The 498,776-nt window shown below is 34.2% G+C and overlaps 12 protein-coding genes and 1 long non-coding RNA gene across 17 annotated transcripts; 8 read left to right on the top strand and 5 right to left on the bottom strand.

Annotated features, from left to right (window-relative positions):
- The first annotated feature begins 2,373 nt into the window (after nt 1-2,373).
- Nucleotides 2,374-7,079, top strand: cin (Molybdenum cofactor synthesis protein cinnamon). Of its 2 annotated transcripts, XM_072522122.1 has the most exons (3): nt 2,374-2,757; nt 3,203-3,304; nt 5,149-7,079. In XM_072522122.1, the coding sequence occupies exon 3, from the start codon at nt 5,154-5,156 to the stop codon at nt 6,987-6,989; it is 1,836 nt and encodes a 611-aa protein (XP_072378223.1). In that variant the 5' UTR covers nt 2,374-2,757; nt 3,203-3,304; nt 5,149-5,153; the 3' UTR covers nt 6,990-7,079. The 2 variants fall into 2 exon arrangements, with proteins under 2 accessions (XP_072378223.1, XP_072378222.1); XM_072522121.1 differs by lacking the exon at nt 3,203-3,304 and having other exon boundaries at nt 2,375-2,757.
- A 4,730-nt stretch (nt 7,080-11,809) lies between these two features.
- scaf6 (SR-related CTD associated factor 6) lies at nt 11,810-35,175 on the bottom strand. Of its 2 annotated transcripts, XM_072522119.1 has the most exons (11): nt 35,018-35,175; nt 34,782-34,952; nt 34,310-34,715; nt 32,424-32,495; nt 31,962-32,353; nt 31,268-31,704; nt 29,508-29,641; nt 20,076-20,579; nt 16,698-16,972; nt 15,530-15,624; nt 11,810-11,993 (listed from the first exon to the last, which is right to left on the bottom strand). In XM_072522119.1, the coding sequence occupies exons 1-10, from the start codon at nt 35,040-35,042 to the stop codon at nt 15,572-15,574; spliced, it is 2,469 nt and encodes an 822-aa protein (XP_072378220.1). In that variant the 5' UTR covers nt 35,043-35,175; the 3' UTR covers nt 11,810-11,993; nt 15,530-15,571. The 2 variants fall into 2 exon arrangements, with proteins under 2 accessions (XP_072378220.1, XP_072378221.1); XM_072522120.1 differs by lacking the exon at nt 11,810-11,993 and having other exon boundaries at nt 15,529-15,624.
- Nucleotides 35,176-37,358: 2,183 nt separating this feature from the next.
- On the top strand, nt 37,359-39,925 carry LOC140434091 (uncharacterized). Its single transcript, XM_072522118.1, has 3 exons — nt 37,359-38,059; nt 38,768-38,829; nt 39,000-39,925. Exons 1-3 carry the CDS (start codon nt 37,543-37,545, stop codon nt 39,861-39,863), a joined length of 1,443 nt encoding a protein of 480 aa, XP_072378219.1. The 5' UTR covers nt 37,359-37,542; the 3' UTR covers nt 39,864-39,925.
- Nucleotides 39,926-42,230: 2,305 nt separating this feature from the next.
- On the top strand, nt 42,231-349,935 carry Lk6 (MAPK interacting serine/threonine Lk6 kinase). Of its 3 annotated transcripts, none has more exons than XM_072522116.1 (6): nt 42,231-42,297; nt 210,009-210,048; nt 343,157-343,360; nt 344,564-344,805; nt 345,433-345,702; nt 345,827-349,935. In XM_072522116.1, exons 1-6 carry the CDS (start codon nt 42,268-42,270, stop codon nt 346,496-346,498), a joined length of 1,458 nt encoding a protein of 485 aa, XP_072378217.1. In that variant the 5' UTR covers nt 42,231-42,267; the 3' UTR covers nt 346,499-349,935. The 3 variants fall into 3 exon arrangements, with proteins under 3 accessions (XP_072378217.1, XP_072378216.1, XP_072378218.1); XM_072522115.1 differs by lacking the exon at nt 42,231-42,297 and adding an exon at nt 201,547-201,594; XM_072522117.1 differs by lacking the exons at nt 42,231-42,297; nt 210,009-210,048 and adding an exon at nt 310,567-310,825.
- LOC140433050 (uncharacterized) lies at nt 55,331-69,166 on the bottom strand. Its single transcript, XM_072521116.1, has 4 exons — nt 69,019-69,166; nt 56,473-56,549; nt 56,004-56,117; nt 55,331-55,945 (listed from the first exon to the last, which is right to left on the bottom strand). The coding sequence occupies exons 1-4, from the start codon at nt 69,164-69,166 to the stop codon at nt 55,475-55,477; spliced, it is 810 nt and encodes a 269-aa protein (XP_072377217.1). The 3' UTR covers nt 55,331-55,474.
- Nucleotides 349,936-355,250: 5,315 nt separating the features above from the next.
- Nucleotides 355,251-361,176, top strand: LOC140434089 (uncharacterized). The gene is made up of 2 exons (XR_011950022.1): nt 355,251-360,607; nt 360,713-361,176. It is a non-coding gene; the product is annotated as an uncharacterized lncRNA (long non-coding RNA).
- A 1,657-nt stretch (nt 361,177-362,833) lies between these two features.
- Nucleotides 362,834-377,685, bottom strand: Skp2 (S-phase kinase-associated protein 2). Its single transcript, XM_072522113.1, has 8 exons — nt 377,488-377,685; nt 377,200-377,428; nt 376,557-376,668; nt 373,298-373,521; nt 372,793-373,076; nt 366,358-366,485; nt 365,809-365,968; nt 362,834-364,324 (listed from the first exon to the last, which is right to left on the bottom strand). The coding sequence occupies exons 1-8, from the start codon at nt 377,538-377,540 to the stop codon at nt 364,132-364,134; spliced, it is 1,383 nt and encodes a 460-aa protein (XP_072378214.1). The 5' UTR covers nt 377,541-377,685; the 3' UTR covers nt 362,834-364,131.
- A 170-nt stretch (nt 377,686-377,855) lies between these two features.
- Nucleotides 377,856-379,404, top strand: Scox (Synthesis of cytochrome c oxidase). Its single transcript, XM_072522114.1, has 5 exons — nt 377,856-378,055; nt 378,111-378,294; nt 378,353-378,550; nt 378,606-378,814; nt 379,202-379,404. The coding sequence occupies exons 1-5, from the start codon at nt 377,978-377,980 to the stop codon at nt 379,343-379,345; spliced, it is 813 nt and encodes a 270-aa protein (XP_072378215.1). The 5' UTR covers nt 377,856-377,977; the 3' UTR covers nt 379,346-379,404.
- A 9,240-nt stretch (nt 379,405-388,644) lies between these two features.
- On the top strand, nt 388,645-399,284 carry LOC140433141 (general odorant-binding protein 72-like). The gene is made up of 6 exons (XM_072521190.1): nt 388,645-388,739; nt 395,035-395,110; nt 398,082-398,125; nt 398,183-398,218; nt 398,866-399,051; nt 399,148-399,284. The coding sequence occupies exons 1-6, from the start codon at nt 388,680-388,682 to the stop codon at nt 399,163-399,165; spliced, it is 420 nt and encodes a 139-aa protein (XP_072377291.1). The 5' UTR covers nt 388,645-388,679; the 3' UTR covers nt 399,166-399,284.
- A 22,691-nt stretch (nt 399,285-421,975) lies between these two features.
- Nucleotides 421,976-484,341, top strand: RhoBTB (Rho-related BTB domain containing). Its single transcript, XM_072522112.1, has 9 exons — nt 421,976-422,082; nt 452,864-453,202; nt 453,828-453,955; nt 456,301-456,568; nt 463,800-463,981; nt 465,844-466,153; nt 466,845-467,120; nt 469,662-469,895; nt 470,062-484,341. The coding sequence occupies exons 2-9, from the start codon at nt 452,882-452,884 to the stop codon at nt 470,353-470,355; spliced, it is 2,013 nt and encodes a 670-aa protein (XP_072378213.1). The 5' UTR covers nt 421,976-422,082; nt 452,864-452,881; the 3' UTR covers nt 470,356-484,341.
- Nucleotides 484,342-487,400: 3,059 nt separating this feature from the next.
- On the bottom strand, nt 487,401-488,195 carry NHP2 (NHP2 ribonucleoprotein). The gene is made up of 2 exons (XM_072522111.1): nt 487,950-488,195; nt 487,401-487,829 (listed from the first exon to the last, which is right to left on the bottom strand). The coding sequence occupies exons 1-2, from the start codon at nt 488,101-488,103 to the stop codon at nt 487,525-487,527; spliced, it is 459 nt and encodes a 152-aa protein (XP_072378212.1). The 5' UTR covers nt 488,104-488,195; the 3' UTR covers nt 487,401-487,524.
- A 1,111-nt stretch (nt 488,196-489,306) lies between these two features.
- Nucleotides 489,307-493,040, top strand: Ns1 (Nucleostemin 1). The gene is made up of 7 exons (XM_072522109.1): nt 489,307-489,460; nt 489,514-489,981; nt 490,035-490,443; nt 490,576-490,792; nt 490,954-491,054; nt 492,461-492,698; nt 492,756-493,040. The coding sequence occupies exons 1-7, from the start codon at nt 489,442-489,444 to the stop codon at nt 493,023-493,025; spliced, it is 1,722 nt and encodes a 573-aa protein (XP_072378210.1). The 5' UTR covers nt 489,307-489,441; the 3' UTR covers nt 493,026-493,040.
- Nucleotides 493,041-493,175: 135 nt separating this feature from the next.
- On the bottom strand, nt 493,176-498,481 carry LOC140434084 (uncharacterized). The gene is made up of 4 exons (XM_072522110.1): nt 498,360-498,481; nt 497,029-498,277; nt 493,611-493,765; nt 493,176-493,440 (listed from the first exon to the last, which is right to left on the bottom strand). Exons 1-4 carry the CDS (start codon nt 498,386-498,388, stop codon nt 493,296-493,298), a joined length of 1,578 nt encoding a protein of 525 aa, XP_072378211.1. The 5' UTR covers nt 498,389-498,481; the 3' UTR covers nt 493,176-493,295.
- Nucleotides 498,482-498,776: the final 295 nt, after the last annotated feature.

Raw genomic sequence — 498,776 nt, 5'->3', positions numbered from 1 at the left:
ATTTTTTTTCTTATACTGTGACAGAAAAAAACACCGTACAAATAGAATAGTTATGACAAAAAAAGAAAAAATTCATATTACAATGACAAAAAAAAATAAACACGACGAAGGAGACGAAAAAAATAAATACTGAAAAGATAACTTATTTTTTTGTTATTTTTATTACTTTAAAACCATTCAGTAGCTACATTTCTGCACACCGTACCTCAAAAAAACTACCCCTTTGTTAACTATCTATTCATTTAACATATACATGAATTATGCATAAAATTAATGAACATATTGTTATGATAGTTGAGTTTACATTGCACAAAAACGCATGTGAATGCGCTCTACCGTGACAGCAAACGTGCAGTTATTTAGTGAGCTTAAAATAGAAAATAGTAAACACGTGTTTGAATAGATAAAAAGTGATCATCGTTGGATGGAAAACGTTTTCGATGCATACAGCCTCGCGTTACTTACTAGGTCATGCGAATTATATTAAGAGTAATACTTTTGTAGCGGTATATAAATACAGGAGATTTATTTTTTGCCGGATAATTGATGAAAATCAGACGTGGAATAAACAAATACAAATGAGTCTGTTTGACCTGGAAACGACTTTAATAGATTTCCTATAACTTCAGTTACTGTACTTTAATAATGTATATGAATAGGGAATACTAAGTGACATGTTAAATTTGCAATAAAATAATTTAAGAATTAGGTTATCTTCATCTACATTAGTGTGTAATACATACGTAAAAATATTTTACTTCATATATCTATTTTCTTATATTTTATATATAAATAAAAATTATACGTATATTATTATTATACTATAAATTAATATTGTGATATTTTTTGTTTAGATATTAATATTTTGAATGGCGGCGCCATCTAGTCAATAGCACTATAATTAATCTAATGTGACCTATGATGCCACCTACGTCATTTTTGATAAGGCGTGTCTAATACCCCGAAAATGCGGTTAGATACTGTTCAGTTCTTATCTCCAAACTGTAAAATTCGACTTTTTAGCTATGTAGATTACATAAATTGTAATAATATATTAAATATAGAGTCTACCGAAAGTACAAGCTGAATATAGCCGCAAATGTCAAAAATATTTCGGTTTGGCAGTGTTGGCATGTTTTTATAATGCATATGTTGTATGCTTCAAATATACAGAGATAAAGCTTTTAAAAAGTACATTTTGATTATACTATTATATGAATTCTGCAATTTTTAATTTATATGAAGCAATAACGAGTAAATATTTGTCTCTTTCGAGATTAATTGTAAACATCTGTTGTAATCTGGCAACTGCTTATTTGACGATTGCCAAATCTATCCCTTAATCTATCAAAGGGTAATTGCTAAAAAAATTTCCAATAATTAACTGCAATTAATCTACAAAGAAACAAATATTTACTCATTGTTGTTTTATATAAATCAAAAATTGCAGAATTCATAACATAATATAAACAAAATGTACTTTTCTAAAGCTTTATCTTTTTATATTTGAAGCATACAGCATCTACATTATAAAAACATGCCAACACTGCTATACCGAAATTTTTTGTTCCATGTTTGACATTTGCGGCTATAATCAGCTTGTACTTTCGGTAAACTCAACCTAAATATAATTAGAATCAAAATGTTTTCAAAAATGTCTGTATTTTTTCTGAATATTTTTGACGTCTGAATTTATTATTTTATATCCTTTTTCTTTGCGCGTTTCTATTATTATGCATGTTTTCTCTAATTTGATCGTATTAATTTCCACTTGTGGTTTGCATTCATTGTATATTCTTTAGGTTTATCTGTACTTACAACTATCTCATGGGCGCCTTTACATTGATTTTTTGTTGTTTTTACTGATTATTTTATTTACACATATATTTGTTTTATACCCTACTCTTTTGCAGTCATCATATGCTTGGTGTATTCCTAATTATTTAAATCTTAAATATTCTTCTCGTTTTTCTTTGCATTTTCGATTCATTTCCTGTCTGAATCAAGGCTCTTTTTGTTGGATTTAGTTTGTCTTTTTCTGATAGTTTTCCTAGTGCTTTCTTATCTCCAATATTAACAGCATGTAACGAATTTTGGCCGTATTTATCTTTAGTGGCTCTATAATAATGATGTTGTCGAAAATTGTTGTTGATTTTTCTTCTTGTTCTTATTTCTTGTTATCATGTTGAGATATCTCTTAAGTCGAAAGAGTATCAGTTGGTTTGGTTGTTCATGGTTGGTTTATCACGCCTATATAGTCTGAAAACAACCAACACAATTTTAAAAGTTGGAGTTTCTAATTAATTTTACGCCCCTGCGACTTACTATACACTACTCCATACATAAATTCAGGTTGTTGATTACAGTTATTTAGTTATTTGAGTTGAATATATTTAATTAAGATACTTGCTGTTGTATAAAACGTATTTTTTGCAAGAGATAAGATTGTTACTTTATGTAACCAATATATTACATTGTATGTACTGAGATAACATTGTATAACTGTGCATCCAAAGCAAGTGTGCTGACGAAGCAATTACAGGTATCTACATCTATTGTGATTGGATTCGGATTAGCGTCAAGAAGAGTTTCCGTTATAATCATTGAAGAAGTCATTACAATCGAACTGGTTTTCAAAAAATCGTCACTAGGAGATATAAAAACAAAACAATTTTGACGTTTTGGTAAAAGTCGAACAAGATCAAGATTTTCTTAATTTTTTGTCGTGATAATCAAGAAACTATAACAGTATAATAGGTAAGAGATTCGAAATATTTTTACATCATATATAAATACCTAAATTATTTATACATATAAACTACATGGAGTTTTTATGTCTGGTGGTCTTTCTATTATTTTTCTTTACAATTTCCTATATAAATATATCTTACCTGTTATTTTTTATAATTCTAGTTACTTTTTAAGTTTTTAATCGATTGATTAGATAAATTAAAATTTACAGAATGTTTAGCTTGTGTAGAAACGAGGGTTTGTGTTTTAATGTATTTAAATTTGCCTATATCAGATCATGACGTTTATTAGTAGCACCGAGGACCTTATCTATTACATTTCTTATACGAATAATCATTTTAGTCTCTATTTTTGTTGCGCGAACAATAATTGATACATCAAAAATGTTGTTTATTAAAATAACTGTACCAATATAACAGTTTTTTAAAGGAGTTTAATTTTTTGATTTCAGACTGTTTTATTGTCCACGCTTCCATGCCGTATAGTAAAGTAGAAAAAACGTAACAACGTAGCATTCTTGTGCGGATCTCTAGATTAAGGTTACGGTTGCAAAGTAAGTTCTTAATTTTATGAACGTGTTTCTTGCCATTTCTATTCTAGATCTGATTTCTTTTGTTGAATCTCCATCTTCAGTTAGCCACGTTCCTAAATATTTATATGTTGTTACTCTTTCGATCGTTATATTATTGATGATCAGGTTTTTTTGAGAATATCATTGATTTCGTTTTCTTGAGATTCATTTGCAGTCCGTACCTTTCACATGCATTGTATACATGTTGTATTATGTACTGTAGATGTAATTCATTGCAAATGTACAAACTGAAAACAAATGTGTATCATTAACTTCCCGACTCCTTTCATTCCCTTTCTCATTTTAATGTCTGTTTATACATCGTACCTTCCATTTATCCGTTTCTTTTACGATGTCTTTCCCTCTGCAATTTTATCGATTAATTTGTTTGTTTTTTGAGATGTAGCAATTTTTTTGGCTATCTCTCTGGCTAAGTATAGTTGTTGTTAGAAAATTATTTATTTCGACTGTTTTCTCTGGTCCGGTCGCCTGGGAAGGAAAAATTACTTTGTTGTTAGAAAATTTAATTTACTTTTCGAGATTTTTTTTAGCGGATAATGAAAGACATTTATAGTCGGAAAGAGCTAGATCTGGTGTCAATCTGATGAATTGTTTGCATGCGATTTCTGTGCAGAGGCATTGTTCTGCAAAAACAAAATACCTTTGGACGCTTATCTGCGTCTTTTTTCCATAATTTTTCTCGAAAAGTATTAACGAATTAATATCTACCATTATCCAAAAAAATTATCATGACTACTTTTTCTTCTAAGGGTGTCGTATTTTCTTGTGATGTGGGTGACCACATTTAACCATCTCAATCTATTCACAACAGCTCGAAATATATCAGTTGGCATTAGACCAGTCTATTTCCTAAGATTGGCCAGCTAGGATACACGTCTGCCTGTCTTGTCCTCAATATTGCCCTGTAGAAGTCGGTATTTACTATTACGCATAATGTGGCCGAATTAAGCCAATTTTCTGTTCTTTACACGACAAGACACAAAAACATAAGAAGAACATGCAATATAGAGGACATAAATGGATGGGTAACAAAACGGAAACAGGAGTGGAACGAACACATTAGTAGAATAGCAGAAGATAGGATAGTACGAATAGCACGAGATAAGCCACCAAATAGACGAAGAAGTATTGGCAGACCAAGAAAAAGATGGTGCGATAATTTAAACAATTTAGGAGGCTAATATTGAAAAAGAAACAGACTTTAAAGCCTACATACAAGAAGGAAGAAGAGAAGAAGACTATTATTTGTGGAATAAGACAGTAGTCAGTCTTGACGTGAACTACATGATGGACACGTTCATGTGGAATATTTAGAGACTGGTCTTTCCGATAGGTCGTCACTTCAATGTAAAATTTACCTTTTTTGGAGTTTACAAGTTATTTTTTTAAGGTCATATGTGAAGGTCATTGATGGACAAGAGGATACAGCTAATCTTCGTAAATATGCCTACCTCTTACCCCTTCAAATATAAGTAGGTCCTTTATGCTTATGGCTCGATACTCCAACTCTTCAATTTTCGCAATTTAAGTCGACATCCTTTTTATATTTTATTGCGCAACTATGGTTTGACTTTTTGACGTGAAATTTGACACTTCTTCCTTGCTATGGCAACGAAATAGTTTCGTTCTATCATTAAGTTCTTCTTCTTCCTATGCCGTCCCCATTAACGGAGGTTGGCGACCACATTTTTAAAGGCTTCTCTATCTTTTGCAACGTGGAATAATTCGTCTACAGTCATGTTTGTCCAGTCTCGATTAAGTTAAATCAATAAATTCTCGGAAACTAACTGATATATTTTTTACAGAAATAATGGCAGCTCTAACATTTGGCATACTGACTGTCAGCGACACTTGTCACAGAGATTCCAAAAAAGACACATCTGGCCCAAGCTTAAAAGAAGAAGTTCTAAAATCTTACTCATCAGTTCGAGTCATTCAACAGATCGTTCCAGACGAAATAGAAGACATCAAATCGGTTTTATTAAGCTGGAGCGACGAGAAAAAATGTAACGTTATTTTGACAACTGGAGGCACTGGGTTCTCCAATAGAGACGTTACTCCAGAGGCAACACGAGAAGTTATAGAAAAAGATGCACCTGGTCTTAGCTATGCTATGATTTCGAATAGTTTAGCTATCACGAAGATGGCTATGCTTTCTAGGGCGGTTTGTGGCATTAGAGGCAAAACTGTGATTATAAATTTACCAGGAAGCAAAAAAGGGGCAACTGAGTGCTTCGGTTTTATCAAAAACTGTATACCACATGCTGTAGCCCTATTAACCGATCAAAAAGATCTTGTAGTTTTGCTGCATCAAACTATACAAACCAAAGGAGGGGGCGACGGCTTAGAAATTAGCCCTAGCAAGGTAAAGATCGATAATGTTGCATCAAGAAGTCGCAAATCTCCTTATCCCCTCAAAGAAGTATCAGAAGCAACTCAAATAGTACTAACTCAGTGTACTCCTACCGGCGAAACCGAAGTTGTTGCTTTCGATCGATCAGTTGATAGAATTCTGGCAGAAGATGTATATGCTTTAGCACCTGTTCCACCATTTAGGGCTTCCATAAAAGACGGTTATGCTGTAATAGCAGCGGACGGAGCAGGATCGAGAGCTATCAAAGAAGTAGTAGCGGCAGGTGACGCACCCATCGGAGATGTGCTTAAGTCAGGGGAAGCGATACGAATCTCCACCGGCGCTCCTTTGCCGTCTGGAGCCGACGCTGTAGTTCAAGTGGAAGACACTTCGATAGTTAAAGCTTCTCCAGACGGCAGCTTGGAGCTTATTATCAAAATTGAGATTGCACCTAAACTAGGACAAGATATTAGGGAGATAGGCAGCGATGTCGCGGTTAATTCTTTGGTCTTGAACAAATATGAGCAGATAAAGGCTGCACATGTGGGAGTCTTGGCCATGTTGGGTAAAACAGAAGTGAAGGTATTCAAGCGTCCATCGGTGGGGGTCATATCTACAGGAAATGAAATAGGTGATCCAAAAGAAGAACTAGCTCCTGGTAAAATTAGAGATGCGAATAAATTCACTTTAATTAATTTACTGAAAAAGTACAGCTACGACTCGATGGATTGTGGTATCGCCAGAGATAGCCCGGACTCGGTTAAAGCTACCTTAGAAAGAGCCTTTGTATACAACGATGTGATTATAACAAGTGGTGGTATTTCTATGGGCGAATTCGATATACTTAAACAGGTCCTCGTAGAAGATTTTGGAGCAGAAATCCACTTCGCTAGAGTTAATATGAAACCAGGAAAACCCACAACCTTCGCTACATTAACTTACCACGGGAAAGAAAAGATGTTCTTTGGATTGCCAGGTAATCCCGTATCGTGCGGGGTAACTTGTCTGCTGTACATCATCCCTGCTTTACGCTATATGGAACAATGTGCAAATTACAAGTTTCCCACGATTCAAGTTAAGAATTCACCGTTAGTTAATAATGATTCACGACCAGAGTACCACCGAGTACAAATAAGCTTCGATCCAACAATTGGCGAGTTTAAGGCTACGTCAACCGGAAATCAGATAAGCAGCAGACTAAACAGTTTAGTTGGAGCCAACGGTTTGGCTATCGTTAAAAAAGGTGACCCGTCCACTACTCTAAACGTACTACTCTTCGATGATCTGGTGTAGTTTATTTTCTAATTAAAAAAATTGTTCTATCGGGTCTCGAATTTTGTGATTGTTTACATGCAGTTCCTTAATAAATTTGTTATATTTGTTGTTTCTTGTTTTTTTTTCTTCGTATAAACTAAGTTATAATGATGTAGACTAATACATGCTCTCATCTAAGGCCAAAACAAGAGGTAAAACACGGTTTCAATGAAATATATCGTAAATTAAAGCGATGTAACATTTTAGGTTATTTGTTATTATACAATTATAAAAATACAGAGCAATTAACAGAAAATTCACCAAATAATTCAGCGGCGATATAAAAACAACTTAAAAATACGAGATTTCAGTAGCTTAGTCACCAATAATGTTTGCTGAATGATATGGCATTTGTTTATTAACTAAACAATCTTATTTAAAACAGTAAAAAAGCAACAATGATAGAACATTACTTCCATACCGAAATAAAATTTGATACAAAGACTCACATGTGCAGTTTTTCGAAGATACTGACAGATAAATTTTGGAAAGTAATAGCACTGTTCAAAGTATATAAACAACAAAAATTTTAATATAATCGGCAATTACAAATTGCTAAAAAGTTAGCTTACTGTAATTTTATTACTAATTCCAATAATAAACCTAGAGACTGCTGGAAAATAGTAAGTTTCGAAAGAAACAACACAGGATCCAGTTCGGTACAACCTGATCTACCTCCAGACGAAATAAATCAATTTTTTACTACAATTGCAGAGAATATAATTACATCTCTTCCCACTATTAATGTCAATGTTCCCTTCAATTATAGAAATAATCCTCCCAGCAAGTCCTTTTTTTTCGTCCCGTTGTGGAAGAAGTCTCTCAAATAATAAAGTCTCTTAGTAATACGAATTGTAGGGACGTTCACGAAATGAATGGCAAAATTTTAAAAGAAACTTACCAAATCGTTTAACAACTTTCACTCATCTTATTAATTTAATTCTATCAACTGGAGTATTTCTGGAAGTACTAAAATACTCAAAAGTACTACCTATCTACAAAAAAGGTGATTCATCAAAAACTGACAATAACATACCCATAAGCATTGTTTCTACATTGAGAAAGTGATTGAAAAGGTTATCAAACAACAATTTTATTCCTATTTTGAGTCAAATAATTACTTTAGCAACTCACAATATGGATTAAGAAGTGCTCGTTCTACTACGAACGCGGTATTTAATGTTGTGAGCGAGGTGATTGAGGGCTTGAACGCGGCAATCGCATAGTAATTTCTCTTTGCAACTTGTCGAAGGCTTTTGACTGCGTTTCACACGACATTTTGCCCCACAAATTAAGTTACTATAGAATCAGAGGTATCCCTCTTTCGCTTACAACTTCTTATCTATGTGGCAGACATCAGGTTATATCTGCAAGTAATTAACATAATGATCCAGATAACAAAGAGACTGTTGTCATTTTTAAAACATTAAAAATGACATATTTTTCTTTATTCTACTCTCACCTAAACTATCGATTAATCATATGGGGCGCCTGAGAATGCTTCGATGTTACGTGTTCTCTACTCTTCTTTATGGCTTGGAAGCGTGGACACTAAAACAAGTCCATCTGAATAAGTTGGCCCCGCCTTTGAATTTTGGTGTTACAGAAGAATTCTACGAATATCATGGTTTCAAAGAATGTCAAACGTGGAAGTAACTAGACGAATAGGAAATGAGGCGGAAATAATATTAACTATCAAAAGACGAAAACTTAAGTACTTAGGACATGTGATAAGAGGGCAAAAATACGCATTATTACAAACAACTCATTATACAAGGCAAAATCCGAGGAAAGCGAAATGTGGGAAGACGAAGAATATCCTATTCCTGTGTCAGTAAGCGCAATGCAAAATCGGATCATCGTTTTTATTTTGGCCACCACAGCCGTCACTGTAGAGATGAAGTTCTTGTACTGTGGTAGGTTTGTTTTGCTCCAAATAGTTGAAAATAAAAGAACAAGTTTCATTTGGACCTTTTTTAGCCACGCCTTCACGGTAAAGAAAAAACTGGGCACTGCTGTCTTTTAAGTTATGAATACTGATAGCTGACGTAAATAAAAAATATCTTGAACTGGAATCGACGGTAATGAAATGTTATGCATATAATCGAAGCAAAGTCCAATAACGCTGTCATTTTCTTTCCACATTTTGAACCACAAGAACTTGTGCATTTAATATTAAGTTCTTCAGATTGGCAGAATGAGTCTACTTGCGGTCGCCCAACTTATAGTCAAAATGCTCTTTAAAAATAGTAACTGTATGTTGAATATTTAACATTATCTTCAGCATGTTTCTCTTTAAATAAGAAATTAAGCTTTGCCTCTAGGTATTGATATTCTTTGGATGAATAATGACTGTGTTTGACAGGAAATGAAGAAATGTGCATATTACCAGGAACAGTTTTTCTATTATTCTGTAAACCCTTTAAATCTTTAGATTTTTCGAGATGCAAAAGAGCTTGTAAGCGTTGTGCTGACTTAGAACTTATCGTGTAAACTGAAGAATGTATGTTTACAAACTTTGTGCCGCTCTGTGTTAACTAACACAAAATAGTCAAAGAACGGAGTTCTTTGTGATGCTTTGTTATATAAATATAATTTTTTCATTATCTCAATTTTGTCTGCTGCGCTTATCTTCTCAAAACAATTTGACTTGCACCTTCAATAAAATAGAATTGTTCAATAACTACAAAAATAATAAAAACCGATGAAACTTACGTGCAAGGTTTTCCAGTGGCCTTTCCTGGAACCATGTGTCCTTGGTAATTTGTATATGGTTGTCCCAACAGCTGATTTCTCTTAATTTTAAAAGTTTTATACTCATCTAGGTTTTTAACTCCTTTCTTTTTTCTAATCTCAATATCACTCATATTAAATCAAATATGTAGTATTTTATACAACAATCGCCGAAATATCAAAGTATTTGTCTATAAAAAACAACAAAACAACCTGCTTGTAATTTATCACCAAGCAAAATCCACCATTAACTATTTTCTTTTCTTCGGGTATTTTACTTACATTTGGTTTTGAATCATAAGAAGTTAAATCTAAGTCATAATTAAGTAGAAATGAGGGACCTTGAAACCAAAATTTTGAGTTTAGAAGTTCAGGAGCAGACATGCCTCTTGACGCAATATCTGCGAGGTTTTGTTTTGACTTTATATATCGCCACTTAAATTGTGGGTTTCCTTGAATTTCAGAAACTTCATTTGTAACAAACTGTGACCATCTCGAGCTATGTGAGCCTAACCAAGCAAGTACGATTTCTGAGTCCGTCCAGCAGTTTATTGAGTCTATTTGAGTTAATTTATTATTTAGAATTTCAACTATTCTTTTAGTGAGTTTGCTGCATAAAACAGCACCCATAAGTTCTAACTTAGGTAAAGTTAATGTTTTTATTGGAGCTACCCTACTTTTAGAGGTGATGAGTGTGGAAGAGACATTTCTTGAGCTATAAGTCACTCTAATATATATGCAGCTGGCGTATGCCTTTTCACTAGCGTCGGAAAATGCGTGTATTTGTATACTACATATATAATTTTCAATAAAAAAAGGTCTGTGAATTTTTAAATGTTTTAGAGCTGGAATATGTTTGAGAAAATTTAACCATTCATTTAAGAGTGTAGAGTCTAAACTTTCATTCCACTGAATTTTTGAAAGCCAAATTTTTTGCATTATTATTTTTGCAGTTACTATTACTGGATTAATTAATCCCTTGGGGTCGAAAAAACTTGCGATTATCGAGAGCACTTGTCTCTTAGTGTAGGAATCTTTTATTTCGATTTCTGGTACTGAAATAGAGAAACTATCTAATTTAGAGTCCCAACAAAGACCTAATATTTTATTGGAATGATTTTCTGGAGATATGACATACGTAGAGTCAGTTGAAAATTGTGAAATATTTTCTAAAAATTGTGGTGAATTTGAACACCATTTGTGAAGAGATATGCCTGCCTTTTGTAGCAATGCAGTGATTTGCTCATGCGCAAGTGTGAGTGTTTCAATACTATTTGTACCATATAATATGTCATTAATATAGCCAAAATTAATGAGCATATCATGAGCGAGAGGATATTCTTCGTTATGCATGCTTGCGAGTTCAATTAAACATCGTGTGCTAAGGAAGGTAGCTGGTTTCGTTCCATAGGTAACCGTTTCCAATTGTATACATTTTAACGGCTCCGAGGGAGAGTTGCGCCACAAAATATTTAATAAGAAAGTTTGGTTGGGGTTAATTCTGATTTGTCTAAACATCTTTTTTATATCAGATGTGAACACATACTTAAAGAGTCTAAAATTGACTAAAGTGTCAAATAGTTCTGGTTGTGTGGTATAACCCTTTAACATAATATCATTAAGGCTAAAACCAGAAGTGGTTTTCATGGATGCGTCAAAAACTACGCGCAAACGAGTTGTGAGAGAAGTGTCTTTTTCTACACTGTGGTGAGGCAAGAAATATTTGTTTTCTGAGTGTACATTCTGCATTTTTTAATTCTGAAACAGAGAAGGGTCCAACATATTTTTCATTTGGAAACTTGAAATTGTGAATATACCTGAGAATAAGTGTGATACTGCGTTGTAGTTTTGAGAAGTTTGAAAATTTGAGAGATAAATTTTCAATGAAACTTATTGAGCTTTCTTGTGCTAGATGAACTATATTTTTATTTTATATTTTAAAATGATATGTTCATTTCTGGAACAGATATCATAAGTTATTAACATCTATGAATACTAAAAACAGTATTTTTTGTAATTCCAACCACGTATAAAGTCGAAGTAAAAAAAAACTACTACAGTAACTTTTCTACAATATTTATTTTATCGAACTTTTTACAGTCAGTATTTACAAATCAAACGAACTTACACATGATACAAAAAATAATAAAACAGTAATGAAAACATGGGATTTTTAAGTGAGACAAAAGTGTTTTAAACACTTTCACACTTAATTGAATAAAAAGAAGCCAGGTAAATCAATATCTTTTCCTAAAACCAAAAACAAAAATATTGATTAATGTATACGGAATGTAAGAATTGGTATGAGTATTAATTAAGTCTATAACAGTTTAAATAAATCCTCTGGGCATCTTATAGGAACTAATTTGTACACTTATTGGTCAAAAAAATGGCATGATATTGGAACAACGATATGAATCGAATTATTATTATTACAGCAACTTGTTCATTGGTTCACTTCGAGTATTTTTTGAGAAATAGAAAATTATATCAGTTTAACAGCAAGCAACATTATTGTAGTGTCTCCCGATCACTTTTTAAACAATATTTGAAAATATCTTGTTGTCTACTATCGCAGAAGAGCGTTATTATGTGCCCAGTAAAATCACCTGCATCATACGACGACAAGTTCCCCATTGTACTTTTATTTGCCTACACACTCGGACATTAGCATCACTTTACGTTAAATATGGACGGATTGCTGCTTTTGACATTTTCAGAACGTACTATACAGCGGATATTCCCCAATTTACGAGTTCCATTCATACATAAGCCAACCAGCTGGAGTAGAAGCATGTAGAATAGACAATATTCTCAGAAAAAAATAATGAATTATTCACATTCACTAGTTGTTGGTGAGTTTAAAAGAAACTTTCAATAGTGTAGAACAAGACGCCCTCTACGCAGTAATGCAACATTTTGGATATACGATTGGTAAATATGATGGCTATATAGGGTTAAGAATGATTCAGCCGACTAGGGGCGATAAGGTTTCTTTTCTTTCAATAAATCTAAGGCGCCAAGCAGTAAATAGATGATGTTACATCCATTAGTTGGATGGAAGCCTATAGAATTGATGGGAATGATGCTAGATGTAAAGAAGAACGTTCCTCACCAGTTGTTTGGGGGTTTTAAAGTTTAAATCGTCTATAGAGTTTGGTGTTCTTTGAAATATTATAAGATTGACTAAAATGGTGCTACGTGGACTAGGAGTGACAGATGTGTTTCCAATCCTTCTTTAAGGCTGCCAGAGCTGGATCCTCAATACTCCGTTAGAGAAACAGAAACATTCTTAACAGAATGCAGAAAAACAGGAAGCTGATGGCAACGATCAAAGAGCGTAAGCTAATGAACATCGTACGCCTAATGGGAGGGGATATATATGCAATACTTCGGTTAATCATCAAGGCAAAATTCAAGGCAAGAGGGTATCTACGTCGATGACTTGGTAAAACATCATCCGAAATCTTCAGAGCAGCCATTTCGTTTTTAACTATCGCCTATTGGATCCCCAATGTTAGAAAGGGCACGGCGCAATAAGGAGTGGGAAGATTAAGGAATGCCGCTTAGGATCAAAATGCTAATGGAGATCATGGCTCCTCAAGAGATATAAGCGCCAAGGAGAAAGGAACATTTGAGATAAAAGGCACCGTACCACAAATGCGAGTTGTGAAGAAATCCTCGTGTCTTCACTTAATCAATGCTCAGCTGCCTTGGATCAAAGGAGATGCGAGAAAACTGACATTCAAAATATGGCGAACATTACTGAGGATCGATCTGATTTAAGGCAGATAGTTGGCCGGACTCAAGGTCATCATCAGCTGTAGCGACATGAAGTAACTAATCTATCTAGCAAGTAGTCTAGATTGTTCTATATAATGTGTGCTATATAGAGCCACTCCTCAAAATATTAACTTTATTCAAGTATATGCTCCCAAAGGAGAAAAACCAGAAAGAGAAATACGAGAATTCTACCAAGAGATCAAACAGCTAATGAAAATCGAAAAGAAAAATGCTGTAAACAATGCTCCCAAACAATGGGAGATTTTAATGACAAAGTAGGTGAAGGGCGGACCGAAGACGTAGTCGGAAACAAAGAAGTGATAGAGGAGAAATACTGGTCCAATTTTGCCAAGAAGAAAATCTAATGATCTCAAACACCTGGTTTATACTACCAAAAAGAAGATTATATACATAGAAAGCACCTGGAGATAATCAAAACCACACAATAAGAAACCAGAAGTTGCTGCTAAACTTGAATATTTTGGCCATGTTATGCGCCACCCAGAGAGATATAATATACTCCATTTAATAATACAAGGCAAGGTAAACGGAAGAAGAGGGCCAGTTCGAAGAAGAACGTCATGGCTTAGAAACCTGAGAGATTGGTTTAACAGATCCTCTGCATCTCTTTTCCGAGCTGCCGTCAACAAAATTACTATAGCCAATTTGATAGCCAAAGCTCGATAATCGAGCTCGGCACATGAAGAAGATTCATTTATTCCATATTGCTATGCGGAGTGGAAACATGGACTCTCGGAATCACAAGTATGAGACGTGTAGAAGAAGCCTTTGAGATGTGGTATTTTCGAAGGATGCTGAAGATCTCTTGGACAGCGCACGTGATCAACAACGAGGTGCTGATTTGCTCTATTTACAGAGGAGAAAAATACAACTTCCTACGACTGATAATAGAAGGGAAAGTGGAACGAAGAAGAGGTTCAGGAAGATAAAAATGCTCCTGGCTGAAAAATGTAACAGACTGGACAGGCATAGACACACATTCGATACTAAGAACAGCTCAAGATAGAGGTCAATTTGCTGTAGTTATAGCCAATCTTCAGTAATGGGAGGCTAAGAGAGGGAGAGGCTTCTTAAGAAGAAGAATGTGTGCTATAGTCAAACTGTAACAAGATTAGTGCACAACGGCGACCTGTTTATCTTCAACTTGTAAATGCTATCGTAAACTTGGTATTTTTCAAAATTTCTGTTAAAAATTTTATCAGACGAGGATAGGGTGAAAAGTTTTACGTTTAGATCATAGATGGCACTGTTACTAATGAAATTACTGCCTTTTATGGTGACATACTGTTGCAGCTTACTTGAATGAACATCAATATACTTCTAAACTGTTTATTAATACAAACAAACTTATAGAGACAAACAGTTATAGTACAAAATAAATGCATTTAGCAGTAGAAATACTCCGCTAACGCAAACGGATTATCAATGCTAATAACAGGTTAAATCTGATTCGTTGAATGTTATTATTGAAATAAAGTGGTATTTTATAATAAACAACCCATCTTTTTAATTATTTGGCCCAATTAACTTTTTACATTACCCTCGTAAATTGTTGAAAATACATTTTACATCACCCTCGTATAGTCTTGGACGTTATTATAGACTATCTCACTTTTTTATTTACTCGATGTATAAAATCCTTTTCCTTTGTACTAAAATATCGACTATTTTTGGAAATTCATTGGCGTACAATCCTTTTTTTGTTACATACTTACGATTTTCTTGTTCCAAAGACAGGAAACTAGTTTATGTTCGAAATACTATAAAATTGAACAATATATTGATGTTCTTTACGACGCTATTTTATCAGAAACACCAACTAAAATTTTTACACACTGAAGCCTAAAAAATAAAACGAAAAAGATATTTTTGGGGGAATCGTTTCAAATATATTTGTATCCAATTAATTGCAAAAACCTAATTGTTGTAATCGATCTTCATATGGGACTTAATTTTAGTAGCAAGAGAAACTAAAATAGTACCTTAATATTCTTGAACCTGGCTTGGGAATTGAAGGTTCGACATCAGTCCTCGTTTTCGGAGTATTTTTGAGACCCCTTGGGTCCTCCGTGTGTCTCTGTAAATTATACTAACATTTAATTATATTATATATTGGGTATTTCCTTATAAAATTATTACACGTCACCCAATTTAACGGTTGACATTTCAATCACGCTCTTTTTCAGATAGAGTGATAGGAAGACTATTGAGCACAGTATATTATTTGCAAACTTTTTCATAGAGAAATTCGAGTAGGAAGCCCTACAATTAGTGCATAAAAAGCCATTGTGTTGGATTAATAAAATGGATGTCTGGAGATGACCAAACGTCTAGAAAAAATTACAGACCAAGGACTATAAAAACCGAAAACGATCACTCACTATTCAGTCACTTTTTTACAAGTTTTGTTAACAACCAAAATTGACATAAAAAAACTATAATAATAGAAGAGGCAGGAAAGTATAGACTCACGATACCGTAAAAAGCAAACTATATAAAAATACGCAATAAGAAGATGAATCAGAGTAGATATACAGCACCGGTTCTGGACCAGGAAGTGGTCAAACTTAAGTCTGTCTGGTCAAGAAACGACATGTCGACTCTAGACCAAAGTGGATGGCGTCAAAACCTGATATTTTTGACGAGAAAACGTGACGTTATGACGTGAAAACGTCAAGTGTCACATCAAAACGTGTTTTCAAGTCGAAACGTCACGTTTTAACATCACCCACTTTGGTCTTCGGAATGCCGTTTCTTAACCAGACAGACTTAACCTTGACCACTGTCTGGTCCAGAACCGGTGCTGTATATCTACTAAGCAAATTTAAAGGGGTGAATAAAACAAACTTAAGAGTACAAGAGTATACATTTCAAATGGTATAATCAATTATATACTTTTGTGTAAAAACCAACAAAAAATGGTAAAGATGATGAAAAAGTCATTGTCAACGATCATAGGAAATATGGTATGATGAGAAGATGAAAGAAATAAAAGAATATTTCGAGAAAAGCCAAAGAAATAATTTACAGGGCCAGCATCAGACCAACAGTAACATGTGAAAATGGAAAAAATAAAGTACACGAACTAGAAACTTAAAGAAAAATAGTAAAGCAAACAATAAAAATACTAGGAATATAATTTCAACTCACTTTCCGCAGCTCTCTCCTCTGCCCTGGCTTTCATCCTCGTGATGAAGGCGGCCCCCTTGTTCTTCCTAAAGTTCTCGTAGGGATCGTTCAAGTTACACCCCACCCCCTTAAACTGATCTTGTCTATCGCGAACGTCACCGCCCGAAATCGGAGTGTCAATACCTTGTTCGTTAGCACCTAAACCACTACCGCCCCACCCCATCTTCTTCAGCATCTGGTGGCCCTTGTTGGACGGATCCAGTTCTTGTACAGCGTTATGCATTAAATTAAGGTTACTAGAACGTAAAAATGCTGATGAAAATTGAGAAAAACATTGGTATTTTATGGTTTTTGGAACTTAATATCTAAGGTTTACTTTCTAAAGTTTCTGCGACTTTGTTTTGAAACGTGTAACTGTTTGTAACAATAAAACACTGAAAACAAAGTTTTCAGTGTTTTATTGTTACATAAAATGAATTTCCATCAAGTAACGGTCGAATCCATCAATTGTTTAACTGTTTTTTGACAGATAAACTAAACTTGTATAAAAAATGTCGGTTTCCTATATTCTGGGTATTCAAAATTTTCTTTTTAGCCCGAAATGTTCATAAACGTTTCTACCAAATATCATTAGTCTTTTTCATACATTGTGTTTGAACTTTGTATAGAAACTCAGTTCTTTTGCCAAGGTGCCTTTATCATATGATGGTATCTTCTCTGGTCTGAACTTGGTCTGTATTCGTAAAGTCTGACGGAGATTCATCGATTAGTTTATCCCCTATATTCCTGTTTACAAGTTCTGTAATATATACTATAAATTTGGATTTTCCAAAGAATAGATCTCATTTGCATTTTTTGCTCCTTGACGTAAAAACTTAAGATTGTACGCAAAGATTACATAAAAATTATAACTAGGCTAATATTCTATCTAACGATAATATTCTATTTTCTACTAAAAGAAAAACCACTGATGAATAGATGAGGACCCAGAAATATAAGAAATATGAGATATGCCTATGCCTCCTGCAACAAATGTCAATACATGATCGACATTTCCTATATATACCCTGTAAACTCTGTAAATATTGGTGAATAATATTGAACCTAATGTTGTAGTAACAAGTGAAAACGTAGTTGACACTGTGACTTTTCAATTTCTTTAATTTTAAAACTTTTGACGAAACTGTATTTTCACATTAACCCCATATCTAGAACTAATTTTTTATCGCTTCAAATATGTAAAGTGTGTGTACTTAAAAGTTCCCTTTCTCTTAATAAATTAGTTCTGATGTGAGAAATCTCAGGAATTAAGAAATATGTTGAAAAATGAGTTGGAAAGCTGAATGACAAGGAACTTGCAGATAGGCTTTGAGATTGCGAAGATGGGTTTGATGATGATATTGTCGATCCAGATTTCTTACCTGGCGAACAAGTTGGTACATGTGATGAGTCTGATAATGAGGATTCTGAACCAGTGAACGAAATGGATGAGAATGCTGTAGACACTAATATAGTTAATAGCACTGCAGAGGAGGAGCCTCCAGAAACTCTGGTTTACTCCAAGGGTAAAGGTATACTTATTTTACAATCAATTTGTGATCAAAAATACTAGATGTTATTTTTGATCACAAAAATTTGATCTTATCCGAACTGCAACTATAATTTAGAGGAAATCAGAGTCTTCCATATCATATCCTACAATTAGAAAGTCCCTATGAATATTTTAGTTTATTCTTTACAGATAGCCTTTTAGACAAAATTGTGGAGAAGTCAAATTTATATGCCATACAGCAGAATCCTAACAAACCACTGAATATTACACGAAGTGACATAAAGCAGTTTATTGGAATTACAATATATATGTCCCTTGTTCATTTGCCCAATATAAGGGCATATTGGTCAGAAAAAATGGGCTTTGAGAAAATAAAAAGTGCTATGTCAGTCAACAGGTACGAAAAAATCAGACAATTTTTACATTTTAATAATAACGAGAATGCCTTATCCCGTGACATTCCAAACTACGATAGAGTTTATAAAATTAGACCAATAATTGACCAGCCCAATGAAGCATTTTCAAACGGAATTCCGTTGGAAAAATATCTGTCCGTAAATGAGCAAATCTGTTCTACCAAAGCTAGGCACTACATGAAGCAGTACCTAGCAAACAAGCCATATAAATGGGGTTTTAAATTTTTTGTCTTATGCAGTAGCTCTTAATATGCTCTATGGTATAGAATTATATACAGGACAAGAGAATGATCAAAAAACGAGACCTGCTTTTGAACCTGGCCTCGCAGCAACTGCAAATGTGGTGAGATTGGCTAGAATTATTCCTAGAAATATGAGTCGCAGGCTTTATTTTAACAATTATTACTCTTCTATACGTCTCCTTGTATATCTTTCCCAACAAGGTATTCACAGTTTAGGAACAGTACAGGAACAGTGGAAATAAGTAGTTTAGTGTGGAAAGATAACAAATTAGTCACGTTTCTATCGACTTTCGCTGGCGACGTTCCTAAAGAGATATGACAAGAAAGAAAAGAGAAGAAAAAAAGTAAGTTGTCCATATCTTGTACAAGAATTCAACCGTCATAAGATTGTTGATTGTTGGACAGCAATATGGAATGGAATAAAATTATTCTAAGGAGTAAAAAATGGTTTTTTAGGATATTTTACCATCTACTAGATCTAACCGTTGCTAACAGTTGGGATTCTTTATAAGAATTCAGCTGAACCTAGAACTGGCGCAAAGCCTAAAGTCACACACGCTTAGTTTAGAACACAACTGGCAGAAGCATTATGCAGCGCAGGAGAGCGATTCACCATTGAATTGCAAAAAGGGAAAGACCTTCAGCAAGTGAAATTGAGGAGGCGCTACAAATAGAGAAGAGAAAAGGCCCAACACGGTTTATGCCAGTAAAGGATATTCGAATAAATGGAATTCACCATTCGCCTGTATGGTCCGAAACACAAATAAGATGCAAATTTCCACAGTGCAAGGGCTATACACATGTGCTGTGTGAAAAATGCTTCACTAAAACGAAGAACTTTCATTTTTCCTAAATATTGTTTTAAGTATATCCTTATTTGCATAATGTTCATAAACAACACTTATATTTTTCCAAAATAAAAAAAATAGCTGTTCAGCATTTTTTTTATTATTTTTCCCCTAAAAATAACGAAAATCCAGTCTGAAAACTTTTTTGTAACGAAAAATAAAAAATCATACAGTGAAGGGTTAAGGGAGTCTCAATCAGCTAAAAACAATTGATCATATCAACGCATTTTTTAAAAACATTGTTGCCTACAATGCTTTCAAAAATTACACTGAGAAGCAAATAAAAACCAAAAAACTCGCGTACTGAATACGAAATTATATCTAAAAAAATTAATACTCACACAAAACTGTTAGCAGGCGGCGAGATGGACCTTCGGTTAAGCGGCGACCTGGATCTGGACTTCGACTTGGTTCTACTTCTCCGTCTTCGATCTCTCCTCGAGTCCCTATCTCGATCCCTCTCTCTATCCCTATCGGTTCGGGATTCCCTATCGTTCCTGGAATCTCTATCGTTTCTGGAATCCCTATCGTTTCTAGAGTCTCTATCCCCTCTCGAATCTCTATCTCTGTACCTCCTCCTCGGACTTCTCGACCGACTTCTCGATCTAGACCTCGACTTACTTCTCGATTTCTTGGTGGAGCGGACAGGCGTGGGCGGCGGAGTTCGGGATTTGCTGCGGTACTTTCGTTTCGGAGGAGGAGGTTCTTTCTCGTCCGGCAGTATCACCGGACTAGGGGTTCTCGATTTTTGTCTAAGCCCCGCTGCTATAAGATCGTCTTTGTCTTTTTTGGCAATGTTTTTTGCCTTGTAGAACTCATACAAACCTAGTTTTTCCCAACCTTCGCTGTTTACACATACGATACAAGTTCATAAGATACAAAATGTCAAACAACAAAAATATACATGATCTAAAAAGACAGAGCTCTCATTGCGCGAAGATTTCTAAATATTATCTAATAATGGAAAAATTTGCAGTATGAAATAAGCAATTAGTTGTTGAGTATTGCGAGTTTTGCTGTTTTACTACCACTACAACACTGATATTTTACGATACAAAAGAATAAAAGGTGACAAATACGGACTGCGTTATTCTAAATACATTTTTTCGTATATATCATAAGAGAGAAAATTTTGCCGGCAATATTTGCGACTGGTATGAAAGTTTGTTGCCTGGCAATTTTCGCGAATTAAATTTTTATAAACGAAAATTGTCAAAGGCAACAAACTTGAATAAAACCAGAAGAAAATTTTGCCGGTAAATAATTTTCTCTCGAATGATATTCGACAAGACTATTTCACGAGACATTTATTTATCGTATGGCAATTACAACACATTTAGAACAAATACACAAACACTAGTAATATAGGTATTTGACAAACTTTAAATAGTAACAAACAAACATGAAGTGTATTTATATAATCAATTGACTCTGAAGTTGCAAACAGGAAGTCTTCAGGGCTACCATTGTAGGATTCTGAGGGACACTCTTGAATAATGTGGTCGATGGTTTGGTTCTCCCCACAGTCACATTGAGGAGACGGATTCTTTCCTCATTTATGTAGCATGTATGCACATCTGCCATGTCTGGTTCGGATCCTATTTAGAATGGACCATGTTTTGCGTGGAAGATCAAAACCTGGTGGCTTGTGGGTAATGCAGGGCATGTTATTTTGCCATTCGTTCCATTCTTGGGACCATGCATTCGTGATGTTGAACTCCTCATGTATCATTCTTGCCGTTTTCATTGGTGGTTTTCTAGAACGGAGACGGGTATTTCGTGCATCCTCGGTATCTTGGTGGATCGGCAGGTTTATATTGTTCATGATCTTTTTGTATTCACGTGTAAGTTTTTGTTTTGTATTTACGACTCGTCGTAAATGTGGAGGTGGGATGTGACTTAATACTGGAAGCCATTGGGTGGGAGTTGATTTAATTGTACCAGCTATCATCCTCATAGTGCTGTGCAGCTGATTGTCGACCTTTTTTACGTGTGGACTGTGTAGCCAGACTGGAGCACAATATTCAGCGGTCGAGAAAACAAGGGCTAAGGCAGTAGAGCGGAGAGTGGAAATCGATGCTCCCCAGGTGGTATCGCAGAGCTTCTGTATAATGTTATTTCTTGTACTCAACTTTTGGGCAGTTTTTGTAAAATGCTCTTTAAATGATAGCGTTCTGTCAAGTGTTACGCCCAGGTACTTCGGTGTTTTGTTGTGGGTAAGTGTGTTATTTTCAAACCGTATGTTGAGTTCCTTTCCAGCAAGTTTATTGTTCAGGTGAAAGCAACTAACTTCTGTTTTGGATGCATTTGGTTGAAGTCGCCACTTGCGAAAATATTTGCCCAATGTATATAAGTCTGCCGTCAGAACTTCTTCAGACGTTTCTAGTATTCTGCATCGTGTAGCGAGGGCCCAGTCATCGGCGTATCCGAACTTTCTTGACTGTGTTTCCAGCATATCTGCTAGGTATAAGCTAAATAGTAGTGGAGAGAGCACTGACCCCTGTGGTAGGCCATTCTTAAGTTTCTTTGGTAGGCTGATATCTGTGCCCATCACTACTTGAAACATTCGGTCGTTGAGCATGCTATCTATTAGGCGTGCTATTGGTTTACAGGGGATTGCACGGAGAATTTTGTATATAAGGCCCTCTCTCCATACTGTATCGTAAGCTGCCGAGAGATCAATAAATGCCGCTGAAGTTTTAAGTCTTCTTTGGAAACTCGCTTCGATGTAGGTGGTGAGTGACATTACTTGGTCTGCACAGCTTCGTTCTGGTCGAAAACCCGCTTGTTCGACTGGGATCGCCTGGAACAGTTCTGTACTGATTCTATTATATATAAGCCTCTCTAATAGTTTGTAGATGGCAGAGAGAAGCGCAATTGGTCTGTAGTTTTTTAGGTTGTCGGCGGGTTTGCCTGGCTTTAGTATGGCTATTATCTTAGAGCGCTTTAGTTCTTGTGGAATATTTCCAGTTACCATGATGTCTGTGAAAAATCGAGCCAGCCAAACTTTTGTATACTTGCCACAATTTATTAGGAATTCAGGGTGAATATTATCAAATCCTGGTCCCCTTGCTGGCTTAACGTCTTTAAGAGCCTTTGATATGTCTTCGCTGGTGAAGGGGAGGGAATGCTCCGTTTCTGTGGCTACGTGTTTTAAAGTTTTAAGTTCTCTCTTTACGAAAATGGTGTGTGCTTTATCCTTTGGTGCCCTGGATGTTTTTACTATATGTGATGCAACGGCATCTGGATATTCACGAGACAATTAATGCATTATATCAACGAAACATAATCTTTATTTATTTGTTAACAATATTAAATGTAGAATTATTATAATCTATAGTAGTTTGCCCATTATTTTCTACCAAAGCATGATTTTGTGTATTATTGGTCTGTAGCATTTGTGAACTCGAAGGTCCAGCTTCATTTATTGTTCTGAGATTTTCGATCAACTTCTGGTGGTGACTGGGATTCAGCTGCAGATATAGTTTTAGAGAGCTTGCATTTAAGTCACCCGTTAATTTAATTAACTCCTGTTCAGAAACACGTTGCTTGAACAAGGCTAACACAGCCGAAAATCGATGAGAATGGTTTGTTATTTTTTTGTGTCTATTCTATTTTTTTTTAGCTGACATTTTTGTCCACTTAGATACGGTGTTGATTCCAAGTGGACAGTTTTTGAACAAAAATCCATCCTTCCAGTTGGGGTGAGCAGTAAGAAAGAGTCTGTCTGATAAAATCTTTGGTCCCCTTTTTTTCCATTAATTTCAAAAATAAACTGGGCATCAATTTTCGTTTCATGAATTTCTTACCAGCCATTTGCTGCTTGCTAAACTTTTCGAACCGCCTTGATTTGTTTTGGAAAAAATGCTGCTGTATTCAATTTGGCCATAAATTCTCCCATTACATCAAATTTCTTTTGAAAACAGTGAATCTTGGAGTTTACGGCTGTTCAATTTTTTTATATGCGAAAAATCATGTCATTTTTTCGCTGAATTACTAACTACCATTCTACCACAATTTTCCAATTATTTCCCATTCTTCAACCCCCTCTACTCACATTTTAACCCCACTCCTTTAGAAATACAGACGGTTTTGAAATAGCAAACAAGAAGACGCTCTCTTGCCTGTTGTCTAGCGCTGAGTCAGACACTCCTCTTCCCTGTTGACTGTCGTTGGTGACAGGGTGTTTTCTATACTCTAATTCTCCCTCTCCCACTTATAGTTAGCGAAAAATACCGCAGATTCTGTTTTAAATCGTGTACAGACGCAAATGTGCAATATCTCGTGATCTCAGTGTTAGTACCATAGTACCATAGTTTTTTGTGCTCCATCGGGGGTTTCCCCGTCGTAACTTTGGATGATATTTAATAGTTCTTAGGTGGATAATGCTTTTGAACTGAGTTTTCTTTTTTCTTGAACACTTTGAAGCTGACTCTGCTTGGTGTCTCTGGCCAATCTTTCATATTTGAAAGATATATCTGTGGAAGGGTCGATTTTTATGCCGAACTCCGTAAAATATTTTTCTTGTACGATTTTTGCTGTAGTACTTCACATTGACTTTACAGACGACTCTTTATAGTCTTCGGCAATGTCTTTTTTCATGTTAAAGGCATACTCCTCGAGAATTTTTGATAGTTCCGTTATGGTAGTACATCTTTCAAGCGTAAAATTTCTCACCCGTAGGAACTCAGAAAATTGGGTCCAAATAGAGCTTCTGGAGCTCTGAGTGTTCAATGGAACATTTTCCGAAACCAATTTTTTCATTTCTTCACCTGAATGGCGTCCAAATCTTGATTTTTCGTCTGGATTCATTATATCTGTCCAAAATTGATTACGCCTCAATGGCGTTTGTCAAACTGACAACAAAAGAATTACCAGACACCTTCGTGATGGATCTGTCATAATTTTGTCGTTGAGAAATCACAGGCAGGAAGGAGTTTTGTCAGTAGGAAACGTGGCATTATGACGTTTTATCAGTTAAAAATAGTCTAGTGAAATAGTCCCTATTATCACGTGGAATTAAAGTTTTTTGTGCATTTTTAGAAAAGTTGTTAATAATTTTTAAAAAATCTACTTGTGCAGCTCTTTTTGCAATAATTCAGTAATAAATTTACAACAATAACTTTACAAACTCTCATTTTAAAAGATTTTTTATGGTTTTTGAGTAAAATTGTGTCCATATAATTTATAGTTCTTTACTTCAAACTTCTGCATATTTTTTTTATTACATCACCAAAAGCAGTTTTTAGATACCTGTATCGAAAAGTGTCACAAAAAAGGCTCTTTATTTGGTAACATCTCTGGATTATTACGAGACGAAAACAAAAAACGGTCCATTCACCAGAAATGCCAACCTAACATGATTTGTATAATGAAATTTAAAAAAATTGAACTTGTTTATACTCCAACAATTAATAGAAAAAAAAAATAGCGGTTGGTACCGAAGGACCAAGACTTAAATGATGTATGAAGTATGATACAGTTCCAAGACTTAAATTGTGGCAAGCTTTACAACAACTCGGCATTAGTCCATACCTTTTAGGAATAATCACAGAAGTATACAGGGATAACACTACTTACCTAAAAATCGGAAATAGACTATCAGAGCCAATAAAAGTAACTAAAGGACTACGACAAGGATGCAGTATGTCACCCTTATTGTTTAATTTATATAGTAAGGCAGTCCTCCAAAATTGAAAAATCCATTGCCAGGGAATGGGAATCCCCATAGGAAATAACGTACTGTTCTCTCTGAACTGTGCGGATGACCAAGTCGTCCTAGCTCAAGATTCTTATGATCTAGAATTTATGATAAAGCGTCTATACAGAGAATATGTAAAATGTGGGTTACAAGTCAGCATGAAGAAAACAGAATATTTAGTTATCAATTCAGATGCAAGGTTTGAAGTGTTGATAGACGAGGACGTGGAAATCAAACAAGTGGAACAATTTAAATATTTAGGTGCACTCATTGATAAGAACGGCTTGGGAGAAACTGAAATTAAACACCGAATTAATCAGGGACGTAAAATTGTAGGATGTCTGAACTCCTTATGGTGGGATCGCAACATTTCCAAAAAAAACAAAAAAAGAATAGGGCAAACCATGATTGAATCAGTTCTTTGTGATGGCTCTGAAGTATGGACAATTAATGCAGGCCTGGAGAGAAGATTGTTGGCAGTTGAAATGGATTATTTGAGAAGAAGTGCTCGAACATCACGGCAGGAAAGGAAGACCAACGAATCTATAAGAAATAACATGAATGCTACAGAAACGGTCATTGACAGAATAGAAAGAAGAGGTTTTAAATGGTTTGGACACCTATTGAGAATGCCTGACGAACGTTGGCCCCAAAAACTTCACAGAGGGAAGCCCCCTGGAAGAAGAAAAAGAGGTAAACCTCGACGCTCATGGAATGAGGGAATTAGATGAGCGATGAAATCGAGAGGTTTGGAGGAGGAGCATCAGTATTTTTAGAGTCAGCACACATATATGAATTATTCAGAAAGTTTTTGTCAAATTGAAGCATGACATCAAAAAATCGCGAAGCAAAATTGTGTATTTGATCATGGAAATCAAACACCAGAATAAACACAAAGATTTCCTGCGACAAAAGGAAGAAAAGGAGAAAAACAAAAATATCTACAATACATAAAGTACTACATTACGAAAGTTTTTTATATTTTTGTCCTGTATTGGTTTAAACAAAAGTCTTATATCATTTTTAATTTGTTCTAATGATTCTGAAGATGCTGTAACTATAGTGATTACTATTTACAAACAAAATTTTGTAAAATCAAGGAAAATTTTTCACAGTCGACATTTTGTAAAGCTACATGGTTTTCCGAGTTTATAGGCGATATAGCAATGGTCGTAACCATCTTCCAGTTTCACTCACTTCAAGTTCTTGCCTTGATAATATATTTACTAATATTAATGAACTCAAATTAAATACAGGTGTCTACGATCCTGCAATATCTGATCATTTAGGTATATTTGCTATTATAAGTTTAAAAGTAAGTACATATAAGTAAAAAATGTATCTATAATTATAGAAAAGACTAAAAAAGATTAATTAATGAAAAAAATTTTGAAAACTTTGTGGAAAAAATTAAATCCAAAGATTGGACTGTCTTTGAAGATATCTACCGTAATTCAACAAACATGACAGAGTTGTTTATGAGATATATGTGTGAAGAATGCAGCATTTGTTTTGATTTAAAGAACGCGAATAACAGAAAATGTGCTATTCATGGGTTCGCAAACTTCGAAATTTAAGAAAACAAGTTTACGATTGTAAAGCAACTTATAGAAAAACACATACTACTGACAATTGGATTAAATATTGTCAAATGCGAAAGAAATACAAGCAAGCAATAAAAGCTGAAAAACGTACTGCTTATGCTAACATAATAAGCAAATCCACTAACAAAAGTAAGACAATATGGAGTATTGGTAAAAAAGAAACCTATAAGGATATTACTACGTCCAATCTGAACTTAACACCAAAAGGGCTTAGCAAATCTTTACGAATATAGCAGATATTATATCTAAATCAATAGGAAACTCTGAGCATGACATAAACTACTATCTTAGCAGGCTACCTAGAAGGTCGAGTTCGTTCTTTATGGCCCCAATAGTAGTATCAGATGTGAAAGAATGCATACACAAATTAAAAAATTCCTCATGTGTTGACTACTATGGTTTTAACAGTAAAATTATTAAGGCATCTCTAGCTATAATTATTGGACCACTCACAATAATAATTAACAAATTAACGAGGGTTACTGGCCTGATGTATTAAAAATATCAAAAGTAATTCCACTTCATAAAAAAATAAATAAAAATGCTCCAGACAATTACAAACCTACTACCATAGTACCAACAATAAGTAAAAGATTTGAAATCTTAATTAAACATCATATAACAAATTATTGGGATGACAAATCAATTATACCTAGCTCTCAATTTGGTTTTAGAAAAAATACTCAACAACTAAAGCTTTATTAGAAGTAATAGAACATATTGTTCACGGTCTTGATATGTATGACCTTACAAACGCTTTTGATTGCGTTGATATTCAAACACTATTGATAAAATTGGAGTAGTATGGAGTAAGGGGTACCATGCACGACCTTTTAAAATCATATCTTACAGGAAGAACACAAATTGTTGCATTTAACAATCAAGAATCTAATCCTCTATCAGTTTCAACCGGGGTACCACAAGGATCAGTTTTGGGACCTCTGCTATTCTTGATATATATATATATATATATATATATATATATATATATATATATATATATATATATATATATATATAAATGATTTACCAAGTGCACTAGAAAACATCAACTGTGTTTCGACACACAAGATGACACAACCTTCGTCAGTTATGTAGAGATAAAACTGATTACAGTCAGGAAATATTAGAAAAATCTAAATCCTGGTTTACCTGTAACAAACTTAAGTTAAACGAGCAGAAATCCCAGCCAATAGTATTTAGTTCCGATAGATGGATTAAACCATCTGAACCAGTAAAGTAACTTAAAGGATTGTGTACGAAGCTCGCCTCACAGATTTTTGTCATGCGCAGATTCGCTCCTTCTATGAGTCGAGAAATTCTTAGGTCAGTTTATTTTGGAATGGTTCATAGTATCCTGACATATGGCATAATTCTTTGGGGAAACTCGTCCCATGCATATAAAATTTTCACTTTTCAAAAAATAGCAATCCGCATTATTGACTCAACAGAATATCGCGCCAGCTGCAAACCCTTGTTTAAAAAGTATGACATTATTTCTTTACAACTTAATACAATAGATTATAATCTGTATAATTCTATAGTATACAGGAATTTGTTTGTTTGAGCTCCTAGTGTGGTCGTTTTTATGAAAACAATTTTACACCTAACTGCATTCTTTTTATTATACTTTTATATTTCTATTTTTCACTGTATATGTTATATTATGTGTTCTTGTATTATTTCTTAGTAATTTCCTATCTATACGTAAGTGACTTATTTATATTGTGACATGACATGTAGTGTTTACTATGTAAAAATTGTCAATAAATGTATATATCTATCTATTGCATAGAGAGATTATTTATACAACCGTACTTGCCCAAACAATGACTCTAGAGGTATTTATCAGATCGCAATCGATTCTTTGAGGCTTCAATTTTAAGATATATTAAAAAAATTCAACATGGGATACTGAGGGAGATAAGGTTCTTAGTAGATTTCACCTTATGTCTCAGACCTTGACAATCTTGGAGGTCACCAGGTGGAATTTCCGATTGCTGCAAATCTTTTTTAACCTGGCTTGCCAATTTTGAATGAGATGATGATCTTGAAAATGTCTTCCAAGTGTTCATTCCAAGAGAATTCTCCATTGCTGAACATAAGCGATAACATAAGCATCTCAGTGGCTTTAGTAGTTGTAGCTTCGACAAAAGCAGATCTGGCATATTTAAAAGTCTTGCAAATGCTTTTTAGTAGTCGACAAAGCAGACAAATTACAGACAATATACAGACAAAGTTTACAAATAACGACATTAAATGTAGACAAAACATAAAGACTTATCTTTGCAGTTACAGACGAAACGCCAGGAAAAATCGCCTACACCATGGCCCATAAACCCGGAAAACAACGCATCATTACAAACTTTGGATATCAAATAAAATATTCTTTCAAATTTATATAAATAACGTAAAACAGCCAAAAACTCACAACATAATATTGAGAGCTCTGAAAAACCTTTCTTTACCTGTCTCTAGGCCTATCATGGTTTGGTAATGAGAAGAATGCTTCGACTGCAGCTAGAAGTCGTTCGCTAGGTGGCGCTGGCGGTGGCAACCTAATATCTTTAGGATCTAACGGTTTATATGTCGTTTCTTCCAACTAGAATAAGTGTGTCAAAATACCATTACGCAATTCAGAACACAGAACAAGAGATGTTAGTGCATTCATAGTCGAAAAGAATATTTAACGGGTCTTTTTAAAAATATTATATTATCTCATACTACACATTTCAACTGTCAAACCGTCTATTCAGTTGAGTCGAGTAAAAAACTAACTTAATTGGCCTATAAATCAATTTACGATACTAAACAATGGCTATAATCTATTCTCACTCCCAATCAAAACAGTTATGTAGATCTCAGTTAATAATGTGGCAGGGAAGGACCTGTAACAGCTTCGGAGAACTCAGGACTTATAGGTCTAGATGATTTGGCTTTTTACCAGGCACTCGAAATTTTATTAAGTATACTTCACAAAAGTGAAAAAAACATCATACAAAAAGTAAGAGGAAGTAAGGTATGACCAGTTTAGAGTCAGATGGGGAAACAGGCGAGGGAGACTTTGTTTTTTCTCCAAAAACTATTGTAGAGGTGTCACGATTTTCCGATGGAAAGGTTATTTGCCTTTGCTTCGTCGATTTCGAAAAGCGTATCATCCTAAAATGTTAGATTATGTACGGAATATTAATTTAGATCATAAAGATCTCAGAATAATACTAAATTTCAATATTCACGTTCATATATAGTACGATCAGAATATTTTTACGTATGATAAGTGGAAAAGTCGAGTAAAATTTTGAGAGACAAAACTTTTTTGTCCGTCAATGTCAATTTAAAGACATTGCAAAGACAATTGTCAAGCAAAACAACCTAATATTTCTCAGCGAAATAATATTTTTTGTCTCCCATTTTTTTGGCCTCCTTTTATGTCAAAAAAAGGTGAAAATTAAGATGCTGTTCATCATTAAATGTGATGTATATTTACAAATTTGCAGTTTCAGAGTGAAAAAACGTCCCCCTCAAGTATACTATCACATTTTAATGTTTTTTAACATCTCTGCTTTATTTATCAAAAAATTCATGACTTTCATTTATTTGTCATGAATAATTTTTGTCTGTCAAAATTTTCCTTTAATTTTCCGCGTTTTGTCGTTCAACTAAACGAAAAAGGACTGTTCATTTTGTACGAACATTGTAATTGACGACTTTCACAGAATCTCAAACGAAAACGTCCTAGTTTGGATTTTCCGACTATAAAAATTTGTTTTCTATAACTGTCTAACTGATACACGCTGCACTTTGCTGTTCTTCCTTCTATTCTTTAGGTTGATGGTCTATAGAGAATTAATATATAATAAAAGAGTAAGATAGGGTTGTATATTGTCAGATATACTGACATGTTGTCTTAGACCTAAGTAATGAATGCTTGTCGAGAATGCTGAATGAAGATTAACTAGAAAAAAAAATCAAGATAATCCAAAAGAAGAAAACATCCCGATACCTAGAACGATATCATATTTTTTCAACAGCTTTTAATACAATCACTGATGGGTACCCGCTTCAAATATTCTTTTCGACAAAGTCAAATGTGTAAAAGTAATGTAAAAACACGAAATTTCGTAGTCTCTTTTTTAATAAAAAGTATGACATATATCAACCAAACTGCTCGTCACTGTTTCTTATCATCAGTCTCACTAAAACTTCAAAGCCAACTAAAAAAACGTACCTTGACGAGAGGAACTGTAAGTCCAACCGGTAACTCGTAGTAGGGCGCTGAGGGCATTAAGTCATCCACGTACGGTTCTGGAGGCGACACAAACCCTGGAGGGGGCTTCGAAAAATCCGGAAAAATCCCCGGCGTCGGAAAATAACCTGGAGGTGGTTGCGAAAACGACATACTGTCTACGCCGTTTTGGTTCAAGTCAGGCGTGGCAGGGAAGACGGGAATGGAAGTGTTATTGGAAGAGTAGCTTTGATTCATTCCGTGTTGGTTCATCTGGGCAGGGGGTGGGATCGAAATGTTCATGTCTATGTAGTTGTCGTTCTGGTGGGAATTTATCGTCGGAATGGGGAATGCTTGCTGTGGTGTACTGTGACTTAGGCTCTGTATAGTTTGCTGAAGGCTCTGCTGGATTGTTTCCAAAGGAAGCGTGCTAGAAGAAGCTGAAAAAAAAAACTCCCTATTATCGAAAATAAACTCTACATTGACGTTTCTGCTTCCAAATCGGACAAGAGTTTATTTTTTCACTGATAAACGTAACTATGATATAATAAAATAAAAATTAAATTTATTAGATCATTAATTGTATTCTATTGACGAAAATCACTGATTTTATAGAAATATAAAGGCAAACAAAACAAAGATGTTATGTTTTATAATATATAAACTACAAAAAGAAACTTAAAAATTTAAAGTTTACCTTGTGGTGGTGTAGGTTGAGTTATTGCTTGTTGCTCTAATGTTTGCTTCTGTTGTTGCAGATCCATAATCTGCTGCATGGCATGGCAGACAAAAGCCTGGTGCTGGGCCTGGTACCCATCGTATGTGACTTTTGTCTGTTGTGTCAAGATAGAAACTTCCAAGTGATATTTGGCTACTTGATCGGCTTGATACTGAGTATAACTCTGTACCGGATTTCTCATTCTTTCTAACGTATCAACTTTCAAGTAGTTCGTCTTCGATTCCCACAGTTTTAACAGTTTATCTAGTTTTTGTTTTTGTTCTGCCGTAGCTGTTACGCTGGCATTGCAAAACATAGGAACGACTACTCTTTCTAAGGCTTCTTTAAGATCACTGGCATTTTTTCTTGCACTACAATCATCAAAATGAATCACTGTTTGAAATAAAACTGCACGAAAAGCATACAATTATAGAAACTTACCTATGATGAAGTAAATCGTTTACTAAATATATCACATGTAATTTTTGACTGAAGACTGTCGTTCGTAAAACCCTGAAACAAGTGAAAAAATTTAGATTTATAAATTTCCAATAGGCTTTAACAAATTAATTTCATTTTAAAATTTATTTATATGTGTGATGGCGAATTTGCAAAAACTTATATACTTCAAATATGAAAGTATGTATTTTGAATGATTTATTGATTTTGAGACAGTAAGTTTGTGTGTCAAGTAAAAAAGAGAAGAGATAAAGAATGGTTTGATGCTGATTGCAAGAAAAACCTTAACCAACAAAACGGGGCAACACTAAAATATATGGACGAACCAAGTGACAAAAATAGAAATGAATATGAAGCAGAGAGAACACACGCGAAAAAAGTGTGTAGGAGGAAGAAAAGGGAGCATATAGATAAATAGTTCCAAGATAAAAATGTGACAAACTTTTACCAGGAGGTGAAAAGGAGCAGTGACCAAGGCACAAGAAAACAGAATTACTACAAGAGTAAAGAAGGGCATCTAATAGGAGATAAGCAGAGGAAGCTAGATATATGGCAAGAGTATTTCAGAGAGCTGCTTAATGAAGAACCAGATGGAAATGATGGAGACTCCCACCATAGAAGAAATAAGAAAAATCATATATAGGATGAAAAAAAAAAAAATAAATCTGACTTTTGTGTCAGATGAGAATTTGAATTAATATGTCATCCTCAAGCAAGTATTAGAGCAAATGTTAGAATCACATTTTATCTTATGCAGGTATATAGATTTAGTGTCTATATCCTATCTTTTATTGCAGAACCGTTGTTGAATTCCATGTCTCGCTAGGCATATAGTGGAGTTAGCAGATGCCTATCTGGTGCGAGTAGAGCCTCTTGATTTTTTTTGTACGGTGTTTGGTTTAGGAATGGCTATGCCTGTTCTGACTAATCACTTGTCTTACTGTTGTGAATGTCAGCAAGGTTCGCTGCAGGGCATAAGGTTGACTTCCCCTAAGGCATAGAAACTAATGTCACCTACACTTCAATTAGAGCCAAAAAATTTCAGTTGACTCGACTTTAAAGAGTCTGTTAATTGATGGCACGCTAGCACAATCCCTTCTAACTAATGTTTTTTTTTAATCCCAAACTAGCCATCATCTAAAATATATTATTAAGAAGTTTCGACTCATTCAAGAGATCGTTCGTTGATTTCTTGTTTTCTTTATCAGAAACCGAATAAAATTATTTGAGTTTTCTCTTTTAAGAAGGCGCAATTGTAGCATATATTTTTTCCTTTAAATATCGAGTATTATATATATAAAAATTTATTTGATACGTCCCTGACTGATGCATGACAACGACCTGAAACTGTTTATTTCTCAATATTTTTGCTGAATCATCTGAAAACAAATATTAACGGCGTAGTTGTCGAATTTGATCTGGCCTAATTGCGTTTTAATTTAAATAAATTCCCACAAAAAATTGAATACCCAGGGCTTTAAGTTTCAATTTCATATAACAAGGCATCGCAGAAAAGGGATTCGATTGGCCACAATTTGAGATCATACAACAATGTATGATTATGACACAACGAAGAGGAGAGAACTGGCGGTCAAGGAAAAGCAGGGAGGAGAGCAATTTAGAGTCTCAGCGAAGGTTTGTTTTCGTGTAAGTACCTAAAAAAGAACCAAAGGTACCTACATTCATATATTTTTACTATTAAACAAGAGTATACCTTTAAACTGAAGATCTTTAGAGACTCTTAGACTGCTGAATATATGGTACAATTGATTTACACTATGTGCAAAACCACTAACTACGGGCTATTACCTCTAAATATATTAAATATTTCAGTCTACTGTGTAATAAACCTTAAATTTGCTACTTACTTATATAACAAACACTCCACAATACAGTCTGCCTTTTCCTTGGTAGTGGCATGTTGCAAAAACCAAGATTTCCCATTACTGATACTATCTTTTGTACAACTATCTATTATAGGTTGCAGAATGCCATAAATGTCATTCAAAACCACTTCACATTTGATGGCCTCCCTTTGTAAATCAGCAATTTCACATCTTTTAACTGTTTGTTCTATTTGTGTTTGTTGTTGCTGAAGCAACACTGTATGTTGAGCCGTCAAATTATGTTCACTTTGTTTGATTTGTTCCCTTAAAGTGTCTTGCTGTTTATTAATCTGTTCAATTTCGGCAGAGTGCTGCATTTGGTTAGGGGGGTTCCAACTGTTTTCCTGATCAGGCAAAACAGTTCCCTGTTGTTGCTGCTGTTTAAATACTAAAAAACACAATATATTTACACTACTTGCTGATAATAGCGATTAAAAATTTGGAGAAAACTTACATTCTTGTTCGGCTGAAACCTTATACTGATAGTAGTTGAAATATTCACCACCATATAAAAACTGGAACTTGGGATTTCCTTTCTGTTTATTTTTGGTCATTAACTCAAACTCGAGGCCATTTCGAGCTACAAATTGGGCTAATTTATCTATAATATTCCGAAGTTCCGTATCTGAAAAATATAACCTTAAAATTGTTTGTACTGTTCGATTTAGCGGAAATAATACTCATACGGACCTTGCGGTGCCTGCGGTACGTCCATTTTTATAAAACATTGATAATTCAATTTGTATACACGGGCTGCATATTTATGTTAAGTAAATACATTTATTTTTAAATTAATTTATGTTGTGGAAACTAGAAAACGAGCATCATCTAACGAAACTGACATGTCAATTGTCATTGTCATTGGTCACTCACCGGTCAGATATAGACGCGGCATCGATGTTGCTATTTCCTAGAGATGTTGACAATGAACATCATCAAGACATCAACAATATTATTTTTAAACGTAACATAACATAAATAATTTTCTGCCCCCGTTAACTTAGGTCATGGCAATGTTCATGATTATTATTATTTGTTTTGTCATTATTATAAAATTTATATTTCATTTAAAAGTAGGCAATACGAAGATGAAGCTAACATATTTTATATATTCATAGTAGTGTTAAATAACAGTAAAATTATAAAGCGGGACTTGGAGTTTATTACAGGAAATAGAAAAAATAGAAAAATGCCATTACATTAAAATATAGAGAGGAGACAAACACTTATATCTTAGTATCCAATCCATACTATTACTTATAGGATATTTTAGGAGATATCTTATCTTATAAAGTAATACCTACAGAGCAATGGAGAAATAAAAAAATGTAGTTATATGCAATTGAGTAAGAATAAGGTCAATCAATTGAAAGAGAGCGTGGTGTTTTATTTACAAAATAATTCAAAGTAAAATTTCATCAAACCGACGTTACCGAGACTCAATGCTATATAGCTCAACATAAATTAAAATTTAACATATTAACAAAGAGTATAGAGGCACATGCCTCTATTATTAGATATTTAACGCTTTAGGGACAATTTTAAATCAAAATTTATACAATACACATTTATTAATGCTAATTCCATCGGTAAAATTAACAATTTAAGTTAATCCGACATGCAATGTCCTATGTAATGTAAACATAGCAAGGGAATAAAGAAGGAAAAAATAAGGGGTAGTTAGCCTAGAAAAGAGTAATAATTATTTAAGTAATTATTATATATTCCAAATTAATAAAGAATAAATTCGACACAGTTTAACGTATACATTTCAAATTAAAAACAAAACAATTGACCTGGTTAACACAAGCCTGAATGTTTAAAAAATTACGACACTTTAGACCTTGTTGGAAAATAGTACAAGGTACGAATTGTTAAACAAGTGATAAGAATTGAGCTGACTAAGAAGTTTTACATGGCGTGATCCAGTTTAACACATGGAATAGATGGCATAATCAGCGAAAACGTAGAAACAAATCTCCACTTCGGACGTGATAAAAGAATCTAAGGTACGAGTTGGCAATAGATAAAAACAAACAGAAGTTGGTCAAACGAGTAGTAGCGTTCTGGCAACCGGAGCCAGAGGGTATCCGGGCGCATCCGGTGCCAGTGGTACTTCGGCAGTCAGCGCGGCAAGCGTTAGCTCAACTATCGAGATATTCGTGTCGACGGAAGGTAGAGATTCGAAAATACGAATTTTTCGTCTCGCTCAGTACCGTCATAACGTACAGTGAATTCCAGCGTTCATCCAGACTATTCCAGAGTTCCAGTTTGGACTACAAGGCGTATTCATTAGCTAGGGCCTAAGTACGCTAAGGTAACTAACAATGTTTACTAACCATTTTGGGAACAATTAATAGTAGGTTGTCCGCCTTTTAAATTCCCTTAGTAAAATGTCTTCTCGTCTCCCTTCGCAAACAATAATAGCCACTAATAGCTCATTGTACGTTGGTGTAGTAGTTGTAAAATTACGATTTTTTAATTATACAGTAAGTTGAAAGAGGCTTGTTTTATTTTACCGTTAGATAGAGACAAGAAGGGAACACATTTTCGCTTATGCAGTGCTCCGACTTCTAACGCAAGCCCATAGCCTCTGACTCTTCACAGGGCCTGCATCGGAGTACCCTTCAGCTCCTATCCTGTTTTTCTTCCTACCCTCTTGTAAATCCGCGAGGGCGAAATCACGACCAGACTAGTGGACCAGTATGCCTCAAATTCGCTCGGACAGCTAAATCTCCTTTAAACACAGGGGATATTTCAGTGGTGACAGTGCTAAGCATCCCTTAGCTTCAATCCTATAGTGGTGACAGTGGCATCCCTTAGCTCTCAATCAAACATATTTTACATATTCTCAATCTTAGATTCATTACAGATTCCAATCCTATTTGATTACACCTACCTCTAGTTAAAAACAAAGGTCAACGTTGCTAGATCATACATAATAGCAGAACCTGCAAGGATGTCCAGCCAGTTATGTAATTAAAGTAGACTAAAAAGAAGAAGATACATGTCACATGCGCTCGCTCATGCGCATTCAGCTTCCTGCGTTGCGTCTTTCGTTTAATAAAAAAAGGTTATATTCTTATATTTGTGTTTCTTGGAATTGTAAAAAAATGTAAACACATGTATTGTAAGATGTATTTAGTTATAAACATAAATTCAACCAATGTAATGACTGATTTTTGAACTTAATAGCGTAATAGAATAAACCGATCATGGCCAAACGCAAGGCTGCAAGTGATAGCGAAGATGAACAGAAGCCAACGAAAAAATCCAAAAGTTCCATAAGGGAAGACCTAAATCTAAACATGGCAATTAAACCACCTGCAATAAAAAAAGAAATCCAGTTAGAAGATGAGACCACAATTCAACCTGAAGTTACACCAAAAGCGAAAAAGAACAGAAAAAATCAGGGAGAAGAGAAACAATCCATGATTGATTCATTACTGAATGAAACAAAACGCTTGGTATTATCTACTAAGAAACCAAAAAAATCTAAAAAGTCTCAAAAACAAGATGATACTCAGGAATTAAATGAGTCACTTACAATCGAAAATATTAAAACAGAAGCCTTAGATTCATTTGAAAATTCAAATGTGTATAATGTTCAAGATGAAGAGGAATTTGGTGGTCACCCCACCTATGAAGAACCTTTAAATAATGTGACAAATGGTGAAAAGGTGCCAAATTCTCCTAGAATTAACACAAGTTACCAAAATGAGGATGATAGTTGTAAGTATCTACAATTAATGTTTAATAATTTTATTTTTCGTCTAAAAGTAAAAGTACCCCAAAATGGAGTAAAGTGTACAGTATTGATTATTTTTAACATGATTTTGGTCTTTAAAATATCTCTTAAATGAAGAAACAGTCTATTAATGCTTATGAAACGCTTATTAAATACTTGCTCATGATTTTGTGTTGTCTCTGTTTTGAAGTTTGAAGATCACATAGTCATTTAAACATTATAAGTAGACTTTGTTTCACTTTTTACTATTTCTTATAAGAATATCACAAATAATGTCTTAAAAATAGAGGAAAATAATCAAGAAAATGGTGAAAACATTATAAATCTGAAATGTAAACTTGTGAAAACAACTGATTCCTAAAATGTTTATCATCTAGAAGAAAAAACATCTGCATAGAAATTGAAAATATTACATTTTTTCCACATTGATGAGCAATAATAATGCATTTGTAATGGTAAAAGGTTCCAATTATGTCACCAGATGTCTCAGTGCAAGCCCCAAATGCTGTTTCAATTATATTGAGTATCAAAATCATTCAATATCTGATACAACATTCAAAATGTTAAATGTACTAATCTCTCTTTCAAATCTAATTTTTTGGTTATCAGTACATTCATAATAGTTTATATAATATGTTGATTATATTTAAACTGTACAAAATTGCTTTATTTATATTACATTTTCATTTTAGTGATTGAAAATATTGAGAAGAAAGTGCAAATTCTTCAAAATATTCAAATATCTCCATCAAAAGTAAGTATTTGTTTAAATTGGCTGAAGATCCTAGTTCCAAAGCACATTTTAGAATAAAGGATTTGTTTTAGAATCTTTATATTACACTTGTATTAATACCATTTACTACAAAATAGTTATTTCGTCGTGAATATGCTAACATAATACATTTGTTTTATTTTTTTTTTCAGGCAAAATCACCACAAGAACTCCTAAAGGACTTATATCCAAATATAAAATTGAGTCCTATCCAAACAAAACTTAAGTTAAAGAGTACTAGTGATGTGTACATGTTAAGAATCCCTAAAAGTGTAAATGCTGAGGATCTTTTGAATATCAACATTAACTTTGAAGGAAAAAGCAAAGTAACAATAGGGGGTGACAAGTTTGTTATACGAACCATGTCAAAAACACCGGATCCCACATTTGCCTTAAGTACAAAATCCCATATGATCCAGTTTAAAGCAAATTTAGTGATGGAAAAGTACATAAAAGCTAACAAAGGTCCAACTGTACCAACTATAGAAAAAACTTCAGTACAACTACCAAATACATTGAAAAATCGCCATCCCTTATTTGGTTCCAACTTTGAAGAGAAGATACAGCTTGATGAAGCTGTGGAAAAGAAGCTAACTGAGGCTATTAATAAACTTTTAAAGTCCAAGAAGAATAAAAAAGCAAAAGAGGACAGGAAATCACTTATCAATAGTACCATGCTACCAAATGTCACATCCACTCAATTTTGTCCAAATGTTAGTTCAATTTCCCCACAGAAAAAAATAAAAAAAGAGAAACAGCAACCCGAAACAAACAACAGTGACATATTCAACAACATATCAATAGCTGACGTTAATCCCGATGACTTTATACCTCCAGTAAGGAAAACAAAAATCAAAAAAGAAAAACCAGATCCTGTTCTCGATATTTCTAATGACCTAGAAGAAAATGTTGAGAGTCCTAAAAAGGCGAAAAAAAGGAAAATTAAAGAGGAACCTGTAGATTTTAGTCCGCCGAAGAAAAAGAAGAAACAAAAGGTAAAAGAGGAATATGAATAATGTTTATTTGTATATTAAAAATTTTTTTATACAAGAACTGCATAAATTTTAATCAAAAGTTTTATTTTTTTGTTTTATTTACATCTTCTCATGGCGCCGTCTCCTTTCGAAGGTTGGCGATCCAAATGGCAATTGTAGTTTTGGAAACTGCTGCGCGGAAGATATCTGTGGATGAGAGGTCGAACCATCTCTTCAGGTCTTTCAGCCATGAGTTCTGGCGTCTTCCTACTGATCTTTTGCCCTGTACTTTTCCTTCCAGTATAACTTGAAGTAATTTGTATCTTTTGCCTCTCAACACATGACCCAAGTATTGCATTTTCCTCTCTTTGATTATTCTTAGTAATTCTTTTTGTTTACACATGCGAGGAAGTACCTCAACATTAGTAAATCTTTGTACCCATACATAAGCAAAAATATCTTAAAATGTAGCTGGATATGTAAAGCACTACTGGTACTTGTGGTAAAGCCAATGTGGGTAAGGCGGTAGAAAGTAAATTACTAAACTAGTTAAAGTATGTATATAGATAATATATTGTCAACATTAATTGAAAAATGTTATAAATAGCACAATAATCAGTGATAGTGAAAACAAATAAATTTAAATGTGAAATACCAATAAAATATAAATGAGAATAAAGTTTATAAAACCTTTAAAATATAGTCAGTTCTCTTGGCTTCTTTCTTTCTTGTGTGGTACACTATGGCGCCTTCTTAAACAATTCATTCACACAAAATTATATGTTGGCGATCTTTTGTCAGTGAAATTACACAATTTGGAGATTAGAGAAATGAGGAGCTAACTCATGGTCGCAATATATACACTGTTCAACTTCTATTGCTTTGTAAAAATGAATTCTTGTTCTCTTTTTTTATCTGTGAAGTTGTTTCCCCTATTTCTAAATCTGTATGTAAAACTGCACTCTTTGTTGTGGATTTAATGTCTGCATCACCAAATTACTATCCAAACACTTGGCTTACCCAAGATCAATCATTTTCAAAATCATTAATGAATATTTGAATATATAGTTACTAAAAATATCTGGAGAAAAAGATCAAGGAAGACAGCTACTCAGGACATGATCAGAATATTATTATTACACAACAATCAACCATCTGAAAGGAACAGAAAATTCGAAAAATTCACCACAGGAAATAATATATTGTTTGATATTCCCGATTATCAGTTTGAATAACACGCTCAAAACAAAACGGTAATATAAATTACCTTCTTTTGAATATCTTGTTCCATTTTTAATTATTTATAAACTATTATAAGATGTTGAAATGAGATAGAATAGCAAGAGACCACTAAAATAACTGAAAGTTAACAATCAACACCACAGCTATGAAATGAATAGAAGCTCAAAATCAGTGAAGAAGAGGCCTAATATAAGAAGTAGAAAAAACAGTTACAAGATGTTTTTTTACACACTCACTATATTGATTATTAATCATCGAGTTAGATTCTAACTCGATGTTATTAATACAAAAAAAGAGGATGCATACATAATAAAACTATCTACGAAGTTAAAAAATAGTTACAAAATCAGATAATACACATTGTTTTATTGGTTGCCTACTCTTAAGTTAACAAAGTTCATTTAATCACACAGAGCTCTATTAAATAATAATTATTGTAGTATAATTATAATAAACTTACTATTACTACATCTATGTTTAATCCAATTAGTTTACAGTTGATACAACTGCTGGAGTTCAGAGTAAGTAAATTTTTAAACAAGTGATGTAATATATTTCTGTCAAATAAAACAATTTTTTATTATGCTTCTTTCGTAGTAGCATTACAATATATGCATATGCACCATAATAGAACACTTATTAACTTTTTTCTAAGTTTAAGTTTTTCTCAGGTGTTATCTCATCGGATGGATTCTTGTTAAATACGTTTGATTTCTCTTTAATTGGAATATTCTTCAAAATAAGTGTATCAACTTTATAGTATTGTCCCAATTTTTCTTTTTTTTTTTTGCTCAAGTTCTTTTCAAAAATTTGTTGCTTGTAGTTCTTTGGGTAAGAGTTCGTGTGTTATTCCAAGCTCCTTGTTGGATGTTATCGGTAATTTTTTTCTACAACAGTATCCGATTTTTCAGGGTTTGTATTTGTTAGTCATGGTGAACTAAAAGTTTAAAAACAATCTTTCGCTAAGGTAGAATTTTTACACTATTTTGATTTACTGGTTGCCTATTGTATAGCGTCATAGTTAATTTTTAAATCCAATTTAATTGGGAGTAGGATGATTATACGTCGGAATTAATAAGATCTTAATCTTTTTCGTCAGGTATTATATACATGTAATAACAAATAAAGAGTAAATAGTTAATAAATCATAATATAAACAATATAAATAAACCAATCGCGAGTGTGCGCAGTAAGTAGTGGCAAGATGGCTGGGGTGATAATGTTGTCTGAGTCGGTGAGTTTTAAATGTTTATTTAAATTAATTGCTAATCTGTATAACGTCAATTAACTGTTCATAGATAAGATAAATATATGTTTTATGTATATAATTAATTTCGTTATCAGTCGTTTGGTACTTTATTGTTGCGACGATATTCAACTTCAAATTTCTGGTTGCCCACATAACATTGAAAGTAAAAGTGAAAATCATATGATAGATCAACGACTCTATATTTATGTGCTGTTTTATTCGATAGACTTGTTTACGTCGAAATTGCGTTTCATACAAAAATAACCCTTTTAATTCTTTGTCGCAGTAGGTGTGACCTTGAACGGGAATAATATTTTGACTGTCTACCGAATTAAAACAAAAAACGTGTTATACAGTTAATGCCAAAATGTACTTATTTGCAAATTTTTATCAGGGCTATCGAGATATATCGAGAAGGTTCTCGTAATGCTCAGCGAGTATTTTTATGCCTGTTAAGGTTACTTTATTTATAAATTGGTTATGTAAATATTATTTAATAGTAAACGAAGATATGCCGGTAGTGAAAACAACACAGGGCCGGGTTGATTCGTTTTCTCATTCTATGTGAGTCTTTATTTTTTAATTTATGTAGGTATAGTGGTACCGTCTTTCCAAGAGACTCATTAATATTCAGCTTAGCGGGATGCTATTGTTCCGAGGTGAAAAATTCCATAAACAAGATCGGTTTTATGCAATTATCACTTGTTTATAAAATTTCACACCTGGGACAAAAGCACCCAGCTGAGCTGAATATGAATGAGTCTCTTAGAAAGATGGTAGTACTATACATGTATGTATGCACTGCATATAAAGTTATTTTTATCAACATAAAAACAAGAAAAGTAATAAAAACTGTCTGAAGTTTTACGATTTCACATCTTGGTTTCTTCACATCACTCGTATATCGTTTTGGTCTTGTTCATGTGTTCCGAAGAGTTTATGAAATTTGTCCGTTGTTTTGTCTTTGAATTTGCTGATTAGTTTTTCAGTGGCATTATAAACGTTCCAACCTTGAACTGGTGACGATATGATGACAATATATAAATTTAGCCTGTTGGAAAACTGTGCACTATTATGATTCTGAGTAAATTGTTCATTTTCAACAATATTCGGGGCTTGAAACAAACATTTACATATAAAACTTAAGATCTAAACTATTTCTATTAACGTACTAACCACATGGAATTAATCTACCATACAAAAAGCTTGGTAACTATTTTTCTTAGAAAAGAATTTCGCTCTAGCGTTTTATTGGATTTTTTTCAAAACCTGACATCTGGTCATGTTAATGCAGGACGGTTGCCAGGACTTAATTATTCGGGAAAACCCTGTGCAGTGTAATCACTAAATATATAGTTTGTTTTTGGCACGGCTTTTGTCATAGGATATTGAAATGTGGTGAAATGGTATGATGAAATGGTGTATAAGAATTTTCTAGATCAGACGATTTGATTGATTTATCAATATTTTAAAACGTATTCATCATTTTCTACTATATTGAACGGGAAATCTTTTCCGAAATGAAAATCGAAACATGAAAATCAAATATTGTTCTGAATGGGCTCTACTCTTAGTTTATCTCTATTATTAGTCGATATATTTATGGAATATTTTGAAACAAATATTTCTAAACAAAATTTAAAACCCACAGTATGGTGGAGATATGTAAAAGATGTATTGAATACATTGTATTCTCAATATGGCCTCGTGGATCAGAGTTGTTGGACACATTTCTAAATGATAATAACTATAAAGAAAAGACAATAACATTTACCATGAAAAGGAATATGAGACTCAGGTGTATACAAAATCAACACACACCAACAGATATTCACATTACAAATCAAATCACAATATTAATATTAAGCCAAAATTACTTGTTCTAACGAAAATTCGTTCTTAGAGGAAACACATTTGTTAACATCTGTTTTATTAAAAAATGATTATCCTTTATCGTTTATAAATAAGGAATTTTCAACAATAGATCGAATAGAACAAAACAACTTAGAACGAGATCCTACAACATATACAAGGGATAATACGAGGAAAATAACAATCTTCTTCTTCTTCTCGTGGCACTACAACTCGGGGTGGGTTTTGGCTGACTGCACAACTTGCTTCCATCTTGAACGGTCATGCATAATAGTTGGGTCAGTGGGTAGCCCCATTGTTCTTAGATCTGACCATATATTGTCTCTCCATCGCATTCGTGGACGTCCTAAGGGCCTTTTTCCTGTGGGGGCTTCCTCCCATATTAGCTTGGCAAGGTGGTTATTAGGGAGTCTATGGACATGGTCATCTTAGACGTTGGGATTTAATCTCTTGGACTATATCGCTATCGCTCTATACATCTGCTTGACCTCAGCATTTGTTCTCATTCTAAACATCTAAAGTTTCTTTCAGTTTCTTTGGTCAGGGTCCACGTCTCACACCCATACATGAGCACCGGTCTAATCACCGTTTTATATATTCTGATTTTTGATGTTCGTGTTAGGCTTTTAGATTTAATAGTATTGTGAAGCCTGTACATGTGTTTGCTGTTGAATTCTTCCTTTAATCTCTTTCGCGATGTCGTTATCTGCAGTGATTGTTGCTCCGAGATATTTAAAACTCTCCACTCTTTCAAAGTTATATAGGTCTATTGTAACATTTTGCCCTATTCTATCTCGTCCCTTTTGTCTGTTGATGCACATGTATTTGGTTTTCTCTTCGTTTACCCTTAGACCAGTTTTCTTTACCTCTACCTTCAATTTATTAAAAGTCTTCTTCACATTGTGTTTCCTACAATATCAATGTCATCTACGTATGCTAGTAGTAATTTTGGCCCACTTACTGTCAGTAATTCTGTTTTAAGTTGTGCTGCTCTTACTACTTTCTCCAGGATGATATTAAAGAGGAGAGGTGACAGCGCATCTCCTTGTTTCAGGCCACTGCTTATTTTGAAATGTTCTGAGAGTTTGTTACCTATCCGTATTCTGGATCTACAGCTATTCACACATAACTTAACAAGCTGGATAAGTTTTTTTGGAACTGAAAGATCTGCCATTGCATTCCATATCTGATCCCTTTTAATGCTGTTGTATGCTTGACGGAAATCTATGAAGAGATTATGGATAGTTCTATTGAATTCCCATCCTTTTTCAAGCAGCTGTCTTAGAGTAAAGATTTGATCTATGGTCAATATATGTTTTCTGAAGCCGGCTTGGTATTCCCCCATGAAATTTTCTACAAACGGTGTCATTATACTTAATAGGATGTTCGATAAGATTTTATATGCCGTATTAAGTAGGGAGATTCCTCTATAATTAGAGCACTTGGTTTTGTCTTCCTTTTTATGGATGGGGATTATTACACTTTCGTGCCATTTTGTTGGTATTTTTTCTTCTTTCCGTATAAGTGTTATTACTTTGTGTATTTGTCTATGAAGAGTTTCTCCTCCGTACTTAAGGAATTCAGCCAGTATATTGTCAGAGCCTGGATGCTTTTCCGTTCTTCAATTTGTTAATTGCTTGCAATGTTTCATCTATTTTGGGGTCCTCTACCGGTAGGTCCACCCCAAAATACATATTTCTGTTGTTCGTACTTCCTTTTTTTCTCTCTAATTAATTTTCTTGTTTCTCGGCGTGAAGTTGCATAGTTTTCTTTACTTTCTGCTGTTTCTTGTTGAAGCATAATGTTTCTCTTTATCTGTCTGTCGTGTACTTTTCATGACATTCTCTATCAAACCATTTTCTTGTTCTCTTCCTGCTTTTTCCTATTATTAGTTCTGCTGACTCCATAATTGATTTTTCCATTTGTTGCCACAGCCTGTCGACATTATTGCTCTGGTCTACTGTATTTAGATGCTGTTTAATTTCTTGTTTGTAATTTTCTCGGATGTAAGACCAAATACTTACCATGTCGGGTATTATGAGGTTTTTTTCCTCATGATTTACTATGGAATCACTAACAGGAGAATTTTACTGTCATCATGGCATGTAGTTGTCTTTTTAAAGACGAATCACATGCTATGGTTTTTTCTGACAAATATTCTTGGAGCATGGATTACAGAAGATACTGATCAGACAAAAGAGATAAGATGCCGCATTGAAATTGCACGGTAAACTTTTAATAGAATGAGAAAACTTTCCTGTATGATGTTATATTTTCTCCACCCTTTTGTATGGGGTTTAGGCCTAGAGGTAGATAGGTAGCCACTTCAGCACACTTTGACCTTTGACCTCTTTGACGTCACGTCGTTCCTGTGCAGCTCCGTTCCTTATATGATCATGCCGCCTCGCCATTTTTCTAGTTCTGGGATTAACCACTAGTCTTCACCGTCAGTAATTAGCCATTTAATCCGAATTAATTTACAAATTAATTTTGTAGTTCAACTATTATCCACTAGTCGTCAGTATCTATGATTAGCCATTTTTAGTCCAAATTATTTTTCAAATTAATTTACAAATTAATAACAAATATTAAATAAAAAAGTCTAGTTTAGTAAATATTAGTTATTTGTTCATCAGTTTATACTCACCTATGTCGTTCATCCTTAGTTTACTCCCTATGCGAGGAACAGCAAAAACGGTGTTTTTTCGATGTAAAAATTCTTCTTCTTCCTCTATAAGCAATTCCGCTTGTTAATTGGCGGATTAATACCTATATGGAAGGTTGTCACTCCATTTTTTGCGCGGCCGTCCGATAATTCTTCCTTCTGTTGATTGGTGACTTATCTCTTGCTGTTTTGACGACGGATCTCCTCCATTCTGCTTATGTGATTATTCCATTATTTTTTTCTATTTTGTGTCCGTTCATTTATACAATGTACATTACATTTTCTTCTAATATCTTCACTTCTCTTTCGATGTCTCCTTTATTACTCCTGATATTACCTGTAATTCTTCTCAGTACTCTCATCTCTGCCTTTTCCGGTAGCCTTTGCTTTGTGACTGTGTCGGTCTTATTTCTGAGGCATATGTCATTATTGGTCTTATACTGGCTTTATAAATTCTTGACTTCATCTCAGTGTTAATGTGTCTGTTTCGCCATATAGTGTTATTAAGGCATACTGCCAGTCTATTTGCTTGATCTTTCTTCTTCTTACTTGATCTCTCACTTCTTTGTCCAGGTCTCCATAGCTAGACAGTGTAATTCCCAGATATTTTATTTCCATTACTTGTTTATTACTGACGCCATCAATTTCTATTTTACATCTGGTTGGTTCTTTGGTGACTACTATTGTTTTAGTTTTCTGAGATGAGATTGTCATATTAAATTTTTTTGCTTTTATATTAAATCTGTGGACCAGTCTATGCAGACTATCTTAAGCTTGGGTTATCAATATTGCGTCGTCTGCGTAACAGAGTATTTTTATTTCTTTGTCTTCCATTCTGTATCTTCTTCCTTTGTTAACGCTTTTGATGATTTCATCCATGGTCAAATTGAAGAGCATAGGGCTCAATGAATCCCCTTGTCTTATTCCGCTGCCTATTTCTATAGGTTCTGTAAGTTGACACAGAAATGCTGGTCTATTATACTCTTGTGATTTCTCAGTAATTTGCTTTATAACGAATATTGCATCTGTACACGATCTTTCACTATTAAACCCTGTTGTTCATCAAACTTAACCTCTGTCTGTAAAAATGTCTTGACAAACATTTTCTAAGGCTGTAAGTTAGGATTGCTTTAGTAGTAGCTAAGATATGATTTTTTAAAATTACCAACTTTTGGCTTGAACCAAATTGCACTTAATATTATTCCACATTCATCCTATTCTTCAGATCTGCGTAGAATTCAAAAGAATACTCCAGGAAAAAAGATTCGATTCAAATCGGATTATTATGTAAATTGAGATGTAATTGAAGTCAAAGACAAATCGTTTTATAAAAAAGACGTGTCAGAGAAACTTCGATCAATATTTTGTCCTAGAACAGGACTACTTTTCTGAATAGGTCCGAGACTTACTGTAAAGTGCTATACTATTTTTTAATAAACATATAAAATTGGAGTTTTCGATGATAAACAAACTGTTTACTTAAAAATGCTTTGTCCCAACGTAAAAACTAGTACGAATCAAGCAGCTACGTGACTATAGACAGCTTCTAAAATATTGGAATAAACAGAATCATTAAAATGTAACCCTGACCGAAATTAGGCGGTTTGTTTGCCTCTAATATGTGGAAGAAACAATTAGTTTAAGTGTATATGTAGGTACGTATTTTGTAATGCAACTCAAAATACGTGTCAAACAGAAATCGATCGAGAAGCATGTATGAAGAAAATCCAGACGTTGCAACGGATGAGGGCTTTAGGCCAGGAGCGACTGCACGGTGTTGTTGTCATTGTATTCTAGTCACATTGTGGAGAGAAAAGCTGATAATTAAAAGTTTTACAGGACTTCTATCCTTAATAATCTTTTATTAAAAGAAAAAAAATTGCACCTGAGTCTACAATTAATCAATATTTTCGATATTTTCCTGGAGTTTGGTTATTTTATTACAACATATCCTAACGGTCTGATGCAATACTGCATCTCGTAATACCGCCGTCTTCGTACGGCTTCAACACTTTTATATTATTAGATTATATTATAAAATCAGCATTATATTTAGCTCTTAACTCCAAATACAATCGCAATGAATCCTTTTACTCACTTCTAATGTTTCTACAAAACGAAATTTCACTCAGCGACTTCGGCGAATCGTTGGAGCTTAAGTTGATTTTTGTGCCAATTTGCGATCGCTAACGAAATTACCTATGAACTACTTTTTAAATATAATCTCGTTTATCTAGAAAAAAGTACGGTGAGGTTACCGAAAGTAATGGAATTTTACTGTAACTTTGCCAAGAATATTTATCGATATTAATGGATGTGTGTCTAGTGCATTCACCTTTTGTGCGAATTCAGTTCATTTCAGTCTTTTTGCGGTTTCGGAATGTGATTATATATATATATATATATATATATATATATATATATATATATATATATATATATCATCATCATCATTGGTGCTACAGCCCTATAAAAGAGCCTCGACCTTCCCAAGTCTATTACGCCAGTCAGTTCTATCCATTGCCAACTGTTGCCAGTTTGCTGCGCCTATTTGTCTACCATCCTCATCTACACCATCCCTCCATCTGAGTTTTGGTCTACCCCTTTTTCTACTTCCCACAGGTTGTGACATAAGGATTCTTCTAGGAGGGTTGTTCTGCTGTGATCTTGCCAGATGTCCTGCCCATCTTAGTCTTCCTATTTTTATAAAGGATACTACGTCTTTACCACCAAATATATGTTTATATCTGTGATATATCTCGTAGTTGTACCTCCTTCTCCAAACACCATTTTCACAGATGCCACCAAATATTCTTCTCAGGATCCTTCGTTCAAATATAAGCAGGAGATTTTCATCTGCCTTGGAAATGGTCCATGCCTCAGACCCATATGTCAACACTGGCTGTATAAGGGTTTTGTATATGGTTATTTTTGTTTTTTGGCTTAAGTTTCTGCTTCTCATATGTCTACTCAGTCCAAAATAGCATTTGTTTGCTAGGATTATTCTTCGCTTGATTTCTTCAGTCATGACGTTCTCCTTGGTGATCAGGGAGCCCAAGTATGTGAATTTGTCCACCACTTCAAAGGTAGAATTATCAACCGTGAGTTGGTGGCCGATGTTTCTGGCTCTATTGTTGGGTGTTGATGCCATTATCTTAGTTTTATTTTCATTTACTTGCAGGCCCATATTTTTTGAGGCGTGTGACAAGGTGGCATACACCTCTTCCAGCCTGCGTGTTGTGCGGGCAACCAGATCAACATCATCTGCATATGCCAAAATTTGGGATGATTTACCAAAAATGTTTCCTCTGCTGTCTATTTGGGCATCCCTGACCGCCTTTTCCAAAGCTATGTTGAAAAGGAGACACGCCAGCGCATCTCCCTGTCGCAACCCAACATGCGTTTCAAATGCCTGTGATTGTTCGCCCTGTATTTGGACTCTGCAAACAACTTTACGCATTGTAGCCTCAACCAATCTTATCAGTTTATCGGGGATGTGGAATTCATCCATGGCTTCATACAATTTATTTCTTAGGACACTATCATAGGCCGATTTAAAATCTACGAAAAGATGGTATGTGTCGATATTAAATTCACTGGTTTTTTCCAGTATTTGCCTTAGCACAAAGATCTGGTCTGTTGTTGATCGACCAGGCCTAAAACCACTTTGATATTCGCCAAGAAGCTCCTCTGAATATTCACTCAGGCGACCATATAAAATACTCGAAAATATTTTGCATGCTGTATTAAGGAGGGTTATTCCCCTATAGTTTCTACATTCTAATTCATCGCCCTTTTTGTGTAGCGGGCAAACGATCCCAATACACCACTCTTCTGGGATTTGTTCTTCATTCCAGGCTCTCAGTATGATTTTATATATATGATTAGTCAGAGTAGCACCTCCACATTTAATAAGTTCCGCGGGTATACCATCACTTCCTGGAGATTTATTATTTTTTAGGTGTTTTATTGCATCCCGTACTTCCTGAATTGATGGAGGCTCCAATGGTGTATTGTTGTTTGCTCCTGGGGGTGGTTGATTTGGATCTTCTACTTCGATAGTAAGCAGTTCTTTATAGTGTTCCACCCACCTTTTCAATACTTCTTCTTTTGTATTGAGTATATGCCCCTCCTTATCCTTACATAGTCCGATCCTTGGTTTAAATTCTTTTCTTGCTTTATTTAGATTTTTATAGAATTTTCTTGTTTGATTTTCCTTTTTTAATGCCTCAAGTTCTTCCAATATTCTATTTTCATAAGTTCGCTTTTTTCTCCGATGGATGTACTTCTCTTCTCTTCTGAGATCTTTATATTTTTGTTCTTTTTCTCGGGTTCTTCTTTGCTGCATCAGTTTATATGCATTGTTCTTTCTTCTTGTAATGTCCTCGCACTCAGCATCGAACCACTCATTGCGTGGTGGTGGTCTTTGCGGCCCTAGAATGTTATTTGCTGCGTCTTTAATGTAATTTTTACACATTTCCCATTGTTCACTAATTGTTAGATTATCTTTAGTTATGTATTTAGTTTCGATATAGTTTTGAAACCTTTCTACCGTTTGCGGGTTTTTGAGGAGTTCAATATTAAGGCGCCTTGTTTTGGTACTTCTCTCCTTCTTCGCATTTGAGATTCTAGCCCGAATTCTTGTGCCAACTAGAAAATGATCTGAATCAATATTGGCGCCTCGATAGGTGCGGACATCCATAAGGTTGGAGAAGTGTCTAGCATCTATGATCACATGATCAATTTGGTTGTTCGTTAATCCATCAGGCGAGGTCCAAGTCCCCATATGTATTTTTTTGTGTAGAAAACATGTGCTTCCTACGATCATGTTCTTTGAGGCTGCGAAGGTGACTGCTCGGTGTCCATTCGAATTAGTATTATTATGGAGACTATATTTACCAATGTGCGGTAGATATATTTCTTCCCTTCCGATTTTTGCGTTCAGATCACCGATTATTATTTTAATGTCATTTCTGGGACAATTGTCATATGTTCTTTCTAATTCATCATAGAAATTGTCTTTTTCTTCGTCTTGCTTGTCCTCTGTTGGGGCATGTACATTAATAAGGCTAATATTAAAAAACTTGCCCCTGATCCTTAAGCAGCTCATTCGCGGATTTATCGGCTTAAAATCTATAACCAAGTGCTTGACTTTATTATTGACTATAAAGGCTGTCCCAAATTCATGTCTGGTTCTATGGCAACTATAGTATATATTGTAGTTTGCTTTTTGGATTATGCCATGACCTGTCCATCGTACTTCTTGTATTGCAGTAATATCAGCATTATATTGTGCTAATATGTCACACAGTTTGCGGATGTTTCCAGGTTCGTTAAGTGTGCGAACGTTCCAGGTAAATACTTTAAGATCATTATTTCCATTATTCAGGTCCTTATTTCGTTGCATAGGTCGTCGTCGAGATTTCCGTCCGGCATTTTTGACTTTCGATTTCGTAACTATTAGGTTTTACCGGGTTGGGTAGTTAACCCAACGCCAAACCCCCTTTTCGGAGGGCCATTTCACCCACTCTCGTCAGTTCCCGACCCAACTTTCCACCCGGGTTGGATACCAGATCTCCAGCTGGGTTGCTCGGTTAACAGGGGACACCAGCGTGAAGGTGAGAGTCGGATTTGAGTAGAAGAGGCTAGTTGGAGTAAACTGGAATCAACTCCATGTATTCGCATTCTACCCCTTTATCCCCCATATATATATATATATATATATATATATATATATATATATATATATATATATATATATATATATATATATATATTGTAACGTTATAAACGTCACATCTTAATTAATTTATATTTAAATAATTATTTTATTTTAATTTCTTTATTAATTTATTAATTCCTTAACCTTTAGAGTCTTTTTTACTATTTTTTCTTCAAAAAATAGTTGGCGCCCTCTCTCTTTCTGTCCGGTAGACTAAATATTCTGTTCTATGTTGACAGAAGAGCTAATTCCATCATAGACATATATCGCACCCTTAGTATTAAAAGGGCACATCTCGAAAATCGTTACTTTTGGGAAAACGAGATTAAAGATTAAGCAACTTCATCGTTTTCATTTACTCACCTATAACATTTTTATTTGAAAAGATAGATAAATAAAAATTTAGCTATACAATTTACAGTATTTGTACTCTATAATGGATAATCGAAATATTACAAAAAAAATAATTTAATTAAAAAAAAAAACGTTTCAAAAAATCTCTCCCAAGATAGGTCCCTCTCCCACTAAATTTCTTTAAATTTTGAAGGCATCTTACGAATTAAGCCTTTTAATGATTAAATATACACTATGTTTTTAAGTTACAAATCTAAATATGGCTGTGTAATAATAATGTTTAACTACTTTCAATGATAAAAGTGCCTCTTGTAAAGGAATTAATAAAACATTAAATCGTAAAAGATTAACAAAAAATAACTTTATTCTCAAAAACCTTAAAAAGTAATAGGCATGTAGCATACAAATCCAATAACAAAAACTATAACACTCTTTTTAGGGCAGTCATATAAAAAAAAACCAGAATTGTCTTTACGTTTATAATGTAACACAAAACTAAAACTTCTCACAAAAAATTACTGAATTTACTAGACAAAAAAATTAACAAATTTTCTCAACATAAAATCATTCTTCTTTTGTGCGAGCGCTTAAGATCTATCATATTCATTTTTAACAATCAGTCGTGTTTGAATAGAATAGAATAGCTAACGACTAGAATAGTAGCTAAAGAACTATGAAATATAAAATAGCCAGCAGGCTTAAGTTTTAAGTAATAGTCATAAAACATTTCAAAAATAAAACAAAGTATTAAAAATTACAATTAGAAAACAGTTACATTAACATATTATTATAGTAACAGGCATGATAAGAGTCAATAAGTCTCTTAGAAATTAATTCTTTGAGATCCTGTTTCTTATTTAAACTTAACTCAAATGGCGCACTATAAACTGTTTTGATGGATATTTCTTCATTATCCAACATTTTCTTTCTTTTGTTTCTAACATTTATTTGTTTAAACGCGTCTTTGTATGATGTCTTATATTGAAAAGAGAATGGGTTCCCTTTCGTAAATTTCATAACTTTGATGTGATTCCATACGATGGTATTCTTCTCTTCGTCAACGTTGAAATTATATCCCCACTTGACTTGTAAATCTTTCAAGTCGTAAAAGAAATCATGATTCAAAGTATGAACGATAAAAGGTTTCCCCGTTTTCCTAGCTCTCTGAATTGCGATGGTGTATTGAAGTGGTGCAAAGATTGGATCAGCTTTTAAATCTCTTGATATTTGTTTCTGTATCAGCATGTGTACATTGTCGGCTTCATTTTGCCTCTGACCTTTTATAAGGAATTTGTGAGTTATGCCCTTTAAGTTTTTTATAGTAGTGACTGCAAACATGTATAAAGAAGCTATGTATTTATTTTTGTTTTGGCCACAACAATTATCTGTTACAAATGTTACGTTAACTTCATGTTCACCTGCATCCTCACAAACCTTCTTTAAAAAGTCTAAAACGCAACTTCCAATCTCCACTGCACCTCTTTTTCCTTGGGTCTCATCCCAGAAATAGCAATGCACATCACCATAGCTTTTAAAATCGTCTTCATTCTCTGGTAATTTATTTAACACAGTCAAAGTAAAGTTGTAGCTATTCAATTTGGATTTATAATAAAACGATGATGTTTCTCCATTGGGACTTTGCATTATCGCTTGAACATCGTAGCAAACGCATAAATTATATTTGTCAAGAGTCATTCAATCATTCTTTTTTTCTGCTCGGCTTAATTCCTTTTCTTCTAGGTGAGTATCATATTTGACTTTGAGAGCAAGCCTCTGATCAGCAGAAGAGTTTTTATACTGTAAACAAAGATCGCATTGATCTTTCTTGGGTTGAAAAAACCCAAATTAAAATGGGTAGTAAAAATCTCATAAAACAAATGAAACTTTCCAGGATCTCGGGAATTATTCTTCTGTTTTTCTTGAAAGTCTCTAAACAAGTCAGTAATACTTTTCGATCCACTTATGAACTCTCTTGAGGTCGACGCTCTTAAATAATGCGATTCAATTCGTGGTATTAGATTGATAAATCTAATGATATCTTCTTTCAGATTGTCATCCACGCGTCTATGACTATTATGTTTGCCTCTTCTATCTTCTTCAACAGAATTGCAATTGTTAGTCTTATATCTTACTGTGCCAATCATTTTACTTGTTATTCCCAACGTATTGATAAAAAAATGTTTTGCAGACTCTGATTTTGGCGTTATCATGGTACAAGTAGAAAGCAGCATTTGGTGCTCTGGGATGTTGAGCGTTTCAATACTTATATTTAGGTTCAACTATAGCCATTCTTGCTTTTATAAACATAAGCTATAACTGCAAATCTCCTAGTGCCCAAAAACATTTAAAATGTTGAAGTCTTTTAGCCTCATCAAAATTTTCGCTGCATTTCTGATTGCATGGACTCTTTATTTGACGCGCAGGAACAACGTTTTTAGTCTTAGTAGAAATGTATTGTTCTCCTGCATTTCGTTTTATCTTTTGGTCATTTTGCTTCCATTTAGTAGGATCAGCTTTACGTTTCTTCGATCTCCTGGGCGATGTTGCAACTACTTCAGAAGTACCATCATCAGAGGAACTTGAAGATGAGCTTGGCGAACGTTTTCTACCTTGATGTTCATTATAAGTGGGATCATTGTCACTAATATCAGCATCACTCTCTTCTGAATTCTAGATTCTAGTATTGAAGGTGAAGTAGTTCTAGATGATAAAGACTGAGGCTGGGCTTCAATTTCTTTACCTTTTAGGATATGGGAAACAAATCGTCCTTGTTCCAGTGAACAACATCGAGAGGAATAGCTGCTGCTAGAAGATGACGAACTGCTACTGTTGACGCTAGAAGACGAACTGGAACTACTAGATGACGATCTCGACGAACGTTTTGATGTTGTTGCAGTAACAGTGTTAGTCTCAACCAAAGAACTATTTTGTAATGGCAGAGTATTTTCGGCTATTTCTTGTTGCTTTAAAAAGTTTTCTGATGAACTTAAAGGGATGTTCTCTTTTTCTTCATTGCTGACCTAAAAATGCAAAATAATATGTAAGTAGTTTATATATGTTAGTAAATTATAAACTTACGTTTGGGTCCTTATCGCAACTGTTTTCCCATTCATCAGGTAGATGTGAAACATTAAGAAGGTTTATAATTCTTTGCGATCGTGGACATATTTCTTCAATTTTTTTGCAATGTATCTGTAAGAGGTTAAGATATAGTTACCCTCTTATTTAATACTTGTTAGTACATAAAATAATAACAATAATTAAGGCCTTAGTACCGAAAAACTTTGTAGTTTATGGACACAACTAAGAAACTCGTTGAAATATTTTAGTATTACAAGGATTTAACTTTCAATGATATTGTAAATCAAACAGATATTTTTGTAATAACAAGAATCCTTTAGATATAGTTCCAAAAATCATACAATAATTTTAGTAATATAAAGAACTTTTTTTAAATAAACCCATAAATTTGAAGGAAGTTTTAGTAATATACAGCATTTAATCTTAATGTGCCTTTATAAAACAAAAAATATAAAACAACACTTACCTCAAGTTTTGTAATAGAAGGGCTCAACTTGTAATGAGAGCGCTCACTAACACACCTGCTTCGACAGACATCGGCACCTTACTGAATGGGTCTATCTCGCGGGAAGATGTGTTGGCGGAGAGGGGAGTACGAAAGGGTGACATTATATCGGGACTTGCTGTATATTCTCCGTTTTCAATTTCTGTCGAGGCCAAGTTGTAGTACTAGTAGTTTTATGCCCATTTATGCCAAAAACTCAGAAACCCTAATTCTCGAGATGTGCCCTTTTAATACTAAGGGTGCGATATGTTCTATGGCATCTGTGCTATACTTCATTGTAGTCACTCTCCACTGTTTCAGTCAATCAGCTTTTCTAACGTGGTGGGATATTTTTTTGTGTGTAGTTGAAATGTATAAAAGAAGGAAATATGAAATAAAATTCATTTTATGGCCTGCAGAAATCTCTTGGGTTTATGGAATAATTTATTAGTAAGACAGCAGAATTTCCTATACAGAAATAAGCAACCCATCAATGCCATAATTATCATTTCATTTTATTGTAAAGCTATAGGCAGAGTTTGCTTGTGCAAACTAAGTATCATTATTTTGTTTTATGCTGAATAAATATGATTAGTTATTTCATTGTTTTATTTGTTACCAACGACATAGACGATAAGCTCCCATAATTGATTGAAGTATTATTTTATAATAGTATTTCAATTCTCATTGATAGTCTTATCGTTACACATTGGCGCCTACCTAACTTGTCTTATTCGAAGATTTGAGCTCTGAATTTTTAGATATTAGATTAGATATTTCGGTCAATTTATCTTTCGATGTTGATTACCAGCAAACCTAATCTTCCTATTCTGATCTGTTAGGTCTTATACGAGGCGTGTTTTTTAAGTAAGTACCGTTTTGGAATTAAAAAAAGACGTGCAAAGATATGGCAATAATTTTATTTTTACATGAAAGCCTGTACCTTAATCTACTTTTCTACATCATTTCCGTGAATATTGAGGCACTTGTCATAACGTGGCACCAGTTTTTGAATACCCTCCTGATAAAATTCTGCCGCCTGACTTGTTAACCACTGCATCACAAATGTTTTGACTTTGGTATCGTCTTGAAGACGCTGACCGCCCAGGTGTTTCTTCAAGTGCTGGAACAAATGGTAGTCGCTGGGCGCCAGATCAGGGCTGTATGGAGGATGATCTAGAGTTTCCAATTTAAATGATTTGATGAGATCTTTGGTCTGATTAGCCACATGTGGACGGGCATTGTCATGCAGCAAAACAATACCCTTACTCAACTTGCCACGTCTTTTGTTCTGGATTGCACGACGCAGATTTTTCAATGTCTCACAATAAGACGCTGCATTGATTGTCTCATTACGAGGCAGAAACTCCACTAGCAATACTCCTTTTCTGTCCCAAAAACCTGTGCACATGATTTTCCGGGCAGAAATTGTTTGCTTAAACTTCACTCTTTTGGGTGATGATGAATGTCGCCATTCCATGGATAGTTGTTTCGATTCTGGTGTGACGTAGGCCACCCGCGTTTCGTCACCAGTAACAATTTGGTCTAAAAAATCTTCACCTTCACTGTGGTACAGCTCAAGAAAAGTCAATGCATTGCCTAAACATTGGGTTTTGTGCAAATCCGTCAACATTTTTGGAACCCAACGTGAACACAATTTCCGGTAATTCAAGTTCTCGGTAACAATGCGATACAAAATACTACGAGAATACTGAGGAAAGCAGTCGGACAATGATGAAATTGTAAAGCGTCTGTTTTCTCTCACCTTTTCGTCCACTTTCTGCACTAAATTTTCATTAACGACCGAAGGACGCCCACTCCGTTCTTCATCATGCACATTTGTGCGGCCATCTTTAAATGCTCTCACCCATTTCCTTACCATTCCATCACTCATAATGTTTTGTCAGTAAACTTCAACGATCTCACGATGAATATCGATCGGTTTTACGCCTTTAGCACTAAGAAATCGTATCACAGCCCGTACTTCACAATCAGCGTGACTCACGATTGTTGGAGGCATCTTAAACACTGGAGTAAACAAGTATACAATGAAGAATCAGACTGTAATGGCGTCAGTGCGTAGACAAGAGATGTAGGTAACCAGCGCTCATGCGCGGAACGCCGACCGTAGTGCTGCGGCGGCGGAATCGCAAAACAGTACTTACTTAAAAAACATGCCTCGTATCTGATTATTCAGGTACAAAATCTTATGTATGTATACACTGTATAATGTACACTTATGTATGCACTTATGTGTATATGCATACACTTTTTTTTTCTTTAGTATCTATTATATCAGAATATTGATATTAGTAATTTTTCTTTTATTATATCTCAATATGTAATTGGCTAAATAGCTAAGTGCTAAAGCCACAAAAAAAAAGGTACAAAATCAAAGGTAACAGATTCAAAGCTTTTAGTTCTCGTTTAACTCATTTGTCTGGTAGAATCTCCCGTCTACAGCCAACTTCTGTAGATGAAGAAAAATTGAAAAAAGCTATCCGCTTGATTTGTTAAAAATAGAAGCTACTTTGTCCTTTGTCTGATATTGTAGACCAACCTGATATTGTAGATCTCAATTAAACCTTAATTATTCTCAATCTTCAACATGACCCGTTAAGTATGTTCCTGTTTATAAATAAGGTCTTAAACAATTTTCTGGTAAAGAACTTCTAATTCCATTTCTGGAACAAATTTTAAAGTTTTCTAAGAACTGCACCAATGAAGATTTATTGATCTCTGCAGGAGATTTATTTGAAGGTGCTGCTTTTACTATTAATAATTTCACAAAAAAATCTTTCAATTCATGGTCTGAATTAGTTGCTTCCTTAAAGGAAACTTATTTACCATATAACTATGAAAGAAATTTGTGGAAACAAATACGTTCCACAAAACAGTCTTTTAGACAACCGGTCTCTGCATATATTTCTCATATGAAGTCTTTGATCAGACCTTACAAAGCATTGTAAGAGATTTGAATCTGCTCTTACTATTTCGTCTCGCAGCAAATTTTCTGTTGAGTCTCTTTCTTCGTCTGCTACATGTTGGAACTGCAACATGAAAGACCATACTTTTCAAGTGTGCAATAAACCCAAGAGAAAGTTTTATCATGGTTGTGGATTTAAGAATATCACCACATATGAATGTAGGAGATGTTCAAAAAACGGTTTGCTAGGTCAAGCTTCGGCAGACTGCATGCCTCAAAGCAGCCAAACATCTGTCCTAGAAACATCAAGCAAAGGCAAAAACATCCAAAGAAAAACTTTTCGAAAACGTTCAAACAACCAAAGTCAGTGAGTGTTTATAAGCAACTTATACCTAAAACTGCTTCTCCTTTTATATCTAATGATAATTTATGCACTTTTTCTTCACTACAATCCGAAAATTTATCTTCTTCTAGTACTTATGTTTCTTCTAGTGGTCCTATAAATTCTAAGGTACATTTCAATTCTGGTCCATTACTAGATGTTCATACTAATGATAATAGACCATGTATTTCTATTTCTGTAGGTAATGAGACAATCTCTGCACTTCTGGATAGTGGCAGTAATGTTAGTATCATTGGTTCTCCTTTATTTTTACTTATTATATATATACACCGGTATTTAGGAGCCATGCCCTTCCGGTAGGGATCTATGGAGGAGTATCACCGAGCCGCAAGCCCTTATCTCTTGCCGTACTGCTCCACCATAGCAATTCAGAGTACTTTAGGATATGTTTGGCTACCTGTTACTTTATTGAGTAAAACTGCGTCACTTAAAGCGTTAATAGTTCCTTCTATTTCACATAAAATGATATTAGGTATGGATTTTATTCATTTGTTTCAACTTTCTTTGGATTTCTTAAATTTTTCATTAAAAGCTACAGATTTATCTACTTGTATAGTAAATACCATTATCAGTTCTGAAAATATTTCTGACATTCAGCAATTACATCTCAACTCTGTTATTAAGTTGTTTAAAGAAATAGGTCCTACAGATTCCATTGGTAGAATTCATCTATATACACATCATATAGATAGTGTAATAAGTTTATTTGTAACTTGGGGAAAGTTAAGTTATTAAAGAATAATAGCATATCGACGTAGTCAATGAGACCCATGTGTTGTAGTTTGAAGAGCTGTATTATTAACAGTCTTATTATTGAAATTTGATTTCAAATCTTCTGTCAGTAGAGTGAATGTATCTCTAAACTGAGAATTTTTTTACTTTTTATGATTGTCTATAAAAATAAAGCAAAATCAGCTATATGTCTTCAAGGATTTGTCATCAACTATCCCTCATATACTTATAAAACCTTCAAAAACCTGTATAAGATTTTTTCAGCTTTTCTTTACTGGCCTATAAATCCAAGCCAGCCGTAACAGCCTCCTCCCATATCTTTTCTCCTTCGTAAGGATGTAGTGGCGTCATGTAATTTGTTTGACTATTTCTGTCCAATTATCTCTCTCCTCAATGTATTGACGAGAAGAAAATTCTATATATGAAAAGTGTGAGCACCCAATCCCCAGAAGACACACAGAAGTACAAAGAGAAAAACAGAGAAGTAAAACGAAGAAGGGCAAAAGAAAAGAATGAAGAATGGGAAGAAACATGTGCACAAATTGAGCAATACATAGGAGGAACAAGGAATTCGAAATCCTGGAAAATACTGAAATCTTTAAGGAAGAATAACAACGAAAAAGGTCCAAATACAATACATATGAGAAAAAGAGTGGGGAGACTACTATAAAGAACTACTCACAGAAAACCGCCCAGATTTCATAGAGACAGACACAGAACAGGAACAACAACAAAATCAGAATGAAGAACAGATTGAGATTAATCGAAGTAAAGAATGCCATAAAGACTTTAAAGAACAAAAAATCAGGGGGGCTAGGAGGAATCGTTAATGAACTAATTAAGTACGGAACGGACAAACTACACAGAATTATACACGAAATGTTCAGTAACGCTATAAACCTGAACCAAATACCAGAAGCATGGTCCAAAGTACATAATATAACCTCGATACATAAAAAGGGAGATAAGAAGAAATGCGGGAACTACAGAGGCATCAGTGTGATAGCATGTATGGGCAGGTTATATGGAAAAATACTGAAAGAAAAACTGGAAAAATCTATCTCAAATAAAATCGGAGATGATCAGGCGGGGTTCACGGCAGGAAGATCTTGCATAGACCACATTTATACACTCCAACAATTAATTGAAAAAAAATGGCAAAAAATAGACCAGTACACATGGCATTCATAGATTTAAAAAAGGCATATGAGACTGTCTCCAGAAAACAATTATGGAACACGATGAAGGAAATCTGAATAAGTCAGAGGTTAATAGAAGCCGTAAAAAACCTTTACAACAACAACAAGGTAAGAGTTAAAACCGGCAATACATACTCCAACGAATTTAAGACCACAAAAGGCTTATTGCAGGGATGCTCTACATCTCCGACACTGTTCAAGATATTCCTCGATCAAATATTAAAACCATGGAAAAGGAAATGTGAAGGGATAGGAATACTAATCCGGGACAACTTCTTGTACACATTAAGCTTTGCAGATGACCAAGTGGTAACGGCTCAAGATGAAGATCTGTGCTATATGCTCCGAAAATTAGAAAAGGAATACACAAAAAATGGACTGGAAATAAATCTAGAAAAGACCGAATATTTAACAACAGAGCAAGAACCAGCGAGAAACTTGGAAATGGACAATAATAGGGAAATTAACGGCACTGACAAATTCAAATATTTAGGATTCATACACTCAAAAAATGGAACCACCGAGCAAGAGATAACCAGCAGATTAGCACAGACAAGAACATGTATTAAACAAATGAACGGGGTACTGTGGGATAGACAGATTACCAGAAATAGAAAGAAGAGAATTTATAACACCTTGGTACGCAGTATAATGAGTTATGGAGCAGAGAATTGGGTAATAAATAAACGAAACAGGTCCAAAATCACAGCAACTGAAATGGAGTTCATGAGAAGAAGCTGCAGAGTGACAAAAATGGATCGTATCAGAAATGAGGAGATAAAACGAAGAATGGCAGTAGAACAAGACATACTCAGCTATATCGTAGAAAAACGTTTAATTTGGTATGGACATGTGAGAAGAACAGATCATACAAGGTGGATAGCAAAGATTTCGGATTGGAGCCCAATAGGAAGGAGGAAAAGAGGTAGACCCCGAAGATCATGGAGGGATGAAGTGGACGAGGCCATGGAAAGACGAGACCTTAGAGATGGAGAATGGCAGAATAGAAAGGACTGGAGACGTTGGCTGAAAGAAGGAAGGCGGCGACAGCTGTGTTGTTTTGCTTCGGAGAATATGTAACCAGTCATCTCCTTTATTTGGTCCGACCATCGTACTGGAGATCTTCCTCTGGATCTTTTACCCGCTACGTTACCTTCCACTATCAATCGCTCCATGGCTTCTCTTCTTCTAGTTATATGTATAAATATATAGTCCACAAAGCATAAATATGTTTCTATGTCAAAGTCTCGAGATTTATCGATAATTGGACGAATATTAAGAATATGTTCTCTTGTTCCTTTACCTGCGACGAATCCGCATTGTTCTTGGGGAATTTGTGGTAAGAGAATTGATTTTAGTTTTTCATTGATGATGGTTAGAAGTACTTTGCTCGCGTGTGATATCAATGCTACTGTACGGTAATTACTGTAATCTGTCGGTGAGCCTTTTTTTATATATGGGAATAAACGTGAGTTTACCTCAGTCATTTGGCCACTTTCCGGTATTCCAGATCTCATTGCAAATTCTAAGCATTACTTCCGTCCCTAATTCTCCCATTTCTTTGAGTGTTTCAGCTGTTATTCCATTTTCTCCTTCTGCTTTTCTGAATTTTAGCTTTTTAATTGCCGCCGTAACAACCATATGATACAAATCATATTTAAATAGAATTGGCAAAATACTATCTTACGGATAAAGTCACGTTTTTGTCAATTTAAAAAGTTATCTTTGTTTTATTAAATTTTAAAACTCTATACTTAAAAAAAATCAACCTATATTACTTTTATTGCAAACACCTAACGATGTTGTACAAGAGACTCATTTTATATTTTTAACGTTTACGGAAAATCCGTTTACCTCTAGTATAATTTTAGAAATTAGCCGTTTGAACCATTGCCAGTTGAATTTCGAGTACTTTGTTGCGTTCTATATTTTTAGAAATACCCCCATCATTTCCGTAATTACTAGTTCTTTATCTGTAGGACTCTGTCACCGGGCTGCGCGCAACACACCACTTCGAATTTATTAAGATTCGTGGTATCTCCCGCAAAATCTAAATTAAGATTAAGGCCCATTTGCACCGAGCGTTATGAGCCTCGCTTGCTGAAAGGGGGAACCTGAGAGGCTTAATCACCGAGAAGGAATTACTTCTCTGAGAGATACAAGTCTTACGAAACGAGAAACTAGGAGAAGGTAATCTACGAGACGTTTTAAAGCCGAAATAAGTAAATTAGCTAAGTTTTGGTTGAATCACAAAGTTTTCAGTGAAAAATCATAAATTTCTCGAGTTATATCTAACAAAAACATAGTTTTCTAAAAAGTATTGTTACAATTAGACAAAAACTCTCGATACTTTCCTATTTTTAGAGTTACACTGATAGTAATAATATTTCATTGTGTTCAATACATTTATTTAAACATACTTTTTAACAAATGTCTGCAACAATCAACAATATCAAAATTACCATGTTCTAACAATGATGGCAAGTAGTGACAACTGACAATGAGTCCCCATCCATTGTGCCTAGAGCCCCGTGACCGTAATCATAACCTACTGTTATGACATCTTTCCTTTTTTTACATTTGATAGTCATTAAAACGCACTGGAGCCCTTTTGAATCTAGCGCTAGTTCTATTTCCAGCATTCATCTGGGAGGTTGAAGGTTCCTCTACTCCAGGACTCTGATTCCCAAATGATCTATCATTATGTGCAAAATCAGTATTCTTCTTAATTTCCCCTTTAAGAAGGAAGGCCTCAAGTGATAACTGTTTCGCCTGACCACTTCCCCATTTTCTTTCTGCATTAAATAAGATTTGGGTGCCTCATCTACTCTTTCCAGAATTTTACCTGGTCTCCATTCTCTACCCTCTCTGACACCTACATTCTCTCCTGTTTCCCTTCTTACATTGGTGTTTCTATCATAATAACTTGTATATTCGTTTCTTTATGCCTCTAGTTTCTCCCACTCTTCCTTTAGATTTATATCTTTGTGCTTTTTAGTTGATGGTAGCTTCGATCTAAGAACCCTGTTAGTCACTAATTGGGCCGGTGTTTTATCTGTTCCATTTATTGGAGTATTGCGATACTCCAGGAGCGACATATCTAAGTCGTCACACTTTCTAAATATGATGGCTCTGACAAGTAGTGACAACTGACAACAAGTCAACAATCCATTGTGCCTAGAGCCCCTTGACCGTAATCATAACCTACTGATATGACACTGATAATACTGTGTTGATATTTATATGTGATATAATTATTTTCAATAACATCAACCAAAGCAAAATGGCAGTTACAAAATTCAAAGAAAATATGCGCATGTAACTTTTTCAAATGCATGTACCCCTTCCTGTACAAGTTCAAACCAAACATGAACTTACTCATTATGCTTTGAACAAAAGAGGCAGATGCACGATTTGTTAAAAAAAAACTCTGAACTACATGTTCGAATTTATGCTGTAAAAAATACAAAACGAGTAACATGTGTATGCAGCGGATGTAAAGACAACCCTTTTATGTGTTTAGAATGTTTCTTTGCCAACCATGTTTTCACAAAAAATAATTAAAACATGTACAATAAAATTTACTCACCTAATTTTCTAGTTAAAAAATACTACGTCCTATGTTACTTTTTATATATGCTGTACTGTTATAAAAATAAAGAAAAGTTATTGTATAGTTAATTTTCATTTTATTATCCCTTATACCTATAAAAGTTAAAAAATCCCAGAATATTTTTTAATATTATAATTCTACGCCATACTCAATGATATTCCTATTTAAGTAGACGGTAAATGTATACCAACCACGAAGGCATGGCCGAAACAGTTAAAGCCAAAAATTCGAGTTTTTGAAAATGATTCATAACTTTTCTAAAAATGCACAAAAAACATTAATTTCGCGGGAGAATATAGACAATATCACAAATATTCAACAATAAAATTTCAAGTAATTTCACTTAATAGTTATTGCAAAATTGACATTGTTTATCCCAGAAAGCTTTTATCTACAACGATGTTATGCTTAAATCATTGACTCTGCATGAATTCAGAAGGACCAAATTGAAGAAATGCCAAGTGAGACAGATGAATCAGATTCGACTTGGTATTCCGACGAAGATTCTGATCATGAATTGAGTAGATCCATCAGCTTCTAGTCCAACTTTCAGGGATGACAACAACGTACATTAACAGCTTTAAACGAAAGAGAGTTAGTTGAAAATCATCTAAATGTAGTCTGGGAGATGTATCAAGAAGATAATCCAAATCAGGTCAATTTATTTTACAAAGAGATTAGAATTATCACAATACAAAAGTGGTCTGAAAGAAATATACAAAGCAATGTTTGCAAATGCCGAATCATTGGAATATTTCGAACTATTCTTAACTGACGACATAATTAGTGTAATAGTTGATGAAACAAATCTTTACGCCACTCTGGTTCAATACCAATACTTACGACTGGTCAAGATATCTCTCAGCAATCTAGACTTCATCAATGGTGACCAGTTGATAAGGCGGAAATATATCGATTCCTTGCCCCTGTTGGATGGATGGGATTGGTGAAAGTACCAGTTCTTCGCAATTATTGGCGAACAGATAATTTATATAATTTCCAACTTATAGCCAGGTCTGTTATGTCCAGAAACAGATTCGAAATCATTTTAAAAATGCTTCATTTATCGGACACGAAAGCCCCAGAAAATGACCGCTTATATAAAATACGAAACGTTGACAATATGTTTATCAGCAATTTCCAAAAAATTTGTATCGATAAAAGTCTGATTCCATGGAAAGGACGATTGCTCTTCCGACAGTATATACCCAATAAACACCACAAATATGGCATACAAATTTTTAAGTTGTGTTGTGACAAAGGATAAACCTGGAATATGTCGATATACTGTGGAAGATCAAAAAATGGAGAGGGCGTTGCTGAGAGTATACCCACTTATGTGGTACATTCAGGCTCGATCGGAAATATTTGCCACATGTTGTTAATGCCAAACTAAAAAAAGGGAGAATTTGCTGCCAGCACGAGTAAAGATGGTACATATTAGTATTTTGAAAAAGAGCGGTAAGAGAGTTGTTTTTGTCCTTACTGAAAAAGATTCTGCATTACAGACTATAAAAAAGAGCACACGTTAAGGAAGTAATATCACCAAACCATAGTGAACAGTTGACTATAACACAGGAAAGTCTTCCATCGATTTGAGCGACCAAATGGCGTCATATAGTACAGCATTGAGACGTTGTACCAAGCGGTACAGAAAATTATTATTTGAAATTATATGAGGGACTAGCATCGTTGATAAATCATTCTCTATACAACAATAATGATTTGAGAATGTAGAAGTCCCTTAAAATTACTGAATTTAGGGAACAGGTAATCCGTTCTATGTTGAAAAAATACACAACTGATATACTACCACCGCCAAATCCGCGTAAGCCTGGACACAAATTAATTCGAAAAATGATTGGAGATCCAGCACGAAAAACTAAAGGAAGGTGTTCGGAATGCTATAAAAGGTATGGCAAAAAAGGAACTGTGGTTGACGGAAAAATCAAATTTGCAACTCAAGTACGAACATGTGCACCGGATGCAATAAAATGTTTTGTTTAACGTCCTTTAATAAATATCATTAGTTATTTTTTGAAAATAATATTTTTTTCATTTAATATTTTATTTTTTTATTATTTACTAAAAAACCCATAGTATCTACAACCCATTCACGTGAGATATCCGTTGGGGTCACTACTACACGTCTCCAATGTAAAATGCATTAAACTGTGTATTTTATAGGAAACACCAATATATGGTCGACTGGTGTGTCCTATAAGAAACACTGGGCTCTTTCAGAAGTCTAGCGTGTGTCCTATAGGAAACACTGGCAGTCAATCTGTTAAGTGAAACTTCCTGAAATTTTTATTGCTGAATTTTTGTAATATTGTCTCAATTCCCACGCGAAATTAAAGTTTTTTGTGCAATTTTTAGAAAATTTATTAATAATTTTCAAAAAATCGACTTTTTAAGCTGTTTTTGCAATAATTCCGAAACAAATTAACAAAAATAACTTGACAAATTCTCATTTTAAAGGATTTTCTATTCTTTTCAGTAAAATTGTGTCACTTTTCCATATAATTTACCAGTCTTCTTTGATCTTACATTGGTGAACTTCCTGTATATTTTATCTGCGTTTTTCTTCATAGTCTTTATTATTACCTTAAGGATTTCGTTTATTTGACACATATTGCTATGAAATAAATTTCGGAAGCAGTCCGACCGAATTTTTTCTTACATAAATCTCAATGATAATCGCAGCGTCTCAGTCATTCGATTTTCTAGTCGGAATTTTATGGTTTCACATCGCAATATAAACAATTTTTGGCTGTTGGACTAGGAAGCCGAGGTGTCGACTGAAAGAATGTTTTTCGCAAGGATAAATGTTTCCTTGAAAATTTAGAACGGTCCACATTAAAAGTATTTTCAAACGTGACGTCGAAGTGCATATTATTTTTATAGCGTGTCTACGAGGGTCGTAGTAAATTTACTGTCTTATATAACGGTTTTGCTAGTACAATTGACGGTAAATGAGTTTAAGGCATGATGCTACTCGAAAACAACGCCAAAAACATAGACTTAAAAAACCATACAAGGTTAGGAGGTACTCTAACAAATTTAAATATTGAATACAAATAATTGAACAAAAAGTAGAAATTTGAAGATTTCTAGGTGTTCGAACCAAAGTTCAGATTTTTATTTAAAGCTGTGCTTTCTACAATTTTCAAAGCAATCAGACGATGAATGGACAGACATGAGGAATCTAAAGTTGCAATCCACAACATATCGATCATCTAATACTCAAAATACGAGTATTATACTCAAAATACGAGTAAGTAAATATAAAGAAAAGATACTTCTGGGTTTCTATCCAGTCGATCTGATGAGTTCAGCTGTATTAGTACCTTTTCTGTAGAATGAACCGTTGTCTCGGAAACAACGCTTGAAGCAAGGCGATTTTGAATGTCAGTTATGTGCGCGAAATCATTTTTTTAAATAAAATTTATATCAACTCAAAAATCAAATTGCATTTTAAAAGTGAATACTGCAACTTTCGTAATCAATTTTTGCTGTTAATTATAATGTAATACTTTCTTCTTTCCCTGAATATATCCAAGTTTATACAGATGCATTTTGCAAACTTGTGGTTAATGTGTCCTCGGCAGTCATATGTTTTTGACTTGGTCTTAATCATCCGCTGGAAATTTACTTTGGTCCACTGGCAAAGAACCTGTACCAACAAATCCCGGAACGATGATATCCGGAGTTAGATATTTTATCCATAAGTCTTTGATGGCAATAGAAAAATCTTTTTTCGACATTTTGTTCTTATTGATAACACCCAAACATTCTCTCATTTCTATGAGTAATATCCTATTCCATTCTGTTTTTAGAGGACTAAAAACAGAAAAATCTAGAGGCTGTAGTCTGTGCGTTAGATGGCTAGGAAGTCGAAATAAAATTATTTGGTGTTCTAGGATAGCTTGTACAAGTCTTGCACTTATATGGCTTTTGTGTCCATCAAACATTAAGAGTGCTTTTTGAGTAGGCTCCAAATTTGGCAGTGATCTTTTAACTTTTTTTCACATGGGGTATAAACTGACCAACAAACCAATTAAAGAAGACTGGCTCTTCCATATATCGTTTAGGAGTTGCCGCATATGTGGTCCCTGGAAAATCTAAACCACTTCCAGTCCATCTTGGTAAGACTGCTCTTCCTTGAAAAATTATGTGAGGTGGTAAATAAGAACCATCAGCACTAATGCAACAGTTGATTTAGTGAGTGTACCAGTGAAAATATTGTGAAATTTTTAAGAGACTGTAACATATTGAACCACATATAAGTATGTTATTTATTTGTTATTTGTTATCATTATTGTTTACATTAAATCCATCCGCTAATAACCAATATGATTGATGCGGCTGCCTTTAAATAAAAAAAAAATTGATGGTAAATAAATGTTGAGCGATTATTGTAATTTTTTTTGTAATTTTTTAAGATTTACTATGAGATCAATCAAATTTATTGACGTTTCAATTTCCACTTCGGAAAGAGTGATTTCCGAAGTGGAAATTGAAACGTCAATAAACTAATTTTAAACTTCAATTGTGGCTTATTCCCATTAAAACAGTAATTACTATGAGATGCCACAAGAAAATAGCTTCAGAACAGTATTAAGAAACCGTTATGGGCCCAGCGTTTTTCAAAATTTTCGGAGATTGGAAATTCTTTACGAAAAAGTGGCACATTGTCAAATTTCAATCAAATTTTTACGAATATGTAGACAATACCAGAGGTAGAACTTAATACCAAAGGGCTTGAAGTTGCGTCCAACATATTCAAGCAGAGGGTTGGAAAAAATTCGACACAAATCCAGTTTGTCCATGATCCGGGAAAGGTTGCAATTTCATAGATCCAATTTTTTTATTGTTGAACAAGATATTGTAAGTATTGAAGATTTGCTTTTCAATGTGATCAAATTCATATTTTAATGGAATTACTTTTAAGTTTACATATACAGTATATGAAAATTCATATGAGAAACAAAAAAATATACATTTCAATAAAATTTACTTATCACTCCCATTGGCTGGTGCCTGTAGTATGATCAACTGTCTTCTATTAAAAGTCCGGTTGAGGCTGATGATATATTACCATTTAATTGTATTACTGCTAATTTTTCGTCAAATTTCAAATGCATTCTTTTTTTTATTTTCACTAAATTTGTTGATAGTTTCTTCTTCTTCAAGTGCCCTGTAACTTTGCGAACGTTGGCTATTAACATGGCAATTCTGATCTTGTTTGCGGCGCTTCTGAATAGTTCGACCGATGTGAGCCCGAACCACTCAGATTTTGGAGTTTAAGAGTCTAAAATAGTTGATAGTTTAAGAGTCTGAAATGTTATTATCGTGTGTGGATTATTTGATGAGTGTGGATATGTCTAATGATGCATTTGTAGTTGATTGAAATCCATATTCATCTTCAGGGATGATAATATGTGTGTGTCGAGCCAGGCCATCGAGTATTTCCCTGTGCTCTCTATGATACAGGGCAGCATGGCCCCTCAATATGACTTCTCATCCTCCTTCTTGGCTCAATTTCCTAACCGAGATGAATAGATGGAACGACAACCTACACTGCTTAAGTCTGTAAGTATTTCCTTAAGAATACAAATAATATTCCCGGTCTTGATAAGAGAGACATTTTGGAAGCCTTATCGTATTAGCTATGTTCCAGAAATTAGGAAAATTGCTTCAAAGCTCTCCATAGTGGTTGTGTTTACAGGGTTTGCGGAATTTCTTAGATAACGTATTCATTTATCAAGATTGTATTTGGGGTGGGTTTGAGTTTTGGTGAGAATGTGTTGAAACTGGATATTTAATAAACTTTTATCTACCTTCTATCCACAATTCCGAAATTGTAGGTGTTGACTGTGATGTTTTACTGAAGTTTGTCCCGTCGGTCTGTTCTGTTTATGTACATGTGTTTGGTTTTCTCTTTATTGACTTCAAATTGAACTTTTTTTGTTGATCCCTCGATATCTTCTGGTTATAGGCTTATAGAAAAGCAATTTTGTATAAAGAAAAGCCTGCAGCCTTGGTTCAGGAATGGCATATATCCTGCACTATACTATGTCCTTGGTGGATGTCTGAGATTGAAACCCTTTTTCACAAAATTATGATTAGTGCTATATTAGAACACGGATTCTTCTTCCGTAGGAACTCATATTAGTTTATACACAGACAACACTAAGTTATAAAAATAAAAAAAAGTTAAACAAAGGATGATTTCACTTTTATATTGCCTATACCAAAATGAGCCATCTTTTTGCAAAATTTTCGCATAATTCTTTTTGGAATTTCCCTGTATATAGATACAATTCTAATGAACAAAAATATTCAGGCTTAATTAATATTGATGTGGTGTTCGCATTTTTGTGAAAATTTACACACAAAGCACTTGTTTTATTCCTCGTAATGTTTGCATTCGGTATATTATTGCACATATTTATAATGCTTGATTAATTAATACCTTTATTACAGTCGATTTATGGTTGTTTTTAATTTACTTTACAAAAGAATTCACCGTGTTTGCTGTTGCTGATATCATAGTTTGTTTAACACTTTGTTGCCATTGAACAGGTCGCTAAAAAGTTACGAGAGATGTGAATTTTTTAATTGAAAACAATTTTTTCGAACCTGTGGATCCTTCTTTATCATTTTGGCTTCTCCTTTTAGTGTGTTCTCAATTTTATTAATGTTTTGTAGCAATTTTTTTATCTGTCAGTGACCTAAAAGTGTCATTTCAAATTTATGCCATTTTTTATATACTGTACATTTTTTTACGTAAAAACACCTTGTCGTAATTTTTAACTACTGCAATCTGGTCTACTGCAGTCTATATTGCAAGGTAAAGTCAAAGGTAAGCGGGGACCCGGTAGAAGGAGAATATCATGGCTGCGGAATTTAAGAACATGGTTTAAGAAAACCTCAACGGAGCTGTTCCCAGCCGCAGCGAGCAAGGTCATGATTGCCAATATGATTTCCAACATCTGAAACGGATAGGAACCAGAAGAGGAAGAAGCAATCTGGTCATCTGAGCAATAATCAAACCATTTCAAACCTAATTTACCGACGGTTCTCTTAATCTAAGAGTCCGTCCTAGGTTCTAATAAAAGGTATCTAATAAACTGGAAGAACTTTGTCTTTTTGAGACTCGCTTTAATTCCAGTGGTGTTCTTCTTCTCAGAGTTAGATTACCTCAGCATTTCCATCACTTTGCTCGTGATTTACTGCTGTCCCCCTGATTATTTTATCCACAGTCTTTATGAGCAGGTGCCCTAGCTGCTTAGATCATTTTTACATCGCTCCAGAATTGGCTAGTGATAGTATATTGCATATATCGGCACTGGTCTTATTTGTTATGGATTATAGTCCAAGCTGTAGAGAAAAAAACGTGCAATAATTAGTGAATTTTTGAAAACAGCACAACACGCGTTATGAAGGGTAATGCTTGAAGTAACCTCCAAACTGTTGGTGTAACTCCAAACTGTTGGATATAATTTTTTTATGGCACTTTTAAGGTGCAAAAACGGTGATTATTTTTATTTTTATTGTATAAAATCAACATTTTATTGGTACTTACTTTATTTTATCGTGTCCGGACATGTCATTCAAAAAATTTCGGCCCAGTATCGGGCTACATCGGTTCCATCTTTGTTGGCGAGCCACAAATCTTGGAGGGTACATCGATCAGGACAGTTTCTGCATGTAAGAAGATGTTCCATATTCTGTGTTTTTCCACAGTCACAGTTCACATCATCTTGGTCTATTTTTCCCCATGTTCCTTATCCTATTCATAGTTTTCCACGTTTTAAAGTCTAGGGACTGGCCGGTCCATTGAACCTGAGGAAGAGGAAAATACTCAGGTGGTTCCAAGCAAGCTTTTCCTGGATTTTGATTGTTCGAACTTTTTATAGGGCATGCCGCTCGTCCGCGGTGTGTTTAATTTTCTCTATGTGCTCTGCATCGCCTCTGCGTGTTGAGGATTCTGCAAAACCCGCTGCGTTATATAGATTTGAGAGTGGCGTTGGTTTCATGCACCCCGTTACTATCCTGCATGTCTCATTTAGCGCAGTATCAACTTGTTTGGTGTGGGCGGATCTGTCCCAAACGGGGCACGCACATTCAGCAGTTGTGAAACACAGTGCCTGTGCCGTTGTTCTTAAGACGCCAGGACGTGCACCCCATTTACTTCCCGTTAGCTTTCTGAGTGTTCTGTTCCTAGTTGTTAGTTTCCCTCTCGTTTTTATGCATTGTTATCTGTAGGTGAGGGACCGGTCCAGAGTTACTCCAAGATATATAGGTTGGTTTGTGTGTTCTAATGTATTACTATTCCACGTAATTTGGAGTTTTCGCTGGGCTTCCTTGGCGCGAATGTGGAAAGCGCAGACTTGGGTTTTAGAGGGATTGGGTGTCAGTTTAAAAGGATTAAGGCAGTTTTGAGTTTCACCTCCACTTCTTCAAAACTATTTCCTTCAGCGCATATTGCAAGATCGTCAGGATAGAGGAAGTGCTTGGTTTCGGTCGGCGCAGGTTGGTCGTTTGTGTATATATTGAAGAGCATTGGTGCTAAAACACTTCCCTGTGGGAGGCCGTTTTTTTGAACTCTCCACCTACTTACTTTACCCTCCAGCATAACGAGAAAACGTCTTTTTTGCAGTAAGGAATATACGACCTTGCCCAGATGGTGGTCATTGAGAGTGTAGTATAATTTGCAGAGCAATGTTTTGTGCCTTACTGTGTCATAGCCTGCTGTCAAATCTACGAAAGCAGCACCTGGTATGTTTCTCTTCAAAGCCCTCTTCAATGTGTTCTGTTAGTGCGAGGACTTGACCGGTGCAAGATTTGCTGGGTCTGAATCCTCCTTGTTGTGGGATGAGGTGCTTGTTGACATTTTTTTCTCAATCCAATTTTCTTGTCTGGCTTGACTTAGCTGTTGGAGTAGTACTGTTCCGCAGTCAACCGTTTCTTCTTCTGGGGATAGCTTTTCTAGACACATTTTTGAGTACCTCTATATATCAAAACTTTTTTTATAAAAAAGATCGTGATCTAATTCTAATCTAATGCTAATTAATGCTCAGAATCATTCATTTTTATCTCTACATCTTGGACTACTAGAAATTTATTGTGACTAAACAACTTAAATCATCCAATAATTTTTATTTTACCATAGTGCAAGAGAACTTTTTAACGCGGCTTTCCTTGGTAGGTGTTTTAATAGGTACTTCTTTTATTGTGAAATCATATCTATCTATATTCTGTTTCTTTTTAAGTGTAAACACTTTTCCGGCAGGGATCTATGAAGTGATTAACACCAAGTGAGTGACTAACCAACGAAGTGAGTAAGCTCCGATATCTTGCCGTACATCCATAGGTCGATCAGATACACCAGTGTCTAAGTAGCAGATTCGTTTAGAATTTTAAACTAGTACGTCAGCCTTTTTTATAGGTGTTATATTACTCCATGACTGTTATAAATACGTTTGGCGACCAAGGAGCTCCTTCCCGTACCCTTCTGCCAGTTTTTATCTTCTCAGTCATGCAATGAAGGTTTACAGTTGTTGCTTTTTCGTATATATTTCGAATAATATTAACATACCTGTGATCTATTCTGCATTCTGATAGTGCTTTTAAGGTAGCAACTTCCATTGTGTCAACTGCTTTGTAGAATTCAACAAAAATAAGAACCAAGAGTCTATTATATTCGATAGACTTTTCGACTAGAGTGTTAAGGCAAAAAAAGTTGCCTTAAAAATAAACTTAAATGCTTCTTAATAATAATATTTTATAGTTGAACTGATTAGGTACATCCAGATTATTCGTTTATTATATTAAGTTAAGAATTATCAGCTTTGTTATAATAACTGTTCTATCAAAAATTTTGAAAAGAAGTATAATAAAGACTGAATCAATCTGATTTTGTTAAGAATCCTAATAATACACCTGTTTTTAAAACATTAAAACAATAGTCGTACCAAAGTGACCTTCGATACTTAAGAAAATATTATAGGATCGTATTTGTTTTCGTTCTTACATGACTGCAATAAAAAATTGGCAACTTCGATCATAACATCGCTACAACACTTATTTTTACTGCATCAACTTTTTGGTTCAACGATAACTAGAGTGCGTAGTTGGCAAAAAACCATGTAAGAAACAATTTACTAAGATCATAATATTTAACATTTGTCCAATACCACTTGTGAAGTAACAAGTTAACAGTTTGTGCTTACCGTAAACTTTTCTACTTGTGCCGTTATGGAAATATAATTGTAACATTTCCCATATATATTTTGTTCATTACAGGCTTAGATTGGCATAATAATTTATACTTAGAGACCTAACAAATGTAGCCTTATTTCTCTTTTTTAGTTATTAAGTAACCTTTTATCGGAACCTGAAGATGGACTGAAATTGTAAAGCTCGAAACCGGTCGTCCAGATTATAAGTTACTTCTTTTTCTTCTTGCAGTGCCTATACGTTTCGGATATTGGCGAATATCATGGCAATCTGTATTTTGCAAACTGCGGCTCTGTATTTTGAAAACTGTAGATTTTTCAGCCAGGAAATTCGTCGCCTTCCTGGTCGTCATTTTCTTTCTACTTTTCCTTGAAGAATTAATTGCAGCAACCCATATATTTCGCTGTTCCTCATGATGTGACCGAAGTATTCATTTTTGGCTGTTTGTGTTGTGTTAACAACTCTTTTACTTTTTGCATTATTAATAAAACGTCCTGATTAGTAACATGGTCGGTATAGGATATCTTCAGGATTCTACGATAAAGCCACATTTCGGAAGCCTCAATTTTCTTACAGGTAGCTTCTGTGAGAGTCCACGACTCAACCCCGTACAACAGTATAGGAAAGATGTAACATCGTAGTAACCTGATTTTTATGGGTACTGATAAATTTTTAAATTTGAATTTGCATTTGAATAGTTTAGCCATTTTTTGAAATGCAGATCTTGCTGTCTCTATTCTAGATTTTATTTCTAGGGAATGGTCCCGGTTTTCATTGACGTTCTTACCAAAGTAGGTGTATGTTTTTACTTTTTCTATTAGTTGACCATTCACACTGATTCTTTCAATTTGCTGTTCCTTCATACATTTTGTTTTCTTAATGTTCAGTGAAAGTCCATATCTCTGACTCACTTCTGTGATTCTATTCATTAACTCCTGGAGGGCTTCATAACTGTCAGCGAATACCACCGTGTCATCCCCGTATCTGATGCTACTGATATATTCTCCGTTAATTCGAATTCCGCTTCAACATCTACTGCTTCATGAAAGATTTCCTCATAGTATATGTTGAACAGCAAGGGTGATAGTATACATCCCTGTCGGATCCCACGTTTGATTTTGATATTATCGGATTCTCCTGCCTCTGTACGGATAGACGATGTTTGCCAGTAAAGATTACCAATAATTCTTAGATCACAGGTGCTTATTCCAATATTTGTTAATATCTCCATCAGCTTGTCTTGTTTTACTGTATTAAATGCTTTATGGGTATTGAACAACATAAGAATACATATTTGGAGAAATACAGCGACGACTTAAAAGAGATGATTAAAAGAAAAAAAAGTGCATTTCATAAATGGCTAAACGACAGAACCCCAGGAACACGGGGAGAATATGTTACCCTCAGACAACAAGTTAAACAAAGAATAAAGCTCGAGAAAAACGAATACTGGGAGAGAATGTGCAGAGACATAGACAACACGATAGGGTATAACAGATCAACGGAAGCATGGAAAAAAATAAAAAAACATCAGAAGTAATAAACGAAGTAAAAATACTATACAGATAATTCCATCAAAAGAGTGGACAAAGCATTACACAAAATTATTGCAGGAGAATAGGCCGGAGTATATCTCATACGACCCTGTAACAATAATAACTGAGGAAGCAGAAATCACAGAGGAAAATATAAATAAAGCACCAGGACCAGGGAACATAAAAATGGAACTGCTGAAATATGGAGGCGCAAGGATAGTATCCTTTATACGAATGTTGTTCAATAAAATCGAAGTAGGAGAGAAGATTCCCAATGAGTGGAATTTATCATACATGTCCTCCATCTTCAAAAAAGGTGACAAAAGGTCACCAAATAACTACAGATGGATCAGTGTAATGCCTTCAATAGCAAGAATCTTTTCATCAGTTATAAAAGAAAAACTAGAACAACACATGGACCATTATAGCGAAGAACAAGCCGGATTCCGAAAAGCCAGATCATGTTTAGATAATATATTCATTATGAGACAGGTGATTGAAAAGAACAAAGAAAAAAACATTGAAACACATATGACCTTTATCGACTTAGAGAAAGCATACGATACCGTGCCCAGGAAACAACTATGGGAAGCAATGAGAAGAATGCGAGTTAGAGAGAAATGGGTGAATATAAGAAAAAAAAGACTGTACCTATAAAGAAACACAAGTGCAAATAAAGTTAGGTAATGAAATAGCAAAAACAATCACCGCAACAAAAGACCTCAAACAGGGATGTGGTCTCTCACCTACACTTTTTAACATATATATAGATCAGGCTTTGAAAAGATGGTATAGAAAATGCGGAACAATGGGCATACCAGTACAAGAGAATATATTACATTCACTACTTTTCGCAGATGATCAAGTCATTTTTGCACAAGACAGGGAGGATATGGAATATATAATAAGGAAATTAAAGGAAGAATATGAACTTTGGGGACTCAAGATAAATATGTGCAAGACCGAATACTTATGTATTGGACCCGAGGTTACAAATTTTAACTTAAGTTTAGAAGAAGAGACTATTAAGAGTTGTAAGGCTTTTAAGTATTTAGGGTCAATGATTAGCCGAGATGGTACTTGTATGAAAGATATAGAAATGAAAATAGCACGGGGAAAACAAGCCACAAGAGCACTTCATGGAGTGATATGGAACAACACTCTAACCAAAGAAAACAAAAAGAGGATCTTTCAAAGCATAGTGATGAATATTACCCTATATGGAGCGGAAGTATGGCCAATGACAACAACAATACGAAATAAAATAAGAACAGTTGAACTGGACTTTATGAGTAGATGTCTACAAATCACAAGAGCGGATAGAATAAGAACGGAGGAAATATGGAACAGAATGGAAGTAAAATGCTCAATTACAAAAAAGTTGGAAAACAGAGCCCTACAGTGGTACGGGCATGTACAAAGAATGCCAGAGCATAGGTGGCCGAAAAGAATATTAAACTGGGACCCGCCGGGAAGAAGACGGAGATGAAGACCTGCTACAAGATGGAAAACATACGTCGGAAATGCTATGATAGATAGAGACCTCAGAGAAGGTGACTGGGAGAATAGAGTGCTGTGGAGGACGAAAACGGCGAACTCATAATGGGAAAAGTCGAAGAAGAAGAATGCTTTATGGTAATTAATGAAGCATGCATAAATATCGCAATTCACATCTCTACATCGCTGAAATAGCACTTGTAAGGTAAAGAGAGCCTATCTCGTTCCCTCTGCATTCCGGAAACCAAACTGTGTACGGCTCACAGTACGTGTTTTCTTCGTCTGTATATTCTTTGATGTATGATTTTTAAAAATAACTTTAAAATGTGCTTTAACATTAAGCTGATGATCCAGAAATCATTGCAGGATACGGATTTTATTTTCTTTGGCAGAGCAGTAAACAATGACTTCAGCCATGATCTTGGTATTACTTCGTTTAAATACATGTCATTGAATATTTTTGTTAGCGTTGAGTACCGTCGGTGTTAAATAGCTTTATGAGTTCAGCATCTGCATTGCCAGGTCCAGGAGCTTTGCCATCTTTTAGTTGTGATATTGCTTTTTGCACTTCATCTGATGTGATCGGTAAATGTTCATTGATCTTGAAGTTTGCTAACTGTGTTGGATTTTTGAAGACCAGCTATTTGTTTTACCGTTTTATGCATATTAAATGTATCGTGTTTTTGTTGCAACAACTCTATCTCTTCACATTGTGTTTTTAACTATTTTTTTTTGTCTTTCGTATTTCGGTTCTTATTTGTCCCTGAATATTTTTGAACATTCTTTTGTTGTTCTGTGATTTTCTTCTTTCTTCCATGATTTGCAGTATATTGTCATTCATCGAACTTTTCCTCTTCTTTTTCTTTTCTACTAGATGTTCTTCTCTAATCTTGTTAAAAGTTTCACATAATATTCTGGAGCGATTCTTCTGGATTATATGTTTGCTCCATGTTACTTAGCTTTTCTGAAAGAATCCGTATTATAAGTTACAATAAAGCCAAGTGTAAGTTTTGTCTTCTTCTTTTAAGTATTGTAAAATGAAAAATTTGGTACCTTGTTATAAATTAATCAAAATTTAAAAGTCTTAAAAATAAATATGGATAAGTTACTTAAAAATATGGAAAAAATTAAAACTTTAAAAAAAAAGTAAAATTATTTTGCCGTCAGTGGCGTAATATTTAAAATGAAAAAAGGGACTGCTTATTCATATTGTACGCCACTTGTAAAGTAAAATTAAATGGGAGAAAAGGTCTATTTTATGGCAGCAAAATTCAGCGTGTTCGTCTAATTTTTAGACATAAAAGAGACTGCTGATTATGATATAATAATAAAATACGTACTATTTTGAAGCATAGCATCTTTAGTAATTCTATCTCTCATTCTTAATGGGACACCATGTATTATAATTCGACCACTTTTTGATTAAACAGTATTTAAGTATGGCATTATCAAAAATTTGTAAAATCGTCTGCATGTAATTTAAATACATTAAAAAATAAATTCCTTGACATTCTTGTCTATATATACACCAGGTGAAATACGCAAAAAATCTACGAAACTGTCATTTACATTGATGTTTCGAGTTCGGTGTAATTTTTGAGAATAAATTTTTTCAGCGGCTTCATTTTTTATATAATTCTATTTGCGATATATAAAATTGGGTTACTTTTGATATAGATCCACGTGGAGAAGATTTCATACATCAATTGGAGTGTTTTATCGTTCAGAACGTAATAAAAGATTGGTGAAGGCTATCTATAACAGAATTTTAATAGATATTTGTATCTACAAACTACCGCGAATATGTTTAAAAAACCGATAGCTTGAGTGATTTACTTTCGCATACGAGGGGAGTTAGTATTCAGTAATCTGAGTTGAAATTTGGAATCTTTCATATTTTGCAAAAATTGCTGAAAAATAATCACTACAGAGCACAATATGTGCAACAAAACATTACTAAAATATGCGCATGTATTTATATGCATTACTTTTACTAAAATGGTGCAGCTATTTTTTCTAAATTTACCTATATATGCAAATATATATTAAAAATACTTAAAAATAAATCAAAATAATAAATATAAACATTTATGTTTAATATGTATTGTTGAAATATCAACATACTTTGTTCCTAATTTAATTTTCGCTCGTAATTAGTTAAAATTTCGCTGACAAATGCGTTCCGCTATAGAACGAAATATAGACTAGGCGGGATCTGTAGAAATTCAGACCATAATGGACATTTTCCATAGGAAGCTATTTTTTTGCTGGAGTCCCTTCAGGATGTGCCCAATATCGATAATCACGATGTGCGCCAGTCGCAAACCCTGTGCTAAATTTTTTATTTAACAAAATCTGAAAACAATTGAAAATTTCTCATATTTTCGTTTATAATTCTGAAAATATTGATCGTGGAGAAAAAATTATAAGAAGTTAAAAGTTTCGTTATTCAATTTTACACAATATTTCGTTAGCTAGAAATTGAAAATTTAATGTTTATTGTTGAAAAATAGCAATAATTGGAAAAAAAAAGTACAAAAAAATGAAGTTATTCCTTTAAATGTTTTCGACTTTCTAAACTTGACTTACAAGCTCCATATTCCGCCAAGAAAAACTTTTTAATATATTTAAAACGTGTGCTAAATTTTGTTAAGATCGGTCGGATAGGTTTTGCATAATAATTTTGCAATCCAGCCTACTGGAAAAAAATCGCAAATTTTCAAATTTATAGTAGGCCCTAAATAAGGCTCTCAGATAGTTGCAAATTTTTTTACGTATAAAGGAAGGCTCAAACTTTTAAACGCTTTTTGTAAAATTCAAATCGGTTCACTAGGAGAGCCTAGAAAATTTTTAAAAGTTTTAAACTTTTTTTGGGCTGATAAACAAGTTGAATAACTTTACGAGCTTTAAACATCTCAATTTCAAAATGTATACACTTAAAGAACATTAAAAGACGCTTCTTTAAAAAAAAGATACATTTGGCTTACTGGTTGCCGAGATATTGAAGGTCAAAGTTGGCATACATTTGCCAACCATAAGTGATAGAGGGCTCGTTTTTAAACAAATACCCTCGTCTTGTCAGGTACTTTTTATATGAAAAATTTTACGTAATGCGTTTCATAGCAACATCCATAAAAAAGAAAAATAAAAAACCGTTTTCGCGTAAAATGTCGCTCGGAATGCATGAGAGGTGGTGGTGGGGGACATTCACTCGAAATGTGAATCGGCGAGTATCAAGTAGGGGACCATCAGTTTAATTTCGGCTGTTGAAATAAAAACATATAGTATAGTGAAGTGCTCCACTACTTCAATGTATAAATTGCAAGCTCAAAAAAAATGCAATTACTTGTTTAACATACAATTGTTTATTGCAAATTTCCAAATTTGCATTAAAAAATGGTATTTGAAAATATGATATTTCAAATCCTTGTCGTCCGAGACATCGATTAAAAAAAAAGAGCAAAATTGGTTAACAAGAAGCCGAGATAATGCAATTTTTAGCGCGCGCTATGATTTTGAACTCGCCGATTCACATTTTGAGTGAATGTCCCCCACCACCACCTCTCATGCATTCCGAGCGACATTTTACGCGAAAACGGTTTTTTATTTGTCTTTTTTATGAATGTATGCCAACTTTGACCTTCAATATCTCGGCAACCAGTAAGCCGAATGTATCTTTTTTTTTAAGAAGCGTCTTTTAATGTTCTTTAAGTGTATAAATTTTGAAATTGATATGTTTAAAGCTCGTAAAGTTATTCAATTTGTTTATAAGCCTAAAAAATGTTTAAAACTTTAAAAAAATTTCTAGGCTCTCCTAGTGAACCGATTTCAATTTTACAAAAAGCGTTTAAAAGTTTGAGCCCTCGTTTATACGTAAAAAAATTTTCAAGTATCTGAGAGCCTTATTTAGGGCCTACTATAAATTTGAAAATTTGCGATTTTTTTCCAGTAGGCTGGATTGCAAAATTATTATGCAAAACCTATCCGACCGATCTTAACAAAATTTAGCACACGTTTTAATTATATTAAAAAGTTTTTCTAGGCGGAATATGGAGCTTGTAAGTCAAGTTTAGAAAGTCGAAAACATTTAAAGGAATAACTTCATTTTTTTGTACTTTTTTATCAATTATTGCTATTTTTTCAACAATAAACATTAAATTTTCAATTTTTAGCTAACGAAATATTGTGTAAAATTGAATAACGAAACTTTTAACTTCTTATAATCTTTTCTTTAGGATCAATATTTTCCGAATTATAAACGAAAATAGGAGCAAAAAAATGAGAAATTTTCAATTGTTTTCAGATTTTGTTAAATAAAAAATTTAGCACAGGGTTTGCGACTGGCGCATATCGTGATTATCGATATTGGGCACATTCTGGAGGGATTCCAGCGAAAAAATAGCTTCCTATGGAAAATGTCCAATCCAAAACAGATCCCGCCTAGACTAATAGACTTGTTTCAACAATGAACAATTCACAATAAACGCCGTTATGCTAAAAGCGCATAATAAGCGGTTGTGATATCTAGACGTCGCGATAATTACAATCAAAAGACACAATCTTTGTAAAAGGTTACCTATTAATTAGAAATACATATATATATACATTGATAATTCATTCACTCACAGACAGTCGTTCAGAATACACACAAAATCACTTTTAAAATTACTCTCTTTTTTTTATATCTATTTTTCCTGCGTCCACAGGCTATGATTTTTCTGAAGGATTTTCTCAAGTTAAAGTTGATTTCATGTAATCGAACGAACTATGGTACGAACGGTACTTCATTCTGTATAAATTATTTGCATGTAAACAATTAAAAATTATTATAGTTTTTAAAAAACATGAAAATTTGAGACCTTATAAGAGAATCACACCACAAAAACATTCTAACTATTGACAAAGCACCTGTACAGCCATTTGAAAATGACTTTTGTTCTCTCAAATGGGATAAACAAATATAATTGTTAAAAAACTACTTGACCGATTGTGCCCATTATTCGCAAATGTAGTACCTACATAAAAACTCACATGATGAAATATGCTTTAAATGTTTTTATTGTTTATTTTAATAATTATAAACAGTTGAAAAACATACTTACTTTCGGGTTTAATTTGCAATAACTTTTTTGTTTATAAACATTTTTTAATTTAGAAAATATCATTTTAAACAGAAAGTATTTTCAAGAAAGTCGTCAAAGTTTTTATCTAGAATGCGTAGTTTTTTCACAATATCGAAATGAATGAAAACAGTCACTCGACACTGAGGAATAGGCAGATTGAGACCTCAAAGCCGTTTGACGGTTCTTGTATTTCTACAGAACAAGATACTGATACGTCACGAGTGAGGTTAGTAGGTAGATTGAGACCCCGAACTTAAAGGGAACCATATCCGTCTTGATAATGGCTCCAAAATGGGTGCCGAAACGTCGAGCTTTAAATTCTCAACGCATTTCTTCCTGACAACTTTTTATATATTTTCGTATCTTCATATATTTTTATATATTTATTTATATATATATATATATATATATATATATATATATATATATATATATATATATATATATATTCAAAATAATTTTTGTGACGTATATTGATATTAGTGGGTCGTAAAGATGACCAAAATATAATATACGCTTTGGGCTTTGGGAGACAAGCCCAGGGGTGCGTTTTAATCTTGATATTGCAGGCCACTGTCGGCGCGCCTAATTAGTTAGTTTCTCATTAGTGGGGTAGCTAAATTCTATCAAAATAGGAGGAGTGTGAGGACTGAACTATATCACGAGTTAATATAAGGGTAAAACTGGACGAATCCCAAAAAAGTGAATTGTAAGGCGTGCCGGTAGATTGCTTAATATAAGGATAGTGTTCGATATGAGAAAGTGGAGAATTAACTTAAGGTGTTACACACTATTTATTAGATAACTGTTCTATTTACGTATAATAATGATACAGGATGAGAAAGAATATCGAATTCGATTAGCATGCTGGAATATTAAATTTTAAATAAAAAGAGATCAACCGATACTGAGAAAAATGACCACATACATGATCAAGATATCCGTAATCTCGGAAACAAGGAAGAAAGGAAAAAGAACTTCTAATTTACAGCGGAAAGAGTACCGCTAACGTGAGCCATATTTTTAACCATGAGCGTGAGTCGTTATGTTTACAAAATTTTCCTATTTTTCTATTTTTTCTCCGCAAACTTTAACTATGAAAGTGAGTATTCAATGGTTTTTTCTACTCTGAATTAGGTGAAGTACTTTTTTTCTGTTTTTATGAGGGGGTGTAAAAATTTTCGAAACATACCTCGGTCCTAAAAGGTGGAGAGAACTGCCTTTCAGCCCTGGTTATGAAGAATTCTTTCTACGTGACCACAATAATATATAAGATCGCAGGGATTGCTTGGATATCATCGTCCAGCTACTGAAAAAACATCGTCCTTAACCATGAATTATCGGCCAGACCGCTCTGGTTGGGGAATAACGTCGGCATTGCATTTTTTTATATGCAATGCAATACGTTTCTTGTAGCGTTTTAAATTTTATAATACGTCCCTGTTCGTTTATCTCGTCAGTACGCATAAAGATTTCCATAAAATCTATGTTTGTCTTTTACGAAAATCCTTAATGCGTAAATAACGCTGGATATATTTTTTGTCTGCGTACTTTCAAATCATATAACCTTTTGTTACAAAGTCAGGTAGAACTCCGGTTTAAAAACTACGTGCTATTTTGTTAATTTGTATTATGTTATATCTATTTCGACAAGTTTTTGTCGCCTAGAGGATTATATTTCATGATGCCCCCCTAATATAAAAAAGAGTTTTTATTTGTCTTTCGTCGTTAAAACGCAATAAACTGGAATATTTAAAAAGTTGTTTTTGTCCCTTAGAACGAGGGTCCGAGGTATATTTGTTTGTTTAGATTTTGTAAACACAAGGGGGAGAGTTATTTTATGGTGTGGAATTTGTAAAATTTAACGCAAATAGGAGTCGACATTTAAGTTCCAAGCAGGGCAGACGTGCTACAATGTGAGTCGAGCTAAGGAAGTCTAACAAAAAATTTGAAATGTAAAATCTGGGGCAATTTTTGAATCGAACAAGCGATTCAACTTTTTTGTAATGTTCTCATACCAGTGGACATGATGATACTCTTTGCATAGGCAGTTCTGTCAGAGTGGTCACTGGAAGATTTGAACAGATAATGGAAATTTTTGAAAAGTATTATATAGAATGTCCCCGTCGACAGCTTGATTCCTCCACCAAGTTCCTGTTTCAATCGTTCCTGCCTGAGTACGGAAATGGTTTCCTGTTTTCCATTTTGAAAATCTGTCCAAGTAGCTTCCCAGAGATGTAGCAAGTTTTTCCTTTACAAAGTTAAGTGATTAACAATTTAATATATTAATTCTCCCAAGTTATAAAGACATTTTTAATAATTTGCTTTCATTAAAATAAAAGAATTTGTAATAATTAAAGTTTTATATTATTTTTGTCGTAGCTAAAAAATGTCATATTTTATTCTGTCTTAAGTTGTTATGTTGACATATGACATTTCACTTTAATCCATTGTTGTTATAAGACAATTTTAATTTGATTATTTTATATAAAAGTTATTTCATATGTAAGATTAAATTCAATAATATTTTTCATAAAAAGGATATCCATAAAATTTTGATAATCTAAATTGGCCATATTATAACCTAGAAACCATTTAAAATTTTTGTAGCAATCTCTTATGTAAACGAAGAACATGTAAGTTTTTATTCATTTGGATTATGTTGTATAATATGTTCTTGTAAAATCTGTATTTTTGATAACTGTTGGAGACAAAAATAAACGTTTAATTTGTTTCTCTGATCTATTTTGAGTTTTATTTGAAAAAGATATTTTTTTCTATATTTTGATGTTCCATAATTATTTCCTTAGTTACAACTAGTGGTTGTAATAGGTATAATTAGGCACCTCAAGTGGCGCCCTATATTAAATTTCTTGAGGTGTTTCCGGTTTATTTTCATTCTGTTTGCCCCAAGAGATTTGTATAAGTACCCCTTTATCTCTTTTTTTTTGTAGTTGCCCCAATCCAACCCCCATATCTTCAACTTATCCACGACCCAGCTCTCCAACAACCAACTGAGTGTCGTACGCACTAGTTCCGATTATTTTGTTTGCCCAATCTTGTCCCCCATATTCTTACCCTGTGGTAAGCAAAATAGTCGTTACATTCTCCGTCTTTACCTCAATATCCATGTCCAATCTCGCCATCTCTCACATTATTATCTTACTGCTTGCTTCTGTATACCATATCTCCGGTCAAGTCGTCTTTAGCGACGTTAGCATCTCCTCCACCAGTTCCGTGACTAATTGCATCCTACCTCTCTCAAGCAAACTCCCCTCGACTATCCATTTTTCACATACCAACAGACAGTGTGTGAGGCAGTGTCTGGCATTTCGTAGTATAATTATTTGTAATTTTCTGTCTCTCAGAACCTGTAAGGACATGCCTTGAAACAACTTTGTCCTGCGAGCATCTGCTACAGGAAGTAATCCAAACGCCGGTGTCCACAGTTCGTTCATCTTCTTTGACTTTATCCACTGCACCGCCCTCCCCATCTCTTCCAATTCCTCTTGCCACATTATGATGGACATTCCCCTCTCTCTTTTCTAATCATTTCATTGCTATGTCTTAATTTCTGTTCTCGTATACTCTTCCTCTTTCCTTTACTAGCACGTGCATCGGAATACACTCTGTAATACTCACAGCTTTTTGACAGACACTGGTCTGTAAGCACATGCTATCTTCAACAGATTCTTCCTATCTGCCTGGGTTAGGTCCCTTCTGTGCGATTTTGTTGAAAATGCCATATCGCAAACAGATATATTGATGAAGGGCCCTCCTTCTCTAGGTTTTGGGCCATCTGATGTTAGGCATGATCTCCGAGCGAGTTGCCTTTACGTGGTCTACCGATATTTGGATTTGACTCAGAGCTACATCTAAATATCTGACGCGTTTTTCTGGAACCACTCTCTGTTCTGCATATTCGAATAGTATCCTAGTAGTAAGCTACAGTCCATAATTGAAGATAAGGTTCTGTCCTGCGCCAGCACCAATATGGTGAGGTCATAAACCCGACATTGTCGGATTACATAGCGTAGGTGTCCTAGGACCAACCCCAGCCGTCAAATTAACAACCACTCCTTTTTGACCACAATTTTCTTCTCGGACAGATAGTCCGAGACCACATTCATTAAGTAACCCTAACAAATTATCTCTCGTAAAGCCTTCATTACCTCTTTCCATTTTAAGGTATTGAAAGCATTCTTGAGGTCAAAAATAAGTAGAATCGGCCATTTCTGATCATCCACCACCCTGTGTAACTTCCGGACGACTTCCATCACTGCAGGTTTACGAGAATATATAAGAAATAAAATTTTTTTTAGAGTTTTGATAAAGTGAAGTTAGATCAGCGAAAAAATGATCAATTTGTGCAACACTTTGGAAGAAACAATATCAAAAGGGTCTAATATAGTGGTTTGTGATAGCTGCCACATATCTATGTACCTCACTGAAGTATGCATAGGTTTGCATGCCTCGTCATTGAAAAACGACCATGGTATTTTTCTGTAGGCCATACAGAGAAGCATTAAAAGCGCCTCAGGCCTTTTAAGATAAATTGGAGAGCTGAAATTAGAAATTGAGGTCATAAATCCATAGTAAGAACGCAATGTACAATGAGATGTAGGAGAGAAGTAGGTCTCGTAATCTGAAAATTTATGGTTCAAATGAGTTAAATCGAACAGATTTGGCTGATGGGATTGATACAGAGAGGGGATGCCTTTGAGCTGATAATTGTGGAGTAAGAAGGATTAGGTAAAGTTGAAAAAGCCATTAGGATTGGTGCAAAAAAGACAGGTTCCTGCAGACTATTAAAGATTGTCTGTACTGATCAAGCTTTCGTTAAGAATGAAGGAATGTATTAAAAGTAAACAAAAATTGACTGAGTCAAGTGTGAGTATAAGAGCAGTTTAAGAAAATAACTGAACTTTAAGCACAGTATGTGGAAGAAGATACATTATGTGGAATGTGGAAGGAGCTATATCATTCATACATTACTGGTTGTTCTAAAGTAGTAAAAAAGGACAGACAAACAAGTAACATCTCTTGCAACACCAGAGAAACTAGCTAGACACCATTATAAATGTATTATTAGAATGTGGGGCCTTCGCAACAAGATTGCGGAGTATTTAATGCTAAATTGTAAGTTATGATATTATTGTTATTAGAAAAAGCTGGTTGAACAAAGACATAATTTAGCTTTAATAACTGAAATATATTTTGTGCGAAATGTGCAAATTACAACAAAAAACAGAGCAGGTGGTGTGCTGATATTGGTAAGAAGTCACGTACAAGCTTCGATCATCAAGAAGACCAAAGTTTACTTTGAACAACTGTTTTTGTTATAGGGTAAAGAGATTTTTTTAATATTGTTCTGAAGCTATTTTCTTGTGGCATGTTAAAGTAATTACTATTTAAATGGGAATAAGCCACGGTTAAAGGTTAAAGTACGTTTATTGACGTTTCAATTTGCACTTCGGAAATCGTTCTCAAAATACAAACATTAGTAAATTTACTAATAATTTTTTACAATAAAGTTGAGGAGATACTGAACTAACTGGAAAATTCATTGTTTCTGTTTCTGATGGGATGTGTGTCAAAAATGCATATTCTGGGATTATTAATAGATTAAACGGATAAATTCCCGTGGATTTAAATGCAGCAGCTGCATTTTGGACAGTTGCTGAGTTTTCCCATGCTCGACGTAAGAGTTTACCAAACTGAAGGCGTTTTAGAACCCTGTTTGTGTTATTATGTACCATAAAACGGCATTCAGCATAAAAGTTGATTTTAAGTGACTTAAAAAAGCCCAATCCGGAGGCTGTAGGTAATGTGTTGTATGGGATGGCAAATGGTATGTGTAGCCATCTAATATTAATAAGGTTTTACCTGGAGGCTTTCTCGGCAAAAAGTGTATTTGTAACCATTCTAAGAAAATGTCACTGTTAACGTATGCTGATTTTTCCGACATCCTAATCTTGGAACCCATACCATAATGCCACTCATCTTTTTTATTTTTCCCTTTAAAAATGCAATATGGGGGCAAGAAAATCCCTTCTGCACTACAGCAAGCTATTACACTGATCGTTTCACCTTTTTCCCCAGGGCTTACGCTAGGAACACATTTTGAACCTTTTTCTGCTAGAACTTAACTGACTCTAGTATTCAGTTGTAATCCTGTTTCGTCAGTATTAAATATGTGTCCGGGTTTATCATGAAAATTATATTCGGTCATAATTCTCTCGAGATCAGAAAAGTAGTTATTGAGGTGTTCACAGCTTTTCTAATGAAATTTCAGGGCTTCGTTTCAAAAAGTAACTCTTGTGTCAGATTTATGAATTTAAAAAATTTACCTTCTTCTACATTAAATTTATTTGGGATTCCTAATCGCTGAGCTAAATTAAAGGCCATGATTCTTACTTCAGTTCTGGTTGGTGCAAAGCCTGCTTTTTCTAGTTTTCTTTATATGGCTAACGATTTTAGCTTCAACATCAGTTCCTAAAGAACAATCTGGACCCAATCGGTTCACCTTATCCATATTTTTTATTCGATGTTTAAAAGTCGTTTTGAGTATTCCAATTTTGTAATAGGGGTTTCCAGTTTCATTTTCGGCTTCATTAATACCCATATCATCATTCTTTACAGCATTTACGGCTTCACTTAGCTCTCTAGAGGTCCAGTTGCCTCTCTTAGGTGTATTTTGTTTGTGAATATATTTATGGGGCATAATCCTAAAGCAAAACATACTGGTTGAACTCTCCTCCTCGTAAGTGGTCCATTTATCCTCAAATAGGACAGATGGACCAGCCCGTATTGTTTAAAATAAGCAGACTACAGCAGTAGTTCTTACTCTATAGTACACATATTAAATATAGTTCAATAGTAAACTATAAATAATCGGTCAAACTACAACTACAAGTACAAAAAATGAAATTTAAAAAACTCAAATAAAATTATCACACGTGGCAGTTTCAATTATCGTAAATAAAACTCCTACAAGTACGCACCGATGCGTTACAACTGGCGTCTCTTAAGCAACTAAAGTTAAACGATACAACAGAAACAGAGTAGGATAGACTTGCCCTGTTGCCAAGCTTGGTCAAGTATACCTAGCGGACCGACTATCCTCCTGGTCCAACTCTCCTCCCTTTACCCTATAAATGTTCAGGATCAAATTTGGTGATGGGAGCTGTATCCTCCAGGGGATACCACCAGGAGCTTCTGATGATCTCTACAGTGATCACTGCCTGACAGTGAAAGAAATTTGTATTTTATATCTCAGCTCTAAGGTGACTGAAATCTACCTGGGGTGCTGTGGTAAAATACTAATAATGATGTCCAGGTAGCTTGTTCAACAAATTCACTTGGTATTAAGTAAATTATTAGTTGCCTTGTATTATTTAAGTAATGACGTAACCTAGCTATATTCATAATGTACATTTTTGTAATGAGGGTTTCCAGTTTAAATAAATAAAAAAAAAATACTTGAGCATCTTAATCATAGTCTGGAGATCAATAATTGTAGGGAAAACCAGACAGAATGCCAAATAACCAAATAAGAGATCTCCTTAAAATACGAAATATTGTAGGATATAAGATCTAATATAACAATAAGATTAAGACGAATGATACAGTCTGTATAACTTGTGTAAATATTATATTTTTACACATTTTTGTCCATTGTAGTGGATGTTTTTCGTCAAATTTTAACTGATATTTCCACATTTTCAAACTCGGTGGAACAATTAGATATTTTCACAAGGATTCCGTGGTAATTCCCTATTTTCAGAATAATATCCTGCGAACAGCCTTGTGCTGGTTAGCAAAAAATACCAGCAGGAGCTTTGGGGCTGTACGCGATCGGTGTTTTTTGTTCGACGGCATGAAAATAGAATCGAAAATATTAGTCGAGGTAAAAACAACTATTATTTTCAGCTTATACGCCGCTCGCTTTTATTTGGTTTATAGAATTTCACTACGCAGTAAGGCTTAGGATGTTTTGCGTATCTGCTGTAGATTCGCATACTAGATATCAGTGGCGTATACGACAGGGGGATTTTCTTCTTTAGACTGTTCTAACCGTACTTACTGTTGTTTTGAACAGTTCGTTTATGGTGCAGTAAACCTGTTTCTTAAGTTTTTTATACAGGAATCCCTTCCTATCCAGAAATCGTTTTCAAAAAATTATGAATGATCTTAACATATCTCTACTGTCTTCCCTCATTATGGAGTATTGCGTTTCTTAGCCAAAACTGAAAGATGGCTGATTGACTATCTCAGAGAGTCCATTTTCTTCTTTTTTATTCCTTCGAAATTTCCTCTACAAATATTTTCCATTTCTCTCCATTTATCGTTATCTGTTTGACTTCTAACGATGAGTTCGAATTAAATGAATCTGTGCAATTTATTGTGTCAATATTACAAAATCTCAAAGCTGAAAAAGATCGATATATTGAAAATTTTTTTTCTACTTCTTCCTCTATTTATATCGATATGACTGTCTGTTTTTCAATGTCCTTCCAGTAAGTTGTCGTTCCATCGTTTTCGTGGTCTTCCTACTGATCGTCTTCCTATTTGGGAACCGTCTCTTGTCTTTACTACTCTATTTGTTGTCATTCAACTTATAATATGATCTTTTCATTCTACCCTTCTATTTCTTACAAAGTTCTTCATGTTCTACACCTTGCATCTACGTCGTATATCTGTACTTCTAGCTCTGTCCTATATTATCATCAATTTTTCTAAGTGTTTTCCTCTCTGCTACTTCTAACATCCTTTTTGTCCTTTTTGTGTCAGGTCGTGTTCCTGCCGCGTATGTCATTATTGGTCTGATGACTGTTTTGTAAATTTTGCCTTTCATTTCTTTCCCGATATTTTTATTTCTCCATATTGTTCTCCTGATCTGCCAGCTCCAATCTACATCTTACTAAATTTGCTTTTAGAACTATGCATTTTGTCTTTTTTGGGGAAATTAACACTTTTTATTATTTCATCCATGATCAGTTTGAACAATAGAGGACTCAGCGAATCTCCAGGATCTTCGGGGTCGTCCTCTTTTCCTCCTTCCTATGGGGCTCCATTCGGTTATTCTCTTTATCCATCTGCTGTCGCTAGTTCTTCTTACATGTCCATACCACTTTAGTCTTTTTTGTTCTATATATGTTAGTATGTTTGTTTCTATTAATGTTCTTTGCTTTATTTCGTCATTATGTCTCCTATCCACTCTTGTTACTCTGCAGTATCTTCGCAGTTATTCCATCTCTGTTGCTACTATCTTACTGCTGTTTTTCTTGTTTATAATCCAATTTTCAGCCCCATATGTCATAATACTTCGCACTAATGTTTTATAAATCTGTGTTTTTATCTTCATATTTAAGTGTCTATCCCACCATACTGAGTTAAGTTGTCGGATTGCTGTTCTTGTTTGTCCTAATCTTTGCTTAATTTCTTTCTCTGTTGTTGCCTTTTTCGTAATTATACACTCCAAGTATTTGAATTTTTCCTTTCCTTTGATTGTTACGTTGCCGTCAATCTGTAGATCTTCTATGCCTTCTTCACTTGTAAATAGGACTCTGTTTTCGCCAGGTTAATATCTAGTCTAGCCTTGGTATATTCTTCTTGTAGTTTCTTCATCATGTAACTCAGGTCTTCTTGGTCTTGTTCAATCACTACTTGATCGTCTGCAAACTTAACGTATATAGTTATTCGTTTCGTACCGGTACTCCCATGCCTTCACATTTTCTTTTCCATGTAGTCAAGGCTTTCTCTAAGTATATTTTGAATAGGGTTGGAGGTGTGGAACAACCCTGCAGAAGCCCTTTTGTTGTGGTGAGGTCTTCTATGATTTTTGTTCCCATTTTAATGGACACTTTCTCATACGGCTTTCTCAGGTCCACAAATGCCAAGTGTATATCTTTCTTTTTTCTTTTGCAACAGTTGTTACAGTGTATATATGTGGTCTATGCATGATCTTCCTGCCCTGAAGCCTGCCTGATCCTCCCCGATTTTGACTTTTATCGCTTGCTCTATCTTTTCTCGCAGTATCTTCCCATATAATCTTCCTATTGATGACATTACGCTTATTCCTCTGTAGTTTTCGCATCGTTTTCTATCTCCTTTCTTAAATATAGATCTCATATATGCCTCCGTACATTCCTTTGGGAGCTGTTCTCCATTTATGGCTTTCTGAAATATCCATTTTATCATCCGGTGTAATTTTTTTGAGCCACACTTTATAAGCTCAGGTAAGATGCCTCTAGGTCCCGATGCTTTCTTATTTTTAATTGCTTTTATGGCCGTTCCCAATTCTGTGTTATTTCTATATCTTATTGTGGGGATCTCCTTCGTCTTCGTCTGTTTTCTTTTCCAATGAATTGTGGTCTTTGTTCTGTTAACAGTTCCTTGTAATAGTCCTTTCATTCTTTGTCCTGTATATTTCCCAATTTAATTTTTTCTTTTGAGTTTTGTTTCAATCCTTTCAGTACTTTCCATGACTTTGAAGTACTTGTACCTCCTATGTATGTTTTAATATTTAAGCAGGTTCTTTCCCATGCTTCATTATTTTGTTGTGTTATTTGTTTTTTCACTTCTCTATCTTTTTCTCTATATTCTTTATAAACTTCATCGTTGTTTATAGTCAGACATTTTCTGTATAGTTGCTTTTTTTCTTCAATTATTCTTTTTGTTGGTTCATTTATTTCTTAATAGTGCTGTGTATTTGTTATATGTTCTTTCTCTCCAAGAGCTTCGAATGCTGTTTGTTTTATACTCTCCTTTATATGCTCGTATATTTCTTTGATGTTGCCGTGTCTGAATTCTATAAATTTTTGGTCTAGACGTTGTTTGTATAGTTCTCTTATTGATTGTTCTTGGAGTAGTTCTATATTGTATTATTTTTCTCTTATGGTGTTCAACGGTTCTTCCGTAGAGGGGGTCTTGTTATGTTTCCAATTAATGCCCATTTTTGCTGTCAGTAGTTTATGGTCCGTTCCACATTCTGCTCCTCTTTTGACTCGCACATCTTTGATCTTTATTGTGGTATCTTGTTTGATTATTATGTAGTCTATTATCGATTTTAGCTTTCGTGTTTCTTGCGTCCATGTATATTTATGAATATTTTTATGTCTGAAGAATCGATTGGTGATTTTTAGGTTGTTTAGTTCGCATAATTCAATCAGACGTTCTCCTTTAAAGTTTTGTTCATCCTCTCCAAATCTCCCCACTACTTTATCGTTTTCCTTCCTTCCGGTTCTGCCGTTAAGGTCTCCTGTTATAATTATCTCCACGTTCTTCTTGATTAGCTCTATTTAGTGTTGAAGTTGTTCCGTGAAATTTTCTTTTTCTACTCTCGGGGAATCGCTGTTGGTGCATATACTCCGAGTATCACTGTCTCTTTACCATATATGTCTATATGCATTTTAATTATCCTCTCGTCGATTGGCTCCCATATTCTAACCCTGTTCTTCCACTTATTCTTCTTCTACTTTTACTTTTATTGTGTTTTTTGATAAATATTTTTGATCTTTTTGATTATTTCTAAAGGTACTTTTCGTGCGTAGAATAAGTGGATAACATCTTTTAATTTGATCCTATCAAATGCCTTTAAGTCCACGAAACATAGATATGCCAGTTTGTTGTATTCTAAAAATATTGAAAATGTTTAAAAAAATAAATACGATTCGCAAGACATAATATGATCTGAAATAGAACCAGTTCAAGAGGCACCAAAGTTGGATTGCTTATGTAGGTTCCATATTCCCTGAATATGAACCAACTATAAGAAAGAATCGATCAACGAATTACCAAGAAAAACCGGAGACGGTGATGGCGTATAATAACAAATGAAAAATTATGAATTGATTTGTCGAACCCAGTGTTCACATTTTCTTCCACATTACGCAAAGTTATTAACTGGTATACTACACATACACCAAGTCTGAGCCTACAGTTTCTACAAGGGAAATAAATTAACAGAAAGTAACAAATAACAAGTTTTCTTCTTCCTGAAATGAATTTTCATTAGAGCAGGTGTTTTGTCTTCTATCATAATATTGTTTTGATAATTTCCTTTTTTATGTTTTGGTTTGGGTAATAATTTAATATATGTTGATGGAAGTTGGTTTTCCGTAAACCTTGGTTGCATATCTTCTATCCTGTTGTGTGATTAACGCATCCAGTAAAGGAAGTCAATTGTTGTTTTAATTTTTCATGGTGAATTTGATTGATTATTCTTTACAGTTAATGTCCATCAACAATTTGTTAGTGCCTCTGGTCCCTGAGGCTAAATGAAGAAACATATATATTTTAGGTCATATTTGCATACAATATTTTTTTCCATTAACTTCTAATTTCAGATTAATTTTATACAAATTTCATAATTTTTTTCTTGTACAAAATTGGGAAAAGCATCTATCGATATTTATAATTTTTCGTCTTTTTTAACAGCCCTGCGCTACTCATTTTTAGGATTCTTTATTTTTGAACAATATTACCAATAAAACACATATATTTACACATACATAAGTTATAAAGATATTTTTGACCTAAAAGTCAACAAATACGTACCCACATCTAACATGTAGACATAAACTTATAATTTACGGTTTTTTTATGAAAGAAAAACATTGCAGTTGAAAAAATAAACGCCATGAATGTGCACAGTCAAATGCAGTTTGTTATTTCAGATCAATGGTTTCCAAACTTTTTAAATTTTTGGCTACCAATCCAACATTTTATGTCGTAACTTATAACCGGCGATGAAATATTGAACGATTTTAGTGGAATTTTGAAAAAGAATAAGTTTTTCTGTAATTAACATGCATAAAAAGAAACTGAAAGATGCAAAAATGCTTGGATTGATTATCGCCGAAGAAGGAAAACTGCTACTTTAAAAACGTGACTTTCAACTTAAATAAAAAACTTGAAGAAATAACAAAATCTTTCAGAAAAACAAACTTTTCAAAAATAATATAAAGTAATAGAATTGAAGGAACCATAAAGAACTATGCAAAATCTGGCAAATGTATGTATGTATTAGATCTTTTCTTTGACGATCGTAACGTAAATGCTTGACAGAAACATAGACTTGTTCGGACAACACTATTAGAGTCAGAAGTAGGTGTAGGTTATACCAGATGGTATAAACGCGGAAATCATTAAGCTGTTTAACACTAAACTCTTATACAAACTGTTTAAAAACATATACAACACGCGGAAAATTCCAACAGATTGGCTGAAATCAACTTCCTTGCAATAGCAAATAAATACAATGTTAGTTGCTGCGAAAACACTGCCTAAGCAGTTTAATGAGCCATTCAATATAGTTGTTCATGAAGGTAATACATAATCGAATCTATAAGTATATTAAAAAAGAATGTGATATACACCATTTGGTTTCAAAAACTGCTTAAGAACACGAGAAACATTTTTGCATGTAGCTCTGATTAAAAAATGTTATGATCAAAGGAAATATGTCCTCATTTGCTTCATTGATTACCAAAGGCATTAGAAAATGTGAAATTGATACAGACTTAAAAAAAATTGGGCTCGATGATTAGTAAATACTTAAGAATGGTACAAAAACTGTGATGGTAAGTAAATACTTAAGAATGATACAAAAACTCGACTGGAACCGAAAAGCAGAACTAAAGATCACCAATCGCCTGTGGGACTGAGTTGTATTCTTTCCCCACTCTCGTTCAACATTTATGTAGAAAAGATTCTTCAACTTGTACTGTAACGTTTTTTTAATCCAAAAAGTTTTCCATGTTAAACTGGGAACTGAGCAGGACACATTCAATCGTTGGACGAAGCAAATTGTTGAATGGCGACCAAGAAAAATAAGAGAAGTAGAGGCAGGCCTCAAACCAGATGGACTGATGACGAATGGATCGAAAAAACAACGAACATAAATGAATGGACGCACCTAAGGGAGGCTTACATTCGACGATGGATGGAATAGCTGTTGATGATGATGACTGTGACGTTATATCGTTTCATTTAATTATTTTCTATTTCAACAACAATTTTCGGAACAATTTTTTTTAATAAATTTTCCTCTCTGGATGGTGTTTTTATTAAAAAAAAAATGGTGTTGGTGGATGGTGTTTTAGTAACTTGAGATATGCTGATGACACTTTAATAATCGCGGCAAATCAAGAAGAAATGGAAGACATAGTGAGATGTTTGGAGGAGAAAAGCAAAACATATGGATTAAAGCTAAATAGGAGTAAGACAAAGATCATGAGCTCGGAATAATCTTCAACACATTAGAGAAATTGGGGGCTTTGAAGTAGTAAATAGTAAATAATATACCTTGGGGTCCCTAATAACAAATGAAGGAGGGCGTGACAGAGACACGTAGAAGATTGACTATTGCTAGAACAGCTATGATGAACCTGGTAACAATTTGGAAAAATTCTAGCATAACAATGCACACAAAACTAAGGCTGGTAAGGGCACTCATTTTTCCCATTGCCACATATGCATCCGAAACGTGGACTTTAAGAAAGCGGATAAAAATAAACTAGGCGCTTTTGAAATGTGGGTTTATTAAAGCAACTTATAGTAAAGGATAGATTGCTTAAACAAATACAACAGAGATATTTGCAGTATTTTGGACACATTGCTAGAAGAACAGGTACGATGGAAAAACTGATAGTCGAGGGTAGAGTTGAAGGAAAGAGACCTAGGGAAAGATCTCCAAGTCGTTGGGTAGATCAAACAAAAATATTGATTAACCAAGGGTTACATGAAGCCGAACAACTGGCCCAGGACAGGGAAGGATGGAAGGAAATCGTGAAAAAACTGTAAAGACCTGATGGTGTCACCACATCCCAAAAGGGATTAGGGACGAGGAGGAGGAGGATTGGTGTTTTAAACGTTGAATTCCATATTTACTATTCTCATGTTTGTTCAAGTACTTGTTTTCCATTTATTTTAGCGAATACCTCTACTATAAAATATGCTTTCACTAGTCTTTTTCAAGAGAGTGTGCTAATATTTAAACCGACGAATGAAGATAAGATCAATAGCTTTTTGTGTGCCTACATAAATAAACAAATATGCGCATTAAACTTTTGCCCCACGTTGGACGCCAATTATGTCTGAACCACACTGTATTCCCGCTAACTTAACTACCTAATACAGAATAGAATAGAAATATGCTTTATTGTCATGTATTGAAAATTGTAGCTTACAAAAAGTAAAAAAAAATGACAATACCAATTAAAATTTACTACATTTACATAAATCCTCAATATCACAGAATCACAAAATAAAAGAAAATAAAATATACAATCCATTGCAAAATTTAACTAAATTGTAAATTGCATAATAAAACCTTACGAACTTCTTTATGTGCCGTCTTCTACCAAAGGTTGGCGACCATCAAACGATAGGTTTCTCTGTTTTATGCCGCATGTATTATGTTCGCAACTTCTGGTATTTGAAACCATTCTCTCAAGTTTCTCAGCCAGGATTTCTTCTTTCCGTACTTATCATTACGGAACACATGGCCCAGGTATGACGCTTTCCTCACGAACTAGTTTACGAATAAGTTGAAGTTGCTGCATGTGATACCCACATATACATATATATATATATATATATATATATATATATATATATATATATATATATATATATATATATACATATATAAAAATACTTTAGTTGCTTGTACCTAAACGTACTGCAATTTCTTAGTTATTCCTTAAGAAACCTTTTCCACCGAATAATATGGTCTTTCAGATAGATAGGCTTTTGTCAATTTGCGGAACTTAAGGAAATAAGTTGTAGATTTAAGTTGTAAATGGAGATGGTTGTATATTGTTTTTGACGAATATAATATAGATTTCTTTACCAACTCAGTGGATGGGATCGGTAAATACACATCAAAGCCTCAATTTCTGGTGGAGTAGTCATGATTAGGTCATGCTGGAAAAACATGTAAGTGTTTACGAATTAAGCAAACAGTTTCTAGAATATATAAAGAGGGAAGAGTTAAAATCCCGTGATTTTTGAAGTAGCTTCTGCAATATGTTATTCTACTGAGGCCAAAAAGAAACCGTATTGCTCTTTTTTGTAATTTAAAAATAACATCAAATTTAGCAGCTGTACTGAACGCCAAAAAGGAAGGCGATATCGAAGATGAGACTTGAACAGAGAAAAATATGTTATTTTGGAAGATGCTAAATTGATTTCCTTCAAAACAGATCTTATTGCATAGCAGGCTGAGGCTAGTTTCTTACTTAACAAATCGATATGAAGGGACCATTTATTTTAAGGTTGCTGTCTATAAAAATACCAAGAAATTTTATAAAATCAACCATACTGATCTGGCTCTTATTAAGAATCAAGGTTTGAAGAGCTCCTTTATAGGATAATGCTACTGCCTTATCCAAGTTAAAAGAAAGTAAATTAGAGTCGGACCAGGTTTTTAATTTAAGTAGATCAGAAGTTATAATTGCATGAAGAGTTGCAATATTAGAGTTCCTCCAGGTAATGCTGGTATCATCAGCAAAAAGAGACAACATTAAATCTGGTTTGTCAGTAGAAAAAGGATAAAATTCTACATTCTTATTTATTTAAGCAATTAGATGACAGATAAAAAGTCAATAAAAATCTGCTATTCACTGGAGCTCCCGCGAAGTATAGTGAATATACAGAAATAGAAACATCTGTTCTTTTTAGATGTCCTTATCTATTCTTTATAGTTTATTGAAAGGTCCTGAGCTTGTTACGGCTGATCTGAAAATCGATTTATGGTCGGTCTTCCGTGAATAGAACTTTTTGGTTTTGTATTTTAGTTGAGTGTCACGTTAATTTTGGATTTTGGTGATTCACATTATTTATCGACTTTTATCGACAATTACTTGATGGAAATTGATGTTCATTCATTAAACATAAAGCACTCCCTGTAACTTCCTCAGAATATAATCAATTTTTCATGTTTTTCAAAAACATCTGCTTCCTCAGAAGAACCGCTAACATATTATGCAGTCAATTTGTATCAGTAGGTATAAAAATTATTTGTACACAAAAAGAATGTCTTCTCAAAAATTGTCAATTTCTGTGACACGAACACGAATCGGTTTATGAACTATTCTGTGAACATTTTTGGGATACGCCAATGAGACCGTCCGTTCGTAATAACACGTGTATGATTTTTTTAACTAAACTGATAGTTTAACATCAAGTTTGTTGTTTACAAGTTTTATAACCGGGCAGATAACGATATGGAATATATAATTGTTTCAGCGATCGTAAACATACTAAATTTGGCAAATGGTGACTCACCGGCTCCTCGGTTTCTCCATGTCCAACCTCCAAAAAGAACTAAGAACTGTTTACGAAAAACACCAAACATGTTTATATGTATCAAAAATTTCGACTTTTCGACTTTGTTCTGCCGGGGTCTTCATCTCTTCCTATCTTTTGCCATCTTCTTCCTGATATCTGTCCTGTATAATAGTGCAAAAAAACTGATTTTTTGCAAATATCCCCGTAAATTATTTATCAATTTTAATTGAAAAAACGGGAAAATAAAGATATTCTTGATATAAAAAAAATGATATAAATATTGTTTATGTAAAATATAAGGGAAAAAACTTATAGACAAATTATAATCAAATTGGGGCCATAAATTATTGTTTAAAAAAACTCGTGGTAAAAATACGAGTACTTTTTCATCTAGTCGTCATCTAGTAAACCCCCACCTATGTCTTAAAAGCTTCAGATACCTGCGAAAAATTTTGCCGTGAGATCGATGATTTTTGCATAACTGGGCTATTTGTACAATAATACTTTCAGAGCAAAAATACGAAAATTTAAGGTACATCCCGCAATTTAAACTCAATTTTCAATCATTCGAGATTTATAGCCCATCAAAATAGCAATTATCACTTTATTACATTTTTTTTACCTATTTTCTTTTTACTACCTAAACAAAGAGCGTCGTGTAAACATTTTTCGAAATAAATTTTGGCAGATTCTACCTTGGGCCGAGTTTTGTTTTGATAAAAAGTCGAAAATTTAGGTCGGTTATGTTTATACGAGTCTATTCGCACGGGATCTTTGTTAGCTCTGTTTTGATAATTTGGGATTTCAAAAACACAACGATAAGATTTCGAGTTTTAATAAATGTATCTTAAAATTCCGCGTTTTTTTTTTTTTGGCAGCACGCCTGATTTTTACAACTTTCACTTTTTAGCGCTATTTATATAACTAAGGAGAAGATCCTCAAGCCACATCATTCCATAAGTCCCGGGTCGCTTATTTATTACTACTGTGTCTTGTACTTAGCAACAAAGAGCTCTAGCTCCCTTAGGAAGCATTTTCGGAATATGTGAATTGGGTTAAATCGTCTTAAAATTATCCCTGAGAAATCTCCGGTCTTCTTTTATCAGGAGAGTTTCTGGACACCCTGTATATTGTGATGAAAACCAAATTTACTCATTTTTTAAGCCCTTCTCTCTATTCGGATTGCCGAATATAGCCCTCTTCTAATTCTCACCATTCATCTCTGTTGTTTGTAAGATGTTTCCACATTGGTCCTGCAGTTCATTTAATATCGTCGCTCCAGCGCATTTTCGGCCTTCCTCGTGGTCTTTTGGCTTCATATGGCCGCCAATTCCCGATTTCTTTATTCCATCGGCCATCCTTAAGACGTTCGTTATGTCCAGCCCATTTCCATTTCAGTTTAGCTGCCTCTTCGACAGCATCTTTTACTTTTGTTCTATTATGAATGTCTTCATTGGTTTTATGGTATTTGAGTGAGATACCCAGTATCTGTCGTTCCATAGCTCTCTGAGTTTTTCTGATCTTTTCCATGTTTATTTTAGTGAATGTCCAGATTTGAGCTCCATATGTAAGTACAGGTAGGATACAGGAATTAGACACTTTGGTTCGCAGTCTTTGAGGTATATTTTTATTTTTAAGTACGTATAAGAGTCTTCCAAATGCTGTCCATTCCATTTTTACACGTCTGCTTATTTCGGTAGTCTGATTTTCTTTGCTTACCTTGACATTTTGACCCAGATATGTATATTCATCTACGTGTTCTATCTCTGCCCCTTCGATGTTTATCATAGGTTTGTCATCTTTGTTTGACATTAGTTTAGTTTTGCTGAAATTCATTTTCAGTCCTTTTTTTAGGGATTTTGTGTGTAGCTCCTGCTAATCATCGTATTCAGTGCATTCCACGTGTCGGCTATTAGTACTACATCATCTGCGTATCTAAGATGGTTCAAGTATCTTCAGTTAATAGGGACTCCCTTATTTTCCCAGTCTATTGACGTAAAGATATCTTCTAGGGCAGCTGTATATAATTTTGGAGATATTGTGTCTCCTTGTCTTACTCCTCGGTTGATTTTTACTGGTCTTGTTTCGATTCCATTACCCAACATCACTATCATTTCAGCTTGTTGACTCGGTTGTTGACTAATGCTTCTCCTATTGCCCACAGTTCTACTTTTCATAATCTATAAAAGCCAGACATAATGGGAGATTGTAATCGTTAGTGTTTTCTATTAGGATTTTCAAAGTATATCACAGGTGCTGTACCCTTTTCTAAATCCGGCTTGTTCTACTGGTTGATATCCGTCAACTTTAATTGTTAATCTATTTGTAATAATCTTTGTAAAGGTTTTGTAAAGTTGTGAAAGAAGTGAAATTGGTCGATAATTTTCCAGGTATGTGGTGTCTCCCTTTTTGTGTATTAGTACTGTTTTAGCAGTATTCTATTGTTCTAGTATGTTGCCTTGGAATAGACAGTTATTAAATAGTATTTTTAGATATGTGATGGCTTCTTCTCCGCCTTTCTTCAGCATTTCTTCTAGGATTCCATCGCTTCCAGGAGCTTGATTTCTTTTACTGCTCTTTCTATTTCTTATCTTATAGAATGTGTTCATTGCATAGTATTTGTGGGCTTGTAGGAAGTTAACCAAGGTTTCTCCTCTCTCATTTTCAACTCCAGAGCCGAATTGTCCTATATAGGTTTCGGTTTTTTCAAGCCGTTGTCCGATCTTAGCGTTGAAGTCTCCTTTACTCATATATATATATATATATATATATATATATATATATATATATATATATATATATATATATATATATATATAGATAGATAGATAAGGAAAAAATCATTCGCAAAACTCGCTACGACTATTTGGTTGTCATCAGTACGGTACAGTCGAGTCAGAACAGGAGTAAATTAACTTGGCGAAGGATCTACAGGAGCCATGCGACCAATTGTGGTAGTACTGTCAGAGCTCCCTGCATTCCAGCCTGGTGACTATGCAACACAGCCACGGAGGAGCTACAGCTACCTGAGGAAAGGATCACTCAGGAGCAGTGTTGCCAATGATTTTTCCCTTGTCTATATTATACTATTCTCACATTAATTAACATCCTTTTTTGTTTTTTAAAACGTTTTCGCTTTCCTTTCCTCAGGTAGCGCAATCGTCCGTGGCTGTGTTAGTTGTAGCTGTAGAGCTGTAAGATTTTCTGAAATTATTGCCACAATTGGTAACGGCTTGTGATGCATCCGATATTATGGTGCTATTGATAATAATTACATTGTTGTCAGATCTTTCGTTTATCTGGAAATTTAATGAACTTTCTTATTTTAAATGGAACACCCTGTATATTTTTTGCCTTTTGAAGTCATTGATTATCTTTAATGCAATTTCCCTACACCTACAACAGCTGAAATCAAATTCATGTAAGAGAATGAGAATCGCCATGCGATTTTTAAAACTTTGCAATACATTTTGCAACATCCCTGAATGTTCAATTCCTCTTATCTCTGTGATAATCTAAGCTTTTAATTCCTGAATACTGACAGGCTTCGTTTTATAAACGATGTTTTTTAAGTGACCCCACAGAAAATAGTCTAAAGGATTCATGTCGGTTGATCGCAGAAATAGAAATTTTAAATACCATTAAAACAAGAAAATTTGAATATCTCGGACGTATTACACGTGGAGAGAAATACATCTTGCTCCAACTGATTATGTAGGGAAAGATCCAAGGAGAGAGAAGCATAGGGAGGCGTAGAATGTCATGGCTGCGCAACCTGAGAGAGTGGTACGGATGTACATCAAATGAACTTTTCAGAGCAGCCGTCTCAAAAGTTCGAATAGCTATGATGATTTTTGACCTCCGCCGCGGAGATGGCACTTGAAGAAGAAGACGCAGGGGCCATTCGATAAAATCTCCCCTTCCAATCCACCTTCTAGGAGACACATTATTTAAGTATTGTAAAGTAAATTTACAAATATTGTCGTTTGGGATAATGCTTTTTTCTAGTCACCTTTTTCCAGTGTTTGACAAACATAATATGATCATTTTTGATCATTTAACCTAAAACCTGCTTTAGTGAACCTCTTTGGAATCTCTGTCAAATTTTTTAATTGATTCATATTGATTCTCTACAATATACTGAAAAATGCTACGAGCTTCTTAGGGGCTTTCACAGCTGCTCTCTATAATACACGGTTTTTTGCCTAGCAGTGTATTAAATACGATATTTCTATAATATCTAATATTAAAATTACATTATCCATTCCCATCAATGCCTGACCTTTTCCGTTCACCTAGATTAGTTCCAGACAAATGGTTTTTTTCACAGCCGGCACTCATTAACGTATTAAACCGAGAGCGATTTCCACTCGAAGCTCTCAATTTTCATTGCCAACTTCTCTCTCTGCTGCATCCTAGAAAATAAAACAGGAAACGGAACGAACGGACTAAAATCCTGTGACGGTCGTAAGGACAAACCTCGACACTGCATCCATATTAGTTTTTGTCTGATTGTAATTTCATGGCTTGTAAATTTAATTGTCAGATGGCCATTATTATCACTTTGGGTGATAATTGGATGGAACTAACAATTCTAAGATTAATAAAAAGAGTATTAGTTTGAAAAATAAGTAGGAAATGTGCTTCGTCAAGAATTAGCCAACAAATTGAAATTTTTTCAAACCGACCATCTACTTTATTATCAATCCTGGCAGTATGGTTGATAATGGCAACTACAAACTATACTGTGAGCATACTGTGCTTACATAGATCAGGCGAATCCGTTTTGGGTTGGGTAAATCGTATACAATCCTTTTTTGCTTTAATCACTTTGAAATATTATAAGGAATGATAATTTAACTATGCGTACACTTCATAAGGTGGCTAAATTTTTTATTAAACAATTTGTAAAAAAAATGAAAAAATTCAATGTTTCTTCTCCTTTTCATTGCTATATCTATCATTGCTATGTAACAACAAAACAGATGTAAAATTAAATTTCCTGTAAGACAAAATTTATTGCAAATTCAAAAAATAATGATTATTAAAATAGTACAAAATTAGCAAAAACAATTTTAAAAGGGTCAAAAATCAATATTTTCTGAATAATTTTTTTCACTATACAAAATAATCTGCGCGTTAAATACAACGAAGGGATCGATAAGTTCAGGGATCATAAGATAAAAAGAGAATGAAAAGTACCCATTATTTTCGCTGCTACTTAAATCTTCTTCTTCTTCTTTACATTTTTCCTTTACTTCTGTACAAAACCGTGGAGTTCTTCGCGTTGGGAACGATTTATTTTTATTTATATTTCTTTCACCAAGAACTTCTTTGGCCGAGGCTAAGATATTAGACTTAATTTTTGACCAGCTTTCTTCGACTCCATTACTTTCTGTGATATATGTATTTCTGCTTTTTTCGGTTATTCTTTTTTGGAATAGGTGTCTTGTGGAGTCATCCTGTAAGCTTATTTATGGGAGTTACTCCGGAGTACCAGGTAACCTGGGCTCGATAACCTGCCTTTCTCAAGTGATCTATTTTTGGTATGTGTTTACACTTTATAGTTTTTAACGGAATAGGTTGAGGAGAGAAGAAGTGTTTGTCTCAAGTTGATCATTCAGAATTATGTCTGTGTTTTTTAATTTGTTAATTTCCATAGATTTTAATAAAAATAGCTTAAGGCCTTTATTTTGGATGTGAAGAATTTGAAATTCGTCGTTAAAAGAATGATTATGATCTAGAAGGTGAAGTGCGTATGTAGAATATGTTTTTCTATTATTAAAAGCCCTTTTATGTTCTGCTATTGTTTGTTGAAAGTTCTACCAGTTTGACCGATGTAAGTTTTTGGGCAGTCGCCACATTTAAGTTTTTATACACCACTGTGTAAGTGTTTTTATTTTGGCTCTTGTTGTTTTTAATATATTTGCAAATAATAAATAATTTCTTTTGCAAAAATGCTTTTTCTTTCAAGTTTTGACCACTTTTTCTATACTTACTAATTTCACCCGGACTAAACTTCAAGAACCGTCAAATTTTAGCGAGGTTTGTAGGAAACCAAGGTGACCGTAATCAGTCACAGAAGAATGCACCGGCTTTTTTCGGGCAAGTTCAAGGCTTCCTTGTTTATACGAAATTATAATGAAGCTGGTATTACGCGTTACAAAAACAATATTTTATTTGTTGTACCATTATTCAACAACAGGTTTGGTAATTTATATAATTTGTGAAGTTGGGTATTATTCATGATGTGGATTACTTTACAATGCAGTTTTTTATATTTGTAATTACTATTTTTAGAAGAAATTAATGGCAGTTTTGAGAGTAATAGTATGTAATTATGGGATAATATATAGGATGTGAGGGCAAACTTAAGAAAAGCGATAAAACGAACTGGAAACGGAAAAACCCGATTGAAAGCAAATAGGTATATAAGAACTACTTGACATTTTTTTTATTATACCAACAATCTGAGGGTAATTGGTACTACAATCAGCTCAAGAAGGTCAATGAGCAGTTCTATTCTAACCCAAATTTTTACAGTTGTCATTCTAAGAACTGTAGTTTCATTCAGTAATGTTTCAATAGGTACCACCTATTGTCACTAACTCGAAGGGTTTTGTCATCTTGAGCCTCCTTTCTATATCTGTTGTCAAAGAGGTGGATGGTCCCGATATTCACATGTTAAAGTGGACATTAGTCATGTCTGCTGTCACATTTAACAATTATTTCTTCTACTGTCTCCATCTTCAGATCTCGGTGGATGCAGCTGTTTTTTACGTACCATGGAGCATGAACGTTGCTCCTTAGTACCCTATTCTAAAACCTGCTGTGCGCCATATGTCCATACTGGTCTAAATAGTTTACAAGTTTTTCCACGCATTGAAGTTCATTTTTCTAAATTTTATATTGAGTTCTTCTCTCTTCTTTTTAATGTCAACTTTCCAACGCAGTCTCTTATCTAAATGAACCCCAAGGTATTTTGCATAATCTGCAACAGAGAGCTAAGTGTAGTCTATCCTAATAGGTTAGTATCGTCTGTTTTATAGGCGAAATTAATATGCACTGATTTTGTACAATAAATTTTAATTCTCCGTTTTTTGTACAATGATAGATTTTATTCATTGAGATCTGCAGTTCTTTGCAGCTTCTTCATGTTCTAGTATAGCTTGATCGTCAGCAAACGTGCCTATAATATCTTCTTTAAGTTCTGGAATATCATTATTGTATAATAGGTAAAGCAGCGTTCCCAGTACACTACCTTGTGGTACCCCCGCTTTGATTTCTTGCAACCCAGAATAGGCCTCCTTCAGGTTGACTTAAAAGAATCTGTTTAAAATGTAATATTCTGATAATTGAGAGTATTGTTTTGATAGTACTCTTTTTAGTTTCTGAATGATGCCATACTCTATCGAAAGCTTTAGCAGCATCCAGAAAGGTGTCCGAACATACATTATTTCCTTCCAGTGCTTTTTCTATTGGATTAGTTATTTCTATGTAACTATTTGATCCAGGGTAGATGTCTTTCCCTGAAATCAAACTGATGAGGTTGTAAGAGGTTCCTTTCGTCTATTGTTGATTTTAATGCGTTAAGTAATAGTTGTTTAAATAGTTTCGATAGTATAGGCAACAGAGGTATAGGTCTATATGATAAAACTTCATTTTGCAATTTACCTATCTATGGCTTTGGCTATGGCAGAGGTTATAATGACGGCTTTGCTATCTGTAAAGCAGCAATTAGACCTATATTAACATAGATGGCGGAGACAAGACCTGGCACATCTAAAACGAGACGAATAGAACAACAGAGATGAAAATATTTCGACGAATATCAGGGAAAAGTCCGTTGGATAGGGAGAGAAGCGAAACCATAAGAATAGCATGCAATATAGAAGACATAAATGGATGGGTGACAAAACGGAAACAGGAGTGGAACGAACACATTAGTAGAATGGCAGAGGATAGGATAATACGAATAGCACGATATAATAATAAAGTTTTACATTAATTACTTTAGCAAAAACATATCGTATTGTCCTCGTATTAATTAAATTTGGCCTATTTTGGATAAACTGACCTAGAAAAGTAAAACCAAAATAAAAACTAATCAAAAAAGTTATTTAAACGTGATTAAATCGCTTTATTATTAGAGGTGCTGTACGAATAAAAGAAGTGATTCATGTTTGTTTATACAATATTTTAATAATAATATAAGCTTTTTAGTAAGCACTTTTGTTATCACTTCGATAAACCAAAAACAAAAACCACAGGTGCTTATGATACATGGCTAAACAAATACGTACAATAATAAGTTTTTTTAGGTTAGTTACAGAGTAAAATTCACGATTTTGCAAAAAAAGTTTAAATAAATAATATCAAATGCTTGTTTCTAAATTGGCACTCGGTTATTCACTAGAATTTTCTTTCACATCACTCGCTTGGTGTTTTATATCTACTACACGAATCATTTATAACATCTAAGATTCTTCTTTCCAAGAAATTGTCTTGTTCTATAGTTTATTTTTATGAACGAGAGAGTAATTAGCATAATTTTAACTGGTAGCTCCGACCACTCCATGGGCGTGCTCAAGATTAATTGAAAAATTACTTTGAATAATTGTAAAAAATAAATGAATTATTTCAGTGTTATAAAGTGTTATGTGTATGTAAACAAAAGTGACCTCTTTTATCACACACTATATTAGAACTGACTGGCCTACATTAAAAAGGGTTTTAAAAAATTCACATTTTTTTTTAATTTTTAAAAATTACAAAAGAGAAAAAGAGTTTTTAAAACCGTCTAAGGTATGTTAAAGAGATGAATAAAAATATTAATATAAAACTTACAGCTACTTGTTACAAATCCAAATCAGATTCAGAAGATGAACTTTCAGAACCAAGATTTATAATAACTGGCTCGATCATTTTATCAGTAATATTGTCCAGCTTCCACATTTTTTCCTCTTCTTTAATAGTGTGATTTACTGCCTTTTCCCAGTTTTCAGGTTTTACATTATTTACGGCCTCCAAAAACAACTGTTTAACATCATGAATTTTAAAAGTGGTATTTTTTCTTGAAACTTCACTCTTTATCTGTGCCCATATCAGTTTAATCGGGTTTAATTCACAATGATATGGTGGGGATCTAAGTACTGTCATTCCACGATTTTTGGCAATTTCATCAATTTCGTATTTTTTAAATTTTTCTTTATGAAGGGCACACAACGAATAAAGTTCCTTTCTTATAGATCCGGGATGGTACGTAATATTTTTTGAACTCAGCCAATTCTGCAAGTCTTTTTTTAACCACTTGGTTGTGGGCAGTCCTTCTATAAGTCTGGAGTGATAACTTGCATTATCCATTACTATTACACAGTTCTTAGGAAGAAGATCTATCATTTGTTCGAACCAGTCTTGAAAGACATCAGCGTTCATGTCTTCATGGTAGTCACCGGTACGAGTTGATTCAAAAGTTAATAAACCACCTTCAACAAAACCGTCTGAACTGCCAATGTGTACTATTATCAGCCTGCGTCTCTTTCCTGATGGTGGGTTTAAACCAGTAGATAAGTTATTTACAAAAGCGTGCCTTTGACTTGTAACAGTTTCATCCTGCCAAAATTTATTTGGTGTATGACCCTCGTTGATCCATGTTTCATCAAGATAAAATATTTTTCTTTTTTGGTTTCTCATTTCCTTTATGGTTCTTAGAAAATGTCTTCTCCATATGACAATATCGCTTCTTTCTAATAAAATAGACTTTCTGGGATTCTTTTTCCAGCGGAAGCCTATTTCTTTTAAAAGTTTCCATAACGTACTTCGACTCATTTCTGGGTAATCCTTATCATCTCGAACTGAGACAAGAACTTTATCCAATGTTGGAAATTCTTGTCTAAAGAAGAATTCATGCACTTTCCGTCGAAGTCCTTCTTTAAAATGATATTCTATTTGAAATTTTGGTTTCCCTGGAGCATTACGTGGCATTTGAAAACTACCACATTTCTCTTCTTTAATAACTCTGTAAATCGTAGATTTCCCAACACCAAGTGTACTGCTAACTAACTCAACGGTCTCCTCAACACTTTCACATAAACGTTTGTCTGTAAATGATTTAAAACAATTAAATATTAATGTTTTTTCATTAACTGTTAAAGGACCAATTTTTCGGCGTTTACACGGCACTTCCAAATTTTCCATAACACTAGTATACACAATAAACTGCACCTTGCAACTGAAGTACCTACTTTTAGTGAACTGTTAAGAATTTTGAATACGCCACTTGGACCTTCCTACAAAATGGAAAAACCCACATTTTCTGTGGAATAAGTTTAGAAGGTAATTATCTAGTCAATTACTGTCGTAGATTCCTGGAATTAAAGAATTAAATGTTTGATTGTTGAAACCCTTACTTCGTGGAATGCACTCATTTCAGATAAAATAAAACGTTTTATTTTATCTAAAGAATTAAACTTTATTTTGCAAATAGGTAGGTACTTATTAAACTTTTATTGGTTATATATAACCAATAAAATAAACATCTTACATGTCTTGCAAATTCATTAGTACCTGTTAACCTCCATCACTCCGACACTGGCAACCTTACTTAGGGATTAGTAACCCTCACAACTATTGTATTCTATTCTGCTCCAACCTTTATACCTGGTGGTCATAGTCAATTTAAAATTGTTTTCCTATATACTTCTGTAAACTTGTTGACAAATATCTGTTTTTCATTGAGTCACCCGTATCAACAGTTTAGGGATTTGCATACATAATTTATTGTTTTATTACTCTCTCATACATAAAAATACACTATAACGCTTCGTTTTCCTATAGTCTTTTTTTGAATGACAACTTGCAGAAACTGGTAATTTATCTTTCTCATCACATGGCCTAGATATTGTAATTTTCTTATCGTTATTTCGTTGTTCAATTCTGCTTCTTTCGAGAGTCTGCACTGGTAACTCGGTCTAAGTAAGACATTAAGAGCTGTGGGACTAGACACCTCAAATTATTTTGGTGATGACAACTTGAGCATGGTTCTGATTAATATCAGATCTATAAGATATAAAACAAATGAATTATTGTTGTTTCTAGAGAAATTAGGATTTCCCCCGATAGTTGCGGTTACTGAGCACTGGCTTGAAGTCAACGAGCCTTTTTTTGTAGAAAAATATACCACAATTGCTAGGTATGATCGTCCAAGTTCAGCTCATGGTGGCACCCTAATTCTTTTTTGAGTTTTCATTGGTTTATAACAAGAATCTTAATCTGTACATTCTTTGCATTTATAGATCACCTGATCTATATCACCTAGTAAAACAACATCTACCATAATTGATTATATTGTCTCAGATTTCTCACCGCTTGATGTACGCTCTACAATTATTAATGCGGGACTATCTGATCATGAAGCAGTGTATACCAAGTTTCTTGAACCCCCAACGTTTAGGTAAGATTTTTTTCGCTCAGAACTTTCGTAAATTCCAAAATTTGTGCTTGACTTCTGGGTGGCACTTTCGCTCTGTGGACATGGACTATAATTTCAGTGATTTTTTAGATAGGCTTGTCTGTATTTTCAATAAGACATTTCCTTTAATTGCAATTAAGTCAAAACATGACAAACCCTGGATTACCAAAAGTATACGCATATCACCCAAGAATATGCGTTCACTACTATACATCAAGAAATTTACTACCAACGTCTTTGTCACTGAATATAACTCCAAGCTTGATGTACGCTCTACAATTATTAATGCGGGACTATCTGATCATGAAGCAGTGTATACCAAGTTTCTTGAACCCCCAACGTTTAGGTAAGATTTTTTTCGCTCAGAACTTTCGTAAATTCCAAAATTTGTGCTTGACTTCTGGGTGGCACTTTCGCTCTGTGGACATGGACTATAATTTCAGTGATTTTTTAGATAGGCTTGTCTGTATTTTCAATAAGACATTTCCTTTAATTGCAATTAAGTCAAAACATGACAAACCCTGGATTACCAAAAGTATACGCATATCACCCAAGAATATGCGTTCACTACTATACATCAAGAAATTTACTACCAACGTCTTTGTCACTGAATATATCTCCAAGTACAGAGAAACTTATCTAAAACTTATCAAAACAGCTAACAAAATGTACTATCAGAATCGTCTGGGAAGCTCTAAAAATGTTGCAAGAGAAACTTGGTCCATAATAAACGATCTTCGAAATAAAACCAACACAGCTCAAACATTTTCTCTTCCAAACCCTGAAAATATATATAACATCAACTATTTTGCCGCAACAAGATCCTATTTCCTATCTCCCCAATTTAAAAAAGGTCTCGAATTCATTCTTTATAAGACCAGTTGATAAATCTGAACTGATCCAAACATTCAGTAGTATCAAGAGCAAATCTTCTTGTAGTACTGAGGGACTATCCATAAAAAAATTTTTAAATCTCCAAAAAATGTGTTTGAAGTCCTAGTCTCACTAATTAACGATTCCTTTGAAAAAGGTATATTTCCAGAGTGCCTAATGACAGCCATTATTATTCCTCTTCATAAGGGTGGTGAAAAATCGAATGTCTGCAACTATAGACCTATTGCCTTACTACGTACGGTCCTATCCAAAATTATAGAGAGACTTATAAAGGCCCGACTTATGTCCTTTGTCGTTGAAAACAACATTTAATCACAAAGTCAGTTCGGCTTTTTATCTAATAAATGTACCAGCGATGCTATATTTTCTGTACTACATGAGGTCTATCAAGCAATAAACAATAATCTTTATTCTGTCACTGTTTTTTGTGACTATGCCAAAGCTTTTGATTGTGTAAATCACGACATTTTGATAAAAAAAAATCAAGATTTTTACAGAATTCCAGGTATTTCTTTGAATTGGTTTCAATCTTACTTGAGGAATAGGAAACAACTAGTTACAGCAAATGATACTGACTCTAGTCACAAAAGCATTGTATGTGGAGTACCACAAGGTTCAGTATTGGGTCCTCTATTTTTCCTTATCTTTATAAATGACTTTATTTTTACATTAACTTAAAAATCGATGGAAAAATTATTCTTTTTGTCGATGATACCAATATTACCTGGAGGAACTCTAATATTGCAACTCTTCATGCAATTGTAACCTGGTCCGACTCTAATTTACTTCATCTTCGATATGGCCTTCCTTTTTGGGGTTATAGTACAGCTGCATAATCTGATGTTATGTTTAAATTACAAGAAAGAGCAATACGGTATCAATACGAAGCTACTTAAAAAAATCAGGGGATTTTAACTCTTCCCTCTTTATATATTCTAGAAGCTGTTTGCTTAATTCGTAAACACCTACATGTTGAAAACTTTAAAAATAATAAGAGGCAAATTAGAAAAGGATGATAAATTGACAATGATTTCTATAAGCAAAATTTCAGATTATGGGCTCATCCTTATCTCCATTATCAGCAGATATAGTCATGGAGGATTATACTATCCTTATAGAGGATTTCATATATAATATTGTACACAAACAAAACAAACAACCCACAGTATAGTGGATATATTTGTTGTGTTATCCATTTAGCCTCACGAAACAGAAGCACTGACTAAATTTCAGATGAACATCAACAATAAAGAAAAATCGATCAAATTGACCATGGATAAAGAAAACAACAATTCACTCCCTTTTGTGGATGTGCTTATCACAAAAAAAACACAGGATATGCAACCACAGTTTACAGAAAACCAACCCAAACCAACAGATATTTAACCCTTTCGTCTTATCTTTTTAATTTCCTTGAACTTTATACGATTTGCACCATTTTTCAAATTTATTGACCTATATTTTGATTAATATCACCATGGGACATATATGTCCCTCCAGGTTATAAGAGTGTCACAGTAGTTGCAAAACTCAATGAAAGGAGGCAACACAAAATCATTTTTATTGTAGAAAATCATATAAAATAACAGTATTTATCATTGTATGAAATACCTTAAAATAATCCATACATAATGCACTGACAGCAAAAAACTTTCATTTTGTGACATCGGTAGCAACTTCGTCGAGTTGTCCCTTCAATGGGCAAATACTCTTCAACATTTTTTAGAGACATTGTTCTAAAGCTATTTTCTCGTGGCATTATAAATTAGATACAGATAAAGCCACAATTGAAGGTTAAAATAAGTTTATTGACGTTTCAATTTTCACTTCGGAAATCGTTCTCAAAATACAAACATTAATGTTTGTACTTTGAGAGGACTCCTCTCCTCAATTTGTCGAAAATATTACTGAACTGTAATAGCTATTTTCTACACGGTTCTAGTTGTACCTGTTTGAAAAATAAATTGCCGATTAAGTTTTAGCAGTTCCCCTGTAACGTATCTGGATATTTCTTTAAGTAATCTCAAAGGTATTGACCAAGCGAAACTAATTCATTCGACTTCCTTTATTGTCTTAGTCCATGGACAAAATATATTACAACCCAAAAGATCATTTATTGGAAAAATACTGAATAACCTTCAATAATTATTTTTTAAAGATACGAATGCCCCTTCCCAATATGGGTAATATCCAAATTAAACAAAACTTAACTTTCCACCAGTAAACAAAAGTATCTCAAAAGAAAATTTTTATTTATAGAAACTTTCCGTCGAAGATGGGATTCGCTACGATAAAAAAAATTGAAGTACACACCAGACACCGGATTGCGTTCATCATTAAAATATCTTGATGTTTACCAGAGATTCTTACGTATTTTTATAAACTTGATAAAAAATACTGCGCAAAAAAAAATTTACAAACTTAAAACTGAGTATACAAACAAAGAGTACATGATGGTTTAGGCTAGTTGTTGAGGTACAGCTGGGTCTATAAAATTTGGAAGGTTTCTATGAAGGAAATAGTGATATTTTTTATAAAAAGAACGGAGTTTCTCCTGTTGTTTTTTTTTTAATTTTATTAACGCATCAACCACGCAGGGTCATTAGCGTATTTAGATTAATACAATATAGATACAATAAGTAAAATATACATTAGTTTACAATAATAATAATAATAATAATATCTTTGTGTGTTACAATGTTCATTTTAGATCTTTTGAAGAAGTTGGCAGTCTTTAAGATAGGAAAATATTTTTCGGGTGTCTGTATTTTCTTCTAGGGCATCTCTTAGGGAGTTGGGTATGTTATATTTGAGTCGTTCACTATTATATTTGGGACACTGTATTAAAAAATGTTTTACCGTTAGAACACTGTTGCACACTTCACACACTGGTTTATTTTTGCGCTGTACTAAATAGTCATGAGTAAGTCGTGTATGGCCGATACGGAGACGGGTAAGTATCACTTGCTCTCTCCTGTCTTTTATTTTTGGTTTCCAAAGATGTGAATGTTTGTTGACTTCGTATAGCCTTGATGGAGTGTTGTTCCAAGTTTGTTGCCATTTTTGAATTATTTTTTGTTTTAAGTATGGTTTTAAATCGTTTTGTACCAATATATTACTTTCTTCGGACATCGGGTTAGTTGGTGCGTTCTTAGCCAGTTTATCTACAACTTCGTTACCTTCAATTCCTATATGAGAAGGCACCCATAAAAAGTGAACTTGGATGTTCTTATTTGCAATGTTTTTAAGTTCTTTTTTAATAAGAAGTAGAAGGGGGTTGTCACAGTATAATTGAGTCAGTGAGGATAATGAACTTAAAGAATCTGTGATTATTATACATCTTTCTTTGTTTTTGTTTGGTATTAACAATAGTGCTTTTAGAATTGCAAATAATTCAGCCGAAAAGATGGTTGTAATTGATGGTAATTTGAAACTAACTGAGGAGTCTTCCGAATAAATTGCTGCTCCAACTCTGTCTTCATTTTTTGACGCATCGGTGTATACGTTGTAGGTATTGCCATATCTGTTTAATAGTGTATAAAACTTTTGTTTAATGACGGTTGATGATATCTCTGATTTTCTTAGGTTTGTTAGACTGATGTCGATATCAGGAATAGATATTGTCCATGGTGTTGGGTTGTAGATTGAAGAGGTATCATAGGTTTTTGGAAATTGAAAATTTAATTTGGATAAGTATGATTTTATACGAAAGTAAAAAGGATGATCAATTTGATGTGTTTGTTGAAATTTATTTGTAAATCGATCAGCAAAAACGTTATGCAGTACTGGATTATTTCGGTTTGATGACACTGCCGCTGCATATGTTAGGCTTAGATATTGTCTTCTGAAAGAAAGAGGAAGTTCTCCACTTTCCCAATAGAGACTTTGAATGGGATTTGTGTAGTGAGCACCTAAAGAAATACGTAGACATCTATTTTGGATAATATCCAGTGACTTGAAATGTGTTTTTTTGGAGGAGTTGTAGACGATGGCTCCGTAGTCAAGTTTTGATCGAATTATGGATTTGTAAATAAGTATTAAACTTGAATAATCGGCACCCCAGTTTTTAAAGGCAAGTGATCGAAGTCCACTTGTAGCTGACCATTTCTCAATGTGTGTTAACGCTTTTTGAATGTGATTGTGAATCGTTGCTATGTTTTTTCCTCTACAGAAAATAACTAGGTCGTCAGCGTATAATCTAGCTTTGACGGGGTTTTCAATTTGTGTTAATATCGAATTTATTGCTACTAAGAATAAAGTTGTGCTTAAATTTGATCCTTGTGGTATACCATTTTGTTGAATTTTTGTTTGAGAATATGTTCCGTCAACTCGAACTTGAAATTGTCTGTTTTCAAGAAAATTTGAAATGTATTTTAATATGTTACCCCTTATTAACCAGTTGCTGAGTGTTTTAATGATTGAATATTTCCAAACTGTATCATATGCTTTGCTTATATCAAAAAATATTCCAACACAATGCTGTTTTATTGTAAATGCTTCGTGGATTTCTGATTCTAAGTCAACGAGATTGTCTAAAGTTGAGCGATGTTTTCGGAAACCACATTGTTCTGGAATAATTAATTTGTTTGCTTCTAAATACCACATAAGCCTATTGTTTATTATCTTTTCTAATATTTTACCTATGCTACATGCGAGTGATATCGGTCGATATGTTTGTGGATCTGATTTTGGTTTAGTTGGTTTTTGAATAGGTATTACGATTGAATTTTTCCATGATTTAGGAAATACGTTTCTGGATAAGATTATATTGTAGATTTTGAGTAGGTGTTCTTTAGATTGAGGACCTAAATTTTTAAGAAATATAAACGGTATATTTCTCCTGTTGTTTGTTTTTATGAATTTATTGTTTATTTTACCATTTTAGTTTGCTACATGCTCAAATGCTCTTATATGTTTTTCTTCGCTTCTTGAGTTCGGTGTTTTGTTTTTCAGAGTATTATTTGAAGTGTCTTTTGTGCTTTTTTATTTTTCTGTATCACGATTTAAGTCAGTCTTATAAAAGCCGCAGTTTAGATTCAAGTGTCCTTAAAGCTTGATTTCTGAAGATATTTACCGTTAAAAAGAGCTGAAGATATTAAAAATACTGTTTTTGGTTTGGAATATGACCATAACTGTTTATTTAATAATATCTCACTTTAAAAACATTGAATTATTAGTAAAAAAAAAGGTCATCTAACATTACGACCGAGATTAGAAATTTGCTATCGTCTTTTATCAAATCTAAAATTAGAGTTCTTGGTATTACGTAAATAAAAGTGTGATAGTAGCCAAAATATACATATATACATTTATTTATTTGTATTTATAAATTATTTCAAGTAGGACATAAAACTATTTGTTTTATATCATAATATTTCGTCACGATTTTGTGACTTCTTCAGGAGAAAAGTTCGATTGTTCGAACGCTAATCAAAACTTGATTGTAATCAAATATTTAATTAAAATCAAATACGTCACATTTTGGGGTTATGTTGACTGATTTATTTTATTCAATTTTATTATTTTGCGTTTTAAATTAAAATAAACCATAGTTAAACTCTTTCTGATGTTAATTTCACGTTTTTATTTACAAATCAATAATAATAATGAACAATTTTTAATAATATTGACAGCTGCTGTGACGTATTTGATTGTAATTAAATATTTGATTACAATCAAGTTTTGATTAGCGTTCGAACAATCGGCCCTAAAATTTATTAGAATAATTATTGGATGTAAATAAAGTGAATATTTCAATACTTACAACTAAAAGAGTAAACATTTAAATTTTGCGAACATATCCAAATGACAATTGTTTGATTTTAATTTATTTAGGAGTTATGGTAACCGCAATACATTAGTATTACGGTTACCAAAAATTAGGCTCCTTAAATGTTACGTGTACTCAATGCTTCTGTACGGAGTAGAAACGTGGACATTAAAGGTGAAAACTGTATCAAAACTTCAGGATTTTGAGCTATGGTTATACAGAAGAATCCTGAAGAAACCATGGACAGACAGTCACCAATGAAGAAGTACTATCATCTCCAATGTATTTTGCAAGGTAAAATTGAAGGAAAATGCGCTCCAGGACGAAGAAGAATATCCTGGCTTGCTAACCTGAGAGCATGGTATAGAAAGACCTCAACACAGCTATTCCGCATAGCAACCAACAAAGTCATCATAGCCAGAATGATCGCCAATGTTCGGAACGGAAGGCACCCTAAGAAGAAGAAGAAGTAATTTGTGTCTCTGTTGGCGTAAGGTTTTCCACATAGTTTTGGAAGCTCTCGTTTTTAATGCTTGATAGGTACCTAGTCTTTTAAGCACTTGGCTGTCCTGTTATAGTTTGTTTTATCTGTAGAGTCAGATTTGCCAGATATTTCTTAGGTGGCGTTTTACTTTAATCTTCTCTTTTATACTAGGAGAGCAGTGACTTCTGTTTTGCGTTCTGACCAATGATAGAGATAATTCCCACAAGGCATACTGTATTAATTCTGCAAGTTTTTGTACTTGCTTTTCCAATTATTGGAGTGAATAAACACAAATGAGATCAGTCGCTAATTACATTTTATATTTTAGAAAAAATTAAAACTAAAAGTTACAAGTAATAATAGAATTAAAAATTGAAGCCTGACTTTTTCCAGTTTATCACTTACTGTAATTAAACTGTTACAAAAACTAGAAACATACAGGCCAAACCTACCAAAACTCTTATACCCAATAAATTCTTGGTGAATCATGAAGCTGGGCATTTCGTATACTTTGTGACGAATCGTAAAATAAAAAGGAGGTTCTTAAAAGTCAATTAGTAAGTAAAAAGCTCCATCTTTTTTACACTAACGAATTAAAATATAACCGCTAGAATAACACTGTCAATTGGTACCGCCCCCAACATCGATGTATTTTATTCTTTCCAATTATCACAATGTAGAACCAAAATTATTTTAAAAACAATAATTATTATAATATAGTTTTTAAAATGCTGTGGCCGTATAGGAATGTTTTTTTATCTCATCAATTTTGGAAAATAAGTTTTTTATATAGCTGCTCCGCATTATGTAGCGGCACTACCAGATTGATTTTCTCTTCAAGGCAAAACTTGAAACTTTCATAATTCGTTAATTTGTTTGTAATATTATTATGAAGCATTAGAAAAAAAGGGCAGAGAAGCTAAAGAAAACTAGATACCAACGAAATGCCAAAAAATTGAACAACTTCGAGAACGATAAGACACTTTGAATGATATAAGAAAGTGAAAGAAATAACAGATAAACACAGAAAGTGACAAGAAATATTACTAAGAATCTTACATGACCTAAAACAGATCATTTGTTTTTGTCTTTACCACTTCCAAATGTTTAAAATGTTTGTCAGTTTTTGAAGTTCTATCTCGATTACGTCTTTATAAAAGATAATCGATCTTGTGATGGGGATATTACTGTTTTCAAAGCTAAATTATATGCTTTCATTGATTTCGCCTTCAAAAACTATGAAAATACAATGATAGTTGGGTTCATTAACATAAATATGGAAGTAAACACAGGGCATGTTTGTGAAATACGAAATTTCTTAACCATGTACGGCTTAAAACATTTCATAAAAGCGCCGACAAGAGTTTCACTTACTTCAAACTCTTGCCTTGATAATATATTTACTAATATTAATGAACTCAACTTAAATCCAGGTGTATACGATCCTGTAATATCTGATCATTTAGGTCTATCTAATTAGCCTTCTTCGGTCCATCTTTGGACATAGGCCTCCCCAATCCTTTTCCATTCTTCTCTGTCTATCGCTACAGTCATCCACCTAGAGCCCGCGTGCTTCTTGATATCATCTGCCCATCTCATTTGGGGCCTTCCTCTGCATCGTTTATATTCCCACGGTCTCCAACTTATAAGAATTTTGTTCCATCGGTCTTCTTTTTGTCTTATATTGTGTCTGGCAAATCTCCATTTCAATTTTGCAACTTCTTGTCTAACATCCCTCACTTTTGGTTTATCTCTTATCCACTAGTTTCTCTTTTTATCCATTAGTCTTACGTGCAACATTTGTCTTTCCATTGCTCTTTGGGTTTTTATGATTTTGTCCATGTTTGCTTTTGTAAATGTCCACGTTTGGGAACCATAAGTGAGAACAGGGAGTACGCATTGATTGTATACTTTGGTCTTAAGATGTGGATATCTTTTGTTTTTAAGAATGTAGCATAGTTTGCCAAAAGCCGCCCATGCCAGTCTAACTCGTCTTTTTATCTCTGCTGTTTGGTTTTCTTTGTTAAGTTTTATAGTTTGACCCAGATATATATAATCCTGAACTTGTTCTATTTCATCTTGTCCGATCCTGATTGTGATATCTTCATCTGTATTTGTTATGATTTTGGTCTTGCTGTAATTCATATTAAGAATCCAGGTCTGTAAGTAATAGAACATATTGTTCACGGTCTTGATGCAGGTGAACCTACTAATGAATTAATGTGTGACCTTACAAAAGCTTTTGATTGTGTGGATATTCAAACACTCTTGATAAAATAGGAGTACTATGGAATAAGGGGTACCATACACGACCTTTTAAAATCATATCTTAGAGGAAGAACACAGATTGTTGCATTTAATAATCAAGAATCTAATCCTCTACCAGTTTCAACCGGAGTACCACAAGGATCAGTTGTGGGACCTCTGCTATTCTTGATATATATATATATATATATATATATATATATATATATATATATATATATATATATATATATATATGATTTACCAAGTGCATTGGAACACCAACTGTGTTCTTTTCGCAGATGACACAACCTTATTATGTAGAGGTAAAACTGATTACAGTCAGGGAATATTAGAAAAATTAAATCCTGGTTTAACTATATCAAACAAGCAGAAAACCCAGACAATAGTATTTAGTTCCGATAGATGGGTTAAACCATCTGAACCAGTAAAGTTATTAGGTGTTACTATGGATACAAGGTTGAACTGGTCGAACCACATTGAAGGATTGTGTAAGAAGCTACCCTCACAGATTTTTGCCATGCGTAGATTGGCTACTTCTGTGAGTCGAGATATTCTTAGGTCAGTTTATTTTGGAATGGTTCATAGTATCCTGACATATTGCATAACTCTTTGGAGAAACTCGTCCTATGCATATAAAATTTTCACTTTTCAAAAAACAGCAATCCGAATTATTGATTCAGCAGAATATCGTGCCAGCTGCAAATCCTTGTTTAAAAAGTATGGCATTCTTCCTTTACCTTCAATATATATATTTGAAAGTTTGTTAACTGTTCATAATAATATACAAGATGTAAAAACATATGCTGATCAGCATCAGTACAATACAAGAAACAAAAGTCATATCATTATACCATATTTCAGATTGTGTGTTACACAACTTATACAATAGATTATAATCTGTATTATTGTTTTTAAATCTGAACGGCAATGAATTCTAAACAATTTTATATTTTAGCAAAACACTTCTTGCTGAAACACTGTTTCTATATTATACAGGAATTTGTTTGTTTGAGCTCCTAGTGTGATCGTTTTTATGAAAACTATTTTACACCTAACTGAATTGTTTGTTTTTTATTTTTGTATTTCTATTTTTCACTGTATATGTTTTATTATGTGTTTTTGTATTATTTCTTAGTTATTTCCTATCTATACATAAGTGACTTATATTGTGACATGACATGTAGTGTTTACTGTGTAAAAATTGTCAATAAACGTATCTATATATCTATCTATCTAAAGAATGCCTTTTATAAATAAAAATAAACTTTTTAATTCTGTTACACACGAATTATAACTAGTTATTTGAAAAAGGGTTTTTTAAAGTGACTACACGGCGCTCTAATCGACAGAATAAATTCCCCTACAGAATCCTATGAGGGGCCTACTTTTTATTATCGCAGTAGACCGACTAAATTTCGGAGACATGGCCCGGTGAAGCGCGCCACTATTCTTCTGGTCCATTCGGCATTTCGCGGCGCGTTCAAGGTCAACGAAGGATCCTCTACTGCGTAACACAAAATGTTAGAGGCCAAGGTCAATCAAGGGGGTGACTAAACTGGGAGCACTTCGTGTGACTTACATTATTCGAGCTCTCGATCAATTATACAATGCTTTCGATTTCGTATGTACTTAATGGGAGTCCACACAAAAAGTTTCGTAAAGAATTAAAATTAAAAAAAAGAAAGCTATCAAAATTAATTTAATTCTGATAAATTGTGAACTGTGTGAACACCACGACTACATATTTACAGTCAAACAAAAAAACCAAAAAGGAAATCATGTTCACTGTGTTGATTTCACGGATGGACGAATTGTTTTCATATCGTTCTAGTTGTTGAACCCTGCAAAATTTGTATTTTTATGGTGTATAATTTTTGCAGATGTCTACGAAAAATATTAGTAGTCCTTGTCGATGGGTTGAGGTTTTCTGGATTCTGGGAAACTGATCGACAGTGGTAAATTTACCACAATTTTGTTTCCTAAACCTACCTATCTTATTTTATTAACTCATCATCATCATCCAGCCTCAAGAGTCCACTGCTGAACATAGGCCTCTTCCTCATGTTTCCAACCCCTTCTATCTTGCGCCGCTCTCATCCAGTTTTTATTGAGTCTTCTTAAATCGTCAGGCTCTCTTGTAGGTGGTTGACCGACGCTTCTCTTGTCTTCCCTTGGTCTCCGTTCCAATAACCTCTTTGTCCATCGCCCATCTGTCATTTTGGCTATGTGTCCTGCCCATCTCCATTTTAGTCTGGCTATCTTCTCGATGATGTCAGTCACTCCTGTTCTTCTCTTGATGTCTTCGTTGGTTATTCTGTCTCGCAGGATTATTCCTAACATGGACCGCTCCATTCTTCTCTGCGTGACTCTCAGTTTCTCTTTAGGCATGTGGGCAGCTCACTTTTAAAAGTTTCTCTCAGTTTTCCAAATGCTGCCCACCCAAGGCCGATTCTTCTCTTCAGTTCATGAGTCTGGTTATCCCTGCCAATAATAATTTCATGTCCCAGGTATTTATATCAATCTACGAGTTCTATTTCTTTCCCACCAATACTGATGTTCTGGTTGGGTACCAAATTGGTCATGATTTTTGTATTCGAGATATTTATATTTAAACCTACACTTTCTGTAGCCACAACGAGTTCCTGTACCATCTCTCTTGCCATACCTAGATCTTCAGCTATTATAAGTATATCATCGGCGAAACGTAAGTTGTTTAGATATTCTCCATCTATTTTTATTCCCTTTGTCATCCAATCCAAATTCTTAAAAGCATGTTCTAGCACCGTATTAAAAAGTTTAGGTGACATTGGGTCTCCTTGTCTAACCCCCCGTTCTATTTTTATGCGATTACTGTTAATATGTAATCTGACAGTGGTTGTTGCCTGCAGGTATATTTTGTATAATAATTTAGTATATCTATAATCTAGCCTGCATTCTTTAAGCGCCTATAATATTTTGCTTAGCTCAACTGTGTCAAAGGCTTTGTGAAAATCGATAAATATTAGAACTAAAGGTTTATTGTATTCCACTGCTTTCTCTATTAGGGTTTTTATACTTTGTAAATGGTCATTTGTTCCGTAACTTTTTCGGAATCCTGCCTGTTCCCTTGGTTGATAAGTCTCTAATTTTCTTTCCATTCTCTTAACTAGTATTCGCGTAAACAACTTATATATATGGCTGAGGAGGCTAATCGGTCTGTAATTCTCTAAATTTGCTTTGTCTCCTGCTTTGTGTAATATAATCATAGTAGCGTTGTTCCAGTCTGTTGGAATATTGGCTCTGTGAAGGCAGATATTGAAAAGTTGTTTAATTTTATCAAGTAATACTTCCCCTCCAATTTTTAGTGCTTCTGATACTATTCCGTCTTCACCCGGGGTTCGATTATTTTTCATTTTCTTCAGGGCTTCTTTGATTTCTGATTTTGTTATATCGGGCATTAAATCTGATCCTTGGTTTAATACTTCAGTTTTTAGTGTAATTGGAGGTTCCGTATTGTTCTTTTTTTCTTGATCTATATAACTCTGTGTAGAACTCTTCGACTATTCTTAATATTTCATCTCTGTTCGTTGTTTCTTCTCCAGTTCTGTTTCGCAGTTTGTTAATTTCTATTTTCCCCTTTTGTACGCTCCTCTTCAAAACTTTCATGTTCTTATTTTGCTCTATTGCCTGTTTTGTTTTTTCTACATTGTAGTTTCTTATGTCTTTTCTTATTGCCTTTGTGATCGTCTTATTTATTTGATTTATCGCTTCTTTGCTTGTAGTGTTATCTCCTTTCAGTTGTCGCCTTAGTTCTATAAGTGTTTTCGTGGGTTGACTAATTTTATTGACTAACCTATTCTAATTACTTCACTTGTTAGGACAAATGCGATGCCAACGCGTCGAGTCCCGTTTTCTACTATGTGGCTACTGTTTGATATTTCTCTCTTCACTCTTAGAATAGAATAGAATATAAATATGCTTTATTGTCACTGAAAATTGTACAATTTTATAGACAAAGCTTGCAAAAAGTCAAAAAAATAGATAGAGTCGAAAAACCTTCGCTCCTCCTCCAGGGCGACGGTCGGAAGTCATCAAGAATCTCCGAATACTTCGGAGGATGGTCCGACCGTACAACAGTATGATAATGCTGTTTGCCATTCTCAACTTAGTTTTCAAGTCTAACTTGCTATTTCTTACAATAAGAGTTCTTAGTGTGTCCCCCAATATACTTCTTTTTCAATTTCCAACAATGATTTCATAAATGAAAAACAGTTACCAATTTTTTGAAATAACTTTTTAAATCCAAAATATATTTGTTAGAACAGTAAATTTTTGAAACGAGTTACAGAAACAGAAATCTCTGGGTAATGGAATGAATCAGGTCGAATTGTCAATAGCGACTTAACTATTTTAGCTATTTTCTAACATTGATAACTATTTGCAGAATTAGATGCATTATTTCCAAACACACAATAATCAAAGGATTTTATTTGATGTAATATCCCTTTACCTTTAGCTTTAGCTTGTGCATCAGTTGCATTATCAACTGTCTCTTCAATGACTTATATAATTACTTCAAGCTGATCTTTGACTACTGCAACTCCCTTAGCACGAAAAGCCCAACGTGTTTCAGATAGATATTTCAAAGTTTTTAACTTATTATTTTTGACATTTACAATCTCTTCAAAAACAGCGTGAATTTGGAGACTGCCTTCAATATAAGAATAAACCAATTGTGTACACCAAAAAATTCTAAAATATTTTTCTCTTTACATCTTTTCTATACATCAGTAAAGTTTCCTGACATCGCTGAAGGTCCGTCAAAGCATGCAGCTTATACATCTTCCCACGAAACTTTCATATCATGCAAAGTAGAGTTTATGGTTTCTGCATCAGTTAAATTTAAACGTTTCAATGCTACTAGCCTTTCAACTGGTTAAGTACTACCTTTAGCAATATATATAAAAACAATAGCAATCTGCTCGTGGCGAGTGACTTCAGAAGTCTCGTCTGCAATCACAGAAAGAGGTATCTCTTTCACTTCTTTCTGGATATCCCTTCGAATTACATTTTTAAATGTTAAGTATTATTTTGAATGTAGTTACTAAGAAGATAATTGTAGTTTTTTGGGGCCGATTCCAAATGAAAGGTCATACTTGTTAAGAAGTTGTACAATTTCGAGAATGCTTTTTGATTGCTTTCTTCCGTTTCATCATGACCACGAAGAATTTTTCCACCTTTTACTAGAACTATAATTATGTCAATTAGTTTCTTCATATAATCCAATTTTTTTTTTGTCGCTGCTTCTTTCTGACTTTCAATTTGGCCTTAATATGACTCAATCCCAAATTTTGCGCCCCTCGATTTCTTGGTGTGGGTTCCCTGGCACCCGCTGTGGGTACGCCTATGCTGCTTTTAACATTTTGATCTTAATATCGCTGTTGACATGTAGTGTAAATGTCATTCTCCTGTCCATTGACACTCCAGTAGCGGATACACGGGAAAAAAGGGAAATCCCGTCCCTCAGAAGGTCCAAAATTAAAGAAAACCTATTATTTGTCTTTTGTGTAGTTTGAGTTTTTCTTTATTAGGTCTTTTGGTTGGTGTTTCATTGGAATTTATATATATACAAGGATTTCCACAGTTTTTACTATATTCCTTCACTCAACCGTTTTCTCCAATTTTTCCTGTTTAGCCAGTCCCTTTCCTGTAGGTTTCTTCTACTCATTGCTTCGTCCACTTCATCTCTGAAAGATCTTCGGGGTCTGCCTCTCTTTCTTCTTCCTATCGGGCTCCACTCTGTTATTCTATTTATCCACCGATTTTGGTCTGCTCTTCTGACATGTCCGTACCAGGTTAACCTCTTCTGTTCGATGTAGTCTATTATGTCGGAGTTCATTCCCATTCTCCTCTTAATCTCCATGTTATTTATTCTATCTCTTCTTGTTACTCTGCAGCTTCTCCTTAGGAATTCCATCTCTGTTGCTCCTATTTTGTTTTTGGTTTTCTTATTTATTGTCCAATTTTCACACCCATAAGTGAGGATACTTCTTGTCATGGTATTATATATTTTTTTCTTTGTTTTCATGCTGTTGTTCTTATCCCATAGTACCGGGTTCAATTTTCGTATGCAGTCTCTTGTTTGTCCTAGTCTATTTTTTATATCTTCCTCCGTTGTTCCTTTGTTTGATATTATGAAACCTAAATACTTATACTTGTCTGTTCCTTTGATTTGTTTACCTTCGTCTATTTCCAGCTGTTTTATTTCTGTATTCTCCGTTGTTAGGTATTCAGTTTTCTTTAGGTTTATTTCCATCCCATTCCTTGTATATTCCTGCTCCAGTTTTCTCATCATAAAACTGAGGTCATCCTCGTCTTGTGCGATCACTATTTGGTCGTCGGCAAAACTTAGCGTATATAGATATTCGTTCCTTACTGGTATACCCATTCCTTCGCACTTTCTTTTCCATGGTTTCAGAGTTTTTTCCAGGAATATTTTGAACAGGGTGGGGGATGTGGAGCAACCCTGTAGTAGTCCCTTTGTCGTCTTAAATGGACTGCATATTCTATTGCCCGTTTTGATAGCTACTTCGTTATTCTTGTAGAGTGCTTTTACCGCGTTTATTAATCTTCGTGGAACTTCGATGTCTTCCATTGCTTCCCATAGCTTGGTTCTAGGTATTGAGTCATACGCCTTCTTAAGATCAACAAAAACCAGATGGACGGATCTATTTTTGGCCATTCTTTTTATTATTAGTTGTTCGATCGTGTAAATGTGATCTAAGCATGCTTTCCCCGCTGTGAAACCTGCCTGGTCTTCATTGGAATTTCCCTTCCGTAAATTTCTTGATCCGCCACTGTAACACTTCAAGTGTTTTTGCTTGGTTGCACCATTTTATCCGTGTGTTTAATTCTCGACCACACTTATTTACTTATGTGCTTGTTTGTTATAAAACTTATTTAGCGATCCTCGTATACATGTAGGTAGAAAGAAATAGTATTGACCTTTACATGAACGGCATAATTTTAATGATTAACTTGTTGATGTTGACGTACAGCGTTGTTCCGGATTTTTTAAACTTTCTTGGAAAGAACGTTTCATTTGTTGTTGTTGCTCACTAACCTTTTAATACTGAAACGTAGCAGGTACCTATGTGTTACACAATCATGTTCATTCCACTTCCGTAATTAAAGTTGTTGTTTAACGATAGGTATGATCTTGACAATTATCATAAATTAAAATAAGTGGGGCGGTTTTTCTGTGCTTTTCTGTCTGTGTATTTGCAATAGATTTATTTCACATTAATAAAGTTTATATACTTAAATAAATGTGGGTTAACACCATATGTGCCGAAATTTGTTTTTATTAATTAAAACTTTCAATAACTTTTCATATTTAATTACTTGGCATAAATTGGATATAATGGTTTTTATATAACTTCAGACTACAGACCAATTCCTAATAATCCAACAACCTATCTCGAGAATACAACAAAAGCCATCATCAATAAAAATTCTTTTCCTGTTGACATAAAACAATCTCTAATTCCTCGTGAAAAGTTTTCCAGAACACCTCTACTATAAGGCCTCTGCCTCTAAGCACCTCTACGTCCCATTGTCAGTGCATACAACTGCCCTACACAACCATTGGACAAGTTCTTGACCAAAACTCTACAACCTCTCCCAGAAAATGCTTCATCCTTCGTCAAAAATTCTTTCCATTTTATCGAATTTCTTAAACAATACCCTATTTCACCGTCAGACATTCTAGTAAGTTTTGACATCGTTATGTTAAGACCACTTATCTCTCATTAAACATTTTATGTCCACTACTTGTTTCATCTTCCAAAATCAATTCTACAGTCAAATAAATGGTGCCCCAATGGGCTCCCGACTATCTCCAGTAATTGGCAATATCTTTATGAAAGACTTCAAGATCCGAGCACTATCCACATCAATGCTCAAACCCACATGTTGGCTACGATATGTTGATAATAAATTCGTCATTTGGCCCCACGGCAGGTGGTGCTTGGCCCCCATGCTTTGGTGTCTTTTCAAACCAATCTGAATGGTATACATCCTAGTATCCAGTTCACGATGGAGGTGGAAACTGATTAACTGATTCATCCCTACCGCTTCTTGAGGTTATCATAAAGAAAAACCAATCCCAAGGTTTTCATCACTCTGTTTATCGAAAACCCACTTATACCAATCGTTACTTACATGCCAACTTTCATCATCCACCTTCACAAATTAATTCAGTTAATACGATGATGCAAGTAGAAACGCTGAGTTCTTTGCTTTAAAACAAGCCCTCATCCTAAACGGTTACCGTGAAAATTACATTAATATGAGCATCCACAGACATCAATATCACACTTAATCTCAACCCAAATACTCAAACCCTCATCATACGAAAACTTTTCTTCCTTACATCAAAGGTGTCACTGACAAACTAGACAACATTCCTAAATCAAGAGGAATAGGCAGTATTTACCCCCCATAAAAACTTTCATCTCCTGTCCGATCAATCAAAGACAACATTCCAAATGAACAACATGGAGTTTGTGACAAGGACATGAAACTCCTTGTGGCAGACTGTCCCGGATTTTATATAGGCCAAACAAATTGTAGAATCCAAAATAGGAATTATGAACATTCTATTTCTGTTCGCATTTCAGCTCTAGATCAACACCATCTTCATACAGGTCACAAAATTGATTTTGAAAATTCCAGGAAGAAAACACAGAGCCAGAGCAAATAAGTAGAGAAGAAGTAATAGAAGGATTATCAAATATAAAAATAGGCAAGGCAGGTGGAGATGATGAAATTGAACCGGAAATGGTAAAATACATGGGAGAAGAAGGAATAAACTGGCTATGAAAAATATATAAAGAGGCGTGAGAAAAACAAACAATCCCTAAAGACTGGCAGAACAATATCATCGTGCCAATATACAAAAAAGGAGAACATGTAAACTGCGACAACTATAGGGCAATATGTCTGTCATCGGTGTGCTTTAAAATATATACGAAAATAATAGAGAAGAGACTGAGACAAGAAGTAGAAATGGTATTGGGAGAAGAACAAATGGCATTTAGACCGGGAAGACAGACAAATGACAACATATATATCATTAGAAACCTAATAGAAAGAAGCATAGATACGGGGAAAAAACTAGTATTAGCATTCATAGACCTAAGAGCAGCATTTGACACGATAGAAAGACATATTATAGGGAAATGCTCGAGGAAAATAAACGTACCTAATGCATTGATAAAAATTATAGAAAGTACTTACAAAGAGGTAAAAGGAAGGGTACAAATAACAGGGGAAAGATCGGAAGCATTTAATTGGAAGAGAGGTATTAAACAAGGAGATAGTCTCAGCCCTTTGCTATTCATAATAGTAATGAACGAATTGATAAGAAACACTAGAGTCAGAACTACAGACAATAATAGGTTACCGCAGATTACAACCGGTAACAATAGAGTCCTTAATGTATGCAGACGACATAGTACTAATAGCAGATTCCGAGAATAAAATGCAGAAACTAATGGATATATGGGTAGAATAAATAGAAGAACTTAAAATGACGATAAACGAGGAAAAAAGTAAGATAATGATAATCAGCGGCAAAGGAGATAAGGAAGATAATCAAATAAAGATAAAATGTAAAAACTCAGAATTGGAAATAGTAATAACTTACGAGTACCTGGGAAGTATAATAACTAATGATGGAAAAATAGACTGGGAAATAACAAATAGAGCAAAGAAATCAAACAAGTTATATTATGCGTTAGCCTCAATAATGGGAAAAAGAAAACTTGCACGAGAAACAAGAATAAAAATATATAACACAATAGTGATACCGACTGTGCTCTATGCAAGTGAAAACTGGACAATTCTGGAAAAACATAAGAGCAGGATAAACGCAATGGAGATGAGACATCTAAGAAGGATAGTTGGAATGACAAAATGGGATAGATTAAGCAACGAGACTATTAGGAGAATGGCCAACCAGGAACCGATAATGAACAAAATAGCAAAGAGACAAATGAACTGGTATGGGCATCTGATGAGGATGCAATCCAATAGAATAACAAGAAAAATTTATGAAGCAAAAAACATCGGAAAAAGAAAAAGAGGCAGACCAAGAAAAAAATTGATACAGCAAGTAGTAGAGACGGGAAAACTTAAACAAAAATCACTCGAGGAATTGAAAATAATGGCAGGAAACAGAAAAGAATGGAAGAGGTGGGTAAATGGAAATTAAAATAGCTAGCCCAAATCCGACACCCTATTAGGGTAAAAGGAAGGGGAGAAAGAAAGAGAAAGAAAATTCCAGAGCCATAGCCCCCTATTACCTTCCACATGACTACCTATAATAAAGAAAATTTTGTCGGCTCCACCCTGCAATCTGCTCCACCTCTGACATAGCAGTGTCTGGGGGCTCGGGAGACTGAGACCTCGGAAGCCCCAAAGAAGACATCAGAGAGGATGTCGAAAGCTTTGGATGCGGTCGATGTCTAGAATGATGAACAAAGGCGTTGTGGACGTCCACCGGAAAGTAAAGATATTCTCGACACATTTGACGGTGGGTCGTTTAACGGTACGGCTTTTGGCTTATTGGGATGTGTTCGTGTGACGACGGTTGTTTCAGAATGCCACTTCCTAGAAATACATATTTACGTAGCGAAAATCAACTAGGGTGGTTCCTTGTGTTTTTAGGACCTCCGCACACAATAATAAATTAGGCTGCATTTACTTTAAAGTGTCATCTTAAAATTTCTGCACAAAAGGAGTACATTTCCTCACGGAATCTGATATTTTAAAAGCTCTATCTGAAGTGTTCTGAGGTAAGATACCAAGTTTTCGAAAATATATGGTGTTAAGACAAGTGAATTCTCAGAACTTGACAAATAGTAAATCGGCTAATTTGAGTGCGGAAATTTAAAAGATAATGAAAACATACATTGAGAATAAATAATTAAAATATATAACTTAAGTCATATTTTTAAAGAAATAATAAAAATAAGATATTTAAGTAAGTCCCGAATAATTTTCCAAACAATGCTATATATAAAAGACCTATGATATAGTGACCAATAACAAAATTTGCTGAGTATTATATCCTTCCTTCTTGTCTTGATGCTTTGGAAAACTCTTTTCTGTCATTAAATACTAATACAATGAATCACACTTTAATCTAACAAGTCTTTATCACAACCAACCAGCTGTTTCTAACACTCCGCCCTGGAAATCCTTCAGCTTTGTTTACGAAAAGTGTTGAGCCTGTCTAGACGTCGATATTTTCCCTCATGAAGCCATAGCAAACAAGGACGGCAGTTTCTAACGAGGATAAACAAAAGTTTTTCTCGTTCTTGGGCTATTTGCATTCGTTATCCGGTTGACAACAGTAATGAGGATTTCTTTACTTTTAAGTTTTGATTAAAAATGATATTTATTGTTGAGAAAACCAATTTATACTGAATATATTGTAAAAACGCTTCAGAATGAACGGATCAACACAAAATAGTGTTTACTTTGAAGATGGAATTCATCTTCATTTATCATGTACCAGGTCCTCAGTAAACCAAAGGTTACCTTAAAATGTTGTAATTTACAAAAGGTATGAGTGGTGGCTTCCCATATCAGTTGGCCCAAAGTTAGATTGATAAGAAAATTAAATTTTAGAGAACAAAAATAAAAGAACATCGAACAAAATTTATAAGTTTCCTAATTATAGAAAATATTTTATAACGTAATGAAAACTATTGATTAAACAGAATAATAATAAACTTTAAAAAACGTATAGAATATGTAATATTAACAAAAAAAATGTGAAAGTTTACCACTGAGTTACATCCCCTTTATTTTTAATGACATCCATAATTCTTCGAGGTATAGTTTTTACCAAGTTCTGACAAAATTCTAATGTAAAAAAATTCCATATTTCTTGCAATTTTTCCTTCAATTCGTTGACGGACCTGGCAGGATGTTTTCTCAAAGCTTTTTTCATTTCGCACCACAAAGTCTCTATCGGGGACAAGTCGGGACTGTTAGAAACCCATTCCAGAAGTGGTATGCTATGGTCTGCAATCCATTTTAAACTCTTTTTTGAGGTATGACAACCTGCGCCGTCCTGTTGGAAGACAAAATCTTCCGCTGATGTTAAGAGGTGTCCCATAATCGGTAAAAGAGATTCTTCTAAAATATTCAAATATTTGCCCATGTTTACAATCCCATCAATAAAAGTAACTTTACCACACCTTTAGACGACATGCTGTCCCATATCATGACATATGCAGGAAATTTGACTTTTCTCTTCAGATTGTCGGGATGGAAAGCTTCATTTTTCCTGCGAATGACACGACTCCTGCTGTCTCCAACACACACTTCAAATCAGGACTCATCACTCCATTGTATTGAATCCCATTGTGACTGAGTCCAATCTTTATGCTCTTATGACCATCTTAGTCCATTTTTCTTTTGTTGTAACGTTAAAAGTGGCTTTTCCTTAGCCTAAAATAAAATGAAATTTATTAAAAACAATCCTTACTAATTTTTTCAACTATAAAACTTACTTTGTAAGTACCAAATCCTAATTTGTGGGCCTAAAATGAAAGAATGCGAATAATAGAACAAAATGATGATATCGAAGAGATGGTCAATGATATTAAAGGAACGATTCTGGCAGTAAACTGGGAAGTTAAAACACAGATCAGAAAGAGAAAGCATAACGAATGGATGACGGACGAAATTATGGATCTAATGGAAAAGCGAAGGCAACATAAACAACAACGTAATCAAGACAAATACAAACAGATACACAAAGAAATTCGCCAGAAAATTAAGAAAGCAAAAGAACGTTGGATGGTGGAAAGGTGCAACGAAATAGAACAATTGCAGGAAAAAGGAGATAGTTTTGGACTACATAAGAAGATCAAAGAAATATCGAATATACACAAAAGCCACCACAGAACAAGAATACGCAACGACAGAAACGAATACATAGAGTCAGAAGAGGAGATAGCAATGGCGTGGAAAGAATACGCAGAAAGACTTTTTAATGAGGAAAGACCAACACAACCAACGCGCAAACTTCCTTCCGAAAACTTATCAGGGCCATCAATAATGCGAAGTGAAATAGAATATGCAGTTAGAACCACAAAGATGCATAAAGCAACAGGTCCAGATGAAATTAATATAGAAGCAATAAAACTACTAGACGAGGAGAATATCGAAATCTTGGTAAAACTGTTCAATAGAATTTATGATACTGGTTACATTCCGCGAGAATGGCTGCAGTCATCCTTTGTGATGATCCCAAAAACAGCTAATGCCACAAAATGCAATGAACACCGCTTAATCAGTTTAATGAGTCACTTGCTGAAACTCTTCCTTAGGATATTACACTCAAGAATGTACAAGATACTAGAAGAACTTAGCGGGTCAACACAATTCGGTTTTAAGGGAGGACTAGGAACAAGAGAGGCAATTTTATGTTTGAACACCTTAATACAAAACTGTTTAGATCAACGAAAAGATGTCTACCTCACCTTCATCGACTACGAGAAGGCATTTGACAATGTTAAACATGATATCATGAGGGAACTACTACATAGGGCCAACATGGACCAGAAGGAGATCAGAATTATTCAGAATCTATACTGGAACCAAATGGCAAAGGTGAGGATTGATCAAGACCAATATACGGATGAATTTGAAATCCGGAAAGGTGTCCGCCAAGGCTGCATACTCTCTCCGATGCTTTTTAATCTATATGTTGAAAATATATTTGCGGAAGCATTAGAAGACACGGAATTAGGAATTAAGTTGAACGGCATACCAATTAGCAACCTACGCTATGCGGACGACACAGTGATTATAACTGATAATTTGGAAGATCAGCAGTTATTACTTGATAGGGTGAATAGCATAGGTAAAAAATATGGCCTCAAAATCAACATTTTGAAAACGAAATATATGGTCATTAGCAGAAACCCTCCAGAAAACCCGATAATATGCATAGGTGACGATCGCATAAAACGCGTGAAAACTTTTAAATACCTTGGCACCACAATCAATGACCAATCGGATCCACAACAAGAGATAAAAACCCGAATACAAATAACAAGACAAGCTTTTGTGAAATTCAGACCGCTCCTATGTAATCAAAACCTAAATTTCGAAATACGCTACAGAATGGTCAAGTGCTACATATGGTCCATCTTGCTTTATGGCATGGAAACGTGGACTTTGAAAAAAACATCTATCAACAAACTTGAAGCATTTGAAATGTGGTCATTGAGAAGAATGATGCGCATACCTTGGGTGGATAGAGTTCGAAACGATGACGTCCTTAAGAGAGCCGGCGTGGAAAGCGAACTCTTTGAATTAATTAAAAAACGCAAGATTGGTTACCTTGGGCACATATTGAGAGGAGCAAAATATGAAATACCACAGTTAATCCTACAAGGGAAGATCGAAGGTAGGAGAGGAGCCGGCCGCAAACAATTATCCTGGTTAAGGAATATTAAAGAATGGACAGGAATACACAATACAGGCGAGCTGTGTCACGCCGCCAAGAACAGAATTCTAGTAATGAGATAGTCGCCTACGCACTTTGGTGTATGGCATGTTAAGAAGAAGAAGAAGGGCTTTTCGGTGACATGTTGATCTAGAAACGTGTCTTCCAATAACGTCACTCCATAAAACCCTTAACTCCATATAATTTGCTCGTCGATTTTTCACTATAATGCGTCTTAATGCCCTTCGGTCTGCTTCGGTTATTTTACTTTTTCGCACATTTCTAGGTTTTGTGACGACCGAACATGTAGTTTTGTATCTTCTGACTATATTTCTTTCACTATAGCGTGAAAATTGCAACATATTCGCGATTTCCGAATTAGATTTTCCAGAATTAAAAAATCTAATAGTTATTTAACAAATTTTCTCATCGATAACTTTACCTCGATCCATTGTACAATCTACAAACGACAAAAAGCTTTACAATACTACATTTATTTACACTACATTAGTTATTTACTACAATAAAATACATTTGGCATTAACCGACAATATTATTGTTTTGATGTCATTTTTCCATAACTACCTCTGGATTTAACGTAATTATGAAAAAATCAACGTATGTTGACATAAAGTGAATGCATAGCCAGGGTTTAGTGAAATTTTCTTTGATTGTTGAAAATACATAAAAAAACAATATTCTAATGTTTGTAATAAATGTTAATAAAAATGCCATATTAATTAATATGGCAACTTATAAAATCATGCAGAGTATAATTTGTTTATGGTAATCGACTTAAACTGCAAATTCCATAGGTGGACCAACTGATATGGGAAGGGACTCGTATATCCATTCTTTTCTCTGATTTGACATCCTTTTTGCTTCATTTCATTTCATTATTTACCACTAGTTTGCTTTCTATTATTCTTTTTTCTTCTTCTTCATGGAGCTGAGTAATGCAGAAGCTGTTTATTAATTTTATGTACAAAATGTCAAAACAAGAAAATATGTAACTGTAATTAAAATCATCGTGGTTTATTCCCAAAATATAAAGCCGTGAGTGTAAAACATGCCATAAGAAAAAAGTTTCAGAACCATAAGAGCTTAGACAAGCTTTGAAAACTGTAAAACCAATGAAAACAAATTATAACAACTGTTTTGTGGCATTTTATCTACTATTCCTTATTTACAAACATTTGTTACGTCTCGGATTACGCAAAATATTAAATGTTTTATTAAAAAACTGCATTATATAGTAAAGGTCAAACAATCTGCGTATTAAAATGTTTTGAATGAATAAATTTATGCTAAACTCCGCAGTTTGTTGATTAAAAAACCGCAACTAAACATGATCCAAGGACTACGACACGCGAACCCGCCTCACAGACTTTATTTACCACAAAACAAGCGATATTGTGAAAGAACAATACGGTCATGAATGTCTGTCAGCGATGGAATGTTTGTGGTTCAACAGTCTTGAATTTTTTAATAATAATATCACTTGAAAAATTGCGAAAATAAAAAATTTGGAAAAAAATGATTGCTTTCATTTTACTTATAGACCACACTAAAGAACTGCACGTTGTATCATCTCTTCACATCCGGACTCTGTCATAGTTATAGCCCAACCAGTCTCAGACGATTAAAACACGAAGTTGTAGATGTTTTAGTAAAAAGTTTCTCTTAAAATGCAAATTAACTATATGTACAAAAATCAAATCACTTTTTTCTAAGATCATTAAATTAAACGTCTCAGATCAAGCTAAAGCGGCCACTATACTACTCGCGAAGTTGATCGAAGGTTAGCGAGTGTAGACAGGTACTTCATGCGACTTCGCTTCGCTTCGTTCTACTTTCGTTCTGTGTCGGCTTTTCGCGTCCGAGTCAATGGGCCCGAAGTTCGAATAGGAAGTGTCACAACTGTCACACTACATTACTCGACTTCACGAATATGTAGAGAGTCACCTCGCCTCGATTATTCACTTCGACTCTTCGTCCGAAGAACTCATGATCGAGAGTGTAGACGGCGTTTAACAAATATGGGAAATCAGAAAATTCCCCGTTTCTTTGTCCAGCCACTGTGACGGTCTGTTATCATTTCAATTCTGACCCTGCTCGAGATCTTGCTGCTGCTCGGAACAGTTGAATAGAATTGCAAGCGAAACATTCTCAGGTTTATCAACCAATACGTTCTTCTCATTCCTATGCTGCGCATACCTCCAATCTTTCCCTGCATAATCACTTGTAACAGTTGATATTTATGTCCTCGTGTAACATGTCCCAGGTATTGTAATTTTTCAATTTAATAGTCACTACGACCTCTTTTTGTTTGTTTATTCTGGAAATAACGTTCTCTACTAAGGTATGCATTTTCATTAGACCAAAAATGAGAATTATGTCGATTAAATAATCGAGCTTCATCAGACCATATAACTCTTTTATGAAGTTTTCATCCTCTTGGGTCTTCATTAAAAATCATTCACAGAATTGTACCTGTGCGGAAACCGTGATCTAATCGCACACATACATAGAATAGAATAGAAATATGATTTATTGTCATTGAAAATTGTACAATTTTATGCTCAAAGCTTACAAAAAGTCAAAAAAATAACAATAACAATTTAAAATTTACCAAAATTACATAAATCGTCAATATCACAAAATAAAAGATAATAAAATATACAATCCATTGTAAAATTTAACTAAATTGAAAATTGCGTAATAAAAACGAACTAATTAATAAATTTAAAGTTGTTGCATGTGATATCCAAATATATATATACAAATACTTTAGTTGCTTGTAAGTAAACATATTGTAATTTCTTAGGTATTCGTTGAGAAACTCTTCCACTGAATAATATGGTCTTTCAGATAGATAGGCTTTTGTCAATTTACAGAACTTAAGGAAAGAAGTTGTAGATTTAAGTTGCAAAGGGAGATGGTTGTATAATGTGTTTGCCGAATATAATATAGATTTCTTTACTAACTCAGTGGACTGGATCGGTAAATACACATCAAAGGTTGAATTTCTGGTGGAGTAGTCATGATTAGGTCTTGCTGGAAAAACATGCAGGTGTTTACGAATTAAGCAAACAGATTCTAAAATAAATAAAGAGGGAAGAGTTAAAATTGCGATTTGTTATTCTACTGAGGCCAAAAAGATACCCTATTGCTCTTTTTTGTAATTTAAAATAAACATCAGATTGGACAGCTGTACTAGAACCCCAAAAAGGAAGACCATATCGAAGATGAGTCCCGAACAAAGAAAAATATGATATTTTGGAAGATGCTAAATTTATTTCCTTCTAAACAGATCTTATTGCATAGCAGGCTGAGGCTAGTTTCTTACTTAACAAATCGATATGAAGGGACCAAGGTTGCTCTCTATAAAAATATCAAGAACTTTTACAGAATCAACGATACTGATCTGGCTGTTATTAAGAAGCAAGGGTTGAAGAAATCCTTTATAGGATAATGCTAATGTCTTATCCACGTTAAAAGAGAGTAAATTAGAGTCAGACCAGGTTTTTAGTTTAAGTAGATCAGAAGTTATAATTGCATGAAGAGTTGCAATATTAGAGTTCCTTCAGGTAATACTGTTATCATCAGCAAAGAGGAGAATTTCTCCATCGATTTTTAAGCTAATGATGTCATTTATAAAGATAAGAAAAAGTCAGGATCCAGTACTGAACCTTGTGGTACTCCACGTACAATGCTTTTATGACTAGAGTCAGTATCATTTGCTCTAACTAGTTGTTTCCTATTCCTCAAGTAAGATTGGAACCAATTTAAAGAAATACCTCGAATTCCGTAGAAATTTAGTTTTCCAAGAATTAGAAAGAATTAATTTCGTTTACGCCATTGACCACTGGTGGTTTATTTTTATTAATTGTTTTAAATTGATCAAAGTTTTTAAGCAATCTTCTTACAATATCACCAGCAGTGGCGGCTCGTCAGAGGAGGCAATGGAGGCTTAGCCTCCTCATATATTTACAAGTGCAATAATGAGTAAAGACAAATTACAAGTGCAATAATGAAGAGACTCTCGTTTTAAAAAAGTTGTTATATTTGTAGATTTTGTATTTTTGAAATGAATAAAAAAAGACCGGGGACAGGCTTTCATTTTTTGCTGAATTTTAAAAATTTTGTACTGTACATTTACGTTAATTTTAGATTTAACTCTGTTTTTATAAAGTTCTTTTAATCAATAATTTTAATAATAACAAAAGTAATTACAAAAGCTATTCTACATCAGTTATCAATGCAAGCCGCAAGATAGAGGGTCCCTGTAAGGTGAAATTTAAATAAAAAATGGGCAAACACGAATGGAGCCTAAAGGCCCGTTTTCACACTACGTCTTATTGTACGTTTTGTGTGTCATATAAAACGTACGACAAAATGTACGTTTTGTCCAGTGTATACACACTACGTTTTTCCTTCCGTTTTCTACCTCATTTCTAATTCAGAGTCTTGAGTTGTGTGAAGTTTGTTTAGTGTTTTTTTTTTATTATGGAGGAAACACGGCTGCTTTCTTTTATTTTTTCAACTATAAAGATACTACGACTGAGGAAAAAGGGGATGAAGAGGGAAAAGACAAGATGGTCAAGAGAGTGGGCTTCTAAAAAGAAGCCAGTATTCCCACGTCTCGTTACTAAAAGAGGCGAACCAGATGACTGGCGCAATTATTTGCGAATGGACACCTCAGCCTATTGTCAATTGCTAGAGTTGGTAAAACCATACATATTGAAATAAGACACCTCATGAGAAAAGCCATTACACCCCATGAAAGACTCACAGCAACTCTCAGATATCTTACAACAGGACGCAGCGTCAAGGACTTGATGTTCACAATCATAATATCCAAACCAGCGTTAAGCCAAATAATTCCTGAAACCTGTAATAAAATCTACTTGGTTTTAAAACATAACTACTTAAAATCTTTTATACAATTCAATAAATTTCCCGAGAAAATCGTGGGTGCATTGCCGCAAATCTGACATTATTAGGCTTTTTTTGGGAAAAATGAAACGAACTGCAGTGGAACTAGTCGTCAAATAAGTCAAGATCGGACGACTTGTCTGAACATGTATTTTCACGTAACGTTTTATCCTATCAGTTCTCGCAAAACTATGCTTCTCCCATCATTTCTACGATCTGACCTTGGATTTCATTTCGATTCGACAAGACGTACGTTTTGCTGTTTACATGCCACGTTTTATTGTATAGGATTTGTCCTATCCAACAAAACGTACAATAAGACGTAGCGTGAAAACCGGCCTTAATTACACTTTTGGCGCATTTGTTTGCTAGCGCAAATTTGTCTAGATTTTTTATAGTTCTAGCCTCCCCTATTGTAATACTCACGGCCGCCACTGATCACTAGTTACATTTGGTCAATTTGGATATCTTTCTGCAAAAACACGGCAAGTCCGTTAAACAATAATTCTATTACACTCGCCGTAGAATTCCTTAGCCTTTTTTCATAACCATTAATTAAAATATTTATCGATCCATGTACATATCCATCAATTAAAAGCCAATAATGATAAAAAATGCTCTTACGCCTAGAAAGAGTTAGATTTTAATAACCCTATTCGATATACACTGCCTATTTTTTATTAATAATTTAAATAGGTATACACATCCATTGTTTCGTTTGTTTTATTGTAAACACTAAGATTGGCAGATAAGTTAATGAGCAAGTACATTCACCAAGTATTTTGAAGTATGACAAGGTTATCGATACAATTAGTAGTGATGAATCATCGAAGAAGTGTAAACAATTATCAGATTTATTTTATTCTACGGTTTGTCCTTCTTTTAACATAATCCACTATAGACAAGGCAAAGAGCTCGGGTTCGTTCGGAAAAATATTCCCATGAGATTTTTTTGCATAATCACTTTCATGAGATAACCTAAAATAAGGTTCAAGAGGTCGTCCAGGCGAAAAGATGTTCAAATTTTTTTAAACAGATTGTAATGTTCTCAATGTATCATTCTGAACAAAATAAGTTTCTTGTAGTTTTTTTGTAGACCTAATCGTTTTCGAGTTATAAATAATTTAAAATTGAGAAAAACGCAAAGTGACGATTTTCAAGGCTCAAAAACACAAGTAACAAACATTATTTTTGAATTCACCAAGAATCTAAATTCAAGTTCAAACCTTGTTCTATCATCTCCCGATAAATATATTTGCTTTTAAAATATTGTTTTTTAGTCGTTAATGAAGCACTTATGACAGGACGGGCGCTCGGGCTGTGGCGTGTATAAGAGAGAGAAACAAGATCTAGGCGCAAATGTTTGCTGGTTTATTAGTTTAGTAATTAAGCTGGTTTAGTAATTAGGAAGTAGGAAGGAAGTAGAGATAAAAAGAGGCGTAAGGCAAGGTTGCATACTCTCCCCCTTATTGTTCAATCTATATTCGGAAGAAATAATTAAAAAATCACTGGAAAATGTAACAATTGGAATAAAAGTCAACGGCAGACCCATCAACAATATCAGATATGCCGATGATACTATGCTAATTGTAGAAAATATACAAGATCCACAGACACTTTTAGATAATGTAGTTAATGCTAGTGAGGAAAGCGGACTAACGCTTAATGCTAATAAAACAAAATTTATGACAATTTCCAAAACACAACAACAAGACATTTTAAACATAATAGAAAAAGTAAAAAAATACAGATATCTTGGTACATTTATTAATGAAAATAACGAGTATACAGAAGAAATAAAAATGAAAATTGGACAAGCTAGAGCAACATTTAATGAGATGAGAAAAGTATTATGCAGTAGAGACCTTAGTTTGCAACTCACAATAAGAATATTACGTTCATATGTATTTTCGGTACTGCTGTATGGGATGGAGGCCTGGACCTTAAAGAAAGAGGTGAGCGATCGACTTGAAGCATTCGAGATGTGGACCTACCGAAGAATATTAAAAATAAGTTGGGTAGACCGAATAACAAATGTTGAGGTCCTCAGAAAGATGAAAAAGGAAATGGAAATCATGAATATGATTAAGATTAGAAAGTTACAGTATCTCGACCACGTTATGAGAGGGGATAAATATGTGTTGCTACAAACCATAATGCAGGGAAAACGAAGTATTGGAAGAAGACGCATCTCCAGGCTCAACAATCTGAGAAAGTGGTATAATTGCAGTTCCGTCGACTTGTTCAGAGCTGCAATTTCAAAAGTGAAAATAGCTGTGATGATTACCAACCTCCTTAGAGGAGACGGTACCTAAAGAAGAAGAAGAAGTAATTAAAAAACATTGGGTTAATAGTTATTTATGCACCAAGGGTGTTAATTAAGATGATTACGTCCGGAGAGCAACATAATTCAGCCAGATCTCGCTTTAGTCAGTGTGGCTGCCTCTATACCGTTAGGGCTCTTGTTAACGAACGTTTTTTTTCAACGGGTAAGATACCAATGCTAAACGGGTACCCGTGTCGACGGTTCATAAATTTCAAGGGATATGGGTCCGTTGACAGTATGGAATCTCCGAAATATCGTCAGTTTTAAAGTAACAAATGCCCGCAATACATGTTATATCATGTAGTCAAAGCAAAAAATTATACTAGCGTATTATTTGTATAAAAAAATGAATCCTATTTTGTTAGAAAGAGAAAAATATGGTTCTTTCCATACAGTTTACGAAGAATTGAAAAAAGACGAAACAAAATTATTAAAATCTCCATATCAAAATCCATATTTTAGCGACAACAAAGAAAGAAATTTATTGAAACAACGGATGCTCGGCCAACGCCGTCAACACACTTGCATAAACTAAAATGGTTCACTGTTGGTTCACTGTACCGGTTCGACGAACGTCTTGCCTAGGCGGACTGGATACGTAGACGGTGAAAAGATAACCAACGGATTGGTTGCCGTTGCGTGAACAAACATTCATACGAACCTGAAAGACACTGAGCAACGGCCAACGGAACGGTTTCAAAATCGACCCGTTCACCGTTGTCGTTAACAAGAGCTCTTAGGATGTTCATCAACAACCTTTAATAACGCTTAATAATGTAGTGAATTTGTGTTTCGGTATGACAGGTGTTAGTGAAAGAACCATTTACAGATGTTTAAGTGAAAAAAAAAAAACGAGGGAACATTACTGAACCAAAAAGACATGAGGAAAATAACCAATGGAAATTGATGACTTCCAGAAGACGTTCTTCGGAGAAGAATTCATTCGTTCTATTTAAACAAGGAGATTCTTACATTGGATACAATATTATAGGCAATAAGAGATAAGTTATGGAAATTACTTTAAAAAATTGGTCGCTAGCTGGTAAAAACGCGATACCCCGCGTTTTTAACAGCTGGCAACCCTAATTGTCGACCATTTTGTTTTTAGACTACTTATATCATCATGTTAAAAAAGTATAGCTTTAATTTGATATAAAAAACGTGCATATGTGTCATGAGCAGCGTATTTTATTTAAAAATTAATGAACTGAATAAAATTATTGCCATTAATAGAAATTAAAAATATTTGCGGAGATTTTTTAACTAGCAACCTATTATTAAAGTCTATCTATCTATATAAGGATTTTTACAGCTGTCGCCGCCTTCCTTCTTTCAGCCAACGTCTCCAGTTCTTTCTGTTCTGCCATTCTCCATCTCCAAGGTCTCATCTTTCCATGGCCTCGTCCACTTCATCCCTCCATGATCTTCGGGGTCTACCTCTTTTCCTCCTTCCTATTGGGCTCCAATCCGAAATCTTTGCTATCCACCTTGTATGGTCTGTTCTTCTCACATGTCCATACCAAATTAAACGTTTTTCTTCGATGTAGCTGAGTATGTCTTGTTCTACTGTCATTCTTCGTTTTATCTCCTCATTTCGGATGCCATCCATTTTTGTCACTCTGCTGCTTCTTCTCATGAACTCCATTTCAGTTGCTGTGATTTTGGACCTGTTTCGTTTATTTATTACCCAATTCTCTGCTCCATAGGTCATTATACTGCGTACCAAGGTGTTATAAATTCTCTTCTTTGTATTTCTGGTAATCTGTCTATTCCACAGTACCCCGTGTCAATTTCCAAGTTTCTCACTGGTTCTTGCTCTGTTGTTAAATATTCGGTCTTTTCTAGATTTATTTCGAGTCCATTTTTTGTGTATTCCTTTTCTAATTTTCGGAGCATATAGCACAGATCTTCTTCATCTTGAGCCCTTACCACTTGGTCATCTGCAAAGCTTAATGTGTACAAGAAGTTGTTCCGGATTGGTATTCCCATCCCTTCACATTTTCTTTTCCATGGTTTTAATATTTGTTCGAGGAATATCTTGAACAGTGTCGGAGATGTAGAGAATCCTTGCAATAAGCCTTTTGTGGTCTTAAATTCGTTGGAGTATTTATTGCCGGTTTTAACTCTTACCTTGTTGTTGTTGTAAAGGTTTTTTACGGCTTCTATTAACCTCTGAGTTATTTCGATTTCCTTCATCGTGTTCCATAGTTGTTTTCTGGGGACCGTGTCATATGCCTTTTTTAAATCTATGAATGCCATGTGTACTGGTCTATGTTTTGCCATTTTTTTGCCATACATTATCAATGTATTCTCCTAATTTTAAATGTATGTAAAAATATGAGTTTGATTAACTACATTATGAACGTAGTGATCCTGCAGTGGGATTTTAGGCTATAAGTACACTTTTTAATCTCAATTGCTGAATAGTGAAGAAGTTCGATGCTTTACTTCAGGTCTATAGCACCCATGATTATGATGACATACTAGCTATGTCAGAATAGTTAGTAGTCTAAGAAATCAATGCATTGTAGACAAAGAAAGTGCATCTGTAGATATAATTAATATACTATCCTAGTCTATGTAGTTAATATAAATCTATACTTTTTCCTCTAATATCGCTCTCTAGATGAACGACAAAGCTAAACCCCTGTAAAAGCACTACCGTATTGTAATTTGAGTGAATAAAAATAAAGTTAATTGGTGCAAAATCAGGCCGGAAAGAAGAATTTTTATGCTAATAGTCCTCTCAACGACTTCTGATATAAAAAAAACTAAATGACAAATAAAGGGTGTTTTTTAGAGCGTTTTTTTATAGCGGTCACCATTGACTGTAACGTTCTGGTCAGCATCGTATTTGAAGAAGTACTTTCTAATAATTCCACCAAACCATAAAGTACACCAAACAGTCAGTTTTTCTGGATGTAATGGTTACTCAACACACATTTGAGTATTATCTTAACTCCAAATAGGGCAGTTGTGTTTGTTGACGTTGCCATTGAACCAAAAGTAAGCTTCATCGCTAAACAAAGTACGAAATTTTGTAAGCACGCAAAGCAAGATATTTCCGAACATCTTCCATAAAGTGGATGGACATGTGGCGCACCCAGAATTTGTCTTAGGGGAGGGGGTTTGAAATTTTTTTATGCTACCTTCATTTTAAGTCCCTAAATTTTGGGTTTTAGTTTAATTTAAAGTAATAAAGATAGCAGTGCCAAAGATTCAGGTATCTATTATCCTGCCTATCAACTAAAACCACTCTCTCTTACTTGTGGGCCGTTGACTGTCGCACGTACCATACCCCGAAAGTGGGGTGGCCACTGTAAGGCTGACGACATTTTTGGAACACTCTCTTCTCTTATCTAGATCTTATCTATTGTTCTGAAGCTATTTTCTTCTCCTCCTCCAAACCTCTCGATTCCATCGCTCTTCTAACCCCTTCATTCCATGAGCGTCGAGGTCTACCTCTTTTTTTTCTTCCAGGGGGCTTCCGTTTGTGAGGTTTTTGGGGCCAACGTTCGTCAGGCATTCTCAATAGATGTCCAAACCATTTTGAACCTCTTCTTTCTGTCAATGACAGTTTCTGTAGCATTCATGTTATTTCTTATAGAATCGTTGGTCTTCCTTTCCTGCCTTGATGTTCTAGCACTTCTCAAATAATCCATTTCAACTGCCAACAATCTTCTCTTCAGGTCTGCATTAATTGTCCATACTTCAGAGCCATAACAAAGAACTGATTCAACCATGGTTTGCCCTATTCTTTTTTTGTTCCTTTTGGAAATGTTGTGATCCCACCATAAGGAGTTCAGTAAGGAGCTAAGTAAATATTATGTTTTCTTCATGCTGACTTGTAACCCCCATTTTAAATATTCTCTCTATAGACGCTTTATCATAAATTCTAGATCATAAGAAATTTGAGCTAGGATGACTTTGTCATCCGCAAAGTTCAGGGAGAACAGTACGTCATTCCCTATGGGGATTCCCATTCCCTGGCAGTGGTTTTTCAAATTTTGGAGGGCTGCCCTAATATATAAATTAAACAGTAAGGGTGGCATCCTTATTTTAGTCCTTTAGTTACTTTTCTAGGCTCTGATAGTCTATATCCGATTTTTAGGTAAGTAGTGTTATCCCTGTATACTTCTGTGATTTTTCCTAAAAGGTATGGACTAATGTCGAGTTGTTGTTAAGCTTGCCACAATTTAAGTCTTGGAACTGTATTATACGCCTTTTCTAGGTCGATAAAGGCTAGATGTACTTCGGTACCAACCGCCATTCTTTTTTCTATTAATTGTTGGAGTATAAACAAGTTATCAGTGCAAGATCAAAGATCAAAAATTCAAACGTCATTAAACTTATTTTAACTTTCAATTGCGACTTATTCCCATTAAAATAGTAATAAGATCTTGTCTCTGTCGTTAGCCCGGTTGGTGTTTCTCTTCTTCTTCTTTCTTTTTAATGACTGCTCGGATTTAGTTGTACATCTATTACACTCCAGCATTGTGTGAGTAACAATGTCGGAATATTCGCCGTATAGGCATTTATCTGTATCTGTCTTTCTGAACCTATGAAGATACGCCCTAAAACAGACAATCTAGCCAATCCCTTAGGCTCTGGATCAGCATATTTGTCCACTGAGTAACATATTCCTTGTTGTTCCACTCTTCTTGCCATCTTTCCATTGATCTTTCGCTTTCTTCTTTTTTTTTATAGCTGTTATCAAATGCTTTCTTCTACCATAGAAATGTCTCTTTTCTACTGCTAACACATGCAGAGCAACACAACCAGTGATAGTCCACAAGGCCGCCACAGATACAGTCCTGTAGGTGCATGCTACTCGCAACAGACTCGTTCTGTCTACTTTTTCATAAGCCTAATATTAGGTATCTATATCTAAATATAATGAAAAATATTATTAATTACTGTTTATTTATACAATAATTATTGTGTTCTACATATTTAAAGTGGTAATTTAATTATTCATTCAGCGTATTGGATTTTTTGTATTGTGTGTGAAAGACATGTTACATTTTCCTACTATTCTTTATATATTGTTTACTTTATGTGCCCTAGGGGGGTTTTAACCCCCAAAACCCCCCCTGGGTGTGCCACAGTGACATGTATCCAACTGCTATGCACGATGGAAGATAGACTGAATCGGGTCTTCCTGTAAGCTACGCTCTACAGCAGCAACAACTTCTTCTTCTCGCACTGTGCGGCATGTCCGCGGATCATATTATCATTTAGAGTAAACGTGGTGCACAAACGTTCCAAAGTTAATAGAATTACTCTGATGGACTATTATGTTGACCATAAAATGGACGTAGTGCGCGATGCGGAGGTATTTCGAACAAAATCACAATTTTCAAAATCAATTTGTACAATTTGGAAGCGTTGCTCAGGCGTCAAGTCTATTTATGCTGAAACCAATTCAAACTTAACATAAATCATCCAACAGCTGTCAAAATGGCTGACAGTTAAAAAAGTGTTACCAACTTCCATTTCTATGCGTCTAAAAAAACACCCTTTACTGTTTTTTTACAATTTGTAGTGGGGAACCCACTGGAGATTCAATAATATTAAAATTTTAGGGTATTACGTTTTTGCAATATCATATCAAATTTAATTTATATAACAGAACTCGTACGAAAATTTGTTTATTCGTCTGCTTGTTGGCGACTGCCTCTATTTCCGGATTATCTGTTTACTATTATATTCTGTCTGAAATTTTATAAATAGTTTCAAATACACGTCCACAATCGTTTGTTTACTACTGAATAGTACAGCAATATAATCCTAGCACATTTATTGAGCTTCCAACAAAAATTTGGGTATATTATCTTGAATATTAAAAATTAAGATTTGTATGTAGGAAAACCCTCTAAAGTATTATAACTTGTAAGATTCAATTTGCACACCAAAACAATTTCAGATAAAGTTAGCATTGAAGAATAATATATTGAAAAATATTACAGAGATGATTATACAATAAGATCAGCATGGTTTTCGAAAAGAAAAACGTCCAAATTAAACTTTTTGACGAATTAGAAGTAGATCTTTAAGATATTTTGAATAAAACCCTTTAGCACAACTTCCGTTATTTGCCGGAAACAAATTAGTATCCCACCCTCAATTTTCCTTTAACAAAATTCAACAATGAAACAAATAACAACTTTATTTAATTTGTTTTAACCCAGTTTCCTAAAACTCGGTGCTCCTTTCTCCGACGACTCAAAAACTTTCGTCAAACTGAAAACCGTTGCGTAATAATTTTTGATTTTCTCTCTTTGGGTTTTTATTTAACATTGCAAAACTTCGTGAATACGCAATGTAGGTATTCTCTCTTGAGGTTTGTAAAGTTCACTGCGGAAATTAATGTTGTTTCTGAAACTTTTCCAGGAATTTTCCTTATTAGCTCTATACGAGGGCTGTTTCGGAAATTTTTATTAGAGGGTCATGAATTTGCATCGTTAAAAATGTGTTAATTGTTACAAAATGTTACTAAACATTGTTACAAGATATTGCAACCAAACGCTCTACGTTGAGTGCCAATTGAGTTAAGTGCATTAATCCCAAAAGCAAGACAATATCGCAGAAGTCCAGTAAAGCAAGGAAACCATCACTTAATTAACACATATAATCCCAGAAGCAAGGAAAACAAAAAATTGACAGATGTAAACTACATTACACATTATTACAATATCAAAGTATGGAAAAATCAATACAAGGAAAGAGACAAATAAAGAGAAAAACATATACGTGGAAATATAACAAAGACTATGACAGAAACCTTGGTGCAAAGAATTGACATTAATATAAGAACTTTCTAGAGAATGAGAAAGTTGGCACTTTATGACACTTGACGCTAAATGAAGGGTACAGGAAAAAACCAAATATGTCATTTCTTTTCACAAGTGAGTAAATTGAATTTTAATGTTTAAAACCAATTATTTTTATTTCAAAAAGGGATTGTAAACAGTAGATTACATAAAACAGAAATTAACATTATTATAAAGTATTATAACTAAAGTCGACTACATCTAACGGTTCGTGAGAAAAATTTCCACTTGGATGTATGAATTCGCTGAAGTTTTCGAGAAATTTAAAAGTGTATATTTTGTTTGAAATTTGAATTATTTTTATTAAGAGTGACTTGCTGTTAAAAAAAAAAAATAAACGTGTGGCTAGAAATTATGCACCGTTTTGCCGGAAAATCGAAAAAACTGTAGACCATTGGATTTTTATCAAATTTCGTTAATCGGCTATGTTGGCGTCAATTTTGGTCCGAGAGTCAAGCGAATGGACATTTCCCACATAAAATTGGCCGCTCTTTCCTTTGCCATTCTCAGAATTTTCCTAGACCTAACGGTTCGTGAGAAAAATTTCCACTTGGATGTATGTATTCGCTGAAAATTTCGAGAAAATTAAAAGTGTATATTTTATTTGAAATTTGAATTATTTCGATTAAGGGTGACTTGCTGATTAAAAAAATACAAACATGTGCCCATAAAATATGCACCGTTTTGCCGGAAAATCGAAAAAACTGTAGATTTTTTAATTCGATTTTTCCTCTTTTCCTGCAAACTGGGGTTAGGGGATAAGAAAAAAACACAAGCTTGGAATAAGCTGGGCAAAGTGCATGTACCAAAACATTAAACAAAAATTTTTTTTTTGTAAAATTTGGAATTGGATTGGATTTTTATCAAATTTGGTTTATCGGCTATATTTTCGTTAATTTTTGTCCGAAAGTCAAGCGAATGGAAATTTCCTACATAAAATTGGCCACTCGTTCTTCTGCCATACTCAGAATTTTCCTAGACCTAGCGGTTCGTGAGAAAAATTTCCACTTGGATGTATGTACTCGCTGAAAATTTCGAGAAAATTAAAAGTGTATATTTTGTTTGAAATTTGAATTATTTCGTTTAAGGGTGACTTGCTGATTAAAAAAATCTAAACATGTGGCTAAAAATTATGCACCGTTTTGCCGGAAAATCGAAAAAACTGTAGACCATTGGATTTTTATCAAATTTCGTTAATCGGCTATATTGGCGTTAATTTTGGTCCGAGAGTCAAGCGAATGGACATTTCCTACATAAAATTGGCCACTCGTTCTTCTGCCATCCTCAGAATTTTCCTAGATCTAACGGTTCGTGAGAAAAATTTCCACTTGGATGTATGTACTCGCTGAAAATTTCGAGAAAATTAAAAGTGTATATTACGTTTGAAACTAGACTTATTTCGATTAAGGGTGACTTGCTGATTAAAAAAATCCAAACATGTGCCTATAAATTATGCACCGTTTTGCCGGAAAATCGAAAAAACTGTAGATTTTTTAATTCGATTTTTCCTCTTTTCCGGCAAACTGGGGTTAGGAGATAAGAAAAAAACACATACTTGGAATAAGCTGGACAAAGTGCATGTACCAAAACATTAAACAAAATTATTTTTTTTTTGTAAAATTTGGAAAATTTTTTCCAAGGGGGTACCCTTGGATTTTTATCAAATTTGGTTTATCGGCTATATTTTCGTTAATTTTTGTCCGAGAGTTAAGCGAATGGAAATTTCCTACATAAAATTGGCCACTCGTTCTTCTGCCATACTCAGAATTTTCCTAGACCTAGCGGTTCGTGAGAAAAATTTCCACTTGGATGTATGTACTCGCTGAAAATTTCGAGAAAATTAAAAGTGTATATTTTGTTTAAAATTTGAATTATTTCGTTTAAGGGTGACTTGCTGATTAAAAAAATCTAAACATGTGGCTAAAAATTATGCACCGTTTTGCCGGAAAATCGAAAAAACTGTAGACCATTGGATTTTTATCAAATTTCGTTAATCGGCTATATTGGCGTTAATTTTGGTCCGAGAGTCAAGCGAATGGACATTTCCTACATAAAATTGGCCACTCGTTCTTCTGCCGTCCTCAGAATTTTCCTAGATCTAACGGTTCGTGAGAAAAATTTCCACTTGGATGTATGTACTCGCTGAAAATTTCGAGAAAATTAAAAGTGTATATTTTGTTTGAAATTTGAATTATTTCGATTAAGGGTGACTTGCTGATTAAAAAAATCTAAACATGTGGCTAAAAATTATGCACCGTTTTGCCGGAAAATCGAAAAAACTGTAGACCATTGGATTTTTATCAAATTTGGTTTATCGGCTATATTTTCGTTAATTTTTGTCCGAGAGTCAAGCGAATGGAAATTTCCTACATAAAATTGGCCACTCGTTCTTCTGCCATACTCAGAATTTTCCTAGACCTAGCGGTTCGTGAGAAAAATTTCCACTTGGATGTATGTACTCGCTGAAAATTTCGAGAAAATTAAAAGTGTATATTTTGTTTGAAATTTGAATTATTTCGATTAAGGGTGACTTGCTGGTTAAAAAAATCTAAACATGTGGCTAAAAATTATACACCGTTTTGCCGGAAAATCGAAAAAACTGTAGACCATTGGATTTTTATCAAATTTCGTTAATCGGCTATATTGGCGTTAATTTTGGTCCGAGAGTCAAGCGAATGGACATTTCCTACATAAAATTGGCCACTCGTTCTTCTGCCATCCTCAGAATTTTCCTAGATCTAACGGTTCGTGAGAAAAATTTCCACTTGGATGTATGTATTCGCTGAAAATTTCGAAAAAATTAAAAGTGTATATTTTGTTTGAAATTTGACGTATTTCGATTATGGGTGACTTGCTGATTAAAACAATCTCAACATGTGGCTAAAAATTATGCACCGTTTTGCCGGAAAATCGAAAAAACTGTAGACCATTGGATTTTTATCAAATTTCGTTAATCGGCTATATTGGCGTTAATTTTGGTCCGAGAGTCAAGCGAATGGACATTTCCTACATAAAATTGGCCACTCGTTCTTCTGCCGTCCTCAGAATTTTCCTAGATCTAACGGTTCGTGAGAAAAATTTCCACTTGGATGTATGTACTCGCTGAAAATTTCGAGAAAATTAAAAGTGTATATTTTGTTTGAAACTTGACTTATTTCGATTAAGGGTGACTTGCTGATTAAAAAAATCCAAACATGTGCCTATAAATTATGCACCGTTTTGCCGGAAAATCGAAAAAACTGTAGATTTTTTAATTCAATTTTTCCTCTTTTCCGGCAAACTGGGGTTAGGGGATAAGAAAAAAACACATGCTTGGAATAAGCTGGGCAAAGTGCATGTACCAAAACATTAAACAAAAATTTTTTTTTTGTAAAATTTGGAAAAATTTTTCCAAGGGGGTACCCTTGGATTTTTATCAAATTTGGTTTATCGGCTATATTTTCGTTAATTTTTTTCCGAGAGTCAAGCGAATGGAAATTTCCTACATAAAATTGGCCTCTCGTTCTTCTGCCATACTCAGAATTTTCCTAGACCTAGCGGTTCGTGAGAAAAATTTCCACTTGGATGTATGTACTCGCTGAAAATTTCGAGAAAATTAAAAGTGTATATTTTGTTTGAAATTTGAAATATTTCGATTAAGGGTGACTTGCTGATTAAAAAAATCTAAACATGTGGCTAAAAATTATACACCGTTTTGCCGGAAAATCGAAAAAACTGTAGACCATTGGATTTTTATCAAATTTCGTTAATCGGCTATATTGGCGTTAATTTTGGTCCGAGAGTCAAGCGAATGGACATTTCCTACATAAAATTGGCCACTCGTTCTTCTGCCATCCTCAGAATTTTCCTAGATCTAACGGTTCGTGAGAAAAATTTCCACTTGGATGTATGTACTCGCTGAAAATTTCGAGAAAATTAAAAGTGTATATTTTGTTTGAAACTTGACTTATTTCGATTAAGGGTGACTTGCTAATTAAAAAAATCCAAACATCTGCCTATAAATTATGCACCGTTTTGCCGGAAAATCGAAAAAACTGTAGATTTTTTAATTCAATTTTTCCTCTTTTCCGGCAAACTGGGGTTAGGGGATAAGAAAAAAACACATGCTTGGAATAAGCTGGGCAAAGTGCATGTACCAAAACATTAAACAAAAATTTTTTTTTTGTAAAATTTGGAAAAATTTTTCCAAGGGGGTACCCTTGGATTTTTATCAAATTTGGTTTATCGGCTATATTTTCGTTAATTTTTGTCCGAGAGTCAAGCGAATGGAAATTTCCTACATAAAATTGGCCACTCGTTCTTCTGCCATCCTCAGAATTTTCCTAGATCTAACGGTTCGTGAGAAAAATTTCCACTTGGATGTATGTACTCGCTGAAAATTTCGAGAAAATTAAAAGTGTATATTACGTTTGAAACTAGACTTATTTCGATTAAGGGTGACTTGCTGATTAAAAAAATCCAAACATGTGCCTATAAATTATGCACCGTTTTGCCGGAAAATCGAAAAAACTGTAGATTTTTTAATTCGATTTTTCCTCTTTTCCGGCAAACTGGGGTTAGGAGATAAGAAAAAAACACATACTTGGAATAAGCTGGACAAAGTGCATGTACCAAAACATTAAACAAATTTTTTTTTTTTTGTAAAATTTGGAAAAATTTTTCCAAGGGGGTTTCCTTGGATTTTTATCAAATTTTGTATATCGGCTATATTGGCGTTAATTTTTGTCCGAGAGTCAAGCGAATGGACATTTCCTACATAAAATTGACCGCTCTTTCCTTTGCCATTCTCAGAATTTTCCTACATCTAACTGTTCGTGAGAAAAATTTCCACTTGGATGTATGTATTCGCTGAAAATTTCGTAAAAATTAAAAGTGTATATTTTGTTTGAAATTTGACGTATTTCGATTATGGGTGACTTGCTGATTAAAACAATCTCAACATGTGGCTAAAAATTATGCACCGTTTTGCCGGAAAATCGAAAAAACTGTAGACCATTGGATTTTTATCAAATTTCGTTAATCGGCTATATTGGCGTTAATTTTGGTCCTAGAGTCAAGCGAATGGACATTTCCTACATAAAATTGGCCAGTCGTTCTTCTGCCATCCTCAGAATTTTCCTAGATCTAACGGTTCGTGAGAAAAATTTCCACTTGGATGTATGTATTCGCTGAAAATTTCGAGAAAATTAAAAGTGTATATTTTGTTTGAAATTTGAATTATTTCGATTAAGGGTGACTTGCTGATTAAAAAAATCTAAACATGTGGCTAAAAATTATACACCGTTTTGCCGGAAAATCGAAAAAACTGTAGACCATTGGATTTTTATCAAATTTCGTTAATCGGCTATATTGGCGTTAATTTTGGTCCGAGAGTCAAGCGAATGGACATTTCCTACATAAAATTGGCCACTCGTTCTTCTGCCATCCTTAGAATTTTCCTAGATCTAACGGTTCGTGAGAAAAATTTCCACTTGGATGTATGTACTCGCTGAAAATTTCGAGAAAATTAAAAGTGTATATTTTGTTTGAAACTTGACTTATTTCGATTAAGGGTGACTTGCTGATTAAAAAAATCCAAACATGTGCCTATAAATTATGCACCGTTTTGCCGGAAAATCGAAAAAACTGTAGATTTTTTAATTCAATTTTCCTCTTTTCCGGCAAACTGGGGTTAGGGGATAAGAAAAAAACACATGCTTGGAATAAGCTGGGCAAAGTGCATGTACCAAAACATTAAACAAAAATTTTTTTTTTGTAAAATTTGGAAAAATTTTTCCAAGGGGGTACCCTTGGATTTTTATCAAATTTGGTTTATCGGCTATATTTTCGTTAATTTTTGTCCGAGGGTCAAGCGAATGGAAATTTCCTACATAAAATTGGCCACTCATTCTTCTGCCATACTCAGAATTTTCCTAGACCTAGCGGTTCGTGAGAAAAATTTCCACTTGGATGTATGTACTCGCTGAAAATTTCGAGAAAATTAAAAGTGTATATTTTGTTTGAAATTTGAATTATTTCGTTTAAGGGTGACTTGCTGATTAAAAAAATCTAAACATGTGGCCAAAAATTATGCACCGTTTTGCCGGAAAATCGAGAAAACTGTAGACCATTGGATTTTTATCAAATTTGGTTTATCGGCTATATTTTCGTTAATTTTTGTCCGAGAGTCAAGCGAATGGAAATTTCCTACATAAAATTGGCCACTCGTTCTTCTGCCATCCTCAGAATTTTCCTAGATCTAACGGTTCGTGAGAAAAATTTCCACTTGGATGTATGTACTCGCTGAAAATTTCGAGAAAATTAAAAGTGTATATTACGTTTGAAACTAGACTTATTTCGATTAAGGGTGACTTGCTGATTAAAAAAATCCAAACATGTGCCTATAAATTATGCACCGTTTTGCCGGAAAATCGAAAAAACTGTAGACCATTGGATTTTTATCAAATTTCGTTAATCGGCTATATTGGCGTTAATTTTTGTCCGAGAGTCAAGCGAATGGACATTTCCTACATAAAATTGACCGCTCTTTCCTTTGCCATTCTCAGAATTTTCCTACATCTAACTGTTCGTGAGAAAAATTTCCACTTGGATGTATGTATTCGCTGAAAATTTCGAAAAAATTAAAAGTGTATATTTTGTTTGAAATTTGACGTATTTCGATTATGGGTGACTTGCTGATTAAAACAATCTCAACATGTGGCTAAAAATTATGCACCGTTTTGCCGGAAAATCGAAAAAACTGTAGACCATTGGATTTTTATCAAATTTCGTTAATCGGCTATATTGGCGTTAATTTTGGTCCGAGAGTCAAGCGAATGGACATTTCCTACATAAAATTGGCCACTCGTTCTTCTGCCATCCTCAGAATTTTCCTAGATCTAACGGTTCGTGAGAAAAATTTCCACTTGGATGTATGTATTCGCTGAAAATTTCGAGAAAATTAAAAGTGTATATTTTGTTTGAAATTTGACTTATTTCGATTAAGGGTGACTTGCTGATTAAAAAAATACAAACATGTGCCCATAAAATATGCACCGTTTTGCCGGAAAATCGAAAAAACTGTAGATTTTTTAATTCGATTTTTCCTCTTTTCCGGCAAACTGGGGTTAGGGGATAAGAAAAAAACACATGCTTGGAATAAGCTGGGCAAAGTGCATGTACCAAAACATTAAACAAAAATTTTTTTTTTGTAAAATTTGGAAAAATTTTTCCAAGGGGGTACCCTTGGATTTTTATCAAATTTGGTTTATCGGCTATGTTTTCGTTAATTTTTGTCCGAGAGTCAAGCGAATGGAAATTTCCTACATAAAATTGGCCACTCGTTCTTCTGCCATACTCAGAATTTTCCTAGACCTAGCGGTTCGTGAGAAAAATTTCCACTTGGATGTATGTACTCGCTGAAAATTTCGAGAAAATTAAAAGTGTATATTTTGTTTGAAATTTGAATTATTTCGATTAAGGGTGACTTGCTGATTAAAAAAATCTAAACATGTGGCTAAAAATTATACACCGTTTTGCCGGAAAATCGAAAAAACTGTAGACCATTGGATTTTTATCAAATTTCGTTAATCGGCTATATTGGCGTTAATTTTGGTCCGAGAGTCAAGCGAATGGACATTTCCTACATAAAATTGGCCACTCGTTCTTCTGCCATCCTTAGAATTTTCCTAGATCTAACGGTTCGTGAGAAAAATTTCCACTTGGATGTATGTATTCGCTGAAAATTTCGAAAAAATTAAAAGTGTATATTTTGTTTGAAATTTGACGTATTTCGATTATGGGTGACTTGCTGATTAAAACAATCTCAACATGTGGCTAAAAATTATGCACCGTTTTGCCGGAAAATCGAGAAAACTGTAGACCATTGGATTTTTATCAAATTTGGTTTATCGGCTATATTTTCGTTAATTTTTGTCCGAGAGTCAAGCGAATGGAAATTTCCTACATAAAATTGGCCACTCGTTCTTCTGCCATCCTCAGAATTTTCCTAGATCTAACGGTTCGTGAGAAAAATTTCCACTTGGATGTATGTACTCGCTGAAAATTTCGAGAAAATTAAAAGTGTATATTACGTTTGAAAATAGACTTATTTCGATTAAGGGTGACTTGCTGATTAAAAAAATCCAAACATGTGCCTATAAATTATGCACCGTTTTGCCGGAAAATCGAAAAAACTGTAGATTTTTTAATTCGATTTTTCCTCTTTTCCGGCAAACTGGGGTTAGGGGATAAGAAAAAAACACATACTTGGAATAAGCTGGACAAAGTGCATGTACCAAAACATTAAACAAAATTTTTTTTTTTGTAAAATTTTGAAAAATTTTTCCAAGGGGGTACCCTTGGATTTTTATCAAATTTCGTTAATCGGCTATATTGGCGTTAATTTTGGTCCGAGAGTCAAGCGAATGGACATTTCCTACATAAAATTGGCCACTCGTTCTTCTGCCATCCTCAGAATTTTCCTAGATCTAACGGTTCGTGAGAAAAATTTCCACTTGGATGTATGTATTCGCTGAAAATTTCGAAAAAATTAAAAGTGTATATTTTGTTTGAAATTTGACGTATTTCGATTATGGGTGACTTGCTGATTAAAACAATCTCAACATGTGGCTAAAAATTATGCACCGTTTTGCCGGAAAATCGAAAAAACTGTAGACCATTGGATTTTTATCAAATTTCGTTAATCGGCTATATTGGCGTTAATTTTGGTCCGAGAGTCAAGCGAATGGACATTTCCTACATAAAATTGGCCACTCGTTCTTCTGCCATCCTCAGAATTTTCCTAGATCTAACGGTTCGTGAGAAAAATTTCCACTTGGATGTATGTATTCGCTGAAAATTTCGAGAAAATTAAAAGTGTATATTTTGTTTGAAATTTGACTTATTTCGATTAAGGGTGACTTGCTGATTAAAAAAATACAAACATGTGCCCATAAAATATGCACCGTTTTGCCGGAAAATCGAAAAAACTGTAGATTTTTTAATTCGATTTTTCCTCTTTTCCGGCAAACTGGGGTTAGGGGATAAGAAAAAAACACCTGCTTGGAATAAGCTGGGCAAAGTGCATGTACCAAAACATTAAACAAAAATTTTTTTTTTGTAAAATTTGGAAAAATTTTTCCAAGGGGGTACCCTTGGATTTTTATCAAATTTGGTTTATCGGCTATATTTTCGTTAATTTTTGTCCGAGAGTCAAGCGAATGGAAATTTCCTACATAAAATTGGCCACTCGTTCTTCTGCAATACTCAGAATTTTCCTAGACCTAGCGGTTCGTGAGAAAAATTTCCACTTGGATGTATGTACTCGCTGAAAATTTCGAGAAAATTAAAAGTGTATATTTTGTTTGAAATTTGAATTATTTCGATTAAGGGTGACTTGCTGATTAAAAAAATCTAAACATGTGGCTAAAAATTATACACCGTTTTGCCGGAAAATCGAAAAAACTGTAGACCATTGGATTTTTATCAAATTTCGTTAATCGGCTATATTGGCGTTAATTTTGGTCCGAGAGTCAAGCGAATGGACATTTCCTACATAAAATTGGCCACTCGTTCTTCTGCCATCCTCAGAATTTTCCTAGATCTAACGGTTCGTGAGAAAAATTTCCACTTGGATGTATGTACTCGCTGAAAATTTCGAGAAAATTAAAAGTGTATATTTTGTTTGAAACTTGACTTATTTCGATTAAGGGTGACTTGCTGATTAAAAAAATCCAAACATGTGCCTATAAATTATGCACCGTTTTGCCGGAAAATCGAAAAAACTGTAGATTTTTTAATTCAATTTTTCCTCTTTTCCGGCAAACTGGGGTTAGGGGATAAGAAAAAAACACATGCTTGGAATAAGCTGGGCAAAGTGCATGTACCAAAACATTAAACAAAAATTTTTTTTTTGTAAAATTTGGAAAAATTTTTCCAAGGGGGTACCCTTGGATTTTTATCAAATTTGGTTTATCGGCTATATTTTCGTTAATTTTTGTCCGAGAGTCAAGCGAATGGAAATTTCCTACATAACATTGGCCACTCATTCTTCTGCCATACTCAGAATTTTCCTAGACCTAGCGGTTCGTGAGAAAAATTTCCACTTGGATGTATGTACTCGCTGAAAATTTCGAGAAAATTAAAAGTGTATATTTTGTTTAAAATTTGAATTATTTCGTTTAAGGGTGACTTGCTGATTAAAAAAATCTAAACATGTGGCTAAAAATTATGCACTGTTTTGCCGGAAAATCGAAAAAACTGTAGATTTTTTAATTCGATTTTTCCTCTTTTCCGGCAAACTGGGGTTAGGAGATAAGAAAAAAACACATACTTGGAATCAGCTGGACAAAGTGCATGTACCAAAACATTAAACAAAATTTTTTTTTTTTGTAAAATTTGGAAAAATTTTTCCAAGGGGGTACCCTTGGATTTTTATCAAATTTTGTTTATCGGCTATATTGGCGTTAATTTTTGTCCGAGAGTCAAGCGAATGGACATTTCCTACATAAAATTGACCGCTCTTTCCTTTGCCATTCTCAGAATTTTCCTACATCTAACTGTTCGTGAGAAAAATTTCCACTTGGATGTATGTATTCGCTGAAAATTTCGAAAAAATTAAAAGTGTATATTTTGTTTGAAATTTGACGTATTTCGATTATGGGTGACTTGCTGATTAAAACAATCTCAACATGTGGCTAAAAATTATGCACCGTTTTGCCGGAAAATCGAAAAAACTGTAGACCATTGGATTTTTATCAAATTTCGTTAATCGGCTATATTGGCGTTAATTTTGGTCCGAGAGTCAAGCGAATGGACATTTCCTACATAAAATTGGCCACTCGTTCTTCTGCCATCCTCAGAATTTTCCTAGATCTAACGGTTCGTGAGAAAAATTTCCACTTGGATGTATGTATTCGCTGAAAATTTCGAGAAAATTAAAAGTGTATATTTTGTTTGAAACTTGACTTATTTAGATTAAGGGTGACTTGCTGATTAAAAAAATCCAAACATGTGCCTATAAATTATGCACCGTTTTGCCGGAAAATCGAAAAAACTGTAGATTTTTTAATTCGATTTTTCCTCTTTTCCGGCAAACTGGGGTTAGGGGATAAGAAAAAAACACATGCTTGGAATAAGCTAGGCAAAGTGCATGTACCAAAACATTAAACAAAAATTTTTTTTTTGTAAAATTTGGAAAAAATTTTCCAAGGGGGTACCCTTGGATTTTTATCAAATTTGGTTTATCGGCTATATTTTCGTTAATTTTTGTCCGAGGGTCAAGCGAATGGAAATTTCCTACATAAAATTGGCCACTCGTTCTTCTGCCATCCTCAGAATTTTCCTAGATCTAACGGTTCGTGAGAAAAATTTCCACTTGGATGTATGTACTCGCTGAAAATTTCGAGAAAATTAAAAGTGTATATTACGTTTGAAACTAGACTTATTTCGATTAAGGGTGACTTGCTGATTAAAAAAATCCAAACATGTGCCTATAAATTATGCACCGTTTTGCCGGAAAATCGAAAAAACTGTAGATTTTTTAATTCGATTTTTCCTCTTTTCCGGCAAACTGGGGTTAGGAGATAAGAAAAAAACACATACTTGGAATCAGCTGGACAAAGTGCATGTACCAAAACATTAAACAAAATTTTTTTTTTTTGTAAAATTTGGAAAAATTTTTCCAAGGGGGTACCCTTGGATTTTTATCAAATTTTGTTTATCGGCTATATTGGCGTTAATTTTTGTCCGAGAGTCAAGCGAATGGACATTTCCTACATAAAATTGACCGCTCTTTCCTTTGCCATTCTCAGAATTTTCCTACATCTAACTGTTCGTGAGAAAAATTTCCACTTGGATGTATGTATTCGCTGAAAATTTCGAAAAAATTAAAAGTGTATATTTTGTTTGAAATTTGACGTATTTCGATTATGGGTGACTTGCTGATTAAAACAATCTCAACATGTGGCTAAAAATTATGCACCGTTTTGCCGGAAAATCGAAAAAACTGTAGACCATTGGATTTTTATCAAATTTCGTTAATCGGCTATATTGGCGTTAATTTTGGTCCGAGAGTCAAGCGAATGGACATTTCCTACATAAAATTGGCCACTCGTTCTTCTGCCATCCTCAGAATTTTCCTAGATCTAACGGTTCGTGAGAAAAATTTCCACTTGGATGTATGTATTCGCTGAAAATTTCGAGAAAATTAAAAGTGTATATTTTGTTTGAAACTTGACTTATTTAGATTAAGGGTGACTTGCTGATTAAAAAAATCCAAACATGTGCCTATAAATTATGCACCGTTTTGCCGGAAAATCGAAAAAACTGTAGATTTTTTAATTCGATTTTTCCTCTTTTCCGGCAAACTGGGGTTAGGGGATAAGAAAAAAACACATGCTTGGAATAAGCTAGGCAAAGTGCATGTACCAAAACATTAAACAAAAATTTTTTTTTTGTAAAATTTGGAAAAAATTTTCCAAGGGGGTACCCTTGGATTTTTATCAAATTTGGTTTATCGGCTATATTTTCGTTAATTTTTGTCCGAGGGTCAAGCGAATGGAAATTTCCTACATAAAATTGGCCACTCGTTCTTCTGCCATACTCAGAATTTTCCTAGACCTAGCGGTTCGTGAGAAAAATTTCCACTTGGATGTATGTACTCGCTGAAAATTTCGAGAAAATTAAAAGTGTATATTTTGTTTAAAATTTGAATTATTTCGTTTAAGGGTGACTTGCTGATTAAAAAAATCTAAACATGTGGCTAAAAATTATGCACTGTTTTGCCGGAAAATCGAGAAAACTGTAGACCATTGGATTTTTATCAAATTTGGTTTATCGGCTATATTTTCGTTAATTTTTGTCCGAGAGTCAAGCGAATGGAAATTTCCTACATAAAATTGGCCACTCGTTCTTCTGCCATCCTCAGAATTTTCCTAGATCTAACGGTTCGTGAGAAAAATTTCCACTTGGATGTATGTACTCGCTGAAAATTTCGAGAAAATTAAAAGTGTATATTACGTTTGAAACTAGACTTATTTCGATTAAGGGTGACTTGCTGATTAAAAAAATCCAAACATGTGCCTATAAATTATGCACCGTTTTGCCGGAAAATCGAAAAAACTGTAGATTTTTTAATTCGATTTTTCCTCTTTTCCGGCAAACTGGGGTTAGGAGATAAGAAAAAAACACATACTTGGAATCAGCTGGACAAAGTGCATGTACCAAAACATTAAACAAAATTTTTTTTTTTTGTAAAATTTGGAAAAATTTTTCCAAGGGGGTACCCTTGGATTTTTATCAAATTTTGTTTATCGGCTATATTGGCGTTAATTTTTGTCCGAGAGTCAAGCGAATGGACATTTCCTACATAAAATTGACCGCTCTTTCCTTTGCCATTCTCAGAATTTTCCTACATCTAACTGTTCGTGAGAAAAATTTCCACTTGGATGTATGTATTCGCTGAAAATTTCGAAAAAATTAAAAGTGTATATTTTGTTTGAAATTTGACGTATTTCGATTATGGGTGACTTGCTGATTAAAACAATCTCAACATGTGGCTAAAAATTATGCACCGTTTTGCCGGAAAATCGAAAAAACTGTAGACCATTGGATTTTTATCAAATTTCGTTAATCGGCTATATTGGCGTTAATTTTGGTCCGAGAGTCAAGCGAATGGACATTTCCTACATAAAATTGGCCACTCGTTCTTCTGCCATCCTCAGAATTTTCCTAGATCTAACGGTTCGTGAGAAAAATTTCCACTTGGATGTATGTATTCGCTGAAAATTTCGAGAAAATTAAAAGTGTATATTTTGTTTGAAACTTGACTTATTTAGATTAAGGGTGACTTGCTGATTAAAAAAATCCAAACATGTGCCTATAAATTATGCACCGTTTTGCCGGAAAATCGAAAAAACTGTAGATTTTTTAATTCGATTTTTCCTCTTTTCCGGCAAACTGGGGTTAGGGGATAAGAAAAAAACACATGCTTGGAATAAGCTAGGCAAAGTGCATGTACCAAAACATTAAACAAAAATTTTTTTTTTGTAAAATTTGGAAAAAATTTTCCAAGGGGGTACCCTTGGATTTTTATCAAATTTGGTTTATCGGCTATATTTTCGTTAATTTTTGTCCGAGGGTCAAGCGAATGGAAATTTCCTACATAAAATTGGCCACTCGTTCTTCTGCCATACTCAGAATTTTCCTAGACCTAGCGGTTCGTGAGAAAAATTTCCACTTGGATGTATGTACTCGCTGAAAATTTCGAGAAAATTAAAAGTGTATATTTTGTTTAAAATTTGAATTATTTCGTTTAAGGGTGACTTGCTGATTAAAAAAATCTAAACATGTGGCTAAAAATTATGCACTGTTTTGCCGGAAAATCGAGAAAACTGTAGACCATTGGATTTTTATCAAATTTGGTTTATCGGCTATATTTTCGTTAATTTTTGTCCGAGAGTCAAGCGAATGGAAATTTCCTACATAAAATTGGCCACTCGTTCTTCTGCCATCCTCAGAATTTTCCTAGATCTAACGGTTCGTGAGAAAAATTTCCACTTGGATGTATGTACTCGCTGAAAATTTCGAGAAAATTAAAAGTGTATATTACGTTTGAAACTAGACTTATTTCGATTAAGGGTGACTTGCTGATTAAAAAAATCCAAACATGTGCCTATAAATTATGCACCGTTTTGCCGGAAAATCGAAAAAACTGTAGATTTTTTAATTCGATTTTTCCTCTTTTCCGGCAAACTGGGGTTAGGAGATAAGAAAAAAACACATACTTGGAATCAGCTGGACAAAGTGCATGTACCAAAACATTAAACAAAATTTTTTTTTTTTGTAAAATTTGGAAAAATTTTTCCAAGGGGGTACCCTTGGATTTTTATCAAATTTTGTTTATCGGCTATATTGGCGTTAATTTTTGTCCGAGAGTCAAGCGAATGGACATTTCCTACATAAAATTGACCGCTCTTTCCTTTGCCATTCTCAGAATTTTCCTACATCTAACTGTTCGTGAGAAAAATTTCCACTTGGATGTATGTATTCGCTGAAAATTTCGAAAAAATTAAAAGTGTATATTTTGTTTGAAATTTGACGTATTTCGATTATGGGTGACTTGCTGATTAAAACAATCTCAACATGTGGCTAAAAATTATGCACCGTTTTGCCGGAAAATCGAAAAAACTGTAGACCATTGGATTTTTATCAAATTTCGTTAATCGGCTATATTGGCGTTAATTTTGGTCCGAGAGTCAAGCGAATGGACATTTCCTACATAAAATTGGCCACTCGTTCTTCTGCCATCCTCAGAATTTTCCTAGATCTAACGGTTCGTGAGAAAAATTTCCACTTGGATGTATGTATTCGCTGAAAATTTCGAGAAAATTAAAAGTGTATATTTTGTTTGAAACTTGACTTATTTCGATTAACGGTGACTTGCTGATTAAAAAAATCCAAACATGTGCCTATAAATTATGCACCGTTTTGCCGGAAAATCGAAAAAACTGTAGATTTTTTAATTCGATTTTTCCTCTTTTCCGGCAAACTGGGGTTAGGGGATAAGAAAAAAACACATGCTTGGAATAAGCTAGGCAAAGTGCATGTACCAAAACATTAAACAAAAATTTTTTTTTTGTAAAATTTGGAAAAATTTTTCCAAGGGGGTACCCTTGGATTTTTATCAAATTTGGTTTATCGGCTATATTTTCGTTAATTTTTGTCCGAGAGTCAAGCGAATGGAAATTTCCTACATAAAATTGGCCACTCGTTCTTCTGCCATACTCAGAATTTTCCTAGACCTAGCGGTTCGTGAGAAAAATTTCCACTTGGATGTATGTACTCGCTGAAAATTTCGAGAAAATTAAAAGTGTAAATTTTTTGTTTGAAATTTGAATTATTTCGTTTAAGGGTGACTTGCTGTTTAAAAAAATCTAAACATGTGGCTAAAAATTATGCACCGTTTTGCCGGAAAATCGAAAAAACTGTAGACCATTGGATTTTTATCAAATTTGGTTTATCGGCTATATTTTCGTTAATTTTTGTCCGAGAGTCAAGCGAATGGAAATTTCCTACATAAAATTGGCCACTCGTTCTTCTGCCATCCTCAGAATTTTCCTAGATCTAACGGTTCGTGAGAAAAATTTCCACTTGGATGTATGTACTCGCTGAAAATTTCGAGAAAATTAAAAGTGTATATTACGTTTGAAACTAGACTTATTTCGATTAAGGGTGACTTGCTGATTAAAAAAATCCAAACATGTGCCTATAAATTATGCACCGTTTTGCCGGAAAATCGAAAAAACTGTAGATTTTTTAATTCGATTTTTGCTCTTTTCCGGCAAACTGGGGTTAGGAGATAAGAAAAAAACACATACTTGGAATCAGCTGGACAAAGTGCATGTACCAAAACATTAAACAAAATTTTTTTTTTTGTAAAATTTGGAAAAAATTTTCCAAGGGGGTACCCTTGGATTTTTATCAAATTTTGTTTATCGGCTATATTGGCGTTAATTTTTGTCCGAGAGTCAAGCGAATGGACATTTCCTACATAAAATTGACCGCTCTTTCCTTTGCCATTCTCAGAATTTTCCTACATCTAACTGTTCGTGAGAAAAATTTCCACTTGGATGTATGTATTCGCTGAAAATTTCGAGAAAATTAAAAGTGTATATTTTGTTTGAAATTTGAATTATTTCGATTAAGGGTGACTTGCTGATTAAAAAAATCTAAACATGTGGCTAAAAATTATACACCGTTTTGCCGGAAAATCGAAAAAACTGTAGACCATTGGATTTTTATCAAATTTCGTTAATCGGCTATATTGGCGTTAATTTTGGTCCGAGAGTCAAGCGAATGGACATTTCCTACATAAAATTGGCCACTCGTTCTTCTGCCATCCTCAGAATTTTCCTAGATCTAACGGTTCGTGAGAAAAATTTCCACTTGGATGTATGTACTCGCTGAAAATTTCGAGAAAATTAAAAGTGTATATTACGTTTGAAACTAGACTTATTTCGATTAAGGGTGACTTGCTGATTAAAAAAATCCAAACATGTGCCTATAAATTATGCACCGTTTTGCCGGAAAATCGAAAAAACTGTAGATTTTTTAATTCGATTTTTCCTCTTTTCCGGCAAACTGGGGTTAGGGGATAAGAAAAAAACACATGCTTGGAATAAGCTAGGCAAAGTGCATGTACCAAAACGTTAAACAAAAATTTTTTTTTTGTAAAATTTGGAAAAATTTTTCCAAGGGGGTACCCTTGGATTTTTATCAAATTTGGTTTATCGGCTATATTTTCGTTAATTTTTGTCCGAGAGTCAAGCGAATGGAAATTTCCTACATAAAATTGGCCACTCGTTCTTCTGCCATACTCAGAATTTTCCTAGACCTAGCGGTTCGTGAGAAAAATTTCCACTTGGATGTATGTACTCGCTGAAAATTTCGAGAAAATTAAAAGTGTATATTTTGTTTGAAATTTGAATTATTTCGTTTACGGGTGACTTGCTGATGAAAAAAATCTAAACATGTGGCTAAAAATTATACACCGTTTTGCCGGAAAATCGAAAAAACTGTAGACCATTGGATTTTTATCAAATTTCGTTAATCGGCTATATTGGCGTTAATTTTGGTCCGAGAGTCAAGCGAATGGACATTTCCTACATAAAATTGGCCACTCGTTCTTCTGCCATCCTCAGAATTTTCCTAGATCTAACGGTTCGTGAGAAAAATTTCCACTTGGATGTATGTACTCGCTGAAAATTTCGAGAAAATTAAAAGTGTATATTACGTTTGAAACTAGACTTATTTCGATTAAGGGTGACTTGCTGCTTAAAAAAATCCAAACATGTGCCTATAAATTATGCACCGTTTTGCCGGAAAATCGAAAAAACTGTAGATTTTTTAATTCGATTTTTGCTCTTTTCCGGCAAACTGGGGTTAGGAGATAAGAAAAAAACACATACTTGGAATCAGCTGGACAAAGTGCATGTACCAAAACATTAAACAAAATTTTTTTTTTTGTAAAATTTGGAAAAAATTTTCCAAGGGGGTACCCTTGGATTTTTATCAAATTTTGTTTATCGGCTATATTGGCGTTAATTTTTGTCCGAGAGTCAAGCGAATGGACATTTCCTACATAAAATTGACCGCTCTTTCCTTTGCCATTCTCAGAATTTTCCTACATCTAACTGTTCGTGAGAAAAATTTCCACTTGGATGTATGTATTCGCTGAAAATTTCGAGAAAATTAAAAGTGTATATTTTGTTTGAAATTTGAATTATTTCGATTAAGGGTGACTTGCTGATTAAAAAAATCTAAACATGTGGCTAAAAATTATACACCGTTTTGCCGGAAAATCGAAAAAACTGTAGACCATTGGATTTTTATCAAATTTCGTTAATCGGCTATATTGGCGTTAATTTTGGTCCGAGAGTCAAGCGAATGGACATTTCCTACATAAAATTGGCCACTCGTTCTTCTGCCATCCTCAGAATTTTCCTAGATCTAACGGTTCGTGAGAAAAATTTCCACTTGGATGTATGTACTCGCTGAAAATTTCGAGAAAATTAAAAGTGTATATTACGTTTGAAACTAGACTTATTTCGATTAAGGGTGACTTGCTGATTAAAAAAATCCAAACATGTGCCTATAAATTATGCACCGTTTTGCCGGAAAATCGAAAAAACTGTAGATTTTTTAATTCGATTTTTCCTCTTTTCCGGCAAACTGGGGTTAGGGGATAAGAAAAAAACACATGCTTGGAATAAGCTAGGCAAAGTGCATGTACCAAAACGTTAAACAAAAATTTTTTTTTTGTAAAATTTGGAAAAATTTTTCCAAGGGGGTACCCTTGGATTTTTATCAAATTTGGTTTATCGGCTATATTTTCGTTAATTTTTGTCCGAGAGTCAAGCGAATGGAAATTTCCTACATAAAATTGGCCACTCGTTCTTCTGCCATACTCAGAATTTTCCTAGACCTAGCGGTTCGTGAGAAAAATTTCCACTTGGATGTATGTACTCGCTGAAAATTTCGAGAAAATTAAAAGTGTATATTTTGTTTGAAACTTGACTTATTTCGATTAAGGGTGACTTGCTGATTAAAAAAATCTAAACATGTGGCTAAAAATTATACACCGTTTTGCCGGAAAATCGAAAAAACTGTAGACCATTGGATTTTTATCAAATTTCGTTAATCGGCTATATTGGCGTTAATTTTGGTCCGAGAGTCAAGCGAATGGACATTTCCTACATAAAATTGGCCACTCGTTCTTCTGCCATCCTTAGAATTTTCCTAGATCTAACGGTTCGTGAGAAAAATTTCCACTTGGATGTATGTACTCGCTGAAAATTTCGAGAAAATTAAAAGTGTATATTTTGTTTGAAACTTGACTTATTTCGATTAAGGGTGACTTGCTGATTAAAAAATCCAAACATGTGCCTATAAATTATGCACCGTTTTGCCGGAAAATCGAAAAAACTGTAGATTTTTTAATTCAATTTTTCCTCTTTTCCGGCAAACTGGGGTTAGGGGATAAGAAAAAAACACATGCTTGGAATAAGCTGGGCAAAGTGCATGTACCAAAACATTAAACAAAAATTTTTTTTTTGTAAAATTTGGAAAAATTTTTCCAAGGGGGTACCCTTGGATTTTTATCAAATTTGGTTTATCGGCTATATTTTCGTTAATTTTTGTCCGAGAGTCAAGCGAATGGAAATTTCCTACATAAAATTGGCCACTCGTTCTTCTGCCATACTCAGAATTTTCCTAGCCCTAGCGGTTCGTGAGAAAAATTTCCACTTGGATGTATGTACTCGCTGAAAATTTCGAGAAAATTAAAAGTGTATATTTTGTTTGAAACTTGACTTATTTCGATTAAGGGTGACTTGCTGATTAAAAAAATCTAAACATGTGGCTAAAAATTATGCACCGTTCTGCCGGAAAATCGAAAAAACTGTAGACCATTGGATTTTTATCAAATTTGGTTTATCGGCTATATTTTCGTTAATTTTTGTCCGAGAGTCAAGCGAATGGAAATTTCCTACATAAAATTGGCCACTCGTTCTTCTGCCATCCTCAGAATTTTCCTAGATCTAACGGTTCGTGAGAAAAATTTCCACTTGGATGTATGTACTCGCTGAAAATTTCGAGAAAATTAAAAGTGTATATTACGTTTGAAACTAGACTTATTTCGATTAAGGGTGACTTGCTGATTAAAAAAATCCAAACATGTGCCTATAAATTATGCACCGTTTTGCCGGAAAATCGAAAAAACTGTAGATTTTTTAATTCGATTTTTCCTCTTTTCCGGCAAACTGGGGTTAGGAGATAAGAAAAAAACACATACTTGGAATCAGCTGGACAAAGTGCATGTACCAAAACATTAAACAAAATTTTTTTTTTTGTAAAATTTGGAAAAAATTTTCCAAGGGGGTACCCTTGGATTTTTATCAAATTTTGTTTATCGGCTATATTGGCGTTAATTTTTGTCCGAGAGTCAAGCGAATTGACATTTCCTACATAAAATTGACCGCTCTTTCCTTTGCCATTCTCAGAATTTTCCTACATCTAACTGTTCGTGAGAAAAATTTCCACTTGGATGTATGTATTCGCTGAAAATTTCGAGAAAATTAAAAGTGTATATTTTGTTTGAAATTTGAATTATTTCGATTAAGGGTGACTTGCTGATTAAAAAAATCTAAACATGTGGCTAAAAATTATACACCGTTTTGCCGGAAAATCGAAAAAACTGTAGACCATTGGATTTTTATCAAATTTCGTTAATCGGCTATATTGGCGTTAATTTTGGTCCGAGAGTCAAGCGAATGGACATTTCCTACATAAAATTGGCCACTCGTTCTTCTGCCATCCTCAGAATTTTCCTAGATCTAACGGTTCGTGAGAAAAATTTCCACTTGGATGTATGTACTCGCTGAAAATTTCGAGAAAATTAAAAGTGTATATTACGTTTGAAACTAGACTTATTTCGATTAAGGGTGACTTGCTGATTAAAAAAATCCAAACATGTGCCTATAAATTATGCACCGTTTTGCCGGAAAATCGAAAAAACTGTAGATTTTTTAATTCGATTTTTCCTCTTTTCCGGCAAACTGGGGTTAGGGGATAAGAAAAAAACACATGCTTGGAATAAGCTAGGCAAAGTGCATGTACCAAAACATTAAACAAAAATTTTTTTTTTGTAAAATTTGGAAAAATTTTTCCAAGGGGGTACCCTTGGATTTTTATCAAATTTGGTTTATCGGCTATATTTTCGTTAATTTTTGTCCGAGAGTCAAGCGAATGGAAATTTCCTACATAAAATTGGCCACTCGTTCTTCTGCCATACTCAGAATTTTCCTAGACCTAGCGGTTCGTGAGAAAAATTTCCACTTGGATGTATGTACTCGCTGAAAATTTCGAGAAAATTAAAAGTGTATATTTTGTTTGAAACTTGACTTATTTCGATTAAGGGTGACTTGCTGATTAAAAAAATCTAAACATGTGGCTAAAAATTATACACCGTTTTGCCGGAAAATCGAAAAAACTGTAGACCATTGGATTTTTATCAAATTTCGTTAATCGGCTATATTGGCGTTAATTTTGGTCCGAGAGTCAAGCGAATGGACATTTCCTACATAAAATTGGCCACTCGTTCTTCTGCCATCCTTAGAATTTTCCTAGATCTAACGGTTCGTGAGAAAAATTTCCACTTGGATGTATGTACTCGCTGAAAATTTCGAGAAAATTAAAAGTGTATATTTTGTTTGAAACTTGACTTATTTCGATTAAGGGTGACTTGCTGATTAAAAAATCCAAACATGTGCCTATAAATTATGCACCGTTTTGCCGGAAAATCGAAAAAACTGTAGATTTTTTAATTCAATTTTTCCTCTTTTCCGGCAAACTGGGGTTAGGGGATAAGAAAAAAACACATGATTGGAATAAGCTGGGCAAAGTGCATGTACCAAAACATTAAACAAAAATTTTTTTTTTGTAAAATTTGGAAAAATTTTTCCAAGGGGGTACCCTTGGATTTTTATCAAATTTGGTTTATCGGCTATATTTTCGTTAATTTTTGTCCGAGAGTCAAGCGAATGGAAATTTCCTACATAAAATTGGCCACTCGTTCTTCTGCCATACTCAGAATTTTCCTAGACCTAGCGGTTCGTGAGAAAAATTTCCACTTGGATGTATGTACTCGCTGAAAATTTCGAGAAAATTAAAAGTGTATATTTTGTTTGAAACTTGACTTATTTCGATTAAGGGTGACTTGCTGATTAAAAAAATCTAAACATGTGGCTAAAAATTATACACCGTTTTGCCGGAAAATCGAAAAAACTGTAGACCATTGGATTTTTATCAAATTTCGTTAATCGGCTATATTGGCGTTAATTTTGGTCCGAGAGTCAAGCGAATGGACATTTCCTACATAAAATTGGCCACTCGTTCTTCTGCCATCCTTAGAATTTTCCTAGATCTAACGGTTCGTGAGAAAAATTTCCACTTGGATGTATGTACTCGCTGAAAATTTCGAGAAAATTAAAAGTGTATATTTTGTTTGAAACTTGACTTATTTCGATTAAGGGTGACTTGCTGATTAAAAAATCCAAACATGTGCCTATAAATTATGCACCGTTTTGCCGGAAAATCGAAAAAACTGTAGATTTTTTAATTCAATTTTTCCCCTTTTCCGGCAAACTGGGGTTAGGGGATAAGAAAAAAACACATGCTTGGAATAAGCTGGGCAAAGTGCATGTACCAAAACATTAAACAAAAATTTTTTTTTTGTAAAATTTGGAAAAATTTTTCCAAGGGGGTACCCTTGGATTTTTATCAAATTTGGTTTATCGGCTATATTTTCGTTAATTTTTGTCCGAGAGTCAAGCGAATGGAAATTTCCTACATAAAATTGGCCACTCGTTCTTCTGCCATACTCAGAATTTTCCTAGCCCTAGCTGTTCGTGAGAAAAATTTCCACTTGGATGTATGTACTCGCTGAAAATTTCGAGAAAATTAAAAGTGTATATTTTGTTTGAAACTTGACTTATTTCGATTAAGGGTGACTTGCTGATTAAAAAAATCTAAACATGTGGCTAAAAATTATGCACCGTTCTGCCGGAAAATCGAAAAAACTGTAGACCATTGGATTTTTATCAAATTTGGTTTATCGGCTATATTTTCGTTAATTTTTGTCCGAGAGTCAAGCGAATGGAAATTTCCTACATAAAATTGGCCACTCGTTCTTCTGCCATCCTCAGAATTTTCCTAGATCTAACGGTTCGTGAGAAAAATTTCCACTTGGATGTATGTACTCGCTGAAAATTTCGAGAAAATTAAAAGTGTATATTACGTTTGAAACTAGACTTATTTCGATTAAGGGTGACTTGCTGATTAAAAAAATCCAAACATGTGCCTATAAATTATGCACCGTTTTGCCGGAAAATCGAAAAAACTGTAGATTTTTTAATTCGATTTTTCCTCTTTTCCGGCAAACTGGGGTTAGGAGATAAGAAAAAAACACATACTTGGAATCAGCTGGACAAAGTGCATGTACCAAAACATTAAACAAAATTTTTTTTTTTGTAAAATTTGGAAAAAATTTTCCAAGGGGGTACCCTTGGATTTTTATCAAATTTTGTTTATCGGCTATATTGGCGTTAATTTTTGTCCGAGAGTCAAGCGAATGAACATTTCCTACATAAAATTGACCGCTCTTTCCTTTGCCATTCTCAGAATTTTCCTACATCTAACTGTTCGTGAGAAAAATTTCCACTTGGATGTATGTATTCGCTGAAAATTTCGAGAAAATTAAAAGTGTATATTTTGTTTGAAATTTGAATTATTTCGATTAAGGGTGACTTGCTGATTAAAAAAATCTAAACATGTGGCTAAAAATTATACACCGTTTTGCCGGAAAATCGAAAAAACTGTAGACCATTGGATTTTTATCAAATTTCGTTAATCGGCTATATTGGCGTTAATTTTGGTCCGAGAGTCAAGCGAATGGACATTTCCTACATAAAATTGGCCACTCGTTCTTCTGCCATCCTCAGAATTTTCCTAGATCTAACGGTTCGTGAGAAAAATTTCCACTTGGATGTATGTACTCGCTGAAAATTTCGAGAAAATTAAAAGTGTATATTACGTTTGAAACTAGACTTATTTCGATTAAGGGTGACTTGCTGATTAAAAAAATCCAAACATGTGCCTATAAATTATGCACCGTTTTGCCGGAAAATCGAAAAAACTGTAGATTTTTTAATTCGATTTTTCCTCTTTTCCGGCAAACTGGGGTTAGGGGATAAGAAAAAAACACATGCTTGGAATAAGCTAGGCAAAGTGCATGTACCAAAACATTAAACAAAAATTTTTTTTTTGTAAAATTTGGAAAAATTTTTCCAAGGGGGTACCCTTGGATTTTTATCAAATTTGGTTTATCGGCTATATTTTCGTTAATTTTTGTCCGAGAGTCAAGCGAATGGAAATTTCCTACATAAAATTGGCCACTCGTTCTTCTGCCATACTCAGAATTTTCCTAGACCTAGCGGTTCGTGAGAAAAATTTCCACTTGGATGTATGTACTCGCTGAAAATTTCGAGAAAATTAAAAGTGTATATTTTGTTTGAAACTTGACTTATTTCGATTAAGGGTGACTTGCTGATTAAAAAAATCTAAACATGTGGCTAAAAATTATACACCGTTTTGCCGGAAAATCGAAAAAACTGTAGACCATTGGATTTTTATCAAATTTCGTTAATCGGCTATATTGGCGTTAATTTTGGTCCGAGAGTCAAGCGAATGGACATTTCCTACATAAAATTGGCCACTCGTTCTTCTGCCATCCTTAGAATTTTCCTAGATCTAACGGTTCGTGAGAAAAATTTCCACTTGGATGTATGTACTCGCTGAAAATTTCGAGAAAATTAAAAGTGTATATTTTGTTTGAAACTTGACTTATTTCGATTAAGGGTGACTTGCTGATTAAAAAATCCAAACATGTGCCTATAAATTATGCACCGTTTTGCCGGAAAATCGAAAAAACTGTAGATTTTTTAATTCAATTTTTCCTCTTTTCCGGCAAACTGGGGTTAGGGGATAAGAAAAAAACACATGCTTGGAATAAGCTGGGCAAAGTGCATGTACCAAAACATTAAACAAAAATTTTTTTTTTGTAAAATTTGGAAAAATTTTTCCAAGGGGGTACCCTTGGATTTTTATCAAATTTGGTTTATCGGCTATATTTTCGTTAATTTTTGTCCGAGAGTCAAGCGAATGGAAATTTCCTTCATAAAATTGGCCACTCGTTCTTCTGCCATACTCAGAATTTTCCTAGACCTAGCGGTTCGTGAGAAAAATTTCCACTTGGATGTATGTACTCGCTGAAAATTTCGAGAAAATTAAAAGTGTATATTTTGTTTGAAACTTGACTTATTTCGATTAAGGGTGACTTGCTGATTAAAAAAATCTAAACATGTGGCTAAAAATTATACACCGTTTTGCCGGAAAATCGAAAAAACTGTAGATTTTTTAATTCGATTTTTCCTCTTTTCCGGCAAACTGGGGTTAGGGGATAAGAAAAAAACACATGCTTGGAATAAGCTAGGCAAAGTGCATGTACCAAAACATTAAACAAAAATTTTTTTTTTGTAAAATTTGGAAAAATTTTTCCAAGGGGGTACCCTTGGATTTTTATCAAATTTGGTTTATCGGCTATATTTTCGTTAATTTTTGTCCGAGAGTCAAGCGAATGGAAATTTCCTACATAAAATTGGCCACTCGTTCTTCTGCCATACTCAGAATTTTCCTAGACCTAGCGGTTCGTGAGAAAAATTTCCACTTGGATGTATGTACTCGCTGAAAATTTCGAGAAAATTAAAAGTGTATATTTTGTTTGAAACTTGACTTATTTCGATTAAGGGTGACTTGCTGATTAAAAAAATCTAAACATGTGGCTAAAAATTATACACCGTTTTGCCGGAAAATCGAAAAAACTGTAGACCATTGGATTTTTATCAAATTTCGTTAATCGGCTATATTGGCGTTAATTTTGGTCCGAGAGTCAAGCGAATGGACATTTCCTACATAAAATTGGCCACTCGTTCTTCTGCCATCCTTAGAATTTTCCTAGATCTAACGGTTCGTGAGAAAAATTTCCACTTGGATGTATGTACTCGCTGAAAATTTCGAGAAAATTAAAAGTGTATATTTTGTTTGAAACTTGACTTATTTCGATTAAGGGTGACTTGCTGATTAAAAAATCCAAACATGTGCCTATAAATTATGCACCGTTTTGCCGGAAAATCGAAAAAACTGTAGATTTTTTAATTCAATTTTTCCTCTTTTCCGGCAAACTGGGGTTAGGGGATAAGAAAAAAACACATGCTTGGAATAAGCTGGGCAAAGTGCATGTACCAAAACATTAAACAAAAATTTTTTTTTTGTAAAATTTGGAAAAATTTTTCCAAGGGGGTACCCTTGGATTTTTATCAAATTTGGTTTATCGGCTATATTTTCGTTAATTTTTGTCCGAGAGTCAAGCGAATGGAAATTTCCTTCATAAAATTGGCCACTCGTTCTTCTGCCATACTCAGAATTTTCCTAGACCTAGCGGTTCGTGAGAAAAATTTCCACTTGGATGTATGTACTCGCTGAAAATTTCGAGAAAATTAAAAGTGTATATTTTGTTTGAAACTTGACTTATTTCGATTAAGGGTGACTTGCTGATTAAAAAAATCTAAACATGTGGCTAAAAATTATACACCGTTTTGCCGGAAAATCGAAAAAACTGTAGACCATTGGATTTTTATCAAATTTCGTTAATCGGCTATATTGGCGTTAATTTTGGTCCGAGAGTCAAGCGAATGGACATTTCCTACATAAAATTGGCCACTAGTTCTTCTGCCATCCTCATGGCAGCCGGAAAAATAGATCGACTGTACAAAGGGTTTCGACACCACAAAAAGTGCACTGGTTCCCTATTGGCTTTTAGCGCACCCGCCGTAATCAAGAGTCCCAAGATTGCATAAATTTCCACTGAATCAGTGGGCAACCAGGTTCTTGTTTTATTAGGATTTTTCCCATTCCAATCCTGAAAGTATTTCTCCGCTTTCTGGTTTGTACATTTGACGATGATCTCTACAATTTTCTCATCTACAAATAATTTGAAGCAATCACTAATTTTAGCGACATTTTTAGATTTTTCTCTAAGCCCTGGTTTTTCGAGCAAGTTTTTTGTACGACATTTAGTTTGTCGTAAAGGACGATTTTTCCAAACTGTACCATTCTTGGAAATAAATGTGGAATCTACCGCCCCCAAAACTGGTTTTTCAGTATCATTACTGTCGCTCTCAGATGGCTAAAATATAATAAACTCAAGATGGAAATATCGTACATAAAACAAAAATAAAAATTAGCTGCAGAATTTCAGGCTCATATTCCGCTACTTCTAAATTATCATCTAATTCTGAATCATCCGATAAACTATCTCTTTCAGAAAGGTAATCATCATCACTTTCCTCTAACCACTGCACTGCATTTTCACGATCCTGTTCTTTCCGAAGGTCTAACTTTATTTTTTTCGACATATCGGTAAATCGTGTAATCACAAATGGATAAACTAAAACGGTATGTTAGCACTAAGTCATCCACAGAACTGATTGCAAACAACAGGTTTGGTGCCGTGCGCAAAACGTCTGGTTTAGTCAGTGGCGTCGACCGCAATGAACTGTACCGCGGTTGACGGAGGGGGTACAACTTGTACCCCAAGCACAGTGCTGCACTTTTCATATGTAAAAATATGTCAAATTGAAAACAAATGGTTGGATATGCTTTTACACATCCCAATGAAGAAGTAACTAGAACAGTTAAACAAAATTCCAACATTTTTAAAAATTATTCATGAAAAATCGAATTTGGGGTACAATCTGTACCCCCCTCCGGTAGCGGAAGGTTAAAAATGAAAATTCATCAGCCGGTTTGTTTACATGACATCGCTGGTTTTTTCCCTGGACGTTTGGACTAAGCTGGTTTTTATTCGGTACGCTATATTTTAGACATTTTTTGTCATACTACCGTAGTTTTTTCCAGTTTTAGTACTCTAAAATATAAGAAGAAGAATTTAATGGCGCGAAGTGGCCTATCTAATATCTGGTTTTTTCCCTGTACCCTTCAAATAGAGTTGACAAAACAGAAATGCTAAGGTGTGATTATAATACCAAATGGTAATATGTGATGATATAATAATATAGAGATTACATTTAAAATAATAAATGGATGACTTCAGGAAAGAATATAAAAATAATCTAGTGGTGATTAAACAAAAGTTCAAGAAACTATAAAGGAAAGGAAATACGCGTAAAGAGTGTCAAGGAAATAAAAGTTGTGTATTGAGATAATCTATAAAATGCGTGAATCATTAATTATAGAAATTTTTGGGGAGTGCACTGCAGCCGGCGATTGTACATTATATCGACGCGAGTAGGTGAATTTTATAAGGTTACATGTTCATTCACCTCAAGATTACCCAATGCAAACCAGCTTCATATTAACTCTGTTGCGTAATACGGCGTTTTGTAACAACGAGCGATTTTTGCCGGTGTTGTTTGTTGTAAAAATCGTACGAAAAGGTAATAAAGGACGATATGGAATTTGTTATAGTCTAATTACTATTTAAATGGAAATAAGTCACAATTAAAGGTTAAAGTAAATTTATTGACGAACGATTTCCGAATCAATAAACTTACTTTAACCTTTAATTGTGGCTTATTTCCATTTAAATAGTAATTACTTTAAAATGCCACAAGAAAATAGCTTCAGAACAAAATTGTCTTTTACAATTTATTATTGCGAGGATCATTTCAGATTGAATATTGAATACCCGGCCAAGTCTTTTGAGTTTTATGGATCTCAATAATAACTATAGCGTTTTCGCAATCGTCATGGATTAATAAAATTGTAGAAGTAGGCATTTTCGGGTGTGGATGCCTATATTATTATTTACAGGGTACATAAAATGGGTATATCGTTGGCTTACTGCCAAAACAAGCTAACTCCACTTTTTGTCAATTCTGAGTTAAGTATTCCTTTGTAATTGAAAATTCTCAAAGAATGTAGTGACAAAACCTGAGAAGTCCAACAGATTTTAAATGTGGGAAACAGAAGGGGATCAAAAAAACTAACTCCAATGATAACACTTTTATTCAGCCAAAAAAGATATACTAAGTTTGTTAAAATCAATTAGTATTTTATCATTTACAATACTTAAGATCTGCCAAAACAAGACAAGTGCCAGTTAGGTTATTTTCGTTGAACTATTTCAGTATAAATACACACATTTCATGTGATGACTGTACTTAACTCTCAGCGTAGTACTATATTGTGCATAGATAATAATTTGTAGAGATGTACATTATCCTTCAGTAGTATGTAGACTTTTCGGCGTTTTCAAGATTTTATGTACAAACAAAACTTAACTTATTTGTATCAGAACAGAAATTTCTCTAAAGTGGATATAGCTACATGGAGGTAGCATGCATAGTGCTATAGAAAAGGTGCAAAAGTATGTTCCAGTTTACATCATGCATGACTGCCTTAATATTTTCCGTACCTATGGTAAGAACGTGTAGATCTGGTAAGAAACCTTATATTGTAGAACTGAAGTATAAGGACTTTTTTGTCGTAGAGTCGCTATCAAAAGTAATAATTAGGAAGAAAACAAAAATAATGGAGAAAAAGTTGACTGGCTACAAATAAAAGGCTTGAAATATTTAGAATTCAAACCAGACACTGTGTTTTACAGGTATGATCACAAATCTGACTATAATGCCGAGTTGTTGTAAGGCTTGCCACAATTTAAGTCTTGAAACTGTATCATAACGCCTTTTCTAGGTCGATGAAGACTAGATGTACTTCGGTACCAACCGCTATTTTTTTTTCTATTAATTATTGGAGTAAAAACAAGTTATCAGTGCAAGATCTACCAGGCGTAAATCCACTTTGGTCTTCGCTAATTAGATGTTCTACATCATCTTGTATTTTTCCATTTATTATCTTTCCAAACAATCTCCCGAAAGAAGGTAGGACACTTAATCCTCTGTAGCAGTTCGGATCTTTTCGATTATCCTTTTTAAAGATGGACACTTGGTGAGCGGTTTTCCATTCAGATAATACTTTAATTTGTTGGCAGCATTGATTCATTAGAAAAGTTATTCGTTCTATTAGGAGTGGACCTCCTGCTTTAAGTAACTCTATTGCTATATTGCCAGGTCCTGGAGATCACCGTTAAGATCTATTTTTTAACTGGTAGTACGTACAGATTAAAAACAGACCAAAATCCATCTACAATATTCAGAGATATAAAAATTTTTAGTAGTTTAAACCTCACGCAAATTCACCTCACCTTTTCTTTTTTACACGCAAATTCATAGAGTTCATACTAGCACACTGAAAAACATAAAAAATTGGTAAAATCCTTAACTGTAGCTCATATTTTTTTATAAACTTGGTTTTCTTTCTGAGTATCCTGAATATCAGCGTGAAAATGATATTTTTTTCATCTTCTTGTGAAAAATACATGAATAATTAAGAAAAATCATAATTCGGGCCGAAAGCCAAGTAAATTCCTACCTCAAATTTTACGCTGAAACTTTTTGATCGCGGAGAAATGCCATATGCCGGCACCTGACTTTCATCTGGCGATTCTGACGATAAATATAAACGTATACAACTTACAACCATTATTCTTTCGTGTTGTTTGACCGGCTTTTTTTGTTTGTTTGGTGTATCTATTTTTATCCTATGTAAAGGAAATAATCGAAAGATATAATCTTAACCAGTGCACAACAAGTAACAAATTTTACAGCATGCTTGTACTGTAGAAAACTTAAGACAGAAACAACTAAAATTATAAATAAATAAATAGTCAAAATAAAAAAAATGTATTTTATGTATTTCCAAATCAATGTTTAACCCTTAACTGCCATGGCCAAAAATAGTAACATTTGTACCATGGCAGGGTCAAATTTGACCCCCCATTGTTTTTTGTATCAAAAAATATTCTTTTTTTAACTTGTTTTATTTTAAATTATTTTGTTTACAGCTACTTTTACATTTATATAAAAATAAACGAATTTGGTTAATTAGATATAACTTTATTTAAAAAAAAACTTTTGTATTCAGTCAAATTAACATAGCTATGCACTTTCTGGAATTATAAAAAAAATAATAACAATGTGCAGTTTTTTTATATCCAATGGTGAAATCTGGGTATCATAGCTCTTACCTAAAATTAAAAAAAATCGATTTAGATTTCGTATCTCAAAAATGACAAGCATGATTTTACCTTAATTTTCAACACAGCTTATGCATAACGTCTGTATGCGGGAATGATTTTTGCAAATAAAATCTCGACATTTATCGCACGATGAGCGTTCTTTCTTTTGGTTTTTGGAATATGGACGTATTTTACACCTTCCCCTCTTTTTTCGTCGTTGTGGCTCTGGATTTGCGGCAGGCATTGGTTCCTGAAGTCCGGAAACTTTAAAAATGGCACTACGAATTTCTCTCGGTGAACAAGTTTGCTGAGCTCTACGAGTTAAATGGGCCTTAATAAGTTCTTGACCTAAAGTGGTTAGAAACAATCTTCTTTCCATTATTTGATTTTGCTGAACTTCATTAAAAATTACGTTAGCATTTAATCCTGCAATGTCCAAAATGCGAAACCATATTACTTGAGGCCATCTACGAGTTCTTCTGCCAGTTTTATAGCATGCACATTTCTTATCCAATGAATCCACCCCACCTTTTTTCTCGTTGTAAAAATTTATAATCTCTGGCTTTCCATTAACCATTCTATTGGAATGATGCATAGTTGACACTAACAACACTGCACGATTTTTCTTAGGAACAAACGATACAAGGCTCTCGCTTCCTGTAAAACCAAATAAGGCAGAATTAGGTGGCCTGTTTTTTTGGGGTTGAAATTCAGCAGGAACCTCTCTTTTATTTCTTTTTAGAGTTCCAACATATGAAATTTTATGGCTTCTCAGTTCTTTTATGAGCTCAATGGACGAAAACCAATTATCTGCTGTTATGTTTCTATTTGTACCAGAAATTGGTGGAATAAATGTCAAAACATCTAGAGTGGGGATGGATAACTTTTTTGGATTTGCTCTGTGTGTATCTTTTCCACTATATATAAAACCATTTAGCAAATAATGTGTCTTAGAGTCTACTAAACACTGCATTTTCAGACCGTATTTGTCTGGCTTATTTTTGAGATACATCCTGAATTGGCACCTTCCTCTAAATGCAATAAGCATTTCATCTATTGTGAGATATCTACCACGGCTATAAGTGGACTGGCAATTAATTATAAACATATTAAAAATATTGGATATAGCTGCCAGTTTATCTCCGTGCGCAATACGTTCTTGTCTCGTAGCTGGGTCGTCAAAACAAAGGCTTCCAAGCAAAAAATAAAATCGGTTTAGTGACATGGTTGCTCGAAATATATCACGGCCAGTACCATTCGTAGCAAATAAAGACCTTAAATCTTCATTATTGGATTTAAATACCCCAGCTATATATAATAAGCCTTAGAAGGCCTTTATTTCAATTATGTCAAGATGATTGGTATATTGACACGATAAATTATGTAAATTATATTTAGAAGCCATATTAGTTATTCGTTCATTGGTTTTCTCAAGAATTTCTTGCAATATATCGTGGCTAATAATACATTCCCAAGCATCAACTGGTTTCTCTGGCATACTAGCTCGAGCTTTTCCAATAACACCAGGTAAATGACTAATTAAATTTTGCTTACGTGTACGAGAAAAGGTGGGAGAAGTTTTAGACCACTTGTACCTATTTTTGCCATAAAACACATCCCTTGAGTCAGCTATATCACTTTCTTCACCCGAATATTCACTACCAGTTTCGGAATTATTAATTTGCCAATTTTTTTCGTCATCATCGTCCCATTCCTCTTCACTGTCTGTTTCGTGATCACTGTGTTCACTAGCCTGGTCTAAAAACTCACTGTCACTATCTAGTCCATTGTCCATAATTTTTTGTCCCTCCTCTTCAAGTTCTTTCTGTGTCAGAGGACGTTTATTGCGACTACACCGCTCCATTTCAAATTACTCGTTAATTGCACTAGAAACACTTATACCATAAGCGGGTCAAAATTGACCCTATGCGTGCCTAACTCTGCAGTAGTAACAGATAAACTAACGGAATTTTCGTAGATCGATAAATCACCTACCGGTCGAAGATTAGCAGAAAGCGCGCAATGCTCAATCTATGTTTCGGTAGCGAAACTTGGCATTAAAAACGCGTGGGGTCAATTTTGACACCGCCATGGTACTTAAGGGTTAAGTAAAAAGAAATGATTTTTTCATGAACGTATCAGTTTTATTTTACAATATCATTGTTTAAACATTCAAAAGCGTCCCCATAGAAATTTTTACTTTTTTTTCATCGTCGCATGCTAAAAAATTTTATCTGTGGTTCTTCTATATTTTCTGAAATTACTTTGCTATTCACCAATGTTTTCTTCGGCGTATGGTATTAATATTGTAAGCAAGATATATGAAAGTATCTTTAGCTCGTGCACAAAAGAAATATTCCGCACTATTTGCAGCAGTTAATTGCACAGTGTTACTGTGTTCTTCTCGAGGTTCTCTATATGGAATACCCCTCGTATCTCCATCGCTTTTTTATTATTAAATATTGTTGAAACGTGGCATCAATGTATTTTAAACCACGCGGAAGACATTTGAAACCAATTTAATGCAGAAATTCAGGTTCATTGTTTTTCGAAAAACTACGAAGTCCACGGTCTTTGACTTCACACGCCGAGATGAGTAAATTTTCAATGTCACTCGTAATTATGTGCATAACTTTTTGCCTGTTCACACGTACAAACATCTAGTTAATGCTAATTTATGTATTAAACAAATGGCACCATCTTCTAAAAGAATCATACAAATTAAATCCGGATTATAAAAAACTTGTATCAGATTATTTTTTCAGAGAAGCCAGTGTACTATGCGACAGAAAAACACAAAGGTCAAATGTAACGTGAATGTATAATATACGATATCGCATTTAATTAGCTGGTACTAGTTGTATCGAGTATTTCGGCTATGACAACTGTAGAATACTTCACTGTCAAATTGATGTTTTGGTCTTAAAGATCGTGCATATATATATATATATATATATATATATATATATATATATATATATATATATATATATATACGAAGTAACAAGAAGTCCAGAGACCTCTCTGATAGTAAATTAGGTGAACCGCAAATTCAAAGCCTCTTACTAGAGACTTTTAACGACGCTAGAAGTATCTTTTTACTTCAACATGCATCTACGATTCACCTTTGAAAATTACTATCTTTTTCGCTCTTTACATAGAGAAACTTTCTTTTACTTTCATATATATATATATATATATATATATATATATATATATATATATATATATATATATATTATATATATATATATTTAAACTTAGAGCTAAGATTAATATTATTATAAAAATTAATATTAAACTCACCAGTCTTCCGGGTTGAACCGCGTCGATATCCATTTTGCCGAGCTTTCGACATCCTCTCTGATGTCTTCTTCAGGGCTTCCGAGGTCTCAGTCTCCCGAGCCCCCAGACACTACTACACTCACTAGTCACTTCTAGTTCACTCACTAGTTCACTACTGGTTCACTCACTAGTTCACAGTAGTGAACTAGTGAGTGAACTAGAAGTGACTAGTGAGTGTAGTAGTGTCTGGGGGCTCGGGAGACTGAGACCTCGGAAGCCCTGAAGAAGACATCAGAGAGGATGTCGAAAGCTCGGCAAAATGGATATCGACGCGGTTCAACCCGGAAGACTGGTGAGTTTAATATTAATTTTTATAATAATATTAATCTTAGCTCTAAGTTTAATTGTACTAACCTCGGAAATCTTTCCGAACATATATATATATATATATATATACATATCTATATATTTATAGTAAACTCTTAAATATTGGGGAAATCTGCAAGAAATACTCTAATGTGTATCAATTGTTTCGCCGAACGTTTTCGCCAAAGAGAATTAATTTGGCTTCTTCAGGGCTGAAAGAGAATAAATTATAATTAGCTACCATATATTATCTATTAAAACATTATTGATCTTACCGTAACTTAGAATTGTAGAGTTAGAATATTAAAAAACTTTGCTAGTAACATAGTGGTGTTTTTTGTTACTATGTGCAAAAAAAGTTTTTTATAAGAATTGAAATGTATGGTAGCTTCGAACTTGACACGTAAAGGCTTACCCAAGGTTAATCGAAAAACCCAATGCAACTACATTTAAAAGGAGGTAATTCTTTGAAATGTCGGCAATAACTAAATTTTTAATTTTTAGATAGTTAAAAGTGAGGTTCTGTTTAAGCCAGAACGCAAGCGCTGACAACTTCATTATAGTTGGTATGAATCTTTATATATATATATATATATATATATATATATATATATATATATATATATATATATATAAATTAAACGCATTTGATTCAACGCATTCATTTGGTTCAAGTCCTTTTTGGCCATACTGGTTTCTTCCTTCCAACGGGAGCCCACAGCCTCGCTCTTCTAGTTTTTGCTTGTAGCCACTCTCTATGTACTCAGTGCGTGCAAGTGCTTGTGCAGTACATGATTTTTCGGGCATGAATTTGGCTTACCTGGCATTATCACTTTTTCCAGCAGCTTAAACAAGTGGCAAAGTAGCGAGATCGGTCTAACTGCTCGGTTCTGCTAGATTTTTATTCAGGTTTTAGCAAGGCGATCACTTGGGGTTTCCGCCAGCGCTTTGGTATCTTCTTGGTTCTCACACAGGTGTAGAATAGCCACAATATCCATAATTTATAGTCCGTCTAGAAAGTATCCGGAATTTTATATTTTTCCTAATTTTAATAGATTTCCTTTTTGTAACATTTTAAGACAAAAGTAATGCATTAAGTAGGTTGTGTCGATAGTAGGTTATGTACAAAATCGCATGACAACACCATCTGCTAAATATTGTTGTTAGTAAACAGACTTAAGATTTGTGAAATAATGTCGCAAGTAAAAAAAAGAAAAGTGGTGGAATGTTTGTATAGAAAGGGTGTCCGAAACGTTAAAAAATTAGTCCAATTGACTGAAATTGGCAAAAGTGCAGTGTATGAGACAATAAAGAGGATAAAAAATGGCATAGATATGAGACATAGACCAGTTTCTGGTAGACCGCGTAAGATTCGCGGAAACAATTTAAATGCTTTAGTGGCTTTAGGACTACAAAATCTGCGCCTAGGGTTTCGAAAATTAGCGAACAGATTTGGAAATTAACGAAGAATAAAAGTGTGCGCAGAAAATGTCCGCATGTCACTGAAAAGGCAACTAGGAATCCAAAAAAAAATCCCTACAATGACACCTCTGCAAAGGCAACGAAGTATAGATTTTTGTCAACGTTTTCGAGAAGATAATTTTAATAATGTCTTCATATCTTGATGAAAGTTATTTCCAGCTTGGTGCAAGTCCTATCAAGAAAAAATGTTACCGTTTAAATTTCCAAATTTCCCACTAAAATATTGGTTTGGGAAGCAATATCTTAGCGTGGTGCTACACCTCTCTGTATAGTTAATGGTACTGTTGATAGTGCGAAATATTGTGACATCCTAAATGGTTTTCTTCTTGAAACGGCTCATGTTTTATATCCAGAGGGGTGGCATTTTCAGCAAGATGGTGCAAGATGCCATACTTCTGCTTATACTTAAGCTTGCATGCAAGAACACGAATTGGCAACAATTCCGTGGCCAGCAGCATCTCCAGATCTTAGCCCCATTGAAAACATATGGGGACTGATGAAGATTGAAGCGGGACGAGCAGCGCCACGAGATAAAGAAGGTTTGATTCGGTCAGTTTTACAGGCCTGGAACACCATTTCCGAAAATTATGGCCTTGACCTAGTTTCGGGTGTACCTGGACGTTTAGTTAAGTGTTTAGATTTAAATGGAGGTTGTATAAGTAAATGAAATGAAATATTTGTTGAAATTTTATATTTTAAGTGATAGAAATAAATACCGTAAAATTGTAATTCTGTCTTCTTTTTTCCGGATACTTTCTAGACGGACTATAGTACGGCGACCTAAATGCTTAAAGATACATAGGTCGTCCACCTTCGGTAATGGTTGGACTTCTGGCTTCTTTTCGGTTTTTAAGTTTCTCAATAATTGGCTAAATATTATAAAACTTAACAAAACCTATTGAAATAGCCAGTGGAATAAGACAAGGGGACTCATTGAGCCCCATGCTCTACAATTTAATCATGGATGAAATCATCAAAAGCGTTACCAAAGGAAGAAGATACAGAATGGGAAACTAAGAAATAAAAATACTCTGTTACGCAGACGACGCAATATTGATAGCTCAAGATGAAGATAGTCAGCAAAAACTAGTCCGCAGATTTAACGTAAGAGCAAAAGAATTTAATATGACAATCTCATCTCAGAAAACTAAAACAATAGTAGTCAGCAAAGAACCAACCAGATGTAAAATAGAAATTGGCATCAGTATTGAATAACTGTCCCAGGTACCAAATACCGGGGACATGAAATTATGATTGGCAGGGATAAACAGACTCATGAACTGAAGAGAAGAATCGGCCTTGGGTGGGCAGCATTTGGAAAACTGAGAGAAACTTTTAAAAGTGAGCTGCCCACATGCCTAAAGAGAAAGGTATTTGATCAGTGCGTCCTCCCAGTCTTGACGTACGGAGCAGAAACACTTACCTTAACAAAAGCAGCAGCTACCAAACTGAGAGTCACGCAGAGAAGAATGGAGCGGTCCATGTTAGGAATAACTCTGCGAGACAGAATAACCAACGAAGACATCAGGAGAAGAACCGGAGTGACTGACATCATCGAGAAGATAGCCAGACTAAAATGGAGATGGGCAGGACACATAGCCAGAATGACAGATGGGCGATGGACAAAGAGGTTATTGGAATGGAGGCCAAGGGAAGACAAGAGAAGCGTCGGTCGACCACCTACAAGATGGACTGACGATTTAAGAAGACTCAATAAAAACTGGATGAGAGCAGCGCAAGATAGACGGGGTTGGAAACATGAGGAAGAGGATGTTCAGCAGTGGACTCTTGAGGCTGGATGATGATGATGATTGAATAACTACTGGAAATAAAATACCTGGGAATTACACTGTCCAGCTATGGGGACTTGGACAAAGAAGTGAGAGATCACAAAAAGCAGATAAACTGGCAGGATGTCTTAATACACTATATGGCGAAACAGACACATTAACACTGAGATGAAGTCAAGAATTTATAAAGCCAGTGTAAGACCAATAATAAAATATGCCTCAGAAATAAGACCCGACACAGCCACAACGCAAAGGCTACTGGAAACGGCAGAGATGAGAGTACTGAAAATAATTACAGGAAAGACGCTGAGAGATCGAAAGAGAAGTGAAGACATTAGAAGGAAAGTCACCAATTGGCAGAAGATGCATAGGACGACCGCGCAAAAGATTGAGTAGCAACCTTCCATAGAGGTATTAATCCGCCAATGAACAAGCAGAATAGCTTATAAAGAGGAAGAAGAAGCGGAAGAATAATTGGCGTTTACGTTTGAGATGCATTTTTTACCTAAAGAGTCGCCTTTGTGTTTCACAAATGATCACTTAGCTTGTATGGTTTCATACCATCATTACTTAGGACTTTTTTGCATAAAAGATACTTGGAAGGTATTGGTTTCCAAACTTGAAGAGTTTGTTAAGTACCACAAACCTCAGTATCAAGGGTGTATATTGATTTTTTGTAACACATAAATAATTATTCTATTTGCAATTTTCGGTGCATCAACTTCACAACTTATAAAATTAGGCCATTTTTAAATTTTTGTTAATGTGTTCTGAATTTTATTTCAAATACTCAGTTTAACTTGATACTAGATACATCTAAATTTGATAGAATAAGTTCATTATCTCATTCATATTCTCATTATTGCATACATAAAATGAATGATCTGAATGATGTAATTCAAAAATAGTAATATCTTCAACAAAACATTCGTTATCTCACTTTCTATTTACATCTTTTACAAAGTTCTCCAGGATACCAATAATAAACGCACTAGATATTTTCCGTAAATAAAAATAAATGCCACATTGTCTACAAACACAACCCCACCTTTCATCTATATTTATTTTCCGATATCTTAAGTATATTTGTCAGCTAGATAAAGGCTTTTTATATCCAAATCACAACATATTTTTCATCTCACAAGGTTCCATTCTGTTGTTATGCCTAAAAACTGCGTCTTATATAAATACATCTGCTAAATGCGGTTTCGTCGATAACATATGACATAAAAAGTTATCTCGAAATAATTATTTTAGAACCATTGTTTAAATAATACGTTATTTTCGATTTACAAAATATTTGGTACAGAAAAGAGATGAGTGCTTTAATTTACATGTTATATAATAAAAATAGATGTTCGGTCGATTATTTGTTGATGCCGGTTTAGATAACTGAGTTAAATTCACATAATTTCATTAAACTTTCGTAGACTGTGTGTAGGTGATCACTATTATAAATTATGATATTTATTATATACATTAATATTATTGAGTATAAGTGGAGATTCTCTGGATGTACTACCAGACAACAAGACGAAATACAGGGTGGGTCATGAGGAACTTTACATACTTCTACCATATGTAGAGTCCCTCAGGGAGCATATCATGTGGCCACTAAAAAATGTCAACTCCTCTTCTTTATTAATTAACAGGGTGATTTGTGTAATTGACCATTTATTTCATTTAACTGTAGTGTTTATACGGCTCATTTGATTTTTTTATTTTTTGCATGATACAGTACACTACTATCAAGCATTCGACTGGTATTAGCTAAACTAAAAAATTCCAGGACTGGCTTTGGAAAAATTAATTTAGGGATTCGTATTAAATATTACACCCTGTATAAATTTTTTTTTAAATGCAATAAGTGATTTTCAAACTACATAAATAGCCAATGAAAACGACATATGCCACAATGTTGTCGCACTTTTATTAAATTTTTAGTGAACGATCAAATCTTACCAAAAATAGAACAACCATAATGAAGTATCAAATTATAAGGTAATTAATTTAAACAAATGTTATAAATTTCAAACATTTTAATTGAAATGATAAACTGAGTCACTGCACAACAAAAAACAGTAACTACTAACAATAACGAAGAACAATTTAAAAAAAAAACTAAAAATATGTACATAGTTATGATAAACCCATAAATTAGAACTGGAAAAGATACAATAATGGTAACAAAATAAAAATAATTTAAAATAGATTTTCGAAATGGAACCCTGCAGCCTGTACACATTTCTGTTGCCGAATTGTTAATTGACGTATTGAATTACGGATACTCTGGGGATCGTTTCTAATAGTATTACAACAATGTATAATTCTATCAATTAATTGTTGTCGGTTATTAATATTCACTGCTTAAACTAGTTGCTTCAATCGTCCCCAAATATGGTAATCAACGGGATTGAAATCAGGGGATCTTGAAGGCCACGAAATAGGACCTGCACGTCCTATCCACCTGTTGCCATAAACATTATTGAGATGTTGTCTCACTGCCAGTAAAAAGTGTGGGGGTGCCCCATCATGCTGAAAATACATCCCTCGGATAGCAACGTTCGCGTTGGCAAGCAAATTCGGCAAAATATTTTGTAGAAAGTTCAAATAGACCTGCCCTGTTAAAGGACCATCAAAAAAGTGAGGATCTACTAATTGGTTATTTATGACACGAATCCACACGTTAACCGAAAACCGTAACTGAGAACGACGTTCTCGAATAGCATGGGGATTTTCTTCTGCCCACACATGTGAATTTCGTGAATTATTTATCCCGTCTCTGGTAAATTGGGCTTCATCTGTAAATAGTGTCCTGTATAGCGTTGGTCGATTATTGTTAATCCATCTACAAAATTCCAACCTATCGATCTCATCTCCAGCATGTAGTCGCTGAACCATTTGAATGTGATATGGGCATAGATTATTTTTTTGTAAGACTCTACTTACTTTTGATTGAGTAACATTGAGTTCTCGACTTACTTGTCTAGTGCTTATTGTAGGGTTCATAGTAACGGCGTTCCATAATGTCATCTTCCTGCGCTTCATCTACATGTCGCTCTGTTGTTCCACTAGGAAAAGTGCCATTTTCTCGCAAATAATTAAAAACTGACCCAAATGTTGGATGACTGGGAGTTCGACGATTAGGAAATCTCCTGCGATATTCTCTACTAGCAGCCCTACCATTCCCATTACAGAATCCATAAACAAATATTATGTCTGCATATTCTGTGGTCGAAAACTGATGTGGCATTTTGAACGAAAGTAACAAAAGCTCTACCAAAACTAACACAATGTACTTAACGTAGATATGACAGAAGAAATATGTATTCTTGTACACATAAATAACAATTGATAATGACAATAATGACAATGGGTATAAAATATCAAGAAACGTCAAACGGTCAACGCCAACCTTCATTTTAAACTTTTTTAGATTTATTTTTATTTAGTACAGTTGATGCAATGTAATGCCCCGTATTTCAATGTAATTGAAAATAATGCCCCAATACGATCTATGAGTAAAAATTTAAAATTGAAAAACAATTGATTCTATCGTAGAGATAATACAAAGTGACAGTAAAGATGTTAATTTTCTACGTATTAGATTATGTTGTAGGAACTCATTTTAATTAAAATGTTTGAAATTTATAACATTTGTTTAAATTAATACCTTATAATTTGATACTTCATTATGGTTGTTATATTTTTGGTAAGATTTGATCGTTCACTAAAAATTTAATAAAAGTGCGACAACATTGTCGCATATGTCGTTTTCATTGGCTATTTATGTAGTTTGAAAATCACTTATTGCATTTTAAAAAAAATTTATACAGGGTGTAATATTTAATACGAATCCCTAAATTAATTTTTCCAAAGTCAGTCCTGGAATTTTTTAGTTTAGCTAATACCAGTCGAATGCTTGATAGTAGTGTACTGTATCATGCAAAAATTAAAAAAAATCAAATGAGCCGTATAAACACTACAGTAAAATGAAATAAATGGTCAATTACACAAATCACCCTGTTAATTAATAAAGAAGAGGAGTTGACATTTTTTAGTGGCCACATGATATGCTCCCTGAGGGACTCTACATATGGTAGAAGTATGTAAAGTTCCTCATAACTCACCCTGTATATTAAGTTTTTTAATAATAATAAATGACAAATGTCTTTCTTTTCTTTGAATACATACAGGAAATAAATTTGATGGTAGATCAGATGGTACTGACTTACAGAAGTAAGCTTCTATTTTTGATCTTAGTTCTTCAAGTTCTGAGTCAATATTTTTTTTATTTAAATTAAAGTGTCTCGACAACTATTGACCATTAACACTAGTACGAAGTTTATTACAATATGTTTAGATATATCTTAATATAATTGCTCTAAGTAGTAAAGGTGACAGTCTTTTAGGAAACGAATGATGGTGTTATGTATCTTTGTAGAACCGAGTAGGTTACTTAAATTATTTTGCTCTCTGAGGTCTGTAGTCGACATTTTCTAGTAATCTGTGCTGGACTGTTAAGTCGCCATTGTTCGCGTGGTGAGCGCAGCGCTCAGTTGGAATTATTTTTAAGGCTACAAAAGTATTCAGAAAACAACCGGCATTCAGACTCAGTGTAATCTCTAAAGATAGTATGTAGGAGGCACTTACGTGTAAAAACATTGCCGGCAAGCATAAATACCCCTCTTGTTCTTCTTCATGTTCCGCTCCTATCGGAGATTGGAAATCATTCTGGCAATTATAATTTTGTTGGTTACGCGCCTGAATAGTTCAATTGAACTGCATCCAAACCATTCACGGAGATTGCGTAGCCACGAGATTTTACGTCTACCTACGCTTCTTCTGCGTTTGATTTTACCCTGCATTATATTCCTTAGTAGTTCGTATTTTTCACCTCTCATGATAGATACCCCACCACTACTAAATATTTCTTGTCCGGTTATCATACGCTCAATATGCGAACAACCGTGGAAAGAATTTGTTGTATTCTAGTCGTGTTGTTTTAACGGTACTGCGGAGATGTAATAATTGTACTATCTGCGATTTTTATTATAGATCCAGCCCAAGAGAGACAACTTTTGGCGTGGGTAGATGAAATTGAAGCAGAGGAGAATGAAATTAAACCTGGTTTACAAGATGATGAAGACATTGATATAGACCAGTGTGAAAATTTAGGCCATAATACAGTCTCCGAATTGTCAGCAGATTCTGATGACAATGATGATATAACATGATTATGATATATGATGATGATATTGAAAAAGATGATATAACAAAATGGGCTGTTCATTCACTACAAAAATCCAGTCCCACACGTAGGAGCAACATACAAATAGCGAAAAATATGTTAACACCAATTGATTGCTGGAAATTGTTTTTGTCTGACGAAATGATAAACGAAAAAGAAACGAAAGCTTCTCATGTAAATATGGACGATTTTTGGGCTACAAATGGAACAGCTCCTGAATTTTATCGTAAAGTTTTGTCAAAAAAGCGATTCTATATCCTCCTTTGTGCACTACGCTTTAACGATATCCGGTCCAGAGCAGAACGACTAAAGCATGACAAACTTGCACCCATTAGAAAAGTTTTCGGCGAGTTTTTGGAAAAGTGCATGGCTTGCTATACAGTTGGAATGTATTGCTGCATTGACGAGACGCTTGAAGGTTTTAGGGGAAAATGTAGCTTTCGTCGATATATACCCAGTAAGCCGGAAAAATATGGGATAAAAATGTTCGCACTTATTGATTCGCGAACTTTTTATACAGCAAAGTTGGAAATATATGCTGGAAAGCAGCCAGAAGCTTCCTTTGAGATAGATAATAGTCCTAGCAATGTGGTTAAACGTATGATAGAACCAGTTGCCCATACTGGACGCAAAATTACTTGCGACAACTGGTTTACGTCCATTCCACTGGCTACTGACTTGCTACATAATTATAGGATAACTCTAGTAGGAACCCTGAGAAAGACCACAGAGATACCACAAGATAAACCACAAATTCCTTTTCTTTTTGTAGCTACAAAAGGAATACCACTAAACAGCAGCATTTTTGGTTATGGTAAAGACTGTCTTTTACTATCATCATTGTCTTTTTTGCTCACTTTGTATTTTGCACAGTCCAGTGTGTCTGCCAAGTGACTAATGCGTTGTTCTTGATACTAGCGGTGGTAATCTTGGTGAAGTTTTATGTTTTCCAAATTTTCTAGGGAGCTGAGAGTTTTGCTGGAATGGAATGGTACCTATCCAGATGATGCTAATGATTTCTTATGAAGCATGTTCAGTCAGCCCGCAATTTCTTCCAATTTTTTTTCTTTTAGCTTCGCGCATGGCTAACAAATCCTTAGAAAGGTGATATTACGCTTTGTAATTGGCATATCGAGAGCAAGTCATGGTTCTTATACGGTTATAAGAATAGATATAATTTTCTCGCTTTCTAAAACCTTCTCCGAATGTCGAGTTTAACAAAACACGACGAAAAAGTCCCTTTTGCCCGAATCGGTCCCCTCTCCTAAAGAATAATTAGGGCTAATCTCGCATGAGCCAAAAAATCCCCTCTTTAGAGTAAAGTCGAGTTAAGTCAACTTGGCGTTAAGTCGTTTATTCAGATCATTTCTTGTAACTGTCCCGCTAATTTCGACAGCGGGACACATTAACGTTAACATGAAAATTTGAGATCTTATAAAGAAAATCAGACCAAAAAAAAAACTTTCTAAGTATTGACAAAGCACCTGTACAGCTTTTTGAAAATGACCTTTTTTCTCTCAAATGGGATAAACATATCCAGTTTAAAAATACCGCCCAGTAATTTTTCTAATTTTTCGATTTTTCATGTGATTTTTCGGCTTCGTTTCATGGATTAATAAACTATAAGCAACTTATAAATTTAATTTAATTTACTTTCTTTGAATAAAAAAATCCAAAAAATAGTGTTAATTGCTGATGTAGATAAAGTAACTTGTGAAGTTGATTTATACAGTTGTATTATTGTTTAATATTTAGCTATATCCATAACTTATGCCTCACAGTTTAATTATCATTACAATAATTGTAATAATCCCATATAAACACAATATTTACTTGATGTGACATCCCCGCTTCATTTTTACTGCGTAAAAACAAAATTTGTTGAACATTACATAACTTGTTTTTTTAAATAACTGATAAATGGATTTTTTTCTGTTATAAATTAAGAAAACAAACAAATTTTATTTGTTTACTTAATAATATGATATTTGCAACATAGTAATATACAAATGATTGTAACAATTTTTTAGTTGCTGGTAAATATCTTGTACAGATCTTTAATCGCAGGAAAATTTGTTGAACAAAAAAACAGTCTTTAGCCACGTACTCCCATCTTGTCAAACTGGGGCACGGATCCAACGGTGTACTAGGCCATTTTTTATGCTTAAATTCGAGCAGGACACTTTAAAAAATATTTTTTATCATTTATTAATTAATTTACATGCTAGTAAATAAGAGGGATAGGAACAGCTGTACATGTATCAAAAAATACCCGGGGGCAGACATAAGAAAAAGCAGAATGAAAAAGGTTACAAGTAAGTCGATGAAGAAGTATGAGGTTAGAAAACTAAAAGATCCCAATGTTCGACTGAAGGTGAGTGACAACCTCAATACAAAGATGCTAAAATGCAGAAATACAGGAACTATAAAGGAAAGTTTGACCATCATACGAGAAACAGTGAGAGAAATAAAAGAACAGCACCTGAAGAAAGATACAGATATACAGAATACATACCGTCGTCAGAAGAAAGATAAGAGATGCTAAAGAGAAACAAAAAACAGAACAATGTCAAGCAATAGAGGAGTATCAGAGTCGATATGATAACTTCAATGGCAATCGAAAGGTGAAGGAAATAGCTGGAAAGTTCCGAAAACGCAACAGCCGAAAAATAACAGATAATGAAGGCAATCTTGCCACCAAAGAAGATAAAAAGAAAGTATGGGAAGAATACTTGGAGAAACTTTTGCACGACCTTAGAATAATACAAGAACCCACCATTGAAGAAAATTCATGTCCCGAAATCTTTTCAGAAGAAATAACTGCAGCCGTCAAACAAATGAAGGATGGAAAGACACCAGGACTTGATGAGATTCCTGCAGAACTGCTGAAGCTATTAGATGCAGAATAAATAGAAATAATAACTGAAATATACAAGGCAGGAAAAATACCAGTTGAGTGGCTCAAATCGGAGTTCGTACCATTGCCCAAAAAACCAGGAGCAAAAGTTTGTGAAGACTATGGGACCATAAGCCTAATAAGCCATCTGCTGAAGCTGTTTTTAAAAGTCATCCTCAAAAGAATTTACCGGAAATGCGAAGAACAAATTGCGTCCAATCAGTTTGGATTTGTGAACGCCGCGCCGTTGGTACGAGGGAAGCTATATTTAGCGTGCAGATATTGTTTCAGAAGTGTAGAGATGCCAGCTGTAATGTTCTTGCATGCCTGATTGACTACAAGAAGGCTTTCTATAGAGTTAGGCATGAACAAATGATGGAAGTGCCAAAGAGGACAGGAATTGACGGAAGAGACCTAAAAATAATAGCTGACCTGTATTGGAATTAATCAGCGGTGCTCCGAATAGATCGAGAACATATAGACCCGGCCAAAATCTTAAGGGGAGTGAGACAGATGTGCATAATTTCACCACTGATATTCAATCTGTACTCTTAGCACATTTTTGAAGAGACTCTAAAAGATATTGATGAAGGCATCTCAATAAATGGAATAAAGCTCAATAACCTGCGGTATGCAGATGATACAATTGTGAAAATGAAATAGTGGAAAATGTAAACATGTCTCTGCTGTTCTTGTTAAATGTTCCATTAATGTGGAATTAATGGAACAGATAAAGGCCTTAAATTATGGCTCAAGATAGTTATTAATTAATAAATATAAGTTTTTGTTAAGTCAGCTGAAATACCAAACAAAGAACCCAAAGTGGCATAAGTCAAATTTAAACTTTATAAGAACTAACATTATCCGCTGTCGAATTTTTAACCTATGAACTCATTTGTCCTTAATGTAATTTTCAATCATATTTACTATACAATTAAACATAGAGAAGTTATGTACACCAGTAAAGTTTTTTAATTTAATGTCATTATCTATGATTTCATACAATGTAAGCACTTTTGGAGTGTTCACTTGCACAGCTGCATCTTTTGATGAAAGAGTGCTATTCTGGACAGTATTTCTTAAACCAATTAAGATTTCTGCTACCTCTTGATCATCTTTATCCTTACAATCTTCACAAGCAATTAAACTTCGAGCAACAGTTGTGGTCATTCTTTGTTTAGCAGCTGTCCTTATATATCTAGAGGATAGTCCTGGCTCTGTATTGTGTACCTCCAATGGAAGCTTCTGACTAGGTACTGCTTGACACTTTAAAGTCCTGCTATTAATTTAAGAAAACATACCTTTTTGAAGAAAATCGGTTGCTTTAAAGTGCAAAGAACAGACTCTCATATAGTCTGAAACTTTCTTCCCAATTTTGAGCCTTTGAATCTAAACTTTCCTTCTGTCGACAAGCTCCTTACTGCCCAATTTGGTTTTAATAATAACATTTGTTTTCTTTGGTTTTGGGTAGATATGAAAACTTAATTCTGGGTTCCTTTTAAACCAAGAATTACAACCGGAAACACAACAATAGTAATTCATTTTTAGAGCCAAAATAAAGTACTGAAAAACACGAAAACACAATTTAGCTTCAACGCGAAACAACAAAAATAAAAATACAGTACATACACTATCAATTAAACAAACAAAATCTCCAATGACAATAAAACACAATATGCCTTCAACGTGAAAGTAAATAAATAATGGCTCTGGTTACTGCAATAGCCGCTAGACTTCGTAATGCTTACGACGAAATGCCAATAGTGTATTCCAATACCATAGAAGGGACTTAATGAACAAAATAACGGAAACAAGTAGAACATATGAACTGGATATAAACACCAGCAAAACAAGCGAATGATCATCAGCAAGGAAAACATAACTGGAGCATATCTCAAATGACAATTGAACGTGTCTCACAGTGTAACTACTTAGGAACTATAATCAATGAGTCGTGGGACAAGATCTAAAAGATTAAATGTCGCATCGGAAAGGCAAAAAGTACATTCTTGACTATGAGCTCTGTGTTCAAGAACCATGACCTTACCATAGAAACAAAAATAAGGCTCCTTCAATATTATGTGTACTTAGTGCTTCTGTACGAAGCGGAAACGTGGACATTAAAGACGGAAACTCTATCAAAACTTCAGGCTTTTGAGCTATGGTTATACAAAAGGATCCTGAAGATAACATGGACAGACAAAGTCACCCAAAGGGCCCCAGGATGAAGAAGAATATCCTGGCTTGTTAACTTGAGAGCACGGTATAGAAAGACCTCAACACAGCTATTCCGTATAGTAACCAACAAAGTCATCATAGCCAGATTGATCGGCAACGTTCGGAACGGACAAGCACCCTAAGAAGAATTAATTTACCATTAGAAATTTACCCCTAATGTGTTCAGTGACTCTATTAATACCATGTGCAATACATGTTACATCACTATAAACATTTTTTTATTCCGATTACTTTTAATATTATTTTTAAACCACCAGAAATTGCACTTAAGCCAAAAAGGTTTTACATAGTTATTAAAATAAGTAAAACAAGAAAAATAGTTAAAAAATAAGTATGTGAACTAAAAATCCTAAATTATAAACCAAAAAAAGCAAAACAATGTATACGATTTTTCTTATTAAAATTCACTTGAACAAACTAATACAAATTTCCAGTTTCATTCCGTCTCGTCAATATTATTGTTAATGTTAATAACAAATTATATAATAACATGCGCAAATACATTTCTTGCTAATCTATTTAGTTTTACATAAATCCTGAAAATGCTGAATTTGCATAAATAGTTTAAACGCTGCAAAATGTTGTTAAATATTATGATAGGCCAGTAATCTCTAACGTGACCATGAAAAATGTTCAAAATTTGGACGTGAACTGTTGCATCAGCCTGTCAGTGGGAATTCATGTGCTAGACTAATGATATTTTTTTGAGACATTTTATCTCACCGTGTAGTCTAGAGAGGAATGTCATTATCAATTTATTTACATAGTACTTTCCACTTTTTAGATTTTAATAAGAACCTAAAGAGTGGAAAATTTTGAACGTCATGGAATAATATTCAAAATAATAAACGTGGATAAAACAAATAATTGCAACTTGAGAGATGTTGTCGATTGTTAATCTTCTCAAGAACGGATATATTTGTTCTTTTGGTTGTCCAAGCATTCTTCTCCAACATCATCTATCAAATACATCCATTTTTTCCCTGTCTGCTGTTCGGATGAAATATTGGGAAGACCAGTACACGATTGATATTATTTTGTTATATGTGGGTTTCCCATATTTTAGTAATATTGGGAGAGTAACTTCATCAGGCCCGGGAAATTTTTCTACTTTAATTTTGCTTCATTGCATATTCGATTTCTTCTTGTATAATGTCAGGCCCAGTATCATCTTTCAATTCTTTTGCTAAAAATCTGTGCTATTTATTGTGTAGACAGAGTTGTGCTATTGAGAATTAACTCAAGTCCCTCTAATATAAACATCATTCAGGTCTACGCACCGACATCAGAATCCACTGAAGAAGATATAGAAAATTTCTATCAGACTAGAAGACTCTCTAAAACTGACCAAAAAATATAAACTCACTATTATCATGGGCGATTTTAATGCCAAGATCTATGCTATGACAGAGCAGTGACTATACTGTTCTGACGAGACCTAAGGAGGTCGAAATACGTATCAGCGGTTGTCGCTGCCCTGTATCAAAACAAAAATCTAATACCGTCATTATGTTTTATTACTTACTTCGTTTGGAGTACCAGAAACTGAATTCACTACGAATTTTGACCAGGATGAACGGCATGTGGAATGCAATTTTAGATTCCCTTGCCGAGTAATTTATCCTGCTGTTTGTTTCGCAAATTTTAGGAAACACAGTGGTAAAAATTTGAATTCGGTTTCGCTAGGTAGAAATCGTTTGATTTCTCTTTTTGTTTCTATGACAATTTACATCGTGGATCATACTTCAACATGCTCCTCTACTTGATATTCGCCAATTACCCAATTTTCTTTAGCATGTCTGCATTTTCGTTTAATAATCTATTTAGTTTGAAATACTGTTATTGTAGCTATTGGACTTTTACAATTCTTCTCTATATAAGGCAGAGTATCTCACCGGTTATCTATCATTCATTTTCCTTTCTTTGTTGTTGATGGTTCTAGAAGGGCATCGAAGCAGTTTGAATGTTTTGTAAGTTACTCCATATCCTTTTGAGCATCGTTTATAAAATCATACGAGGTATTTACTTTAACATACGACCAAACAAATAGTAATTAGGCAATAAAACACTCTATTCAACGGACTAAAATATGATTTTACACTATCCTAGAAGATAACGTTGTTGTATTTGCACCATATTTTTGTTAACACATGTAATTATCAAACAAATTTCATATATAAACTTATTTATACTACCAAAATTTTTCCTATCCTATAAAACCTTTTTCCATTTATACTGCAATTAAAATCCACCTAAAAGATACTTAATTCGCAATTATTTGCTTTTGTTTACAAGCCGCTTCCTTTATTGGAAAAATTGTAAAATCATCGAAGTTAAATGATTTTGTTTTGCTGGAAATGTTTCAGTACAAAGGGGTATTCGCGACAGAATGAGCGTAGTCGTTGATTGTGTTGACGAGCCGAAGAAAACGGTGGTGCAATGGTGTCGTTTGTTGGTGTATGTCAGAAATTGGTAAGATTTGAAATGGTTAAAACCTATATTTATATATACAGTAAGGTCTCGTTTTAAGCGGTGGATAGGCCTCACTGTGTATATATGAGTTCTGTAAATAATATAATAATAAGTTGTTTACAAGATTTTCGTTTGTCTATATCACTTACGTAATAGTAAGAGATAGTTTTTATTTTTCAAGTTAAAACAAATTTGGTATACTTTATTTTGCTGACTACTGTATTGTTAAATAACATATTATTGATTAGCAATGTTTTATAATAATAATCACGCATAGTATACATTATTCCGTATACACAACTAAGTGTTGTGTATCATTTAATTTAAGAAATGCAACCACAATCAAAAATATTTTGAAGTCATTTACTGGTCTTTAACTTAAGGTTTGAAAGGACAAATATTAACGAGAATAAGGCGGTGTGTAGAGTTTTTTCGCTTTCCTGAATACATTTTTATAAAATATATTTGCAGCAAATTTGAGTTATAGCCTTGGAGTGATTTCTACCTAGTTCTTTCTGCTCTTTTTCTTCAGTTATTAACAGTTTTTTGGTTAATATTTTTACAGATTCTTTCCAAAGTTTCGTAACTTCACTTGTACTTGGTTTTTCTTTGCATTCATAAAACATTTGAAGTATTATGAAATTCATACGACTGTTTTTTTATATATACTGCAGGCGTGGCTCTTTTATATTACCAATGTGATGGTGTTTAATTCCATTACGAATAATAACTGCTGTAACTGATAATAACCGCTGCATCTCATCCAGCTGTGGGGTTGTAAGTAAGACTAATTTAGATATCGTACAGCGTTTCCAAAATAAAATGTTAAGAAGCATTGCCAATGCTCCTTGGAATTACAGGAATAGCGACCTCCATAGAGACATGGAAATGGACGCTGTTAATAAGACCATTAGTAAAATAACTAAGGTATAACAACGACTCCTTTAGCGTATTAGTGTCGAAGCCATCACTAATCTGATTAGACGACCGACGCAAGAGGAAGAAGCTCTAAGAGAGTTAGTGAAATAAAAAGCAGAGTACACTGAACTTACACGCTAATATTTGTACAAAAAACTATTAGGTTTAAAGGAATACTAGTGAGTCTGTTTTTAGTAACAATTTAGGTTAGAGAAAAATTGATTATTGATCAATGTTGATCAGATTGTAGTGGCCATAACCATCCTACAAGTGTTTATTAAAAAAAATCACAAACAGTACCAACAGTCCATTAATATTAGCTGTGAGGTGAATACATACATTTCTGGTCCTAGTGGCTTTCTGTTTCTTCCAGCCCAAAATAAATTTACATGCTGAAGAAACCCATTGGTATTTATTTATCGTATGGCATACAATAAGAACACATAATTAAAAATCAATATAAAACGTTACATGAAGTATTACAAACGAACTCAATCTCATGTATTATTAATATAATGTAAAACATTTTCGGTCGCATTCAGGAACTCATCGCAAACTCCAGATAATCGCCTTCTGGTGAATTCTTGAACAATGTGACGGACGGTCTGTTGTTACGTACCACAGTCACACACAGGAGTAAGAGCTTTTCTCCATCTATATAAGCTGTCAGCACATCTACCGCTGCTTGTTCTTATTCTGTTTAGCGTTGTCCATGTATTGCGGGTCAGTTGAAAGCCTGGCAGTTTCTGATCTATACAGGCCATTTGGTGTGCTTCCTTTGGTGAAACGCTCTCCCATTGTCTTCTCCAAGCGCTGGTGAGGTTGAAATGTTTGAAATGCTTCTGGTGTAAGGAGTTGGCTCTTAGCAATGGGGGATATCTGGTGCACAGTCTGTTTATTTCGATATTAACCTTATCATGGTGGATGGGAAGTTGATGGTTAGTTTCGATTTTTCGGTATTCTTTTGGACTATATTCTGTGTTCTTTAAAACTTAATGTTTTGTCCAGAGTCACTTTAAAATATTTTGGTGTTGAGTTATGAGTGAGTAGGCTGCCTTCAAAGTGAACGGAGAGAACAGAGAGAGTTCAAAAAGAACTTTTTTGTTGGCATGGGCATTATTCAGATGGAACCAGCATACTTCAGTTTGAATTGGGCCGTAGCCTCCATTTGCGAAAGTACTCTGCCATAACGGCAATGTCATCCGTTAGTATTGTTTCTTTAATATCCATGTTATAATGTCTTGCTGCAATGGCCCAGTCGTCAGCGTAGCCAAATTTCTGTTAAGTTGTCTCAGGTAGATCCGCGAAGTGTAAATTAAACAGTAAGGGTGTGGAAACAGATCCCTGTGGTAGTCCATTGGTGAGCTTTATTTGAACACTTTTAAAGTTGCCCATTGTGACTTGAAAAGGTCTGTCGGTGAGCATGCTATCAATGAGTTTAGTTACCTTTTGACACGGGATGGGACTGATTAGTTTGCAGATTAGGCCTTTCTCTAGACAGTATCGTATGCTATCAATGAAAGCAACTAATGCTTTTTGCTTTCTTTGAAAACCTGCTTCAATATGTGTTATTAGGGATAGGATCTGATCTGTGCAGCTGCGGTTAAGTCTGAACCCTGATTGCTCAATAGGTATCAATTCAAATATGTTTCTACTTATTCTGTTGTAGATAAAGCGTTCCAACAGTTTATAGATACAGCTCAGCAGTGCAATCGGTCGGTAGTTTTGAGGCTGATCATTTGCCTTTCCTGGTTTTAATATGACCATAATGGAGGCATTTTTTAGTGAATGGGGGATTTCTCATGATATTTTAACATATCTGTGTAGAAATCAGCCAGCCATTTCCTAGCATATTTGCCACAATGGAGTAAAAATTCTGGATGGATGTTATCGGAGCCAGGTGCCTTTCCAGACTTAATTTCTGATATTGCTGAATGTTTGTATTTTGAGAACGATTTCCGAAGTGGAAATTGAAACGTCAATAAACGTACTTTAACCTTTAATTGTGGCTTATTCCCATTTAAATAGTAATTATTGCTGAAATAATTTCTTCTGGAGTAAACTTTCTGGAAAAATACATCAGAGTATTCAGATGTAGGCGGGCATGCAGAGCTTTTAGTAGTATTTTTAGTTCTTGTTTTACTTTGGTGGTGTGGTGTGGTGTGGTCAGGATCTCTAGGTGTTCTTGAAGTTGCTACAATGTGGGAGGCTACTCTGTTAAGAGCTATTGGTACTTTGTCTCTAGTTGAAAGTCTGCTACTGCCAAGTTTTTTAAGTAAATTTACTAAAGTCTAATTTTTCTACAGTTTCCATCCGTGTTTGTCATCTGGCCGAATCCAAACTGTGTGGTACTTCGTCCGCAATTTCTCGGTCTTGGCTTTCGTTGTATTCTTGATACAATTTCTCACATTTTTCATCCCATCCTGCGACATACTCTTTATGATATCCTCTGGATATAGTTTTCTTCGCTGTAGAGATAACCGCGGCAACAAATCTCATGTAGTTTGCACGTGTTGGTGTTATCCATCCCAGACATTTGTCCAATATTTAAGTAAAAGTCGACCAGTCTGCTTTTTGAAAGTTCCACCTAGGTCGAGGAAAAGATGATATTATTGGTATTTTCATGCCAACCCATTGGTAAAGTTGGTATTTCTAGTAATAATATCAATACGCATTATTTTCGCCTGTCTGTATTTTTTGTATATAACTTAAGCTTTTGCAAAAGGAGTAAAATATTATTTATAAAACAATCAAGGACTATATTAATGTACGCCTCGTTGAGTCAACGTACAGTGCTGATTATTGGAAAATTCTTAATTACTGATATAACTTTTTTATTTTTATTTATTAGTTTAACTGCGCACTTACGAATAATTGCTAAATTTGAGGCTAAAAATACCTAGGAGATATGCTAAATGTTTCGGTTACAGATAACCGAGGCATAATAACGCAAAAAATAATTGGCATTTTGTAATTAGGTACAAGTTTCGTGAAGATAAGAAGATGGATAGTTATAAAAATCAAGGGGGCCTTGAAAATTGTGAATCTTCTCTGAAAAATGTCTAGTATTGATAAAATGGAACTTCGATGTTATACCCTAGAATAACAGAGACACGTGTGTTGGGTTTTTCTCTGGTTATACATTATATTTTGTTTAAAGGTGATCTGTTCATGATCTCTATGTAGTGGTTTTGTCATCTGTCTTATTCGAGTACCTACAGTAAGGTCTCGTTTAATGCGGTAAATACGCTTCACAGAAAAGCGCATATAACAAAATCGCATAAAATAAATATGACTCTTTGTTATGATTCCTCGCTTTTCAAGATCAATTAGTTGATTATTAAGTTTAGGCTTGATTGTAAGTGGGACTTTACGAGGTGGCCTAGCCACTGGCACTGCATTTTCTTTAAGCTTTAAACTACATTTTTTCTGAAATTAACCTAAACCTGAAAAAACATCCTTATTCATTTCTACAAATTTTTCTTTAGAATGCAGTGTTATGTTATCAATTGTATTAATTAAATCAAGCTCTATGGTAGAACATAAACCCAAGATAGGTGTTGATCTTTCCTTTACAACAACAAAATATATATATTTACAGACAAGTTTTATTATACCCAAAGGAATGATCTTAAAACCACCATATGTCTCAAGTATGACCTTAGTTTCTTTTAATTCATTAATTTTGCAAATTTTTTCAACAAAAACCTTGGGTAAAATGTTAACCTGTGCCCCTGTATCTATTTTAAAAGGTAAATCAATGTTATTAATTTTTCAATTTTCCATCCAGTCTTTATTATTTTTATTCTTAATTTCATTAACAGTGATTGATGAAATCATGAAATCGTCTACTTCATTATTTTCACTTTCTTCCACTTGTACCTCTCTTACTAACCTACCATGATAACACACTTTATCAAAATGCCCATATTTACCACACTTTCTACACTTTTTTCCATATGCTGGACACCTCCTTGGTCCATGGACACTCCCACAGTTTCTGCAGTTAAATTCACCTTTAGAAGAACTTGCACCCCTAACTGTTTGGACTGAATTGTGCCCCTGCTTGACTTTACTTCCAATTGATTCAATTTTTACCTTCTCTAAGCTGTTCTGAACTTCTTTTATTTGAGCTTGGGATACTTCATGCATGTTACATATTTCAATAGCTTTAGTCAGATCTAAATTAATTGTTTTTAACATGCTTTGTTGCGCATCCTTACTATTGGTGCCTAATACTATTCTATCTCTTACCATTGAAAATGCTTCAACATCAAACTCACAATTTCTTACTTTATTTTTTTAAATCTGTTAGAAAGTGGTCAAAAGGCTCTCCTTCTTCTTGAATGCGCTTATAAAACAAATATCTTTCATAAACCACGTTTTTTCTAGGGGTGACATAAGACTCAAATGCTTCCATTTCAAAACTTTGCTTAAATCGTTTAAAATTTTCGGCCACATTGCCTTCAAATGATAATGAATTTGGTAACCTTGCTTCCATGATTTTCGTTTAATTTCCACTAGACTGCGCCAAGTAATAATATTTCATTGGGTTTAATACATTTATTTAAACATACTTTTTAACAAAGTCTCCAAGAATCAACAATCTCCCAAAACCCCTGTTTTAACAATGATCTTGACAACTGGGACGACTCCTTGTTTCTCCAGTCTGTAATTCGTTTCCCTGACGCCTGAAACAGCAGTCGCTGCTGTAAACTCCTTCTCTGCCGCAACGCGAACAAAACTTTTTTCATGGGTTTTTGCAGTTTTTACGGCTGTGACCTGGCATCTTGCATCTAAAGCATGCCGTTTTCGCATCGTACTCTGCTTGGTCCGTGCGTCTCCAGTTTCCACGGCAAATCTGGTTTGCTCGGGTCTTTTCGTCTTCTAGAGCTTCGTATTCTTGGGCTAAATCCTGTAATTCGGCTAAGTTTCCGAAATCCCGGAGGCTAGCATAAAGCCTATATTCTGGTAACAAATTTTTGTATATCCTTTCGAGTTCTTGGTTTTTGGAAAAAGATCCTTCTCGTCTGATTAATGTTTGAATCTCCGTGATATATCTATCTACTGGTTCGTTCTGTCTCTGTTTTCTGTTTCGGATTTCCTCTTCTAGTTGTAGCAAATATCCCCTGGGATAGAAAGCTTTTTTAAAATCTTCGCTGAAATCTGTCCATGACTTCCAATTTTTGTTATTGTTTCTGTACCATAACAAAGCGTGGTCTCCTAATAATTCTGGTAATGCTCTTAGTAGATCTTGTTTATCGATCTCGTAGGCCAAGCTTAATTCGTCTTTCCACTTTCGTACTTGATTTAGCAATTCTGGTTGCCCCATTTGTTTCGTTATTGTTAATTCCTGTAATTGTCTTCGGATGCCCGAAATTTCCTGGGTCACTGTGTCGGATTCTGTTCCCTTGGACGTTTTTTCTTTTGGGATTGTTCCTGTAGCTTCCTCGCGATTTTTAAAATAGGTTCTGAGTCGTGCTCTCAATTCGTCGACGGTTCCCTTGAGATCTAAGCCGCTTTTTTCGGCCTCGCTCTGCAATTCCTCTTTGCAAAGTCGATTTATCCACGACGTACCTGTTACTGAGTCTGTGTCTTTACCTGTCGGCATGTTATTAATTTTTGCTCGGGCGCCAGTTTGTGATGGGTAGCTCTTTCGGGGCGACAGACTCAGTAAAACACAGGTTTGAAATAAAAATAAATCTATTAATTTAGTATATCTACAATAAATAAAAATAAAAAGGAATTCTGCGTTGTATACTTATACAATGAATAAAACTAAAACGAATTCTACGTCCCCGTCTGGATCCCGCGATGAACGAAGTCCTCGGCGAACGTCTATAAAAGAAAAGAAATTAATTAGTACTAATAAGAAACGAAATGGGGGAAATCGATCGCGCGCAGATTTATACTCGCTTTCGCTTCAATTCAGCGAAAGCTCCGAATACGCTCGCAAACAAAATATTTAGCTGTGCAGACCCATGGCAATGTTCAATACACACTACCGACGGGTTCCGCTTGGCTAAGGACAGAGTATGATCCTCAATACGGAAATCTGTCTGTCCCGGTTGGTTCTGTGCAGATCCACGGTAATGCTCAATACGCAATACCGATGGGTTCCGCTTGGTTAGGGACAGAGTATGATCCTCAATACGGAAATCTCTCTGTCCGGAATGGCTCGCAGGTTCACTACACCGGCGAGTCAGGGAGCCTAGAGCGCTAGCTACAAGACTATCTAATTCCGCTATTCATACGCCTTAAATAGCCGTTCTGAATCCCACTTGGCCGTCACGTTGTAGAAGTGGATGCGCAAATATTGACACTCCCACGGTTCGAACTGTTAAACGATCAGAGCATCGTTACATACTGACAACTGACAAAGAGTCTCCATACATTGTGCCTAGAGCCCCGTGACCGAAATCACAACCTACTGATATGACAACTTGCCTTGAAAAAGTAGGGATACGTTCCGTAGCCTTCTAAAATTACATAAAACCAAGACAAAAACAAAAAATTTATTTAAAAATTCCTTTATACAAGGTATATATTAAAACATCCTATCGGGCTACATCACAGAAAGTTTTCGGAATTAATATTCCATCATGAGTGCTGTTTGGATGTACATGTTTTGAGCCACTAAATACATGGGTAAAAACCCTTTAAATGTTGTTAAATTGAATTTGAGTTACGTTATTTGATAGTATATACTAGAATGTTTAAGTTACAACAGGAATTGATAACATGGCAACGTAAGACTTCAATGAAGGTTGCTAGTCCTGCGACAAAGCGTCTACGAGGACTTGTTGATAGCAACTGAGTTGCTATTATGAAAAATTGTCCATGAATTTGCTCATCAGAATGTGTAAATTTGCCCAAATTTCAGTTAGATCAGCATTGCTCATCTGATGAATATATTTTATATAGTTGCTGAAGGAACTTCTTTCCCATTAAATTATGAGTCAATTTCTCATCAAATAATGAGCATTCAAAAGCAAATGGTTCTTTAAGTGGACAAATAAAACAATAATTACAATATTTTGCTTGCTGGGTTCACCATCAAATGATATTTGGATTTTTATCTGATGAGCAATTTGCTTATCAATTGTTGGCTCATTTGACGAGCAATTTAATTATCGTTTAATGCCTAGATTGCAGATTTGATAAGCAACTTACTCATCATTCGAATAACAATCCCACCTAATTTATCGAAAAAACGTTTTCTATGGTAGTTTATTTTACGGAAACAACAACTATTATTGAATAATACATATTTTGCACGTTGATCGTCATCTTCGTGCAAATATTTTAGCGATAAACCTGCCGGTTTATGTCACGCTTTCATAAACGTTCTACAAATTCGTATCCTCGATGAGTCATTAACGAACATTTCAAAAACATCTATTTACATATTTAAATATTTTTATACAGTTGCTATTTATGGTTTTCATTATCTTCTAAATGGTACCAATGATTAATATTGTGTTTTTATTTTACAGGAGGCAGACAGCAACCATACGTTTGATACCATCGAGAAAGGTGAGTAAAGATCTAGGCAAAGATATATTATGCAAAACCATAAAATTCGTGCGATGTGGTCGGTTTCAGATCAGTATAGAGTGTACAGTAATAAATTGTAATGGAGTATATGAGTTATACTAGGGGTGATATTATAAGAATAATCCAAGGACGAAGAATTCCAATCAGATTAAATAATATATCATCAGAAAAGGAAAATCATCATCATTCTCTTTGCTTTTATTCCTATGCTGGGTTGGCTTCCCTAAATTTTTCAAGTCATCAGTTTATATCTTGGGTCATATCAATATCAATTTCCTTTACCGACACGTCCTGCCTGAGCGTCTCCTCGAGGGTTTTGTGTGATCTTCCTTTCGTATTCCTCCCAGGAACTTAGCAATTCTTCGTATTGATTAACTCTTTACTATGATATACAAGAAATTGCCCTCTTACTCCCGTTTAATTAAGTAAAATTTATTAAAATCTAGAGTGATTAACTACTTTATTGACAGGAATATTGGATGCAATCATCATCTGACATAAATCAAATTTAGATGTGTCTTTCTCCTATTTTTGAACTATCCCGCAAAGATATTTGGACTAACTTAACTAAGATGCAAAAAATTTTAGTACTTTTACCCCCGGGCTTATTCCTAAAACCCACCACGGAGAGGGGGAAAACGGAAAAAATCGATTTATCAAGAATCTGTACGCCATAGAAAAAAATGTTTCAAATAAAAAATGTAGCTAAGATAATTTTGAACAAAAACGTTTATTGGCATTTTTTGCGTAGATGGGAAGACCTGGTTCGTTTCGGTGACCTGGATCTTTCAGGTCAATGATTAAAATGATCCGTTTATAAAGATTTGTTCATATCTTCTTCTTAACGTGCCCCATCCCTAAGGACATTGGCGATCATCAATCTGCAGCCATTCTGAAAAGTTCTATTGACGTTTTCCAATTACGTACTCCATTGTCTCCTGTACTCCTTGTCCAGTGTTGAGTATTTCTTTATCTTTTTTCATTCTTCGTAGCGTTTCCGCATTTGTTATGCGTTGTGTCCAAGATATTTCCACATTCTTCGGTAATGACACATTTCAAAGTTAATGAGTTTTTTCCCTGTCGCCTCTGTAATTGTCCAGGCCTCAACTCCATACAACAGGACAGAGAACACGTAGCATCTGAATACTCTAGTTCTAATTTCGATGTTGAGTTTTCCATTGCATAATATTGCTTTTATCTTATTAAAAGCATTTCTAGCTATCTCAATACGCCGTTTTATTTCCGTACTTCTATCCCATTCTTTATTTAGTTCGCAACCTAAGTACTGATATCTGTGCACCCTGTCTAAAAGTTTTCCTTTAGCATAAACACTGTCTTCCTCAATCTTGTTCTTGTTTACCACCATGATTTTTGTTTTATTTGTATTCAGTGCCATTTCATACCTTTCGCAGTATTGGGTAATGCGATCAACCAAGATCTGTAGTCCTTCTCTGATGTCCGCTAGGAGTATTGTGTCATCTGCGTATCTAAGATTATTCAGAAGTGCTCCGTTAACAAATATGCCTTCATTTACGTCTTCTAATGGCTCTTCAAACAATTCTTCTGAATACATATTAAAAAGTCACATCCTTGTCTTACTCCACGATTTATCGGTATTTCTTTCGATTTTTGTTGGTCTATTCGTATTATGGCTTTCTGATATCGGTATAGATTGGCAATGATTCTCACGTCTTCGTCATCTAATTCTGTGTTCTGCAGTATTTTTGCCATTCTTTGGTGTTGTACTTTGTCGAAAGCTTTTTCGAAGTCGTTCATATAGACCACTATAATAGACTAAACAATTTCAATCGTTAAACTAAACAGAACAGACTACGGGACCATTGACTCGATAATTCGAATGTTTATAATTTTACAGTTTTTTAGTGTAGCGGCTTCCCCGTTCCAATTAATTTAGGAGCGCCATGAATTGACGAATTGACCGATCAACGTGTCGCTATCAGACAGTTCGTTTCGTAAACACTAGACAGCGTCATTCATAAGGTCATTCGAACGATAAGGTCACAGAACGTGATTGTATCAATCACAGGCCTTCGAAAAGATTTCATCTTTGTGAACGGATCGTGTGTGACCTTCTCATCACTAATACTGGTCAATAAAGTACTTTTTACTGCTTGAAATCTGTTAATGTTGGGTAGTAGTAGTAGGTATGATGAAACTGAAATTTGCGCTTAAAATGGACTTTTAATTTATTTAATGTTCATTTTAAATTGATTATGATATCGGGCGTTATTAAACAAACGATTTTATATTGTTATTAAATGGATGGGATGACATTTATGACTTTTGACATTTATAATGAATTTTGACGTTCGATCTTTTATTGACAGATATACTTTTAATTATTTACTTTTCATTTAATGTCTATTTTGTTAGTTATTTTAAATCGAGAGTAATTAATCGATGTGAAGACCCTCTATTTTGTGACGCTACTCTTGTAGCTGCCATCTTGTGGCGCTAGTTCCATGACGCTCGCCTCAGCATTTCACTATAGAGAAAAAAGTAAAATACAACGCCAATATAGAAGCTTCGCTTCAAAAAGTTTGTGTAAAACGTGTTTTTTTTAGATTTTTATACAATTCTGAATACAATTAGCTTTTATTAATGGCAGCTGCTGAAGGATAATCCTTTTAATGATCATAACGAAGTAGGAAAATAAATCTGCATGACGTAATAAAATTTAGCTAACTAAAAATCCCTTAAAGTGCATCGTTACGTGAATTTCAGTAGTAGTTAACGAGATAGTCTCCTCTATTATATCATGCATTATGTTTATCTGGTCCCATTAGTGACTGGTCAGCGTGGGCTCTTATAAGTTTTCGTTTAAAATATAAAATGGCTATATATAGGGTAATCGAACAATGACGTTAAAAGTAATTTTGAATCAAAAACGGGGACAAAATGGAGAAAAACAAAGCAAGTAATAGAATCTACATCCACACCTGCTTTTACACATGTATTATGTTTTCACAAAAATTATCAAAAAAATACTGGACGCTAAATTAGACTTCTATCAGCCTAGAGAACAAGCTGAATTTAGATCGGGATGCAGCACTAACGACCACTTACTAGTGATAAAGAATATGATAGAGAAGTCTGCAGAAAACAACAAACCATTGGCACTGATATTTATCGACTAAGAGAAAGCATTCGATACCATCATCATCATCATCATCATTTAACGCGGATCTATCCACTGCTGGATATAGGTCTCCCTCAGTTTTTCCATGTATTTCTGTTTTGTGCTGTTTGCATCCAATTTTTGTCGATCCGTTTTATGTCATCAGACCATCTTGTTGGTGGACGACCTCTACTTCGATGTGCTTCTTGTCTCAGTCTCCACTGTATTATTCGCTGTGTCCATCTGTTATCCGACATTCTAGCTATGTGCCCCGCCCAGTTCCACTTAAGGGTCATAATTCTTTCTATGGCATCTGTCACTCCTTTTCTCCATCTTATTTCCTTGTTCGTGATCCGATCCCTACGAGAAATGCCTAACATCGATCGTTCCATGGCTCTTTGGGTAACACAAATTTTATTTCTTAGTTTCTTGGTTAGTGTTAATGTCTCTGCACCATATGTAAGTACTGGCAACACGCACTGATTAAAGACTTTTCTTAGACACATAGGCAGTTCTGATTTAAGAATTCGATACCATAAGCCATCAGAAAATGTTAAAGCATTGACAGAATATTGAATAGATTATCGCTACACTAACATAATCAACTATATCTACCAAAATGCCACAGCTAGCGTAGGACTATCTGAGCAAGAAACAAATAAATTCTGTATACAGCGAGAGTACGGCAAGGAAACACCGTCCCTCCAAAGCCTTTCACGACGCTTTTAGAACATTCGTGTAAGAAGGCACATATGAACGAGCTTGGTATCAACATACATGGAGAGAAACTCAGCCTTTTGAGATTTGCAAATGACATCGTGTTATTTACAAAGCCGCACAAGACAGAGACAGATGGAAAGAGCTGAGGGAGACCTATCTATGTCCAGCAGTGTCCAGGAATCGACTATAAGGGCAAGAACAAAACGCAAAGAAACTAGAAGATCATAGAAATCAAGAAAAGAAAATACATTTTAAGAAAAAATAATATTGTCGAATAAACTGGAAGAGAGGAATATAAGAGAAATACAAATCAAAACTATTTCTCCGAAGGATCTAAAAGAAATTTGAGAAGAAGATGAATAAGTTTTGTGGTTTGTTGGTATTCAGTGTATGTTTTCTTCCATCTGCCATTCATTTCTGTCATAGTAACTTCACAGGAGTTCCATTTTAATTCTGATACAATTTAGCTTTCATTTTAGATTTATTAATATGCCTTTTTGCTGCTATTTTTGAAAACTTATCTTTTGTTTTACTTTTTTCGACAACATGAAAACTGTTTTGTGATTAAACGAGAAAGTGTAACCTGTATATAAATCAAATAATAATTAATGTGGAACCATACCAGATTATTTCACGTCGCAAAAATTTTTATAATACAAATTTTGAAGGTCTATGCCAAACTGCGCAATTTGTTTAAGTTACATAAGTTGTTTATTAACAATATTACTAAAAAATGATAAAGGAAACCGCGACTAATCAAGTTGAATTTCCTATTGAACCAGAAGAAAACTGATTAGGTGGTGAAAGTATCTAAATATAGTAGTTAAAAAGAGCAAAATCCGTCGCTCGAGTGTGATTAAGATTTTGACAAAGGTTTCTGTATGATAGTGAATATTCTATAAACAAGATTTATTGAGATACAAAATCGAATTCAAATTAAAAATGCAAAATGTGTGGGGAATATAGAATTATTTACTTAAAACGTTCGTAAAATAATTCTCACCTTCTTACCAGTGCAGCTGTGCAGTCACGTCAACTTTGACATAACATAGATAGTCTTGCAATAAATATTGATAAAATGTATTTAACTAAAAAACTTTAAACTACTGACTTAATTTGAAAATTTTTTGCACAATTTATTACTAATATAATGAACTACAAACTATAAAAACATTATTCAAAATGGCCGCTATTTGTCTGAATACAGCGCCGAAGTTTGTTAGGCCATTCATCGATCACTGTACGGAAGACATTCATAGGCACATTGACCAGACTTCTACCAGAGCTTGTTTCAATGACTCCTGATTATGGGGACCTCTTGTACAGACCATACTCTCTAAAAATAAACACAATTAATAGTCAAGTCACACAATACCATAGAAGGTCTAAGCTGGCTGAAGGCCAATGTTACTACTAATAATTTCGGGAATATGATTTTCAATATGGAAACATAGAATCCCTACAAACACCAAATAAAGAACTGGATTATCAAGTGGCAACAAGCAACAGATTCCAATTGCTGGCAGAGGAAGAGCATAATGTAGAGTTAGAACAAGCCTGGCAGCAAGTGGCATCAGTTATAGAACAAGCAGCCAAGGAAACCATTGGAAAAAAGAGGACTCGCCCAAAACGACAATGGTTTGACAAAGCATGCGAGGAAATTCTTCTTCTTCTTCTTCTTCGGCTTTTCCCATTATGAGTTCGCCGTTTTCGTCCTCCACAGCACTCTATTCTACCAGTCACCTTCTCTGAGATCTCTATCATAGCATTTCCGACGTATGTTTTCCATCTTGTAGCAGGTCTTCCTCTCCATCTTCTTCCCGGCGGGTCCCAGTTTACAATTCTTTTCGGACACCTATGCTCTGGCATTCTTTGTACATGCCCGTACCACTGCGGGGTTCTGTTTTCCAACTTTTTTGTAATTGAGCATTTTACTTCCATTCTGTTCCATATTTCCTCCGTTCTTATTCTATCCGCTCTTGTGATTTGTAGACATCTTCTCATAAAGACCAGTTCAACTGTTCTTATTTTCTTTCGTATTGTTGTTGTCATTGGCCATACTTCCGCTCCATATAGGGTAATATTCATTACTATGCTTTGAAAGATCCTCTTTTTGTGTTTTTTTTTTTTGGTTAGAGTGTTGTTCCATATCACTCCATGAAGTGCTCTTGTGGCTTGTTTTCCCCGTGCTATTTTCATTTCTATATCTTTCATACAAGTACCATCTCGGCTAATCATTGACCCTAAATACTTAAACGCCTTACAACTCTTAATAGTCTCTTCTTCTAAACTCAAGTTCAAATCTGCAACCTCGGGTCCAATACATAAGTATTCGGTCTTGCACATATTTATCTTGAGTCCCCAAAGTTCATATTCTTCCTTATCATATATTCCATATCCTCCCTGTCTTGTGCAAAAATGACTTGATCATCTGCGAAAAGTAGTGAATGTAATATATTCTCTTGTACTTGTATGCCCATTGTTCTGCATTTTCTATACCATCTTTTCAAAGCCTGATCTATATATATATATATATATATATATATATATATATATATATATATATATATATATATATATATATATGTTAAAAAGTGTAGGTGAGGGACCACATCCCTGTTTGAGGCCTTTTGTTGCGGTGATTGTTTTTGTTATTTCATTACCTAACTTTATTTGCACTTGTGTTTCTTTATACAGTCTTTGAGTTATATTCACCCATTTCTCTCTAACACTCATTCTTCTCATTGCTTCCCATAGTTGTTTCCTGGGCACGCTATCGTATGCTTTCTCTAAGTCGATAAAGGTCGTATGTGTTTCAATGTTTTTTTTCTTTGTTCTTTTCAATCACCTGTCTCATAATGAATATATTATCTAAACATGATCTGGCTTTTCGGAATCCGGCTTGTTCTTCGCTATAATGGTCCATGTGTTGTTCTAGTTTTTCTTTTATAACTGATGAAAAGATTCTTGCTGTTGAAGGTATTACATTGCTATAAAAATGAAAAAAGATATAAATGCTACAAGATACTACAGATGAGAACAAAGCAGATTTTAACAGAACAAGAGCACAAACAGGCGACTATTCAGAACTAAAAAGAGGAGCTACCTAGAACAGCAAATGCGGGAAATGGACAGAAGTGGCGAGAGGAATCAAATAAGGAAATTCTTCAGTGAAGTGAAGTCAATCAGAAAAGGTGTAAGTGTTGGAGTAACACAGCCTACGAGAAATGAAGCAGGTGAACTTATAATGATAGAAACGGAAATCATCGAACGATGGAAGGAATACTTTCGGAATTTACTAAATATTGAAAGTGTGACGGAGGAAGCAGATATTACGTTTCATTCTGCAGATATCGAAATACCTGCACCAACACTTGAGGAAGTAAAGAAGGATATAGATAGCTACACCTCCACTAGCATGACATCCAATCGTTCTATTCTTAAAATATGGTTGTATAGTTTTTAATTTTGTGACACGAATTTCCTTTGAAATGTGTTTCTTGCAAACCTAGGATGGATGGATGAAATTTATTTATAAGAATTTTAAGATCTTCTAAATGGGTATAGAAACATAATTGAAAATAGTTTAATTAATAAGTCTCCGGAGAGGAATCGCTAGGATCATCGGAAGAACTATTACTTGAAATTTGTTTTGTAATTTTGTTTTTAATTCTAGAACAACGGGATATCTTGGACCTAACATAGGACGTATTTTCTTTAGAAAGTCTATCAATCCTTCAATATCCTTCGAGTAAGTTCTGGCGACACTGAGAGGATCTGAAGAACCATGCGCATTTTCAACCAAGTTCTTCCTGTGTTAAGTATCCATTGTTGGAGTTTTCTTTGAAGAATTGAGTGGTGCATTTGGTAAGATCTTCTACTAGGTTTCTATTGTTTTCTTGTTGAGTTTTTGGTTTTTTGCTTCGTTTCAGATACGTTTCGTTTTAGATATCCATTTGAGTCGCATTGAGTAGGTCGCAGTTTATCGGAGTATGCTTATTTGATTGAGAGGTAATCAGTTTTTTAGACGTTTCAGCCTTAGTAAGAGAGGATTGTTAAGAGGAATTTATCAACAAAGGAGCTGATTGTTGTACTGTAGTTTTAGTCTCAGTAGGAGAGGATTGTGTAGAAGAAATTGTCGAAAGAGAAGCTGATTGTTTTACTTCCTGTAGAGAGTTTAGACACTGAGATGCAAAATGTCCTTGCTGCGTGCATAAGTAGCAAGACGGCTTTTCGATGGAAAGGAAAATTCGATAGTTGTTTTCCTTATGGTTAATTAACATAGAATCGGGTAATTTGTCTAAGTTAGTTGGCGCTATAAAAGTGTATCGTCAGAAACTCAAGATATGCTTGAATGCTGGATTTGAAGTCCCTATCCCGAGAAAGTCAATTTGAGTTATTGGATATATACCTAAGTTTTTAGTTGCTCTTCTATAATGATGTGCGGAATACTTGGACATACGTTAGAAATAATCAATCGTTCATTTGGAGTTATTAGTCTTCGGGCTTGAATACGTTCTTAATTAATTACTACAATCCCATTGTCGTTTGCTAGAAACTCATCGACTATCTGTTCATTGGTCTACTACTACTAAGGATTTCCACAGTTTTCACTGTCTTCCTTCACTCAACCGTTTTCTCCAATTTTCCCTGTCATTCCAGTCTCCATCTCGCAGGGTTCTTTTCTCCATAGCCTCGTCGATTTCATCTCTGAATGACCTTCGGGGTCTTCCTCTCTTTCTTCTTCCAATCGGGCTCCATTCTGTGATTTTGTTTATCCAGCGTCCTCTGTCCGCTCTTCTGACGTGACCGTACCAGGATAGTCTCTTCTCCTCTATATAGTCGATTATGTCTGATTGCACTCCCATTCTCCGCTTAATCTCTGCGTTTTCAATTCTGTCTCTTTTTGTAAGTCTACAGCTTCTCCTCAGGAACTCCATTTCTACTGCTCTTATTCTACCTCTATTTCTCTTGTTTATTGTCCAGTTTTCGGACCCATATGTCAGGATACTTCTTGTCAGGGTATTATATATTCTCTTTTTTGTCTTTATCGTAATGTTCTTATCCCACAACACTGAGTTTAGTTGTCTTATACAGTTTCTTGTTTGTCTCAGTCTGTTGTTTATATCTTCTTCTGTTGTTTCCTGGTTCGATATTATTGTTCCTAAATACTTGAATTTATCTGTTCCATTTATTTGTCTTCCCTCGTCTATCTCTAGGTTTCTCATATCCTTGTTTTCTGTTGTTAGGTATTCGGTTTTCTCTAAGTTTATTTCCATTCCGTTGTTTTTATATTCTTCTTCTAGTTTTCTGAGCATAAAGCTGAGATCTTCTTCATCTTGTGCGATGACTACTTGATCATCGGCAAAACTTAAGGTGTATAGGTATTCGTCTCTTACTGGTATGCCCATTCCTTCGCACTTTCTCCTCCATGGTTTGAGTGTCTTTTCCAAGAATATTTTAAACAGAGTAGGGGACGTAGCACAGCCTTGTAGAAGTCCTTTTGTCGTCTTAAATGGATTGTAGGCTTTATTTCCACATTTAATAGCTACTTTGTTTTCTTTGTATAGTGCTTTAACTGCTTTTATTAGTGTTTGTCGGATTCCGAGATCATTCATTGCTTCGATCAAATACGATCGTTTATTATTTTAGAAATAGAATGTATTTTTCTGGGATCCACTATACAAGTTACTGCATTAAGATAAAGTTCAATATTAAAATTTGGGAGTGAGTGAAGTAGAATTGCTTGTTTTTTGTTTGGAAATGTATTTGTAGGTTGATTAAGAGCTGTAGAATATAATTTTGATGGTTGATTTACAAGTAGATTGCCAGAACTTTCCATGGTGGAAGATCCTGCTGGTGAATCCATTTCCATGCTTGGGCTAAGTAACCTGAATACGGCCCTGGTGCTTATAATGGATCATTACCAGAACAACTGCTAATTAACCTCACGCCAAATCGGCGAAATAGTTTAATTTTAACGCTTAAATTTTTTGTGTAAAATTAGAAAATAATCATTCAGTATCTAAAACCAGATACGCTCATAAAAATGTGAAGATACTCATGTCAAATTTACTTTAATTTCTCAAATAATAGGTCCTCGTAACTACTTCGAGAATATTCCTAAAAATGTATTTAAAGCGACCTCCGGAGATATTATTTTGATTAATTTGGTACCTCAATTATAAATTTAGGAAATTTACTGGGCGATAAGCTGCGGTTAATTTATCGACAACCTACAATCCAAACTACGCAGTGTTCGGGATTATATATTTTTTATGAGAAGTTGCATCATACAATCCATGCTAAAATCGTGCAATATTTTTTAATATTAGATTGGTGAACAATGAGTAATTTACTTTTAGGTATGTACATCGATAAGGAACCGTGGATTGGTAGATTATTAGCTTATAAGCACTACCGTGCAAATAACGTGATGCCGACAAGGAAATGTGAACAACACAATATTTCTTCTTTATAAAATATTAAAAATTAAGTTTTTTTGTAAAGCTCAACAGGCCTTGAAAGCCTAGGACTCAAAAGTTTACATTTTCCATTACAATTACTATTTACATTTTGTTTTAATTATATAAAATACATTTAATATTAAACAAAAAGAGAAATCAAACGATTTCTGCCTAGCGAAACCGAATTCAAATTTTTACCACTGTGTTTCCTAAAATTTGCGAAACAAACAGCTGGATAAATTACTCGGCAAGGGAATCTAAAATTGCATTCCACGTGCCGTTCATCCTGGTCAAAATTCGTAGTGAATTCAGTTTCTTGTACTCCAAACGAAGTAAGTGATAAAACATAATGACGGTATTAGATTTTTGTTTTGATACAGGGCAGCGACAACCGCTGATACATATTTCGACCTCTTTAGGTCTCGTCAGAACGGTATAGCCACTGCTCTGAACCAAAACAAAAATCTCTCCCGTCCTAGACAATAGTTATCAAAATAACTATATACGGACGTAACTACGCCATCTAGAAACAAAAAGAGAAATCAAACGATTTTTGCCTAGCGAAACCGAATTCAAATTTTTACCACTGTGTTTCCTAAAATTTGCGAAACAAACAGCTGGATAAATTACTCGGCAAGGGAATCTAAAATTGCATTCCACATGCCGTTCATCCTGGTCAAAATTCGTAGTGAATTCAGTTTCTTGTACTCCAAACGAAGTAAGTGATAAAACATAATGACGGTATTAGATTTTTGTTTTGATACAGGGCAGCGACAACCGCTGATACATATTTCGACCTCTTTAGGTCTCGTCAGAACGGTATAGCCACTGCTCTGAACCAAAACAAAAATCTCTCCCGTCCTAGACAATAGTTATCAAAATAACTATATACGGACGTAACTACGCCATCTAGAAACAAAAAGAGAAATCAAACGATTTTTGCCTAGCGAAACCAAATTCAAATTTTTACCACTGTGTTTCCTAAAATTTGCGAAACAAACAGCTGGATAAATTACTCGGCAAGGGAATCTAAAATTGCATTCCACATGTCGTTCATCCTGGTCAAAATTCGTAGTGAATTCAGTTTCTTGTACTCCAAACGAAGTAAGTAATAAAACATAATGACGGTATTAGCGAATACCGTCATTACGTTACATTTAATATTATTTACAGTCTTTCCATACATTTCCTAATTTCCTTCCCTTGATTTAATGATATTGCAATAAAACTCTGAGAAATATCCACCCGTTTCCCAACGAAGGGGTTGGGGGTTCTGGAAACAGAACTCGGCTCTGCCAGTAAATCCTACTCTCACGTCCTCGACGACATATATGTCGTGTAACCACCGGGTACATGGCGTACAATGGATGTGCGTTATATAGCAGCGGAAAGAGGGTGAAAGGCGAGTTTCTGCGCCTTAAAACTGGAACATGTCGACTAAGGGAAGAAACCCCAACAGAAAATCCTGGTCCTTCAACTTGCTTGGGGGTTGGAGCGATGGGCCAGTCCCTCATCATCTGGAAAAAACTCTTTTGGCTAAAAATTCTAACGCTGAGCCTCGGAATATGGATGGAAACTTATGACGACGACACCTGGCAAAGAAAACGACTTTGAAAATTGGTACTTGGAACACATAAGGCATGACTCACAAGACAATAGAAATTTTAACTGAAATGACGAAGTAAAAAATGGACATCATAGTGCTCTCTGAAATCAAAAAGAAAGGCCAAGGAAATGAACAGATTAAAGACTACATTTATATATGCTCAGGAGTAGAGAAACACGTACACGTACATATCTGAAAGAATTCTGACAATAACTGTCACATTGTATGGCATCGAAACAATAGTTGTTGGAGTTATGCGCCAACAGACGATTCAAATCAACAAGTTAAAGATTCCTTTTATGAAGAGTTATCAAACATTTGTGATAAAATAAAAAGTCATCAAGAAATAATACTGTTAGGAGACTTAAATGTCAGAGTAGGTTCTCAAATGGACGATGACGTGGTGGGACGGCACGGAGAAATAGTTAAAAATGGTTCAGGGGACAGCTTAATTGAGTTGTGTCAACTTTTTTGTTTAAAAATAATGAATACGCAATTCCAATATAAAGATATTCATAAATACACTTGGAAAGACCTTCACTCCAACAGAAGTCGATCATAGACTATATAATAATGAGACACAAATCAAAATTTAAGTGCCAAGATTGTAGAGTAAAAAGAGGATCTAACTGTGGGACAGATCACTACTTTCTTTTAGATAATCTTTTGCGCCCCTTTAAACAATACTACAAACAGAACACCGAAAGTGAGAGAAACAATACTACACAGTACAAAATGGAGAGATATAAATTGCACCTTTTATTCCAACCAAGTATTAAACATGTTTTTCAATCTAGATTGAAAAAGGAACTAAATGAGGTGGAAAGAAAGATGGATGTAGAACAAAAATACAACAACCTCAAAACGATAATAAAAAAAATTGCTTATGAAGTATTAGGAACAGAGAACGACAAAAAATACCACGAACCACCATGGATGACAGAAAACGTAAATGAAATGATACGAAAAAACAAAATATATAAGAAATGGCTAACAAATAAAACATCTAGCAATAGAGTGTTGGGCAAAAATGGACTGGGACAGAGAAATCAGAATGGCGACCGTCTAGTGGAGTTCTGCGAAGAACAACATCTTACAATTACAAACACGTTCTATCAGCATCATCCACGGAGATTATAGAAATGGCGCAGCCCAGATGAAAGAACAAGAAATCAAATAGACTACATCCTAATAAGATCAAGATGGAAGTCGTCGGCCATCAACTGTCAAACGTATCCTGGCGCAGACTGTGAAAGCGATCATCAACTTCTGGTATTGAACGTTCGACTTCGTTTTAAAGTCCCCAAAAGAAGACCCCTAAGAAAAGTCATGTCTCTAAATCTATCAAAAATCAATAACTTCCAACAAAACCTAGAAGAAGCTCTTTCTTTAGACAACCTGAGAGCACTTGGATCTACCTCAAAGATAAGGTAATCGAGGCTGCAAAAGACTGTGAGGCAGCGTAATGCAGCGTGAGGTTGTATTTTTAAATCTCCAAATATCTATTTCTCTCTAATTTCCTAACTTAATTTGTTCATTTTTACGACAAATAATAATGTTCTTTCTTTTTTTTTCTATTTCACAACAACGTAATCCAATTAACGAACAGCTAAAGATTTATGCAACTTCGACAAATGTAATATACAGTTGTAATTTTAGATTACCTCGTTTTTAGAAATAATAATCATAATATTTAATATTCTGTTTACTGTTTACTAAGTATTTTACAGTTAACGTAATTTAGCAAATCTCTAAAAGTAAAAATCAACCGAAATGTCTAATAGAATGACGCACAGCAATTAGGAAGTCCAGAAACGGGTAATTTATAAATATTTGCAATAAATATTGAAAACGTTGTAGATAGTGACGTAAACAGAAACATATTTGGTAAAATATTAAATATTTAAACTCTAAAGTAATCTAGAGATAGTTTGATCTCAATGATTATCGTCAAACGAGCAATTACTGGATACTCTGAGATGTCGATATTGTTGCAGCCACGCTATTTGTTGTATTTTCTCACTACTTACCACCATTTATACCAAATGCATTAAGGTTCGAGCATTAAAGCCACCAATAACGGAAAGATGTTTTGCTACTTATTAGATATAATGGTGCCTGCTTTTCCTTGCTGGTGTATAACAAGAAAAACACCAATAAGTCAATTTGGTTATAGATAATGTTCGATGGGAGTTTTCCGGAGCTGCCTGAGCCTGATGGCAAATATTGTCTAAGGTTTGTTGATCCACAGCTACCAGAAGTAGAACTTTGTGGTTGTCATGTGGGTTGTGCTAGTTTTCCAGCATCTCTTGAATTGATATTGTACCGTTTTTTTAAATCAAACGAGCGGTTTTAATGTATATAAATGTATTTATTTATAAGTTTACAGCACGAGTATATCTTATCATCATCATCATCAACTCTTCGTGAGTCTTTGCCGCGTTTACTATTGCCTTCCATGTTTGTCGGTCCTGTGCCAGTAATTCCCATTGTCGCACTCCCATTTTCTCTAGATCTTCTTTGACTGCATCTTTCCACCTTTTTCTAGGCCGCCCTACAGACCTTCTTCACTCTGGCCTTTCCCAGAGCACATTGTTTATAAGGCGATTGTCGTTATTGCGTATCACATGCCCAGCCCATCTGAGCCTATTGGCCTTTATATATCTGACTAGATTTTCTTTTTCGAATAGAGACTCTAGCTGGTTATTGTATCTGCCCCTCCATTCGTTTGTTACGCTGTTTCTGCAAGGGCCATATATCATTCGAAGAATTTTACGTTCCCACACCAGCAATTTATTTATTTCTCTTTTTGTTAGCGTCCATGTTTCGCTTTGGTATATCAGTATATCTTATAGTATATCTTATCAACTTATCTTATATCTTATCAACTAACTTTAACTCCTAAAAGGACTGCTTATATATACAAGTTATTATGTACTAGAATATTCTGGAGTAGTCCACCTCTAATTCGTTTGTTTGACGGGTCGAACTCTCCCGCGGTCGATAGTTCCGGCGCTTCTAGGACAGATCATCCTCGTCTCGAGATGCAACCGTTATATGGACTACGTCGAATGCATGTTCGTAACAATATATTACTGGTGTGCTGCAATGCAGGATCCAATCGGAGGTCTTTGGAGTGACAAAGGTATTTTGGAAGATGCTTGCGCCTTGTTCAGATCTGTGTTGAGGATTTGATTGTTCAGCAGAACGTTGAGTTTTTTGTTCAGTTAGAATTTTGAGTTTGCTCCATTGATTAGCTTTGATAGTACCTATTTATTTTCAGCCTGATCTTGGACAAGATGTGATGTTTTATTTAGTAAGTTTTTAAATTGTTTAAAAAGTGTTTTTGTGTTGGGATTTTTCTGTAATGTATTATGAAAGAGCAGATTTGAAATAATTTGATGTTAGGGACTTATAGATCAATTATTTAATTTGTCAGTTCTTGTACATCAAGTATATTTCTGGGGCTATCGATTTGGAATTCGAGAATACCTAACTGTGGGTCCTTTGCTGTTAAAAGTTCTTTGAAAATTTTCTTCGATTATTATTTTGGAGGTATTGTTGAGTATCTGGTTATGTAAAAAGATTGTGGCATTGTCTGGTGTACGGTGACCTTGTTTAGGCTGGAAACATAGTCAAAGAAAGCTTGTGATAACAATTTATGGTAAAATTTATAATAAAAGATTATAGTTAACATATTGTTATTGTTTATGACTATAATAATTGCCAGTAAGTGTTCATAGGTAAGGGAAATATAAGTTACTAATTTTTGATATTAGTTCCATTGCAAAATCAAAAGTTCTCATTTAAAGGTTCTAAGATAATAGACTACAACGCAGCCTACGGCTCTGTTAATAGAATAGAAATGTTCAAAGCAATCAAAGAGCTAGAAATACCAAATCAGTTGGTAAATTTAACAAAATTAACTCTTGAAAAAGTTGAACGTAGAGTACAAATTCAGGGGGAACTGTCTGAACCTTTTAAAACAAATAACGAGCTGCGCCAGAGAGACCCTCTCTCCTGTATACTGTTCAATCTGGCTCTGGAAAAAATAATACGTATGTCACAAATCACAACCATTGGTTCAGTATTAGTGCAAATCCTTATCTATGCTGATGATATATCAATATTGTTGGGAGAACGGAAAACGCTGTACAAGAGGCGTATGTAGCATTAAAAAAATCAGCTACAAAAATGGGTTTAATAATAAACAGCAACAAAACGAAGCATATGAAAATAAGCACGCAACCACAAATCCTACGACCACTTGTTATAGAAAACGACGCCATCTAAGCAGTGTACGAATTTGTATACTTGGGAGCGCTCCTTAATAGTGAAAATAATACTACCGCAGAGATAAACCGCAGAATTTGCACGGCCAACAGTTGCTATTTTGGTCTCAATCTCCTCCTTAAATCCACAATTATATCGAGAAATACAAAAATAAAATTCTACAAAACAATAATACGCCTAGTCCTAACATATGGTTCAGAGAACTGGTCTCTAACAAAAAGTAATAAAAACATGTTAGGATGCGTCGAAAGAAAAGTACTAAGGCGAGTCTATGGAGCAGTGAATGACAATGGAGTGTGGACAAGACGATACAACTTAGAACTTTATAGAATATATTAGGAACCTGATATCGTAAAACATATTAAGATAGGACGTCTGAGGTGGATAGAGCATGTAACGCGGATAGAAAATGACCCAGCTATAAAAACGCTCTTTGATAGACCCATTGGTCCTTGATAACATCGATGAAGACATGAGAAATATGCGAATACGTTCTTGGCGGAGGAAGGCGATGGTAGGGACGACTAGAGAGAAATTCTTGAGGAGGCTAGGACCCACGCGGGGTTGTAACGCCAGAATGATGATGAGGTTATAAGATATTTGTGTACACTCCTGATTTTCTAATTGGCAATAATAATTTTAACAATATTATTTGGTCTCTTCGTAAAGATAAAAAACCTGATCATATCCAGGTTACTGTTATGTCATAAAGTAAGCATGTCGCATAAACTTTCTTAAATATTCCCATACAATGCATATTACTATTAATCAACCTTTACTGATTTGAAAAGGATTGACGTTAATAACTGATGCATATTCAACTTATTTTTCTCACGACGATGACGCGATACTCTCGTTCTTTGTACCAAGAATCCTACGGTGTCACTTTTCTTATTATAATAATATGTTGTTTATTGTTTTTGACCATTTTATTCATAAATTATTCTTATATTTTATAATCAAATCAGGAAACAACCAACTACGATTAATTCATTCGAGATAATCGTATTATCATAAACAAAAGTATTTTTTGTAGTGCGTGTTAGTACACTGCTGAAAATAAATATAGAGGAGTTACTTTTCCCATGTTTTTGAAAATGTTTTAAAAATTATACGAGGTGCAAATTAAATTCGCCGTTTATTGATACGAAAATCAAAATAATATCGTTTCACAATAGTTCGTCATTTTGATAGCTCATCATAAAATTTAATTGATAATATGCGGTCCTTTACAGTGATCCACCTGTAATAACAGACGTATTCACGACACGTTTTACCAAATTAAAATTTGGTCAGCACAATTTATCCGAATTCTTAATTATTTAATTAATTATCAATGGCGTTTCATGAAGGCATCTTCATCATCATCATTATTGCTACAGCCCTATAACAGAGCCTCGACCTTCCCAAGTCTATTACGCCAGTCTGTTCTATCCATTGCCAACTGTGGCCAGTTTCATGCGCCTATTTGTCTACCATCCTCATCTACACCATCCCTCCATCTGAGTTTTGGCCTACCCCTACTTCTACTTCCCACAGGTTGTGACATAAGGATTTTTCTAGGAGGGTTATTCTTCTAGTGAGGGTTGAGAATCATCGAAATTTGAATTTATTTGAAACATTTATTTTGAAAAATAAAAATAGGGGGACAACAAAATTTTTTAATGCAATGGTAAGTTGGTAGGTAAGTGTCAAAACAGTAATACCATGAAGTCTAGCCATTGAAACAATGGCATATTGACGATATCTACCACGATACTCCTTGATTATTGTCATTATTTCTGCTTTGACCATATCCTCTGTGAATGAAATACATTTTTCTCGTAGCCAGCAACTCTCTCAGTGATCGTTGGAATGCGTTCGACAAGGCGACTGTGATAAGATTAATTATTCACTACTATGACATGGGTAGTTACTATTTATATGCTGGAGAATTTTTTTGAAACACTTCTCGAGGCAAATAGTCCCCTGTTTTCTTCGATATAAAAACAAAGGCGATATTTTGCAGAAAAACAGTATCCCTGCCTTATATAAGCCGCAGAGTCGGCATTAGATTATTAGTATTAGCGAATTGTTTTTGTAAGCGATATCCGTGTCAATTGTAAGCGATAACTGTTAATGTAATTAGAATGTATGATATTTGTAATTTAGTACGTTTGTTTTTGGAGTTGAAATAAAGTTAGTTAAGTCACGTTTGCTTCACTTAATTTCTTAACCTACGGATAAATGTAACAATATTAAATGTGACCGCTTAAAATATTTCTTGCTTCCAAAGATACCTGATGAACAACAGGGTGTGTATAAAAAAGGAACTACTTTTTTTACTACTATTTTTTTTATTCTTATCAACTAAAATAAAGGTTCAATAAAGAATACTACAAGTAGCTTGAAGGAGAAAATGTGTTTATTAACAACTATAAGAAGAACGAAATAAAAAAGGTATATATTGATAATAAAAGAAAAAATTATGATTAACAATGCTTTAAATGTCAGTAGAAATCAGCGTGAATTGGTGGAACATTCTTGTCTTCACAAAGGCTAGTGTTTAAATTCCAATATGGTTGTATATATATTAATCATTACATTTTTCCTCCCCTGTATTCATCCGATCCTAATAGTACCGTTGAGGCTCGGAAATGCGTCCCGTGACGAGAAGAGCACCAGTCGTTGAAAAGAAAAGACGTAACTCGGCAAGTGAACCCATGCACGCATATTGAATTGGTTTCGTTCGTTGTTTCGTAGTGCAAACCATGGTAAATTAGACCCAGCGGTAAGTTTTTACCTAGTTTTACCTAAACCTATAAATTGTCTTTGATTGTTTATTGCAACCATTTAAATTTTAATAATTATTTGCACCAATGAGTAAAAGTTCATTTTTTCTCGCCAGAGTTATCGAAGGAATAGTTCTGTTAATTTAAGTACTATTAATTCATAATAGTACATTTGTTTGTTAATACCCCACAGCTAGTAAGGTATTTTTTCTTCTTTTCAGTTAATAATATCCATGCTTTTTAAACCTTTATAGATGTTTGTACCAAATATATCAACAGGCACGAACCAATTTTTGTGGCACTTTTACTGCCTTCTCCTTCGTGCGAAACACAGCTGTGCACATTTCCCGGTCCCTTTTTCTGAAGTTCACTTGTAGAGAAATTAAATGTTGACGCCTTAGATTTATAATATACACCGGAAAGTCTCCTTTTGATGTCGGTACAGCAGCTTGTAGGTCAAAACAAGCAACTTTTTGTAAGTAGTTACATTCTCTTTGTCAAGTATTTTTAGCTCCCTGCTTAAGTTTTTCTCCTTATAATGGCGATTATAAGCAACTTCTAGGGCTATTTTTTCTTCACTGCCCGAATTTTTGTATTTTTCACAATACAGACGTCACAAAAGTTTACGAAATAGACCAATTTTGACAAATTCATCACTGACTCTTTGGCAATCAGCTTTATAATCATTGTAAAGGTCTCTAAATGTTTTACCTCCTTCTGTATATTTTTTTGAGGTACTACTTCGACAATAGTGGCTCTTCATTGTCGGAATTGAAGAAAGGTGTTTACGAACCCTGTTCATAGTTTCCTTACAAAATGTTTTATGTTTGCTATATTTACCTCTTTGATCGTTGCTTATAAAGCCACTTTCCGTCTTTCCAATAACAGTTCGAATACATCTATTAGTAACTTTAATGGTGGATATAAAAAATCTTTTGCACACAATTATTATAGACATGGATCTTAGAATATAACTTCGTTGTTCATTTGTATTTCCCATTGACCAATATTTTTCAAAGATCTGAGTTCTTTCTTGTACCGTGAATTTTTCATCACATTTCAGTCAACATAGATTGCAAGATTGACCTAAACTGCGAGCCTGTACAAGATTACCGTTAACGTTGGTGTATTTTTGACGTGACAACGTCTTAAATTAGGTTGTGGCTCGGAGTCATTTAAGAAAAAGTGTAACGCCCGCTCACGTCTGTTACAGTGAGTCGCCGAACGAGAGAGAGGCCCGCCGGACCGGCGAATGCCTTGCGTCTCTCTCCCACTCAAACATGATCGGTCCGCTGCGCGCGGCACTAGAGAATTAGGCGCGTTGAATCGCTAAAGTTGAAAATCGTTGAAAGTATCGTCAGCTGTGTCTGTAGTGAAAATGTGGAGTGCTTAGATTCGTCATTTACAACAACTACAACAATAAAGGTAAATAATTGTACACTAATATTTCATTATCGTAAACTATGATTGATTGATTAATTGTTAGATTGACACAAAAGTTGAGAAACTGAGTTTATAGGTTATGTCATACTATTGACAAATGTTGATAGTGTTAAGTAAATTATTAGTTTAAATCACTCTGCAATCAATCGTAATTCAGTCGATTGAGAAGAAACAGCGCGTATTGCTAGTCAAACATTTAAAATAACAAATTATAACTTCTAACCTGTCAAAACAGGGCGACCAAACAAACGAACTAAACCGACCAATCACCACGCGCGGAGTTAGAATTTAACTGTGTTTAGCAAGAATTTCAAATTCCAATTTTAGTAAATGTTTTAATTTTCAACTTTACCATTTACATTTACAAATTTTAATTAATTTCAAATTTATTTAGCAAAAATTTGAACCTTCGATCTGAATAAGTGTTTTGATTTTCAAATTGATTCTTTAAAATTAAAAATATTAAAATATATATAATCAGAAGTGAACGTCACATAACATTATCTGTACTTATTATTATTTAATATGTAGGCAAATACATGTGACCATACTTGGTAGACACAATTGGAAATAGTAATTTTTTATAACTGAAAAAAATAAATATATAAAATACTGGTAGCAAACAATAACTTCAATGATCGATATCTCCGCAACTAATTGATATATCGAAAAAATTTTCAAATAAATTTTGTAGAAAATAATAAGATCAATAATATAATATAAAATAAATAATATATAAAATAATATATAAAAATATAATATATAAAATATAAATAATATATAAAATAATAATACAATAATATATAATATATAAAATAATATATAAAAAAGACGTTGTCACGTAAAATCTTCGCCCGTAAAACCGACTTTACAGGCAACCGATTTTTTTTGGTCTAAATTTCTAAGAAACTTTCTGACATTTCTATTGGTCCGGACAAGCCTTACTTTTCCTATTTTTATTTATTAAAATGCTCTAAAATAGACGATCCCCTCTTTGCGAACCGGTTGGTGTAAACTAAAATGGTTTTATTTTAATTATACGTTACTTACGTTACTCCTGCTCGAGATAGGATTAATTAACTTCTTGTCTGATAACCCTTTGGATCTGACATTTTTAAAACGATAAATTTATTCCTTTTATTTAATGTAACACAACTCCAAAATTCCCACTGATACAGTTTGAAAACATCTAAAATTGTCTGCTATAGTGGCACAACTCAAAAGTGCCGGTATTGCATAGAAACTTGATATCGACACGGTTCAGCTTCCACTGCACAATTAAGAAGGGCCAGTACTGCAAGAAACAATTTATCTCAACCGGCAACATGTTATAGCGACACTAGTGACGTCTAGCGGACATTTTTGCTATTATTATTATTGTGCCAGTTTTGCAGGTCATAAATAAGGCTTTTTCAAGCCCTCTGGGGATGTTAACTCCATTTTGGCAATTTTTGAGTTGAGCCGCTTATATAAGAGTATGATTGGTCTTGAAAAATATGGGGATTCCTAAAAACCTAAGTCTTATACTTAATATGAAAACAGTTTCGGAAAAGTAGAAGTCAACAACGTTTTGACTTCTTTGATTAAAATATGGTGTAACACAAAGCTGTATTGCATCGCCCATACTATTCAATGTATAGAGAGAAAATATATATTATGAGAAAAGTCCTGACACGATGCAGAGGTGGAATAACGATAGCTAATGTTATCACTCTTTAGCCAGTAACATAGCCACTACGCTACAGCTGCTACTTTTAGAGGGTGGGCGCTACAGCCGTTTTATCTTAAAAAATGATTATTTTTTGGCCAGGAGATTATCTTACTTTAAACTTTAAAACACCGCTCTCACAGAATTCTATGTAAATATTACGGTAAACAAGTGAAATTTCAATCATTGTTTACATTTTTTGCCCCCTTATTTGTTTCACCTAGCGGACAACACGCGCACTAAATCTTAAAAAATCAGCTTCGCTTATTTTCCCTGACTTCTATATCTATTTATTATTATTACATCTATGGGTTCAAATAGTGAACAATCTGGACACGATGAGCTGTATAGTAAAAAGCGTTGGCACAATAAACAATTTCCATATTTCTCTAAATTTATTCGTCTATATTTATGTGAAGCACTGTATCGTTTAAGTGACTTACAGATAATTAATAATTACTTGCAAAACGTTGCAGAAATTTCTGAAAAACATCCAGTTAGCCGTGACATTTCAGTTTATTGAATATTAACTATATCTATCGATCTATTTATTAAAGTCATAAAGTAGGGTATAACAATGGTAATAATTATACGAAAGAATTTAAAAACATGCAAGACTTAATTACCTAGGCTTCCTTTCAGGACGTCGGCATAAATCAATGTAAGACAGCTATAAACAATGATTATAAAACGTCTGGAAAAAAATAACAATTGTAATTTATTCAGCAAGTGCATAAAACGGTACGTTTTTACAAATAGAAAAGTTGACAGCACGAGCCGGTGGAGAGTACTGGAGAGTGAAAAAAACACTTTATTGCATTGCATGCAATATTTCTTCTCATTATCACTTTGATTAGTTTCTTCTAAGTGGGTTTCTAAGTATCTTTTTGTGTTCTATTCTATAAAAGTTTGTCTTCCGTGTAACTATTATTTCTGTCTCCTATCTCTTTTTTAATACATGTTCTCAGATTCTTCCAATTATCATTCATCCACAGCCAACAAATTCCTAAACCCTGGAATGAAGAAGAAGACTTATGTATGCACTTGCTTGCAAATCAATATACACAAGTGAATAATACCCTTTTAGTGATTTAACCAATTCGTTCATTTAATCGAACGGTTCCAAATATTCACCCATCTCTATAGGTGCGACACGATGTTAAACATTCTTTAGAAATTTTTGTTAAGTTTTATTACGAGTCAATTAAAAATTGCAGCTGCTTCTTAGTTTGTCGATATTTGTACAAAGGTGAGCGGGAGTGGAGTGAAAAGTCGCTGCGAGGGAAGAAGCATATTGTATGATAATTTGTAATAATGAATTAAATTGTCTTGGGAGCACCTGACTTGTTACTGTATGTAGGTATGTATATTTCTTGTAAAAACATGTAAAAAAAACAAAGATATTGAGATGTACAAAAAAGTAGATAAATAAATAGTATCCAAATTAAACAAGAAAAGATGAATGGTTAAAGGAACAATGCGCAGAAATAAAAGAATACCCCAAAAAACATGATAGTTTTATCAGGCACAAAAAATGAACTCACAACAATAGAAAAAGAAAACCGGGAATACTGAAAGATAAAAATGATCAAAGATGCGGGAATATGAATGTAGATGTGCATGTTTGTTACGTTGATTTTGAAAAAGCATTTGACAAAGTAGACACGAAAAATGAATCCAAATTCTGAAGACAAAAAACATAGACAATAGGGTGTTAAATATTGGACATTTCCATTTTAAATGAGACCTGACAACGCCGAATATATTTTAATCTTCTCACTTGAAAACGAGGGTGAATGGTGAAAAACAGACGCTTAGAGACATTTCGCCGTTTAACGTGTGTAATTTTAAGCTTGTCATTTTGTAGTGTATAAATTCAAATGTAAAGTTAACAGTTCTTTTGTGAATATAATTGCTAAATTAATAGGCCTTAAGTGGCAACATAAATACAAAGTGGTCCTTAGAGCCGGATAACAGCAGAAAACTTTGTGGTTAATGATTTCAATATATGCTGACATCGTAATTCATGTAAGTGCGTCTCCCTATCTTTCAACCTTTCACTCATACAGCAGGAGTGCCACAAGGTTCCGTGTTGGCACCTAACAGGGTGCGGAAGCGAAACCATAAGAATAGCACGCAATATAGAAGACATAAATGGATGGGTGACAAAACGGAAACAGGAGTGGAACGAACAAATTAGTAGAATGGCAGAGGATAGGATAGTACGAATAGCACGACATAACTCACCAAACCGACGAATAAGTATTGGCAGACCTAGAAAAAGATGGTGCGATAATTTAAACAATTTAGGATTCTAATATTAAAGAAGAAACAGGCTTTAAAGCCTACATACAAGAAGGAAGAAGAAGAAGAACATTCAGCCCATAAATGGGAGGCTCTCCTCTCTGAGCAGGAATTATACGATTAAAACCATCAGAGGCCAAAACTTCAGAGCCCATAACACAATCATCACTAACAAACACGATCAAACTACCTGCTCATCCTTCGGCAATGTATTCATGAGACAACCCAAAAGAAAACTAACCTTTCTCGTGACAAAATTGGTGACCTCAGCCAGCAACGATCTCCCTGATTAATACATGGACACCTTAGAGACAATTCCACTTTATTACCGCAATTAACTAAATAACTCATTTCGAGCTATGTCACAAACAGGGGGGATCAGTTTTCTGTGGTTTCCCGATCCCATTGCACAATTATACCTGTCCTTAGGGAGGATACAGCCAAAGCTGAAATAATTTCTGGAAAGAACTGTTTTAGCACCAATCCCTTTCACCTTTGACTACCCTGGAAAATGACCTCCTCCGTAGGAAAATAACATTCACCAAGCCAATACCACCAGTGAGACATACCGACCCCAATGCCAACATCCACAAAGCAAACCACGCTCTGAAGAGGTGATAGACACCTCTACCGAAAGAAATAACCAATACAGAGAACGACACACAAACGAAGTAGCTATGTATCTGGTATTTGTCCATTATATTTACAATAAAGCTTTAACTCCTTTAGAACCATTCTATATTTGTCATAATTCAGCAACTTATCATTTTATCGACCACATATAATGATTCGGATCTTTTTAAACCACCTCTAGCCTCATCCCACTTGCATGATACAGCGATTATTTCCGCGTCAAAGTTCCCGAAATAACCGTCTCCTAAAATTAGAACGATTTTGGCGCTTTTCTAAAGTTTATTGACGCTGGATCTCTAAATACGCTTTAGATCTTTTTTTAATTTAGGAGAAAGGTTGTGAATTACGTTGATACGCTTTAAATTGGATTTTTCTTACGTACTCCTCACTTTTTCCATTTTTTATTATATAAATGGCCCCGTGACGCACACGGAGGCTTCAATAGGCTTCTCTGTCTGTCGAGTGTACACGCAGAAGGTCAGAAACATTTAGTTATAGAGTAACGACCCACTGGTATATTATAGTAGAAGTGTGTTTCAAAAATTCTAAAAGTAAAACATTTTAAACCATCAATGGTTCTGAGTGAAATACTTATTGATTCTAGAAATGACTACCTTTATTTAAGGAAAAAAGTGCTTAGTTGTCTAATTTTATCCGTATGTTTCCTTGTTTTGTTTTAATTCCTTCTGTTGAAGTTATTACTATACTCGATTTGGATATGCATGACAGTTTTTTCGTCAATTATTTCTCTATAAGGATAGATTTTGTATCGAATTCACTGTATTTGCTGGGCTTTCCTTCCTCTTAAAGTCTTCGGTGCTTCTATAATAATTCCTTGCTTTTGTTGTTTCAGAAGTCGCTCATAAATCATTGCTCATCCAACTACGGTCATTATTAAATATTTATACTTACTATATTTAGAAAAGTACGTCCAGACCATGAAGGATCTATAAAAAAAACGACTTCATTTGGATGTGAGAGGTGGCATTCTGATTTTTACAGAAAAAATTGTGATAACTTCAATAATAAGAATTGAATTTTCTTGTTCCCAAATAGGTCGCAATATTAATTAGAAATTAAAATATTTAATAATGATTAAAAACACCGTTTTTTTCTACTATTCTTGCTCATAACGTTAAAAAGATTCATTTTGGAGCAACGTCGTAATAAAAATAGAATGGCGATAATTGAATTTTCTGTAAAATACGACTGACTAAAAATGATTAAATGTATTACCCTTGATGCAAAATAGCAATAAATAAAAAAAAAGGGGGAAACAATCCTTTTCTTATTCAATGTTTTTTAGTTACTTTTCATAATTCGCCTAGAAAATCTTTATACCTAATATAATAAAACAGTCCTCCAAATTCCACTAAAATCAATTCAATTAGTTTAGCATAATAATTTTGTAATCTCTTGTAATCTTAATAACAAAATTAAGCTTGGCCTAAGAATGATTAAAAATATTTTGCCAAATTCGTACCATTTTTTACATAATATTTTGTAACTTCTGATGTATTTATTTTACATATTTTTTTATTTTTTCTGTTTCAGGTAAGATTTTCGTTCATTTTTACGGATGTTGGTGAGTTGTTTTGATTGCTTTAATAATCCACTGAATTAATGGAATATTTGGTAAGTATATGCTCTACAGACAAAATAAAAATGAGTCATACCATATTTTTTACGCAGTTATTAAAAAGTAAGAAAGATAAGATACATTTTGGGATTAAAAATATTTCGAAGAAAACCCATTATGGATTATTTTTGAAGTTATACTTCTATACGCGCGCTCCACGTTGGAAATTTGTATGGGAGTGAATCTGTGAAATCATTACATATGTAAGATAATGAGTAAGAGAGAGACAGAAGATATATTTTCTCTCTCTTCCTCTCTCGAATATAAAAATGTTCCTTTTGTATATATAATTAATTTAATATTGTATATATTATATAAAGATATATATACATATAATATTATACACGTAATAAAATATTTATTAATATTATTATTTATGTGATATGTTTTGTATTATTTATTAAATGTTCATAATTAGGTATATTAGTCTTTTGTATTTCAAAATAATAATCTCAATAAATCACTGTATGATTCAGAACTGTCAATTTTGAAATACATTTGTGTCATGTCCTCGGTAGTGTACTAGTCAGTATCCCCGCTTGTCACGCGGGAGACCGGGGTTCGATTCCCAGTCGGGGAGGACTTTTTTATTAATATTATTACATTATTGTCATTTTTAAATACTTATGGATATTGCATTTTAATTTGTATTGTATTAATATATGGAATTATGTTGCACTGTATTGTAGTATATTTTTTTTATGTATATTATTGCCATTTTTAAATACTTATGAATATTGCAGTTTAATTTGTATTGTATTATTATATTAATAACGCACTTTATATAATTGAAATCGGATTAATTGGGTGGCCTCAGGAATTTTTTAAAATTGTAAACCATTTTTTGGCTTATAAACAACTAGAATATCTCGGTAAATATTAGTTTAAATAAAATTCAGAAAACGGCGGCAGAAAAGAATTGGCAAGACGCTTCTTTTAAAAGAAAGTTGAATTTAAATTTGACCGATATTTACCACGAGTTATAAACAATAGGATGATAATCTTTAAACCATTTACTTTATCTAGACCGAAGAACAATAAGAGATAATCACGCCTACATCTCCTCAAGAAATAAACGAACTAATTAAAGATAGCTCACCGAGAAAAGCATCTGGTGTAGATGAAATTTCAGATAGAGCTCTGAAGTATCTACCAACAAAAGCAATAGTACTTTTAACCAATATAACCAACGCAATCCTTATATACAGGCTCTTCCCAAATCGATGAAAAGAAGCCCACATTATCATGATTCTAAAGCCAGGAAGGAATATCATGTTTCCGCAAAACTACAGGCCGATAAGCTTACTGTCATCAGTCAGCAAAATCGTAGAAAGAGTAATACTAGGCAGACTACAAGCTAAAACATACGGAATAGAACTAATTCCAGAAGCTCAGTTCGGATTTAGAGCAGAACACTGACAGAATACATAATAGCTGGATTTAACGAAAAATAGTACACGGGAGCAAAGCCTTCCACAGAGTCTGGCATAAAGGCCTAATATACAAAATAAGAGGCTACAGATACAGTGAGGCTATGACGAGACTGATCTCTTCGTACTTGAGCAAACGAAGCTTCCGGGTACGAATAGGACAAGTACTATCGGAGCACGGACCTCCGGAGGCTCGATTGCCACAGGGAGCAGTCCTGTCACCCCTACTGTACACAATATACACCGCAGATGTTCCAAGAACACCAGGAACACTATTCAACCTTTATGCAGACGACACAGCGATTGCGGCCAAACACAGAAACTTAGAAGTAGCGATCAACAATCTATAGGCAGCATTGGATAACATTGAAGAATGGTGTATCTAATGGAAAATAGCAATCAATTCAAAGAAGACACAAGCAATCATATTCAAAAGGAAAAGGGACACCCCAGAGGAACAGCTGTTAGTGCAAGATAATCCCATCAAATGGAAAAGAGAAGCGAAATACCTAGGAGTCACTATGGACCAAGGCTTAACCTTCACGCAACACTTGGACACAACCATCCAAAAAACAGTAACAGCCAGAGCAGCAATAAGAGGACTCACAGGTAGAAAAAGGAAACTGTGCATTAAGACGTTTTTCTTGACATTCTTGTACCCAGAACTTCCACACGAAAAGTATTTTGCTGATAGTTGTGCCCCTATCGCGCACCAGAGTGCTATAGGGTTGAAAGAGATAATTGGGAGCATTGGAGCGCGGTGGAGTGGTTCTTGATAACACGAATCAATACACCTCGCTCCAATGAATTGTAACACTTGAATTTCATTCTAAGGGGTGTGCAAGTCTCTCAAGACTGGGTTAATCAAATTGCTTGCAATGTATAAAAACGGCTCCGCACATTGCTGTGAACCACTTTTTAAAAGATAGCGGAGCTGGTTTGCTGTTAAATTTTGAAAGCCAAAAAAACTAAGCTTGGCCTAAGAATGATTAAAAATATTTTGCCAAATTCGTACCATTTTTTACATAATATTTTGTAACTTCTGATCTATTTATTTTACATATTTTTTATTTTTTCTGTTTCAGGTAAGATTTTCGTTCATTTTTACGGATGTTGGTGAGTTGTTTTGATTGCTTTAATAATCCACTGAATTAATGGAATATTTGGTATCTCTATAGACAAAATAAAAATGAGTCATACCATATTTTTTACGCAGTTATTAAAAAGCAAGAAAGATAAGATACATTTTGGGATTAAAAATATTTCGAAGAAAACCCATTGTGGATTATTTTTTATATGTATTGTTCACTAATGAACGTTGCTTAAACATTATGTTATCAAAATCATTCAATGGATTTAACTCTTGTTTCATATTTTTCGATAATCTACAAGTTTTACCAAATACTAACTCAAAAGAAGTGTATCCTAATTTTAGGTGTACTGAAATACTACTAGATGTAGCCATTGTCTTGTAAGTTTTATCATTGTATCTTTTCTTGTCTTGTTCTTCAATGTCGTGCTACTTTATCTCATAGAGGTCTCTTCCTCTCTCAAGGAAGAGATTACATATCTTCTTACGATGCATATCCGTTCGGAATGTTGGTGATCAACATGGTTATCCTTAGTTTGAAGAGAAAATACTAAAAATTATGTGTCAAAATCTATTAATATCATTCTATCTATTTTATCATATTCATATTCATTTCTATTCTATCATATTCTTATTCATATTGAGGGGCTTAGAATAAAAGGGATCCAAGTGCAATTTTACTAGTTTTGAGATATTTAAGGTCAAAGTTTTTTGAATAATAAAAATTCCTTGTACATTAGCTACAGTCGTACATAGTATTATTATATTATTAAGGGACCAGAAAAATATTATACCTACACACATTTTCAAAAAAATAACCAATTCACCTTTATTTTGAAAAAAAGCACTTGGACCCATCTTATTCTAAACGGTCAACCAATGATTATCTGGACTAAAATGCATCCGTAGGATCTGCAGGAAAAGAGGTAAATTTTGAAAATGTTTGTTTAAACCTTTATTGGGTAAATTATTTATTTATAATATGAAACGATAAAATAATAGAAGATTGCCAAAAATATCTTTTCACTAAGCAAGTTTCACTCATAATCAGAGTCCAGCACTGCTGTATCTTCCATGTCTTCGCCAAACTTAATTTGCTGCGATGCCGACTCCAACGTTTCAGTTTTTTCTTGAAAACCTTCTTCAGACGCTTCGTTGGCGGTCTTAGTTTTTAATTTTTTCTTGTGTTCATTGGGAAGGTTGTTGTAGAACTCGTGGTAAACCGGTGGAATAAAATCGAGAAGTTTTTGAATATTGTCCCATTTCAATTTATTGATTTTTATCGGCTGAGCGTTAAGATTTTTTTTAAACATATTTTCCATGGTAATAGTAGGACGTCCAGCTCTTTTTTGTACACATACACATGTAAAAAATAAAAACTCTTCATTTAATGTTTCCTTAAAAGAAAACGAAAATGTTTCGGAAGATTTTTCATACAAAAAGTACCGCACTGGTCTCCATTTAAAAAGAACACCTTTACTGTCTTTTTTGGGATCACTTATAACTTTGTTTATTGTTTCAAAACTGTAAAAGTTTTCTTGATTCATTCGGTGTACATTAAACTTTTTGCAAGCTGATTGAATTAGCTGGGCCCAGTGCTCTGGAATAAATACCTGTGGATTCTTACGCTTCACTTTTTCAATTATACCAAAATCTCTATCGCACTCCATAAATGTATGGCCTGGTTCCAAAAACTTGTGATGAATCTCTTGAATATGAGTAGATTTAACCAAGAACATAAACAGCTTTACAATGTTTTTATTTTTGTTCTGTCCACCACAGCAATCGCTGTATGCGATGATCTTGGTAATCATTTCTATTCTATCATATTCTTATTCATATTCATCAAATCTATTAATATCAAATCGGATTCGTATCATCATCATCATCAAGGGTGCTACAGCTCTAGTTGAGCCTTGACCTTCCCCAGTCTATTTCGCCAGTCGTTTCTGTTCATCGCCAACCGTTGCCAATTTGCCGCGCCGATTTTTCTTGCGTCCTCGTCCACACCGTCCCTCCATCTCAGTCGTGGTCTGCCTCTACTCCTATTTCCCACTGGGACCGATAATAGAGTTCGTCTGGGTGGGTAATTTTCATTTGCTCTTGACACATGTCCAGCCCATCTAAGCCTACCTATTTTTATGAAGGATATTACATCTCTACCATTTACTATTTTTTTTTATACTTCTCGTACAATTCGAAATTATATCGCCTTCTCCAAATACCATTCTCACAGAACGCGCCCATTATTCTTCTTAGTATCTTCCTTTCGAAGACGAGCAGAAGATTTGCGTCTGTTTTGGAGATGGTCCATGTTTCTGACCCATATGTCAGCACTGGTAGGATGAGTGTTCTATATATTATTAGTTTGGTTTTCTGGCTTAAATTTCTGTTTTTTAGCTGCTTGCTTAGTCCAAAATAACATTTGTTTGCTAGCAGTACCCTCCGTTTTACTTCTTCAGATGTGTCATTATCGTTTGTTATGAGAGAACCCAAATATGTAAACTTATTTACTACCTCAAAATTATATTGGTCTATACTGAAGTTTTCTTCGGCGTTTCTAGCTCTATCTCTGTTATTTGGAATAGATGCTAACATTTTGGTTTTTTCCTTGTTTATTTTAAGGCCCATATTTTGTGCGGCTGTCAAGAAGGTGGAAGTCATCTCTTTAAGTCCTCGTGTAGTACGTGCGATCAAATCCAGATCGTCAGCGTAAGCCATAATCTGCGTTGATTTATCAAAGATTGTTCCCCTATCGTGTAACTCGGTATCTCTTATAGTCTTTTCTAACGCTATATTAAAGAGAAGGCACGCCAGCGCGTCTCCCTGCCGTAACCCTGCATATGTTTCAAACGCTTGTGACATATCGCCTTGTATTTGCACTCTGCAGATCACTTTACTCATAGTTGTTTTTACGAGCCTTATTAATTTATAGGGAATGTTAAGTTCATTCATGACTTCGTATAATTTACCTCTTAGGACGCTATCATACGCTGACTTAAAGTCCACAAAGAGATGGAACGTGTCAATATTAAATTCATTGGTTTTTTCTAAGATTTGACGTAGCACAAAAATCTGGTCAATTGTTGACCTACCTGGCCTAAAACCGCTTTGATACTCACCAAGGATTTCTTCCACGTACGTACTTAAACGGCTGTACAGGGTGTTGGAGAATATTTTGTACATTGTATTCAGAAGAGTTATACCTCTATAATTTTTACATTCCAACAAATCTCCCTTTTTGTGCAGTGAACATATGATTCCAGTGCACCATTCCTCTGGCATTTGTTCTTCTTCCCAGACTTTGACTATTATGTTGTGAATTTGGTGCATAATGCTGTTACCTCCATGTTTGATGAGCTCTGCGGGGATACAATCCACTCCTGGGGACTTGCTATTTTTGAGTCGTGTGATTGCTTCTTTCACTTCAAATATTGAAGGAGGTTCTACGTGAGTGTTATTTCTTAGTTTTTGGGGTGACGCATCATTTTCCACTTCGGTACCAAGTAGTTCTTTGAAGTGCTCAACCCATCTGCTTTGTACTGCGTCAGCGGTACTGACTATATGTCCATTTTTGTCTCTACATATCGTCAGCCGCGGTTTAAATTCTTTTCTTGTCCTATTTAGGATATTATAGAACTTTCTAGTTTCATTTTGCCCCATTAATGATTGAAGCTCTTGCATAATCTGGTTTTCGAAGGTCCGCTTTTTCCTTCGATGTATGCGTTTTTCCTCCTTCCTAAGATCTTTGTACATTTGCTCCTTATCCCGTTTTCTTCTTTGTTGCATAAGTTTATATGCATAATTTGTTCTTTTAGTGATATCTTCACATTCATCGTTGAACCAACTGTTGCGTGGAGTGGATTCTTCTGGTCCTAGGACGTTGTTTGCCGCTTCCTTAATTGTTCTTCTACATATATCCCATTGCTCGCTAGCTGTTAAATTCTCATCTGTTGTGCTTTCATGTTCAAGGTAATTTTGATACCTTTCTAGTGCACGGGGCTCTTTCAAGAGTTTTTTGGATTCGTATCATTTTGGTCTATTCCCAACGAAAGATTTGATTGCGTTTTTTAAAAGGAAATCACAAATGCAGTCACTTCGAGCAAATGCTTTTTTAACCCGGTCTCATGTTACAGTTAAAAATAATATCGATATCAGTCAATTATGATGGACTGTCTTTAGTTCATTTTATCTATTTTAGTATGCATGTATTTCTATTTGATGAAGTTTGTTATTTTTTATATGTCGTATTAGTTACCTTAACGAACCGAATCTTTTCAAGAAAATATTTCTAATTGTCCCCGTTACCTGGTTTTTCTCTAATTACAACCCCCGTTGATTTTTATTAGTGTATTCCTAGTATATTCGGCAAAGATACTTTCTATACTCCTTTCGCAGTACATTTTCACTTTAATTTATTTTTATTTACCAATAGATAATATTATGCAAACTTAAACTTTCTAGTGATACACATAGAAATCAATTTTCAATAAAAACAATTGTTTAATAGTTGAAAATAGACGAGATTTCATGCGTACTTTGTGTTTTGTGAGAATGGGATGTGAGTGTCAACTGAACGATTTTTACGTCATCGGGACTGGCTAAGAATTAAATTATGTTTCAATTTGATTCTCTTCCAAATCGCGTACGTCACGTGTGTCAACTGTAGAAATTTGTAGTCGTTCATTTCGGGTATTTTGAATTAATAAATTTTCGCATTTCCGGATATTAAGAATGTCGTTTAATTCGTCCGAATAGGGACGTAAGGGATCAACTTGATTTTAAAGTACGTGCTAGGATAATGGAGCGGATTCAAATTGATAAGGAGGAAAAAGAAGATGCTGATGCTGATTTTCAGTGTATGCTGGTACAGATGAAATCCTCATGTTAAGATAAACTATAGAATCCAAGCTATCTAAATAAGATTGCTAAGAAGAGTGAAAGCTATTACAAAACTTAATAAACATACAGATAAATTAGACTAACTAATACTAAACTACAAACTGAAAGGAAGAAGTATAAGACGCTCCATGAAAATAAAATGAAGTCGAACACAAGCATGTAAACCTTGGAATCAAGAAGAAAGCCATAGCAATATTAATATTCATAGCTCAATGGGAAATATATAAGCAATACGGTTAAAAATTTCTCGACATCACGAGTCATATTTTTCCGCCGCAATCCCATCTTACCTCTCCTTATGTAAAGCATGATATTTAAGCACACCGAAGAAAATTATTAGAAGAAAATGTCATCATGCGCTGCACAGGCCATAACTAATAGGAATAATTCGAGTTTTTGTGTAAATACGCCTTATCTGGCTATCGCGACTAGTCTATAAATAAACTTGGATATTACATAATGTTAGAGATGGGACGGATATGAACCAATAAGTCCATAGACGAACCACAGTGGGAATCGATCACAAATCCATTGATATATGTTTCAGATATGCTCACCAAAGGAGTGTAAGTTTGATATATTGATCTGGAGAAATTTTTGCCTAATGGCTATCGAAGAACCGTCTATGACCAACAAATATCCGGAGACCGGAAGTTCAATAACAACTTTAAAAAATAAATTAATTGTTCGTCGTAGATAAAATATAGTATACAACTCGTTACGGTTAACTTTCAGCTTTCAAAACGTTACAGGTTTAATACGTCGAAAAGAAGTATGTCAATGAAATCGTATATACAGTGCACTCCGTATGTTTTTATACACATGATCAACGGAAACTGTTGCCTGATTTCTATCGAAGAACCGTCTAGGACCAACATATATTCTTGCCGGAGACCGGAAATACGATAACAACTTTAAAAATTACTTGTTCGTCGTAGATAAAATATAGTATGCAGCTCGTTATAGTTTCCGCACGTGTCACAGTCGCAAGTCGTTAAGCAGCAAAATATGTCTGTTATGCTTGTGTCATATGCCCCGCGTCATTTCATTTAATGTTTCATATGTTGTAAGGCCTTCTTCTTCAACACCTTGTACATTTATTATTATTATCGTTCATAATCGTTTATGGTATTAGTTGACGGGACTTTATTGTGGACGGGACTTTGTTCCCATTGATCGGTGGCTTCATTCTGACATTAGATAAGGAAAAGAGGAAGAATTGATAGTTGACAGACGAAGAAGAATTGACAGTTGACTAGATAAGGAAAAGAGGACGAATTGACAGTTGACAAATGGTTCCGGTCTTGGCTAAGGTTCATGCTCGGCCGGTAATGCAGATTCAATGCTTACCGACAGTGACGTCAGAATGGACTTTGACCGTCAGTCTCAAGTGCCCCATACTCTGCAACATATACTACCGCATGAAACCCAGAAAGTAAAATGCGGTGATAGTGATACAACAGCAAAACGCGCAAACGTAAAGTGCCCTATACATCTGCGAAATTTGCGCAATTGGGGTTATTGTACAAACGGTTGTACGATATGTGGTGTTAGTTTGATCGCAGGTGTATGAGTCCCTTAAAGAAACTATCAAGACTGAGCCTACTGTGTTAAAACACTTATTGTGCTCGGACGATTCTTAAATCGACACTTAAATCTATTCAACCACACACTGTCCTTGTATTTGCCTAATGTTTTTATGTACATATTTTCTTTTGACTACTTTTTCTCTTCTTTCTTTTCTTCTCCTGTGGTATCAAACTGAATGAGTGGTTTGAGTATCTGGCTTTTGTGCTTTGTCTAAGACTAGCAAATTAACAGATTAATTTATTTCTTCATAATGATAACTCAAAGTATACAAGACAACAGTAAGACCAATTCTAACATATGCAGCGGAGACAAGGGCCGATTCAAGAAAGACGAAACAACAAATCAACAATATCGAAATGAAAGTATTAAGATCAATAGCCAGGCATATCATTAAGAGACAGACAAACCAACAGAAGTATACGCGAACAATGCAAAATTCAAAATATTAACTGAAGAAACCGAAGAAAAAAAAAACTGGAACGAACATCTAAACCGAATGGGACCAGATATATTAGCGAACATCTGTAAAAACAACAAGCCGTATAGCAGAAGACCCGTTGGAAGGCCGCCAAAAAGGTGGAAATATAATGTACAGTTAACAACGACTGAAACATAATAAGAGGCAGACAAACAGGAGTAATCCTAGTCGCACGAAAAAAAACAAGAAGAAGAATGATAACTCGTCACCATTCCCTTGATGCCCCCCAATAGTCTTATCACTTTCGTATAAATTAAGTCTTTGAAGAAAAGGAATCATAGAAAGAAGAATTGTTTGTCAGAAAATTCCTGGCTATAAAATATGAATAAATGTGATAATAGCCAAATCTCTGATATGAAATGGATACGCACGAAAAAGAATAACTTTCTAGACGAGCTAAACGGGATCCATTGAATAAACGATAAACAAATTCATTAAGTGAATCATTAAAAGGAACGATTCGTCTTAGCCCTAAATGGATACAAACTTCTATTGCACTACGAATGCTTAATGACTGCCTTAGCGGTAGTGCAGCACTCCTTTCAAACGTAACAGCATTCATGTTTGTTTTTAATCAGACAGCGCAGTCAACTTTCAGATGATGGGGGCGAAAAGGACAACCAGAAATGTTTGCTTCATTCAACAGATAATTGGAAATTAGAGACAATTTCTTTTAGATCTTTTAGGTTTAGATCGTATTATAGAGACGCTGTATTTGTTATGCGACAAATCTTAGAATTATGCATCAATCTATCGAATATAATAGACCAGCGTTCCTGTGTTTCGTAAAGACTTTTTCGGCAAGAGAAAATTATCGAATTATTGTGCAATGGGGGAATTCCACAAAACTTCAATAAACAGTCAAAGGAAGTTTATAGAGAAACCACAATTTAAGTGCTATACATTTGTTTTATATACTGTTCTGAAACTCTTTTCTTGTGGCATCTTAATACAATTACTATTTCTGTAAGTAATTACTTACAGGTAAGTTATCTGTCAGATGTAAATTTGACGTGATAAATTCAAATTTATCTAATTGATGGATTCGACCGTTACTTGATGGAAATTCATTTTATGTAACAATAAAACACTGAAAACTTTGTTTTCAAAACTTCCACAAAATTTATTTTAAATTCTTATCACTACAGCTGTTTCGGCTAATTGCCTTTCTCAAGTGACCTGTTTTTGGCATGGGTTTACACTTTATGGTCTCTAATGAAATAGGTTGAGGAGGGGAGAACTGTTTGTCTCAAGCTGGTCATTCAGAATTATATCTGTGTTTTTTAATTTGTTCATTTCCATAGATTCTAACAAAGATAGCTTAAGGCCTTTATTTTGAATGTGTAGAATTTTAAATTCGTCATTAAAAGAATGATTATGATCTAGAAGGTGAAGTGCGTATGTAGAATCTGTTTTTCTATTATTGAAAGCCCTTTTATGTTCTGCTATTCGTTTATTAAAATTTCTACCAGTTTGACCGATGTAAGTTTTTGGGCAGTCGCCACATTTAAGTTTGTACACACCACTGTGTAAGTGTTTTTTATGTTGGCTCTTGTTGTTTTTAATATATTTGCCTAGGTTGTTATTTGTTCTGAAAGCTGGTGTTATTCCTTTCTTTTTTATGTGTTTGGCTATTTTTGTTGATATTTTGCCTGTATATGTAATCGAGCAGAAGGTACTGGGTTTTTTCTCTGGTGGTGGAAATACTAAGTTCAGGGCTTTCTTGTGTAGTTTTTGATTTAACATTGTATTAATTGTTTGTTCGTTGTATCCATTGTTTACTGCTATTTGCTTAATGATATTTAATTCTGTCTCAAAATTGTATTTTGACATTGGAATTGCTGTTAATCTATGTAACATACTATGATAGGCTGCCAGTTTATGTTGTGTGGGATGGGATGATGAATTGTGAATAGTCGTGTCAGTATGGGTAGGTTTATGAAATATGGAGAAGTCATGTTTGTTTTTAAGTCTGGTAATTTTTAAATCTAAAAAATTTATGGATTGATTTTGTTCTGTTTCTATTGTAAATTCAATATGACTATGAAGAGAATTAATATACGATAAAAATTGGTCGAGTTGCCTGTTAGTTCCTGTGAAACATACCAGTACGTCGTCTACGTATCTCCACCAATATAAAAACTGTTTGAATATGGGATGTTTTGAAATCTTTGTCTCTAGATGATCCATAAAAATATCTGATAGCAATGGGCTTAGAGGATTGCCCATTATAAGTCCTGTACTGAGATTTGTATATAATTCATTATTAAATTCAAAGTAGTCCTGGTTTATGCAAACTTCAAGAAGATGTAAAATTTCAGATGTAATGATTGGATTAGTACTATTTTGGTCTAAAAGGTTTTTTACTAGAATAAAAGTTTCTGTGGGAGCGATACTAGGAAAAAGATTTTTTACGTCAAATGAAATTAATCTGGAGTTGTTAGGTAACTGAAAATGTTGTATTTTATTATCAAATTTATCTATCATAAGAGCTTCTGTCACACGTTGATTGTTAGCATTTCTGTCACGTTGCCGAAACATTCTCCTACGAGGAATGTTAACATAACCACTTAAAATGAGAGTTTACAGAAAAGCCTTGTCTTCATATTCTCGAACTTCTTGTTGGCGATTCTTCTGTGGAGCATATCTATTTATTTATTTATTTATTTATGGGATGTCCCCATTTTACAAAATTTAACAAAAATAAAAAATGCTAACCATAATACAAGTACATACTAAAATTAAGTATTAAATAATGATTAAATAATTATTGTTAAACAAATGATTAAATTAAGTAAATTAAATTAAATTTCCTGAAGATCTTAATAAAATGAAATTATCTTAATAAAATAAAATAAAATGAAATAAATGATCTTAATAAAATAAAATGAAATGAATTGAATACTTCAAGTTAAATGTCACTCATCTTTGATTCCTAACATACTCAGTCAAACAGTGCTTAAATCTTACAGATTTTATATCCACCAGATCATGAGATTGGCTAAAGTCATTTCCCAGGATCTGAATCCTGTTAATATGAGAGAATTTGCCATATTAGTGTGATAGTGTTTTATAGAAAACAAAGGCATGTCTCTAAGAATTCTAGTGTTACATCTAAAGTTGATAAGACTTAATAAATCAGAACAGTCAGTGGTATGGTCAAGTAGTTTATGGAGAAAAACTAGATCACATTTAGTTCTGTAGTCTAAGGAACATGTTCCTTAAGTTTAATCTATAAGCACAAATTCGAAGAAACTTATGTTGAATTGTTTCAAGGGTGTGAATATGGTTAAAATAGTATGGTAACCATACTATAGAAGCATAAGACAGGATGCTACGGACGAAAATAAGATATAAAATTCTATATGTGGGTACTGAAAGATCTCGAGAGTTTCTTGTGATAAAACCTAGATTTCGGTAAACTTTATTTGACAAATTGTTGATGTGGGAGATAAATGACAAGGAACTGTCAAATAACAATCCCAAAATTATTCGTTTCTGACGTTATCAGCTGTATAAGTTCTTCATCAAAAAGAGGAAAACCCTTCAAGGGGACTCTTAGAATCATGTTGTCCTGGAAGTTCAGTTTCAGTGGTAGATTTTTTTTTCTTGGACCCTTTGACTGTTCTTTTTTCTCCCTGCATTGGTAATGAAATATTATTTTGAGAATCGGATAATAATGCGTCACCGTCATCATTTTGCACATTTATTTCAGCAGAAGCATGTAATTGCGACCCAGGTAAACTATCCATCAACATTATATCTTTATCACCAGAGTCTTCGTCTGTAAGATATCACACGCATTTATTGAAGGCATCAAAATAATACTGTCTACATTTGCTACTAAATTTTCATCGTCTAACATACTAAGCACATCCTCCAATGAAAAGTCCCTCAAAAAATAAATGGTATGGTATTTTCCTGTAGTACAATATTTCGTACACTAAAATCAAATGGCCTAACGGTAGTTACAAAATAATGATTTATCCAACTTCTAAATCTAAAATGAACTATTATTTTTCATAAAGAAACTAAATTCCTGTATCTGGCTGTATACCATGTATCACAAAAAATGTATTTAAAAATTCCTTTATAAAAGGTATAATATTAAGAAACCCTATCGGGATACATCACAGAACGTTTTCAGAATTAATATTCCATCATCAGTGCTATGTGGACTTGTTGATAGCTCCTCGTAGACAGTTCGACTCAGGACTAGCAACCTCCAGTGGAATCTTACGTTGTAAGTTTATAAAGGTAAGTTTCTTAAATAGTTTATAAAGTAAAATAATGTAATTCAAAGTTAATTTAACAACATTTAAAGGGTTTTTACCCATATATTTAGTGGCTTTCAACATGTACATCCAGATAGCACTCATGATGGAATATTAATTCCGAAAACGTTCTGTGATCTAACCTGATAAGGTTTTTAAATATTATACCTTTTATAAAGGAATTTTTAAAGAAATATTATATAATGTTTTCTATAAGGAAACACAAAAATATTATTTTTTTTGCATACATATAACAAATATTTACTTACTTAGCAAATCGTATTCCATATTCAGCCATATTATAAAAACTGTAAACTTTATCACAAAATTATCGCCAAATATTTCAAAGCCAGCAATTCACAACTACACCCTATGGTTGATTACTACTTCCTGTAAGTATTTAGACTGTTATCAAGAAATATGATCCTCATAGATAATCAAGTTAAACGATATTTGTGGTGTACAATTTTCTTTGATCAAATGAAAGGCAGATATCGAGCATAGTTTATTAATTAAATCTTGTCCAAGTGCTTTCGCTCCTAGAGCATTTTCAGGGGCATTTCGTCAAATTTGGCATATCAAACAATCTATTGAGAATGTCATAAACATAAAATTGTACATTACATTACACGACACAAGGACAAAGAGTTTAAACTTTTTAAATAACGGATTGGTTGGCATCAGGAGAGAAGGATTCTCTCAAATTTTGGGAAACGATAATAAAATCGTTTTGCTTCACTCCACCCTACGTCTGTATACTCGATCTGTCTCTTTTTTATCTGTAGGCGTCTTTCTTCACCTGCCATACCTGTCTGTGACTGGTATATCAATTCAAAACCTTGACTCTTCATAACACCCAGCTCTTGTAGATTGTTTTAATGCGTCAAACGCTAGCTACTTACCATTTTAACAGAATCGTAATTGTTAAAAGGTTAGTGTATTCTCCCACACATCTATTTTACTCTTTAATACAAAGAGATCGAAAGGCAAAAACTTGATTAACCAAACAAAGGTAATCTGATCTAGATCGTACAAAGAAATGCCAGTTGGGTTCGTTTAGTTTATATATAAAACTGTAAGCAGAAATAAATGATTTTTGTGCTAGATTTAACCCTTGCAGGACCAACCTTTTAGAAACAGCGAGGACCAAGGGGGGAAAATAAATGTCCACACATATACACTGCGCTCCAAAATTAACGCATAATTTTAAAATTCTTATTTTGAGTTGTAATGAAAAAATTTTTGTTTGTTCTTTTCTGCTTTATGGTTGTTTTAGAACATCTTAAATAAAAAACATTTCTTTTTTTACAAAAAATGTATTGAAATTAACAATATAACATCATAAATCTAAACATCTAAACAAACTAACATAAATTAATGACGAAATTGAAATTTTTAAAGTTGAAGAAAATACTAGTACCGTTTACTAGTATCGAGTATTGCCTCCTCTGGCATTTATTACTGCTCTTGACAACGATCTCTCATACTGAGAATAATCCTTCTGATTTCTTCTTGATTAGTTTGATCCCAAATTTCAACCAACCGCAAAAACAGTTAATCTAATGTGTTTGGTGCATTAGGTAGTTGTCGTAGTCGTCTGCCTATGATGTCCCAAACATGTTCTATTGGGTTGAGGTCAGGATTTCTCGCATGCCAATCCATGGCAGGAATTCCAACCTCCTGACGATACTGCTGCACAATTCTTACCGTGTGTGGCCTGTCATTATCTTGCATAAGCATGAAATTATCCCCAATAAGTGATGCAAATGGCACGACATGCTCTTCTAAAATATCTATTATATACTTCTGCGATGTAAGCCGACCGCGATCTAGTCTAATTCCGTACGAGCCTCTAAATTAATCCCACCCCACACCATTACCAAGCCGCCGCCATACTGTACACAGTCCCTACGGTGTTACACTGTCCGTAGCGTTCTCCAGGCCTTCTACACACTCGGTTTCTCCTGTCATCAGAAAAAAGACAGTACCTGGATTCATCGATGAACAATATTCTTCCCCGATCGTCATTATTCCAATCAACATGTTCACGAGCAAAATGCAATTTTTGCCTTCTATGATATCTGGTCAATAATGGGCCAATTGGTGCCCTTCCAGGGTGTAGGTCGTTTTCGGCAAGTCTTCTTCTAGTCGTATTTTGGCTGATTCTAAAGTTATAACGATCCAAAAATTCATTTTGTAGAGAAGTACTGGTAACAAACCTTTGTCTCAGTGTACGAAACCGGTCTTGATTAGGAGTTGTAACCCTTCTACGGCCTTGACCGGGTCTTCTCGAATTACTTCCAGTAACAGAAAAACGTGTTAACACTCTTGAAATGGTTGACTGGGTGACGTTAAAATGTTCAGCGAGTTCTACTTGAGTGTATCCTTCTTCGCGAAGAGTAACGATTCTAAAACAGTCATTTTCTGACAACTTTCGATTTTCTTGCTGCTGGTGGTTCATTTCAAAGAAAAAACACTTAATAAACTTGAAAAACCCCTTTAAACGTTCAGCACAACGTAATCCAACCCAACTAAATTCGAAATAAAATGAAGCACAATTAGCATGTTTTTAATTTTTTTGCAAAAAATTTTAAAAACATCAGCCTTTTTTATCGTTCTTTCGATAAATTTTACAATATACCGGGGGTAACAATAATATATTAGCACAAAAATCGAAGCATTAAAATTATTTGATTTACCAGGGTTTTTAAAATTATGCGTTAATTTTGGACCGCAGTGTATTAATAAAAAATGTACGTCTTTATTAAGAATTTATAATTTACCCTCAGTCTTCGGCTGGAGTGGAATTGGCATTATTACAGGATACACAAACATTTGACTTCTTGCTGTGCTTACCGTATATGTAAATACTTCTGCCATTACTTTTCTTGGCAAACTACGATTGTTTCTGTCAACTTATTGGTGTTTTCTCTTTTAGATTTTACTAATTTACAACATGAATGGCATTGTAAAGTTTTTTTTATAACACCTGTGCGGTGTTTGTACACTGCTATCTGGTCACAAATGACCAATTTATCAGTTACTTTCTGACCAAACATAATAAACAGCAAATACTTAAATCTAGGGGTTTACCCTATGGCTTTCTCTCATTTTATCTATCAATGAATGCACTACAACTAACATGCAATAACATCACAGTACTATACTCTACTTTTTACACAAACACTGTTACACATTTACACTAACTCAAATGGTTTTGTCCTTATGAGTCTTCTCTTTAGTTCAGTGTTTTCAAGAAGCTGGATTGCCTCGAAACTCACATGACTATGCAGCCTTTGCTCGTGACTTGATGCTGTTCTCTTCATTGCTTTGGTCACAGTTTCCATACTACCCAGGTCCTGGTGGAGGTTGCTGTTAGGGATATACCAAGGAACATCAACAATGTTCCTCAGTGCTTTGTTTTGAAATCTCTTAATAATATGTAGATTACTAGCTTTGGTACAGCCCCAGAGTTGGCAACCATATACCCATACTGGCCTCAGTACTTGCTTGTAAATGGATAATTTATTATGAATGGAGAATGATGATTTTTTTCCAATCAGCCAATACAATTTCTTATATCTAATATCAAGCTCCCCTCTTTTCTCTTTAACATAGACTTTCCAGGGCAGCCTCGCGTCTAGGGTGATGCCCAAATATTTTGCTGATGTTGCATAAGGAACTTGGGTATCATTTATTCTAACTGGGAAATTTTTTTTATTTGTGCAGATTTAGTCTCATTTAATTTTATTCGCCATTTTCTGGTTCAGGTATGTATTGTATTTACTGATAGTTGCAAGTTATCAGTCGCTATTTCACTAGTTTCTCCTATCGCTAGTGTGGCTGTATCATCCGCGAAAGTGGCCATACTGTTTTGTTCAAGTTTTGGAATGTCACACGTATACAATAGGTACAGAACCGGACCTAATACACTCCCTTGTGGCACGCCAGCTTTGATCTCCCTTAAATCGGTGTACACTTCTTCTTGTTTTACTATGAAATATCTATTCGCCATGTATGGTTCTAAGATTACTGAATACTGTTTAGGCATGCACGTTCTTAGTTTATAGTTTAAACCCTCATGCTAGACTTTATCAAACGCCTGTGCTACGACCAAAAAGATTGTAGAGCAGACTTTCTTTTCTTCTAATGTTTTTGTATTATATTCGTTATTCTGTGAACTTGATCTATAGTGGAATGTTGAATTCTGAAACCAAATTGATGATTTGGTATAAGATTTTTTCTTTCTATTATTGGGTTTAATCTTTTCAATGAAAGTTTTTCAAATAGTTTTGATATCACCGGAAGGCGTGATATTGGTCGATAGGATGTCACTTCATAAGGAAGTTTACCTGGTTTGGTGATCATAATGACTTCGGCTACTTTCCAGAGTCTGGGAACATATCTCAATCTAAAAGCACCATTTATTAGGTGTGTCAGCTTAAGTATGGCTTTTCTTCGTAGATTTTTTGAGGCATTGTGGAAGGAAACCAACAGAATGAATAGACAAATTATTTATTCTCCTCCTATTAACTTAGAAAAGGGCAACTGGACTAGAAGTAACGAACAGAAAGTAGAACGATTCGCAGATCATTTGGAAAGCACGTTAAAACCCAACGACAATGATGGTGAAGAACTGAGATGGGAAGAACCATTCCAAACCGAACAAAGAATAACGTTGACATCATTTAGAGAAGTATCAACAGAGATAAAAGAGAATATAAATCCTAAGTAAGCTCCAGGATATGATCTCATAACAGGAGAACTATTAAAAATCTACCCTTAAAAAAATTTATGTGTGTATGCAGTACAAAATGTTGAAATCCATTTAAAAAAGCAGCTCTTCTTTCGATAAGAGGTAGCGTTAAGGCAAGTTTTAATTCTTGCAGAAATAAATGACGACGATTGCTCGTATTTTCATTAAACTTTAGAAAATTGAAAATAAATAGAGAGTACGCATTGATAGCTGCAATCTGCAACCAAGTGAAAAAAACTGAGAGTGGCCATCTTCGTGTCGATCGCTTCGACGTATATTTTCTCGCCATCTGCTTTAAAGTCACAACACCTCCTTTAGTCTCATTATAAAAAAGATTGATATCTGATTTATTTTTGTATTCGCCGCTTACAACATCAACATAATGCTTTGTTGATAGAAAGAGAAGTATCTTTGTAGGCTTCTGACGTGTTACATAAGCAAGAAGAGTAACTGGTGGGTTTGCAAACTTTGGATTTGAAAATACAAACATATTTTCTTTTCGTTTTCTTAAGTACTTCCGGTATATGCCTGCGATTTTGTGGGAGAGTGCCAACTAAAGTCAAACCAAAGTCATTGTGGAGATCTTATGCAAGCTCCACTGAAGTGTAATATCTGTCCGTCATTACATTACGTCCAGAGTTTCCAATCGGAGACAGTAATATTTTTACTATTCCCTGTGGACCTCTAAATGCTAGTGTGCTGCCTTCATATTTTTCTGCATAAACCTTCATACACAAAACGTAGCGAGTTGAACAATCTTCAAATATTCGTATACGAACACCATATTTACCAGGCTTTTCTTTCATGAAAACTTTGAACGGGCATCTGCCCAGAACTAAAGAACGTTTTTGACGTGACAACGTCTTAAATTAGGTTGTGGCTCGGAGTCATTCATGAAAAAGTGTAACGCCCGCTCACGTCTGTTACAGTGAGTCACCGAACGAGAGAGAGGCCCGCCGGACCGGCGAATGCCTTGCGTCTCTCTCCCACTCAAACATGATCGGTCCGCTGCGCGCGCAGCACTAGAGAATTAGGCGCGTTGAATCGGTGCGTGCTTGTGTCTCTGTCTTTCTCGAGCGTTCTTGGCGTTCAAGACACATTACAGCAGAAACACTTCCTTTCATTTCATATTTCTCCTATCATCGTCCTATCCTCAACAAAATCACTCAAATAGAAATTAGTTAAGTTTAAGTTTACATGTACAATGTTTTAGTAAACAAAATATATTTCTATAGTTAAAATTTGTGCAATTCTTATTTTCATTCAATTCCTTGTTCCTATTGTGCAATTTAATAATATTCATATCAATAAATATTCTACCGAGAAAAAGACGTTGTCACGTAAAATCTTCGCCCGTAAAACCGACTTTACAGGCAACCGATTTTTTTCTATTGCGAAGTTCATACCTGGTGTAAAATATCTCAAAAATGTATTATTCAGCAAATAAAATATTTTACGTAAGGGTGCAAACTTGTCTGCGTGTTTCCTCTCAGCTCTGGTAGTTTTATCGTGAAATCTTTGTCACTTCTCGGAGTCAGTTTCGACTAAACGGGCAATATACGATGATCTGAATCTAATTTGGTGTCATCATTAGCTCTTATCAAAATGAAAATACCAAGTAAAACCAAAATGTCGGTATCGTCTGTTTTTGGCACGTTTGTACGATCAGCTTCTTCATTGGTAAGCCGCACAAGATTTTGCAGTATTTCCGGAGTAAAGAATTTTTGGAACGACTTCAATATATTTCCTACTTTGCCTTCCTGTCGAAGTCCTGGTTGCTCACGAAAAATGTTTGGTACATCTCGCCTTATAGGTCGTAGTGGGTCTTCACAAAAAATAACTCCATATTAGCTCCCTAGGTGCTCTAAAGAGGCCTTCGGTCAGTCAATCCGAAGTTGCCTCTGCGTTTCCATCTCAATTTGGTGGGTTGGTTAAATAAAACTCGGTTCGGTGCCGAAAAAGTTCTAGCAAAAGAGTCTTAGGACAAGCAGGGAGCAGAGCTCCGTGAAGGAGGTCCCCCAGAGTGTAGGAGACCTTACATGGGAACCGGAGTAAGGCTAGGCTTGACTACCCTTTTTATACACTTTATTTCGTATCGATATGTGCATTTCCAAGTCCATCGGCCAATCGTAAATTGAGTATGAGGTAGAAAGGCGGAGCGACGCGCATTGGTCCACAGACTAAGGCACACGATGACAGTCTAAGTAGGTTCTTCTAGACTTTGATTTATAAACATGTGGCGTGTTACAGTTTTCATCAATTGTATCGAAACTGGAACTTTTCTCAATTAAATTTTCAATGTCGTCGTCTTCGTTGAACTCTTCAATATAGTCTTCGTTTTCACCTACGTGTGAGATATTAAGGGAAGTCTAAGGGCTTTGGATTAATATCAAAATGAAAGAGCGCAAAGTTCGTGGAAGTGGGAGAGAAAAATCAAAGCAGAAACAAGAAGAAAAAACATTTGAAGAAATGTAATATTAAGAAAGCTAATTACATAAAAGTAATTGGTGATTACGACGATGTTTAAACTATTATCAAACCAGTAAATACTAACTAATGTTAGTAAAATTGAAAAAAGAAATATTTATTTTGGTTACACAATTTCGATAAGAACAAATGTACCAAAACAGTTGAGGACAATCAGTACGAACTTTCTAAAGAACCAGATAAACTCAGTTGTGAGATATTTATAACAAGAAATAAACATTGTTATCGTGTGACGACAAAAGCCAGTAGCAAATAAAACTATAAAATGATAATGTTTTTTAATGAAGCACACTAACGTATTGTTTCTTCGACTATTTTTTACCTACTTTATTGATTTTGATATCTCGTCGTTTATTTATGATAAAGACCTAAATAGTAAATGTAACAAACAGTATTATCTATTGACTTCAAGTATACATAAATCAGATTCAATAAGAAGACATAAGAAATAATCTACCAAAGGTTGGCGTCCATCATACAATATGTTTCTCTGTTTTGTATCGCATTTATTATGTGTGCAGCTTCTGGTATTTGGAGCTATTTCCTTAAGTTTCTCAGCCACGATTTTTTTTTTCTGCCCAAACCGCTTTTACCTTCAGTCTTGCCTACCGCTATAAGCTTTACCAGACTGAACTTATCATTAAGAAACATATGGCCCATATAATATGACGCTTTCCTTCTTTTAACAGCAGGTAACAATTTCATCTCTTTTCCCATTCGTCGTTTATTATCGGACTCCATCCCGTACCCAGAAGAAATAATAAAAATCGAAAATTTTAGGAGACGACAATAAAATCATTATCAAAAAAAGAGGTTTAAATCTTTGTATGTAGTTATATTTAAAAAGCCCTTAGAAGGGCTACATAAAAAAAAACACAACCGTTTTCGGAATAATAATTTCATCATCAGGTTAAAAGCAGGTTAACATGCCTGAGCCACCAAAATATTAGGGTAAAACCCTTTACAAAAATTAAAGTTACCAAAAAATGTAGATGTTGTTAAAAATGAATGATGTTTGATATTTTATTAGATTTAACTTCAGGCAACATATAACCATGCCTCACGTGAGTATCGGCGTCTGGAGGGTAGACCTCTTCAAACGGACTTCAGCTGGTAACTTACCTGCTGTCGATGACGTCGATTTCTATAAGTAGTGGTCGTAGGATTTGTGGTTGAGTGCTTATTTTCGAATACTTCGATTTGTTGGTGTTTATTATTAAACCCATTTTTGTAGATGATTCTTTTAATGCTACATACGCCTCTCGTAAAGCGTTTTCCGTTCTCCCAACAATATTGATATCATCAGCATAGGCCGGGATTTGCACTGATTTATTATATATTGAACCAGTGGTTGTGATACTACAAAAGCTCTGTATAAAGAAAATAAAGTGTCAATTAAAATGGGAACAAGAATCATAGGAGACTTCACCACAACAAAAGGGCTCCTGCAGGGTTGTTCCACATGTCCAACCCTATTCAAAATATACTTAGAGAAAGCCTTGACTACATGGAAAAGAAAATGCGAAGGCATGGGAGTACCGGTACGGAACGAATACCTATATACATTAAGTTTTGCAGACGATCAAGTAGTGATTGCACAAGACCAAGACGACCTCAGCTACATGATGAAGAAACTACAAGAAGAATATACCAAGGCTGGCCTAGATATTAACCTCGCGAAAACAGAGTACCTATCTACAAGTGAAGAAGACATAGAAGATCTACAGATTGATGACAACGTAACAATCAAAGGAAAGGATAAATTCAAATACCTGGGGTTTATAATCACGAAAAAGGCAACAACAGAGGAAGAAATTACACAAAGATTAGGACAAACAAGAACAGCAATCCGACAACTTAACTCAGTATGGTGGGATAGACACCTAAATATGAAGACAAAAACGCAGATTTATAAAACATTAGTGCGAAGTATTATGACATATGGGGCTGAAAATTGGATCATAAACAAGAAAACCAGCAGTAAGATAGTAGCAACAGAGATGGAATGCCTGCGAAGATGCTGCAGAGTAACAAGAATGGACAGGAGAAGTAATGACGAAATAAAGCAAAGAACATCAATAGAAACAGACATACTAACATATATAGAACAAAAAAGACTAAAGTGGGATGGACATGTAAGAAGAACTAGCGACAGCAGATGGATAAAGAGAATAACCGAATGGAGCCCCATAGGAAGGAGGAAAAGAGGACGACCCCGAAAATCCTGGAGGAACGAAGTAGACGACGCCATGAGTAAGAGAGGACTAAACGATGGAGAATGGAACAACAGAGAGAGATGGAAACGGTTGAGCGAGGGAAGGCAGTGAATACTGTAGAATCCCTATATATATATATATATATATATATATATATATATATATATATATATATATATATATATATATATTGTTATGATGTGTTTTTTTGTTTGAATGATGAGCAATGAGTATTTTTAATAATATAATATATAGGGTTTTTATCGCGGTTCTCAAAGAATTAGCTTGTAAGTACTTTTTTAAATTATCTTTATTATAACTATTATGAAACACACATATATATCTAACCTAGTCAATGTAAATTTAAAATAAACTATCTTTAAACTGATATTCTTATAAAACTAATTAAATTCTATAGACAATCTAAAATTTAAACAAACTATCTTCAAAATTGAAATTGTTATGACACTAACTAAATTATATTAACAAAATTTTGTACCTTTCTTTCACTGAATGCCTAAATGAACTATTTTCCACTAAGTATATAGATTCTAATCACCACTGAGAGTCTTCGTACTTCGGTTATCCTTGTTTTTGTGAAATTTCTTTTTCCAATTATCAGCTTCTACCAATTTAAGATATAGTTTTCTTCACCAGCATGTATACACCACCAACCAAACCAGCAAACAGCATTTATATTTATTCTTCTTTTCAATATACCAATATCCAATTATTATAAGTTGATTTATACTAATCTCCAACCATAATATAATTTAATTTCTTCCAATATACCTTTTTTTATCTTCAATAATTATTTGTGTATAATTATAAATGTGCATTAAATTATATGCATAATTTTTAATCTTCATTCAACTCACTATATTAAACATTTTGACTATTTGTACTTGATTCACTGACTCCAAATAACTTTCATAATAAACTGCTTGACTTCTGACTAAAAACTTCCAAAAACTGCCAAAAACTCTTCTGACTGCACTATCTAAAACTTTTCTGACTAAAAACTTTCAAAAAACTCCATCTTGAATCCAAATCACGGGTATTTATATGTTTTTGATATTCTAGAACCATCTCGTAAGAGATCATGTTCCAATTTGTTCCATTAACTACTTGTCTGAATTTTCTGGAACAAACCATTTCGCAAACATGGCCATCTCCGGAGATCCAGAGAATTCCATTCTTTTCTATTAATAATTTTGTTTACATTTAGGCTTTTCAGATCAGAATATATAATTAAATTAGTAACTTAACATTCTAATTTAATAAAATACACATTTCAAACAATATAATATTATAATAACCCCACTTATATTCGTATTATGATTCTTAATTTGACACTTGGAGTATGTATAGTTGGTTGCCTAGGCACATGGCTCACTTAAATCTATTTACAAAATTAAAATTACTAAATAAAACTTTTTACAATTATTATATGCTAATTTATTAAAAATGCCCTCACATAAATATATTTTTATTAAATTCTCTAGTATATAACTTATAAATTATTTTCTATAAACCCTAATCGTCACAATACCCCAAAAATAATATTTAAAATAAATAATTTACTTATTATTTTTTAAATATTAATTTTCTCATACCTTATTAAATTTAATAAATTAATAATTCAATTTTTTTTTTATTATTTAAAGTGTGTTAAATACATCCCTGTTCGCTGTCTATGTCAAAGCAGAGAACAACGGAGCACAGTTCGGCTATTCTATGGTCAAACTGTCATGTCAAATGGAGAGAATAAAATATAACCTTAATTAAAAATATAATGGATATTGTGTTCTGTTTATTTATAGACAAAATCTAGGAATTATTTCCATTCAAAATAACTTTCATCAATATAAATTGGTAAGTTTTTCCACTTTATTATATTAGAAAGACATTTTTATAGCAATTATAGTATCGAACCCCAAATTATGATTTTTAGGGTATCAAACAATTTCCATATGTACAAAATTCAACAAGTATGATGTCAAATTTATTCACAACAAAGAAATCTACCATCTATCTATGAAATGGATCTATCAGTAAGTTATTAGTGTTATTATATTTGTGTTAAAGGTATAGAAATCATTATTCAATCTCTTCATGATATTGAAAAATGTCGTTGATATGAAATATGCCTCTTAGTCTGTTCTCTGCATCTATTAACACATAACTATTTAGTCCATTCTGATTTTCAATTGTATATGGACCTTCAAACATTGGTTGTAATTTCTTACAACGGTTTTCTTTAACATTACTTTTTCTAAGTGAACGAATTAACACTAGGTCTCCTTTTTGAAATGTGATTGGTTTTTTTATATTTCGATTTTGTCTTCTGATATATTTTTCAGCTTTCCTCCTAATTCGGTTATTCACTTTCTGCATTACTTGTTCTAACATATCCTGATTATATTCACTAATCCACTTTCTGTTTCCTATATGGCCAAACATTAAATATTCTGGTACTTCCTCTGTATTCAAATTATGTGTATTATTTAAAAAATATTCTACTTGTGGTATATGTTGCTGCCAAGTTTCATGTTGGTTTTGGCACAGTATCCTTAAATATTTTATAACTTCTTTAATATATCTTTCTGCAGGATTTGCCTGAGGATGTCTGATACTTGTAAAATGAATGTTGATTCCCTTTTTCTCACAAAATGTCCGAAATTTTTGGTTGTTAAAATATGTAGCATTATCTATTATGCAATTTCTAAATGGTCCTATTTCTTCGAAAAATTGATTAATATATAATTTTAATGTTTTAACATTTGTTCTGGAGCAGGGATATAGTTTAATAAATTTTGTATATAAATCAACTATCACTAGTATATGCTTTTTTCCTGTTGGACTGAGAACTAAATTTGAAATAAAATCCATGGAAACTGTATTTAGTTTTTCATATACAACATTAGATTTATATGTGTTCTGGTTTTTGAAATTCTTTTCTTTGTTTAGTTGACATATTGGGCATTGGGTAGTAATTTCTTTTGCTATACTTATGTCATTCTTTGCAAAATAATTGTCCCTAAATAGCATCCATAGCTTTCTTGAACCAATATGCATATAATTGTTATGTAAATTTTTCAATATTTTCTTTGCTAAAGTTCTAGTTATTACATATACTTCTATGCCATTTATTATTTTATAATATACCCCATCTTTCCTAAGGACTTTTTGTTTTTCACTCAAATTGATCTGATCTCTTATAATTTCTTCTTTAGAATATAATCCAGTACTTTCTACTAATTGATTTAATCCAATTTTTATTGTTCGCTGCCCTTTTTGTGGTGTATTTTCTAACCTTGATAAAGCATCTGCCACTATATTGGATTTTCCAGAAATGTATTTGATTTCAAAGCAGTATTCACTAAGTATTAGACTCCACCGATGTATTCTACTGTTTCCATATTTGTTATTTAATATAGACGTTAAAGCTTGGTGATCTGTTTCTATTGTAAATTCATTACCCAACAAATAAAATCTTAATTTTGTGACACAGTGTATTATACTTGCTAGTTCTAATTCTGAAACTGAGTAACCCTTTTCATGTGGCTTTGTGATTCTTGAAATAAATTGTATTGGGTATTCGACCCCATCATGTATTTGTAATAATACCCCTGATAATCTCTCTATTGATGCATCTGTTCTTAGTATGAATGGCTGTGTATAGTCAGGATAGTATATTTTCAAATTTGACAGAAAAATGTTTTTAATTTCTTGGAATGCTAGTTCTCTTCTCTGATCCCATCTCCATTTTACACCTTTTCTCAGTAGTTCAAGTAATGGAATTTCTTTTATACTTAGATCTGGTATCATCCTTTTATAATAATTAATTATTCCAATAAATCCTCTTAAAGTTCTTAAATTGTGTGGTGTTTTATATTCCTGAATGACTTGTGTCCGTTCTGGATCCATTTCGATTCCCTTAGTGTTAAGTTTATAACCTAGATATATGACTTCTTTTTGAAAAAATGTACATTTTTCTTGATTTATTTTTAGTCCCACTTTGTCTAATCTATTTATTATAATTTTTAGATGTTTCTCATGATCTTCAGCCGTTTTAGAAAAAATTAAGATATCATCAATGTAGTGAATTACAAAATGTTCATATTGATCCAAAATATCATGAAGACATCTACATAGAGCACTGCAAGATGATTGAAGTCCAAATGGTACTACTTTGAATTGATATACTACTCCATCTATCTGAAATCCTGTATACTGTCTACTTTTTCTTTCTAGAGGTATTAACCAGAAACTATGCTGTAAATCGATTTTAGTGAAAAATGACATTCCTGTAATTCTTCCTAATATTCCATCTATACTCATTGGTGCTTCAAATTGCTTTTCAGTAATCTTGTTAATATTCCTTGCATCCAAACATAACCTGATTTCACCTGATCTTTTTCGTACTACTACTATGGGGTTAATAAAACGTGTGTCTGCCTTCTCAATGATCCCATCTTCTAACATATTATTAATTGTTTTGTTTACTTCTTCTCTGTATTTATATGGTATTGGGTATGATTTTGTTTTAAAATCTTTTTCTTCTTTAACTTTTATACTATGGATATAATTTTGTGCAATTCTATTTTCTTTATTGACAAGTCCCTTGTGTTGCTGCAATATGGAAATGACTATTGATTTATATTCTTCAGGGCAATTTAAAACTTTCATTATATCTTCTTCTTTACAAATAAAATTATTCTTCATTATGTACTCATTATTCCTTGCTTCCAATTTTACGCACTCCGCCTCGTAGGCATCCATCTGCTTAAAATTTCCATTCCTTAAAGATTCACTACAATAATTATTCTTTACATTCTTTTGGGACATTTCCCTATCATCAAAATACATTTCTTCTTCATAAACATCATTATTTTCTTTTAATAATATCCTATCAACTCTTATTCCTTCTTCTACCTCATCTTTCTGCATAAATTTAATTATTTGCCCTTCCAAAGTTACCATTTTTTCTTCAAAATCTATCTTTACTTTCTTCTTTTCCAATTCATCATTTCCCATTAATATATCAACACATAAATCCTTGACAATAAATCCTTGCATATTAATTTCTTTATTAAGAATATTAATTTTAAAATTGGCTAGTTTATCAATTTCACCCAACTTCTTATTATTTGCACCAATAATTTTAATTTTTGGAATCTTTATTATATCTGATAATTTTAATGTATTAAAAATCAAATTCTCCGAGACTAAAGTACTTTCTGAACCAGTATCTATCATAATCTTAATCATTTTATTTTTGGCCAAAGCATTTATATAAATTAAATTAATAGAGTCAATAATTTTATCCTCATCTAAAGAAATAAATTCAGAAGGTTTTTCATAATAGCAATGGCCTAACTTGTAATTCAGAAAGTTTACTGCACAAAATTTTGATTATTAGAATTGTCAGATTGTATCTGACCACTTGGATCTGATGTACTATGTCTTTCCCTACTATGACTTCTACTCACATTTTCTTGCCTTGTACTATTTCGTTCCCTGTCTTCGCAGCTTCTATTCCTTCGAACACAATTTACCTGTCTGTTATAGTTAGGTCGCTCTGTATTTTTTCTATTGTTAAAATCTTGTCTATTATTATTAGTACTGTTATTAAAATGTTGTCTATTATAATTAGTATTATTATTAAAATTTTGTCTATTATAACTAGTATTGTTATTAAAATTCTGTCTATTTTGATTACTGTTATTATTATTGAAATTTTGTAAATTATCACCATACCTAGTGTTATTGTTATATGATTGTCTATATTGTTGATTCTCATTTTTATTATATTGAAAGTTATTGTTTTTTCTGTTGTTATTATTACTTGTCATATTGCCTCTTTGTATTCTTTGAATAAAATTAATAAAACTATCTATTGTTTGAATATTTTGTACAGTTACGGTTTGCACAACATCAGCATCAAAATGTCTAGATACATTTAAGACTGTTTCATCCTCTCTAAGTGGTGGTTCTAAATATTTTGCAACTGTTATCAATTTCAATGCATAATCTACCATATTTGATTTTAAATTTTGATTATACTTTCCAAAATATAGAATTTCTCTAAACTTTGCTTGCTCTAATTCACCCCAATAATAATTTAAAAATTTATTTTCAAATGTTTGAAAATTATCTAAATCATTCTCAATACTAGCAAACCAAGTTGCTGCATTGTCATTTAATGTCATTCTAATATAATCTTTAATATCATTAATATTATTCACCAATCTTAATTTATGTTTTAAACTATTTATGTATACTCTAGGATGCAAATTTTTTATATTACCAGAGAATTTAATCCCAGTCTCATTTGTTAAATTTAAGTAAGGTCTCCCTATGTCTCTCATTTGTGAAATATCATCTATTCTCTGTTCCACATTTCTTATTTGATTACAATTTATTTGAATATTTTGTTGTATATCGTCTAATTTTTCTTCTGTGTTTCTCCTGTCTTCGTTAATTTTTACTTCTAAGTTACATTTCTGTAACTCTATTTTCTGTTCTATATCTATCTTATTATCTTGAATAATCCTCTTTACTTCTGTCCTCTCATTGTCTATCCTTTTCTTGTAGTCATTCCGTATACTTTTTATTTCATTTGCTACTTTTTTCTCTGCAGCTTCAAGTTTTTTATCCATTTGTTTTACAATTTTATTATTATTATCTTCTATTTTCTTTTCTAATTTTCTATAATTCTCTTCCAATTTCTGTTCCATTTTTTTCATGTCTTCTTTGACTTCTTTTGAATTCTCTTCCAATTTTTTTATGTCTTCTTTGATTTCTTTTAAATTCTCTTCCATTTTCTGTTCCATTTTTTTCATGTCTTCTTTGATTTCTTTTGAATTCTCTTCCATTGTCTTGTTCATCTGCATCATTAATGACATCAAAGCTGCCATATTGAAATTTTCCTCTCTTTCTGGATTCATTTCTGCAGTATCTTGTGGAACTTGAACTAAACTCTCCTCTTGTATAGGTTGTGTTTCTACTTCCACATCATTTTCATTCTTTTTGCTTCTTGTACCTTTCTTTCCTTGAGACATTTTGAGACTTTACTTGTTCAAATATAATTAAAAATAAATTCTATAATTTTTGCTTTCTAATGAAAATTAATTTAATTATATGAGAGCACTTATCTTTCCAAACTAATTCTTTTAAATAGAGAGCCCCACGTTGGGCGCCAAATTGTTATGATGTGTTTTTTTGTTTGAATGATGAGCAATGAGTATTTTTAATAATATAATATATAGGGTTTTTATCGCGGTTCTCAAAGAATTAGCTTGTAAGTACTTTTTTAAATTATCTTTATTATAACTATTATGAAACACACATATATATCTAACCTAGTCAATGTAAATTTAAAATAAACTATCTTTAAACTGATATTCTTATAAAACTAATTAAATTCTATAGACAATCTAAAATTTAAACAAACTATCTTCAAAATTGAAATTGTTATGACACTAACTAAATTATATTAACAAAATTTTGTACCTTTCTTTCACTGAATGCCTAAATGAACTATTTTCCACTAAGTATATAGATTCTAATCACCACTGAGAGTCTTCGTACTTCGGTTATCCTTGTTTTTGTGAAATTTCTTTTTCCAATTATCAGCTTCTACCAATTTAAGATATAGTTTTCTTCACCAGCATGTATACACCACCAACCAAACCAGCAAACAGCATTTATATTTATTCTTCTTTTCAATATACCAATATCCAATTATTATAAGTTGATTTATACTAATCTCCAACCATAATATAATTTAATTTCTTCCAATATACCTTTTTTTATCTTCAATAATTATTTGTGTATAATTATAAATGTGCATTAAATTATATGCATAATTTTTAATCTTCATTCAACTCACTATATTAAACATTTTGACTATTTGTACTTGATTCACTGACTCCAAATAACTTTCATAATAAACTGCTTGACTTCTGACTAAAAACTTCCAAAAACTGCCAAAAACTCTTCTGACTGCACTATCTAAAACTTTTCTGACTAAAAACTTTCAAAAAACTCCATCTTGAATCCAAATCACGGGTATTTATATGTTTTTGATATTCTAGAACCATCTCGTAAGAGATCATGTTCCAATTTGTTCCATTAACTACTTGTCTGAATTTTCTGGAACAAACCATTTCGCAAACATGGCCATCTCCGGAGATCCAGAGAATTCCATTCTTTTCTATTAATAATTTTGTTTACATTTAGGCTTTTCAGATCAGAATATATAATTAAATTAGTAACTTAACATTCTAATTTAATAAAATACACATTTCAAACAATATAATATTATAATAACCCCACTTATATTCGTATTATGATTCTTAATTTGACACTTGGAGTATGTATAGTTGGTTGCCTAGGCACATGGCTCACTTAAATCTATTTACAAAATTAAAATTACTAAATAAAACTTTTTACAATTATTATATGCTAATTTATTAAAAATGCCCTCACATAAATATATTTTTATTAAATTCTCTAGTATATAACTTATAAATTATTTTCTATAAACCCTAATCGTCACAATATATATATATATATATATATATATATATATATATATATATATATATATATATATATATATATATATATATATATATGGTTGTGATTTGTGACATGTGTATGACTTTTTCCAGAGCCAGATTGAACAGTATACAGGAGAGAGGATCTCCCTGGCTCAGCCCATTATTTGTTTTAAAAGGTTCAGACAGTTCCCCCTGAATTCGTACTCTACATTCAACTTTTTCAAGAGTTAATTTTGTTAAATTTACCAACTGATATGGTATTCCTAGCTCTTTCATTGCTTTGAACATTTCTCTTCTATTCACAGAGTCGTAGGCTGCTTTGTAGTCTATAAATATGTGATGAGTGTCAATGCCATATTCCAGTGTTTTTCCAAAATTTGTTTCAGAGTTGCAATATGATGAATTGTAGATTTACCACCTCTGAAACCAGCCTGGTATTTTCCTACTATCCGTTCTGCATATGGTGCCATAAAGTGACATAGTACTGTGAAAAATATTTTATACGCTGCATTTAGAAGGGTAATTCCTCTGTGGTTAGAGCATTCAAAGATATCTCCTTTTTTGTGTATGGTGCAAAGTATTCCAATATTCCAATCAATGGGGAGGAATTTCTGTGTCCATATTTCTTTTATAAGCTGCTGTAATGCCATAATGGTATCATGACAATAAAATCCCTATATCAAAATAAGTTCGAGCAGAAGATAGAACTGGAAAATATCGAAAATAAAAGCAACCTAGAAACAAGCTATCGAAAATTTAAGAAGAATAATCTGGGAGCTGCCGAGCAGCCCTTGGCATGAGAACAAATAAACAAAAATAAAAAATAGTCAACGAAAATCTCTTAGTTTACATTAGAGATTAAACAAAAACGTAACCAAAACAGAAAACTTTCCTAAAATATGAATCAGAAAAAACGAAAGAATCATACCAAGAAAATAAGAACTGAAAGAGATCGAGTTCTACGGACAACGGAAACAAGTAAAGCGCTTCATAAGACAACAAAGAAAATAAATTAAAGAACTGGTGGTAATAACGCATATAAAGGAGAATACATGGGGGCCTTCCTTACATAAATGTTTACAGAAGAAAATAAAGAATCCTAAAAAATTTCAGCAAAAAAAAAGAACTTTTTTCGTTTATTTCAATAGTGTGAATAAACTGCGCATTCTAGATAAAAACGTTTAACAGACGACTTTCTTAAAAGTATATGTTTACAAAATAGTTATTGCAAATTAAACCCCAATTTCCAATTGTTTATAATTATTAAAATAAACAATAAAAATATTTAAAACACATTTCATAATGTTAGATATAGGCTCTTCCCAAATCGATGCAAGGAAGCCCACGTTTTCATGATTCCGAAGCTAGGAAAGAATATCATGTTTCCGCAAAACTATAGGCCGACAAGCTTACTGCCAGCAGTCAGCAAGATCGTAGAAAGAGTAATGCTAAGCAGACTACAAGCCGAAACATACGAAATAGGATTTAGAACAGAACACTCCAGCGAATTACAAGTACTTAGACTGACAGACTACATAACAGCTGGATTTAACGACAAACAGTACATTGGAGCAGCATTCCTGGATGTAAACAAAGCCTTCGACAGAGTCTGGCATAAAGGCCTAATATACAAAATGAGAGGCTACGGATACAGTGAGGCCATGAGGAGACGGAGGATGGAGTGCCACAGGGAGCAGTCCTGTCACCCCTACTGTATACAATATACACCCCAGATGTTCCAAGAACACCAGGAACACTACTCAGCCTTTATTATGCAGACAACACAGCGATTGCGGCCAAACATAGAAAGTTAGAAGCAAAGGTCAACAACCTACAGACAGCATTGGATAACATTGAAGAATGGTGTATCCAATGGAAAATAGGAATAAATTCAGAGAAGACACAAGCAATCATATTCAAAAAGAAAAGAGAAACCCCAGAGGAACAGCTGTTAGTGCAAGATAATCGTAAGTGCGAAATACATAGGAGTCACTATGGACCAAGGCTTAACATTCATGCAACACGTGCACACAACCATCCAGAAAAAAGCAATGGCCAGAGCAGCAATAAGAGAATTCACAGGTAGAAAAAGGAAACTGCGCATAAAGACGAAAATGAGACTGATAAACAGCATCATACTTCCATTAATCACATATGGACCTCTCGCATGGAGACATAAGCAATTCAAATAAAAAGAAAATACAAGCAGCCCACAAAAACATCGTTGCACGCTTTCTGTTTAGAGAAGTGCAACAAGTAGGGGTGATAGATAAACTGGCAGAAAAAGCCAGAATTAGGTTTGCAGAATTATAGAATCACCCAAGCCCGATCCTGCGAGAATGATAAGGTATGATTATCATGTTCCATCGTGTTCCATTGATGGAAGTACAAAAGATCAAAACAGCAAATTCTGGCAAACACATAAAGTCTAGACCGAGAACCCTTCATTATCACAAAGAACTACATAGTCTTGAATTCGACGGTCATATACATAATAGACAGGTATAAATTTATTTGGAATTTTGGATTCCAACAGTTTTTATACAAGTCTGAAAAATCACTGTGAAGTAATGATTCTTTTAATATCGATTGGTAACTGGCATTGTTCATAAGTATGACAGAATAGATCGATTGATTTGATGACCAAAAAGAGGTAGATTCAGACCAGTATGTCCAACAATGGCCGTAGCTGACTGAATGATGATTTCGTTTGTCTTAAACCGTAAACTGATTAGTTTCGATCTTAATTTTTATTATACTCATATTTATAACCAATAATGATCGTGTACTTTTCATTTTACGGTTATTAATTTTTATAACCGGTACTCCGGTTGTGTTGTAAAATTCCGCGACTGAAAAACTGTCCATTCTTCTATGTTTCCTGATATACAACAGTCCAGGAAGTTAATCCTTTGAAAAATAACATATTACACCTCATACCAGTTTCTTTGTTCCGTATGTAACGAAGAATCAGTGACTGTTGCGGCTTTGTATAAAGATTCTGATTTATCTTGTACATGCATATATCGAATAGAGGTGGTCTTAGTTTGAACTGACAAAGTGATCCGGATATTTGCGACGATTCATTAAAAAAAATTCTTTTTAATAAATTAGACAAAGAAGCTCATATTAGTACAGTATATTTCGTTTGTAAAAGTCATTATGTAACTTATAAGTAGTATTGTCTGTAGATAATGTTCCATTATAGCTGATACACTTATTTAGTATGGTGTAATTGTCAAGGTATCATCAATAATGTGTTCCTTGTAATTGTTTTTAAAGTTTTATATAATTGTACATTAAATACCTAATTATAATACTACTAAGTCAATGTTATATTTCATTTAATTTAATGATACGCTATGTTCAAAACAATCAAATCAAATGAATATGCTCAATGTTTACTTCAAAAATTCTAATGTGGTCCATTTCCCCTTGGTATATAATATTAAGTAAGGTAAAACTCCCTATTAACGGCCTAACAAATTCGTGATGTAAATCCGGCAATTAAAAATCCGGTAAATTAAAATTTATTAGACCATTTTGTATGTATAAATAGTGGGGTGACATATTCTAACTTTTGAGTCAGTTCGATTTAAACAAGCAAAGCAATCAGTTCGAGAGCGGTTGTCAATCCTTCAATGTTTTAGGTAAGCATTGAGAAATTCATTGGTTACAATATTTGCTTGCAAATTATTACAGAAAATATTTTTCACCTACATGCAGTAGTTTGTTCATTAGAAATGGTTAATAGTTGTATTGTTTATAAAACACTTTAGTTTTTGGGCCAACACAAAGTAGAATTTACATTAATAGATTAGACCCATATTAGGGTACAATTTTAGTGGCTAATCTAATTCCGGCCCAATGAGCCGTAATTACGAATGTTGGTGTTTTTTTTTTTAATTTTTGTCCTTAAACATCAAAAATTATTTAAAGAAAAATAATACTTTTCCCGTTCCCATACTTTTTTTTCTATAAAAGCAAAAAGAAAGTTTACAACTATGAAAGTCAGGTAGTTATTTCTAATGGTCGAAAATTTCAAAAAATCTCGAATTTGTTCCTAAAAAGTTGTTTTTTTAACTTACTTAACTTAAAATATATAGTCTGACAATTTATTAATTACAAAAAACATTAAAATAATCTTATTTTATTCTGGGTGGTATTAGATTTTATTATGTTTCGCATGTGCTCTAATTTCAGCCTAACCCAAATTTAGCCTGATATGGTATCTACAAAAAAAAGACTCGAATTATTCACATTTGATTTGTTTTTCTAGAATCATGGTCAGAACTAAAAAGCATATGCCAATGCAAACAAAAAAAAATATTCACAAGAGCTACTGGCCCTAAATGACATGCCATGAAAAGTGGCATGTCTACCTATAAAGCATCCAAGATGTGTGGTATACCAAAAAGTACATTGAAAGATGTAAATGCAAATGTATGTGCACGAAAATATCGGAACACAACCAGTTTTAACTAGTGATCAGGAAAATCTAATCGTAAAATGGATATTTTTTTGGCTTTCGCGGGTTTTCCCGTAAGACGCTATCAGCTAACACCGTAGCAGTGCTCATTAAAAATCTAAAGAGAGCCAATCCATTTAAGAATGGAATTTCTGGAAATGGATGGTACCAACATTTCCTAACCCGGCATCCGGAAGTAAGACCTCGTGTATGGCAAAATCTGACAGCTAGCCGTTCCTTCGTTACAGAGGAAAGGATAAGAAATTGGTTCAAGAAAGTATATGATTATTTCTGTCAAAATGGCATCACAGATGTGTTGGAAGATCCAAGTTGAATATTCAACTGTGACGAGACAGCCTTTTTCATGACTCCACAGTACAAACAAGTGTTAGTTAAAATAGGATCTAAAATTGTATATAACAGAACTGCTAACGATGAAAAAGAATGTCTCACCGTATTAGCAACAATATCCGCTAGTGTAGATATCCCACCACCAATGGTTTTGTTTCCCTATACAAGGCTACTATAACAATTACCGAAAGGTACCGAAATTCAATCAAAATAACTAAAACACTACCTGGAGCCGATGTCCCATCAGATCATAACTTATTAATCAGTGACATAAAACTCAAACTTAAAAAAGTAAAGTTAAAAAAGTTAAGTACACACGAGATAGAAAAAAAGTTCGAAAAATCAGAAGAAACACATAACATCGAAGACCACTGGAATCATGTCAAAACCATTATGCAAGAACTAACTAAAAAGCACAAAACTATTAATAAGCGCAAACAACAATGAATGACTGATCAAATATTGGGACTAATGGAAAGCAGACGAAAACAAGAATAAAAACACTGAAGAATACAATAAAATCCATAAAGAAATCAGAAGGAAAATCCGGAATGCAAAAGAAAAATGGTGTACAATAACAAATGTCTTGAAATAGAAGAACTGCAGAAAAAGAATGACACGTTGAATATGTACAAAAAGGTGAAAGAAATAACTGGAACATATAGATCAACTGCAAGTCGTTTACTTGATAAACAAGGAAATATTATAGTCAATGAACAAGACAGATTAGAGAGGTGGAAAGAATATATTGAGGAGCTGTTTGATGACGATAGAACAAAAATTCAAGTGGAAAATATATCGACTGGTCCAAACATAACACTCGATGAAATGGAAAGAGCTATAAAGCTATCAAAGAAGCAACCGGTCCAGATGAAATTCCAAGCGAAATAATTAAACTACTCGACGATATGGGTAAACATTCTCTTCTAAGGCGCTTCAATAAAATATACGAAACAGGACATATACCAACAGACTGGCTACTGTCAACATTTGTAATGATACCGAAAAAAATAAATGCCAAGCAGTGTAGCGATCGTTGCACTATCAGTGATGAGTCATGTACTGAAAATTTTCATGGTTCAAAGATGTAGGGATATCGAACAATCGATATATATGTGTTTAATCGACTTCGAAAAGGCCTTTGATCGAGTACACCATGACAAACTTATAGGTGTCTTGCAACAGGTGGGAATTGATGACCAAGACCTCCGTATTATCAAAAATTTGTATTGGCATCAATGTACAAACATACGCATTGGACACAACACGACGGAAGCAGTGGAAATACGACGTGGAGTGAGGCAAGGATGTATTCTATCGCCTTTGCTTTTTAATATCTAGTCCGAATTTATTTCAAAGAAGCCTTAGTTGAAGATACAGGCATTAAAATCAACGGAATTAATGTCAACAATCTCAGATATACAGACGACACGGTACTTATTGCCTCCAATGAAGAAGACCTGCAACGACCTATAAACAGGGTAACCGAAGCATGTGATGAATATGGACTAAAACTTAATACTTCTAAGATGGTTGTCATCCAACTTCCAACTTATGGTTGTCAGGAAAACGGAGTTTCAACCAACGAACATCAGAGCGTATGGAATAGAGTTAGAAAGAGTCCACAATATTACCTATTTGGGCGCAAACGTTAATGATAACTGCGGTGTAAATAAAGAAATTAGAATATGCATTGAAAAAGCCAGTGCCACCTTCTATAAATTAAAGAAAAATCTAATTAATAGAAATATTACTTTAAACAAGAAAGAAAGTTACAATATTTCGGTCATGTAATGAGACAGCCAGAGAGGTATAACCTTCTACACCTCATAATACAGGGTAAGATCACCGGAAGAAGAGGCCCAGGCCGAAGAACATCCTGGCTCCGAAATCTCCTAGAATGGTATCAAGATTCCACCGCCAATTGATTTAGAGCTGCCGTAAACAAAGTTATTATTGCCAATATGATCGCCAACGTTCGATAATCGGACAGGGTACTGAAAGAAGAAAAGATACAAGGCTACCAAAACATTTAGTTCCAACTATGCCAATAGGTTGGGGTATCGGATACAATGAAAGTGGATGGATGAATACGGAAACGTTTTATGAGTATAATAAATGGTTGAACGAAAAAACATTAAGCGATTTGTGATATTTTTGGGTGAACATGTTAGCCATATATCTCTGGCATTGAGCGAGTTTTGTCGTGAAAATGGAAGTTGGTTTGCTAGCACTGGTTCCAAATTCCACACATATTATGCAGCCGCTTGATGTTGCTATATTCCGACCTGTCAAAGCTACATGGCACAAAATAGTTCATGATTTCTGAACCTATTTTAAAAATCAATCTCCCATAAATTCTGCTGAATCCTATTTTGTCACTCCTCCAAAATTTCCAACGCCATTTAAAAATGCATTTTATTTCCCCAGAAAAATATCTCAAACGTCCAAAAGAAAGGCTATAAAATAATTAACACCTATAGTAACGATCGGTGATAATTTCATGGAGTACTAGAGAAGAGCAGAAACTGAAAAAAAATAAAAAGGAAGCAAGGAAAAACAAAAGCTTGAAGAAAAAGAAAAAAAGCACCTAACATCACGAAGAAAAATTCAGAATCTGATGGCAAGAAAACAGAAAAAATTGAAATTTCGAAAGCTGTCAAATTAAAACGAAATATTGAGAATGAAGAGAAACAAAGTGGAGAGATAGAAGGAGCAAATAAAAAAGAAAATGAAATTTTAAATAAAAATGTTTGTTCCTGCAGAAAAACAGGTGAAGGAACTAGAAAGTCGAAAGCTTTTTTCTCTAAAATATATAAGAAGCATTTTGTAGGCAAAACGTTATTTTTTGACTTTGTATCATTGTAAAACAACGTACGTCTTGTAGGTCTTCAAAGATTTGTCATCAGCTATCCCTCATATACGTTCTAGAACCTTTAAAGACCTGCTGACCTAAAACAGCTGAAAACATCTTAAGTCTGTTTTAGACTATAACATAAAATGATATAAGAAAATGGTATACTAAGTTTTGTCATAATGTAAAACAGAAAATAAAATCTGTTATCAAAAAATTTTATAGAAATTAGAACATGTCCTATTTTGATACCAATTATTAGTACACACGCATGCGCAGTAGGGTTATATCCTGTTTGGTAATATCTTCTCGAATCAGTTCAAAAAGTTTAATCAATTGTGGCTCACACATTCTTAAAAATTATCTATATTTTTCAGAATCATTGTCTTTTAATTCAGTTTCCAACATACTTAAAACACCACGACCTTCCTGTCTTTTTTGAAGACAAGCTCTAGACCACATATTTCGTTGGCGTTTTTTTCTTGCTTGTCTGAATTAAAAGAAATGTTGCAATGGAAGCAGCAGATAATAGGAGAATTTTCTTATCCATCATAAATATATATGTCTTTGTTAAAGCAAAGGTAAAACGTGGGTAAAACTAACTAGGTATTTATGTGGGTAAAATACTAGGTTAAATGAAAAAGACAGTCAAGATTTCATTTCGCGTACAAAGCGTCTATGTATCTGTTTATACGTATTTCGCTTTAATAAAGCTCATCAGAACAGCTATTCATAGGCGTTCTCAACGTGAAAAATAAATCTTTCCTGTCTTTAAGAAGCAACAATAAAATGGCTTCGAAATGGACGCAATAGCGACATCTGATATTAAATCCGTAAAATAGTTTCGAAACACAATTCAGATATCTGCCTTAATCTGAGCCTTCTAAAAATTGCAAGGCATAGCAGACGTTGATACAGATGTTAATAGAGACATGGGGAATCTAAAATTTGCATTCCACAACATGTCTCCTCAACTAAGCAGAAATCATTAGCGAATTGGTTTCTTGTACTCATACAGAGTAGATTCGAATAAAATGAAAAAGACAGTCAAGATTTCATTTCACGTACAAAGCGTCTATGTATCTGTTTATACGTATTTCGCTTTAATAAAGCTCATCAGAACAGGTATTCATAGGCGTTCTCAACGTGAAAAATAAATCTTTCCTGTCTTTAAGAAGCAACAATAAAATGGCTTCGAAATGGACGCAATAGCGACATCTGATATTAAATCCGTAAAATAGTTTCGAAACACAATTCAGATATCTGCCTTAATCTGAGCCTTCTAAAAATTGCAAGGCATAGCAGACGTTGATACAGATGTTAATAGAGACATGGGGAATCTAAAATTTGCATTCCACAACATGTCTCCTCAACTAAGCAGAAATCATTAGCGAATTGGTTTCTTGTACTTATACAGAGTAGATCCGAACAAAATGAAAAAGACAGTCAAGATTTCATTTCGCGTACAGAGCGTCTATGTATCTGTTTATACGTATTTCGCTTTAATAAAGCTCATCAGAACAGCTATTCATAGGCGTTCTCAACGTGAAAAATAAATCTTTCCTCTCTTTAAGAGGCAACAATAAAATGGCTTTGAAACGGACGCAATAGCGACATCTGATATTAAATCCGTAAAATAGTTTCGAAACACAATTCAGATATCTGCCTTAATCTGAGCATTCTAAAAATTGCAAGACATAGCAGACGTTGATAAAGATGTTAATAGAGACATGGGGAATCTAAAATTTACATTCCACGACATGTCTCCTCAACTAAGCAGAAATCATTAGCGAATTGGTTTCTTGTACTCATATAGAGTAGATCCGAATAAAATGAAAAAGACAGTCAAGATTTCATTTCGCGTCCAAAGCGTCTATGTATCTGTTTATACGTATTTCGTTTTAATAAAGCTCATCAGAACAGCTATTCATAGGCGTTCTCAACGTGAAAAATAAATCTTTCCTGTCTTTAAGAAGCAACAATAAAATGGCTTCGAAACGGACGCAATAGCGACATCTAGGTTAAATGTCGGAGAAAATGAGGTTACGTTACAATAACCAAAAGAAAAATAAGAACATTGAGGTTAACAGTACATATAAACTCTGATGTAAACCAACATAATAATTTTAAAAAAGGACTTTTTAGCATGTAATGCGCAGAATTACATAACACATTTTGTTCACGCCTCTATCTAATTCAAATTTATTGTATGCATTTTTACAATCCGGCAACATGGTGGCGTAGGGAGATATATTGTGCCATATGTGAAGATAAGGCGAGTCCCTTAAGGCACCCCAAAGAAGACAGCACTCAAGTACGAGACGGGATACGGTGATACAGCATTCAGAGCGAGCGGACATAATACTTAATAAGCGTTTATATATTGTATTGTGTAATTCAAAATAAAATCAGTTTTGTTTTCGCACGGAGTTTGATTATTAACCAGCGGCACAAGCGAAGTGCATATCAAGCAAATCCATGGTCTATTCGAGCCGAATCATCAAATTCTTGTGTTGAAACAGTGTAAATTCACCGAATTCCGAACTCATATTTGTGTCATCAAATTAGCGGGCGAAATAGTGCATTCATAGTGGCCCGAGCGCGTTATAGACTGTCGAACGTTAATCTTAAGACAGTTACATAATTGGACAACTGTGGGTTTTAAAATCTGTGAAGACCTATTATACGAGTTGAGGCATATCCTTGGCGCCAGGAGGCTAGGGCTGTTAGAATAAACATACAATATTTTGGTGAGCATATGCATTTCACATTCCCTTATTTATCAGTCTTTGTACCTTTATTCTGCACATGTGATAATTCTGAGAACGTTAGGGTCGAATATCAAGCGATTTATAATCTGTTTCTGTTTACTGTTTAATTCATTATAAAATTATGGAGAATTTAAAGCGAAAAAGGGGCGGTTTTAAATGCAAACTCACAATATTTTCGAAATTTATATTAGCGTTAAATGATAAAATAACTAAGGGTGAAACGATTTCAGATTTAGAAGTATTACAGGCTATTGAAATGGTAAATAATATAGAACATTTACAGGGCGAATTCGATGAGGTTCAGGCGCAAATAGAAAATACGGTTCAATTTGAATTATTAGAGGATGAATATACGGAGCGCGAAGAATTCTATAACAAATATTATTCACAATTAGCGGTAGCGCGAAAAATCATTCGCGATAATCAACAAGTAGCTTGTATAGAAAGCGATAAAGCAAGTGAGCGCTCTAAGAATTCATATACAGGGCATTGTATTGAGCTTAAACCTATCGAGTTACCAAAATTTGATGGTAATTATAATAATTGGTTAGACTTTGCAGATCTTTTTGAATCTTTAGTTAACAGAAATGAGTACTTAGACAATATAAGGCGTTTTCATTATTTACGAAGTTCATTACAGGGCGGTGCGGCGCAGGTCATACGAACATTAGAGTTTACCGCCGAAAACTATGCAGTTGCGTGGAAATTAATTAGGGAAAGGTACGATAATAAGAGATTATTAATTTCCAATCATATTAATGCCTTATTTAATATAGAGCCAATACATAAAGAGTCATCTAATAGATTGCGGCAATTAGTTGACATTTTTTCGAAGCATTTATACGCGTTAAAGCAGCTAGGGCTACCTACTGATTCGTGGGATATACTCCTTATTCATATTATTTCTTGTAAGTTCGATACATCGACTTTACGCGCATGGGAGAATAGCAAAACACATAATGAAATTCTTAGTTTTGATGATTTTAAAACGTTTTTAAAATCAAGGGCGGACCTCTTAGAATCTCTTGAGGTAAATCAAACTGAAAAACAAAATACACGGAATATTTCTCAGGCGGGCGCATATTCACGGAATACGAAATATTCACATAACATTCGCGGTCTATATTCATCACAGGGAACTTTAAATAAATCGGATAACACACAGTGTTGCCCTATTTGCAAAAGGGAACACAACATTTATCAATGCGGCGAATTTTCAAAACTTTCATCTAGGGACAGGTTTGATAAAGTAAGACAGGTCAATCTTTGCACGAATTGTCTTAAACCTGGACATTTCTATAAGCGGTGTAGACAATCAACATGCAAGAAATGCGCGTCAAAACACCATACGTTATTGCATCCAGATAGATCAAGCGAACAGAACGCAGCTTTAGTTCATCAACCGGTAGAAAACGCGAGCGATATACGATCTGCAGATAATATACAAGGTAGTTTAAAGACTACCAATTTGTCAGTTTCGGCAGTTAGCGCTGCAGATCAAACTATACTGTCCACAGTATTAGTTAATATTTTTGACGGCCAAGGTAAGGCATACATAGTGCGAGCTTTGTTAGATTGCGGTTCACAAAGCTCATTCATAACCGAAAATTTATGCGATAAACTTAGATTAAAAACGACAAGCGCGAACATATCAGTCATGGGCATAAATAATATTGCATCTCCCGTTCGATTCAAATGCGAAATAAATATACAGTCGCGTAGCAATATAACTTTTCATAAAACTTTAAATTGTTTCGTAATACCAGAAATTACGGGGTGCGTGCCGGCATCTGAAATAAACATTAGCGATTTGCAGATACCTAAACATTTAAAATTAGCTGATAATCATTTTTATAAACCACAAAAGGTCGAATTGTTGATAGGAAGTGATCTATTTTGGCAAATACTGGGCGCAAACAGAATTAGTTTAGGTAAAAATAAACCATTCATGCAAGAAACAATGTTTGGCTGGATCATAGCAGGGCCGTATATCAGCCAAAACAAAGCATCAGAAAAGCGAATAACTAAGTGTAATTTCACAAACACAATCGAAGTTACAGAACAGCTAAGTAAGTTCTGGGAACTTGAAGAGGTTTTCAATGGAAAACCTGCACTCTCGGGCGAAGAAATTGCATGCGAAAAACACTTCGAAGATACGGTGAAACGCGACGCGACAGGCAAATTCATAGTATCATTGCCATTCAAGGAATCGATAAGTTCACTCGGTGATTCATTTTGTCAAGCAAAAAATAGATTTTTAAATCTCGAGCGTAAATTGAATAAAGATGCCAATCTTAAAACTCTTTATAGCGAATTCATCCAGGAATATAAAGAATTAGGACATATGAAAGGTTTATGCAGAATTACGGAAGCGGCAACAGACTTTAGGGTAAATACTACATTTTATTTTATGCCACATCATCCAGTTTTAAAAGAAAATTCTTTGACGACACGTTTGCGCGTTGTGTTCGATTGTAGTGCGCCAACTACAAACGGCATTTCATTAAATAGTATTCAAATGGCCGGACCAACCTTACAAAATGATTTATCTCCATTTCTTGATGATCAGGGCATCATGAGAGTAGGCGGGCGTTTAAAGCATTCCGAGTTTACGTATGACAAAAAACATCCCATCATTTTAGCGGCAGATCATATAGTTACGTCGTTAATATTTAATCATTTTCACAAGGATCTTATGCATGCTGGTCCACAGCTTTTACTTGCAACTATAAGAGAAACTTTCTGGCCGTTATCAGGAAGAAATTTAGCGCGACGTACCGTACACAAATGTGTAAAATGTTTTAGATTAAAATCTAAATCCATTCAGCCAATAATGGGTGACCTACCTGCCCAGCGTCTCGCAGGTGGCCCACCATTTATTGTAACAGGTGTAGATTATGCGGGCCCTTTCTTAATTCGCGATAGAAAGGGTCGAGGTTGTAAACTAATAAAGAGTTACATGTGTCTTTTTATTTGTTTTTGTACGAAGGCCATACATTTAGAATTAGTTACAGAACTGTCTAAGGAATCATTTCTGTTGGCCTTTAAAAGATTTATTGCGCGAAGAGGCAAGCCTCAAAAGATGGTCTCCGACAATGGAACCAATTTTATAGCAGCTAGTTCGGAGTTAAAATTGTTAAGCAAATTTTTAGAGCAGCACACTACCGCGATAAGAGAATCCTTGCTAAAGAATAATATTTCGTGGTCCTTCATACCTCCCTATTCTCCACATTTTGGCGGACTGTGGGAAAGCGGAGTAAAAACAGTTAAGCATCATTTGCATAGGGTTTTGGGAAACGCGCACTTAACGTTCGAGGAATTTTATTCGTTGCTTGTGCAGATTGAAGCTATAATAAATTCCCGACCCATTCATCCTTTATCCTGTGATCCAAATGATCTCTCCCCATTAACTCCTGCACATTTTCTCATCGGAAGACCACTTATTACCAATCCAGATCCAGATTTGCGTCATGTTCCAGTTAATCGGCTCTCAAAATTCCAGCATATTCAGCAGCTTTCTCAGCATATATGGGAACGATGGAACAAAGAATACATCTCCGAACTACAAAAACGCACGAAATGGACTACTACTAACGGTGAAGTTGCGGAAAACACGTTAGTGCTCATAAAAGAGGACAATTTACCTCCATTAAGGTGGAAGTTAGGTCGCGTGATCGAACTTTTACGCGGCAGTGATGGTGTAGCCAGAGTTTTTAGGATAAAGACAGACAATGGTATCATAACTCGTTCTTTTTCCAAGGTGTGTCCGCTACCCGTTTCGGACTAAGTGTAGTTTAAACATTTGAACATTTAGCGTTAGCAGACGATTTTGTTGGCAGTGTTTGCCAAGGCGGGGGCCATGTTCACGCCTCTATCTAATTCAAATTTATTGTATGCATTTTTACAATCCGGCAACATGGTGGCGTAGGGAGATATATTGTGCCATATGTGAAGATAAGGCGAGTCCCTTAAGGCACCCCAAAGAAGACAGCACTCAAATACGAGACGAGATCGGTGAATTAGCATTCAGAGCGAGCGGACATAATACTTAATAAGCGTTTATATATTGTATTGTGTAATTCAAAATAAAATCAGTTTTGTTTTCGCACGGAGTTTGATTATTAACCAGCGGCACAAGCGAAGTGCATATCAAGCAAATCCACATTTTGATACCAAAATGTGACAATGTAATACACAAAACTTCTTGTATTAATATTGTACACAATTATTTCATGTAAGTTTTTGTTATACCATTTTCTTATATCATTTTATGTTATAGTCTAAAACAGACTTTATATGTTTTCAGCTGTTCTTTTTTCTTTACTGGCCTATTTATTGTTGATTTATTTATAATGAAAGGTTATAATTGATATTGGTGAATTGACTGACTCGTTTTTTTAGATCCGTTCTATAACTACTCGTCCGCAAGAGAAACACCTCTACATCGACAAAAGCGACTTGGTCTTTTTAAAAAATAATTGATCCTCCTTATACGAATCAATAAACTTGAAGCTATTTATAAGCATATAAACGATGCACTTCCGCTTGTGGTAGGTCGGGTATATCAAATAACAAAACCGCTCCATGATGCACTTAAGAAGATTGTTGCTATTTGATGTACGTTCGTCAGGATCGTCCCCGGGGTGGAATCATCGTCATATTTGCTAAATAACATTCATTAGTAAAATGACAAGGTGGACTTTCGTATCCCAGAGCAGAAGTAAAAAAACAGGCAATCATGCGAAATATTCAGTTAAAAATGCTTTTACGAAAATAGTTAAATTAGATGCTATAGATAATAGATTTCCAAAGTGATCTATACAGATCCTTAGAGGTCGATCTTAACTTACAGGGGGCCTACGACAACGAGAGAAGAAAATAAGGGGGCTACGAGATATGAATGAGGGTCCACGTGAAAAGACCATTTTGACCTTAAAAGAAACATTAAATAAAGTGATCCTGGAAGGAAGATTTTCAGAGACTTTCACGGTAAGGAAAGGATTAAAACAAGGAGATCCGATGTCCACAAATTTATTTAACCTTATCCTAGAAGCTACCCTACGACAAAGTGGTGTAGAGACAGATGGCATAATATACTACAAGAGGTTGTTGTTGTTTTCACCGGTATTTTAGGCGCCTCGCCCTTCCGGTAGGGATCTATGGAGGAGTATCACTGAGCCGCAAGCCCTTATTTCTTGCCGTACTGCTCCACCATAGGCCGATCAGACACCAGCATATTTTAGTCTAAGCCGCAGATTCATTTATTCATTTATAGGTAATATTCAGAAAACGCGCAATCTTGTTCTATATTGCGCCAAGGCCTTCACATCATTCCAAGACTTTCCTTGACCTCTTATCTCGTGCATGATGGATCTTCTCCAAGTTTGTACTGGGCGACCTCTTTTTCTTTTTTCTTGGGGATTCCACTCTAGGGCAATCTTTGCAATCCTGGAATTATTTTTTCTGAGTGTGTGACCAATCCAACACGACTTTCTGGACTTTATTTGATGTTCTACCCTTTTTTGTTCGTTCAGGCGTAGTAGATCTTCGTTTCTGATGATTTTAGGCCAGAAAATACGAACAATTCGTCCTAGACATTTATTAATAAAGACCTGCAGTTTATATGTAAGGGTTTTTGTCACTTTCCAGGTTTCACATCCGTAGAGTAGAACAGACATGACATTTGACTAGAATATGCGGATCTTTGTCCTTGTAGTATACTTGCCAGATCTTCAAACAGGGTTGAGCATGCTGAATGCTTGTTGAGCTTTTCGTATCCTCATACGAATACCGTCCTCTGTACCTCCGCTTTCTGTTAAAACACTTCCAAGATACGTAAAGTTTTCCACATTGTCAATCTGCATGTTGTTGATAGTAAATAGCTTGTTGGTTCTTGCATTTACTCTCATGGATTTTGTTTTACTAATATTGATTTTCAAACCTACTTTATTGGCTTCAGTGGTAAGTGTTTCCAATTGATCAGCCACATCTTGGAACCTTTGTCCTAACAGGCAGATATCGACGGCGTATTCCAGAAGTATGTCAAATTCGTCGCTGTTGATTACATTGTGTGTCACGCTGCATTTCGCCTTAGTGTAATTGAAATTATTTTATGCGGGCTGTTTTTTAACTCTAAAATTTTCCATAAAGCAGCATAAGATGCGCTCGAAGTCATCAAAAACCATGTATAGGGGTGTGTTCCATTCAACCGATGGTTCCATTATTACTCTCACAGGATTAATGTGGTCTATGCAGGAGGACTCTGGTCTAAAGTCTGCTTGGCCAGCTCGAAATTCAATCTTGTTTGTTAATATTTTGAGTATGATGGTCGTGAAGAGTTTATTTATTGCAGTAAGCAAGGTTATTCCTCTCCAATTTTTGCACAGTGTGAGGTTGCCCTTTTTTGGAAGCTTAATAATGTTTCCCCTTTTCCAGCCCGCTGGAATGCGGTTTGTTTCCCACACCTCTTGGATTAAAATCAGCAGTTAAATGCGGATTAGTTTTACTACTGCGGATTATGTACAAACGAAAATAAAACAAAATACTTTGAAATGAGAATAAAGAAAATAGAGCCCGAAGATAACCTAAGAATAAGTAGCGGAAGTAGAGAATATTGTTTTGAAAAAGTGGATCAATTCGAATACGACGGCTACAAATAGAGCCGAAGAAGACACTGAAATAGAAAAAATAATTTCTAAATGAAGTAAAACTATAGGAGCATTAAATAAAATGATCAAATCTGTTAATATCCAGACATACGAAAATCAGTATTTACAAAATGATTGTGCAACCTTGGGTTATGTATTTCAGCGAAACTTGGGCATTAAGTCAGAAAAATACACAGTAATTGGAACGATGTGAAAGATATTACGCAAGATATATAGAGGGACAAAGGACAATGACGGCGTATGGAGAAGAAGGAGAAATAAGGAAGTAATGGAGCTCTACAACCAAACAAACATCATATAAAAAGTAAAAGCACAAAGAGCACGTTGGTTGGGACAAGCTTACAGGATGTCCACAAATAGACATGCAAAAAAGTATTAACAAGAGGAACGGGTGAAAAGCGCAGACGAGTTCTGCGTTGTCATAGAAGGCGAGATATTGCAAATTTTTCCAGCGCGCTTCAATTTGAAATTCCATCCTAAAAAACGGAGCTCGAAAAGTTCTCTAACGTTCTCTTTAACGGGTTATAACTTTTTACACCTTCTCTGTATATGCCATATATATCTAGATCTTCCTTTATAATCTGTTTAATTTTCATCTCTTAATGTTAATTAAGACACAACTCAAAACTATTGTACCAATACTTAAAGCTAGATAACCGAAGACGGACAGCTAGTATAGCTACAGAAGCAGAAGTATTTCAAAGAAATATATCAAGAAACGGATAGAGAAGAAGAAAGAGAAACAATAACATACACAGAACAAGATGAAGAAGAACAATAATTGACCTATACAGAAGTGAAATAGAAAATATGCAAATTTAAAAATGGGAAAACAGCGGGAGGAGACGGAATATGTGAATAGAAGAACAATTTATGAACTAACACAGAATATATGGAATACAATAGCAAAGAAGTAATACCCAAAGTATACCCGCGTTATCCCACGTTATCATGATTCCGAAGCCAGGAAAGAATACCATTTTACTGCAAAACTACAGGCCAATAAGCTTACTGTGAGCAGTCAGCAAGATCGTAGAAGGAGTAATACTAAGCAGACTATAAGCTAAAACATACGAAATAGGACTAATCCCACATTTAACGATAAACACTACACAGGAGCAGCGTTCCTGGATGTAAGCAAAGCCTTCGACAAAGTCTGGTATAAAGGCCTAATATACAAAATGATAGGCTACGGATACAGTGAGGCCATGACGAGACTGATCTCTTCGTACTTGAGCAACCGAAGCTTCAGGGTTCGAATAGGACAAGTACTATCAGAACACGGAGCTCCGGAGGCTGGAGTGCCACACGGAGCAGTCCTGTCACCTCTACTGTACACAACAGCCTTTATGCAGACGACACAGTGATTGCGGCCAAACACAGAAACTTAGAAGTAGCGGTCAACATTGTAAACTGACAGCATTGGATAACATTGAAGAATGGTGTATCCAATGGAAAGAAGTAATCAATACATAGAAGACACAAGCAATCATATATAAAAAGAAAAGAGAAACCTCAGAAGAACAGCGGTTAGTGCAAGATAATCCCATCGAATTGAAAAGAGAAGTAAAATACCTAGAAGGCATTATGGACCAAAGCTTAACATTCATGCAACACGTGGACACAACCATCCAGAAAACAGCAACAGCCAGAGCAGCAGAGGACTCACAGGTAGAAAAAGGAAACTGCGCATAAAGACGAAAAGGAGACTGATAAACAGCATCATACTTCCAATAATCACATATACATCTCTCGCATGAAGACACATAAGCAATTCAAATAAAAAGAAAATACAAGTAGCCTACAGTAACATCCTCAGACAAGCGGCAAATGTACCCAGATACGTCGCTGAACGCTTTCTGTTTAGAGAACTGCAACAAGTAAGGGTGATAGATAGTTTTTTGCATTCTCGATTAATTATTTATGCATTCTAATTTAAAAACTTGCAAATCAAAGAAGTTTTAAAGATCTACAGCTTTTATTTGAATCATTTTTCTCTAAAATGTATAAGAAACATTTTATAGGCAAAAATGATTTTTCCACTATTTATGATTGTTTAAAAAAACAAAGCAAAATCAACTGTACGTCTTTAAGGATTTGTCATTAGCTATCCCTCATATACCTTTTGGAACCTTCAAAAACCTGTGTAAGATTTTTACGTGAAATCGATTATTTTTTCACAGATAGATTGAGGTAAGACGAGCGTAGAGTAAAATACGGTCCTGAAATGAACTACAACACTTAATGAAGCTTTAACTTTAGTAAATGAATGGTACATTGTTTTTGATGTAATTTATAAAATTAGATCCATGTAGTTGCTTGAATAGATACGGGAGCATATGTATAAGGATTTTGGGTGCGGAACGTTGCTTGAAGACAGCCACTGAATGAAATGTTATCGTTTAGGTGTGTCTTTTTATTTAACTGTATATCGAGAACTGCAGAAATTGAATAAAATTGTTGGCAAGATGAATAAACCGGTTCAAGGTTGAAGAACTCTCTTTAAAAACGAATAAACTGGCTTATAGGAGCTGCAATATCGTGCTGTCAAAAAAAACGATCGATATAATGAAAAGAACAATGTTTTCTTCTCGTTTAATTCAGCTTTCATTGAATTGTTGAATTTCATTGATTGACAAATACGTGAAGAAACCGAAATTACAAAAATTAGTTTGGATTTATGTAGGAAACATAGTACAATAAAAAAATGTAATATTTGCTTTTCTCTCAGACCTGAACCTCGGAGGGGGTGTAGTAGTCATCTTGATGTGTATTGTGTTGTATACATAGGTCTTTTGCATAAACCTGTAATTTGGTGGATCCATCTTGTTGGGATCTTCCTCGTGATCTTCAGCCTTCTACCTTTCCTTGAATACTAAGTCTTTCCATGTTTTCTGTGTCTGCTCTTATAACATGTCCAAAGTATTTTAATTGTTGGAAATGGACTTTGCTGGAGAGCATCTACGTTTTATTTTTTTCTGTAATGGCCCTGTGTTTGGGATCAATGATCTTCTTCTTCTTCTTCTTCCTCTTTGTAAGCAATTCTGCTTGTTCATTGGCTGATTAATACCTCTATGGAAGGTTGTCACTCCATCTTTTGCGCGGTCGTCCGATACTTGTTTTGCCCATTGGTGACTTATCCCTTGCTATTTTGACGACACATTCTGCTGATATGGTTATTCCATTATTTTTCTATTTTATGTCGATTCATTTATACACTGTACGTTTCATTTTCTTATGTCCTCACTTCTCTTTCGATCTCTCTTCTGTAATTCTTCTCAGTACTTCCATCTCTGCCATTTCCATTAGCCTTTGCGTTGTACGCTGCATTCGGAAAAATGAGAGACGTATTTAAAACAAATATACCGATCCATTTAAAAAGAAAAGCTTTTAACCAGTGCGTTCTGCCAGTCCTCACATACGGAGCAGAAACCTTAACTCTCACAAAAACATCAGCCGAAAAATTGAGAAGGACACAACGAAAGATGGAGAGATCAATGCTTGGAATAAGCTTAAGAAATAGAATAAGAAACGAGGAAGTTCGTAGACGAACCAGAGTGGAAGACATTATCGAACATATTACAAGGCAAAAATGGAGATGGGCAGGACATGTTGCAAGAATGAAAGACGACAGTTGGACAAAAAAATTGCTTGAGTGGAGACCACGGGCTGACAAGCGAAGCCGAGGAAGACCCCCAGCGCGATGGACCGACGACCTCAAAAGAATTGTGACCAATTGGATAGCAGAGGCGCAGAACAGAAGCAGATGGAAAAGTCTAGAGGAGGCCTATGTTTAACAATGGACAACTCAGGGCTGATTGATGATTGCGTTGTGGCTGTGTCGAGTGTTATTTCTGAGGCATATGTCATTATTGGTCTTACACTGGCCTCATCTCAGTGTTAATGTGTCTCTTTAGCCATATAGTGTTATTAAGGCATCCTGCCAATCTATTTGCTTTAGATACTTGATCTCTCACTTCTTTGTCCAGGTCTCCATAGCTGGACAGTGTAATTCCCAGGTATTTTATTTCCATTACTTGTTCCATACTGATGCCATCAATTTCTATTTTACATCTGGTTGGTTCTTTGCTGACTACTATTGTTTTAGTTTTCTGAGATGAGATTGTCATATTAAACTCTTTTGCTTTTATGTTAAATCTGTGGACCAGTCTTTACAGACTATCTTCATCTTGGGCTATCAAGATTGCGTCGTCTGCGTATTATTAATTATAAGCAAAATGAAGTGTTGTAGTACGCTTACTTCTTTTGGTATCGGCCATAAGTGTTGCTATTCGACCCTGTCGAATGCTTTGCGATAATCTATAAAACAAATGTATAGTGAGATATTGAATTCCCTGGATTTCTCTTTTATTTGTTTTATATTCAGGTGTTCTCGAGTACTTCTATCTTTGGTAAATCCAGTTTGCTCTTGGGGTCTCTTTGTAGGAAAGTTTTCAGTCCCTCATTGATTATCTGTAGCATTATTTTACTGGCATGTGAGATAAGGGGGATAATTTTGCAGGCCATTACTTGGAATGCCATATTTTATTACAAGGCAAGTGAAGCAATTTTATTCCGGTTTCTTCTGTGGCTTTGAGCATTTCTGCTGTTAGCATATCTGAAACTGGTACTTTGGTATACCTAAAATTACTAATCATCAGTCTTATTTCCTTTTCGAGTGTATTAGATTTTTCTTCCATTTCTTCAGGGGTTTGGTGAACAAGTTCCTGGCATTGATCATCTTTATATCTTCTTCTTCAAGTGCCGTCTCCATCAATGGAGGTTAGCGGTTATGGTGGCAAACGTTTGTCTATCTTCAGCTGTTCTTAAGAGTTCCTCAAATCCAAGTCCTGTCCAGTTTCTGATATTACGTAACCAGGACAATTTTTTTCTTCCAATTCCTCGCTTTCCTTCTATTTTGCCTTTTATTATCAACTGAGGGATGTAGTATTTCTCGTTGCGCAACAAATGCCCTAAATAACTGGTTTTTCTTCTTTTGACTGTTCTCAATAGTTCTTTTTCTAAATTGAGTCTCTTTATATAGATGATTATATAGATCCCGGTAATATAATATCCATGTCTCTTCTCTAAATTTCTTCTTATGCTTTCTAAATAGATCTCTTGGTTGATTGTTTTATCGTGGCTCTCAATTTCTTTACATATGTAATAGTATTGTTTATCAGTCTTACATCTTTATTTTATTTATTTGTTGAGGTCTCTTAAACTAGCTTTTTCTCTTACACTATATACACCACCTTGACAAAGATTTCTTCTATTCTCAATTATTTTAGGGGTTTCATCTGTTCTCTCCTCTTTGTCTGTCTCCGTTTGTTCGGCGCTTTAAGTTTGAGCTTTACTTTAGCTACGAGGAAAATATGATATGATCCGCATATCGCACCTGGATATGATCTGACTGTTTGGATTGATAATCTAAAGCGAATATTAGTGAGCGTGTAATTGATTTGATTTCTAGAGCTATCTCCAGGACTTTTTCAAGTATAAAGTCGGCGTAGATGGTGATTAAATCGAGTATTTTTGGTAGAATAGTTATTTGTGATAGCAAACTCGATTAAGCGATCTCCTCTTTGCTTCTAAAATATCTTAAAATATAATTTGTCTTCGTCTAGCCAGTAGAGATATTATGATATGGTCTTTCGATAAAATAACTTTCCCTGTTGCTTGTACTTATAGAATCATTGTAAGTTCATTTTTTTCTAACTTATATTGTTGCAAAAAAAGGTTTTTGGGAATAACTTTTACATAGCGTAAGAGTCGATAAGTTGGACAGACGCAAATAAAGAGTCGACCAATACATACACCTACAAATTCACTCGCTGTTCGTTGTTTTGCAAAAGAGTGTAAAAACACCATTGAATTTACCGTTAAGTCCAATGGTAGCTTATCTTAAACCTATACAATGTTTTGATTGTTTATTGCAACCATTTATAATTTGATTATTGTTTGCACCTATGAGTTAAAGTTTATTTATTTCATCAGGGCTATCGAAGGAAATATAGTCGATATTAATTTAATTATTATTAATTAACTTCTAATAGACCATTGCTTAATTCGCCACAGAATCACTATCAAATTTTAAAGATATTTTTAACACTATAAGGCCCAACTTTCCAAGCAATATCAAATAAAAAATTCTTAGGTTTTTTAGGTTTGTTACAGTTTTCTATGCAACTAATTAGTAAATCTCCTTTTTAAAACTTGTTGTTGATGTTTTATCAGATAGTTATCTGAAATTTTCGTTTAAAATTATTTACTTTTTACTGGTAGGAGAAGGTACTTAAAAGGGTACATTTTTGGCCTTAAATTATTAATAATTTAAAAAACCCATCGAAACCACTGCAGAAAACAAATAAGTTTTAGTTATTGAGTTCATAAAACTCGAAAAACTTGTCAGATATCTAACCTGGTCAAAGTCCCAGAAATAATTTATTTCTCTGGACTATAAGTGAATATAATAGTATTATACTGCAAAAACTACCAGTATATCAGATGTTAGTTATAGATAAAATCCTTATTGTTGATAACTTTGTGTTTTACACACATTACACTGAAATCTAAAGCTTGTTTTGTCATAGTTTTAATTCAGTGACTACTATTTATCCTACAGGAAACGTTAATGATCCGAAAATTTCCGACGACTCTCTTCCCTTTTACCCTAAAAAATGACGAATCACTCCACATTGCCGGTTGCCGTGTGGGGTGTATCGTTGGACGAGAATTTTCGGGTGTGGAATCTTCCACGACAAGGGCCACCGGTCGATGTTTCGGCTGAGCCTCAGTCGTTTTTTATGCTTTAAAAAAGAGTTTCTACCTGAACTAGCATATGATATCGTTAGATGGATTGATTGGATGTATTATAAAATTTCAGAGGTTAATAATTATATAGCCAAATTGTACATATATTATTTAACCTTGTGAGCAGATGCTCACTATTGAGAAGGTATAAAAGTGATTTTGTCTAGAATAAAAAAAATATAGACAAGATAACGAAAAATTGAACCGATAAAATAATAGTAATAATAATATTTAGTGATAACACACAACTTACTCTAACCTAACACACGTAATGAACTCGTGAAGAACAAAATACATCTACACACCGAACCTACATAACAAATAGAAACAAAAGAAATACATATAAACCCACTTTTATAAACACTCAACAACATAAAACAAGGATATGCAATAAAATACAGAACAAGAACACTACATACCATCAGCCACTTAGTCTGCATGACCCCATTAAATTGTATCACGCAAAACATACCCTAGCAGAAGAATAACAAGATTTTAAGTCGGGAAGATCATGCACCGACGCTATATTTATAATGAGGCAAGTGCAAGAGAAATCGTTAGAATACCACAAACCGGCATATCTATGTTTCGTAAACCTTAAGAAGGCATTTGACCGTGTTAAGTTAAAGGACGTTATCCACTTACTGTACGCAAGAGAGATACCTCTAGAAATAATCAAAACGATCGAAAATATCTACCAAAACAACACAATAATAGCTATTAAATGTGGAAATAAAGCCTACAATCCATTTAAGATGACAAAAGTACTTCTACAAGGCTGTGCTACGTCCCCTACTCTGTTTAAAAAATTCTTGGAAAAGACACTCAAACCATGGAGGAGAAAGTGCGAAGGAATGGGCATACCAGTAAGAGACGAATACCTATATACCTTAAGTTTTGCCGACGATCAAGTAGTCATCGCACAAGATGAAGAAGATCTCAGCTTTATGCTCAGAAAACTAGAAGAAGAATATAAAAACAACGGAATGGAAATAAACTTAGAGAAAACCGAATACCTAACAACAGAAAACAAGGATATGAGAAACCTAGAGATAGACGAGGGAAGACAAATAAATGGAACAGATAAATTCAAGTATTTAGGAACCATAATATCGAACCAGGGAACAACAGAAGAAGATATAAACAACAGACTGAGACAAACAAGAAACTGTAAGTAAAAGACAACTAAACTCAGTGTTGTGGGATAAGAACATTACGATAAAGACAAAAAAGAGAATATATATCACCCTGACAAGAAGTATCCTGACATATGGGTCCGAAAACTGGACAATAATCAAGAGAAATAGAGGTAGAATAAGAGCAGTAGAAATGGAGTTCCTGAGGAGAAGCTGTAGACTTACAAAAAGAGACAGAATTGAAAACGCAGAGATTAAGCGGAGAATGGGAGTGCAATCAGACATAATCGACTATATAGAGGAGAAGAGACTATCCTGGTACGGCCACGTCAGAAGAGCGGACAGAGGACGCTGGATAAGCAAAATCACAGAATGGAGCCCGATTGGAAGAAGAAAGAGAGGAAGACCCCGAAGGTCATTCAGAGATGAAATCGACGAGGCTATGGAGAAAAGAACCCTGCGAGATGGAGACTGGAATGACAGGGAAAATTGGAGAAAACGGTTGAGTGAAGGAAGACAGTGAAAACTGTGGAAATCCTTAGTAGTAGTAGTAAGAACTAAAAAAGATACCAAATGGGAGAAAAACAACTTAAAATAATCTGCTATGCAGACGACGCAATACTACTCTCTCAAAGTGAAGATGATTTACAACGTATGTTGCACCAATTTTATATAACCGCCAGAAAATTTAACATATTAATTTCCCCAAAAAAGACAAAAGGCATGGTTACAACAGCAAATTGACTAAGATGTAAATTGGAACTGGAAGGTCAGATAATAAACAAAGTGATGGAGTTTACATATCTACGCATTACATTATCTAGCTACGAAAAGTTCGAAGATCAAGTGAATAGAGCAAACAGAGCTGTCTGAATGAAACAATATGGAGAAATAAAAATATCGGGAAAGAAACGAAAGTCAGAATTTACAAAACAGTTATCAGATCAATAATGCCATATGCGGCAGAAACAAGACCTGACACAGAGAGGATAAAAAAGATGTTAGAAACAGCAGAGATGAAAACACTTAGAAAAATTGATGGTAACACACTATGGGACAGAGCTAGAAGTACAGATATACGACGTAGATGCAAGGTGGAGAACATCAAGAACTGGTTAAGAAATAGAAGAGTAGAATGGAACGATCATATAAGCCTAATGACAACAAATAGAGTAAATAGAGTAGTAAAGACAGCAAGAGACGGTTCCTCGATAGGAAGACAATCAGTAGGAAGACCACGAAAACGATGGAACGACAACTTACTGGAGGTACATTGAAAAACAGACAGAGCCATGTCTATATAAAAAGAAAAAGAAGAAAACATACCCAAATTCAACAACTTTTCAAAATAACAGATGACCACAGTGACATCAATAAAATTCCATGTTGATAGACATCAACATGGAATTTGGAATAGACGAATATAAAACTATTAAAATGATAAGGAAAATGGGAAGAGAACGAAGAAATAAAGATAATGAATGAGCAGTTCATCTTATTACTACAAGAACAAGAAATGTACAAATATCTACGGTATTATTAAAATACAAAACTGCAACATAAAAACATTAAGCAACACAGAAATTCAAAACAAGTATCATATCCATATTCAAAAGAGTAGTTCGAGTGCAGGGCATGTTCTTACCACCACCTACTTTAGTTTTGAAAGGGACGGTACAAAAATTAGACTCATATAAGTTCCAAATTCTACAAGGACTATTTGCTAATCCTAGATCTTTTATGGTATTTTCCAATCAATTAAAATATTTTTGGATCGAAAAAGGATTGCAACATCATTTACGGGCTACTTACTTCTACTCCTTGCGGTTTATTAATGATAAATTGTTTTTCGTCGTAAAGCCTAAAAACCAATGTTCTCCAAGGTGATCATCTTTAAAAGGAGTTTTCAATTTGTTGGATTTTATAAACTGCCCAACCAGCTCCAACACCTCTCTTCTGGACAATCCAAATCCGTACTTTTCCATTGCCTCGAGTCCATCATCAAGTCGCCTTTCATGTTCTTCTGAAATGGCTGATTTTCTGCCAAGTGTTTTACTAATTATACCATGTTTACCTTTTAAGCGATCCATTATTGTGTTTAACGGTATAATATATCTTTTTCTTGTCCTGTAGGCATTTATGCGTCCTGAATACGCTCTGCGGTTCGTTTTTTTAACATAATTTCGAACCATTTTGGTTCGTTTAAGTAAGTTTTAAGGTTATGAATTGACCTATGTAAGTAAAAACTGTTAAATGACGTTAGATATCAGGTTTTACTTGCGGTGGCAGCTGCTCATGGTATGCGTATAACTTAACAAGTTTTACCTGCTTTTTTTTGTCCTTTGGGAGCTGTGCCCACTTAGCCAGCCACATTTCTTAAAATTAACGCCTAACTAAACCTACCCTACCATATAATAATACTAATACGAACCTAATCGAACAATCAAGGATAAGGAAGGGAAAAAACAACTTTTCACACCTAGAGTGTTAAATTAAATTATAATAGTTTCTGCATTATCCTCCTGAGATCTGACCTGATCTTTTTTTTTATTAAATAGTAGAATTCGTATAATTTTTAGTATAAAAGCACATGTAAATTTTTCTAAATTTTTATTTTTTTTTTTGCTAAATGCGAAAAAAAAAACATGTCCATTCAAAAGCACATCAGGATCGTATCAATACAAAATTATTGTAAATCAAATTGTTTAAAGCAATTATTATTTCCCGTTAAACATAAAAATGTGTCACATGATTCACAATAAACTTTTGCTTTACCTTTACTGGAAGCTTACATCTAACAGAATTTTTTAACTCGGATGTCATTGCAGGAATGTGTTGTATCTTTCTCTTAGTAGGCGATTGAAGTGATGTTCTAGGTTTGTAACTGTTTCTAGTTACCAGTGTTGAAATGTTCCCAAAATCAGAATTTTCAGAACTGTTATCTTTAACGAGCAACTCAGAAACAGCTATTTTAAACTCCAGGAACTTCATAACGGTTTTGTTAGCATCACCAAGTTGCTTATGATCAATTTATATCCATAAAAATGTTTGGGGTTGGTTTATGACCAATCTTTTTGTGGCACCCTGTATATTAGACGAAAATTTTATAATCGATCGAGATATCGTTTAGTACAAAAAATTTGAAAACTCCGTTTTTTAAAGCTTTCTTAAACAAACAAAAAATACTGACAATTCACATAATTCTAATAGATAGTCATTAACAACATTTCACAACAGACCTGATTCGGTCTGCTTTATCGCCTACTAAATTTTTGCAATTTTTTGAATGTACGTAATATGGAGAGCACTTTGTACAGTTCAGAGATTTCAACCTTTTACAAATTGATTACTTAATAATTATTTCTGATGTAAAACAATTCATTACATTGTACTCAGAGACGTGTAATTTCACACGGCTATTTAATAATATAATCTTCGATCTAATTTCTTATTCTACGGGTATCGAAACTTTATCATTTGTCAAAACAATACCGGTGTAGATTAAAGAGGTATTTATTTGTCGCGTCACATTTTACAGCGCGTAATTCTTGAGGATGTTGTTCTGGTAAATTAATTATGCAAAAAGTGTTGTTATTACTTTCATTTTTATTACGTAGGAAGTAATTTTATTATAAAATCTGTTTTATTTATTATTATTATTATTATATTATTATATTTTAAAATGTTATTGAAAATCTACTCTAAATAAGTATTGTCTAGTGATTTCTCTTCTGAATTTTCGAATTTCTCTTAAATATTGTTTGCCCAATAAATTATTTCTTCTCTTCTCCAGAGGTTCAGTACACAATTTGCCGTCTTACTAACGACTCCAAAAAAACCCTGGAGAAATATAAAGAAATATACGAGATTGATCCCGTTTCTGAAGACACCATCGAAGATGGTGTCTTCAGAAGAATAGATACTGCTACCTACTGCTAGATACAAGACGCATGGAGAATCAGCAGAAACAGACTTTAGACCATTTAGACCCCAACACTTATAGTGGTATAAATCTACTGAATACTGCACTTAAACTTACCACAAAAATCCTAACCAACAAAATCAATAAACTAAGAACTTTATCAGATGAACAACAAGGATTCAAATCCGGAAGATCCTGCGTAGACGCTGTGAAACATACCAATCAATATTATACAAACCATCGAAAACATCTACTTCCATAATCGAATACAGGCAAATATAAATGAAAAACTAACACAGTGTATATCAGTACAAAGCGGAGTCAGACAGGGTGACTTGTTAAGCCCACTTCTCTTTAATATAATAATGGACGAAATAATACAAGCAGTACGTAAAGGTCATGGTTACAGAATAGGGAACAGAGAAATCCAAATATTATGTTATGCAGACGACGCGACACCGCATTCATCGCTGAGACAGAAGACGAGCTCCAAAGATTAACATACATCATCAATACACTACATGTACTACTACTTGTCTGTTTATAACGTTCTTCGACGTTTTCCGACTTCCAATCGCCACTTAGTCCGGTTGTTCCATAGGTCTTCTTCTATGGCCCTCTCTCTCAGTTCTTTATTTATTCCTTCGCTCCAACTTTTTCTCGGTCTACCTCGTTTTCTCTTTCCTTTTGGTTGCCATTTTAATATTTCTTTTGGTATTCGTTGTTCATCCATTCTTTGTATGTGTCCGAACCAGATAAGTTGTTTTGTTGTTAGGTCATCTGTGATTGTTCGTTTGATTCCCATTATTTCTCTAATTCGTTCGTTGGTAATCCTTTCTCTTCTAGATCTTCCTGCAGCTCTTCTCCAAAAATCCATTTCCGTCGCTTTCAGCGTTGCCAATGTTCTTTCTTTCAATGGCCATACCTCACAGCTGTATAAAGTGATACTTTTTACTATAGTCTCATATATCCTCTTTTTATTTTCTTTGCTACTGGATTGGTCCCATAAAATGCTGTTTAACATTGTGATGGCTTTTCTCCCTGACGTATATCTCTCTCTTATGGCTTTGTCTAATGTTCCATCTTGTGAAATAGTGATACCTAGATATTTGTAGTCACAGCAGTGTTTTATCGTGGTGTTATCGTCTTCAATACAACAGCCAAGAAATACAATATGATGATATCGGTAGAAAAAACCAAATGTATGACAACATCTAAATACCCACTACGATGTAAAATCGAAATTGATGGGAAAATAATAAAGCAGGAAGCAAGGTTTAGATATCAGGGAATAGATATAACTGGTTACGGAGATGTTGAACAAGAAGTTCGACAACAAAGCTTAAAAGCAAGTTAAGCGGCGAGATCTCTTAATGACCCAATCTGGAAGAACAAACACCTAAGCCAAGACACAAAAACAAGAATCTATAAAGCAGCAATTAGACCTATATTAACATACACGGCGGAGACAAGACCTGACACATCTAAAACGAGACGACATCATCACTATCTTTACTCTATCTACTGCTGCTCTGAAGAGTTCTATAGAACTGCATTCAAACCAGTCCCTTAAATTCTTCAACCATGACACTCTCCTTCTTCCTCTTATCTTTCCCTGTATTATCAGCCTTAGCAGATATTGCATGCAATATAGATAAATGGATGGGTGACAAAAGTAACAAAACAGAAACAGGAGCGGAACGAATACAGAGGTAGTACACAGTATAGTAGAATGACAGAGGACAGGATAGTACGAATAGCACGGGATGTCACCAAATGGACGAAGAAGTATTGGCAGACCAAGAAAAAGATTATGCGATAATTTAAACAATTTAGGGGACTAATATTAAAGAAGAAACAGGCTTTAAAGCCTACGTACAAGAAGGAAGAAGAAGAATCATACGCTCTAGATTTACGATGCGTTAGAATCAGGACCCCTTATAGTCAAGATATAATGGTTGATGTATAATAAATAGAGACAGACACATTTTAAATATTATAAGACAAATCTTGTTACTTTGGCTCATTTGTTGAGAAAGTTCACGATATATCATACCACAAAGCATAGCCAGAAAAATAGAGAAAAAAGGAGACATGGAAGAAAAAAATATTTCGTGGCTGCGGAATACCAGAAAGTACAAATAGCGTGTGAATTGTATTTTTTTAAACAACTATGAAGCCCTTTGAAGATTCACACATTACACTTTCCAACAAAAACTACTTTCATTGTCAAGAACGTAAACAATGTATTAATTAAATTTAGTAACTTTCATAAAACTAAAAATAATGCTAAACTATACACCGACAATTAAAATAAATAAATTAATTACCCTTGTTTAAAAACAAACACCGACTAATTATTTTTCGTTCTTAATTATTTCATCATTCAAATTTGCACGATATTTTCGCCGAATCGTGGTTGTTACTCATTGAACAATCTTACGAATATTGGGATTAACATTTGATGTAATCCCGAACGTGTAAATTATCAATGTTATTGTGCAAAACTCCGTAAAATATGTATCTATTCTATAATAGAAGGATCGAGAAAAACAAGAAGTGTGTATACTCACTGTGTTCCTCAACAAAGTAACAACACACCGTCAGCGCTGTTGCCACATCGGTTTCTCTATTTTACGTATTCTTTTCAACTGTAAAATCGGATGTATTTATGATCTAATAATGTAAGATGCTAACAACTAAGGTATGGAAAGTATTTTTAAACATCTCTCAGAATCTAGTTCACTAATTAATGAACAATTTTCAACCTAATATATCGATGATTTATTAAAACTAAAAGTATTATCTAACAAATAACGCATTAGCTGAGTATGCTAGATTAATTCTAACTATACTGTCCTTTCGTACCTAAAACAATCAACTCGAAGAATTTTTCCTTTTATCTTATGTGTATTCCAAAGCTGTGAAGCAGCAGGATTGTCTCAATATCCACGTTTCTATCAAGTTCTTGCTCTTGAGACTAACTTCTATATCAAGGAGCACCACCAATATTATTTAATTGATCTCAATGCTTTCATATCTGACGTTAAGTTAGGTTAGGTTTAATATGAGCTGGTATTTTGTTCCTCTCATCACGTGTAACCGAGAAAGCGTTTGATCGAGTACAGAACGCCAAGATGATGCAAATACTAAAAGAAACAGGAATTAACAACCAAGATCTGAAAATAATTAGAAATCTCTACTGGAATCAGACAGCAACTCTCAGAGTTGAAGGTAAACATTAATCCTAAATCTGTACTCTGAAAGAATATTTATCGAAGCTTTGCACGAAACTAAATGGTTACCGGCTAAACAACATCAGATATGCAGATGACACCATAGTATTTGCGGACAACTTAGAAGATCCACAAGTTCTTATGAACAAAATCACGTATTACAATCAACAATATAATGGACTCAATATAAACGTTAAGAAGACAAAGCTTATGATAATTAGCAAGAAAAGAATAACAGAAGGTCAACTCTAAGTCAACCAATCCCCTGTAGAGTGACGCACTACAACTACTTCGGTACCATAATAAATGAAGAATGGACCAACAACCAGGAGATTAGAGTACGCATCGGAAAAGCTAGATCCACCTTCAATCTGATGGGGGCCTTCTTCAAGAGTCACAACCTCTCTCTTGATACAAAAGTAAGAATGCTGCAATGCTACGTCTTCTCTGTCCTTTTTTATGGTGTTGAATCGTGGACCTTGAACGAAGATATGTGCAGAAAACTGGAAGCATTTGAGATGTGGCTATATCGGAGAATGCTTAAGATCCCGTGGACTGACCGAGTCATAAATGAGGAGGTCCTCAGAAGAATGAATAAGAACCGAGAGGTACTGACCACCATCAAATCTCGAAAGTTACAGTTCTTCGGACATATTATGTGAAATGAATCCAGATATGCTCTCCTTCTAGCCATCCTGCAAGGAAAAATATTTGGAACAAGAGGTCCAGGAAAAAGAAGAACATCTTGGTTAAAGAACCTCAGAATCTGGTTCAATACAACATCTGTGCAGCTTTTCCGCGCTACGGCAGATAAGATAAAGATTGCCGTGATGATCGCCAACATTCGTAACGAATAGGCACATCAAGAAGAAGATCACGTAACCAATAAGGCAATGGAGAGAGAATGCAACCTTGCACCCCTCTTTTAATTTTGATGTCCTTCGATTGTGTGTTACCTATTTTTATGTGCGCTGTCTGGTTTCTATTATTCTTATATCTCACTTGTTTATTTGCTTTTGTTTCAAAATTTTCATGGGTTGGTCGTTCCTTACTCTATCAAACGCCTTTTCATAATCTATAAAGCAGGCATATAAATCTTTATTCACGTCCAAACAGGGTTTGGAGTAGAATATAGGAAGGGTGTTGTATATTGTTAAAAGCCTCCTTGTTGCTTCCTTTTTCCTTTACAAGAAAAGGAAGAAGAAACTGACAGATGATGGTTTGTAATTGTCGTTGTTTTAAGATGTAATTTAAGATATGTAAGTTTATTTTTTGTTATCCCAAATAAACCAGTAAAATAAACTGCCAATAAGAGAGGAGCTGGTTCTATTGAATATTCAAATTGATAATAAAAGGAAATAAAAAAGGGAAAATTTGGTAATTAATTTGGTAAAGGGAAACTGTGAATTTCAGTCAGAACTTGAAAAATTAAGAGAGCAGGTAGAGGCATAATTTTGTATTTGATAAAGAAAAGTCGGCAGTGTTCTAGATAACTAACCCCTGTTAAAATTCTGAGAGCTTTCTTTTGCATTCTAAAAATTTGAAGTGCATTTTTTGAATTGCCCCATATGACTAATCCATAGTTTAGCTGAGAGTGGAATAAAGAAAAATATGTCATTTTTAATATTTCAAAGTTGACAACCCTTGCTAGGATATGAGCCGACCAGTTCAGTCGATTATCTATGGTTATTCCCTATAGTGTAACAGTCTCTTTGTTATCTGGATCGTTATGTAAATTACTAGCAGATATAACCAAATTTTGCGTTTTATTGGAGTTAAGTTTAAGTTTGTTTGCAACAAACATGTGATAGATTTAGTAGAAACTTCCTCATAAGACATTTTTAGATCATCATTATTTTTTCCTCATATAACGTTCGTATCATCTGCGAATTGTACGGATTTGTACGGAGATATGAATTTAGGCAAATCGTTGACATATATAACAAACAAAAGAGGTCCTAAGACCGAACCTTGTGGGACTCCATGTTTTAAGGATAGAAAATCGGAGAGATGACCTTTAGACACTACCGCCTGGTGTCTGCCACATAGATAAGAAGTTATAAGCTTAAGATGGATACCTCTGATACTATAGTAATTTAATTTGTGGAGCAAAATGTCGTATGAAACGCAGTCAAAAGCCTTCGACAAGTTGCAAAGAGAAATTTTTATGCGATTGCTGCGCTCAAGCCCCTCAATCACCTCGTTTACAACATTATATACCGCGTTCGTAGTAGAACGAGCACTTCTGAATCCATATTGTGAGTTGCTAAAGTAATTATTGGACTCAAAATAGGAATAAAACTGTTGTTTGATAACCTTTTAAGTCACTCCCAAAAGTAGAAATAATCCTTATGGGACTGTAATAGTCAGTATTTGAGGAATCGCCTTTTTTGTAGGTAGTTAGTACTTTTGAGTATTTTAGTACTGATCATTCTGACATCACGCTTATCTTTCCATTTAGTAACCAATACCTTTATGTTTCCATACAACATCTCCCTTCTTTAGCTTCTTTTTTAACATGCCTTTAGAGTTTCCAGTTCCGTCTTCTCGTAGAGTTCCAACGTGTGTTTTTATCTTGAATAGGGTTTCGGCAAATTCCAAGCTGTTGTAGAAATTATCCATGTATAAAACATGACCTTTTCCGAAATAATCCTGAGTCAACTCTTTGACAATATCCGCCGTTTTCAAGGCACCTCTTCCGGTATATACAATAATATTTAATATATTTCCATCGTGTATAGTGAGTTCGTATAGTTTAATCCCATACTTGTGACGTTTACTGGCTATGTATTTTCGAAAGATGAGACGACCACGCCACAAGATCATGGCCTCATCAATGGAGAGCTCTCTATTAGGGTATAGACAATTTTGTATATTTTTTAGAACTGCGTCCAAATTAGTCCTCAGTATTAACATCAGTATGGTCTACGAATCGTAGCATTTTTAAAATCCCTAGAAATCTATCGCGGGTCATAGTTTTCCCAAAAATAAAGTGGTAGTAAATACTTTCCCTGCTCCAGTGTTTGGCAAAGGAAGGATTTACGATGCCTCCCAAAACACTCAAACCTAGGAATTTGTTTATTTCCTCGTTAGAAACTTGAACAGTGAACAAAATTTAAGAATGCTAAATTTAACGTAAGATTGAGAGGTTTAAGTTCATACAATCAACTACATTTAAAGTAAAATCATCTAGAAAAATAATAATAAAATGATCGAAAGTGGTATTAGTTGCACATGTGTTTTTTATTAATCAGTAACAAAATAACACTAAAATATTAGACCAAAATTATTTTGTTTTATTACTAGCACTATTATGACTTATTCTATAAATGATATTTAATATTTCTTAGCCTGGAATATTTGCATTATCCATATTTCATCAACAAAATTAACCAATATCACCATATTACCTTAAAATTATCACGTGCTCTAACTCTGCCGATAATTATTGTTTAGGAACGAACAACTACCAGTATACTGGAAAAGATTACAATGTTAGAGACTACATACATATACGGCGTCTACATCTCGTTCCTTTACTCCTGGTCTGTGTGAATATATAAAGCATTAAAAGTAGTAGAGCTATGAGCCAGTAAAGTGGTAGTCAGTGTATTACGGGAAACTCGAACTACCAGTATAGTGGTAGTCAGGTGCGAAAGTGTTAAAGAAAAGATAGCGAGGGAAAAACTTAATCACATATATATATATATATATATATATATATATATATATATATATATATATATATATTTAGATAAGACCTACAAAGAAATACTTTTGATCCACATAAATATCCTTCTTCTTCCGGTTCCTTCTCCTATCGGAGGTTGGAAATCATCATCGCTATCTTAATTTTATTGGCGCTTCTGAATAATTCTAATGAGCTGCAACCGAACCACTCTCTCAAATTTCTTAGCCAGGATATTTTGCGTCGTCCTGGGTGGATTCTTGTGCGGATCTCTAGATTAAGGTTACGGTTGCAAAGTAAGTTCTTCAATTTTATGAACGCGTTTCTTGCCATTTCTATTCTAGATCTGATTTCTTTTGTTTGATCTCCATCTCCTGTTAGCCACGTTCCTAAATATTTATATGTTGTTACTCTTTCGATCGCTGTATTATTGATGATCAGGTTATCTACATTTTGTGGTTTTTTTGAGAATATCATTGATTTCGTTTTCTTGAGATTCATTTGCAGTCCGTACCTTTCACATACATTGTATACTTGTTGTATTATGTACTGTAGATCTTCCATGTCAGTTGCAAATATGACCGTATCGTCCGCATATCTAATATTATTAATGCTATTTCCGTTGACCAAAATACCTTCCACAATATCCAATAAAGCTTCTTGAAATATCACTTCACTGTAGACGTTGAATAAGAGTGGTGAAAGTATGCACCCTTGTCGAACTCCTCTAAGTATACTTACTTCCTCTGTCAGTTCTCCTTCGACCCTTATTCTTGCTTTCTGATTTTGATACAGATTCGATATAATTTGTAGATCTCTACTATCTATGTTTTTGGTCTTAAGAATACTTAAAAGCTTTTCATGTTGAACTCTGTCAAAAGCTTTTTTAAAGTCTATGAAGCAAGCATATATGTTCTGATTCATATCCAGACATCGTTGTTTCAGAACATTGACTCCGAATAATGCTTCTCTAGTTCCTAGACCCTTTCTAAAACCCATCTGTGAATCACTTATTTCTTGTTCTAATTTCATGTGGATTCTGTTATGTATGATTTTAAAAAAGGTTTTCAATGTGTGGCTCATTAATGCAATTGTCCGATAGTCATTGCAATCTTTAGCATTTGTGATTTTTGGATTCGTTACAAAAGTTGAGAGAAGCCATTCTTTGGGCATGTACATAAATATCAATATAGGTACACAGTGCATTTATTTTTGGCCATCAGTATATTTGCGTGTGTTTTATCAATTATTAAATTGGCGCAAACTGTTAAATATCAACACTACAAATAACCACGTGGTAATTCCTCTCTCGTTTGTTTGTAAACAAACTTGTTTGACCCCATTCTAAGAAAATCATACCTGTAGTGAGAATACTATCATTCGTAACTGTCATCCCTATTGTTGGGTACCCTTGATGCCACGTTTCTCGGAATTAGGAATCCGTTGAGGGTTTCTTTGTCAACAACTAAGCCCATTACGTATGTAGAATCTATGCTAGGCTGTTTATGAACAGTCTACAAAGAGTGTAGGCGTTTTTTGTAACGAAAAAATGCTTGAGTTACGTTTAAAAAGTGTAATTCATAAGTCAACTATTAATGGTAGGGTATTAGGATTAAAAACGAGATAATTTGTATAGAGAATAGAGAATCAATAAAAATAACCCTACAATTACTTCACCCCTTAAGTGCTTATCATTATTTAATAAGCTTAAAATATTCAAACAATTAATACCAAAATATTGTTCAATACAATATTTAACGGTATTATACAGTAGTAGTGGAAAATACCACAGACACGCACCCCTACACACGTTCGCACTAAAATTTTACCAATATTCGTTCGACTGCATCCCTTTCCGGGATGTATAGGGTCCTTTTAGGCGCTCTAACACACATCTCGCGTGACGGTTGTGTAATCAACGACTCGGTTGTAGAGTTAGATGGATAGGTTCTGGAATATTCTAGAAAATATCCTTTAGTGGGAATTTGTTCGATTTTGGTGAAAGTGTGAAAACGTTGTCTTGTGCGGGAGTGTAACGAATGGTTTTCTTCTTGCGGAAGTTCATAATTTAAAAATAAGAGGTATTCAACTTTATGAAAAGTAGTAGATAGAAGGTTTAAGTATGAATATTTTGTTGAAATTAGATAATTAAAAACTTTTGTAGGGTTCTGAAGGAGCGTATATTTATATAGTATGTATGTTTTTGCAGATATTTTTAAATACACTTCCGGGGAAACGACCCATTTACCTTTAAGAGCTTAGGCGCAAAATTTCGGGCCAATGCTTTTTAAATGCATTCATTTTTTTCGAATCCTGAGAAAACTAATAAATATTTTTGAAAAATTTAAACTCAGATTGAAAGATTACATTTATACCGAGGGTCCAAAGTTCTTTAGAATTAACAAAAAGTTTCTTTTTAATGAGATATTTGAAATTAAAAATCGCACTTAATTTTGTCTTTTTTTTCACCGCCGTAAATTTTTCAAAAATACTTTTTGAAAGTTTGTTCAGGATTCGAAAAAAATGAATGCATTTAAAAAGCATTGGCCCGAAATTTTACGCCTATGCATATGTAACTAACACTATTATGTATTGTTTAAAAGACGCTGAAGATCTCTTATTATATTTACTTCATATAGATGTTTTATTTAGCGTAGTATTTAACAAGTTTATATATAGCTCTGTAGTTTTCTGGCGGTTTTTATCTCCATTTTTAAATAGTAGAATTATGTTGGCTCGTTCTCCATTCTTTCGGTATTTTATTGTTTTATAATTTTATTAATTAATGTGGTTAATTTTTCTCTCATTGCTGTTCCACAATATTTCAGTAATTCGTTTGGTATCCCGTCTTTACCTGCTGCTTTTCTGTTCTTCAGGTTTTCAACTATTTTCTGGACTTCCTGTACAGTTATATTAAGTTCTTCATTTGTGGTAATTTCTGGTTTTTCCGGTTCTAACGTCGCTGGTTCTTCCTCTGCATAGACCTTTTTTAGATATTCAATCCACGTATCCTTTTGTACGTATTTTATTTCTAGTTGTCTTGTAATTATGGTATGCTTCTTGTGCTTTGGTTGACATATATTTCAGGTAAGCTTACTTCTGTACAAAACCATGGAGTTCTTCGTTCGGAACGATTTATTTTTATTTATATTTCTGTCACCAAGAACTTCCTTGGCCGAGGCTAAGATATTAGACTTAATTTTTGACCAGCTTTCTTCGACTCCATCACTTTCTGTGATATATGTGTTTCTGCTTTTTTCGGTCATTCTTTTTTGGAATAGGTATCTTGTGGTGTCATCCTGTAATCTTTGGACTTTTATCTTTGTGGTGTATTCTGGTGTTTTGTTATCACATATATGTGTTTTCATTCGGATTTCGCACAATACCAATTTATGATCGCTTCCTATTTCTACTGATGTTAGTGCTCTTACATCCAAGATTTGAGAGGGCTGTAAGTTAGCTAAGAAATCACTAAAGTATAGATAGATAGGTTTAGAGACGTGGCCTTTTGGCCTATTCCACTGCGACCTTTTCAGATCTATTGTGGTCCTCTAGTACTAGATAACATTCTTTAGCCTGACCCTTTTTATAAAGTCTAGTAGCTTCGAGACTGTACCTTCCATGTAGCTATTTGCCGGTGGATTTTCTTCTCCTAATGCAAAGAACCGCACATTTGACAGAATGTCACACTGACATAAAATGTGCTCTGCTGTTTCTTCTTCGAGATGACAGAATCTGCACAGGTCATCATCTGATGATGCACAATCCCATCAGCTTCAAGTGCCTATTCAGCTTACAGTGCCCTGTTAGAAGACCTACTAAGGCTTTGACTGTTTTCCTGTCTTTGCTTATTAGGTCTGCCGTAAATTTTGGCAAATGTTCTGTAATGAACTGTTTCGCCTCTCTTTGTCCTGGTGAATTCCTCCGCCATTCCAGAGATTGTGAGCTACCCACTTCCTTGTAGCCGTTCTTGTTACTGACTTTGAAACGCCGCAGAAGGGTTCCGGTCCAATGAATGGCATTGATGAGCCTTGTTTGGCCGTTTCATCTGCTTTTTCATTGCCCTTATGATCCTCGTGCCCCGGTACGCAGGCTACCATAACCTTGCTTCGGTCTCCTAGTTTATTTAGGGCACACACACAATCCCATACTAGCTTAATTGACCTCTACAGAACTGAGTGCCTTAAGCGCTGCCTGACTATCTGTGAAGATGGCAACTGAACATAACGTTCTTTCCAACCTTTCTATTTCTTCCACGCAGTGATGGATTGCCGTTATTATATAAATGTATCCCTTGATTTGTCCCTACTATGCCGGCTCTCACACCCTCCGATATTTTTGAGTCATCCGTGTACCAGGTAGCAGCAGCCTGTATGGGTACACCTTTATTCCAGTCTTCCCTGCCTGGTATCTTAATTGTGAACTTATTGTTAAAGCTATATCTCGTAGCTGTTGCATCGATAGGTTTCCCCATCACAATATCGGCTTTTAGCTCCTCGGTTAGCTTTCTGTTGTCAGTACCATGCATCTGGCTTATATGTCGCTGACTATGGATTAATCTGTGCATCATTGATCTGGCTTCGCCCTGTATAAAGATATGAAGTGGTGGTAGATTCATCAGGACTTCCAACGATGCAGTAGGAGTTGTTTTTATGGCCCCCTTAATACACAGGCATGCTAGCCTTTGTGTATTACCTAACAGCCTTATTGCTCCCACTTAGCAACTCCACTATACACTCCCAACAAGCGTGTGACAGAGTAAGACTCAAAGATGTGTAAGTCAGAATAGATGGACAACTTACACAACCTATGGAAATAGACAGCGGATAAGAGAAGGTGTTTCATTGAGCCCCATGCTCTTTAATTTAATCATGGGATGATCAAGAGGACACAGAATGGGAAACAAATAAATAAAACTACTCAAATTTTTATCAGAGACAAAACTGACAGAACGTTTTTATGACAGAAAACTATAACAATAGTTGTCAGCAAATAACCAACCAGATGTAAAATAGAAATTGATGGCATTAGTATTGAACAACTAACGGAAATAAAATACCTGGGAATTACACTGTCTAGCTATGGAAAACTAGACAAAGAAGTGAGAGATCAAGTACAAAAAGCAAATAGACTGGTAGGATGTTTTAATAACACTATATGGCGAAACCAATACATTAACACTGAGATGAAGTCAAGAATTTATAAAGCTAGTGTAAGACCAATAATGACATATGCCTCAGAAACAAGACCCGACACACCCACAACGCAAAGAAGAATTACAGGAAATACACTGAGAGATCGAAAGAGAAGTAAAAACATTAGAAGAAAATGTAACGTGCAGTGTATAAATGAATGGATACAAAATAGAAAAATAATGGAATAACCACATAAGCAAAATGGAGGAGACAAGTGTCGTCAAAATCACCAATCTGCAACAACAACTTTCCATAGAGGGATTATTCCGCCAATGAACAAGCAGAATTCTTTATAAATAGGAAGAAAAAGAAGAAATAATACATATACACAAAACAAAGACTAGACAAAGGACAATAAGGGTAAAATAATTCAGAAACTGGAAATTGTGGGCAACAGCAGGAGAGATTTCATTTCTCAAACATTATTTAAAATTAGTATCGTGATCATTGATCATTAATTCTAACATTGAATACTAAAACTAAATAGACAGATTATAGGTAAAATAAATCGAATCGGAATATTGTTTTGTATAACATTGTATAACATGTTTTTTTTATAACATTGGTTTTTTGATTCGGGGTATAACGGATAAAAAGTATTTAAAAAGATCTGCATTAGTATTTTTAGCAAAAGTATATTAGTAATCCATTATAGAAATATTACCAAAGGTAAACTCAGCTTAAGGCGTCTCTTTTCGTAGGAAATTTCCTATGACGCCGTACACCGCCGGCAAATTAAATGACAAACAGTAACAGCCGGCATCACCGCTTATTCAAATAAACACAAATCATACGATCCACGTAAGCCGAGTGGTACGCTTGCGCCGTAGAGGGTCTACGTGACCAACAGATGCAAGATGAAGTAGGCGACATGACGCCGAGTACTGAGTAGAATCAGTCGGAATTTAACATCAGAGGAGTGCAGAAGTATAACGATGGGAAGATAGTGTGAACCAACGAAATCTTTTCTTTGTGCCTAAAGTAGTCGTGTGACCGGCCGTTTTACTCTTTATTATTCACCTTTAATTTTCCATTTAACAGTTCAGTTTACCGCGGAGGTTTTTTTATAGTCTCCTTTTTGCTAAACACAAAACAACAAATATGGTCGAAAGGATAATAGAAGAAAATGAAAATTACGGTAAGTCTTTCCCTACATTTTGTTTTTGTTTATAGTGTTATTGTATGTAAACAAGACGAGAACTGACCTTCCCTTTTCATTACTTTGGTAGTTTAGCAGGGAATATGAATATCTGTTGCTTTGTGGAGCTGTGTTCTTTGTTCTCGAAAAGTGAATATTATTATGCACCCCATTTTCTGTTCCGCGTCGGTATTTCCCGTGATTCCGGTAACACAGAAACCTAGAAAAGTGTTATGAAAATTCGTAACATGGAAATTGTTCGAATTTGGCTATTTTTTGCGAGTTCACATACAATTTGAAGTCAAATAGTACAATAATAATACGGAACTGATGGTTTTTGTTGACATGATACTACTAAACAAATAGGTTTTCAATGATAGTTTTCCTGTTATTAGATTTTATGAATTTTTAGTAAGTTTTCGATAGTTTAAACAATCAATCGCTTTTAACTTTTTCCGGTTTTCTGATCTAGGTATCGTGATTAATAATGTCAAAAGTTTTTTTCATCCTGTTCTAGAATTTTTCTTTATTGTGTTGCTTGTTCTTCAAAAATGACAGTGTATTGTAAATTTTGTTCTAGAAAATCTTTTGTAAATTTTGTTCTAGAAAATCTTTTGTAAATTTGTTCTAGAAAGTGAATTGTGGGTTACCGGTTTGTTAGGAAGATTCTTTAGTAAATACAGAAAGGTTTTCTGCTAGAATATTATTTGTTTTTCTTCATCTGTCAATAAAAGGGGAATCTGATATGTACCTGGTAGATGGGCTGAAGCGGAATAAATGATTTCCAAAGTTAGCATAGCAACACTGTCTTAATTGGAACAAGGTGGTTTTAGGAGAAACAAGTCCATTCATGTCGAAATAATGTGTTATAATGTTATATTAAGATTATTCCGTTAAAAATTAACTATAAATTCTTATATTTTGATAAAACTCAATTTAATTAACATTGAAATTAGTATGTGGCTGTATTTCAAACTTTTTTCTACCCCACCTCCCTACTTTTTTTAGTTTATTCTTCAAATATTGGCCGGATCCTCAGTTTTTCTGTTATGTTGTCTGTTTTTCAATATATCGTGTATTGATGCAAAAATGTTTGGTAAATTTATTCTATGGAATGAATTTTGGATTACCGGTTCTTCGGGAAGATTATTTAGAAAGGATTTGTTATATAAATAAATATTTTTTATTCATCTGTCGCCTAAAATACGAATCGGGTACGTATCTGGTAGATTGTTTGTAGTGAATAAACAATAATTTTCAAAGTTAGTTTTGCACACCATGTCTGAATTGTAAGAATATGGTTATTGACATGGCAAAAATATGTCAAGGTTATTCCTTGTCAAAGTGTATGAAATACTTTAATATAATATGATATATATAAAATATTTTTACAGTTTTCTCTGTCTATAAAAACGCATAGGGGTTAATTAGTATCTTTGACTTTCTCAATTACGTATGTACTTAATATTTAATAGTTCAATTAAGGAATGATTAGTGAAATTCGGAAAGTGTACCTACCTTTTATTAAAAATAGCGGACCCGTTGTAGATAATTATATGTAATTTTGTATGTATGTTGTATTATCCTTCCATCGCATTGATCTATATCCCGGATCATGCATAAAAACTCAGGATTATATTGTTTAGAATATTGTAATTTTTGTGGTTTTGAACATTTTGTTCCTTACATAATATAGACTTGTAGATTCAGTTTTGTATCTGCCCAGTGTGATTTTTGACACCTAAAATTGTATTTCTTTGGTATTTTCTGCCAACATTGGTTTTAGGGACTAAGATTATTTCTTGTTTTGTGAGGTAGCATTTTTGCTCCATTTAACAAGGTATGAAAAGCACTGTGGAACCTTTTTATTAGTCAAATGCACATGTGTTATGGTAATTAGATATCCTCAAAGCAGTTTTATAACTGTCCAGCTTCTTTAAGATCAGAATTTTCATGTTTATCATCTTTAAATGGTTTTCTCTTGGATATGCTGATAAACATGATGTAGATTGGCACATACAATTTTATTTCATTAATTCGAAATCCTTAAATTAGTTTTTTAAATCAGGATTTTCATTTTCTCTTTGGTGTGTAGTTTTCTTTTGGTTGGGAAACAACTCATCAGCTCTTAATTTTTCATCCATTCCTTGATATTGTTGTGAATTTATTAAAAGGTTCAATATTTATAACACTTACGGATTTAATTTATTTCTTTATTTATATTAACTTATCTGACAATAATTTATTATATCCGGACGTACAAATTCGCGAGCGCGGGTCTTGAGTATTAACTGCCCTCCATATAAAAATGTTGTATTTATATACGAAATCCTGATATACTAGAACAGCATCGAAAGATCGAGAAGCTTAGCCGGCTCATTCACCATAATTTTGGTTCTAGACTTCCACCGAAATTTCTACAATAAAACAGAATAATTAGTCATAAAAGTTAGGCCAGTATATTTATCGTAACATTGCCCCCCTCTTAAAAGATGGTTCCTCCTGGAACCTTGTCGGGACTGGAACCGGAACTGTATGCTGGTATCGGCAACTGGACCCTCTTTTACAACTTCCAGTTGTATAAAAATGACAAGGGACGGTTTTCTCTCCGCACCAGTAACTATGCGGATTGCAACAGACTAACACCTGGACTTCGGTGTCTTTAAAGATCTCCTCCACCATATTTCGGATAACCCTCCAATCTAATTGGCGGCACTCCAACTTTGGCATGGCTAACTTTTGCACGTCGGACTCTAGTACGTGCCCTCTCAATTGAAGTAAGGCTTCCCATACATCTCGGTAGGTAGGTTGGTCACGGGCAGTGTCTTTTGTTACCAGGTAGAAAAGGTAACGTGATGCATCTTGGAGTTTCAAGGTTTTACCGGGAGCTGGCACTTGGCATTGAAGTTCTGCAACTCGACCAAACTTCCTTCGAAAGACGGATGCCAACCCTGGTGCGTCTTTGATACTGGCCGGGATGGTAAGGGCCAGCGAGTAGTCATCGGGGAGCGCGAGTAGATCTTGCTTTTCTTCAGTGGTAACACCATGTCTCGCTTTACCGGTACCTCCATAGGCACCCATGAATTCCTCAAACGTGAGGTCAGACACATCTTGGACTTGGTTTACTTCCACTTCTTCATCTACGTCGTGGTCACCTTCGAAAGATGCCAACCGGTTATGGTGTACTATCATCGGCTTTCCCCTCGGAATCTTGCTTATTCGGTAGATGACATCGTTGATCTTCTCCATAATGAGGTATGGACCTTCCCAAAACTGCTGCAATTTGGGAGAACAACCTTTTCGCTTCTTGGGATTATACAGCCATACTTTGTCGTTCTTCTTAAAGCAACCCTTTTCGGCTTGTGTATCGTACCGTTTCTTCATTCTGTCGCTAGCGATCTGAAGGTGGGAACGGACCAACTCATGTACATCGTCCATTCTTCTTCGTAATTCGATCACGTAATCTTCACCTGCTACATCTTCTCCAGGTTTACATCCAAACTCGAGATCACAAGGTAGTCGCATTTCGCGTCCGAATAGGACTTTGGCTGGTGTCTGGCCTGTTGATTCGTTAACAGCAGATCTGTAGGCCATTGTGAAGAACGGAAGGTATTGGTCCCAGTCTCGCTGATGATCGGACACCATCTTTGTCAAATACTTGCCAACTGTCCTATTCATTCGTTCTACCATACCATCCGATTGCGGATGATACGCGGTAGTTCTTGTTTTCTTCATGCCTAGTCTATCACATATTCCTTGGAATAGATCACTTTCGAAGTTCCTGCCTTGGTCACTATGGATCTCCAAAGGCACTCCAAATCGGCTGATATATTCTTGGATCAACTTATCTGCAACGGTGGCGGCCTTCTGGTCTGGAAGTGCGTAAATCTCGACCCACTTAGTGAAGTAATCCATTACTACCAGCATGTACTTGCCTCCATTTTCACTTTCTGGAAATGGCCCAGCGATGTCCAAAGCTATTCTTTCAAACGGGCTTCCAACATTATATTGTCTCATAGGAGCTCTCCTTTTTCGGTAAGGCCCGTTACTCGTGGCACAAATAGCACATTTCTTACACCAGTCTTTTACATCGTCGGAACTGTTCATCCAATAAAACCGTTCCCGAATTCGCTGAAGGGTTTTCCTTACACCAAAATGCCCTCCCGATGGACTGTCGTGTAACTGACGAAGTACTTCGGCTATTCTGCTCTTTGGGATCACCAACTGTCTTCTCTTCTCTGAACCGTCATCATTTTCCAGGACTCGTTTGAGCAAGCCATCTTCGATGATAAATGAGTCCCACTGGGCCCAATACGTCTTAACTACTGAGCATAGGTTCGATATTTTCTGCCAAGGTGGTCGACGGTTTTCCTCTTTCCATTTTCGGATTTTCTGTATAACTGGATCTCTCTCTTGTTCTTCCCTTATCTTAGTAGGCGTCCAGTCGTCGTTGAGAATCGTCGTTCTTAGCACTGCTGCTTCCTTGGATTCCGTTTTGTTGCAGTGGGAACACTCTGCTGAGCATGGCCTTCTGGAAAGAGAATCAGCGTTTCTGTGGCTAACTCCGGCCCGGTGCTCAATCTTAAAATCGTATTCTTGGAGTCGTTCGATCCACCTGGCTATCTGACCCTCTGGATTCTTAAACTGCATCAACCACTTAAGGGCGGCATGGTCGGTTCGGATTAGAAACTTTCTTCCATAGAGGTATTGATAGAAGTGCTCTACTGATTTCACTACTGCCAGAAGTTCTCTTCTCGTGACGCAATAATTCCGTTCTGGTTTTGAAAGAACTTTACTAAAATATCCGAGGACTCGTTCCTGTCCTCCTTGAATCTGAGACAGCACTCCTCCAATTCCCACATTACTTGCATCCGTATCTAAGATGAACTCTCCTTCTGGCAGTGGATACCCCAAAATTGGTGCTGTTATTAAATGCTTTTTCAACGTTTCAAAGGCATTTTGGCAGTCTATATCCCAGCGGTATTCTCTTGATTCCTCTGTAAGTCGCGTTAATGGCTTAGCGATATCTGCAAACTTCTTAATAAACCTCCGGTAGTAAGTACATAGTCCAAGAAAACTTCTCACTTGATGTTTGTCAGTTGGTTTTGGCCATTCCTTAATGGAATCGATTTTTCCCTTATCCACGGCCACTCCTTCTTTACTGACTATATGACCCAGATAATTGACTTTACCTTGAAATAGCTGGCACTTCTTGGGGTTTAGCATCAATTGGGCAGCTTTAAGTCGATTAAAAACGTTTTCTAAATTCCTCAAATGATCTTCGAATGTCTCCCCCAAGACGATTATGTCATCTAAATAAACCAGGCATGTTTTCCAAGATAACCCTCTCAACACATTTTCCATAAGCCTCTCAAATGTCGCAGGAGCATTACAGAGTCCAAATGGCATAACGTTGAATTGCCACAATCCAGATCCTGTGGTGAAGGCTGTCTTTTCTTTATCTACTGGGTCCATTTCTACCTGCCAGTATCCAGACTTCAAATCCAAAGTAGAAAACAATTTACTTCCAGCCAATGTGTCCAATGTGTCATCGATCCGAGGCAGAGGATAACTATCTTTCTTGGTAACGTTGTTCAGCAAACGGTAATCCACACAGAACCTCGTCGTTCCGTCTTTCTTCTTAACCAGGACCACCGGAGAGACCCATGGGCTCGTAGAAGGTTCTATCACCCCGTCTTTCTTCATTTCCTGAACAATCGTTTCAGCTTCCTCTCTTTTCGCCTGTGGTAATCGTCGAGCTGTTTGACGAATTGGCTTAGCATTACCAGTATCAATTTTATGCTTAACAACCGTAGTTCTTCCCGTCTTTCCTCCTTTCGGTACGAAAATATCACGATACTGCCGAAGAAATTCCCTTAATTTCCTTTTCTCCATCTGATTTAGAGACTGTCCTGCAACTGCAACCATTTGGTCGAATTTATCGTTGGAATTATCAGATGTTGTCGCCTGACGGATTATGGATGTCACAGGTACACAAGTTCCTACTTTTGTCTCTTTCTTTATGGTCACTGGGTAGTCGTTGACATTGATAAGTCTCACAGGAATTTCTTTAGCCGAAGTCACCAATTCCTTTCCAATTATGATTCCACGGCCAACCTCATCGTCGTGGTTCCAAGGCTCCATCATAACAGGTCTCCCTTCGTCTACAATTCCCTGTAGTCGCGCTACTATGATCGTTTCGCTTCTCGCAGGCACGACTGTATCTTCTGTAATGGCTGCTTGCACAGTGTTGTCATTATGTGGATGGAGAAATACCTCCTCGTTGCCAACTTTGATTACCTTATTCTTAAAATCCAATTGGAATCCATGCATATTCATTACGTCCATTCCTAATATAACATCCTCTTCGATGTCAGCAACTATAACAGTATGGACAAACTTTTCTGCCCCAATTCCCAATTGTACCTGGATTTCTCCATGAATGTTGGCATTTTCACCTGTAGCGGTCCGAAGTCGTAACCTCGTTGGTAACAGTTTCTTTCGGCTGTTTATAACTGTCGGGCGTATAATCGTTCTGGTCGCTCCGGTATCCACCAACAACGTATGTCTTTTACCATTTATTTCTCCATCTACATATACACTATCTTCACGACATTTCAAAGAAGCTATTAGTATAAGAGGGTCTTTGGAAAAGTTCCGGGTCGAAGCTGCTCCCCTAAAGCCGACTCGTTCTGGTTTTTCCGATGGTGAGTTTCTTGATTTTATGGTCTTCGTTTTCTTGCATGTCATGCTTTTTATCAAATTAAAGAGCTGGTCAAGTTTATCTTCATCTCCTTCCTCTTTTACAGTCCTAACTTTACTGTACCCGCCAGAGGCCTGCGTAGCTGACTCGTATTCGAGGGCGGCGGATAAGACATCAACCAGCGTCTTGTGACGAGCTAATCGTAGTGTTCTCTGCATTTCATGATCACGAAGACCATCAATAAACGTTTGAACGGCCAATTTTTCCATCATGTCTTCGGGAGCTGTTGGATAAGCATATCGTACTAATCTGGCAATATCTACCTCATATTCTTGAAGAGCCTCCTCTTTCTTCTGTCTACGATTTTTAAGCTGTGACTGATATACATGCTCCAAATGTTCGTGGCCATATCGCATATTTAATCTCTTCTTCAGTTGTTCGAAATCATCGGTCTCCTCTACGGCTATGGTCTGAAGCACATCTAAGGCATCTCCTCGAAGAGCGATAGTCAGGTTTACAGCCTTTTCTTTCTCGGACCATCCATTTGCTCTTGCGGCTGATTCGAACTGTTTCATGTAGTTGTTCCATGATGATTTTCCGTCGAAAGTTGGGACTTTAACATGAATAGAACCTCCACTTCCTTCAAATTTCGGCCGTGTCTCCAACTTAAATTTCGTCTCGTCTTCTTTTATCTCCACTGTAATCGGATTGTTACCTCTCTCTGCTGTCCCTGTTTCTTCCATCTTCCTTTCCATCTCTTTAATCTTTTCTTCGAAGGCCAACTTATCGGCAGCAACTTGGTTTTTTAACGAAGATATTCTATCGTCCAGGGCAGACATCTCAGAAGTGACTTTAGAGATTTCTGAAGAGATGTTAGCAGAAACTTTGCTTTCCAGGGAAGAAATCTCGTTAGAAACTTTGCTTTCTAAAGAAGCGATGTCGCCGGAAACTTTCGAAATATCGCCAGAAACTTTGTTCTCTAATGATGCGATATCACCGGAAACTTTGGCTACATCAGAAGAAACTTTCGAAATATCGTCAGAAACTTTGTTCTCCAATTTCGAAATCGACGAGATGACAGCATCTTCAAATATATAAGTCTCTGGATCTAGACCTTCTTCTAGCAAAGCGTTCTTTAGTCGTTGGACTAACTCAGCCTTTTTTCCGGTAGAAGCTAATTCTCTGTCTTCGAGATGTCTTCTTAAATTCGTCACTGTGAGCTCATAAATCGTAGCCATTTTCACAATTTATTTTACGTATTCACTTGTATTATTATTATAAGTCTAATTTATGTTCGATCCCACTTCTGACACCATTTGTTGTGAATTTATTAAAAGGTTCAATATTTATAACACTTACGGATTTAATTTATTTCTTTATTTATATTAACTTATCTGACAATAATTTATTATATCCGGACGTACAAATTCGCGAGCGCGGGTCTTGAGTATTAACTGCCCTCCATATAAAAATGTTGTATTTATATACGAAATCCTGATATACTAGAACAGCATCGAAAGATCGAGAAGCTTAGCCGGCTCATTCACCATAATTTTGGTTCTAGACTTCCACCGAAATTTCTACAATAAAACAGAATAATTAGTCATAAAAGTTAGGCCAGTATATTTATCGTAACAATATCTTTAGTTACAAATATTGTCAAAACATTTGATAGATATTTGTTAAGAAATAATTACATCATCCAGCCGAGCCTTACATCATTCTATAATCTGCTCTTACTCAGTTGCTTATCATCACATTTTTGAAATTACCATAGGTTTTTGATGCTTCCGCTTGGGGTGGATTTAGTTTTTAGTCTATTTATAGTCCTGTGTAACAAGTGGTGGACCTATTAGGAATATTATATTTCGTATTGTTTGTGCTATATTCATTGCTTCCTGTGGGAATGGAGAAAATGACTGTTTTTTCTGTATCCTGATTTCTTTGTTTCAGTAGATAGTTGTGTTTTTTTTCCTTTTTGTATAAGTAAGTTTTCTTTCTGTTAAATAAATATCAAATATCTGTACACCCTGTACAAATTGTTTGCACAGATGAACCTCATCTTATTAAAACATTTTAATGTGTCAAAGTAATTATATTAGTGTTTGTATTATATATTTTTTTCTAATTTAACCCATATAGACTTCGCTCAGGGTATGTAATTGTATATTTAGCATTTTTTATGTCACATTTGTACTTTCATGGAATAAATAAAAATATATTGTCCATATTTGTCATCTGTATGTCAAATCTGTGAAAATTATGTTTATTTTAGTATTCCCTCATTAGATTTTTTTTTGGGATATTTGCCTTAGAATATTCAATATTAGTTTACAAGATTTTGTTTTATGATTTCTGGTGGATTTTGTCCTCCCTTTCTTATTTATGTTGATTTGATACATAACCAGTTCTGTCATCATCACACATTGCTACAATCAACCCCTTTAGGTTGTGTTATCTTATTATAAGTAATTTGTTTCTGGCTAGAGACTGAATTGCTAGATTTATTTCTTCCTTCGATGCTAGTTCAGTTTCTTCTTGTTGCAAGATTTTTAGAGTTCTATATCTTCACATCCATTTTTCCTATTTCCCAAGTATTTCTGCCATATTTTCAGTTCTTATACTCTCTCGTTCAAGAACTCCTTCGTTTCCTTCGAATTTTAAGTCCTTGTTACCATGTAACTTATAACCATTTTTAGAAATTATTTTTATGGAGATTTGAAAATGAAAAAAAAACTACTCAACAAAATAAGCTCTTGAGATTTGTGCAACATCCTTTTTGTATTTATTTACCAATAACAATCTTAAGACAATCTCAAATTAAATAATAAGCACCAACAGCGAGTAACTCATCAGCTCTTGGCTGCACATCCAGGTCAAGTTAAAATAAATTGTGTAGGGTCAGTGACCCTACATAGAAATATCAAACAATTTCTTGGAAAAACTATTGTATTACTATCTCGGAGCCCGTTTCTATCAGTAATGATTTTTTCACAGATTAGATTATTTGTTTTGGTATCGCTAATAAGGGAAATGAACTGGTTTTGTGTGCTGAATGACTGCATTGAGGTAAAAGTGTATTTTTCCCATGTTTAATTTGAATATTTCTTAAAAATTAACAAGGTTATGCTTGTGCTTGCATTTTTCAGTTGTAAATTTCTAGAAAGTACTTAAATGTTCGCTACAAAGACATCAATCCAATTGCATAGTTATTTTTTATGTAATCACAGTATAAGCTTGTGAAAATGAATATTCTACTGGTATTACTCACTTAGTGTCAGCTTTGTATAATTTGAAGGCTGTTCTATTGCGTTATTATACTACTAAAAAACAGTATATACAGTAGAACCTTAGTAATACTTTTTGTGCATTTCCAAAATGCATTTGGCAGTAAAGAACTTAGACAAATCCTGAAAGTACTCATTAATATTTTAAAAACGCTTCACCACAACGATAAGGTAGGTTTTAAAGCCTGTTTTTTCTTCATTATTAGCCTCCTAAATCGTTTAAATTATCGCACCATCTTTTTCTTGGTCTGCCAATACATCTTCGTCCATTTGGTGACTTATCGTGCTATTCGTACGATCCTATCCTCTGTCATTCTATTAATGTGTTCGTTCCACTTCTACTTCCGTTTTGTCACCCATCCATTTAGGTCTTCTATATTGCATGCTCTTCTTATGTTTTCGCTTCTCTCCCTATCCAACAGACTTTTCCCTGGTGTTTCCCTTAGGTGTTTTTTCTTCCAGATTGTATGATTAAGAGATTCCGCCGCTTTACTTGCTTTTAAGCTTTGTTGTCGTACTTCTTCAACATCCCCGTAACTTGTTATATTTATTCCCAGATATCTAAACCTTGCTTCCTGCTTTATTATTTTCCCATCAATTTCGATTTTACATCGTAGTGTGACCTTTACTGTATTCGATTATATAAGTAGATGTTTTCAATGGTTTGTATAATATTGATTGGTATGTTTCTTTTGTACGGTTGGGGTCTTCTTTATCTCCTTTCTTGAGCATTGGTATCATTATGCTGTTTCTCCATGCGTCTGGTATCTTGCTGTGCAATATTAGTTTTTGTATAAGTTTTATCATCTCAAGGGTTATACTTTCTCCTCCGTGTTTTAGAAGCTCGTTGGTTATTCCGTCTGGTCCTGGTGACTTTCTATTTTTGAGTGAATTTATGGCTATCTCCACTTCCTGAAAACTGATTTCTATTTCGTGTCTTAATTCAGGTACGTTATTGTGTTGATTATTATTTTCTTTTCCTTTTAAACAGTTCCGTCAGGTATCTTTCCCATTCGTTTGCTAGTATGTTATTATATTCCTTCAATTCTAGCCATTTCTTTCCGTTGGTTTCTTATGAATCTCCATATTTGTTTTCGTGTTTTGTAGAAGTCGCTTTCCAACCATTTTTGTAATCTGTTCCCAGTGTTCATTTTGTTGTTCTTCTTACCAACTGCTTTGTTTCATTTCGTTTTTCTTCTATATGTGTCTCGGGAGTTTGGAGACACTTGTATAGATACTAAGAGAATTAATATTGAATCGAGGCATCAGCAATGCGACTGCATGTTACCAAAACTGTTCGTGGCCATCTTGGGAGCATGCTTTTGAGGCAGCCCACTGGGTTACTTCAGAATAAACGTCCATAGAGAGATATTGCATCATTGCAGAGAGTGGCATATGGAATGGAATGTATTAAAAATGTAAAACAACGAAAAATTTGGTTTGAGCGTTTAAAACGATTGTTTTTTGTACTTTACACTAGAGTTGCGTACACTTTGTTTACCACTGATAATTTTAAAAGTGCCACATACCAAAAACATTATTTACATTCGTAAAAGACATCACACTCCAAATCAATGGAAATAATTCGTAAATAAGCACCGGCAAAACAATTAAATCATACAACGATAAAAATATGTCATTAACCTTTGATATCGTAGCTACATTTGTGTTTCTAGATGGTAATGTAAGTAGAAAAACAAATTAAAAATGCGTATTTGCTACCTTTCGACTGTCGTGGTGTGACAAAAACACGTGTTAGCCGGCAAGACGGTATTAGCATTCTGGAAATATGCGGAATCTTATTATTTTTACAAAATATCGTTGTATGGCAAACGTTAGAAGAATGAAAAATGTTCTATTGCATTTTTTTAATGTCTGCACTAAAATCCTCATTATCTCTAGAAAAACACTTTAAACTCAGCTTTTATCGCATCCAATATGCCTTGTGTTAATATTATTCCATACGTGTCTTTACACTTATGATTTACTACCAGATTACCATCGTTGACCCTTTGGTGTGCCGTCAAATATTAAGAAACACGTTGCAGATGCACATCTTGCAACAAGATACAAATAGAAACCTCTTGACTTGCGATCCGTGAAACCAGAGTACGAAAATGACTAATCGTTGCACTTTTCTCTCGAGTGACTCACCTAATAGTTCTATTCGTCTAGCAGGCACGCCAAATTGCTATAAACTTTATGCGGGTAGAGTTGTTACCGTCGGATGAAGCAATATCCCAACAAATTACACCGTTTTGAAATTTTTTTGTCTGTACTAATTACAGCTGGTAAAACTGAACGTTATCGCTGCACACCATGTCTCAATTTATTAAAAACGTGATGAAATGATGAAATTATCGTGGGGTCTTTAGTTAATATTATATTTTTTTCTCTTAGAATAGATGAAATTAGGATTTTATTCCAAAATCTTCAACGGTGATGAGATAGCTGTACTTAATACTATTGTTAACAAGAATTTGTGCTTATAAAAGTTAGACCTTGGATAGTAGATTAAAAGTACATAAAAAGAAGTCCATAGGAAAAAGAAAGAAAAGAAATAAAAAGTAATAGAAGATAATTTTTCTGCTTAAATCGAACAGATGCATTATTTTGTTTGTTCATAAAAAAATGTACAAGTCAACCGTGTGAAACTTAACATATTCATATGAGTTCATTTGATTTTTCACCAATTCCATAATTTTGGTTAAAAATACCAATCATTATTCGCCAATTAAAAATTCTGAATTCTCACATACATTATGATAGGTACGAAAAACTGTGTCAGTTCCCATAATTGACTTATATATATGTGGCTAAACACCCCTTTAGGGGTTACGCCGCTTACGCTCTCTAGATCTATGTTTTGAGGTAGATCAGTCCTCATGTTCCTTATTTAATTTTCTCAGTTATTTTTCTCCATTGTGTCCTATCTCTGGTTTTTCCTTTCCACTGTCGTATGCCCGCCTTGTTGAGATCATTTACAACTTCTTGTAACCATGTAGATCTTGGTCTTCCACGTCTTCTTTTGCCAGCTGGTGTCCATTCCAATATTGAGAATATCGTCGTAGTTGATCCTGATCTCCATACGTGTCCTAGCCATTTTGCTCTTTGTTGTTTTATTTTACACACTATATCTTCCTTAATTTCTTCCAGTAGCTCAAGGTTCGTTCTTTGTCTAAATTCATTTTCATTTATTTTTATTGGTCCCAGTATTGCTCTTAGTATTTTTCTTTCTTGTATTCTAAGGTTTTCCTCTTGTTTTTTTGTCATGCTGAGGGTTTCGGCTGCATACATCATCGTCGGTCGAATTATTGTTTTGTATACCTTCATTTTCGATTTCTTACTCAATAGTTTATTTTTTAGTAATTTCTTATTTGCATGGAAGGTCTTATTTGCTGTAATAATCCTTTCTTTGATTTCTGTTTCTCTTTCTCCATTGTTTGTTATTAATATTCCCAAGTACTTAAATTTTTCGACTTCTTCAAAAATGTATTCGCCTAGTCTAACCTTTTTGTTTTCGAAGTTTTTATCAAATCTCATTATTTTTGTTTTTTCTTGGTTTATTTTTAATCCCATTACTTTTCCTTCTGTTACCATTTCATTTAACATTTTTTCCATTGTTTTTCTATTTTTTGTTATTAGCACAATATCGTCAGCGTATGCTATTATTTGTCCTTCTCTAGTTCTAAGGGTACCTTTGTTTATTTTCCTGACGATATATTCCAGGGCAAGATTAAACAGGGTTGCTGATAACGAATCTCCTTGTCTAACCCCTTTATTTATGACAAATTCTTCTGTGTCTCCTACTTGAGTTTTTATACTCACTACAGTTCTACTCATTGTCATTTTTATTAATCGTCTTAATTTGTTTTGTATTCCCATTTCTTTCAGAGCTACCATTAATTTTGATCTTTTTATTGTATCAAATGCTTGCTGAAAATCTATAAAAAGCAGTTCAATTTCTATTTTATATCCATGAGCTTTTTCCATAATTTGTTTAACTGTATGTATGGCATCTGTTGTAGACTTTCCCTTAATAAATCCGCATTGATAGTGTCCTATGATATTCGTCATAGCGTTGGTCAGTCTTCGATGTATTAAGGTCGACATAATTTTATATGCTGTGTTTAATAGCGTCAGTCCTCTGTAGTTATTACACATTTGTTGGTCTCCTTTTTTATGAATCGTGATAATTTGTCCTTTGTTCCATTCTTCCGGCATTTTTTCTTCGTCCCATATGTCTTTTATTAAATTGTACAGTTTTTCTTTTAATTCTTCACCACCATATTTTATAAGTTCCATATTGATCCCGTCTGATCCTGAAGATTTACCATTACGGCTGCTATTTATAATTTCCTCAACTTCCTCTTTTGTTGGTCTTTCTAGCTGGTTTCCTAACATCATTGTCTCTTCTTCTACGTTTTCACATAATTGACTTACTTCGGTTAAAAATAAAACCGTATGAGGCATGCAAAATTTAGTTATGTGGGAAAAGTGCATAGGAAAAAAGACTTAAATCAACCTTACAGTCATTGTTTTTTAATGGTATAACATGACAGCATTAATTAACTGATATAAATCATTTTGTTGGAACATTCTCAACAAAGAAATGGCGAAGTCGATAAAGTCTTATTGACGTCCACAACTCAATTCGCATGTATCATTTGTTCATTCCCTATAAAGTGAATATGCTCTTCGTAGCTTATTCTACCACTCATATATGGCTATCTTAGTCTTATTTATCTATGATTTAAAGAGATAGTTTATGGTGTTACCAAAAAATTATCCCAAATCTTGCTTCTATGATTAAATTCTGCTAGAATTGAGTTATTTGTACGATGGACGGTCCGTGGTATTTGTAACATTCTACGGTAGACCCACATTTCAGTAAATGCCATTATACGCTTTGAATCTGTTTTTTTTTTATTGTCCAAGTTTCTGAAGCATAGGTAGCGATAGGAAATATCAATGCTCGAACAAGGCGTAATTTTGTGTTTTTTGTGATGTCAGTGTTCTTGGGGAATTTGTGGTAAGAGAATTGATTTTAGTCGTTTATTGATGATGGTTAGAAGTACTTTGCTCGCGTGTGATATCAATGCTACTGTACGGTAATTACTGCAATCTGTCGGTGAACCTTTTTTATATATGGGAATAAACGTGAGTTTATCCCAGTCATTTGGCCACTTTCCGGTATCACAGATCTCATTGCAAATTCTAAGCAATACTTCCGTACCTAATTCTCCCATTTCTTTGAGTGTTTCAGCTGTTATTCCATCTTCTCCTTCTGCTTTTCTGAATTTTAGCTTTTTAATTGCCGCCTCAATTTCTGATTTCAATATTTGAGGTTCTTGTCATAACTTCTTTTCTCTGTATTATTGTCTGGTTGTTGTTGTTGTTCTTCTTCTTCTTCTTCAGATGCAAATCTACTAATGGATGTTAGCGATCACATTTTCCATTTCATTCCATTGGTTGTTGTTAGAGAATAGTATTTCGCAATATTGTTTCCACACCTCTGCGATACCGTCTGGGTTTGTTATGGTATTTCCACTATTATCTTTGATGATCTGTGTGTTCTTTCTTTATCTCCTCCATATTTGTCACTCTATCGACCCAACTTGAACTTACGTACCTAGAAATGACAAGGATGTATACTAGCCCTACCTGTCGTATAATTATTTGTCCTGGAATTTGATAGCAATTTAATACCTTAGATCAAAACAAGAAAATAGAGTAGGAAAGACAGCGAGAGACGGTTCTCCAACATGAATACGATCAGTGGGAAGATCACGAAAACGATGGAACGACAACTTCCTGGAGGCATGTTGAAAAACAGTCGGATTCATTACTATATAAAAAGAATAAGACTTTAAAGTTATAAAATCTCGCAAAAATGCAATCCACTCCTTTTTATTTTGTACGTCAATAACGGTGTAGCATTTTTGTTTTGTAATTAAAATTATAATCAAATAAAGATCGTTGACATCGCCGTTCAGAAGAATATACCGAAATCATCAAGTTGTTCATTAGAGAACGTTACGGTATTTACGAATGAACCTCGAAGCGAATCATTCGATCCAGCAACTTCTTACCAGTAAATATCCTGTAAAAAAGTTCGTAGCAAATTTTATAGTGACCATTTATACGTTTTTCTCGTCTGTGCATTATCTATTCTTCATATTTTCCTCGATATAGGTTCAAATATTCTACGGATTCATCAATTCCAGATCATTTGATCCGTTTACATCCATCTCTACAGCCATTCGAATAATAATCACACAAAACCAGTTTCAGATGCGCTCACAGCAGCCCGTTTCGTCTACAAGAAGCACATGAAGGCATTTTAATTGCGGTAATAATCACTTCTGAGCAACTTTCCATTTTACTATAAGTAAAAAGTCTTGTATTAGTGCAATTATCACAAACATTTTTACTAAAACAATTTTTCCTTAAATGCAGTCTTACCTGATACCCTTTGTTATAATAGTAACGAAGTTGGTTGTTAAAATATATGTAGATAAGAAATAATTACACAAATACACCTTTTAAGTACTTTTCCATATAATATATTTATCTATAAATAAAGTGTTGGGAGGCCACGTACAGTGTTTAATTAGATACACGTTTTCACAGTATGTTAAACTGTGGAGAGTTTCCTCCCTATTTGCCATATTTAATTCCTTTTGACTTCAATCGTTCCCAATCATAAAGAATCTTATGGCTTTTAAAAGTTCATGTATTAGGATTAATAAAATTTAAGGGCAGCCAGTGTCTTAACCATACCTCACCCATTAAATCGAGGCATAATGGTAAACAAAATTTGCGAATGCACCACGAGAAAGTCACCCACCGTTCGAAAAAAACGCAATGCCGATAAAAAATTAACCATTACCGGCGAGGTATCAACCAACAAAAGAAGAAAGTTTGCAGGTCGTCGACCCCAAAACTACAATAATATAGGTGATCGAACATACATACTCGTACATCCTGGACAAGAGATGTTGACAAAATAACTTTGTGGGAGGACGAATTTATCTTCGTGATTAAATTCGAGATTTATTGCGCTGTTATTGCCTATGAAAAGAATTGGCTGTTTGATAACGACCTTTATTCTAAATATGTATGTCTTAGCGGTAATTATGTCTTATGACAGAAATCGAAAGTGTGCCCTTTAATGTTGTGTACTGTCTCCCTCTGTGCAACAATTTCTCTATACTCTATTTGGAAATGCTTAATACCAGAGTTCTTATTAAATAAATGAAAAGGCGTGAAGAAAAAAGACGAAAGAAAAAATGTGAGTTTTTGTACACACAAAGGATGGAACAGGGAAGTATTTTTAAAGTGTGTAAAAGATTTTTAATTCCTAGCTGAACACTTCTGACTTACAAAGCCATCTTCAGAGCTATGGTCAAATGGACTACCTAAGCTCTGACGTCACAATGGGCGGGGATTTTAAAACCCTTCCAAACATTTCTAATTCGTGTGTATTTGTCCCATAAGAAGTTGGAAATATTGGGTTTTTTAATCGGTTGAAGAATACATAAGGGCTTTTGGTTATGAACATTTATTCTGTGCGATTGGTATTATTTGTTGTTGTAAATAATTTGAGCAAGAAACTATAAAAAGTAAAAAAAATGTTTGAAATTAGCTGGAAAAGTATAACTTCGGATTTACTAGGCCACATGCTCCGAACTTGCCCTGTCCACTAATATTTCTGAGACAAGACAAGGTGTGCTTTTTCCAGTAAACTGCAAATAATCGAAAGGATTTATTTATTTAACGTAAACTTTAAGCAATGTTCTTAACCCTCCTTTCCACGGGTGCCTTTGTTGTGATACAAATCCACGGGTGGGGTCTATCAGGACCAAATTTCAAACATCCTATTTCTCATTAACAAAATTTTTTTTTTAAATATTTTTAAGGAAACTTACTGATATAACGTTGTACTACCTAAATGTACCTATAATATGTGTATCAATATGTATTAGTATAGTTTACTGCGAAATAACTAACACCATTATTTTTTTACAAGAGTATATTAAAAAAATTATGAACGGCAAAATACAAAAGAAAAATATAAAAAAAGACAACATTATTACTCTATATACTTACAGTAATACAAGTAAAAACTAAATATCCAAAATTAAAATTTGAAACAGAAAATAGAGGGGGTTAACCTTTAACTACGGGCGCCCAACCATGAATCTCAAATACGGGCGCGGTGTACTCTATACACCAGTTACAAATAGCTACAGAAACAAAATTTCTTTAATAATTAGAACTATATTAGATTGCACAACTTGTGTTTAATCAATAATTAGTTATTATATAATAAAAAATAAAACTAAAAAATAATTCAAAATGGTAAACCAGTGAGAAAAAACGAAAACAGTAATTTATTACATATTGAAACACCAACCTAAAAGAATATGCGAAAATTTTTAAATTTTTAACTAGGTAGAAAAATAAACACATACGAGTCTTTATTCACTTTCGTCTTCTTCCTAGTTATTTGAGTTAATACACTCAGGACAAATAATGGTGGAATGTTCTTTGCAAACCATTCTCCTGCATGTCTGACACGAAATGGTTGTCACTCTATTTTTACGCCTTCCGCAGCAATAGCACCTTCCTAGTATTTTTGCTGGTGGTTCTTCTTCTTCTTGTTCCACTACAGTAGCTTTATATTTCTTCAGAAATAGTTTTAAATCTAAGGACAAACTCTGTATTTCAGGTCGTTCTGAAAGGTGTGGTCTCGACAAAGATAATTCATTTAAAAATATCCTTCTATGTGTTTGAGGATTGTTTATATTTGCAGCATTATACAGGATTTGGCTGTTAATTCCTGCGATGTTTAGGAGCTTAAAAAATATAACCATCGGCCACCTTTGCGTTCTCCTTGATACCGAGTATGTACGAGTTCTTTATGAGAATTATAATCTAAAATTATATTTGGCTTTTTTTTCTCCGGATCTACTGCAGAATCATTATGCATGGTTGATTTCAAAGGCACAGCTTTATTTTTTGCAGGGACATATAACACTATAGTTACCTCTTTTTGAAATCCGAAAAATATATACAATATTTTTGCTGGAAGTTTTGCTACATTTGCTCACCACTGAATATTTATACCACTTTGTTTGTTTATCTTTCGCTATAAAATACTCATCTTCATCGCTTTCTAAACTCTCACCATCGCTCTCGTTATCTGAATCCGAAGACTTTTTATCATTTAGTTCTATCTCCGACTCAGTGTTATAATCGTTGTCTTCCGTAATTTCTTCCTCTTCTTCTGACGAACTAGCATCCTCTTCTCCCCTAACTTCTTCCTCAGGTTCTTTTTCGAACAATGCTTCAGCCATAGCTCTGTGTGAGACTTTTAGGGTTTCTAACACGCACTCGATCGCTATAAAAAATATTTCTCCTAAGTTTCCATTTCACATTTTTGTATAAAAAGTACAATGTAACATTTACTACACAGAAAATAACTCGTTTGCAGGTGATTTAAAGTTTAACATTCGTTAAATTTACTTACATAACTATGTGCGTGGTGTACTGAAGGCACAGTTCGGGAACTCACTTTGATATTTTTTATCACAACTCAACTATTCGATCAAAAATCACATATCGACTGTAACAGACAATGGTTGATACTATACTGATAGGTTACGTCGAGCGCCGTAAACGCAGAAAATAGTTTTAAGAAACGGCAACCAACTTAACACGCATGGTGTACTGTGTACACCATAGCCCGTAGTTAAAGGTTAAATAATGATAATTTTGTTTCTACATAATCAGCACAACACGCTTTTATATGTTCCATACATAACCAGTTTTTACACAATTGGTAAAAATATCTAGTTTTTCTTTTTTTACAATACTTACACATCCCCGTTTTCCTGTGGCTGGGTCATCCATCATCCTTTGCTCAATTCCAGAAAATTTTGCAGCAAGTAACCGTGATGTTCTCGGTATACGCATATTTGGTGCTCGTATTTTCATTTTTTTCTGGACTACCGCAATTCCTAAGGACTTCAGAAACAATCGACGAGAAGACCGAAATTCTGAATTTGTATTATTGGATCTTAGTATATAATAAATGCATTTATAGCTGCAATGTTAGCCAAGCCATAGCACAAAAACAAGAAACGGCGACTCACGGGTGGGGTCTGTCAGGACACTTTTACAGGTAGCGATTGAAGGGATTCATACAATTTCACCAAATTATGCTAAAGTGTACTATTCATTGCCATTAAAAGGTACACCGAGTGTAGGAAAAAAATACAAAAAAAAATTGAAAAAATTAAGCAATTTCATTTATAGGTGTACTGATGGACCCCACCCGTGGGAAGGAGGGTTAATACCTACCAAAAATAAGTGCACAAGAAACAACATTTGCTGTAAAATAACGGCACTTTGTTTGACAACTCTTGGCTAGATATGTACTGCACGTTCTCACATTTTATAAATGTCAAAAGCACAGAAAAATTACTTATGACTGGGAGACATATATGTCAATCAGTTCATACTAATCCAGTACAGGTTTCTACTCCTTAGCGTGTACAATTGAATGTATCTTATAATAAATTCAGAGTGATTACGATCTTGCCCCGTTTACGATCTTACGTGTTCAAGAAATCCAAGTATTTATTCGTGTGATTTGCTTAGCAGTGTATTCAAAAATTTTGAGTTAATCATGGCGACACAATTTGTGATGTTTTGATAAAGAAATACTTTTGCGAATCTATTTTTTATGATAAGAATTTTACACGTGTATGCTTCACCGCTAAAAATACAGGAAAACACCTATCATTCTTATCAGTACACGCAAATAGCAGTCTAAGTATATGCACTTCAAAACATCGAAAGATTTGTACAATATTGATAATTTTTTTAACAGAAAGATTGATCGTGTACTCTGTTTTTTATATAAATGTCCTTACCTACTGTCAATTCTGAACAATTTAAATAAATAACTAGAAATAACCGTTCTCTGTCGCGAGTGCCAACTGGGGCAGCTTGCACATAAATTTTATCACAAATAGATCCTTGTGTTGGCATTACGTATTGTTATATTTTAAACTACGTTTTATGGGGTAGTCCAGAAACGCACGACGAAATCTTCAAGATTTTTAAACGACATTTAAACATTTTCTAATATTTTTTTTAAACGACTCATTTCTTAGAGTCTCAAAAATGTGTTCACACCGAAAAGTCATAGTATAAAAATGGATTTCAGCTTCACAACACTATTAAAATTTTCTATGTTGCATACTAATTGTTAAATAACTCTAAAACTAGATATTTTATTAATTTAAACAAATTCAACCTCTAGACAATCTTGACTTAACCTTTAGAAATTAACAAATCAATGTAGCAAGACGATATAATCAAATTTTTACGATACGCACAATAAAATCCTTCGATCTCACTTCCAAATTTGGATATACGTGTCGAATAAATGTTTAAAAATAAATTTTGGTAACCTATGTGTTATTATTGACATTTTATCTACTTTTACTTAAAATCCTCGATACACTGACCTATCAATCTTATTTATTTCATATTTATACTATTTCACGGTATGTTAGACCAGATAAATGAGCAAATCAGCCTTTTTGGAGATCGGTAAATTATATGGAAATGTGACACAGTTTTAGTGGAAAAGCATAGAAAATACTTTTAAATGATATTTCGTAAAGTTATTTTTGTTAATTTGTTGCATCATCATCATAAGTGGCTCGACAATCCGTTGTGGATCTTGGCCTACTCACAAATAAGTCGCCACTCCTGTCGATTCCTGGCAACTTCCCTCCATCTTTTGACCATTAGAATCTTTAGGTCTTCTTCCAAATTATCAATCCATCTCCTTTGTGGTCGTCCTCTACTTCTTGTGCCCTCTGATTTTGAAAATGTTAATTTCTTCGTGTATTCGCGATCTGACATCTTAGCAATGTGTCCAGCTCATCTAAGTCTCTGCACTTTAACGAATTTCACGGTATCTCGATCGGTGTATGTATAACTGATATAGTTCAAAGTTGTATCTTCAACGCCATAGCCCTAAGATTTTTTCTCTAAAAAATACCAATAAGTCTTTCATCATTGTGAGATAAGGTCCACGTTTCAGCCCCATATATTCAAACCGGTCTTATTAAGGTCTTGTATATATTGACCGTGAACAGTTTTGTTTGGATTAAAATGTAACTTATTCTCTTTAAGTTTTTCTAGTTGTAAAATCTAGAGAATAAAAGGTAAAGGCAAAAGACTAATTCTTTACCCGTATCTTGAGTGCAGATGGCTTTTTGTATACCAGTTTACTAATATTTCAGTCCGTTTATACTGCTGATTACCACGAAAATATTAATTAGTTACTGGAACTGGAATAAATCTTCCTTTCGGGCTGCCACTGGTATTATTAAAACCGGAATATTCTATTAAATCTTGAAAGGTAGTTATTAAACTACATTATTATTGTAAGAAAGTCATGAAACTTCGATATTCTATATAATTAAAAGCAGGAAGCTGCGTTGGCGGGTGCTTTATAACAGCTGAAAGCAGATTTGCTTTTGCTATTGCTATGTGTATATGAACTCTGTGAAAACACCCAACACTGGCGTTACTTGCTTGTTGCGGTGCTAAAATTAGTTTTTCCAAGTTCGAATTTCTTTAGAAAATCAGTTCCTTGTTCCATTGCCTTTCTATTTGTTTACCTGCAATTCTGTTAAAGGTTCATTTTAATAAGCTTTTTATGACGTTCATAATTTAATATGATTCTTCTTGAAATTATAATAAAATATCGATTTTAAATGAGTATTTTTTTTGTATATAACAGTTCAGTTTTTGTTGCTGATACCTTTTTCCGATTCAGTTCTTGATACCAAGAATATATAAGTACAACTTTGTTTTTGGCCATCCAATACTAATATCGTAACTATAGTTAGTAGACCAACGAAAACCCTTTTTTGTCTGTAAGACTCGCAAGGTCAAGTAAAAGTTATTCAAACGACCGAAAACCTGAAACGAAAGAGTTATCCAGCCAACCAACGTGCGTGTGTGTACACAACAAACGAACAAAACAGGTCCTAATATTTTGATGCCGTCACGTCTATATTTGTCTCCCACTTCGCGTCATTATCGCCTCTACATAGATATCTCTTCACATTCACATCAACATCGTGCGCAATTTTTTTATTACTAGACATTGTTGCCGGACTGCTCCGTACAACGATTCGGTCACACCTTCAACACATTTAAATATTTTTTACATTATGAAAACTATCAAAAAGCGGTGCTCAATTCTATAATGTCTCTATATTTGTTATACTATATAATTTTAGTTCTATATTTGTTAATAAAAACTTGATTACAGGCCGCTCATGTTTAATTCTTTTGTTATTCTTCATTCTTGCTCAGGTTCAATGTCTTTAAATTATTTTTTTAATTTTGGTCTCGTTTTCGGGTGTTATATACATGCATAAATCGTTCATATTCCACTTATGTAGATTTTGATGAATTTTCTCCATTTTTTTTTTCTGTTTTTGCCAAAATTTACGCTTATTTTGTAATATCTCTGCTATATCGCTGTTCCACTCTTTTAGTGGTCTGTCCCTGCTGTTTTTCCCTATTGGTTTGGCTTCCCACACTCTTCATTTGCCTCTTAGTGTCCATCCATGTTAAATGACCAAACCATGCTATTTTTTCTTCTTTATTGTGTCAAGCAATGGTTTAGTTTCAAGCCTGTTTTTTATTTCTTCATTTCTCAGTCTGTCTGTACTTTTTGCCCTGTTTTTTGAGGTATTTCATCTCTGCTGCTTGTATCCTATTCCCGTATCTTCTGTTGAAAATCTAGTTTTCTGCTCCGTATGTTAACTTTGACCTCTTGAATATTTGTTTGTTGTTGAGGAATCCTCTATTTAGTGTCTGGTAATAGTTTTCCTGTACTTTCTAGTCAGATGTTGAGATCGTCCTCAATCTTGTACTTGTAATCTTCTACAATTAAATCTTAACGAATATTTATTTTTAAAACGGAATAGCATCGCCCTTGGACTTTATGGCTGCTCGAATTTGGTTGGGCATTTACTCGACTAAAGATCTGCACTGTTCAGACTTAAATTCATTGCAAATTTGCTCTATTTTTTACTTTTAAGTTCGTGTAAGATTACATTACAATGTCCGTTGTGGAATATTCGTTAGTGTCTGTTTCATTTTATGCTATACCGTTTCAATGGCATTTAGGTCAGGACTATTACAAGGCCATGAAAGGACATTTATATTGTGGTTTTCAAACCAGTTGTTTGGGGTTCTGGCCGTATGACAGGCAGCTTCGTCCTGCTAAAAAATATAATTCCCGTCATCATTTAATTTCACAATACTTGGTAGTAGGCTATTTTAAGGTATTTAAGCTATAATAGCAAACGCCTGATTTTGTTACATATTTTAATTTGTTCTATTATATAGTTGTTTGGGCTTGTAATTTTGAAGCGTCTTCGATCCCACGCTAATTATATTCCCAAAAGCATCACCATGCTCTCATCAGATGCATGTTTTTCCACATTTTGCAAATTTTTGAAATTCCAAACATTACTTACGATAAAATATCATAATATAAACACTTTTGCGTCATTAACATGACCTTTACTCATTTTTAATCTGCAAAATAATAAATATCGCAAATTAAATCATGACTAATATTAGCAGAGAAAGATTGAGTAGTATGTATTAAAATTCAAGACGAGTAATCGCTGTAAATAAACTTAGACGTGGTGCCCTTTTTACGCTAGATAAAAGATCACGACGATCAAACGACTAGACAAAAGTAATAAAAAATATTAAATTCGATAAAATACAATGCTGATGCATCCACACAAATCAAGTGAAAATTATTTCAACCGAAGCATCTCTCTTCTCGTGCTTGGTCCATCTTTCTGTTTAGGGTAGGCTGAATCCAATTTTTTTTAGTGGTATTTTAGATATCGTGTCGTTACTTCATCTGGGGTCTTTCCATCTTGCTGTTGGTTTTTGTAGGACGCCAAACCAACAGTCAGTGTCCACATAATTTCTTTATTTCTGAGTCATCCGTTTTCCATCACAGCTGATTGTGTTTGCAACTTTTTTGCGGATTTCCGCATGGTTTCCACAGCAGAATACATTCGCTGAAATCCACTGACTACACGTTTTGTATCTCGCTACTATAAAAACCTTATTTGAGAGCGTATATCCCATTTATATTACTAAATCAAGCATATTTATATTAATATACTATTTAAATACTTATTGCACTCATATGGTTGCATAACGAACAGCCATATCTCTCCACAGACATATGCATTATGCATATAAAAAGCGTTCATTACAAAAGTGAAGGTTTTTACGAGCGTAGAGGCTATTGACCGAAGTTTTTAATGTACACATCCACTTGATTCTTAAAACTATCGCATCATAAACACTGCACAGTGTATTTTGTTGATTATAGTCCATTTAAAACGAAAAATTGTTGTTATTCCTTAATTGTTGGCTATTAGTGATACTTGGTTAATGGTTGGTGTAGTTTCTTGAGTTTCCTGTATTTGGTAGTAAAGTTGGAAGTCGTTTCCGCGTTTAATTATCATAAAATCGTGTAAATAAACATTGTTCAAACTCAAGATAAGATTTGAGACATTGATTCCGTAAATACTGTACTATTTTTTGTTTTAGTATGTCGTCAAAAGATTTTAATAGCTGTGAGTTTTTAGTACCGCAGCATTTTATTATTTATTCGATATATTGCGCTTTAATCACAGCTTAAGTGTGGTTTTCGAGCTGTTTCCTTACATGCCTTGGTGTATTACTAAAGATTAATGAGAAAATCACGAAGGTAACTTTTTTTCACGAATAAAAACACCTTTCCCGTGTTTTGCCTCTCACCAGTGTTGTTGCTTCGTGTATGTTGAATATCTTTTATGTCTACACTATTTTTAGCTGTTCTTCCACAGTTCCTGTGAGGATGACTGTTTTTCGTAAGCATATTATTCTCCCTATGAGATAAAATAGCAACCTAAGATCGAAAGAACTGAAGAAAAATATCGTAAAAAGAAATTTATAGTATGCATGATGGTAAATACAAAAACATTGTCTGTAAGCAAGTAATAAATTGGTTCTCTCTCAATAATTCATATAATATACATTTCACATGGACAAACAATTCGAAAATCAAGAAGTAAACGCATTCTAACATTAATACAAGTGCTGTGCGACGTAGCAGAAAGCTTCACGTTAAACGAAATAAATGATATAATAAAAAGTAGACAATAAGGAAGAAAATGACCTCTTATGTAAAATCAACCATCCATCTCGTGTTCAATTGTCTTTTGTTCCATTGAAAACTACCGCCATTATAACCAGTCCAGTTAACCCAGTGCACAATGCGATACCCCTCGCTACAAAAGATCGCGAACCCCGTCCATAATGGAGGACAATTCAAAGGGCTCTTCCGTTTTTTAGTTTATTAGTGGAAACTTTTATGTTAAGAAAACATTAGCATATTAGCAAGGACCATGCTATTATTTGTTATCGTAGATATATTTATATACATATACATAATGCAAATGCTTGAGTCATCTACTCCGGCTAAAATTGTTATTACGGCAAAACATGTTATCGCAGAAAAAGCCGGGCAACAAAAAATGATTGTTCAGCTGTTAGTATGTGTGAAGGTCAATTTTTTCACGAAACAACTAAACTAATTGCAAATGCCCATTGTTTTATAACTAACAAACCATCGTATAGATATACCATTCTCTGATTTTTTTTATTGATAATATTTAATCCCGAGTTGTTTTGTAGAAGGAACATGATAAAATGTCGATGATAGTCAAAGGTGCGGGTTCGTTCGGAAAAATATTCCCATGAGATTTTTTTGCATAATAACTTTCATGAGATACCCCAAAATAAGGTTGCCCAGGGGTCGTATTTTCGAATTCATTCGAGCGTATTTCATATTCGAAATAAGAATAAATTCGCTCGAAATCCAGTTGTTTGTATTTTCGAATACTGCGTGTACAAATCGGCGACTCGAATAAGTCTGAATCATTCGAATTTCAATTATATACGATCAAGGTAATTGTTGTCATTTCTGTTGTTACCAGAGAACTAGTTCGTTAGTTCTCTGTTGTTACTGGGTTTTTAATCGTTGTTATATACAATATTTTTACATTGAACTTTGTTTTCAATAGCTGCACTTTCAGCTAATTTACAATAAAGGAGAAACGAATTGTTTTGACAAAATCACCATAACATAGGTTAAAAAAAACTGTCAATTATTCTTCTTTTTTTTTTTTTATTTGAGTATTGTTCGAATTTGCAGTGTTGCCGGTGCAAATTTTTCTCATATAACATTGCGAAGGACGTTCAAAAAATACACATTCAGATTCGTATACGAAATTTGTCATTCCCTTAATTTGGCAATACTTAATATAACAGTAATTTTTGTGAAATTGTTGTTTAGGTAGGAAATGCCTTGTGATATGGTATATCACAAGGCATTTTGACCATTTTTATATTCTATTTATAAATAAGGGAGATATGGAGTGTATCCCACAAGATACATAGTCAAATATCCAAATTTATTGTAAAGTTTATTATGTATCTTAAAGAAACATAGTCTAAAGGTGAAACCTCACAATAAAAGCAGAAACTACAAGTACTAAAACTAGGTTTTTAATAAAAAATGGAAGCAAAAAGTAATAAAGTAAGATATTAATTTTTCGTTCTAGTCAAAAACAACCAAAACTGTTGTAAAACTTACTGATGTGCTATTATGAAAAGAATTAAAACAATTTCTATCCTTTACTAAACACAATCTAAGAGAACATTTTGAACATGACCAGTGTTGTCTCTCCTGATTTGCAATACCTACACCTGCCTTTGCTATAAATAGGAAAATGATCAACTTTCTCTATAATATTTCCTCTGATGGTCTCGGCAGAACGCACTTTTTAATTTTTTTAATTTCTTCGTTTCGCTCGGCAAACACTCTTATTTTTTTTTGTCCTTTGCTGTTAGAGCCTCTGCTATGCACTGTCTAAAATATTTGACGGACGTGTGTTGTAAAATATTTTTATCCCTTCTATACAGAATCCATGCGTTATTTATACAAATATTGTGCAAATATGGAGAAGTACCAGCGACGAGTTTTTAGGGGAATTCTGTAAAGGCTGTATCAGCATGTCCATCAGGTCTACTCCACCCATGTGAGAATTGTAGTGTTTTATGAGAGAGGGACAAGGCATTTCAATTTTTGCTCGCTGACTTTTATCATACCTTTTAGCTGTTTGGACAGATGTAGAAGATATATATGTACTAGCTAGGACAACAGGTGTGTTGTCAAACCATTTCACAACATTTATTTTATTAATGTTGTTACTTCTTGAACAAAACGACTCTCTTCCTTTTTTCTTCAGAGAGTTATCATCTTCTAAAACTCAATATTTTAACCGATCCTTTCTCATTGTTCCCAGGACTAAAATTCCATAATCATGGCGAAGAATGTAAAACAAATCAAAACTTGAAAAGAAATTATCGACATATATAACACAGAGCGCCGGTGATTTCATTGATTGTGTTAGAGCAAGAACAACTTTAGTCCCTATCAATCCTAAGTATTCTTCCTTTTGTGAAAAAGTATGCTGTCTTAAAGTATTATTCCCCCCATAAACTATGAAATCGTACACAAACCCTGAAATACTGGCTCTAACAAATATTTTAAATCCCCATTTTTTGGTTTTGATTTTATGTACTGTCGTCGTGAACCAGCCTTTTTTCCCTTTATAAGGGACCATCATCTCATCTATACTCTGGCGTTTTTCTTATTGAATTCAATAATATTTTTTACCTGTGTTGAGCCTTCAAAATTGTAATTTTCCCCCTTTTTTCAGTTTAAAATTGTTTATAACTCGAAAACGATCAAGTTTACAGAAAAATTACAATAGAAATAATTTGTTCAGAATGATCCAAAAAATTCATTGTTACAATTTGTTGAAAAAAAAAATTGTTTAAAAAAATATGAACAATTTTTCGCCTGTGCGGCCTCTTGAAGCTTATTTTGGGGTATCTTATGAAAGTGATTATGCAAAAAAAAATATTTTTTTTAAAGAATATTTTTCCGAACGAACCCGACTTTTCGCCTTGTCTATGAAGTTTACTATTTTCCAAAAAATCTACAATAGTGGCGTAAAAAATCTGTCACTAGTGCCTTATTATTTATATACATTTATCATATTCAAAGAATACCAAAGATGAGACTGTCTAAAAGAATAGTCCATTGTAGTTTTAAAAAAGAAAAAGGTAGACCTGAAAACAGAGGGAAAAATGGCGTTGAGAAAGGTATAGAAGAAACTTAAACTCACAAACTTGATAAATTTAATATCTTATCACTAGCGTACTTACAGTAGGTTAATTTTTCTTTAGTTTCGTTAATAAATACCAAATAATGATCACTTTTTAAATGAATTATGTTGTTTCTATGAAAGTTTAATGGTCTTACAAATTTTAATCAAAATTAAGTGCTATATGTTAATGGTACCCATCGCCCCCTCTTTCTACGCCATTGCTTATGCACCCGACCTGTTGCACGTCACACTGCGGACACCCGCTTTACATAATCGAATTCTCGTCAAAAGTATCGAAGATTTCTGATCTTTTTCTATAAAAATAAACTATCATAATTAATCCGAATGATCATCACAAGCTTTTATTTGCTGGAAATGTGCCAAACAACGAATTAAATCGTCTATCTCGGTCTAAAAATAAATCAAAACATGTGGCGATGTACGACTTTTTAGTTTTCTACTTAACCGGCCGGCAACTGCGTAGTTAAAGTGGTTAAAAAATTGTCCTTAAGATTTTTTTGTTCATATTTTTAATGTTGTGTAACACGGAGAGTGATATTGCTATTCTGGTTCATTGTTATGCGGGTGGTAAGTGGTGGTGTTGTGGAACTGTGTTAGTGTTTAACACGTGGACTACCACTTGTTTAAACGTATAAAGATCAGTCTATTTCTTGTGTTTTAGTTGGTTTTTTTTATTATATCAAGTTCTCATTTCAGTTCGTAGATGGCTCTTCGTACAAATGATGTTATTATTTATTATGTTGGCCCACATTTTGAAGACTTCTTAGTGTTTGATTCTACGCAAAATTGCCTGTTTTATTTTCCTACATTTGCCCTCTTTGCTTAACCATAACACAATATCTTTCGGAGACAGCTTATGTTACGATATCCTACTGGTTCTATAATCTTCTCATTTCCAATGTTGTAATTCCAGTTTTGTACTGCTATTCATCCTGTCATTTGTGCTACTCTTATAGTATGTCATCGCCAAAACTCGTATGAGTTACCACAGTAAATTTCTCTGCATTGTTTGGGACTCGTATTGTGTATTGTTACTCTTCGATTTGGTGATTCGTTGTTCTCGTTATCAAGTGAATAAAATAAGTGCAAGAATTAGGACGCGGTCATACATCGATTGCAAATCATCCACATGAAGAACATGCTACTAAAGATGAATATTTGGTCCATTTATTGACTCTAGAGAATTAAAAGGACTACATTGACAAATCAATACTTTTTTTTTAAATAGAAATTAATTTTGGTTATATTCGCATTCATCAATACAGAAGTGATAACATTTTTCACGCAAACAGTACATTCCAGATATGTTCATTCAAATTTGTACTTTTCTGTGTTTATAGCTTCTTAATAGGCGATGAAGGTGTTTCCACGTGGTTACTACAATCATTTACGATCAAAACCACTGTATATCACATCGTATACATGTTTCCGAAATAGTGTTACGAAAACCACAAAATTAGAATTGCTAATTTAAAAAAAAAACATTAATTGAAGGACGCCCAACTGGTTTAGATACAAGAAATTAAATCATCTTGCGTTTATATAAAAACTTAGTTAAAAAGCATTTTTTATCGCACCTCTAGAATATGTATTAATATAATTTCTAGACACTAGTGACAAGACAATATTGTGTCTCTCTAAATACTTGGTAAGATGGTTATAATTTGTTTGACAATACCAGTATCAAAAATTTTATCCGACAATTGACAAAAAACTTACCATTGATCTTTTGCCATAAATACTATCATTTATATCCAAATCGACTAAATTGTTGGTATTACTTAGGCGAACAATATTTAATTCATACCAAAACGTCAAACAAAGCTGTTATTTTCTAACTAACCATTTATTCCCAATAATATATTATGATCTACGAGTAAAATTATTAAACAAGAAAAAAATTGTTCCCAAAAAGATACAATGTAGAGAATCTTTCAACATTACCTTCATATTCCAGTAGCTTGTGTTGTCTTTGCCCCAGTTATCAACTACCTTTCAAATAACAAAAACCGGTTAGAGAGAAACCAGATGCACATTTTTCGCCGGGTACAGTGTGTGGAGTATACCTTTGTTGTGAAAAATCTACGTGGGTAGGTAAATGTTACTGTAAAACGTGAACTGTACAGTGTGAGTCGCGCACGCGAGATAAGATGCAGATAGGCAGTTTCTTTTATAATACATGTATAAGAATTACTTCGTTCACAATGTTGCTTTCTCCATTGAAATTGCCTAGTATAAAGGTATGAGCAAAAGTTGGTTTGTGAAGATATTTATTTTCTTTTCTAGAAGAAAATTATTTTATATATTTCGTGAATGTTGTAAGTTTGGTTACGATGTTGTAAATATCTTAGTTTCTATTCCACATGTTTATTCTATTATCCTTTTCCTCTTCATTTCATGGTAGTATCTTAAAAATATTTGTGCAATATGCCTGAAATAAAGATTATTGGTGGAATAATTCAAATCATAACAATGGTATATTTGCGTTAAGACATAGTAGAACGCTTAGATTTTTAGGTTTTGTTAGTTCTGCTTTAAGATATAGTGCGGCGGCTGGTTGCTCTGGTAATAAATTTCACTTACAGGGACCCACCCTCTTACGGCATGCTTGCATTGATAACTGATATAGAATAGCTTTTGTAATTACTCCTAGCGAACTGCTACATCACTATTCAAAATAATTAAATTACACTCTAGTAACGAACTGCTTCCCATTTTAAAACACTTCGCATAGGCATCTGGTCAGTTGTAAAAGGAAGGGCCCAGATGTCGCCACTTTTAAAGCGTTCTACAATATTATGTTATTGCGACTATACGCAAAAGTATTGTTTAAACGTAGATCTGTCTTGTGTAGTCTTTCATTTTTTAAAGTAGCATATATTCAGTTCTTTTATTATTTTTTTTGATAGTTTTATTGGGTCGACACGGTTTGGTAATTTTGGTCTTTTTCTTACAGATTGCAACGGCATCGTAATCAACAATGGTGACAGCATCGGGGGTTGCAACGGGGGCGGGGGCAATGGCAGCGCCTCCGACAGCGGCGATCAGATGGACGCTGAAGCTCGCGAAAGAGAACTCGCCCGACGCAAGGAGGAAGCCAAGAGAAGGAGGCGTAAGAAGAAGCGAACCGGATCTTCATTGGTGTCATCATGTTTTCAAGGTAAATATTTTTTCCTACTTTGTTAGTAAACTCCCAACGTCCATTCCGTATAGCTCTTGTGAGGCATGTTTTTCCGTGTCCCTAGTTCCTAGTGTCTCTGTTTCACTATTTCATTTAGTGGATAATGCGTATTAGTGTTTGTATTTGAGATTTTTTTATTTGACTTAACCTTATATAATGAGGTATTATCTTGCAAAATAAGATATGAATTTATATTACACCGCTTCTTTATCTTCAAGGACATATTTTACAATATTAAAAAATGCGTAGGCAAAAAATGTGCGGGCAAAATTTCGTCATATTTACCAATTACTTGATATATATATAATTCAAGTTGCTGGCTTGAATGTTTATCTTAACGTAAAAAAGTGTTTTGTAGATAAGTAATAGATAATTTTAATTTGGGAACTGAAGACGATATTAGATAGACGATATATTAAGTAGAAAATGATTTTTCTGGATTTTATTTTACTTATGAAGTTCATTTACATTCAACAATCCAATGGTCATATACTTTTTTATTACGGGCCAAAATTACGGCGTAAAATTCACACAAAACAGTGACTTTTTCGAGATGCACTGGAAACTCTTGCATCCCATCTGAATTGGTGGTATCGTTCCAAATTCGATAATGCTGTTTTTGGCGTTATCCGTTCATCCAAAAATGTGTCTCATCGCCTAAGATGAAAATTAGAGTCAGTCTCCAACTACTCTAAAGCCCCTTCAATCAACATACATCGTTGTCTATGGTCTTTTACCTTTAAATCTTGTGTAAGTTGAATCCTGTATGGGCGCAAACCCAAGTCACGACGCAAAATTCGCCATGTTTTGTGAAGAAGAGTTCTTGTGAATGGCGTGAAATCGACTGTCTCAGATTCTCCTAACACTCTCAGGGACAACGGCCATCTTCTCGGCATATCTTGCATTTCGTCGACTTACTGGTCAAATTTTTACTTACAAATTTTTACTGACCACACTTCGAATACTCCTCCCGGAAGAACGATTATGGCGACCTTAAACGAGGCGAATAGCACAGCATGTTGTTCGAACAGAATACCCATTTTGATAAAAAATTACCTTATTGACATTTGAATTATCAAATGTTAGGTGATTAATACACACCTTCAATGATGTCAAAGAGCTTCTAAATATTTTTACTAATCTCATCGATTCTACAATTTACATATACCCATTTTTTTTCAGATCTGTATAAATTAACCGGTGAAGTTCTGGGAGAAGGTGCTTACGCTAGCGTTCAGACTTGCGTGAGTCTGTTCACCGATCAGGAATTTGCTGTGAAAATTATCGACAAGGTACCAGGTCATGCTAGAGCTAGAGTTTTTAGGGAAGTAGAAACGTTCCATCATTGCCAAGGCCACCCCAATATTATTCAGTTAATGGAGTTTTTCGAGGACGAAGAAAAGTTTTATTTGGTTTTTGAAAAGGTAAGCCTTCTTTTAATAACCTAACATAACTTTGTAATAGTCTCAACAGCATGCTACTTATTAGAATCATTCATATTATAATCCTCTGCACATAGCGAACTACCGAAAATCTCCAAAATAAAAACAAGAAGATATTGCATTTGGGGAGAAGCCGACAGTCGTTTTTTTCTATCTTAATATATTCTTTACATCTTCCCGTTTCATTTGCTATGTCGCATGTTAGGATTCGATCAGTTGTTTATTTTGGATTCAACTAGGAAAGGTTATTCATTTAAGTGCCTGCCTTTAAAAGTTATCATGATTAGTCATATTTACTTACGTAAAACTACATATTTCATATCTTCCGTACAACTATTCAATATGGTCTTACATTGAAAAATATTTTTATACAAAGTATACAACTACACCTAACGTCCAAAATGTAGGATATTTTAAAAAATTCCATGCGTTACAAAAATTTTTTACCGTCATTCAATGTTTCTTTTTGTGATATTTATTGTAAATATTATTTTTCGGTCATAAAGCTCTTACGTCAGTACAAATTCCACCAATTAATCTCATATATGGTATTCTTTATTAGTTCACTTCTGTTTTTTACGTGATGTTTGATAGACTTTCCTCTTTCAGATTAACGGAGGTCAGCTCCTGCGAAGGATCCAGGAGCACAAGTATTTCAGCGAAGCCGCAGCGGCAGAGATAGTGAGAGAAGTGGCCTCAGCCTTGCAGTTTATGCACGCCAAAGGGATTGCACACAGGGATTTGAAGCCTGAGAACATTCTTTGTGTCCACAGGGACCAACTTTGTCCGGTCAAGATCTGCGATTTCGATTTAGGATCTGGCATCCGCTTCCAATCCAGCGTTTCCAGTCCTCTAGCGACACCTCAGTTATTAACACCTGTAAGTATTTTAAAATGGAATTGATCGAACATAAGGGATATCTCGCGAAATTACAAAAATAAAAGTTGGAACGTGAAAACTTTTTGATTCATTACAATACTAAATGTTTTTTTATTTGTTTCAGGTGGGCAGTGCTGAATTTATGGCACCGGAAGTAGTAGAGGCATTCATCGGAGAATCGGAAACCACATCATACGACAAGAGGTGCGATTTATGGTCTTTGGGCGTCATCATGTACATTCTGCTGTGCGGATACCCGCCGTTTTACGGAAAGTGTGGTAGAGACTGTGGCTGGGAGCGAGGCGATAACTGCAACGCCTGCCAGGAACTTTTGTTCCAGAGCATCCAGGAAGGACGATATGATTTCCCGGAGCCAGAATGGACGACCATATCGGATGAAGCGAGGGACCTCATCTCGAGTCTGCTGGTGAAGAACGCCAGCGAGCGCATCAGCGCGGAAAAGGTGCTGCAGCACGCGTGGCTGCAGTGCGCAAGTGATACGGCTGCGCTAACTACCCCAGCTGTCATCAAGAAGAACAACTCCGCCTTGGAACTGTCCCAGTTCGCGGAGTCCGCAATGGCTGTGAATAGAGTGGTGCAACAACACTTCAGCATGAAATTGGACTACTTGGAGAGACCGAACGTGTATCCTCCAATGAAGACGTGCGCATCGGCGAAAATGTTCGGCCTGAGCCCGCCCAGCGAGAGTAACCTCATGCGCAGGCGTATCAAAGGCGGCTCTTGTCAGTTCCTCGTGCCAGCGCCCACACCCGCCATACCCAGTCCAAGCGGTTGATGTTGCCCAACTCGTCAAAATGTTTTAAAATTTTGAAAACTAATTTTTTTCTTTTTCGATTTTTTGGCATTTTTACAGAGAGTTGATTCGGTTATTTGTGTTGTGTTCTGTTTTATGATCAACAACACAACAAGTTACTGTTGTTTATTTTGTATTTTTCTATTGTAAAGCTGGATGGATCGAAATATTGAGGCATTACAAATATTCATAACTGATACACCCGAGTACCTTTAGATTTCTCGCCAAATCATCAACTCAATATTTACCTATCAATAATACAGTTAGTTCTCGATATTAAACAAAGTTCACGAAACAAAATAGATCTGCTAATATAATTTTGACAATGACAGTTCTCTTGATACCAATCAAAAAGTCTCTCCGGCGAGAATCTTAACAAAAACAAAAGCAGCTCAAAATATTTCACACTTTTTATTGACAATAATAAATAGATATTATTTATTAATATTTTCCGATAAAAATTAGCAACTGCACCAACATAATCCTTAAGAATTCGCTTATTAATTTTCAAAATAAAAAGATCCATATACTCATAGTTCTTGTGTTTGAAGTAAGCACATTTTTTTTCCTAGAAGCTCTATTTTTCGTACTATTTTTTTTTATTTAGTATTACGGATCAGTTTTTTCATATATATTTATAAGCAAAACAACCACTTCAACTAATTTATAGGTTAAAAAGAACATTTTCTGTTAGTTTTGTTTCAATCGTGTCACTAATAAGTTTTGCGGCACTTAACGTGTTAAAAGAAATCACGAAACGTGGCTGCGTGCCATAAATCAAAGGTTATAGGAAAGTACAGAAGAAAAGGAAGGAAAAGTATAATTTAGCTACCAAATATTCCAATATCTGCTAACATTTTCAGCATCAAAACTGTTTGACTGAGCTCTTGTAGCATGTAGTTATCGCAAATACTAATTAGTAAGCTTTAGCTAAGGTTTACGGTAGTTTAGGAGGAATATATTTGATATTGAAAGTTACTACTTAAGGCAGAACATCAAGGACACTCTACAGACAGACAATCAGCAAAATCTGGAACCAGCAACTGGAAAATTGCAAATGATCTTCGTTTATGTTATCTTTTATGATAAAAAACGAAAGAACTCGATAATTTCAAGTAATAAATGTCATAAGTCACTTGTGTCATTTGTCACGTATAAGTTGTCTGTCTGTTACAAGATAAGAGATGTCGCTGCGGTAGCAAAGTTTACAAAACGAAACCAAGTCTTCTAAATGTTACAAATAGGGGGGATAGAATGAAAAATTTTTTTTATATAACGAGTAAATTGTGGTTGATACGAATGTTCAAATTTAATTATGTAGAATACTGTTTAAAGCGCAAAAAACGTTTAACGAGATCTTCTCTAGAGCCTCATAGATTAGATCAGCTGAATCTTCATCAACATCGTTCGTCTTTGCAGCGAAGAGTCGCAGTACTTTGTAAAAATTTGTAAATATTTAGGATTAAGAACAAATAAGAAGTATTTAATAGAGAGCGAGGCTAGTATATGAGATTCTGCTGTAGATTAAGTTTTGCTTAATAACTCTTTAGGTTAAGTACAAAACACTTGACAAGGTGGCAATGCGTTCGGTTCCAAAAATGGGAGGGTTTGGTATTTATCGTTCAATGAAATGCCTGGAACGTCGACACACAAACAAAAAGGTATCTACTTCATATACCTCTAATTTTTTTCTACTTAAGTTTCCTTTTCGGCTAAATTTCATTAGGACGAACATTTGGGCAAGTTTTCTCGAACGCATTGTATAGCTGCCCGCGATAAAGGTTGTGATATGAAAGTACCCTTTATCAAAAAAGTATTGCTATCAGTTAGGCCATGTTTTGATGATGCCTCAATATCCATTGATGGTTCAGCTGTGGCCTAGATATATATCGCTTGATTTTTTAATACTTTTGTATGTGTTAAAATGTAGATTGATACCAGTCTACGATTTGTGATAATAAGTAAGCTCTGACGTGCGATTAGAACGCACGATAGACTGTAGACGCCGTACCTGCTTTCATTTCAGTGAGATACGGAACATTTGAATGAAAGGGGCTTAGAAAAAGCCCTTGGGACCCAAATAATACACCAAACAATAGCATATACCGAAATAAGTAATAACATTTACATACTCATTTAAAATGAAGGCTTTGACTTCATCTGTCACTTCAGATATGACAGATGACATAAGAGCAGTCATTTTGAGAGTGGGCATGTCAAATCGCTGACTTATTGGTGAAATATGCTGTTATTAGGTGGCTTATGTGTGGTTCTTCTACGTACTGACAGTCCATTTGTATTTAAGAGTCCTATATAAGTTTGGATATTTTTTTAAGATTTTGTAATGCTCAAGGTTAGAAATTTCCTTATATGATTGGAATGGTATCCAAACCAGGGCGCGATAAAGCAAATACCAAATCGGTGCATAAACAACAAAAAACGCTCGTTGTACTATAAAAACCAATCCTCTTAACTTAAATCATTATATCATCAATCCTACTTAAGTAAACCGCGTGTTTTGTTGTTTATACCGACTTTAACATTGTTATCTTCACGTTTAAGGTAAACCGCGAGATAAAAAGCTTGTAATTCCATCTTGAAACGATTTTTTTAACTTTTCTCGGTAAAATTCAAGTTTACAATAAACGTGAAGAAAAATAAGTGTATCATCCCAGTGCATTGGTATTTGTCACTTCCAACTCTCAGGGTTGCAAATGTGCGGTGGTTCAAGTTGGACCATCTCTGAGGAGTAAATGTTTCTGAAATGAATGTGATATAATAATGTGTGAATGATTTCCTAAAAAAACGTAGATTCCCCCTACAAGATTGGAGTATTGTTTTTTTCTAAGATTACTATAAGGCATTTATTAATGTACTTTCACAGTACCATCTGTTTCCAATCAGTTTATACCAAAAACAAAAAAAAGCAAATATATAAAAAGTATATTTCATGGCGGAGTTGCTGTGAGTGCCATTATTTCTATTATGCGGGCTAGTCAGTTGGTAAAATATCAGTATTTATATCATGAAGTACAGTTTTTGTTACTATATATCACCCTGTACGTAAATAATATTAAAACTTCAATCATTTGTGCGGTGTTGTCGTTTTTGAGCTGTGGCAACGTTGCAGTTATCATTTTTTACTTCAAACTCGTAATTTATATCAACGTTTGGAAAATATTTGGTATTTTGCAAATGACTAGCCGGTATTTGTTACGTCCGACTCTGTACGGCCGTTACCAATGGTTGTGGTACGTACCGGATTGGTCGTATACGAGGAATTATAATATTGTTAAAAAATTTGGTTATAACATCGTTTTTTACTACAAGCAAGTTGGCATTGGGTAAAAATAGTGATGGAAATTTATGTACCAAGTGTGCTTTAATTTCTTAAAAATAAAGACCGATTTTTTTACAAACGATTTTTTATTTTGTACCTTGGAAAGCTAAACACACTTTCGATCCCTATTTGCTAAAGGTGACGAAAACGAACTGCCAACACCAGAGATAACGACAAACGAAGAAATACATATTGAGGAGGAAGAGATAAAAAGGATGCATTAAGGGAATTAAAAAATAGAAAACCACCAGGAGAGGACAGAATATCGAATGAACTACTAAAGTATGGGGAACCAGATCTGACCAAACAACTATTAAAACTAACCTAAAAAAAATAGAACAAAACGGAATTCCTTACGAATGGAGATCAAGCATAAAACCTCTCTTCAAAAAGGGAGACAAATCGAACCCGGAAAATTACAGAGGAATTAATTTATTAAACACAACACTAAAATTAACAACTATTAAGTGATAACAAATAAACTGAATGGAATTATAACACTAAGAACAACAAGGTTTTAGGTCGGGAAGATCATGCACCGACGCTATATTTATAATGAGGCAAGTGCAAGAGAAATCATTAGAATACAACAAACCGGCATATTTATGTTTCGTGGACCTTACGAAGGCATTTGACAGGGTCAGATTAAAGGAGGTTATCCACTTATATGCAAGAGAGATACTTCTAGGAATAATCAAAACGATCGAAAATATCTACCAAAACAACACAATAAAAGTAAAAGTGGAAGAACTAACAGATTCTATTAAAGCTGGCAATTTGATAAGATAGGGAGATTCCCTGAGCCCTCTATTGTTCAACCTGATTATGGATGAAATAATAAAAAAAGGAAGAACTAAAATAGGATACTAAATGGGAGAAAAAAGACTTAATATAATCTGCTATGCAGACGACGCAATACTCCTCTCTCAAAGTGAAGAATATTTACAACGTATGCTCCATCAATTTCAATGCTCGAAACTAAAGTGGAAGATCAAGTGAATAGAGCAAACAGAGCCGCAGGCTGTCTGAATGAAACAATATGGAGAAATAAAAATATCGGGAAGGAAACGAAAGGCAGAATTTACAACACAGTCATCAGACCAATAATGACATACGTGGCAAAAACACGACCTGACACAGACAGGACAAAAAGGATGTTAAGAGTAAAGATGAAAACACTCAGAAAAATTGATGACAAGACATTATGAGACAAAGCTAGAAGTACGATATACGACGTACATGCAAGGTGGAGAATATCAAGAACGGGGTAAGGAATAGAAGAGTAGAATGGAACGTTCATATAAGCCGAATGACAACAAATAGAGTAGTAATGACGCCAAGAGACGAATCCCTAATAGGAAGACCAAGAAAACGATGGAACGACATCGTACTGGATGCACATTGAAAAACATTCATGTCTACATAAAATAGACTCCAACAAAGCATTCAATAAAATCAGACAGAACCAGCTCATACAACTACTTAATAAAAGAATCTGGATATAAAGGACATTGGAATTATTACCGAACTTTACTATAATGAAGCATGGAAAAGAGATTTAGGATGAAATCGAAATAAAGAGAAGTGTCGAACAAGGATGCATTCTATCACCTGACTTATATGTATTCCAAAGATGAAGATAGTCTGCAAAGACTGGTCAACAGATTTAACATAAGAGCAAAATAATTTATGAAAATTTCATCTCGGAAAACTAAAACAAAAGTATCAGCAAAAAAGCAATCAGATGTAGAATAGAAGGAATCAGTATTAAACAAGTAATGAAAATAAAATACCTTGGAATTACACTGTCCAGCTGTGGAGACCTGGACAGAGAAGTGAGAGATCAAGTACAAAAAGCAAATAGACTGGCAGGATGGCGAAACAGACACATTAACACCGAGTTGAAATCAAGAAATTATAAAGTCAGTGTAAGACGAATAATGACATATGCTTCAGAAAGACTCGACACAGCCACAACACAAAGGCTACTGGAAACGGCAGAGATGAGAGTACTGAGAAGAATTACAGGAAATACATTGGGGTATCGAAAGAGAAGTGAAGGCATTAGAAGAAAATGTAACATACAGTGTATAAATGAATGGAAACAAAATTAGAAAAAAAAAAGAATGGAATAACCACATAAGCAGAATGAGGGAGACCCGTGTCGTCTCCCCCATTAGACTTCTATTAATCTTCTAACTCTAATGCCACAAGTTGCCCGCATTGCTCCTGTAGTGATCCTTTCTCAAGTTAACAATTTTGTGGTTTTGAAAACAAAGTTTTCAGTGTGTTATTGTTAACAAGATCCTTTTCTAATTTGGCAGCACCGTACTGAAGACGACCAATAGTCAGAAATACGAATATATGGTTGCCATTCCATCGATATACAATTTTGTTTTCCTGTTTTGCGAGACATGCCATTACACTTTATGTTTATTATTCACTCGCATTAACCTTTTATATTTGTTTTAAACGTTTGGCATTCCTTTCCTCAGGTAGCTATAGCTTCCTCCTTAGTTATTGTTAGTTGTTGCCCTGGAAACCATCAGGGTCTTCTAACTCTAATGCCACGAGTTGGCCGTATTGCTCTTATAGTGATCCTTTCCCAAGTTAACATGATCCTTTTTTAACTTGGCGGCACCGGTACTGAAGACGACCAATAGTCAGAAATACGTATATACGGTTGCCTTCCATCAATATACTATTTTGTTTCCAAAATTTATATTTTTAAAAACGCTCTCACCAAAATTTACAGTCATTTTTAAACCAGGGAAATATAAGAATTTAAAGACACTCGCTGTAAGTACTATCAATAATTGTTTTAGATTCTACTGGGTAAAATAACAAAAGTTATGCAAATTCATACGAAGTACTTCGAAAAATGGCCCTGATAAGTTCCCAAAATTAGTCTATACAGCCACACTTCAAATGCCTCAAGTTTCTTAACTGATGCCTCTATGTGTCCATGCTTCGGCTCCATATAGCAAATGCATAGCGAAGTAACCGTATTTTGCTATCCATATTAAAGTCTCTACTCTTGAGTCATTTCTTTATCCTTGTGAAGGCATTTCTGGCTTTTTTAATTCTACATTTTATTTCCGTAGAATGTTCTCATTTATCATTGATTCCCACATAGGTATATGATTTGGTTGGTGCTGTATCATTGCTGATCCTCATATATTTAGTTTTTTTAATATTAAGATTAAAATAATAAAACGAAAAATGATAAAACAAGAAAAGAATAAAACATGGGATCAGAAATGTCAAGAAATCAATACATACATCGGAGGGAAGCAATATACAGAGGTATGGAATTTTATACAATCAGTAAAAAATACAGGAAAAGACAAAGCACACATACACACCATAAAACCAAGACAATGGAAAGATCACTATGAAAGCTTGCTGACAGAGACAAGACAAGAATACCTAGCGAACTCCCCAACACAGTCAGTACATATACAAGGAGAGGAAGCGAGGGTAGACATCGAAACAGTAAGGAAGGCAGTAATGACCCTAAAGAATGGTAAATCCGCTGGACCTGAGGGAATCTATGCTGAAATGCTTAAGAATGGAACTCATAAACTATTTGAAATATTAACTTATGTGATCAATCAGTGTCTAAATGGACACCCAGTACCAGAACAATGGAGAACGGCATACATGTCCTCAATACACAAAAAGGGGGACAAAAGGAATTGTAATAATTATAGAGGCATATCGGTAACCAGCACTCTGAGCAGACTGTATGGACGAATTTTGAGAAATATGATCGAGGAAGAATATAAGCACAATGAAGAGGAAGAACAAAGCGGGTTCCGTGCAGGAAGATCGTGCACCGATAACGTATTTTGTCTTAAACAAATAATAGAAAAAAGATCGGCTAAGAATCTAGAAACTCATATTACTTTTGTAGACCTGCAAAAAGCATATGACATCCCCTTAACAAAACTGTGGACAACGTTGAAAAGATCTAACATCAACCACACATTGATAAATGCTGTACAAGAACTATATAGAGACTCTAAGGCACAGATAAAAACAGGAAAATATCTAACGGAAGAATCCCTGGTTACAAAAGGCTTGCGACAGGGATGCTGTATCTCACCAACCTTATTCAAGATATATGTTGCAGCGGCATTGGAAAGATGGAAAAGAAAGGTACATAGGATGGGTATAGAGCTTAGCAATGAATGTATATATACACTCCAGTTTGCTGATGACCAGGTAGTGCTAGCGACCGACAGGGAAGACATGCAGTACATGCTAAGAAAACTGATAGAAGAATATAACGACTGGGGAATGAATGTCAATACAACAAAAACCAAATATCTTTGTATTGGAAACGAGTCAGATAACATAGACCTCGAAAACGGACAACATATTTCCTGCTGTCAGAGCTATGACTACTTGGGTGTTGCCTTTGACAAAACAGGAACTGATACACGGGAAATAGAAAAACGAATCACTCAAGCAAAGAAAGTCTTAGGATGTCTCAATAGTATACTGTGGAGTAAAGAGATAACGAAAGGAAGGAAATTTAATATATGAGACCATGATTAAAACTACTCTTCTTTATGGCGCTGAAACATGGAGAATTAGTGAAAAGAACAAAAAGCGAATAGAAGCAGTAGAGATGGATGCAATGAGAAGATCTTTAGGTATTTCCAGACGAGACCGAATCAGAAATGATGTAATAAAACAACGTATGGGAATAGAAGGAAATATAACTCAAGATATAGAGAAGAAACAATTAAGGTGGTATGGGCATGTTCAACGGATGCCAGCATCAAGACTCCCCAAAAAAGTAATAGAATGGCAACCGATAGGTCGACGGAAAAGAGGAAGACCCAGATTAGAATGGCAACACGGCGTAAACAAGTCCATGAGCGAAAGAAATTTAACAACAAACGACTGCGAAGATAGGAAGAGATGGTGTTTAGGTATCGGACAACGTCGAAAGACGTTCTAAACCGATGTATATATATATATATAGATTAAAATAATAATAGTGACAAAATACACCCTTGTCGTACTCCTTGTTTAACCTCCATAGTAGTTTCTGACAATTCCTCATCTACATTTATTTCCACCAACTGGTTCCAATAAAGATTTACAATGATTCAAAGCACTGGATCTGGTATGCATACGTTTTAACAATTCCTATTAATTTTTCATGTCTAACGCAGTCGACCGCCTTTTTGTAGCCTATGAAGCATGCATGTAGGTCTGCATGACATTTCTGCAGTGTTGGAACATTACTTGGATAGTGAATAGTGGACCACTCGTACCGGGTGCTTCCCTAAATCCCTAAAACTATGATCGGCTCAGTCGCGTTGTTTATTAGTTTATTAGTTTGAACTTCTACACCAGTTAAACTACGTCAAATAAATGAACAGTAATACTTTATTTTTATTAAGGCACTTTTAAGTCATACAAAAAGAAACCTATACAATTCAAAAAAGTTAATAAATAATAACATTCTTAGAAAAATAAACGAACATTTAATTGATCGTTAAATATAATCAAAATCAAGATTGAACGTTTTTGAGTATACTCGACACTCTTAAACGCATTTACTTAAATTGAATGAGACAAAATGTACAAAGATGCAATAATTAGCATTATTTTTGTTTCAAATAATTTGGAACTACTTTTCAAGTTTTTATAAATGATCGCTAGATGGCGATACACAGAGATGGCATTAGTATGTCAACATAATTTGATAGTTGTTGGAACAAACAGCAACATTTGACAAGGTTATAAGTGATAAACTGTTGTGACACAGTAAAAATGATCGAAAAAAACTTGTATTAAAATTAAAAAACAAAAAAAAACAATTTAAAATGTATCAATGAATGCACAAGTAGAAGATTTTCATTTCAAAGACTTTGATTTTGTGAAAACTGGAAATATTGCAGATAATTTAGCCAAAATATGACTATAAAAATTGAAGATTTGTAATTTTATAAACCATTTTTTTCGGCAGTATTGAATGACATACCTTATTGACTTAGTTTCTAAAGTCTTTACTCACTAGAACACATTATTTTGCAAAATGTTATTGAAAGTTGATGACCCTCACAATGGCCGATTCGACTCTCGATTATTTGACAAACGTTAACCATTTTTACAAATTCATTTACTGTTATTAATTCCTAATGCTTTTTTAACCACTTAGCTTTACATAAAATGGCAAAGACAAAGAATAAAGAAGAATATACTGTAAATATCTCGAAAATACTCCTCAAGTGTTATGAGTGTCATCACACGGTGATTTTGTGTGAAGATAGGGTAGTGTGACAAACAAATAAGTAAAATAAGAGTTAGTGGATGCTTCAAAACAAATGCTAACACAGTTTACCTAGCAAATCGTTCGGTTTTCTTTAAAAACTACTTCTCCCACTCGCAAAATCAACCATTTTAACGAATCAACTCATTTTCATATATTATATCGAATACATCAGCTAATGATTTTTAACCTCCCCAATTTTACATAAAAATGCAAGCAAACAGAAGAACATCTGTTAAAATCCCGAAAATACGCCTCACATGTTATGAGTGTCATTACATGTTGATTTTTTGAGGTTAGAATCGAGTGACAAACAAGCATCGAGTTAGAATCTATGGAGATGGCATCACGTGACTAAAAACCGTAATATTATATTGTGATAGTGCATAATAATGGTTTCTTGTTCTCAACGTGCGCAGAGCAGAATTCGTAGAGTCTAGACCTGTGCCTGAGCCGAACAGAAAGCTCCAAACGTTTTCCAGCAGCTGTTGGGAATTACTCAAAGGTATTATTGTTCGCCAAATCATCCAGTCGACGGTAAAATAGCATATTCGGGCTGCTCGCGGGATTCGTGTTTTCTTTCGTGTATAATTGTGTGTGAAAAATTCATTATTTGGAATTAGTTCTTTGAATATGGATTTTGACCGAAAAATATTTAAATTTAATTGACATCATTGTATGAAAACTGGTAAATGAATCACCACAAGCTAAAAACCTCAATGTTAAGGCCAAACGATATCTAACCGATATAGCTCTCCTTAATTTTGTGTTCCTCTTTTTAATTATAAGTACAATTAAATTGATTATTTCCTCAAAATCTTCACAACTCATTCTAGGGAAATTCTTTAAGAGTATGAGGTCCATTTCTCGTAATTAAAAATTATCAGTACTGTGTAGATACAATTTTCATACCCACTGACTACATTCTTCTTTTTGGCCATTTTACAAAGCTGCTGTAAGCCAGTGTTCATTTTTTGGTAGATATTTAAAAACACTTGACAACAGTTTACGTAGCAAATTCTTAAGTTTTCTTTTCATAACTTCTTCTCCCACTCGATGTCCACATTATATGAATATTATGTCCCAAATGATGTCACAAAAACAATTTAAGAGAATGGATACATTAATCGCTTCATTTCAAAACAAAGATTTGTAAGTTCTTAAATGCTTTTTTCGGTTATACTGAATGACATACCGTAAAATGGGGTGAATAGGAACAATGGGGAGAATAAGAACAAAACTTCACTAAATAATAACAATAATCTTGCCAAACATATATATTATTTTCGTTGGGTTATTTATGTTTTACAGGTTGGCTAATGTGATATGGCTTTGGGAAATTTAGGTTTGTGTTGTTGGCGTCACTGGATCCTATGTTTTCGGCGAGCAAACAAAGTCATTAATTTTGAGGTTATTTCTCATCATAATAACTTTCTCGGTAAGTACAAAATCTCTGTCTCAAAATAGATTTACGAGTACTCTTTTTTATGTATTCTAACCTTTACAACAATCTAATATGATTGTATTTTGATTTATATGTAAGTTTTTTGGTAAAAACAAGTTTTATTGTTCACGTCATGAATTTGAGGTATGTGGGGTGAATAGGAACATAATATTTACCGTGTTCCCATTCACTCCACACATTAGAAATTACTTTTGTTTATCTAATACCTCCATAGTATCTGTTTTTGTCAGTGGTTGCTCAATTTACTTTTTTATTGTAATGAGTGTTTTATTGCAGGTTTTCACAGATATGCCGTGAAAATATGCTGTGACAAGTGTGAAGAAAAGATGCCACACACGACAAAACCTACAAGAAGCCCTAAATGAAATAAAACAATAAAAAAGGTATTAGTTACAGACAGTGTTCCCTTCAGTATAATATACCTACTACGGTCTTACACAAATATACAAAAAATGTTAATACAAAGCAAAAAGGAGGTCAGACCTCTCTTGTGAAGATGAAGAGTTAGTTCTCTAGATTCTCTTACCTAACGATTAATCGTACGAGAATATTTGGAGGGCAGGGCAAAGTTATTTCCAAGTTCAAGAAAAACACCCCTGGTTGGGATTGGGTTTATTCGTTTCTTATTCGGCACAAACAATCACTCTCAAACAGAATGTGTCAGAACATCAAAAGGTCGAGGGCAGCTGTGTCCCCTGAGATAATTATTAAGTATTTCGACGAGTTAAAAAGAGTACTTAAAGACGTTCCTGTAAGTCACATCATCAACTATGATGAGACAAATCTTAGTGACGACCCAGGAGAAAGTAAAATGATTTTTAGACGTGGCTGCAAGTACCCAGAACGAGTTGTCAACTCATCAAAAGCGTCTACTTCCGCAATGTTTGCAGCTAGTGGAGAGGGTAAAATATTACCACCTTAGGTTGTATAAAAGGCTCAACATTTATACGACAGTTAGAAGGAGAGAGGTCCGAAAAACTCTCGTTTTAATCGCACCAAGTCAGGTTGGTTTGATAGTTTTTGTTTCAGTGACTGGGTTCAGTCCATTGCAATTCCCTTTTTCAAGGACCTAGAAGGAAAAAAAATACTTCATTGGGGACAACTTGTCGTCTCACTTGTCAATCGATTTAATCCAGTTGTACCAAGAAAAAAACATCAAGTTTATATTTTTATCAAGTAATTTCACTCACCTATTCTTCAGACCCATGAAAATTATCTAGCGCAAAATAGTTGAGGAATGGAAAACAGAACCACATGAAAACCACATGGAATGAATCCACAGTAGCTAAAGACAAGTTTCCTAGACTATTAAAGAAACTGGTTGATAGTCTTTTAGAGGAAAATGTCAAATCAGGGTTTAAAAAATGTGGCATCGTGCCTTTGGATCGCACCAAAGTCCTAAGGATGACAATGATAATACCAGACAATCTGGAACACAATCGCCCTTGTCAGATTCTGTTCGCATGGAAGGGATTGATGACACTTTTAAAGAACTTTTGAAGACCTTAAGACAGTCTGATACTCATAGATAAAAAAAAAAAAACAAAAATGAATGTCGAACCGGGAAAAAATGTTGTAGCGACAGATTTAGAAGAAGAGTTTTAACCTGAAGCAGGACTATCAGAAGTTCAGAACATAGAACTGAATCCCTCAAAAGAAATTTCCAGTCGCACTAAAAAGCTGAAACGAGAATCTAGTGCTTGAGAAAACTCTTCCAAGACAGTGACAAGGAACTAGTGTTGTCATCTGATAAAGAAACGGTCTTCTTAGTGGTCAAAGTGTATGACAGGACCAAGCAATCTTTCAGGCTCTGCATTACTAAAGTTCTCTATCATCAAGATGGCGGCTACGTAGGAATCTTTTTTAGGTTTCCCAGGCTTGGAAATTTTCCGAAACTGAAGAGGAAGCATTTTTAAACCTGATGAATGCCTGTGAATACCTAGTCTCGGTTTAAAAACATGATTAGTTTTAACAATGAGCTTAGTCGACCTTAAAAGTGTATTTTTCATTTCAACCATAATTTTTTCCAATAAAACAAACTTTATATTTACAGTCCATCTAATTTACTTACCGTTGCACGTCATTATCATTAACAGAGATCGAAGTTGACATAGTTGCCAAAGTATAAAAAATTCCTGAATCCATTTTAAATCAAATAGGTCACATAATTATTGCAAAAGTGGATTATACAATAAAACAAATTAATATTTAATGTAAATAAATGGAAACAAAACAAGAGTTAAAAAATAATTTGTTAAAAACAATTTGAGCCGCTTGTGTATGCGTCGTATAAAGATGTAAAATGGAATACTTAAACAAAAACAAGACTTTTTTCATTACTTATTAACATTATGTTACCCTAATATTACAAGGTTCTATGTAACATTTTTTACTAAATTAAGTTTTCAATATTACAAAGTTCTATGTGACTAGCACTACATCACAATTTTTATGGAAATTAGTTTGCTCACATACAACTCTGGTAATATTAAAAAAACCAAGGGTGTATGTACAAAATTATGCTGTATATGAATAGCAAAGTTCTATGGTAAACATAGAACTTTGGAATTTAAAATTTGATTAAAATCTAAATATTACATGGTTCTATGTTGTAACATACAACCTTGTTATTGTATTTTTTGTAAAAGTGAGGTTATGTTCCTGTATTTATAATACAAATCGCAAGCGTTTTCGAGAGTGTTATTTGTGTATAGAATTAAAAAAAATGAGTAATTTAAGTGATGACTATGTCCAAGACTCTGATGATGATGAGGATTACGTATTACCAGTTCAAAAATCATCGAAGATGAAAGAATGCAGGTAAGATTTTTCTATATCTTATATTGTGAGGTTAGGTTTTTATTTTTTATTTCTTTTTTTACAAAAAGTTCCTTGTTTCAGACTTAAAATTCGTGGACGTGTTATTAATATTCCCGTGTCAAGAAGTAGCAGCGAAAGTGATGACGAAACTAACTCAGAAACGGATTCAAGCAGGTAGGCATGATTTACTAAACAAAAAAAATTAAACAACGTAACATTTTATTAATTTCTTTTTATAATTTAGCTTGTTGTTACTATTTAAAAACTAATTTGTTTTAGAAAAGCTCCTAGTTCGTCTTCCACCTCAATCATTCACACTCCAAAGAATAAAAAGGCCCCAATCATAGTTGTTAGCAATATTAAGATTAAAAATGCATCTAACTCTGGTTCTGGTGACTTGCAGTCTAACTTAAATAGGTAATATTTTTGACAATTATTTTGTTTAACTAAATCGCGAAAACATTTTTTTTTATTTTTATTTTAGAAATGTACCTAGCAGTTCTACAACTTTAGTTCCAGAATTCACCAAGAAAATCCCGTCTTCAGAAGATAACAAAATTAAGATTCTAGAACCAGACCATTCTGATTTCGATGATACAAATAATATTGGACATATTTCCGAAGAAATTTTACTAGAAGAAGCAACTCATAATATAATAAAAGATAAAAAGATATTTACTAGAAAACGACAGAAAAACACTTCTGAATGGACATGTAACAAAAGAAAATCTTTATTTGATCAAGGTCTAGAGTATATTTCTTCTCGAAAAAAGGTAGTACCTGCTAGAAAGATTAGGAATAAAAAAGATTGTGTACAAAAGTGCAGAATGAAGTGCTCGCGTCAAATTAGCGACGAACAAAGGAAGGAAATTTTTAAAAACTATTATTTACTCTCAGCCATCGAAAAGAAAAACTATATTTTGCATACCACAGAAGCTGAGACTCCTTGGAGACGAAGAAAAGGCAAAAATCCAGAAAATTCGAGAAAAAGCAAAAGTTTTAGGTTTTATTTTGAGATAAATAATCAAAAGATCCAAGTTTGCAAGGCTTTTTACACTGGGACTTTATGCATAAGCCAGAAACCAATTTATACGGTGCACAACAATAAAACTTCCACCAAAACCTTACCCGAAAGTAAACAAGGCAAACATCAAAAACGGGTAACATCACTCGAAGATAGTAACTTGGTCAAGGAGCACATTAACATGATTCCAAGAGTGGAATCCCATTACTGTCGCAAAAAAACTAATAGAGTATTTAGAAAGCGGATTAAGTATCAAAAAATTGTATGAGCTTTATTTGGATTTTGATGGAGAATGCAAAAAAAATCCAGTTTCTTTTGCTGTCTACAGAAAAATATTTTGCAACTATTTTAATATAGCTTTTCACAAACCAAGAAAAGATAGATGTGATACCTGCGAAGAAATAAAATTAAGAAAAATGGAGAAGAGGGAAGACGAAGAATCACAACGAAGATATACTGATCATTTGAAAGAGAAAGAGTATATGAGAGAAGAAAAACAAAGAGATAAAGAAAGCGGAATACCTTTATTATGTTTTGATCTGGAAAATGTTTTGACATGTCCAAAAGCAGACATAAAAAATTTCTTTTATAAGAGCAAATTAAATGTGTACAATATGACCGGTCACCTTTCGGTTGGGAAAAAGGTGTATTGTGCCGTGTGGATAGAAGCTTTACATGGAAGAAAGGGAAATGACATTGCAAGCGCAGTTTATAAAATAGTAGGAAAAGTGTTGGAGGACCATCCAGAGTTTACAAAAATCATTTTGTGGAGCGATAGCTGCGTTCCACAGAATCGAAACAGTCTTATGAGTTATGCTCTCAGTTACCTAATTCAAAAACATCAGAATGTGCAAAATATTTCCATGAAATTTTCTGTTCCAGGACATGCTTGTATTCAAGAGGTCGATGCAATCCACAATGCAATTGAAAGAACGTTGAATAAAGTAGAATATTATTCTCCTATATCACTTCTGCGCTACCTTTTAAAAGTAAACCGACAAAATCCATATACAATAATTCAAATGAAACAAGAACATTTTATAGATTTTCAGTCTTTTTCCAGTCAACTGAACTACAACGCTGTACCATTTTCAAAAGTAGTAGCATTAGAATTTTCTAAATCTTTTTTTGAACTGAAGTATAAAGATACTTTTGATCCAACCAAAGAGCTAAAAACTGTAAATTTACATCAAAGAAAATTACGAAAAGGTCATGTTAAAACCGAAACAGAACCACTCATTCCGCTTCAATTAAAAAAAATGTGATAAGGCTGTTGTACTTCCCCCAAATAAGATAGATGCCCTAAAATCTATGTTCAAGTATATCCCTGAAGTTGATAAGGAATACTACGAGTGTATTTTCCTCCAAAAATAAGATTTAATTTGTTTTTTTTTGTAGTTAACAAAGTTCTATGTTAATTTTTTAAATAAGTAAAATTTTCTTGCTATATCAAGGTTCTATGTTTTTTTTTCAAATACCTTTTCTTCTAATACAAAAACCAATTTTTTGTTAATTTTTTCTTTAAATCATAAAAATTTGATTTTTATGAAAGCTCATTTTTTTAAATCGATTTTTCTCAAATTAGCAATATTGTTACATACAACCTTGTAATATTAGGGTAACGATTAGTCAACACCGAAACTGTCAAATAAGTGTTACCAATTTATGCCAAAATATCACCTTCGTTCGATTATAGTTACAGTGTGTTCCGAACAAATGTTCTTCATAAAAACGCTTTATAATGCATTTATACAAATTAAATGAAACATATTATTTGTATTTCTTTAAGTTAACATTAATAGAAATCTTTAAATATTATTTCTACGCGTATATAATAAAATATGTCTAGTGGCTGTAATGCCAGTGTACTAGACAAAGTGATTCTAAAAAAGAACACACCTACCGCCTAAATATTTCGTGTTGGTATCATGTGACCTCACGGGCTATGACGCCGATGACGTGCAACGGTATGTAAATTAGATGAAGTATATATGTGTATGTTACTTTACACCTTATACTATTTTTACCTATTCCTATTGACCCTACAAATGTATGAAAATAGGAACACAATAGTTTTTCATACTATTGTTCCTATTCACCCCACTTGGTAGTGGAACACCACGTTTTGATTTTTTTGTGATTCGAGTATACTTTCCAATTTTTTAACATCTAACTATCAAAAGGGGAAGGTAAGACCCAAATAACAATGCATAAGTTTTATGTTGGCGGAATATGTTAGTGGCTTTTTTTTAGTTGAACTTTGGAAACCGCTCCTATTCACCCCATTTTACGGTACCGTACAACTTAAGTTCTGACGTGTTTACTTTTTAAAAAACATAATTTATGCTTCGGTAATAATACAGTTTCTTACTTAAAGTTGACGGATTCGGAAAATTTTTAGCTTAAATTCATTCTATAGATAAAACACTGAAAACTATTGAAGCATTTCAATCTATACGATTATTTATAAGTGGGCAGTGAATGTAGGAAGTGAGACTTATTTGTCTCAAGTTGGTATTAAAATAACACCGAAAGAGCTATCTTGTGAATTTAATAAAAAATTCTATGAAAAATGCGGTTTTCAGTGTTTTGTTTTCTTCTTACTTACATAAAAAAATGACTATGATTAAGATCACAAGTTGGTTTTTAACAAAATAGAAAACAGAAATGACCGTCAGTCTCGGACGCGCATATTCCAAATGCTAGATCTTCTCATCCCCACGGTGGGCCTGGCTACGGAGCTAAATTTGAATTTGTTGATTTGTACTCTCGCGCCTAACGTGTCTTGTATGGCCTTAAGTTCGTCTAGGGCGTTGTAGCCGCCGTGGATGTCGAGGAAGGAAAGGCTGTGCAACTTTTTTAAGTGGCTGAAAGCAAAAAAAAATAAAAATTTTTGTTTAAAAAATACATTATAGTCTATATACATCATCATCATTGGTGCTACAGCCCTATAAAAGAGCCTCGACCTTCCCAAATCTATTACGCCAGTCAGTTCTATCCATTGCCAACTGTTGACAGTTTGCTGCGCCTATTTGTCTACCATCCTCATCTACACCATCCCTCCATCTGAGTTTTGGTCTACCCCTACTTCTACTTCCCACAGGTTGTGACATAAGGATTCTTCTAGGAGGGTTGTTCTGCTGTGATCTTGCCAGATGTCCTGCCCATCTTAGTCTTCCTATTTTTATAAAGGATACTACGTCTTTACCACCAAATATATGTTTATATCTGTGATATATCTCGTAGTTGTACCTCCTTTTCCAAACACCATTTTCACAGATGCCACCAAATATACTTCTCAGGATCCTTCGTTCAAATATAAGCAGGAGATTTTCATCTGCCTTGGAAATGGTCCATGTCTCCGACCCATATGTCAACACTGGTTGTATAAGGGTTTTGTATATGGTTATTTTTGTTGTTTGGCTTAAGTTTCTGCTTCTCATATGTCTACTCAGTCCAAAATAGCATTTGTTTGCTAGGATTATTCTTCACTTGATTTCTTCCGTCATGACGTTCTCCTTGGTGATCAGGGAGCCTAAGTATGTGAATTTGTCCATCACTTCAAAGGTAGAATTATCAACCGTGAATTGGTGGCCGATGTTTCTGGCTCTACTGTTGGGTGTTGATGCCATTATCTTAGTTTTAATTTCAATTACTAGCAGGCCCATATTTTTTGAGGAGTTTGACAAGGTGGTATACATTTCTTCTAGCTTGTGTGTTGTGTGGGCAACTAGATCAACATCATCTGCATATGCCAAAATTTGGGATGATTTATTAAAAATGTTTCCTCTGCTGTCTATTTGGGCATCCATGACCGCCATTTCCAAAGCTATGTTGAGAAGGAGACACGCCAGCGCATCTCCCTGTCGCAGCCCAACATGCGTTTCAAATACCTGTGATTATTCAGTTTATCAGTTTATCGGGGATGTGGAATTCATCCATGGCTTCATACAATTTATTTCTTAGGACACTATAGTCTATATACAGGGTGCGATATTAGTATTATCCTTAGCACGGTTTTTGTTTCAGAAAAAAATTATTAAACAAGTAGGTGAAAGGAATTTGAAATCATTTGAAATTCTAGCCCTCAATGTTGAGATCACTAGGCAATGATCTGAGTCTATGTTTGCGCCTCTATAACTTCTGCAGTTTATTACGTCTGTTCCATGCCTTGAATCCATTAAGATGTGGATTGTAACGTAGTATGACATAAAAAATTGCCCAAAATGTCCAAGTGTTGTACTGAACGAGCAACTTGTGGGAGTTGTTAATCATAATTATGTATATGGCGATTATAATCGGCGAATTGTAATATTATACATTTAAAATGAATATTAAACATAATACTTACAATAGAGCAGTATATGTAATTTGATAACATCTGGAAAGCGCCAGAAAATTTAATTCGTCTAATTGTAGAAACTGCTTAACTGAGTGTCCTGTTATACTTGTACAGTCTGATAAGTCTAATTCTCTAAGTCTTGGGCAACACATAACAATGTCTGTTACATCTACAACAAAAAAAAATGTTTTTATAACAGTAAACGCTTGTGTGATATTCATAGATTTCCAATCATAATTATTAAACAAGTTTAGTAATTTTTTTTTGACAAATTAATGTTTCGATTTCCACTTAGGAAATTGTTCAAAATACAAAACATTGATAAATTAAACAAATTTTGTTTTTTGTTACTTGGTTGTAATTTTAAAGACGAATCACATGCTATGATTTTTTCTGACGGATATTCTCAAGTTAAAGTTGATTTCATGTAATTGAATGAACTATCTTACACAAAATTATGCTTAAAATTTTATTTACCAACCGTTAACAATTCAAAATTGAAATATGTACCTGCCAACACCTACTTTGTATCATTTAGTAAAGTACCTAAAAACTTACTTTGATCAGTCAAATTTCGTTTGCAGCCTGAAAAATTGAGCCTATCCATTGAGGACGGTAGATTTTTGCTAATATATTTTACACAGCTATGTGATAGGTCCGTCCACGCAATATTTAGCTCCCTAATTCTAAAACAAAACAAAAACTGATTATAAATTACTACAATGTGGATATAAAATGTGACAAAAACTTAAGATGCTAGTTTAGTAAGTCAAAACTACAGTGGAACTTGGTTATAGTGACATTGAAGGGTCCAGTAAAAAAATGACGCTATATCAGAGCGACGTTATAAAAGAGGTAGAAAAAAATGAAATTTTAACAAGGCAATATTTTATTACAGCATTATTTATTATTACAGCTGCATTTAGGATACAAAATTAAGAAATAAAACATATCATGTATATCGAACTTACAATTTTTATGAAAAAGTTCTCTAATGCTGAAAAAAGTCATGTTATTTTCTTCTACACAATCCTTTCCTAAAAATAAAGTTTTTCTGTAGTGCCCTTAATAATCTGAGCTGCTTCTTTGGTAGTTGTGGATGCCTGAACTGGTACCTGGATATGGTCTCAGCAGCTCTCATTGCTTCTTGAACTGTAGGACAATCAACGCCGTCTTCTTCTTTTTCATTATCTTCATCAATATCCATTTCCATATTTTGTACTCGTTCCACAATTTCTTTATCACTTGAAACTTGAAATGTTTTTACCTGATCGTCTATTGAAATGTACAAGTCAAGATCAGTTCCAAACTCTCTCTTCTTCTTCTTTAGGTACCGTCTCCTCTAAGGAGGTTGGTAATCATCACAGCTATTTTCACTTTTGAGATTGCAGCTCTGAACAAGTCGACGGAACTGCAATTATACCACTTTCTCAGATTGTTCAGCCAGGAAATGCGTTTTTTTTCAATACTTCGTTTTCCCTGTATTTTTCCCTGCATTATGGTTTGTATCAACACATATTTATCCCCTCTCATAACGTAGCCGAGATATTGTAACTTTCTTTTCTTAATCGTATTAATGATTTTCATTTAATTTGTCATCTTTCTGAGGACTTCAACATTTGTTATTCGCTCTACCCAACTTATTTTTAATATTCTTCGGTAGGTCCACATCTCGAATGCTTCAAGTCGATCGCTCACTTCTTTCTTTAACGTCCAGGCCTCCACCCCATACAGCAGCACCGAAAACACATATGAACGTAATATTCTTATTTTGAATTGTAAACTCTCTCTGGTTTACATTAAATTTTTGTATTCACTCTGACAAAGGCATTTCGTCATCCTCGTCAACATCCTGACCATTGGGAGAAACTACAGTCAATTTAGCTTGAAGAAAGCACTTACAAATTGTCTCTGATGTAACCGCACTTCACACATTGTCTAAAAACTGAACTGCATCAAGGATGGTAATGTTCACAGGTCCCCCATTGTCCATACAAAAAATCATCATTTTCAAAAGCTGTTGCCGATAATGGCACTTTAAACTTTTTATGACTCCTTGGTCCATAGGCTGACACTCGTGCAGTTGGCTGGTAAGAAAACTAGGTTAATATTAAAAGTGAAACTGGAACAAACCATGAAGTGGAGATATCCAGGAGTGGCTAGTATACCTGTTGAATACAAAGCACGTGGTGTTCGTGTGTATTAAGGTATAAAAAATGCTTATTAAAAGCTTAAAATTTTTTATTTTAAAGAAGATCTTTTCGGAATTAAATCATTCCATCATCAGTTTACTAAAAGAGAGAGTAAAAATACCAATATTAAAAAACAAGTAAGTTAAAATTTAAATGTATAGAAATAACATGTTGGTTTTTTACTACTTACATAAAAAATTGTTAAAAAACATTGTATGGCCACTTAAAAAAACTTTCGAAGGACATCCGTATTAAAATATAATCCTCATGGTATTTATCAAGGTAAATGCAATAGACTGTTAACTTGTTGATTATTAAAAACTGAAAATGGGGGCATCTTACATGACCCCCTGTAGCTGGTGAGGTTTTATCGACTTACATTACCTCTAATCTGTTCTGGAGTCTTGGGCTAACTGATAGAAAGATGGTATGAAAAATCAGTTAGTACCAGTCAATGTCAAGTGGAATGATGTAGTAGGAGCAAAAGTCATTGTGCTCAAGTTTGTGAATAGGCAGTTTTTAGTGAAGAATTGTGTTTCGTGTGTAGTAGGATCAATAGCAATTTTTGGTATTTTAAAAAGGAGGTAGAATTTAAAACAATGAGTGATTGCGATGTAAAATAAATTTGGTATACCAGGGTAAGGCAAAATTTAAGTTAGGTAGTTGAAATTAATAAATCATTTTAAAGGCGATAAAAAGAATGTTATTACCTAATTGTTTCCTTGTATGAAGTAAGTATAGATAAATGTTGGTTTGAAATTTATGGAAGATGAATCGAGGAAAAAGAAAGAAAAGGAAATAGGAGATGAATGTAAAGATGTAAGCTGGGGATACTGAAACTGATTTTGATAAGAGATTGATAGATGTAAAGTGAGTATTTATAAGAAAACCTGTGTGATTAGTTCTAATCACACAGGTTCACGAAAAGAAAAGATCTTCTTTAAAATAAAAAATTTTAAGCTTTTAATAAGCATTTTTTATACCTTAATACACACGAACACCACGTGCTTTGTAGGTTAATATTGGTCAAATTGAGCTTGAGATTGAAAACACAGTTGTCAACTAAGAGAAGAATTTTTCTTTTTTTTTAAGAGAGTTCCTCGTCCCACTTTCTCAATTATTCTTCAAAAATAGCAGAAGTCATCCACGCTTTTTTGTTAGCTGTGTAGTTTACAGGCAGTTTTTTTTTATAAAAAACTAGGATGTAAACTTTTTCCAATAACCAAAAGTTTTCTTTTTTCTGTACCTGTCATGTTTGCATAAACAAAAGCTGTGAGATTGTTTTGAAAGCTTTCCACCGACACTTTTTTGATTTTTAAAATTTAAAGTTGGCGTTAATTTTTATAAGTCACCAGTTTCATCGTCATTGAAGATATTTTCACCCTTGTATGGTTGCCTTAGTTGTGGCCATGTGTTTTGTAACCAATCACCTGTCACGTTCTCGTCCACACATTTTGACTCTCCAACAATTTTCGCGAAGGAAATTGAGTGCCGGGCTTTAAACCGATCTAGCCAGCCGTTAGAGTATGTGAAATCTTTACCAAACAGTTTTCCGAACTCCTTTAAAAGTGGGCCGGACACAGGAATATCAGAATTGCGACACTGCTTGAACCATTTGAGTAGAGCTGAATAATCTTTTTAACATTTTCTCTTTCCTCATTAAAGGCTTTTAAAATTTTGTCTTTGTTTTTTAAAATTGAGCCGACAGTCGAATTAACGATATATTAATTAATTAATATATCGAATTAATGATATATCCTCAGTGATTAAAAATAGTAAATTTCTAATGTTTGCTGATGACCTTAAAATATTTCGAATAGTTAATGACCTAGTTGATGCCTCTTTGTTACAGAATGACATTAAAAGCTTAGCTAGTTGGTGTGAGGTAAACATGCTATACTTAAATATACAAAAATGTTTTAAAATTACTTTTGGAAGAACAAGAGAGTTTGTAAATTATGATTATTGTATAAATAATGTACCTTTAGAGGCACGTCATAATATTAAAGATTTAGGTATAAATTTTGATTCTAAACTAACTTTTAAATATCACATTAACGAATCTTCAGCTAAAGCTTTAAAAATGTTGGGATTTATTCTTAGAAACTGTAATCAGTTTTCAGTACAAACTTTAAAAATGTTATACTGTAGTTTAGTTCGATCAGTTTTGGAGTATGGTTCTCTCATTTGGTCTCCTTCATATAACAGTGACATCTACAGTATCGAGAGAGTTGAAAATAAATTCTTGAGGGTATGTGCTTACAAAATTGGTTTTATTAGACATCAATACACACATGATGATATACTGTCAATACTAAATATCTCATCACTACATGATAGAAGATGTCAAGCGGATTTATGTTTCCTTTTTAAAATTATAAATGGATATGTTCAAGATCCAGAGTTACTAAGTTTAATAAATTTTAATGTTAATACTAGAAGAACTCGTAACACTGAGATTTTCAACATTCCATTCCACACTACGAATTATGGCCAAAATGAACCCATTACAAGAATTTTACGAACTGCCAATGAGCACAGCAATAGTTTACAGTTATTTGGAATATCTACAGCAACATTTAAGAAATCATTTGAGAGATTTTGAGCATTATTTAATAACTTAAGCTTTAATTGAATTTTGTTTGATTTTAATTTTGGTTTTTTTTTTTTTATTAACGCAACCTATATCCAATCCACGCGAAGTGTGGATCAGAGAAAAAATACCCAATCAGTGGAAAGAAGCAATCTTATGTCCAGTGCATAAAAAAGGAGACGTTACAGAATGTAAAAATTACAGGGGAATAGCTCTACAAGATACAGTGTATAAGATTCTGGCCATATCAATTAGAAATAAAATTAAAACAAAAGTTGAAAATTGTCTAGGTGAATATCAAGCAGGTTTCAGAGCAAACAGATCGGTAATAGACCAAATTTTTACAATGAAACAAATTTTAGCTAGCTCATATGAATTCAACCTAACATTACACATGCTGTTTATTGATTTTAGACAGGCATATGATACTATAAAAAGAAATAGAGTATTCGAAGCACTGGAATATTTTAAATTTCCACCAAAAATAGTAAGACTGACTAAATGCATACTCAATGATACTAAAAGTAAAGTCATGTTAGAAGGACGGGTTTCGGATAGCTTTATCACTAATAGAGGTCTGCGACAAGGTGACCCGTTATCAACAGATTTTTTCAATTTGATCTTAGAGAAGATTTTACGAGAGTGTAACATCTACACTAGAGGCACAATATATCATCACAGGCATCAATGCGTAGCATATGCAGATGATGTTACCTTAATAACAAGGAGACCTGCAGAATTAAGAGAAATCTTTACTAGAATAGAGAGAATGGCCAGGGAATATGGTTTAGAAATAAACGAAGAAAAAACAAAATATATGGTGATGAGGGGAAACGAAAATCATCAAGGACAGTTCTTTAAGATACAAAGCCCAAGTAAAGAATATAACTTTGAAGTTGTTAGCCAATTCGATTACTTGGGAGTGACACTAACAAATAGGAACGAAGAGAACCAAGAAATCATAAAAAGAATGGCCAAAGGTAGTAAGAGTGCTGGGAGCCTGACTAAGATACTGAGGTCGAATATAATATCCAGAACAGCAAAAAAACGAATATATAGAACAGTTATCCGACCTACAGTACTCTATGCTAGCGAGACCTGGACACTAAATAAAGATATGGAAGTAAAATTAGATAGATGGGAACGAAAAATTCTTAGAAGGATATACGGAGGTGTAAAAGAGGGGAACATCTGGCGAAGAAGAACGAATGAAGAAATAATGCAAATATATGGGCAACCAAAAATAACAAGACTTGCTAAAATTCAAAGATGCTAAAATGGCTCGGACATATAGCAAGAATGAAGGAAGGAAGAGTTCCCAATGAATTAATAAACACGGAGGCTGGTACAAAAAGAAAAAGAGGCCGCCCCCGAAGAAAATGGCTGGAGTCGGCAAAAAAAGATCTGAAGTCGCTGCGGGTACAAGATTGGAAAAACTTAGCACAAGATAGAAAGAAATGGAAGAAAACCGTTGAAGCCTTGGGCCTTTAAGGCCTGTTGAGCTGAACTATATATATATATATATATATATATATATATATATATATATATATATATATATATATATATATATATATATATATATATATATATATATATATATATATATAACGCAACCTATATAATATAAGCTTTGTAAAGGTTGACGACATATTTCTGTAAAAATGGTATATCCGTTAATTAAATAAATAAATAAAAAACAAAACGAGTCGAACACAATTTCACGGTAGAGAAAATTTCTTAAACTGACTGTTCTGAAAGAGAAAATTTGACTGTTAGGATGGCACTGATAAATAAGAAATCATAGAACTGTCAAGGTACATAACTGTACACAGAAGGGACAATCAGGCTTTCTCACATTCTTTGAAGGAACAATGCCGCAAAGCCGGAAACGCATTACACTCTATTCATTATAAAATAAAAAACGACAACCTACTGAAAAATTTTATGACACTGTAGACGAGACTTGCTTTATTTTTAGCCGATAAAACCGGGTTTTTAATAATGTTATTGAATAGTTTTTGGCCGGACCTCTTTGGATTCTGTTATCGAATAGTTTTTGGATTAAAATTTGACGTTACAACCGAGATGATGTAACTACAGAGGCCGTAATATCCATGTACTTACAAAAATAAAAATATGGGTTTCTACTAACTTTTGTATAAATTATTGTAAACTACTATACTAATGATGTAGTTAGTTACTTACTTTCTACAATTTGTCAGTAAATATTTAAGTCCGTCTTCTTCTATTCCCAGAGACATTGATAAATTTAACACCTCTATGTCCTTATTTGCCGACAATGCTATAAGAACTTCATCGTTCACTTCTACATGTTCTAAATTGAGTTTCTTAAGACGTCTACATTTATTGAATATTATAACGAGGCTTTCGCACGTTATATACGACATACCTAGGTCTAAATACAACAGTCTTGCCGTGAAGTCGGATAAAGCTGCCTTTATATTGGGAACAAGTATAGGGGAATGTATCTGTAAAAAAATAATGTATTCACAGAAAATGGCAAAAAGACAACAAAAACTAAAACACCAAAAAACTGTTAATGAAAGCTTGTATATGGACAATTGAAGGGATCCAAATTTGAGCTCTTAAAAAAGATATTTATTGTTACTAGTGATTTCTTCAATAAAAAATATAATCCATATTAAACCTATTTGACCATCATAACTTATAGCAACTATTAAGTGCTTACCACTGCAGCTGATGCCCTGAGAATAATCACTTGGTTGCTCAAAATTTTTCCGAATCGGCCCGGACTCAAATTTTTCCCAGAAACGTCCATTCTAGTCCAAAGCGACTCATCTTGGATGAGTCTACTAAATCTTTTACACACTAAGGCTATTTCCGGTAAACACGTCTTTGGTAGCCACCTTAGAATATTAAGTATTATTTCGTCTGCTAATAAGTCAAAATGATCTAAAAAATAAGGCCAATAAACAAAAGCTGTAGTTTATAATACACTAAAATCAGATGAGTTACGGCAACTACCAAAAGCACAGTTATCTGGATGTTTTCAAACATTTAGAGTCCAATATATTTTTTTGATCTATAAATATTGATAACAATAGCAAAACTAAACTTTTCAGACATATCACAACTTTTCTTGAGTGAAAGTAAAGGTAATTGTTGTTCGGTAGGGGAATAATCATGATTTTCAATAGTAGTGTGAACATGGTAAGCACAATATCTCAAAAATGTATGCTGGACTCGTTCTATGGCATCAATATTATTCTGAAATTAGGGTGACCAAATAACTGAACAGTATTCCATATAGTTCTAACTAAGCAACAATACACAAATCTTGTTGAATCAATGGAGAAATACTTGCAATTAGTAGTAATGAAAGCGAAAAGTTTAGGTGCCTTTATTGAAATAGTGTTTATGTGGTCACAGAATTTGCATCAAAAATAACACCCAAATCCTGAATAGAAGAAACATAATTCAGTGACTGATTATTAATAGTATAGCCTGTTTTAATTCTATTGACTGAAGTTTAAGAACAATTTATCATAATTGCAGCTGTCTCATTCAAATTAAAAAGAATACTTTTGAAGAAGAATTTGGTTTCGAAAATTAGTCTACGATTCTAAACAGAATACTGTTTGAAAGCTTTGTCTTATCAAAATTTAACAATGTGATGTTGTGTACAAAAGAAGTATTGAAAAGGTGGGTGGAACAGTATAAAGAACTACTTACTATCGAAGTAGAAGATCCAAATCAACCACCCCCAGGAGCAAACAACAAGTCACCATTGGAGCCTCCATCAATTCAGGAAGTATGGGATGCAATAAAACACCTAAAAAATAATAAATCTCCAGGAAGTGATGGTATACCCGCGGAACTTATTAAATGTGGAGGTGCTACTCTGACTAATCATATATATAAAATCATACTCAGAGACTGGAATGAGGAACAAATCCCAGAAGAGTGGTGTATTGGGATCATTTGCTAGCTATACAAAAAGGGTGATCAATTGGAATGTAGACACTATAGGGGAATCATCAGCATCATCACTGGCTTGACAATCCTTAAACTATAGGGGAATAACCCTCCTTAATACAGCATACAAAATATTTTCGAGTATTTTATATGGTCACCATATTCAGAGGAGCTTCTTGGCGAATATCAAAGTGGTTTTAGGCCTGGTCAATCAACAACAGACCAGATCTTTGTGCTAAGGCAAATACTGGAAAAAACCAATGAATTCAATATCGACACATACCATCTTTTCGTAGATTTTAAATCAGCCTATGATAGTGTCCTAAGAAATAAATTGTATGAAGCCATGGATGAATTCCACATCCCCGATAAATTGATAAGATTGGTTAAGGCTACAATGCATAAAGTTGTTTGCAAAGTCGAAATACAGGGCGAACAATCACAGGCATTTGAAACACATGTTGGGCTGCAACAGGGAGATGCGCTGGCTTGTCTCCTTTTCAACATAGCTCTGGAAAAGGCAGTCAGGGATGCCCAAATAGACAACAGAGGAAACATTTTTAATAAATCATCCCAAATTTTGGAACATGCAGATGATGTTGACCTAGTTGCTCGCACAACACACAAGCTAGAAGAAATGTATACCACCTTGTCAAACGCCTCAAAAAATATGGACCTGCAAGTAAATGAGGAGAAAACTAAGATAATGGCATCAAAACCCAACAATAGAGCCAGAAACATCGGCCACCAATTCACGGTTGATAACTCTACCTTTGAAGTGGTGGACAAATTCACATACTTAGGCTCCCTGATCACCAAGGAGAATGTCATGACGGAAGAAATCAAGCGAAGAATAGTCCTAGCAAACAAATGCTATTTTGGACTGAGTAGACATATGAGAAGCAGAAACTTAAGCCAAAAAACAAAAATAACCATATACAAAACCCGTATATAACTAGTGTTGACATATGGGTCGGAGACATGGACCATTTCCAAGGCAGATGAAAATCTCCTGCTTATATTTGAACGAAGGATCCTGAGAATATTCGGTGGCATCTGTGAAAATGGTGTTTGGAGAAGGTGGTACAACTACGAGATATATCACAGATATAAACATATATTTGGTGGTAAAGACGTAGTATCCTTTATACAAATAGGCAGGACATCTGGCAAGATCACAGCAGAACAACCATCCTAGAAGAATCCTTGAGTCACAACCTGTGGGAAATAGAAGTAGGGATAGGACAAAACTCAGATGGAGGGATTGTGTAGATGAGGATGGTAGACAAATAGGCGCAGCAAACTGGCAATGGATAGAACTGACTGGCTTAATAGACTTGGGAAGGTCGAGGCTCTTTTATAGGGCTGTAGCACCAATGATGATGATAATGTTGTGTATGGGTCTTGTATTAGTTCAGTTGAGAGATTATTATTATTGCCTAGTACTAAGTTTATTGTAGTATTCTTGGGCCTATTTAAGGCTTTAGAACTTTTCTTCTGAAAAAGACTGATTAAGATGCATTTTCATAATTTTGCATTAGTACTTTGGTTATTACAGTTACAGTATTATTATGCGTAATGGTATAAAATTTTTCAAATTGGTCCATTGGAAATTTAACATCTTAATCCTTCCAGTGCTTTTAAAATACTGATGACAAAGCCATGAGGCTGATAAATGTATACTGTATTTAAAGCAAGTCATTTGCAAATGTCGAAAGATGTCATGCAACCTTGTCCAAGTATGTTCTGAGCACTTAAAGGGTTAAAAAAAAAACAAAAAAAAAGTGTATAACTTGCTATGATGACAGTTGATTCTCTAATGTATAATAAATAATTACCACTTTATCCAGATATCTAATAAAATATAATTGTACAAAAAGTAAATAGTTGTAATATGCCAAAGATTTTCGTGTGTTGTTGCTTTGCATATACCATTTGTGCCTCTTACCAAGTTAGATCATATATTACATCTTAAATATATTTTTAAATTGATTACAGGAAAAGATACTTACTTGTCTTATCTGTTGGTTTTATAACAATTTTTTCACATAATACATTGTCCCATTCACCTAAAGTTAATTTGTCTAGAGATTCTTTTGGTAAAGTCGATTCCAATAATGAGAGCTGAAAGGTTAACAATTTAAATGAAATTGTAGTAAGAAATACAGATTTTTAAATAATAACAGATATAAAAGACTTTCCAGTAATTTAGTGATTTAAAACCATAACAATGATAATAAATTCTTCAGGAACTACACTTCCAGTTACAGAGTTTCTGTGGAAGACATTTTACATACAAATAGTGGATAATAGAAGCACTAGAAAATAACAACTAATATCAACTGAAGACAAGATCATAGCAAAACTACAAACACAAGATGGATGAATAATAATCATAATGGTCGATAAAAGCATAGAGATTAAGACAATATGAGAACATATTGATAAGATAAAAGACCAATCCAATAAAAATGGCCTGAAAACCATTATGGAACACCTACTTAAAGATCTAATGGGGCTAACAGTTAAAAAAAGTAGTAAGAAACCACAGTATAAGTTAAATAAACCTGAGAATAGCTACTCACAATCAACATACAGGCCTCCTAGGTACAAAAAAAATCAAAATTTTATTTCAGAGTAAAATTATAACTATACCTGTTTCTCCCTGGTGTTTGGGGTCATAGAAGCACATGAAATGTCTATACTTCCAGGAATGTTTCTATTAAATATTGTATCATCATCAGTATATATTTCTTCAGTATCACAATCTAAACGGCCAACTCCATGATCAAAAGTTTCGTGTAAAACCACTTCGTTTTTGTGGAAACTCCACCTCTCATGTTTATTATATTCATTGCCTGTATCATCATATCTTGCTCTTTTACTGAAGAATTAAAGTATAACATAAAATTTAATTTTTGGAAAATTCCACAGTCTACTTACCGTACAGGCGATAAACCTACGTTTACATCTACAGGTTGCAAAATACTGGACATTTTTGTTTTTGAGTGTTTATTAAGAATTTTAATACTTCATTCCCCACAATTTCCCAGTTTTTTTCGTGCGGCAAAAGTTCCCTCCAAAGCAATACAAAAACTTGACGTTGAGCGGGATGTATGTCGTATGCCACGAAATTTAACAGTCGCAAATTATACCAACTTAACTCTAAACTCTACTTTTGTTAAATATCTTGTATTACAATCTGATTACAATGGACAATTGTAGATCTTTTTTAATAGTCTGATTTGGATTTGAAAGTTATTAATATGTGTTTGGTCTAATTGTTCTGTTGTCCTTCGTCAGCACTTTTGCTTTGTTCGCTACACAACATATGCTTTCCAGCCCAGCATACTTGTGAATTTGTTGTCTGTCAGAAGGACCTGTTTTCTGTCAAACTTAAACTAAGTCTAACCTATAAAATTGGACCGACAAAATGTCATGTTATAATGTTATAAAAAGTTTAAATATTCAACTTTTACGACGAAGCAGCATTTATTTCCAAAGTGCAGAGGTAATTCTAATAAAACTGTGATATTTTCATCTTACTACCTCAATATTTTCCTTAGGTTGCATTACCCAACAGAACTCGTCAAAATGCTAGAAATTATAGTAACAATACACCTTTTCCTAAACCGAAACCGCCAGGAAGGGGTGTTGGGCCCATAACGTGGAAAAATCTTGGAATTACAGCAGTATTAGGTGGCGGTTTGTTAGCATTTATGTGGTATTTAAAAAAAGAAAAAGAAGAAGGTAGGCAGGTAAAACTTAAATCCTTATTCTGAGGATACAAAGAAATTTCCTTTTTCAGCACAAATGAAAGAAAGACAGCGTATGCTAGGAAAAGCTGCCATTGGTGGAAGCTTTGAACTTGTAGATAGTACAGGTAAAATAAGAAATAGTGATGAGTTTCTCGGAAAATGGCTTTTAATATATTTTGGGTTCACACATTGTCCAGATATTTGTCCAGATGAGCTAGAAAAAATGGCAGGTGTTATTGACATTTTAGGTATTTCCCATAGTTAATGACTTAAAACAAAGTTTGCTGAACATTTACTTTCTAGATAAAGCTGAAGATATGCCCAAAATCCAACCACTGTTTATCTCAGTGGATCCAAATAGGGATACTCCAGAAGTGGTTGGAAAGTATTGTAAAGAGTTTTCTCCTAGATTGTTAGGACTAACTGGAAGCGAACAACAAGTTGGACAGGCATGTAAAGCATACAGAGTATATTTTAGTGCTGGCCCAAAGGATAGTGACAGTGATTATATTGTAAGTAGATATGAGATAAATAATGTTATGTTTAGATCTACAAAAGCTAAATACTTGTCAGTTAAGCATAAAAATACTTCTTTAGGGATACATTTCATGAAAAATCATTTTTTGTATAATTTATGGTATGAAGTTAGCACTATACTGTATTTAGATAATTATTCTGAAAGCCAGAAGGTAAAGGAAGATCATTTAATTCCTTCTTAACATTTTAGAAGTACACAGTGCTTGAGGAGAATAATAATGATAGCATAAACATTTTGGTTTTTAGTTTTTTTATTCTTAACAAAATAATAAAAAAACAAAAATATTTTATTATTATAAACTTTGTCAAAAATTTGTTCTTTACAAAAATATTTGTTTTTTTCAATAATATATCTATTTTAGGTGGATCATACTATTATTATGTATTTAGTAAATCCTGAAGGTGGATTTGTTGACTATTATGGACAAAATAGGACAGCATCAGAGATATCTACATCAATTAGGGTTCATGTTTTAAAACACAGTACTGCGAAGGGTTGGTTATAATAAGATACATTCTTTTTTTGTAAATAGTTGTTAAAAATAAAATTAAATCATTAAACCTATTTTTATTTGTGAGATACCTCGATTTTATAAATGTCTGCACATTATGCATTTGTAACATTTGAATGCTGTCATCAGATAAAGGTAAGCCAAAGACAATCTGGAAGACAGAGAGGCTGGCACAAATATGTACATTGTACGAATAAACTCTGTTACAAAGATGACCTTAAAATACCTTTCTCACATTCTTTCAGTGCCATATTCTTTTCTAATATGTGTATTAGATAGTGACAAAAAAATTGATTGTCTAATATTCCTATTAAAAATTGTCTATCTATCTTAATGCACTTTAACAGCAGAATAGAGAAATAAACAACTAATGGATGAGTGTCTGGAAAACCAACAAAAGATGCACTTTCATCCTCACTTTAAGCACTCTAATATTTATACAGTAGCAGTATTTACAGATAGTACCATATGTAAATTGATGTTGCTTCTTTTAATTTTGCTAATAAACTAAAAGTCCATCAAGGTATTATAATAGCACGTGATTTCAAAACTGTAGTGGGTTTGCAGGAAACGCCAACTTACATTAAAAATCAATTGTTGACTACATAATCAGAATTATCATCTGTTTGCACTACAGCCCTACGTGTGAGCCTTGGTCTGCTTTAAAATATTCTTTCATCCTTCCTTGTCGAGTGTCATCTTCTCCATCCCCTTACTACAATCTCTCTTAAATCGTTCTCGTTCTACACATAATCATAATACAAAAATCAAAAACGACGGTTTCAAATCACCACTCAGAGGTATAGTAAAATGTGATACTAATTGTGGATTTGATCACAACTTAATTGAATTCCAAGTATGAATAGGTACTGCTTATATAGATACTTTGAGAGGTTCTGTAACTGTTTTGTTGTGAATCTATGTTCATGGATTTTACTGTAAACATTTTTTAATTCTTAATTACCCTTTCTAGAAATTTATAATATCTCATCAGTTTTACTAGAAGTTTCATCGATTTTACGGGACATTTCTCTGATTGTTTTCATGAGCACTAGTCTGCTGACTGGAATTTGAATGCCTTTGGGTCGCGGTAGTCTCCATTCTCAATTAAATCGTTCTTAATCTTTTTAAAACCACTTAGAAACTTCATCACAGTCATCAAGCTGTTCGTGCAACTGCTTCACGATAAAATATTTTAGCAGCATTGTTGATCGGACAGTGTTAAATTTAGAAAATATAATAAATAGTTTGTACCGAAAACCTGGTATATTTTTTTAAAAAAGACAAGGTTTTTTTAACTTGGCTAAAGTGCTAATATCGCCCAAGAACCTTCCTCATTTATCCGGGCTTAGGACAACAAGAGCATTGAGGTAGTAAATCTACTCAATGATCTGGTAGGCGGAGTTAAAAAACCTTAAGTTACCGATATGTAAAACTACTAAGCTAAAATTAATATTTTCAACAAAAAATAAAATCATCACGTTCTCAGAAAATTAACTGAAGGGTCAACAAAGTCTTTATCAACTAAAAAAGACAAATATAACACTTCTTTACCAACACGCTACTTTTATAAACATTATAAATAATGTTCTACGATATAACACTAAGTGAAATTAAATGCCTCTATAAAAACGAAGGACAAAAGTTTTGAAATGGCCATCTCCCTGTTAAATTAACTTCCATATATTAGATCCAACTTAACTACGCGTTTAAAACACAACGAATGACACCACAAAAGATATATCAAAGAGATAAGATAAAAGTAAAACTAAGAAATTGCAAAAAAGAAAAGAAATTCACGTACCTACTTAGAAGACTCCATAACGTTCTGAAATTGCTAAAACGTTTCGAAGATTTTATTTTTCTTGGGAAAGACGCTACACAAAGAACCGAGATAACTGATACGCTAGAAAAAAGATTCAGTGTTATCTATATCACCCTTAGGTTACTGCCGAAACATTTAGGCGTCGAATATCACTGGAACGAGCGCCAGCGACTGGGTTATCACTGAAGGTTTTTCTAGAATACCATTTATCAGCTGTTGTTGAACCTTGTTTTATTTTATTCTGAAATTGCTAAAATGTTTAGAATATTTTATTTTTCTCGAGAAAGACGCTACACAAAGAGCCGAGATAACTGATATTCCCGAAGAAAAATTCAGTGTCATCTACAATAGTCTTAGGTTTCTACCGAAACATTTAGGCGTCGAATATCACTGTGGAACGAACGCCAGCGATTGGGTTATCACTGAAGGTTTTTTCTAGAATACCATTTATCAGCTGTGTGTGAGTATCTATGGGGCAAGTTTAGAATTTGGTAAGGAAGACAAATTGAAACTTGTTTTATTTAATATTATTGATGAGGATATAATAAGAAAATGGCGTCTAAGATAAGAAACTACAAAAGCCGAGATAACTGATATTCCAGAAGCAAGATTCAGTGTTATCTATACCAATCTTACTAAGAAGAAAACTAAGTAATTACAAAAAAAAGAAATTCACGTACTTAGAAGACTCCATAACTTTCTGAAATTGCTAAAATGTTTAAAATATTTTATTTTTCTCGGGAAAGATGCTACACAAAGAGCCGAGATAACTAATACCCCAAAAAAAATATTCAGTGTTATCTATACCACCCTTAGGTTTCGGCCGAAACATTTAGGGGTCGAATATCACTGTGGGACGAGCGCCAGCGATTGGGTCATCACTGAAGGTTTTTTCTAGAATACCATTTACCAGCTGTGTGTGAGTATCTATGGGGCAAATTTAGAATTTGGTAAGGAAGACAAATTGAACCTTGTTTTATTTAATATTATTGATGACGATATAATAAGAAAATGGCGTCTAAGATAAGGAACTACAAAAGTCGAGATAACTGATATTCCAGAAGAAAGATTCAGTGTTATCTATACCACTCTTACTAAGAAGAAAACTAAGAAATTAAAAAAAAAAGAAATTGACGTACTTAGAAAACTAAATAACTTTCTGAAATTGCTAAAATGTTTAGAAGATTTTATTTTTCTCAAGAAAGACGCTACACAAAGAGCCGAGATATCATTCTAATTTTTCATCCCCACAAGAGAAAACAAACGAATCAGCAACCAACTAAATCTTGTAACAAAATATAAGACAGGTCACCACGAGGGTTTGGTGCGCTACGGATATGGTGGAAATAACCCTATCGTTTCCCTTTACTAGGAAAAGAGGTGGAGTTACATTAATATCTAATAAAATGTAGAAAACTACATCATAGTTTACCAGCAAAAGCTGCTATAAATCTGGCATACGATCTTGCAATGGCTAACAACAAAATTATTCTAGAAAGCTGGCACCAAAACCAGTCTGCTGTAATGGAGTAGTTTACGTCGTTAATGAAAAGAAATCAAACAATCTCCTTACGAACATTAGAAGCAATTTCTATATTAAACTCTATAACTTTTAACAAAGCAGTTGCCCAGAAGTTTTATAATGATCTACATGAAAAGTATCCAAATTTGAATGCAAGCAAAATCTATAATATTGATGAAACAGCCTTAACCACCATCCAGAGATTCTTCTTCTTAAGGTGTCCTCTCTATTACTGAAGGTTGGCTTGGCTATAACTACAGCAAATTGCTCTCTATCTTGAGCTGTTCTTAGTATCGAATGTGTGTCCAAGCCTGTCCAGTCTCTTACATTTTTCTCTTTTTCCTGGACCTCTTCTTCCTTCCACTTTGCCTTCCATTATTAGTCGTAAGAAGTTGTATTTTTCTCCTCTGTAAATCTGCCCTAGATAACTGGCTTTTCTGGTTTTTGCAATATTTAGGAGTTCTGTCTCAGTCCCCATTCTTCTCAGCACCTCGTTGTTGGTCACGTGCTCTGTCCAAGAGATCTTCAGCCTCATTCAAAAAACCTACATCTCAAAGACTTCTACAAGTCTCATACTTGTGATTCCGAGAGGCCATGTTTCTACTCTGTATAGCAATTTGAAATAAATGAATGTTTTTATAAATTGGTATCGGATATCCAACGATAAGGTAGAGTTTATTAGGATTTTTTTCATTCTTTGAAAAGCGGACCTAGCATACTCTATACGAGCACGTATTTCAACTTCGTAGTCAAGATCGTTTGTTAACCAGCAACCAAGATACTGGAATTTTTTAACAGGGATTAAGTAAAATAATCGCAAAAAAAGACAAAAGCAAGTTGGACATATAACCTCTTTTGATATTTTCCAGAGTCCATTCTAAAGATAACATGATTAAGAACGCTTCCATAGAGATGGTAGGAGCAGTTTCACCAACGAGTTGGATAACGTCTAAAATATTTGTAGACTGGATGAATAATTTTATTATGCACACCAGGTCTTCACTGCAAGAATCTGTGTTACTCTTAATGGATACCCATGAAACACATTTGTCTTTTGGGGTCATTTGAAAGGTAGCACTCCATTGGTCGACTTGCGTAGCATACTTGGAGAATAAGAACTATAAGAACTTTTCCAGCGACCAATTACAACAGTATTAAAAAAGCTGGTTTTAAGAAACATTTTCTCATTAGCCCTTAACCACTGACATGCGGTATGCCATACCGAGCCGAAAATATATTTTGTTGTAAAACGTGTTTTATAAAAGATTCTTAGAACACCATCTGTGTACCTTCAAGTGGGGTTTAATTGTACCTGCTCTCAACTGCTGCAGTTTTGGTACACGTTTAGTTTTTGAGCTACGTTGACATAAAGTTTTCTTGCGGTATCAAGTACCGCATGTCAGTATTTACGTTTCTATAGTTAAAAGCAGTGTAGTGTATTCTTTTGCTGTTAGTATGGAAGCAAGTTCATCCAGTTGTTCTAAATTTAGCCGCAAAACTGTAAAGCTTTCAGATGATGATTTTGAGGCTGTTTTATCTCAATGGGCTGACGAAGTACCTAGTGATTTAGAATATTTTAGTGATAGTGATGTTGACGATGCAAGCGAAGAAGTATGAATTGAAAGTTCACACTACACCGGAAGTGAGTAGTCGGAAAGTTCTGAAGACGAATATCATTTAAATGATAATAGTAAGTCATATTTTTATGGCAAAAATCTTGTAACAAAAGTACCAGCTGTGCGGTCCAGAGATGTAAGAAACGAAACTTCATCATTTTTTGTTTTAATTTTCTTATTTCTGAGGATATAATACAAGAAATACGTAAATGGACAAATAATAAATTACGTGCAATTCGTGAAAACTATAAAAGAATGAATAGACCAGAACTAAATGAAATTGATGAAATAGAACTAAAAGCCTTTTTGGGATTGCTTTTATACTCATCAGCTTTCAAATCCAATGACGAAGATATAAATTCTATATTTGCTACAGATGGCACTGGTAGAGATATATTCAAATGTGTTATATCAAAAGAAAGATTTGCAATATTTCTAAAATGTTTACGTTTTGATAACCCTCTGGATAGAGAAGAAATAAAAAAGATAGATCCAACAGCAGCCATTAGTAACATATTTAATATATTCATATCAAATTGTCAAAAACTGTATTCCGTAGGCACATGTGTTTGTATTGATGAAATGTTGGTCGGCTTTAGGGGAAAGTGTAGGTTTAAAATGTATATGCCTAATAAGCCTGTGAAATATGGCATTAAAATAATGTGCCTGACTGATGCACGAACAAGTTACTTATACAATGCCTATATATATGGAGGCAAGGACACTGACGAAACTGGGTTATCTGAGGAAGAAAAGAAGATGAATAAACCAATTCAATCTGTTCTTCGGCTTGCTAAACCTATTTATGGAACTAACCGTAATATCACAGCTGATAATTGGTTTAGTTTTATAGAATTAATAAAGCAGTTAGAAGTAAAGAAGTTAACGTATGTGGGAACCCTCAAGAAAAATAAACGGGAAATCCCACCGGAATTCCAGCCACACCGATGTAGGCAAGTAAATTCAACTACTTACGGATTTACGAAAAGTTTATCCCTAATTTCCCATGTGCCAAAAAAATCGAGGGCTGTTTTACTTATTTCTTCGATGCACCATTCAATAGGCAAGGATCAGATTACTAGAAAACCAGAAATTATAGCTCATTATAATTGTTATAATCGTATGAAAGGAGGTGTCGATACTTTAGATGCCAAGTGTGCCAAATATTCTGTAAAACGTCGTTCTCGCCGATGGCCATTTACTATTTTTTACCGCATCATTGATATAGCTGTTAATTCGCATGTTGTGTACCAATCACTACAAGAAGATAATATGGAAAGGCTAAACTACACAAAGGAGTTGGCGAAACAATTAGTTTTACCTCATCTACAAAGAAGACTCGAAAATCGCAGAATCCCGAGAGAATTATTATGTGGTATTGAACGAATACTAGGACAAAAACGCCAAAAAGAAGCAGATTTTGAAGAAAGGCTTGAGAAAAAGAAGACGTGTTACTTATGCCCAAGTGCATTAAAGCGAAAGACATTTTATGTGTGCTTTTCTTGTGGAAACCCAGTGTGCTTACAGTGTACAAAGAAAAATTGCGGACCTTGCGCGCAAAATGACTAGTTATTTTATTGTAATTTTTGGTTATTGTCAGAATTTTGTATTTTAGTTTCTCATTAAATTTAAATCATTAGTCTGTTTCTTTTAACATTATTTTACCATCTGTTAGTCACAAGTAATCAATTTTTCTTGTAATTTAGTTTATAAACGATTTTGTAGTAACGTCCACCATTTTTTTTGAAATATTATGCATGCATTCATAATATTCTTGAAAAAGTAAAGTTTATTTTACTTGTAGCAGTGTATCATGCTACAGCAATGTGAAGAATCATTCCGTAGTTGATATAAAAAAACAAATACAGTGATATAAGATAAATTCATATTAAAAACAAAGGAGAATAGGCAACGGTATGACATACCGCATGTCAGAGTCTACGTCCTGAAACATCCACGTCAGTAGTTAAGGGTTAGGAAAAATTTTGATAGTTATTGTTGTTATTTTATTATTAGTAAATACTTACCACTACAATTTAGGAAAAATAGAATTTGTAATTTACTTCCCTTTTTTTCGTTAATTAATATAAATTATATATTTCTCTACATGAATGTAAAATACATTATTAGTTAAAACCTTATTTTTGCTTGTCTTCGACAGTGCTACAAATATTGGGAAAATTTACTATTAACTTTCCCATCAGAGCTGATCGTTTAAAATAAAGGCAGATATCGAGCACAGTTTTATTAATTAAATCTTGCCCAAGTACTTTCGCTTCCTAGAGCATCCTCAGGGGCATCTGAAATAAGCCAAGAAACGGTTTTTTTTTTTAATGAAGAAATTTATTAACCTCGATAAAAAGTCGAAGTTAATGGATGATAAAAGTTTTTTGTGATTAACGTTTTAGACTTACTTCGTCAATTTTGGGCTATCCAACAATCCATAGAGTTGAACATAACACTACACTAAACAAGGACAAACAGTTTAAAATTATTTAAAAAAAGTCGAAGCTTCATTTTGGTCGGCAACACGAGAAAGAATGGCAAAAGCCATTCTCTCTCCTGTTGCCGACCAAACTTTTATCATCCATTAACTTCGAGTTACATATGACTTTTGTAGATCTTGAGAAGGCATATGACACAGTACGCTAAATAAACTATGGGAAGTCCTGGGCACATCAAACATACATCAAACATTGGTTAGTGCTCTCAAAGATCTATATTATGGTTCAAACTCCCAAATGAAATTCGGAAACCTCTTAGCTGAAAAATTTGCAGTTACTAAGGGTCTCAGACAAGGATGTTGTATCTCTCCGACTCTATTTAAGATTTATATCTCTGCAGCTCTGAAACAATGGAAAAGGAAAGTCAAAGGAATGGGTATACAATTTAACGATCAGGATTACATATATATTTTTGCTACTTACTATATTACAGTTTGCAGATGATCAGGTGGTAATCTCAAATAACAAAGATGACATGGAATACATGCTTAGAAAACTAATTGAAGAATACCAGAAATGGGGATTAAATATCAATTTAGAAAAGACAAAATACCTCTCAATTGGAGCTGAAGCAGAACAACTCGATATCGATGACAATCAAAAAATAAATCCATGCAACGAATATAAATACCTGGGCGTTATCTTCGACCGTAGTGGAAAAGACGAACGAGAAATAGAACATTGAATTGTACAAGCACGAAGAGCTATAGCATGTTTGAACGGAATTCTATGGAGTAAAGAAATATCAAAGAAAAGAAAATGGAACATATATGAGACAATGGTTAAAACTAGCCTACTTTATGGAGCTGAGACATGGAGAATAACCGAAAAATATAAGAAAAAGGTCGAAGCCACGGAAATGGATGCCATCAGAAGATCGATGAGAATATCAAGAGCCGACAGAATACGGAATGAAGTGATAAAACAACAAATGGGTATAGAGGGCACTATAGTTGAGGATATTGAGAGAAAACAGCTCATATGGTATGGGCATGTGAGCCGAATGGGGAACGAAAGATTGCCTAAAAAAACGATGATGTGGCAAACCCCAGAGAAGAGGAAACGAGGAAGACCACCACAGAGCTGGACCCTGGGAGTTAGGAAAGCAATTAGCGCTCGAAATCTGGACGAAGACCTAACTCAAGACAGAATACAGTGGCGTTTGGGAGTCGGACAACGTCGTAAGACGTTATAAAAACCGAATATATATATATATATATATATATATATATATATATATATATATATATATATATATATATATATATATATATATATATATATATATAACTTCGAGTTTTTATCGAGGTTAATCAATTTCTTGATTAAAAAAAATCGTTTCTTGGCTTATTTCAGATGCCCCTGAGGATGCTCTAGTGAGCGAAAGTACTTGGGCAACATTTAATTAAAAAAACTTTGCTCAATATCTGCCTTTATTTTATCAAAGTTAATCCAAAATAGTTGCAAATTTGTGAAATGTACTGTATGCTCTATGTCTAAAGTAAATAATAACAGCTGGCGTGTATATCTATTTGGAAGCACAAGCTACCCTGAAAATAATTGTTTACAGTAACTTATTCATGTTCCTTTAGCTAAATACAAAATAATCACAACGTACCTAATAAATGCCAATTAAAAAAATTAAGACCTAAACATTTCCGTCTCGCCGTATAATTTTCTTTTCATAAACGACGTCGAAAATCATTGGTCTTTAGGAGCAATTAAAGGTAAAGGTAGTGGTTTTAGTAATTTTTCATTCATGCATTGATAATTGATTATTAAATTGTTTAGAAGGAAGTAGTAATTAGATAAAAGGTATATAAAAATAAAGAAGCATTTGGAACGGTAATAAAATTTAACGATGAAGAAGATTGCGGTGGGTTTGTGCGTAGTTTTGGCCGTACACTATGGATTTTGTGTGGTGAGTTTGGATTGTTGTAATAATTGTTGAATTTTCCCAAAATTGTATTACACCGATGATTAATAAAACCTTTTCTTTCTGGAAAAAAATTTTCCCACTCTATCCTATCCTTTTTAACTATGTTTCAATGATACCTTGGAAAGACCATTTGAATTTTTTAAAAATGTTGATGATGCTCTAACATAATTTTACAATGTCACTATCGTTGTTTGTACCAGTGAAAATATTTAGAACTTCTAATTATCCAAAATGGTTTAATGTCAACATACGTTATTATTTATTTGTACAGAAAAAAACTGCTCATAAAAATTGTTTGGCTTATTGTAATCAAGAGGATTATGTGATTTTCTCAGAACTTAGACTGTGTAAGGCTTTATCAAATTAATATCCACAAGGCAACTAAATTTCTGTAGTTAGCTGTATATCATGTATCACAAAAATTTTTGTTTAAAGAATTTCCTTTGTGTGCGTGCGTGTGTGTGTGTGTGTGTGTGTGTGTGTGTGTGTGTGTGTGTGTGTGTGTGTGTGTGTGTGTGTGTGTGTGGAAAGATAATGGCACGGAATCAAGTCCATTTGCCACAGAAAGTTGTATACAGAACTTTTCTTATAATATAAATACAGAGTTGTGGGTTATTCTGCTTTAAATTTCTATTTTTACTTCTATAATAAAATTTACTAGAAGTTCTAAGGTGTTTCTATTGGCAGTTAACAAAATATGTGATAGATTTAATGGAAGAAAATATTTCATTTTAATGAGTTTTCGAATTAAATCATCGGACTTTTTAAATGCTTTTTGCAACCGAAGAATATATGGTTTAGATCTCCGTAAGAGTTCTGATCACAACTACAGGCCGATAACTGTATAATGCCCAGCTTAGCAAGGTGAGTTGGAAATCGCCCATGATTTGTTTGAAGTCGAAAAACACTTGCCGGAAAGACTTTTGAAGTGGAATAGTTGAAAATATATTGGAGTGGAGATGGCAGGGTTGGATGTATTTTAAAATACGTATTTTGTGAGTTTTCTACAAAGTTTTCCCACTGTCGTGGCCATTTTAACATTATTTTATTTTTTATCAAATTAGAGACGTATGGTATTGTACAAATATTACAATGAACTCCGTTTTGTACTGTGTCCTTGGTAAAACTATCGGCTTTTCCATTACCTAGTATACCTATATGACCTTTGACCCATACAAATGTTATATTTAAATCTGCTATTAATTTTTTTAAATTGCATAATATAGGACATTTCATTCTTTCAAATTTTATGCTTTTTATTGACTCCAAGGCTAACTTAGAATCAGTTAGTATTACCCCCTCTCGTAAATTATTTGATATTAACCAAGTAATGAAAATTTCCTTTATAAAAGGTATATTAATATAAATACGCTATCGGGCTACATCACCGAACGTTTTCGGAATAAGTAACTGTTCCATCATCAGTGCTATCTGGATGTGCAGCTGGTTCATAAAAAAACTGATACGACTCTTAGTAAGATTTGATCATTTTGAGCAGTTTATTTGATTGGTCTGGCATTATATTATATTTATTATGACAGACAAATAATAAAATAAACAAACAAACAACAAACAATTGATTACTATGTTAATTCATAAATTGTAATAATTATTAAGGCCTAAATTTTGATATTATTTTAACTTCCTGCAGTTTATAAAGAGTATGTTAATAATAGTTTTTACATAAAATAGGGTTGTCGTTATTATTTTTATTATTATTAAGGAATAAAACAAACTACTTATCTCAAAAATATATTAATGCAAGAATTGTAACCAAATTAAAAGATAAATAGGCACTATCAGAGGCAGCAAAGCATTTTAACATAAGTAGAACCACAGTTTTTTTATTAATAAAAAATGGAGGGAACAAAAAACTCTCGAAAGAAAGCGAGGGTCTGGAAGACCAAAACTATACTAAATTTAGGTATGTAAAAATAAAATTAATATTTTGTAATATCTCCATCAGCATTGATAACAGCTTGTAGTCTTCGTAGTCAACTATGAAATTGTCTTCTTTAGAGAGCTCTTCCCAAACTTGTTGTATACCGTACCACAACTCTTCAGTATTTTGAAGTATAAAATTATGCAGATACAACCATTTTATAATAACCCCCTACACATTCTCGATTGGGTTTAAATCTGGATTGTAGCTGGGCCATGGTAAGATTTCGATGTTGTTATTCTGAAGCCACTGGTTTATTATATTTGCAGTGTGGACAGTACAATAATTATCTTGTTGTAGGATAAAATTATTTTCTGGATACAACTGTTCTACACTGGGAAACATGATGTTTTCTAGAATATTCAGATGTCTGCCCAACAAAGCTGCCATCAATACGCCATAGCATTCCCATTCGTCTAGATGAAATCCATCCCCATACATTGGCGCTAAAATGACCAGCTGCTCGATATCTATCAACATATAGAGGATTAAATCTATTATTATCTGGTCTATACACCCAAATTTTTTCCTTTTTAGAAGATTAAAAAAATTTCTCATCTGTAAATATTACCCTGTCCCAAAATTCTTGATTTTTTAGCTAATGATTTAAAGCAAATATAAGTCTTGATTGCTTCTTTTGCGGTGTAAGAGCTTGTTTTTTTGCTGCAGTTGGGTACCTAAGACGTGATGCTTGAATTCTGCACCAAGTTGTTGTCTTTCTTCCTGGAAACTGTGACATAATTCTTGCGGTTTTCGCATCTTTATAATGATTCTCTTCTAATCTCTCCAAAAGCGTACGATCTTCATGAGCTGTAGATATTTTTGGTCTTCCAGAACCTTGCTTTCTTTCGAGAGTTTCTTGTTCTCTAAATCTTTTATTAATATTAAAACCTGTTGTTCTGCTTACGTTAAAATGGTTCTCTACGGCAGATAGTGACCAACCATCTTCTAATTTCGTTACAATTCTTACTTTTAGTTCTTTGCTAGGATGTGGAGCAATCTTTTGAGGTTAAACAGAATAAGTTATCTGACAAATTTTAAGATTTGGCAGTGACAGTGACAATATGTAAATAATAAGTATTTGTTCTCAAAATACACTTCTCAATTTTCTACAAAATACGCTTTAAGAGTCGTATCAATTTTTTTTAGGGACCAGCTGTACTTATTTAAAGCCACCTTTTAAATGTAGTTTAAAAAAATATGTATATAAAAAGAAAAAAATAATTAAAACAAAAATCGGTTGCCTGTAAAGTCGGTTTTACGGGCGAAGATTTTACGTGACAACGTCTTTTTCTCGGTAGAATATTTATTGATATGACTGAATCGACTGAATTACGATTGATTGCAGAGTGATTTAAACTAATAATTTACTTAACACTATCAACATTTGTCAATAGTATGATATAACCTATAAACTCAGTTTCTCAACTTTTGTGTCAATCTAACAATTAATCAATCAATCATAGTTTACGATAATGAAATATTAGTGTACAATTATTTACCTTTATTGTTGTAGTTGTTGTAAATGACGAATCTAAGCACTCCACATTTTCACTACAGACACAGCTGACGATACTTTAACCACACGTGTGAACTTGTATTATGACGCTTTCTCGGTTTTCCAACGCCAAGAACGCTCGAGAAAGACAGAGACACAAGCACGCACCGATTCAACGCGCCTAATTCTCTAGTGCTGCGCGCGCAGCGGACCGATCATGTTTGAGTGGGAGAGAGACGCAAGGCATTCGCCGGTCCGGCGGGCCTCTCTCCCGTTCGGTGACTCATCGTAACAGACGTGAGCGGGCGTTACACTTTTTCATGAGTGACTCCGTGCCACAACCTAATTTAAGACGTTGTCACGTCAAAAAACAAAACAAAAAAAGGAAAAACAGAGAAAAAAAGAGGAAAAAATAGAAAAAATATATATAAATAAAATTAAAAAAAAAAAAATCACAAAGAAGGCCTAAACCTCCGAGGGGTTGAACCGGGTTTATGTCTTAGCGCTGTGAAAAAAGATTACCTATATTTTGTTTGAAATTTGAATTATTTCGATTAAGGGTGACTTGCTGATTAAAACAATCTAAACTTGTGGCTAAAAATTATGCACCGTTTTGCCGGAAAATCGAAAAAACTGTAGACCATTGGATTTTTATCAAATTTCGTTAATCGGCTATGTTGGCGTCAATTTTGGTCCGAGAGTCAAGCGAATGGACATTTCCTACATAAAATTGACCGCTCTTTCCTTTGCCATTCTCAGAATTTTCCTACATCTAACTGTTCGTGAGAAAAATTTCCACTTGGATGTATGTATTCGCTGAAAATTTCGAGAAAATTAAAAGTGTATATTTTGTTTGAAATTTGACTTATTTCGATTAAGGGTGACTTGCTGATTAAAAAAATCCAAACATGTGCCTATAAATTATGCACCGTTTTGCCGGAAAATCGGAAAAACTGTAAATTTTTTAATTCGATTTTTCCTCTTTTCCGGTAAACTGGGGTTAGGAGATAAGAAAAAAACACATGCTTGGAATAAGCTGGACCAAGTGCATGTACCAAAACATTAAACAAAAATTTTTTTTTTTATAAAATTTGGAAAAATTTTTCCAAGGGGGTACCTTTGGATTTTTATCAAATTTGGTTTATCGGCTATATTGGCGTTAATTTTTGTCTGAGGGTCAAGCGAATAGACATTTCCTACATAAAATTGGCCACTCGTTCTTCTGCCATACTCAGAATTTTCCTAGACCTAACGGTTCGTGAGAAAAATTTCCACTTGGATGTATGTATTCGCTGAAAATTTCGAGAAAATTAAAAGTGTAGGTACTATTTATTAGTATTTAGTATTAGTATTTAGTATTAGCATTTAGTATTATTTGTATATTTTTTATTTAAGTTGGTTAGGGCCCTGAATGAAGAGTATAAATAGAGGTCAATTTAATGTTTCCACTTCCTTTTTTTATTGTTTTTATTTTTATTTAACAATACCTATACATGTATGTGCGTGCATAAGTGTGTATATGTGCGCATATGTATATAGTATCCGTATATTTATATTGTAGCAAACAGTATTTATTATATATCGTGGCTGAATGGATCAATAATCCAAAGCCATTAAAAAAAATGTAGTTTAATTAACTTTGAATTACATCTTTGATATTTAAAAACTATGATGTTTAAGTTATAAAAGGAATTGATCACATGGCAACGTAGAATTCCACTGGGTTGCTAGTCCTTAGACGAAGTGTCTGTGAGGACTTATTGATAGCAACCTAACTTGCTTCAAAATAAACAAATAAAGTCACTACTTTTCCAGAATTTGATCTTAACCATCTTCGCACTTCCTCTTCATAATAAACACTAATAGGCTTCATCAGTGAAACATTTAACGGCCGAAGACGGTGCAAACAGTAGGGAGGAAAGCAGAGTAGTACAACTCTGTTATCTCGAGCAAGATCAATGAGTTCGAGGTTTTTGGTATGTGTGGAATGTCCGTCGAACAGAAGCAAACATGAGCATCTTTTGTGGCCTTAGAAAAATATATAATTTTTTTAAACCAACCAACAAATGTTTCGGTTGTAATCTATCCTGAGTCAGAGATTTATGTCCATCCTTCAGGTGGCAGACCCAACTCGAACTCTTGCTGCTCTCGTTTCCTGGGCATAACATAGGGGGCACGTAAGATCCGCTGGCAGAAAAACACAACTGCACAGTCATACTTTTACCTCTCTTAGACGATTTTAGAATGTGCTTTTAGTTTCACCCTAATGCCGGTCTGATCACAATTGAAGATACGAGCAGAAGTCAATTTATATTTATCAATATATTTTTTAACAGTGATCGGAATTGTGCTACTGCTACCCGATTAAAGCCCATCACACGAGCTCCAGAGGTTGGCTCAGGTTTTCTTAAGCTTAAATCGGGATTCCTCTTCAAAAAGCCATTAATTTAGTCTTGTTCTGTCGTTTCATTCGTTTGGTTAAAATTATGAATAATTATATTGCGGTGTGCTAACTGATACGCTAGCCTACGTTAATCATTCATGGATAAGCCAAACAATCTTTTTTTCTTGTCTTTGACGTCAATAGTAAGTTCTAACTCCTGATGTTATCCAACATTCTCCTATTATCTTTTCCATTTCTGTTTTTCTCAAAGTTACAGGAGTAGCATTATTCAATGTTTCCTGACATGTTTTCAAAACTGCTGCATCACTGTACACGTTAGCTATATTACACAAAGTATTTTTATTCCTGTCATTATAGTTACCTAAGGAAAAACAGTTTTCACAAATTTAGTTTAAAAATAATTTAAAATTAATCTGAATTTTACCTTTTGCAGATGTCTGAAAAACAAATGAATGCAACAAAAAAACTGGTCCGAAATACATGCATGAATAAAGCAAGTGTGGCTCCAGGTAAGTTTAAATAAACATTAGCTACATCCGAATATTTTAATTGAATTTTGCGAAGGATATTTCATTTTTTGAACTAGATCTGTAAAATTACTATTTTTATTGGGAATAAGTCACAATTTAAGTTTAAAATAAGTTTACTTTTGACGTTTCAATTTCCACTTCGGAAATCGTTTTCAAAATACAAAACATTAATAAATTAAACAAATTTTGTATTTTGTTATTTGGTGAACAATTCTTCTAATAATTTAATTTTATCTGACTCATTCGTATGGACAATTCAGACATATATTATACATTTTAAATTAGATGTCTTTAAAATGATATGTAGCCAATATTGCTGAGTTGCGTTCCTGGGACAACATATTCAAACAGTTTTTGTATTGGTGGAGATACGTAGACGATGTACTGGTATATTTTACAGGAACTAGCAGATAAATTCTTATCGTATATTCATTCACTCCATAGTCATTTAAATTCACAATAGAAACACAACAGAATCAATCCATAAATTTTCTAGATTTAAAAATTTTCAGACTTAAAAACAAACATGAGTTCTGTGTATTTCATAAACCTACCCTACCCATGTTTCAGAAATGTAGAGGTTGACTACAAGAAGGCTTTCGATAGAGTCAGGCATGAACAAATGATGGAAGTGCTGAAGAGGACAGGGATTGACGAAAGAGACTTAAAAATAATAGCTAACCTGTATTGGAATCAATCAGCGGTACTCAGAATAGATGGAGAATATACATATCAGGTCAAAATCTTAAGGGGAGTGAGACAGGGGTTCATAATTTCACCACTGATATTCAATCTGTACTCGGAGCACATTTTTGAAGAGGCTCTAAAAGATATTGATGAAGGCATCTCAATAAATGGAGTCAAGCTCAATAATCTGCAGTATGCAGATGATACAATAGTGTTTTCCAATACCATAGAAGGGCTACAAAACTTAATAAACAAAATAACGGAAACAAGTAAAACATATGGACTGGATATAAACACCAGCAAAACCAAGCTAATGATCACCAGCAAGGAAAACATAACTGGAGCAAATCTGTATGTGAACCAAATGAGAATTGAACGTGTCTCACAATACAACTACTTGGGAATTATAATCAATGAGTCGTGGGACAATACCCAAGAGATTAAAGGTCACATCGTAAAGGCAAAAAGTGTATTCTTGACTATGAGCTCTGTGTTCAAGAGCCCTAACCTTACCCTAGAAACAAAAATAAGGCTCCTTAAACGTTACGTGTACTTAGTGCTTCTGTACGGAGTAGAAACGTGGACATTGAAGGCGGAAACTCTATCAAAACTTCAGGCTTTTGAGCTATGGTTATACAGAAGGATCCTGAAGATACCATGGACAGACAAAGTCACTAATGAGTCTCCACCTTGCATCTACGTCATATGTTTGTACTTCTAGCTCTGTCGCATAGTGTCTTACCATCAATTTTTCTAAGTGTTTTCATCTCTGCTGTTTCTAACATCCTTTTTGTCCTCTCTGTGTCAGGTCTTGTTTCTGCCGCGTATGTCATTATTGGTCTGATGACTGTTTTGTAAATTCTGCCTTTCGTTTCTTTCCCGATATTTTTATTTCTCCATATTGTTTCTCTTAGGCAGCCTGCGGCTCTGTTTGCTCTATTCACTTGATCTTCCACTTCAGTTTCGAGCTTTCCTTAGATAGATAATGTGATGCCTAGATATTTAAACTCCATCACTTGTTCTATTATCTGACCTTCCAGCTCCAATTTACATCTTAGTAAATTTGCTGTTGTAACCATGCATTTTATCTTTTTTGGGGAAATTAACATGTTAAATTTTCTGGCGGTTATATTAAATTGTTGCAGCATACGTTGTAAATCATCTTCACTTTGAGAGAGTAGTATTGCGTCGTCTGCATAGCAGATTATTTTAAGTTGTTTTTCTCCCATTTGTTATCCTTTTTTAGTTCTTACTTTTTTTATTATTTCATCCATAGCCCGGTTGAACAATAGACGATTCAGGGAATCTCCCTGTCTTATCCCATTGCCAGCTTCAATAGGGTCGGTTAGTTCTTCTTCTACTTTTACTTTGATTGTGTTGTTTTGGTAGATATTTTCGATCGTTTTGATTATTCCTAGAGGTATCTCTCTTGCGTACAGTAAGTGGATAACGTCTTTTAATTTGACCCGGTCAAATGCCTTCTTAAGGTCCACGAAACATAGATATGCCGGTTTGTTGTATTCTAATGATTTCTCTTGTACTTGTCTTATTATAAATATAGCGTCAGTACATGATCTTCCCGACCTAAAACCTTGTTCTTCTTCTGCTAGTGTTATAATTTCACTCAGTTTATTTGTTATCACTTTGGTTGTTAATTTTAGTGTTGTGTTTAATAAATTAATCCCTCTGTAATTTTCCGGGTCCGCTTTATTTCCCTTTTTGAAGAGAGGTATTAGGATGCTTGATCTCCATTCTTGAGGAAACAACAACTTAGGCAAATATATTAAGAACAACAAAAGCTATAAGAAAAAGCAATTACACAGCGATGTATACAAAATAAAATGTGGCGACTGCCCAAAAACTTACATCGGTCAAACTGGTAGAACTCTTATCAAACGTATAGCAGAACATAAAAGAACTTTCAATAATAGAAAAACAGACTCTACGTACGCACTTCACTTTCTAGACCATAATCATACTTTTAATGACGAATTTCAAATTCTTCATATTCAAAATCAAGGCCTTAAGCTATCTTTGTTAGAATCTATGGAAGTTATTTCGTTAAAGACTATAAAGTGTAAACGCATACCAAAACTAGATCACTTGAAAAAGACACTCTGCCGAAACAGCTGTAGTGACAATAATTTATAATAAATTTTGTGGAAGTGTTGAAAACAAAAATTTTCAGTGTTTTATTGTTAGATAATTCTCCTCATTTATCAATAATTTTTTTGAAGGTTCTAATAAGTATTTTTTCTTTTAGAAATCGTAGACGCTATGCACAAAGGAGATTTTAGTCAGGGACAGGTAGTTTTTTCTACAATGTTAAAATACTATATAACTAATATATTTTTCTATTTTTAGTGCTATATATCATGTATTATGAACACTTACAAATTAGTAAGTACTTATATATTTGAGTATATTATTTAACATAATTTGTTTAATAATTCGTTTGTGATATTATATATCTTTTATTTAACTCTAGAATATAATATTCGAAGAGTAGAACTCCAAAAAACTCGACGAAGAGTATCATTTTCAATAAATGCGATGAAGAATATTATTTATAATTGTATACCCAGGAAAACTATAACCCTTAATAAAGCTTCAGCGAAAAAAATTATCATTTGATTATTGTGAGTAAAATTAATCATTTTGTTTGTGATGTAATCAATGAAACTTGCTTCTGAAGAACGTTGTTTTTAAAACTTTGTTTAGCATCTAGCGGAGATTGGGAACTTTCATCCGTTAAAGCTTCAATTATATTTTTTAAATCTAAGAAATAGTCCTAATAGACAAAAGCAGCCTTCAACCATGTTTTCCATCCATTTCTTATAGGAGATTTGAGGGATCCTTTTTTATGCTTGATACCAGTGAGTTTACAAAAGGAAACTTTTTTCTAATTTCTTCCGCATTTCTGTTCATTCCATGTGTTAAACAAGTACTTACTTCTAATTTCTCCTCCACGTTTATATCTAATTTCGATCTCTTACTTGCTGTTATTTTTAAAGTAATATTAAAAAAATGCTAATTTTTAATTCCAGATAGGCGCTGATGGTAATTTTGACTGGGAAGGAGGAATAAGAACCATAGAAGCAAACGCTCCCAAAAACATCGCAGGTCCTGCTACGGTTTCCATAAAAAAATGCAAGGATGCGATGAAAACGAAGTCAGATAAATGTAAAGGCGCTGCCGAAATCGCACAATGTATCTATGAAGATAATCCATCTGTAAGTAAGACGCCGAATGAAATATGTACCTTTATGGATATAAGTTGATCAAAATACTTTATTTATTCAAAATAATAATTATTTTTTTATTTTTAGAATTATTTCTTTCCATAAACTGCTTCATGGAGATTTCGTCATCGTCGAAAATGTTCGTGTGATTATTTCTAAGTACAATATTTATTAAATACATTTTATAATGATGCCATCTATTACTAGAGTCAATAAATATTATTGCAGCATTTTTTTTATTTTCCTGGATTCCTTTTTTATTAGAAATGTATATAAATAAAGGTCTATACGATTTATATATATTAAAAAAAAAGATAAATACACATTAATATAATTGAACGAATTTTATAAATATCCCGGAAAAAATTCCTCTCATAGTACACTCACATACAATCCAATATAATTTAAATTTAATTAGAATAATGTACAATGTTTTAGTGTAGAACTTTTAAAAGTTTGGCGAAGGAGCCAAGTCAAGAAGTACTTTCCTATACTGCGTTTCTCCGGTCACTTTGCAGTACTTAATGTTTACTACTTAAAGTTACTATTTTAAACAATTGATATTTTTCTTTTCGAAGAAGTAAACATCAGCGTTCGTTGGAGTAATACTGTTACGATAAATATGACTCATGCCTAAACTGTAAACATATTTTTCTAACAAGTACCTATTATTTAGTAGGGTCCCCTCCGATAAAACCTGTCTGGGTTCCATGGCGTTCGAGAACGTTCAGCAAGGGGTCACCGGCCGAATTCTACGGAATTCCAGAACAACGGTTAATAAATATATATATATATAGAGGAATTTTCATTGTAAACAGTCAGTCTAAAAAGATTAATTGTATCGAGTCGAGTTTGAATTGTAACGCGGGAAATAAATGCTGTAAATAATTATATAAATTAGAATAGTGTCAGTGGAAAATAAATTAGTGTAAAATTATATATAAATTAAAATAAATAAAGTTAATAAATTAGACTTCAATAGTTCAATACCTTTTATTTGTCGTTTACTTTATCAGCAGTACTCGAACATTTTAAACAAACACCCGTTTAATTTTAGTTTAAAATAGATTCAATAGTAAATTGCTAGAATGTAGAGTTAGCTTTAGATTTCAAAAGGTTACAAAAAGGAATAGTAACAAAAAATGTGATATGAGAAGACTAAAACAAATGAGACAGTCGCGCGGATTCTTTCAGAAAAGCTAAGTGACATGAAGCAAACATATCATCCAGAAGAATCAGTCCAGAATATATGTGAAACCTTTAATAAGATCAGGGAAGAACATCTAATAGAAAATAAAGAGAAGAGAAAAAGTTGAATGAGTGACAATATACTGCAACTCATGGAAGAAAGAAGTAAATCACAGAATAACAAAAGAATGTACAAAAATATTCAGAGAGAAATAAGAACCGAAATACAAAAGGCCAAATAAAATTGGTTAAAATACAGTGTGAAGGGATATAGTTGTTGAAACAAAAGCACGATACATTTAGTATGCATAAAAAGGTAAAACAAGCAGCTGGTCTTCAAACAGCAAGCTGATGGAGATATTAACATTTATTGGTATAAACACTATTCGCTGACAGTTATAAAGCCATCCAGGAGTTAATGACTAGAATCACAGAAGCGAGTCAGAGATATGGACTTTCACTGAACATTAAGAAAACAAAATGTATGATGATCTCTAAGAAGGAACTGTGTGAATGGTCAACCAATAGAAAGACTAAAAACATACCTTGGTACGAACGTCAATGGAAATTGGTACCATTTCCTAGAAATAAAATGACGAATAGAAAAAGCAAGATCTGATTTTTAAAAAATGGCCAAGCTATTCAAATGCTACGATTTATCAGTACCCATAAAAATGAGGTTACTACGATGTTATATCTTTCCTATACTGTTGTACGGAGTTGAGTCGAGGACTGTCACAGACGCTAAAATGTAAGAAAAGTATAGGCACTACAAGAAGAAGAATAATTAACTTAAGAACAAAAAAAATTGATACCGGTATATCTTTTTAAAAGCGGTGGGCCAAATAGATACCTGGGAATGAGTTTTATGGTATAAATAGAGAATAATCCGAGTAGTAACTGACTTTCAAGCAATATCAGACTGAGCTATTTAAGAATGCGCGGGAAATATATAAAACCAGTATAATTAACTCACATGCACCTACAGCAAAGAAAGACATGGAAATAAAAAATGAGTTCTATGAACAGCTTGGTGAGCTAATTACTAAAATGTGTAATAAAAATAACCGTGGGAAATATTAATGCGAAAGAAAGAAAGAAATTAATAAAAACTGATAAAATTTTCAATGAAACCATAAGATAGCAGTAAAGAATTTGATCACAAAGATGTACATAAAATAACCAGAATCTCTCCTGATGGAAAAACGAAAAACTAAATAGACCATGTTCTCATTGAAAGAAAACAATAGATCCGTGACTGCCTGTAGAAGCTATAGAGGAGCAGATGCCGACAGTGGCCATATATTGACAATAGTCAAAGTTTATTGATTTTAAACAGCCATACGACTCCATCTCACGAAACTGACTATACGAAGCAATGAGATCACTATAGTAGAAGCCACAGAAGAAAATAAATGGATCACTTTATGGACCAATCAGATTAAATAATTATAACGTGTAATATTCGATTAACGATTACTCATTACGATCGATTTGAAGGTCGACTTTACCTGGCTCCTCCGCCAAAAAATTAAAAAAAAATTCTTTAGAAAATTTAAATAGTTTTAAATTAGCAATTATTCGTTCTGTTATTTGCAAATAAATATATTATTTATGTATTTATTTACAGAAAAAGGCGTACTACATATTTAGAAGGTGATACTGCTTTTTTTCTGTCTAAAAGTGTGTACTCTGGCTGCATTATGACATCTATGTCGCAGCTCAAACTTTTAGACAGAAGGACGTGTCGTTCGCTCCTGCTACATGCTTTACACTCCAATATCTATTAAACGAATTATAGACATTTGTTTCTGGAAGATTCGAAATATTTCGCATTTTAAACGCGTTCCTACTATGGTTTTGAGTGTAAGTCCGTCGCTGCGTACCAATTGAAAGGTTAAACTTCTCACTTCTGTCTGGTCGCCTTTTTGTACGAGACACAATGGGGTGTTTATTGAACAACGAGGAGGAAATACATCGTTTTTTGGTTTGTTTTTATAACTTCGGAAAAACCTATTATCACGAGACTTCGCCTTCCGTTATATTCAACTGCGAAATGGCAAAATGGTCTTTTTGTGCGAATATTAGTATGGTAAAATAAGATAATTCGCTACCTATTATTTTATTCAATGTTTTTTTAACAAATGTAAGTGAAATCTATCGAAGATGACATACTTTCAAACATTCATTTAAAGTATAAGGAGTTTGTTAGGTTTTGCTCCTTTTTATTAAAGAAGAGCAACGTTTGATTTGTAATTTTAAAACCTACAAAAGTTCCTTAAAAATGGCAAATATGAGCCAATATCATGTGCTAACATATTGTTCGGAAACACCAGTGTTTCTCACTAGTCTCCTTGTTTGTTAAAATATAAGCTCTGTTAGTATTACAATTATTCTATATTGGATCTTTTTAGCGGTAAGGGGTTGGCACTTCTTGTGCATGATAAGTTTGTCAACGAGTCAAGAAAATTAATTTATATTTAAATGGGAATAAGCCACAATTAAAGGTTAAAATACGTTTATTGACGTTTCAATTTCCACTTCGGAAATCGTTCTCAAAATACAAACATTAGTAAATTAAACAAATTTTGTTTTTTGTTCTGAAGCTATTTTCTTGTGGCATTTTAAATTAATTTATATTTAAATGGGAATAAGCCACAATTAAAGGTTAAAATACGTTTATTGACGTTTCAATTTCCACTTCGGAAATCGTTCTCAAAATACAAACATTAGTAAATTAAACAAATTTTGTTTTTTGTTGAAAAAACAAAATTTGTTTAATTTACTAATGTTTGTATTTTGAGAACGATTTCCGAAGTGGAAATTGAAACGTCAATAAACGTATTTTAACCTTTAATTGTGGCTTATTCCCATTTAAATATAAATTAATTTAAAATGCCACAAGAAAATAGCTTCAGAACAATATTAAGAGTCAAGAAAATAGTCCATATTGTAACCAGGGATTATTGTTATAATAAAAACGTTTATATTTGTCATATTTCTTAACGTATTCTTTGTATTATTCCATCTAACTAGATTCATTCCCACTACGCATTCCTAGAGGACTTGTGGGAACTAAAGAAGCTTACACAGCGGTAATAAAGTTATAAAGTTTTTACGGAAAACTGGGTATGAAACGCAACGACAAAATGGCGGAAACAAGATAAGTTGTAAATATCAAACTCTTTAATGGAAATAAGAGGGGTCAGGCAAGGATGCGTCTTGTCTCCGACGTTTTTCAACGTGTACTCACAGGTTATATTCAGAAAAGTCTTATGGGAAAGAAAAGAGGGAATAAGAATTGGTGGAGAAACTGTAAACACCATAAGATTTGCAGATGACACGATAATTATGGCTGAGAGTATAGAAGAACTTTACTAGATGCAATACATAGTGAATGCATTCAAATGGGACTTGACATCAACACAGATAACACCAAATTTATGATAGTATCAAGGAGTCCAATAAATAATGAACAACTAACTCTTGGTGGACAGCAAATAGAGAGAGTGACAACATATAAATATCTGGGAGCTTACATAAACACAGAATTAGATCCAGACCAAGAGATCAGGGTACGAATAGAAATGGCAAGGGCAGCATTATTAAAATTTAAGCAATTGTTCTGTGACAAAAATCTGAATACTGCGCTGAGACTGAAGTTTGTTAAAGGTTACGTCTGGTCCCAACTATTGTACGGGGTAGAAACCTGACGTTAAAACCGCAATAGTTAAGAAACTTGAAGCATTTGAACTTTGGATATACCGGAGAATGTTGAGAATTCCATGGACTGCCAGGGTCACCAATGAGGGAGTGCTGAGAAGGATGGGTCGAGATAAAAAATTATTGAGAACAATAAAAGTACGCAAGACTGCATATCTTGGACACATACTGAGGAATGGTAAATATAGTCTTCTGCAGGTCATCATGCAGGGTAGAGTCGATGGCAAAAAGGGAATAGGTAGAAAGATGAAGTCATGGCTGCGCAATATTCGAGACTGGACAAATATGACTGTAGACGAATTATTCCACGTTGCAAAAGACAGAGAAACTTTTAGAAATGTGGTCGCCAACCTCCGTTAATGGGGACGACATAGGAAGAAGAAGAATGGAAATAATTTCTCCAACTGGTTATTCAGAGTAAAATTGATACTAGCACAAATGGTATGTTAGTTGAGCTATCCCAAGATGAACTTGTAGATGATGCCCCGATTAATTTATAAGAAAAAGGATTTGAATGTTCAGAATTTAATTGTGCAATACTTGTGTGACAGTGCATTGAAAATGGTTCAATAGTACCAAACACCAATACGACAAAAACTTACGGAAATACAAAATGGACAAATCCTCGATAAGCCGTCATACCTAAATATAACAACATCTCAAACTGGAAATACACAGAACCTAGGAAGGAACCAAAACATTAAGTATGTCACTTCATTGAAGTTTCTACACCAAACCAAGATCGAGAAAAATATACATATAATAAAATACTATTAAACATATGAATCAAATGAATTCCAACCTGTGATTCCAAAATGAATTTATATAAGAATCGTATAAAACAAAACGGAAAAAAATAAACAACTGTCCGACGATAAAAGTAAAAGCAAAACCCCACATTGAAAATAACACTGTCAAAACAAATAATCATTTTGAAATATTAAATGAAACCCATGATGAAAAGAACAAGAAAAAAAATCGGTTGACAACGTCTTTTTCTCGGTAGAATATTTATTGATATGAATATTATTAAATTGCACAATAGGAACAAGGAATTGAATGAAAATAAGAATTGCACAAATTTTAACTATAGAAATATATTTTGTTTACTAAAACATTGTACATGTAAACTTAAACTTAACTAATTTCTATTTGAGTGATTTTGTTGAGGATAGGACGATGATCGCACAAGCACGGAAGCACGCACCGATTCAACGCGCCTAATTCTCTAGTGCTGCGCGCGCAGCGGACCGATCATGCTTGAGTGGGAGAGAGACGCAAGTCATTCGCCGGTCCGGCGGGCCTCTCTCTCGTTCGGTGACTCACTGTAACAGACGTGAGCGGGCGTTACACTTTTTCATGAATGACTCCGAGCCACAACCTAATTTAAGACGTTGTCACGTCAAAAAATGTTCCTGACAAAAAGGAAAAAATCCGCCATTTATTTTATACGGAGTTACCGAAAAAGTTCAAAAACTAAGGTATATTAAAATGAGCAGCATTGGATTTTACGTACAAAATACTATCGGTCAGTAATATGAAAATTCAACCAACCACAGTTGAGAGTATAAATTAATAAATGAAACCCTGGATGCATACAAAATAGTAGAACACATCTACAAATTACCCGAAGAAAAACTATAAAGAGTTGTGCGATTTAATGGTTTAACGATTTTTCTATATCATTATGCTAACTACATCTTAAGATCAAAGTCGGCGCAAGTTTTAAGAGCGTTTTTAAGAAACATATGCATCCCCTTTGGAGCCGATCCTTCCTGCGTTGCTACTAAATAACTAAGCGCCTTGGCGGAAGCTACTCTATTGCATCGAGATGGTAATAGCTAACTTCATTGAGATTGTGGTGAGAATCCGCCGATGCTAACCTAAAGGGGAGACTGTATCGACAGCTCAGAAACTCAGACGGTTTTCATATACGCTAGTTTTATTTGCTAGACTAATATAGAATAGGCCAGTCTTTGAAATTGTAGCATAAGAACGGTACGTAGATATTTTGAACTCCGTAATTATATGTACATCCCGGTCAATCTGTGACAAAATAAACGATTTTATCTAAATCTTTTATAGAAGTTTTTGAAGACTCTAAAAGGTATATGAGGGATAGATGATGACAAATTCTTGAAGAAATAGAACTTTGTTTTTTTAAACAATCATGAAAAGTGATACTCGCAAAAATAAGAGTATAATATTATACTTATAAATCAAAAACTTAGCTGATCAAGTGTGAACCGATTCGAATGTAGTTATAAGAATCGAATTGTTTTCTAATGCCCCTTTGTCCGATTCTTCTCGGTCGACGATGGTAAATAAATGGTTGAAGTGTGGAGTAAAAATTATAGTTTTATTGACGACAGCTACTAATAATTACACTCTAGTTGTTGGTTAGATAACTTTCTATAATAGACTGGGCTCAAATGAGCTCTAATCCCCAATTTATCTTCTTCTGCTAGTGCTTATCCTCTATGGATGTTGGCTACCACAATGGCCCATCGTATTTTATTAGCAGCTGTTGGAAATATGTCTGTGGTGGTCATACCTTTCCGTTGTCTCAAATTCTTAAGGCAGGATATTCGGCGGCGTCCTGGTCCTCTATTTCCTTCTATTTTCCCTTCTAATACCAATAGTAGGATTCTGTTTTATTTTCATTTCTCACTATATGTCTGAAGTATGCTAACTTTCTTTCTTTAATGGATTTCAAGACTTCAGGTTCTTTTTGTAAACGTTGCATTACTGCATCGTTAGTTATATGATAGCACCACTATCTAGAGTGTAATTATTAGTAGCTGTCAATAAAACTATAATTTTTACTCCACACTTCAACCATTTATTTACCATTGTCGATCGAGAAGAATCGGACAAAGGGGCATTAGAAAACAATTCGATCCTTATAATTATATTCGAATCTGTCCATTGGTCCTACGAGCGGGATTTGAACCAGCGACCTATGGACAGATTTGGTCATGCATGTTTTATTGGATTTAATTCTGCACTCCTTGAGTGCCATGGTAATAAACGAATCCCAACTTCATCCAGGTAATCCCGTGTTATTCTTGCGATGTGCGGGCGAGCATTATCTTGCACTAGACGAAAGTTTTCTCCAACAAATGGGGCAAATGGCACTACATGATCTTCCAAACATTGCCTTATATACCGTTGAGCGTTCAAATTGCCCCCTTGAATTGTAACAATTTCAAGGAAATACCTACCCACACCATTAAACCACCTCCACCAAATTTCTCATACATCTCACAACTTCGTCTCAATTTAATTCATTGTTTTCTGCTACTCACTCTCGATCGTCGCTGTCTTATTTCAATATCTCAGTCAAATATCCATTACCTGTGGTTTCGTCAGTGCTACAAAGCACCCTAAGGTAACTAACCGAGGTTTTAAATGTGTCTTGTGTTTTAGTTTTTACCCTTTATATAAATGTTCGTATTTTTTTATGACTATACGGCTTTAAGAACTTTTCTCGTTGGTTAAACCACATAATTCTTGTGTACGCTGTCTGATTTCACCTCATCTGGAGCGACGAATGTATAGTTCGCAAATCACGGTATCGCGTTTTTCTTCGTTTCTAATTTTCAACATTTCTAATTTTGCTACACAACGACATTTAATGTCCTCGTCTATTTCTTTCCACATGGTTGATACATATTAATTATGTTTTCGGCAACTTTCCTAGAATTCGTATCCTGCTGGATACAGGCTCCACAGCTGTGGAGCCAATTTTATTTCGAACAGTCCTGTTTAGCATTTAGGGCTTTCTCGTAATAAGCTATCAATCCCTGTTGAAGTTCTGAACATAATATCGACAGGTATCACTCAGCGTCCTACTTTCTGTCTCATTAAACCAAGTGATCGTGACGGTCCAATTTTCTCGTTCGACTCAATTAGTGTAAGCGGTCTGACTCATATTTCATGATCTGAAGCTACCAGATCACGCATCTTAGTAATCTTAGTAATCAGATCCTATAGACATACTCATAGTTGTTGAATTGGTTCTTCGTTTTTTAAGTTCTGGTCAAATTCTTGGTGAACCAAATCATCCTATGGCCTTAGAAACCAATCAATTATGGTCTATAAGGGCGAGTCTCTACCACTCATTCCATATTTTATTTCACGTCGTTCGTTACTTCTATGGTTACAAACATAGATCTGATCTACAAGGGTCTTGTACTACAACTTTTTTAAACGCCAGTTTTTAGTAAAAATCAGAGTGTCCGGTTATATATATATATATATATATATATATATATATATATATATATATATATATATATATATATATATATATATATACATATATAAGACGACCAATAGTCAGAAATACATATATACGGTTGCCTTCCAACTTATACATATATTTTATTATATTTCTTTTCCTTTGTTGCGAGCTATGCCGATACCGTTTACCTTTATTATATATACAGGGTGAGTCATGAGGAACTTTACATACTTCTACCATATGTCGAGTCCCTCAGGGAGCATATCATGTGGCCACTAAAAAATGTCAACTCCTCTTCTTTATTAATTAACAGGGTGATTTGTGTAATTGACCATTTATTTCATTTTACTGTAGTGTTTATACGGCTCATTTGATTTTTTTAATTTTTGCATGATACAGTACACTACTATCAAGCATTCGACTGGTATTAGCTAAACTAAAAAATTCCAGGACTGGCTTTGGAAAAATTAATTTAGGGATTCGTATTAAATATTACACCCTGTATATATATTTTTTTAAATGCAATAAGTGATTTTCAAACTAAATAAATAGCCAATGAAAACGATATATCCGACAATGTTGTCGCACTTTTATTAAATTTTTAGTGAACGATCAAATCTTACCAAAAATAGAACAACCATAATGAAGTATCAAATTATAAGGTAATTAATTTAAACAAATGTTATAAATTTCAAACATTTTAATTGAAATGATAAACTGAGTCACTGCACAACAAAAAACAGTAACTACTAACAATAACGAAGAACAATTTAAAAAAAAAACTAAAAATATGTACATAGTTATGATAAACCCATAAATTAGAACTTGAAAAGATACAATAATGGTAACAAAATAAAAATAATTCAAAATAGATTTTCGAAATGGAACCCTGCAGCCTGTACACATTTTTGTTGCCGAATTGTTAATTGACGTATTGAATTACGGATACTCTGGGGATCGTTTCTAATAGTATTACAACAATGTATAATTCTATCAATTAATTGTTGTCGGTTATTAATATTCACTGCGTAAACTAGTTGCTTCAATCGTCCCCAAATATGGTAATCAACGGGATTGAAATCAGGGGATCTTGAAGGCCACGAAATAGGACCTGCACGTCCTATCCACCTGTTGCCATAAACATTATTGAGATGTTGTCTCACTGCCAGTAAAAAGTGTGGGGGTGCCCCATCATGCTGAAAATACATCCCTCGGATAGCAACGTTTGCGTTGGCAAGCAAATTCGGCAAAATATTTTGTAGAAAGTTCAAATAGACCTGCCCTGTTAAAGGACCATCAAAAAAGTGAGGACCTACTAATTGGTTATTTATGACACCAATCCACACGTTAACCGAAAACCTTAACTGAGAACGACGTTCTCGAATAGCATGGGGATTTTCTTCTGCCCACACATGTGAATTTCGTGAATTATTTATCCCGTCTCTGGTAAATTTAGCTTCATCTGTAAATAGTGTCCTGTATAGCGTTGGTCGATTATTGTTAATCCATCTACAAAATTCCAACCTATCGATCTCATCTCCAGCATGTAGTCGCTGAACCATTTGAATGTGATATGGGTATAGATTATTTTTTTGTAAGACTCTACTTACTTTTGATTGAGTAACATTGAGTTCTCGACTTACTTGTCTAGTGCTTATTGTAGGGTTCATAGTAACGGCGTCCATAATGTCATCTTCCTGCGCTTCATCTACATGTCGCTCTGTTGTTCCACTAGGAAAAGTGTCATTTTCTCGCAAATAATTAAAAACTGACCCAAATGTTGGATGACTGGGAGTTCGACGATTAGGAAATCTTCTGCGATATTTTCTACTAGCAGCCCTACCATTCCCATTACAGAATCCATAAACAAATATTATGTCTGCATATTCTGTGGTCGAAAACTGATGTGGCATTTTGAACGAAAGTAACAAAAGCTCTACCAAAACTAACACAATGTGCTTAACGTAGATATGACAGAAGAAATATGTATTCTTGTACACATAAATAACAATTGATAATGACAATAATGACAATGGGTATAAAATATCAAGAAACGTCAAACGGTCAACGCCAACCTTCATTTTAAACTTTTTAAGATTTATTTTTATTTAGTACAGTTGATGCAATGTATTATTATTTGACATAAAATTTTAATCATTTACAATCAACAAAAACTAACACATACAAGAGGTTTGACTTTTTAATCAATTTAATTTATTATTTATCGAAAACAATGCCCCAATACGATCTATGAGTAAAAATTTAAAATTGAAAAACAATTGATTCTATCGTAGAGATAATACAAAGTGACAGTAAAGATGTTAATTTTCTACGTATTAGATTATGTTGTAGGAACTCATTTTAATTAAAATGTTTGAAATTTATAACATTTGTTTAAATTAATACCTTATAATTTGATACTTCATTATGGTTGTTCTATTTTTGGTAAGATTTGATCGTTCACTAAAAATTTAATAAAAGTGCGACAACATTGTCGCATATGTCGTTTTCATTGGCTATTTATTTAGTATGAAAATCACTTATTGCATTTTAAAAAAAATTTATACAGGGTGTAATATTTAATACGAATCCCTAAATTAATTTTTCCAAAGCCAGTCCTGGAACTTTTTAGTTTAGCTAATACCAGTCGAATGCTTGATAGTAGTGTACTGTATCATGCAAAAATTAAAAAAATCAAATGAGCCGTATAAACACTACAGTAAAATGAAATAAATGGTCAATTACACAAATCACCCTGTTAATTAATAAAGAAGAGGAGTTGACATTTTTTAGTGGCCACATGATATGCTCCCTGAGGTACTCTATATATGGTAGAAGTATGTAAAGTTCCTCATGACTCACCCTGTATATATATATATATATATATATATATATATATATATATATATATATATATATATATATATATATATATATAAATTGCATTAGGCGGATCAATCCCCATTTCCTGCGTGAGGGGCAGGTCAAGAGCAGGACTAAAAACGGAGTTCAAGCTCCGATTGAACCTCAGACGACCTCGCAACGTTGACGTCATCGAAAAAAATCAATGAGCATAACTCATTATTGAGACAAGCTACACAAATAGCGAATTTAATGTCGGCAATTTCGACTTACAAGGAGCGTTTTATTGTTTAAAACGGTGACACTTCAATGTTTTATTCATCGGGAGAAAAGTGTGAGGAATAGAAGTGTTCGAGCGAAAAATTGATTTCTGTACAGCAGTAAGCGAGTTCCCTCCGTGTAGCGTCGCAACAAAAAGTTCAAACAACTTCGAAATTTAAGATATTTTACAGCTGCTGTATTCTGATTTGAGTTTGCTAACTTTTGGACACCTTTTTATTTAAAAATTCTTATATTTTATATTATCTATGTTATTACTTTTCTCTAAAAAACAGATGACGCAACACAAGCGACGCTAAGAAACATCATGTCCTATAAAAACTACAAAAATTTTAAACGGAGTAAAGAATAAAAGGAAAAAAATCACTAATTTTGTCTACATCATCATCGTAAATCATCCTGTGCTTGGTTTTGAAAATGTAAATCTCTTCGTGTATTCGGGATCTGACATCTTAGCAATGTGTCCAGTCCATCTAAGTCTCTGCACTTCTGAAGAAATTTATTTTCTTCCTACACCTCTATGGCCCTTCAATTTTGATCATGATCGATACTTTTAGCGTCCACACTTCTACACTATACAAAAATACGGACCAAACATAGCACTTAACCATTCTTTGTCTTAGTTCTAAACTGAGATGATTATTGCAAAGAAATGACTTCATTTTCATAAAAGTAGTTTTAGTCATTGCTATTCTACGTTTTATTTCTATGTCTGGATCTAGTTGGTCTGTTATCACAGTTCCCAAATATGTCATTTTATGAACTTTCTCAACTTGGACTCCGTTTAATTGAAGATTTGCATCGGGATGTGGGTCACAACTAAAAACTAAAAATTTGGTTTTGTTTAAGTTTATTTTAATGCCCATTTCCTCTCCTACCTCGTGAATACGATCTAACAGAATTTGGAGACCTTCAATATTATCTGACATAATTACTGTATCGTCTGCATATCTAATCACATTAAGTAGTTTCCCGTTGATTTTTATTCCATATGGTTGTCTTTCAAGTGGCTTTTTAAATAACTGGTCCGAGTAAACATTGAACAATGTTGGCGACAAAATGCAACCTTGTCTGACTCCTCGTTGTATGGAGGTTTCATCGGTGTAGTTATCTCAAATTTTTACCATAGCAGTTTGATTCCAGTACACATTTTTAATGACACGAATATCCTTGTTATCTATTCCAATATTTTTCAGTATTTGCATTAATTTTACATGCTGTACTTTATCGAATGCCTTTTCGAAATCCACAACATGCAAATACATCTTTTCTTTGGTCACGGCATTTTTATAATATGATTTTAAGCGCAACAAGTGTTTTCCTGGTTCCCATAGCATTTCTAAAACCAAATTGGGTATCTTCGAGATCTTCTTCGCATTTGTATCTAATTCTGTTGTTAAGTATTCTTAGGAAAATTTTAAGAATGTTGCTCATTAGGCTAATTAATCGATATTCTGAGCATTTTCTCGAATTGTGTTTTAGGTAGGTTAGGTATTGCGACAAAGTTGGATTTGAGCCAATCTGTGGGAATCACTTCGGTGTTATATATTGAATTAAAAAGTCTTACTACTACTTTTATGTTATCATCCTCTATTAGTTTCAGCAACGTAGTTGGCGTATCATCTCAGACGTCTATACTCTTCTTTTTCTCTAGGTGTACAACCTGCGCCGATGGTTTTTTGATATGCTACGTTCTTTCTATTTGTGGTCATTTCGCATTTATGATCAAACCAATAATTTCTTTTTTCTGACTTGGGTTTGACCAATATTTCAACCGATATCTGTAATACAATATCTCGTATATTTGCCCATAGTTGGTTAAGTTCGTCTTCTTCTTCTTTTGTTTTTTGTCCTTATTTGATCTTCTATTTGCTGTCTGTATACATTTGCAATGTCGGAATCTTTTAGTTTATTCCAGATTCTTCTCCAGATCTCCTTTTTGAAATTGTATATTAACTAAATAGTGATCACTATCTATGTTTACTAACATCTAATAAGTTAGAGCAGTGTCTTGCATCGATGATTATATGATCTATTTGGTTATTCGTTTCATTAGCAGGAGATTTCCAAGTTCCCTTGTGTATATCTTTATGGGGAAATCATGTCCCAGCTATTACCATGTTCTTAGATATCGCAAAATTAATGATTCTGAGACAGTTATCATTAGAGTCTACGTGTAGGCTCTCCTTTCCGATGGTGGGCGAGAGTACATTCTCTCTTCCAACTTTGGCATTAAAGTCTCCTGCTATTATTTTGATGTAATTTTTTAGGCGCTCATCGTACTCCTCCTAGAATACCCGAATGTAATCCCTGAGAGTTTTATTTCTGGGGCCATATGAAATTACTGGTATACTTACAAGAATTAAATAATCTTCAAGCACTATGGCAGCAAATAGTAAATTGTGCTAAATCATTTCTTTCCAAGAAATTTTAATAAATAACAGTATGTTGTATTGTTGATAGCGATTAAAATTCCATTTGCAAAATAAATGCAATCCTATGTTTCCAAACACCGACATAATTAATAATACATTAATCAAAGGAACTGTGCCGCCTCAATTTTAACTTCAAATATCTCGAAAAATAATGACTTTATCGTTACGAATAAAAGAGTATATTATTTACATAGAAAGTATTTATTGAAGAATCGAAAAATTGTGCTTAAATAGCAATTTCGCCAGTGGCGTAGAATTTGGGAAGGGTCAACTATTCACTTTCCCCTATCGTACACTTCTGATAGTAGCCAGAAACGTTTATTTAACATAATTTCGTAGGATGTACAGTATCTTCACTTCCTGCCAAGTATGACAAGGATATGTCAAATAGTTTTAAAGTACTGAATACAAATAGTTTTTAAATTTTTAAATAAAACACCCTGTAACTCTTTAAAGATCCACATTTTATTTAAGTGATTTGGGTTAATGAGGAATGCGCACAAGCAACGCAAAGAAAAAATCAGGCATATAGAAAATTCCAAGTGCGAAGAACGAGACAAACAGAGGAAGAGTATAGGCAGCTGAGACGAGAAGAAAAACGAATACTTAAAAAAAAGAAGTAAGAGCATATAGAGAGCCAACTAAAAGAACTAGAGAGCTATAAGGCACAAGCAGAAACGCGAAAGTTCTACAAGAGGATTAACCAGAACAGGAAAGAATTCAAACCAAGATTATCAATCGTTAGAAATAGAACAGGGGAGATCATTGGTGATGAGGACCAGATACTAGAAAGGTGGGCAGAAAACTTCGAGGAAAGGTTAAGTATAAGAGGTGAGACAGGGCTCAACGAATCAGAAATACAACTCGAGGACATTGACGACGAAAGAGAGAAAGAAGGTAGAAGTCATCCAAGCTATACAAAAATTGAAAGAAAACAAAGCTCCTGGGGCAGATGGCATTCCTTCAGAACTTTTAAAGCATGGAAAAAAAACCTGACATACTGTATATGTAGACTGGTAGAACTGATCTGGAAGCAAATAAAGTTGCCAGAAGACTGGAATGTAGGTATAATTGTACCTATCCACAAGAAAGGAGATCAAACAATATGTGACAACTACAGAGGAATAATCCTCCTAAACGTAACATATAAAATATTGGCATATATTCTTTACGACCGACTATCGGGATATTGTGAAGACATAATAGGTAAATATCAGTGTGGGTTTCGTAAAGAAAGATCAACGACCGATCAAATATTCCTTCTAAGACAAGCTCTGGAAAAAACATATGAGTATGGCATTGATACTCATCACTTGTTTGTTGATTTTAGATGTGCCTATGATAGTTTTGAAAGAAACGCACTGTACAAGGCCATGATAGAATTCAGCATACCAGTACACTTAATAAAATTGGTGAAAGCGACCCTCTCAAGAGTCGAGTGTAAAGTTAGAGTGCAGAACGGAGTTTCCAGAAAGTTTCAGTCTCAGATAGGACTTAGACAAGGAGACAGCCTATCATGCCTTCTATTTAATATTGCACTAGAGAAAGCGATAAGAGAATCTGGAATAACAACCAGAGGAACTATTATTAAGCGTATAATTATTAGCGTACGTCGATGACATCGACATTATTGCAAGAAGAAAGGCGGACGTGGTCGAATCATTCAAGGCGCTTGAAGCAGCAATAAAAAGAATGGGACTAGAGGTTAACACTAGTAAGACGAAGTATATGAAAGTATCAAATTATATACAAGCAGCACAAGCCGAAGAACTAACGATCGGAACATACTTTCGAGGGAGTAAGAGAGTTTATATACCTAGGCTCACAAATTAATCAGAATAATGCAGTAAGTGCAGAAATTAACAGACGGATGGCAAATAGAGCCTATTATGGATTAAAAAAATTTTTAACAACAAGCCTAGTTACAAAAAGAACGAAACTAGTGATATACAGAACTCTTATCAAGCCCATCCTCACCTACGCGTCGGAAACATGGACGATGACAAAGAGCGATGAAGAACGTTTAAGATGCTTTGAGCGTAAAATCTTCCGGCATATCTATGGAGAAGCACAAGAGGGCGGATTATGGCGCAGACGCTATAATTTCGAACTTTACCGCCTGTGTGACAAACCTGATATTATTAGGTCCATCAAAATAAACCGGCTGCGGTGGTTAGGTCACATAGAGAGAATGAATGATATGGAGCCGAAAAAACATATTTATAATCAAAGAATAGATGGAGTGAGAAGGAGAGGCAGACCCAGAGCACGATTTAAGGATCAGGTGGAGGAAGACTTGAGAATGTTGGGAGACTAAAATATTTCCAATTCTTAGTGAAACAACCTGTATACCTAAAGTAATTGAAATTTAATCTCGATTGTAAAAATTTCCAGTCTATAAATAAACATTTAGTTTATTTATGTATAATTCAAATTTAGTCACCATTGGTGAAAACGTGTTAATTTGAGCTGGTCAGACCCTGTAAGTTTTAACATAGTCTCAGACAGTCCGAGTCATTAAACAATTGATTTGAAATGCAGCAGTACAAACGTATGGCTTAGTTGTGTGTTAAAATAGCGACAAACAATTGTAAAGTGATTTCAATTCGATTAAACGAAAACGAAAACGTCACTGAATTGCCGTTATTTGTGTATTGTTATTTATGGGTGTTATTTTATAACTATTCTCTCGTATTTTGTTTGTCGGAGGCTTCTTTTCAGTTTAATTTTTAATGAATGTATTTGTTGATTACTCTATTTAATTGATTTATATCGCCAGTCTCGGCATCTCAAATCTCCTTGTACATTGGTTGTGATGTGAAGGTTGCCACTCCACCTTTTGCGCGGTCGAGCGATATCTCTTCACTCTCGTTTCTCGTTTGTATCCTTCATAAAATTTTCTTATGCAGAATACAGTAGCATCTGGTTACCCATATTAAAAGGGGAAGTCAATAAAATGAAAATACCAACATATCGAGGATACATAATTTATGTTTTTTAAATAACATACGCATAATTAGTCTGGAGTCCAACTAGTCCACTGGCTTTGCTAATGGCTTCAACACATCCCAAGCAAAATATAGCAACACCACTAAATCTTTCAATCTCCATATAATTTCGAAGGTATTGTTAAACAGGAGTGCAGAGCACTTTAACAGTGCAGTAGACAGAGCAAGGGCTTCATTTGATATTGCTGCTCATTTAACTCAAGGGGAAAGAGAAGAATTATAATAATAACATAAAAACACTTGGAAATAAAGGGAAAAATCACTTCTTAGCCATTTAAGAAAAATACCAACAGTATTATGAGTCACGTTTTAAAAATCTTTCTTCGAATAATTAATTCACTCCAGAATTGATGCTAAAATTGGACGAGAAATTAGTGATACGCAAATTGGTTCCAGTAATAATCTTGGAATACAAGAGGCACTATTCAGCGTGCCAGTACTGGTTCAGAGGTTGAGATGTCAATCATCCTACATACATGGGCTTTATAGACTTTGAGAAAGCATTCGACAAGGTTAGACATGGACAATTGATGGAAATTCTTGAACGAATAAGAATAGAAGACAAAGGTTTAAGAAAAATACAAAATCTACACTGAATCTCTATAACCTAGATACTTCTGAATCAATTGAAATTATCCGTGGAGTTAAAAAGGAGTGCATCTTGTCAACACTGCTTTTTAATGTTGACTCCCAGTTTATTGTTACAGAGATACTTGCTGAGACTTTCATATGTTGGTATCGGTATCACAGTAAATACAATTAAGATCAGTGATCTAAGATATGTCAGAACAAGAACTACAATTAATTGACAGTGTTACTGGAGAATGCAAAGAAGGCCGCTTAAAACTTGATACTTTAAACACTAAATATAGGTAGTCAGCAGACAAAATAGAAAAAACGGAGAACATCACTTATCTCGGTTCAAACATAAATGACAATTGCCGAAAAATTCCGGCGCCAAAAATAAAATAGCAGACATCATGGAACTTACATATCTTGATGACATACGAACAAAACGATTGAGATGTGATTGATTTCCCCTAATACAGTCAACTAATAGATGCTTGCATTGGTTTTTAATAGGTTTGGGTTTCATTAGGTTTCAGGTACCCTTGGCAGTAACATCCCGTTGAATGATTGATTCGGTTAGTACATTGAGTCGATGTCTTGCTCCCCTTCCTGGGATGTTTCTGGAGAGAGTCAGTTTTTCTAAATTATTTGGGCATGTGGTATTAGGAAAATTATAGGAAGAAGAAGTATAGCGAGAAGAAAGATATCATCATCATTATTCTGGCTTTACAACCCTGCGTGGGTTCGAGCCTCCTTAAGAATTTCTCTCCAGTCGTCCCTATCCATCGTCTTCCTCCGCCAAGTACGTGTTCCCATATTTCTCAGTTCGAAGTTGTATCGTCTTCTCTATACTCCATTGTCACTCACTGCTCCATTGATTCGCCTTAGTACTTTTCTTTCGAAACATCCTAATATGTTTTTTTCATTACTTTTTGTTAGAGTCCAGGTATCTGAACCATATGTTAGGACTGGGCGTATTATTGTGTTGAAGAGTTTTATTTTTATATTTCTCAATATAATTGTGGATTTAAGGAGGATATTGAACCCAAAATAGTCTGCGGTAGTATTATTTTCAGCGTTAAGGAGTGCTCCCAGGTATACCAATTCGTTCACTGCTTCGATGATGTCGTTTTCTATAACAAATGGTCGCAGGATTTGTGATTGCATGCTTGTTTTATGTACTTCGTTTTGTTGGTGTTTATTATTAAACCCATTTTTGTACCTGATTCTATTAATGCTAGATACGTCTCTCGTACAGCGTTTTCCATTCTCCCAACAATATTGATATCATCAGCATAGATAAGGATTTGCACTAATACTGAACCAATGGTTGTGATTTGTGACATACGTATTAGTTTTTCCAGAGCCTGATTGAACAGTATACAGGAGCGAGGGTCTCCTTGGCGCAGACCGTAATTTGTTTTAAAAGGTTCAGACAGTTCCCCCTGAATCGTACTCTACATTCAACTTTTTCAAGAGTTAGTTTTGTTAAATTTACCAACTGATTTGGTATTCCTAGCTCTTTCATTGCTTTGAACATTTCTGTTCTATTTATCTTCTATTCGCAGAGTCATAGGCTGCTTTTTATTCTATAAATATATGATGAGTATCAATGCGATATTCCAGTGTTTTTTCTAAAATTTGTTTCAGGGTTGCAATCTGATGAATTGTCGATTTACCACCTCTGAAACCAGCCTGGTATTTTCCTACTATCCATTCTGCATATGGTGCCATACGGTGACATAGTACTGTGGAAAATATTTAATACGATGCATTTACAAGCGTAATTCCTCAGTGGTAAGAACATTCAAAGATATCTCGTTTTTTGTGTATGGTGCAAAGTATTCCAATATTCCAATCATTGGGGAGGGATTTCTGTGTCCATGAAGAAAGATGTCTTGGCTGCAAAATTTAAGATAGTAGGTAGGTTGTAACTCCAATCAACTGTTCTGTACAGCTATATCTAAGATCCAAATAGCAATGATGATAGCCAAACTTCGAAACGAAAACAGCAGGTAAAGAAAATCTTTTTTAGATTATTTCTGACTCAGTCTTGTCTTGATATTTTACATGACCTTCACCAAACGTCCATTTCTATTGCGTTTAATCTATTTTTGATCTTATTCTATCCATCTTCAAGTTACAGCATTGTAGAATGCTTTGAAATTGTTGATTAGAATTGAAAAGCCTACAGTCTTTGATTGTAGAGTGCAATACTATTTACAAGTGAATTGGCAAAGTTAATTTTTCTTCCTTTGCTTACATGTTTATGCTATCATATATTGTTTATTTACGGCTCTACTCCCTAGTGATGTTCTCTACTTGATTTCCTCTCTATTCGTTTCTTCTTTATTTATTTTTATTCCAAATTATTTATAGTTCTCATATTGTCTCTAATTGAATTTCTCGATTTGTTGTATATATCTTGACCTCGTTAAAAATCAATTTCAGAAGACACTGTTTCTTCTGATCAATTATCAGAGTTTATATTGACCTTGAAGATCAAAATAGTAGTGTTACGTGAGAAATAAGAAGAAAAAATAATAAAACTATAAGATAGCTTGTAGAAAACTATTTTGTAATTGTAGAAAACTCAGCATTGATATTAAGAAATGCATTCAAAAGGTCATGTATGAAGCTGTCGATTTTATCGATGCGATAAGGAAATGGAAGAATAAATTACCGATTACAGAGGAAGAAATTATTAAGCCATACGTTTTTAAGCGCAAATTTAAAGATATGTCAAAACTCATATAAAAAGTTCGCAAATCAAAATGCGAAAGAAGTAGAAGAGTGAAATAGATAATACAGATAAAGAATCAAATCGAATATGATATCGAAAACTCCTACATAAAACCAGACATTATGGAAGGCCCCGAAGTGATATTCCTACCAACTTGCTACAGAAATGCCGTACAAATAAAATCACGACGAACTAGTTAACTTAAGGATGAACGAGCTGGAAAATCTGATAAACAACTACAATGGAGTATACGATAAAACAACAGAGCTTGTTACAGGGTAGTTATATTAATAGATAAGAAGGTAACACCTAGAATAGAAAGAATATAAATTATTGCAAGACAAGTAAGGCATTACAAAACTTAATAGATTTAGAAATCGACACATAAAGGAAGAACTGAATACCTACTCTACATACCAAGAAGTGTAGGATAGCCATAAAACGATGAAGCAAAGTTTGATATTGAAACAGACAATAAATGCAATGGAATGTAGAGGAATAAAGCATTGAAAAATTAACTACACAGCACATAAATAACTGCTTGTACTAGACACCGTCTTAAAGAAGATATACGACATCCTCCTGTAGACTCAGCTTTTGCAGACATTTAAGAATACGAATGAAACGTTTACCCAAAAAGAGGCCACGTATATAAATGTAGCTTTGTTTCTCTACGGGGTTCAAATGAGCGTAGTGATGCTCATACAACAAAAATCAGAAATCAAAAAGGTCCTGAAGAGAATGAAAAATAATCGAACCCCAGGCGAAGATGGAATGGTAGTAGAAGCACTAAAAACTGGAGGAGCAATATTACTTAAAAAAATTAAACTTATTTTTTTAATATCTGCCTTCACAACGTCAATATTCCAACAGACTGGAATAACGCTACTATGATCCTATTACATAAAGCATGAGACAAATCAAATTTAGAGAATTACAGACCGATTAGCCTCCTCACACATTGGAGATCCAAAATCAGGGTCTACAAAACTTTTATCAGAAGAGACAAAACGAACGCTGGAAGCCTTCAAACGAAAAGTCCTAAGGAAGATAGTTGGACCTATTAACGAAAAATGAGATAGATCCAAGTACAACCATGAACTCTACCAATTGTTCAAAGAGACACCGATCTTAGAATTGGTTAAACTTCAGAGACTTCGATGGGCTGGTCATTTAGTGGGAATGAAGACCGAAAGATTTCCAAAAAGAGCCCTAGATAATAAAATGCAGAGCTCAAGACCAAAAAGAAGATCACGGAAAAGGTAGGAGGATGAAGTGGTAATAGACGCACAAAATTTGCTAGACGTGAGAATCTGGAGAAGATCGGCGTGGGACCGGCAAGGTTGGAGGCATAATTGGAGGAGTTTAAGGCTTGATTTGGGCTGTACCGCAATTGCAGAGAGAGATATAGCCTCTCTCCAATATATAGAAGTTGTTTACACGAATAATAGTTAAAAAATTAAAGAAAATTAGAGACCTATCAACCAAGAGAATGGCAGGATTCCGAAAAAGCTACGGAACTAATCTATAAAGCATAAAAACCCCAATAGAGAAAGTATTGTATGTGCAAATAGGTAAGAATAGAATAATTATCCTCATTTAAAAAAATATGAATTACACTTGAGATTTTTAAAGCTACGCAAAAAACGCCCTCTTTCATTAATAAACAATATATCTTGAGGCTATAACAAAAAATATGTTGGTTTAATCTTTAATTTATAAATATAAAATACTCTTTTAGCGGACCATCCAGATATCACATTTGGAACGAGTTACCAACATATCGGCCATCTCTAGCGCTTGCACCCGACCATCCCACAGGTTAGCTTTAGGTTGGCACCGCTGGATTTTCAGTCAGTTCAGTCTAGCTCAAACGCTGCGGGAAGGCAGAATTATCGGCTTTTAGTGAATGTTTGTTGTGACGTTGGAGATGCGATTTTGTCAAGTTTTTTCATTAAATTGATGAATGTAAGTAGCCCAATTAGTCTTAGCGCTTTGTTCCGTTCTATGTCGTCGTTGAATTCGAGGGATCCGCGAAAAACGACGCCCTTTTTCCTGGTAGGCTGTTGATGATTGCCAGAAAAACAATGGTGCAATTTGATTTGCAGTTAATTGTTTTATTTGTTTGGTTAATTGTCAATCTATAATTCATACGGTTTTTTAAATATAATATATTTAGCTTGCGGTGGGTTTTTATTAAATTTTTTGTAGTGCGAATAATTTGGGGTCATTCCACTGCAACTGCTTAATGATTCTAAAAAGGTGTCCATTCAAGCTGGAGTTCTATATTATTTTAAACAAAAGATTTTATTTTAATTGATGTAATTGAAAAGAAAAGCTAAAATAAAATTACCACAGAGGGGATCAATTTTTCAATTACAAAAAAATTATTTTACCGCTGTTTACTTATTTTCTGTGTTATACCTTTTGCTTTTTTGGTTTTTTGATTTTTCTTTTCCATTAACATTTTTTCTCTGTGCTTATATTTCTAACTCGTGTTTTCATCTTTTCATGTCTTATTTTGAAGATAGTCTTGTAGGGAGCTGTAGACAGCTTCACAGCTGATTGGTACTTAACTTTCCGTACGACAAGCAACTTAAAAAATTCTTTTTCTACACGGTTTTTCTGCAACATTTCCTTGGTATATCTTGGCATTTTTCTTTCCGTATGTTGTCCATGTCAGTATATATTTTGGTAGTAGATCGTTCGCTATTCCTGTTTTGTTAACAAAAATCGTCCTAAAAATATCGTAAATTTTTTTCCCAAAAATTATTTAAATAAATATACAATTTACAAGGTTAATTTAACATCAAATTTATTAACAAACAAATTATAAAAAGAAACGTCATAATCCACCAACAAGAACCGGAGAGATTTTATAGCTGAAGTTTGAATATGAAGTTTCATATTTCATTTTTGATAACTCCGATTTGAAAAAATGGAATAACTTGGTCCAGAATAACCGTATGACAACTTTTTTTAAACTTACCAGCTTTTTGAAAATGAAACATAATTTTTCTACTACTACTACTACTATCGGTTTACAGCGTTCTCCGACGCCTTCCGACTCCTAACCGCCATTCTTCTCTATTCAGCCATAGGCCTGGAGGGATTTCTCTTTCCTCTAGTTCTTTTTCAATTCCCTCTCTCCAGCTTTTTCTCGGCCTTCCTCTTTTCCTTCTCCCTTGTGGTGTCCACGTCAAAATCTGTTTTGGAATCCTGTCATCTGGCATTCTCTGTACATGGCCGTACCATATTAACTGTTTTGTTTTTATGTCATCAACTATTGTATGCTTGACTCCCATCATTTCACGTATTCTCTCATTTGGTATCCGATCTCTTCTTGATTTTCCTGCTGCTCTTCTCCAGAAGTCCATTTCTGTTGCTAGTAACAGTTTCTCTGTTCTTTGTTTCATTTGCCAAACTTCGCTGCCATATGTGATTACACTTTTAAGTATGGTGTTGTATATGAGTTGTTTGTTCGCTTTAGATATTGTTTGGTCCCACAGAATTCCGTTCATCATGGATATGGCTTTTCTACCCTGTATGTTTCTGTCTTTTATAGCAGCATCGAGTGTTCCATCTTGAGTTATCTTCATACCCAGGAACTTGTATTCATCACAGTTTCTAATTTCTACCCCATCGTCTAATATAATGGACTGTTTTGTCCCTCCAATACACATGGCTTCAGTTTTCTTAATGTTGACTTCGAGACCCCATTTGTTATATTCTTCTATTAGCTTCCGAGTCATGTAACTCAAGTCGTCATGATCCTGAGCAATCAGTATTTGGTCATCAGCGAAACATAAGGTGTACAGTGTAGTCTCGTCATTGAGAGGAATTCCCATGCCATTACATTTTCTTTTCCACAGCTTGAGTGCTTGTTCCAGATAAATTTTGAAAAGAGTAGGCGAAATACAGCAACCCTGCTTTAGTCCTTTCGTGACCTTAAATCCTTCAGATATCCTTGATCCAGTTTTAATTTTTGCAGTCGTTCCATTATACAGACTTTGGACTGCTTTGATAAGACCATGCTTAATGTTGGTTTGCTGTAGGGTTGACCATAGTTTACTTAGGGGTACACTGTCATATGCTTTTTGTAAGTCTACGTACATCAGGTGAACTTCTTTATTGACGGCTGTTTTTTTTTTTTCAATAACTTGCGTAATAGAGTACAGGTGGTCTACTGTGGATCGCCCAGCTCTAAAACCAGCTTGTTCCTCTGCTTCGTAATCTCTATAGTCATTTTCTATTTTGTTCTTAATAAGTTTCCCATACATCCTACTTATTGTGCTGTTTACCGCAATTCCTCTGTAATTTTCACACTGATCCTTGCTGCCCTTTTTGTGGATAGTTGACATGATAGATAATTTCCACTCTTTTGGTAATTCGGCTCCATTCAAGCAGTCTTCAAAGAGTTTTCTTAACTGTTCCTGGAGTTTGTCTGTACCGGCTTTCACTAATTCTGCAGGGATGTCACCAGGACCAGGGGATTTTCCATTTTTCAGGGATTTGGTTATTTCTTCCATCTCTGATTTACTTATTTGTAATGGTGATGAATTTATACGTATACCTATCGTGTTGTCTTCCATGTTAGCAAATTCTGGTCTTTGTTCTGTTAGTAATTTTTTGAAATATTCTTCCCATTTTTCTGTTGTTATTGGTGTCTTTTTTCTTATTCTCATACTTTTAATCAATCTCCAACTCTCCAACAAAAGATTGGAAACACAGTAGACATAATTTTTCTCCGGGCAAAAAAAGTTATTTAAATTGTTTATAAGCAAAAAGATTAATCAAGTTTTTCAATGCTTGAGATGGTTTTTCTAATTATTTTGATACTATAACTAGCTCTCTCTCGCTCTTTCTCTTGCTACCCGTAGAATTACTGTAAGTTCATTTTTTTCTGACTTATGTTATTGCAAAAAAAGTTGTTTAGGATAAACATATTGAATAACTTTTAAAATAACTTATAAACCACTTTCTAATTTTAACCACATATTATTACTCATCTGATTATCTGTGTTGAATACAAATATCTTTTAAATAAATATATATTACAGAAATCTACTTTTATTATAACAATATTACAATAATTATATAATTGTTAAGAGCGTAGGCGCATAATTTCGGGCCAATGCTTTTTAAATGCATTCATTTTTTTCGAATCCTAAAAAAACTAATAAGTATTTTTGAAAAATTTAAACGATGAAAGAATACATTATTACTGAGGGCCGAAAGTTCCTGAAAACTTCTATTATGTTTGTTTTAATAAGTTACAGGGGTGAAAAAAAGAGAAAATTTAGTGTGATTTTTAATTTCAAATATCTCATTCAAAAAAACTTTTTGTTTATTCTAAGGGACTTTTGGCCCTCGGTAATAATGTAATCTTTCATTCGACGTTTAAATTTTTCAAAAATATTTGTTAGTTTTCTCAGGATTCGAAAAAAATTATTGTATTTAAAAAGCATTGGCCCGAAATTTTGCGCCTACGCTCTTAATTCAATATAATTAAAAGACTTTATCATCATTTTGGCTTTACAACCCTGCTTGGGACCTAGCCTCCTCAAGAATTTCTCTCTCGTCGACTTTATTCATCGCCTCCCTCCGCCAAGCACGTATTCCCATATTTCTCATGTCTTCATTGATGTTATCAAGGAACCTTGTTCTGGGTCTTCCACTTCTTCTTTGACGAATGGGTCTATCAAGGAGCGTTTTTCTAGCTGGGTCATTTTACATGCCCTATCCACCTCAGACGACCTATCTTAGAGACGACCTATCATAGATTTGCCTTAGTACTTTTCTTTCGAAACATTCTAACATGTTTTCGTTACTTTTTGTTAGAGTCCAGGTCTCTGAACCAAATGTTACGACTGCGCGGATTATTGTTTTTTAGAGTTTCTGAAATTTCTAAAAAGAAACCTTTGGCAATCAAAACAAGATACATAACAAGTAAAGCCTGGTTCGTATTTTGGCCATTACAATTATCTGACCATATAATTAGCATTTGCTTATTTGTAGTGAATCTTATTTAGCTACTAGTAAAAAATCTGTACAGACGTATCTCGTCCAGTTAGAAATCTAGCCCTTAATGTTCACTACTATAACTTCTGCAGTTTATTACATCTGTTCCATGCCTTGAATCTATTAAGATGTGATTATAAGTGCATTTTTCTATGGTAAAAATTAAAGGTCTCCGCTGCTGAAGTGTACAATTCTGGCTTAAACCATTAGAGCGTACTAATTTGTGTTGTTTTACGCTTATAATGACTTTTGTAATTTATAATTGAGATTTTATCCAATATCCCATAAAAATTTCATAAGAATTTCAAGCTAGTCGCTCAAGTTTCTCTAAATTTTAAGCCGATATTTGGTAATCTGCCAAAAGAAAGTCTAAGTGGATTATTAAGGTTTTTGTGCACAGAATATCCGCGCGAAGCCATAGTAGCATGTTTCTGCTTTAATATCAATTGAAAGGCTGATATGGGTATTAATCGATCAAAAAACTTCGGCAGATTGTGAACATTCAGTCCCGTAATTCGCCGCATTCGTCTAACATAAAAAAATCAACTTTAATTCTAATTCAAGCTTAACTGTTTATTTTTTTTTAATTAAGTTTACTTACTTAAATATTTTTTTGTTCTATCTATAATAAACAATGTATATATATAAATATATATATATATATATATATATATATATATATATATATATATATATATATACCCTGTATATATATATATACAGGGTGGCCGGACGAAAACGAAATAGAGGCATCATCAGGAACTGCATCAGAAACATTTAAAAAAATAAACCAGAGATACATTAGTCTTTAAATTTTTAAATTAAGTCTTTTCGGAGTTTTTCTCGGTGGTTGTACGGAAGGCGAGATCAAATCTAGGATCATTGGGAGAGATTAGGGTGTTTTGTAGATGGGTTTTGAAGGCATTGGCCTTCTGTTGGTTTGTGTTTACGATTTGGTTGTTCACCACAAGGTGAGAAAGATTGTTGGTTTTCTGTTTAGTTAGGCATTTGAGTTTGTGCCAGAATGCACCACCATCGCGATAATCAAGACTGGAGGTAGCTGCAATCTATTGTCTGGCCTGCAGATTATTGACTTGCAGTTTGATTACCGCAGACAGACGGTTATACTCTGTTTTGACGAGTGGGTTTAGGTGCGTTGAAACTGACGAAGGAGTCGTCTCTTTTGTTTGATTTTATTGATGATAAATTGTGGTAGAGGTGGTTTTCTAGGGTTGATAACCCTGTTAGGGACTGACAGATCAATTGCTTGATTTATCAGATCGGAAATAACCGTGATACCTTGGTCGATATCATCAGGCTGTGTTAAGTTGCCTAACTCAGGAGTATTGACAGATAGGTAGGTTCTGAAGAGTTCCCAGTTGGCGTGTTTGTAGTCTCTTATTATCTTGGGAGGATTTGGAGGTAAAGGGTTAAATATCTGATCTTTAACCAGCAAGGGGTAGGTGATCCGACGTAATCGAGTCACCCAGGAAGCATTCGTCATCCAATAAATCGATCAAATCGTATGTGCACACAATGTGGTCCACGAACGACATACCCTGGGGACCCATAAAAGTCGGTTCACGGTTACGGATGTGATGTAAGGGGAGGTTAATGAGCAGATCCGAAAGGTCATTGCCTGCACAGTTTGTGGCCGTGTCGCCAAATTGTTGGCGTTAAAGTCTCCAAGTATGATTGCCTTATTCAGGCTGGAGACATAAACAAACAATGCTACAACAAATTGCTGAAATAGTAGACCTCGCTAATCAGTTACCAACGGAACTATCGATAAATGATAAGGACGTCAACGAGTGGATTATGCAAGATCATCAAATGGAACTGACTGATGATGCAATCGACGACATGGTTATAAACCCACACAATGTCACTGAGGATGAAGGATTGAAGGTGATTTGAGGTGCTCTCGAATAGATTGAGCAACAGAAAGAGTCAACCTCTACCGATTTCTTTCATCTTCAGTGTTGGTGCAACATCGCAGCATTAAAACATGGCCAGAAGTTTACGCAGAAATATCACACACTTATTTAGAACACAAATTATCCGCATTATCCGGGTTTTTCGCTATCCGAAGTATGCGCGGTCCCAATTTCGCGCCCAATTTATTACATTTTGTTATGCAAAAAACAAAGTTAATAACATTTTTAAATTACTGCAAAAATAAAGGTTTTTCGAGAAAGAACTTTTTAAGATCTACAGCTTTTATTTGAACTATTTTCCTCTGACATGTAAAAAAAAACGTTTTATAAGCAAAAAATGAAGTTTTTCACTTTTTATGAATGTTTAAAAAAACAAAGCAAAATCAGCCGGTCAGCAGGTCTCAAGAATTTTTTATATACCTTTTAGAACTTTTAAAAACCTCTATTTATATTATTCTGTATTCTGTATATTTTCTGTATTCATATAAAACGACTGACTAGGATAAAAAATGGCAAGCTCGTAAACGAGGCACTTAAAAGATAACACCGTGTGTATAACTAAAAACCGCTCATTTCGTCACACAACATTCATGCTTTTTCAAGAGTTAACAACCGTAGCATATCAGCGACGAAAGTAGCTACAAAAATTAGAGGAGAAAATAAAAATAGTAGAAATCATGAATGTGTTGCTTGTGTGAGTCCATTTCAAAAGGTAAAAGAAATAATAAGTTAGACTTACTCACAATCAATTTAATTTAACTAATCGGACGACCGGTTTCGCTTTCTATAATATGCAAAGCATCTTCAGGTCACGATACAAAGTTAAAATGCTGAAAATAATAATCCCATATTAGGGTGTTGTCTAATAAAGATAAAACATAGGTAGATGATATAAATTATATAAATTACAGTAATTATGCCAATATTACATGTCTGTGGTTTTATAAATGAATAAAATGTTTAAGCAGACAAGGTAAGACCCACTTAAGTTACCCAAATTGGTAACATAGTCTATTAAACTGTAATGAATTAATAAATAAACAAATAAATAAACATTACTTACATGCCGGTACTCTATTAATTGATGGTTGAAAGAACATGGTTCAAACTATCTTGGATTGTTGATTGGAGAACTCAAGTCAACTATTGTAATTGTTTAACAGTAAACGGGGAAGTTCTTGAGGAGACAGATTTTATCCAATGAAGTAGAGATAGGTGAAATGTATTGTTTGTTTGATGAAAGTAATGTTCTATACCATTAAGTTCTTTAAAGTTATTTATATTTATTCTGGAGATATATTTATGAAATATGTGTTATTTATTGAGATTTTATGTTTTGTTTTGGAAGGTGACAGTTGTAAGACAATGAATAAGAATGGATGTACAGATTGTGTGGGTGTGCAATTAAATAAGCTTGTAGTTATCAAATTTCTTTGATAAAGTTGTTGCAATATCTGGCAAATTTTTTGTAAAGTCCACAAAATTTTATGTTAAAATTAAATTAAGACACTTTTACACACACAGAAAACACTTAAAAACGGGGGACGAAACAGACATTTAATTTAAAAGGAGAGGATTTTTTAAAAGAACTACATTTCTTACTAGGAGACAATGAGTTTTTTTTTATGTGCTGTATATCAGAATACTGATATACAGCACATAAAAAAAAAAAAAATTTTTTATTTGCACACTTATTTAATTGCACACCCACACAATCTGTACATCCATTCTTATTCATTGTCTTACAACTGTCACCTTCCAAAACAAAACATAAAATCTCAATAAATAACACATATTTCATAAATATATCTCCAGAATAAATATAAATAACTTTAAAGAACTTAATGGTATAGAACATTACTTTCATCAAACAAACAATACATTTCACCTATCTCTACTTCATTGGATAAAATCTGTCTCCTCAAGAACTTCCCCGTTTACTGTTAAACAATTACAATAGTTGACCTGAGTTCTCCAATCAACAATCCAAGATAGTTTGAACCATGTTCTTTCAACCATCAATTAATAGAGTACCGGCATGTAAGTAATGTTTATTTATTTGTTTATTTATAAATTCATTACAGTTTAATAGACTATGTTACCAATTTGTGGGTCTTACCTTGTCTGCTTAAACATTTTATTCATTTATAAAACCACAGACATGTAATATTGGCATAATTACTGTAATTTATATAATTTATATCATCTACCTATGTTTTATCTTTATTAGACAACACCCTAATATGGGATTATTATTTTCAGCATTTTAACTTTGTATCGTGACCTGAAGATGCTTTGCATATTATAGAAAGCGAAACCGGTCGTCCGATTAGTTAAATTAAATTGATTGTGAGTAAGTCTAACTTATTATTTCTTTTACCTTTTTAAAAATAGTAGACCCTACCAACAGATAGAAAAAGGACGTTGGAAAATTTTTAGAAAACCCTAAAATCACAAACTGGAATAATAAAACAAGACACAGGAAAACGTTGAAAAGAGTATTCCACCAAACGAAGAGTCAGCTAGGCCTCAAAAGCTCATTTAAATAACATTACAAATATTCACAAAAATTCAAAAGTCTACAATGTTTTTGGCCAGCAGTGTATCTTTAATTAAGCTTATCATATATTGCGCCAACTAAATTGTTTGTATCATGTACTGTTTGTATTCAAGCCCTATCAATACACCGCTGAATACAACGCTGCTATATTTCACTCAATTTTCGAATGGAGTATGATATTAAAATTTCCGTTTCTTAATCATATTTCTACGTTGAACAATGCGCATTGGGGTTTAAATAAACAAGCAAAATCCAAATACTGCATGCGGGCATTTTATGTTGTAATGAGCACACAACACAAATGTAAAAAGTTTTCAATGGAAAACCCTCACGTGACTTACGATCATATTTTATGCATTTTGCGTAACCGCTTACCCGGCGGAATACTCGCCTATAAATAGGCACTTTGCTTTATTAATAAAAAAAACCCTTACTGTAATTTAATGCTGTCATTAGATATACATAAAATCAAAGGGAATTCCAGGGGGACCTACAGGGTGGACTTGCAGTGAGTGTTTATAAAATTAGTATATTCCGTTTATACAAAAAGGCGTGTAAATATGTGAAATTATTATTAAAATTTCAGAATATGAGAACTGTATTAAATAGGGCGATTCAGAATAATTAGGAGAATTAAATTGCACTTTGTTCATTTTTTAAATTTTTCAGGAAATGAGAAAAATGTTACTCAGTTACTTTTAAGTTAAAGTTAAAAAAAAAATACTTTTTTATTATTAATTTGCTTATTTATAAGTAAACACAAGCTTTATTAGTTTTTTCAAAAAAAAATTTTTATTGATGAACAAAACGCCATTTGATTGTCTTTAAAGGGCAAAATGTAGCTTGATTTTCCATAAATGATTAAAATAAAAATATGCAATTGCATTTCTGCGTGTTTAGAAAGCAATATATGACATGTATGTCGTCCTACAGAAGACGGCAACGTTCTTCTCCATCTTCACATTGATCGTAGGCCTGGTCTTTTGCAATTATATTTCCACGATACTGACCTTTCAAAATTGGATCGAACAAAGTTAACTCTGGATCTAATGCCCATTCTTTGCCTGATAAACTAACTAAAAATTGTGATAATTGTCCAGTTTTTTCTTCCTAACAGTATACTTTATTGGCAATTCCGGCAGTACTATGGTACTTAGTTTTTTCTTTGGTTAAAGTACCTAAACTTAAAATACTTTTTAGAAGAGTCATCATCTCTGTACAAAACCTCTGTTTTAAACAAGATTTTATTTTCCCAACGTTTGTTTCCCAACGCCTCTAGTTATGTATTGTTTTGAAGCTATATAGAAAATATCACATTTACCAACCCACGAAAAAGAAGAATATAGAGTGTTATGTAAAATAGAATTGGGAAAGTATATTAAATTAAAACAAAAAACCTAAGCAAAGAGAAACTAAAGGCTATAAGAACTTTAAAAAATGACGATTCCACAATTATCCTACCAGCAGACAAGTGGAATGCAGCTACTGTTATAGTTGATCAAATTCAATATGAAAACAAAGTAAAGATCTAATAACAAACGGACCTAATATAAAATTAACAAAGGATCCAACGAAGCCTTTGGAAAACAGAATATATAGAACTTTATTCAAGTTTAAAGATTGTTTAACACATTATCAAAGAAGATTAATTACACCTCATTACAGTAAGACACCTCATTTTTATGGAGTACCGAAAGTTCATAAAACGAATATACCACTTAGACATATTTATAGTACCATGAATTTTCCTTGTAGTGAACTGTCAAAATTTTTAATAAATATACAACCATTTGCAAATAAAAATGATACATTTATAAAAAATACACAACATTGTTTAAATAAATGATCGAATATTGATAAATGATATAAACGACAAAGCAGATAGAACATTTAACATGGATAAGGAATATAATAACACACTTCATTTCCTGAATGTATACTGTATATGACTCAGGTGAACAGAAAACCAACACACACCAACAGATATTTAAATTGTAAATCAAATCACAATATTAATATTAAAAAGTGAATCATTAAATCCTTATACGATAGAGCCAAAATTACTTGTTCTAACGAAAATTCGTTCTTAGAGGAGAAACATTTGTTAACATCTCTTTTATTAAAAAATGATTATCTTTTATCGTTTATAAATAAAGAATTTTCAACAGTCGACCGAATAGAACAGAACAACTTAGAACGAGATCCGACAGCATACACATGGAATAATACGAGGAAAATAACAATATCATACATAAAAGGATTATCAAAAAAACTTAAAAATTCAACATTTCAACAATAAAAAGAACAAACACATTGAGATCTATTTTGTCTAAAACTAAACCTAATAATGAACAAGAAAGAACAAAGAATCGTAGTTATAAAATACCTTGTGAATGAGATCAGTTTTATTTAGGTGAAACATCAAGACCATTAAATGTTAGAGTAAGTGAACATCAATCGTATATTAAAAATAGAGAATTTATGTTTAAAATAGTAATTACTTTGAAAAATTATAAATTTGATACATACTTTGATGTAGTTGATAGAGGACGCCACATATGCGACATTATGTGGCATAAATTTGCGCTTAACTTTTTTGCTCTTCAAGACAGCGATATTTGTGTTAAAAATATTAAAAATACATTAGTTCCACAAAAAAAAAAGTGTTAATAACTTCAAAACTCAACAGTTTTCGAGATAATCGCATTTTACAAATTAGCTGCATAATAATTCTTTGTGATATTTGCGGGTTAAAACACTGAATACATGTAGATAAGCATAATTCATAGTTTATTCTTATAAAAACAACTAAAATATGGTTATATAGCACTACAAAATGCTTTGTTACGGCTGCTAAATGTTTTATTTGAAGCCAGTTTTGATGTCATCATTAGACAACCCCAATCCTATTTAATGCATTACGGGAATCTTAACGTAGTAGGCTGATGTCACGAATGCTTCTGACAAGTAAAAATAAAACTTGTTTGGATTAATCAGTGACTTTTGTATCTAGTTTATTCTGGTTTATTAAAGAAATGTAGAAACTGCCGAGGCACAATAATTTGAGACATATGATTGCTATTTATTGTCAGCAATATTTTAACAGGCATGCAACGAAAAGCGAATATCTAAGAAGATACCCTAACAAGCTGCAACCTAATCAGCACAACTTTAAACACCTATTTCCGAATTTAAGCAAAAGAAAATCCCGAAAAAATAGCCTGACCGAAAATCATTACATCTGATTAAGAAAATGAAGTGATGGTTCGCGTTGACGATGATTCTCAAGTAAGTACAGGACGTTTATATTCAGCGTTAGAACACAGCAAAACATCAGTTTTAAAATTCCTATACCGTGAGCATTTTTACTCTTACTATTTAAACCTGTGCAAAATCTATTGCCAGCAAATTTACTTTTAAGAGGAAGATTTAAGAAAAAATATGTGGTTCATGCTAGATGTTGCACCCCCACATTATATGAGGGCAGTGAGAACATACTTAAATACCAACTTTCCTTTTACGGTTGATTTTGGTGGTTAGGTGGTTGATTTTGGAATACCAACGGTTGATTTTGGTGTATGGAGCGAATGACATATCGTGTCTACAAGAATCCCATAAACACTCGCAACCGTTTCTTTTGAACCCATGATGCTATTTAATATGAGGCGATCTTTTCTGGAACGTATTGATAAATGCATTGAAGAAAATGGAGTACATATCGAACACTTACTTTGACTAAAAGTTTAATGTTATTCAGTTGAACTATCCTGTACCATCCTGCACAATTACATTCAGTAATTAAAACCCTGATGACACGATCCGAAAGACTCACAGACGAAGAACATAAAAATAAAGAAATGCATAATGAGAAAACAGCGCTAAAAAACGGGTTTTTAAGATATACCATTTAAAACGCTCATAATGTTAAAAAAAGAATTAAGGATCCAACAGAAGAGGAAAAACCGAATGCAAAATCCATTCTACAATATGTAAAGGGTACAACAGAGAAAATAGGAAAAGTGCTAAGAAAACACAAAATAGAAACGATATTTAATACTGACAGAAAAATCTCAATCATTTTTCCATTCGCCAAAACAAAAATATCGTTGGAAAATCAAGGAGTATACGAGATTCCATGTGGGAACTGTGACAAATCGTACATCGGATAGACCAACCGAAGAATCAATGTTAGACGAGAAGAACATCGAAATGCCATCGAAAGGAGAGAAAAAACGTCGTGCCTTGCCCAACGTGTCTCAAACACAGGACATACAATAAACCTGAACCAAACTACGATGCTAGTTAACATTGAAATTAAAAGAAAACGCGAAATCAGAGAATCAATAGAAATAAAAAAAATCCCAACAGTCTAAACCAAAGAGATGATGCTCAAAGGCTCTATTATATATATTTTATTATTCTGTTTTTTTTGTCGTTTACTTTTTGGCATTTTGACAGATTTTGAATGGAGGTAAAAGTAAACAACTGACAACTTTCGTTCTTTGATGAACATGGTTTACTATTAACGACTGAGTATTCAAAACGCAATCTATCGATAAAACAATTGATTTGAAGTGTTAGTTTATTGCAGACACTAAATCTTTTTGCTGGGATGAGATTTTATACTTTTTTCGTAAAAGAAAAAGTCCTATAAAAATACGTTTCTTTTTATCGATAAGTAATTTGAATAGAGAATAGCAAGTAACCGAAAAAACGCTACAAATCTTTTATAACTTTTCCTTGTTCGTCATTCAGTAGAGGCGTAAAAAATCAAATCCATTACATCTCTATGGAGTGTTTATAGCGATTTTTACGACGTGAAAGGGCAAAAAATAAATGAAAAATTCTTACTACCAATTTGAAACGTTTCTAAGATTTTGGGATTTGACAGTCTTGGCGCGTGGGTTCATTACCGTTAGAGTCTTTGTGGGTTTCTCGGTTAATGATGCCTTTTATATAATTTATAATTTTATTGGTTTATTTTCGTGAAGCTACTGAGAAATATTTTTATCGCTTTATGAGTACATTATGTCATCGTTAATATAATATATACTTTGTCACATATCGCCCAAAATTTAACCAAAAGTTTTATGTATATTTTATCCCATCCAATCTAATTTGAAAAGTCCGACATGATATTTTCCTACTGAAATCAAAACTACGACATAATTAAATCCAGACGAAATGTATATTGACCATGGATCTACATCGATAAAGTATAATTTCGTCTTTCTTTGTAAATAATATCGGTCGACTATAAAGAGACCGATATCAAAACAAAAAAAGGAGAAAATTACATGTACACCTTCGCTTACTCACGTAAAAGCTTTTTTTGAGTTGCTACTAAAACATTAAATACAAAAATAACATAATACGTCAACATTAGATCCCTTCTAATGGATATGTCAATAAATGTGGCTTTATAGTTTGCTAAGGGTCTCATTTCAGGTGATTTACTCGTTAAAGTTTTGAAGTTTTATGCTATAAATACAGACTGTTATACGAATCAGAACTTTTATAACAAATAATAAAGGTGTAGAGAAAAACAGTTATAAAAAACACTGTAAATAGGAAATAATTCCTTTTCCAGATACAAATATCTAATGAAGAACAAATTATTGATTGGTAACTCTAAGCTAAGGATGTATAAAACTGTATTTAGGTCACTAGTTACTTATGAAAGCGAAGCGTGGACTCTTTCATACACTTATGGATGTTAATGCACCAGATAAGACTTTTCTCCAATTTTTCTGTTCTTTCTGCAATGCTTTGATCTGTTAATATGAGTTAGCAGCCACTTCAGCGAAATTTGACCCTTGGACCATCGTTCCACTCTGAGATCAAAAGTATCTTTGTCATATCTTCTAAAAGATCTAGAACAGGTCTAGATATGTTCTAGTTATTCTTTATCTATTATAAGCTCTTCTAGATCTATTCTAAGTTATTTAAAGCTGTTTCAGTCTGTTATAAGTTGTTCTAAACCTGTTACAAGTTGTTCTAGTTTGCTACAAACTTTTCCATATCTGTTCAAAGTTGTACGAGATTCGTGCTAAGCTATTTTAGACATATTCTAACCTTTGTCAAAGGTGTAAGCTGTGCTGAACATGTTATAAACCGTTTTAAGCTATTCCAGGCTGTTTTATATATGAATACATTGAAAAAAGTACTTTAAGTGTGTGTAAAGCATTTAATTCCTAGCTGAATTAAAGTAAGATTGAAATACAATTTTTACATATATTTATTTTAAAATAAACAAAATAACAATATTTTAAAAAATACAGTAACCATAAATACTTATAGTAGATAGACAATTCCACAAACTAGTATTATTGTTATCCAAACAATTGACAATAATTTATTTTTCTATATAGTTCAGTACTTTGATGGACAGAGACGGCATGACCTTTCTCACCACCATACAAAGACACTCGTTTTTAAATATGAAAGGAGCCTTGAGTAGTACAGGAACAACATCACTATCACAGTTCTCCAGTAGCCTTTATGACCATCCTGAGACTAAAAGCAACAACAAACTCAGCAAAGAATAATGGGCATATTCATGAACTTAAAATTTGGAACCTTTTTTTTTCGTCTTTATAGAGAAAGGTCTGGAATCTTCAAGACATCTCAGTCCAGGACGCCTGGCTGACCTTAGTGCAGGATTAGTTCTTTTTAGTGTTGAAGATGGTTTCCCGAGGTACTTTAAAACACCCCCTCGTCGCGAAGTCTACGCCGAACGCCTACCTGCTAAACCAGACCCTCCTCTACCTTTTTTAGAGAAATACCGTTCCAGGTAGCGCGAGGAAAACCCTCCTCGCTCCTAGTATGGCATCACTCCCAGCTGGACATTTCTTACTTCACAGTCTGACTCACACATTTTAACTATACAGTCTAACTTACTTTTCGCTTCTTATCAAATCGTATTCCCTTAACTTACAGCATATTTCCCTATTACCTTGGCCGTTGGTCTAGCTGTCTTTCTTCCTCTTCTTTTTTCTAGATCGCTGCACATCACACATTGTAGTTCCACACTTTGTCTCTTCCTTTTTCCCTTCATAATAATGGCTTCGGTTTTCTCTGCTACGAGTTTCAGTCCATGCTCTGTCATCCATTTCTTTACGACACCGCCTGCGTTCCGAACCTAGTATTTGAGGTCTGGTTAATTTTGTAGTGGCTGATAGTAGCGCAGTCACTACCAGCAGAGAGAGGCAATTGAACCCTCTCCGTATTCACAGTTCATAATCCCGTCATCTGCTGGTTCCATAGCGTCGAGCACAAAACAGATCCTTGGGGGACCCCGGCCTTCACGTCGACTGTCGTGCCATTCTCCACCATAATCCTTCTCTCGGACAGATTCATCATCCACCACATTCATCAGGTAACCAGGACATTCTCTCTTCTCCATTGCCTTCATTACCTCGTTTCACTGCAGCGTATTTAATGCATTCCTAACATCAAACAACATCTGGGACGCTCCACGCTTCTCGATGTACTCCAAAGCTCAAAAAATTCTGTGCTTCCCGCAGTGTATTCATATGTTCCAGAATCCATGCAGGCTCCGTCAGTCCTAGGCCCTTCGCCGCCTTAGGTGGTATCTAATCTTGCGCGAGCCCAAAGCCTCGGCAAATTTTTCCACGGTAAAGGGTGCAGCACCCCAGCTCCATACCTCATGCCATCTGCCGACCAGAAAGAGCTCTCGTGTTACCTCGAGCTTCTTGTCAATAGGCATTTCGTTTGAAGTGTACTCATGGAATTTCTTCATGGCGATCCTAGATGAAGTGTTCAAAAGCCGCAGTCACAGTAAATGGATAACTGACTCCCCTATTTGACATCAATATGGAAGGCCATATAAATATCAAATCAGTACAAATTACTGTATATGCAGATGATCAGATACCTGAAGAATGGATAAACAGAATTTTAGTTGTCTAAGGACTAGCAACCTCAGTGGAGTCTTACATTGCCATGTAGTCAATTCCTATTGTAACTTAAACATCCTAAATATTAATTATCAAAAATGTGACTCAAAGTTAATCATCTAAATAACATTTAAAGGGTTTTGACCCATGTATTTAGTGGCTCTAAACATGTACATCCAGTAAGTATCAACCACATTTTTTGTAATTACCTTGGTCAAAATTTTAACTTTCACGTTTAATTTAATTAAAGTAGTTATACTTTTTAGGATAGCACTGATGATGGAATAGTTATTCCGAACTCGTTCTGTGATGTAGCTCGATAGGGTTTTTTTATTATTATACCTTTTATAAAGGAATTTTTAAATACATTTTTTTGTGATACATGATATACAGTCAACTACAGGAATTTAGTTTCCTTGTGGATTATGAAAAATCAGGGAGGTTTACAACAATGGACAGACTCCAGGCTTTAAAATTTAGAGTTTAGAGCAAAGACTGGTCACCGTTAACGGACAATCTACATACCTCTAGATCACTAAATCACCATAGTTGTATGATACAGCTGTATGATACAGACAGTCAAAAGTTAAATGGAGCGGTGAAAATTATTAGAAATATAAAAAAAAAAAACTATGCTAACAGTAATAATAACACTGACATTCTATACACGTAATTTCAATATTTTGCTGGAAAATTAACCTGAAAATGTTATGACTCCTTAACTGGCCCAATGACAGTTAAGGAGTCATTACAATAGGGCATTAAATAAATTTCACTTCTAATAGAATATTATCGATGATGTCTTGAAAATTTATACAGGGTGAGTCATGAGGAATTTTACATACTTCTACCATATGTAGAGTCCCTCAAGGAGCATATCATGTGGCCACTAAAAAATGTCAACTCCTCTTCTTTATTAATTAACAGGATGATTTGTGTAATTGACCATTTATTTCATTTTACTGTAGTGTTTATACGGCTCATTTGATTTTTTTAATTTTTGCATGATACAGTACACTACTATCAAGCATCCGACTGGTATTAGCTAAACTAAAAAATTCCAGGACTGGCTTTGAAAAAATTAATTTAGGGATTCGTATTAAATATTACACCCTGTATATATTTTTTTTAAAATGCAAGAAGTGATTTTCAAACTACTTAAATAGCCAATGAAAACGACATATGCGACAATGTTGTCGCACTTTTATTAAATTTTTAGTGAACGATCAAATCTTACCAAAAATAGAACAACCATAATGAAGTATCAAATTATAAGGTATTAATTTAAACAAATGTTATAAATTTCAAACATTTTAATTAAAATGAGTTCCTACAACATAATCTAATACGTAGAAAATTAACATCTTTACTGTCACTTTGTATTATCTCTACGATAGAATCAATTGTTTTTCAATTTTAAATTTTTACTCATAGATCGTATTGGGGCATTATTTTCGATAAATAATAAATTAAATTGATTAAAAAGTCAAACCTCTTGTATGTGTTAGTTTTTGTTGATTGTAAATGATTAAAATTTTGTCAATGTCAAATAATAATACATTACATCAACTGTACTAAATAAAAATAAATCTAAAAAAGTTTAAAATGAAGGTTGGCGTTGACCGTTTGACGTTTCTTGATATTTTATACCCATTGTCATTATTGTCATTATCAATTGTTATTTATGTGTACAAGAATGCATATTTCTTCTGTCATATCTACGTTAAGTACATTGTGTTAGTTTTGGTAGAGCTTTTGTTACTTTCGTTCAAAATGCCACATCAGTTTTCGACCACAGAATATGCAGATATAATATTTGTTTATGGATTCTGTAATGGGAATGGTAGGGCTGCTAGTAAAGAATATCGCAGGAGATTTCCTAATCGTCGAACTCCCAGTCATCCAACATTTGGGTCAGTTTTTAATTATTTGCGAGAAAATGGCACTTTTCCTAGTGGAACAACAGAGCGACATGTAGATGAAGCGCAGGAAGATGACATTATGGACGCCGTTACTATGAACCCTACAATAAGCACTAGACAAGTAAGTCGAGAACTCAATGTTACTCAATCAAAAGTAAGTAGAGTCTTACAAAAAAATAATCTATACCCATATCACATTCAAATGGTTCAGCGACTACATGCTGGAGATGAGCTCGATAGGTTGTAATTTTGTAGATGGATTAACAATAATCGACCAACGCTATACAGGACACTATTTACAGATGAAGCCCAATTTACCAGAGACGGGATAAATAATTCACGAAATTCACATGTGTGGGCAGAAGAAAATCCCCATGCTATTCGAGAACGTCGTTCTCAGTTAAGGTTTTCGGTTAACGTGTGGATTGGTGTCATAAATAACCAATTAGTAGGTGCTCACTTTTTTGATGGTCCTTTAACAGGGCAGGTCTATTTGAACTTTCTACAAAATATTTTGCCGAATTTGCTTGCCAACGCGAACGTTGCTATAAGAGGGATGTATTTTCAGCATGATGGGGCACCCCCACACTTTTTACTGGCAGTGAGACAACATCTCAATAATGTTTATGGCAACAGGTGGATAGGACGTGCAGGTCCTATTTCGTGGCCTTCAATATCCCCTGATTTCAATCCCGTTGATTACCATATTTGGGGACGATTGAAGCAACTAGTTTACGCAGTGAATATTAATAACCGACAACAATTAATTGATAGAATTATACATTGTTGTAATACTATTAGAAACTATCCCCAGAGTATCCGTAATTCAATACGTCAATTAACAATTCGGCAACAAAAATGTGTACAGGCTGCAGGGTCCCATTTCGAAAATCTATTTTGAATTATTTTTATTTTGTTACCATTATTGTATCTTTTCCAGTTCTAATTTATGGGTTTATCATAACTATGTACATATTTTTAGTTTTTTTTTTAAATTGTTCTTCGTTATTGTTAGTAGTTACTGTTTTTTGTTGTGCAGTGACTCAGTTTATTATTTCAATTAAAATGTTTGAAATTTATAACATTTGTCTAAATTAATTACCTTATAATTGGATACTTCATTATGGTTGTTCTATTTTTGGTAAGATTTGATCGTTCACTAAAAATTTAATAAAAGTGCGACAACATTGTCGCATATGTCGTTTTCATTGGCTATTTATGTAGTTTGAAAATCACTTATTGCATTTTAAAAAAAATATATGCAGGGTGTAATATTTAATACGAATCCCTAAATTAATTTTTCCAAAGCCAGTCCTGGAATTTTTTAGTTTAGCTAATACCAGTCGAATGCTTGATAGTAGTGTACTGTATCATGCAAAAATTAAAAAAATCAAATGAGCCGTATAAACACTACAGTAAAATGAAATAAATGGTCAATTACACAAATCACCCTGTTAATTAATAAAGAAGAGGAGTTGACATTTTTTAGTGGCCACATGATATGCTCCCTGAGGGACTCTACATATGGTAGAAGTATGTAAAGTTCCTCATGACTCACCCTGTATATGTGTTAAAACATTTATATATGAAATATTGTATATCAATATTTCTCATCTCGTTAACCACTCGTGTATATTTCCACGCTAATATTTTATTTATTTAAAACTACATATGCACCACCTCATTTAACTCGAGCTATATTGATTACTACAAGTTGAAATATAAATGTTAAATGTAGGTACTTTTGAATAAAATAATCAATAATAGGCGATTGCCTTTCTCTATCTGGGTCATGAAAAATCCGTAACTTTTTACAATTACCTGGAACACTAAATCTTTCCAAGTAAAATAAAAGTGCTGGTCATACATGTGGACTATAGATAAAAGTATATTTTTATCATGCCATAGAAAACTAACGATTACAAGATAGGTGTAATTAGTCATTTCAATTTAATGTATATTAAATGACTGTTTTTTTACAATTTCTGATATAAACATTATACAGGGTGGCGCACCGAAAACGAAACAGATGCATTTACTGGCAGATGATTCCTTTTTAAAAAAAACGCTTGGACCCGTCGATTTTGTTATCGAGGGGGAAACAAAATTGGCATAAAATCACATTAACATTTGCAGCCCCCTAAGCGGGGGTGGCACCATCCCTAAAATCTTAAATGGAAAGGGGGGTCGAATGATCCATCATTTAAAAGGTCTTTCAACTCCCTTTACAATGATGTAAAATTCATGTACTTCAATTCAGTAGTTTTGGAGATTTATTGATTTAAAGTTTAAATACATCATCGTAAGAGGAGATCAATACATAGCAGCAAGGTTGTTAAAAAATAAAGAATGTTCTGACTTGTCAGCCGAGTAAATGTTGAAAATGACCACCATTACTTTCCATGCAATAATAAAGATTTTGCTGAAAACGTTGCCGGACATTTTGCAATATTTGAGGAGTAATTTGATGGCACTCATTCACAATTCTTTGTCGTAAATCTTCTAAGGATGTTGGCTGAGTAGCATAGATTTTGCTTTTTAAGTAACCCCACAAAAAGAAATCCAAAGGTGATAAATCTGGCGATCTTGGGGGCCATTCAACGGCACCTCTTCTACCAATCCATTGACCTGGAAAGGTCTGATCTAAATAATGCCGAACTCTTAATGTGTAATGTGGTGGGGCACCATCCTGTTGGAACATCAACATATTCTCAACGTATCGACCATCATTCTGATTTTCAATTATATCTATTAGCGCAGGATCTATGGCATTTTGCAGTAATTCCAAATACATTTCACCAGTCAAATTTCCAGGTAAGAAAAAAGGACCAACCAAATGATCGCCAAAAATGCCAGCCCAAACATTTAATTTTTGTGGCTGCTGTGTGTGTACCTCATGGTAAATTCTGGGATTAGAGTCCGACCAATATCGACAATTATGACGATTTACTTCGCCATTTAAAAAAAAAGGAACATTCGTCGGAAAAGCAAATGTTAAATAAAAATTGTTCATCGTTTGTAATTCGTTCACTCATAACTTCACAAAATTCTAATCGCTTATCAAAATCGTCTTCATTAAGTTCTTGTACAAGGTGAATTTTATACGGATGAAAATTATGGGCCTTTAGAATCCGTTGGATAGTACGTCGACTAACACCACACGAAGTTTGCAATTTGCGGGTACTTAATGTAGGATCTACAATAACTTGCCCTAAAACCCCCACTTCTGTTGCTTCGTTCCTTATATGATTTTCAATATTACGTTTTTTATTGGCGACTGATCCAGTTTCCCGAAATTTAGCTACTAAATAAGTTCTGGAACATATTTTCGGTGCACATTATTGTTCTCATGTCGCTCATTAAAAATTTGTGCTGTTCTATTAGCGGCACTGATTATTTCCGAAAAATATTTCAATAATTTCAACCCTTTCTGCCGTGGAATATACCATGGTTAATTTATGTATAAAGCAATAAATGATATTTTAACAACAAAGATTGGTCAAATCAATCGCAAATTAATGTACTATTTCCTATTTAAAATAAGTACGTGGCATTCTCTGCTTTTCTTTCTTCAAGAAACAACTTTTTTTGTCACAAAGGACACTTCAATTGCTATTTTTATTATTAATAAACCATGGGCGTAGTAAATAAAAGCATTTACTTATCAAGAAAATGCTTTTACTCAAATTTCTTCTGAAAGAAGTACAAACTAATTTGATGTACCTATTAAAGTCTACTTTAAACTTTAAATCAATAAATCTCCAAAACTACTGAATTGAATACATGAATTTTACATCATTATAAAGGGAGTTGAAAGACCTTTCAAATAATGGATCATTCGACCCCCCTTTTCATTTAAGATTTTAGGGATTATGCCACCCCCGCTTAAGGGGCTGCAAATGTTAAAGTGATTTTATGCCAATTTTGTGTCCCCCTCGAAAACAAAATCGACGGGTCCGAGCGTTTTTTCAAAAAAGGAATCATCTGCCAGTAAATGCCTCTGTTTCGTTTTCGGTGCGCCACACTGTATAGACTTCATTGTAGATACTCCAGCGACTATGATAATGACCGTATCGATCGTATTTTATTTACACATATACTAAATGGTATAATTATGCAAATTAAACACATCAAAAGTGTCTAAGAAACACAAAGCTTTTTTCTCAGATATACATCAATTTTGATTGGATTTTAAAAAGTGACATACCATTATAATGCCTCATTGGTCAGCAATAAATTCAGCTTAATTTTATTGTACGTTGATTTTTTTATGATAAAATAATCAAAGAAATTTAATGGAAATTTTTAACAAAAACGTCAATATAAAACATAGAAATGTAACATAAAATGTGTTTAATGATCTGTGTTTCCTTCAGCAGCATTAATTACAGCTTGACACCTCCTTGAAAGTTTTATTACAGAACTTATTAGCAGAAAATATTAGAGATCTACAAAGAATTTTAGATAAGGTTGTTGCAGCGAGTGAAGAATTTGGTCTGTCACTAAACATAAAGAAAACAAAATTCATTCAATTCAAAATTCAATCTACACGTAAATAATAAGACGATAGAACGAGTTCTAAATTATAACTATTTAGGGGCAAACATTAATGAAATAAACGATTATACCAAAGAAATTAGAGTTAGAATAGAAAAGGCTAGAAGTGCATTCAATAATATGAAACAAATATTATGTTGTCGAGACCTCAGCCTATATCTTAGAAAACGAGTACTAAAGTGTTATGTATTTTCTGTTCTTTTGTATGGACAAAATAGTGTTATGTATTCTCTTTCTCTTCTTGATGTTGTATGTATTGTTTGGTCGTATGTTTATCGAATTTAAGTTCGATAGAATGGTTCCTGAGGAATTCCACTCCTAGTAAGGCATCTTCCGTCAACCCTGGCATTACTATGAGTGTTTGTCGGGTTTGTAACTTATCGATCTCGCATTCAATTGTCAACCTCTGGTTAAGCTCCATTGACGCTCCATTTGCTAGTCTTGTTCTCCCGCTGTAGCTATCTAGAGAGTCCTTGTATATCTGAGCTATTCTATCCCCGACGTAATTTTTAGTGGTCCCTGTGTCGATGAGCGCTCTGTATGTTCTTTGCCCTATTTTCAGTGATGCGAACAGTCGAATGTCATTGCTTGCTGGCTGTGTAACGGCGAAAACGAATGGAGTCGAATCTTGTCTTACAGACTCCTTGTTTCTCCAGTCTGTAATTCGTTTCCCTGACGCCTGAAACAGCAGTCGCTGCTGTAAACCCCTTCTCTGCCGCAACACGAACAAAACTTTTTCCGTGGGTTTTTGCAGTTTTTACGGCTGTGACCTGGCATCTTGCATCTAAAGCATGCCGTTTTCGCATCGTACTCTGCTTGGTCTGTGCGTCTCCAGTTTCCACGGCAAATCTGATTTGCTCGGGTCTTTTCGTCTTCTAGAGCTTCGTATTCTTGGGTTAAATCTTGTAATTCGGCTAAGTTTCCGAAATCCCGGCGGCGAGCATAAAGCTTATATTCTGGTAACAAATTTTTGTATATCCTTTCGAGTTCTTGGTTTCTGGAAAAAGATCCTTCTCGTCTGATTAATGTTTGAATCTCCGTGATATATCTATCTACTGGTTCGTTTTGTCTCTGTTTTCTGTTTCGGATTTGCTCTTCTAGTTGTAGCAAATATCCCCTGGGATAGAAAGCTTCTCTGAAATCTGTCCATGACTTCCAATTTTTGATATTGTTTCTGTACCATAACAAAGCGTGATCTCCTAATAATTCTGGTAATGCTCTTAGTAGATCTTGTTTATCGATCTCGTAGGCCAAGCTTAATTCGTCTATCCTCTCTAAGAATTCTATTGCATCCGAATGTTTCTTGTCGAAGTGTGTGTTCCACTTTCGTACTTGATTTAGCAAGTCGTGCTCTCAATTCGTCAACGGTTCCCTTGGGATCTAAGCCGCATTTTTCGGCCTCGCTCTGCAATTCCTCTTTGCAAAGTCGGTTTATCCACGACGTACCTGTTACTGAGTCTGTGTCTTTATCTGTCGGCATGTTATTAATTTAGCTCGGGCGCCAGTTTGCGATGGGTAGCTCTTTAGGGGCGACAGACTCAGTAAAACATAGGTTGAAATAAAAAATAAATCTATTAATTTAGCATATATACAATAAATAAAATAAAATGAATTCTACGCCGTACATACAATAAATAAAAATGAAGTGAATTCTTCGTCCCCGTCTGGGTCCCGCGATGAATGAACTCCCCGGCGAACGTCTATAAAAGAAAAGAAATTAATTATTACTAATAAAGAAATGAAATAGGTGAAGTCGATCACACGCAGACTTACGCTCGTTTCCGCTTCAATTCAGCGGGAGCTCCGAACGCACTCGCAAATAAAATATTCGGCTGTGCAGACCCACGGTAATGTTCAATACACAATACCGATGGGTTCCGCTTGGTTAAGGACAGAGTACGATCCTCAATACGGAAATCTCTCTGTCCGGGTTGGCTCGCAGGTTCACTACACCAGCGAGTCAGGGAGCCTAGAGCGCTAGCTACAAGACTGTCTAATTCCGCTACTCACACGCCTTAAATAGCCGTTCCGAATCCCACTTCGTCGTCTCGTTGTAGAAGTGGATGCGCAAATATTGACACTCCCACGGTTCGAACTGTTAAACGATCAGAACATCGTTACAATGGTGTGGATAAATGGACTTTAAATAAACAATGTCTCAATAAATTGGAATCATTTGAAATGTGGATTTATCGAAGAATGCTGAGAATCTCCTGGACAGACAGAATAACCAATGAAGAAGTACTAAGAAGAATAGAGAACAGCAGGGAGATACTGAATTCCATCAAAATAAGAAAACTACAATATCTGGGTCATATTATAACACGTGGTGACAAATATGAATTCCTAAAACTAATAATGCAGGGAAAGATTCAAGGAAAGCGCATCATAGATAGAAGAAGAATGTCCTGGTTGAAAAACCTCAGAGAATGGTTTGGATACAGCTTAACTGAACTCTTTCGGGCTGTAGTGTCAAAAGTTAGAATAGCAGTGATGATTGCCAACCTTCGTCGCAGAGATGGCACGTAAAGAAGAAGATTACAGAACTAACAGATTCCAGTTCAGCAGCTCTGGAGGAACGTAAAGGCCATGTTCAATGGCCTAATTTACCTCAGAATTTAGCATACATAAGTCTAAACGTTAAATTTCTTGTTGATGGCATAAAAAACTGGACTCTTTGTGAATGAGTAGATTTAATTAATCATATTAAGGAGTCTTTTCACATGGTTAAAGGAAACGTAGAAAGATCTCTAGTAAATCAAGTGCAACATGTTTTAAACAAAAGCTCAGAATTTTTTATTTTGGTAACAGTTGGGAAAGTTTCCATCACATTCCATCGCTTAGATACTAACATTATTTTATTACCGTTTACAGATACTTATTACATTTAACCATTATTTACCGCTGTCCTTGCCAACATTTTTCCCGATAGTCTATATATTGAACTGAGTTTATTAATCAAATTTATTAACTTTATTTATTATAAAATGTTCTAACACTTAGTTTATTAGAGTCTTTATTTAATTTATATAAAGTCTTACAATAATTTATTTAGACTGACACTATTTACACGATTCTAATTTATATACTACATTTCCGCGTTACAATTCGACGACTCGATACAACTATTCAGACTAACTGTTTTCAATAAAAAGATACTCTATATATATCAAACAGCCGTTATTCCAGAGTTCCGTAGAATTCGGCCGGCGACCCTTGAACTGTCTCGAACAGCATGGAAAGAAGACCGGTTTTATCGTAGGGAAACGACTAAAAAAATACTTATTAGAATAATGAAATGTTTACAGGTTACATATGAGTCATATTTATCGTAACAATATCTATATATAAATTAATTCATGATCGTAGATAAATTATAGTACATATATTTCAATAATACTGTTTATTACACTATGTTAAATGCCTTTTCTATATCTACACATACTTCATGTCAGTATATCAAACAGTTGTTTGTGCTATGCTAAATTGTTAAAGGATATAGCGTTTTGGCGATGTCTTTGCATTTGTTTTTTTGTGTTAATATATTCATAAGCCCATCCTCTTTCATTTAACGTGTTACACGTAGTAATCTGACTAATAACAACAGAGAAACGATATAGTGCCGTTTTGGCATTGTCTTTGCGTTTTATTTTTATCTTAACATATTCGTTACCACCTCTCCTTTCCATCGATCCCTTGCACGTTGTTGTACATTCAGCCGTTTAGACGTTACAAGCTTAGTGTCCTTTTGGTAATACGCCGCCGTCTTTGTTTTTTGTGTTAACGTATTCGTTACCCTATCTCCTTTCTAACGATACCTCACACGTCACGATCGGACAAGCCGTTTTACCCCCACCACAAAAAGCATCAAAAATGACCAGAATGGACCTTAGCGATTTCTTATGGGAAAATACACAGAATCCTTATAGCCCCTTTACTTACACAGATAGAAAGCATAAATAATGAGTCACACTGTATAAATATACAATGAAATTATTAGCAAAAAATGAACAAATGAGCATATTTTCCTCAAAATAACCTAACCCTAGTCTATGTTATAATAGTTATATTTTACCCTGTATTATGATATTAATGCCGTTTAAATCCACTACTTTACGACTTATATTCCCTGTTTCAAGGACATTAATTTCACACCACTTCTACCCTTGTGATAGCTTATACATTATATACAGCATAGACCCCCAATTTAAATTATGCTCTGGAATTTCAGTTATGTTTATATAATTGGAAGGAGAGTTGTGGCTAATCCTCCAAATAAAAGTTAGTCTAATCAGTTTGACAATTTTCCTTTCACCACTCTACGGTGGATCAATTTCCTAATGATATTTTAATGCAACAGGGGTTAATAAAATGAAAAGGGGAGAAAAGTTTGATAGAATTTTTGATTATGGAACTTGTTTTTTGTCCTGTCTCAATTATTATTAAAAATGTATTTATTTAAGGAACACATCACGTCATTCAAAGGGTACTGTTGATTGCGAAACCTACAGTTTGATTTGTCTAATCATATCCAAGGGTTATTAGTGACTATATAATTAGTCAGAGTTAAAAATTACAACTCCATCATCATCATCATTCTGGCTTTATAACCCTTCGTGGGTCCTAGCTCAAGAATTTCTCTCCAGTCGCCCCTATCCATCGCCTTCCTCCGCCAAGCACGTATTCCCATATTTCTTATCGATGTTATTAAGGAACCTTGTTCTGGGTCTTCCTCTTCTCTGACCAATGGGTCTATCAAGGAGCGTTTTTCTAGCTGGGTCATTTTGTTCCAGCCGCATTACATGCCCTATCCACCTCAGACGTCCTATCTTAATATGTTTTACGATATCAGGTTCCTGGTATATTCTATAAAGTTCGAAGTTGTATCGTCTTCTCCACACTCCATTGTCATCTACAGCTCCATAGATTTGCCTTAGTACTTTTCTTTCGAAATATTCCGAAACATGTTTTCATTATTTTTTGTTAGAGTCCAGGTCTTTGAACCATATGTTAGGACTGGGCGTATTATTGTTTTGTAGAGTTTTATTTTTGTATTTCTCGATATAATTGTTGATTTAAGGAGATTGGGCCCAAAATAACATCTGTTGGCCATGCAAATTCTGCGGTTTATCTCTGCGGTAGTATTATTTTCAGCGTTAAAGAGTGCTCCCAGGTATACAAATTCGTTCACTGCTTCGCTGACGTCGTTTTCTATAACAAGTGGTCGTAGGATTTGTGGTTGTGTGCTTATTTTCATATATGTACTTCGTTTTGTTGGTGTTTATTATGAAACCCATTTTTCTAGCTGATTTTTTTAATGCCACATACATCTCTCGTACAGCGTTTTCCGTTCTCCCAAAAATATTGATATCATCAGCATAGGCCAGGATTTGCACTGATTTATTATATATTGAACCAGTGGTTGTAATTTGTGACATACGTATTACTTTTTCCAGAGCCTGATGCAGCCCCTTATTTGTTTTAAAAAGTTCAGACAGTTCCCCCTGAATCAGTACTCTACATTCAACTTTTTCAAGAGTTAGTTTTGTTACTTTTACCAACTGATTTGGTATTCCTAGCTCTTTCATTGCTTTGAACATTTCTCTTCCATTCACAGAGTCGTAGGCTGTTTTGTAATCTATAAATATGTTATGAGTGATTACAACTTGTACATATTTATAAATTTAAGATAGTTTCTTAGCTGTTCTATGGGACACATTTCGTCTTGAAGCTGGAAGAGGTTGTTGTATAGAGCAAGGTATATTCTCTATTTAAAAAAATATAATATGCAATTATATTTTAATTATTTCAAGTTACAAAATAAATTTTGTTTTTGACAGGTCAAAGTATACAAAGATGGTGTACACTAAACATCAACAAATAGCACTACCTTGTTGTTACATATCATTGTAACATATCATGATCCTCTCCTCACATATTTTTTTATCGACAAATTTAATACGGCTCTGAATATATTTCTTTCTCGATAAACATCCAGTCCTGTAATATATTCACTTTACCACAAAATCAAGTTTTCGTTAAATGTCTTTTTTTTAGATTATATTATCTCATAAATCAGATCCTTTCATATATTCTAAAAAAGATTACTTACATAATATGTGAGGCGTCAATTACACGCGACTTTATCGGTATAGAAAAAACAATTTGAATCTATCCTTTTGCATATAAATCAGACCCTGTTGTATACATTAGTTACACAATACCCGAGGTGCTAATCTTAGGCATCAATAAAACTAGGTAGACCTGCTTTTATGGCTATGAAAAACAATTTGAACCGCACACCTGCATTTTTTGCTGTTCTCCCATTAAAAGAGTTTTTTAATAATCTTTATAAAAACGTTTTATTGTTTTTCAAGTTTACAAACTATAAATCCCTAAAAAATATCGTAAAATCTCCCCTGTCTACAAATCACCAGAGAAGATAAAAGAAAAAAACAGGAAATATGGAACAGAATGGAAGTAGAATGTTCAATTACAAAAAGAAGTTGAAAAACAGAGCCTTGTGGGCATGTACAAAGAATGCTAGAGCACAGGTGGCGCAAAGAATATTGGACTGGGATCCGCCGAGAAGAAGACGGGGAGAAAGATCTGCTACAAGATGGAAAACGTACATAGAAAATGCTATGATAGATAGAGACCTCAGAGGTGACTGGGGGAATAGAGTGCTATGGAGGACGAACACGGCTAACTTATAATGGAAAAACTGAAGAATAAGGACAAGAAATAGTTGCTCAAAGAGTTTTTTAATAATCATCATAAAAACGTTTTATTGTTTTTCAAATTTACAAACTATAAATCCCTAAAAAATATCGTAATATCTCCCCTGTTTACAAATCACCGGAGATGATAGAAAAAAAACAGGAAATATGGAAGAGAATGGAAGTAGAATGTTCAATTAGAAAAAAAAGTTGAAAAACAGAGCCTTGTGGGCATGTACAAAGAATGCTAGAGCACAGGTGGCGCAAAGAATATTGGACTGGGATCCGCCGATAAGAAGACGGAGAGAAAGATCTGCTACAAGATGGAAAACGTACATAGAAAATGCTATGATAGATAGAGACCTCAGAGGTGACTGGGGGAATAGAGTGCTATGGAGGACGAACACGGCTAACTTATAATGGAAAACCCGAAGAATAAGGACAAGAAATAGTTGCTCAAATGTTTGCGCCTAATAAAAGGGACTTAACTCAAATTTTTGCCCCTAACAGTATACATAATTTACATGGAATTTGCATGCATCTAAAACCTACAAAAAAGATAATTGCATTTCTAAATGTTCTGCTTCGTTGGCCATTCTTTTAATATTAATACTTCACAATTATATCATTTTATAGATACAAGTCAATATTCCCATACTCTCATGATCCACTGAAAATCGCTAAGTTCCTCTGAGTTAAACCCGTTAAAATCTTGTCATCTATACGTTGCAGGCAATAGGTGTAACACGTCATTGAGTGAAAAGCTTAGCCATTACACATATTGCCGGCAAGCGTTGTATTACTTTCATTATTACTTTGTTTGACTGAAATTATGCGCCATTTCAGGGACTGCTCTCTCTGGTAGACGGCAAACGGTGACACCGGATGATTGAATGAAAGACATGTTACTTATTTTATTACCAAGACTGTAGAGATTTTACAAACAGTTAGAGCAGAAGATATAAGGTGTATCGATAATATATTTACTTTGGCTATAACATAAAACCCGACAGTAATTACATTACATATATCTTATTGAATGTATTCTTTTACAGTAACGTAAATTAGGATGTAACTAAAGGATGTACCTTCTTACGTTGAAATTTTGTTGCAGGGGGACACGGTGTGATGGATGTCGGCACCGTCGTGGTCTTGGGGAATGGATAATGAACAACCCCACCAAGAGTTAGTTAAGTGTGTGGTGGTGGGCGACACGGCCGTCGGCAAAACTCGGCTGATCTGCGCACGCGCGTGTAACAAACAAGTCTCATTGGCTCAACTGCTAGCCACTCACGTACCCACAGTATGGGCCATCGACCAATACCGCATCTACAAGGACGTCTTGGAGAGATCATGGGAGATCGTGGACAGCGTCAACGTCAGTCTGAGGTTGTGGGACACCTTCGGAGATCACGAAAAAGACCGAAGGTTTGCTTACGGGAGGTCAGATGTGGTAAGTGTCAACTATATCATATTCTACTGGTCTCTATATCCAATGTTATTGTTCATCTTGTTCAAAGATACAACATAATGCTTTAAAACAATTTGTGGTCAGTCAGCTGATCTTAATTAGGATAGTGTTAAGGTTTGGTGAGAAATTACACAAATAATATTAAAAGACTGATCATCAAAAGATGTCTAAGGTGACTTTTCTATCGTACAGTATCCAACAATTCATTCGCATTGAAAAATGACGTTTTTAAGTTGACAAAATCGTGAAAAAATTAAAGAGCAAAAAAAAAATAGAGTTAATTATCTGCCTAAGACACAACTTTGACAAAATTCGTGCTTTCTATATAGTGTTAAGAGTTTTTAATTTAATGGAGTCTTTTTTAATGTATATTTAAACAAATTAATGCATAACTCTTAATTTTTCAACCTTATTGGTTTCAAATATATCCGTACGACAATGGTTTATGGCCTTGACAGTAACCCTTAACCTCTATTTGAAGGTTAGCATTTGAAATTAACTGCCAGTTCCAAACAAATAGACTTTAGTACTATCTTTCATTTCATTACATCGTTCTTTTTTTAAATGATAAAATTAGTTGATAATGAGAGTTTGTAATATATTTCAGGTGTTGCTATGCTTCAGCATCAACAACCCAGTCTCCCTACGCAACTGCCGGTTGATGTGGTATCCGGAAATTCGACGTTTTTGTCCCAGCACCCCCGTCATTCTGGTCGGCTGCAAGAGCGACTTACGGTAAATATTTTTATTCATATATCATAGCTTTTAAGTAAAAATACTGTTCTGAAATAGAACTAGAGAAGAAACAAGCGCTACTACAGTTTGATGCTTCTGGTTTTTCTTTACATTACATTCTTGCAAAGACAAAACCAGTAAACCCATATGACTCAAATGATTTTTGAGCTTACAGTATCCAATCACCAGTCCGACTGTTATCCTAATAATCTTTCAGCTGGGGCTTAACAGGTACGGTATAAATTTGGCTTAATACCATTTGATAAACTCTTTAGCCCAAACTCTTTTCTAGACATAGAAGTGCTAAAGAGTTTATCAAATGGTTTATTTCCCTGTTTTTGGAGAGATTTATTTTGGCACATATGTGTTAATGGTCTCACCTCGGGGGAACAATTAAGGGTCTAACCACCTTCTGATATCCCCGGGTGCTCTGTAGAGGGCTTCGAATATACTGTCGAGAGCTCCTCTACTTAAGTCAATTTTCGGGTTATGGACTTGGAAAATATTTATCTTCGGTGTCTTGCCTTGAAAAAGGCAAGATATTTCTTACATGACAATTTCTTCGTCGAAATAAAAACACCAAGTTAAGTTGAAACAATTCTCAGCCACAGAGTATGGAAAATAAATGCAGGAAGCAGAGCCCCGAGAGCAGTAAGCTCTGGGAGAGCCCGTGAGGGACTGACCTGAAAATCGCCAATATTTATATGCGCTGTTCGAGCGATAAATAGGGATTTCCAGGTCAAGAGCCAATGGGAAAATTCGAGGCGGGGCGATGCGCATCGAAATGCGTACTAGTCCACAGACTATGGTATTCGATGACATCCCCCCTCCTCTGGAGACTCTGCGGCTGGGAAAAAATATTTATTGATTAAAAAATACAAATTCGAAAATACACAAGAAAATATGCATAAAATACAAGTAAAATGTTCAAAAAGAAATTCACACAACACTGCACTACTTACAGGGGGAGATCGGTGGTGATAACGGCATCTCAAGCTCCTACAGGTCCATCCTCGGTCGGTGTGCCAACTCCTCCAACGGGCTCGTCTTCTTCTCGGTCGTCCGAATCCCATCTGCCATATCCAACGGGGTTTCGTAGAGTACCAGTGTGCCGAAGCCTACGTGGTCGTCCAACCACTTTCGGTAGGGGGGCGATAACTGGGTCTACTCCGGGACTTCCATCGGCATCTGGGGCTTCTAACTTCGAATAAGCCTGGCTCGTCAAAGGTGTCTGCACGTGGAAGGCGTCAGGTCTGCAGAAGGCCTCGATGTCGGAGTGTTAGCGTATTGCTTTCTAACACTACGTGGTTCTCCCCATTCTTCTTTTGACTTCAACCTATGTTGAAGTCAATGGTGTGTTGCCTTCTGTGAATTCGAGCTGGGTCGTGGGTTCGGTTTTTAACCACGTTGTCGGGCGCCATGTCACCTCGGGAGAACAATTAAGGGTCTAACCACCTTCTGATATCCCCGGGTGCTCTGTAGAGGGCTTCGAATACACTGTCGAGAGCTCCTCTACTTAAGTCCATTTTCGGGTTATGGACTTGGAAAATATTTATCTTCGGTGTCTTGCCTTGAAAAAGGCAAGATATTTATTACATGACAATTTCTTCGTCGAAATAAAAACACCAAGTTAAGTTGAAACAATTCTCAGTCACAGAGTATGGAAAATATATGCAGGAAGCAGAGCCCCGAGAGCAGTAAGCTCTGGGAGAGCCCGTGAAGGACTGACCTGGCTGACCTGAATATCGCCAATATTTATATGCGCTGTTCGAGCGATAAATAGGGATTTCTAGGTCAAGAGCCAATGGGAAAATTCGAGGCGGGGCGATGCGCATCGAAATGCGCACTAGTCCACAGACTATGGCATTCGATGACAATGGCAACCTATTTCGGTATAATTGCAATTCCGAAGAAAGCTTCCGGGCTATGCCGGCCTTGTTTGTGGGCTTTCCTAGCCTTCTTTGCCAGTATTCCCTAGGGATTTAATAATGAAGCCTTTCACTGCTTTAAGCTATATAAGGTAAAATTTTTCGTTGGGGAAAGAAGAAACAGTCTCTGGAAACTCTTTTCTAACTCGCTAAGCATTTTATTATCAGTTTGCTGCTTTGAATTTCCAGCCTTTTCTTTGTCTGTCTAATAGTGACTTAGAACACTGCTGAAATTTGTCTTAAGCACAGAACGTTTGACGAACATCAATTACTTTTTTCGTAGCCGTCTGTACTGAAGATTACACCTTGGGCTTTGTGTTATCCTTGGATTTACTACCCGCTCTTGATCTACAGGAATCAGGAAATAAGACATTACTGAGCCCCTTTACCGCACAATTTACATCATTTCTGTTTCAGGTACATGTACCGCGACGAAGCGTACCTCAGCTACTTTCGAGATCGCAGTCCCTTCGTACGAGCCACCAGAAAGAGCGACCTGGTGATGCCGGACGAGGCTCGAGACGTCGCCCGAGAGCTCGGCCTCTACTATTACGAAACTTCGGTACTTACTTATTACGGAGTTAACGAAGTGTTCGAGAACGCCATTCGGGCGGCGCTCATCGCTAGAAGAGCACAACGTTTTTGGATGACGAATCTCAAGAAGGTTCAGCGGCCATTGTTGCAGGTAAGTTTAGTATTTTTGTAACGATAATATTTTGCCTACCATAGGGTAAGATTTTGGGGGTAGAAGATTGGGGAATAGAAACTATGGGGGTGGAGATAGGGTAAGCAAAATAAACGCTACTTGTGCGAACGGCACTCAGGTTTTGGTAGGAGAGCTGGGGTCGTGGATAAGTAAAAGACATCAAGGGGTTTGGATTGGGACAACTACAGAAAAATGAAATAAAGGGTCATGAATCTCTTGGAACAAATAAAAACAAAACGAAACAGGAAACACCTCTAGTAATTTATAAAGAGCGCCACTTCAAGGTGCCTAATTATAACCATCACAACAGCTAGTTGTAACTGGAGATATAATTATTAAACATAAAAAACATATCTTTTTCAAATAAAACTCAAAAAGGGTTAGTTAAAAAGGAATAAACAAAATGTTAAGAAACCAAATTTAACATTTATTTTTGTGTCACCACAATTACAAAATAGACAGTGAAAAAATAATACAACGATAGTCGCAAAATACAAAAATACAAAAAAGACTTACATGTTTCATCTGTTTACAAATTCCAGGAGTTGGAGATACTATTATAAACTTACAAAATTTACCGCACAGAGATTAACCTTTTTTTTTTTTAAATAAAACAAACTAAAATCAAAAATAATAGAACGAGCTACCGTGAGTTAACATTATATTAAAAAAAACTGAACAAATAAATTAACAGCTAAAGTCAAACCCTAAAATTTTACAATTTATTAATTATTACAAATCTTTTTTGTTATGAACGCAAATTCTTTACTTTAAAATTTGAAAGTTACCTGGATTTCACAAAAATTACACTTGCGCTGTAAACTGGACTTCTTAAAAACTCAACATTGGCTGGGAATCTCTGACACACGAACAAAAAGGAAAATGGGTCACTGGAACACAAACCTTGGAAACTAAACTGGACTTGGCTTCTTAAAAATAGGAAAAGGTACAACTGGATACAATGGTAACATTATAAAACTCACTTAAAACTGTAACTGAACCATTAAACTGCTACTATATTTTACATATTTTTCATAAAAAAAGACTAACAACGAGGAACATTTCAAATTTGACGTAAAATTTGGACATAACGCTGAAGACCACCGCTCTTCACCGCGGCTCCAACGAAAGTGACGAAATTATCTTAAAAAATTGATCGCATAAGTTGGAGTAAACAAAACACTTTGGGTTTAAGACACATAAACAAGACACAACGGAAATTAAGACGTAAATTCTTAATTTGAAATCGCAATATCGGGCGGTTTGAACAAAGAAATATCGAAGAAATTTGCGCCTGTGACATAAACAAACAATAAAATGATTTATTATCGACGGCGGCGACCTAAAAAGAACGAAAGATTATTTGGGTTTTTAAATTGAAGGATACGAACTAAGAAACATTGAAAAAATTCTTCGTTATTATAATGTATATATAAGGGGATTTCAATTAACACATATACGAGGGGATTCCAATAAATTTCAAATGCTACGTTATTACGAATAAATCGAAACACAGTATACCCCAGTCTATTTGTGAAAAAATCATCGATTTCACGTGAAAATCTTATACATATATTTGAAGGTTCTGAAAGGCATATGAGCGATAGCTGATGACAAATCTGAAGACGTACAGCTGATTTTGCTTTGTTTTTTTAAACAATTATATAAAGTGAAAACATCAATTTTTGCCTATCAAACACTTCTTATACATTTTAAAGAAAAATGGTTGTAATAAAATGCATACACAATTGGCCGAGATAATTGCAAAAAATCCTTATTTTTATAGTAATTTATAAATGTTAATAACATTGTTTTTTGAGTAACGACATGTAATACAACTACTTAAAATTATGGCAATTAATGAGTTATTGAAGTGTGCTAAATCTCATCTATATGGACCAAATATTTTGTAAGTTATTCAATTTGTTTATCCTGGAGAGCGATTATTTACGTAACTTTACTTGAATGTTTCTAGAAAATCTGCTACTTAGCGTCCGACTAAAAAATATGGCTTTAATTGAAAGGATCATCTGCACCTTTTAACGTGTTGTGAGGAACTACCTTGCTTTTTTTGGGAGGTGAGAATCTTCAAAAGACTTTTGGGAAGGTGTCCCAGGTGTGTTGGATTTGGACGACTACGCCTCATCGTAGTTGACCGCCTACCAACTAAACTCGCCCCCTCTTTCTCCAACCGACGGGCCTAGGACCGCTCTTAGCGAGCATTACCATCTGACCCGTCAGCTTTACCACCCACGTCTGCACCGGACTTGGTTTGTAAGGTAACCATCCTTGTGCAGAGCGATAGGCAGGAATGAGTGACCGCGCAGTTATTTCAACCATCTTGAACTTAACGAGAAAGATCAGACAACAGGTATAAGCAACTCCAGACATTCATATTCCACCCCCGGGGGGTGGTACATTTATTTCTCTATCTACACCAGCCCATTACTTAGTAATAGGCTGCTCCAAAAGGAGACACACACCGTACACTAGATACAAGTAAAAACAAAAGAACACGTATGTAAATTGATTTCTGTAATGTAATCAAGTTCTTTGAGAATTCATTTAAGATTTCGGCGTCAGTAGTGGAAGCTGAATAGTGGCTCACCCCACTGACGCCGACAGATACGACACAATAAAATAAACAGTCCACCTTTGTTGCAGTCCCCTCTCTTTCTCTTCCTTGTGTTTTATGGTTCATTAGTTCATGTGACTGGCCTAGAGGTGGCCCTAGGTCCAGCTGCAGCAAGGTTCGCCCCACATTGTATGCAGGGCATACGAATACCACATGATGCGCGTCATCCACCACTCCACACTCGGGACACAGATCGTCCTCGGTCTTCTTTATTCTATGTGTATAAGACCGGAAAAATCCATGCCCGTCATAAATTGGGTGAAGTAGTAGTTGAAACGTCTGTGTTTACACTCATACCACCTTACATCTGAGATAAGGGCCCCTGGTCAAGGCCACCCTGTCTGTTTCTCTTGACCATTGGTCCTGCCAGATCTCCAAACTCCTTTTTCTTTCTTGTGTTCCTGAACCTAAAGCTCCGTTGCCGCTGTGGTCATCCGAGCCGTTTCGTTAGCCAGGATATGCACCGGCACAGCACCGGCCACTACTTGTAAGGCAATGGTTAATACAGTCCTGTACGCGCTGCATACCCTGATCGATGGTTTCTTCTGTGTCGCTTTGTTGAGGATCTCATGCCACACTGGCGCCCCATAGAATAAGATGGACATTATTGATTGTAGGATAACTGATCTTTTGTGTGAGCCGAGACCTCCTATATTCGGCATTATCTTATTAAGGGTCGAGTTCCTCTCTTCCGCCTTCCGACATGTCTTTTATATGTGGTGTCTGAATTCCATTTTGTCGTCTAGTATGATTCCCAAGTATTTTACAGTCTTCTGGGGTCTAAGGTGGGAGCCTCTAAACCGAAAATTTACATTTTTTCTGTCCCGTGGTCCCCTCAAGATGATTATTTCTGTATTTTCTACTGCAAATTTTATATCATTTGTCTCTATCCATCTCTCAGTTTTTTCTATTGCATGCCCCAATGCATATCTTCTATAAGTATGGCTAGGTAGGAACTACCTTACTAGAAATAAATGAAATAAAATAAAATTTCAAGTTTCTTAATACCCTATAATTTCAGGTCTATTTCACTATAATTCCATAATAACTAACTAATACGATTGTCATTATTTTTATTTCATGGTTCCTATCATTTTATTACTGGTTCCTTTTTTCTCTAATATTGTCCATGATTTTTCCTTTGATAATTTGTAGAAAGCCTTTACAACATCTATAAATGTTATGTTGTGTATACTATTTATTTCGTTGTTGTTGGTTTTTCTCTATTATTTGTTTGACTGTAAGTATGTATTCTTGTCTTAGAAGCATAATCCACCTGTAATTATCGCAGACTTCTACCCTTTTTAAAAATAGGTACTGTCATGTCATCTGTCAAATCTGACAATCCTTTGGAGCCTGTTCTTCCTTCCAAGCTATTTTATATATCTTTAGTAGTATTTTTGTTGCTTTTTCTGTTTTTTTTTATAAATTCTGCTGCTAATTTGTCGCTCGTAAAATTATGTTTTGGAACTATCAGCTGACTCATAACAACTTTGGTATCAAAAATGTTCAAACAGAGTATAGTACCTACATATGGCAACTTTTTTTTTTCGGTTGTCGATGATTTCGAATCAACCCTTAATTTGCCCATTTCTTATAAAGGGTGATTTTTGGATATAGAACTTTGAAATGGAATAAAACAAAGATGATTTTTATCAACTGACATGAAATTGACTTTATTCGAAAGATAATCTTTTGGTATTATAATTTAAATATGATTTCTGGTATATGACACTCATGGCTGGCTCAGATGTAGTCTAATCTGGAGGTCCAATTTTTGTCCAATCACTTTTTCCACTATTTGCCGCGATATATCGGCAATAACGCCGCGAATGTTGCCCTTCAAGTGGTCAATCGATTCATGTTTATCGGGGTAGACTAGCACCTTCACATATCCCCACATAAAATAGTGAAATGCTGAAATGCCAAACCAAACTTAACATTAATCACTTGTCAGCTGTCAAAATGGCAAACAGTTAAAAAAGTGTTACCAACTTACATTTCTATACCTCTAAAAAACACCCTTTATATTGTTTTGTACATAAATTTGGACAAAATATTTTCTACGACCTTCGTATATTCATATTTCGATGTCGACCTCATATTAGTAAACACATTTTTCAATCTACGACTTGTTTATCATTTAAAATGTTTAACGCTGATGACTTGTAAGGAAACAATTCATATCAATTTAGAGGACTTTACTACTATGGTGGGCACATTTTAATTCCTGCTTCGGAATTTTCGTGTTTGTTTGCACAAGTTCACTGTACCGAGTATACACAAGGACGAAATTAAACGTTCACCCTAAATACGTTGATTTTGCGGCTTCTGTTTGTATATTCTCGTTTTGATTTTAGGCCAAGTGGTTACATGACAAGAGCAGCGTCAAGTACAATACTTCTCAAACAAATGGGTTAAACTAGAGAGTTTCTTTTCATAGAGAAACGTGTTTATCGTTTAGTTAATTCATTCATTCGTTCATAATGAGGGATATATATATATATATATATATATATATATATATATATATATATATATATATATTATCTCTCATTACTCGAATGTGATGGGCAGTATATAGGGCAAACATCACAGCGGTTCAAACAAAGAATAATGCAACACAAAAGTAATTGCAAAACCCTTTTATCAGGTGTAAATATCTTGGATACAGAAAGTAACTATAAAAAAAGACTATTTTTTGAAATCCTACTACATAAACAAAAACAAAAAGTTAATTTATGAAGACATTGCAATTAAGCGACATTTACGGTAATACACTGGGGTGCAAAATTAACCGGACACTTGGATTTTTCCTAAAAACTTGCGTTAAAAAAGTTTAAGATGTTCCCAATTGAGTATTTAATAATAAACAAAATTTAAAAGTAATAAAAATTTATTACAAAAAATTTGAAAATCTGCAAAGAAACAAAAAATTTTTTTAATATAAACATTTTTTATGGAAAACGTTTTTTAGTAGAGGGTATTATCTCCACGAGGCCTAATTGCAGCTCACATTCGATCAGGCATACTTCGGATTACGGCAGCCAAGTCTGCTTGAGGAATTTGCTCCCATTTGTCACGAACGGTTTGCTACAAATCACTCATGGTTTCAAACTCACCATGGTTATGTCGAATACGTCGTTCCAGAATACCCCATGCATGTGGTATTTGATTTAAGTCTGTACTCCTTGGGGGCCATGGTAATAAACGAACCCCAACTTCATCCAAGTAATCCCGTGTTATTCTTGCGATGTACGGACGAGCAATATCTTGCATCAGACGAAAGTTTTCTCCAACAAACAAAGCAAATAGCACTACGATTTTCCAAACATTGCTGAATATACCGTTGAGCGTTCAAATTGCCGACTTAAATTGTAGCAAGTTCTGTATGAACCTCTAGGGAAATGCCTGCCCACACCATTATACAACCTCCACCAAATTGAACTCTCGGAGTAAAACAACATTGCTGATAACGTTCACCAGCTCTTCTCCATATTCTAGGCCGCCCATCTGATGAGTATCTGTTAAATCTTGATTTATCCGTGAAAAGCACAGCACTCCAATCGTTAACACCCCAATTAAGATGTTCGCGGGCGAAGTGTAATTTTGTCATTTGTGATGTAACGAATGCTCCGCCTATCATCCTGTAAAGCAACAGCTTGCGTTACTTCTTCTGGTGTCATAATTTTTTTAATGCAAGTTTTAAACAGGAAACAATACAAAAACCTACAGCCGAATTTATAATCAGGTGCAGTACCACAATAAACTTAAATTAATACTAAGCCACTATTTCACATTAATAAAAAAACGTATGTAAAAGTGTTGTTGTTCGCACAAAACATCTAAACAGGTTCAAACAAGAAAAAAACGTTATCGCTAATAAGGCATAAAATATAAATCAAATAAGTTTTGATTTAAACACCAATAAAAAACAAACAAAAATCTGAGTGTCCTGTTAATTTTGCACCCCAGTGTATTTTAAAGTTCTGATAAACTAAAAAAATCGGTTGCCTGTAAAGTCGGTTTTACGGGCGAAGATTTTACGTGACAATGTCTTTTTCTCGGTAGAATATTTATTGATATGAATATTAATAAATTGCACAATAGGAACAAGGAATTGAATGAAAATAAGAATTGCACAAATTTTAACTATAGAAATATATTTTGTTTACTAAAACATTGTACATGTAAACTTAAACTTAACTAATTTCTATTTGAGTGATTTTGTTGAGGATAGGACGATGATAGGAGAAATATGAAATGAAAGGAAGTGTTTCTGCTGTAATGTGTCTTGAACGCCAAGAACGCTCGAGAAAGACAGAGACACAAGCACGCACCGATTCAACGCGCCTAATTCTCTAGTGCTGCGCGCGCAGCGGACCGATCATGTTTGAGTGGGAGAGAGACGCAAGGCATTCGCCGGTCCGGCGGGCCTCTCTCTCGTTCGGTGACTCATCGTAACAGACGTGAGCGGGCGTTACACTTTTTCATGAGTGACTCCGAGCCACAACCTAATTTAAGACGTTGTCACGTCAAAAATATCTATTATTTTTAAATTTTTTCCTGTTTCAGGCACCATTCAAACCACCTCCTCCTCTAAAACCAGAAATCCATATATGTTCAAGTTCCTACGGTGAGCACCTGCATCATCTTTGGTTAAGCAGGGCTCACACGGACGTCGTATTGGTCGTAGGCTCCATGGGATTTCCAGCACATCGATTTATACTGGCAGCTTGCAGCAGAGCTTTTTACAGGTAGATAATTTTATTTTATGTAAAATCAAAGACACCAAATGAACATATCATAATAAAGAAAAGTTTGTTGATAATATATAGACAAACAGACAAATATACAAAAAAATATAGATATCTATAACTTGAATTTGTCATTGATCTTATTTAGCGAGAGTATAATAGAGCTGGGATGTATAAGTATCATTCTTTTTGATGATTCAGTTGCATAGTATCAATTCTTCACTCGGAATTTATTGTTTCAGTACATTTGCTTTATCGATTTTGTTTCGAAACAATACTAAATGTATATTACTACTGTAAAATTATTTATTTATTTATAAAAGAGTCAAATTAAAGGGCGTTATCCACTTATTGTATGGAAGAGAGATACCTCTAGGAATAATCAAAACGATCGAAAAGATCTGCCAGAACAACACAATAAAAGTAAATGTAGAAGAAGAACTAACTGACCCAATTGAATCTGGCAATGATTATTTGATGTGTGCTCGATTTCTAATTACCACAGCCTTGGCAATCGATTGGGTTCATAAGATTACCTTCTAGTGTGGAGACATGGACTCTCGGAATTACAAGTATGAGGCGTATAGAATCCTTTGAGATGTGGGTTTTTCGAAGGATGCTGAAGATCTCTTGGACAGAGCACGTGACCAACAACGAGGTGCTAAGAAGAATGGATACTGATAGAGAACTCCTAAATATTGTAAAAAACAGAAAAACGAGTTATCTAGGACATATTTACACAGGAGAAAAATACAACTTCCTACGACTGATAATGGAAGGGAAAGTGGAAGGAAGAAGAGGTCCAGAAAGAAGAAAATGCTCCTGGTTGAAGAATGTAAGAGGCTGGACAGGCATGGACACACATTCGATACTAAGAACAGCTCAAGATAAAGAGCAATTTGTTGTAGTTATAACCAACCTTCAGTAATGGAGAAGGCACCTTAAGAAGAAGTTTCATATGGTCCCCTGCTGTGTTTTCTGTAACAGTAGATCGTTGTAAGAAGAGAAAGTCCCTTTTACTCGAAACGGTTCCCTGTCCTAACCCATAATTAGGGCTAACCTAGCACTCATTGAAACTCTCACTTGTTAAACAAAAATTTAAGCCCAAATAAGGTTTACTTTAATTGTGTACCAAGTTCCGAATAAGTCAGTTAAACTTGGTCTGTAAGTCCTTTACTCATATCATTTATATTGTGGCTGTCACGTTAATTTCGATTATGTATTATTAATTATAAACTTTGATGTCAAGTCTGTTTGCCTCGTTATCTTGCCGTTGTTTCAGCTGTCAAAAAGTTATTACCTGTCGCTCAACGAGCCCGTAGGGTATTTTTAATTGCTGCAATTGGTTAATGCATCGTGTACTGTGCATGGCGCCTATTTGCAGCACCAATACTTTATCTAAGTGCGCGAACCAATGAGAGTAGGAAGATTTTGGAGACATTAGCTTTTTGGACTTTTCGGTTTGAATCTGAATCTGCTTGAACGACTGACGAGGTAAAGATGCCGAAATAATACTTATATCTTCTGTTGATTCCGATACAGACGTAAAAAGTTTGACTAACTTGTGCTCCAACGCCATGATATTAGTATTAATAGTATTCTTATTGTAACATTCGGCAGATATTAATTGTTGGTTTTTTGCAAATGTTTAATTAATTTGAAGCTATTTAACGTCCACATTTCTCCACAGCCCAGCCGTAGTAACTATTTTTATGTTACACAATTAAGTGGAGGCGTTTATATGTTATAGATTCAATATTAATCGAATCATCGAAAGGAACGACTTGCGTTTTGTAACGAAGTTTTCAATGTTTGTTTTATCAAAATTATATGAAGCATATATATTTTCATATTATTTTCAGACTTCTAACCGCTGACTTGCTGGCCCGCAGCACCAGTGACTCTAGCATGGTCAGCTCATTGGGAGACTTCGCCGACGAAACAGAATGCTTGGTTCGAGCGGAACAGAAAACATGCAAGCGAAGGGCCAGTTGCCAAGCATTGCCCACTGCCAGAGAACTGGATCATCCGGCTTTCCAGTGCATCAGAAACGTTCAGCCGGAAGGACAGACTGTGGTCACGTTGAGCAAACTGGTAACACCGGATGCCATGCAACAATGTCTTCAATTCGCTTACACTGGTACGGTGGATCGCAGTGCTCTGAATCTACGGGTAAGTGTTACTGATTAATATACTATTATTTTTATTGTAATTTGCGTTGTTCGGCGGCATGTCTGTATATTTATAACTATATATTCATTTCTGTATTGGTCCTTCCTCTTTGTTTTTATCCCTTAGTAGCGAATTATTCCCCTGCCTTGACCTTTTAATTCAGTATGTATATCTTCATTCTCTAATCGTCCAGTATTTCGTTTAATTTATGCTATATTATTTTAATTTTTTGCTTTCTATGGCTTTACTGTTTAAAGTCATATATTTTCCATCACTCATTGATCATATCATTAGTTATGCCCATATCCAATGCCGCAAATGGATTTATTTAAATGAAGATAACAGCTTTCCCTTTCTTATGTTGATTGAAATTGTTAATGTAAATGTTGCACTACTATAGCTCGAGTAGAAATACTTCCAAAAGTTTACAGAAACTGTCTAATGAGTCATATAACCTACTCTGATACTCTATATGATACTCTAATAGGACTTTTCATCAGCCACCATGGTTTTCGTACAGTTTTGATGAATGACGTATAATATTTATTATACGTCATACTTCACTGGTTTATAATATATAAAGAAACATTTATTAAACGAATATTTTTTATCTAATAAAGAAATAACATTGTTAACAAAGAAATAAAGACTTTGTAAATTTCTTAACTGTGTAAATTCACATTTTTGTTAGGAAACCCGTGAAGCTGCCGAATTTTTAGAACTGCCTCAGTTGTTAGTTTTGCTTACTAAGCACCCATTTGTCGCCCCCGATCCCCCAGACGAGTCCTATGAAAACTTCTTGAAGAGGAGATTGCAGGACATCTGCTTGGATCAGGCGCTCTTCGCCGATGTCATCTTCGAACTCGACGACGGTGCCTGTACGGCACACAAAGCGATGTTGGCCGCCCGATGTGATGTCATGAAGGCGATGTTCCGAGGAGATTTTCGTGAGAGCCAAGCCAAAGTGGTAAGACAGTAAATATATTAGTAATTTCAAAAATCATCGTTTTATAAACTATAGTATGTTTCACGAATTTGCTACAGATTATTGCTAGACACTCGACAGCCACTGGTCCACTCTACTGTGTAGCATAATAAATACGAAAATAAATTGCTCTAGTAATGAAAATATGAAACAAATAATTTCTCAATTGAACTTAAAAAAATTCTTCTAGGAAATTTTACGCGGAAATGTTTGTTTGTCTAGCAGTTTTACCTTTTTTGCTCAACAATAAAGACGGTTCCATGTTAATTAATAAGGTTATGAAAAGATTTAGATTTTTGAAACATATTTTAATTTTGTATTTACCTAATCAGATTAGTTAATACCTAGAATTTAATTTGGTTCTAACCAGTAACCAATAGTTAGCCAAGATTTCGATTACAAAAACATAGACGCTATCAAACAATAAACGGCTTGATGACCATTATAATCCTGAACTATCTCTGTGACAAATATGAAGTTAAAATCTAAGAGTATGGGACGGAAAGGATATTTTTATCTTATGCTTCAATCCTTCGTACCAGACCTTGTCGAAGGCCTGTGCTACATCCAAAAATAATGCTAAGCTAAAATCTTTTTATCTTCAAGTGATCTTTCGATCACGTCCGTGATCCGGTGGACTTGATCAATTGTAGAGTGACGATTTCGGAATCCCAATTGGTGATCGGGGATGAGTCGTCTTTCTTCGATAATAGATTTAAGCCTCTTGTACAACAGCTTTTCAAACAGTTTTGATATAATCGGTAGAAAGGATATTGCCTATATCACGTCATTTCATGTTGCTTGGTTTTGGAATCATGACGATCTCACCTACCTTCTATAGTTGTGGAACACAATTTGAACGAACCGATGCGTTAATTAGATGGGTAAGTTTAACCAGGACCTTTCTAGGTAGCTCCTTAAGGAACTGCCCAGTTATCAGATCATAGCCGGCGGCCTTTTTGGGATTAACGTTCGTATCTATTTTATTTTTAACCTCTTTTGGTTTAGTTAAAGGAATAACCACATCATCCTGTCGAACAACTTCTGGAAAAGATTCATCTATGTCTACTCTGTATCTTCTTCTTCTTAGGGTGCCTGTCCGTTCTGAAGGTTGGCGATCATTTTGGCTATGATGTCTTTGTTGGTTGCTATACGGAATAGCTGTATTGAGGTCTTTCTATACCATGCTCTCAGGTTACCAGGCCAGGATATTCTTCTTCCAAATATTCCAACTGCAGATGGTGTTTTGCTGACCCCAACTTTGGCGTTGAAGTCACCCACGACAATTGTTAGGTCTTGCTTTTTCAACCTTTTCACGACTTAATTAATACTATGGTATAGTTTTTATACTCCTTCTTATGTTCTTTCTGTTGTAGGTGCATATACTTGAATTATATTGAAGTCAATTGGTCTTGCTTTCAGTTATACGAGCATCACTCTTGCTGAGATTGTGATGAAGTTGTCAACAGATTTTGCCACTTCTCTTGTCAATATAATGCCGACACATATTTCATGTTTGCCGTTATCTATTCCAGAATAGTAAACGCGGTGTTCCCCGATATTTGTGGTTCCCGAACCTGGCCAACGCATTTCGCTTATTTCTAGAATATTTAATTTCATGTCTGCCATTTCTTGTATTGAATTATGGATTTTACCTTCCTGTGCCATGATTTTCACGTTCCGTGTGCCTATTCTGATGTCTTCTTTGCATTTTAATCTTTTTTTTATACCTGTAACTGCTCCTCCCGGAGATCCGATTGAGATGCTTACTTCGGAATTGAATTTTGCTGCAAGCATAGCCATTTGATTCTACTAGGACTTATCCAATTTTTATCTTAAATGAGGTGTCTTGTCCCAATCTTTCTTCCTCATCTCTATGCCGTTGACCGCTTCCACGGTTCTTCCGCCTTTGAAGCCAGTTTCCCAACTCCAAGACAAAGGCTCCACCCGAAGCTGTTGGCAAGTAAACGGGAGATTGCTTGTACCGGCAATCGCTACTCTATATAGTTGGAAAAGACTTGAGGTATTTTGCAAATACTAATGCTTTTTGTTCGTTGTTTTTCGCCCACCTTGTTTATTTCTTATAGGAGGCGTTTGAATAATTGGTCTCTTTAAATTATTGGTGGTTTTCCATAGTGACTATTCAGTACTAGAGTCATCTGTCAAATGTATCAGGGATTCGCTGATGGATTTATTCTTAAGTTGCTTAATCTCTCTCTTTAGTTGTGAGGCAAGTTAATTTCCTTTTTTTCTGCCTTGTGGTGCTCTGGTTAGTTGCCATTTTTTTGCTCTTCTTTTTTCATAGACTAATTCCAAGATTTTCTTAGGGTAGTTCTTTCGTAAATCGTATTTTTGCTTGTCTTCGACAGTGCTTCAAATATTTGGGAGAATTTGTTATTAACTTTCTCAGCAGAGCAGACCGGACCGTTTAAGTCAGAGCTTTCATGCCTGATCCAAAATAGTCACAAATTCGTGAAATATACTATATAGTATATGAACGGATTTAATCAATTTTAATTTCAGATTGAATTTCCGGGGGTGAGGGAATACACTTTTCACAAATTACTTTGTTTTCTTTACACGGATGAGGTGCCAGAAGTGTCGGCAGTGCGCTGTGTCAATCTACTGGAGCTCGCGAATAGATTGTGCCTGCCCAGGCTTGTCAACTTGGTGGAAAAGCGAGTTATTGAAGATTTGGAAACTCTGCAGCCGTCTGAAGCCATTGAACAGTGTTTAAGACTGCTAGAACCCGTTAAGGTAATAATAATTTCGTTTTTTATTTTGAAAGAAAGCGTAATTTAGATCTCTAAATGAACCATCGTATATTTTTCTGGGAGTTGAATAAGAATATGGAAACAAACTATGTTTTTTGCTCTCTTTTCGATGGTATTGAAGGAAGAAGTAACATTTCTTTTGATTTCAGTTACACAACGGCCACCAGCTTGCCGACTGGTGCATGAACCATCTCTGCATCAACTACAACAAACTGTGCAGGATGTCTCCCCGCAGTCTACGCTTGTTGCATCCGGACAACCAGGCCTATCTGGTGGAGCATCGCTGGCCGCCTGTGTGGTACCTTAAGGACTACGATTATTATCAAAAATGCCTGGCCGAACGCGACAAAGAGTTAAAGCCGGCCAACAACACGGGGTCTAGCTGTCTCTGTTTCTCTCGCAAATCAGAGTCCGACCCGGCACTGTCCTCAAGCCAACTCTGACCTTGACTGTGACTAGAACTATCCAATATTTTGTCTATTTCTACAAGAAATTTAGAAAATTGAGGTTTAACATTTTTCACAAATAGTTGAAACAGTTATTGCTAAAAACCCTAAGATTTTTGTACAACAAGCAGTACTTACCAATTGATTTTTTCTGTTTTTTACACAAGCTACTCTCAAATATATTTGCCAATAAGTTAATAAAGACCTTAGTGAGGATTCCATCCTTATTACTGTTGTAAAATGCAAAATAATTAAAAAACCGACAACGTTTTCTTTGTCTTTCGGCAAGTTTCATATAAATCCCCATCCATTTCGTCATGGTAATCAACGGTTCTCTTCTTAGCAAAGAAAGTTCATTCAGCCCATGCTACAAAACCAGCTTCGCTTTCAGCATGAAGAAGAACCAACCGAGGACCTCTTTGGGTTGGAGGTTTCAGTCCAGTAGAGAGCTCTTTTATGAAGGCATCTCGCGGATTTTTGATCGTTGTGTCCCTCCATTCCTTTTTGACTGAAGCACCGACGTTAATCCAAGACTCATCAGTATGAACAAGGTTTACATTATTCGTCTTCCTCAATGTTTTTATTTGTCTGAAATACTTGAGTCTGCAGGATATGATATCTTTTCTTTTTTAGTAATAATGAAAATTAATAACAGTTTTCAGAAATTTTGATTGCAAAATTATTTTGCAAAAACTACTTATGCGATTATGCTGAAGTTTTGTGTAGTGTTTTTATATACTAAAACGATTTTTTGGGTAAATTTTGAATGTACCATGTTTCTTTTAAATACCTAAAAAAATTATTGAAAAAACATTGATTTTTGACCCTTTTGTACTGGTTTTTGCTAGTTTTGCAATACTAATAATTATTTTTTCAATTTGGAATTACTTCTATCTTGTAAGGAATTTCATTACAATTTTTTCTAATATGTATAGCTGTCGAGATATAGCAACGAAAAGGAGAAAAAACATTGAATTTCTCTCATTTTTTACAAATTGGTTAATAAAAAATTCATTTCTCATATTTTGAAGCGATTAAGGCAAAAAATAGATACCGTCTCATTTCACTTTTGTAGGGGCACCATATTTGTTTTATCTCTTTTGTTAGCCTTTAAACGATTAGTGTATAAAAACTAAAAAAGAAGTTGAACATTTTATACCATCAGTACTGAAAAAAAAAACATGTACAACGGTATTTAGCACTAACTTGTTCGATTTAGCTTAGAATGTGACTAGTTCATGGGTAAGTAGCCACTTCTAGTATTTCTAATTAACAGAAAGAAGTTTCTAATGTTTAAAGTTAAAATTAGTAATAAAAACACGACTTTGAATGAAGATAGACACAGAGATTACTTAAGAAAAATGTCACAGTCTAAGCATAAAATTTTATTGCGATGCACACGACGTAAGTAGCTTAGATTAGGATGAAGTTTGTACTATTAAAGTAAATATAAAGATTTCTTAGATATTTTTCCTTACTTATTACTACTATTGCATATACGAGGGTGACTTGAAAAGTTCTAAATCATTTACTTTACGTTACGTTAGCCATTTAGTTAGTGACGTCAGCGAATTTATTTCGTAATTTTACCTTTACCTTTAGTACCGTCCATATTAATTTACAGAACTTGGATTAGCGATTTCACTATAAATACGGTTATATTTTCAACCAGAAGACAACATATTGATAGCCACAGCTACTCTGAACGTATTGGTGATAAATATATTACAAATTTATCATCAATACGTTGGTGTTCTGAAAAAAATCACACAAATCCGCACTCTACATTGTCTTATAGTAGTATAATCTAAAAAATAATCGTCCACCCAAAGAAAAGGCAAATTTATCCATTATTCCATACAGCTCACCGATTGTAGCCTGGTTAAGTCCAAACAGTCGTATTTGACAGTGTACTTCACATAGATCTCTTTAGATCGTTTGGTATGTGTTTTGGATATCGAGTATCTATCGAAATACAGTTCCAGCAACAAGCCATATAACTTAGAACACCTACGACACCGAGCAAATAAGGTTATCTTCAAAATGTTTTGACAGTGCCCATCAAACGATAAACAGTACAAACTTCGTCCTCAATAACTTTCTACATTTCTTGTAATGTAAATTATCTTAGATATTAAGTGGTAAGGTAAGAATGTGCAGGTATGATGTAGAATATTTGCTCCAATATTTTAGTTGAGAGGTACGATTTAAAATCTAATGTCAATCTGTCATTGTGCTGTCATTTGTCATTTATATTTTTTAAGAGCTCTTTAAAAATTTATATCGGTTAAAAAAGTAGAATTTTTTTATAGAAATTGCAAACCTATGCATTGTAACAAAAAAAATCATCCATTACTTTTTAAGAAAGTAGTTTTTTTGTTAAATAATTAGTATTTCTTGCCCATTATTCATGATTATTCCTCTATTTTCAATTAAAGAAGAAGATTTTACAGGTAACGATATGATACTTTGATGCAGAATAATAGTTTATATGGATAAAATTACAAAACTGTGGAGAAGAGTGGAAAGATAAGTGTTATCCAGCGTTGGAATTTGAAGAACTGAACTATTATATTGAAGGTTGCACTTTTAAGAGGAAGTGAGAGAGCTTGTTTTTATATCGACAACCGCACAGTGGTACACCATTCACGAAGGAGCCCAAACAATAACAAGCTCTTGTTGACGAGGTTGCCTTCATAGAGAGAGAGCTGGTAGACAAGATTGTTGACAAGAGAATTAAAAAAAAATTACGTAATTGATAAAATTGTCTCCTAGCGCTCGGATTATAAACTGTGGAAGATATAAAATAGGTATTCAATATTTACTGTGTTGCCAGATCTAAACGGAAAAGAGTAACATAATGTCAAGTTACGATAAGAAATGTTATTCATTTTCAAATGTAAGCGAGAAAACATTTTAGAATATAACAAATTTGTCTATATGTGCTCTATAGATCTCACTAAAGCCATTGACTTCGTAAGATTAAAAGTCTCAAGATTCGATCAACTCGATGTAAGTGTTGTAATTTAAATGTACGTATTTTTTTTTAAATATTGTCCATTGGCTCTTGGACTATAAACTATGGAAAGTATTATAATCAACATTTGCTGCGTTGCCAGATTTATTGAAATGTAAACATAATCTGTGAATTAAAAGAAAAAAATATCTCTATATTGAGAATTCGTTTTTCATTTTCAAATTTAGTTGGGTAATTTGTGGATAGTGTGTCCATTTTTACGTAGCTTCTACAAAATATAATGGGAAATATGGATATTTGGGGTGATCAAAGAACAGATATTTAATTTTTTGGACTTTTGTACCTCATCTTTACCCAGTTAGAGCCACTTACCCATTTAAATAAGAGTAGACTCTTACTAAATATATTATTAACTGTACCTTTTTGTTGTCAAATATGCAATCTTGCCTCTCAACCATGCACATGTAAGTGTAAGTAAGCATTGTCTCATCAGAAAGCTAGACTGACTTGAACAATCGCAAGATATTTAACTCTAGGTTATATATTACCTGAACAAGGTCAATTTTCGCTAATATATAGATGATAATTATTAATATTGTACAATAATATGGTCGACATATCTCGCAAGTTCAAACTTTTTGCTAAAACTGGTAAAGCTTCTATTTTACATCAAGCTTATGGTTGTTAAATACGGTGCGTTTGTTTGGACGTCACGTGATAGGTTTTTGAGGTTAGCTTAAGATTAAGATAACTTACTTCATCTTGTCCGAACAAACTGTTTATCGAGAAGTAGCCACAAATCTTCGAGGGTCACTTGTCAAGCCACGCTCATTAGCCACACTCTGTTAAATGTTCAAATCTGCAACTCTACCCGCTCTTCTGGAAAAAAAATTTAAATTAACTGAATTGACTGTACTCTTCACACAACAGTCCATTTCGCTAAAATTTCTAGAAGTATAAACTTGACAAAACTGAAGGGGTATATACTAGACGGCAAGGACCATTATTTTTTATGACGAGCAGGATAACGATATATTATTTCACCTTTTTTTCGTACCATATCTTCATTGGACAACGCCCATCATTCTGGTTCACAGAAGTTTTTCTACAACGACTCTGAATAGTTTTCTTCAGGTCGGCTCTTCTTGGCTGACCACGGCTTCTTTAACTTACTCAGCATTATAGCCTGAATAATTTGTTACCTATACCTACCTATCTCCAAATCATCGTTTTCAAATTTCTACTCTGCATTCTAATGATATTTATGGTATTCTATACGGGAATTCTGCCATTGGTTCTCTAAATAGATGGTTAATACAGATATTGAATAACGGCGAGAAAACACATCCCTGTCGGTTTTCTTTATCGATATTGAATGTCCGAAAAACAAATAATTTTTTTGTGATCCGGTTATGGTTAACTTTGTTGGAAGTTTTTCCGTAATCTATAAACCAGGCAAAGATACCATTAGTTCGTTTAACTAACACTTAACTGTACTGAATTAAGCTTATCTAATTCAAAAGCCATTTCTAAATCTCTATTATCACCAGAATGTTTTTTGAAGTCTATAAAGGAGATGTACACAGGGTTATTGACATCTCTACATTTCTGAACCAGCAATTGCACGATGAATAAGTGCCTCTCTTGTTCCAAGATTATTATGGAAACCAAATTGCGTATCACTAATTTCTCCTTCAATTCTAGCATAAATTCTGAAGTGAATTATCCGAAGAAAGATTTTTAAAACGTGACTCATAAGACTGATTGTTCTTTAGTCGAAGTACTTTTTAGCATTTCGTTTTTTGGAAGCATCACAAATAGAAAGTTAAGCCAATCTGCTGGTATTTGCCTCGTTTCATGTACTTTATTTAAAAGGCTAAAAAGTGATTTTTTTATTTCCAAGAATTTTTAGGTATTTCTGTTGGTATTTCACCTTGTGCTGTAGCTTTTCTGTTTTTGGCTATTTTTATTGCATTTTCTAATTCTTCCATTTTATAGGGGGCGTGTATGATGTCCATTAATCGATATTTTCATTGCGGGGGTTAGTATCACGCTTTGTTTGCTATCTGGTGTTTTTGTGTAGTATCGAGACCTTGAGCTAACGCCACATCAATCTTTGCAGGATGTCGCAATAATGTGTCGTATTTAACTCTAAAAGACTCTTTATAAGTATTTTAACGCACTAGTACTTCGGTAAGATACGTACGTCGGATATTAGTCTCAAAAACAGCTATAATTCAAACTCCAGCTTATTTTTTTTCTATCAGTACAAACAAAAAAAGTATTTTTTGTAAATTTAAAGCTAAAACTAAATCTATTCAAATGTACAATATTTCTGTATATTCTTTTTATCCTCTTTTTGTCACTAATCCGGATAGCGAACCATCGATAAGGAAAAACTTATAACATATATGTTTCCTTCCTTTTTTTCTTCGCTCTTAAACTTACAAGTTCTTTAAATTCATACATAATCCTATTTTAGGACTATCTAGTAATCACTGTTGTAATAAGAAAAAAGTCGATAATATGTACAGTTGCAAATATTTTTACTAAAATTATAAAACTGTTACATAATTTTCCTAAAAAAAATGTCAACTAGCGCCCTGACTATAAACTGTGGAAGATATAGAATATTCGACATTTAGTGTGTTGCCAGATTATCTGCTTTATGTCCATTTATTGGATTTCTAAGCCCGTATATAAAATTTAGGAAGACAATGATGCTAATTTAAAACTATTCATTGGTTCAAGATCCACGTTCATCATTGTAATAAGATAAGCAATCAACGAAAAAGCTTGATTTAAAAAGCAAAGCAAACAAAATTTTGCTGAAAAACTATGAAATATTTAGCGTTATTTTTCTCTGCTCCCAGTTGAATCTATTATGTATAGCTGTTTGTTGGAACTGAGAGTAGAGCAAGCCAAGCCTCTGGTTAAAAGGAAATATGCACATATTTCTACTGGATTGGAAAATGGCTTCACTGCAGCATTCTATTATAAATAATAGTAAGCATGAGAACTGCTTTCCTGGGTAGATATTTTAGGATTCTCCCATCGCAATTGCAAGTTAATTCACAGAACATGTTAAATTCACCTTCATCATCGGATTGTGTAGCCGCATTAAAAATTTTAAAAATACAATTTTTATGATGGCGCATAACTTGCCAAATGTCGACAATGAATAGGAGGAGGATGAAAAATCAAACTAAACAAACTTAACTGAATTGAACTATAAAATCGATCATTTTAGCAAAATTCCAAATTTTTAAAAAATTATTTACTCAAAAAATATATCGGTAAGATTTAAAATGACAGAAAGAGGATAAAACGATTATTGAAAAGAACCATTAAGTCCACACAAATCTTTATATATTTTGAACTTAAAGTTGTTTATATGTTGTTCCAAAATCCTTAAAGCAAAAATAAATCTTTTCTTATCAAACTCAGATAAAATGTTGAACAGTGCATAATATTAAGGACACTTTACCATACTAAGTAAAATCGTAGACCTATTGAACTAGTTATACCGCAATTCTACCAACTTTTTCTCAAACTAATCCGTCGTACTTTGCAAAACTAAAACTAATGTGTGTAGAATTTTAACCAGCACCTTTGACTTTTTTTTATTTTGGTTTTTATGAGTGTCGATTAAATGTTTACAGAACTGATTAAATTTCTTCTTTGTTGCACAAAATTGTTGTGTTTTAGGGAGAGTATCTAAATTTGCGAACAAAGTGATAAGAAGCTTAGGTAACTAGAGAAAAGATCAGTACCAATAGCAGTTCCTTAATAAAAGTTAAGAGTTAAATTATTTTTAAAAACATAACTGTCTGCCAAGAGTACCAAGCTGTTCAACGACTTAGCTACATTATTTTACGTAATTTCTCTAAATACAAAAAAAAGCTTCTACTAACACCTCCAGATAACAGTAAACGAAATTCCACAGATTGTGGAATTTCGTTTCGAATTTCGTTGAAAACCTAAATGTTTATTACAGGTGACTTTAACGCCCGTGTTGGTGATGACGACATACTTAGTACCAGGGATAAAACAACGATATAACGAAGATGTCAGGAAAGAAAACGGTAATCTTCTGACGGACTTCCACAGCGTGTTAACTATACTTTAAAATGTATGTATGTATAGAGTTAACAGGCCTTTTGCTCATTGCTGTATAGATAATTACCATCGTTTTCTGTTCTTAGCTGGCAGCTTTCAATCTCTGATTCCCATCTCTCTGACATCTTCCACCACTACATCTATCCATATTTCTTTCTTGGCCTTCCTCACTTTTTTTTGCCCCCAATTACAAATGTCCGTGCCATTCCAGTCTGCGTTTTTTCAGTACTTTTGTTATTATAGGGTTAGCATACAATCTGTACACTTCTACGTTAGTCTCCTTTTCTGCTTTTCCACCACACGTTCTGCGAAGTAATTTACTTTCCCATGCTTCAAACCTGTTCTGTATGGTTTTGATCATAGTCCATGTCTCGGCAGCGTATAGCATTGTGGGTCTAATTATAGTTTTGTACCTATACTTTTATTTATTTATTACGAGATACATCTTTGGTCTTAATTATTTTGTTCATGGCCCCAGCACATCTGTTGCTCTTGGTCAGACTCAGGTTGATTTCAGTTTCTTCCTTACATGTCTGATCAGTATGGGTATCTAAGTACATATAATCATATATATATTTAGGGATTCTACAGTATTCACTGCCTTCCCTCGCTCAACCGTTTCCATCTCTCTCTGTTGTTCCATTCTCCATCGTTTAGTCCTCTCTTACTCATGGCGTCGTCTACTTCGTTTCTCCAGGATTTTCGGGGTCGTCCTCTTTTCCTCCTTCCTATGGGGCTCCATTCGGTTATTCTCTTTATCCATCTGCTGTCGCTAGCTCTTCTTACATGTCCATACCACTTTAGTCTTTTTTGTTCTATATATGTTAGTATGTCTGTTTCTATTGATGTTCTTTGCTTTATTTCGTCATTACTTCTCCTATCCATTCTTGTTACTCTGCAGCATCTTCGCAGGCATTCCATCTCTGTTGCTATTATGTTACTGCTGTTTTTCTTGTTTATGATCCAATTTTCGGCCCCATATGTCATAATACTTCGCACTAATGTTTTATAAATCTGCGTTTTTGTCTTCATATTTAGGTGTCTATCCCACCATACTGAGTTAAGTTGTCGGATTGCTGTTCTTGTTTGTCCTAATCTTTGTGTAATTTCTTCCTCTGTTGTTGCCTTTTTCGTGATTATAAACCCCAGGTATTTGAATTTATCCTTTCCTTTGATTGTTACGTTGTCATCAATCTGTAGATCTTCTATGTCTTCTTCACTTGTAGATAGGTACTCTGTTTTCGCGAGGTTAATATCTAGGCCAGCCTTGCTTTATTCTTCTTGTAGTTTCTTCATCATGTAGCTGAGGTCGTCTTGGTCTTGTGCAATCACTACTTGATCGTCTGCAAAACTTAACGTATATAGGTATTCGTTCCGTACCGGTACTCCCATGCCTTCGCATTTTCTTTTCCATGTAGTCAAGGCTTTCTCTAAGTATATTTTGAATAGGGTTGGAGATGTGGAACAACCCTGCAGGAGCCCTTTTGTTGTGGTGAAGTCTCCTATGATTCTTGTTCCCATTTTAATGGACACTTTATTTTCTTTATACAGAGCTTTTGTAGCTTCTATGAGTTCCGTCTGTATTTCTAATTTGTACATTGCCTCCCATAGTTCTGACCTTGGTACAGAGTCATACGCCTTTCTCAGATCCACAAATGCCAAGTGTATACTTCTATTTTTTGCTTTTTTCTTTTCCAACAGTTGTTCCAGTGTGTATATGTGGTCTATGCATGATCTTCCTGCCGTGAAGCCTGCCTGATCCTCCCCGATTTTGCCTTTTATCGCTTGCTCTATCTTTTCTTGCAGTATCTTCCCATATAATCTTCCTATTGATGATATTACGCTTATTCCTCTGTAGTTTTCGCATCGTTTTCTATCTCCTTTCTTAAATATAGATCTCATATATGCCTCCATCCATTCCTTTGGGAGCTGTTCTCCATTTATGGCTTTCTGAAATATCCATTTTATCATCCGGTGTAATTTTTTTGATCCGTATTTTATAAGCTCAGGTGAGATGCCTCCAGGTCCCGGTGCTTTCTTATTTTTGATTGCTTTTATGGTCGTTCTCATTTCCCTATCTGTTATTTCTATTTCTTGTTGTGGGAATCTGCTTCGTCTTCGCCTGTTTTCTTTTCCAATGAATTGTGGTCTTTGTTCTGTTAATAGTTCCTTGTAGTAGTCCTTCCATTCTTTGTCCTGTATATTTCCCAATTTAATTTTTTCTTTTGAGTTTTGTTTCAATCCTCTCAGTACTTTCCATGACTCCGAAGTTCTTGTACCTCCTATATATGTTTCAATATTTAAGCAATGCATTTAAGCATCCACTGTTAAAACCTAAATGACATGACGACGCCTGCTGTATTTTGTAAAATTTTGTAAAATACAAGCAACATGTATATTTGTAACATTTATTTTTATTTCATTATTACAAACAATGAAGTTTTCTTTATATATTTACATTTAAATTTACATAGAAGTATTAAACAGTTTCATTTACGGTCTTGAGTTCTTTACTAAAACCACGGAAAGTCCTAATAATATTAAGCAACAAGTAACTGGAAGAATTCAAGATTCCGTTTTCCACTGGACATTTACCAACATCCACCTTCTCGAATTCTATAACTGATCCATTCTCCACCTCCAATTTAAAGGAGCCCCTGGTATTTATTCCTTTTTTCTTGAGATTTCCATGTATTTTGATTTATTAATATTGACTTTCAGTCCCATTTTAGACCTTTCCCGAGTCAGTATTTTTGTTATACTTGCCAGTTCTTTTCCATCTCTTGCAATGAGAACCACATCATCAGCGTACGCTTTTTCTAGAACTATATTGAATACCAAGGTAGAGAACAGATTTTTCCCCTTCGAATTCTTCTGAGACTGTACTGTTACATTTCACAGCCCAAATGGTTTTTCTAATTGTCATTTTTACCAATCTTACTATTTTTTCTGGTACGTGAAATTCTTTTTAGCGTATCTATTAGTTTGTTTCTGTCTATTGTATCGTAGGCGGCTTCGTAATCAATGAAAAGTACTTGTGTCGAAATGTCGTATTCATAGCAATTGATCAAGATTTGTTTTAGCATAAAAATTTGATCGGTTGTTGATCTTTACTTACGAAATCCTCTCTGGTATTCCACTATATTCTTTTCCACACATATTTCTAATCGTTATATCGTGTATGGGAATTGTAATGGACTTGTTCCATTCTTGGGACATTTCTTCGGCATACCACACTTCTACTATTAGCTCACGAAGTTGGTCTCGCAGTCTCTCCCCTATATTTTAAGTTCTCTGTCACAATGGCGCTTTCCCTGAGGCTTTTTTGATTTTTCATATCTTTTATTATTTCTTCAATTTCTTCTCTTGGCTTTGGTATTTCTTCTACTACTATTTGGAGTTTAGAAACATTATAATTTTCTTTAATAGTCACTTCGCCATGTAGCAGCTCTTCGAAATGTTCTTTCCATCTTTCACATATTTGGTCTTCGTCCACTATCACCTTTCCTTGCTTATCTTTTACATTCATCATTCTTCCTTGGTAGGCTACCCAGAGTTAATGTATTTTACCTCGTTTTTTCTAAATCTTTTATTCTTGGTATGTTCTTCGACGTTGCTTCGAATACTTTAAAATACTTACTAAAAATACCTTTTCTCTCACAAAGAACATCACAAGTATACTTTTGTAAATACCAGAGGACAAATATCTATGATCGACTATATTCTTTCAAATAGAGAGCTACTTCTTTCCCAAATTCTGGATGTAAGGACACTAACATCAGCAGAGATAGAAAGCGATCATAAGCTATAGTGAAATTCACACCGAGTGTGCAATACGCTTAAAATAGGAATGCGCATTTGCCGGATTTCACGCCCTGTGCTTGACAGTCCATGGCGCATGGATTCAGAAAAGAAGCCTCGTAAAAGAATTAAAATAAAATATAAATATATAGATTTTAGTTAAAGAATACCAGTCTAACCCTTTTTATTTCGCAAATACAGATACTTTTAGATTCCATAGAGTAAAGGTTTATTAGAATATTAAAAAATTAACTAGATAATGCCTGGTTAAATTATTTACTTGGTATATAAACTTAGTTTGGTGCTTGTTAAAATTCTCAACACACTTTAAATTAAGTATAAGCTCCAAGAGGTCCGTCTAGTTTTCAATTACCTCTTATAAAGTTTTATAATCTAAAAAATAAAATATGTAACATGAGTGTTCCACTACTGTTTATTATTTTGTAACTACTCGATTAGGACCAACTTTCTAAAGGCAGCGTAGTCGCCCCTCTTTCATTGCCGCCAATTTTTATTTGTTTATGAAGTTGTTTTCGTGTTTGGAACTTATTTCATACAAAAGGGGATTTAATAAATGTTAAATAAGAAGGAAATAGTATATTCCAACAATATTTAATACGTGCTGATGGTCGTTGAAAAGACAGATAAAGAATTGCATTTTTGAAGGTAAATCATAAATAATGCAGATGTAAAATATCCCATTATATGTACAGTTCCCGTCATATAAAACTGGTACACTTTTTTTTCCCAATGTAAACCTGTGTTCAGACTTGACACAATGGTTCGTGAATCAATTCGTTGTTGCCATCACAGATAACGGAATTGCACTAAATCTAAATAAAAAAAGAACGTTTAAAAATGTTTAAAGTTTTTATATAGGTATTATTATTATCATTAACGACAAAAAACCGTATCTAATAAATTTTATTATCATCTACTGTAATTTTATAATGTGTTTGTCGCACAGCCTTCGTGAGCCCTCCTTTTCGCTGATTTGATACAATATTTTCGTTGTACTGAATTATATAAACATAAGCAGATAATTCCATTGGAATCCGCCGACCACAGTCCATCCAATCAGAAGGTATAAAAAGGCCTGAACTTGTTTATAATAAATTAATAATAAGTTAAGCATTTAAGAAGTTAATTGTTAATTGTATTTAGAGCGTTTATTTATAGTTCGGCAACAAGTATATTGTATTGTATTTTTGAAAATAAAGTTTTTAAAAACGAAAGTTTCCACGACCATAAATTTAATTACTGGCAACGTTGCCCTAGAAATTGGAATGACATATGTGACAAGATCAACTTACACAACTTGAAAAACACGATTTTTGGTTATAAGAGTTGTACCAGTTTTTTATGACGCGAACGGTACCTATAATAATAATTATTGTCAAGTAGACTCAGTTTTTAAATCTCTTACAGATGGCGCTAGTGTTAAAATTCTATTTTTTAACAAATTATATATTATTTTATACTGAATTAAAACAATTGATTGTAATGAGAATTACATTTACTTTAAAGTTTCTTTTTCCAATGCGGAAATTCTTAATGATCTTATTATAATTATGGGTGAGTAATAATACCAATTTGACAGTTGACTTAGTTGGCCTCGATCTAAGTATGTTTTAAAGTAACATTGACGAAGAGATCAAACAAATGTGCAAATAGCACTTTTCTTAACATTCACAATTCTTTAATAATCCCTACTTGTACCAAAATAAGTTCCTTATACTATTAAGCTAAACATTATTGTAGATATCACAGTTTTAGATTAAAATAGCATTGTGATTTTTAGGATATCTTCAGATAAATTAGAAAGTGGTATCTACAATATAGTTCTATAGTACTTCTTTCGAAGATCACTTTTAATGAGTTATAGTCGTTGATATGATTACTAAAAAGGCTATTGTGGAATGTGAAACTTGTGTCATCAAAAAATCTAATAGATTGTAAGGAAATTATGTATGTTATAACAGTTGATTTAAATTTGTTACAAATCGGTGCAATTTCGAATTAATAATTAGATACGTGCCTATCATCGTTCCCAATCCACTTTTCACTAAAAACTCTCTCTTCAAAAGCTATGTTAAAGATAATGCCCTAGATAGCATCCGCAGATAACAATGATATTCCTTTTAGTATTTGCACTTGGTAGTTCAATCTTAATATCGACACAGGTGCTTAAAAAGCTACTAAAAATTGACTACCGGCAGCAAAAGTTATTTTTCCTTGTTTATTTTTAATAATAAATTACATCTCGTTGATAACAGTATCATCTTTATATCGTAAATAGTAAATATATTATTTTTTGACCTTAATGCCAATTTCTCAGTTTCTAGAAATAATATTCTCGTGCACCGTGGTTACAAATTTGGTCTACCTGTTTTAGAACGAAAGCGAGAGAGATATTTATGGCGTAATTCGAAATATCAATTTCAGATCTGTGATATTATGTATTGTTTGAGCAATTTTTTCGTGGCACACGTATTTTCTATAAAGTCTTTAAGTTTGTATTGTATATTTCCTATACTTAAATGTTGAAGTCAATTGGAAAACATTTAGATATATTTTTAAGTAAGTTTTATATGCTCAGGTGATCCTTTTTACCAAATTCGGAAACTAATAAATGTATTAAAACAGAGTAACGAGAACTAGATGTCTTAAAATGGTTCATAGTTGTCAGAAACAGAAATGTTAAGTCTAGAATTGAAAATAATAAGTATTAGAATTATTTGATTTAATTATCATAGTTAGGAAAGATACCAAAATGAAGTTATGCAATCATTTAACAAAAATTTTATGCAATTAGCAATATAAGTTATACAAAAAAACTTTCAAACAACAATGTAGTCAGCTAGATAGATACATATCAAACGGAAAAGCGATTCGTAGAAAGGATCACTCTAGTTTTAATTTTATTTGATTAGTTTAATTGACAATCGACATGGTTTTGATTTTCACTTATAACATTGTAATGGCTAGAAAACTAGGTTAACCTACACGTATTCCGACACATTTACCTACTCAACAATCATGTTTGTGTGCAATAATTTGCTATTCTAATAAACATTTGTATTAAACATTGTTTGTTTTAAAAGACAAAAGACAGTTTTTGAGATTTGATTTCACGTATAATGCGTCTGTGTATCCGCTTATACGTATTTCGCTCTTAAAGGGCTCTTCAGAACGGATATTCACAGTCGCTCTGAACGTGAAAATAAATCTCTTCTGTCTTAGGAAGCAACTCTAACATGGCTTCGTATGGACGCAAATAGCGACATCTAACGACATAAAACATTGTTTGTTTTATTATTCGGTTTCCTTTGTTTTAAAATATACAGGCACAATAGTGCTAGTATTGACTAGGTGATGGTGCCCCTTACTGATATTTAGACGATTTTGACTGCTGGAAAGTAGGTATTGTTTGTAGTATATCACAGGCTTTCATGTTTAAAAAGAGATTTAGCTTACCAGACCATCAATATGACTGGTAAAACTAGACGAAATATTAAAAAGTGATAATAACTCAAACAAATCCAAGATATTATGACGTGAACTAAGATCTTATATCAAGATTTGATATCAAGAAAAAGCAAACTAAGGTTGAAAGCAAAACTAAGAATGGCCAGCAGTATAATCTTACTAGCAATTACATATGCTTCAGAATCATGGAGCCAAAACTGTAAGACCAACAAAAGGAAGATGCAAATATCCAAAATTACAATTTGATTATTATATACATTGCATTAGAAATAAAACTATAAAGATCTTCAGCTTTGTAAATAGACCATTACAGAATTTTTGGGATATTAAATGCTTGACTTAAGTCAATCAGTTGGTAACATCCTCGTGTTATATCACTGCTTCAGAATCATGGAGCCAAAACTCTATAAATCGGCGACTTGGATGCCCGTAGGTACAGGGCTAATTTACAAGCAGCTGGTCGGCAAGTTTAAAAGCTAGCGACTTTGGTGTTTTGATGAAGAGAGATGTAGCAAAAGCTGTAGCTGCCGAGCGAGGACAGACAATTACGGCTGTTTGCTGTATGAGCGCAACTGGTCACCATGTCCCTCCATTGTTCTTATTTGCTCGAAAACGGATGAATTTTCTTCTAATCAAAGACAGGCCCAATACCTGTGACATGGCTGTTACTGATAGTGGTTACATGAATACTTCCACGCTTATCAAGTACTTATCAAGTACCTGGAGTATTTTAAAAACCATACCAGTCCAACAGAGGAGAACCTCGTTCTTCTGATTCTAGTTAATCATGTATCGCACACAAATCTTCAAGCAGTAGCATTTGCAAAAGATAATTCCATCCATTTATTAAGTCTGTCACCACATAGCAGCCATAAGAACGATCCACTCGATCGGGCATTTTTCAAACCATTAAAAGCTTATTATGGGAGCGTCGCTGACAGCTGGACCAGTTCCCATCCAGGACAGGTTCTCTCCATTTACCACGCGGCTGGTCTCTTTTGCACAGCATTTGCTAAAACTGCTACTGTAGATATAGCAAGAGAGGGCTTTCGGTTTACCGGAATCTACCAACTAGATAAAAATATTTTTTCGGGCGTAGATTTTATGCCAGCGGAAGTAACAGAGCAAGATTTAGGTGAAGATTCAGACGATGAAGGTCATGTTTTTATCCAGTTTCAGCAAGAAGAAAAAGAACTTGTTACTGATGCGATAGAGCCCTAGCCGTCATCAAAATCGGAAGTCAGGGTACTTCAAATAATGAAAAAGAAACTGTTACTGAGACGAAAGAGTCCCAGCCGTCATCAAAATCAGAACAGTCGGTAATTTCACCTTTAGACATTATTCCCTTGCCAAAAATTAAGGTAAAAAGGAAACGAACCAGGAAAAGTTTGAAGTCAACCCTACTAACATCGACACCTAATAAGGAGCGACTTATAAGAACAAGAAGAAAAGAAGGAAGCAGAAAAAGAGGAGAGGAAAGCATTACTGACGAATCAAAAGATCAAATCTCAAAGTGCTAAAGTTTGTGCTGCCAAAAGGAAAGTTTTTGACGAATCATCATCTGATGAATCAGTAGCACTCTCCTATCAAGAAAGTATTGATTCTTGTGACATTCATTTTCCCGATAACGATGAAGAGCCAGACATTGATGTTGCACCAAATATTTTACCTGATGTCTTTGTCGTAGTGAAGGTTTTCATACAGATTATTTGTCGCCAAGTAAATGATGATGGTTATGAAGGCATATTTTTTAAGCTACTGCCCACATCATTTCGTTTTCGTGAGACAACAGAAGATGCCTTTTTTCGAATGACGATATTGTTTTAAAGCTTTCAAAGCCAATAAAAACCAGCTCTTTCAGATTTTAAAATTCAGTAGGATTCTCTGACGACCTCGCCAAATATAGTTCTCTTTTAGATTAACGTTTGGTTTTTTTCAATAAATATTAGTTTCTTTTAAAAGCCTACCATCCCTTTTATTTGGAGTTTTATACATTTTAGTTTTGGGGCAAAAATATGCACTTGCATACTACTGTCCATTTGTAGAGGAAAGAGTATGCAAATGAAGATTTTTTAAAAACTTTTTTTTAATTTATTAGTGAATTTATAGAACTAATGTGGATACTTAAAATGGAAAAAACAATATGTAAGCTCTTCCGTAATAACATTGGAAAAGTTCTAAACTGTTACAATTTCTGAAGACGGCAGGAGATAACCCAACTACGCTATTTTGTGGGATGTAATAGACAAAGATTATTCAAACTCAAAAACATCTTATTGTGGGTATGGATGTGAAGCAATTAAAGGCAAAAATTAAATCAATTAAAGACATGTTAGGACAACGAATACATAAAATTGGAAAATCCAAGAAAATGTGGCAGTTATGAAGTATATATATAAGCCAAAGTTGGCTTGGTTTGAAGAAGCAAAATTTTTGGCAGAGATTGTGGCCACAAGAAGCAGCAAATCAAATTATGTGACTAAAATGAATATATGTATGTATTAAAGTAAACAAAATATCTTACAACAGTATAGAGCAGTTATTCCAGCTTTCTCCCATTGTCATATGCTCTTCTGATCTCCTCGACTCCCTTTACAGTTCAACAGTAATGATTTAGTTAGTGTAGGTATTTAAATTTTTAGTAAAAAAAAACAAATAAAACCTCATACGGTTTATATAAATACAAATTACACTACAAGAGTTGTATTACATCTTGCAATATCTTAAACTAGATATGAACATTAATATAAAAAAATATTACTTAAAAATGAACACTACTATTAAAGAGCAACACCCAAATGTTTAACTTCTTCTGATAATTCATCAAAGGCATCCTTATATTCATTGTGTGTTTTAATTAAAACTGTTAAACACCCTCGTTTTACGCCCATTGCGGCGCCTAGATCTTTTCTACTTGGAACAAAAACATAAGGAATGTTTTTGTCCTCACACACTACAGGCAAGTGGCACATTATTTCCAAGGGCCATACATCACCAGCAAAAAGAACGATGCCCGTTTCGCCTTTTCTTAGCCTCTTTTGAACGTCTTTCAAGCCGCACCTTATGTAAGTTTTTTGTTTCATAGCTGTAACAAAATATAATGAAAGGAAAATATAAATTAAGGAAAAGTGAGTCTAGTTTAAATCCTTAACAGATAGTAATATGAACAACAAGATGATAAATATTTATGAGTGTGTTAATTTACCTTTTTTAACTAATTTATAGCATCGTTTAGCAAGCTTCTTAGATGCCATAGGTTTTGAAATAGTGTTGCAATTTGCTATCTTTTCTTCGTAAGATAATTCCTCTTGGGGCTCTTCCTTTACACTAACATTGGCTTCTTCCTTTATTTTACCCATTTTTATTTAAAACAGAAATCTAAACACTGAACACGTTGTTTGATTGTTGTTGTCGTAAAGGTTATGCTGGTCATAGATAAAGAATATATATTACTGAATAGATAGGAAACTGTGTAGGTTATTTCTGGACAATGCGCCCTCTGGCGGCCTTAGGAAAGCAACATCTTTTTAAAAAATCTTCTCGTAATTCTTCAAATATAAAGATTAATATTGAGGGTTTGATTACAAAAATAAAACAAACGTTGGTTCTTTTTCTACTTTATTTTTTTTTATAAACATTAATTACATGATGTATTTAAATGTAGTTGGTTAAACAGTGGCTATTCTGTAGTTTCTATAAATTACAACACAGAAACAGAGAAGGAATAGCATCACATTTCAAGGTGGACTTATATCTCGATCCAACATAGCGGGCTTCTGCTCCAAAATGAATTGTGCAAATGCTTTCACACTTTCGAACCCTGTCCATAGGATTCACCTTAAGTCTTCTCTGCCACATTTATTAATCCAAATATCATAAAGCTAAAAAATAAATAGTTTGTTTTTAATATTTTCTGTGAAATAATGTTACATAGTATATTTCTAGAGGTGCCTTACAAAAGGACAAATAAACAAAAGTTTTGTAGAAAAAGTTCTTAAAACATTGAAGAATTGCCACATTTTTAATGGCGATAATTTTACTTCCTAAAAAACTTTTACCTAATTCTATATCGGCAACAATTCTAATACACATCATAACGTGAAAGAAAAGAAATTTGGGATAACATCGGACATTTTAAGGCAATTATTAAAAAATAAATAAAATCTTATATCAGCATTTTCTACTTACCGCCCTATCTTTTGGAAAATATGCATTTGAGCATCCTTATTGTAATTATTACAACCATTAACGCAACAGTTAAAAACCGTAATTATTTAAATATGATGGCAAAAAAGCAAACAATTATTTAATCGCAAATAATACAACTCGAAACACTGTGTCGAAACCACAATAAAAATGGCGTACTTGTTTTGTTGGTTGCGGTATTGCACAGTCACGAAGCTTTGCTATGAATGCTACGCCCTCTGGTGTCCTTAGGAAATACAAATTTCAGAGGACTGTCACTCCCATAAGAGATACCCGGGCATGATGCTGGTTATGTCCACTTCATGTCTTCTTGTTTCAAAGGTTGCTTTCAATTTTTATTGACAGCTGTCTTAATACTCTTAACTGTTGTGAAAATTATAATTTTACTATCAAAAAGAAGACAAAATATGTGATTTTAGGTTATATTTTCTTTTTAAAACACGTTCTAATCCACAAGAGTTCAATATCAGTATAAATATTTATAAAGTACAATGGCTAAGTTTCATTTAAGTAAGCTTATTGTAAATTATATAAACAGACATTCTCAACTGTTTCTTTTTTAGGAAAAAAGTCTAAACGACAGCCTGCGCGCCTTAGATATAAGATTGAAAAGAAAGTCCGCGAGCACAATAGAAAACTCAAGAAAGAAAATAAGAACAACCCTAAAAAGAAAAAGGAAATAATACAAGTCCCAAACATATGTCCTTTTAAAGAGGACATTCTTAAAGAAGTAGAAGCACTAAAGAAACAAAAGGAAGAAGAAAAACTTAAGCTGAAAGAGGCTGCAAAATTGGAAAGACAAAAGCAGAAAGAGGAAAGCAAAAATGAGAAACTTACTGCAGGACTTCAGGGGTTAGTGCAAAATGCTGAAATAAGGAGTAAACTTCATGAACATTTAACACCAGATAGTAATGTAAAACAGCATGAGACAAATAATGAACAGTCACTTAAACAATATTACAAAGAGTTTAAAAAGGTTATTGAAGCTGCAGATGTTATTCTGGAAGTAGTTGACGCTAGGGATCCTTTAGGTATTGTATTTATAGATATTTTATTAATATTTTGTTAAATGTGATTATTGTAGGCACTAGATGTAAGCAAGTAGAGCAGGCTGTGTTAGATACAAAAGGTAATAAAAGACTAGTCTTAGTATTAAACAAGGCAGACTTAGTTCCTAGGGAAATTTTGGATCAATGGCTAAAGTACTTGAAGAAAACCACTCCCACTATAGCATTCAAAGCATCAACTCAAAATCAAAGTAAAAAGTTGGGACAGAGAAAGCTTGGAAAGGGAAATAAGGTATTGCAGAGTTCAAATTCTGTAGGAGCAGAACTGTTAATGTCTCTACTAGCAAACTATTGTAGGAACAAGGGTATCAAAACTTCCATAAGAGTTGGAATTGTAGGTTTGCCTAATGTAGGAAAAAGCTCAATTATTAACAGCTTAAAAAGGTCTAGAGCTTGTAATGTTGGTGCTACACCTGGTGTTACTAGGTAAGTGAAGAAATATTTATAGAACATTCTAATTTTGTTGGTTTAAATCATAGCTGCCATGTGTATTATGCAATAATATTATTTTTATTCCACAATATGTTTGTATTGTATTATTTTTGGTTTCCTTTCTAGGGCAATGCAGGAAGTACAATTAGACTCAAAAATAAAGCTGTTGGATTCTCCTGGTATAGTTTTTGCATCTGGAAGTGACAGTAGTGCTTCATTGAGGAATGCAGTTCGAATTTCTGCCTTGAGTGATCCTGTAACACCTGCAAATGCAATTTTACAAAGAGTTACTAAACAACAAATGATGGAAATGTATGACGTTACTGAATATAGCTCACCAGAGGTATTTATTTCTAAAAATATTTAATTTTCAATATTTGTGACACTAAAACACATTTTAGTATGAATATGTGTTTGGATGAATATAATTTAGTAAAAATAAGAGTAGAGTATCCTCAAATTTAATATTGTTTTGCTATTTTGCACAAAAGTTTTATTTTTTAGGAATTTTACAGTTTAAAAGCTGCAAGGACTGGAAGATTTAAGAAAGGTGGTGTTCCCGATGCTATTGCTGCTGCTAGAGGTTTATTAGAAGACTGGAATAAGTAAGTTGAATTGGCATTATCATGCTTTAAAGGCCGGATTTTGGCCTAGTTCAAGACTAGCTCTACTCGTTCACTTCGATTTTCCTCAAAAACCCTAATAATGTCAGACTTGCAGCAATGTACAATGTTCAATTAATTCATTGAAAAGAGTGAGGGCATGGTTTATCTCTTGAACTGGAGAAGAAGACATACAAATCATCTTTGTGGTACCTTGACCTATTGGCATTTTTAAATGATTAAGATATATCAAGTATGTCATGAGAAACTATAAATGATGATGATAAGGAGTCTCAGATGATGTCTGAGAGTTGCTATGAGTCTTTCATTGGGTATAATGGCTTTTCTGATGCAGGTGTCTTGTTTCAGTATGTATGGTGGTACCTACCAACTCTAGCTGTTGACAATAGGCTGAGGTGTCAATATGAAAATAACTGTTGCATTCATCAAGTTTGCCTCTTAGTTTTTTCAGCAATGAGACATGGGAATACCACTCCCTTTGCCAACTTGTCTTATCCCCTTCATTCCTTTACCCTCAGTTGTTGTATCTTTATAGGTGAAAAAATAAAAGGTAGTGTTTCCTTCATAATTAAAAAAATGTCTCTTAAAAAGATTTATTTATTTATTTTATAGGAAAGCCTCATATAATATTTGCTCCACTCTTAATATCTTCACTGTCATTTTGGACAATACTAATATTATTGAAGATGAGAGTAAGTGCGCTATTATCAGCATTTATTCTTTCTTGAATGATACTTCTTACTGATTCAGAGATGCCATACACCATCAAATTATTAGCATATTCAGCATGATCCTCAACTTCACTCAATAATGTTTCCACATTAGTTGTACCACCAACACACTTCTACTGCTGTTGCTTAACTGTGAATAGCTCCTCCTTTAAGGACTTGATTTGCACCTCTGGTTGAATGAACTTGTTCAGGTACTTTTTTAGAGTAAAGTACACACTCTTCACAGAAGAACAAAATAATTTAAATTTAAACAACAATGGCTATCTGCTCACTTGCACAAGAGCTTTCTTAATTTGATCATCATGAATTTAAATATTTTTTACAAGATTTCATTTTCACAAAATAACCTCAAAAGTTTTGGTTCAGAAGAAACTAAGGCTGAACAACAATATGTGCCAAACCAACAAACTTTTCACAAAGATCTTTATCAGTCTTTGCTTTTTTGAATAAAAATAATTACTATTAATCACTTATTTTAGTTTAATTATGGAAATTAATCACAAGCGTAATAAACATGTGTTTCATTTTGAAGTTATTGAACAAAAAATGTTATAGGTCACAAAAATTTTGATAAATGTATCTGTTTTCAATACTGTCTGAAAAAATTGATTTACATTTTCATTTTTGAAGTTTTCCCATAAGATATAATTTTTTTAGTGGAAAAATCAAATACTATACAGTACCACCTGAAGAACCTCAAAATAATGTGCACATTAGTGCAGCAATTGTCACTGAAGTAGCTAAAGAATTCGACTTGGACAGTTTCGAGACTATGGAAACTGACATTTTAAATAAAATCGAAAAAGAGTCAGATCCAAAAACAAAAGCATTTGTTTTAGAAAGTTTGGGACCTGTAGATTCTGTTGAGGATATGGAAGAAGAGGCAGATGAATTGGTGAGTAATTGAATAAAAGTTTTAAAATGGATAATATGTTAAATCGTTAATTTTTAGATAACTGCAAACACAAACGTAGTCTCCAACAAGAAAAAGCAAAAACAAAAGGGTGTTGCAAGGTTGAAGAAACTAGACCCCGAAATGGAGCTGGAAGGTAACCAGAAACTGAACCAAATCAGAAAGAAACAGTTTAAAAAAGAGAAGAAGGATCAAAGGAGGAGAGAAAAAGTGGCGATGCAGCTTTCATCAGGCTTAGAAAATTTTAATCTAAATAAATCTAATGAATCTGAAGATTATAACTTTGATACTGATTTTGTTTCAAAATAAACTTGAAATAATTAACTGTTGTATTTATCCTAATAAGCCCTTATAACGTTCATTCTATAAAAATCAACTCAATGGATTTTACAAATTAAAAGAACAAGTCATTGCATTCTTCAGTAAGTTTTGTTACTCGCATAACAAATTAAACCAAAAATGTATTCAAAAAGTTTTTTTCTTGTAAAAGTACAGTATAAATTTAAAAAAACCGTAGGTATATATTAAAAACTAAATAAATGTATATCTTAACTAATAATCGGACATATCTATCTGGAGCTAAATGTCAATAACAGGTTTGTAGTCCGGTAAAATTTCCCAAACTTTTTGCCGCCACTTAGCCTTTTTCAGTTCCTTCGCCTTTAACAATTCGTTGACAGCTTTGAGCGATCTCCAGAGATGAAAATAGTGGAAGAGGAGCCACCTGTAACAAGAAAGCTGAAGTAATTTACCTAAATTCCTGAATGACTAATTACTTTTAAAATGTAGAAATTAATGTAAATGATTAAGTGAGGGTAGCTCCAAAAAACAGCATATGCGGATATTTAGCAACAAACGCAGGATTCTCGTAGGTATATATTGAATGTTTCTTACCTTTTATAGTGGCTTTCGGCTTTCTTCATCATCTTATGTTGTTTCATAAATTCTATGCAAACGTATCGATTCCAATGAATAAAAACATTACTTGTTAGTCGAAAATCGTACAAATCTTCAGCCACTTGCATATTTCTAATGCTTTCTATATGAATCTAAAAAAAATAATTGACATATGTACCTACCAAATCTACTATAAATCTAGTATAAAGAGATACTCGAAAATATAGACGAAAGGGAGGACAAATATGTTATCTAGATGAAATGTGGTTCAACAAAGGATATATACAAATAAAAAAGTATGACTAGACAAAAATATTTAGTAGTCAATCGTTTATAGAATGCTTTATAATTAATTACTATTTAAATGGGAATAAGCCACAATTAAAGGTTAAAATACGTTTATTGACGTTTCAATTTCCACTTCGGAAATCGTTCTCAAAATACAAACATTAGTAAATTAAACAAATTTTGTTTTTTGTTACTTAGTGAAAAATTCTTCTAACAATTTAATTTTATCTGACTCATCTATATTGACAATTCAGACATACATTATACATTTTAAAGTAGACGACTTTAAAATGATATTGCCAATATTGTTGAGTTGCGTTCCTGGGACGACTTTACTTATAAGATAGGTCATTCGATTACATGAAATCAACTTTAACTTGAGAATATCCGTCAGAAAAGATCATAACATGTAAAAGACAAAATAACATAACATGTTAAAAAGACAAATACATGCCATGGTGACAGTAAAATTCTCCTGTTAGTGATTCCATAGTAAATTATGAGGGAAAAACCAGGAAAAAAACCTCATAATACTATCCCGACATGGTAAGTATTTGATCGTGCATTTAGTTTACCTTCAATAAACACCAAATTCCGATTTTATATGTTTGTTATTTAAAAAACATAAATGATGTATTCTCTATATGTTACTGACTTACCAATACTGGTATTTTCCTTTTAATAACTTCCTCTTTCAATATGGGTAACCAGATCTTACTACATTCTGCCGAGGAATTCGCGACACAATTGGTCTCATTTAGCATAATTAGAGCCGCTTCTTTGATTTTTCTCTTTTTACCATCCGTTTCTTTTAGGACTATATTTGAATCATTCCATTGAACCCTATGTTCATTATCCCATGCGTGTTTACATATTTGAGATCTATCAAATTCTCTATTTTTAATATAGGATTGATGTTCACTTATTCTAACATTTAATGGTCTTGATGTTTCACCTAAATAAAACTGATCGCATTCACAAGGTATTTTATAAATGCAATTCTTTGTCCTTTCTTGTTCATTGTTAGGTTTGGTTTTGGACAAAATAAATCTCAACATGTTTGTTGTTTTGAATGTTGTTGAAATGTTGAATTTATTTCCTATCCTTTTAAGCTTTTCCGATAATCCTTTTATGTATGGTATTGTTATTTTCCTCGTAGTATTCCTTGCATATGCTGTGGGATCTCGTTCTAAATTGTTTTGTTCTATTCGATCGATTGTTGAAAATTCCTTATTTATAAACGATAAAGGATAATGCAAGGAATACTACGAGGAAAATAACAATACCATACATAAAAGGATTATCGGAAAAGCTTAAAAGGATAGGAAATAAATTCAACATTTCAACAACATTCAAAACAACAAACACGTTGAGATCTATTTTGTCCAAAACCAAACCTAACAATGAACAAGAAAGGACAAAGAATTGCATTTATAAAATACCTTGTGAATGCGATCAGTTTTATTTAGGTGAAACATCAAGACCATTAAATGTTAGAATAAGTGAACATCAATCCTATATTAAAAATAGAGAATTTGATAGATCTCAAATATGTAAACACGCATGGGATAATGAACATAGGGTTCAATGGAATGATTCAAATATAGTCCTAAAAGAAACGGATGGTAAAAAGAGAAAAATCAAAGAAGCGGCTCTAATTATGCTAAATGAGACCAATTGTGTCGCGAATTCCTCGGCAGAATGTAGTAGGATCTGGTTACCCATATTGAAAGAGGAAGTTATTAAAAGGAAAATACCAGTATTGGTAAGTCAGTAACATATAGAGAATACATCATTTAAGTTTTTTAAATAACAAACATATAAAATCGGAATTTGGTGTTTATTGAAGGTAAACTAAATGCACGATCAAATACTTACCATGTCGGGATAGTATTATGAGGTTTTTTCCTGGTTTTTACCTCATAATTTACTATGGAATCACTAACAGGAGAATTTTACTGTCATCATGGCATGTATTTGTCTTTTTAAAGACGAATTACATGTTATGATCTTTTCTGACGGATATTCTCAAGTTAAAGTTGATTTCATGTAATCGAATGAACTATCTTATAAGTAAAGTCGTCCCAGGAACGCAAATCAACAATATTGGCAATATCATTTTAAAGTCGTCTACTTTAAAATGTATAATGTATGTCTGAATTGTCAATATAGATGAGTCAGATAAAATTAAATTATTAGAAGAATTTTTCACTAAGTAACAAAAAACAAAATTTGTTTAATTTACTAATGTTTGTATTTTGAGAACGATTTCCGAAGTGGAAATTGAAACGTCAATAAACGTATTTTAACCTTTAATTGTGGCTTATTCCCATTTAAATAGTAATTAATTTAAAATGCCACAAGAAAATAGCTTCAGAACAATATTAAGAAATGCTTTATAATTATTTAATTTCAATAATTTCTCTGGATTTTACAGCCCTCCGAAGTTAAGTGAGTTCTTGAATACTTGCCATCTTGGAATAATGGTGCAAAGGATTTTTTTCGCGCCGTATCTCATAAACTACCAACTCTACAGAAAATTTTATCAGATATTATTTATAGCAAATTAAATTGCTTACAACTTTATTCCTATTACTTTTTATTATAAAATGGAAAATAAAAAAGTTATTAACAAATATAACTAAAAATGTTTAAACAAATTTTTTTTGGGGCTTGATAACTTTTTCTATCCATTTTACAATAAAATTACATCAGAGCAATATTATATAGGCTTTTTCAAAGAATAATCTTCACTACAAATTTGTATAATTTTATTAATTTTTCTGGGTTTTACACCGCTTTGAAGTTAACCGTTAAATTAGACTTAGACTTATCCGTTGCGTTTTTTTTTGCATCTGAGTGTAGTTGTGGCCAATATAAAAAATTAATCACCTTTCTACAGTATGAAACTATAATAAAGAGAAGAAAGAAAAGGGTAGAAGTTAGAAATAAAAATATAAGATAGAGAAAGAAGACAATAATTGTAACAGTGATAGTGTGAGTGATGTACACTCAGCATATAAGCGTATAAAAAAAGTAAGAGTATTTAGAAGCAAAAAATAAACAGCTATGGTGTATGTGTGTGGAGAAAAAATTGTACGAATTAAACAAAACCATCAAAGCTTACCTCTCGCCAACATTGTATGCTTTTCTTTAATAACTTGTATTCAAAATGAGCATCTGCAATTTCGTATTTAACTTTGTAAGCACTTTCCACAACTTGTTGCCATGATACCATAGATTCTTTCAAAATTTTCTTTTCGTAATAGTCAACAGCCAGAAAATATTTATCACGTCCATCTTTCATGTAACTATACAACTGAATTAAGCTCTGTTTTAACAACAATCTGTTATAAAATTCAACGGCGGTATTTAACTTCTCCATATATTTCTGTTTATTTATGTACCGGATCTTTTCCATCTCCATTTCTTTTCGTCTTCTTTCTTTGATGAGTTCCAAACTCCGTTTCTTCTCCTCCTCTTCCAAGACGCGCTTCCTTTCAATTGCTTCTTGTAGCATTCTCTGGCGTTTCTCTTCGATTAGTCTTTTCCGTTCTAAAATTATTTCTCTATTTTGTGCCCTTTCTAGAGCTCTCTGCTCCATTTTTTGCACTATTTTTGGCGCTTCGTGTGAAGTAATGGAAAATTTAGGCTCTTCGCCTAAAATTAGAGGAATTTTGTATTTGATTTTTCCGGAACAACTTCCAAATATTTCCCTAATATTGGTTTTTGTGTTTTCTATTGATTTCAGAAGATCATCGTTGATTATTCCCAGTTTTAACTCCTGGATTATCCTATTTTGTTCCTCCAGTTTCGATTTTTGTATCTCTATGATCGATTTTTGTGCATCAAACCTATTTTTAAAACTCGAACACGGTTTAACAATACCACTAGATACGTCTTTAACAACACGTATCTTTGCCTTTTCTTCCTGGATATTTACTTCCATTTTCTCACTTTTCTTTCGTTTTTTCAGCTGCTTCATAAAGGTATCAAGCTTTGTAGTTTGTTTTAACTTAGATTCTTCTTGTCTTTTTTGTTCCTTTTTTAGTTCCACTGCAGTTTTCCATATGTTGAAATATTTCTCGGATAAAAATTGGGTTTTTTTGATAAACAAATGTTCTTGCTCATTGATTTTCTGGTTATTCTGATTTGGATTCGTTTTTAACAAGTCCCCAAATACTGCTTCAATGCTAATTTTGTTTGAAGGTTTATTATTAATTGATTTAGTTGGTTTATTCGTTGATGCATTGTGCTTTGGATTCGGTAAATCTTTCCAGAATGATTCATTACTCCAGTCTAATAAACTGGAATATTCTTTTGGACAAGAAAAAGTGTGTTTTCGTATTATTTCCATGCTTTCGGCTGGCATTAAACTAAAATAAAAATATGGAAGAATTCACCTTTACTATTATAAGTACAGTATGTATAAAATTATAATTATTTTTAAATATTTACCTCTTGGTTTCTTCACATCCAGATATCATTTTATTCTTTACATAATAATTCAAACTTTAAATCTAAAAATTGCAATCTATATTTTCGCGATCGTCTAACTGTTTATTTATGTTGACATTTCGAAGTTACTTAGCAACGTAGATATAGGTACCTTATTAACAATCATTCCGAGAGAAGACCTGTTTTGCTCTGATTGTGCTAAACCCATAGGCTAAACGATAAATGGTTAAAAAATGGATTATTTTAATTTATAAAATACTACATACCTAGACGGTTTTATTCATCGAGTTATAGATTCTAACTCGATGGTTTTATTAGATGTAACCATCTTGAAATCTTTAATAGTTTCAAAAGGTCCGGAAACTATTTTCTTGTGGCATGTTTAAATGAAATAATACGTTTATATTACATTTTTAA

The sequence above is a fragment of the Diabrotica undecimpunctata genome, chromosome 2, assembly GCF_040954645.1.
Source record: "Diabrotica undecimpunctata isolate CICGRU chromosome 2, icDiaUnde3, whole genome shotgun sequence".
Classification (NCBI taxonomy): Eukaryota; Metazoa; Arthropoda; class Insecta; order Coleoptera; family Chrysomelidae; genus Diabrotica; species Diabrotica undecimpunctata.
The sequence above is the reverse complement of the archived record's forward strand: the minus strand, read 5'-3'. Positions and strand labels throughout refer to the sequence as shown.

What these genes read in the sequence shown, in the direction of transcription:
- cin (XM_072522122.1), top strand. Translation starts at nt 5,154, where the DNA reads ATGGCAGCTCTAACATTTGGCATACTGACTGTCAGCGACACTTGTCAC.
- scaf6 (XM_072522119.1), bottom strand. Translation starts at nt 35,042, where the DNA reads ATGGACGTACCGCAGGCACCGCAAG. An exon ending in CCGCCTGCTAACAGTTTTGT is followed by an intron (nt 16,973 to 20,075) that starts GTGAGTATTAAT and finishes TTTACGTTCTAG; the next exon opens with TAACCTTAATTTAATGCATA. An exon ending in AGAGGAGAGAGCTGCGGAAA is followed by an intron (nt 15,625 to 16,697) that starts GTGAGTTGAAAT and finishes TATAATTTACAG; the next exon opens with AGACACACGGAGGACCCAAG.
- LOC140434091 (XM_072522118.1), top strand. Translation starts at nt 37,543, where the DNA reads ATGGCCAAACGCAAGGCTGCAAGTGATAGCGAAGATGAACAGAAGCCA. An exon ending in CCAAAATGAGGATGATAGTT is followed by an intron (nt 38,060 to 38,767) that starts GTAAGTATCTAC and finishes TTTTCATTTTAG; the next exon opens with TGATTGAAAATATTGAGAAG. An exon ending in TTCAAATATCTCCATCAAAA is followed by an intron (nt 38,830 to 38,999) that starts GTAAGTATTTGT and finishes TTTTTTTTTCAG; the next exon opens with GCAAAATCACCACAAGAACT.
- LOC140433050 (XM_072521116.1), bottom strand. Translation starts at nt 69,166, where the DNA reads ATGAGAGAATGTTTGGGTGTTATCAATAAGAACAAAATGTCGAAAAAA. An exon ending in CTTCTATTACAAAACTTGAG is followed by an intron (nt 56,118 to 56,472) that starts GTAAGTGTTGTT and finishes AACCTCTTACAG; the next exon opens with ATACATTGCAAAAAAATTGA. An exon ending in GTTGCGATAAGGACCCAAAC is followed by an intron (nt 55,946 to 56,003) that starts GTAAGTTTATAA and finishes TTGCATTTTTAG; the next exon opens with GTCAGCAATGAAGAAAAAGA.
- Lk6 (XM_072522115.1), top strand. Translation starts at nt 201,562, where the DNA reads ATGGTGTCGTTTGTTGGTGTATGTCAGAAATTG. An exon ending in TTGGTGTATGTCAGAAATTG is followed by an intron (nt 201,595 to 210,008) that starts GTAAGATTTGAA and finishes TTTATTTTACAG; the next exon opens with GAGGCAGACAGCAACCATAC. An exon ending in CACCTCAGTTATTAACACCT is followed by an intron (nt 345,703 to 345,826) that starts GTAAGTATTTTA and finishes TATTTGTTTCAG; the next exon opens with GTGGGCAGTGCTGAATTTAT.
- Skp2 (XM_072522113.1), bottom strand. Translation starts at nt 377,540, where the DNA reads ATGTCCAGTATTTTGCAACCTGTAGATGTAAACGTAGGTTTATCGCCT. An exon ending in CAAACACCAGGGAGAAACAG is followed by an intron (nt 376,669 to 377,199) that starts GTATAGTTATAA and finishes TTAACCTTTCAG; the next exon opens with CTCTCATTATTGGAATCGAC. An exon ending in TCAGGGCATCAGCTGCAGTG is followed by an intron (nt 373,077 to 373,297) that starts GTAAGCACTTAA and finishes ATTTTTTTACAG; the next exon opens with ATACATTCCCCTATACTTGT.
- Scox (XM_072522114.1), top strand. Translation starts at nt 377,978, where the DNA reads ATGTCATGTTATAATGTTATAAAAAGTTTAAATATTCAACTTTTACGA. An exon ending in TTTATTTCCAAAGTGCAGAG is followed by an intron (nt 378,056 to 378,110) that starts GTAATTCTAATA and finishes TATTTTCCTTAG; the next exon opens with GTTGCATTACCCAACAGAAC. An exon ending in AAAAAAAGAAAAAGAAGAAG is followed by an intron (nt 378,295 to 378,352) that starts GTAGGCAGGTAA and finishes TTCCTTTTTCAG; the next exon opens with CACAAATGAAAGAAAGACAG.
- LOC140433141 (XM_072521190.1), top strand. Translation starts at nt 388,680, where the DNA reads ATGAAGAAGATTGCGGTGGGTTTGTGCGTAGTTTTGGCCGTACACTAT. An exon ending in TACACTATGGATTTTGTGTG is followed by an intron (nt 388,740 to 395,034) that starts GTGAGTTTGGAT and finishes TACCTTTTGCAG; the next exon opens with ATGTCTGAAAAACAAATGAA. An exon ending in TTATGAACACTTACAAATTA is followed by an intron (nt 398,219 to 398,865) that starts GTAAGTACTTAT and finishes TTTTAATTCCAG; the next exon opens with ATAGGCGCTGATGGTAATTT.
- RhoBTB (XM_072522112.1), top strand. Translation starts at nt 452,882, where the DNA reads ATGTCGGCACCGTCGTGGTCTTGGGGAATGGATAATGAACAACCCCAC. An exon ending in CTTACGGGAGGTCAGATGTG is followed by an intron (nt 453,203 to 453,827) that starts GTAAGTGTCAAC and finishes AATATATTTCAG; the next exon opens with GTGTTGCTATGCTTCAGCAT. An exon ending in GACTGCTAGAACCCGTTAAG is followed by an intron (nt 469,896 to 470,061) that starts GTAATAATAATT and finishes TTTTGATTTCAG; the next exon opens with TTACACAACGGCCACCAGCT.
- NHP2 (XM_072522111.1), bottom strand. Translation starts at nt 488,103, where the DNA reads ATGGGTAAAATAAAGGAAGAAGCCAATGTTAGTGTAAAGGAAGAGCCC. An exon ending in CTATAAATTAGTTAAAAAAG is followed by an intron (nt 487,830 to 487,949) that starts GTAAATTAACAC and finishes ATTTTGTTACAG; the next exon opens with CTATGAAACAAAAAACTTAC.
- Ns1 (XM_072522109.1), top strand. An exon ending in GCTACACCTGGTGTTACTAG is followed by an intron (nt 490,444 to 490,575) that starts GTAAGTGAAGAA and finishes TTTCCTTTCTAG; the next exon opens with GGCAATGCAGGAAGTACAAT. An exon ending in AAGAAGAGGCAGATGAATTG is followed by an intron (nt 492,699 to 492,755) that starts GTGAGTAATTGA and finishes GTTAATTTTTAG; the next exon opens with ATAACTGCAAACACAAACGT.
- LOC140434084 (XM_072522110.1), bottom strand. Translation starts at nt 498,388, where the DNA reads ATGATATCTGGATGTGAAGAAACCAAGAG. An exon ending in GGATGTGAAGAAACCAAGAG is followed by an intron (nt 498,278 to 498,359) that starts GTAAATATTTAA and finishes TTTTTATTTTAG; the next exon opens with TTTAATGCCAGCCGAAAGCA. An exon ending in GCCGAAAGCCACTATAAAAG is followed by an intron (nt 493,441 to 493,610) that starts GTAAGAAACATT and finishes TTCTTGTTACAG; the next exon opens with GTGGCTCCTCTTCCACTATT.